The sequence below is a fragment of the Homo sapiens genome, chromosome 14 (genome assembly GCF_000001405.40).
Source record: "Homo sapiens chromosome 14, GRCh38.p14 Primary Assembly".
Taxonomy (NCBI): Eukaryota; Metazoa; Chordata; class Mammalia; order Primates; family Hominidae; genus Homo; species Homo sapiens.
The window spans coordinates 59,017,789-59,594,504 of NC_000014.9; the positions used below are offsets into that span (position 1 = coordinate 59,017,789).

General features: G+C 39.6%; 5 protein-coding genes, 3 long non-coding RNA genes and 2 pseudogenes across 51 annotated transcripts, besides 19 other annotated features; 5 read left to right on the forward strand and 5 right to left on the reverse strand.

The window, feature by feature from the left end:
* Positions 10,944–10,993: a silencer, noted in NCBI's record as "silent region_5802". NCBI's record gives its function as "represses an Ori minimal core promoter by ATAC-STARR-seq in GM12878 lymphoblastoid cells {active_cell/tissue: GM12878}" and the evidence as "EXISTENCE:reporter gene assay evidence [ECO:0000049][PMID:35858748]".
* On the reverse strand, positions 46,885–53,787 carry LOC107984692 (uncharacterized). Of its 2 annotated transcripts, none has more exons than XR_001750786.2 (3): positions 53,220–53,787; positions 47,402–47,518; positions 46,885–46,985 (listed from the first exon to the last, which is right to left on the reverse strand). It is a non-coding gene; the product is annotated as an uncharacterized LOC107984692 (long non-coding RNA). The 2 variants fall into 2 exon arrangements; XR_001750785.2 differs by lacking the exon at positions 53,220–53,787 and adding an exon at positions 50,538–50,624.
* Positions 117,335–118,663, reverse strand: AKR1B1P5 (aldo-keto reductase family 1 member B1 pseudogene 5; annotated as a pseudogene).
* LOC107984642 (uncharacterized) lies at positions 140,356–166,459 on the forward strand. Its single transcript, XR_001750928.1, has 2 exons — positions 140,356–140,396; positions 165,875–166,459. It is a non-coding gene; the product is annotated as an uncharacterized LOC107984642 (long non-coding RNA).
* Positions 152,912–153,081: an enhancer, noted in NCBI's record as "experimental_34575 CRE fragment used in MPRA reporter constructs". NCBI's record gives its function as "activates a minimal promoter by MPRAs in K562 erythroleukemia cells, with activity observed for the non-introgressed 14:59637503 variant allele {active_cell/tissue: K562}" and the evidence as "EXISTENCE:reporter gene assay evidence [ECO:0000049][PMID:34662402]".
* Positions 163,783–164,356, forward strand: PPIAP5 (peptidylprolyl isomerase A pseudogene 5; annotated as a pseudogene).
* Positions 170,382–170,621: an enhancer, noted in NCBI's record as "active region_8456". NCBI's record gives its function as "activates an Ori minimal core promoter by ATAC-STARR-seq in GM12878 lymphoblastoid cells {active_cell/tissue: GM12878}" and the evidence as "EXISTENCE:reporter gene assay evidence [ECO:0000049][PMID:35858748]".
* Positions 170,879–353,617, forward strand: DAAM1 (dishevelled associated activator of morphogenesis 1). Of its 5 annotated transcripts, none has more exons than XM_005267431.2 (26): positions 170,879–171,126; positions 245,653–245,872; positions 273,429–273,518; positions 297,492–297,563; positions 302,702–302,796; positions 305,104–305,437; positions 306,340–306,450; positions 306,563–306,666; positions 307,876–307,942; positions 308,172–308,289; positions 308,722–308,860; positions 309,145–309,203; positions 312,713–312,900; positions 313,421–313,720; positions 314,025–314,132; positions 320,597–320,626; positions 322,286–322,392; positions 329,751–329,835; positions 334,738–334,844; positions 336,088–336,176; positions 337,377–337,545; positions 341,609–341,716; positions 343,014–343,074; positions 345,863–345,994; positions 349,641–349,811; positions 350,862–353,617. In XM_005267431.2, exons 2-26 carry the CDS (start codon positions 245,690–245,692, stop codon positions 351,069–351,071), a joined length of 3,237 nt encoding a protein of 1,078 aa, XP_005267488.1. In that variant the 5' UTR covers positions 170,879–171,126; positions 245,653–245,689; the 3' UTR covers positions 351,072–353,617. The 5 variants fall into 5 exon arrangements, with proteins under 5 accessions (XP_005267488.1, XP_005267487.1, XP_047287091.1 ...); XM_005267430.3 differs by having other exon boundaries at positions 170,879–170,980; XM_047431135.1 differs by lacking the exon at positions 320,597–320,626.
* Positions 171,092–171,231: a silencer, noted in NCBI's record as "silent region_5803". NCBI's record gives its function as "represses an Ori minimal core promoter by ATAC-STARR-seq in GM12878 lymphoblastoid cells {active_cell/tissue: GM12878}" and the evidence as "EXISTENCE:reporter gene assay evidence [ECO:0000049][PMID:35858748]".
* Positions 171,292–171,511: a silencer, noted in NCBI's record as "silent region_5804". NCBI's record gives its function as "represses an Ori minimal core promoter by ATAC-STARR-seq in GM12878 lymphoblastoid cells {active_cell/tissue: GM12878}" and the evidence as "EXISTENCE:reporter gene assay evidence [ECO:0000049][PMID:35858748]".
* Positions 171,292–172,161: a biological region, named in NCBI's record as "NANOG-H3K4me1 hESC enhancer GRCh37_chr14:59655908-59656667".
* Positions 171,402–172,161: an enhancer, noted in NCBI's record as "NANOG-H3K4me1 hESC enhancer chr14:59655908-59656667 (GRCh37/hg19 assembly coordinates)". NCBI's record gives its function as "activates a minimal SCP1, AML or CMV promoter by ChIP-STARR-seq in naive H9 embryonic stem cells {active_cell/tissue: H9 hESC(naive)}" and the evidence as "EXISTENCE:reporter gene assay evidence [ECO:0000049][PMID:30033119]".
* Positions 171,872–172,031: an enhancer, noted in NCBI's record as "active region_8457". NCBI's record gives its function as "activates an Ori minimal core promoter by ATAC-STARR-seq in GM12878 lymphoblastoid cells {active_cell/tissue: GM12878}" and the evidence as "EXISTENCE:reporter gene assay evidence [ECO:0000049][PMID:35858748]".
* Positions 172,462–172,511: an enhancer, noted in NCBI's record as "active region_8458". NCBI's record gives its function as "activates an Ori minimal core promoter by ATAC-STARR-seq in GM12878 lymphoblastoid cells {active_cell/tissue: GM12878}" and the evidence as "EXISTENCE:reporter gene assay evidence [ECO:0000049][PMID:35858748]".
* Positions 184,803–184,972: an enhancer, noted in NCBI's record as "experimental_34577 CRE fragment used in MPRA reporter constructs". NCBI's record gives its function as "activates a minimal promoter by MPRAs in K562 erythroleukemia cells, with activity observed for both the introgressed and non-introgressed 14:59669394 variant alleles {active_cell/tissue: K562}" and the evidence as "EXISTENCE:reporter gene assay evidence [ECO:0000049][PMID:34662402]".
* Positions 202,603–202,897: a silencer, noted in NCBI's record as "tiled region #14842; HepG2 Repressive non-DNase unmatched - State 7:EnhWF". NCBI's record gives its function as "represses a minimal TATA promoter and a strong SV40 promoter by Sharpr-MPRA in HepG2 cells {active_cell/tissue: HepG2}" and the evidence as "EXISTENCE:reporter gene assay evidence [ECO:0000049][PMID:27701403]".
* Positions 222,683–222,762: a silencer, noted in NCBI's record as "silent region_5805". NCBI's record gives its function as "represses an Ori minimal core promoter by ATAC-STARR-seq in GM12878 lymphoblastoid cells {active_cell/tissue: GM12878}" and the evidence as "EXISTENCE:reporter gene assay evidence [ECO:0000049][PMID:35858748]".
* Positions 312,778–312,827: an enhancer, noted in NCBI's record as "active region_8459". NCBI's record gives its function as "activates an Ori minimal core promoter by ATAC-STARR-seq in GM12878 lymphoblastoid cells {active_cell/tissue: GM12878}" and the evidence as "EXISTENCE:reporter gene assay evidence [ECO:0000049][PMID:35858748]".
* Positions 313,230–314,038: an enhancer, noted in NCBI's record as "NANOG-H3K4me1 hESC enhancer chr14:59797736-59798544 (GRCh37/hg19 assembly coordinates)". NCBI's record gives its function as "activates a minimal SCP1, AML or CMV promoter by ChIP-STARR-seq in naive H9 embryonic stem cells {active_cell/tissue: H9 hESC(naive)}" and the evidence as "EXISTENCE:reporter gene assay evidence [ECO:0000049][PMID:30033119]".
* Positions 377,824–378,333: an enhancer, noted in NCBI's record as "NANOG hESC enhancer chr14:59862330-59862839 (GRCh37/hg19 assembly coordinates)". NCBI's record gives its function as "activates a minimal SCP1, AML or CMV promoter by ChIP-STARR-seq in primed H9 embryonic stem cells {active_cell/tissue: H9 hESC(primed)}" and the evidence as "EXISTENCE:reporter gene assay evidence [ECO:0000049][PMID:30033119]".
* Positions 421,224–421,393: an enhancer, noted in NCBI's record as "experimental_34615 CRE fragment used in MPRA reporter constructs". NCBI's record gives its function as "activates a minimal promoter by MPRAs in K562 erythroleukemia cells, with activity observed for the introgressed 14:59905815 variant allele {active_cell/tissue: K562}" and the evidence as "EXISTENCE:reporter gene assay evidence [ECO:0000049][PMID:34662402]".
* Positions 434,995–447,592, reverse strand: GPR135 (G protein-coupled receptor 135). Of its 8 annotated transcripts, none has more exons than XM_017021598.3 (5): positions 445,022–447,592; positions 443,478–443,577; positions 443,184–443,385; positions 441,069–441,216; positions 434,995–438,757 (listed from the first exon to the last, which is right to left on the reverse strand). In XM_017021598.3, exon 1 carries the CDS (start codon positions 447,436–447,438, stop codon positions 445,954–445,956), a length of 1,485 nt encoding a protein of 494 aa, XP_016877087.1. In that variant the 5' UTR covers positions 447,439–447,592; the 3' UTR covers positions 434,995–438,757; positions 441,069–441,216; positions 443,184–443,385; positions 443,478–443,577; positions 445,022–445,953. The 8 variants fall into 8 exon arrangements, with proteins under 8 accessions (XP_016877087.1, XP_024305463.1, XP_024305462.1 ...); XM_024449695.2 differs by having other exon boundaries at positions 434,995–437,968; positions 438,650–438,757; positions 443,478–447,592; XM_024449694.2 differs by having other exon boundaries at positions 434,995–437,972; positions 438,650–438,757; positions 443,478–447,592.
* Positions 447,123–447,662: a silencer, noted in NCBI's record as "silent region_5806". NCBI's record gives its function as "represses an Ori minimal core promoter by ATAC-STARR-seq in GM12878 lymphoblastoid cells {active_cell/tissue: GM12878}" and the evidence as "EXISTENCE:reporter gene assay evidence [ECO:0000049][PMID:35858748]".
* L3HYPDH (trans-L-3-hydroxyproline dehydratase) lies at positions 447,690–487,485 on the reverse strand. 14 transcript variants are annotated; one of them, XR_007063979.1, is made up of 6 exons: positions 466,021–466,620; positions 461,394–461,563; positions 458,304–458,426; positions 458,081–458,218; positions 456,651–456,738; positions 454,818–455,302 (listed from the first exon to the last, which is right to left on the reverse strand). XR_007063979.1 is itself a non-coding variant. In XM_047430900.1 (5 exons), the coding sequence occupies exons 1-5, from the start codon at positions 466,526–466,528 to the stop codon at positions 447,856–447,858; spliced, it is 1,023 nt and encodes a 340-aa protein (XP_047286856.1). In that variant the 5' UTR covers positions 466,529–466,620; the 3' UTR covers positions 447,690–447,855. The 14 variants fall into 14 exon arrangements, 8 of the variants coding, with proteins under 8 accessions (XP_047286856.1, XP_024305230.1, NP_653182.1 ...); XM_047430900.1 differs by lacking the exons at positions 454,818–455,302; positions 456,651–456,738 and adding an exon at positions 447,690–447,939; NR_138572.2 differs by lacking the exon at positions 456,651–456,738 and having other exon boundaries at positions 456,940–458,218.
* Positions 463,080–463,179: an enhancer, noted in NCBI's record as "active region_8460". NCBI's record gives its function as "activates an Ori minimal core promoter by ATAC-STARR-seq in GM12878 lymphoblastoid cells {active_cell/tissue: GM12878}" and the evidence as "EXISTENCE:reporter gene assay evidence [ECO:0000049][PMID:35858748]".
* Positions 466,695–466,974: an enhancer, noted in NCBI's record as "active region_8461". NCBI's record gives its function as "activates an Ori minimal core promoter by ATAC-STARR-seq in GM12878 lymphoblastoid cells {active_cell/tissue: GM12878}" and the evidence as "EXISTENCE:reporter gene assay evidence [ECO:0000049][PMID:35858748]".
* Positions 466,729–487,622, forward strand: JKAMP (JNK1/MAPK8 associated membrane protein). 8 transcript variants are annotated; one of them, XM_024449627.2, is made up of 8 exons: positions 466,729–466,805; positions 467,202–467,328; positions 468,925–469,016; positions 469,886–470,040; positions 477,230–477,436; positions 480,939–481,120; positions 483,403–483,479; positions 486,066–487,622. In XM_024449627.2, the coding sequence occupies exons 2-8, from the start codon at positions 467,283–467,285 to the stop codon at positions 486,282–486,284; spliced, it is 978 nt and encodes a 325-aa protein (XP_024305395.1). In that variant the 5' UTR covers positions 466,729–466,805; positions 467,202–467,282; the 3' UTR covers positions 486,285–487,622. The 8 variants fall into 8 exon arrangements, with proteins under 8 accessions (XP_024305395.1, NP_001271131.1, NP_001271130.1 ...); NM_001284202.2 differs by having other exon boundaries at positions 468,943–469,016; NM_001284201.2 differs by having other exon boundaries at positions 466,729–467,328.
* On the forward strand, positions 470,047–474,263 carry LOC124903326 (uncharacterized). Its single transcript, XR_007064196.1, has 2 exons — positions 470,047–473,078; positions 473,773–474,263. It is a non-coding gene; the product is annotated as an uncharacterized LOC124903326 (long non-coding RNA).
* CCDC175 (coiled-coil domain containing 175) lies at positions 487,279–559,024 on the reverse strand. 12 transcript variants are annotated; one of them, NM_001164399.2, is made up of 20 exons: positions 558,831–559,024; positions 557,155–557,240; positions 554,914–555,025; positions 550,457–550,592; positions 547,259–547,487; positions 545,949–546,071; positions 543,331–543,440; positions 533,567–533,648; positions 527,375–527,511; positions 525,556–525,666; positions 522,887–522,958; positions 520,917–521,052; positions 520,235–520,366; positions 513,984–514,122; positions 509,307–509,386; positions 507,494–507,646; positions 503,786–503,888; positions 493,972–494,015; positions 492,858–493,020; positions 487,279–487,527 (listed from the first exon to the last, which is right to left on the reverse strand). In NM_001164399.2, the coding sequence occupies exons 1-20, from the start codon at positions 558,985–558,987 to the stop codon at positions 487,451–487,453; spliced, it is 2,382 nt and encodes a 793-aa protein (NP_001157871.1). In that variant the 5' UTR covers positions 558,988–559,024; the 3' UTR covers positions 487,279–487,450. The 12 variants fall into 12 exon arrangements, with proteins under 12 accessions (NP_001157871.1, XP_011535422.1, XP_011535424.1 ...); XM_011537120.4 differs by having other exon boundaries at positions 507,494–507,649; XM_011537122.4 differs by lacking the exons at positions 509,307–509,386; positions 513,984–514,122.

Here is a 576,716-nt window from a genome sequence, read left to right on the forward strand (position 1 = left end):
AATAATGAAACCCAGATTGCCACAATCATCTAAAACCAAGATTCAGAAGTTGCCATTTGAGATCGTGTGATGTTGTTAACGGGAGAAGTATAACTTCCATTGCCTAGACCTCAGAGTCACAGCGAATATGTTAATGACCCTTGATACCTGAGATAATCATAAATACATTGGAAAATATGTGAGCCAAAAACTTGAAGAGTTCTAAAACATTAAAGATAAACTATAGTTAGTTGAATGATCTTACCTTCTAAAGTGAAAGAATATAAAAAATACTTGCAGAGAGTTCTTGCTAGATTCATCATGCTTTTCAAAACTAGGTTGATGTTACTCATGTTGATTTTAAGCATCCACCATTTCATTTCCAGTAAATGATGTTGAAATGCAAGAAATTATAAAAGTTTAGTCCAAAAAACTGGAAAAAAAAGAAAAACTGGAAAAAAAAAGTTTAGTCCAGTGTGCCCTCAGCAATATTCTGCAGTTGATTAATACATGTTATTTTACTTTGTCCCTTTCCTTAGAGTTCAGAGTTCGTTGAATAAGTTTGACATCTCCGTTGTCTCTGCAGGGTGGGAATGTGTCAAGTAGGAGCAATATCTGGATGAAACGGGTCTTAGAATCAGGTCAACTGTGCATTGCAAGAATAGAGGCAGTAGGTAGGAGCCAAGACCATAACTAGACAGAAGATATACATTAAACTTGAGTGGTGAGATGGAGAAATCAACAGCATGATTATCCAAAATTACCCATGCCACCTCCGCCGCAGAAGAGGACAGGATGCAGGATGTTAGTTGATTTAGCTGGTTTGGGAGCTAATGTGTTAATCAGGTATGCAATGGGACTTGCTTTGATGTGAAGCCCAGCATGCTGTGAGTGTGACTACTTAAAGAAAGCACACTGGAATGGAAACAATGCAGTCACCTACATTTAGGGGTAGGGCAGCAGGAGTGGAAAAAATGTTTGATAGGTTTGTGGGGCAGGTTTCAGGTGGTCACTTATAAGTCTTAAGTTTGCTTCTCTGGGCCTTGACTCTCACTGAGAGTCATAGAGTTTGAAACTTATAGAGTTTGTCTATGTTCTCTGTCCCCAGTTACACTATTAATTCAGGTGATGGTAGAACAGCCTTTTGGGCTTTCCTGGCTTAATTTTGATTATAGGAAAACTTCTGATTTGGCTCTCTTTACTAACAAACCAAAAACTCCAAGACACAGGGCACTGCAAATCCAGACCTGCTAGTTTGAATGTCTTGGAGAGGGCTTGGTGGCCTCCGAGGACAGGATCATCCATTCTCAGAAAATTTGTGGGAGCTTTGGGATACAGATAAGGGGTTGTAAAACCCCAGTGGAGTCCAGGACTGAGGAGGACCACTTTGAGGATGCAGACCTGCACCCTGGTGGCCGGGTGCAGCTATGCTTTTTCTTGCCCCTGGTAAAAGGACCACTGAACTCAACCAGACTGCAAACCCTAAAACAGCCCTGTGATCTGGCTTCCGCTCCCTCTGCTGCCATCCAGGGCAGTCCTGCCTGCCCAGGACCCAAACCCCTTTATTTTCCTAGTGACAGGCCCATCAACCTTGGACCACATTGTAGACTTAATGAAAGATCTTGAAACAGCTAACATGCATATGAAAAGGTATTCAACATCACTAATCATCAGGGAAATGCAAATCAAAACCACAGTGACATACCACCTCACACCTGTTAGAAGAGTTATTAGGAAGGTGAAAGATAACAAGTGTTGGTGAGGATGTGAAGAAAAGGGAAACTTGTACACTGTTGGTAGGAATGTAAATTGGTACAGCCGTATAGAAAACAGTATGGAAGTTCCTCAAAGAATTAAAAATAGAACTACCATATAATCCAGGAACCCCACTTCCAGGTATATATATATATCCAAAGGAAATCAGTATCTTGAAGAGATATCTGCACTTCCATGTTCACTGGGGGCATTATTCACAATAGCCAATATATGGAAACAACCTACATGTCCATCGGTGGATAGACGAATAAAGAAAATGTGGTATATACATACAATGGAATACTATTCAGCCTTAAAAAGGAAGAAAATATGCCATTTGTGACAACACGGATAAACCTGGGGGACATTGTGCTAAATGTAATAAGCCAGACACACAAATACAAATCCTGCATAATCTCACTTCTATGTGAAATCTAAAATATTCAAACTCATAGAAGCTGAGAGTAGAATGGTAGTTGACAGAGGTTAGAGGATGGTAGAAATGGGGAGATGTTGGTCAAAGGGTACAAAGTTTAAATTAGGAGGAATAAGTTCTGGAGATCTAATGTACAGACTATCATGACTATAGAAATCATGGCTATAGAAAACAATACTGTATTGTATATATGAAATTTGCTACAGGGCTAGATCTTAAGTGTTTTCACCACACATGAAAAAGTAACTATATAAGGTGATGGATATGTTAACTAGCTTGATAGTTGTTTATATATATATATGTGTGTGTGTGTGTGTGTGTATGTATGTATGTTTATATATATAAACATTAACTTTTGCAACTTAGATATATACAATTTCTATTTGTCAATTACATCCCATTAAACCTGAAACAAAAACAAACCTTAGAAAAACTTGACTCAGTCTGTGAAATTCTAATGCAAGAATATGACCAATTGTCACAGACGGATACACACTACATTTGAAGCTAAGAGAAACACATGATTTGATTTTTTTCTGATGGAGAATGTTAAGATTAAGACATGCCTAGAGAAAAGCATGATCCTCTGTCCTTCTATGTGTAGTGAGGCTCAGCAGTGCCCCTGCTGGCTTATAGTTAATGGTTATAAAGAAATGAACACAGCCAGTCTGCCACATAAGCTTGATAAAGTCAGGAACTATGTCTGCCATGTTCACTAATGCATTTCCATGTCTTAGCACAGTGCCTGCTTATACACTGGCAATATGAAATTATTAATACTAACCTCTCACTTATATGTGGAATCTAAAATATTCAGTGATTATGAGGATTGAGTGAGAGCACCTCATTTGATTATTTCAGTTTTCTATTGTTGCATAATAAATAGCCAAACCTAGTGGCCTAAAGCAACTGCAATATTTATTTTGCTCACAAAGCTTCAGTTTAGGCAGGACATGGTGGGAATCGTTCATTTCTGCTCCACCCCACTTCCAGTGGGGGTGGCTTGAAGACCAGGGGCTGGAGTCACCTGAATGCTCATATGTCTGGTAGTAATGCTGTCAGTTGAGACTTCTGAAGGCCCAGTCTGCAGAACACCCACACATGGCCTCTCCATGTGATCTGGGTTTCCTCACCACATCATCCCTGAATTTCAAGGGTGAACATCCCAGGAGAGAGAACCAGGTAAAAGAAACTCTCATGACCTTACCTTGGAAGAAGGCAGTGTTGCTTTCACCAGATCCTATTCATTTAGGCAGACAGTCAAAACATCAACCCAATTTCAAGGGGAGGAGAAACAGACTCCCTGCTTGTTGAGTGGTGCCATGTGGGACCAGGAATATTTCTGTAGCCTTCTTTGAAAATATAATCTCATATTGGCACATAATGAGATACAAAAAATTGACATAAGTTTGATTTTAAGATGAGATATTGGCTAGGTATTATTAATCATTCTATTTATAGCTTGGCCACCTAGCTTCAAATATGTCATAGTTTAATGATAACATGGCTTTGTGGTCATAAGTCAGCTTTTTCTGGTGTGAGAAGGTTCTGGGTTCCTGGAGTATAATCTGAATTTATAGTAGAAATTTGAGAGTTAGGTCATAATCACAGCCTTTTATTTTGGAAAATTTATTTGAAATAGCATTAAAATGAGAAATATTACAGATATATTCTTAAGCAAAGGTAAAAATAGGATTACCTGAATAGATGGATACATTTTGCTCAGGTGTTGCCCAGGGGTCTTTCTGTTGAAGCAAAGTGAAGCAAGCAGTGTGGTTACTGTAACCACAAACATCTTCCTAGAAACCAATTGTTTTATCCTATTTTGTTTCTCCATTGGACTTCTAGACTTCTGAAAGAATAAAGAAAAATTTCCTCCAGTTCTTGAGGTAAAGGAGAAGTCTCTGCCTCTACTATCTGGACAACTGGAACTCTCTCTCTTTAATCTCTTGAATGAGAAGGGGTGCCGTCTTCCAGGCTCTGGGGTTATGCCCATCCTTCCACTGCATGATTGAGAAAGGTGCAAGGAGAGCCTTTTGTTTGAGTCCTTTAAAAGCTAGAATGTCCACAAGGAAAGAGCTACTGGACCTGGAGACCACACAAATGAAGTAACCTGAGATTTAAAAAAAATATATTTATGTTCTGAAGCCAGAGATATATGCTTCAAGTACTTGTTTAATTGGTAGGTTAGGGGATGTTCTAAGGCTTTCATTCATTCATTGAATGAGCATTTACTGAAAACCTACTAAATGTTGCATACCATGCTAAATATTCAAAATAGGAACGAGAACAAAAGAAACAAGTTTCCCCCTCTCACAGACCTTACAGACATTAGAGATAATTTGTATGAAGATTCTGTTAGTTGTAGGGTTTAGAGCAGCCACAGGGTGGCACAAGTTGGCATTGGAGCTGGGCAGAATTAGGATCAGCAGGTCGGTTAGAATACGCAGCCATCAGTGACTGCTTAGATGGGGATGTGCCCCCTCAAATGACACCAGAAAACAAATGAGATTTTGTGTGGTCAGCATCTAGAGACTGGCAGGAATTGGACTTTGGACCTGGAATAGAAGCCGTGTCTCAGGACTTGGAATGGTCCTTTCCAGAATGAAGAAGGACACTGTGATTACTTGCAGTTGGTCATTGAGATGCAGGCAGATCTTGAGCTACAGAAGAGATGACACCACTCCATGTACAAAAGAGTGGGAGACAGAGGGAGATGGAAACTGTAGCCCAGTGTTGAGACCTTCTATGTCCCCTATGTCACTTTCTTGTCCAAAGTGAAGTGAAGGACCCCCATAGTCCCAAAGCTTGCCATAGGATACCAAAGCTTCTTAAGTCTCACTTTGAAGTCCATCTCCTCTATAGTGATGAATGTGTTTCAGAGTGGATCAGATGAAACACATGTGGCTTTCATTGAGTCTCCAGATAAATGAAGTGACCCACTAAATCCATTCGAAAGTTTATTATCTTTTATAGCATCACTAAATGAAATATCATAGGCACCAAAAGTATTGATTTCATTAAGATAATTGACAAAATTTGTCATGATCTCCTTGTGGATAAGCTTGAGAAACTGGATAATTACGTGGCAAAATCTTGAGATACAAAAAAATGTATCTCAAGAATACTGATAAATTAATCAACGCTAATCTGGACCAAGGTTTCTCAAACTTGAGTAATCTGTGGGTCCCTTTCAAAGGAAAAATATTCTCATGAATTTCACCAATATTGATTTGTTTTTATTGTAATAGTATTGAAATATTTAGACCCAACCCTAGAAATAAGTTCTTTATACTTGCAAGTTTTTTTAAATCAAAACAAATACATGAATCAAATAAAAACATAGTTTAAGTGAATAGTATTAATTTAACATGGCAGATAATATTGTTTGCTGACAGTAAATCAACTGGTGCTGAATTTAACATTAAAATGATGAGGGTTTATGTCAGATTCTACGCCCTGCAGCATTTTGGCTTCTCTTTCTAATACAGAAAAGACTTGCTCACATAGATATGCTACACAAAATGAAACTTCAAACTTCAAAAATTTGTTTGATAGTTTAGGTTAGTTAGTTGGACCTTATAGTTTATCAAAATCCTATAAACAAGAAATTTTTACATAAAAATTTTAGTTAATTAGTGAAGATTAATGTTAAGGCTAGTATTTTTAGAAAAGTGAAATCTGCATCAAGTGAGAATTTACTCCATTTATTTCTCGATATGGAAGCAGAATTTCTTTATATTTATTATAATATTTCCTGCCAAATTGATACTATAGAAGAAAGATATTTTTGGAACTAAGTGTTCAATCAACATCAGCATTCATTGAGCGTCTTTCTCAAACTACTATGTGCTCTGTGAATATAGATCTCATTACATTTCCCTATTTCAGCTTCTGGAAACCTTTCTTTTTTGTGGGCTGCCATGAAATTATTTGGCTTTCACACAGTACAAACACAGTGGCAGGCACAAATATAAACTTGGACAATGAGAAGGAAGTAGCAATCTCAGTTTAAGACAATTGCCAGATGATAAAGAATATGCTCATATTATCTTTAAAGATTATCATTTAGTGTAAACCCATATTTAAAATCCTGGCTCCAAATTCTCAGTCCAGAGTGAATAACTATCATTATTGTTTTGTTGCTATTTACTTATTTAAAACATTTGGTTGGCAACATAGCCAAAAGAAAGGGGCTGTTGCTGGAACAAGGATTCAGTCTTTTTAGTCTGATGCTGACTAGCCAGCTCATATTGGGTACTCTGTACTTGAGTTTTCCTATCCACAAATGAAGTTGAAACCTTCTAGAATTGCTGGGTGAGACACAGGACTTTAAATTTTAATTCAGTGGATGTCTATTATATAAAATTCCTGAAGTAAGTCTTATGGCATTATATGCCAGTGCTCTGAAAACCAAACAATGCTGCACATATCTTAGATATTATTTTAATGTGAGCCAATTTGAAGAAAACTAATTTCTCAACAATAAAAAAACCCAACTACCTCAGAAATACAACATTAACTCATGGCCCCTGCGAAATTTTCTTTATTATTCTACCACACTATAGTGATTAGTCTCAAATGAGATTTTCTGCAGCTGAGAAAAGATTTTGAGTGCAGATTCTTTACCTGGAATCCATGGATAGGCTTCGGGCAGTATTAGCCTCTGAATATGCCTGCAATATTTGCAGTGTGTGCATGTGTATTTGTGTATGCATGCACACACATCTAAAGGGAAAATCTTTAGATTTGATCAAAATCATGATGGTGTGTAAAGAATCAAAAACTATATGAGCCACTGTTTGGGGATGAAATTCTTAACTCTTAGTTCCAGTTGAGAATTAACACTTTACTTTGACCTGAAACTCAGCTGTTTTACGGAGTCATTTTTCTGGGAATGGTGTCCATGGTATTATGGTACTTAGTCTCCTGATCATGGTACGAAGTATTGATTGATTTAATATGGGCAGTTTGTTCTTTCTGCATCGCTATCAAAGATAAATTGGGACTATAAGTTGAACAATGATATACCTTGCAACCATTGAGCTAATGTTGTTGAATTGTGTTACTTAATTTGGAATTATAGCCGAAAATAGGTGATGCTCCATAAACATGTGCTTGATCTTTATAGATGAAACAAACTCAAGCCACAGGGCATCTTTTTAGTTAAGTGAATATGAGTCAGTATTTATCTGGAGACCAACAGGATTTCAGCTGGATCTGGCCTTCAGTTATTTTATTTTATGTTATGTATGGTGAGATCATAGATCCTAACTGTACACTTTAGTTTTGACAACAGCTTACACCTGTATGACCCATACGCCTGTCAAGATACAGAACATGACCGTGATTCCAGACAGTTCCTTTGCTTCTTTTCTCAGGAATCTTCTCTCTCAAGACTGATCTGGTTTCTTTCATTGCTAGCTAATCCTTTAATTATTGTAGAATTTTGTTCTAGTTTCTTATTTAGAAAATCAATTGTTATATTGGCATAGATTACTTTTTTTCAGTTTGTGCTGCCTAGAGTCTTAAAGATCTTTGGAGGTGGCTGGGGAGCCACTACCAGAGGATTGGAAGAAGGGGTGAAAGAGGATCTCAGATATTTTAGACACTTTCCCAACCCCTCCTTCAAGTGGAGTAGTTCCCTCTCTGAACTCTTTTATAAACTGGAATTCCATGTGGGGTTTGGTTTTAAAAGGGGGCTCTACCAGGTGCCTATGAATAGTGGATTGGATAAAGAAAATGTGGCACATATACACCATGGAATACAACTCAGCCATAACAAAGAATGATATCATATCCTTTGCAGCAACATAAATGCAGCTGGAGGCCATTATTCTAAGTGAATTAACACAGAAACAGAAAACCAAATACCACACGTTCCCACTTCTAAGAGAGAGCTAAACATTGGGTAGACATAGACACAAAGATGCGAACAATAAACACTGAGGATTCCAAAAAGCAGGGAGGGAGGAAGGGGAACACGTGTTGAAAACCTGCCCATTGGGTACTATGTTCACTACTTGTGTGTCAAGAACATTAGAAGCCCAAACCTCAGCATCATTCAGTAGACCCATGTAACGAACCTATACAAATACTTCCTAAATCAACAAATTTTAAATAAAAAGGTGTTCTACTTATTTTAAAAATTTATCTGACATAGGTCATTGTGCCAAAAACAACTACAATGTTTCAGTTAAACTATTATATAATCTGACTCTTGAAATGACAGTTAAGACTTCCTAAGATCCAAGGGAGGAAGTAATGGTTGGCAGCTGTGCAGAATGAAGGCTAATGAAATGAGGTGGCCCCACATTGAAGCCAGCAGCAACAGGACTTGGGAAAGCAATTCCTCAGTGGGGGTAGCCTTCCCTGAATGTGTCTTTGAAGTCACGTAGAGGAATTTGTTAATGATGCTCGTGCATTTTCTGCTATGTTTTCTCTATTTCTCTTGTAAGGTGACCATTTTGACTGTTTCAGGTCAATCTTGTGCCTTAAAATCAACTGGACTCAGGAACTGGCCAGAATCACTTACGAAAATATCTAAGTTTGGAATTGTCCTATTTTCTCCCCCAAATGCAAGTTCATTGTTTTGTGAATTACAACCTAAGGTCTATCTGTGCTAGGAGGTTTTGCTTTAATAGTAGAAACTGTAAATTATATACACTACAAATGTTCTCATATTTTCTGTCTTCTCATTATGGAAGACATTATGCCAATTACTCAAGGATCTAGAACCAGAAATACCATTTGATCCAGCAATCTCATTACTGGGCATATACCCAAAGGAGTATGAATCATTCTACTATAAAGACATATGTTTATTGCAGCATTATTTACAATAGCAAACACATGGAACCAACCCAAATGCCCATTAATGATAGACTGGATAAAGGAAGTGTGGTACATATACATCATGGAATACTATGCAGCCATAAAAAGGAATGAGATCATGTTCTTTGCAGGGACATGGATGAAGCTGGAAGCCATCATCTTCAGCAAACTAACACAGGAACAGAAAGCCAAACACCGCATGTTCTCACCATAAGTGGGAGCTGAACATTGAGAACACATGGACAGAGTGGGAAACAACACACACCAGGGCCTTTTGAGGAGTAGGGGGTGAGGGGAGGGAACGTAGAGGACAGGTCAATAGGTGCAGCAAACCACCGTGGCACACGTATACCTATGTAACAAACCTGCACGTTCTGCACATGTATCATGGTTTTTTTGTTTTAGAAGAAATAAAGAAAAAAAAGTTCTCATATTTAAGATAGGTCAATAGAAGAAACTATCTTTAGAATACAATTTATTTTTCTGAATTATCTGCTACTAGCTAAGTTTTATAAAGGGCCCATTAGAGAAGCATCTTTGTTGGTTGGTTGTTTTGATGCTGTATTCCTTTATTTCCCCCCAAAAAAGGGCATACATAATAATATTTTATATTTATATCTTGATTTACAGTGTGTAAAATGTCACATCGGTTTGTCATAACAACCCTGCAAAATATGTATTATAATGTCTATTTTAAAGATGAATAAAGTGAGATGCTGTGAGGTTGAGTGACCTGGTCACAAAGGTAGAGAGCACTAGAGGTCATACTCGTCCTAATATCTAAATCATTAGTATAGGCCGGGGGCGGTGGCTCATGCCTGTAATCCCAGCACTTTGGGAAGCTGAGACAGGCAGATCACCTGAGGTCAGGAGTTCAAGACCAGCCTGGCCAACATGGCAAAAACCCATCTCTACCAAAAAATACAAAAATTAGCCAGACGTGGTGGCGGGCACCCATAATCACAGTCACTCGGGAAGCTGAAGCATGAGAGCCACTTGAAGCAGGGAGGCAGAGGCTACAGAGAGCCGAAATCGCGCCACTGCATTATAGCCTGGGTGACAGAGTGAACTCTGTCTCAAAATAATAATAATAAATTAATTAATTAAAATAAATAAATCACTAGTATATGTCATATATCCAGGACCTAGTATCATTTACCTGCATTCTTTAAAAAGTACTGATGTGTTAAAAGACAATGAGTAGATAACTGTTCTTAATGCTAGACCTCAGTCTTACCCCACTTACTATTGTCTTGCAATGAAATTAAAATATTTAAAAATTTTAAAAGAATGTTTCCATGCAGAAAGGAGACAAAATCATTCCTCAAAACTTGAGAAAGTTCCAGGCAAAGGGAAATGATTAATTTCTCTTAAAGCAGATCAGGTCTTTCATCTTGGCAAATTACTCTGAATTAGAAGTCTTCCCTAGATTGTAGATCAAACTTAACAAGGCTCGCTGAACTAAGAAAAGGCATATTTGACTGCATGGTGAGAAAAGTAAAAAATAAAAGACAAAGGCTCCTGCGAAAAATCTCCCTGCAAATGCCTGTAATACACACAGTGAACAAGCCAAGCTTTGCTAACACATGTGCCCAGCCTGATCATTGGCGCCTGATGAAGTGGCATATTATAAGCGAGGATTGAGAATATAATTTTTAAACAAATAATCACTTAACTGAATGCACCATTACTTAGAATATACACTTCCTATCAAAGAAGAAAGAGCATTTAGTCACACATGAGGAGCACCAATGCTGGAAGGGAATAGAGTCTAGCAGAGCATAACATTGCAATCCTGGGGGCAAATTGGAGCCATAAATCTGGATGAGTCACTGAGGGCCTGAATTCCTACAGCTATCACAGATGAGGGTAAAGAGGAGAATAAACAGCAGAGAAAACAGATGACAAAGGGTGAGACTGGGCAGCTGGACAAAAGGCTGCACACGTTGTTAGGACCCCGGGAAGCCACAGGAGGGCAGCAGAAGCAAGTGGCACAGACGTAAGTTACAGAGCGTCCTTTCAGGAAGGGTGCATTTTAAAACATATCAATCTGTCACAGAATCTAGACTTCAAACCGCTGGAAGTTAGTGGAGTATTTCTTAATGGCTCTTATGCCATTAAACTGAACCCAAAACAATGTTTATATGCAATCTAAAGATTCAAAGGATTAGGTAGGAGAAGTGAGTCTGGTGAAGGGATTTTCTGAGCAGGGAAGACAGAAGGTGCATTCTTCCTTTCATTATTTTCTCATTGTCTGCCATCATGGGTAGAGTATTCATGGACCAGTAACTAAGAATTCAGGACAGAGGCTGTGGCCTTTCTTAGAAGTAGTGGCAAGCAGGCAGCTAAAGATATGCTAACAACCTCAATCAGAATGTAGAATGAATGAAAAGTGTATCTGAGGAAATTGACAATTGATTGACGAGACTCCTTAATTGCTCATTAAAATTATACCTGGGGAGCTACAATGAGGGTCCCTCCAGAAAGGACCCTCTTAGCCACTTCTTGTGCTCCCATGAGTTTTTAATAATTGTATGAATAAAAGAGCATAGATTTTTGCTTAATCACATTTCTTTTCAAAAAGGAAAGTGAGAATCTATTACTGAAAAAGAAAATACCATTCCAGCATGCCATCTAAGTAGTGCCCAAAACAGACCTGTCATTATGTTAAGAGCTAATTTTGACCTATGGATGAACTTCTTTACTTCAATTTAAGGATAGAAAGCTCAACTTTTAAGGATATGGGTGAATCTGCCCTATAATGTTGGGACAGTGAGTAGGAAAATACTTATTTTGTTCAGGGAATGTATTCTTTTCACCCTTTCCCCTTGAGGCTTGAATTTGCTTTTTCATCTTTATAAAAATCTGATAAATTATCAAAATAAAATAGGCATTAACCAAGAATTCCCTTTCTAGGAAATGATTCCAAAAATTAATCAGATGCAAAAAGTGATGTATGTTCAAGGATGTTTTGAGGAATGGATGTCCTATTTACGTTTGAGAAAATGGAAAATAACCTCACATTTTTATAATAATAATAACAATAACAAATCTTTATTGAATATTAACTTTGTACCAGATCCTACTAAGCCCTCTTACTTGTTTCTCACAACAAGCCTAGCAGGTAGGTGTTATTACTATACCCATTTTGGAGATGAGAAAGCCATGCCTCCAAAAGGTTAAGCAACTTGCTGAAGGTCACACATCTAATACAAATTGGAGTGGGGATTTTGGTTCCAGAACCCATAGATTTAACATCTATATTATATATCTTCTTTTTATATAACAGAATGATTAAATATATTTGGGTACATCCTCATAATAGGATATTTTCCAAAATTAAACATCGTGATTTTTGAAAAATAGTAATGCAAAATGAAAAACAATATAATGTTAAGTGAATAAATCAGGATACAAAATAGTAGGTGCAGTATGATTTCAATTGCGTAAGATTCAAAAGAAAAATACATGTGAACATGTTCAAAGTGAACATGTTTCTGGATGGTATATTGAAATTCTTGTCTTTTCATCTTTTCGTATTTTCTAGTTCTTTATATGAGCATACTTTGCTTCTATAATTATGAAGTTATTGTGTAGCAGATGCACAGTGAAGAGAACTTTTGCATTTTTATTCTGTAAGAAAATTTGACATAATGAATGCTGTAGTTTGGATATGGTTTGTTTGTCCCCACCAAATCTCTTGTTTGAATTTGATCCTCAATGTTGGAGGTGGGGCACAATGGAAGGTGTTTGGGTCAGGGGGTGAATCCCTCATGAACAGATTAATGCCCTCCCTCTGGGGCGAGTGAGTTCTCACTCTATTAGTTTCCATGACAGCTGGTTGTTGAAAAGAGCCTGGCACCTCACCTCTCTCTCTCTTGCTTCCTTTCTCTGCAAACCTGTGATCTCTGCACAAGTCAGTTTCCCTTCACCTTCCACCATGAGTAGAAACAGCCTGAGGCCTTCACCAGATGCAGATGCCCAATCTCAAACTTTTTCAGCCATCAGGACTGTGAGCCAAATAGTCCCTTTTTATTTACAAATTACCCATCCTCGGATATTCCTGCACAGCAATACAAAATGGACCAAGACAATGAACTTGACAGTTGCTTAGGAATTTGTAGGCAAATTTGCATGAGTCCAAACATTTGGTGGGAGGTGAGGAACAAGAATCTGACTCCTATCAGTAATTCATAGCTACTGAAACTTGTTGGGGAGAATTATGGTGGCTTAACTAAGTAGCAGTAAAATGTGATTGAGGCCCGTAAATAAAATCACCATGAGGGTGGAAAAGAGCTGGGGTTAGCGGTTGACCCCTGCAATTGTGAACCTTCCCATAGAGACAGTATGTCCCAGTTAGGATGCCTTTGCCTATGAATGACACAATACCCAGCTAAAATTGGCATAGGTAATAAGTATATTACTTTCCATGAGAAGCTCAGAGGCACAGTGGTTCCAGATTTGGTTCAGCAAACTAATATGCGCAATGAAGCCAGATCCTTCCAGTCTTTTCTCTCACCATTCTCAGCATGTTGACAACCTCTCCCCTCATTGTCTCATAATGGTGGCAGTAGTTCCAGGCATCACTTGGAGATTTGACCACATTCAATGTGTATGGAAAGTTGTTTTTCCTCCCATGCATTTCTTCTTACTAAGAAAAACCTTTTCCTGAAGCCCCTGATATATTTCCCATTGTTCTCTATCAGGTAGGATTATATACTAGCAAGAGAGTAGGAAAGGGGAATGGCTTTTGGGTAGGCAACATCCATTATCTGCACAAGTTGTTCTGGGTGATGCAGGGAATAGTAGAACTTCACCTGGTCCTTCAGGTGAAGGAGCTGTGTATTCAAGCATTGTAAATTGGGAGCCCCAGACAGATTTGACATGGAGCACCTTGGATGCATGTAGCAATGACTGGGAATGGGAATCAGGGACCAACCTCCTGAATGAGATAAAGGTCAATCATCCTGAGACTTCCGGGTATTACAGGAGAGAAGGCGCTGGTGGGATTCAAGTGATTTAATGGGCACATTTAAAGGAAATGTGGGATGGGCGTGGTGGCTCATGCCTGTAATCCCAGCACTTTGAGAGGCCAAGGTGGGTGGATTGCTTGAGCTCAGGAGTTCGAGACCAGCCTGGACAATATGGTGAAACCCCATCTCTAGAAAAAATACAAAAATTAGCCAGGTGGAGTGGTGCATAACTGTTGTCTCAGCTACTCGAGAGGCAGAGGTGGGAGGATCGCTTGAACCTGGGAGGCAGAGGTTGCAGTGAGCCAAGATCACTCCACTGCACTCCAGCGGGCAATAGAAGGAAACCTTGAAAAGAAAAAAGAAAAGAAAAGAAAAGAAAAAAAGAAAAGAGAAAAGAAAAGAAAAAGAAAAGGAAAAGAAAAATGTGACCATACATCATGCTGGTAAATGGGATGTTGAGATTACATTTTGATAGAAGAATGAAATTATCTAAGAGGACATGTTAGCAAGATAATATGGTAAGATAAACATTTTATATGAAATAAAAAAATAATAATTTGATTGGTAAATAAGGCAAAGAAAGCTAAAAGATTTTTTAAAAAACAAGCTGAAACAATACCAGCAAATGCATACATGAAGAATAAAAAATAATTTGGCTAAAAGAAAATGTTAGAAGAATAAAAAGGATCAAATATAGTGATACACAAAGTCAATTAAATGTATACATTTGACACATTAAAAAAAAAAAAAAAATAGAAGAAACATTCCCCAAAATCTTGGGACTCATATAACTTTAGTTCATTACCCTTCGTGTTGTGGTAATTAGAGAAGGCCAGCAAACATTTTTTTAAAAAATTTCTTACATAAGTCTGAAACCTAAGAAAGGATGTCCCCATAGCCTCTTGCTGAAGTTGGTTGTCTCTGGGCTTTTATATTTTTACCGTTCTGGAAAAAACTGCCAACTTTGGCCCAGCTCCAACTGTTCTTCCTTGCTGGCCCCAGTGGAAATGTGGTCACTGCCTTATTCCTGCTCAGGCAGACCAACCAGTCCACATTCAGTTCTTGCTATTTTAATAAAGCCATCATTTTTCAACAGAAAATTCATAATTGAGCAAATCATATGCAAATCACATCCACACCTGGGGAATTCTGTTTAGTCCACAAAGGACAGCTACCCAATTTGCAAGCACAGCATCTAAATAAGGCTAAATCAAGAGTAATGGCACATGTCAAATTCCCAAATGATATGGTCATCTTCTCCCTGTGTTTCTTCTAGGACAACAGCACTCTGTAAATTTTTGAGGCTTAGCAACTCTGCTTTATTTTTAACTTTTCTTTGTTCAGTCTCCCCATATTAACCCCTTGCAAAAGCTTCTGTGGCCACACAATAATAGCAGATGCTGCTGTTGAGTGCAGGTTCAATCCTCTGTTTGAGTCCTAGATAGGTAATGAGTTATAGTTATTCCTGATAATGGATATTTTCTAAACTCTTAGCCTTGAAACTTATAACCTTTAAATAAATATTAAGTGAAAGTAATACTTCTGTTACATAATATGTTAATTTTAAAAATTAGGAAATACAGATAATTATGAAGAAAAAATCAAAACCATTTTGTTAACATATTGAGATAGGACTTTTTTGGCTTTGTAATGTTGTGTGTGGAGGCACACTTTCATTTACTGTTTCAACATTCAACAGATATTCATTTTGTGTGTTCCAAGCACTAGAAACTAGGTGTAAGGAATATAGCGCTGAAAAAAAGCCTCTTTTCGCAGGGAGCTTACTTTCTAGATTCTCTTCACAAAAATGGAATCATTCCATACCTACAATTCTAAAGCCTGCTTTTATTCCATTTAAAGTATATTGCATGCATTATTATGCTAAGTATAGATCTATGCAGTATTTTCAAATGACTGCTTAATAGTTCAGCATTTGCTCCATTATGAATCTAATTCCTTAATAATAAAGTTTCCAATGTGTTCTGTTATTATATTTATATTTTATGTTTATATTTTATGTTTATTTACTTATATAAACTTCACACTCCAGTGTTCTGTTTTGTTTTGTTTTTGAGACAGGGTCCTGCTCTGTCACCCAGGCTGGAGTGCAGTGGCAATATCGCAGCTTACTGCAGCCTCGAACTCCAGGGCTCAAATGATCCTCCCACCTCAGCCTCCTGAGTAATTGGAACCACAGGCGCATGCCACCATGCCTGGCTAATTTTGTTTATTTTTTGTAGAGACAAGGTCTCACTGTGTTCCCCAGGTTGGTCTGTAACTCCTGGAATCAAGTGGTCCTCCCACCTCAGCCTCCCAAAGTGCTCGGATTACAAGCATGAGCCACCGCGCCTGGCCCGTACTCCAGTGTTTTGAGTCCTAGCTCATATACTCCTTTCCAAGTGAATATGTAGATCTACTTTACCATTATCTTTGTATTTCCTTGCATGGATAGTCCATTTTTAAAAAGCAGCTCCCAATTAATTGTTATCATAAACAGCAACAAATATCCTTGTGCATGTACTTACACACATTTATGTGAATGTTCATTCCTTTATTTAAACACTTTAAAATTGAAATACATGCTTGGTATAAAAATTGTAAGTACAGAAGTGTATTAAATGAAAAGTATAAGCTACATCCTATCCTTTCTTCCTACTCCCAGTTCAACTCCTTGGAAGTAAACCACAGATATTCTCTGTACATTTATTTTTCATATGAATTTCTTCCACAGATCCCATATGTGCTACCTAGTGTGTTTGATCATATAGCATCCATGCCTTCTCTCCTTCGAAACTGCACCCTGATTTTCAAGAATACCTATTCTTCCTGCACTAAATCTGCTCCAACTACTCCAGCTCCCTTATTCTTCGCACAGGTTAAAACAAATTAAAACTATTCCAGCTTGTGGGCCTGTTCACTTGCTGCTTCCATGGCCTTGAAAGCTTATCCTCAGATCCCCTTAGCTCCCTCTCTGAACATTTTAGGTTTTTGCTCAGTTTTTATCTTGTCAGTGCAGTATTCCATTACAACCCCATTTACCCCATTTAAAATGGCAGCCCCAGCCCCACGCCTCCCATCTCCCTTCTTGGTTCCACTTTTCTCTAGAGCATTATTCGTCATCTGACATTCTGTTTTCCTTATCTGCACATTTGTTTATTATTTGAATTCACCCATTAGAATGTAAGCTTCATGAGGGTAGGAATTTTTGTCTCTTTTGTCCACTGTTATATTGTTCATGCTAGAACAGTTATTACAATATAATAAATAGGTGCTTAATGAATATTTAATAGATGAATAAATAGCAGTGAAGGGCACACATAAGTTGAGGGCTATTTAGACATTAGTTTGAGTCTCAGCTTCACTAAGGCTATAATGATAGCTCTGTGATCTTGGACACATTTCTTAATTTATCTAAGCTTCCATTTCTTCATCTGTAACAGAGGGTATTCAATTTAATTGTTTCATAGGGTGTTATGATTATCAACAGAGGTTCCATCAAGAAAAATGTTTAGGGCAGTACCTGGCACATAGCAAGCACTCAACAAAGCATTTCTTCCCCTTCCCCTCCTCCTCCTCCTCCTCCTTCTTCATCTCCTCCTGCTCCTCCTCCTCCTGCTCCTCCTCTTCTTCTTCCTCTTCTCCTCCTCCCTCCTCCCCCCTCCTCCCCCTCCTCCCCCTCTTCTCCTCCTCCTTCTTCTTCCTCCTCTTTCTCCATTTTGTTATTATTATTACAAGATAAATAGCATAATCATGTTATTTTTTTTCCTTAGAGTTCCAAATTTTTGCATAGCACACAAAGCATGTGGAACCTTTCATGTGCAACAAGCTTGACTCATGTCACCCTCCAGTGTATCCTAGCATTGCAATGCAGGTAACACTGCCAAATCAAAAGTGTCCTTCTGCTTTGCTCCACCAGAGTAATTTGCTACTAGGGCAGTCATTTGAATATGGGGACACTGTAGCCTCCTTCTACATGGTAGGGAATAGCCATAAAGATTGGTCCAAGTTTAGAGTTGCTCATGTTAATGAAAACCTGGAACCTGGGACAGCGCCAGCATTTCTATACTAGTATGTAAAGACATACCTGAGACTGGGAAAAAAGAGGTTTAATGGAATTACAGTTACACATGGCTGGGGAGGCCTCACAATCATGGCAGAAGGCAAGGAAGAGCAAGTCATGTCTTACATGGATGGCAGCAGGCAAAGAGAGAGAGCCTGTGCAGGAAAACTACCATTTTTAAAACGATCAGATCTCATGAGACTTATTCACCACCAATAGAACAGTATGGGAGAATAATTTAATTATCTCCCACTGGGTCCCTCCCACAACACGTGGTAATTATGGTAGTACAATTCAAGATGAGATTTGGGTAGAGACACAGAGCCAAACCATATCAGTTTCCTCGACTGTTTAGTGATACACTCTTTTAGTTATATATACTCAAAATATATAACTATCCCATTCCTAGTTCACAGCAGCAAAGGACAAATTAGCAAAAGAAGAAACTCACTTAGTTTCTTGAAATTCAAGAAAAGAGGAAATGACCCATTCGTGTTTCTCACAGACTAATTCCCAGAAACTACTAGCCAAGACTCAGGCTCCAAGTTTAGGCATTACCATATTTTTCATTCACTCAACAAAGTTTTTTAAATAAACTCTATGGGGAAGTTACCATAAAATATGCCATGAAGACTCTTTCTGCCTAAAGATAATTGTTACTAGTTATAAAAGTCATAAAAGCTGTTTATTGAGAAATTATTGTTTCAGGCATTCTAAGCAGGAATTTAAAATGATTGGGGTGTAGCAGATATGATGAAATCTACATTACAGATAAGAAAACTGAGGTTCAAAGAAGTTACCTATGCAAGGTCACAAGATAGATTGTGACTGAGCCAAGAGTCAAACCCAATGCTGAAAAACTCGAAAGCCCGCAATTTTTGCAACATTTTATATTGCTTCTGAATATTTTAATCTAGAGGGGAAAAATATAAAAGCTTATCAATAATATAAATTATATGTAAGTTATTCAATTGCATCCAAGAAGCATTTATTGAGGATATAAAGCACTATTATGCATTTGAAGGAGGTATAAAGTCTTGAATAAGATAGTCTACCCAGATCTTCTTTAGGGGATTGTACTCTAATATAGTACAAATAAGTGCTATAACTGAGTTAGCAGAGAACCTTATTTCTCATTAAAGAAGATCAGAGAATGTATCACAGATAATGTAAGTTAGCCACTTCTGGAAGGTTATAAGAGTATTTCAGCAAGTGGAGAAGGGTGGAAAGAACACAGCTAAGCACAGATACTTGGTGTGATATTGAGCATGAGTGAGTAGTCTGAAGGGGCAATTACTTTTGCGCCAACCTAAAAGAGCTATAAAGAGATTCACTGGCTATAGGAGGCAAGCCACATCTTTGCCAGGAAAAGGGTCATGGGACACTGTAGACCAGGAAGGTTGAGCTGGATGATATCACAGCAAAAATGCAGCAATTCAGGAAAATCTGGATGCAGAAGGATTGTGAATCACAGGCTTGGAGTTGCTGGGCCACACGAACTGGAGAGATGTGGTAATAATGGGGAGACGACTGTGTGTAGAAGTAGCCATTCTCAAGGTTCCAGATGGAACTGTGGAATGGTGATAGGATCATTTCAACAGGCTCAAAATGTCCATTTCTGACCAGCTGTACCATGGGTTTGAATCATCAAAACCTTCAGTCTTGCAGTAGGATTACTTTGAAATGGCTTCACTAGAGTGGGGGCCTGGTCTTTGTTGACAGGAATGGTGTGGAGCAGCCTTAGGTTAATGGTATGACTACTGAAAAGTAAACCCTCAAATGCTGGTGTTTTCCCAGTGTAGTGTCTTAGCCCCAACAGATCAACAAAGACCTTCTTGTAGAATATTGCCAAAAAAGATGCTTTTGTTTTGAATGCTCTTCTAATGGTTCCTGAAAGTATTAGGTTCGTGCAAAAGTAACTGCGGGTTGTGAGGTTTTTTATTGTTGTTTTTTGTGTTTTTTTGGCCATTAAAAGTAATGGCAAAAACCGCAATTACTTTTGCACCAACCTAGTATTTGATTGTTCCCTAATTCAAAGTGTTTTATTGATGCCAGAGGAACCTAAGAAATACTCTGTGGGGGTTTAACGCAGGTATCTATTGTTTTTTCAGTTACAAGACTTACTGTTAGTTTAAACCTTGACATAGAAGATAATAGATAAAAGCATACTATTATTCTGGTAGAAACTAAAATGGCTGCTCAGGTGAGGCTGTACTGTTTTTCTGTTATTCTGAATTGACTGGTAGTTTGATTAAATGTATTATTTTACACTGAAAATGTACACCAATAACTATGGCTATAACGTGTTTAATTGTATAATTTACTATGGGTGGATTTTAGTTATTGAAAGGATATTGCTTTTAAAATGTGCTTTTTTTTTTTTTTGAAACAAAGTCTCGCTCTATTGCTCAGGCTGGAGTGCAGTGAGTGGCACAGTCTTGGCTCACTGTAACCTCTGCCTCCTGGGTTTAAGTAATTTTCCTGCCTCTGCAACCCAAGTAGCTGGATTACAGGCATGGGCCACAATGCCTGGCTAATTTTTGTATTTTTAGTAGAGATGGGGTTTCACCATGTTGGCCAGCCTGGTCTCAAGTGATCGCCCGCCTCAGCCTCTTAAAGTGTTGGGATTGGGATCACAGGTGTTAAAATGTGCGGTGTGATCTCGGCTCACTGCAACCTCCACCTCCTGGGTTCAAGAGAGTCTTTCGCCTCAGCCTCCCAAGTAGCTGGGATTACAGGTGCCTGCCACCATGCCCAGCTAATTTTTGTATTTTTAGTAGAGACAGAGTTTCACCATATTGGCCAGGCTGGTCTTGAACTCCTGACCTCAAGTGATCCACCGGCCTCGGCCTCCCAAAGTGCTGGGATTACAGGCATAAGCCACTGCGCCCAGCAAAATGTGCTTGTTCTTGTAATGATGTCTTAAGGTTCTGAATATCACATACAACATAAAACCATGTGTTTTCACTCTTAAAATCCCCACTGGGAAAGAAAGTTCACCTGAGTGCTACTGAGATTTGCTCCATTCTCTAAAGTGGAAGAGGCTGTGAGGAGGCAGAGTCGAGTTGAGAGCACTACTACTTTCAAGTCGGGAATCCCTGCCTCAAAGCGTTGCCCCAGAGCCATATGACACACACAAGCTGTTCACCTTTCTTAATGTTAGAACCTGGCCTCCTCAAGAGAAGAATCTTGTTAATCATACCAACAACTATTTTGTTCTTTCTGCCTCACGCTTTGCAAGGCAAAGGGGTGCAGGAATTGGAAGGCAGAGTGGATACTCCTCTTCCTTCTCCTGCTACTACTACTATTGCTACTGCTGCAAACACTACCAGTTCTTTGGCTGCTAGCTAAGATTTATTGGGCATTTTCTATTTGCTATACCTTACTCTAAGCATTCAAATATATCAATTCAATCTTTATAGTAACTCTTCCAAGTAGCTATTTTTAATCTCCATTTTACAGGTGATGATCTGAAACACAGTGATATGGGTAGGCTTTGTTTTCTCACCCAAATCTCATCTTCAATTGTAATCCCCAGGTGTTGTGGGAGGGACCAGGTGGGAGATGATTGGATCATGGGGGCAGTTTTCCCCATACTGTTCTCGTGATAGTGAGGGAGTTCTCATGAGATCTGATAGTTTTATACATGGCAGTTTCCCCTGGGCCTTTTTCTCTCTCCCGCCACCTTGTGAAGAAGATGCCTTCCTTTCTGGCATGATTGGAAGTTTCCTGAGACCTCCCCAGCCATGCAGAACTGTGAGTCTATTAAACCTCCTTTCTTTATAAATTACCCAGTCTCGGATAGTGTCTTTATAGCAGTGTGAAAACAGACTAATCCACGCAGCAAGGATACATAACTGGCCTGAGTTTACACCACTAGTAACTGGTAGAGTTTGGTCTAACTTAATCTACTTTATCAGAAAATGAAAGCATTAACATGTACTCTTTTAAAAATATTTGTTGACATACTCCAACATGTAACTCCGTGATAAAATTTCTTCCACGGAGGCTGAATAAACAACTGAGCCACTTGGCCAGCTTTGACCCTCCAATATATTTCTATCTACAAAAATAGCACAGTTTATCATCTTTTTAAGAATAGGAGGTTTATAGTTAGAGGGAAAGTGGAGTCATTTTTCTGCTTCCATGACTAGGAATTGATCTCTTTTGTATAGTTGTCTAAAGGTATGTTAATAAATATGAGGGAATTCACATTGCCTATCTGAAAATTTTGTTTTGCTTTGTCGTATTGGGTTTCTTTTGGGAGGACATAAAGTGATGCGAATTCTTCTGACCCTCATTCCAGGGTATAAGAAAGAGATAAATCCACAAAGGCATACTAATAATTGCCTACATAGTATATCTGCTTGGGGCAATGATATTTTGAGCCTTGGAGAAAGACTCTGAGGTACAGCAGTGACAGTTGGCCATTAATACAAAAATTGATTTTCTGAAAAAACTTTCTAATATGATCTGAGAAGATGTCAGACTTTTTCTGCAAGTAAGAGATTAAGATATGGTTATTGTCAGAGTCATAAGACTGCTATCCATGTAGAAAAGTTGTTTGGTGTAAAAATTCCATGAAATAAATTCCTTCATTGAGGTTCAATACAGTTTATCAAAACAGGACATTTTGTTTCAGCTGTGAACCAGATAGGAAAGACTAGAGTAAGAGCAAGGAAATCATGCAGACTGGGAAGAAAGATGAAGGTAGCATGTGAGAAGAAAGTAGAAGGAGGCAAAAATCAGAGAAGGAACAAATTGCAATCCAATCACTAGATGAGTATAAAAACTAAAAATATTCTGATTGATGTGATCCTGAGAAGTTTCTTTTACCATTGTTCCTTACAAAATTCAAAAAGGTGTTCTGAAAAGAAGATAATTTGGCAGAAAATATGGCTTATTTTTCTTCCTCTTTTTTCAAAGATTGTGATGTTCTGAATTGTGGACACATTGCCTTAAGCCTTTTCTTATGGTATTTTTTGTGATACAGCGAATGTAATTCTAATGAAATTATTGTTATTACTCTTTTCCTTTAGGGTTTATACAACTTATGCCATCCATTCGCCAACTTTGATGTCATGAGACATTTCCTTAAATGTTCTTATAAAAGTTTTACAATTTTGCGTTTTTTACATTTAAATCATTTTAATCCATCTAAATTGTGCGTGTGTGCATGCATGTGTGCATGCATGTAAAGCAGGATCTAATTTTACATATTGTTCCATATGGAGAGCCAATTGTTCCAGAACAATTTATTGAATAATTATTTCCTTATTCATTTTTAATGTTATCTTTGTCATATTTCAGGTTCTTATATGTACATAAATCTGTTTTTGGACTTTTGATTCTGTTCTGTTTGAATTACAATAGCCTTGGAATAAGTCGTGAAATAAATGTTTTTACGCTTTTGTATGAATTTCATGATCAAATTCATACAAATGAATCAAATTCCATGATATACTCTGCTGAAGTTTTAATAGAAATGTCTTTGAATTTGAAGATAATTATTATATGATGATATTGTATTTTTAAACACAAATGAGGTACTTCCCTATTTAGGGCCTCATCTATGTTTTTCTAAGTTTTTCAATAAGGATTTATAATTTTTTCCGTTAACATGTTTGTACATATTTTGTCATCTTTGTTTGTAGGTGACATATAGTTTTGTTGCTATTATGGATGACATCACCACCATCATTATAATAATTACTAGCGTAATATTATTACATATTCTGATTGATTTACTAATTGTCACATTACCACCAATTTGAAGTTTGTGTAGTCTCGCATATTTTCTAAGTAACAATTATGTTTTCTGTGAATAATTGTTTTTCTTTTCTAATTTTATTGGAGGTTTGATGGGGGTAATGATATTTATTATTTTACTCTTTATTCTATCTCTAATTTTTGAATTTTTAAAAATCAACCTTGAGGTATAATTTTTATAAAATGAAATCCACTCACATAAAGTATACAGTTTAATGAGTTTTCCAAATGTATACACCAATGTAAAAACCATCAAAATCAAGCTATAGAACATACACATTATCTCAAAAATCTTTCTTAGGTTTTTCTTTTTTTTTTTTTTTTTTGAGACAGAGTCTCGCTCTGTCACCCAGGCTGGAGTGCAGGGGTGCAATCTTGGCTCACTGCAAGCTCTGCCTCCCGGGTTCATGCCGTTCTTCTGCCTCAGCCTCCCGAGTAGCTGGGACTACAGGTGCCCGCCACCACGCCCGGCTGTTTTTTGTTTTTTTTTTTTTTTAGTAGAGACGGGGTTTCACCGTGTTAGCGAGGATGGTCTCGGTCTCCTGACCTCGTTCTCCGCCCGCCCCGGCCTCCCAAAGTGCTGGGGGATTACAGGCGCGAGCCACTGCGCCCGGCCCTTAGGTTTTTCTAAATTCGCCCGCCCCCAGTCTCAGGCAACCACTGATCGATCCATTTTTACTTGCTATAATTTTGTGTTTCCTAGAATTTCTTATACATGGAGTCATCTATTATGCAGGAATCATATATTTATAGTCTTTTACAGCTCACGTCTTTCCTTTAGCATGATATTTTTTATATTTACCTATATTATTTCACTTACCAATATGTCATATTTTATTGCTGAGTAGTATTCTATTGTATATCTATACCAAAATTCCATTTATACAAATTGATGAACTTTGAGTTGCTTCCAGATTCGGGCTATCAGAAATATTTTTAATGTCTTTTGGTGAGGAAACACACTTTCGTTTTTATTTTGAGACGGAGCCTCGTTCTGTCGCCCAGGCTGGAGTGCAGTGATGCGATCTCGGCTCACTGCAACCTCCGCCTCCCGGGTTCAAGCGATTCCCCTGCCTCAGCCTATGGAGTAGCTGGGACTACAGGCGTGCACCACCATACCCGGCTAATTTTTTGTGTTTTTAGTAGAGACGGGGTTTCACCATGTTGGCCAGGATGGTCTCGCTCTCCTGACCTGGTGATCCGCCCGCCTCTGTCTCCCAAAGTGCTGGGATTACAGGCTGAGCCACCGTGCCCGGCCAGGAAACACACTGTTTTTGGTAATGCCTAGGAGTGAAATTGATATGTGAAATACTAAGTGTGTGTATAACTCTATAAGAAACAGCCAGAATGGTTTTTCAGAGTGGTTGTATAATTTCACACTCCCATCAACAATATGTCAGAGTTCCAGTTGCTCTGCATCTCCACTGAAATTTTATGTTGTTAGGTGTTGCATTTTAACTGATCTAATGATGTTATCTCATTGTGATTTTAATTTGCATTTCTTAGATGACTAATTATGTTAAGCATTTTTATGAGTTTATTGGCCATCTTATATCATCTCTTGTGAATTGTTTGTTCAAATATCTCCCGTTTTTTTATTTGACTTCTTAATGCTGTTACATGTCCTTTTTATATAGTTTATTATTTATGTTTATTTATATATTTCAAGTTAGTTTTGGTGAATTGTATGAGTAATCAAAATTTATTGTTCTTGTTGTTTTTAATATGAATATCCTGTGGTTTGTTGTTTCAGAATCATGTTTTTAAAAGACTATATCTTTTTATGGTTGCGTAGTGTTCAAAATGTACAGGATATAATCCCAAACTATTCAGCATATGAAGGACCACAAACATCTCAACTGATGATGAGTTCTCCCAGGTTTTGTGTGTCTGAAAAAGCTTTTGTTTTGCCTTTTTTTAAAATGATATTTTCATTGCATATTTAATTCCGGTCTGGCACCTTAAAGATGTTGTTCCATTGTCTTCTGGTTTGCATTACTTATGACAGGAAGCCTGTTTTTATATATATATATATTTCTTGCCCTTTACATACTGTGTCTTTTTTTCCTCTGGCTACATTTTAGACAGCTGGTTTTTAGCAATCTGATTATGCTGTGTACGTGTTTTTTGTGTAGAAGGATGTTGGTGTATGTGTGTGTGCATATGTGTGTGTGTGTCTGTTCATCCTGCTTGTGGTTCATTGAGTTTCTTGAAACTAGGTTTATAGTTTATATAAAATTGGAAAAATTTCAGTCATTACTCTGCCCTTATTTCATCAAATCTAAAATTTTTCAGTCATTATTCTATACCCTACTTTTTCCCAATACACATACTTAATACGTTCTGTATTTGACTGCGACTCTGATTTTGAGGGGTGTTTTGTTTCTCTGTATGCATACATTTGGCTAAAATATGCTATGTGTTTATATTTATGAATTTTTTCTTCTGCTTCCAATCCCATCTAGAGAAATATTCTTTTCTATTGTATTTTTCATCTTTGAATTTCCATTTGGTTATACTTTTTAAGTATTCTATTTCCCCCCTTGTTATGTTAATGCTTCTTATATCATTTAGGTAGTTATAACAGCTCTTTTACAATTCTTGTCTGCTAGTTCCATTACTTTGTTATTTATGGGTCTGTTTCTATTGAATGATTTTTCTCCTGATCATTGGTTATATTTTCCTGCTTCTTTGTATATCTCATATTTTTTAATTGGATAATGAGTATTGTAAATTTTATATTTTAGAGTGCTTGGGTTTATGATGTTTCTTTAGATTCCTTGGACTTTCTCTGGCAGGCAATTTGTTACTTAAATATTACTTTCATTTTTTTCAAGATTTGTCTTTAAGCTCATTTCAGGCTTAAAGTAGCCAATATTTTTCTGGGGCTAATTTTGCTGTGCTTCTCAGTCATGGCCTTTCTTGATTCTCTACTGAATTTCCTCAGCATAGAATATAGTCTCTTTAGCTGAAAAAGCTCAATTTCCAACCCTGTGTGAGCTTTAGGAACAGTTCAGTATATAGGCCCCAGTTATTATTCTTTCCCAATATATTCGTTGTCTGTTACAGCATAACCATATTTCCACAAATTTAGTAGCTCAAAACACATTTATTATCTCGGTTTCTGTGGGTCAGAAGTTTGAGTACAACTTAGCGAGGTCCTCTGCAAGACAGCAATCAAGGTGTCAGACAGGAGCGTGGTTTCATCTGAGGAAAAATCTCCTTGCCAACTCACATGGCCTTGAGCAGCATTCAGTTTCCTTGCAAGTGGCCAGACCAGTGACAATAGTTGCTCACTGGCTGTCAGCCAGAGGTTATCTCCCGGTCCCTGTTGCATCACCAGTAGGCAGTTCACAATATGGCAGCTTACTTCTTCAAAGCCAGCAAGGTAGAGACTGCGTGATCTCTACCATGGTTTCTCATGGTGTTTTTGATTTGCATGTCTCTAATGATTAGTGATGTTGAGCATCGTTTTATGGGCTTATTGGCCATTTATATTTATTTGTTTCCTCACCAACCTTTGTTTTTCTGCTTTGTTTTCTTTTATAGAGCCATCCTAATAAGTGTGAGATGGTTCCTCATGATGTTTTTGATTTGCATATCTCTAATGATTAGTAATCGTCATGTACATGATTCAACGTATATGATTAGATTACATAAGACTGTAGTGCCCAATCTCATTCTTTTGCATGTGGATATCCAGTTTCCCAACACTGATTGCTGAAAAGACTATTCTTTCCCCATTAAATAGTCTTAGCACTTTTGTCAAAAATTATTTGAACATATATGCAAGGGTTTATTTCTGGGCTGCTTATTCTGTTCCATTGGTTTACATGTCTGTCATTATACCAATACCGCATTGTTTCGACTCCTATAGCTTTGCAACTTTGAAATTAAAAAAATGTGAGACCTCCAGCTTTGTTTTTCAAGATTGTTTTGGCTATTTGGCATCTCTTGATATCCCATACCAAATTGGAAAGAATTTTTCTATTTCTTACAAATAACTATTGGGATTTTTGATTAGAATTTAAAAAATCTAGATCACTTAGGGTAGTACTGATCTCATAAAAATATTACGCCCTCCAATTCATGAGCAAAGGCTATCTTCCCACTTGTATTTTCTTTAGTTTCTTTCAGCTACATTTTGTAGATTTCCTAGGTTAAGTTTATTCTAAGTATTCTTTTTGATGGTATTACAAATGGAATTGTTTTCTTAATTGCCTTTTTGGATTGTTTGTGTATAGAAATCAACTGAATTTTGTGTGTTGATACTCTATCCTGCAACTTTGCTGAATTCATTTATTAGTTCTGATAGGGTTTTTAATGGAATCTTTTGGGTTTTCTACATACATGATCATGTCATCTATAAATGGAGATAATTTTACTTCAACCTTTCCAATTTGGGTGCCACTTATTTATTTATGCCTATTTGCTCTATCTAGGATTTTCACACTGTGTGAAAAGCAGACATCCTTGTCTTGTTAATCTTAAGGAAAATGTTTTCAGTATTTTACCATTGAGCATGATATTAGCTGTTTTTTAATATATGGCCTTCTTATGTTTAGCTGGTTTCTTTCTATTCATTAGTTTCCTTTGTATATGATAGTTTCCTTCTTTTTCTAAATGTTTAGTTTTTTTTTTTTTATCATGAAAGAGTGTTGAATTTTGTGAAATGCTTTTTCTGCATCAATAAAGATGATCATATGGGTTTTTCTTCATTTTGCTAATGTGGTATATTGTAGTGATTGATTTTCAGATATTTGATTATCCTTGCATTTCAGGAATAACCTCAATTGGTCAAGTCATACAATTCTTTTGGTATGCTGTTGAATTCTCTTTGCTAGTATTTTATTGAGGTCTTTTGCACCAGTATTGTGAAGCAAGTAACATCTGTTGCCTATCACCCTAAGTAGCAGTTCTAGGACATCAAACTCCTGGATGGTTTGCATTTGTCTTCCAACTTGCAAGAAAGTTGCCAAGAAAGGCGCAACTTACACAGGCATTGGATGGAACAATGCTTTACTTACATAAAGAAGGGGCAGAAAAACATCAGCTTAAATTGTGAGCAAGGGTCCTTCATGGCCAACAGATTTTGCCTCACAGCTGATGCAAGGAAACTGTCTACTGCAAGTGTAGAACCTTGACCCCCTTCCCCATGGGGTCTGAAATATAAAAAAAGAGGGGTGAGGCTGAGCTCCACTGACACACACGTTTAAGCAGAACAAAGGAGTATACACCAATCCTGCAACAGGGAAAGATATTCCCAAACACCCAAACAGATACGCCCAGCACAAGCTGTGAGGGCTCCTTATTTCCCTGTAAGGAAATGTTCCAGGCTCACAGCCAGTCTTATGTGGCTATGCAGAGGGCAATAATCTGTGCATGACTGCCTTTCCCCACAAGTATCCACCAGGGATACTGGTCTGTAGTTTCCTTTTCTTGTAATGTCTTTATATCAGGGTAATGCTGGCCTCACAGAATACATTTGCAAGTGTTCTGTCCTCTTCAATTTTTTGGAAGAATTTGAGGATCATTGGTGTTAAGTCTTCTTTACACTGTGTTTGATAGATTAACCAGTGAAGCCACCTGGGTTTAGGGTTTTCTTTGTTGAGAGGTGTTTGATTACTGATTTAATCTCCATACTAGTTATAGGTCTGTTCATATTTTCTTTAATGATTCAGTCTTGGTAGGTAGTGTTTTTCTCAGAATTTATCCATTTTATCTAAGTTATCAAGTTTGTTGGCATACCATGTTCTTAGTACTTTCTTATAATCTATTTTATTTCTGTTAAGTTGGTTGTGGTGTCCCCTTGTTCTTTTCTAATTTCGTTATTTGACTCTTTCTTTTTTTGTTAGTCAATGTAGCTAAAGACTTGTCAATTTTGTCAGTCTTTTGAAGAACCAGCTTTTAGTTTTGTCGATTTACCTATCTTTCTGTTATCTGTTTTGTTTCTCTGCCTTAAACTTTATCGTTTTTTTCCTTTTGCCAGTTTTGAGTTTAGTTTGTTCTTTCTCTAGCTGCTTAAGGTATACATTTAGGTTGTCAATCTGAGATATTTTTAATGCAAGCATTTATAGCTATAAATTTCCCTCTTAGCACTACTTTCGCTGCATCTCATAAGTTTTAGTATGTTATGTTTTCATTTTTGTCTCAATATATTTTCTAATTTCTGTTGTGATTTCTTGACATGTTGGTGGCTTAAGAGTGTGTTAATTAATTTCCACATATTTTTAGGTTTTCCATTTTTCCTTCTTGCTATAATTTTTAGTTTTATCCCATTGTGATTGGAAAATATATTTTGTATTATTTCAATATTTTAAAATTCATTAAGACTTGACTTGTGACCCAAAATATAGTCAGTCCTGGAGAATGTTAGATGTGTATTTGAGAAAAAATGTGTATTTGGCTGTTAGGTGGAGTGTTCTGTATATATTTCTTAGGCCCAATTAGTCTAGTGTTTTTCAATTCCTCAATTTCCTTTATTGATTTTCTCTCTGGTTCTTCTATTCATTATTGAAAATTGGTCATTGACATCTCCTACTATAATTATAGGAACACTTGTTTCTTTAATTCTGTCAGTGTTTGCTTCATGCAGTTAGGAGCTCTTATGTTTGGTGCATATATGTTCATAACCATTAAATCTTCTAGTAAACTGACCCTTTTATTATTATATACTGTCCTTTCTTGTCCCTCTTCGCAGTTTTTATTCTATTTTGTCTGATAGTAGTATAGCCACTTCTATGTTAGTTACTATTTACATGAAATATCTTGTTATCCTTTCACTTTCAATCTATGCATGTCCTCAAATCTAAAGTGAGTCTCTTTTAGAAAACAAATAATTGGACTGTTTTTTCAATCCATTCTGCCAATCTAATATCTTTGAGAAGTTAATCCATTTACATTTAAAATACTGATAGGAGAGAGCTTTCTGTTGTCATTTTGTTGTTTTCTGTATATTTTACATTTTTACACCTTATTTCCATCCTTATTGATTTCCTTTGTGTTTAGTTGATTTTTTGTAGTGACCAGAGACAAATTATACCATAAACACATTATGCTTTATTGAGAAATCTCTGCCTGTAGTCTCTTGCCCCAAGTGAGTCTATAGATAATATTAAATAATCTAATGTATAATTTAAAATATTTCCTTTATTTTATGGTCTAATTAGCAGAAAATTTAAGACATTTTGACTCCCTTCTCATTTTCTTTTGAGTACTCATTTCCTTTTGAGAATATTCTATAGATATTTTCTTTGATGTTTAATCATGGATTATTATATACAATATCCTGATGTCATAACAATCTATTTTAAACTGATACCAACTTAATGGTTGTAAACAAAAGCTGTACTCTTTTACAGCTCTACTCCACTTTTGTTATTGATGTTACAAATTACAATTTTATATATCGTATACCTATTAACAGATATTTATAATTATTTTTTATTCTCTTGTCTTCTCTGGTCTTTTCTGGGCATGTATCTTCCCTGAGCCTGTGCATGTGCTTTTTTCTTAATCCCTTCCTATATACACAGCTGTTTTTAAATGTCTTAATTTCCCTATGAGTTTCACCCCTGCATTTTCTCAAGGACTTATATTTCCTACTGTATTTCTCTGCCTATAGTCTTTTGTTCCAGGTAAATTTACAGATAATATTGAAAACTTTAATGTCTGATAATTTAAATTTTTTATTTTATGCCATAATTAGCACAGCACAGTCAAATCGCATTATATGATAAATTGCCATTTATTTATTATATAATTTGTTTCTTGTCACTTCTCTTTGACTTCAAAGTCCATGTTGTTTCCGTTACATGGAAGATTGAGGGAAACATTTTAGGAAGTGTCAGAGCAACAAGCTAGAAGCCTGGGAGCTGTGTCATGTCATCCTGGTCTGTACAGTTGATGCTATCATGTAGGACAGATAATCTTTTGTATTATTGTGTGTTAGGCCATTCTTGCATTGCTATAAGGAAATACCTGAGACTGGGTAATTTATAAGAAAAGAGGTTTAATTGGCTCACAGTTCTGCAGGCTGTACAGGAAGTATGGCAGCATCCGCTTCTGAGGAGGCTTCAGGGAGCTTTAATTCATGGCAGAAGGCAAAGCGGGAGCAGGATGTCACATGTCAAAAGCAGGAGCAAGAGGTGTGGGGAGGGACTATATGCTTTTAAATGACCAGATCTCACAAGAACTCACTCACTACTATGAGGACAGTACCAAGGGGATGGTACTAAATTATTCATGAGAAACCACCTCCATGGTCCAATCACCTCCCACCAGGAGACTTGGATGGGGACACAGATCCACAGGACCATATCATATCACAAAGTTAATTTCTTAACTGGCTTGCACAGGTAAAGTTTCTTCTTACACTTTGCAAATATTTATTTATATAAGTTGTTCCCTTTGCTTATTAAAATTTCCAGCTCTTGTAAATCTTACCAGCTCTGTGACATTTTTGTTAGAAGGATATGCCATCCCATAATCGATCACCATGAATAAATTCAGTAATAGTTTAAAAACCAAGAATGAATGTCATCAAAAATTTCCAATTTTAGTGAATTCTTAAATGATAGAAAGTATTTTTAAAGCCCAGAATCAACAGACACATCAGGCAAGAAGATGCTCTGGGGCAAGCTTCAAAGGGACAATTGTTAATCTACAGTCTCATCATGTAGGTCAGAAGTTCCTCCCTCCCTACATCCCTTCTTCCCCTCTCCCTTATCCTTTTTTCCGTCCTTGCCTTCACTTAGATGAGTAGCAGTTCTTAGTGGTTCTTGTCCACAGACTCTGATAGTAACTGTGAGCACTAGAGACAGAAAATTAGAAAGATTCCAAGAGAGCCAAGGACTCCAGATCAGCAGAATAGACAGCACTGCAGAGAGGACCAAAGAGCTAGAATGAAGTATATCAAGTGTGATCTACAGAGCACCTGCACCAAATTTACCTGGAGTGCTTCTTAAAAATGCAGATTTCTGGAGCCTATAGTAGATACACTGTATCAAAATCTGTAGCAGTCTCATTTCCAGGAATCTGGATGTTTAACAAACTTCACAGGTGAATGTTGTGACTCAAGTGTGGTCTTCACATTAGCAGCATTGACATCACCTGGGGCTTGTGAGAAATGCATAATCTCAGGCAGACCCCAAACTTACTCAATCTTAGGATTCCCAGGTGACTTGTATACACATTAACAGTTGAGGATCACTGATTTTCCAATCCATTGCGGCAGCAGAAGTCTTCAGATTGTGAATTTCAACAGTATTAATGGAGCAATTGAAATAGCAGCCACCCAAAAAGTGGCTTGCTGTTGTACTGATCAGATCTTCCAGTGACTTCTCTCCTTGAAAGGTATTTGAAAGCAGAACTAGTTCCTTTGGATTGAGCAAATCCTAGGATTCGATGGAATAATTTGGGGGCAGAAAAGGGGAAAACCCCAAGGACTTCTTAGTAATCATAAATTCTTTTACAGGCTAGGACTAGTGTCTTACTCATCATGAGCACAAAATTTAGGGGGGACATCAAAAGCCTCAGTAATCAAGATACATCATGTTTTAGTGAAATGTTTTTAAAATTTAAAAACCTATGCAAAAATATCCAGGATGAACAAAATATCAAAATTTTATATAAAAACTGGATCAGCATGACAGATTTTTCCTATTGTTTCAGACTTCAGTATGGCTTGGAATAGCACTGTTACTAATCCTGTATTTAAAATTTGGATACTTTATTCATAATAAATTTGTTTGTATTAATTTATTAGATATTGCATTGAAATAGTATGTATCTTAATTACTGAGCTATTTGGTACATGCCTCCTTAAATTTTACGCCCAAGGTGAGTGCCTCATCCTCTCATCCTAGTCCTGGATCTCCTCTCTCACCAGTGTGTACAAGACACTAATGCACACAATCATGTGCTGTACTTTAACTTGACCCAGATTTATAGACAGATAAGATTCTCCCAGGCATTTCCAGCTCACTTAACTAAGTTCACTTTTCTTTGACTTTGGATTGAGACAAAGCACAGTATAGTAGCTAATTCAGGCTCTGGAAGCTGATTGTCTTGATTCCAGGTATGGCTCTACTACTTAGAGAGGGTGACCTTGGGCAAGGTATTTAACCTCTCCAGGTCACTGTTTGCTCACCTATAAAATAAGTAAAATAACAATACCTCAGAGAATTGGTGTGAAGTAACATACAAAGTGTTTATTACAGTTCCTGACATATATTAATCATAAAGTATTATCTCTATTATAATTACTGTTTAATATGGTTTGGCTCTGTGTCCCCACCCAAATCTCATGTCGAATTATAATCCCCAGTGTTGGAGGAGGGGCCTGGTTGGAGGTGATTGGATCAGGGGAATGGCTTATAATGGTTTAGCATAATCTTCCTAGTGCTGTCTTATGATAGAGTTCTCCTGAGATCTGCTTGTTTAAAAGTGTGTAGCATCTCCTTCCTCTTTCTCTTTCTCTCCTGCTGGCCATGTGAAGATATACCTGTTTCCCTTCACCTGCCACCATGATTGTAAGTTTTCTGAAGCCTCCCCGGAAGCAGAAGCCTGTACAACCTGCAGAAACATGAGCTGATTACACTTTTTTTTAATGAATTACTCAGTCTCAGGCATGTCTTTGCAGCAGTGTGAGAATGGACTAATATACTGTTTTTGTTATTATCCTGGATCCTGATGAGATTTTGCCTTGCAACTCTTTCAGTCACTGACAAAGTTAACTACTGTGTGTTTGATCTCAGTTTCCTCTTTAGTTTCCACCCAGGGTAGAGTGCAGTGGCAAAATCTCAGCTCACTGCAACCTCTGCCTCCTGAGTTCAAGCGATTCTCCTGCCTCAGCCTCCCGAGTAGCTGGGATTACAGTTGTGTGCCACCACGCCAGCTAATTTTTGTGTTTTTAGTAGAGACAGGGTTTCACCATGTTGGCCAGGCTGGTCTTGAACTCCTGACTCCAGGTGATCTGCCCACTTTGGCCTCCCAAAGTGCTGGGATTACAGATGTGAGCCACTGCACCCAGCCTAGTTTCCATCTTGAAACTATGATTAAAATAACGTATGCCTTAACTTTCTTAGATGCTTCCCAATGGCACATCTTTCTTGGCAAAAAAAGTGAAGAAAGTTTTGCATACTAACAACAATTAACTATTAATACTCTGGAAGCTTCTGCTAGTTTTTTTCAGAGTCTGTCTTTTTTAAATTAAAAAACTTTTTAGTATTGAAATATTCAAAATACACATAAAAGTAAGGAGAATAATGTAATGAATCCCCCTTGGACCTATCACCCAGCTTCCAGATTAAGATTATCAATACCTTAATCTTGGTTCATCTCTCTTTCCCTCCACTCACACATAGTTATTTTCTAGAGTAGTGAAAAAATTCCAGACATCATCTCATTTCACCCATAAATACTTCAATATCTGAAAGCTTTTTGAACCTAAATTCCTCCAAAAAAAAAAAGTTTAGATGAAAACTATTACATAATCCTAGTGATACACAATGTAACTGATTTTACTATTCTAATGTGGTATCTGTGCACTTTCTTTGACACACAGTGGAGGTGGGGTAGAAAGAAAAACTGGATTCTTTTTCCCGTAGTACAGCAAATAGGAAATGTCAAGAGTGGGTCATAAAACGGGACCCAAGTCAGAGATGACTTGGATCAGGTGCCAGTGACAATGGGTCTTTACATGATATTTTGTAGTCTCCTTATTGGAACACCTTACCAGAACAAATGGATCTCATTTTAATGAATATATCATTTGTCACCATAATCAACAATGCCTGCTGGCATGTGGGAAGGGTACGTAATGAAATTTAGAGTTCTGCGTACAAAGATGGTAATACAGGATAGATGAAATATTTCTTTATACAAGTACAAAGGGAGGGACACACAGACGCTTCCAACCAAAACAATCAATTAAAAAAATAAGCCATCAAGCCACAAAAAGAGAAGAGCCTTAAATGTACACTGCTAAATAAAAGAAGCCAATTTAAAAAGGCTACATACTATATGATTCCAACTATATGACATTCTGGAAAAGGCAAAACTATAGAGATAGAAAAAAATCAGTGGTTGCCAGAGGTTCTGGACAAGGAAGAAGATGACTGGGTGGAGCACAGGAGAATTTTAGAGCAGTGAAACTATTCTGTATGATATTGCAGTGTTAGATACATAATGTTAGGCCCTTGTCAAAACCCATAGAGATGTACAACATGAAGAGTGAGCCTTCATGTAAACTATGGAATCTAATTGATCATAATGTATCAATTAGTTATTAAAATCTTGCATTAGCGTGGGTGAGGGCTGCATTAGTTGAGGGTGGGGCAGGGGGAGGAGGAGTATATGGGAATGCTGTCTTTTAAACTCCTTTTTCTGTAAACCTAAAACTGCTCTAAAACAGAGTCTATTGACTTTTTAAAAACTGAATTGGTATTTCTAAGTTTGGTCTAAGAAAAAAATGATTAGGATTCCAGAGAAAATGGAATTTTCTTTAAGATAGAAATTTTCTTTATTTTAAGATAGAAATCTGGTTTCATTATTTTTGCCAAGATCAGAAGAAACTTTGCTTCTTGTCTCCCATAAATATTAGTTTTATGTATTTGTCATGTACTCTATATATTTGAGTTTTATGTATTTGTCATGCTGACTTTTTTCTGACTCTTCTTTTTGCACTATTATAAACTAAGACTTTTCTTTTAACTTCCATAATATGTTTCAAGATGTAATTCATTAGTATAAAAGGATTATGGGTGGAATTTTTTGTTTGTTTTAGAATGGACTTTAAAACAGCTTCATCCTTAAACTAATAGACCTTTCCAGGCTGCAGAGGCATCCAGATGTCTTCACTTGAACAACCATCTTTAGATGCTCCACCTGAATTCTTATTCCAAACCACTAGTCTTTATCTTAGAGTATTGCAGTTGCCTCCTGACTGGTTTTCCTGTTTGGCCCTGCTCCACACTTGCCACCTATTCTTACCAGAACAACCAGATGGGTTTCAGTAAAGTCAAATCATGCCATGACTCTACCAGAAATCCTGGAAGGAGTCCCATCTAGTCTGCCTCAGCCACACTAGCATTTTTGCTGTCCCTTGACTTTGACTTTGCTGGTTCCTCTACCTGGAGTGCTCTTCTCCCAAATATACCTCTGGTGTGCTCCCTCACTTGCTTCAAGTGTTTCCTTAAATGTCACTTGTTCATTTTGTCCTAGATTAACTACTGTATTTCAAATGTTTGCCTTCTTTTCCACTTTTGATCTGTCGCACTTATCTTCTATACAATTTTGTTTATTCATTTATCTATTGTGTTTATTCTCTGTCTCTTTTCCCTAAACCATAAACCATGTGGGCAGGGATTTTGTCTGCTTTGTTTACTGCTGTATTCTCAACACTTAAAATCGACCTGGAATGTAGTAGATGCTCAATAAATGTTTATTGAACAAATAGAATAAAAAAGGATGCCCTCTAAGAGCAAACTTCTTCTTGAGGTTTCTATAGCAACACCCATAATAAATCTGGGACACTTTCTGGAGCAATTTACTTTCACATGGTCTTCATAGACATGGACCTATTTTTAATCCCACTTTCTAATGGAAATGGCTCTAAATATGTACTGCACAGCTGTAGAATGTAAGGAATGTCAGATATGGCCTCTGATTCTCTTGAATAATTTTTGAGGACTCATAGGATAGATGTCATAATTATGTAAATAATAATTTTACTCCAAGAGCAATTGTTAAATTTAACACTCTTTCCACATTTTTATTTGTGGTAATGGTGTCCAACTTTCTTGAAGTGGTATTTCCAGATTCATATACTTGTTGCATGTTTTCCATACCAGCTTTATGGTTCAGTGTCTCCCAAAGTAATAGATTAAAAGGTATCTATTTATTACATTTTTAAAATCAAAGAATGATTGTGCATCTGCAATGTTATTTAATAGACAAGTAGAGAAGAGCTTTAACCATCCAACTGGTTCACATAGTAACTACCTCCATCAATTGAGTTCATACTGACATCTGGAGGCCAAGCCTTGGCACTACATAAAGGCTATTACCCATTTCAGAGCCCATCAGAGTAATTAGTGCCTCTAAACTTCTTTAAATAAAAATCTGAAACATCTAAAAATATCAAAAAGTAGTTAAAAAAAGAGGTTTGAACTTTCTATCTTCTACATATAGCTCTGTTTCTGAAAATTTGAGTATGAATTTGGGATAAGAATAACAGTGATGATGAGGAACATCTGAGTGCCCAGTAGATGCCAGGCAGCACAGGAGTGCTCTCATTGTGGCAACCCATTCAATCTTCAGACCACCCTATGAGATAAGAACTATTGTTATCTCCATTTTACAGTTGAAATCAAGGCTCAGAGGGATTAGTAATTTCTTAGTGTCACTTAACTAGTCTTGGTGCTGCAGAACTTGAACCCAAATTCATGTGACCAAATCCCCAGGTCCAGCACTCTTGGAGATGGACCAGTTTACACTGTTACAAAGATTCTTCAACAAGGATTGTGTTAAAAAGCATAGTTATCTTTAAAGTTGCAGTTATTGGCCAGGCACGGTGGCTCATGTCTGTAATCGCAGCACTTTGGGAGGCCAAGGTGGGCAAATTGCTTGAGCCCAGGAGATCGAGACCAGCCTAGGCAACATGGTGAAACCCTATCTCTACCAAAAAACACAAAAATTAGCCAGGCATGGTGGTGCGTGCCTGTGGTCCCAGTTACTTGGGAGGCTGAGGTAGGGGGATCACTTGAGTCCAGGAGGCGGAGGTTGCAGTGAGCCAAGATCCACCAGGCACTCCAACCTGGATGACAGAGTGAGGCCCTGTCTCAAAATAAATAAAATGAAAATAAAATAGCAATTATGTTGCACTATATTTTTGTCAAAGGACATTCCTATGAAGAATAAGCATTCTGGGTCATTCCTACAAGGAGCCAAGGTATATAACTTCCTAAGTCATAAACACTCAAAATAGACCATCAAAAATGTTACCTAGAAAGGAGGCTTAGTGGAAAGGGGCAGGAGTGTCTCAGAAACCATCATTTCCCAAAACGAAGTCTAAGGTCTACTTTTTTGATACCTAATATTTGTACATATTAATGGGGTATGTGTGAAATTTTGTTACACTTCTAGAACATGTAAGACGGATATTTAGGATATCCACTGCCTCCAACATCTATTTTTGAAGTGCTTTCTTGGGCTAAAGGAGTTGGGACTACCTCTATACTAGTAGAGACCTGAAGGGCTATTTATCCAAGGCCCATATTCGTGAAGGGGCTCAAGTAGATCTTCAAATGGGGTATACTGATGACATTGAAAGATGTCGTATAGTTTTAAGCTTATGTTCCATTAACTGTCTACCTCCATTATGTGGAGCAATGACTTTTATGAATGTTATTATCTTTTAAATAGCATAGTTATATTGCACTATATTTTTTCTAAGTATTAATTTGTTAAGTGTATTCATGCTATATTTCAACTGTTATACGTCTATTTTGGCATTCAAAAAATTTTTAGTAAACTAATAGCCTCCAAAGATGGAAGGGGCCTAGGTTTCTGTAGCCCTTTTAAATGCCCAAGTGGACAGCTCTGTACCTTCCACAAATGCGCTTGGAACATTTAGCCAAGAAAGTGTTAATCTGTGCTTTAAGGACTCTCTTCTCAAACTCAGCCTTCTCTTCTAGGAAGTAGTTTCACTAAAGTATCGTCAGGCCTTTGTTAAGTCCAACCACTCAAAAGCTACATGTTACAGATAATATGTAAGAAACTAGAAAAAGATACTTTGCTTTTGGAAGGTGGATGATTAAGTAATGAACTTCACCCAGAGCATTTTGGCTAGTGTAGTTCCTATACTTGGCTAAAGGGACTTAGCTGACTTCAGTGTTTCTCGATGATTTAATACTCCTAATAATGAGGGCATGCTTATTGTAGAAAGGGAAAAATAATTTTTTATATTAGGGTGGTGACAATAGACATCTCAAAAAAGGGAACGTTAATGTATTTTTCAATCAAAATTCATTGTAAGACTGGCAAATGTCAGTAGGCACAATGTTTTCTCTCCTCCTGTTCCTAGCCATATGCCCAGAGATCATAAATGATGAGGGTACTTCTTACACTTCGTCCCTCCAAGTTTTCCTTCATTACAAACTTGTCAACTCAATCTGTTGATGATAGCAGTCTGGCAAGAGCCAGTATCTGTCTACCAGCTTGGGAGAGAAAGAAAGATCTGTTAGGACTAAGATTGCCTGCTTCCATTATTGTACTACAGGCAGTTCTGTAAACCAATTAAAGGTGTTCACTCTGAAGCACTTTTTGTCTCCTTTTTGGGGACAATATCATCAGCCGTTGTTATTATTACTATTTACATGAGAACCAAGTGTAATAAGGTGGTAGTAAGCTGACAACCTTATGTCACCCTTGACTTCTTGCATTCCTTCGCAAAAGCCACCCAACCTCTCCAAGTTTTTTACATATATATATTTAATATATATTATATATACATATAAAATTATTTGAGTGTACTATTTACATGAGAACCAAGTGTAATAAGGTGGTAGTAAGCTGACAACCTTATGTCACCCTTGACTTCTTGCATTCCTTCGCAAAAGCCACCCAACCTCTCCCACCAAGTTTTTTACATATATATATTTAATATATATTATATATACATATAAAATTATTTGAGTGCTTTTTTTTTTTTATTGATCATTCTTGGGTGTTTCTCGCAGAGGGGGATTTGGCAGGGTCATAGGACAATAGTGGAGGGAAGGTCAGCAGATAAGCAAGTGAACAAAGGTCTCTGGTTTTCCTAGGCAGAGGACCCTGCGGCCTTCCGCAGTGTTTGTGTCCCTGGGTACTTGAGATTAGGGAGTGGTGATGACTCTTAACGAGCATGCTGCCTTCAAGCATCTGTTTAGCAAAGCACCTCTTGCACCGCCCTTAATCCATTTAACCCTGAGTGGACACAGCACATGTTTCAGAGAGCACAGGGTTGGGGGTAAGGTCATAGATCAACAGGATCCCAAGGCAGAAGAATTTTTCTTAGTACAGAACAAAATGAAAAGTCTCCCATGTCTACTTCTTTCTACACAGACACGGCAACCATCCGATTTCTCAATCTTTTCCCCACCTTTCCCCCGTTTCTATTCCACAAAATCGCCATTGTCATCATGGCCCGTTCTCAGTGAGCTGTTGGGTACACCTCCCAGACGGGGTGGTGGCCGGGCAGAGGCACCCCTCACCTCCCGGACGGGGCGGCTGGCCGGGCGGGGGGCTGACCCCCCCGCCTCCCTCCCAGACGGGGTGGCTGCCGGGCGGAGACGCTCCTCACTTCCCAGACGGGGTGGCTGCCGGGCAGAGGGGCTCCTCACTTCTCAGACGGGGCGGTTGCCGGGCAGAGGCACTCCTCACATCCCAGACGGGGCGGCGGGGCAGAGGTGCTCCCCACATCTCAGACGATGGGCGGCCGGTCAGAGATGCTCCTCACTTCCTAGATGGGATGGCGGCCGGGAAGAGGCGCTCCTCACTTCCTAGATGGGATGGCGGCCGGGCAGAGACGCTCCTCACTTTCCAGACTGGGCAGCCAGGCAGAGGGGCTCCTCACATCCCAGATGATGGGCGGCCAGGCAGAGACGCTCCTCACTTCCCAGACGGGGTGGCGGCCGGGCAGAGGCTGCAATCTCGGCACTTTGGGAGGCCAAGGCAGGCGGCTGGGAGGTGGAGGTTGTAGCGAGCCGAGATCACGCCACTGCACTCCAGCCTGGGCACCATTGAGCACTGAGTGAACGAGACTCTGTCTGCAATCCCGGCACCTCGGGAGGCCAAGGCTGGCGGATCACTCGCGGTTAGGAGCTGGAGACCAGCCCGGCCAACACAGCGAAACCCCGTCTCCACCAAAAAAATACAAAAACCAGTCAGGCGTGGTGGAGCGTGCCTGCAATCGCAGACACTCGGCAGGCTGAGGCAGGAGAATCAGGCAGAGAGGTTGCAGTGAGCCGAGATGGCAGCAGTACAGTCCAGCTTCGGCTCGGCATCAGAGGAAGACCGTGGAAAGAGAGGGAGACCGTGGGGAGAGGCAGAGGCAGAGGCAGAGGCAGGGGCAGGGGCAGGGGCAGGGGGCAGGGGCAGGGGCAGGGGGCAGGGGCAGGGGCAGAGGCAGAGCTTGAGTGCTTTTATGAAGAATAAAAATGAATGACTGGGCGGCCAACTTAGGTAGATACATAAAAGTTGGCCACTTTATTCTTCATAAAAGCACTCGAATCATTATAAGATCTCCATTCACACTGTCACTGGCATATCAAGGTGCTTATTTTTCACCTAGATAATTGTAATTGTCTTCCTGTCTCCAAAACACAACCCTCAAATGTTCCTTGCACACTACAGTTAGAGTGAACTGGCTAAAGGTGACCTCTCTTATGTTAAATAGACCTAAGCTTGAACTATAGTCCTGTTACTAACTGGGCAACCTTGGACAACTTACTAACCCTCAATTTCCACATCAGTAAAATGAGGACGATAATCATACTTAGCACATGAAGTATGATTGCAATGAATGAAAATATATCAGAATCACAATAGGAAATCACACATTCAAATGGGTAATTGAGGGTCATTTAATAAAGGGACTATTTACAAACTGGAAAGAGAGTAGTCATAAGAGATGGTGAAGTACCCCAATGTTGGAAAAATAAAAGTCATTACCACCTTAGGCCTAAAAAGGCAAAGAAGAGAATAGATAACTGAACCCAGAGAAAGTTTAAGTTGTAGTTGTAGGAGAGGACACTGACAAATGCTTCAACAGAAGAAAGCAACTGTCCTTTGATGACCCAGTAGAGGTCAGCTTTGATGACCTCAGCTTTAGCTGAGGGATTAAATGCTCTAAAATCCCTCTCTCCTCTTCATCTAATCTACTGCCAGTAATTCCCATTCATCAAATTAAAACAGAAGCAAAGGGCAAGGCTGCCTGTTGATGCAGCCACTAAGTTCGGTGTATGGGGCTCAGAGCAGAGTGCAGAATGGTGGAGAGTGGAACTGGAAGGCCGACAGCCACTCCCTAGAACACAGTGCATGTAAGGCACTTAATACTACTTCTTCAGGATGCAAAAATTCTTGGCTCTTGCACCAATAACACAGATAAAGGGGATAAAATAAAAACCCTAGTTGTCTGTAGAGCTATTGAGCAGTGGACACAAGGAAGCCATGATGGATGAATTCACAAGAAGAATGAGCCCTTCATAGGTCAGCAGAGCTCTGTGGCAACTCATTCCTGGGACAAACGCAGATGTGTCTGGCAGAGGACAGGGCCTGCCAGAGATGAAGAGGCTACAGGGATGAAGAGAAAACAACTGAGCCCTTAACTTCAGCTGAGCTGGTGGGACTAATCTTAGGAGTCTAGCTCCAGGCCAAAGTTCTGTGTGTGGTCATTCAAGCCTGACCACAGGCAATTACAAGGCTTTGCCTGGCAGGCCTCATAAGGGGAAGCTGGCCTTCCACACCAGTCTTGGTGCACAGCCAGTGCATTGCAGTCTCTGGAGGGGGTTGCAGGAAAGGACTCAGGCGCCCCTGGGCCAACCATGCTCATTGACCTCTCTGCATGTCTAGCCTAGGCGCCTCCATTTGAAGACATCTTTATGGGGGTCCTCAGCTGAGGCACATTTTGAGCAACTCTGCCAAGACCGCCTCACTGGGAGGCCTTGACTAAGACATGTTTCTCCACTCTGACTTAATACTTTTCCAGTCCTAGCCCTTACCCACTCTGTCTCCCCACAGCCTCCTGGATCCATAAAATGACAGGAACCTTTTGTTCACAGCTCCTTGGCAGTGAGACAATCCCCTTGCCTACACTGCTTTACCTCACCCAGTGCTGTTCTATGGGGGGAAATGAAACACTGAGGAGCCAGCACCTATACTGTCTCTTGCTTACTCTATCACAGAAAGTGAATAAAAAGTTTATCATTACTTTCAGTTTGTCTTTTTGTCCTGAGTAAACACCTCAACACATGGGAGCTCAACAAAATGAGAATTTGGAAGAGGTACGAACGCGAAAATGAAAGTGAGAAAATTACAACAGGTGCCTCAGAAATACAAAAGATTATAAGAAACCCTCATGAAAAATTTTATGCCAACAAACAAGATAACCTAAAGGAAACAGATAAATTCCTGGAAAAATACAAACCACCAAGATTGTAAATTTGGTAGATTGTAAATAATGACCACGATTCTGCCAGGAAGAAATAGAAATCCTGAACAGACATATAACAAGCAAAAGATTGAAGAGGTATTCAAAAACCTTTCAAGAAATAAAAGCCCAGGACCAGATAGCTTCACGGCTAAATTCTACCAAACATCCAAATAATTAATACCGGTACTCCTAAAACTCTTCCAAAAAATAGAACTAGAGATAATACTTCCAAACACATCTTATAAGACCAGTATCACCTTGATACAAAAACCAAAGACATTTCAAGAAAAGAAAACAGGCTAATTTCTGTAATGAATATTGATGCAAAAGTGCTCAATAAAATATTAGCAAACCTAATCCAGCAATACATCAAAAAGATTGTACATCATCATGAGCAAGTGGGATTTATCCCTGGCATGCAATCCTATTTTAACACATGCATATCAATCAGTGTAATACATCATTTTATCAGAATGTGAGATAAAAACCACGGGATCATCTTAATTGATGCAGAAAAAGCATTTGACAGAGTCCAACATCTTTTCTTGATAAAAACTCTCAACAGTTTAGGTATAGAAGGAAAGCTTCTCAACATAATAAAGGTCATCTATGAAAAACACACAGCTAACATTATAATCAATGGGGGAAAACTGAAAGCATTTCCAATAAGATCCAGTACAAAGCAAGGATGCTCACTCTTGCCACTTCTATTCAACATAGTTCTGGAAGTACTAGCAAGGGCAATCAGAAAAGAAAAAGAAATAAAGTGTATCTAAACGGAAAGAGAAGAAGTCAAATTATCTCTATTTGCAGATGAAGTATTTCTATATGTAAACAACCTTAATGATTCTTAAACAATCTTAAAGATTCCATAAAATACTGTTTAAACTAATAATTGAATTCAGTAAAGTTGCAGGATACAAAATCAATATAGAAAAATCAGTAGCATTTTAAAATATAATTACCTAACTGAAAAATAAATTTAAAAAAACAAATGCCATTTGCAACTGCATCAAGAAATACTTTAGGAGATGAAAAATCTGAAAACTATAAAACATTGATGAAAGAAATTGAAGATACAAATAAATGGAAAGATATCCTGCGTTCATAGAATAGAAAAATTAATACTGGGCCAGGCACTGTGGCTCATGCCTGTAATCCCAGCACTTTGGGAGGCCAAGGTGGGTGGATCACCAGGTCAGGATTTCAAGACCAGCCTGGCCAAGATGGTAAAAACCCGTCTCTACTAAAAATACAAAAGTCTAACATCTTTTCTGGGTGTGGCAGCAGGTGCCTGTAATCCCAGCTACTCGGGAGGCTGAGGCAGGAGAATCACTTGAACCTGGGTGCCAGAGGTTGCAGTGTGCTGAGATCACAGCCTGGGCAACAGAGTGAGACTCTTTCTCAAAAGAAAAAGAAAAATTAATACTGTTAAAATTTCCATACTATTCCAAGCAATATACAGATTAAACACAATTCCTATTAAAATCCTGATCACATTCTTCACAGGAATAGAAAAAACTAATCCTAAAATTAACGTGGAAACATAAAAGACTCCAAATAGCTAAAATAATTCTGAAAAGAAAAAATAAATTTCGAGGCATCACATTTCCTGATTTAAAACTATAGTACAAAGCTATAGTAGTCAGAACAGTATGGTACTGAGCTAAAAGCCATCACATAGACCAGTAGAACAGAATAGAGATCTCAGAAATAAATCCAACCATATATGGTAAACTAATTTTTGAAAAGGGCATCAAGAGGACACAACTGGGAAAGGATAGTCTCTTCAATAAATGGTACTGAGAAAATGGGATTTCCACATGCAGAAAAACAAAGAAACACTTCACCCACAAAAATCAACTTATAATGGATAAAAGACTTAACTGTAAGACCAGAAACTACAAAGCCTCCAGAATAAAACATAGGGGAAAATCTCCTGGATATTGGCAATTCAAGACCAGATATAAGACCAGAAACTATAAAACCTCCAGAATAAAACATAGGGGAAAATCTCCTGGACACTGGCAATTCAAGGAAGACCAAAGGTACACCAAAGTATTCGTATTATTGGGTAAATTCGTGAGTAATTCTTAGAAGGATTTATACCTAAAGGCAAAAATCCAATCACATTTAAGTCACCGAAAGTTGAATTTTGCCTCTCATCCCCTTTTCCCCTTTATAAGCTATAACACATTAGTATAAACCCACAAAAAGCCTACATGTGGAGTCTAATCACTGACTATTATAGATTATTTTACACTAACTGGAAATTAAGAAGTAGCACTTATAAAATGAATATTATATTCAATAAGAATACATAATTATAGTTCTAAATTTATAGTTATAATTCTCATTTTGAATTTTTTTAGTATCACATGATTGGAGTTTTAAAAATAGTTTTTGGCCTCCATCCTACTCTAATAGATAACTTCTAAATTTCTAGTTATACTTCTATCTAAAATTCTGTTGATTCTGGCTGGGCATGGTGGCTCACACCTGTAATCCCAGCACTTTGGGAGGTGGAGGTGGGTGGATTACTCGAGATCAGGAGTTTGAGACCAGGCTGGCCAAGATGGTGAAATCTGGTCTCTACTAAAAATGCAAAAATTAGCTGGGTGTGTTGGTGGACACCTGTAATTCTAGCTACTCGGGAGGCTGAGGCAGGAGAATCGCTTGAACCTGAGAGGCAGAGGTTGCGGTGGGTCGAGATGGCACCACTACACTCCAGTCTGGGCGACAGAGCAAGACTCCCTCTCAAAAAAAAAATCTGTTGATTCTGTAGCTAGTAATAATAAAATTCTATGATTAATATCAGTTGACCTACCTAATACATAGTCACCAAACCCAATGATGCTTAAGGTCAATGCAAAATATAATCCTTTCTTATAAGTCCAGCCCACTGTATGCACGAAAGTTAATAGTGGTAGCAGGATGAAAATGAGAAGTCCAGAAGAAGAAGAGTCTGTAAATTTTTACTTGTTTCTAGAAAAAAGGAAGGGAAGGGAAGGGGGAAAGGAAGGAAGAAGGGAAGGAGGAAAGCAAGGAGGAGGGGAAAGGAAGAAGGAAGGGAGGGGGAGGGAGGGAGGGAAGGAGGGAAGATAGATGTTAATATTAATCTAACTAAACCAACATTTCCCCTTTACAAATCTGTTTAAGAGCTTACTGGGTGTCTCCTACCACACTCTGACAGGCAGACTTCCCTTGAATGTGGGAGTATTTCCTTGCTCCACCTGCTGAATTAACTTCTTCCTTGTGAATATCTATTGCTGACCCTTTATTTCATTTCTCCCTCTTCATGCGTTTTGTTGCACTTTACATTTAAAACCTGCCCTTCCTTCCCATCCTCTGTGTGTCTCAGACTATAGTATTCTTTTGTTTTGTGACCTGCTCACTCTCACCTCAAGCTCTGGGTCCCACTGGCTGAGTCCAAAAAGGTAGGAGGAACAATCGTCATCTGGAAGTTCTGGACATCAATTTATAAACTAATTGTGTTTTGTTCAGAGACATTTCAAAATCTGAAATTTTGAGAGAAAATAAATGTATTTTCCAATCTAAAAATTGAATATTTCATTTACAATTCTATATCCTATTAACTGATTAAATGCTTTTCATGATGAAATTCAAATTCTTAACAATGCAATATACTACCTCTTCATTCATTCATTCATTTACTCAAAAAGCATTTATTGAGCTTTTCCTATTAGTTCCATGAGAGATACTCAAGATACAAAGAAAAAAACTAGTTTGTCTACAGAGAGATTACAGTTTTATTGGAGGAAAGGAGGAGAGACAGAGAGGGAAACCAATATTACAAATAACATGTCTTTTAAGCTTTTGTTTGTAGAATATCTCATATGGGACAGACACTATGCTAAGAGCATTATATAATTCTAAAATGTATTATGATAAAGGGACATCATGTAAATAGTTCCTTGAATTTTAGCGCTTATTGTAATTATTATATTGGATTGTGGAATTTGAACTACTTTCTAAATTTGGTAGGATATGGAGCTGATATTATGAAATTCTATGTGCTCTGTTGTTGGTCTAGAAGTTTGAAAATGGATACTCATGATCAACTTTAGAGACATTCCAATCAAGTACTGCTTGATGTACCTGTAGCAGAAGACAGCAGAATTAGAAGAAGGTGAAAGAAATAGAAAGCTGATTATTAGCATGTATTATGGACCTTTTAAGAAGCTTGGAAATAAGGGACAATTGATATTGATACTTTCATTTTCTGTGGGAGGGTCAGAAAACGTAGGATTTTCAGAATGGCAAATAAACATTGGCTTCAACTTAAAGTCACCAGCTTCATTAGCCTCTAATAAGAGAGTTAGTCTGTCTTTTGAAGCTTTGAAGCCAGGCATTGACTTCTCCTCTCTTGCTATGAAAGTCCTAGATAACATCTTTCAATGTAAGATTGTTTCACCTGCAATTAAAATCTATTGTGTCACCACCTTCATCAATGATCTTAGCTTGATCTTCTGGATAACTTGCTATGGCTTCTTGATCAGCACTTACTGCTTCACCATGCACTCACGTTATAGAGACAGCTTCTTTCCTTAAACCTCATGAAGCATCCTCTGCTAGCATCAAACTTTCTCTTGCAGCTTCCTTACCTTTCTCAGCCTTCACAGAATTGAAAAGAGTTAGAGCCTTGCTCAGGCTTAAGGGAATGATGTGGCTGGTTGGATCTTCTATCCAGACCACTAAAATTTTCTCCATATCAGCAATAAGTCTGTTTCATTTTCTCATCATTTGTGGATTCAGTGGAGTAGCACTTTTCATTTCCTTTAAGAACTTTTCCTTTGCATTCATGACTTGGCTGTTTGATGCAAGAGGTCTAGATTTCAGCCTATCTCAGCTTTCAACATGCCGTCCTCACTAAAATCCTTTCTAGCTTTTGACTTAAAGTGAGAGACGTGAAACTCTTCTTTCACTTGGATGCTTAGGGGTCTTTGTGAGGTTATTAATTGGCCTAATTTCAATACTGTTGTGTTTCAAGGAATAGAGAGGCCCGAGGAGAGGGTGAGAGATGGGAAAATGGGTGGTCAGTAGAACAGTTAGAACGCATACAACATTATCAATTAAGGTCATTGTCTTATTTGGTCATGGTTGGTGGCACCTCAAAACCATTACAACAGTAACATCAAAGATCACTGATCACACATCACCATAATAGATATAATGATAATGAAAAAGCTTGAAATATTGTGAGAATTAAAATATAACACAGAAACAGTAAGTGAGCACATGCTGTTGGAAAAATGAGGCCAACAGACTTGCTCCACGGGTTGCCACAAACCTTCAATGTGTAAAAAACACAATTATCTGTGAAGTGCAGCAACATGCAGTAAAGTGAGGTATGCCTGTACTCTCCCAAGAGTTTCTTTTTCTGGACTTTACTTCCTTAGATTGAGGAAGTAACACCAGCCAGAGTCTGCTTCGACTCAGCAATGCTCTTTCCTGAGAAGGCCTGGGGCAGCTTGCTTAGACCAGGCCTGTCTAGACATCAAGCTGGTCTTTTAATATCACTCTTAAGCCAGCGAGTATGAGCTCAGAGGGGAAGGGAAAGGAGTGTCCTGCCTCGGTTGGCCACTCACACTGGATTAATGTAAGCACAAGGGATTGTTGCCAAAGTGCAGCCTGGTTCACAGGAATACACAGACACAAAGCCTCATGGTAACAAGCACAAACATTTTGCCTGGCCTTGTCTCCTCTGTGTATCTCCTTGTGGGATACCTGGAATATCAGGAGTGGACTATCTGTCCAAGTCATTTCTCTTTATTTCACTTTGCCCCAAATAAACACGTATTTTCCTGTAAGACTTCCAAACAGCCTCTACTAATCATATACTACAGTATAAGAAATCATATGTTAAGAAAGTGAAACAGCCTACAATCTATCACCTTAAATAATTGCTTGCCCTTAGCAGTGTTGACAGAGCATTGTGAGATAACAGAGCTCAGAGCCTAGGAACAGAAGAAATGAATTCAAGTTGATAACTTTCTCCTAGAAGATCTAGATGTTAGATTTGCCCATACCTCATAGAATTGTTCAAATAATCAATAAAATGGTTTTGAAACTGCATTTATGCTATAATACTCTATAAGTATTCTTTGAAATAATATTCTTATTGTCTGAAGAAGAAAAATCACTACATATAATATTTTGGTCTGAATACCCTTTTGAGCTAGGAGTTCCAAAAATATAGGGCAAGCATTTTAACATAGTATTTTAACACATACCATTTTAATATAGAATTTCTATTTGTGTAATGAAGTTCCAATAAATCAGTTGTTATATATGTTTTACATATAGGCCCGTGTCCTGGATACCAGAGAGGTACACATATAGTGGAGTAACAAACAGCACATCAAATATATATTGAGGGGACCACATATATACCTACACATATATGTACATATATATATGTATTTAGCAAGAATTTATTAGGTGTTGTATGTATATTTTAAGTAAGGTTGTGAACTCAAGTATATATAAGAAAACAAAATTATTAGTAAACATTACCTCTTCCATTCCCATATTCTGAAGGTATTTCCAAAGTCCTGAAAATGGTGGTGACACTGCCTTGCTCACAAAATTCAGGAATATGATAATTTGAGGGATCCTCAACAAGGCACAGAAAATACAGAGTATCTGACCAGTAGGAATTCTGGGAGCAATTGACTTGTAACCTGATGGATGCTAGGAGACAAATGCTCAATATGACTACTCCTTGGAACATGTGCTTTTGGTGCATTGTTTTATTTGGTGCATAATATTTTGTTATGACAGCCCCGGCAGCACACACAGCATTTAAGATCTTATGATCTTAAATGTATGATCCAGCCACTTTACACCCAGGAATTTCTCCTAAGGAAATGACCAGAAAAGTGAGAAAGATGGAAGTATATCACTGAAGCATTATTTGTGAGTGAAAAATTGGAACTAACATAAGTGTCTAACATTACAAGGAATTTACTGAGTAAAATGAAATGATAAAATACTTTTCAATCTTTAAGAACTGCAGTGTGAAAGTATATTCAATGATATGGAAAATTAATAATCATACATTGCTGAATTTTAAAAAGGCTTATGTTGTGTGTTCAGCTATAACCATTCATAACACCTATTTATGGGAAAAAGAAAAATGAAAAAAATGCTATTTAGCACATAGTCAAGCTTGAATAATCCTTTCTGTTACTGTTGGATGAGCCAATCCCTATTACTGCATCTAATTTTAATTTACACATATTGGTATTTGCTGCCTTAGGCACAGCACAAAATTTAACAAAGTCTTGTTTCTCTAAATTGTGAATTTGGGGTTGCTTTTGTCTAAACATATTACACACACACATAATGATGACGTAAAGAAATCTGTCCCTTCGTGCTTATGGCCCTTAAGTTCAATTTTTATTTTCAATGATATAAAAAGGAAAAAAGAATGCAACATCACAAAACAGAAAAAGAAAAAAGAACGCTATGCCAGAGTCTCACAGTTGTTCATGAGATTTGCACAAAAGTTCCCTTGGCTGCCTGTGGTCATATTTTAGACAGCCTGGCAATGTCAAAGCCATTTCAACAAATGAGAAGCTCATGGCCATTTGAAGTCATTTCTAAACTCATCATATAAATTCACAGTTTGCCTTAACTCCCATTTGGTTAAGAGAAAACAATTTGTTTTAAGAATAAAAGAAAAATAGGCTTATTGACTGTTTTCGGGACTGCAAAATAAGGGCTATCTCCATTCCTCAGGATAGTTGGTATTTTAATTCTATTAGGAGATAAAAATCGCAGAACATCAAAGAGAGTGGTCAAACGGTTTCACCTCCCTTAATTCTCTATTAAACAAGACCTTTGACCGCTGCGTAACTGCCTAAAGCTAGGATCCTTCAACTGCCCTGGCTCACAGCTGGAGTGGCTCACTGGGACAGGGGAGGAGATGACAAAATGCAGGCCCACCATTCAGCCAGGCCTCTGTGAGCACCACCAGGCTCTGCACCGAGGGAGATAGGAGTCAGATCTCCATGTTCCTTTCTTCAAGGCAGAAACCACAGGTCATGGAGATATCCAGTCCCAAAACTCTTACCTTATGTGGGCCCCTGGATTCCAAGATTCTCCCGATTCTTTAACCAAAATATTACAAGCAAATGAGAATGATTTCTAAACAAATAGGATCATTTTGTTGGGAAGTTTGTAGGCATCACATTCACCTCCATAAGCGAGAACATGCAGGCTATTTTTAATAAGGGAAAATAGATCTGAGCATGCCATACTCAGAAACAGCAGTTATTACTTATTAAACTCCTATGTTGCCAGGAGAAGGAAAATTCCGTGGCAGTGCCGGAGGTCTCTGACAGTCTAAACTGGTGTTTTCCAGGAACCTCCTGAGTGTCTTCCACAGCCACTACCTTAAACTATGCTGACTGTTTTTGTAAACCCTAATGGTTCTCAGTTGATAACAAAATATGCTAGAATTGTCTGAAGTTTAGTAGAAACCTATAGTAACTTTTTGTTTTTGAATCACAAAATTCTCTAGGTAAGCTCTAGCTAAATTCCAGAGAAACTTGTGGACATTACAGTTCTATCAGGAGTCCTGGGGAGTCTGGCTAGTCTGGCTTTGCCACTTATCCCAGTACGTTGGGAAACTAGGTAGAAATACCACTGCTGAGTCTACCTACTAAAGGGAAAAGGTGCACAGAATTTGTTATGGAAGAGACAAATGATCAAAAATTCAAAATAAGAGAGAAGCTGCATATACTATTGAGATGCCATCTTAAAAATACAAGCAGGGTCTGGATTTCCAGGATGAAGGAGTTATGGCTCATGTAGATAAAGTTTCATGTTACTTTAAAAAATTTAAATGATTGGCATCATTTAAAACATTTTTTTAAAAAAGTAAACTAAAAATAAGACTTCTCTTTTGGCCCTCAAAAAATTAATTAGAGATATGCCCTGCTCTGTAATTTTCCCCTCACCTATAACTATCTTACTCCTTTGCATTCTCTTGCTGTTGTCTTTCTGTCTTCTGCCAGTATCGGGACTTATCTTTTATTTATTCTCATCAAATGAAGGAAAAACTGGTGCTATTATTTATATACATTTAGGAAAATACATAGGACACCAATCTATACAATCTTTTATCTACAGCACTCTTTCAACACAGACAGCAAATTTAAAACTCCAAAACAAAGCCCCTTCATCTCTTACCTGTAAAGATTTCAACTTCTGTAGTTGTGTCAGCATAAGCTGCTTTGGCCTCTCAAATGGAATTGTTCAGCACTTCATGAATGTCTGTCTCCAAAATTTGAAATATTTTTGCCCCCATCAAGTAATAGCTCACAAAAGCCATCATCAGTATGCATTTAGAGGTTTAAGAAACAAACAATTCTATTAGAAAATCAAATAGCAGTGGAATGAGAGGCATAGGAAGCTAAATTGCTTTAATTTAAAATGTCTCCACCCCTAAAACCAAACAGTAAACAACAAAAATAGTCTTCTGCCCATCAATAAAACAACAGTCTTGTGATTTACCAAATATATACAATATATCCCAAAATATTCATGACAAAATAAAATTTGAACTTCAATTGTGTTCTGACATGAAATAGCCTGGAATGTAAAAATGCAGGGGGGAAAATCTGTTTCTGGGGAATGTTATTAACAGTTAACTTATAAGTAAGAGGAGGAATGTGGTCAAGTACCACTGTTTATACTGGCCTTTTAGAAGCAGGTGAGTCCAAGACAGCTTATTCCTGGGGAAATGTTTACTGCAGATTTAAAATGTATATTATTAATTAGTTTGCCCAATCAAATGAATTTGGATGGATTATCTATCCTGAAGTCTCTTTTTCCAATCCTCACTTCCCATTACTCTCTGTGCTGCTCAGCATGAGCAAATAAAAACTTTTTACTTGTCAAAAGGTAACCATTATCTTGATGAGACCTGGCTGTAATATTAAGACAAAGAAGCCAAATAATTGTCTTGATTTTCAAGGCTACAGTAGCCAAAACAACATGGTACTGGTACAAAAACAGACACATAGACCAATGTAACAGAATAGAGAACTCAGAAATAAAACTGCACATCTCCAACCCTGTGATCTTTGACAAACCTGACAAAAACACGGGAAAGGATACCCTATAATAAATGGGTATCCATTTATTAAATAATGATAAACTGGCTAGCCATATGTGGAAAATTGAAACTGAGGGCTGGGAGAACTGGCTAGCCATATGTAGAAAATTGAAACTGAACCCCTTCCTTACACCTTATACAAAAATTTGCTTAAGATAGATTAAAGACTTAAATATAAAACCCAAAAATATAAAAACCCTAGAAGAAAATCTAGGTAATACCATTCAGGACATAGTCATGGGCAATGATTTTATTATGAAATCACCAAAAGCAATTGCAACAAAAGCAAAAATTGACAAATGGGATCTAATTAAACTAAAGAGCTTCTGCACAGCAAAAGAAACTATCCTCAGAGTGAACAATCTACGGGATGGAAAAAAATTTTTGCAATCTATCCATCTGACAATGGTCTAGTATCCAGAATCTGCAAGGAACTTAAGCAAATTTACAAGAAGTAACCCCATTAAAAAGTGGGCAAAGGACATGAACAGACACTTCTCAAAAAAAGACATTTATGTGGCCAAAAACATAAAAAAGTTCAACATCACTAATCTCCTGCCAGTCAGAATGGCAGATACCATCTCCTGCCAGTCAGAATGGTAATTATTAAAAAGTAAAGAAACAACAGATTTTGGTGAGGTGGTGGAGAAATAGGAACACTTTCACACTGTTGGTGTAGATGTAAATTAGTTCAACCACTGTAGAAGACACTGTGGAAATTCCTCAAAGATTTAGAACTGGGAATACCATTTGACCCAGCAATCCCATTACTGGGTATATACCCAAAGGAATAGAAATAATTCTATTATAAAGATACATGCACGCGTATGTTCATTGCAGCTCTATTCACAATAGCAAAGACATGGAATCAACTCAAATGCCCACCAATGATAGACTGGATAAAGAAAATGTGGTATATATACACCATGGAATACTATGCAGCCATAAAAAGGAATGAGAGCATGTCCTTTGCAAAGACATGGATGAAGCTGGAAGCCATTATTCTCAAACTAACGCAGGAACAGAAAACCAAACACCAAATGTTCTCACTTGTAAGTGGGAGCTGAACAATGAGAACACATGGACACAGGAGGGGAACAACACACACTGGGGCCTGTCAGGGGAGGGTGGGGTCAGGAGAGAGCATCAGGAAAAATAGCTAATGCATGCTGGGCTTACTTACCAAGGTGATGGGTTGATAGGTGCAGCAAACCACCATGGCACACATTTACCTATGTAACAAACCTGTACATCCTGCACCTATACCCTGGACCTTAAAATAAAATAAAATAAAAATTGTCTTTTTTTCCAAACAAATTCTTTGGAGATATCCTTGATTTTTATATAGCTGTCCCGTCAGATCAAATCTACCTGCCTACCAACCTCTTCCATCAGAAACTGAATTAGCTCTCAAGAGTACAAGCTGTCGGCACTATGGGAAAATTTTGTTATTGTGTGACTTATAACTAAAAATAATTCTTATACTTTGGAAATGCCAAAATAATCACAATTCAGAACTCTTCCTCAAATAGGTATATATATATAGGTCAATATTTGAATTAAAGCAAATACTTTAAAATACACCAATATATAGATGGATTACCTACATAAATTTCTATGTGTGTTTTCTTCAAAGAAAAAATTAATTTCCCTATGCATAGATAGTTCAACTTGTTAAAACAATAAAAGTGAGCATTTTAATTTCCTTCCAGATTTGTAGAACAATTATATTATTTACTAGCCTATGCTTAAAGAATAATATTAGTTTCCAAAAGCAAAGGGACCTAAGTTAAGTATTAATAGAACATATGAGATTCATTTTCATTTTTATTGTACTCTATGGCTAAGGAAAGTAATAAAAAAATTCTAAGATTCACCAAAAGCATATGAAAACATAAAATGTATTCAGTGATTTGTCAAGAAGCATTTCTTTATATTATTAGGAGTGAAAACAGCCCCAGAAAAGTCCTCACCCAAGAATAGACCAGAGCTTATTGAGGTAGGCTTTCACCCAGATAGAAGGACATCTTAAAGCAGTCCTACCTCTAACGAAATGTTCCTGTATCTTCCTTCCCCTCCATGGTACATTTAGGCAGTAGCCCATCAGCATCTGAGCGGTGTTGTAGAACCCTTTTAAATGATCTCATGTCAACCTCACTGTTCTTTCTGGAACCTTGAGAGCGGCTAATTCTACAGACAGACCTCTTTTAATAGTTTCAATATATTAGTTTCTTATTAGTGCTATAATAAATTCTCACAACCTTAGTGTCTTGAAACAACACAAATTTATAATTACATTTCTGGAAGTCATAAATTCAAAATGCTCTCAGTGATCCAAAGTCAAGGTGTCGGAAAGTATGTTCTTTCAGGAGCCTCTGGGGAAAAATGTTTCCTTGCCTTTTGTAGTTTATAGAAGCCATCTGTATTCCTTGGCCCATGCCTCTTCCTCTATCTACTGAGTTGGCAAAGTTGGTAGGGTATCATCTTCAAATCTTCAAAAAAGCTGACTCCTCTGCCTCTCCCTTTCACTTATAAGGAGCTTTGTGCATACACTGCATCCACCCTGCTAATACAGAGTAACCTCCCCATCTCAAGTCAGCTGATCTTACTTTGTCCCTTCCCAAGTGACACGACAAATCCACAGGTTCCTGGGATTAGACATAAACATATTTGGCGGGGCATGGTGGCTCACCCCTGTAATCCCAGCACTTTGGGAGGCCAAGGCAGGCAGATCACCTGAGGTCAGGAGTTCAAGACCAGCCTGGCCAAGATGGCAAATACTGTCTCTACTAAAAATAAAAAAATTAGCTGGGCATGGTGGCGCACACCTGTAATCCCAGCTACTCAGGAGGCTGAGGCAGGAGAATCGCTTGAACCCAGGAGGCGGAGGTTGCAGTGGGCCGAGATCACGCCATTGCACTCCAGCCTGGGTGCTAGAGCAAGACTCCATCTCAAAAAAGGAAAAAAAGAAAAGAAAAGGAAGGGAAGGGGAGAGGAGGGGTAAAGGGAGGGGAGGGAAGGGGTGAAGGGAGGGTTGTGTGATCTTAAGCAAACCACTTAATTTTTCCCTGCTTCAGTTGTCATCTGTAGTGGTGATGGTTTGAATCACAGCCCTGCCACTTGTGATCTTGCAAGTTTTTAACCTCTATAAGCTTTGGTTTCCTTTGCAGAGAGAACAAAAAGGATAATAATAACTAACTCATAGGTTGTGAAGATTAAACAAAACAATACAGTTAGAAATCTTGGCTCAAATTAGGGACTTAATAAATGTAACTGGTTTTTGGGACCATGTAAATTATTAGTATAGGGTCTGTTATATAGTAGGTGGCCACTAAATTCAAACAAGAACTATTAATAAGTAGTAACCAGTATTAATCATATTAATCATTATTTTTAACATAGGTCTTGCATCTTATTTATCTTGTTATTTCCCACAATAATTTTATAGTGATATATAGTGATCATATATCACTATTTATATTATATATAGGTAGGTAATATATGTCTGCTATATATGTTAGTCAGAATTTATTTGGTTAAAAGTGATATAAACCCATCTTAAATTTTCTTAAAAACAGACAATTTACCAGCCAACACATTTTTAAACTCTAGGCATGGATGACCATTGAAGCAGATGCTGTTGGTACTTGCCCAAAAAACTACCTCTCTGTCTGAGAGCTTTTATCTGGCTTTGGGGACAGGCCCAGGCACAAAGAAGGGCAGGGCAGAAGTGTCAGAGAGTTAATGCCCCTGAAAGCAGCCATAAATCGATACGGGGAGTTGATGAATAACTTCTCTAGGCTCCTCACCTCTCAGAGGGAATGACTCTGAAACCTGTCCTACACTGTCCCACCAAGTTTCTTCTGTGGGATTGAGCCCCAGTTGCCCACCATATCAACATGCTTGAAATTACATTTTTATTGTCTTCCTTTACTTCTCAGTCTCCTTTCCCCACTCTCTTACCAGTATTTCCTGGGTTCACCTCCAAAATACATTGCTGGCACTCAAATTTATAACACTGCCCCAATACTTAGGCAGCACCCACCTCCCAGATACTGCTCTTAAATGATGTCAAAACCAGGTCTTAATAAGGCATTCTACCTTAGTCTTAGGGGAGGCAAATAATCGATTTAATTGTGGTGTCCTTCTTGGACATTAGGAATCTATTAGGAATCTTGAAAGAGTCAAGTGAAGAATGCTGGAGAGGTGGGAGTGGAGATTTTTCCCTGGAGCTGGGGCAGGGGTAATCTTCCAAGGAACATGTGGAATTCTGCAGCAAGAGCCATCACATACAGCCTGGGGAGGTTGTCCATAACCTAACTCCAGAGCCTACCATTTACAGAGACCCTGGGATGAAGGGTAACCCCTGGAGTTGTGCTGTGCCCCATCTGCATCTATATATGGAGGCCCTCTCTGTAGCTAGCCCTCAGATCCTGATATAAAAATGAGCATTTGAGAAGGGAGCTCACCAGGAGCATTGTTAATAATAACAAGAAATTAGAACGACTTACATGTTCATCAATAAGGTGTTGGTTAGTAAATGGAATCTCTAGCAAACTTTTTTAAAAATTTATTTTTTACTTTTGTGGGTACATAGTAGGTATATATATTTATGGGGTACATGAAATGTTTTGATACAAGCATGCAATGAGAAATAATCACATCACAGAGAATGGGGTATCCATCACCTCAAGCATTTATCTTTTGTGTTACAAATAATCCAATTACACTCTTTGTTATTTTAAAATGTATAATTAATTTATTGTTGACTATAGTCACTGTGTTGTGCTATCAAATAGTAGATCTTATTCATTCTATTTTATTTTTGTACCCATTAGTCATCTCCAGCCTCCCACTACCCTTCCCAGCCTCTGGAAACCATCCTTCTACTCTCTGTGTCAATGAGTTCAATTGTTTTGATTTTTAGATCTCACAAATATCTAGCTAACTTTGTAAAAGGTGATAAATCTATATATGACTTAGAAAGAGATATGGCTATGTAAAACAGAAAAGGAAGGGTATAAAAATGTGCTGATTTTATGTTTACATTTGTGTTTAAATGGATCAGCAAGTATGTTTTCTTATTGACTCAAAGTGATTGCATCTAAAATATGATAACAAGACAGGATTCTCACTGCCGTATCTCCCGATGCCAATCTCCAAGGTAAGAGGCCCTTTAAAACCTTAATGTAGGCTTCCAGTAGGCTACCTGTCATTTGTCTAACTCAGGTCTGGAATCATGCCACCCTGTTTTTGCAACCAGATATGATAGACACAGTTTTTGATAAGCAAAGATCAATATGCTAGCTAAGATTAAATATAAATGCAAAATGTTGAGTGTATCTTACCATATGAAATGAGATATAGCTTCTTCTGTTTTGTGAAGTTGGCTAGGAATTAGGATCACATTTGCAGAATAACTGATGCAAAATTTCCAAATTCTCCAGAACCGTGTATCTGTCTGCCAGCTCTGATTTACCATCTTTAGTGGACTTAGAGGCTAGATATGATTACTCAGTTAGGGGCTTGTTCTATACACAGTGGAATCCTTGACACAGGACTCATTTTGATTATCTTCTTTCTATGTTTGAATTGGTGACCCCCTCCCCAGTTGTACTCCATCTGTGGCCAAGCAAGTCTCAAGTCTAGTTTGAATCATCTGTCAGACTGTGTCTTTTCATTCCTTTGTGAATGGAGAGGTCAAGGATTCAAGAAAGTACCTATCCATACTTCAGCATATTTGCTGTGCCTGTAAAGATTATGGATCCTCCAAAATAAAATTTGGTGAACCAATCATGATTTTGGTTGGTCATTTTTAGGAGTGAACTTGACATACAAGGGAGAAGGTTAATCAAAATTCAATAGATTTCTTATTTTAACTGTATGATAAAACAACAAAGCCCTCAAGAAAAAAATCTAGCTGAGAAGTTGTAAGGGCTGTCACCTGAATCTAAAAGATTTGCCGAAGTTCTTAAGCAAAAATGTGAAGCTGATCCAGCCAAATGCCAAACAGCTGCTTTATACATACAATTGGAACAATGTCGGTTTGTTCAAGATGCAACAGAAAAGGTTGATATTTAGATTTCAAAATTAAAAAGTGAAAATGTGAATTTCAAAATTGAAAAGTGAAAAATGATATAGGATACATATAACTAATGAAGACATGAAAAATTCCATGTTCATTAGTTATATGTATCCTATATCATTTTTAACAGTTCGTACTTAACATGTATGTTAATGCTGTTTGAAAAAAATAAGGTTTTGAGTTTTCTAAAAGAACTCTAAACTTAGAACTCTAAATTTGTAGATTTAATATAAACCATTTGGGCTTTTAAATGGCATTTGAAGGCCTCCATGCTTTAAAAACTGTTTGGAAAAGATACCTTCCAAGCAATCAATTAAAATACTTGAGAATATAAAGCTTCCATTTATAAAAGGAGTGAAAACAAATATTTTTTCCAAACTTCTGTTTGAGAGAATACGTATAAATGTTTTTTATGAAAAACTTTTTAAAATGTAACATTTTTCAGTTTAAAAATAAGTTCCTAATTGATTCATCTAAGACATTATTATAAATTAAACTCTTAAATTTAAAAAAAAAATTTTATACCAACAAATCAAAGGCAAATATAAATTAAACTTTTTAAATAATACTTTTAGGGCCGGGCGCGGTGGCTCACGCCTGTAATCCCAGCACTTTGGGAGGCTGAGGCGGGCGGATCACGAGGTCAGGAGATCGAGACCATCCCGGCTAAAACGGTGAAACCCCGTCTCTACTAAAAAATACAAAAAATTAGCCGGGCGTAGTGGCGGGCGCCTGTAGTCCCAGCTACTTGGGAGGCTGAGGCAGGAGAATGGCGTGAACCCGGGAGGCGGAGCTTGCAGTGAGCCGAGATCCCACCACTGCACTCCAGCCTGGGCGACAGAGCGAGACTCCGTCTCAAAAAAAAAAAAATAATACTTTTAGTTTTAGATACTTTTGTTTCTCAGTGTAAATTTATACCAAAAAAATTTAATTCCCATGTATTTGGGAATGATAGCATGCCAAAGTGCATTAAGATATCTTACCTATCTTACTTATCTAATTTGGAATATAGGTCAAGGTGCATGTAACAGGGCTCCAAAATAACAGTGTTTTGAATTCGCCAGAAATTATTTCTCTCTTCTCCACCAGTCTGGGAGTAAATAGTGTGATACTAGCTTAGGACATCTACCCCATGAGGTCATTCAGGGACCCAGGCTCCTTCTCTTATTGTTGCACCATCTCTAGTATGCTCCACTGATTCTCATGGTCCATAGTAGCTCACCACCTCATCCACATCATCCACAGTTAAAACAAGGTCGAAAAAATGGGCAGTGTAGGGCACACCTGTTTCACTTTAAGGTCACAAGCCTAAAGTTGTGTACAACAATATCATTTATACCCCTTTGGCCAAAACTTAGTCTCATGGCCACATCTAGATGCAAGGGAGACTGGGATTTGTCAAAAATTCAAAATATCTCTCATAATAGGAGAAGAAAGGAATGGATGTTGGGAAGAAATAACAAGAAGTCTCTTCCACAGACTGCCCCTTTAGCCACCCATAAATATCCAACTACACTTGACCTGCCAAACGAAATTCTTTCCTTTTTCCCACAGGAGATACTCCCAAAGTCCCATCCAGTTATATCATCAGGTTGAAATTCCAGGATCTCTTGGTGATGGGTAGTTATCTCCAAGTGTGGCTCCTGGGGTCAGATCACCTACAGTCTAAGAGAAGGTTCTTTTTCTCCGCCAATGGTGATAGATTTGGCACCAAAAAAAGAAGAGAAGAAACATGACAGTCATTGTTTCCACAGTGGTAAGCAAATCCTTCTGGTCAGAGATTGTGAAGATCCCTGTCCTGGTTATGGAGCAAGTCTCTGGTTCAGCTTTCTATGGAAAACTCCCTGGTATCCATTGCTCCTAGCTCTAGGGGGTAATTCTTTGTCCATCAGCCCCTATGGCCACATCTGAAGGTCATGGGAGAGTTAATGCTCCTTGTGATCTACAAAGCTTGTGCAGCCTGCTTCTTGTTGGAGCGTGTTTACAAATCCAGACGTTGCTAAGAGAAACAAATCCAATATATATAAAATTATAAGTTCATACTTTCCAGTGCCAATCAAACACCAAAGGGTTCTTCCTTTCCTTGTGCCATTTCATGTTTGTACCACCTTTATGCCTCAGTAAGAGTCTTTTTCCCAGCAATATCAATCAACCTATCTATCTATCTCAATTCTAACATTCTAAAATTGAGCAAATAACTTCAAAATTACTCTATCAATACTTCAATACTTCTACTAACAAGAAACCTACTAAGTAATGTTTAGTATTTCTTCATAGTACTTCTTGTCCTTGGAATGTATCTCCCTGAGAGTGTACATCAAAGTAATATATTCAAAAGTCTCTTGTATTAATTTTTTTTATTCTGTGTGGTTATGTTAACATTTTTATACACATTGAGGTTCATTTGTTTTTATTTGTGTTCAATTTTAGGACTTTCTCCATACTTTCTGAGTTATCAGTTACTTTTGATCAACAGAAGTACCGCTAAAGACACATCCCAAAAAAAGATTATCAGGAGAAACTTGATTTCCTTAATCTTTAAGGAGCACTTCTACACTAAAAAAAAAAAAATACTAATAGAGTCCGGGCGCGGTGGCTGACGCCTGTAATCCCAGCACTTTGGGAGGCCAAGGCAGGCGGATCACGAGTTCAGGAGATCGAGACCATCCTGGCTAACACCGTGAAACCCCGTCTCTACTAAAAATACAAAAAATTAGCCAGGCGTGGTGGTGGGCACCTGTAGTCCCAGCTACTCAGGAGGCTGAGGCAGGAGAATGGTGTGAACCCGGGAGGCGGAGCTTGCAGTGAGCCGAGATCGCGCCACTGCACTCCAGCCTGAGCGACAGAGCGAGACTCCGTCTCAAAAAAAAATAAAAATAAAAATAAAAATAAAAAAACAAAAATCCTAATAGAAAAACACACAAAAGACATACACACAAATTAATTTTTAGAAGGCAGAAATAGCCAATGAATATATGAATTAATAGGACCTACTCATTGAACTATTTTGAGAGGAAAGTAAGATACTCCCGCAAAAAATGATAATGATTATGATCATTGTTCTCACAAGTAATCTTAAAACAATGTACCATTTTTCACATTTCAGATTAGACAAGTTTTAAAAAATATTTTTAATAAATGGTAATACATAATATTGGTGACAGTATTAAGAAAACAACTATTCTCATATACTTTTAGTGGAAATGGCAACTTTTATTATATTTTTAGAGGGCAACTTAACAATATGTATCAAAAGTTTGGAAGTTTTACAAACTCTTAGTAACTATATTTTAAGGCAATGATCATAAGAGTATAATCAAATAAATGTGATGAGATACATGTACAATGATGCTTGCATGCCAAAAAATAGAAAAGAGCTAGAAATAAACTAAATGTCTATCTATAAAGAACTGGCTAACTAAATTATGATGCACCCAGCCTGTTTTAATTTACTTTAGACACCCCGAATACTTCAACTGTTTTAAGTTCTTTTCACCACCAGACATTTTTTAAAAATTCTACTTATTCAGTGTAAGAACAAAAAGCCATAAATATTTGACAGTTCCCCCCAAACCATCTTACCCTGGTCCTAGTGAAAGACTCTTATGGTTCCGGGTATGTTTCCCTTCAGAATGGTTGTGTTTTACTCCTCGCAGATCATATAGGTCATTTAGTAAGTCCACAGGCTTCCTCACTTAGAATTATCTAGCAAAAAAGGGCAGGCAGTGTTTTGTCTGCCAGGTAGGATAGAGGTAATGCTTCCTGCAAAAGTCTCAGTAGGTCTGGGGCTCAGAACATTTGTGATATTTCTCCAGATTTCTATCCACTAGAATAGATAGCTTTTTCTTTACCAGTATTTTGTTTCAAGCCTATTGCATCAGAAGGGAAAGGGTCAATATCTCTCTCTGGTGTATATTTCACTGTAAGACCTAGGAAGAGAGGAGCAGGCCAAACTAACATTGGCTCAACTGTTTTATCTAGCATAGGAAGACAAGTCTAATAAATCAGAATATTCCTCAGCCTGCATCCTGCTGACCCTCACAAAGTTATCTTTTAATTCATGAGAATTCTCTTTTTTTTTATTATACTTTAAGTTTTAGGGTACGTGTGCACAACATGCAGGTTAGTTGCATATGTATACATAGTCTTAACACTGAATATAACTACAGCCCATGTTGTTGTATTTTTACGAGAAGAGAAAAAAACATCTGTGGAGGAAAGTTTCCACTTAAAGACAGAATCTTGTTCACCATCATAATCCCAACTCCCACGTTAGAGTGGCACCAACAAAATATTAAAAATTGTCACTACACTATAAAATGGAAACCTACAGAGCTATTGAAAGCCATGATGTAGATATTTTTTGGCATACAAATATACATCTGGTAAATTTTAAAGGTAAACAAGTTACAAACAACTCTTTATAGTATTATTCCATTTATGGAGGATCTCAAGATACACCAACATAATAGCAACATTTATCTGGGATTTTCTTTAAGCTAATAATTTTATTGTTATTTACGTAATCTCAATATTTTTAACCTGGTGGTTTTATTTTTATAATTACTGAGTTTTTTTCTAATTTTAATCATTCTTGACCTATACACCATTTCATCTCATTTTATAGCACTTTACCTCAATGTTTCATCTTATTTGTGTGTTCTTAGCTTATTTTATCCCCATATGGGTAAAGAACGACCAACAACTGTTAGGTTCCGTTCTACCAGCTTGGGAGTACAAAGTAAGTCAGCATCTCTGTTTAGGGCTTCAATTAAATGGTTCGAGTGTACATCTTTCTGACATAAAAACTGTCTCTCTTTCTCAGAGAGACTGCTTCAGTGATACCTCCATATGTCCCTGAGATGCTTTTTATGGTCTAAAGCATCAGATCGGAGCTGGAAACTCAGTGGGGCAGGAACAATTCCTGCCTTAATCCCACCAAGACTCAACACATCAATCCTCCTTGACAAACATTTTCTCCTGCCACTTTCTTTCTTTGGATGATTTTGCATTAATGGTTTATTGCTCTCTCCTGTCATTGGGTCCTGGTGACAGCTACGTGGACCACTCATCCCATTCAATTACTTTGAATATCTGGAAGAAGGGACTAGGATCTGGGCTTCTTCCTCCTCCAGATGCTCTGGGAATTCTCAGGCAAATTATCCCCTCTCCCCCTGAGTGACTCCAAGTCCCTTTCATCTGTATATTTTCTCACAGAAAAAACCATGTCAACTGCCTGGACAAGTCCTTTGTTACATATTTAGCTTTTTTTCTGATTCTAAAAATAATACATTCTCTTAATTAAAAATGTATGCAATAAAGGAATGTCCAGAGGGGAAACAACATTTAAATTATTATTAATTTCAATACACAGAGATAAATGCTACTAATATTTAGATGAATTTCCTTTTATTGTCTTTTATGCATATATCTACACATTTTAAACATATGGAGATTAAATCCAATGTGCATTTACTTAACATTTGCAAGAAATTAACTTTATATGAATATTCAATATATATTCATTAGCATTTATGTTAGAATTTTCTCACATTGTCTTCAAAAATATTTTTAATGCCTGCATAACTTTCCAGTAAATGAAACTACCATAATTTATTTAACTGAATTCTTTTTGCTGGATATTAAGTAGTTTTCTAGTTTTCTATATTATAAATAAAGTTAAAACATTATTGGACATAAATCTTTCTTTTTTCATCTCCAAATATATCCTAGGATGTGTTCACATAATGAAATTTACTGGTCAAGTCTATCTGTAAAACATTCTCCTTTGTGGGAACAGATCATAGAGGAGTTTACCTTTTTATCATCCAATGAACAAAGATGTTGCTTTAGTGTTGACTTTTAAAAAATGTATGGCCTAGCAGTTTGCTCTGGGATACTCTATTAATAGATAGTAATCTATTTTTTTAGCTTTACAGAGTTATAATTGATATACAAAATTCACACACATCTAATGTATATATCCTGATGAGTTTGGACATATGCCATATACCTATGATATCATCACCACTATAAAAGTACTAACCAGAGCTACCACCCCCCAAAATTTCCTGTATCCTTTCATGGGTTTTCTTTTGTTTGTTTTGGTAAGAACATTTAACATGAGATGTATCTTTTAGTTGTTGTTGTGGTTGAACTTTTTTAGATACATAGTCTCACTCTGTTACCCAGGCTGGAGTGCAGTGGCATGATCACAGCTCACTGCAGCCTCAAACTCCTGGACCCAAATGATCCTCCCACCTCAGCCTCCCAAGTAGCTAGGACTACAGATGTGCACTACCATGCCTAACTTCTTAACATATTTTAAGGTGCACAATATCCTATTGTTAAATAGTTACTATGTTGTACAGCAGATCTCTAGAATGTATTCATCTTGCATAACAAACTTTATACCCATTGAAAAACAATTCCTTGTAGAAATCCATTTTTAAAGTGTCTTTTTCAATCCTAAACTTGCTCCTTTTAATGTGAGAACAAAGCATTCAGATTGATATTTTCTTTCATTAAGACCAAACTCTCCCCAAAAGCTTAATCCTTGAATTGTAATCTAAAGGTCAAATAAATTAGTTTCTGGTATAAACCTACATCTGGTTCCACGTCGTGCTTTAGATGATTTCAAGTGAAACACCATCCAGAAGCAGTGACCTCTTTAAAGAAGACATTAAAGCAAGATCTTCATTGCCAGTTCTCAGGATAGATGTGATCTGGGATTTAACAAAGACTTCCATGGAGACTTCCAATGCCTGATGGGCAAAGGTTTCTCCTTGCATAATATGGAAAACCAAACTGTTTTCCCTTCTACACTCATGTCACTCTCAATGCTTCGCTTCTGACACCAGCTGTGTGGGTTTTTTCCTACACCAACCAATTCTCACACTCTAGGTGGGTGTCCTATAATTCAATTTAATTATGACACTAACTATGTGGAGTTCGTGCAGATCCCACAGGTTAAGGGCTTAGTCTCACAAGACTGCCTCTCACTTTAGACACCAATCACAAGAGGTGGGTCCTTGGGTTACCCACGACTTCTGTCTGACTTGACTGCAAATCAGTGCTTCCCACTACTCCATCGTCGTGTTCAATCACTTACTAGAGTGGCTCACAGAACTCAGGAAAACACTTACATTTACTGGTTTATTATAAAGGATATTACAAATAATGCAGACACACAGCCAGATGAAAAGGTACATAAGGTAAGGTATGTGGAAGGGGTGCAGAGGTTGTAAGCCATTTTCCCCATGTTCAGTAAGCCAGAAGCTCTCTGAACCCCATGACTCAGAGATTTTTATGGAGGCTTCATCACATAGGCATGATCTGTTATTAACTCAATATCCAACCCCTCTCTCCTTCCCAGAGGTTAGGGGGTGGGGCTGAAAGTTTCAAGCTTCTAATCATGGACTGGCCTTTCTGATGACCAGCCCCCATCCAGGAGCCCACCAAGAGTTGCTTCATTAGAACAAAAGATGCTCTCATCACCCAGGAAATTCCAAGGGATTAGGAGTTCTGTGTGAGGAACTGAGCTCAGAGACCAAATACAGAACAAAAGATGCACCTAGAGCCCTTATTGCTCAGCAAATTGCAAGAGATTTACAAGTTCTGTGGACCCAGCGTAATGGCTCATGCCCATAATTCCAGCATTTTGGGAAGCCAAGGCAGAAGGCTCGCTTTAGTCCAGGAGTTCAAGACTATCCTGAGCAACATGGCGAGACCTCATTGCTACAAAAAAAAAAAAAAAAAAAACCACGTAAATAGTGGGGCATGGTGGCACACCTGTAGTCCCAGCTACTGGGAGGGCTAAGGAGGGAGGCTCACTTGAACCCAGGAATTTGAGCTTGCAGTGAACTATGATTGCACCACTGTACTCCAGCCTAGGCAACAGAGTGAGACCCTGTCTCAAAATAAATAAATTAATTAAAAGAGTTCTGTGTGCAGAACCAGGGGCAGGGACCAGATATATATTTTGATTATGTCACACTCACCTGTGAACTACTTTGCCAAATATTACTGCTGCCTTCCTCACTCAGGTCTACCCAGCTTTGTTCCCCTGAGTTTTATACATGACAACTTTGGCTCATGTTTGGGAGTCTTAAGAAGTATTAACTCTCATTTTGGAAAACAAAATATTTGCAAACTATGCATCCAACAAAGAACTAATATCCAGGATGTATAAGTGACTTAAACAAAAAAACAACAAGAAAAAAACAAAACCCCATTTAAAAGTGGGCAAAGGTCATAAGGAAACACTTCTCAAAAGACATACAAGCAGCCAACAAACATTTTAAAAATGCTGAACATCACCACTATCAGAGAGATGCAAATCAAAACCACAATAAGATACTCTCTCATACCAGTCCAAATGGCTATGATTAAAAAGCCAAAAAACAACAGACGCTGGCAAGGCTGCAGAGAAGAGGGAAAGCTTATACACTGCTGGTGGGAATGTAAATAAGTTCAGCCAGTGTGGAAAGCAGTTTGGAGATTTCTCAAAGAACTAAAAATAGAACTACCAATCGACCCAGAAATCTCATTACTGGGTGTATACCCAAAGGAAGAGAAATCATTCTACCAAAGGGGCGCATGCACTCACACGTTTATCACAGCACTATCCACAATAGCAAAGATATGGAATCAGTGCTGGATTGGTGGATCAGATAAAGACAATGTGCTACATATACAGCATGGAATATGGAATACTGTGCAGCCATTTAAAAAATGAATGTCCTCTGCAGCAATGTAGATGCAGCTGCAGGCCATTATACTAAGTTAATTAACACAGAAACAGAAAAACAAATACCATATGTTCTCACTTATGAGTGGGCGCTAAACATTGGGACAAATGGACATAAAGATGGCAACAATAGACACTGGGGACTACTGGGGGAGGAGGGAAGTAAGGGGGAAATAGTTGATGAATAGAAGCCCAAACCACAACCTCATACAATATGTCCATGTTACAAACCTGCACATCTACCCCCAAATCTAAAATAAAATAGTTTCCACAAAGAAGTGTAACTCCCATTTTGAGAATTCATTTTGTGATGACTTACTTTAACCAAATAGGTTTTTTTGTTGTTGTTAGCACTCTACAAGCTGTTTTTGAGTACACGTTTAAGCAGCAAACTGCCCCTTGCCCCCAGGAAAAACCTTACATGGAATTTCAATATATGATAAAGATCAAAGCCCCCTACCCCCAGGAAGAACCTTATGTGGAATTCCAATATGTGAAAAAGATCAAAGCTACTCTGGTTGAAACCAGGCAGGGATTTTTTTCCCCTAAAACTTTACTCATCCCTATTCCCAAGCCAAGTGACCCTCAAGTCTTTTCAGAGAACCCCTAAGCTTAAAAGTCATAGGCCTATACCAAACCAAAATCCAGTTTGCTGAAAAGGGAACTGAGAGCAACCATCAAAGTATCCAAGTGTGTAGTGAAGCACTCCCAGGCAACTTAACTTTAAAAAAATAAAAGTCTTAAAAGTTCAATTTGACCAGGCACAGTGGCTCACGCCTTTAATCCCAGCACTTCGGGAGGCCAAGGCAGACAGATCACTTGAGCTCAGGCCTGGCCAATATGGTGCGACCCCATTTCTACTAAAAATACAAAAATTAGCCAGCTGTGGTGACGCATGCCTGTGGTCCCAGCTACTCAGGAGGCTTAGGTGGGAGGATGGCTTGAGCCCAGGAGGCACAGGCTGCAGCGAACCGAGATTGCACCACTGCACTCCAGCTTGGGTGACAGAGTGAGACCCCATCTCAAAAAAAAAAAAAAGTTCAATTTGTTCCATTTTTATAGCTGAAGCTCATGATGAAGCCAACAGCATGGTTATGTTGCAACAGACTTGTTTCATCAAGCACTTTCTTTGTGCCAATTAGCAGAGCTTACCTTGTTCTGGGTGTCTGATAATAATTCTGCTCCTGTTCCATTGGCATGAGTCAGTCAGTGTACCATACTTTACTTGGAATACACAGGAATGGTGAAATAAACATATTTATTTTAAATAAATATTTAAGTTGTGGTGGGCTGGAATTCAGACAGACATAGATTATACTGAAAGATAACACATTATTTACCAAGTGCTCGATGGCTTATGGGGTCACCTACCTTGTTCTATACTTCTAGAAAAAAATGCAGCAAGTTCTCCCAGGCCTGGAATCATTCATTCCTGTTCATTAATATTGTCCTAACCATGCAGTGACTTTCAGTCATCATACTGTGATACATTATGTTCTTTTGTTTGTCAAGTTATTTGTATAGTTTGTATAGTTATTAACATAGAATATACATTATAAGTCAATTCAATTATACTTTAGAACTTAGAGCCAAACCACAAAATATGGAAGCACAGTCTAATATACAAACTAAGATTAGACTATAATGCTCTGGGATTTTTCCTTGGGTTAGTTAGGATAGAAAGTCTCTCTTTAATTTGCATGGTCTTTCTGATTATGCCAGAGAATTCTGAAGCCATCATCTCCTAATTCTTACACATCCTGAATGTGTGTATGAGAAATGAAGACTATAGAGGCCCTCGAGTCTATGCGATTCAAACCTATGCTGTCTTAGACAGCAGACATATAGTTGTCACAACAGGATGAAAGATTGATTAACAGAGTAATTTCAACAGATCCAGTGAGCATGTAAAGTATTTTTTTTTAACTTTTAAGTTCAGGGGTACATGTGTAGGTTTGTTACATAGGTAAATGTGTGTCATGGGGGTTTGTCGTACAGATTATTTCATCACCCAGGTACTAAACCTAGCACTCAGTAGTTATTTTTCCTGATCCTCTCCCTCTTCTTCCCACCCTCCATCCTCCAAAATGCCCCAGTGTGTGTTGCTCCCCTCTATGTGTCCATGTGTTCTCATCATTTAGCTCCCATTTATAAGTGAGAGCATGTGGTATTTGGTTTTGTTTCTGCATTAGTTTGCTAAAGATGATGGCCTCCAGCTCCATCCATGTCCCCGCAAAGGACATAATCCTGTAAAGTATTTCTAATGGCAAAATATACAAAAATGTGTCATTACACATTGCAGGAGACAAGGTAGCCTGCTCCCAAACAAGGGCACAGATTCCCAGATTCCCACAGGGTAATCACCAGCACCGAGTGAGGATTCTACCAGACATGAGAGGTTTCCCTTGCCTTTCTTATAGAAGGTTCTGCAAGACCCTGCTGACCCCCAACTCCTAACACACTTTTCGACCTACTTCCAGCTGGTCTGAACACTACCTGCTCACCAGGTGCAAGGAACTGATAAAAAAACAACCCTAGCACATTGCTGAATGTTTACTGTGAAACAATGGAAATGGGAGGCCAGTTTGCCAGGCACAACATCCCCTGGCAGGCCCACTTGCAGTCCAGTCTGGCAACATGGTCATGCAGACAGAGTGAAAGGGCTTTTAAGATTTAAAGTCAAGAAATGGTACCAGGCAGTGCAGAAGACAGGAGATGTCACCTAATCGTTTTAAGGATAGTAAAACTTCTTGTCCTGTAGTTTCTGTAAGTCAAGGCCTAGCCAACTGGCTTAGGCGTGGTTCATCATTCATTCATTCACTTATGAATGACATGCTTTTTAGCCCTTTCTGCAGTATATAATGAATAGTAGAACCAAGTTCACATAGCCTGCCCTGTGCTTGTTTTGGGATATCTATATAAAAGCAAGACTTCATTAAAAAGGACTGCATAAATGGGAGAAGAATCGTTTGGAGTTTTAAATAAATGTACATAATTTACCTTTAACCACATACTTAAAGGCAAGATTGGAAACTAAGAAAAAAAATCACATTATTTCTTAGATTTAAAGGACAAATTTAAAAAAATTTTTTTTTCTTAATTTAGTGTGGACTATGGTGAGACTTAGTGTTAATTAGCAGATAGAAATTGAACATGGCACACAAAAGCACAATACAGGGAGACTTGTTAGAAGTCAGTGTCAGGAAAAGCAAACCTCAAATAAACAAGTCCCTAGAACACTCTGTAGCACATAAGTATTTGATTCTTTGCCCGGCTGGTTCTTGTATTAGCGAAATCCTGTGCTGCTCTGAACATGCACCGGGCAGCATATAGAGATAAATGGTTTCTAACGTGTTTTGGAGACAGCAAAGTCTGCACCTAACCAGATTTTCCTGGAATCCACCTCATTTGTAGGATGTTGACAACCTCAAGATGATTGAAATAAAAAGTTTCATAGTAACAAATAATTATAGCAATGTAACATTTTCACTCCTTACTCTTCTTTTTCCCTGAGCAAACGAAGTGTGTTTTGTATCTCAGGTCTCCAAATACTATTCACAAAATTTAATTTATTTCTGTACTCTGCCACTCACATTGTTTTTAGTTAATGTTATCTGTTCTTCTGTTTTATTTTTATTATTATCTAGTTCAATTTTTTTCTTTTTTTGAGACAGGGGTCTCATTCTGTCATCCAAGCTGGAGTGCAGTGGCATAATCATAGCTCACTGCAGCCTTGACCTATTGGGCTCAAGGGATCCTTACGCCACCATGCCTGGCTATTTTTAAAATTTTTTGTAAAGATGGGTGTGGAGGGTGGGAGTCTCGCCATGTTGCCCAGGCTGGTCACAAACTCCTGGCCTCAAGCAATCCTCTTGCCTCAGCCTCCCAAAGTACTGGGATTACAGGTATGAGTCACCATGCCTAGCCTAATTCAATTTTCAAAAATTAGTTCTCAGTTATTAGCATAGTAAATGTCAATGATTGCTTTTGGCTGAAGTAAGAGCAGCATCTGTGGGAAATCTACAAAGATGATGAAATTATCCTGCCACCGGGCGCAGACAGAAGAGCAATAAGATCTCCAGAGAAAATCTAGCATTATTTTATGACAGAAAAAAAAAACGGCACATTCCAGGATGTCTGGCATTTCTACTGCATTTATCTACTGCTTCAGTCCTATCATAAGGGCCACCCAGAACACTGTAATTCCATTTTTGTCCCCCCAAAATCTCAAGTGTATAGGTAACTTGAGAAAACAAAACTCTGGAAAGTGAACCCCTTCCGAGCAAAGATCACTTCATAGAGGAAAATTTAAAACACCTGATGGGATCACACTCTAGAAAAATGGGGAGTCTGTGAATTCTCTAATGTGGCATACTCTACATATAACCAAAGGAAGCTCACAGACCCCAAATGTGGCCAGAAAATATCACTTATTTTAAAAAGACAGAATGAAATTGACATAGAATAATTATCCTTTTCATTCTTCCAGCATAGCAGAGTCCTTTCATCTACTGTGTAACTGACTGGAGGGTGCAGTTTATCCCGGGTGAGCTTTCCAGGAGGAGGCAAAAAAACCTCATTTTTGTGCACGTAGCCTCAGACAATTGATTCTTTTTGGATGGAAAATTAATGCTAGCTTTATATCACTAGTAGGAAGCTTTCTGTAACATAAAATGCAGGCACAAAGAAAAAGAGTATTTTTATTCTATAGTTCCTGTCCTCCCTTTTTCTAAACAAAATACTGCATGCCAACTTGCAAGTGAAGCTGCGCAAGCCCTAATTCTCCTCTTTAAAGCCTCGTTTGCCACGGGTGGCATTGGCAAGGATAAATTCTATTTTGCATACATGCCCAGTCAGGCTTTCTCTCAATCTTAGTAACATCTGGTGTTCCTCTAGAGTCTATCTGAGATCCATAATTACTTCTTTATTACGTTAATGACTGTAAATATCTCTTCCCCACTACCCTGCTTCTTTCAGACTTTTCTCTTTACTGTTGACACATCATTGTAAGAAAAATAAATAAGACAATTTCTAATTCCGTGGTTGAGATCTTTGCCTCACAAAATGATGACCATCAGGAAGAATCATTCATAAGTAATGGTCTGAACCAAGTGATTCTAATACCAAATGTAAGATCATAGCTCTCCTCAGAAACCATCAATCCATTGTTCTAGCTTTACTAGTCCATGTAGACCCAAGACTCCTCTCTCCAGGGACATATTTGGCTTTCGAGACTGTGAGGAAAATTTTTTGAAAATGCCAATAATTTGGAAAAAGACCACCCACTCTTTCGTTGCCTTACTTCCATGTTATCCTTTTGTTGGCAAGGAAGACAGATGTTCAAAGCAACATCTCATTTAAGCCTGGGAATATATTTAGCCATAATGGACCTGCCAACTCCCGACTCCTGGGTATGTTTATTTCTCTAACCAGCTGGGAACTCTCAAGCTGTAGCAGGGAAGACACTCCTTATGTATGGAGAGTCAGCTGCTACGTGAGCACCTCAGAAGTCACCAACAGCCTTTGTACAAAGTCATACAGGGATTTGAACTTCAACTCTTCTAAGGTCAAAGGAAATACACCAAAAGTCAATATTTGCATTCATGTATCTTTAGCCATGATAATAATAAAATATAAATTTTAAGATGGAAAAATCTGAGATCTCACTGGGCCTGCGACTGGGGCTTTATATAGGATCCTGCCTGACATCTGTGGACCATCTTTTACTTACTGTGCCCAGATATTCTGGTATATTATGGGGAGTTGTGAAGTAGCATTTCTCCTTGAGGGGTGTTTTGAGAGCTGCGTCGGCCTAAGTATTCTGTGACTCTTCCCCTCCTGTGATCTATGGTTAGATTGGGGACAAGAGCCTGGCACACACTATAAAACAGGAACTATAATTCCATGCCCCTCCACACCCAAGAATATGAGCACTGTGAGAACAAGGTCCTTGTCTGTGTGTGGACTGTATTCTCCCCAGTGCCTAGAATGGAGCCTGGCATTTACAGCAGGAGTTCAATAAGAATTTGTTGAGTGAACAAATGAGAGAAGACTTTAGGACAATCCATCACAAAATGCTTCTCTATAGGGGCGATATATAAATGTGGGAGGACTTCTAAGAATGAGCAGAATGCATTGCTTAGACTGGAGTGCATGGAACAGACATTTAGCAGAGATAGCCAGGGAAGGGAGAGTAACATTTCAATGAGTGGGGGGCTCTCCACTGAATGGGAGTGGGCTTGGGAATAGGAGCCAAGGCCCCCCACTGGGCCAGGGCCAGGTGACCTGCACAGAGATTCCTCTTTTTACCCTCTCCACAACCTGCGCTCACCCCTACTTATAGCCACTACCCCGAATCACTTCTTGGAAAGCCAGATATCAGTTCCTTTGCAACTCTGTCCCGAAGATAGGGCAGAGAGGAATGTGCAGCACCCCCCACCCTCCATCCCTTTGCACTTCCCAAGAATCTCTCCTGTTTGTCTCCTCTCTTACTCTCGAGAACTTTTTCTTTACTATCTCTCTGGAAGCACAGCATCATCTTATTAATGGGCTTGAACTTTTGTGGAAGAAGAGAAAAAGCTACTGGTGGTTGTTATTTCCCCACAACACAGATTCTTGGGCTGGGTGCTGTGGCTCACGCCTGTAATTCCAGCACTTTGGTAGGCTGATATGGGCAGATCACGTGAGGCCAGGAGTTCGAGACCAGCCTAGGCAACATGGCAAAACCCCGTATCTACCAAGAAATACAAAAAATTAGCTGGGCGTGGTGGCGTGTACCTGTAGTCCCAGCTACTCAGGAGGCTGAGGTGGGAGGATCACTTGAACCTGAGAGGCAGAAGTTGCAGTGAGCCAAGATTAAAAAAAAAAAAAAAAAAGGATTCTTGCAGTAGGCTTCCAATAGGGCCAGCAAATCTTAGCAAATCAGGGAGAAAATATCAGGAAAAATATAGGGAGAAAGTATAGGGGAAAATATAGGGAGAAAACAAAAACCTGAATAAATATTTCAAAAAACTAAGCTTCTAAAATTTCTATCAGTGGCTACAGGACCTCTTTCTGCTTTCTTAGAGCACAGTAGGTAAAACTAATAATGTGGAATTTGTGAAAATAAAAAGAGTTAGAAAGCAACCCCAAACCCTGAGATCAAGCCTGATGTGTGTCCTCTGGGGAACTTACAATCTAACAAAAATGCTGCCACACAACCAGGACCTTTCTCATCAATTGCCTTGTTAATTAAATATTACCGCAGGGGCCGGTCTGGAAGTAGGGCTGCATGTGTCTGAGATAATTAAATTGAGGAAAATACAAACTGAACTGAAGCAAAAAGATTTGATTTCATGCATGAGTCATCTCAAGAACGTGACGATTTGCCGATTTGAGAGATGAAATTAAATAACTCATAAAATTGTGACAAATCGAACTTCAACACCACCGATTTTCTCTCTGCATCCTGCTGTTTAGTCTCTTGGGAGTTTCCATGTCCTAGAAATGAAGAAAGTGTGCATGTGCTGCAACCTGCTTAATTTTGGTTTTTGGGTGTAAAATAAAACCACAGATAGCTGAAGCTCTCAGAGAATAGTCTTTGGGTTGCCTGAGGTTTAGCTACAGGATGCTTTATAACATGGTTTAGACTCAGTGAGCCCACTTTTCTGCCTCAGTAAGCTGAGAATGATGAATAGAATTAAATTCCTTTTAAAAATAACAAAATTATAAAACTTTCCCTGTCTCTGGGTTGTGTTTAAGAGCACAGATAAGTAATCTGGTCCTCCTGCTTCCATTCTTCACCAGCAAAGCCCAGAGTCTTCCCTGGAGAAGAGTGCTGATGACGAGGATTCATGTCTCACAACCCAGCACACAGGAATGATGTCACACAGGTAACTTCTAATCATACCAGCCAGTTTTTTACTTACCTTGGAAATGTTTATTTAATGCCCAAATCCATATATCAGTGGTTCTTTTCTCGTTGTTTTGTTTTGCTTTTTTTTTTGAGGGAGGTGGTTGGGAGGAACCTACAGAAAATATTATCTATTTTAGTGAGAGCTCTAATTACTTGAGCTCCAGTTAATTGGGGTTTTTCCAGGCTTTTCTGTTCTCTCCATATGGCAGCACTTTGTAGAAGAAGATAAAAGGGGAAGATTTTCCAAATTATAGCCAGAAGGAAGTACCAAGAGGGGCGTATGCATACATTTTAGTAAAGAAGAATTATTAATACTTTGATTCTGAAATCAATCAATCACCACCTGTTACCATATTTGCCACTTGGTATTCTAGGGAGCTTCTACTCTATGTTAAGATATAAATGGGAATCATTTTTATTTCTATGTTATGTTCTCATAGTTATTGGGGTGTGGGTGTGTGGGTGTGTGTGCCTAATCTGAGCATCTTGAACAGTCCTGAGGTCAGCAGTAGAGTAGGGGGTAGGAGGCTGCTGCTGGAAGACAGAACAGAGTGGCCAACCGTCTGCCTCTGGAGTGAGCGGGCATGAACGCATGGTGTTCTTCTGGGTGTTTTGAAGCTGCAAAGCCAACCTTACATAGAGGTGGAGATAAAGTGGAGGTGATGAATGATGGCTTCCCGTCTTCTCAGGAAGCAACACTTCCTCCATCTGGAGGGGCCTCATCTCTTGGTTTCTTTAGGATGGTTCCTCCCTTGGGGCAGTCATTCCTAAACCCTGCCTCCCAATCCCCTCAGCCATTCCCATGCCCCCACCATTCAAAATGCACCTGGTTCTACCCCTTTCTCTTAAAAGCCTGCTCTCAACTAGTTATCTATGAGATGTGATTTGCTAAAGCAAATTTGTGCTAGGGTTTTAGAGATTTTTAACAACTTACATATAACTTCTCCCAAATAACAAATTCAAATATAAACCCAAACTGTATTTTAACCTTCCTTCAACTTCTTCCATCTAAGCATCTGATGGTGAACTTTTAGAAATCTCAAAAGAAATAGGAAGTTTATTTTTTTACTTTGTTATTTATTTATTTATTTATTTTTGAGACGGAGTCTCCCCGTTTCCCAGGCTACAGTGCAGCGGCACGATCTTGGCTCATTGCAACCTCTGCCTCCAAGGTTCAAGCCATTCTCCTGCCTCAGCTTCCCATGTAGCCGGAACTACAGGTGGGCACCACCACACCTGGCTAATTTTTGTATTTTTAGTAGAAATGGGGTTTCACCATGTTGGCCAGGCTGGTCTGCAACTCCTGACCTCAGGTGATCTGCCTGCCTCGGCCTCCCAAACTGCTGGAATTACAGGCATGAGCCACCGTGCCTCAATAAGAACGAAGCTTAAAGAGAAATGAGAACTTTCCTGACCTCTCTGTTGTCACCATGAAAGTGCTAGCCTATTTCTATGAGCAAAACAGGGCCTGTGCAGCCTTCCCCAGTATTCAGGGGTAACTGTTGTTGTTCTAGGATTTATCATCCATTTAGCTGTTGCTTTAATCCTCCTATTAAAGTCTCAGAGGAGCAAAGATGTCAGCTTAACAGAGTACCATTAAGAGAGGAGGTGGCCAGAAAGCTACAACCAAACACTCACCTTCCATTTGTTTCTCACTTACTTGCAGCCTGTTTTTCATTGTGATTGCTGTAGTTGTTAGGAGCACCAAAGTGGGTCACCAGAAATGCAATCCACGCCTCAGCTGATCTGGGCAGAGTTAGAGTAACATGGAATCTGTTTATTTTAATTTATTTTAAAATGAATAAAGCCTTGTTTACTTTCTCTAGTTATGTTGCTTAGAAACCTCATAATTCTGACTTGAATCCAAATTACAAATGGAACATTTGGAAAACTATGGAAAAGTGTTCTTGGAACCCTGTCATCGTTTAAGGAACTTTTTCACCATGTTAATTCTGCATACTCTCACACATATGTACAACTGCATAAATCTAATTTAAAACTATTTATTTTGAGTTGCCAGCCTGTGTATCATAAAGGAGGAAGTATTTTTCTCTTTTCTCTAAGTTCTTGTCTCAGAAGATAAAAGAGACACTTCTATTAAGTTGGTGTTGATGGAAAGAAACTTTTTTTTTTTTTTTTTTTTTTTTTTGAGACAGAGTCTCGCTCTGTCACCCAGGCTGGAGTGCAGTGGCGCGATCTCGGCTCACTACAAGCTCCGCCTCCCGGGTTCACGCCATTCTCCTGCCTCAGCCTCCAGAGTAGCTGGGACTACAGGCACCTGCCACCAGGCCCGGCTAATTTTTTCTATTTTTAGTAGAAATGGGATTTCATCGTGTTAACCAGGATGGTCTCGATCTCCTGACCTCGTGATCCGCCCACCTCAGCCTCCCAAAGTGCTGGGATTACAGGGGTAAGCCACCGCGTCCAGCCCCGATAGAAAGAAACTTTTTATCCTTCTTTCCTCCTTTCATTCATTCTTCCTAAGGAAGAAAAGCAATTAAATCTATGAGCAGACCCTTCCTCTATCAAGCAGGGGACAATGTGTCAGCAACCAATACCCATGTATGGTCTCTTTTATTATTTTTGGCCTCCTCTCTCTAAAGAGATGGTCCTCCTGCAGCTACCCATGCCCACCTCTCCTCCCCACTGTAAGCCTGTTGGGGAAGGGCCTGCCCCTGCAGGGTTAAAACCAATGCTTGTCCAGCTGCTTTGCCAAGACTAGATTTGTAAATGCAATTCAGGGCACAAGGACTAAGAATTATATTTTGAACCCTGGGCCAAGCTGCATTCTGCATTCCAGCTTTACCAGTAATGAAGCTATTATTTTGGTTTCATATTCTTATGTTTATTTGCCAATCAGCCAAAAACTTCAGAGAAGGAGTGTATGTTTCACTCAAACCCCAACCAGTGGATGTAATAAAATCATGGAATAGTAGCATCTCTCTACTGAGAAGCAGGCTTAGCTGAGCAGTTCCCTCATATTCTATGAGCAAACTAAGAGCTGGGGGCATTTAGCAACTTGCCCAAAGTCATGCTGATAGTTAGTGACAAAAATGGGACAAAAACTCGGCTCTCTGGACCTTGGATTCAGTGATCTTTGCATTATTGTTATGTTACTCAGGGCCAGCCTTGGTCACATGCTCTTGAAATCTTTGTATCTGTCTCCTGTCATCACCTTTGGGAACTTCAACATCCAAAGCTGCCCCTTTAGCAACCAGATTACCTCAGTCTGACTTTCCTCATCTCCCACGCACTTTGCCACTACCTCACTCAAGCCAGTCTCTGAGAGTCACGCATAGAATACTGTCAATAATCGAAACTTCTCTACAGCCAAAATCACTAATTTAGATCCCTTTTGTTTTCTGATCCTTCTGCCCATCCTTCCTGCTTGCTAACTAAATCACCACCACTGCAACTGTTTTCCAGCCATGTTGAGACCTCCACCAATTGACTCCCTATTTTCTCCAAATCTTTTACCCTATCCTACTTACCCTTTCTCAATATCAAGCTTAGATTGGAGGGCCTTTCGCTTAAGACATTCTTCTTAGTTATTCTTCAAATCCTATTAACCTTCTCTCCTTTCATTAGATCCTAACAAATCTGACTATTCAACTTCCTCATTCCTTAAAATGGGCAGCTAAATATGCCTGAAGAAAATCGCACAGCCAGGAAAATCAATACCTCTATAATTCAAGGTCTTCAACTTCTTCTGTGATGGCAGCACTGCCTAACAATCCTATTGTATTTCTCTTGCCATCTTATTCCCATATCCTCTGCCATGATAATTGCAAAACTGCTCCATGTTCGTCAAACCTCTGAATTCCTTTCTCTCTCTTCACTCAGCAGCAGACACCTCCTTGTTTAGATAAAATATGAATCACCGGTGAGAGTTCCTCAACTGTGCATGGTCAAACTCATTCTCTTCTTATCTCATCACAATGGAGGAGGCAGGCCTGCTACGCAAAGGCAATCCCTCCCTCCACGTCCAGGAGCCCATCCCTCTCACAGCATACATCAGATTCTTGAACTCTTCACACATCTCTCAAATATCTTTGCTATGATGGAAGACACTGATATAATGGAATTGGTCAGACAGAATGTCAAGACAATTTGTCTCTTCCCTCTACCTCAGAATCTTTAGACTTCCTCTAGGGTCAGTCCTGGTTATTTTTCTCTTCCTAATTTTTATCCATCCCCATGTCTCCAGTGTTGACCCTTTATGTGTTGACCATCAAAATTATGTTTTTAGACCAGATCTTGTCTCTAAAGTCTAGACATATATATGCAACTGCTAACTAAGCATTTCCCCCTAGATGGCTGACAGGTAACTCAAACTTACCATGTTCAAAAGTAAAAACTTACTGTCATGATGGAATCTGTCAGACAGAATGTCAAGGGATACTGATCCAGCAATGTGGTACATTGTAATATTCAAAAGCATGTTGCCCCAGTCATATAAAGCCTCTCCCCCATAATAGATTATTTCAATATGATTTTGAGTATGCTAAAGTTTCTACCATCTTCAAAACAAGCATATAAACAAGCAAACAAAAGGCTCCCTCCACCACACATTATTCCTTATTACCGTAGCTTCTCAAAAAGTTGTTACACTCTCTGACTCCATTATGCTACCTCGCTTTGCTCCCTACGAGGCTTTTCACCCTACTAAGCTCACCAGCTGATGTTCCCTTTCTCTTTTCATCTTGCTTGGTCTCTCAGTAGTGTGTGTCCCAGCAGACCACTCCTTCCACCCTGAAACACAAAGCATTGAGCTCTCCTCATTTTCTTCTTGAGTCACAAGCCATCTCCCAGTCTGCTCTACTGCTTGATTCTAGTGGGCATTGTGATTACCTCTTCAGAAGCCAAGCAGGCTTAGATTGCAGGGCCTTTCATGTAAGTCATTCTTCTTAATTATTCCTCACATCCTATTGACCTTCTCTCCTTTCATTAGATCCTAACAAATCTGACTATTCAACTTCCTCATTCCTTAACATGGGCAGCTAAAGATGCCTGAAGAAAATCACACACCAGTATTGTCCAGGTATTGGGGTCTTGGGCTTCACTGTCATGGTCAACGAACAGTGGGGAACTGGACTCCATTCTTGATATTTGTGAAAGTTGTATGTGCTTCACATTCGTCAGCATAATCCCATTCTGAGGCTTAGCAAATTTTGTTTCAGGGTGGAGCATGTGACCCAATTCTGGTCAACAAAAACAAAGGCGTTACTAGGGGCTTCCCAAGAGAAAAACCTTCTCCTTCCTCTGAGACATCAACAATCAGACTCTCCTTTCTCAGGGTGGAAAAGAGAATATTAGCCTTGGAAATTGTAGACAGCCGCCATCTCGCAACTAGGTAAAAGAATCAGCCTTAGGAGGAAGCTAATACCACATAAGGCAGAGCCCAGAAATGGGAAGAAATTGGAAAATTTATGGCATCATTAAACTGCTGAATCGAATCAACCCTGAAGCCCATGTTGCCACTGGGCTTCTTCATTACATAACCTTTTACTCTTCAAGCCAGTCTGAATTAGTCTGATTATCTGCATCCAAATTCACTGTTTCTGATTCACTGACTGGCCTTTAATCTTTATACTTCCTCTAGGGTCAGTCCTGGCCATTTTTCTCCTCCCATTTTTTATCCACTCCCCCGTCTCCAGTGTTGATCATTTATGTATTGACAGCCAAAATTATATCTCTAAACCAGACCTCGCCTCTAAAGTCTAGACATATATATGTGACTGCTGACTCAGCATTTCCCCTAGATCAGCAGTCCCCACCTTTTTGGCACCAGGGACTGGTTTTGTGGAAGACAATTTTTCCACAGACTGGGTCGGGGGGGATGGTTTGGGGATGATTCAAGCACATTTATTGTGCACTTTATTGCTATTATTATTACATTGTAATATATAATGAAATAATTATACAACTCGCCATGAGGTAGAATCCGCAGGAGCCCTGAGCTTGTTTTCCTGCAACTAGGAAGGTCCATCTGGAGGTGATGGGACACAGTGACAGATCATCAGGCATGAGATTCTCATAAGGAGCATGCAACCTAGATCCCTGGCATACACAGTTCACAACAGGGTTCGCGCTCCTATGAGAATCTAATGCTGCCACTGAGCTGACAGGAGGTGGAGCTCAGGTGATAATGCAAGTGATGGGGAGCAGCTTAAATACAGATAAAGCCTCACTTGCTCACCTGCTGCTCACCTCCTGCTGTGAAGCCTCGTTCCTAACAGTCCACAATCCGGTACTGGTCCATGGCCCAGGGATTGTGGACCCCTGCCCTAGATGGCTCACAGGTAACTCAAAATTATCATGTTTAAAATGAAAGTTATCTACTCCACCCACCAGTCTCCCCAGGTACTCACACACAGCCTGTTTCTCCTACCAGGTTCCCTGGCTTAATAAATGCACCAAGACTGAAATTTAAGAGTCATCTTTGTCTCTTCCCTCTATCTCACCCCTCCAACCCATATTCAATTACCAAATTCTGTCAATTCTACCTCCTAAGTAACTCTAATCCATCTATTTCCCTGCATCTTTATCATCTCTACCTTAGTCGAAACCTCCAACATCTTTGCCTGAAATATTCAATAGCTCCTTCTATCCAATCTCCCTGCCTCTTTCATTGCCCCCTCTAATGCATTATTCACTTTGCAGCCTGAAGGAACTTTGTAAAATGGAAATCTGATCATGATGCCTCTCTGTTTAACCTTTCAGAACGTCCAGAATCATTATAGTTAATATCATCATCTCACATGAATTCTGCTCCAAAATAGTAATGACGGTAGCAACTGTAATAGTCATAGCTTTTTGTTTCATTTATTTGGTTCATTTGTTGAGCTCCTGTAGTGCTAAGTTACAAAACTTCATTTAATCTTCCCAACAATACCATGAAAAAGATACTACATAGCATCCTCTTACATGAGAGGAAACTGAGCTGTAGACAGAAGATTAAGTAGCATTCCAGAGTCACCCAGCTGGAAATAGTAGAGCTGGGACTTGAGCCCAGGTTTGCTTGATTCCAGAAATTGAGCTCATAATTGATACTCAATATGACCTGCAAGCCCCTGTATGATGTGGTTTCTCCTCACCTCTTCATCTTTATCTCAGGAAACTCTTCCCCAAGTTAATAATCCAGACACACCAGTCTCATGTTACTCAAACATGTGGCCCTTCCTCACTAGTTCTCTCTGTCTGGAACATTCTTCCTCTCCCTGCTTCTCTGAGACAGGTCAGGCATCAGAACTTGCAGATGCAATGCCTCATAAACATCATCCAAGACCCGGCTCTTTACGTTCTCTGTTGTGCCGTCCACAGCCTCTGTTTCATCCTAAACTAGGTTCTTCTCACAGGCATGAGATGGCTGCTGGCAGGATGTGGCAACATGCTTCCTTGTTCATGTCTGGTTGAAGAGAGAGTTGGTGTCTTTTCCCCAACCATGAAACAACATTTCTTCCCCTCAATTTGGGCCAATTTAAGTCATGGGGTCTCTGTTGCTGAACAAATAACTGTCACCAGAAGTATGCCATATGTGACAAGAGGCATGGAATTACTAATGTAACTTAGACCAATATTCATGTATCCCAAAAGCAGAGGCCAACTCCCCAAACTGTATTGCTGTGACATAATGGCTAAGGGGGTGTAATAAATGTTGAAAATATTATGCTCCCAGCATAATATTCTCAACATCAACCCTCTGCCAAGTTAGGTCCCATTAATTCTTCATATCACACTTTAAAATTACTAATTGATTCAATACATGTTTCTTAGATGCCAGACACTAAGTGAAGCAATAGGTTTGCAATGGTGAACCAAAGAGACAGGATCCCTGCTCTTCTGGAGTTTACAGTTTAGTGGAAGGGACAAAGATAACACAGGCAGACATGTAATTGCAATGTGTGATAGATGCTCTATGGGAAAGGAGGTTACTAGGAGAGACAATAACAGGGATTGAAATTAAGATTTGGTGTTTGAAATGGCCATACTGAAGAAATACATTCCGCTCAGATGTGAAAGGTGGATAGAAAGAACCAGCAAGTAACAGCAAGTAGAAGAAACAGCAAGTGACACAGCCCAAGGCCACTGACAATCTAATCCCTTTTCACCTTTACAAGTCATTTGCCTCTTTATTTTTTTCCCTTCCAAATGATATAAACATCTGTGGAAAATTAGAATGTAAATTTGTAAGACCTACATATCAGGGGTCCCCAACCATCTGACCACAGGCCAGTACCAGTCGGTGACCTGTTAGAAACCAGGGCACACAGCAGGAGGTAAATGGCCAGTGAGCAAGCTTTACCACCTGAGATCTGCCTCCCGTCAGATCAGTGCGTCATTAGATTCTCATAGGAGCACAAGCCCCATTATGAACTGTGTATGTGAGTGACCTAGGCTGCATACTCCTTATGAGAATCTAACTAATGCCTGATGCTCTGAGGTGGTACAGTTGCATCCTGAACCACACTCCCACTGTCATCTGTGGAAAAATTGTCTTTCACAAAACCAGTCCCTGGTGCCAAAATGGTTGGGGACCACTGCTATATGTTATAAACATAAAGGTATTACTAATAGAAGGTAAGAGTGGAAACTAAGGGGGAATGGTTGAGAGAGGGTCAGGTAGCTGATGTTCCATCTTACTTAGAGAAGAAATGAAATACTGACTAAACTAATGGGACTAAAAATAAAGGCATAAATACATTATTTAAGACAAAAAAAGATAAACTTCTGGTTTAAGATGGCAAATTAGACACAAGCTTGCTTTCGCCTTCTGTCCCTTCCAAATCTCAGCGAAGTAAAAATATAAAAGTACTAAGATGAAGAAAATTATAACAAAATAGCAGAGAACAGAAGAGGGAGGGAAAGACTCTGTCCCAGGACTTCAAGACCATTTGATGTTGTGGTTAACATGTTTTAGTTATTACTAATAGAACATTTTATATGCACTAGTAATAGAAGTTTCTCTGCTTTCTGTCAAGTAAAAGTAACTAAGTGAACAGTGTTCTTCTTAATTATTCCTCTTTTTTTCCAAAGTAACAAATGCCTAGACCCAAATCCAGATGAGAAAAACCTAGCCACATGCTCCTTCTAATACTTCTTGTGTCACATTCTCACAATAGACTATTGCTTATCTCTAAAGTAGAAGAAACCAGAAGTACTCCCTATAAAGATTTAAGAAATGCTTGACTATTTTGCTAGCTTCATTTGAAATCAGATGCTGTGATCTACAGTATTTATCAAAGAAAAATGTTTTTTAAATGATACCTTTTGGCTAGGCACGGTGGCTCACACCTGTAATCCTCAGCACTTTGGGAGACTGAGGCGGGTGGATCACCTGAGGTCAGGAGTTTGAGACCAGCCTGACTAACATGGTGAAACCCCGTCTCTACTAAAAATACAAAAATTAGCCAGGTGTGGTGGCGGACACCTGTAATCCCAGCTACTTGGGAGGCTGAGGTAAGAGAATCACTTGGACCCAGGAGGCGGAGGTTGCAGTGAGCAGAGATTGTGCCATTGCACTCCAGCCTGGGTGACACATTGAAAACCATAAAATGTTGCTGAAATAAAGATGCAAATAAAGGGAAATACATGCTGTGTTCATGGATTGGAAGGTTTAATATTGTTAAGATGTCACTATGACCCAAAGTGATCAACAGATTTAATGCAATCTCTGTCAAAATCCCAAAGGCATTTTTTTGTGAAAGAAAAATCCATCTTAAAATTCATACGATATCTCAAGGAATGCTGAATAGCCAAAACAATCTTGAAAAAGGACATAGTTGGACGTCTTACACTTCGTGATTTCAAGATACATTGCAAAGTGACAATAATGAAAACAGATTGGAACTGGCATAAAGACAGACATATAGACTAATGGAACAGATTAGAGAGCATAGAATAAACTCAGGAATATACAGCCAACTGATCTTTGACAAGAATGCACAATGGGAAAAAAAGATGATCTCTTCCACAAATGGTATTAAGAAAACTGGATATCTACATACAAAAAACAAAAACAAAAACAGGAATTGGACCCCTTCCCTAAACCATATGTAAGAATCAACTCAAAATGGATTAAAGACTTAAATATAAGACTGAAACTGTAAAATTTGTAGAAGAAAACATAGGGAGAAATTTCTTGACGTTAATCTTAGCAATGATTTTTGGATATGATATCAAAAGCATAAGCAACAAAAGTAAAAAGAGGTAAATGGAATGGCATCAAACTAAAAAGATTTTACATAGCAAAGGAAATAACAGAATGAAAAGGAAACTTACATAATGGGAGAAAATATTTGCAAACCATCGTCTGATAAAGGAGTTAGTTTCCCAAATACATAAGGAACTTCTACAACTCAATAGCAAAAAATAAAATAAGTAACCTGATTTTTAAATGTGTGAAAGATTTGAACCAACATTTCTCCAGAGAAGACATACAAATGGCCAACAAGTATATGAAATGATAATCAACATCATTATCAAAGAAATGCAAAATCAAAACTACAATGAAATATCACCTCACATCTGTTAGGATGGCTACTGTAACAAAAAAGATAACAAATGTTGGCAAAGATGTAGAAAAATAGAAAACTTTGTACATCACTGGTGGGAATGGTGTAACAGCTATGAAAAACAGTACAGAGGTTTCACAAAAGATTACAAACAAAATTACCATATGATCCAGGAATATACTTCTGGGTATATATCCAAAATAATTGAAATCAGAATTTCAAACATATCTGTACTCTCATGTTCATTGTGGCATTATGCACAATAGGCAAGATATGGAAACAAGTGTCCATTGACAAAGGAATGGATTAAGAATATATGGTACATATATAATAGAATATTAGCCTTTAAAAAAAAAGAAGGAAATCCTGTCATGTGGGACAATATGGATGAACCTTGAAGACATTAAATAAGACAGTCACAGAAGGACAAATACTGCATGATTCCACTTGTATGATGGACTATTTGATAGTTTTACTATTTGATAATAGTCAAACTCATAGAAGCAAAGAATACAATAGCGGTTGCCAGAAGTTGAGGGGAGGAGAAAACAGGGACTTGTTTAATGGGTATAAAGTTTCCGTTATGCTGTATTAATAAGTATTAATTAATATAGTATTGTACACTTCAAAATTTGTTAAGAGGGTGATTTTGTGTTAAGTGTTCTAACCACAAAAAATAATAAAAAACAGAAGGACACAAGGAAATTTTGGGAGGTGTTATATCTTGATCGTGATGTTGCCATGGGTGTTCACATATGTCCAAACCAATCAAATTACACACATTAAATATGTGCAGTTATTTGTATGTCAATTATACCTCAATAAGCTGGATTTTTAAAAATGGAGATGGAGAACAGATTAGTGATTACCAATGATTAGAGAAGAGGAAGGGAAGGAGAGAGATGACTATGGCTATGAAAGGCCAGCATGGGGAATCCTTATGATGGAACTGTGTATCGTGACTGTGGCAACGGTCACACCAATCTATATATATGGTAAATTTTCATAGAACTACAACACACAAACACACACAAGAATAAGCACATGAAAAATTAGTGACAATGTGAATAAAACTGATAGATCATATTCATGTTAAAATTAATAATAAATTCCTTTTTTCTCCTGTAACTTCAGACTCACCATTCATTCACTGATTCATTTGTCCACTTAACAAATATTTGCTGAGTATATTGTATACCAGCCACTATGCCATGGGCTAAGTATGCAACAGTGAACAAGTTCCACTTGTTGAGAGTATGGTTCCAGCCCTTGTGGAGCTTACAGTGTAGCATGGATGGGACAGGACAAAATTAGGTAATTTTATAAGTAATTCATCAAAGTTGTGAGATGAATGTCCATTGTTTTGATAACATAAAACAGGGAGACCTCACCTGGTCATTTGAGTCAGTGAAGGCTTTCCTAAGAGAGCACTGCTTAAGCTCAAACTTAATGAGTAAGCAGAAGCTGGATAAATAGCTGGAATATTGGTGTTGGGAGGAGGAATTGTTTGAAGCAAAGATAACATATGCGTTCCCTCAAATCTTGCCTTGAGCTGGGGAATAACATGGCTTATAGGAAGTGAAAAGTGTTCAATAAGACTGGAGCAAAGACAATGAAGGGGAGAGAGCTGCCGTATACAGACAAAGAGGTAGTCAAAAACTAATTCATCCAAGCAGACTCTTGTAAGCAAGTGCATGACCTTAGGAGAGGGTGGCTGAGGAGCAGTGAATAAGGTCATTGGAGATGATAGTGTCAGGGAACTAAGACATCATGAAGTTGTATTGGATTGGAGGGATCATGGCAGATGGGAGGCAGAACTAGTTGGCAGCTCTGACTCAGATGGACAGAGCAGCGTGTGGAGGCTCGCATCATGAATTTTTGCTCCAGAACAACGGCAGGAATAAATCAAGAAACCTGACAGGACCCACGGACCCCATGAAGGAAGCAGTTTGCTCCTACAGGGCCCAGGAGACACCCCAAATACTGTGAGTGCCCAAACTGTGGAAGTAGGAAAGGGAGATCATCCACCCTCAAAAACACACTCCCACTGGGGAAACTGAGGGCATAGATTATGGGAGAAGAGTTTAACCTTACCTGGAGCTGGGTCAATTTAGAGAGCTGAGCAAAATACAGGAGTAGAGGAAGCAGCGGGAAAACCTTGGGAGCTCGCTGGGTCCCCTAGCAACCCATTTCTGCCTGGCCTCACAGGGGTCCTCCAGGAGAGCAGCCAGACGTTCTGGGCAAAAGGCCACAGGGAGAAGGAAATCTCCAGCTGAACTTTGTAAGAATTTAAACTGATTGGGAAGCCTCCTGGCCAGAACTCCATGGAGGCTGTGAATCCAGTGTGCAGACTCCACAAGCTGGGGAAGTAGGAAAGCCATATTTGCTTTTGCAGCTGTGAGATGGGTGGCCTGGGGCAAGTTCTCAGCCCTTCTCACCCACTGCCTGGAAACAGACTTGGTGCTGTTGGGTTGGTGGGGGCACAGTGGGAGTGAGACCAGCGCTTCAGATTGTGTGAGAGCTGGGTGAGGCCTTGACTGCTGACTTTCCCCAACTTCCCTGATAACCTGCACGACACAGCAGAGGCAACCATAATCCTCCTAGGAACATAACTCCATTGACCTCGGAACCTCACTCCCATCCCCCACAGCAGCCACAGCAAGACCCACCCAAGGACCAGAGTCTGAGCTCAGACATGCCTAACCCTGCCCCCACACAATGGTCGTTTTCTACTCATCCTGGTAACTGAAGACAAAGGGCATATACTCTTGGGAGTTCTTGGGCCCCCCCCAACACCTGTTCCTCTCCATACCACAGCTGATGTTCTCTGGAAAGCACCACCTCCTGGCAGGAGGCCAACCAGCACAAAAATAGTACATTAAACCACCAAAGCTAAGAACCCTTACAGTGTCCATTTCACTCCCCTGCCATCTCCACCGGAGCAGGTGCTGGCATCCATGGCTGAGAGACCCAAAGACAGTTCACATCACAAGACTCTGTGCAGACAACCCCCAATACTGGCCTGGAGCCTGGTAGACTTGCTGGGTGGCTAGATCCAAAAGAGAGATAACAATCACTACAGCTTGGCTCCCAGGAAGCCACATCCATAGGAAAAAAGAGGAGAGTACTACATCAGGGGAACAGCCCATGGGACAAAAGAATCTAAACAACAACCTTCAGCCCTAGACCTTCCCTCAGACAGAGCCTACCCAAATGAGAAGGAACCAGAAAACCAACTCTGGTAATATGATGAAACAAGGTTCTTTAACACCCCCCAAAAAACTCACACTAGCTAACCAGCAATGGACCCAAACCAAGAAGAAATTCCAGGTTTACCTGAAAAGGAATTCAGGAGGTTAGTTATTAAGCTAATCAGGGAGACACCAGAGAAAGGTGAAGCCCAATTTAAGAAAATCCAAAAAATGATACAAGAAATGAAGAGAGAAATATTCAAGGGAATACACAGCATAAATAAAAAACAAGAAAATCTGCAGGAAACAGGCCAGGCGCAGTGGCTCATGCCTGTAATCCCAGCACTTTGGGAGGCCAAATTGGGTGGATCACGAGGTCAGGAGATCGAGACCAGCTTGGCTAACACAGTGAAACCCCCATCCTACTAAAAATACAAAAAATTAGCCAGGTGTGGTGGCATGCAGTTGTAGTCCCAACTACTCAGGAGGCTGAGGCAGGAGATCACTTGAACCCGGGAGGCAGAGGTTGCAGTGAGCTGAAATCGCACCATTGCACTCTAGCCTGGGCAACAGAGTGAGACTCCGTCTCGAACAAACAAACAAAACAAAACAAAAAAACTTCAGGAAACAAAGGACACACTTATAGAAATGCAAAATGCTCTGGCAAATCTCAGCAATAGAATTGAACAAGTAGAAGAAAGAAATTCAAAGCTCAAAGAAGGTCTTCGAATTAACGCAATCCAACAAAAACAAAGAAAAAAGAATAAGAAAATATGAACAAAGCCTCCAACATGTCTGGGATTATGTTAAATGACTAAACCTAAGAATAATCAGTGTTCTGAGGAAGAAGAGAAATCTAAAAGTTTGGAAAACATATTTAGGGGAATAATCTAGGAAAATGTCCCCGGCCTTGCTAGAGACCTAGCCATCCAAATACAAGAAGCACAAAGAACACCTGGGAAATTCATCGCAAAAAGATCATTGCCTAGGCACATTGTCACCAGGTTATCTAAAGTTAAGACCAAAGAATCTTAAAAGCTGTGAGATAAAAGGACCAGGTAACCTATAAAGGAAACCTGTCAGATTAACAGCAGATTTCTCAGTAGAAATCCTACAAGCTAGAAGGAATTGGGGCCCTATCTTCAGCCTCCTCAGACAAAACAATTATCAGCCAAGAATTTTGTATCCAGTGAAACTAAGCTTCATATATAAAGGAAAGATACAGTCTTTCAGACAAGCAAGTGCTGAGAGAATTCACCACTACCAAGTCACCACTACAAGAAATGCTAAAAGGAGCTCTAAATCTTGAAACAAGTCCTGGAAACACATCAAAACAGAACCTCTTAAAAGCATAAATCTCACAGGACCTATAGAACAAAAATACAATTTAAGAAACAAAAACAAAAAACCAAGGTATATGGGCAACAAGTAGCACAATGAATGGAATGATACCTTACATCTCAATACTAACATTGAATGTAAATGGCCTAAATGCTCCAGTTAAAAGATAGAGGATTGCAGAATGGATAATAATTCACCAACCAACTATCAGCTGCCTTCAAGCGACTCACCTAACACATAAGGACTTGCAAAAACTTAAGGTGAAGGGGTGAAAAAAGACATTTCATGCAAATGGACACCAAAAGTGAGCAGAAGTAGCTATTCTTATATCAGACAAAACAAACTTTAAAGCAACAACAGTTAAAAAAGACAAAGAGGGATCAAAGAGGGATATTATATAATGATAAAGGTCCTTGTCTAACAGGAAAATATCACAATCCTAAACATATATGCACCTAACACTGGAGCACCCAAATTTATAAAACAATTACTACTAGACCTAAGAAATGAGATAGACAGCAACACAATAATAGTGGGGGACTTCAATACTCCACTGGCAGCAATAGAGAGATCATCAAGAAAGAAAGGCAACAAAGAAGCAATGGATTTCAACTATACCCTGGAACAAATGGACTTAACACATATATACAAAACATTTCATTCAACAACCGCAGAATACACATTCTATTCAACAGCACATGGAACTTTCTCCAAGATAGACTATATGATAGGCCACAAAACAAGCCTCAATAAATTTAAGAAAATTGAAATTATATCAAGCATTCTCTAAGACCACAGTGGAATAAAACTGGAAATCCACTCCAAAAGGAACCTCTAAAACCATGCAAATACATGGAAATCAAATAACCTACTCCTGAAGGATCACTGGGTCAAAAATGAAATCAAGATGGAAATTTAAAAATTCTTTGAACTGAACGACAATAGTGACACAACCTATCAAAACCTCTGGGACACAGCAAAGACAGTGCTAAGAGGAAAGTTCATAGCCTCAAATGCTTACATCAAAAAGTCTGAAAGAGCTCAAACAGACAATCTAAGATCATACCTCAAGGAACTAGAGAAACAAGAACAAACCAAACCCAAACCCAGCAGAAGAAAGGAAATAACCAAGATCAGAGCAGAACTAAATGAAATTGAAACAAACAAACAAAAAAGTACGAAAGATAAAACAAAAAGCTGGTTCTTTGAAAAGATAAATAAAATTGATAGACCATTAGCAAGATTAACCAAGAAAAGAAGAGAGAATATCCAAATAAGCTCAGTAAGCAATGAAATGGGAGATATTGCAACTGACATCACAGAAATACAAAAGATCATTCAAGGCTACTATGAACACTGTTTTGTATGTAAACTAGAAAACATAGAGGAGAGAGATAAATTCTTGGAAAGATACAACCCTCCTAGCTTAAATCAGGAGGAATTAGATACCCTGAACAGATCAATAACAAGCGCAAGATTGAAATGGTAATTTAAAAATTACCAACAAAAAAAGTCCAGGACCAGAAGGATTCAGAGTAGAACTCTACAAGACGTTCAAAGAAGAATTGGTACCAATGCTATTGACACTATTCTCAAGATAGAGAAAGAGAGAACCCTCCCTAAACTATTCTATGAAGCCAGTATCACCCTAATACCAAAACCAGGAAAGGACATAACCAAAAAAGAAAACTACAAACCAATATCCCTGATGAACATAGATGTTCCTTAACAAATACTAGCTAATGGAATCCAACAACATATCAAAAAGATAATTCACCATGATGAAGTGGGTTTCATACCAGGGATGCAGGGATGATTTAACATATGCAAGCCAATAAATGTGATACACCACATAAACAGAATTCAAAACAAAAATCACATGGTCCTCTCAATAGATGCAGAAAAAGCATTAGAAAAAATCCAGCATCCCTTTATGATTAAAACTCTCAGCAAAATTGGCATACAAGGGACCTACCTCAATATAATAAAAGCCATCTATGACAAACCCGCTGCCAACATAATACTCATGGGGAAAAGATGAAAGCATTCCCTCTGAGAACTGGAACAAAACAAGGAGGCCCACTCTCACCATTCCTCTTCAACATGGTATTGGAAGTCCTAGCCAGAACAGTCAGACAAGTGAAAGAAATAAAGGGCATCCAAATCAGTAAAGAGGAAGTCAAACTGTCACTGTTTGCTGATGGTATGATTGTTTACCTAGAAAACCCTAAACACTCCAGTTTCCAGATACAAAATTAATATACACAAATCAGTGGCTCTTCTATACATCAACAGCGACCACACTGAGAATCAAGTCAAGAACTCAACCCCTTGTAAAATAGCTGCAAAAATAAATAAATAAATAAATGAAAACCAAAAAAAAAAAAAAAAAAAAACACCTTAGGAATACACTTAACCAAGGAGGTGAAAGACCTCTACAAAGAAAACTACAAAACACTGCTGAAAGAAATCATAGACAACACAAACAAATGGAAACACATCCCATGCTCATGGATGGATAGAATCAATATTGTAAAAATGACCATACTGCCAAAAGCCATCTACAAATTCAATGCAATTCTCATCAAAATATCACCATCATTCTTCACGGAATTAGAAAAAAACTATTCTAAAATTAATATGGAACTGAAAAAGAGCCTGCACAGCCAAAGCAAGACACGTAAAAAGAACACATCTGGAGGCATCATATTACCTAATTTCAAACTATAGTATAAGGCCATAGTCACCAAAACAACATGGTACTGGTATAAAAACAGGTACATAGACCAATGGAACAGAACAGAGCACCCAGAAATAAACCCAAATACTTACAGCCAACTGATCTTTGGCAAAGCAATCAAAAACATAAAGTGGGGAAAGGACACCGTTTTCAACAAATGGTGCTGGGATAATTGGCTAGCCACGTAGGAGAATGAAACTGGATCCTTATCTCTCACCTTACACAAAAATCTACTCAAGATGGATTAAGAACTTAAATCTAAGACTTGAAACTATGAAAATTCTAGAAGATAACATTGGAAAAACCCTTCTAGACATTGGCTTAGGCAAGGATTTCATGACCAAGAACCCAAAAGCAAATGCAATAAATACAAAGATAAATTGCTGGGACTTAATTGAACTAAAGAGCTTTTTCACAGCAAAAAAGAACAGTCAGCAGAGTAAACAGACAACGCACATCATCAAAATCTTTAGCACTCATCCCGTAATCTTCATTAACTCCCCAAAGCCACCCAACTAATAGTAGTAGTGATAAAATTATTGATATGGGCAAGAGATCAGTTGCTGTGTGAAGGCATCTTTTTTTTTTTTTTTTTTTTTTTTTTTTTTTTTTTTTTTTTGAGACGGAGTCTCGCTCTGTCGCCCAGGCCGGACTGCGGACTGCAGTGGCGCAATCTCGGCTCACTGCAAGCTCCGCTTCCCGGGTTCACGGCATTCTCCTGCCTCAGCCTCCCGAGTAGCTGGGACTACAGGCGCCCGGCTAATTTTTTGTATTTTTAGTAGAGACGGGGCTTCACCTTCTTAGCCAGGATGGTCTCGATCTCCTGACCTCATGATCCACCCGCCTCGGCCTCCCAAAGTGCTGGGATTACAGGCGTGAGCCACCGCGCCCGGCCGTGAAGGCATCTTAATTACTAGCTCAGGTTGATTCCTGGGCTAGGCACTCAACCCTTTTGATAGGACTCTTCTCCATCTCAGGTTCTCCCTCTCTATTGGATTCTTCCAGATTCCAGCTAAGTTCAAGTATTCCTCATTGTAATATTCTCCCTTAACCTTGTATCCACTCTGGCAACTGCTGACTCTTCACAGCTAAAGTTAGTGAAAAGCTGATGGCAGTGGAAGAATGGTTCAGAGTTGTCTCTGGGGTCAAGAGAAGGACTTTCGCTACAGAGTCCTGTTGAAGATCCCTGTGAACCACCTACCTGAGGTCATCCCTAACACCCTGTCAACTCCCACTCCCACAGCAGGTTTTGGGAGTCTACTGAAATTATACATTTTTTCTCTTTAAGTCTGGCTTATAAAGAGAGACAAAAAGCTGGGAAAAACAAAGAGAAACTTCTATTCATTAAAAAGGTCGAGGAGAAACTTCCTGAAGGCATGAAGTTGGTCAGCTTTATCTGTCTAGTTACAAAGAGGTAGCCACAGAAGACTGCCATTTATCCAAGTGAGATGAAATAGAAAAATATAGCAAAAAAAAAAAAAAAAACAAACCCAAGCAGAACATAAATAAGGCTAGAGCCACCTGATAGCAGATTTGAACCTTCTGCAAATGACATTAATGGCTGAGGGCTGTTTCACTCACAGCACAACCTTGAATGGAGAAAATCACCTGCCAGAAATTCAGGTGCCATTGAAAGAAACCCAAGTGCATGAATATTTTTATATTAGAAAAAGACAAATTCAGGAGAGCCATGTGTTGGATGCAGAGCCCCAGAAGATTGCAAAGCAATAAAATAGAAAAACAGGCAACCAAAATTGCAGGTCTAAAAGGATGTAGCATTCCTTGTCATAGTGAAGGAGGAAAGAAAGCAAGCAAACAACTAAAAGCTAAAAAGTTCAAAGTCAAATAATATCTGAAAGAAAAGAGGCTGATTATAGATGGTGACTCTATAGCAAGACCAGAGTCATAGGACCCCTCCTGCATTCAGACACAGGCACAACCTCCTTCATTAGATGTAAGTCTGCAGGAAAAACACAAAAAACAAAGACTGTCAAAGGTTAATCTTCCTACCACATATATTCAATTTCCAGAACTTTATCTCCCAGAACTTTCTGATAACATTCAGCAGAAAATTATAAAAATTTTAAAAGAGGCCAGGTGCAGTGGCTCACACCTGTAATCCCAGCACTTTGGGAGGTCGAGGTGGGAAGATCACTTGAGGTCAGGAGTTCGAGACCAGCCTGGCCAACATGGCGAAACCCCATCTCTACCAAAAATACAAAAATTAGTTGGATGTGGTGGCACAAGCCTGTGATCCCAGCTACTCGGGAGGCTGAGGCATGAGAATTGCTTGAACTGCGGAAACAAAGTTTGCAGTAAGCCGAGATCACACCACTGCACTTCAGCTTGGGTGACAGAGTAAGACTCTGTCTCAAAAACAAACAAATTTAAAAAGAGAGCCAAAGGAGGAGTGAGGATTCAGATAGCACAGCAAAAAATGAAGAGAAGTTGGAGGACTAACACTACCCAACTTCAAGTATTTCTCTAAAGCTATGGTAATCAAGAAAGTGTGGTATTGGTGAATTAATAGACAAATAGATTAATGGAACAGAATAAAGAGCCCAGAAATAGACCAACATAAACATTGTCCACTGATCCTTGACAAAGAAGCAAAAGCAATACAATGAAGCAAAGAGTATTCTCAACAAATGGTGCTGGAACAACTGGACATCGATATGCAAAAAAGAATCTAGACACAAACCTTACATCCTTCACAAAAATTAACTCAAAATAGATTATAGACCTAAATGTAAAATGCAAAACTATAAAACTACTAGAAGATAACGTAGGAGAAAACCTAGACAACTTTGGGAATGGCAATGACTTTGAGTATGGCAGTGACATTTTAGATACAACACAAATGGCATGATCTGTGAAAGAAATTATTGATAGGCTGGACTTCATTAAAATAAATTTTTGCTCTGCAAAAGCAATGTTAAGAGAATGCGAAGAAGAGCCACAGACTGGGAGAAAATGTGTGCAAAAGACGCATCTGACAAAGAACTGTTATCAAAAATATGCAAAGAACTCTTCAATTAAAAATGAGTCAGTGACTTCAACAGATAGATACCTTACCAAAGAAGATATACAGATGGCAAATAATCACATGAAAAGCTGTTCCACATCATGTGTCATCAGGAAAATGCAAATTAAAACAATGAGATACCACTGCATACCTAGTGGAATGATCAAGTCCAGAACACTGAAAGCATCAAATGATTAGGGGGATGAGGATCAATAGGAGCTCTCACTAATACGCAAAATGGCACAGCCTCTTTAGAAGACAATTTTGAGGTATCTCACAAAACTAAACATACTCTAACCATATGATCCTGCCATCGTGCTCCTTGGTATTTACTCAAAGGAATTGAAAATGTCCACACAAAAACCTGCACATATATGTTTATAGTAACTTTATTCATAATTGCCAAAACTTGGAAGCAACCAAGATGTTCTTCTGTAAGTGAATGGATAAATATGCTGTGGAACATTAGACAATGGAATATTATTCAACACTAAAAATAAATGAGCTATCAAGCCTTGAAAAGACATAGAGGAAACATAAATGCATGTTACTAAGCGAAAGAAGCCAATCTGAAAGGCTGCATACTGTATGATTTCAACTATATGATATCCTGTAAAAGATAAAACTATGGAGGCAGTAAAAAGACCAATGGTTGCCAGAGGCTAGTGGGGAGGGACAGATGAATAGGAGAAGCACACAGAGTATGTTTAGGGCAGTTAATCTACACCATGATAGTGTAACAGTGGATACATGTCATTACTTAACTGTCCAAACCTGTATATACAACACCAAAATTGAGCCCTAATATAAACTGTGGACTTTGAGTGACTATGACATGTCAGTATAGGTTCATCAATTGTAATAAATGTACCACTCTGGAAGGGGATGTTGATAGTGAGGAAAGTTATGCATGTGTGAGGCAGGGGGTATTAGGAAATCTCTCTACCTTCCTCTTCATTTTGCTTTGAATGTTAAACTGTTCTAAAAAATAAAACCTAAAAAATTGATGAGCGTGTATATTAACCTAAGCATATTGAATCTTTAATGTTTATTTCATTTGTTTATTTATAGAAAATATTATGCATCTCCTTTCAATGACCAAAGCTTTATCCTTTGTTTTGCAGTTATATATAAATGGAAGTCTGTAATTCGATTTTGGGGAAATCAATAAGATCAGCATATGCTGTGATAAATTATTAAATATCATCCACCCCTGCTGACTATACTTTTTCAGTAGATGGCAATATGACCTTTCCTTCTATCTCTGTGATAAAACCATTGGTAAATCCAATAGGCATTTTTAGTCCTTGCTATTTTAAGTTCTCTACAGCATTTGGTCCTTTTGACCACTCCTTCTTATGATATTCTCTCACATCCTTGTCTTTCCAGATGCCACTCCATTTTGGTTCCCCGTGTACCGCTACTGTAATTCCTTCTTCTAAAACTGCTCTTTGTACTTATTTTCCCTCCTTAGTTCAACCTTCAAAATATTTTAGGGTTCCATGCTTAATTCAACTCAATAAGCATTTTTGAGTGTCAAATAATGTGCAAGGCATGAAGGTCAGTACTGTAGATACCAAAATGAATAAGTCATGCAAATCATGGGAGAAGCATACAAAGAAACAAGTATAATCTAACCTCTAAGTGCTACAATAAAAATATGACTCATCCACGGGGTCACAGAGGGTAAAGCAGTAAATTCTGTCCCCTTCTCTCTTTACCCACTCTTCCTAGGTGTTTTAATTGAGTCTTTTCAGTTATAAGAGAGGTTCACAGAGATGATTCAAATAAGGAAGAGTTTGTTTTAATGACACACATGGGCAATAAAGAACAAAGGTGTCTCATAGGAATGAAAGAACAGGGGCGTGCTCTGTCTTCCTGTGCCACATCACTTGTGCTGCATGATGCTTTCTGCTTTCTCACAACTTTAGTTTGCACACAGTCCATAATGGTTCTTTCTCTATCTTGCAGCATCTTGTCAGTTTCAGCAACCTCTACTAATTGCCACATTTACTCAATGTTTATCAGTGTAAACTCCTGATGGGAAAAAAAAAGTCTTGATTGGTCCAGATAATCTTTTTGCACTAGGCTTTGTCAGAAATCACCAGCTAGCCTAAGGATTGAGAACTAAAAATAAAATCCTAAGCCCCCCAACCCACTGAATGGACCCCCTGTTGTCCAAGGGAACCCCAGAGAAACCTTAAAAACTGAGTTCCTGGCCATGATGGGTCAGGAGGTCAGATAAGCCTCATCATACCCTCTCCCTTTTGCAGTTTAGACCCAACAACTTGCCAGCATTAATGTTAAAATAAGGCTGACAGAATGGACTCTTTATGGCAATAAGATACCAAATTCTAAATAGGACCTAAGGCCACACCAGGCAAGGGTTAAGTCATGCACTCCTACACTTAAAGAGTAAACTAGGTTCTAACTGCCACAAGGTTTTTCCTTACTCTGAAGCTAAACAAGCACTGACCTCAAGATAAGCAATATTGAAATAACTGCAGCTCACCCACCATCAGATGCTGACTGACTCCCTGTTTCACAAGCCACAACTACAGCTTCGATTGAACAAGAGACTGATTTCTGTAACTTTCTCCTGATTAGAGACCACCAGCCATGGACTGGCTCTGGCAGGTTTTACAGGCTGTGTACTTGAGTGCCTCCCTGTCTCTGCTTCACATTTGGACATATCTGGCCTAATTGTAATGCATTTAAATGTTAAGTCTCCACCTCAGGGTGAACATGGGTTGTATGTAAAATACATGTTTACTCAACCTGAATATGTATGATGACCCTCATCATGAATATTCATAGCTCCTCTATAACCCATTGAATATGTATACTTGGCCAACCTGTTCGGTATAAATTCCTGTCTCATCTTTCCCTCCCTTGAAGTGCCTGTTTCTGGCCTTTGGCCAGAGGCTATGCTTCCCAGCCTTTCAGAATGGCCACCTTGCAGGCTGTAGCCCTTTATAAGATAGCCTCCTTTCTAAATTTGTAAATTCAGTAATTGCTTTTCTGTTAACAGAATGGAATCCACTTCCAATCCAACCCTCTGTGGTTAGAAGTGGAGATGAACATGTGATAAAGCCCATTTCAATACTGTCCTGCTTGCAAATCCTCAGAGACTTAGAAAAACTCTATTCTCATTAGCATGACCTACAAGGCCCCAAATGATCTGGCCCTGGCCCACCTCTCAAGCTTCATTTCATGATGAAGCTCCTAGACCATGTCAGGTTCTTTCTGCTTAAGGCCCACTGCATATGTTGTTCCTGCCACCTGTATCATGAACTAGAATGTGAGCTCCAGGAGGCAGGGACCTTGTCCATCTTGGTCACCATATAATCACTTATGCCTGGCACAATAAGGACTCAAAAAGTACTTGTCAAGTGAATGTTGAAATAATGGTAGAACAACATTGTCTAAGGCTCACCTCTACAGCGGAGGCTGTGGTTAGGAAGACATAATTCCTGAAGCCTAGGTCATTGGCTGAGCAGACGTCCTCCTGTTTTCCACTGCTAATGTTTTCCACACCTATATATTGTCAGCCGAAGTTCTAGTCTCAATTTCAGACCTGCATTTCCATCTTCCTCTGATCTTCAACTAGACACTCCATGGTGATGTCAGGCCTATTTGTCCCTCAAGCCTGTACCTCTTTCCATATTTCTTCTTTTTTATGGTTTCCCCATTTGGCCACTCACCAAAATCAGAAACCTCATGATCTTTCCTACCTGACCTCACTCACCACTTAAACCAATTCTCTTATAAAACTCTTCTTATTTTCCCTCCTGAAGTAGCTTTCAAACCTGTCCTTCCCTCCCTGATCTCATTTCCATTGCCCTAGTTAAGGCTTCACTGTCTCTCAACTAAAGGACTGGAAGTCTCTTCCTGCTGTTTCCCAGACAATTCCCCCTTTTTGCCTAATCTTAGTCACAACATTGCCATCACAGCAATCTTTTAAAAACATAAATCTGATCCTGATTCTCCCCACCTTAGAAACCTATGTTGATGTCATGGTCAAAATAGTTTACACGGTTTTTCATAACTGGTCCCTGCCTCCCTTTCTGGCCCTATTTCCCCCCTTTTGCTCAGCCCCTTGCATACTGTTCCCCAGTATTATTGAATGCCTTGCTTTTTAAAAAATTCCTTATGTGTATGTGCATCCTGTTTCTTCTACTTGGAATGCCTTTCCCACCCATCTCCCCTTAACCTAAACTCCCAGGAGAGCAAGTCAATCTTCAAACACTTACATGGACAAACTGTGGAAAAAAATGATGAAGGAAGTTGAAGAGAAATAACAAATAAATAAGGTTGTTGCTATGCTTAAAGTCCCTAGGAAAAAGTAAAAGAATTTTGAAGAAGTGAATTCCAAGTGTCTGGGCATTTCACCCAGAGCATGCTCCCAAAAGCAAAGGGGAAGATTATCTATGAAAATACTAAGCACTATCACAAATAATTGAAATCAGCACAAATTCCTGTCTCCTCTTTCCCTCCCTTGCAGTACCTGTGTCTGGGCTTTGGCCAGAGGCTATGCTTCCCAGCCTTTCAGAATGGCCACCTTGCAGACTGTAACCCTTTATAAGAAATAAGGTCTTCTTTCTAAATTTATAAGTTAAGTAATTGCTTTTCTGTTAACAGAATGGAATCCACTTCCAATTCGACCCTCTGTGGTTAGAAGTGGAGAGTGTACATGAGATTACACTGACTAAAATGGGAAAAAAAAAAAGAGCTAGCAACTTCTGTGTTTCTGTGGAACCCAAATGAACATTCATCATCAAGATCAGAGGTACCCGTGGTGTGAGACTTTAGTTCCAAAAGATATTGTAGGATCTCCACAGTCCCTAAGTTTCAGTGGCTCACCTGTTAAGCTCAATTCGAACCTGCACTCAGTAAATAAATTGGTCTGCAGCATAGTTATGCCAAAGAAGCAAATTGTCTTGATAAATAACTCATATTGTACAATCATTCAGAAATTGTGTAATCATATGCACAAAGTATCAATTTATTAAATCTGTACAGTTGAAAAACATTTCAAATAGGCAAAAAAACTTACTGTACACTTTAAATTATTTCCTCCATGAAGCGAAACGAAGAAAGAGACCATGCACTTTTTTAAGAGGGTTATGCTATTAACAGGGAAGACTAGATCATTTTAGGTCATATTAAAAGAAGGAAACAAAGGGTCTACTAGTGGCTCATATTAAATAGGGAAAGCAAGAAAACCAACATAGATGTCCCCTGTTTTGTGAAGCTTTTCTTTACTCTTTACTACAAGGTAGAATTAATGCTCCTTATTATCTACTTCTGCATCTTATAAATATATTTATTATTGCACATATCTCACTCTACTGTGATTATGTACTTACATATCTGTTCCCTTTACTGAACTGTAAGCTATTCAAGGACAGAGACACTTTGCACCGTTTGTACTCTCCATGTCTGTTCAGTCTGGAGCCTCTAGCTGCCTGATGAACTAACTATACTAAACTAAAGAAGGACTCTTCTTGTCCTTCCAGAGAATGTTACTGGCACAGGAATATTCTCAGCTTAAGTAAAGCATATGCATTTATTTTATTGACTGGAACTCTAAGACCTATGTAGAGGCAATGTCCAAAACACAGCCAAGTTCCCTGACAGTCTTTAAATCAAGAGTTCTCTGTTTTCAAAAATCTGTCCCAAACTCTTGCTGCCGTGCTCTGCAAACTCTTGGTGATTGCTTGATGATCTCCAGCTGTTTTCACTTCCAAGATTTTAACTTTTTCTTTTGTGGACCAAAATGCACTGAACAGCTTATAAGGAAATGGTATTTTGAGTGAAATTATTTCTTGTATTTACCTCCTAATTTTAGGTGGCCTTCAGCACCATCCACCCCAAACATAACCTGTCCTCTCTCCCACCATCCATGCACTAAGTACCTGTGAATTCCATCACTGCTGATTCCAATGGGACCCAGAATTCCTTCCTTATGTACTAGCTCAGCACATCCATTCATCGCAAGGCTTGTTGGCAATGTTGGTAACTCTGCTTTTCATCATATAACTTTGGTGCTGTATATCATTGGGCAGTTCATGAACTTGAATTTTCTATGAAAATACCACCGAAGAAGCACAGTCCATCAATTGTTTCATGGAAAAGCTAGCAAAAGAATTAGCCAAGGATGGCTTTGCCCAAGTCCCAATAACTCAATAGAAAACATTCTTTTTCCATGATAGAATGTCTACCTATCTTGATAAACTCATATTCTCTCTGCATATTCTTTGCCTTGGATGTTTAACAAAGTATCAACGCCTGGAGAAAAGAGCAGAAAGCTGGAAGCATGAGTCCAGGAGTTAGACTCAGCTTGGAACTTGCTCTGTAATCCGAGTCAAGTCACCTCCTTCTTCAGGTGTCATTGTGGATTTCACCACACAAGTACTGAGGCTAGGAAAACAAAAAGTATTAAACCTGTGCTAAAGGTACTTTTACATAGTGTCAAGGACGATGAATGGGTCTGAGAATTTTCCCAACTTGAAATCTAATAAGCTGGTCAGCCACAATGTCATGGATGCTGACAAAAAACATGAGATTCCTGGGTCAGAGGCAAACAGAGCAAGCAGCATGAGAGTCAGCATATTTGAATCAGCACCTCTTGCTCCTGAGCTGTACAGGAGTGACACACATGTACCCAGAAGGAAGCCTGAACACGGTTGCATTTTAGGATAGGAATTCTTGAGTTTAGGGAATCTGAATCTTTTCCAATGGGCAATAAGCATGCCTGCTCTAGGGGAAGACATTCTATGTGCCAAGGCTGTTTGCTATACAAACATCCTTGAAGAGACAGTCCAGAACAAATGGCAACCAATACTTTGCTCACAAAACATGCCGCAATGTGAGAGATCCTTTAAGAATTATCTCCCAAAATCTGGCAACCTGTATATATACAAAAGAGGCAAATTATACTTATATATCACTTTACTGGGAAAACTGTTTCCAGAAGATATACTTAATTATGGTCTTTCTTTAGAATTTAAATTTAATGCAAATAATAACAAGCTTTCCCAGTAAACATCTCACTTTATAAATGGAGGCTTATTCTCTCAAATGCCAAGCAATAATATTGTATTTAATTAATGGGGTATCATGCTTATTAGAACCTATCATTATTTGAGACTCCAATATGGACCAGATACTGTGCTAGTTTTGTGATTGATCTGTATTATTACATTTTATGTTAAAAAATTACTGCAAATTAGACATTATTTTACAAGTGTTGGAAACTGAAGCTAAATGATCAACATCTAGGTACATTTGCTTCCTAAAGCCATGCTTTTTCTACTAACCTGTGTGGTTGGCATGGTAGCCAACAAATAACACATGGAAATTGAAGTGGCCTGAAACCTAAGTCGTAGTCATTGACAACTAAGGTTTACTGAGTGCTGCCTGAACTCAGTCATTCTCATTTTCTAAGCCAGCGCATCAATCTCATGTGTATGGGAGATACCTGAGGAGTAGGTGAAGACGCAGATTCTTAAGCTTCAGCCCAGAAGATTCTAGTTCAAATGATCTTTGTTGAGGCCCAATAATTTCTATTTTAAACAAACTCTTGAAAATATTTTAAATGCTGGTGGTCCTTAAAACTCATCTGAAGAACACTAGGAAAGAATAAAATCTATAAAAAGAACGATATAAGAGCAGTGACAAGGTGGCCACTCTAGAGCAGATTTATAGTTTTACAAAATGTAGGGGTGCCAGTTAATTTGAAGAGCTACTATAGAAGCTAATCAGAAAGAGAAATTTAAACAACAACAAAAATAGAAACACACATTATTATCAACCAAATGTGGGACTGGATTATGAAAAATACAGGGGAAGATAATATCCAAAATATATAGATATAGAAGTGACCTGGTTTGTTATTTTATTATTTAAATTAAGAATTCTAGATCCCAATCTTTTCATAAAGATTTATTTCTTACTTCCCAAAGATTTTATGAGAAATAGAGCAGACCAGCATGCAGGGAAATGCCATGAAATTTGCAACCTCTGTGAGCCTCAGAAAAATGGGAATAATAAATTTGGCTTTGTAGGGGTCTTATAAAGATTAAAATTATTTTTCAAGTATCTAATATAGTATCTAGCACACTGTAGGCACTCATTAAATGTAGTGGAGGTATGCGCTTTTCTTCTGTTTTTCCACCAAAGTCACAAATGAGTGAGAAAGCAACAATTGCTAAGTCAATCCTGAGTCAAGCTTGGCACCAAGGCTGATTGTGAAAGGTTCTTGTCCTGCTTCCAGCGCCTGATTTGAGATCTGAAGCAGGAAGGGGATGCTGAGAGCAGTCTTGCATTCTAAAGGTGAAGGGTTTCCGCCAGAGGGTAGAACTTTGCTTTTCATGGATACTATGTCATCATGTACTAAAGTTTGGTATATTCTTCAGGTTTGTCTCTAATAGATGTGAATACAAATCAGTGATATTTAATGATTTCATATGTATTTTGTTCAATAGCTAAATCTAATTCTCAAGGATTAAGTAATTTTAAATGAAGGATATAAGATACGATATAAGAAAAAAGAAAGGTTGCAGTATATATTGGGTTGATATCTAAAGCTTGTCATTCCCTGTCTGAAAGCTGCAATATATAATCCATTTGCTTTTTCATTTCCAGTGTTCAAATTCTATCTTCAGCATAGTGAGCCCAAACAAAACCAATTCCTTTCATGCCCTCTACTGGATATTTGAAGTTAAACGTCAATAACACTGCAAAGTAACCAAAATAATGATACACATAATATCCAGAATGTTCTTTTATAGCCTCTTTAAATAAAAATTCGTTTACATTGGTTCACTGGTATCAGATTTCCTTTTTCTGCCTAAAATGCAAATTTCAGAGTCACTTCTTCGTATTATATGGAAATTATTTGTTGAGGGAAAAGGAGTGAATAAACGTAGTTTGTATAACTGACACCTTTGAGGTGTCTCAAAGGAACAGCGGTGTCATTGGCTGCTGTGATATTTAAGCTTCCTTTTTGTTTCTGTCCTGGTTCAATAGTAAAATCTACCAGCAGTTGAAATCTGTATTAGAAGGGTGGGATGGTAGAGCCCACAACTGAAAAAATTCTCCATATTAGCTGTTTCCATCAGACAAAACCCATCAGAAGGAGGGCAAAGAAGTTCTTTGCTTGGTGACCTGGCTGTCTATAGCCATCTTTGCATCCACTTTAAGGGTGTCTGGAAAGATGTCCCCTTGCTCCCAATTCAGCTCACCTACCCTCTCCCAGGGCTTTGTTTTACTCAGCAGTGCCATACCAATTATTAAATTTGTAAAATTTCCATAGCAGTTGTTACGTGGCCACTGCCCTTAGCTACCGTCTGCCACTCACCATGCCTTGACTTTCCCACAATCAAGAAATTGAAAGGTCAAATCCGGGTCTACTCACTCCAGGAAATTTCCTGATCCAATCCACCCAGACACCTAGATCCTTCAGGCCCTACACAGGCCTAAATGGGTGTAGTCCTGTCTATGTCAATCTGGCCTGAAACATCAGCACCAGAGATGTTACTGCAGAGCTACACGTCAGCAGGACCAAGGAAGAAAGGAGGTCCCATGTTTTTCTCTCTACGTAGCAATAATAGGTAAGATTTATGGAGAACATATTACATGCCAGCTATAATACGCATTGTTTCATTCACTCTATAACGGCTCTATTTTACAGATGAGTAAACAGAAACATCTGATAACTTCCACCTAGTGCATGGAGAGCTAGAATTTGAAGTAGGGCTGACCAATACCAAAGCCTGATGTCTAGTGAAATTCACACAATGCTGCAAATCTGAAGACTCTGCAGCAGATTTTGTAGGTACTTTCAGCAGAGGAGTTTCAGAAATGCTTTGCACAAACACAGGTTCACCAAGTGAGTGATCACACGGGAAGACCACGTGGGAAGGTGGGTAGTCTCAGTCACTCTCAGTTGCACCCTTTACTTCAGGGAGGGCAAGGGAACAAAACTTCGGATTACCAATGATGTAACTCCCATAAAAACCAAGTAAGAAAAGTCCCCCAGACTTCTCCTTCAGCTTGTTACTTAATATTGGGTGTTGAAGGATCTTTGGGGATGGGAGGAGGAACAATCATGATTCTCATGCAAATATAAAACATGCTTATGTCAAACTTTCATTTAACTCATTAATTAAATGAGGTAACAGGTAAAATAATAGTAGAAGCTAATAACTCAACATGAAATCCCATAGCTCAATTGCATGGTGATTGAGAGAATAAGACTTCATTAACAACAGGTTCAGAGAAAGCCAAAAAGCAGAGACATTTATAGATCAGGAAGAGTGAAATGGATTTGCAAATGGAAACAAAATTGGTGCTTTTGTGTGTGTGGACAGGGAGGAGTCAATTAACTTTCCACTGGACAGAATTTATTTATATGCCTATGGGCATATTTGCATTGCTATCAGTTTTGTACAAGTTAACTTTGATCCCTACAAAATTATAAAATAGCCTAGTCAAAGACAAAGGTGCATATTTGGATAGGAACATAATCCCCAGTGGTTATAGCATTACCTGGAACATTACCTTGAAAAAACATTAATCCTGATCAATCTTGTTTTGTTTATTCCAATGTCTTTTTTTTTTTTTTTTTTTTTTTTTTTTTGGAGACGGAGTCTCCCTTTGTCACCCAAGCAATTGTTCGTGCAGTGGCAAGATCTCAGCTCACTGCAACCTCCATCTCCCGAGTTCTAAATGATTCTCCTGTCTCAGCCTCCAAGTAGCTGGGATTACAAGCGTGTGCCACCACACCCAGCTAATTTTGTTTCCTAACATGGATCAAGTGGTGAAAAAAATCAATAGAACTAATTCTTTAGCACTGACCTACGTTTATGAGCAGTTGCCGTAGGGTTTGGATTGGGGAATGAGCAAGAAAGATTAGGAAAATTAAAATTTACTCTCTCCAGCCTCATTCTCAGGAGAGTATTTCAGAGATGAAATATAAAAGCAAAGATCTGTAATCCCAGCACTTTGGGAGGCTGAGGTGGGCAGATCACCTGAGGTCAGGAGTTGACCAGCCTGGCCAACATGGTGAGACCCTGTCTCTACTAAAAATACAAAAAATTAGCCAGGCGTGGTGGCATGGACCTGTAATCCCAGCTACTCTGGAGGCTGAGGCAGGCAAATTGCTTGATCCCAGTAGGTGGTTACAGTGAGCCGAGATTGCGCCACTGCACTCCAGCCTGGGTGACACAGTGAGACTACGTCCCAAAAAAAAAAAAAGCAAAGATATGTTCTCATTTATTAATTAATGTAACTAGTTCTTATTGACACCTACTATATGCCCCACTCTAGAAAACTGTGGGTCTACATGGGTTTCCAGTGAACTAGTCACGTAACCATGACTACAAACATTTAACACCAAACAAGATAAACTACCAATCCAAAAATGCAGGGTGGAAAATTCTGTTCACCTGTTCATCACTTAGGCAGTTTACTCACCCATTTGTTTTTTCATGGCTGACACAACATGTCTGTGAATTTTTCCCCACACTCTTGCTCCAACTACTCCCATCATCCCCAGCTCTAAGGCTGGAGCATTCCTGGTCATTTGAAGGTCTATTAGAATAACCCAGTAAAGTAGTTAAGTCTTAAAGATAATATCACATCACAGTAGGCCTGGGATAAGATTTTCTCTGATAGCAAAATCATAACCCTTTCCAAAAAAAAGTACAAGCTGGAGGCCTTCTTTCCAGACCTTTGATCTTCAGCCTTATTATCGAAGATTTTATTTAGACTTGGTTTTATTAATGTAAACGTGGGTGAGCCAGGGTGCCAATGGTGGGCAGAGAGAAAGATGACATGTATCTACCAGAAGGTGGCAGTGTTGTTTCTCCAAACATCTCACAGGTCAGACAGGCTCTAGAATGTCAGGATTAAAAACTAGGTGAGGTTATTTCTTGACCCATTCTATAATTAATTCACACATACCATTTACAATTAACAATATGGTCTCAATCTACTGCAAGATTCATATCAAATAATTCCCAAAATATACACAGAGGTAAAACGTCATCAAAATAATTTTCTTTTAAAGTATAATATGAGTTGACAGAAATGTATTGATCATCACTTTGTGCAAGTTTTCCTGCTGAAGTTCTATGTAGAAGACAAATGGAAATAAAGGACCTAAGCCTTTAAGGAATTTGGGATATACCTGGGAAGAAAAACTATATTCATAAAATCATCAGAATGTCTCTCATTTGAAATTCCTGGCCCCAATCTAATTAGGTGCTTCTAGATCTTTCCTCCTCTTAGACACTAAACTAGTCAATTCCCATCTAACCCTTAGGTCTCTATTCATCCTTAGCCTATCATGGACATGCTTTATTTACCCCTTTCACTTCTTTGACTTGAAGTATCTCAGCACTTTACATTTCTGGCGCTGGAAGGCAAAGAAAACAAGTCTTGAGGTAGCCCTTTCCCAGCGGAAACCAGGGGGACATTTCTCAACCCTTCTTCCCTGAGAGCCAAATAGTTCTGAACTCTGAGATCTTGGTAGGATGCCTGACTTGAGCCTTGCAATTCTCCCAAGGCTTACTAGACAATGTGACATTTCCCACAGAAACCCCAGCAGCCTATCTACATTGAACAAAATTTTGTAGCCAACCTTTTTTTTTTTTTTTTTTTTTTTTGGGATGGAGTCTTGCTCTGTCGCCCAGGCTGGAGTGCAGTGGCGCGATCTTGGCTCACTGCAAGCTCTGCCTTCGGGGTTCAAGCCATTCTCCTGCCTCAGCCTCCCTAGTAGCTGGGACTACAGGTGTCCGCCACCACGCCTGGCTAATTTTTTTGTATTTTTAGTAGAGACGGGGTTTCACTGTGTTAGCCAGGATAGTCTCGATCTCCTGACCTCATGATCCGCCTGCTTCGGCCTCCCAAAGTGCTGGGATTACAGGCGTGAGCCACCGTGCCCGGCCAGTAGCCAATATTAAAAAAAAAAAAAAAAAAAGAATAAAAAGGCTTATATTGCTTATATTCCCCACAACTTTAACCATTTCACAACTACATTTTAGTATGTTTACTAATATGTTATAAAAAAGAAGGGTTAGTATTCTTTATATTCTCCTCAGCTTGCCTAAACAACAACAACAACAATAATAATAGTAATCAGTAGTCTATTGTAGGGTCTTTTTCTCTATCATGCAAGGGTTCTTGTTTGGTTGTGATTAAATGAAAGTCACTGTATGAACACCACGTCTATATTACTACCATGACTCAGAAAGCTCATTAACTGAATATCTCTGACACAATTTTACATATCTCTGGAAATGACATAGTGGGGATAGGAGGAGTGGTTAGTTGTGCATTAGTCTATTTTACCACATTTACAGACAAAACAAATACTAGAGTCAGCTTACATCTACTGCTTTCTCTTCTCTCCACCATCTCTCAGATTTTAGGTTGTTTTATTAAAGTTCATTGCTGAGAACACAAAGGCTGATGCCACAGAGGGGAAAACGCCAGATCCACCACCGAACAGCTAAAGCCATATGCGCCTGCTCCATGAATGCCCATTTTTCATCTTTAGTGGGCTTCAAAGTTAAATAGCACAGACAACACAAAGGAAAATATGACCGCAGCAAAAGACAGAAACTACACTGTGGCTACAATTAAATCTTCATACCAATCATGCATTTTTAATGTGAACGTTTATGGAAATTGTCTCTTGATGTTTAGGTGGTGTTTTTCATCATTGGTTATTTATGATGCTTTGATCCTGGAAACATGAGCTAAATGAGAAAGCCAGAGAAAGGGATTCACTTAACAACGGATAACCTTGTTGTATCATAAATTACAAGAAGAAAGCCAATCATCTTTCAAGCTGCATCATCATAAACAAACTTAAAAGAAGAAGCTACCAGGATTCATGGCAACTTTTTTGCTTCCCAACCTGGAATTCCCCAGTATGTGCTGTCTGACTGGTTTCTGTTCTCTAGTAGGGATAGATCCTTTGCCATGTTGATTAGCTTAATTGTGCCATTTTATTATTTGGGATGTGAACATAGAAAAAAATTTTTCAATAAAATCGAAGAATTAATAGTTAAATGCCTTCAGCCAAGTAGAAATAGTTTAAGGGAGAGGGAGGTGATGGATATTAACATAAAATTAGGTCTGAGAGTAGAAAAAAAGAAAGGGCCTGAGAACCCCAGGAGCGAAGCTGGCTCTGAGCCTGTTCAGTTCTTCAGTGTTGATTCAGGTCTCTCAAAGTTAGACCTACAGAGGGGTCTTTATTCTGAAATATGAATGTGATATTCCTAGGAGAATATTATAAATCTGCAGTGGACGTTGTCCTGGGATTAAGCTTCTTCAAACAAATTCACCCATGTGAAAGTAACTGAACCCACATGCTGAGCCTCAAGGCGAGACCACCATTTATTTGATTGTACCTCTCCCAAATTATGTGTCTGGCCAGGCACGGTGGCTCACGCCTGTAATCCCAGCACTTTGGGAGGCCGAGGCGGGTGGATCATGAGGTCAGGAGATTGAGACCATCCTGGCTAACACGGTGAAACCCCGTCTCTATTAAAAATACAAAAAAATTAGCCGGGCGTGGTGGTGGACACCTGTAGTCCCAGCTACTCAGGAGGCTGAGGCAGGAGAATGGCGTGAACCCGGGAGGCGGAGCTTGCAGTGAGCCGAGATCGCGCCACTGCACTCCAGCCTGGGTGACAGAGCAAGATTCCGTCTCAAAAAAAAAAAAAAAAAATTATGTGCCCTTGGATGATTGCTTAGGACACATATTGATATCAATATGCTTAGGACACATATCATCCAAGAAATTCTGCCATTTTCAGAAAAGCTAATTGATGTTTGGCTCTGTGTCCTGGAAAAAAATGGATTAATCCCCACTTCACACTAGGGATAATCTCTAAAAATATTATAAACATATTGAAGATGCCTGGAGTAAATAGAAAAGCTAGGAACTTGTGAGGCAGCTTATTTCCGTATCAGGAGGAGATCCCGTGACCATTCACATGTCTAAAGGAAACTTTCCAAGTTTTGCTTTTACAAAGCCAAGAAATTTTGCACCCCATGGTAAATAAAGTGCAACAAACAAGGTAAAAGAACTGTCTTAAGTGGTCTCATCAACTAGTTACCCACCAGGGATGACGGCTCCTGGCTTCCCTCCAGCCTGTGAACAAAGCCAGACCTCCCAGATCCCGGGCCCTGCTGACGTCTACCTTTTCTTAAGTCCATTCTTTAAGCAGCATCTTCCTGCCTATCAGGCCTGGGCACCCTCCGAGGTAATGCGGAGAGCCGGAAGAGAGCTCTACAGAAAGGGGTGAAATCATTCATGGAATCTGCAGGAATTGGCATATTTTCTGAAATGGTTCCATGCATGACTTTATCACACATATTAGCTGCCCTGGCCCAAAAGGCAGGATCGTTGTCAAGACGAGATATTCAGTTCACTGCAGAGGATGAGGACTCTAATAATAACAGTTAAAACCATTTCTGGAAGGATTCTATAATAACACACTTAGCTAACCACCTTTGAATCCACATACATAACATAAATAAGTGGAACTTTTTAAAAATGAAATAAAGTCACAGTTATTTCTTATTCTGAGTTGTGTTACATGATCCTGTTCACCTTGTGAAAAATCGTCAAGCTCTCCACTTAAAAGTGTGTGCATTTCCATATACTTCAGTAAAATGTTTCCTTTTAAAAAAAAAAGGCAGAGGATTGCTTTAGATATGTTATCATCAAATTATGATCTGTAGGGCAAATCCTGCCACCTACTGCTTTTGATGACCTGTGATCTACAAATGGTTTGTATATTTTTTAATGGCTGGAAAAAATTAGAAACATATTTCATGGCACTTGAAAATTATATGAATTTATTGAAACACACTTACATTCGTTCCTTTACATATTGTCTAGGGCTGTTTTTGTGCTACAACACCACAGTTAAGCAGCTGCAACAGAGACGGTATGGGCTGCAAAGCTTAAAATATTTATATTATTATATGTTATTTATAAATATAAATATTTGTATTCATATCTGTCCCTTTACAGAAAATGTTTGCTCACCCTTGTTCTAAATTAAAGGGCAAAAGTTATAGGACAACCATATGCAGTGCATGATTCTTGATGGTCCTAGATCAGAAAAAAAAAAAATCTATAAAGAACATTTTTGGAAACAATTTGGGAAATGCAAATATGTTTTGTATAAAAGACAGTACATTTATAACAATGTTAAATTTCCTGGTGTGATAACAGTATTGTGGCTATGTGAGAGGATGTCCTTGCTCTTAGGAGATACATACTCAAGTATGTAGAACAGGAAGAGTCTAATATTTGCAACTTACTTACAAATGATTGGGGGAATATATACAAAGAGTGCACAAATGTATCACAAATGTGATAAAATGTCAACAGTCAATAAATGTAGGTAAAGGATATAAGGGTTTTTATCCTCCTATTCTTTCAGCATTTCTGGAGGTTTGCAAGTTTCCAAAATAAAAATAAATACAACCATAAAAACGATCATTTAAAAAGAACTCACCAGTCAGGATGTAAATGATTGATCAGTGGCACATGCTGAGGGTCAATTAGTTAATACAAGTGGTTTGAGGTTTGCATCTAAACCTCTTCAGCAGTTGTATTTTGGGGGTTGTCATCTATCAGCCCACAGTTCTCATCCTTGTGGCTTTTCTGAATTCTCCTTTCTGTTTTTTCTGAGCTGATTCCAGACGGCGAGGGGCTTACCAAAGATTTACTTGTTATTTGATCTCCACATTTGTAGCAAATATGATAGTCAGTGTTTATCCTGTCTTTCAAGAAACTTTTTTTTTAATTACCCACATACAATGTGTTTTTTTTGTTTTTCCTAGTGGGTCATAGAAATCCATCATTAAGTGTCATTTTGCCTTTTAAGAATTATTTAATTCCTTGAAGATTTATTATCTCTTTAATCAGAGCAGATTCTTAACACACCAGTAATGACCAGTAATGTACCAGTAATTACACACCATTTTCAACCTATATTTCATCTGTGTATTTTTATGGGAGTTTCTTTTCTAAATTATGCTTTTGTCTGTGGGCAGTAGTTTTGCGGTTTAGGAACCAGCTGATATACAGTTTATCTTGAAAGGCTACATATGGATCTGCAAGGGCTTTGAAATTCCATTCAGAAGCACTTGCAGGCAGGGACCATAATGTATTGCTGATTCTGGAATGCAGTAAATGTAATTGTCACTCTTCGGGACCAGTCCCTTGACTTCCATGTCAGGTTGGCTCATTGTAATATAAAATCCATTTTATCACATTTATTTTGTCTCAGATTGTCAAGCAGAGGCTGTGCAGGTTGTGGATTCTCAAGGAAAAGAAAACAGCATTTGTTTTATTAATAGAGTTGATGGTTTCTTCAAAGCAAAAATGTAGATCAGAAACAAATTATGCTTTGCCCACTGGCTGAGATTTAAAATATCTCTCCAACTGTCACAGAAAAGAACTAGACTTAATTCAATGTAAAATGCATGAACCAGTTTCTAAAAATAAAATTGGAAGCACTTTAGTTGCTATAAACTTCATTCCAGGAAAGTGAGTTATATGAGTATTTTATATTGTTTTATGGGACTTGGAGATTAAAATGATTTTTGGTTGACATCGTGTCGGCTTCCTATTTGAATCAGTCCAGAATGAAGCTGAATAGAATTATAGGGGAAAAAATGAATGACCATTACTGGCAGTAAAACAACCAGGCTTTGCCAATAACATTTTAAACACATATACATACACTTTACACCCCCTCCAAATTTTTTATTGGTTATGTCCACATAGACTGAAAGTTCTACACCAGTGGTTCCTCTCAAAGCTCATTCCTGATGACTGAAACTGTTTTATGGCGTGGTCAGCTCCACAGTTTGGAGGAAGGGGGCAGTAATCATCTCTCTGTGACCCTCATATCCCCAAACTCCCATTCAAAGTCAGCAATAGGTAGTATTAACTTCTTCCTCTGCAAAGATTAAGCTCTGATGGAAATGAAATATTTGGTGAGCCCTGAACAGGGCTTTCGCAAAAGGAAGTGCAAAAGTTAAACAATCAGTCATAGGTAGTGGAATAATAGTTTATATATTTTTTCTTCTTGGCAAGTTCTTTTTATTGTCCAGTACTTCTGTCGTTTCTACCGAACCTTAACGCTAGGGCTTATTATCCCAATGAAGAAGGAACACCAAAAATCCCAGCATGAACGAAAGAATCGAATAATGGGCTCGAAAGCCTATGTTGAGTTCCAAAATAGGTTTTAGGCCTATGGCAGAGACAGATTTGAAGGAGGTTGGGGGAAGGTTTCTTAAGCTCCAGAAGGAAAAATACATGAAGCACTCAGAACATAGTGTTTTACAACAAAGTCTAATCTCTGATTGCAAAAGAACTCGTCCCAAAATATAGAGAGATGATAAGAAGACTTGAGGGAGGGAGCTGGAGAGAACATGGGGAGTCAACCAGCTAAAGGGAGTTAGTGATGTGGTCTCTGTAAGAGGGTTCCACATGCTGCTCCCTCTGGGTCCAAAACCCTAGAAAAGAAGGGATGATGGAAACCTTCAGGAAGATGCAGGAAGACAAGACAGCAGAGGACTTTGTGTCTGAATTGCTGGGAGGAAGCTGCCTTCCAGGGCACCCCATGCCAACATGGAGTAGCTGCACTAAAATGGAAAGGATGAGTCAGGTTCAAGGAGAAAGGAGATGAGACCCCACCTCATACACAGATGCCACCTTGAAGGAGCCCCTGCAAGTGATCAGGGACTTGAGTGAGCACAGAGCGAACTAAAATATCAACTTGCAGAAGAGAAAGGGAGATTCTCACAGTAGAGGCTGTGGGATGGGCAGCCACAGTCAGAGTTGAGACGGAAAAATTTTGCTGAGTTTCAGAAGCTAGACAGCCACCGGCCAATGTTGAGGCAGGAACTATGGGAAAGCAACAGGGGAGACGCCAAAACCCAGCAGAGCAATGGTCCTGCAGTGAGCCTGTTGTGAGAACAGGCTTTGAGTGACAGCAACAGTGAATGCCAGTGGAGAAGTAATTGCAGATCAAAGGTTTCTCTGAGAATGTCAAGGTTATGCATAAGTCCTCCAGAGCCTCTGACCACTCCCAGGGAGATGGGAAGGAAAAGGAAGATGAGGTGAAACAAAATGACTAGGTACCCCCAAAGAGACTGAGTTTAAGGTAAATGCAGTGGTTCTCAACCAAGGACAATTTTACACCTCCAGGGACATTTGATATGATCTGGAGACATTTTGTCGTTGGCACAACTAGGAAGGGCAGGAGGCTGCTGGCATCTTATGAGTGGAGGCCAGGGATGCCGCTAAACATCCCAAAACATGTGGGACAACCTTCACAACAAAGAATTATCCTGTCCAAAATGTGAAGAGTGTTGAGGTTGAGAAACCCTGAGCCAAAGTAACTGAGTTACTACTGTCGGCAGAAATGAGACTATGAGAAATGTTTTAAAAAGAAATTTACACTTTTGCACACCCAAATTCCTATAACTGAACACACACACACACACACAATAATACAAAGATGGAGGTTTGAAGAAAATGGGGGAGTGGAAGTTAAAATGGTAGTACACAGCCTAAGAAATGTCAAATTTTTTTTTAAGCTCACAACAGCACTTTTTTTTTTAGGCAAGGAGAAGTCTTGCTGAAAAGTTACAAGCAGTCAAAACGTGACTGTTAGTGGCACTATTTTGACCTTGTAGATTTTGCTTCTCCTTGGTCAAAAAAAGGGTATGCACACTACACTTTCCCCAGCTGGGCAAAAAAGAGGGCAGAGGAAACTGGAATAGACTTCTACTCTACTGACACTGCTCCTCAGACCCAACATCAAGCTAGAAAAGCCCTGGCTGCTCAGTCTAGTGGTTGTTGTTCCACCACTGAGTGACACAGGCCATGCTATATTTGCAAGAAAAAAATGAGCAGGAAAAACAAGTGTAGGTCACTGGGGATGAGCAGGCATCCACCCCTTCAAAACTCTGCATGGAAGAGGTAATCCTTATAAGAGGCACAGCTTACCAAGGCACAGACCCTCCAGTTCTTGTTGTAGCTGAATAAGATGGTAATATCCTGGCTGCTTGGTTCAAAGTCTGTGACTCAGCAGTGCATTCTGGTATCACAGACCTGGGGATCACCATCAAGTTCCTCTGCCTGGGGAACCGGATCCAAACCTGGATCGCCTGGCTATGATCACCTGGCTATGATTGCCTTGATCTTGGGATCCTCCAGGAGGGAAGGGTCCTCAGCCTTGGCCCAGAGGCTGTCAGGAGAGCCAAGGGGACTACAGGCAGTCACCATAATGCCTTTAGAGTGGCAGTACTGGATTAACTTCTGTGTGAGGCACAGGTGGCACTCCATTTGGTTAACTGCTGGCTTATACTTTAACCCAGGTTTGTTTAAGATCCTCTCAACCTGGAGATGGTTGAAGGTGGAGATGCCAGTAGCTTTCACCAGCCCTTCATCCACCAGCTCTTCATGGCCACCCGTGTGTCCACAATGTCAGTGTCACTGGGAACCATGTTGCCTGACTCATCCAATGGGAAGGATTCCTTCCCACGCTTAAAGCTGGCTGGCCAGTGAACAAGGTAGTAGTCCAGGTAGCCCTGCTTAAGGTCACTGAGCATCTTCTGACAGGCTCCTTTCACCAGGCCCTTCCCATGGTATGTGCACCAGAGTTTGCTGATGATGAAGAGCTCCTCACGCTTCACCATCTGCCCCCTGAGCTTCTCCTGAATGGCCACCCCTATCTCATTCTCATTCTCGTACCTGGGCTCAGTGGATGTGGCGGTACCTGATATCAATCGCCACCTTCACAGCCTTGGTCACCTGGCCTGGAGGGGACATTCAGATGCCCAGTCCCAGGATGGCCATCTTGGTGCCATTGTTGAGCATGAGGTGGCTGGCCATGGATGCAGTGCTTCCCAGACCCCTTCCCAGAAACATGCACAGAAACTTCAATATTTAAATATTAGGTAGGAAAAACCAGTAAAGAAAGACTTGGAAGAGGCCAGGTGTGGTGGCTCATGCCAGTAATCCCAGCACTTTGGGAGGATGAGGCGGACGGATCACAAGGTCAGGAGATCGAGACCATCCTGGCTAACACAGTGAAACCCCATTTTTACTAAAAATACAAAAAATTAGCTGGGCGTGGTGGTGGGTGCCTGTAGTCCCAGCTACTTGAGAGGCTGAGGCAGGAGAATGGCATGAACCCAGGAGGCGGAGCTTGCAGTGAGCTGAGATTGCACCACTGCACTCCAGCCTGAGCGACAGAGCGATACTCTATCTCAAAAAAAAAAAAAAAAAAAGAAAAAGAAAAAGACTTGGAGGAGGGACAGCAAGGTACAAAAGACACCAAGAGAGTGTATATTATCACAACAGCTAAGGAAAAAGGACAGACGAGCTCAAGAAGGACAGAGTAAACTGTGTAAAATGCCCTAAGAAGTCAAGATGATAAGCTAAATGTATAGATTAGTTGAATTCTGCTTCTTGTCTATTAGGGGAGGTGGGGAGGAATGGGATCCAGAGAACACATGAAAGGATTCACTTTAGATGGAAGAGATTCCTCCTCCACTGGAACAGGAGAGAAGAGAATAGGTGCTAATACAAGTAGGTTTATAAATTGTATTGCAATAAATTGTGAATTTCCCACTTAGGAAGCAAAAAATCATCTGCTGAAATTGAGAGGAAGAGAAGAGAAGCCAAAGAGTGTGGAAGGTTTGAAATGGCAATTATAGAGAGTGGTGGGCCAGTCAATTAAAGAAACTTGGTAGGATGCACGGGCAGCACGGAGTGCCCAGTTGAGGCTGGTGACTATGAAACTGTAGTGACAATGGGCACCTGTGTGTGATAGCGCCCCAGCACTTCTCAGCTGCTTGATGCAATCACAGAGATGACAAAATAGCTAGATTAGCCAACAGAGGGTTTGGTTAGGATCAGTGGTTATTTAACTGGGATTTGTGTCAGAATCACACTGGGAATTTTTTGGGAACACTCACACACATGCATGGACTATGTCCCTAAGATTCCAGGCTCCATAAACCTGATGGTTGGCCAGGACATTTGTGTTCTGAGGAAGTTTCCCAGTAATGTGCAGCAGCAGTTAGGAACCACTCATCAGTTCAGGTGCAACTAAAGAAGACTGACAAGGGAGTGAGCAAGAGTGATATTGGAACAATGGGCAGTAAAATCTAAGCCAAATTCAAGAGAAAGGTAAAGACACAGCGTCTCACAGGTAGGGTTAATGCAGAGATCAATAGGTAGGAGATCCCATAAAGTCAAATAACAGGACCTATATAGAAAGAGTGCTTATAGCAAGTCTTAGAAAGGGCAAATTTAGGCTGGGCACGGTGGCTTATGCCTGTAATCCCTGCGCTTTGGGAGGCCGAGGTGGGCAGATCACCTGAGGTCAGGAGTTCGAGACCAGCTTGGCCAACATGGTGAAACCCCGTCTCTACTAAAACTACAAAAATTAGCTCAGCATGGTGGCGGGTGTCTGTAATCCCAGCTACATGGGAGGCTGAGACAGGGGAATCCCTTGGACCCGGGAGGCGGAGGTTGCAATGAGCTGAAATTGTGCCACTACACTCCAGCCTGGGCAACAAGAACAAAACTCCATCTCAAGAAAAAAAAAAAGGCAAATTTAGAAGACATTTTTATTCTCATCATAACTTTTTATGGAGAAGAAAAAAATAACCTATAATCTCCCATAAAGCAGTGTTTTTGGGCCAAGCGTGGTGGCTCACACCTGTAATCCCAGCACTTTGGGAGGCCAAGGCGGGCAGATCACGAGGTCAGGAGATTGAGACCATCCTGGCTAACATGGTGAAACCCCGTCTTTACTAAAAACACAAAAAAATTTAGCCCGGGCGTGCTGGTGGGCGCCCGTAGTCCCAGCTACTAGGGAGGCCGAGGCAGGAGAATGGTGTGAATCCGGGAAGCGGAGCTTGCAGTGAGCAGAGATCATGCCCCTGCACTCCAGCCTGGGCAACAGAGCAGGACTCTGTCTCAAAAAAAAAAAAAAATACAAAAAATACAAAAACATTAGCCAGGCGTGGTGGCATGTGCCTGTAATCCCAGCTACTCGGGAGGCCAAGGCAGGAGAATTGCTTGAACCTGGGAAGCAGAGGTTGCAGTGAGCCGAGATCGTGTCACTGCACTCCAGCCTGGGCGACAGAGCAACACTCTCTCAAACAAACAAAAAAAAAAGGCAGTGTTTTCTTGTAAATGATGGCCCAGATATGCTTGCTATTTCTTTGGTACTAATTAACCACTGAAATTTCCGCAAATTGATTAGGTCATAGAATGCTGCCCATGGTGGTTATAAGCATTTCCCCCATTATTCACAGATGTCTGCCCACAGTGGACAAAGAATAAAAAGAGGAACACATTTTAAGTATGGAAAGAGAAAATCCATGATGAGAAAGGCTGTCCCTACACTGACAGCTGGAGCTCCTGGGGAACCTTTAATCACTTTACCTTAAGCCATGGTTTCTTGTCATCCAAACTGCAAGAGAGTAACACTAAATAAGAGACAGAGGTTGTGACATTCTTATACAATTCATACTTTGCCATTTTCCTGTAAATTTACTTTTATAATTCTCCTTATAGTAAATAAAGTTATCCCTAAAAAAGAACATTATTTTAGGATGGAGGCAATAAGAACACTTTGAATAATGAGATCCTTAGAAAATGAATTCGGAGAATTTTCACCTCTGGATAATAAATTATTTAGATAGATCATCTCTTTAAGACCAATGAATCTTTAAAGTTGTCTGCTTCTAATTTCAAGAATATTAGCTATGATCTGTGATATTCTCATCCCCCAGCAGCCCTTCTGCCCAACACTACCAGCAAGGAAGATTGCTTGCGCATTGGGTTCAGTGTCTAACTCCGCTGGCATAGTGGAGACTGAGCCTGTGCACTGGCCTGAGGGGCTGAACAAAGTCTGTGAAGAGAAGAGAACACCCTCTGAAAATTGGCCTCCTAGCCTGGCCTAAGGGTGACTTCGCCTGTCACACTCTATGGGGTTGGCCAATGGTGAAGTAGTCCCTCCTTGTAGCATTCCCTCAGGGACAAGTTTCTATATTAAAATCTAGTGGCTTCCCGAGCTTTGTTTTGTTTTGGTTTTTTTCCCAGGATTGGGTCCAAACTCAATGGCAGAGAAGACTCTTCAGGGTCCAGCCGCTGGCTCCATCTCTAGCCCCTCTCCTATCACTTTTCTCTCTCTCTCTGAAGCCTGCACACCAGCCACACCAAGTGACAGTATTTTGGGGTGATAACATGCTCTCATGACTGTGTTTTGTACATACGTCTTATACACAATCCCCTAAACCTCCCGGTTGGGAGACAGAGATTCTATTCCCAGCTTTGCCATCAACCATACAGGTGACCTCAGTTTCTCTGTCTATAAAATAAGGGGATTAGAGGCTTAATCATTGCTAAGTTGTGGCCTATGGTTCAAATCTGGCTCCATACAAGCTTAGACATGCATTGTGTGTGTGTGTGTGTGGGTGTATCACCCTCCAGTCCAGCCTAGTCCCCCACTTTCTCTCTTCTATACCTAGCAGTGTTACACATTTACATCAGTTTCTGGCCCTTAAAGGTACATTAATAGGCCAACAAGAGGCCAGATGCTCTCTAAGGTTTCTTCCATGTGAAATAAATTAACTCCAAAAACACAGGCTGAAGCAGATGGTAAATGTGCAAGAAATGCATAAAAGACCTCAGCGTCAGGTACTAGAGACCCTATCAAATAGTCCTGGACTGACACCAAGACCTTTATAAACAATCAGATTCCCTTGACTGATCCCATATGGCTAACGAATTTGCTTTCTTTTACCACGTGGCTTAGCAGGTATTAGCACCATCGCTCCCGGGATGGTCTGCTTTTCCACACAAAATCAAACTGATTTCTCCACAGAACACCTGTTCCTTTTGAAGCTGTAACCCAATGATCAATAATCTTTATTTTCCTTCCTGAATAATAATTTACAAAAGAGAAAACCGAGGTCCTACTATTTCTCATTTTAACACGGACTAGTATCTGCAAGTTTCTGTTGTAACAGAGGAAATCTGGAGCCCATTTCTCTCAACCACTTGAGTTTGACAGGATCATGAACCACTGGAATTCCAGTCCACCCTGGGGAAACATGTTGTTCAGACCTGTGATATATGCTCATCTACTCCCAACATCCATTTCCTTTGACATAAAGTATATGGCCTTTCCTCTGACCAAAGCCCACTTCTTCTTAAACTAGTTTGAACTTTTTTTGCACTAAACTGCATGCTGATCAGGTGTGGCAGAAACAAATAAATCATCCAATTTTCCCAAAGAGAAAAGGCTATGACGAATGCTAAAAGGCAGAGGGCTGGATCAGAGGGTCTCTTAAGACCCCTTCTAGCTCATCTGTTTTATAACTCTAAGTTCATTAAAAGATTGTGCCAAAACAGTGGATGCCTCATAGTAATTCATGAATAGAAATTATTACTGAAAAAGAAATGTAGGCCGAGCGCGGTGGCTTGTGCCTGTAATCCCAGCACTTTGGGAGGCCAAGGCAGGCAGATCATGAGGTCAAGAGATCGATACCATCCTGGCCAACATGGTGAAACCCCATGTCTACTAAAAATACAAAAATTAGCTGGGCATGATGGCACATGCCTGTAGTCCCAGCTACTCGGGAGGCTGAGGCAGGAGAGTCAATTGAACCCGGGAGGCGGAGCTTGCAGTGAGCCGAGATTGCACCACTGCACTCCAGCCTGGTGACAGAGCTCCATCTCAAAAAAAAAAAAAAAAAAAAAGAAAAGAAAAGAAAAAGAGGGCCAAGGGCGGTCATACCTGTAATCCCAGCACTTTGGGAGGCCAAGGTCAGGAGTTCAGGACCTGTCTGACCAACATGGAGAAACCCCATCTCTACTAAAAATACAAAAATTAGCCGGGTGTGGTGGCGTGTGCCTATAATCCCAGCTACTCAGGAGGCTGAGGCAGGAGAATCGCTTGAACCCAGGAGGTGAAGGTTGCAGTGAGCCAAGATCGCACCACTGTACCCCAGCCTGGGTGACAGAGACTGTCTCAGAAAAAAAAAAAAAAAAAAACGGAAGGAAAGAGAAAGAAGGAAAGAGAAAGGTAATTGTCTGTGAATACATTAATACACCTTCCTCTCCAAAAATGAAAACAGAAAATCACTGAGCATGTTCACGTGGAGACAACAAATTCTGGACATCAAAGGAAAGGTCAAAGTAACATGGGGCTAGAATATGCAGAGTGGTGCCCAGAGATTTGAGAATTATGTTCAGGTGATGATCTACAGCTCTGAAGACTCCAGACCTGAGATCTTCGGGATGATTTATGACTGCAGAGCTGTGTGCAAGAAATTTATTTGGAAGTGGAGCAAAGAAAGATGAGCTAGTGTCTCAATAAGTGCTTGTAATCCTGTGAGAAATAGCTAAGTCCTTTTAAAATTTATAACAAATATATGAACATTTCGGATCTTGATTACCTTTTGGAAATGAGTACATACTGTGACTGAAAAGATAGGGTGGGAATACATGCAACCAGAATCATGGTGGTTTTCAATTAATCTCATTCCTTTGACAATTTATCTTTTATTTCTGAAACTTATTTGGCTAGGCATTATATCAACTAAGAACTCTACAAGTTGACTATATGGTATAATCACAGAACTACATTCTAATAACTGTTCATCTGCACAGCAGTCAAAAGGGCTGCTTTGCATGCACGTGGCAAAAGAGATCAATATGAGAAAGAAGAAAAAACAACAAAAGGGAAAGAAGAGTGAATGGGAGGAAGGGAGGGAGGAAGGAAGGGAGGGAGGAAGCCAGGAAGAAAAAAAAGTTTTTTAAGTTAAGCAAATTATTAACTTATTCCATCTCCAAAGTTGAAAAAGATCAGACAGTTACTAAAATAAACAATTTCCCCCCCAAATCTATTTTGGTTCTTATTTTTTGAACTTTTTTCCTCTATTACTTCAGTAAGTTGTACCTTTTGTTTCTATAATTTAGTGGTTACCCGAGAAATATAATACCATACCCAGGCTTATGAAAGACTAAAGTGAATGAAAATCTTTACCATGTTCTCAAATGATACAAAGCTTAAATTGTGCTAAATTAATAAAACCTATGGAAAGAAAAGAGAGAAGGGAAGAAAATAAAGAAGGAAGAAAGGAAAGTGGGGGGAGGAGGATACAAGAATCGAGAGAGAAATTTTCTGAAAAGATGTTTTAAAGAATGGCCTTAAGAAGGCAGACATCAAAGTCCTACAGATAGGGTAGAATAAAATGTGAGCTCAAAAAGAGAAAGTGCTTTGCCCAACATCACACAGATAGGAACAGAGCCAGGACTTGAACAAAATCTAGTACCCTTTCCCATAATCTCATGCTGCTTCACTAGAGACTGCTACTCAGTGCATGTGGCTTCCAAAGAAGTCCCAAAGGCAGGCTGGGCACGGTGGCTCACACCTATAATCCCAGCACTTTGGGAGGCCGAGGCAGACAGATCACCTGAGATCGGGAGTTCGAGACCAGCCTGACCAACATGGAAAAACCCTGTCTCTACTAAAAATACAAAATTAGCTGGTCATGGTGGCACATGCCTGTAATCGCAGCTACTTGGGAGCCTGAGGCGGGAGAATAGCTTGAACCCAGGAGGTGGAGGTTGCAGTGAGCTGAGATCTCGCCATTGCACTCCAGCCTGGGCAACAAGAGCGAAACTCTATCTCAAAAACAAAACAAAAAAGAAGTCCCAAAGGCTACTGCTAAAACACCTTTGCAGGGTTTGCAATGTTTCCCGCCACCCTCACCTCCTCCCCACCCCCAAAAGAATGACAGCATTGGCAAATTGATCAAATAGATGTATTTGCAACCAAACAGAACTAAAACAGACTTTCATTCCTAAATAATAACCCTGGGGGAAAAGAGTCTACATGACTGATGGCCATTTGGAAAACTTAGTTTTTCTTTTCTGTATAAATAAACATCATTAAGTATTTGCATGGTACATCCAGCGCAAATCAAACATAGGTGATGCCAATGAGCCCTCTTAAAAATGCCTTTTTCTGCTTTACCCATCCTTCTCTATATAATCAGCTCTTTGGGAAATCCAAGTATACACTGGTATGGCATAACAAGCCACACCTTGGCCTTCCACTTCATTTCTTTTTCCCTAACATGAAATGGCTGCTATCAATTTTAACAGCTCTAAAATTTTTCTACCTGTGTTATTGCATTATGGTTGTACATTACAGTGAAATGTACATTACAGTGAAATGAAAAGGAGCTTTTGAAAAACGTCTGGATGAGTTTATGGATGTTGCTTCACGAGGATTTGAACTAATTTGGTCACGGGAGAAACTGTTTTAAGGTAATATGCAAAATATGTCTGTATTTTAACTATTAAATTTAAAAAATATTTGCAGCACATTTGTCTTGTAGTTTGGGTATATTTTTCCATTAAATGTACACAAGGAAATAGAGTAAATTAATCTTTTGAATTAAAAAAAAATTCATTTTGTTTCAAAATTGAGCCCCAAAAAAGATTCCAGAATCTGATTTATTAAAGTTTTAAGGGATTAGATACAGTTCTACTCAAAAATCAGGGGAAAAGTACCACAGTAATGAAATCACCTTGCATGAAATAAACTATATTACATAAAATTCTACCAATGAATAAGCATCAGGAAAAATATTACACAGTCAGTAGGGTCACAAGGCTGAGGGAAATAATGGTAAATTCAAATGTTTTATAGTTTGAGCTTAGTCACACTGGGATTCATGAAAAGTGCTAAGTAAAACAACTGAGCCCCCATGTCTGAGAGTCTAATAATAACTATTATAGTTGCCATTTACAAAGCACTTACTATGCTAAGTACCTTACACACATTATCCCATTTAATCTTCACAATAACTTATGAAGTGGGTAATATTTTTATTTCATTTTCATAGATGTCTAACTAAAGCTTAGAGAGATGGTCCACAGTTACTCAGATGATAAACAAAAAAACTCCTGCGTCAAACCATGTCTGACTCCAGAATATGAATTCTTCATTATTATACAATGTGAACTTTCTACTAAAGAAATCCATTGTTCATTCATTCAAACACTTCTGTTGATCAAACAGCCAGCAGAAGTTTTAACAAGTAATCAGATTTGTTTTTTATAAAGCTTTGCAGTGGAGTGAGGAATGGACGATGTAGAGGAAGAGATTGGTATCAGGGACACTGCTTAGGATGCTGCTGTAGCAGTCTGGGCAAAACGTGAGGAAAACCCCTACTTAGGCAGGGGCAGTGGAGATGCAGAAAAGGAACCAACCTTAAATATATTTTTATAATAATGTTAGTAAGTGTAGATGAGAAACTGCATAGTAAGAGGTGAGGGAAAAGGAGTTATTAAGGATGACCCTGTGTCTTCTAGCTTGGAGCCTGAGTGGTATCATTGACAGAAGGGAGAGTACAGGAAGACAAAAAGGCTGAGAACAAGCTCTGGAGGCCAGTGGAGACAATGAATTCAGTTTTGGTGCCTGGGGTCATTCAGTTATGTGTGCAGAGCTAATGATAGTCATAAGAGTCATTACCATGTGGATAGAGGTTAAAATCAAGGGAACAGGTGAAATCGCTCAGGGAGGGTTTATAGTGTTAGAAGAGAAAAAAAAAAAAAAAAAGTAGTAGCTGGAACCCTGTGGAACACCAGCATTTAAGGCCCGGGTGGAGAAAGAGGAGTAGGCAGGAGATTCACAGAGGCAGAGGACTGAGTGGTAGGAGAACTGGAGAGTGCTGTACTCAGGAAGCAAAGGGAGGCAGTTCAAGAAGGAAATGTACAGGGAAGCCAAGCAAAAGAGGATCCAATATAGCTCTTTGGATTTAGGCATTAAAAAGCCATTAGCACAGTAGAAATGGAACATTGGAAGTCAATGTCATCTCAGAGTCATCAGAGCCTGTTTGGGATTAGAAATAAACTACTTTTGTGCTGGAAGAAGGGTGTCAGAGTCTTACTATGGTTCTTAAAAAGTATAGGCCAGACAATTGGTGTTCCTACAAATTCAGAACTATGTGGTTAGCTGATTGCAGACACTGGCATTGCCTGATCTGCTTCCTTTTTAAATTTTAATTCAAAGTCTTAAAGTGAGACATCTTAGATAATAAATGCTTGATATCCCATAGTTGTTTTTATATAAGCCATAGGAGCATGTTATATACAAAGAATATATGTCCAGACACCTTGATTAATTTAGTACTCATATTATCTCAAGAGCTGCATCATTCAGAACTAGTCCTGACGGGACAGAAAACGTATTTTTGTTTATCAGCTAAAATGAAGCCATCACATGCCATGAAAGAGTATCAATGACCCACTGGGCCTGCCAGTTTTTAAATTATGTGATTTGTGATTAATGTTTAATTTGGGGATTCTCATGATCTAAAATTTTGTGCATTAAAGAAAAGTTTATTGTATACTGTACAATTTTAAATTGAAATAATTCAAATTCACATAAAACGCACCCATAGTGTTTAAATTCATGTTACTTTATTTGTTAAATGCCTAGAAAGGCTTTTTAAAAGTTAGTATTTTACAAATTTGACAGAGAACACATTTTTACTTTACTATATTACTTTAAAAACAAGGTTTTTTTGTTTTGGTTTGGTTTGTTTGTTTGTTTGTTTGTTTGTTTGATTTTTAGACAGAGTCTCACTGTTGTCAGCCGGGGCTGGAGTGCAATGGCGCAATCTCGGCTCACTGCAACCTCCGCCTCCCAGGTTCCAGCAATTCTCCTGCCTCAGCCTCCTAAGTAGCTGAGATTACAGGCACCCGCCACCATGCCTGGCTAACTTTTGTATTTTTTAGTAGAGACAGGGTTTTACCATGTTGGCCAGGCTGGTCTCCAACTCCTGACCTCAGATGATCCACCCGCCTAGACCTCCCAAAGTGCCGGGATTACAGGAGTGAGCCACTGAGCCTTGCCAAAAGCAAGTTTTATGCAAATGTAAGATGTATTAGTATTATCTTTAATCAAAATGTTGAAGTCACTTAATAACACCTTACTATTTGATATACTCTTCTAAGCTGATAGAGCTTGCAAGGCGTTTGTGTTAACTTTGAGCTAATCTTCACTTTGACAAAGCTGCCTAGCCCAATCCTGTGTTTTATGTGAAGGACATAAATTATGCTGTTTTACAGTTGAGACACTCGGTCTCTGAGAAAACTGAAAAGAACAACTTGAGTTATGGGCAAGTTAGAGATTAAATCAGACAAAGAATGGACAGATTTTTGTGCTTCCAGCTCTATTATTTCCTTCTTTGTTACACCACAAATAGGCTGCCTCTCTACCCATAACCAGCTCTACCAATTTGATGGAATTGAGTTGTTTATATATAAAAAGAAGTCCTCATTTTGTCATTTTCACTTGCAGCAACTAGTAAGATAACTATCTTACAAAATCTAGATCTAGAAGTATCTGTTACCTCAAAATTACATACGCCAATGATGTGTAATAGGTCAATATTAACATGTTAACAAAGTTAACATTGATGTTGACTGGAAATAAAATGGCCACATGAAGCAAGTCCAGATGCAAGCAATCTGTAGTCACACATAATAGGAGGGCTCTTTAAAGTTGGAAAGCCATTTAGTTTGAAGGCCTCAGAGGAGATGACTTCAACAACAGCAGTTGAAACAGAAGGAAAAAAAAACCTTTTCATTCACGTTCCAATTCTGCAAAGACTGAATTCTAACTGATTAGAGGGCATGTGACAGCCAAATGAGTTTGAACAATAGAACAGAGTGTGGTGGAGGGATTCAAGTTTGGGGCTAGAAAGCTGGAGTGTTGAATTTTCTTTAAGGCTTTGCCAATGACTTGCAGCCTGGCTTTACCCTAATTATTTATGCCCCCTCTTTCCCTCCAATGTTACAATCCCTTTGTCTATAGAAATCACAGGGAAAATTATTTGTAGCATGCTTTGTACAATGTATGCTGAGATAGCAAACTATGATAAAGAATTCTGTTCGTCCTAGCTGGAGATAAATGGACAGGCTAGACCACCCAAAGGTAACTTGGAACATTGGTAAATTTTTAACAAGTAATTATCTTCTTTCCCTTTTTTACATTTTATTGTGAAAAAATCGGAAAGTACAAAAAATAAAAATAGATAAAAATTCACCCATCATCCCTGTTGATATTTGGGATATGTCCCTTCAGTCTGTGGTGTGTGTGTGTGTGTGCGTGTGTGTGTGTCTGCATGTGCTTGTGACACTATTAATACATACACTCTTAAAGAGAAAAAGATGTGTTTAGTAAATTACAATCATACTCTACATTGTACTTTCTAGCTTGTATTTTTCACTTAATAGATAATATCAACTTTTTTAAAAAATAATCTTTGAGGACTTTTTGGTGGCTGCCATATTAATATGCTAATTGTACATAATATTATTTAATCAATCCCATCTTGTTAGATATTTAGGTTATTCTCAACTATTTGTTATTAAAAAAACAACGTGTATTAAATATCTTTAAATATGAATCTGTGTTTCTAATTGATTACATGATTAAGATAAGTTTTGGTTACTGAAATCACTGAATGAAAGGATATGAATATTCTAGGCTCTTAATATATATTACCTGATGGCTTTCCAGAAAGGTTATACCAAATTACACTTTAGTCAGTATTGTATGAGATTATACAATTCCCTAAACTTTCTCAAATAATGCTGCTTTCCCTTTTTTCATCTTTAATATTTGATAGGTGTTTTAAAGCATTTTTAAAAATTTATTTTATTATTAATGAGCAATCTTATTGAATTGGGAATTAGGATAAGTATATGTGAATTTTTCATTGAATCTCGTATTTTTCAAACTTGAAGACAAGATCTTTTATCTCATCAAAAGAGTGTCTTAGAAGAGCAAACTTCTGGCTTATACTTAAAGAAGAAAATAGAAACTGAAAGCCCCTGAGGATACTCAGATTTCTGCCAATGGTCTAGAACAGGGATGGCAAGTTTATGCAAATATATAATGCCTTTGTTCTCCCTCCTTTCCCTCCGTTAACTGGCAGACATCACTAATTTATCATGACACTTTTTTCGCAGTGAGCCTAGATGTACTCTCAGAATTCTTCCCCACACCACTACTGCTGATATGAGCTATTATCTCTCTTAGATGGCATTTAAGATGAAACCAATTTGCCTTCCTGGCCCAGAGAGCAACCTACATTTCCACAGGAAAAGATAAATGCAGGGAACAGTACAATGTTACGTGGCTGCTAGTCTCTTCCTCTGATCTATTTCTCTCCCAAATATACATCATAGAAATGCAGTATTAGCTACACATAAATTTTTCCCATTGTATATATTCCATTAATGTATACAATGTGCTTAGGAAAGTTCTCACTCCTTTTCCATGTCCTCCTTAATTTCTGAGATACTACTCCTTGAAGATACTCAATAAATTCCTGTGGCTATCTAACAATGTAATTGTCAGGATTCTATGCTCTTAGTAAGTCTAGTTCTCTTCAAAATCCATATAAATCCTTCCTCCAAAGTTTGCCCTCACTAGCCATCATTCAGTTATGTTTATTCTCCCTTCCAATCCCTTTCTATTTTAATGTCCCCTTTTAATGCTGTTGTTACCATTCCCTAAAAAGATACCATTTCATGGGATTTGGAATGGCCATGCCTGAGGCAAGTCCATTAAATAAGCATGCAAGAGTGTGAGTGCTGTGCAAAGCATCTTTAGAGAGAGATAAAATCATTCTTACATAGACTATCTATCTTAGAGAAATGGTGCTCTTTCATTTCGCTACAAAAGAAGTGAGCAGCTGGTAAATAGTAGGTAATAAAAGCTGCACTTTCAATGAACAATAGAAAAGACCAAGGTCAGAGGAACTGATGAGGAACAGCTAGTCAGCCTTTCTTATGACGGAGCTTAGCCTGGCTCCTAGTCTTTGCCTCTCTCTTCTTCCAGTAGCCTACCTTACCTACGACCAATCCTGAGCTTAGGCAAGAAGAATTTTAAGATGTTTCTGTTCCATTTGAAATTAGTTCATCTGGCTCTGACCTTGGGCATAACTGGTCATGAAACTTCCCATGTATTCAATGTCATTGGTGTACTTAACATTTTTGAGCATCCATTATGTGCCAGACACAGCAGTAAACAAGATAGATATAATGCCTGCTAGAGGCAATACAAGGGATAGTTTCGGGAGGCCTTAGATATACCATCATCTCCATTAGCCCCTTCCTCAACACAAATAAACTCCTAGTCCTTCTTTGTTTCTGTTTTTGTTTTCTGAGACAGCGTCTCACTTTGTCACCCAGGCTGGAGTGCAGTGGCACAAACACAGCTCACTGCAGCCTTGACCTCCCCTGCCCAAGCGATCCTCCTGCCTCAAACCCCCAAGTAGCCAGGACTACAGATGTGAGCCACCATGCCTGGCTAATTTTTGTCTTTTTTGTAGAGATGAGGTTTCACCATGTTGCCCAGTCTGGTTTTGAACTCCTGAGCTCAAGCAATCCACCTGCCTTGGGCTCCCAAAGTGCTGGAATTACAGGTGTGAGCTACCGTGCCTGGCCACTCCTAGCCCTTCTTTTCACTAGATTGTTACTCAAATTCTCTCCTGTAGAGGTATCGGAACTACCACTGGTCTGATTTTTGTACTCATGGAACTTAGATTTAGTGGGTCAAGCACCAACAAGTAAGCAGTCAGTGACAACCCAGTACTGCACAAGCTCTGACTATGGCATTACATGGTGCTGTGAATACTCAAGAAGGACATCAAATCCAAGTGTCACAGAAATGACATCCAAAATGAGGCCCATGGTGGTTAATTTTGTGCAACTCGATTAGGTTAAGCAATGCCCAGATAGCTGAAAACATTATTTCTAGGTGCACCTGTCAGGGTGTTTCTGGAAGAGATTAGAATTTGAATCAGTAGAGTGAGTAGAGAAGATCTGCCCTCATCCATGTGGGTGGATATCATCTAATCCACTGAAGGCCTGAAGAGAACAAGAAGGAAGTGGAAGAGTGAATTCTCTCTCTCTTTCTTGAGCTGAGGAATCCATCTTCTCCTGCCCTTGGACATTAGTTCTCCTGGTTCTCAGGCCTTTGGATTCCAGAACTTGCAGCAGCAGCCCCCTCAGTTCTCAAGCCTTTGGCCTTGGATTTGGACTTATACCATCAGCTTCTGTGTTTCTCAGGCCTTTGAACTTGGGCCAAATTACTCCATCAGCTTTCGTGGTTCTCCAGCTTGGAGATGGAAGATGGTGGCACGTCTCAGCCTCCATAATCGCATGAACCAATTCCCATAATAAATCTCCTCTTACCGATCTATGTAATCTCTCCATCTCTCCATCCATCTAACCTATTGTTTATCTGGAGAGCACTGATAGATACAAGACCTAAAGCGCGGTATGACTTAGGTAGCAAAAGAGGCAGAGGAGAAGACTCCTAAGCAGAGGATTCAGTATCTACCAAGGTCAGAAGGAAAGAAAATATGACATATTCTAAAAACTGTTAGTTTTGGAGGGTAAATATGAGGAGTGAAGGGTAAGAGAAACAGAGTAAATCTCAAAAGACAAGGATGGGGAAGTGGGCAGGGCCAGTCCAAAGAGGGCCATAAGCCATGCTATGCAGTTTGGACTCTATCCTTAACTAGACAAATGGGAAGTGAAACCAAGTTTGAAGCAAGCAAATAAACTGATCAGTTTGTGTTTAAAAAGACCACTCCGGCCACAGAAGTGAGAATGGAGAGGAGGTAGGCAAAGCTTTTGAGGAGGAATTCATCAGGAAGCTGCCACAGAGAGTAATGTGGCTGGAGCCAGGGTAGTGGCGATGGGGAAGGGAAGAAGTACAGGGGTTGTATTAGTTTGCAAGGGCTGCAGTAACAAAGTGCCATAAATTGGGTGGCTTAAAACAACAGAAATGTACAATCTCACAGTTCTGGAAGCTGGGAGCTTGAAACTAAGATGTCGGCAGGGCTATGCTTCCTCTGACAACTCTGGGGTGAAACTTTCCTTGCCTCTTCTAGCTTCCAGTGTTTGCCAGCCATCCTTGTTTCTCCTGGGTTTGCAGGCGCACCATTCCACTCACATGGCTGTCTCCTCCCTATGTGTCTTCACATCCACATTCCCTCCAGGTGTCTGTCTCTATATCCAAATTTCTCCTTTTTATAAGGACACCAGTTATATTGAATTTGGGCTCACCCCAATGACCTCAGTTTAGCTTGATTACCCCTGTAATCTTATGCTTGACTTCTGAGGTCCTGGGGATTAGGACTCCAACATATCTTTTGGGGGGACAAAATTCAACCCATAACAGGAGTTCTTTTTTAGTCCAAGCCCCATCTTTCCCCTGATGCTCTGGGTCAGATGGATGCCTTGTCCCCTGGGCCTGAGCCCTTGTCCTCCGTGATATGGCACTGGCTGGTTCTTCACAGCCCTTCTTCCAAAGGCTAGAGATGGGATCCTTGGGACTTTCCTACTGCCACTGCTTGCCAGTTCAGCTCTCAAAATATTGTTTGTATCTGAATTCCTCAGCCAAGGCTCTGTCCAGCCCCCACAATGCCCCATTCCCAGGATGTGACATTCCTGTTGCCAATTGACTTTCCTATCAGCTGTCATCTATTTTGTAACCCACTAGATCAGTATTTCTCAAAGTGTAATCCAGAGACCACCTGCAGCAGAATCACCCTGGAGTATTGTTTAAAATGTGGTTTATTTTGATCCACATAACCCCACTGAATCAGAATCTCTCTCTAGCTGTGGGGTCTGGGAATTCATGTTTGTAACATGCTGTGCTAGTGGTTTTTGTGAACACTCCAGGTTATTCATTCTGCTTACCTGGCTTCCTCCCAGCATTGCTGCAGGGTCTGCCTCCCAGGGTTGGCACTGTGTCTGTAAGTAGGGCTCATCCCAGGCCCATCTCCCTTTCTAGTCTTTCCCATGCTGTCCTGGTTAAGTTTAACCATTCCAAATCACCAACGTGGATCTCACAACCAGAGGAGGAAGAATAGTCTTGAAATAAATTATTCTTATGAAGAAAAGACTCAAGTATTGGAATTTCACTTGACCTGATGAGGGCAGGTAATTACACACAACTGATGAAAATTCAGTGAGAATAAAGTTATTTATTGATGGGCTCTAAGAATGCCCAGAAATGAGGTGGCTCACGCCTGTAATCCCAGGAGTTTGGGAGGCCGAAGCGGGCGGATCATGAGGTCAGGAGATCGAGACTATCCTTGCTAACACAGTGAAACCCCGTCTCTACTAAAAATACAAAAAAATTAGCCAGGCGTGGTGGCAGGTGCTTCTAGTCCCAGCTACTCGGGAGGCTGAGGCAGGAGAATCGTGTGAACCTGGGAGGCAGAGCTTGCAGTGAGCCGAGATCGTGCCACTGCACTCCAGCCTGGGCGACAGAGTGAGCCTCCATCTCAAAAAAAAAAAAAAAAAAAAAAGAATGCCCAGAAAAATTTAAAACTGGATAAGGTATCAACAGGAGAATCATATAATGATTAAGTATATATATATAAAATATTATGATATATAACATTATATATATTATACATGTATAAAAACATAAAATTGATAGCAGTGATAGACTATCCAGAGCCCTGACTGCTTCCCTCAACCCTGAACATTCATCATCACTCTAATTCAAAAGAATCATAGTCTGAAAGTTCTCAATCATCTGATATTTAAACAAGGAAATATACCTTCTGATGGTTTTAAGGATTTGGAGTTTTGAGTTTGACTCCAGTATAAGTGTGTATATGATAGATAGAAGTATGCAAAAATGTTCATTTTTAAAGCTCAGTTCACACATAAATTTTTAGTTTTTCTTTGAGGGGTTGAAGTTTCAACTCTATTTAACCCCCAGAAGAGAGCAGGCGGCAATCCCAGTGCAGAAGCAGCACTCCTACGGGTGCCAATAAATATTTGATGATGTTGATCATTTTCTTGCCCAAGGCTGAGAGAGTATCATCAACGGAGGTATAGATGATCATCTCCCCAGTGGTTTGCTTTTATTTATGCATAAAACTCATCTCAGACTTTTACTTGTTAATAATGTTATATGTTGTAATGGTAGAGGGTTTTCTAAGTGCTGATGCCTACCAGTTGTAGGTAAGTAAATCCTTCAGTATGGAGAATAGAGTTGGGAAACTCCAGAACAATGCATGGGTTGACAGAATGATTGATTTCACATTTAAATCGATGGAAGAACTAACGTAATTATTCAAATGGTTTAAGCCAAAATAAACCAATTTGGTCTACAATTATATGTCCTGAATATTTTAGTTAAATTGGGCTGTTATTCATTTCATTTGCCCATTTTATAAAGATGAACCCACCATAATTACACTGTTTAAAGAAAAAGATGCTTCCATGCAATTTTAATTCACCAAACTTGCATTTCTAATAGCAACAACAAGCAGCCTATATGCAACCAACATTTGCTATGCGTTGTTAATCTGTTTTTAAGCCTACCTTCATAATTAAAAAAAAAAACCTTTCTTGATGTTTATTCTGCCTTCTTTAAACAGTTGATGCTAAGGTGAGGGTGTTTTATAGTAATAGGCAAAGCCAGAGGTTGTTGAACCTCTGATACCATCAGAGACTTGACAAAATTTACTTGAATAAGAGGAGGCTTATCTTTCCTGCCTTCTCACCTCTTTTTTTGACCCTGAGCCTACCATCTACACAACACTTTCTATACTGAGCTTCAACTTATCATCCATTGTGCAAAACCTCTTATTGAAACCCCATTCAGGTTTCACACCCTCTCCAAGTATCCTATAAAATAATATATATAAATACTGCCATTCTCATTTTCCCTACTCCACTTCAAAAACATTTTCCTTAGCCAGAAATGAATAAAATCTAGCTGATGAAAGTAGTTCACATTAATGCTATATTGTAAAAGAGTATTAGATTAAATATGGAAGAAAAAGAATAAAATAGGCTTCTCAGTGGCCCTCTCCATGGTTATCTGCTTTCCCATGACAGATAAACAGGAAGAACAACTGGGCACCCCACCTTTGAAAGAATGCCTCCCCGCCTTCCTGTTTACTGCATACTTTGCAATACGCTTTCTGACTGGTTAATCTTAGCCTTTCTAATATGAATGTGACTGTACTTTGAAGATCTTATATGTAGACCTCAGAAAGAGTTACTCTTTCATCTACTCCCATGAAATGGTCCCTCTGAAACCCAAACAGAATGTAAAAAACTTTGATTTTTACTTCATTTTGTCTACTCTTATACATATAATAATCTTTCTGGTTTTAGATACTGTAGGTAATTTGGGAATCCCAAACTATGTAAATAACCACACCTTCTCTAAGTTTCAAATATCCACAAACTAAACTACTTCCATAAAAGACCTTTCGGAAAGAAAAGGCTAGCACTGAAAATGTGTGCTGTTTTTTCATTGAACTCAATTTAAAAATAGCCCCATACCATGTTGTTAATATTTGTTTTTAATGTGCAGCTATAAAAGAATTCACTGGGGCAAACAAAAGTTGACTTTTAAAAGGCCAAGGCAAGGCTAGGCCTGGTGGCTCATATCTATAATACCAGCCCTTTGGGAGGCTGAGGCAGGAAGATCCCTCAGGCCCAGGAGTTCGAGGCTGCAGCGAGCTTTGATGGTGCCACTGGACTTCAGCCTAGGTGCAGAGTGAGACCCTGTCTCAAAAAAAAAAAAAAAAAAGGCTGGGGGACAAGGTAATCCTTGTGTGTGTGTGTGTGTGTGTGTGTGTGTGTGTGTGTGTGTGTGTGTGTTGCAAACTTTATATATTTAAAAATTGTGCCAGCCGGGCACGGTGGCTCACGCCTATAATCCCAGCACTTTGGGAGGCCAACACATGTGGATCACCTGAGGTCAGGAGTTCAAGGCCAGCCTGACCAACATGGCGAAACGCCGTCTCTACTAAAAATACAAAAAATTAGCTGGGTGTGGTGACATGCGTCTGTAATCCCAGCTACTCAGGAGGCTGAGGCAGGAGAATCACTTGAAGCCAGGAGGCGGAGGTTGCAGTGAGCCGAGATTGCGCCACTGCACTCCAGCCTGGGTGACAGAGTGAGACTTCATCTCAAAAAAAAAAATTGTGATCTAGTGTCCTTTAGATTTCTTCTTTCTTTTTCAATGAGATACATTGGGATAGGTTCTATTTTAAAGTGTGTCTGAGCCTATAGAAAAGAAATAAAAACAAAGGGCAAGGATACTGGTTCCAGGCAAACTTTAAACTCTAAGAGCAAAAGTTACCAAACTGGCTTAACTTAGTGTCAGGCCAAACTCAGTTTAGGGACAGGGCCATGATACAAAACAATAACTGCACAAATAATATTTAACAAAGTAGCATTTTGAGTGTAAGTCTGAATTACTGTGGGAAGAAAAGTTTATAGCCTTTTTTTTTCTCCATGTCGAGGTTTATCAGCAGAGTTTCACAATGGGAAAAAGAATGTAACTGTCATATGATAAACTACATTTATACAGAAGAAATAACGAGCTTCATCCTGAAGATAAACAATTCAATACATAAGCATTTCAAGCTGATAAAACAAGGATAGATCAAGAGCAATCCACAGCTAAGCACTCGAGAGACCACAGGTAGGAATGCAGCCTGACCCCAATGCTGAATAAGAGGAACATTTGAAGTATTCCCACTACTATGCAATGCTAGAAGCCTGTAGGAAGCCTTTATCTTAGTAGTTGTGGTGGTTAGAATAGAGCCCAAAATACTGTAACAAAGAGACCCCCAAATCCAGTGCCTTCAGTAAGATGGGAGTTTGCTTTTTTCACACATTACTGCCCAGAGGTATAATAGTTGAGCATTCTGGGGCAAGTAGGTGGCTCTGTTTCAAGGACAGACAGGGAGGCAGGTTTGCTTTTATTTTGTTGATCCACCTTCTGTTAAGGTGTTGCCCTCAGCCTCATGACTGATGGTGGTTCGTTAGCAGCACCAGACTCAGAAGCAGGGAATGAAAAAGGAGAGGGCAACCAACCTCTTTTTCAAGGACATGCTCTGGAAACTGCATACATCACATATGCTCACAGCTAGACACAAAGGAGCTGGGAAATGTCATTCTGACACTGAACAGTCAGGTGTCCATCTAAAACACAAGGGTTTCCCTGCTCAAAGGAGAATGGATTTGGGGATTTAGTTAGCATTCTCTCCCATATTAGTTAAGGATGACAAGCTTCAGAATGTGTGTGTGTGTGTGTGTGTGTGTGTGTGTACATAGTCATACACAAGCATTCTTAAGATATATTAGGGGCTTATATGTAAGGCAATATTCCTTAATGGCTAAGATGGATCGAAGGTAGACTTTGAGGCTGGGAAGACTTGAGTTTGATTACATCCTGCATCTCTAACTGACTAAGTCTATACATCTTGGAAGCATTCATTTTCTTACCTATAAAATGAAGATAATTCTTACCTCATAAACTGGTGTGAGGGGAAAATTAAATAATGTGTATTGTTGTATAATAAATAATTTGTCCTGGATTCCTGGCAGGAAGCTCCTAAAATTCTTGGAATTTCCCCGGTGGTCAGTGTCTTTATTATTTTCATGAGCCCCTCGGGTCACACCTGAGTTTATGCTAATGAGACAGAGAAGGTCCAAGATGGGGACTAGATATCAGAAAGACCAACCATGTGATTAGATGGTTGAGGCTTTAAGCCCTGTGATATCAGCCAATCTCCTGATCTCTGGGGATGGGAGAGGGCTGGATATTGAGTTCAGCTGTGTGTCCAATGATTCAATATGTAATGAAGCCTCAGTAAAAACTCTAGACACTGAAGTTCAGTGGATCTTCCTGGTTGATCAACACATCGATGTGCCAGGAGGGTGACACATCCTGATCCCAGAAGGAGAACACATGGAAGCTCTGCATTCGAGACCCTCCCAGACCTTGCCCTGTGTGTCTTCATTGAGAGAGTCTTGATTTCCATTCTTTATAATGAAACTCTAATCCTAAGTGTAGTGCTTTTCTGAGTTGTGTGAGTTGTTCTCATGAATTATCACACCTGAAGTGGTTATGAGAATCTCTGAATTTGTAGCCAGTCAGTCAGAAGTGTGGGTATCCCAGGGACGCTTGAAGTGTGGCTGGCATCTGCAGTGAGGGTAGTCTTGTGAAGGGCTGAGCCCTCAACTTGTGGGGTCTGCATCAACTTTAGGAGGTTAATGCCAGAACTGAATCTTGTTAATTCCTCTTTGACATAAAGCACATGCCTTGGCTAGCCAGGTAAAGGCAACTTTGTGAGTCCAGAGCCTACTCTTCCTCATGGTGGCAGCCCTCAGAATATAGGCACAAGGTCACCTTTGGCTTGAATAGAACTCCTCCTTCTCCAGTCACTTCAGATTCAGAGGGGGTCATAAGCCTGTGTATTTTGTAAGGGCACTTGTGTAGGAGCCTTTAAATTGGAGGCAATAGACCAGATGATTTTGGAATATGTATACGATGCTTAAAGAGTACCTGATATGGGGTAAGAGTTCAATAAAAGCTATGGGCTATTATTGCTTTAAATTTTTGTTTTTATTTTTGTTTAGAGACAGGGTCTTGTTCTGCCCAGGCTGAAGTGCAGTGGCACAATCATAGCTGACTGCAGCCTCCAACTCCTGGCCTCAAGCAATCCTCCCACCTCTGCCTCCCAAGTAGCTGGGACAACAGGTACATGCTATTGCACATGGCTATTTTTTTTTCTTTTAAGAAATGTGTTCTTGCTGTGTTGCCCAGGCTGGTCTCGAACTCCTGTCTTTAAGCAATCCTCGTACCTCAGCCTTCCAAAGTACTAGGATTACAGGCATGAGCCACCCTGCCCAGCCTATTGCTGTTAATTACTATTATTATTAGGGTTATCATTACTTGATTGAATTAGTGAAATAAACCACTGAAATAATATTTATTTTTCTGTAATCCTTTCATCAGAGTTTTGTAAGGGTCTTCCTCAACATGTGGCTATCTCTAGGCTTCTTTCTAGAAACAGAAAGTAGCCCTCCACAAGACTACTCTCACTGCAGATGCCAGCCACACTTCAAGGGTCCCTGGGATACCCACGCTTCTGAGTGACTGGCTACAAATTCAGAGATTCTCATAACCCCTTCAGGTTTGATAATTCATGAGGGCCTTGTGTCCCTACCAAGTTAGCAAAGAAAACCCAGTACAGCAGCAGGCCTTGCCTCAGATGAGCAACAACCATCAACAGCCTCCAATTGAAAGGCTCCTACACAAGTGCCCTTACAAAATACACAGGCTTATGACCCCCTCTGAATCTGGAGAAGGAGGAGTTCTATTCAAGCCAAAGGTGCCCTTGCGCCTGTATTCTGAGGGCTGCTACCATGAAAAACAGTAGGGTCTAGACTCACAAAGTTGCCTTTACCTGGCTAGCCAAGGCATGTGCTTTATGTCAAAGAGGAATTAACAAGATCTAGGCAAGAAAGTTATAGGGAAGATATTTAAAACACGTATATATGGTAGGAAAAACAAAACATTTGATTTACAGTTTGGCAGGACTATGTTCAAATCTAGTCTTTGCCACCAACCAGCTTTATAACTTGAGGCACATTTTTTATCCCTCTGAATGTGTTTCCCTCTTACATAAAACTGGATAATAATGAGGCACTCATGAGGTTGTTGGAGGGAAGCAATGAAATGATGCATGTAGAGTGTTTACCATAGTGCCTGGCCCAGAGTGAGTGACTGAATGCATGTTACTTACCATCTCTTTCCCTTTATGGGGGCACAGTGAGAAAAATCTTCTACTCGCTTACTATTTAAAAAGCCCAGTGCAGAAAGCTTTCTAGGATCAGATTACCAGTTACTCTTTTCCTGAAAGGCAAGTCTTAGGTTACAGTTTTACTGTAAACATCTTCAAAACACTGCAGGCAGAAAAATCAAGGAGATTTGCAGTTCCTAGAAGGATTCATGATATCCCATGAAAGTTCATATTTCAAGGCTGATCTACTACTGGTTGATGGGATTCTCTCATCAGGGGTTTTCTTTCTCCATGTGGCTTCTTAGAAGATAATCTGACCTTCACAGTTTATTCCCCACAATTTGTCCCTTTACACAGATAGTGTTTTCTATCGCATGAACATTTAGAGACTATTCCTGTTCAGTATTTGCTGCAGGGAATGGAATTGAACTCTTCCATTAATGAAAAATCTTTTTATTTAGTCAGAACTTTTAACTCTTCTTTCCGCCTCTCCCCAGTGCTAAAATCCTGCCTGCCAATATTACCAAGGTAGGAATGACTGCAAAGTTCAAAACTGCTTTCAACAGATACCTATTGGTATGGTGTCACGGGTAGGTAGGATATGGATCCTTCAGAGGCATGTACTTTGTGTCATGTGCAGTCTATAAGTTGCTGGCCGAGGAAACATCATTAGACTAATACTAATCAACCAATAATTATGTATTTGTAATTAAGCATGGTTGCAAACATTAACTATAAAAATGTTCACTCTAGTATTTTTTAGTGTTCCTACTTCATAAAAAAGGTAGAAACAAACTAAATGCACAGCCCCTAAAGAATTGGTTAACTCAGTTACTGAATTTATGTGTAATAATAGGTCGCTATTTAGCTATTAAAAATGAAGTTGTAGAAATACATTTATTAACATATTTACATATTAGCAGTCTAAATGTGCCAAAAAGAAAAGAATAAAATTATGTTGTACAGTCTCATTCTTGCAAAAGAAAAGTTTATATATTATATATACATATAGACAATGAATATGCCAAGGAAAATAGCTAAAAGGATATGCACTAAAATGCAAGTGATTGAATTACAGTTGAGTTTTATTTTCTTTTTTCTACAATATAATTTCAGTTTTTTCTATCATGAATATGTATTATTTGCATACATTTTAAAAGCTATTATGAGAATAATTATTTCCTGATCACCTCACTAGGTTCAGTGAGATGTAAGAAAAGCATAATAAGGCTTCACAGTAAAAAGAGTTTACGTGCTAGAACAGGCAATATATTAGAAGCCTCAGCCAAACACTAGGGTGCTTACCTCCGTAATAAACTCTCCTGTGTGCGAGATAACCATGGACAAGCCGTATCCCTTTTCTGTACCTCACTTTTTCCATATGGAAAAGCACAGTGACATTCCACACCTCGATATGATATCACTGAGATTGAGTGTATACCTCTTACATGCTCTGGGTCACAGGAAAAACCCACATACTGTCAGCACTCTGGATTTCCATTAGTGATATCAGCCATGGGTTTGTCGGCATATTTATTTAGTATTTCTATTTATTTTGCTATTATTAGATTATGTTCTGGAAATTTTTCCATGCATCATGGAGAGAGGCTTCTCTGTGGGAAATCTTAAATTGGTAATCATTTCCATCAGGAGCAAAGAAGATGTTTTGCTTTTTGCTTCTCTGTTAAGGTTGAGGAGATCTTTTATACATCTCTGTACTGTTTGGTTTTGCAGTGCAGGCTTTTCTGAAGCAAAATTTCACAGATAGTATGGCCTCTGATCAGAGAGCAGGGTAATTCAGCAAAAGGGAAATTAAGAGTTTGCAATGGCTATTTAGTCAGTGTGCAGGCCACTAAAGAGAAAGTAGATTATAAAGTAGAGAAATATCGAAAGTTGCAGGTTGATCTTCAGCTTTTATAAAGAGTCGTTATAACTTCTACATAAGATTCCACGGTTCAAGAACTCTTAAACCTTTGCAATGTCTAATGATATGGAAAAAATACTTATCTAATCATTTAAGAAGAGCAAAGGGTGATTCCTACCAATTGTTTCTTGAAATTAACAGAATAAATCCGACACTGGGTATTTAAAACTGAATAAATATCAATGTTAATAAGCTTTAAATGGGTTTCCGAGACTCTTCCTGATTAACTGTATCATGCACACTTCTACATCTGGCAGAAAACTGAAGTACTGAAAATCTTACTCTGAGGTTGTAGATGATCAGTGTCAGGTACTTAATTACGATTCATCTTCAACTCCAATTTAACCATTAATTAAAGTAGGTATCCTTGACTTGACATTCAGTGCAAGAAAAGCTCAAAAAGAAAATGTATTACACAATTCTGAAAAGCCACTGCCTGGCTCCTTTATGTGTGTTGCTCACGGTAGCTATAGCAACCAGTGTTTAAGACAAAAACACACAAAATCAAAGTCCTAGGCTGATGTGACAGCTCTCAAATGGCTTTGTTCTGTGTCTAAGATTTCCCTTCCTCCTCTTGCATCATATTTCACCCCAAAGCCTTGAATGACTAACGCACCACTTGGGGATGGGCAGACCAATGTTCACAGGAACAAAAGGGAAAAGGGTGGGCTGGAGACAGGCTGTATTAGGACCACCTGTCCTTTCGGAGAAACTAAAATGTAGATGTCCAGTGCAGCTAGTGAGACTCAGTTCCCTCCGTGTTCTGCTGGGAAAGAGACTGTTCTGCAACAGCTGTTGCGTTGTGTCGGCAGTGCCTGTCCATCCCCCTCCAGGAGCATAGATGGGGTCAGCCCCTGCATTGCTCAGCCACAAACTCACCGTAACCTTCCCTGGGCTGAGCATGGGGTGGGAGGGTGGTTTCTATTTCTAGACTAAAAAAGAACAGATGACTTTTCATGTTTAGTTCTAAGTAAAGAAAGAGGAAGGGAACAGGGTGGGAGAGGGAGCTAGAATTAATACTCTGAGCATTTACAGAAAACAAATTGGGGTAGTGATTTTTATTTGGGCTTAAACATTTTAGTTAGTATTTCATTTATTATTCTAGCAGATGTGGGCCACACGTTCAAACAGAAAAGTGGTAAATAGAAACTATTCAATTTGGGCATTCATGTTTTCAACATAAAGGGACATGGACTATTGTATCCAATACTGGCCTAAAATGCTAAAAGCACACTTTTCTAGTATTCTATTAATTGAGAAAAATTAGGCCACCTCCAAAATATGGGAAATTATAGACCCCTGAATATCCCTTTTGGAAAACTACATCTGACATTACATTGCAGGGCATATTATCATGGCTGGAATATTTTTACACATGTAAACCCTTAATTGAATGACAAACTAATAATTCTCAAGAATTTCTTTAAAGGAAGTTTAATATTTTGGTTGGCAAATGTGCCCAGAGGAAGTATCACATTAATAATACTTGCTTTTAACACGGTTCATTTCTTTATATAGTCGGAATGCTTTATGGTGGATTAAATCCACAAATTGAAAAGAGAATGAATGCACTTGAGCTTTTATGACTTATTCTGTCTAAAGAATACTCTTAAGAAGCACAAAAATAAAACCCTGTCTCATGCCTGAGGGTAAGGTTAAATGATTAATGGCTTGAAAAAAAAAGAGAAAGTTACAATATATGTAAGGAAACAATCCATTAATCAGCGATGAGGAGAATATACAATATTGCTTTGCTAATGAAGATCGTAACTGTAGTCTAGCCTTGGACCTACTCAAATTAAGTTGGACCTACATCCAATGATGTGGGGATAAAAAATATAAAAAATTATTATCCATAACACAAATGCTCAATTTCCTCGGGCTCCTGGGTTCAATCACATATTTGGATGAGTTCTTTGACAGTGCTAAGTAGAGAAATGGCTTGTAGAAAAGAGTTCTAGAACTTTCCTAGATGTCTGAAGTGCTGCACATGACATTTATGCCAGAAAAGCTTATTTATTAGTTTCGACCCATGGTCAGTGCCAATGTAAGTAGCGGGTGAGGTGAGCGAACTAGGAGTCTCATTCTGTTGATCTTACCTGCATTTTTAGTATCAAATCCAAAGGAAAAGCAGCAGCATTTTAAGAGATACAGCTACTGGAAATACTTTATTTCGGTCAATTGGCAGACAAGTATAACGTGATTCCTTAATGCAAAGGGACAGATGCCTCTTAATGTAGCCATTAGCAAAAGAAGGGTATGTCTTATTGATTGCTATAGCTAAGAAGCATGCTGATAAATACAAAGTTGGCATTTATAAGGCATTATGCCTTGAGCAGTTCAGATATTCACCAGGGTGGAAACAGAGAACCAAATCAGGGGTTTCCACTACAAGTGACTTAGGCTGCTTGTCTGGCTCTTCTGACAGCCTTGGTCCAGAAGCAGAGCAACATTATAAATAAAAAGTACATAAGGGCACTAAGTGCAGGCACAAGGGACTTGGGTGAGCTGGAGAGGGGTTCCTCCTGTTAGGGTACCAAAATTCCCACCAAAGTGAACACCCTCCCTGTCTTGATCCACCGACAAGCATAGGCTTGGGGTCCAAAGAGATCTGATGTTAAAACATAATTGTTTGAACTGCACAAAGTACTCAATCTCTCTGAACCTTAACTTCTCATCTATAAATTAATGGATTTTTTGAGAAATAACAGGTAAAGTATACAAATTGCTTACTTAGCACAGTGCCAGGTACATATTAAGCCTTTTCTCTATCTCATCAATTTCATTCCCTTATTTATATCTCTGTTTTTTGTTTTGTTTTGTTTTGTTTTTTGTTTTTGAGATGGAGTCTCACTCCGTCACCCAGGCTGGAGTGCAGTGGAACGATCTTGGCTCACTGCAAGCTCCACCTCCCAGGTTCAAGCTATTCTCCTGCCTCAGCCTCCTGAGTAGCTGGGACTACAGTCACCCACAACCATGCCCGACTAATTTTTGTATTTTTAGTAGAGACGGGGTTTCACTGAGTTAGCCAGGATAGTCTCGATCTCCTGACCTTGTGATCTGCCCACCTCGGCCTCCCAAAGTCCTGGGATTACAGGCATGATCCACCGCGCCCAGCCTACATCTCTGTTTTAAACCTACATGGCAATATAAAGGCTGTTCGTTTGCATATCAATACATTCACTTAACTCAACATTTTATCAGTTGTTTGTCTTTTCTTCCCATATTTCCGCATTTGAAGACAAACCATGAAAAAAGCAGAATGGCATGGAGTTATTGTGAGGATAAAAATAGGTAATGCACATAAAGTGCATGGTGGAGGTGAGCATTCATACATCCATTCTCTCCACAAACAATTACTGAGCACTGGCAATATGTATGTGACTATGCCATACATAGTGGGGCACAAAGGAGAGCTAGAATTGGGTCCCTACATTCAAGCAGTTCACAATCTATGTGGAGTGGTAACAGGGGTATATTAAAGTATTACAGCAGAGTGGGACACCAAAAATGCTTTCCAAAAAGAGTCAATGCTCGAGTTGAATCTTGAGAGAAAGACAAATCAACCAGATTAGGAGTAGGGGAGAGTGGAAAGTGTGTTAAGGGGTTGGATAGGGGTGGGAAGGGAAGAAGTGCCAGGTAAATACAACATACCTAGAGCTTCTAAAGCACCTTTCAGTTCCCTGCTCTCAAACGTAAGCACCCAGTGATTGCCGCCCTCTGAGGAAAGCTCCCAACATGAAAGACTGAGCCCCAAACATAAAAACATACCAAAAAAAAAAAAAAAAACAACTTTAAGGAGATACAAATAGGGCAAAGAGAACTCTTTAAAAATCATGATTAATATTATAACTGAGATTACGGAAGATACCATACCCATGAAACAAGAACAGAATGCTATAAAAATTTTAGAGAACGGCCAGGCGCGGTGGCTCATGCCTGTAATCCCAGCGCTTTGGGAGGCTGAGGCGGGCGGATCACGAAGTCAGGAAGATTGAGATCATCCTGGCTAACACGGTGAAACACTGTCTCTACTAAAAATACAAAAAATTAGCCGGGCATGGTGGCAGGCACCTGTAATCCCAGCTATTCAGGAGGCTGAGGCAGGAGAATGGCGTGAACCCCGGAGGCGGAGCTTGCAGTGAGCCGAGATGGCGCCACTGCACTCCAGCCTGGGCGACAGAGCGAGACTCCGTCTCAAAAAAAAAAAAAAAAAAAAAAAAAAAAAAAATTTAGAGAACAACAACAACAACAAAAGAGCCTTTGGAAATTAAAATCTTAAGAGCAAAGCCAAGAGAGTTGAGACATGAAGAGAAAAAAACTAAGGGATAAAATAATCTTACTTTTAAGATGGACAAAACTGAAATCTGTTACTATGTTAAAAATTTTAATTTCCCTTTTGAAGGTTTACAGACAGGAATTATTTCCAGTACCTAAAGCAGGTGACTGTGAGATAATTAATGATACCCTTCGGAAGAGGAGGTGCTGAAAAGAGTGAAAAGATAAAAATGAATTTTTATTCGGCAGTTTAGAAAAATTATTGTTTCCCATCCTGTGAGTGCTGTCAGTGCACAAAAATCATATGACATAAAGTAGGGAGACTCTATTCCTAGTGTTGCATGTGTTAAAGAATGTATATATATTGGAGACAGGGTCTTGCCCTCTCACTCAGGCTGGAGTACGGTGGTGCAATCATGGCTCACTCACCTCCCAGGCTCAAGCAATCCTCCTACCTCAGCCTCCCAAGTAGCTAGGATTATAGGCACACATCATGACACCTGGCTAATTTTTATTTTTTATAGAGATGGGATCTTACTATGTTGCCTAGGCTGGTGTCAAACAATCCACCCATCTCAGTCTTCCAGAGTGATGAGATTATAGGCATGAGCCACGACACCTGGCCAAGAATAATTTTTGAAAGAAAATAAAATCGTCTGGGTGCAGTGGCTTATGCCTGTAATCCCAGCACTTTGGGAGGCTGAGGCAGGCGGATCACCTGAGGTCAGGAGTTCGAGAACAGCCTGACCAACATGGAGAAACCCCGTCTCTACTAAAAAATATAAAATTAGCCAGGCGTGGTGGTGCATGCCTGTAATCCCAGCTACTTGGGAGGCTGAGGCAGGAGAATCACTTGAACCTGGAAGGCAGAAGTTGCTGCAAGCCAAGATCATGCCATTGCACTCCAGCCTGGGCAACAAGAGCGAAACTCCATCAAAAAGAAAAAAAGAAAGAAAGAGAGAGAAAGAAGGAAAGAAAGAAAGAAAAAGAAAGAAAGAAAGAGAAAGAAAGAAAGATGGAAGGAAGGAAGGAAGGAAAAGGAAAGGAAAAAAGAAAGAGAGAAAGAAGGAAAGAAAGAAAAGAAGATAAAATCATGACTTTCAAAGAAATATAAAATTAACACAAAAATTTTTTGGTTTGTTTGTTTGAGACATAGTCTCGCTCTGTTGTCCAGGCTGGAATGCAGTGGCACCATCTCGGTTCACTGCAAGCTCTGTCTCATGGGTTCACGCCATTCTCCTGCCTCAGCCTGCCGAGTAGCTGGGACTACAGGCACCTGCCACCACGCCCGGCTAATTTTTTTTTTTTTTTTGTATTTTTAGCAGAGATGGGGTTTCACCGTGTTAGCCAGGATTGTCTTGATCTCCTGACCTCGTAATCTGCCCGCCTTAGCCTCCCAAGGTGCTGGGATTACAGGCATAAGCCACCAAGCCCAGACTAAAAAATTTTATTCAACTCATTAAGAGTCAACCAATAAGAGATTACAACTGATTCTGAAGACAATTTAAAGTACCACACATTAACAGTGAGGTAAGAAATGCTGAAATGATTTTGAAAAACAGAACTTGGCAAGTGGATTTTGTTTCCCTTGATTTATAATACCTGAATCTTAAATGAAGCTATAAAGTATGTTAAAATTGTATTAGTGTTTGCACTTACAATAGAGCTGTGATTCTTAATTGTATTACCTCTATGTTTATTTTTAAACTTGTTATTGTCTATATTAGTCAGGGCTCACCAGAGAAACAGAACCAATAGGCTATATACACACATACACATATGTATAGAAAGAGATTTATTATAAGGAATTTGCTCACACAATTACAGAGGTGAGAAGTCCCACAGCCTGTGGTCTGCAAGCTAGAGACACAGGAGAGCTGCTGGTATAGTTCAAGTCTGAATCCAAAGGTCTAAGAACTAGGAGAATCCATGGTGTATATTCCAGTCTGAGTGTAGGAGAAGATTAATGTCCTAGCTCAAAAACAGTCAGGCTAAGAGAATGAATTTGCCTTTACCCCCCTTTTATTCTATTCAGGGCTCCAATAAATTGAATGAGGCCCATCCACATTTGGGAGGGTAATTTGTTTTATTCAATCTATCAATTCAATTGTTAATCTCATCCAAACATATCTTCACAGACACACAAAATAATGTTTAACCAAGTACTTGGCCCGGTCCATTTGACACATACAATTAACCATCATATTCACTTCAATTAAGTAAATACTCAAGGGTTGTTTCTCAAGTATTCATGATCCCATCTTAATTGAAAAGCCAAGGCCAGGCACAGTGGCTCATACCTGTAATCCTAGCACTCTGGGAGGTTGAGGTGGCAGATTGCTTGAGCCCAGAAGTTCAAGACCAGCCTGGGCAACATAACTCTACTAAAAATACAAAAATTAGTTGGATGTGGTGGTGCATGCCTATAGTTCCAGCTATTCGGGAGGCTGATATGGCAGGATCACCTGAACCTGGGTAGGTCAAGGCTGCAGTGAGCCATGATTGCACCACTGCACTTCAGCTGGGTGACAGAGTAAGACAGACAGACACTCAGAAAGAAAAAGAAAGAAAGAAAGAGAAAGAAAGAAAGAAAGAAAGAAAGAAAGAAAGAAAGAAAGAAAGAGAAAGAAAGAAAGAAAGAAAGAAAGAAAGAAAGAAAGAAAGAAAGAAAGAAAGAAAGAAAGAAAGAAAGAAAAGGGCAAATCTCCTTTGACAACTTTCCGATTTTTGCCTTCCCCCAAAATGGATGATCCCTTGATAAGGCTGTCAATTAGGTAAATTATTCTTCAGCTCCTTCCTGTCATATCCTAATTTGTATTTTTTCTAGTGTCACAGCCCCTCTCAAAGACCCAACACCAGAACGTGCATGGCTAATTGGCCAAGGTATTCCTTTAGCCAAGCAAAATCAAATGCTAAAGATATTTTCTTCTCATCCATCAAACCCATCTATCCTGTGTCTCCTTTCCTAGAATTTGTTATCTTTTAATCTGAAACTTATTTCATGTTACAGAATTATGTCCTTTCCCAGGTATCATTTGCATTTTAACAGTGAAAACATAATATATATTTAAATATTGAGCACATATTGAGTACAATTTTATGTTGGGCATTATGCTCTACCTCCATCATCATACATGGTCAATTTCTGGATTCAGGAAGCTTACATTCTATTACATTAAGTAAACACAATAATTGCTATAGTAACATTATAAAGTCTCCTCAGGGTACAGTGGCTCATGCCTATAATTCCAGCACTTTGGGAGGCCAAGGCAGAAGGATTGCTTGAGGCCAGTAGTTCAAGACCAGCCCAGGCAGCATAGTGTGGCCCCTTCTGTACAAACAAAACAAAAAATGAAAATTAGCTGAGCATAGTGGTATGCACCTGTAGTCCTAGCTACTCAGGAGACTGAGGTGGGAAGATCACTGAGCCCAGGAGTTACAGGCTGCAGTGAGCCAAAATCATGCCACAGCACTCCAGCCTGGGCAACAGAGCAAGATCCTGTCTCTACAAAAAAAAAAAAAAAATTAAAGTCCCAGAACTCCTTAACTTGATATTCAATTGATTTCAACAATGGTGTCAAGACAATTCAATGGGGGAAATAATAGTGTTATCAAGAAATGGTACTAGGACAACTGAATATTCACATTCAGAAGAATGAAGGAGAAGAATGAAGTTGGACCCCTACCTCACACCACACTCAAAAATTAACTAAAAATTAATCAAAGACCTAAATGTAAGAGCTAACACTATAAAACTCTTAGAAGAAACCATGAAGTAAATCTTCATTACCTTGTGTTATAGACTTAATTGTGTTCCCCTCCAACTTTGTATGTTGAAGCCTTGATTCCCAATATGACTACATTTGGAGATACGGTCTTGAAGGAGGTGATTAAAGTTAAATGAAGTCATGAAGGTAGTGCCCTTATCTAATAGGACTGACATCTTTATAAGAAGAAGAAAGGGCATGAGAGCTATCTCTCTCATCACACACACAGAGGAAAGGTCATGTGAGAAGGTAGCCATCTAGAAGTCCAAAAGAGAGGCCTTACCAGAAACCAATTCTGCTGGCACTTTAGTTCTTGGACTTTTAGCCTCCAGAACTGTGAAAAAATAAATTTCTGTTGTTTAAGCCACACAGTATTTAGTATTTTGTTGTGGCAGCCAGAGCAGACTAATATACCTTGGGTTAAGCAATGATTTAGATATACAACACCAAAAGCATATGCAACCAAAGAAAAATAGGTAAATTGGACTTCACTAAAATTAAATATTTTTGTGCTTCAAAAGATGCCATCAAGAAAGTGAAAGATAACCCAAGCAATGGGAGAAGATATTTGAAAATCATATATCTGAGAAGGGACTTGTATCCAGAATATATAAAGAACTTTTGAATAGACATTTCTCCAAAGACATACAAATGGCCACTAAATATAAGAAAAGATGCTTAACCTTCTTAAATCATTAGGGAAATGCAAATCAAAACCCTAATGAGATACCTTATCACACAATCTAAGATAGCTACAATTTTAAAAATACAATTTAAAAAATTGTTATTTAAAAATAATATAAACAACTGTTGGGGAGGATATGGAAAAATTTGAACCCTCATACACTGCTGATAGGAGTGTAAAATGGTACAGCCACTTTGGAAAACAGTTTGGCACTTAAGCATAGAGTGACTATATGACCCAGAAATTCCATCTCCAAAAGAATTGAAAACATATGTCTACACACAAACTTGTACATAAGTGTTTATACCAGCATTGTTTTTTGTTTGTTTGTTTGTTTTGTTTTGTTTTGTTTTGTTTGAGACAGGTCTTGCTCTGCTGCCCAAGCTGGAGTGCAGTGGTGCAATTTCAGGTCATTGCAGCCTCTGCCTCCCCGATTCAAGTGATTCTCCTGCCTTAGCCTCCCGAGTAGCTGGGATTACAGGTGCACACCACCATGCCTCGCTAATTTTTGTATTTTTAGTAGAGATGGGGTTTCCCTATGTTGTCTAGGCTGGTCTCGAACTCCTGACCTCAGGTGATCTGCCTGTCTCGGCCTCCCAAAGTGCTGGGATTATAAGTGTGAGCCACCGCACCTGGCTCCAGCATTGTTCATAACAGTTAAAAAGTAGAAACCTCCCCAATGTCCATCAACTGATGAGTGGATAAAAGTAATGTAGTATATCCATACAGCAGAATATTATTCAGCCATAAAAAGGGATAAAGTATTGATACATGCTAAAATATGGATGAAACTTGAAAACATTATGCTAAATGAAAGAAGCCAGTCACAAAGACCACATATTGTATGTTTCCATTTATGTGAAATGTCCAGAATAGCCAAAACTGTAGACAAAAAAAGTAAATTAGTAGTTGCCAGGGGTTAAGGGGAATGGACAATGAGGACTGACTGCTAAAGGGGTATAGGGTATTTTTTAGGAGTGATGAAATGTTCTAAAATTAGCTTGTGGTGAGAGTTGCATAACTAGGAATATACTAAAAGTCACTGAATGATACACTTTAAGTGGATGAATTTTAAGGTATGCAAAATATATCTCAATAAAGCTAAATATATGTACATACAATATGTATCATGATAATATGTAATAATAAACACACGCCTTTCTTTCTTTCTTTCTTTTTTTTGAGACAGAGTCTTGCTCTGTCACCAGGCAGGAGTGTAGTGGCGCAATCTCGGCTCACTGCAACCTCCACCTCCCGGGTTCAAGCGATTCTCCTTCCTCAGCCTCCTGAGTTGCTGGGACTACAGGTGTGCGCCACCATGCCCAGCTAATTTTTGTATTTTTAGTAGAGATGGGGTTTCACCATATTGGCCAGGCTGGTCTCAATCTCCTGACCTCATGATCTGCCCGTCTTGGCCTCCTAAAGTACTGGGATTAGAGGCCTTTAACATTTTTTTTACAATAAAAATGCATTTTGAGATTAGAAATAAAAGTTCTTTAAAATAAAAGAGAAAGAAAATATTATGGAACTATATTAATATTTAAATACCTAAAAATTTAAAAATATATAGATATAATAAAACTTCCAAAAACAAAGTTAAAAGAGGAGTCAAACTGGAAAGATATTCATAAATTATATGACAGTGGGTAAATAAGAAAAAGAATACCCCAATATAAAAGTTGGCTAAAGTAATGAACTGTGATATATATAAAAGAAGAAATGTGAAGGTATTTTTTAATAGAAAAACTACTTAACCTTGCCAGTACTCAAAGACATGAAAAAATTAAAGTAATTTACACTTTGTACTTGTTGGATGAGCAAAGATTAAAGTGAATAATCCAGAGTTGTGTGAGAGTCTGGAAAATGGATTATTTATCATGGTTTTGACAAGATAAATACAGTATAAACGGTTACAAAATTTTGGGATGGAAATTTCCAACTATATTCTGAAAGCCTTAAAATATAGCCTTTGACCAGTTGAGAATTTTTTTCTAAGAATACAATCAGATAATTGTACATAGTGTATGTTTAGCTAACAAAGATTGAAAAGATGCTTCCCTACACTACTAATCTGAGAAACTCCAATCAAAACAATATGCTATCTTTCATCCATAAGACTGTCAAAAATTATAAGTTTTTCCAATGTCAAGCACTGGCAAGATTCTGAAAATACAGATATATTTTGGTGTTTGAAAGCTAAATTGGTATACAGTAGTCCCCCTTTATCTGTGAGGGATACGTTCCAAGACCCTCAGTGGATGCCTGAAACCTTTGATCATACCAAATCCTATATATACTGTTTTTTCCTCTATGTACATACTATACAGCATGGATACACTGGACAAAGAGACAATTCATGTCTCAGGTGGGAAGGAGTGGGACAGTGCAAGATTTTATCATGCTACTCAGAACGATGCACAATTTAAAACTTAAGAATTATTTCTGGAATTTTCCATTTAATATTTTCAGACTGAGGTTGACTGTGGGTAACTGAAACCACAGAAAATGAAACCACAGATAAAGGGGAATGACTTTACTCCCTTTGGAAGACAAATTTGACACTGCCTATTAAAAAAATACTAAATATACTCTGTAACTCAATAATTCTACTTTTGGGTGTCTAACCTAGAAAAAAATATACACACTCACAAAGAAAAGCATATAAACACATGCATGTTCATGTATTATTTGTAATGGAAAAAAACAGGGGGCAGCCTAAATTTCCACATGTAAGAGACAAATAAGAGATATGAAGTCATACAATAAAGGAATGAATTACATATATGTCTAACTACATGGGAATGGATCTCAAAAAAATTTCTGAATGGGAAAAGCAAACTGCAGGATCATATTTGCAGAACAACATCACTTATGTAAAAAACACAAGGCATTAGTAAATGTTTTTGATACATATATAATATAAATGTATAAAAGTGGGTTGCACTATGTACCAACTCAGTTATTTCCTCTGAAGAGAGAAGGGAGGGGACCAGAATAGTAAGTGGTGGCCAAAGGGAATTTTCATTTTACCTGGAACAGTCTCACCTTTTTTTTAAAAAAAAGAAAAAAGAAAAAATATTTGTATATTTTTATATGTTTTAAAAGAAGAATATTTGTATATTTTTATGTATGAAAAGACTGGGAAATGATGTGTTGAAACATTGGCAGTCATTAATTCTGGGCAGTGGAAAATGAGTGTTGTTAGTTTCTGCTTCTACATTTTTGTTTATTAAAAATCCAAGCTCATCACCCAGAGATGCATATGAAGAATCTTTACCACAGCCTTGTTAATAAAAAGAAAAGGAGGCCAGATGCAGTGGCTCATGCCTATAATCCCAGCACTTTTGCTTGAGCCCAGGGGTTCGAGACCAGTCTGGGCAACACAGTGAGACCCTGTCTCTATAAAAAAAAGAAAACAAAAGAAAATTTAAAACAACTTAAAAGTTCCAAAATAGAATGTTAATTAAATTATTTTATACCATAGAAGAAACTATTATTAAAAATAATGGGCCAGGCGCGGTAGCTTACGCCTGTAATCCCAGCACTTTGGGAGGCTGAGGCGGCAGATCGTGAGGTCAGGAGATGGAGACCAGCCTGGCCAACATGGTGAAACCCTGTCTCTACTAAAATACAAAAAATTAGCCTGGCATGATGGTGCGCGCCTGTAGACCCAGCTACTTGGGAGGCTGAGGCAGGGGAATTGCTTGAACCCGGGAGGCGGAAGTTGCAGTGAGCCGAGATTTCACCTCTGCACTCCAGCCTGGTGACAGAGCAAGACTCCGTCTCAAAAATAAATAAATAAATAAATAAATAATATAGACGCAGACATTTAAAAACTAAAGCAAAGTTTAACGTAATTATTAAAGTTTAAAAAAGCAAATGCAAACAGAATTTATGTTAGGAATCCATTTTTGTGAAAAGCAAACATTTCCAAGTGATGTGCCCGTGGGTAACTTCCTTTATGCATATACTTGCAGCACATAGTTCAGACTAGCCACATTTCAAGGGCTTCTCTGAAGAGAGCCTCACTAATTAAGTAATAAAGTTAATCAAAGAAATAAACAGTCTATCGAGAATAGGGAAACAAGAGAAGTCGATATTAAACCTAGTATCACCCTAGGTGATATTCAGTGTTTTAATTTAGCTTCTGTAAATTCCTTTCATTATCATTTTAAAAACCTGTCTAGCAACGGCTTTTCCCATGGAGACACAGAATTTCATGTTGCCAAATGGAACTTTCTGATGAGCAAAAATAATCTGAGACAAAATTTCCTACTAAAATGCAAGTGATTTGTTGTGCTACCTCCTCATATGAGACAGCTGACAACACAGAGCAACAAGTTCCAGGTATAGGAACCTGAGTTCTAGTCCTCACCAGTTATTTCTAAATGACAGAGAGCCAGACCTCCTTCCCCAGAATGACCTAGAGTGCTTGTTAAAAATAAAGCTTCACATGGGGCCTGACTCTCAGGATGTGCTAGGTCCTGGCACACACAGATTCCTATGCACACTAAAATTTGAAATGCTGTGTGAAACGCCAGGCCTAGGCCCATCAAATGGGTGATGAGCATGCTAGGACATGGATCAAACTCCCTAGAATGCAGAGAATGCCTCTGATCCATCATAAAGAAAGTCTGCTTCTGACAAAGGACCCTCTTCAGTCTTAATGCACCTTAAGATGATAACAAGCATGGCTAAACGGCCTCTATGAAGACGTTTTAAATGGTTTTCCCGGCTGGGCATGGTGGCTCACACCTGTAACCCCAGAACTTTGGGAGGCCGAGGCAGGTGGATCACCTGAGGTCAGGAGTTCGAGACCAGCCTGATTAATATGATGAAACCCCGTCTCTACTAAAAATACAAAAATTAGCCAGTCATGGTAGTATGCGCCTGTAATCCCAGCTACTAGGGAGGCTGAGACAGGAGAATCGCTTGAACCTGGGAGGCCGAGGTTGTAGTGAGCCAAGATCGCGCCATTACACTCCAGCCTGGGCAACGAGAGTGAAACTCCATCTCAAAAAACAAACAAACAAAAAAAGGTTTTCACTATCCCTTTCCTGCCTGCGGCCAATTTCTGGCTATAGGAGGTGGTGATAGAACAAGAAAGTGAAGTGCTCCATCCTCAGTAAATGTGAGCAGAGGTACACACGGAGCACCCTCTGGGGTGGAATGTTCTAGACTTGCATTGCTCCCTCTGGTACCCACTGGCCACATAAAGTTATTGGGCACTTGAAATGTGGCTAGTCTGAACTGATACGTGCTACAAGTATAAAAAACAAACTGATGTTGAAGACTTAGTAAAAAAAAAAAGTGTAAATGATTTCATTATTTTAAAATTGATTGTGTGTTGAAGTAATATTGTTATGTATCTGTTTAAATATATTATTAAAATAGATTTCTTCTGTTTCTTTGTACTTTTTAAACATGACTACTAGAGAATCTTGAAGTACACATGTGGCGGCTTGTATTATATTTCTGACAGCAATCCTCTCGATTGAAAAGTAAGCAGGTGCTGCCTAGCAAAAAATATAATAGACAGTGGCCACTCCATTGCCATTTAACCTAGCCCAAACAGAAACATGGTTTGCTTTTGAAAAAGTCTCTGTCTGACTTGCACTGAAGTTGCTAAAAGATTCCCCTCCTTTTCTCTGCTGAAGTTTTCTGTGGTGAAATGAGAGATGCACTCTTATTTTTAGTTTTCAGTCTCTCAGTTCCTCAAGATTGGGGAACATGTTGCACTCTATGCACTCGTTGCATGGCTGCTCACCCACTATGCCTGTAAAATAAAGATCTGCCATACAGCAGAGACGAACCACAATGATCACCATCAGTGCACACTCTCTTCTATTGGTCCCACCAGATGGTTGCTCATCAGTATTTGTGGTTTTTCATTAGTGTTCACATTTGTAGACGAAGAATTATTGCTTGTTGATGAGAATTTATTACTAATGAGTAAATGCTGATCTACAGATGGTACTAGAATTCTGGTTAACACCGAACAATAGCGCTCAAGGCAGCTCAAGCACCAAAAGACACCTGTTTTGTAGAAAACTTGGGGAATAAGAATATATGTGTATATATATATGAATATGTATATATAACATTATTATATATAATATGTATTATATATATCTTATATATATCTTATATATATAATAATATATATGATATATCTATACATATATATACATATATGTACATATATATACATATATGTACATATATATATGTATATCTATTTGAGACAAGAGTTTCACTCTTGTTGCCCAAGCTGGAGTGCAATGGTGCAATCTTGGCTCACTGCAACCTCTGCCTCCCGGGTTCAAGCGATTCTCCTGCCTCAGCCTCCCAAGTAGCTGGGATTACAGGCAGGCACCACTGCACCCGGCTAATTTTTTGTATTTTTAATAGAAACGGGGTTTCACCATGTTAGCCAGGCTGGTCTCGAACTCCTGACCTCAGGTAATCCACGTGCCTCAGCCTTTTAAAATGCTGGGATTACAGGCATGAGCCACCACGCCAGCCAGAATATATTTAACTAGAAAAAAAGAAGCAATGAGATTAGAATTATAAATAGAATACACATTCAGTAATCATAGAGGGAAGAACTTGATCTAGGAAGGTAATAGCTGGACAGAAGGAATTTCAGATGTGAGTATGGATTTTAGAGCTAAGACGTATCTTCCAGACTGGGGAAAGCTAGAACCCACTGTGACTCTATGTGTTTAATTACATATTGAGCGCTTCTTATAAAATGATAAATAGCTTGCGCATGTACCCATACATCTGCAACATACCCCAGCACATATATGTGCACATGTGCAGTCACACACACACACAGAGGCAGAGTTCACCTGACACCACCCTCCGTTTATAGCTGGAGGCGTCACCATTCCCATAAGAACCCCTTATGGGAAATGTGAAGGTTTTCAAGTATGAATCTGAAAAAGTTTAGAGGATTGTAATGTTTAATCTTGAGACATTTGTTTTTCTGGGGCTGCTTGTACCAGTGAGCAATTATCAAAACAAGGATTAGCTAAAATCCAGCTTTTGCCAGTTCAGGAAAATCTGTGGGTCAAAGGGAGGAGTTTTTGAAAATCATAAACACATTTTGAGGGATTAAGCAATTCATTAACAATGTGCCTCTCTGTGGGACCTGCCCTGTTCCTCCCTATTCCAATATTCTTTGCTCCCAAACTCTTACTCTGTCTTGTGTGTGTGTTTTTTAAATTTCATAATATACTGCCAATTGGAGATAATCTGAATTATAAGATTCCTAAAAATAAAAATAATTCTGTGAATGTAGGGGCCATCAGTCCTTCACGTAATTGTGTACATCTGTTCAATAACACCTGAGATACTGTGCTGGAAAAATAAATGGATGGGCTGACTGCGAGGAGAAGGGAGCAAGTAATTTTTGGAATTTGTAGCACTTTAGGAATTCAGACAGACCTGCAAGGTGCCATGGTGGAGAATGCAGAGTGCCAGGAGGGAATGAGGGCCTTGTGAGAAGGCATACCAGCTACTGAGAGCAAGCCATAAAGGGAGGTGAGAGGAATGTTGAGGACAAACTCCAACTGGTTCCAGTTTTCCTAGGGCACCATCCATTGGCTTAGAAGAAGGATAATATATGCTGTTTCCTCCCTCACGCCTCTCATTCCTGCAAGGACTTCTCCCTTCCCCAACCATTCAGACCTCAGGCAAACAAGATCAATGCTATGACTCAACTCTTTTCTAGGATGCATTTGCTTTTGTTGTCTAGCCTGGAAACTTGATCACTGATCTTTTTTTTTTTTTTTTAAGAAAAAAGAGATATTCCCTAATGCAAGTGGGGGAAATGGGGACAAAACAGACTTTTAGGACAAAATAATTCTTAAGATGTAAACAACCCATCTATAGTCATGTATCGTTTAACGACAAGATATGTCCTGAGAAATACATCATTAGGCGATTTCATTGTGTGAACATCATGGAGTGTACTTATAAAAACCTAGATGATTTCGCCCACTACACACCTAGGCTATATGGTATAGCCTGTTGCTTCTAGGCATTGGGAGCACGTGACTCTGCTGTGCAGCATGTTATGGTACTGAATACCACAGGCAATTGTAATACAACAGTATGTGTGTATCTAAACACATCTAAACAGAGAAGGTACAGTATTATAATCTTATGGGATGGTATTATAATCTTATGTGATCACCATATATGGACCGTCATATAAAGTATGGTATTTGAATCTTATGGGACCATCATATAGGTGGTCTATCATTATGTGGCACATGGCTGTATATAATTTGCATCCTCTTAATTGCCTCAGACTTCTAATACAGTAGTGTTTATAACTCTTGACATAATTAACCTATGATCCCAGCATAAAGATAGTCCTTTATATAAAAACATTTCATTTCATAAAAAATTCTCTACATTGTCTTTTTAAGATTATTTTCATCATTATTTTGCAGATTCATGAAAATGTTTTTATGGATAGTATGTGGGGTCCTGTGTGGTCAGGCAGCCTCAGTGCTAGTGCAGCCATCTGGGAATTTTCTCTGTGTTCCATCTGATACCTACAGCAGTCCCAGGCTGACTTCCTTTTCTTCCTCGTTCAAAACCACTACCCACTGTGAAACCTATCACCAAATGCCTCTTTCCTGTTTGAGGGAAAATGCTCAGCTCTTGAACCCACTAAGGAACTGGGCTCTTCTCAGCTCATGATACAATATCACCCTTACTTCTGCCCAAGTTGAGTACAGTGACACATGCTTAGCATCTCCATTTCTAGAACCCAACAGCAAAATGAAATCACAAGGGAAAAATGCAGAGCATTGCATAGCAGTTATTCTCTTCTATTACAAATGTAACAAGCCTGCACCTGTACCCCCTGCATCCAAAATAAAAGTTGAAATTATTTAAATAACAACAAAAAAACAAATACAAGGAGATGGGGATGCCAGTAAGCATTTAACAACTGGATCTGTGAGGGAAGCCCTAATTTGTAGCATCTGCAGATTTCTTTGTTGGAAATACTCCCATTACGACTGATGTCTTGCTACCAGTGTGACATCACTGAATGTGAGGTTGGGGAGAGATGTACAGTAACACATCATGACAGTACTTCCAGCACTCAGATTCAGAGGGACCACAAGAGCACAAATAATAGTAAAATGAGTAACAATTAACAAGTGATGACCTTAGAGTATTTATTACCTTTGTTTTCAATATAATATAATTATGTTTATACAATTTAATTTTTAATATCAGCTGTGTTTAACAATTGGCTCACAAAATTTCCCAAATTTGACAATGGGTTTTGTGAGGCAGGGCTGTGGGTTCCCAGCATACCACCGATGTGCATCTACCTTGAGCAGGGAACTCTTCACCTGAACGTTAAGTAGGGATGTGCCTTGTGACAAGGCTTTCTGAAATGATGGCTGTAAGGATCTGCCACAAGTGAATTGGGACACAATCAAACACTTAAAATCCTATGTTCATCTCTGATACGTCTGGGTTTTTGTTAGAGATTCCCATCCTAGCATTGACCTTACTCAAAGCTGCTCAACTTGCAAATTCTAGCGTGCTTGTAGCCAGAGGTAGTGTAGCTTCAAGCATAGTTAACTTACATGCCTAAGTCAAGAGGGAGTTGACCCTGTTATTCAGAATCACTGTTACACGTGTGTGAAAAGTAATGGGGTTATATTTTGCTTGCGTTAACTATGTTTAGATTTAAATGAGTATAATTTTCTAAAACAATAACATAAATCCCAGAGAAGAAAACCTGTCACTCGCAAGAAAGCAAAGCCAGAAAGAAGCATTCCAATATCTCCCTTTCCCCTTTAACTGGGTGGTTAGTCTTCTGACAACCCAAAATATTATTTTAGGAGCTTGAGACACAGGGAGAGGGCACAGACAACCCGAGAGAAAAGGTTACAATCACAGTTTGGTGAAGAGAAAATACTCTCAAAGATAATATGCCATGACATATTGTACTGAAGTGTGGCTTTCCATGAGAAATTCCACATCACAAGGTTCTCATGTAATACAGGACTAAAGTCATCCCTAATCTTAAAATCCAATGTCTAAGTGCTAGCACAACCTGCTGTGAAAGAAGCCTCTTAAATAAATCCTACACGCTGTAATATTTCTGCCACGAAACAGAACACGTGTGCCAGGATAACTCCCGGCAAAGAAAGTTACAGAAACCAAAAGAGTAAACAGAATTCTTTCTGTCCACTCAGCCCATCTTTTACTTGTAGACAAGGTTTTGCCACACATGGACTGCCCATTTTAGGGTTAAAGAGCCCATGCAGAGATTTGACCTTTAAAGAGAAAAAGAAAATGAAAATTGTATGACACCCTCAATAGGGGATATTTTGAAAGCTAACTTGGGATGGTTTGTCTAAAATGTATGACCAGGGAATTTTTACCAATGGAAGGTCGGCAGAGTCTTCATCTGAGAATTCCTGATCAAGAGTGACAGGGCTGGATACCTAGAGGCAAGACCTCAGCCTTCACACCCCAAAACAGCACCATGGCTTCCACATAACTCAGGAAACACCCTCTGTTTTTTATTTCCATTATTTTTGAAAAGTTTCAGGTTGCTATATTCAGTTTTTTGATCCTATCTATATTTCCTAATCAGATGTTCAACAGCTTTAACATCTATGTGACTATGACATGCAAAACACTGGTGCTGAGACCTAGAAAGTCAGTTTTCCCTTATTTGTGTTTACTGAGTATTATGGGTTGAATTGTATTCCCCCACACTCAATTCATATGTTGACTCATATGCTGAAGTCTTAATCCCCAGGATCTTAGAGTGTGACTTTATTTGGAAAAAGGGTCTTTGCAGAGGCAGTCAAATTAAAGTGAGGTCATTAGGGTGGGTCTTTTGCTGTTTTTTTGATTTGGTTTGGTTTGGTTTGGTTTTTTCTTGAGACGGGGTTTACTGCATCACCCAGGCTGGAGTGCAGTGGCATGATCTCAGCTCCCTGCAGCCTCAACCTCCCAGGCTCAAGTGATCCTCCCACCTCCGTCTCCCAAATAGCTGGGACCACAAGCATGACCACCAAACGTGACTAATTTTTGTATTTTTTGTAGAGACGGGGTCTTGCTATGTTGCCCAGGCTAGTCTTGAACTTCTGAACTCAAGCAATTCTCCCGCCTCGGCCTCCCAAAGCACTGGGACTACAGGCATGGACCACTGCCCCTGGCCAGGGTGGGTCTTAATCCAATATGACTGGTATCTTTATAAAAAGGGTAAATTTGGTCACAGAGATAGACATGCATAGAAGGAGGATAATAGAAAGTAGATGGCCATCTACAAGCCAAGGAGAGAGGCCTGGAACACATCCTTCCCCTACAGCCCTCAGAAGGAACCAACCCTACAGACAGGGCTTGATTTTGGACTTGTAGCCCCCAGAACTGTGAGACAATACATTTCTGTGGTACTTTGTTACAGCAGCCCTAGCAAACCAATACACCTAACATATGCTATAGAGCCACATTGTTCTTCCACGTCACAGTGGATGGCGAGCCCTGGGGCCACATCTCCTTCCTTGAGCTGTTTGCAGACGGTTCCAGAGATAGCAGACAACTTTTGTATTCTGACTATTATGGGTTGAACTGTATTCCCCCACACCCAATTCATATGTTGATTCATATGCTGGAGTCCTAACCCCCTAGATCTTTGACCACTGGAGAGAAAAGAAGTATTCCTGCTTTCACAGAATTATTCCAGGGGTTTTATGCCAGGGTGGTGACTTCATATGCCATAGTGGTACTGACACAAGTCCATCTACGGGGAGAAATTTGAGGATGAGAACTTCATCCTGACACATACAGGTCCTGGCATCTTGTCCATGGCAAATTCTGAACCCAACATCAACAGTTCCAGTCTATCATCTGCACAGCTGGGCCTGAGTGGTTGGATGGCAAGCATGTGGTTTTTTGGCAAGGTAAAGACAGAAGGAATATCTTGGAAGGCACAGAGTGCTTTGGGTCCAGAAATGGCAAGACCAACAAGAAGATCGCCATTGCTAACTGTGGACAACTCTAATAAATTTGGCTTGTGTTTTATCTTAGCCACCACACTGTTCTTTCTGTAGCTCAAGAGAGTATCCCTCCATCCCATCTGTTTGCAATGTCCATTATCTTTGTGCTCTTGTTGCAATTCTTTGGGTTCCATATTTTCCTTATTCTCTAAGTCTAGCTGGATTACAGAGTTAAGTTTATAATTATGAAATAAAAAATAAATAACAAGAACAAATGGTTATCTTCCCAAAATAAAATATCACATAGCACTCAAAATGCTAATGATGTAAAAAAATCCAATGAGAGGGAAGATGGTGGGGAGTGGAGGGAGAAATGTTAATATTTCTCCCTCGTTTGTTGGCTCATGGGTGATTTTTATGGCCTTAAGTAGCAATATTTTCTAAATTCTTTACAAAAGACATGAATAACCATTATAATTAGAAAAATATATTAAAAAACTTGGGTACCAGAATACATAAAACAATTTCTTATGGGAATGATCTTGAGATAATTTGGCCTAGTATTTAATTCATATAAATATTTTATTTTAATATGTATATACATAAGTGGACACAAATCTTAAGTGTACAGCATGATAAATTTTCACAAAATAAAGTAGCCACATAAACAGCACCCAGATAAAAAATACCAGCATCCCAGAGACCTCTCATGTTCTCTTCTATTACTATCCCCTAAAGGTAACTGTTACTCTGTCTTCTAACACTATCAATGGCTTTACCTCTTTAAAAAAATGTTACATAAGTGGAATCATACAGTATATACTCTTTTTACTCAGTGTTTTTTGGTGCGGTTCCTCCTATTTTCACACGTAGACATAGCTTGTTAATTCTCATAGCCAGATAGCACGGGTTGGCAAACTATGGCTTACAGGCTTACAGGCCAGCTGACTGTTTTGTAAATAAAGCTTTATTGGAACACAGCCATACTCATTCCTTTATGTCTACGACTGCTTTCATGCTACAATGGCAGCACTGAGTAACTGTAACAGAGATCATATGGCCCTCAAAGCCTAAAATATTTACTATCTGGCCCCTTACAGAAAAAAGTTTGCCAACCCCTGCGATATAGTATTATGTGCCTATGCCACAATCTATTTATCCACTGTACCGTTGATGAGCAACTGTGTTGATTTTAGTTTGGGGCTATCATGGAGTTGCCAGATTTAGCAAATAAAAATACCTAATGTCTCCTTAAATTTGAATTTCAGACAAACAATAAATATTTTTAGTGTAAGTATATCCCAAATATTGTATGGCAACCCTAGGCTATATGAATACATGTATGAATATATGAATAGCATAACTATGAACATTTGAATAGGTAACTTTTGGTGAACACATATACACAACTCTGTTAGGTATATTGCTAGCAGTGAAATTGCTCAGCCATAAAGGATGTGTATGCTCATGCTTAGCAAATACTAATAAAGATTTTTCCAAAGCAGTTTTACCAGTTTACAGTTTCACTAGCAGTGTAAGATTTGTTTCTTATCTTTGGCAATGCTTAGTATAGTTGGTCCTTTTAATTTTAACCAATGTGATGGGTATGTAGTGGTATCCCATTATAGTCTTAATTTATATTTTCCTGCTGACAAATGAATTTAAGCATTAGTTGGGCTGTCTTTTTCGTGATGGCCAGTGATTTATTATATGTTCTAGCTTCAGTTGGTGAACTAGAACAATTATATATCCTTTCTCTTTGTCTCTTCATTTTCTCTCTCTTCAGAATTTGACTTGGGGAAGAAGAAGAAAAGAAGGTGGATTTCAGCATGAAAGAATCTAAACAGTCATTAGTGAACAAATGTGTAGCAGTGCTGTCCAACAGAACTTTCTGAAGAAGTAATGGGAATACTCTGTATCTGTGATGTCCTGTATGGTAGCCACTGGCCTCACACAGCTCTTGAGCACTTGAAATGTGGCTACTGTGACTGAGTAATTGAGTTTTAAAATTTCATCAATTTTAATTAATTGAAATTTAAATAGCCACATGAGGCCAGTGACTACAGAATTGAACAGCACAGGTCTCACAGATGGACTAAGAGTAAGCCAGTTACGAAGAAGCTTATACAGGAAGACCGGCTAAAATATGTCAAAGGAGAGTTTCTCTTTCTGAACTCCGAGGAGCTGTTCAAATAAGACTGGTCTGGAGAGAGTTTTGGGTGGCTGGAGGTATTTTCACCCCTCCACTTACTGTGCCTAACCTTAGTATTGTTGCCATTCTCACGTTTCTGTATGACTCCATCTCCCTTGTTCTGTTCCGATGCCGCTTTTTCAGTTTTTCTGAGCTCTCAATTAAACACAGTGAAATGAATCTCCTCCAAGTGCCTTTTTAGTGACTAAACTGAATAGTTGGCTCAGAATGCTACAAAGTCCTCTCCCTCAGGAAGAACCAAGTTTTACCATTAAGATCCTGATAGATTTACCAGCTTTAACTGACACCTCTTGGGGTGGCTTCCAGATTCACACTTTCTCCTTTTTGAGAAGACTCCCAGACACACGGGGATAGGTCCTGAGTGATCATATTTGAGCCACACAATCTTGTTACGCTTGCTGTAGATCCATGGTTCAAAAACATTCAAGTGTGTCTGACTCAGCTGGAGGACTTGTGAAGACACATGTGGTGGGACCCATCCCTAAAGCTTCTTTTCCAGTAGGTGTGTAGGTGTGGCCCAAGTATCTGCATATCTAACAAGTTCTCAGGTGATACTGATGTTGCTGGTCTGGGGATTGTACTTTAAGATAATTAAGTCAGGGACTGTTGCCTGACATAGGACAATAAGCTTCTCTCAGGAATTTGAAATTTGGAACAAAGAGCTCGGAGTCTTAGTGCTAGTAGACCAGTGCTCTGGAGAGGTCTGAAAACTACCACTGCTTAGGTTCCTAGTTTGTCCAGTTCCTGTTTGTCTTGAGCCTTGGTTGTCTAATCCTTTGAATAAATCCCATTACATTCTTTGTTTTGCATAAACTGGCCATAGAAAGTTCTTGTTGTCTGCCCCTAAAAGAACTTTAACTAAAGTGTGAGTATGTCAGTTAAAGTGTTCCACCAAAAAAACAGAAACGATTCTAAGTAGTATTTAAAACAGAGATAATGTGGTCCAGAGAATTGGCCATACTGTGATAGAAGATCTGTGAAGCCAAACACCCAACGCAGAGATTAGCAACAGCAGGAAGCTATCTCTACCGCTAGGCAAGAGGGACAAAGGGAGAAGGTGGTGTTACAAGGCCAGGGTGACCTGGAAGAAGCTGGAACCATGACAGACCAGTCCAACAAGGAAAATGCTGCTGCCACTGCCAGAAACATCACCCAATGCACCTCTGAGGAAGTGAAGAAATTCCCTAGCTTCTCTCTTCCTCCTGCCTACAATCCCCCAGCAGTGCCTCTCCATGCTGGGAAGCTTGGGAAAAGCTCCCTATGTTACTGAGGACAGCAGGGGATCCTGAGGAAGAACATATAGATCTGAGAACAAGTCAAGGACTGGCACTGTTCAACCCTGAATTTCTCATTTTAGTCTTCAAAGTACATTTTGCCTACTTACCAATTAGAGTGAGATAATATGTGCATGCTATATTCTTTCTAATAGTCTCTGTTAAGAATAAGAATTTTTAATTTAAATGGGTTTTTATTACCTTGTTCCATAATTAGGCCTGACATTTCTGAGATAATCTTTTGGGAAAAATTGCAAATGATATCAAGAACTAACATTTGTATAGTGCTTTTCAGTTTGAAAAATATTTTTACATGCTTCATTTAATTTAATCCTCAAAAACCTCATGAAATATATATTATTATTAACCCTATTTTATAAATAAGGAAACTGAGGCTCAGAGAGAATAAATAACACAAATATGCAAAGTAACATGGATCACAAATAATGGAATGGCACAATCCCAAACCTGGGCTTAGCATACAACCTTGATTGTTGCAAAACACCAAGCTATTGCATGAAAGTACACGCAAGGCTACACACTTTCATTTCTTTCTCTCTGTTGATAACTCATTTCCTCCTTTATCTAAAATCCAGTATCTAGAGTAAAACCTTATAACCAGCACTGAGAGAGGTGATTTTAAAAGATCATCAAAATGCTTCGTGGTGCCTTCTCCTCATCCCCTACCTGTATAGACTGTCAAATCTGTTCTTAGTGGTCTCACAGGTTCCTAATTAATAGGCCACGATTATGGGATGAGGCAGGGCTTTTCATAAGGTCTTCAGAACAGCAGCAGTTATGTAAAATGAAAAGATAGAAAGTAAAGAAACCCATTTTGACTGAGAATATCAATTAGCTAGACAGAGTGGGTGTTTTTGATGATTTATGAGACTACTTGGCCACCTAGAAAAAATTAAATGCAAACATACACAATGATTGTGTATGAAAGTGAGTGAGAGAGAGTGTGTGTGTGAGTTTCCTTCTGTCTCCAAAGAAGTGGTTAAGCCTCCTCTGCTGCTAGTTCTACAGACTGTATTTCTCATGTTAAAGAGCCATCTTTGTTTCCCTTGGTTACCAATGAAACTGTGCAGGGATCAGTTCAAATCCATCACCACTTGCAGATAATTTTTCCAAACACAATGCCCTCTTTCTACATCTATTATCTATATTTATAGCTATTAGATAGGAAGAGCAGTTCACATGTGCATTTCTCCACATTTATGTGCTTACAGTCTATTGTGTATGCTGTCCTTTATATGGAGATGACTATGTCACATGGCACATCCCTATAATATTGTTAAAGAGAATGGAATTTTTGTTTTCAGACAGACTGCATCTTCTCCTTCATTACTGAAGAGCCAAGAGAACTTGTTGTAAGGTGATTTCTCCATTAAAATTACTCCTCAGAGTGTGCCTCAGTAACATACTTTTATCTACAAGGATAAGCCCTGTCTTAACAGAAAGGCTCCACATTCAATTTATTGACTCAATAAATTTCAGGCTCACTGATTATGTTTCAGTCTAAAAGCTTTACACAGTTATAAAATTAGAAGAGCCTTTAGAATCATCCCAGGTCAAGTTTCTCTCTGAATATTTTTCCACCATGAACTGCGTTACATTAAGTCTACCCATTAGTTAGAATATCAGTGATTATATCCTTGATCTGATGGCCAGGGGAAAATTTATATTGTCAGAGTTCATTTTAGATAATATTTGAAATGGAAGAAGTAGCTGAGGACAGAAGAGCAACATTCAAAGCTATCTTCTTTCGGGGGAGAAAAGTGGGTCTTGTCTATAAAGAACAGGCTTGTTAAAAGAACATCAGAATTCATCGCTAAACATCTCTCTGAGCAAAACAAAGCATTTCCTCTCCCCTGAGATCCTCAACTAATTTCATAAATATTTTTTCACTTGAACCCAACTTAGTGTTGCAGAATGAAAGGAGAAAATAAATGATAAGAGTTCCACCAACACTTCAGTAGGGAGTTGTCTGAAATCTTAATTGTGAACCTTTTTTTCACAAGATGCACAGTCTTCTAGAGATTTTGCTAGTGGAACGGGTGTGTGAGCTGATCATTATATGGAATTGAGACACATCAAATGCCATTAAAATTTACATTTACAACTCGAGTAACTAAATGCATTGATTCTTTTCATATTAAAAGACACTTGGTATTCACTGAATAATGAAAAATGCCACGGAAAAAATTATGTATTAACAATACAACCTGCCTAAAGGGTCAGAATTCTGCTACACACCTTTTGCTTACCTTTAAATAAATATTTAGGTGTGTTAAGAGCAGGGCAATTCTTGAACGGCACGATGTTGTTTGGTTTAATGTCTTTATAAAAATATTTGAAAAGGTATGGAAAATGAGGTGAGAGTGTTGTGGATTTAAAAACATGTGTATACATAGATACACAATTATTAAAACTTTAGACAAGGACGTTTTCTTCCTGGGAGTGGAGAGCCACCAGCGCGGGAAGTCTGCTGCAGGGATGAACAAAAGCATGGCTGCACGATAGTATTATCTTTGCAGCAGCAGCAGGCGCCCTGACGGAGGGTTGCGGCGACTGTCTAGTCTATCACACCGCACTTCTGGTAGTGACAACCTCCGTTATTCTGTCAGCTCAGCCGACTAAGTGGTTCCCCGCGTTCTGCCTGGTCACCTTGTCTCCGTTAAACGGGAAGCAGAAAAGAGAAAGGTGAATTGAGGGGGTACAAGGAGATTCCTCCGCCTTGGGACCGGCGTCGCCCCATCCTCTGGAAGTGTTGAGCGGGGAGAATTCGAGGACCGTATTTAACCCAGAAAACAGTAAGCCCTCTGAATTAGCTGCTACGCCTGGGGAAGGCAGAAAAGTCTTAATCGTCCCTTCCCAGCAGGGACCAAGAAAGACCAGTTAGAGCGAGCCTGGCCGGACCACGCGAGCCCCGGACCTCTCCGATCCTTCAGAGCCCGCGCCGGGCAAAGTAGAGGTCAAGTCAACACACACGACCGCAGGGCAGCCCTCCCACTCTCCCGTGCGGTCCGCAGCTCGGCTTCGGAACGACCACCGCTAACACTGCAAGGCTGTAAGGCTGGGAGGGGGCGGGTCCTGAAGGGGGCGGGAATAAGAGGCGGGGCAGAAGGGCGGAGGAGTGTGTCGGGAGATGTAGTTCCGCGAGTCCCGACAGCAAAGCTGTCCCGGCTCCGCTAATAGATTGGGACCACTACTCCCAGGAGTCTGCGCGCCCGACCGGAGCGTCCATGCGCAGTGGGAGCCACTTTGTATCCTATCAGGCGAGGAGAGGGTGATGTCACCTGCGAGTTAGTAACCTACGAGCGGCTGTGAAGGAAACTGTTTAACCGGATCCCATTGTACCCAGAGTGCAGAGCCGCCTTTCCAGCATGCAGGGGCTGCTCAGGTAAGGGGGACGCTCCTCCTTGCCCGCCGCACTCATTCATTAAGTGGCACTGCTCAGTGGTGCGGGGGTGGGCGTGCTTCCGTGGGCTGGGCGCTGGGTTCGCGGCGCGCCCTCCTGCTGCCTCCCCGGAGCTCCCGGGCCAGTAGGTAAATATTAAACCCGTCCTTCAGGTTGGGTCTGGGTGGGAACGGGACCGAGACAGCTCTCGGCTGCCTAGCTGGGGGTGGGAAAATGGCTGCAGCGCAACGCAAACCGAGGCAGCAGGGAGGAAGACGCCCCCAAGGACTGGGGTCCCTCCCTTTCTTTCTAAGGCGCCCGGCTGGCCGAGGAGCTGGCGGGGTAACACTCGCCGCCTTGCTGAAGGCTCCCCGGGGCTGGGGCCGCGGGTACTGCAGCGGCGTCCGCGAGCTCCCGGCCCGGCGGCTCCGAGAGGGAGAACCCCGAGGCAGGCTTGGTGGACACGGCGGTGGCGACAGGGAAGGAGGGACTCGTGTACCCGTTCGCGTCCGAGCAGAGCCCCCAGTGCCCCTGGCACCCTCACTTCCAGCCCCATTCGAAAGGGACGGAGCGCCTGTAATTCAGACTAAGTTGGACCTAAATGTTTCAAAACAGAGAGAAGGGAAATCGGGCGTTGCGGAGGGAGAGCAGGGTGTTGGCGGCCGGGGAGGCTGCGCCGCCTGCGGACCCGGTTGTGAGGCACCGCAGAGGGCTTTTGCCGCCCGTCCCTCTCGGGAGGGCGCATCTCAGTCTCCACGGTCCCTTGGTGTAGAGCACCTGGGCTGGGGCGAAGCGCCTGCCCTGAAGCCCTGGGCCAGGAGGTGGTAGCGCGGGGGTGGAGGTGTCGGATAATCTAATGATTAGGCTCGCTGTGGGGCAGGAGGGCTGGATAATCGGGTTTACCCAGCTGGTTCTGAAAGCCAACTGCTTGTGATCGGCTTGCCCTCTGAGTGGAGACGTGCAGGAGGCCCAGAGCTCTCAGTCCTCTGGATGTTCTTTGCCTTTCCTAGTACCTTCATTTGTTCGTTTACTCATTCATCAAACCCTGCTAAGGTCTCAAGTTGTTCACGGCCTGGCTTTGCGGAGCTACCTCTCGCCCCATAACATATTTAGTGATGCCTGAACTCCATTCCCCTCTCCTTCATCTCCACTTTCTGGAGAGCATCAAGAGCAAATGCCACCGTGACCGTTTTGCTGGTAGTTTCTTGAGATTCGAGCAGGACCCAGTGAATCGAAGCGGAGTTGCCTGCAAGATGAATCCCGTTGCCATGGCGACTCCTGCCTTCGGAATCTTAGCCGCTGCCACTGCTGTTTCGATTCGATGTGGCTCTGCGGGCAGCTGGGAGGGAGTGGCTAGTGGGTGTGGTCAAACGCTCGCCCTGGCCCAGCTGCTCTCTCCTCCTCGCCCCTTTCACAGCCCCGGGACTCTCCCCTTTCTCTCCTAAATAGCTTGGACACAGTTCTAAACCCCTTTCCCTTCCCCGTGCCACACCTCATCACGCCACCTCTCTCCCTGAAACTAATTGTTTGGCGCCTTTTTCCTGAGGCAAACTCTGAAAATTATAATTTGAAAAATCTCTTCCCCCTTTCGGGCTAGCCGCATCATTTCCCCAATAAGGTAGTTTATGGTGTTGGAGGCAGCTTTGTCATGAAAGGCGCCCTCCCCTGTTGTGCATAAAGAGAGCTCTCTGGTCACCAGCAAAGGCCCTCAATTTGCTCTAGGTGCAGCTGATTGGAAGTGATTAGGGACAATTAATAACGGCTGGAAGACACTGCAGTCCCTTGTGGTTCTCATAAAATCTAAAGCCAGGCTAGAGGGCGCAGGTCCTTGAGGGTGAAGCATGCAGGGCCATAACCAGGAGCCTTGGGTCCTACTCTGGCTCTGTCAGTCACTGGCTACTCCACGTTGGGATTAACCCTTTACCTCTGGGAACCTCAGTCTTCTCTTTGGTAATGTGAGGAAAGGGTAGAGAGGGTTTCCTAACGTTAATTCTAGGCGCAATGGCCTATGATTCCAAGATAGACTTGGTCATTGTCCTTTTTCGTCCCCGACCCCAAAGTAATCTGAAGTTAAGGGTTTAAACTTGGCTTCTGATACTGTGCCGTCAGGTTATATGGACAAGGCAGCTATGTGACTATTTATAATACTGTTTATACTACCACTACTATTATTCCAGTATCTGGACCCTTCTAATTATACTTTAGTATTATAACTAATTGTTTAGGTTTTGCCTTTTTATAGATTCCTAATGAATGCAGTTATTTGTAATTGCATTAAGTGTAATTGACATATAAATATTTTGTTTCCCCTCTGCTTGCATTTTATACCAATGTGCATTATCACAGATGTTGCAATTATGGGGGAAAGTGTGTATATGAGAGTGTCTGTGCATGTGTATCCATAGTCAGGTAAATGCTTGGGATTGCTGTGTGCTTGGTGGTTGACACTTACGATCTTATTTTAAGTAGGTAGCTACATCCCCATGAGGAAACAGGATCAGAAGTTGTCACTTTTTTCCTGGAACTTACCATTAAATGAAAATTTCCTTCATTCTTCTGCTTGTCTACCCTACTAGATTATAAGCTCCTTGAGGGCAGTGTCTTTGTTTTGTCCTTTTCTGTCCCCCCAGCATTTAGAGCAGTTTGTTCATTTGTAGGTCTTTAATAAATATATGTTAAACGAATATTAAGTAGCAGAACTATGATTGGAGATCCAAGGTCTATTATTTCCACTGATAGTTCTGTCATCCGTGGTAATATTCCCCTTAGCTTTTCTATCAAGCAGTTTCATTTCATCATAAACCAAAACTTGTCTGGCATAAAAGGCCTTCTATGTATTTGAAATAGACATATTTCCTAATTATTTGCTTTTAGAATACATTCACTCACATCGACTGTTTCTTTGTAGTTACAATTTCTTATTACCCCTGAACCAGGCATTTCTAGATTTCTCTCAGTTGCACTATCCTTGGCCCAGATAATCTTCCCAGGAGGTGTGTGACACGTGAATAGGGAGAGACACCAAGAGAAAGATACCCAGAAGCCTTTGCCAGGCCACCAGTGTCTCCCAGAAGAGCTGGGAGACAATAGTCCTCTCACCTGAGGCAGAGCCGTTCCGTAAACAGGATCAGTTGTTTCAGGCTGGTTGATGTGAAAGAAATGTGAAAGAACATTTGCCCAATATTTGTAACATGTTACCATCCAGTAGTCTGATTCTGTGGGTTTTCAGGAGCATAAATTAGTAAATTAGTGAGGAGGTGTGATAATGAAGAGGGTGTGGTGGGTCACATCCTTGGGTGGTGCTTACAGGAGCTCCATGAATAGGTGCTAAGGAATTTGAATCCTGGCTTTCTTGTTTTGTGGACATGTTCTGCTTGTTAAGGGGTGTGTGTGTGTGTGTGTGTGTGTGTGTGTGTGTGTGTGTGTGTGGTTTTGAGCTACTTTGTTTAAAAGGCTGCTTTTAGTGTTGGCACTATGGTCCTTAAAACAAATAAGGTGTTTACAAGCAAAAGTTCTGATTGAAAGTGTTTCATTTTGTAAATATTTGGGAGATGGCATAAAGAGAAACTTGAGGTCTTGTGTGAAAACACTTTAAAGTTGCAGCTGTTGGACCAGAGGAAACATGCTTTTCCAACAAAGCTTGGTATCCTTGAGTGCCCTAGGTGTTTGGTTCAGGAAATAATCACAGAGCTTGTAACTGCTGTGGGGCCCTCCCTGGCTTCAAGCCGTGCTCTGGTATTTCCAGTGTTAAGTCTATCCTTATATTGCCGGAAACAAAGCAAGGTGTCCAACTTGGGTTAGCAAACTTGTTTTCTCTCTAGAGGGGACACCAGTCAAAATAGAAGTTCTATATTCTGTTGTGATTTTTTCCTCTTTGGATGAGGAATATGGTGACTTATTTTGGTATTACAATTTCTAACTTGGTAATAGAGGTAATATTCTAAGTGAATACCAATCTTAAGTACGCACAGCATCTGTTGTAGTGGTTTCAAGACCTCAAAGTTTAGGCCGGGCGCGGTGGCTCAAGCCTGTAATCCCAGCACTTTGGGAGGCCAAGTCGGGAGGATCATGAGGTCAGGACATCGAGACCATCCTGGCTAACACGGGGAAACCCCGTCTCTACTAAAAATACAAAAAATTAGCCGGGTGTGGTGGCGGGTGCCTGTAGTCCCAGTTACTCAGGAGGCTGAGGCAGGAGAATGTCCTGAACCAGGGAGGCGGAGCTTGCAGTGAACGGAGATTGCGCCACTGAACTCCAGCCTGGACTACAGAGCGAGACTCCGTCTCAAAACAACAACAACAACAACAACAACAAAACCCTCAAAGTTTAGAGGAAATTGATTGCACAGGTACTATTTAAGAAACTGGTACTGAGAGCATTTTCTCTATTTCTGTATGTGGCTTGGAGGTAATGTCTGGTTGACAGATCAGGCTAGGGTGGATGATACCCCTCTTGAAGATGCATTCACTTAGCAAGTGTACTGTCTTTTATGTAGATTATATTATTTAGAGTGGCTGAGGCTGCTGATAGAGACCAGCGTTGAAGTGTGGATCTGAAGTTCACCCCCTTTCTCTGAGCTGTCACCTTGTTTGTAGCCCCACTGAAACAGGGACAGACGAACATGAGATTCAAGTTGATTTTAGTGACCTATATTTCATCCAGCAGATTTTTTTTTTCAGAAATAAAAGGTTACCTTTTAATTTTTTAGTATCCTTTCCACTGTTCTAGGAGCAGGGGGAGAACAGAGCATTTCAGGGAGAGTTTGCATTCATAGTCCACAAGTTTGCATACATAGAACATGTGTCTAAAAATGAACTGAATGTTAAGTCCTAGAAGCACAGCAACAAGTGTGCAGAGCCTTCCCCATCACTCCCAATTAATCTGGGGTTACCAAATACACCCTCAGCTTTGGTGAGCTTGTTTTCCTCATTGATGTTTAAGCGTTCCTGGTTTTTACTCTGTCTGTGACTTTCTGCAGTAATGGCTGTCCACGTCTGGAATGTGCTTCCCTCTGAGTGTCTGGATTATCTTGTGCTTTCATATCTAGCTCAGGTGCCACAGCTTCCACGAAGCCTTCCCTGCCCTTCCTCCTTAAAGCACTTAGCTTGACCACACAACACTTACAGCTAATTTGATACCGATATTGTATGTGAGGTGCCTACCTCATGCCAAGCCCTTTCTAATACTTTCCATGGGCTACGTCATTGACTGCACATAATTATACAAGATAGATACTTTTATTGCCATGTTCTAGATGAGGAAACTGAGGCACAGAGAAGTTAAAGAACTTGCCTAGCTTAGGCCACACAGCCTGTAAGTGGCAGACCAGGTTAGGGACTCAAGCAGTCTAGTTCTTTATACATCCTGATGTTGCCTGGTTTCTGACTTTCCGGCACGTTATTCTTTTCTCTGCAACTCGAGTTGGGGTAATCACAGCTTCCTTTGAGTCTCTTAATTCTCAGACAGTGCTGGGTCAGTAAGTCCTGGATTAATTGAGAGTAAAATGACTTCTTCATGTCACAGGTTCTTACAGCCTGATTTTCTGGAACAGAAAATGTTGTGTGAGATTAAAAATGTTGTTTTTGAGTATTTAAATGATAAAACTTTGGAGCTCTCCTTTGCTGTATGAACGATAGACAAATTATTTGAAAAAGGAAATGCTCTTATATTACAACTCTAAATCTGTTTGGAGCCTGTCCAGCATTAGACCTTATTTGTTAAGTGAGGTAACTTTTCACTGGGTTGAATCCCTCATCTGATAAAAGATCTTCTCACCCTGAACAGGGCCACAGAAGCCTGTGTTGAGAGTTAAGAGGGCCCATAATTTCTCAGCCTCCCTCTTCCCTGTAGTCTTTTAACATACATTGTGAAAGCTCTTTTGAAAAGAAAATAATGAACACTTGAGCAGTAGTCAAACATGTAATCTAATATTGGATAGCCTTAGATATTAAAATAAACTTTTTCCCCCCACCTCAGAAGAGATACTTTTATTTATTTTTACAGTGGAGCAAATTTGGTGCCAAATAAACAATTTCTATTCTTTTAAACCATAGCCACAGTTGTGAATTAAATGGGGAAAACCAGGGAAGCAAGTTCAATTTCCAATGCAGTTGGTGCGATTTCGTGACTTACAATAGATCTTTTCCTTTTGGCTTAAAACTAGATATTGTGCCACTTAGACAATATTTAATGAAGACAATTGACTAAAACACAAGGAAATAATAGGAAAGCTATGCCTTAACGGCATATTGCCAGGAAGGGAAACATGAAAACAAAAGGCTTGTTAGCCATTAGGCTACACAATCATAAAATTTTTTGAACAGACATTGATTTCAGAAGGTTTTTCTTTTTTCTTAATCATTCATCTTGTTATACTTTTTTTTTTTTTTTTTTTTTTGAGACAATCTTGCTCTGTCGCCCAGGCTGGAGTGCAGTGGTGCGATCTCAGCTCACTGCAAGCTCCGCCTCCCAGGTTCACGCCATTCTCCTGCCTCAGCCTCCTGAGTAGCTGGGACTACAGGTGTCCACCACCACGCCCAGCTAATTTTTTGTATTTTTAGTAGAGATGGGGTTTCACCGTGTTAGCCAGGATGGTCTCAATCTCCTGATCTCGTGATCCGCCTGCCTCGGCCTCCCAAAGAGCTGGGATTACAGGCGTGAGCCACCGCGCCTGGCCTCATCTTGTTATACTTTTTAAGTATGTCATTCACCTTTAGTAATAACCTGGGTTTATTCTGTTCTATAAATTACACCAGGATTGGGGTTTTAAGGCTACCTGTATTTCTGCTGGCACACAATTAAGGTCACCTATTAAACTGGTCTTTGTCATTTTTATGTCTAAAAAAAATACCTGCAGTGTGATTGGAAAATGTTGCCTATCTGATAGACTTCCTGAATTTAGGCTTACAAGAGTAGATAGCCCAGATCCTAGCTTTGGGCATTGTTGGGGTAATACAGATGCCCATCTTTTATTTTCTGAGATAGGTTCTTATATTCTGGCTTGTTGGCTAGCTCAGTTTGTTAGTGACATACAAACCAGGTCAAGGGCATGGGTTAGCTTTGCCTTGTTTTGGAGCCACAAACTGTACCTGTAATTCTAGTCAGATTTTTTCTGTATCTTTTTTTTTTTTAAATTAATCATGCTTTTGGGGACTAGACTGTACATTGTGGACATATCAGTGCACAGCTATCACTACTAAGGGCAAAAAAAGGTGCCATATTTTAAAGCGAACTGGTAGGAAAACCCTGTAAGTGAGAGGCAAGACTGCCAGCAGCTTGCTAAGGAACCGTATGCTTCTGACAGTTGTCCTCCTGTGAAGATTAGGTCAGGACTAGGGGCAGCTTCTTGAAAGTTTGCCAAAGCCAATAGCCTTGATCTTTTTCCTTTCTTGGCAGAATGACAGATGCCATCAATGTGTGTTTGGGTGCTACTTCTGGACTTACTCTTAGATAAAGTTCTGGATATTTGTGCCCAAGAAGAAGAGTAAAGGATGGTGGTCAACATTATTCACCAGATGAGATAGATTGTTCATATGTGCCTAAGCTTAAATTTGTATTAGTTTCATAGAGATTTGGTAAAACCAAGCAGGGAAATGTTTAGACACAAGTTAGAACCCGCAGTTCTGTAACAAGAGGTTTAGACCAGGGACCCTTCTAAATCCCCAGAATGTACTACAAAATTAATTGTAAGAAATGGGCCGGGTGCGGTGGCTCACGCCTGTAATCCCAGCACTTTGGGAGGACGAGGCGGGCATATCACAAGGTCAGGAAGTCGAGACCATTCTGGCTAACACGGTGAAACCCCATCTCTACTAAAATTACAAAAAATTAGCCGGGCGTGGTGGCGGGCGCCTGTAGTCCCAGCTACTCCGGAGGCTGAGGCAGGAGAATGGCGTGAACCCGGGAGGCGGAGCTTGCAGTGAGCTGAGATCCTGCCACTGCACTCCAGCCTGGGTGACAGAGCGAGATTCTGTCTCAAAAAACAAAACAAAACAAAACAAAAAAACAAAACCCACAAAAAAACTAATTGTAAGAAATTAAAGGAAATGAAACAGCTTAAACTGAAGAAACTTGCTGCATTCTCTATTCTTGAAAGTTGGTGAAATTGTGAATATGGAAAATGTCATACATTTCTGTTCAAGGCAACCCATTTGGAATTCTTTTTTCTTTTTTGAGACGGAGTCTCGCTCTGTCGCCCAGGCTGGAGTGCAGTGGCGCGATCTCGGCTCACTGCAAGCTCCGCCTTCCAGGTTCCCGCCATTCTCCTGCCTCGGCCTCCCGGGTAGCTGGGACTACAGGCGCCTGCCACCACGCCTGGCTAGTTTTTTGTATTTTTAGTAGAGACGGGGTTTCACCGTGTTAGCCTGGATGGTCTCGATCTCCTGACCTCGTGATCCGCCCGACTCAGCCTCCCAAAGTGCTGGGATTACAGGCGTGAGCCACCGCGGGAATTATTTTTTCAAATGCAACTACAGTTAACTCATTATTAGTGGCTGCTATTTGATTTAGGCTGATGGTGGAAAAGAAACAACAATACCATTTCTGTTTGGTTTCCCCATCCTGTTTGTGTGGCAGTCATTTCTGCGTTAGAGGTACTTTGTTCAGCACTGTTGGTAATGTGAACTAAAAGTTGGAGGACATGCAATAAATAAATGCTGGAATTGAAGCCAATGGCTGAGACTGACCGCACCATGTTCTCAGAAGGTTAAATGAACAGGCCTGCTATTATATTTTCGTCTTTTAAAAATCAAGAATAGAGATTAAACTGGAAATACTCTGACCCATTTAGGGCTTGAGATTCTGTGAGTAGGTAACACTTCCAACTATGGAAGTTCTAGGAACTGTGGCAGGAAACTGCCTTGCCTATGATATTTTCTGCTAAGGGCTGGTTAAAATGTTTTTAAAAATGTATATAGTTTTATATTTAACCCAATTTCTTTTCAGGCTGTGTCTGAAGTTACGTTTCTTCCATACCTTACCTTTTCTTTCTATACTCCCTGCATTGCAGTTTGACAGTTCTGCTCCTTTGGCTTCTCTGTGGGCAGGGTGAGATGGCTGTCTCCAGTCTGCCAAGTTCCATATCTTGGGAGCCCCATCACTGACCTTACAGAAAAGCATGTCTTCCCCCCTTAACCCTCTAGCTTAGAATGAGAGCTGTGAGGCAGCTGGGAGAGGAAGGCTTACATTGTAATTCTGTCAAGCTCAGATTGTTTTTCTGACGAACAAGTTGAGGGAAGTAGGTAGAGGGGAGGACAGAGAGAGTTGCTGGGTTTCACTTATCTTATCATTTGTTTCCCTCTGGATGGCCTTTGTTTATGCTGTCTCTTCAGGCCAGGAATTCCTCCAACAGAAATCATGCGTACACTCGGGGACATTCACATTGGGGCTTCCTTCTTGTGTTTCCATTTGCTGATTTGCCTTTCTTTTCTTTTCTTTTCTTTCTTTTTTTTTTTTTTTTGAGACGTAGTCTTGCACTGTTGCCCAGGCTGGAGTACAGTGGTGCAATCTTGGCTCACTGCAACCTCCGCCTCCTGTGTTCAAACAATTCTCCTGCCTCAGCCTCCCAAGTAGCTGGGATTACAGGTACCCGCCACCATGCCCAGCTAATTTTTCTATTTTTAGTAGAGACAGGGTTTCAACATATTGGTCAGGCTGGTCTCAAACTCCTGACCTTGTGATCCGCCTGAACTCCTGACCTCATGATCCGCCTGCCTCGGCTTCCCAAAGTGCTAGGATTACAGGCATGAGCCACCGTGCCTGGCCCCATTTGCTGATTTGCCTTTCTTCTCTACAGCCTGATCCGGAAGGAGGGGTGGAAATACTTAACCTGCTTTTAATGCTTCTGTTAGGGGATAAAGAGATTTTACAACAGTGATGTGGGGCAAACATGTGGGTGACTTTTCTAATGAGGAAGGAGGATAATGCTGAGTAAATGTAGATTCAATTTACATGTAACTTCTGTTTGGTAGAGTGTTTAATCACACATGTTTGACACCTTGAATGAAATCTCTTCACCTGTCTTTTGGTGCTTTGCAATTGCACAGAGAAAAAGACACACTCTTTGATTTTAGGTTCAGTTTGGGTAATCGTGGCAATTCCTTTAAACTTTCCGGACCTCTCTTTCCTCATTCACAGTGTATTCACATAGAATAAGCTATCTTCTGGATAAAAATTCTAAATTTTTGGGAAGACAGTATCCTCTTAAAATAATGACCTCACTTATGTGGCACTGTGTACTCATCAAAGTAATATCCATTGAGTTTCCCTAAAATGGAGATCGGTGAGGGAGAACTCCGATTTTTCGCCCCCAGTTTTCAGCCTTGGCTGCCCCTGCCTTGGCATGGTGTCCTGAGATCCTGTTCTTGGCTGGAGCTAAGCCCCATGATCTGATCCCCAGTCTCTTCTCAACTGCACAACTCAGGAGTTTTGTAGGATATAAGGGATGAAACTCGACAGAGTCTTTTGGTGATCATACAGTTCTGTTTAAATTGATCATCACTTTTTAGTTTCTACTTAATTGTTTTTCTTTTTTTAAATTTGACATGAGGTCTTGAACTCCTGGCCTCAAGCAATCCTCCCGCCTCAGCCTCCGGAGTTGCTGGGATTACAGGCGCATGCAACCGTGCAGGGCTGATCACCACTTTAAACTGGAGTCTGACCACCAGGGGGTCCACAGAGTGAATGTAGCCAGCTGTCCATGTTTTGCTTGGCCAGCACAGTATTATTTTTAAAAAGGAGTGATATTTTAGTGAGCATTTATGTTCTGATTTGTCACAGACCTTACCACACTCTAGTGCCTAATGCACAGCCACTTAGTTTATGTGATATTTATCTCCTTGGCCCTTGAAGACATTGAGTTTGTGATTCCTATTTTCAACTAAATTAAATTGGGATGAATGTCTCTTCAAAGGTTTATCTAGCAGTGGGCTGGCAGATGACCCATTTTTGTATTCTAACCCAGGGTTTCCCAACATCAGCACTCTTGAAATTTGAAACTGGATAATTATTTGTTGTGAGGCAGATTGTGCTGTGCACTGTAGGATGTTTAACAGCATCCCTGGCCTCTACCCACTAGATGCCAGTAACATCCCCTCCTCCAGTTGAGACAGCCCAAAATGTCTCCAGACATTGCCAAATGTCCCCTGGGGGCAAAATCACCCCGGGTTGAGAGCCATTTGACAGAGTTTTGGATGGTCTGAAGACTTTAATCATTGAACCAAGCCTGGATATTTAGGGATAAATTGGAATTCATCTGGGAAACTGCGCCACCCTGCTGTTTTTATTTATTTGGGCAGTTGGTTAGAGCAAAGTAAAGGTCAGTGGATTAGACCCTTTAGGGTCACTTCTCCATTCTTCCATGACCACAGCCTGGGAGGCCAGCCACATTTTAAGGACATGTCTTTGGTCACAACAGGAGACTTTGTGAGACACTGATGCTGGGTCAGGGTAAGCCCAGCAGATCTAGTAGGTAAACAGCTTTGAAGCCCATGGCCTGTGTTGGTAGCTCAGTAATGCTATCTGTGGGTAAGGAGGATGGGGCTTTGGGGAAAGGGAAGGCCAACTCTGTCATTATTGTCAAATGCCAAAATGCTTTAGAAAAAAAACCTTAAGCTTTAAACATGACAGCTTATCTCAAATCAGCAGTGTGGGAAGGGCTCTGAAGAGGATTAGCACAGTGATGTTCCATTTTTTTTTTCCTCCCCCAAACAAGAATGTTTTTTAAACTTGACTCTAAAACTTGGGCTTTGGCAACACTGAAACTTGCCTTGCCTTTTAGAAAAAACATTGATAAGATTTTCAGGGTACAAAATGAAAATGTTATAAGGTTTTAAAAACCAACCCAAGTTCCTTTCTTGAGCAACTAATGCAAAGATAATGCTTAAGGAAGCATATATTTTCATATAAAATGTAAAACAACGTTCCTTCGCAGTTGGATAGGTGGGACTTCTGAGGATATCCAAGCCTCTTCTGTTCTGTCTGGTCTGGTAGTTCTCCACCTTGGATATGCATCAGAATGTTCGCAGTGGATTTTTAAAAAGAGATATTTAGGGATGCTGACTCAGTAGATGTGGAGTTGGGGCCCATTCTACAGGATTCTTAAAGATCCCCAGGTAGGCGGGGTGCGGTGGCTCGCTCCTGTAGTCCCAGCACTTTGGGAGGCCAAGGCGGGCGGATCACGAGGTCAGGAGATCGAGACCATCCTGGCTAACATGATGAAATCCTGTCTCCACTAAAAATACAAAAAATCAGCCAGGCGTGGTGGTGGGTGCCTGTAGTCCCAGCTACTCGGGAGTCTGAGGCAGGAGAATGGTATGAACCTGGGAGGCAGAGCTTGCAGTGAGCGGAGGTTGTGACACTGCACTCCAGCCTGGGCGACAGAGTGAGACTCCGTCTCAAAAAAAAAAAAAAAAAAAAAAAATCCTCAGGTGATTCTGACATTCAACAAAAGGGGAAAATAGGTGAGAAGAGTGAAAGATCTTGGGTTCGGGAAATGTAGTTATAGTTGCAGATGTGGGCTGGGTCTGGCTGCCTAGCTGGTTAAGTGCACAGCTTTGTTTTTAAAAATTCCATGTCTGGCTGGGCATGGTGGCTCATGCCTGTAATCCCATTAACTTGGGAGGCTGAGGTGGGTGGACCACCTGAGGTCAGGAGCTCGAGACCAGCCTGGCCAACATGGCAAAACCCTGTCTCTACTAAAAATTAGCTGGGTGTGGTGGCTGTTGCCTGTAATCCCAGCTACTCGGGAGGCTGAGGCAGGAGAATTCGCTTGAACCTGGGAGGTGGAGGTTGCAGTGAACCAAGATTGTGTTCCTGCACTCCAGCCTGGGCGACAGAATGAGACTCCATCTCCACGCCCTGCCTCACCCCCCTTCTAAAAAAAAGTAGCTGAGCATAGTGGTACACATCTGTAGTCTCAGCTACTCTGAAGGCTGAGGCGAAATCACTTGAACCCAGGAGGCAGAGGTTGCAGTGAGCCAAGATGGTGTCACTCTACTCCAGCTTGGGCAACAGTGCGAGATACTGTCTCAAAAAAAAAAAAAAAAAATTCATGTCCATTTTGGTGTGACTGTTTAAAAAGATTTGTTTTAGAATTTTGAATTTGTGAAAAGGAAGGGTCTTTTACCTGTCATATAGTGTGCACTACCTAATACACTGAACCTAATGCTTCTAATAATATTGAAGCTCTATTATATTTTGGCAGGTTTTACTGAAAAACCTCTAAATCTGTAGATGAATCAATTTACATTTTAATCCACTGTGTAAAAGAAGGAAACAAACTACCCATTCACAAATAATCAGTACCATGAGCATCCTTGAGATAAAAATTCAGCGGGAGAGTAGTAGTAAATGCTTTTCTTAGCCTTCCTTCTAGAGAAGGATCTAAAATAATCTAGAAAGGATCTAGGTTCTTTCACAGCTACCTCTGTGAGCTTCCTGTGAGACCCTCCTCTGGCGTCATAGACGTGGGCAGGTCCGTTTCAAGTTTCCCTCAGTCTGTTTCATGTTGCCAGCACTACATCTCATGGAGGACCTTGTCTTTGGCCCAGAGTTACAGTGACCCAAGGGGGTGGGAGATCAAATAAAATGGCTTTAAAAAACATTTAGACAGAATTTCAGATCCAGGCTTCTAGCAAGCATAGCAGAAGCAAGGAAAATAGCTGATTTTTAGGGGAAAATATACTTGGCATTTTATGGACTATCCCATAAACCATAAAAGCAACACCTTAAAACATCATTCATTTGTTCATTTGCCATTTAAAAAATGTTTTTAGTGTTGAGCGTATACATTTCAGAATGCTGTATGTTCTTAGAGAAACCCCCGGTTTTTTCCTTTGTAGTACAGAAGTCTTGTTTTACTTAAGTAAAGCTCAGATTATCCTCTGTCTTCAGCTTCTGAAATAAACATTACCTGTGCAATAGGTGAAGAGTTTCCCCAATGAAATGCTCTTTGCGTTCCCTGGCAGGTGCTTTCATGTTTTGCTTATTTGGAGCATTTTCATTTCTTTCAAAGGAATGTTTACAACATGAGTTATGGAAGTTCTACAATCCCAAATGAGTTTTTAAGATATTTGTTATGTCTATGGTCAAATCTTCTACCTCCTGTTCTTTTCTTTCCTAAATGTTGATTTTGAGTCTTGAATGCCCAAGCCTTTCTACTACTAGGGAAATGTATTAGCATAGCGTAGTATTGAAGAAAGAAGGACAGTTAAAGACAGAACATGAGCTTTCTTTTTTTTTTTTTTGAGATGGAACCTCGCTCTGTCACCCAGGCTGGAGTGCAGTGATTCGATCTCCACTCACTGCAAGCTCTGCCTCCTGGGTTCATGCCATTCTCCTGCCTCAGCCTCCCGAGTAGTTAGGACTACAGGCACCCGCCACCACTTCTGGCTAATTTTTTTTTTTTTTTTTTTTTTTGTATTTTTAGTAGAGATGGGGTTTCACCATATTAGCCAGCATGGTCTCGATCTCCTGACCTCATGATCTGCCCGCCTTGGCCTCCCAAAGTGCTGGGATTACAGGCGTGAATAGCTTTCTTTTGGAGATGATGAAGATGTTCTAAAAGTAGTGGTAATAGTGACATATTTGTGAATCTCCTAAAACCCACCAAATTGTACAGTGCATATGGATGAATTTTATGGTACACAAACTGTATCTCAAAATAAAGCTATTATTAAAAAACATTTAAAAGAATCAGACTAAGTAGAATCTTAGATTTTTAGGCCTTAGGGATAATACTACTTTCCCATTTGTTATCTTCATGTACATCTCATTTTTTCCTCTAAATAAACAGAGTATGACATGCACAAAGGATAGATGTGGTAATTCCTTAATATTTATGGACCACTTGAGATATGAGAATCTTTGTTATAAAGAAATTTTTGTTGTAGTAGAATCTGATCCATGTTTTTCTCATACATCCTAATCATGAGCTAGGGTATTAGAGGATAAAAAGCTTTCTTATACTTTATACCTGCTGTGATGACAAGCTAAGGTTTTGGTGATGCCTTTGGCTTGGTCACAACGTGCTTTCAGTGTGTTCATTTGATTATTTTGCAGCATGTTTCTGCTGTAGAAGTCTTCATATTGTAAAAAGCATTCAAGTATGAACTCTTGCCTATAAAACTAACTGTGTTGGATAAGAAATGTTTTATTTAACAGGGATTATGTAGCTCAAGGTTTCTCAAATTTGGATTCATGATCGTCTGTGAAACACTGTATTAAAAGTTAAATTGCCAAATGTTTAGGTACTCACTTGGTGTTGATGGGATCATAAACCCATGTGCAAAGGTAGGCCTTGAGATACTGTGGTGTTATTTGGTTATAAAATGCTTATGAAGGTGTATTAGTTTTATTACTGCATAATACATTACCACAAACTTAGTGGCTTAGTAGTCTGCACATGCTGTGGCTAGATTCTCTGCCCAGGGTCTTAGCAGGCAAAAATCCAGGTGTCAGCCAAAATGCTGTAGTCTTCAGCTGGGGCTCAGGGGCTTCTTCCAAGCTCATGAAGTGTTGGCAGAATTTATTTCCTGTGACCATGGGACTGAGGACCACTAGCTGTGGGCCAGGGACTGCTTTTAGCTTCTAGAGGCCACCCACATTCTGTTCCACATGGCCCACATTGGCAGTTCACAGTGTGGATGTTTGCTTTCTTCCATGCCACGTGGAGAACATCTCTCTGATTTTTTTCCCTGCAATCAGCTGGAGAAGAGGCTGATATTAAAGGGCTCCCCTGATTAGGCCAAGCCCACCCAGGGTAATCTTCTTTTGACCATATAATGAAACATAATCATGAGAGTGGTATCTCATCATAGTGACTGGTTCCATCCACATTTAAAGTGGGGAAGGGAATTATATGAGGGCAAGGGTAATGGGGTATCATTTAAAGTTCTGCCTGTCATATCAGGTAACGTACATTTATGCCATTATACTCTTGATGATTATTAAAATGAAAACACAACATCCAAAAAATCATCAGAATGGGGCTGGTGCAATGGCTCATGCCTGTAATTCCAGCACTTTGGGAGGCCGAGGCAGGTGGGTCACTTGAGGTCAGGAGTTCGAGACCAGCCTGGCCAACATGGCAAAAACCTCTCTCTTAAAAAAATAAATAAATAAGTAAATAAAAATCATCAGAATGAATGGCAACTCACAAATATGCTTCACGACTTCCTCTGTCTTCCTAAAATGATCCCCCCATCAGATTTATTGCTTCCTGTTGCTACTTTTTTTGTTTTATGTGGAGTGAAAATGAAGATTTTAAAAACATTTTATTATTGAACATTTCCTACTCATATACATAGAGAAACTAATACAACTAGTATGAGAATCCTCCATGTTATTTTGTCCTGTAGAATTTTCCACAGTCTGGAACTCTTGTTACAGCATGATTTTCTGTTTACTCTAGTTCCTGTAAATTTGTTAAAGTGAAAATAATTGATGTCTTATACTATCTGGTCACTAGAGGTAGAAAAACTATGTGATAAACAGTGTGTATTGGCAAAATTTATTAGGTCCATGTATATAGAGATATTTCAAGAAGCATATACATTTAGCAGTGAAGCAAATGTCAGGTTTTCCAGATTCCTATTATTGAGAACAGTTTAAGTTTAGTTCAGTTAAAGTTCTTACAGAAAATAGATAACATTTAAAAATATTAAGTGATGTTTGGATTTGCTGAGATCTTTGACCTGAGTGTGTTTGTTGAATCAGGTTTTAGCTTCTTTAAAAGGAAAAAAAATTCTTAAAGGAGAAAGACATTTGAGTTTTGAGTTTTGGAAAATGACCAGATTTAAAAATTGAGGTCATGAAATAATTGCTTTTTTACAGTGAGCCTTTGCTAGTTATTTCATATCTGTATGTTCTCCAAAGACAGGTCTTTTGTCCTTAAAGACATGATGTACTATATTTAAAATCTTTACCTTGGAATATTCTGTTTTTAAAAACGCAACACTTTATATTGTGTTAAGAGAATAATTTTATATGGTTGTCACTGAAAGAAAATAGAAGCAGTTATCTAACTTAAACTTCATTTTGTAGGAAAAGATACCCTTGGGATGAGATAAATAAGAATACAGTAGGTTAGAAGAGAGGATGGCCAACTTTTTCTGTAAAGGTTCGGGTGGTAAGTTTTTTTGTTTTTGTTTTTGTTTCTGTTTTTTTGAGACAGGGTCCAGGGTAGACCTCCCCGAGCTCAGGTGATCCTCCCACCTCAGCCTCCTGAGTAGCTGGGACTACTATGCCTGTCTAAATTTTGAAAAATTTTCATAAAGACAGGGGTCTCACTATGTTGCCCAGGCTGGTCTCGAACTCCTGGGCTCAAGCAATTCTCCCACCGTGGCCTCCCAAAGTTGCTGGGATTACCAGCATGAGCTACTGCACCTGGCCCTCAAAGTGTTCTAAACTATGTGCAAATGGAGAACCTGAAGAGATTTTTCCTTAACCTCTCTTGATACATGTAAGATTGTGTAATTCACTTGATCATTCTGGGGCTCAGGTATTTATTTTATTTTATTTTATTTTTTTTGAGACGGAGTCTTGCTCTGTCGCCCAGTCTGGAGTACAGTGGTGCGATCTCGGCTCACTGCAAGCTCCGCCTCCCAGGTTCACGCCATTCTCCTGCCTCAGCCTCCTGTATAGCTGGGACTACAGGTGCCTGCCACCATGCCCGGCTAATTTTTTGTATTTTTAATAGAGACAGGGTTTTACCGTGTTAGCCAGGATGGTCTTGATCTCCTAACCTCGTAATCTGCCTGCTGCGGCCTCCCAAAGTGCTGGGATTACTGGCGTAAGCCACTGAGCCCGGCCAGATATTTCATCTATAAAATAAGATATACTTATCCCACTCTTATTCCAGTGTTTAAAATTAATTGGAAAAAAGATTAGAGTTTCTAGAATGCCGGGTGTAAACAGTAGATACTCTTTAGGATCAAACTATTTTGAGGAGGAAAGTAGTAAGAAATATTGGAAATCAAGTCTACTTTTCTGAAGTTTTGACAAATCAGTTTGTATTATCTTCAGCTACATTTAGCAAAAAATACTCTAGTAGATTTAGGAACTAAAGTAGGGTCTTGACTGGGTTTGTTTTGTTGAATTAGTAAAACTTATTTATCATAGCTTGCATTTGTTTTAAAACATATTTTGATTAATTATTAATTTATTTTTAATCAGTGTTGTGGCCTGTATGCAGGAACTGATCTATTGGTAGATAGTTGGTGCTAAAGAATAATTCTCAAAGAGTTTAAAAATAAGATTCTCAAAATTATAAACACATGCCAACAATTTTAATTCATTAATTAATGAGGGAACCAGTAAGATGTTAAGGGTCGTTCACAGGAGAATTTGAAGAACAGGTATCTATATGTCTGCCTGTGTATCTGTCATCTATCCACAATCAGAAATGCTGAAATAAATTTGCTAGTGTATACAGCACTTGTTAATATTTTCAAGGGCCGTAAAATGCAATGTTTGCTTATCTTTTCTATAGGCATGTAAGGCAATTATATCACTACCAGACAAAATTCATTTGTTTTGCTATGGACAAGAGGCATTACATTACTGTGTGTTTTTGGCAAGTGAGTTTCTGCCTCTACAGAGCTGTGAGATAGTCTAGTCCAACAGGTTCTCAAACTTTTCGATTTCAGGACCCTTTGACTCTATTAAAAATTGAAGATCCCAAAGAGATTTTACTGTGTAATATATTTATCATGTTAGAAATTAGAATTAAGAAGCTTTAAAACTATTAATTTCATTTAAAACATATCAATAATGAAACCTATTTCATGTTATGTGAATGATGACTTCATCGTGGGTATTAAAGCGCCTCAAAAATTCTACTCTATGCTTGTTGAGAGAGTAAGAGTGAAAATGACAACATCCTCGTGTTACAATGAAATTAGTTTTGAACTCACGAACACACTGAAAAGTCCTCTGGCTCTCCAGGACTCCTCAGATCATATTTTGAGAACCACTGGCCTAATTACAAACAAAAAAGTCAAAGATCATCCCTGGAGGGCCTCTTAGACCACAAATCACACTCCATTGAGAGGATACCCAGTAATCTCTTTTGCCCACTTCTAAATCTTGGGTTTTTTCCTGACAGCAGTCCCTTCTCTGAGAAATTTTGCCGTGCCTAGCATGGGGAATTTTCAAGGCCATTCTGAAACTATTAAGTCAGAAACTTATTTTTTGGTTATAATATTAATTTAGGTTCACTGTGGGGAAAAAAACACAGAAAAGTACATAGAAATAGATAAAAATCTTAATGAAGTTTTAAAAATGCTTTTGATTATACATTACCTGCGCTCTTTTGCATTCTGCCCCCAATTAAATGTTGTCATAAGCATTTTTCATGTAATTAAAACTCTTAATAAAACTCTTAGATGACTGCATTTATTTTCATTTTATACATGGTACTGAGAAATAAAAATAAAATCCTAAGCCTCCCAGTTGACCGAATAGACACCCTGTTGTCCAAGGGGACTCCCAGAGAAACCTTAAAAATTGAATTCCTGGCCATGATGGAATGGGAGATTTGACACATCTTAGTATGCCCCTTCCTTATGAGCCTTTAACCAGCATTCCTTCCTAAGGAGTAAGCAGAAGCCAACTCCAGAAAACAAGAAACGAATGAGTCATAACTTCATCGCTTTCAGCCAATCATCTGAGGCCATGGCCGGACTCCCCATCTTTGCAGTTTCGATGTGGCAGCTCACCAGTTTCACATGCATCCCTTCCTAAAAACTGACCACCATCTCTAGGCAGGTTTTGTCCAACTCTCTCAGGAGGTCCAGTGAGGGTTTTCATGTCCTCTGCTTTGCCTTTTGACATCAGAGGGCTGAAAACTCAACCCTCAGATCATGCTAATGCCACTGTTTTTTGAACATATGACCCATGAATAGGCATCAATATCATTTGGATGTTTGTCCCCTCCAAATCTCATGTCGAAATGTAATCCCCAATGTTAGATGTGGGGTCTGGTGGGAGGTGTTTGGGTCATGAGGGTAGATCCCTCATGAATGGCTCAGCACCATCCCCTTGGTGACGAGTGGGTTCTCGCTCAGTTCAGGCAGGATATGGTTGTTTAAAAGAGTTTAGGACCTTCCCCTATCTTTCTCTTGCTCCTTCTCTGGCCATGTGATGTACTGGCTTCCCTCTTCACCTTCTGCTGTGATTGTAAGCTTCCTGGGCCTCACCAGAAGTCCAGCCCTGTTGCTGCCATCCATGTACAGCCTGCAGAACCATGAGCAAATTAAACCTCTCTTCTTTATAAATTATCCAGCCTCAGATATTTCTTTATAACACAAAAAGTCCCAATACAGGCATGAAGCTTAGTTGCGCATGTGCATGTTTCTCCTTTCATAAATATTCAGGACTCCTCCTATAATCTGTTAAATACTTATATTTGACCATCCCTCTTGGCATACATTTCTGTTCTCTTTACTCCTCCCTCCAAGTGCTTGCTGGATGGCACCTTTTATGAGAAATAAAGCTCTCCTTTCCAAATTTATGAACCTTATGATTCTTCAGTTCACAGTACAAGATAACCATTTTTGTTTTTCCATTAAAATTATGAACATCTTTTCCATGTTTTAGATTATTTTCTTAGGATAAATTCATAGAAATAAATGAAACAAAAGGTGCGTAATTTTCGTTTTTCTAAAAGGAAAGATGGTCCCCGACTTACGATGGTTCCACTTGCAGTTTTTTGATATTACCACTGTGGGAAACCAATATGCATTCAGTAGAAATTGTACTTTGAATACCCATACAACCATTCTATTTTTCATTTTCAATATAGTATCTAATAAATTCCATGAGATATTCCACACTTTATTATACAATAGGCTTTGTGTTAGGTAATTTTGCCCAATTGTAGGGTAATGTAAGTGTTTTTGAGCATGTTTAAGGTAGGCTAGGCTAAGCTATAGTGTTCAGCAGGTTGGTGTATTAAATGTATTTTCAACTTACAGTGTTATCAACATACAATGGCTTTATCAAGATGTAACCCTGTTGTAAGTCAAGGAACATCTATATGACCAAATCATCCTCAAGGAAGATTTTGCAGGGGCCAGGCACAGTGACTCATGCCTGTAATTACAACACTTTGGGAGGCCAAGGCAGGAGGATCACTTGAGCCCAGGAGTTTGAGAGTAGCCTGGGCAACATAGGGAGACCCCCATCTCTACAAAAATTAAAGAAAAAAAAAATAGGAAAAAAAGTAGATGGGCATGGTGGTACACACCTGTAGTCCCAGCTACTTGGGGTGTGTGGGCTGAGGTGGGAGGATTGCTTGCGCCCAGGAATTTGAGGCTGCAGTGAGCTATGATACAGCCAGTGCACCCCAGCCCGAGGGTCTGAATGAGACCCTGTCTCTAAAACAAACAAACAAAAAAACCAACCAAAACCAAAACAACAACAAAGTTTTGCAAATTGACGCTCTTGACAGTGAAAGAGCATTAAAGCATTTTTCACTTCACCATTGCCTACAATGAGTATTATTATATTACAATTATCTGTGATTGGACAACTAGCAAAAGCTATCACATGGTATTTTTGCATTTTAAAAATTTATTAAATATAACTTTCCTCCCTAGGTCATTTATATTTTTCCTTTCTTAAATGGCCTGTTTGCGAATTTATCTGTTTAAATCTCAATGTTTTTGAAATGACCAGAAATGGGAGTAATTAGCAATGCAAATAAGCCAGCACTTTTCATAAATATAATAAGCAGTCATTAAACCCTTTGGAAGGAAACTTACGATATCTCCAGGTACATTTTAAATGATCTAAAATATTTCTCTGTGATTAAGGGTCTCTTGCTTCAGTTTCGCATAATTAATTATCTTAACATACCCTCTCCTCATTATCTGGAGGGAAACCTCAGGCTAGCTTCTGTCATTTTCTTGCCAGTTTGCATTTCCTGGAGTTTGCCTTAGTGTTTTCTTAATCTTAGTAGTTTTCTGCTGATGGTGTGACTGCTACAAAGAAGGCTTTTCTGAAGGCATAAAAACCAGGGAAATGATACATAGTTTTTCCACTGGACTAAACTTGTTTGGAAAATAAGGAGGTAGAACAATGAAATAATCCAAATATTATGAGGAGAGAGGGAGAAGTTTATATTATAATGATTTATGTGATAAAAGAAATGTTATGCCCAGTATATTTTGTTTATACATGGTGTTGTAAAACAGATCCAAATGCTTGTCTAAAATATTTGCAGCATTGCCTGTACAGCACCTAAATTTTACAAAATGCTGTACTTACGGTCCAATTGCCTTTTTGTCAATATATCATAAACCAATATTGTAGGAGAAATGGTTTTTCTTTTAAATGCTTTAGGTTTGGTAAAGCACTTTAGGTTTGCTTTAGGTAATTTAAACAGAGAAATAAATCTTCTTCCAAGCACAGAGAGCTTCATGTTTAAAATTTTAGATGATTGTAATAATCCCAGTAACAGAATATAATGAAGTGTTTCCCAGCACACTTTAGAGAAGACATACTGAGTATTATGGTTCTGTTCAGATTTTATTTTCTGGGACTCTATTTTAAAGTGCTCCATCTGTATTTAAGAAAACACATGCATGCACATACATCCTGTGGCACTCTCTTCTAGGGCAGGTGTTGGTGGGTAGGTCCCTGTGCATTTGTTTGGGGGACACGTTTGACCCAGTGGTGTAATAGTTGTTACAAGAGGATTCTCTGGAGGAAGGCTGCTGCTGCAGAGGAGGAAGTCACATTTGTCTTCTCCCAAAACATCAACTCATTGTCTTCCTAGCTTGCAAAAATGAATATTTCTCCCCAGTTGATTTGTTAATTTCTTGCATCATTCAAATGCCAGATGATTGGACTCTACACAATTGACCGAAGGAACAGAATTTCCAAGAGTGTCAGTTGCCTTTCTGAGTAAAATAATCAGACACTTCACTCACATTCTATGAATAAATAACACCTCCAGTGTAAAATGGATTATGAGATGTTTTATCTTAATTTTCTATATTTCTTGAATTTGCACTGAAAAAAATCTTGTGAACAATCTTTAATATAACACAGAATAATGATTTTAAACAGCCTCTCCCCTGCTATGACTAGTAAAGTTGTGGACTAAAAATATTCAAACATATTTTTCTCATTAATGATGAGTTCCATATTATTTTATGAACTTCTGAAAGATAAATTTTAAGAAATATAAAACACTCCTTTTATTTTCTGATTTAGCCATTCCTCCTTAATTCTTATTTTAAGTGAAATATGTGATTGCTAGATTCACATTTTGTAACTTTCTTTATGTAGGTTTCATTTTTTAATGGGGCTGATTCTAAATGGATAAAACTTTGATACATAGTTTCTAAGATAAAACATCATTAATTTTTACCATGACTGGTAGCTGCTATTGGCTTGCATTTACTGAGGTTCTCATGTTTCTACTATTTAGGCTTAAAAATATATGACAAAGTATGTGATCATAATAATGCCATAATTCATTTAGTATAGTCATCTGGTCGGGAGTTATAAACTTTTTTGAAGTCAGACTTGTTTGTTTGTTTTTTTAAATAGTATTAAATGAGAATTTCTTATACTATCAGTTGTCACAAGGTGAACAAATATAAGTAATTAAGTCAAAGTTTTGAAGCACATATTATGGCTTATGCTGTTGAAAACTCTCCAGTGTTTTAGCATAATGTCCGAGTCAAGTTAGAACACAGGTCTCTGCTAATTGTCATATCTTAGATGATTGCCTGATAAAGATGATTGTCTGGCGTAGCTTGGAGTACCAATACAGGAGACATGTTCTTCCCCCACTTCCTATTCCTTCCACTGCCATGCTAGACAATGCTTATCAAAGGTGACATTCTTTCCTACCCAGCTTGGACATGCCTCATAATCCTGCCCAAGCAGCATTCTAATAGCCACAGCTAGTAAACAAGGGATCTAACTAGTTTGTCAGTGTAGGTAGTAGAATCTTTAAATTTTTTTTTAAAGGCCATTGTTAGTATTTTTAAGAGATCAATTTACATCATTTATTTCAGATGGAATATTGTTTATTTCTCTGTCGCAGTGGCTCCCAATCTTTTAGAATGTTCCTTTTTAATAAAAAAGAATCAGATTCTCACATGACCTTGAATTTCTTTAACACTTTAAATGAATTTTACTTTTATCAATCGCAGCATATAAATTCATTGGAAAAATAGGCATGTGTATATGTATCAGACATTCACATGCTTATGAATGAAGGACCCCTTGTAATACTTCTGCCCCTGCCCCCCATTCCACACACCACCCCCTCCCCAGGAGTAGGGATTAGAAATCGTTAGTCTTTCCATTTTGTCTTCTGTGGTTTCAGTTAAAGTTCTAAAGACGTATTTTACTAAAAGTGGAATTGACTTTTTGTATTCAGGGGAACTTGTCAGTGGTTTTCATATTATGTGCCGTGGAGTCCCAGGATTCCAGAAGATGCCTCAAGGGAGACCCCTCCCTTCCCCCGTATCCCTTCCAGCTTTAAGCAGCCTGTCTGCTTTAAGCTCTTATATATATTGAGATTCTCCATGAGATTTCATTTGTATAAATGATTTCACAGCTTACCAAAAAAAAAAAAAAAAAAAAAAGGAAAGAGAAAACCACTGATAATCCCACCTTGTTTCACACATGATTAAATGCAATGCCCAGAGTATTTTGGGGTTATCCTGTTAGTTAATGTTGAAGCCAGGTTGAGGACTCTGATTGTCTGACTTGCAGGCCACTATCCCTCTACCCACTGCTATTCCTAAAACTAAAGGAGGATGTAAACTGACACCACCACCAGCTGTGAGTGCAGCACATACTTATATGGAAAGAAAAATTGTTTACATTGTAATACCAGGGGACTCAAATCTGTTTCAGCCCTTAAATAAAGGGTTGCAGGGTATACGTATATGTAAATGCTTGTCTTGCCTATGTGTGGCCTTCTCTCACTATTTACGGTGGGTGGAGGGAAGGTGAAGCTTACTTTTATAAATTTTATTTTAAAACACAGAAGAGCTGATGCTGCAGTCGGAAGACAGTTTATTTTTCTCCCAGAGCTGGACCCCTTCCCTGTTGTGTTTGTGACATACTTTGCCTTGTCCTGATTTTAAGCATTGGGCAAGCAGAATCTGCCATCTTTCCTGGATTTCACCATCTATCAAAGGGCAACCTCAGAGCTTGTTTCTCAGCAGTGGTCACCTATTTCCATTATTAAATCAACTTGCTACCAAGATATCAGGCAGATATCACACTTAACGTACCTGGTTTGATTTGGCCTGCCTTTTTTCATCTGAGGCGTTAGCACAAAGCTAAATTTCCCTTTGAAGTTCACTGTGATTCCGAGGATCTTTGCTTCAGTTTACTTTGGAAGATTGGGGCTGTAGCTGATTCAAGATAACTGGAGCAGGTGTCTGGTGACAGTTTGCAAAGGGTGCTGTGTAGACCTAAGTTCTGTGCCTGGCATGAGAAACCTCTTTGTCTTTCTTGTATACGTTGGTTTAAGTTCATGTGGATCACTATGAGGGATGTTAAATGTTTTGCATTTAGATTCTTCCAAGTTGGCAGGTGCAAGGCAGGCCTGGCTGCTACCACAGACCCCTGACGTGCTTCTTTCTTCCTTGCTCTCCTCAGGAAGGTCATCCTATTTGAAGAGATACTTTTCTGTTAACTGTGGAAAAGCCAGATGTCTCACTTTAGGCAATAGTTTCAACTTCGTTTCTTCCCATGTAGTTTGACAGATCGACCTCAACCCTGACCCAGACAACTACTAATCTGCTTTCTGTCTGTATGGATCAACCAGTTCTGGACATTTAATATAAATGAAGTCATGTAATATGTGGTCTTTTTTGATTGACGTCTCTCATCTAGTTTAATGTTTTCCAAAGGTTCATCCATGTCATGGCATGTATTGGTACTTCATTCTTTTTTATTGCAAAATAATATTCTGTTTTATAGATATACCACATTTTTTTTTATTCATGGACATTTGGGTTGTTTCTACTCTTCAGCTATCATGAATAATGCTGCCGTCAACATTTGTGTTTAAGTATTTGTGCGAACATGCGTTTTCACTTCTCTTGAGTAAATACCTAAGTATGGAGTTGCTGGGTCATATAGAGACTTGGTGTTTAACAATTTGAGGAAATGCCAAATGGTTTTCTAAAGTGACTGCACTATTTTATATTTCCACCAGCAATGAGTGAAAGTTCAGGTTTCTCCATATCTCATGTGTTTTTTAAACACTGTATTCTGTTGTGTTTATAAAATGTTTCCTCTTGTCTTCATAGATGAGGGAGTCAGGGACCTGAATGATAATTTTGGAGGAAATGAAACAGATGAAAGTGAAATAAATTATTTTCATATTGGCTCAGTGTAGCTGTGGAAACCTTTCAGCCCTGAGCCTACAAACCTTCCTGTTTGACTGGATATGACATTACCAGGAGTTTTACTTTCCTGCCTTTATTGTCCCTGGAGAGAAAAAAGAAATATGTCTTTTCCACAGCTAGACATGGAAGGTTCAAACAAATATAAAGGACCCCTGAGTTATTAACAATTCCATGGGAACATGTGCTTGGTGTATGCCCAGAATAGTTCCTTTCAAATGATTCTCTTGGTGCTTCTGCACTGTTCTTCACCAGAGTGTAACATAAGAGCTGAATCAAGGCTTGTTCAGTCAGTGTTTGGAAAAGAAGTGGTGGCTGGATGCTGGTCAGCTGGCTTGGGCTGTTGGCAAGCTTGCCACCGACCATGCTTTCTGCAGGCGGCAGCCGCTGCAGGCTTGTTAAAGGCCTGCACCAGGCCGAAGTGTTTGCATTTGCCCTGTCGGAGCTCAGGATAACAAGGCCTTTCATAATCCACCACAGTAGTAAGCAGGCAAGTCCGGTGGCTCTGGAAATGTCCCAGTACACCAGCCAAAGGCAAAATCCCAGCTCCTTTGCCCTGTGTGACAGCCGCGGGGAGTAGGCTAGGGTGGGGGTTGAGGTAGATAAGGAAGGAAACACCAAGGAATGTCATTTTTGTTACATAAATTGATAACTCCAAGTGCCTTCTCGCTACAATTGATTGCTTTGGGTCATATATTGACAGTAAGCAATTTGATTATTTGCCTGCTGAAATGACACTATAGCATGAGAGGTCAGCCTCTTAGGACAGCCTTTCTCACGTTCCTCTCATTTTTATTCTTGCTGAGCGGGACCATATGAATGACAGGCTTGTTTGCGAGGGTAGATTTCCATTCCATTCATGCACCTTGCAGACCCAGTCACTCTTCTTGTGGGTGGAGTTTGCTACACACAGGTGGAGTCTAGAAGGTGAGGTCCCCAGGGCCTCCCAGCCCTGTTTGAGCTGATTTTCTCTTCCTTGAGTCTTGTCCAGCCATACCTCCTCTGACTTCCCAGGGTCCCTCCCTAAAATGCCTTACTCACATGAGGAGAGGACCCTGCATTCTGACCTCCTCTCCATTAATGCTGCCTGTCTCAGGCACAGTTTTTCAATGTACTGTGTTATTTCTGTATTTCTGTCAAGTCAATATCATGCTTTTATTAAAATGACTTTGAGTGTGTGTGTGTGATATTTTTGGACAGCTGCCTGTTTATTATACTCATGCACATTGTCTGTATTTCATAGAGTAGGCAAAAAAAGGATTTTAATCAATTGCAAGAGTCAATTTCAGGCAGGACGCAGTGGCTCATGCCTGTAATACCAGCACTTTGGGAGGCCGAGGCAGGTGAATCACTGGAAGTCAGGAGTTCGAGACCAGCCTGGCCAACATGGTGAAAGCTCTTCTCTACTAAAAGTACAAAAACTAGTTGCTCGTGGTGGCATGTGCCTGTAATCCCAGGTATTTGGGAGGCTGAGGCCGGAGAATAGCTTGAACTGGGAGGCAGAGGTTGCAGTGAGCTGATATTGCACCACTACACTCCAGCCTGAGGGAGAGAGCGAGACTCTGTCTCAAAAGAAAAAAAAAAAAGTCAATTTCATATCACCATGAAGTATTGGAATTCTTTAAGATTAGAGTAACACTTGATGTGTTTCCTGTTGACTAACCGTTTGTGTGATTTCTGTAGTAATTAAGGTGTTTGGCTTAGTTACCTCAATTGGAACTATAAAGAATTGAATTTTAAGTATATACTATGTGTATGTCTATATAGTTTTTTTTTTTTTACTTGTTTGTAGCCCAGCGATGCTTGAAAGTTGAGAGACAATACCTCCCCAAACACCCCAATATAGGAGTTTCCAGCAGTTTTTAGTTTTTTAAAACAGATATTTGATCCACGTTTGTTTGTCTTGCATTGTGTTTGACCTGGTCTTGGGAGAAAAAGAAACTGTCTGAAATGGGCTGGTTTTCATGGAGGCAGGGGTGAGGTAGGGTAACCTGGCTCTTCCTAGTCTGAATCTGGGCCTTTTTTGTTGCTGACCACAGTGGGCTTGGAGAGGCAGCCTGCTTGTCCTGCCAAACCTCAGGACTGCTCCCTGTGTGTGTGTCTGTGACTGATTTCTTAAGGGCAGTAAGGATTTAGAATTTATCAAGCACCATCACCATAACACTTCATGTACCCACCTTCAACTTGAGTACTGTGTCTGCATTACAATTTTACTACTGAAAATCTTCCTTTTGTGTCTTTTGAGATTTTCACTGTAGATGGGCTTCTGATTATATCAGTGTGGTGTAACCAGAGTTGGTAAAAGTTTGACATTTGATTTTTTAAGATATAACATGTCTATGCTGCTGTTATGGTATTGATTAGCAATATGTAGCTATTTAAATTATAATTAATTAAAGTTAAGGGCTAGGCATGGTGGCTCATGCCTGTAATCTCAGCACTTTGGGAGGCCGAGGAAGGAGGATTGCTTGAGGCCAGAAGTTCGAGGCCAACCTGGGCAAAATAGTGAGACCCTGTCGCTACAAAAAAGTACAAAAATGAGCCAGGCACAGTGGCTCATGCCTGTAATCCCAGCACTTTGAGAGGCCAAGGCGGGCGGATCACAAGGTCAGGAGTTTGAGACCAGCCTGGCCAATATGGTGAAACTCTGTCTGTACTAAAAAAAACCCAAAAAACAAAAACAAAAATTAGCCGGGCGTGGTGGTGGGCACCTGTAGTCCCAGCTACTTGGGAGACTGAGGCAGGAAAATCACTTGAACCCAGGAGGCGGAGGTTGCACGCCACTGCACTCCAGCCTGGGCGACAGAGCGACTCTGTCTCAAAAAAAAAAAAAAGGATCAGGTATACTGGCATGTGCATGTAGTCCCAGCTATTTGGGAGGCTGAGGAAGGAGCATCACTTGGGCCCAGGAGTTGGAGGCTGCAGTGAACTATGATTGGGCCACTGTACTTCAGCCTGGGTGACAGAGGAAGATCTCATCTCCAAAAAAAGAAAAAAATTCAAGATTAATTTCCTCCGTCAAACTAGCCATCTCATATGTGCTCACTAGCCACGTGCAGGCTAGTGGCTACTGTAGTAGATGGTGCAGGGATAAAACATTGCCATCATCACAGAAACTTTTACTGGACAATGCTGACTGTAAACTTTTTTCTGCCCCAGAGGGTCCAAGCAAGACATTAATCACAGCAAAACAGAAGCTTTGCTTAGATGAGTTCAGGTACTGGAAAATTGCTGTTGCCTGTTCCTAGCCTAGAGAGAGATAAATAGATGTGCCATTTTGCTCCAATTTTCTCTGAGTAGTGTTTCCTTGCTGTGATTTCATTTGTTTCTAAAGGGGTGTGAATATTCAGTAATAAGACTTGCTCATATTCAAATGCAAGTTAAATAATCTGAAACAATATGTAAATAGTTATTATCTACCATTCCTTGACATTAGAACTGATACTTCCATGTCCAAGAGTGAAATCAAGATAAATTAAAATTACACTAAGATTAGATTATCACTATTATTTTCTGATGGCACACACATGTATGAGTTTCATCTTATGTAGGCTTTGTCCTTTGGGGGAGCTAGAGTTTATTTTGGCTTTAATGTCTGTCTGTTGGTTTCTGATTCTTTGGAGATATTTTTAAGTCTCGGCATTTGTTAGCTATCTTTACCCTGAAATTTGAATTCACAAGTTATAAATTTATAAATACAAGAATGGAGCACAAATATTCCCTTCCCCCGGCCCTCCACACATGACTGCCAAGCTATTAATGTTTTTATATGACTGATATGCAAGGGCTGGGACTGTATTACAAGCCATATGACGGACACATAACCTGTTAGTGCTCTAGGAAGTTTCAGGTAAAAGGACAGAGGAGTGGCAGTTATTGGAAAGACCCTTTCTAGTTTATGTGAGCATTGTTTCTTTCATTTCCATTAACTTGAATAATTCTCAATGCCTTGGGAATGTATACCTGTGTTCTTTCTAATGTTGGCATTTGGTGGTGATGGTGTCTACACTGAAATTTTATCTAAAGTCTTCCCCAAACTTAAGCCTGTTCTACAGCCAGTGTGTAATACTGAAGAGGAACTTACTACCTTCCACCACCACCCCATCACCAGCCTATCCTCAGAAACTTTGTAGGTAAAATTGTGTGGGGTTTTTTCTTTTTTTTAAATAGTCTTTTCTCGAGGGCTAGGAAAACTTACTCTATGATGATTAGCCAGGACTTGTGCATAAACCTCTGGGGGGACATCGGCATGCTGTAGTCAGTATCCTGATTCTTGTTCCCTGGTTTCTTCTGGGTATAGCAAGAACACTTTTTATTCTTGGCATAGCACTTCAAGAGATGGCTTATACATTCTTTCCTTTATATTATTTATTCTGTTTCATATCTGCTTATAATTGGTGGTGCTTTTTTCTTAGTCCATGGTAAATTTGTATGTAGACTATTATACGGTACTCTTTCCTCCAAGAGTAAAGTCTAGAAAACTGGAATTTCTGCTTTCTAGAATTGGATCTTAGGTATAGTCAAGACTTAGTGCCAGTGTCTTTCATATGTTCATAAACATCATATAAACATGCAATACTTGATTTGAACATGAGCTTGGCCAACCTGTGTTTTGAGTCCTTCAGCCTTTCCTTATTTCTTGTCTTCTTACTGTAGGATCCTGCTTGTCTAATATCCCTTTGGTGTCTGCTCCTTTGCCTTGAGGACTTTGGTGCCACTTCTGGACATGCCTTTATTCATTCTTAGCTGTGGTCCAACATCTTGCTCCAAAGGCTCACATTTACCTTGTCTGGGTGCCAGCTATAGATTATGTTTGAATTCAAGAGTGGTTCCTGCTATGGATGTAGCTATTGGTTTCGAAAAATACAGATTTTTTTTTTCCAGGATGGCATCCATTGCCTGTCACTGAACTACAGTGAAAAGTGTTGTTTTGGTTTCAGTTCTTGATTTTAAGCATTTGACCAAATTTCAAGGTCTCTCATCCCAAGATTTTGTTTTGCCAGAAGCTTCTGGCAGGAAATAGAATGATAAAGGAAGAGATACACAGAAGTCAGAGAATTGGCGGCTCTATTCTCAGGTGTAATGGAACTTAATTAAACTTTAAGCTCCTAAAAGGCAAGGGTGATATGTTTTACTTTGTTACCTATACTTAACCTATAAGTGGCACATGGATTAACTCTAGAGCAAACATGCTCTATGTTTGCTGAGTGGATTGTTGTTTGGTCTTATTTTTGCCAACATTTAAGGGAGGTAGAAGTTAAATATTCTGTATTAGAAATAAGTTTTGCCTAGTTTTGAAGAATGAACTGGCTTATGACATGGTTTCCTCAATAGCCACAATTATTGCCCCAACAATACTTACTTTATTAGTCTTTGTTTTCTCAAGGAAACAGGACCAATAGGAAATCTGTCAAGGGGATTTATTGTAGGAAGGCCAAGGAGTCCCGCCATCTGCCATCTGCAAGCTGGAGAACTAGGGAAGGTGATGGTGTAATTTAGCTGGGTCTAAAGGCCTGAGGACCAGGAGAGCCAATAGCCAATGGTGGTGCTGGCAGAGGGGGATGGGGATGACTTACTGCTGGTGTGAGTACCAGAGCCAAAGACCTAAGAACTAGGGGATCTCCAGTGTGCAATGGAAGGAGAGGATAGATGTTTCAGCTCTAGGAGAGTGAATTCACCCTTCCTCTGCCTTTTTGTTCTACCTGGGCCCTAAACCGATTGGATGATGCCCACGCACATTGGTGAGAGAGGATCTTTCCTGAATCTACAGATTAAATGCTAATCTCTTCTAGAAACACTCTCACAGACACACCCACAAATAATGTTCTACCAGCTATCTGGGTACCCTTTAACCCAGTCAAATTACACAAGTCTACCTTGTCAACTTAACATCCATACACATCCCCTTAAACCATACCTAACCTCCAAATAAAGACAATGACAAGGTCATAATTCCACCTATCAAGGTACAATGATCCTGTGTACAACTGAAAGTGCACTTATCCCTTCTCTGGAAGTGGAGGTGAAGTCCTTGAGTGATGTTTACTCCTCTCCTGAGACTCTGTAACTTAAATAGTATAGAAAATTATCATTACTGAAATACTGACATAAAGTCATTAACATCTTGTGTGATAAGGGAATAAGAGAGGAAGGAAAACAAGGATATTTACTTAATATATGTTTATATACACACAAACGTATTCATAACAAAATAGGGAGGAAATACTCATGGTAATTACAATCTTCCTTTCTGTAACTGGTCACATGGTCACAGATGGTATCATAACTAGCTTTCCTACTACTCATTCTGTATTCCCTTTGCCTTCAGCTGGTTATGATTCTTTATCTGGTCGGGTGGCTTAAACCTTCATTTCTGAAGGGTCTGGATCATTGGCAGTTCTGCCTGGATTGGGTTGTTGTCATTTTTCATTGGCCTTAGTTGCTGGGCATGGTAATACTAAGAGAAGCTCTAAACGATCTCTTGTATTCCAGACATACTTTTCCTTACCTCCACTGTGGAATAGTAGTCCAGTTTCTTCTTGGTAATCTGGATGGGTCACTCCAGCCAACACTGTAACTCCTTTCTTGTCCTGCTGACTCAGAGGCATGAGGAGCCCAAAGTGGCCTGATGTCCTTAACTTGCATTTCAATGGAATTATTGTTGTGTCTCCTGCTGGAAGCATTCTTCCCTCTGGAACTAAGGCCAGCAGAGCATAAAGTTGTGGGAATAGGAAGCAAACATTTTGCCAGTGACCCACTAGGCGTAATGGTGAGTGGTGCCACCCACTCCCATTTCCACTCCTGATTCCTATACCTGTGAATCTTGGCTGTCAGAGAAGCACTACCATATAGCAGATGCTGATTCAGAGCATATACAGTCTTCTGGCTAACCTTGCTCCAAGCCCTGCAAGGTGTTGTCAGCTACGTAGCATGTAACTGAGTCTTCAGAAGGTTGTTCCATTGTACAATCAAATCAGCTACTTCAGGATGGTGCTTTATGATGGTAGGGAACATGGTAAGACTATTGAATTCCGTGAGTTCGGGCCCCTTTCCTCATTTTGTGGTCTGTGAAGTGAGTTGCTTGGTCAGAAGCAATGCTTCTTATTCACTATGATGGTGAATAGGGCATTCTGGAAGTCCATGGTTGGTGATTTTGGCAGAGGCATTGCATGCAGGAAAGGCGAATTCATCTCCAGAGTCAATGTCCATTCCAGTAAGGATAAAACACTGTGCCTTCCTTGATGGAAGAGGTCCAGTGTAATCAACCTGCCACCAGTTAGCTGGCTGATGACCCTGGGGAATGGTGCCATAAAGGGGGCTCAGTGTTGGTCTTTGCTGCTGGCAGATTGGGCACTCAGCAGTGGCTGTAGCCAGGTCAGCCTTGGCGAGTTGAAGTCTGTGTTGCTGAGCCCATGCCTAACCTCCATCCCTGCCACCATAGCCACTTTGTTCATGAGCCACTGGGCGATGACAAGTGGCTGGGAAAAGAGGCTGACTGGCATCCATAGAATAGGTCATTCTATCCACTTGAAATCCTCCTCTGCTGAAGGTTACTCTTTGGTAAGCATTCACATAGGAAACTAATATCTTCATGTTTTTAGCCCATTCAGAATGGTCTGTCAACATACTTCTCCCCCAGATTTCTTTGTGACCGATTTTCCAATCATGTCTGTGGACATCCAGCCATGCCATTGGCTACAGCCCATGAATTGGGTATATAATTGCATGTCTGGCCATTTCTTCTTTCAAGCAAAGTGCACAACCAGGTGGACTGCTGAAGTTCTGCCCACTGGGAGGATTTCCCTTCACCACTGTCCTTTGAGGATGTCACAGGGAACGGCTATAATACTGCAACTGTCCACTTTCAGGTGGTGCCTGCATGTAGTGCAGAATCATCTGCAAACTAGGCCCAAGTCTTCTCTTCCTGTGTCAGCTGATTGTAGGGAATTGCCCATGAGGCCATAGGTGCAGGCTGGGACTAGAGAAGACAGTGTAGCAGGAGTGGGGACTGTGGGCATTTGAGCCATGATGACATTTAACTTACTTGTGCCTTCAGGATCTGCTTTCGCCTGATCGTGTATATACCACTTCCATTTGATGATGGAGTGCTGCTGTGCATGCCCAGCTTTGTGGCTTGGTTGATCATATAATACCCAATTCATGATGGGCAGTTTGGGTCATATGGTAACTTGGTAGCCCATGATTAAGTGCTCATTTTCTACCAAGGCCCAGCCCAAGAGCTGTCTCTCAGAAGGAGGGTAGCCATCTGTAGGTGATGGCAACACCTTATTGTAAAATCCTAAAAGCCGGTGCTGCAATTCATTTGTAGGATCCTGCTGAAGAGTCTAAATGGCATCTATGTCTGCCACTGATAGACACTTCAGGCAATGTTGGAATCTGCTGGATCATATGGCCCCAGTGGAAGAGCAACTTGCACGGAAGCCTGGATCTATTGCAGAGCTTTATCCCATTCTGGGCCTCATTCAAAACTAGCAGCTCTTTGGGTCACTCAGTAAGTGGGCTAGAGTAACACGCCCAAATGCAGAATATGTTGCCTCCAAAATCCAGATGGGTCCACTAGTCATTGCACTTTTTGATGGTAGGAGGGGCCAAATATAACAACTTGTACTTCATCTTGGAAGGGATGTCTTAACATGCCCCACACCTCTGGACCCATAGGCATTTCACTGAGATGGAAGACCTGCATTTTATCAGATTTGTTTCCTGCACTCTTAACACACAAATGTCTTACCAGTAAGTCTGGAGTAGTTGCTGCTTCTCACTCACTAGATTCAGTCAGCATAATGTCATCAGTGTAATGGTCCAGTGTGATGTCTTGTGGAAGGGAAAGGTGATCAAGATCCCTTCACACTAAATTATGATGTGGGGCTGGAAAGTTGATGTACCTCTGAGGCAGCATGGTAAAAGTTATATTGTTGGCCTTGTCAGGTGACAGCAAACTGATTTTGGCTGGCCTTGTGGACAGGTATGGAGAAAAGGGCATTTGCTAGATCAACAGCAGCATACCAGGTACCAGGTGATATGCTGATTTGCTTAAGCAATGAGACCCCATCTGGTACAGCAGCTGCAATTGGAATCACTGGTTTGTTAAGCTTATGATAGTCCACTGTCCTTTTCCAAGATCCATTTGTCTTCTGCACAGGTCAAATGGGAGAGCTGAATTGGAAGATATGGTGGGAATCATCACCCCTGCAACTTTCAAATCCTTGATGGTGGCACATCTCTGTAAACCCTCTAGGAATGCAGTATTGCTTTGGATTTACTGTTTTCCTAGGTAGAGGCAGTTCTAATGTCCATTTGGCCTTTCCCACTGTAATACTTTGGAAGCACGTAACTTGTTTGATTTCACAGGCTTACAGCTGGAAGGGAATTTGCCTCAGATGAATCATACATTTGAGTCTTCCCTATATCTGATTTAGATGGCATTTAGATGAGACTATGGACTTTAAACGTTTGAGTTGGTACTGGATTGAGTTAAGACTTTTGGGGCTATTGAGGTGGAATTAATGTATTTTGCACGTGAGAAAAACATGAATTTTGGAGGGGCAGGGGCAGAATGCCATGGTCTGAATTTGTTTTCCCAAATCTGTATGTTAAATCTTAATCACCAAGGTGGTGCTATTAGAAGGTGGTGTCTTTAGGAGGTCATTGGGTCATGATGGCTCTGCCCTCATGAATGGGATTAGTGTACTTCCTTGCTCCTTCCACTGTGTGAGGGAACGGTGCGAAGGCACCATTCCATGAACCAGAAAGCAGCCCCATACCAGACATCGAGTATGCTGGCACCTTCACCTCACACTTCCCAACCTCTACAACCTCTAGGACTGTAAGAAATAAATCTGTGTGGGTTTTTTTTTTTTTTTTTTTTTTTTTTTGAGACGGAGTCTCCTTCTGTTACCAGGCTGGAGTGCAGTGGCATAATCTCGGCCCACTGCAACCTCTGCCTCCTGGGTTCAAGTGATTCTTCTGCCTCAGCCTCCCGAGTAGCTGGGACTACAGGCATGCGCCACCAGGCCCAGCTAATTTTTGTATTTTTAGTGGAGACGGGGTTTCACCATGTTGGACAGAATGGTCTCAATCTCTTGACCTTGTGATCTGCCCACCTCTGCCTCCCAAAGTGCTGGGATTACAGGCATAAGCCACCGTGCCCAACCATAAATTTGTGTTTTTAAAAAGTTACCCAGTCTAAGGTAATTTGTTGTAGCAGCCTTAATTGCCTAAGACTATGAATCTGTTGTTGATAGTTAATAGCTCTCACAATGAAGCCAAAAATAAATGTGATTAGTGAGGCAACACTGAAGCAAGTGTTTCCCTGTCTAAAGCAAGTTGGGACTTGAGCCTCCTCTTTCTGTGCCTTTGATTTGCCTCTCCTCCATCCTACTCCATGAATTTGTTTAGTACCACTTCTTCCATTAGCTGGTGAGGACACCTGAGGCTAGGTACAATGTGGGCTCTGGGATTCTGGATTTGTCAGGGTGGTGCAGTAGAGTGCTCACAGAGATCTGGCGGACAGAGATCTTGATTTGAGGCTGTCCTTGGGCCAGCTTTAGCCCTGCTGGTACAGATTCTGGGCAAGGTTTGATCTAGTTTCCTTTTTTGTAAAGTATTAAGATGCCTGTTGTCCCTGACTACTGAGAGGGTGCTTGCGAAGATCGAAGGAGAAATAGTACATGGAATCACTTTGCATAGCACTATAAAATGTAAGATCATGCTATTAAAAATAATATGTTGCCCATGTATATCTATGAATTGATATATATATTAATTGAACCCTCTTACTAATGTGGCAAGAAACTCAAGCCCTACGACATTGGGGCAACTAAGAACAACTCTAAGGAGTCTAATGCAACATATACTCGAAATGTGTTTCAGTTGCCTGATGATAATTTTTTTTTTTATATTTGAGTAGTCAACCTGAGACCTCTTATTATTTTCAAGTAGTTTCAGACTGGAACTTAGGATACTTTTCACTGGAATGCATTTGGTAGAATATCCCCTGGGACTTTCAGCTTGATGGAGGGATATTGAACAGATACCTACTTCCTTAGTATATTGCTCTGTTTACTGACTTGGTTTGTACCTCTGTAAGAGCATAGAGAAGGCACCAAGTAGCACCAAAGGGGATATTTCTTTGTTCTTTTCCTTTTAGTTGATATATCAGAATTATTTTGGTTGCAAGCAAGAGAAACTAAATTTAAGACAAACACACACACACACACGTACATAGCAGAAGAATATGGGGCAGTCTTTGTATCTGTAAGGAAGACTGGAAAGCATAGGAGACTTTGGGCATTTAGGGTTCCAGGAAGAAAGTCAATTTCTCACATCTTAGGTCTGCTCAGCATCACATTTCTAGCAGGATTGGGGGTGGGATGGGCCTGACATGATACCAAGAGTGCAGGGAATGGAGGTGGGTCATTCCTTGTAAAGTCAATCTCTGTATGCTAGGCAGGCAAAAACAACAACAGATTTCAGTAGGATTCTCAGTTGTCTGAAACTAGAAGCAATTTAACGTGCTTATTCACTAGCATGGGTTAAGCTGCCTTTTCATTTTTGCTGAAGTAGAAGTTTAGAAAGATGGAAAAGGGAAGGATCATCACTAGATTGGGAAACATTTACCCTGCAAATGCAATAGGAGGGCCCTTTCATTAGAACCTGGGAATGGACTGGGACACTAAGTAGCATCCCTGTACTATTTTAAAGTCCTGTGGATGGCTACATAGGTTGGCATTGCCCAACTCCAGTCACATGAAGTGCAGCATGAATAGTGCCTCTGGAGTTGTACAAGTTATAGTTCCACCTTTCCATGTCTCTGTTTGTCAGATTTTTCCCCCACCTTGTTTTCTACTTTAATTAAAATGCCTAGCATACATCTGTAGAATTTCCAGTAAAACTGACTGTTTTGAATTAAAATATTGAGTTGCCCAGAATAAAATGATTATATGGTATACCTTTAAAGTGCGTCTTTTACATTCCAGTTTAAGCTTCTGGTTCTTTACAGACTCCCTTACAAATACTGTTGGTGCTTTCATAAAGTGACTTGTGTACAGAAATAGGCTTACATGTGAACAAGGATGGTGTGAACAAGGATGGTGTGGTGTACCTTTTCATTTCCTTTTCTTTGCCCCTTACTCCTGAAAGTATGCTTTCAGGGAATAGGAGGGGAAAAGTCTCTGGTTCCCCATTACAGACTGACTATGTAGGTCACCTTCTTGTTATCTTACGTAGTTTCACTGAGACGGCCATGAGATTGTGAGACCTGTGTTTGTGTGAAGGTCCTGAAGGACTTGTTTGGGATGGCCAGGTACTAGAAGTATGATTTGCAAGTTTAATTTGTTCCAACACCTAATATTCCTATAGTATTTATCTTGTGCTGCATAAAATATGCAGAAAAATGGGAGGATTCACATATAGGCTTGGATTCTCCCCATGTCTCATTATCTCGATTATGTGTCACCTCGTGCTTGTTCCACTTTTTCCAGTTTTCCAGACCAGATCTGGTGCTCCAGAACATGATTAGGAGAAGCTGTTCACATTGTAAGCCCTTTCACTAAACTTGATTCTTTTGAGGGTAGGGATAGGTTGTGTTTCCATCAGTGCTGGGCACACAGAGGACACGTAGTCCAAATGTGTTTGAGTTCATAGAGCACCCATAGGGGCACCCAGGACTAATGAATGAATGGTACTCCTTGTTCCACAGGCAGGCTATCCCAGTGAGACGCGGGGATTTCTTACCCCTAGTCATTGCTACCAGTTTGTATCTCTGCCACACACCGAAACAGTTGAGGCAGGAGTCTTCTAGAAAAGGTTTACCTGCAAGTAAAGACAACTTAGAGCATAGAACTTGGTTACTAGTAGAAACCCTTTGAACTTTTTTGAAGAAGTCCTGGAATTACATGTTTCAACCCACAAGTTGTTTTTTCTTACCACTTTTTTTTTCTTCTAAATCTTAAGGGAAGAAAAAAAATCATAGGCTGTAATAATGAAATCTTTTAAATTTGTGGCATGATGGGAAAATGTAATCACAGTGTCAACATTCTGTCATTCTCTATTCATCTTTCTTTATGGAAAAAAATAATTACGGTGGTTTTCACTGACAAAGTTCCAAGGATCTAATGGTTTCCCATGACATAAGTTAGATGTTAAAGATGTGTAACCTATAGGTAATATCAGCTTCTCAGAAAATTTAGAAATGATACTCTTGCCCAGTATTGTGTCTCCCTCCTCCGCTCCCCAACTTCCAAGAAAAAAAACTAAAGGAAGGGGAAATTGTATTTTTACTATTGGTTGAAAATGGTTCGGAGTATCACTTGACTTTTAATGAAATCTGGAAATTCACTTAACTCCAACTGCTTTGTCTTCCCACACATTTCGAATGAATGTTAAAAGGAAAATACCTCTGTAGAAACAGGGCTATTTTTAGATTTCACTCATATATTTGGGTTTCATCACTCAGATTCTTTTCCCTCAGGGCCAGAGAGTCGTATTTGTGTGTTCTGTGCTTGATGGCTTTTTCTTATTCTCCACTCAGAACCACCTGGAGGCCAGCACACTCAGTCCACATGTCCACTTATAATCTGAATAAATCATGTATTTTCCTTGCCTACCTTTTCCCTCTGCCTTTCCCCCAAGTGTTGTAGATCAAAAGGTTACTTTGTTTTGGACTTAGCTATGGTTTTAAATAATTTATTTCACCTGGATTCTAGTGGCAGTCCATTGGTAGAATGGATACTCTGTTTCCGTCTTTTCCCTGAGTTCTAAAACACTTCAATTTTTGATTGACTTTTAAAAGTTACATTGTATTTAGAAAATGTTAGAGAAATAGTCTAACAAATTCCTTTTAATGAGGATTTGGTTATGAATATTGTAGTTCTGATTAGCAAGCAAGTATTAAAACTAAAAAGCATTTAATGGGCTGATTTTGAAGACTCCTCGCAGGGTGTTTCTTCCATGTGTGCCATTTTGCCCAGCCCTACATGTCAGCAGTGGAAGATATTTTGATTTAGTATGTTTTTACCAAAGACACTCCCACTTTTCATTGAGCGAATGATGCATTTTGTAGTGTGTTTTTCATTATGGTTAGAGGAGATCTTCCTTGAGACCAGTGTGTCATTTGGCTTTTGATTTTTGTGAGTTGTTACCTCTTTAGTCCTAAACTGTAACTTCATCGTGCAAGGATTTAACCCTAAGCATCACCCTAAATGATGTAGCATTGCATGTCAGGTATTTACTAATTCGTCTTTATGACATACTGATATGTTTTAAAAGCCTATATAATACCCTTGATTTATAAATTCACTTCACATTGCTCTTCAGAGAAGGTGTAGGTAAAACCAAGAATAAACATACAAACAAGATTAAAATGAAGACCCACACTGACTTACTATCTGTCCTGGCCCTTTGTGTATTTATTCTACTCTCATTTTTGAAGTAAATCCAGTAGGAAGATTTCTTCTTTCTTTACTTCCTAAGAGATGGCCAACAGTGGAGTTCTAAGTTCCAAAAACATGGTAACAGTAAATAAAGTAGTGTAAAACCTGGTTGATTAAACTTCTTGGTTGAAATTAAGTAGAAGGAGGCTTAATCCCACCTTGTGGGTTAGTTTCTGCTTTTAGCAAGCCCTCAGAGGCACTTCAGTGAAGGCATGGCTCTGGCTGGTGGTTTCCATCCTGATAGGTGGCCATGGCTATTTTCCTGTCTATAAATAACTGTTCACCAGGTTGAAGTGAATGCCAAATAAGCTTCTCCCACCACCACCCATCTTAATAGTAGAATGTTTGAGATAATGGAACAGTGATAAGGGTAAATAAATTTAGCACTGTCAACCTACCAGCATAAACCTTAGCTGATTTTAAATTTAAGGCCCACTATTAACTCTCTTACCCTTGCAAATTGAATTTCAGCTGTGATGTAGTTGAGACAAACCACACAACAGATCCGTCATTTCTCTTTGTGAAACAGCAGGTACCTGGGTGTGCCTCTTACCACTTCCTTACAAATGGGTCCCCTCAGGTGGCTGCAATGGAACTAGACTCCCAGTAGCCTTTGTTACTTGGAAGTCTGATTGGGGCAGCACAGAGACTCCTGTAACTGGAAGCAAACACTGCAGCCGAGGGGGGTGATGCTTAGAGGCTTTTTTTTTTTTTTCCCCCCACAAGCTAGGATTCCCTTACCCAGGAGGCATTGGTGTGCCACGGGGTTAACATGGAGCCTCTTCCTGGGCTGGGTTTCTTTCTATCCAAACAAATTAAATACTTAAAAAATATAACAGATACTAATTAAATTCACCAGAGACTACTAAGTTATGTAAATATAAAAAGCATTATTCATTGCAAGTTCTCTCTTATTTGTGGGATCTAAAAATCAAAACAGTTGAACTCATGGACTTAGAAAGTAGTAGAAGGATGATTACCAGAGGCTGGGAAGGGTAGTGGGGGGCTTGGAGGGAGTGGGGAAAGTTAATGGGTACAAAAAAACTCAGAATGAATGAGACCTACTATTTGACAGCATAACAGGGTGACTGTAGTCAATAATAACTTAATTGTGCATTTTAAAATAACTGAAAGAATGTAACAAAGGATAAATGCTTGAGGGGAGGGGTGGGAGGGGTACTCCATTCTTCATGATGTGATTATTTCACAGTGCATGCCTGTATCAAAACATCTAATGCACCTCACAGATATGTACACCTATATACCCATAAAAATTAAAAATAAAAAGTTTGTAAGCATTATTATATGGCATGTGGGATTCGTTCCACTATCTTTGTTGCCAGAATTAAAAATGTTCTCTGTTGAACAACTGTGCACTTGCTGTCAATGTCTTATGCTGCTTAAAATTATGTAGACACTAAGACAGATCAAATTCAGATATTTCAAGCAGGCAGGTGATGTACTGAACATGGGAAGGAAAGTACATATTACTTTGTTTATTAAACACACAAGAATATATTCATTTCCACTTCCTTTTTCTTCAAACATATGGCACAGCATATTATTTTCCCACTTAATATTTTTAATTGACAAATCATAATTGCATATATTTATGGGGTTCAATGTGATGTTTTGATTTATGTATACAATGTAGAACGATTAAATCAAACTAACATCTTATATTTCCCCACCTTTGATACAGATGTAAGCACAAGAAATATTTTACTTCAAATTTTTCTAAGTAGGAAAAGTGCAAGCAATAATGATGAAAAATGGTGAATGAGCCCTACCCTTGAAGTTAAGAAAGGGTAGGGAGTAGTGGGGACCATGGCAAACTCAGCATCAGATTTGTTGATGCTTGCGAATGAAAGTCGAGCTATTTGGCAATTAATAAAACCACATTTAAAAACACGTTATTATTTTTTAAGGGAAGTATTTTGTTTAGTGATTAAGACGTTGGCTCTAGAGTCAGACAGCCAGGGTTCAGATCTCAGTTGTACCATTCATTATCTGTGCAACCTTGGCAGTATACTTAATCTTTGGGCCTCAGATCCTCACTGTATAACATGCCAGTAATAAAACTCACATCACCGGCTTGTAGTTAGAACTTGATGAGGAATCCATTGGAAGAACTCAGTGCCTGGCATACAGTATGTGCTTAACAAACTTTAGCTACTATATTGTTGGTCAACACCGAGGAGGTCTACCAAAGCATATAAGTGGACCTCTGCAGTGGACTAAATATGTCCTTTCAAAATGCCTATGTCAAAATCCTAATCCCAGTGTGATGGTATTTGGAGGTGGAGTCTTTGGGAGGTAATTTTATGAGGACTCAGCATGTGAAGTGGTGGGCACATTTGAGAAATATACTATTTGTTGAGAACTTAGTAAAGTATGCTCCAGCCTGAGAGCTAGTACTATTTTATCCCCACTTTACAGAGAGGAAACAGATAGCAAGTTAATTCTCTTGGGAAGTTGTGCCCTGGATTTCTCCAGCAGTGCTGCTGCTTAAAGGTTGGCACTTCAGCATATTTCTCACCTTGTTTTTCTATAGCCTATTCAAGTCTGGTTATAAACACCCATACCTGTCACCACACAGCATTTACCATGAGGAGAGCTTGTTCTGCAGATCCAAGCATTGTCAAGGCCAGTTGGATGTCACACCTCCAGAGAATATCGAAACTACTGGTTCTTCCTAAATGTATACTGGTCACTGAGAGTCATAGTTTTATCAGAGAACCTCTCTGTCTTAGCCTTCCTGCAGAAGACCTTTGACTTCCTTTATTCTTGAATCTAAAAATGCAAAGTTGTCTTTTCAGATTCATAAATCCCCTAAAAAATCAGAGGGGCAAGGACATTAACAAAGGAGATGGATATGGTGGCTGTTCACCAACATGTTGAAATTCTGTACCCTGAAACAGTCTTCTGTTTAGTTTGGAATGATAAAATAAGCCATGTAGTATGTCTCTACAGGTTTCAGAGGAATATATTGCATTTCTTTTTTTTTCTTTCTTTTTTTAAAATTTTCTCTTTTTTTTTTTCTTTTAAGTTCTGGGATACATGTGCAGAATGTGCAGGTTTGTTACATAGGTATACATGTGCCATGGTGGTTTGCTGCACCTATCAACCTGTCATCGAGGTTTTGAGTCCTGCATGCACTAGTGTTTGTCCAAATGCTCTCCCTCCCCTTGCCCCTCACCCCACAACAGCCCCTGGTGTATGTTGTTCCCCTCCCTGTGTCACGTATTCTCATTGCTCAGCTCCCACTTATGAGTGAGAACATGTGGTGTTTGGTTTTCTGTTCCTGTGTTAGTTTGTTGAGGATGATGGCTTCTGGCTTCATCCATGTCCCTGCAAAGGACATGAGCTCATTCTTACGGCTGCATAGTATTCCATGGTGTGTATGTACCACATTTTCTTTATCTAGTCTATTATTGATGGGCATTAGGGTTGGTTCCATGTCTTTGGTATTGTAAATGGTGCTGCAATAAACATACATGTGCATGTGTCTTTATAGTAGAATGATTTATATTCCTTTGGGTATATACCCATTAACGGGATTGCTGGGTCAAATGGTATTTCTGGTTCTAGATCCTTGAGGAATCACCATGCTTTATTCCACAATGGTTGAACTAATTTATATTCCCACTAACAGTGTAAAAGCGTTCCTATTTCTCCTCAGCCTTGCCAGCATCTATTGTTTCCTGATTTTTTAATAATCGCCATTCTAACTGGCAAGAGATGGTATCTCATTGTGGGTTTGATTTGCATTTCTCTAATGATCAGTGATGATGAGATTTTTTTCCTATATTTGTTGGCTGCATAAATGTCTTCTTTTGAGAAGTGTCTGTTCATATCCTTTGCCCACTTTTTGATGGGGTCGTTTGTGTTTTTCTTGTAAATTTAAGTTCCTTGTATTTTCTGGATATTAGACCTTTGTCAAATGGGTAGATTGCAAACATTTTCTCTCATTCTGTAGGTTGCGTGTTCATTCTGAGGCTAGTTTCTTTTGCTATGCAGAAGCTCTTTCGTTTAATTAGATCCCATTTATCAATTTTGGCTTTTGTTGCAATTGCTTTTGGTGTTTTAATCATGAAGTCTTTGCTCATGTCCATGTCCTAAATGGCATTGCCTAGGTATTCTTCTAGGGTTTTTATGGTTTTGAGTTTTACATTTAAGTCTTTACTCCATCTTAATTTTTGTATAAGATGTAAGAAGGGGGTCCAGTTTCAGTTTTCTGCATATGGCTAGCCAGTTTTCCCAGCACAATTTATCAGATAGAGAATGCTTTTCCCATTGCTTGTTTTTGTCCAGTTTGTCGAAGATCAGATGGTTGTAGATGTGTGGCATTATTTCTGAGGTCTCTGTTCTGTTCCATTGGTCTATATGTCTGTTTTGGTACCAGTACTGTGCTGTTTTGGTTACTGTAGCCTTGAAATATAGTTTGAGGTCAGGTAGCATGATGCCTCCAGCTTTGTTCTTCTTGCTTAGGATTGTCTTGGCTGTGTGGGCCCTTTTTTGGTTCCATATGAAATTTAAAGTAGTTTTTTTCTAATTCTGTGAAGAATGTCAATGGTAGTTTGATGGGAATAGCATTGAATCTATAAATTACTTTGGACAGTGTGGCCATTTTCATGTTGATTATTCCTATCCATGAGCATGGAATGTTTTCCCTTTTGTTTGTGTCCTCTCATTTCCTTGAGCAGAGTGGTTTGTAGTTCTCCTTGAAGAAGTCCTTCACGTCCTTTGTCAGCTGTATTCCTAGGTATTTTATTCTCTTTGTAGCAATTGTGAATGGCAGTTTATTCAAGATTTGGCTCTCTGCTTGTCTATTGGTGTATAGGAATGCTTGTGATTTTTGCACATTGATTTTGTATCCTGAGACTTTGCTGAAGTTGCTTATCAGCTTAAGGAGTTTTTGGGCTGAGATGGTGGGGTTTTCTAAATATACAATCATGTCATCTGCAAACAGAGACAATTTGACTTCCTCTCTTCCTATTTGAATACCCTTTATTTCTTTCTCTTGCCTGATTGCCATGGCCAGAACTCCCGATACTGTGTTAAACGGGAGTGGTGAGAGAGGGCATCCTTGTCTTGTGCTGGTTTTCAAAGGGAAGCTTCTAGCTTTTGCCCATTCAGTATGATATTGGTATGGGTTTGTCATAAATAGCTGTTGTTATTTTGAGATGTCTTCCATCAATACCTAGTTTATGAGAGTTTTTAGCTTTATTGAGAGTTTTTAGCATGAATGGATGTTGAATTTTATCAGAGGCCTTTTCTGCATCTATTGAGATAATCATGTGGTTTTTTTCCTTGGTTCTGTTTATGTGATGGGTTGCATTTATTGATTTGTGTATGTTGAACCAACCTTGCATCCCAGGGATGAAGTCGACTTGATCACGGTGGATAAGCTTTTTGATGTGCTGCTGGATTTGGTTTGCCAGTATTTTATTGAGGATTTTTGTCTCGATGTTCATCAGGGATATTGGCCTGAAGTTTTCTTTTTTTGTTGTGTCTTTGCCAGGTTTTGGTATCAGGATGATGTGGGCCTCATAGGATGAGTTAGGGAGGAGTCTCTCCTTTTGAGTTGTTTGGAATAGTTTCAGAAGGAATGGCACCACCTCATCTTTGTACCTCTGGTAGAATTCAGCTGTGAATCCATCTGGTCCTGAGCTTTTTTTGGTTGGTAGGCTATTAATTACTACCTCAATTTCAGAACTTGTTATTGGTCTATTCAGGGATTCGACTTCTTCCTAGTTTAGTCTTGGGAGGGTGTATGTGTCCAGGAATTTATCCATTTCTTCTAGGTTTTCTTGTTTATTTGCATAGAGGTGTTTATAGTATTCTCTAATGGTAGTTTGTATTTCTGTGGGATCAGTGGTGATATCCCCTTTATCATTTTTTATTGTGTGTATTTGATTTTTCTCTCTTCTTTATTAGTCTAGCTAGTGGTCTATCTATTTTTTAAATTTTTTCAAAAAACCAGCTCCTGGATTCATTGATTTTTTTGAAGGGTTTTTCATGTCTCTGTCTCCTTCAGTTTTGCTCTGATCTTAGTTATTTCTTGTTTTCTGCTAGTTTTTGAATTTCTTTGCTCTTGCTTCTCTAGTTCTTTTAATTGTGATGTTAGGGTGTTGATTTGAGATCTTTCTAGCTTTCTGATGTGGGCATTTAGTTACATAAATTTCCCTTTTAACACTGCTTTAGCTGTGTCCCAAAGATTCTGGTATGTGAATATATTGCATTTCATCCAAACCAGCCAATTGCTTTGAAAGAGTTATGGTGGAACACGCATGCAGCTGGTGCACAGAGGTGGAGCGGAGACAGACCTCACTTCGTCAAATGAATAGCTTGATATACTTAGGAAAATAGACTTGATATGCTTAATAATGGGAAATTCCCTTTCTTAAAAAAAATCCCATATTAAATGGTTACTCCATGGCTTTATAATGAGAAGAGCCCTAAATTTTGTTCCCCCCAACCCACTTTATTTACTTATTTATTCATTCATTTATTTATTTTTGGAGAATTGCCTCTTTAGTATGAAGTGTCATTAATAGTGTTCTTTCCTGAGCTGCTAGGCATTTGAATCTTCAGGTAATTTTTAGCAGATCAAAGGGAAGAAGTTGTAGTAGAATGACTAGTTTTCTATCTAGTAGGTGTTGTTTTGTTTTGTTTAATAACTAAGGACCTGAAGATGGGAAATCATTAGAATTATAATGCTCTCTGTTACTCATCACACATGGTCTGGCTCTTGCTAAGCCCTGTGACCTGGCTTCTTGCCTCTTCCTCTTGTCCACTGTGCTTCAAGTACATTCGCCGCCTTTTTGTTTTTGAGCATGCCTCACCTTTTCTCCCTTCAAGCATTTGCTCTCTGGCTGGAACACTCTTTTCTTAGATTTTTGCATGGCTGTCTTCTTGTCGTCGTTTAAATATTATTTTCAGTGCCATCTTCCCAGATGTTATCTTCATGACTTTGCATTTTCTAAAGAATCACTCTTCCTTTAGCATCTCTGGCCAAGCTCTCTAAATATCCTGTTTTATCCATCTGAAATTAGAGTGATTATCTTTGTCTGTCTCCTCTCACTAAACTGTGACCTCTGTGATGACTCAGGGTGGGTAACGCTCATCTGTCTGGTTCATTGCTGGGCCTCCAACACCTAGAACAGTGCCCAAAGGTGTTCAGTGTATGTTTGTAGAATAAATTAATTAATTTATTTGTAATATAAGTGGTTTTGAAAACTTTCCCAAACTTCTCTTGTTTCATGTACTTAATGGAGAGCAGGGATCAGCAATTTTTTTCTGTAAGGGGCTATGTAGTACACTTATTAGGCTTTGGGGGCTAAAAGATCTCTGAGACAACTACTCGGAAAGCAGCCACAGACAATATGTAAACAGGAGCCTAGCTGTTATCCAATAAAACTGTATTTACCAAAACTGTTGGTGAGGGGGCACTTAGCATTTAGCCCTTGGGCCGCAATTTGCACACCCCTAGCATAGAGTCAGTTTTAACCTACACGTGCTGGAATATATGTGGAAAGGGTGGATTGGAAGAGTGGTTGTCTTGATTACAAGCTCAGTTCATTTAGTTTTCAGCCAGGGAAATGTGAACATCTATTCTTGTTCTGTCAGAATAGAATGTATAGTGAAAACTATTTGTAGCATGATGGAGATAGAAACATTCCAAAAGAGAGACATCCCGCCAGGTGGTGGAATACATATTAGAGGCTGTTGAAAAATTAAATACTGATCAAGCACTTAAGTACTGCAGGATTGTGGAAATACCAAGAGAAATAGTTCTAAGAACTGAAAGTTGAAAAAGTGTATTTTGACCACCCCTGAGCAAGCTAAACAATATAGGATTGCATTTAGGCTAATGTGGAATAATTTACATAAGAAGTGAATTTAGAAAATGAAGTGATCTGACCTCATAGAGCATTTTGTCATATACTTTTTCTAATGAAGGAAGAATAAACTCAAGGATATTTACGCTATTGGGCCTACATTTGAAAACTTGAATTTATAAAATATTTTGTGCCAGGATTGATATAGGCCTTATTGCATCTAATAAGACACTACCACATGTCTGAGCTTTCCTGTTAGCCGAAAAAACTGCTAGTCCCTGGATCTTCTCCCTACTTTCCACAGCACTCACCAAAGCAGGAGCCAGTAGGTCAGTGGGAACAGTCTCTGGACTCACTTTTCCAGTGAGTCCCATATATTCCTTTGAAGCTCTTGGCATATTTTTAGATGATATATTCATAACTTGCTTCTCCTTCAAAATTAAATGTTCTATTTAGAATGGCTCTTGGGGATATAAATGATAATTTTGAAGAGCAGGATATTTGCTCCCTCAGATCTTTCCATCATTGAAGCCATTTAGAGAGCAATAGTAGAGGCACAAATGATTCAGGTTACTGTAATGGCTCAGGTCATGGTAAAATGAGTGTCTTGGATGCCTTTCCTCTGTGTTTTATGTTTTTTTAAAATGAGATGTCTTCATGACCTTGTAAATGAGAGAAAGTTCAAGGGGATCCGAGGTAAATGTCTGTCCCAGATCCACAGACAACTCAAGAATTTCTCAGGATGTTTCTCAGTAGAGATAGGGAGTGGCTGGTTGGCTTTGTGGCTTTTCAAATCCCTTGCCTTCCGCTCCACTAAGACCTAGCAGTCCTCTAAAGCCTCATTCATATTTCCCTCTTTTCAAAAAAAACGTCTGAGATCATCCTAATTGGAAGTGCCCTTATGTCCTCTGAACCCTTACGGTACTGAACACTCTTTTGTGGCATTTGTAGTTACTGCTCTGTACGGTGGCCTTGTTCATGAGTCTCTCCTCAGCTAGGTCGTCAGCTCCACAGTAACTGAAACTAAGTGTGATTTCTTTTGTTTCCCACCCTCTGGAGACAGTCCTGGATAGCATCAGTTCCTCCTTCTGTGTGTTCCCATAGCACTTGTACTTACTGTGATCAGGGGCAGTTCAGCCTCTTCTTATGTTCTTGATTTTTGAAAGGAACAGAGTATAGCTTATTCAATTTTGTATTCCTAACCCTTCACGTATAACCCCTGACATGTAGCGGCTTACTGACTGTTCAGATGAACAGAGTGAGTAAAGCTGTAACTGACCTAATGAAACACTATAATATTACTTCTGAATATTTTTTTTTGCGTCTCTAGACACCTCCTGGAAGTATAACATATTGTTCTTAAAACCATTAAATGTATCGCTGACACATGGTAATCATTTATTTCAAAGATAATTTGAATGGTATTCTTGCATCAGAGACTTTCAGAGAAGGAGCCTAAGGCTACCCTTTATTAGATAATTCTAAGATGGGCTGGCTGACAGGCAATGCAGAATATCGAAAAAAGGACAGCATGAATTTGTCCCTGCTCTGCTGCTTAGGAGTGGGTGACCCTATGCAGGTCACATAAGTGCTCAGATAGTTACTCAGCTGTAAAGTAGAAATAAAAGCAATATCTGATTGCCTGTGCCTCTCTCTTTTTCTCTCAGGGTTGTTGGGAAAATAAAATGATACTGTGCACACAAAAGTACTTAGAAACCCATAAATTACTTTATGAAGGTAATATACTATTATGCTGTTGTGAAACAGGGTAATGCCCTATGGTGCTAACACTTACTTTTTTTGTGGTTATATAAAATAAGTAATCCAACCTATAATTAGGACAATTGGCTGCTACCCAAATAGGGCCTCAAGTTCCACCTGTCACACCCAAATCTTGCAAAAAATGATTATAATGCTTAAACACAGTCTCCTTATTGTCACTCTAGTTTTTTTCTAGATGGAAAAAGAGAGAGGTGTAGCTAGTGAATTTTAAGTCAAGAGCAGAACACTCAGTTTTATTCACCACGCTCTTACCTAGTCCAGGTTCTCCATCGGTTTCTTCCTCCCCTGCCCCAACTAGCTTGATTCTTTTACCTGTGCCCTTTTTCTTTGACAAATTCAATGGTAGAATTTTTAGATTCTTGACATTTTCTTACGTTGTGTTTTGTCGTATGCTTCCCCACCGCGCCCCCACCCCGATCCTTGTTATATTCCTTCCCTACCACACAGTCTGTCTCTCTCAAATTCTGCTGTGGATGGAGTTGGACGTGAATGGCTAAAGTTTCAGATTGTGGCCATCTTTGAGAAAATGACAGGGCGGGGGCCAGGACGAGGAGTAATGTTATTTCTAAAAGCTCCCTGCTCAGCAACAATAATGACTTTTACATTCTAGCGACTTTTCTTTATCTTTTTAGCACCATACATACCGAAACTTGAATTACTTCCAAGCTCCAAGGAATGATTCCCTGATAGGCTTATTTAAGACTCCTGGAAAGTCAATCTGGCAAAATTTGTTTCCAAAATGGGAACCCTTTGAGAAAGGAGGTGTTACATTACTCATGTCAATTTGTGAACAGTAAAACCAATACAGTCTTCTGTAAAACAAGACATTTGTGTTTGGATTTATGGCTCGATTTTTCAGTTCACTGTTAATTTGATTCTTGGAAAATAATAATGCTGTAGCTTGAAAGATGTGAGATTGTGGCTAGAGGGGGGTATGGCTTGAGATGAGACAGGTAGGGTTTATGTCCTTGCTGACCGCCCCCAGTTCTATGGATTTTTATTATTACTTCATCTCTCGAGATCTTTCTTTATTGTAAAACTATGATATCTTCCTATCACGCATATACAAATTAGCTGAAATGATGCTTGCTGAAGGTCCCACATAGTCTCTGACCTTGGAGAGGTGCTCAGTAAATGTTAGTTCCCATCTCATTTAGTCAAGTGGACCATGAATCAGGGTTCTTCAAATCTTTATGGGACAGAAATCCCATTGGAATTGGCTTAAAGGGGAAAAAAGTTCATTGAATCACTCAATGGAAAGTTCAAGGGGTATTTGACTGAGGCCCAGTATATCTAGTAGTTAAATGATGTCATCAAAACCTCCTCACTCCCCATCTCCCTTGTCCCATCTCTCAGTTCTGCTTTTATCTATGCTGGCTTCATTTTGGGGTAGCTTCTGACACATGGTGGAAAAAGCAACTATTGTAAATTTCTGGTATTATATGGTGCTTATATGTCATGATTCCAGGCAAAAAAGAGGCACCCTCTCATCTGCGGCATCCAGCCACATAAAGATCTCTGGTCGTCTTTGTGTTGTGTGCCATCCCTAGATCAGTCACTGTCCAGGGGATGGAGTGACTTGATTGGCGAAGCCAATGCCATGTGTCCATCTCTGGATGGAGAGGCAGAACCATTTGGTTAACCACTTTACTGAATCACATGGTGAAGGAGATGGACTAGTTCCCATAGGTATGCGAAGTAGGCAAATAGGTAAGAGACATGTCCATTAGAGCTAGTGATCAGAGTTCCCAAAGACAGATACAGCTGGCTGTAATATTTTACTGTGTGTGTGTATATGTGTGTACATGCATATGTGCTTCAAAGATGTCTTCAGTATGTTATGGTTGTGTATTACTTTAATCTCAGTGTGCTTCTGCTGAGGCCTGTGGTGTACTGCAGGCGGAATGAGAACTTCCTGAAATCATATACTGCATTTTGTATGTATGTAGAGGAAAAACATTTTTTTGAGTTATTGTTATACAATATGTTCTCTCCAATAAAATTACTAGGGGATTTTTACTTTATAAAATTCTGCAAGGTCTGGCTTGTCTTCTGCAAAGTGTTGGGAAAACTTTAGAAAAGGTCCTTTCACAACTATTTTTGGAACATCAGCCATATGGTTCAGATACTTCCTATTTCTTCCAGTGGGACCTCTTTCCGAATTAAGTAGAGTGAAAAGGAAAACATTGGTTTTTGAGACTTGGCTAAAATTATCTGTGTTTTTTAAAGTTTGAACTAATTACTTTGTGGGAGCTTTTGTGTTTGTAGTTGATAGCTTACCAGTTGTGGTGCATGCTAGTATAAACAAAGGGTAGAAGAAACTAGCTGTTTACATATTTCTTGTTATTTCTTCTGCATGAGGAACTTCTATTGTGTACTGCCATTTTGCTCCTTAATTCTGCTCTACTGCACCCAATTCAAACATCGGAAGCAGAAGGAAGAGCTTCCCTGTGTCTTCTAATTATATTATTTAACTTATCAAAGATCAAATTGGTTTACTCAGCACTGGATAGAAACAATTGGGCTATGACACTCTTTTTAAGAGGGATAAATCATGTGACCTTCGTTCTAGACTTGGGAGTTACGTGTAGACTTTTATACTAATCCTAGATCCGGGGCTTATTTCTTCTGGCTTTCTTAAATCACAAACTGTCTCTCTCTCTCTCTCTTTTTTTTCCCCCTCTTCCTCAAAATTTGTTGTTACCTATACAAGGATATGATGCTGTAAGGATTAAATTGCTCAAATCAAGGCAGGAACAATGTGCTTCTAAAATGGATTATCTTTTATTTCATTAGGTGTTAAAACTGGAAGAGACCTTGAAGATTCTCATCCTGCCTCTTTAAGGATAAACAGGTTCAAACAGGCTATGTATCTTAACTAAAGTCACAGAGCTACTAAGAGGAACAGAGTTGGGACTAGAGCCTAGGTTTTCCTTTAGACTAGTAATATTTTTTTCCAGCTATCCCACATTTTCTCAGGAAAAAATTTAACAAATTATCCCAAAAGCTTTATTTTCTTTATGATAGATCTCAAATATAATCTCTCTAAAGGCAAGAACCAAATTGGTCTTTTCCATTATTATATGCCTAGTAGCAGTGTTAGAAGCAGCAGCAGGGGTAGAATAATAATAATAGTAACAACAACAACAACAGACATGGGCACATGTCACAACCAGAGATGGGCACATAGCATTGGCTTTGCCAATCAAGTCACTCCATCCCCTGGACAGTGACTGATCTCTTATAGAAGAGCTTACTATGGCCAGACATTATTATTTGTACTTTACAGATATTTATTTAATCTGAACAAAAACGCTGTGTGCTGGGTACTATTATTATTATTCTTTGAGACAGAGTCTCGCTCTATCCCCCAGGCTGGAGTGCAGTGGCGTGATCTCGGCTCACTGCAAGCTCTGCCTCCCGGGTTCACGCCATTCTCCTGCCTAAGCCTCCTGAGTAGCTGGGACTACAGGCACCCGCCACCACGCCTGGCTAATTTTTTGTATTTTTAGTAGAAACAGGGTTTCACCGTGTTAGCCAGGATGGTCTCGATCTCTTGACCTCGTGATCTGCCTCGGCCTCCCAAAGTGCTGGGATTACAGGTGTGAGCCACCGTGCCCAGCCGCTGGGTACTATTATTATTTTCATTTTACAGATGAGAAAATTGGGCTGCCAGAATATAGAGCCTAGAAATATATGTAGAAGGTACTCAGTAAATATTTGATGAAAGAACGAATCCTTGAAGTTCAAAGCACTTTCATATTCATTATATAATGTGATGACAATAAGGGATGGTATTTTTCTGAGGACACCGCAGCTCAGAGATTTTAAGGAGACTCACCAAAGTTAGGGGGATAGTTAGTGGTAGGGCTGGGAACTACTTTGATCCTGGGCTGTGACCTTGTTAGTGTCATCGGTGGATTCCTATAAAAGCACATCCAAAAGGTAAGTGGCTAGGGAAATTCAGAGTCCAGGCAGTATCTGGTTTTGTATTTACCGACAGATCAGCCATTCCAGCTTTCTTCACTGCTTTGTGTAGGTCCAGATTTCTGTTTGGTCTCAATTTCTTTCTGCCTGAAGAACTTTCTTTAAAGAGTGTTGGACTTTGTTCTGGTGCACAGATCCTTTTTAGACTGCCTTTAAGCTTTTTCTAGAGCAGCCTGAGTCTAGGACCCTTTTGAATACTCTTCCTGATGTTTATGTATTACAAGGTTCTTCTACTCAGGCTGGTGGAAATGCCAGTCATTTCCAGCCCTGAGTGAGCCCCACATCCATGTGCAGATCAGTACTCAGCCTATAATTTGAGGTGACTCCTTTACAGATATCAAGAGCTATGGCTGCCTCTGATTCTCTGAACTTTTATCTCTGATCCCTCAATTCAACAAGACCCTTGAACTTGGTTTGGATTTCCTCTTTCTGCACAACAGCCTGGAGTAAGGGCAATCCTAGGGTTTGCCTTACTGGATGTTTCCTTTCTCTCAGCAATCACTGGTCTGTAGTACCTTTGTCCAGTGACTGAATACAGCTGTTTCATATATTTTGCCTGTTTATTAATTATTTGTAGTGGGAGAACAATTCCTATAGTAGTTAGTCCTTCATGGAATGGAAGTGGAAATCTGGCATCTTGTTTGAAGTTCCAAACATTAGCATCCCAGGGATACCTGTATGTCCCTGTTTCTCAAGAGCACAGATATCACCCTCTGCTTCCTTTTACTTCTTTCTATTTGATGCTCCCTATTTAAGGGAACATGGAAGTTACTGGTAGACTAAATTGCTATTTGATATGGTTTGGCTGTGTCCCCACTCAAATGTCATCTTGAATTGTAGCTCCCATAGTTCCCATGTGTTGGGGGAGGGTCCCAGTGGGAGATAATTGAATCATGGGGGTGATTTCCGCTTTCACTTGGCTCTCTAATTCTCTCTTGCCCGCCACCATGTAAGACATGCCTTTCATCTTCTGCCATGATTGTGAGGCCTCCCCAGCTATGTGGCACTGTGAGTCCACTAAACCTATTTTTTTTTTTTTAATAAATTGCCCAGTCTTGGTTATGTCTTTATCAGCAGCCAGAAAACAGACTAGTACACTATTTGAAGCAAGCAGAATATTCACTCTTGCTTGTTGAAGATGAGATGGAAAAACAGACCACCCCCTCTACAACATACACTCACTCCCATGCTGTTTCTTTTCTCACATAGCTCCTGGAATGCTGAGATGGCTTGAGAAGCCGGGGGTGTATGTGGATGTGAACTGATTATAAGCTCTGTGAGGGCAAAGCACACATCTCTTTTGTTCATCCTTATATACCAAGAATGAACAGGGGAGTGGACACCACTGCCTTCTTGAATGAATGAATGGAAATATACAAATTAGTACACACATGCAGAATTGTGAATCTGGGAGTGTGTGTTGGGGGCAGGGAGAGATTCTTAACTGCCTGTCAATTGTACCTTTTTGAGGAAAAACCAGTTTGACAGCTGTGTGAATGTGTACGTGTGGTGTGTGTGTGTATTTAGGTTGGTGAAGTATCTGGCATCACTGTCCTGGTTGCTTTTCCAGTATGAGCAAGTGCAGTTGTTAACAGCATGTTTTTCCACAAAGGGACTGGCTTTTACGTGACACTACCCAGTGAGGTGGGGCAGTGTTTTTAAGAGGAGTATCCATAAAGGCTAGTAGCCAGGTTAGCAAGAACATTTGTCACAGCTCTGCTTGCTGGTGATGAGTAGGAGGAGAACCAGTGAAGACTGGCTGTCCTGGTTGATAATTTTTGTGGAATGGAAAGTGGCACCTGTAAGATAACTGATGATCTCAGGGAAGGGAAAAGGACGGGGGGGCCAGGGGAAAGGTGATGTATGTAGAAATCATGAAATGAATGTATAGGAGTTAAGCATTTTTTCTACTGTGTCTTCACGTGGATCAAATGCATCCTTCAAATGCAAAGACTAATTTTCCTCCCTTTGTTATTTTGGGGTCTCTTTTGATGTCATACCACCTCTTATTTTGGCATTAACTTTCATGTCCTTTGCCTTTATCATTTGTGATCAGCTGCTGTGTTTCCATTTGGTGCCCTTTTGTAATTTATACTTTCAATACTGTATTGCTTGCTTGTTTAAGTTTGGGTCAGAAGCCATGAATGTGACAGGATACAATGTATTGCTATTTCAGTAGCTTTAGAATCTTCCTTTAAGTAGCAGGACCTTGAGATTACCAAGTGAATTTATTCCTGTGGAGTCAAACTTTCTAATAAATATCCAACAAAATATTACCTAATTAGACACTTTTAGTCTTTTATATAATATTCCTAGGGCCACCACCCAGCAAGTAGATGTTCTAAAGATAAGGATAGTAATATCTACTTCTGTAGCAAAAAAAATACAATGGATTTAAGAAAATTCTAAATTATACCATTTAGGTGAAAGTGAGCACCTGGCATTCTGTCACTAAGCAATGAATTGGGGTGACATTAATGTACAGAATTGTCTCTAGTGAATGGTTTGGTAGCTTTTCCCCCATCGCCCCATTGTAAATTGATGACAAATTTAAAAGAAGAAAGTCATTGCTCATATTAGTGTTGTACAGTTGAACAGATTGTTTTCATTTTGAGGACTAACAATTGTAGAGTTGAGTGTAGTAAAGTGGAAAATTGCAGAAATGAAAGCATTCTATAAACCATTCTTTAATTACTTTCAGAGCATAGCTATTCATTGACAGTGGCCTGTGTTTCTAGAAAGACAAAATGAGACGCTGAAGAACTCATTGCTTATCTCTGATTAATTGAGATAATTAATGGACTTAAAGTGCATTGAAAGTGCCTAGCATGTTGAAGAGGGTTGATAAATTAAAGTTATTTAAATTATTTTTCAAATTTACCATTTAGCCATTTTTCTGTGTACAGTTCAAAGCATATTCACATTGTTGTGAAACATACCTTGAGAATTTTTCATCTTGCAAAACTGAAACTCCATACCCACTAAACAAAAATTCCCCATTTCCTGCTCCCCTGTCCCCTGGTAACCACCACTCTACTTTGTTTCTGTGTATTTGAGTACTTTAGATACCTCATATAAATGGAATCATACGGTATTTGTCTTTTTGTGTCTGGCTTATTTCACTCAGCATAATGTCTTCAACATTTACCCATGTAGCATGTGACAAGTTTTCCTTCCTTTTTAAGGCTGAATAATATCCCATTGTATGTATATACCACATTTTATTTATTTATCTATTGATGACATTTGGGTTCCTTCCACCTCTCTGCTATTGTGAATAATGCTGTGATAAACATGGGCATGCAAATATCTGTTCAAAACCCTGCTTTTAATTCTTTTGGATATATTCCCAGAAGTATGGTTGCTGGAGCATGCAGAATTATATTATTAATTTTTTGAGAAACCACCATACTGTTTTCCATAATGGTTGTTCCACTTCATAATCCCAGCAACTGTACAGGGTTCCAGTTTCTCCACATCCTTGCCAACGCTTGTTATTTTCTGGTTTTTTGTTTTGATAGTAGTCATCTTAATGGATGTGAGAAGATATATTATTGTGGTTTTGACTTGCGTTGCTCTAATGATTAGTAATGCTGAGTGTCTTTTTATACGCATGTTGGTCATTTGTATGTCATCTTTGGAGAAATGTCTAGTCAAGTCCTTTGCTCATTTTTTAATGGAGTTATTTGGTTTTTTGTTGTTGGATTGTAGGGGTTCTGGATATTAATTCCTTAGCAGAAATAATTTTCAAATCCAATGTCATAAAATTTTTATGTATATTTTCTTTCATAAGTTTTATAGTTTGGGGTCTTATGTTTAAGTCTTTAATCCATTTTAAGTTAATTTTTATGTATGATGTAAGATAAGGGTCCAGCCTCATTCTTTTGCATGCAGATATTCAGGTTTCCCAGCACCATTTGTCGAAGAGACCCCTTTCGCCATTAAATGGTCTAGTCTCCCTTGTCAAAGATCATTTAATCATATATTTGAGAGTTTGTTTCTGGGCTCTCTGTTCTATTCCATTGGTCTCTATGTCTGTCTTTATGCTAGTACCATGCTGTTTTGATTACTGTACTTTTGTACTGTTTTGAAATCAGAAAGTACAAGACCTCCAGCTTTGTTCTTCTTTTTCAAGATTGTTTTGGCTATTCAAAATCCTTGAGATTCCATATGCCTTCCTGGATGGATTTTTCTGTTTCTGCCAAAGATGCCGTTGGGATTTTGATAGGGATTGCTTTCAATCTGTAGATTGCTTTAGATAGTGTTGTCATCGTAACAATATTGTCTTCCAGTCTATGAATATGGGATGTTATTTGTATCTTCTTTAATTACTTTCAGAAATGTTTTTTAGTTTTCAGTGTACAAGCTTTTCACCTTCTTGGTTGAAAGTTAATTTAATTTTTAAAAAGACTAGTTTTACAAACAAATAATAGCTAAACCACTCTAAACTTTCAGCGACAGGTTGATAATTAAGGAGAAAAAATGTAATCCAAGCTCATGTTAAAAAAAAAAAACAAGGAATTACAATGAAAGCAATTTCCATTTCCTTCTCTAGAAGGAGCCACTCTTAATGGGTTTTGGTATCTTATTTTATCACATGCTCAATAATTTCTTTGCATGTTTAAACAAGTATATCCATTTTACATTTATCATATACCATGTTGTGCAACTTGGATGGTTATTTAATATTGTTACTCCTTTAACATACCAGAAAAGATTTTTTAATTGAGTGTACCCTAAATCATTTAAGCAGTACTGTATTGAAAGCTTCCCGTATTTAGCCACTGATGACTTTTGCCTGTTTAACAATATTCCTCAGAATCTGAAGTCTAAATATTAACTTCTGTCCAAATACTCTGGCTTGGTAAGTGAGTAGGAGTAATAATTTAAAATAGAACTTTCCATGTTATTTCACTTAGAAAAAATTTTGCAAGAGAGGCAGTCTCTTTAGTGTTTAGTTGTCTTGAATTATCCAATAAAGCAATTAGTGTTCACACCTAATTATTTAGAAAATTACAGAGTTGGGTGGAGAGGACATGTTGGGTAGTATCAGCTTCCTTCACATTTCCCTCTTGATGACTGTGGAATGATGTTTTGTTTTGTTTTGTTTTGTTTTGTTTTGTTTTGTTTTGTTTTGTTTGACTCAGGCTTAAGTAAAGAGTGTAGTAATCCACTTACAGTAATTAAAATTCAGTAAAGATCTTTCTTTGCTTATTGTTTGTCTCCTGCAGCTTCAGAAGTGTTTGTTTAGCTATGTGAATAACTTCCCAAGGATATTTAGCACATGGAGAGGAATCCCCAGTGAGAAAACACACTCTTTCTTGCCGCCGCTGGTAATTTCTGTTTTGGTTGATGATTAGCTTTGTTTAATGAAAAGAGATTATATATGTGACCAGTTTACACACTCAACACATGTGCTTTTGTGTTCTTGGCTGCTAGTCTTATAATTTCCTCTACCCCTTCTCCATCCTCAAGGTCTGTGCATTATTTTTATTTTGTATAGGGCAAGCAGGTTTAAAGTGCAGATTAAAAGGAAACTCCTTTGTTTTCCTGAGAGTCCATCCCTCATTTTTTTGTTTTGTTTTGAGATGGAGTCTCGCTCTGTCGCCCAGGCTGGAGTGCAGTGGTGCGATCTCGGCTCACTGCAACTTCCGCCTGCCTCCCGGGTTCACGCCATTCTCCTGCCTCAGCCTCCCAAGTAGCTGGGACTACAGGCGCCCACCACCACGCCCGGCTAATTTTTTGTATTTTTGGTAGAGACGGGGTTTCACCGTGTTAGCCAGGATGGTCTCGATCTCCTGACCTCGTGATCCGTCTGCCTCGGCCTCCGAAAGTGCTGGGATTACAGGCGTGAGCCACCGCGCCTGGCCCATCCCTCAGTTTTGTACTTCTTCAAGGCTCTACTTTTGTGTGGCTTCCTCTTACCTGGAAATGACATCATTACCCAGTTCTTCCTAGGTCATTCTGGAAGTCACTTGTAATTCAATTGCCAAAGGAGCCTATTAACACAGCAGAACAAATTCCTGGCATCTTAGGTATTTTCCCAAAGCTTCATAGGCATGTTCCATTGGCATCCTTGTCCTGGGAGCCCTGTGTACTTATGTTCTAGAAGTCTGTAACAATTTCAGAAAAATCCATTGTTCTTTTCCAGTGGATATTTGCTTCCAAAATAATGGCAATTTTATTTCACTGGGACAGATACCACGAAACTGCTAATCATTTTGCTGTTCTCAAAATCATTGACTTCCTTTTCAGCTGTCTGTAATGAATATTAAGTGGCCATATTTGAGGGAATTAGGTTGCAACTAAGTAAACTTGGGAAGTGTATTCAGGAAGTAATTAGAGTTCTTATAGGACTATTGTTAGCATTCAGACCTCAATTTCATAATATTTCTTGATAAAAATCATAACTTCATTCTCATTCTCAAGACCATCTCTTTCCCCTTGTAAATTCAGTCACCATTTTTCATTTTATTCCATAAACAGTGTGATGACTTTTTTATTCACTGATAAGGAGGACCCCAAACATTTTACCCTTTAAAGATAGAACTTCAGGAGCATGTACTTGAGAAAATTACTGGAAACCAGCTTTAAAATTGCTGCAGCCACACATTCAGTGTCTTAAGTAGGATAAAATGTGGCTTATATGCACTTTTTTTTACAGTACCTGGAAGTAGAGGAGAGTTTTGGAAATTATATTGAATTCAGTCTTACAAAAATATAAACTTTAAATATATTTGATTGCATCTTTAAAATGTACCAAGTAGTAAGTTTCATTCATTTATGAACATACTAAAATCTCTTGTTCTTGGGTATATTTGTGATACCCCTATGATTTCTGATCCACAATAGAACTATAATTGAAACAAAGTCCAATAAAAGAAAAAATTAGTAGAACTCCCCATGTTCTCTTCTAACTGGCCCTGAGACCGTTTGAAGAACTTCTGACATAACGGCTTTAGTGAACTACAGAGTCTCTTAAAATTACATCTGGGAACATACAGAATTTAAAACAAAACAAATCATTGTTTAAAAGTTTGTCCCATTGTTATCCCTGTAGCTGGTCCCTGCAACCTTGGGAACATTCTTCCTCTCTGTATTTCATGAAGTTTGCATCTAACATTACATTGAAGTTTTTAAATTTGTTGGCTAACATAGAAAAACTTTTAAATGGACTATTTTTGTGGATGTACAAATGAGTAAAATACTGACAGTGAAACCGTCTGCATTTATGGGCATGGGTTTCAAGTATGCACAAAAAGCAAGCTGTAATTTTAAATGAAAGAGGCAATATAACAACTAAGGAGTTATTGAGGTGTATACTTAGAGTTTTAATGGGGTTATTGAGAAGGCTTGCAAACATCCTTTTTTCAGTAGGATACTGTCACCTGCATCATGCACTCAGGAGAGTTCATTAGCCACTTGAAAATCCATATAGATTCCACAGAGACAAACTTAGGTACATATGGAAATAATAGTTAACATTTATTGAGCATCTTGTGCGTGCTAAGCACTTGGTTAAATACCTCAGCTGTCTTTCAGTTAATACTTGAAACAATTCTGGAAGTATATGCATCCCGTATATAGGTAGGTACATACATATTGCTACAAATACAGTTTTTAAACATAATGGTGCTACATGTATATTGTTATAAACCTTTCTTTCTTCTCTGTCTTTTATTCTGAATATGTTCATTTTTTTCATGTCAGTCCCATGGACCTAGTACTTTCTTTGTAACCCTGGGCATAGGGTTCTTTAGCACTATTTCTCAAACTTTGCTGCACATTGGAATCACCTATGGGGCTTGGAAAAATACCCATGCCTGGGCCCCAACACCAGAGATTCCGATTTTATTGGTGTGTGGTACAGCATTGTTACTGAAGTATGAGACAACATTTATTAAAACATTCCCCTACTAAAAGACACATGATTCTCTATTACAAGTTAGGAAACCTGTTTTCTATTTCACAGTCATAATGAACACCTTTGTTGATACATCTTGGTGCCTGTGTATGAATGTATCTGCAGGTCAAATTCTTAGATATGCAATCTAGAAAGTGTAAGATGTGGATCAAAGGGCCCGTGCATTAAAATAATAACAGACACTGTCAGATTGCCTTCCACTGAGGTGGTGCAATTGACTTTCCCATCCACAGGTTAGGAGATTGCCCATTGTGGGGCTGAGGTTCTTCCCTCAGTCATCTTTCACTCCGCCGTGTTTTTTTTTTTTTTTCCTTTAAGTTTGTTGTATTTTTAGAGGATCGTATATCTAAATGCTTATGAAAGTTCTCAACATGAAGGGAGGTCGGGCAAGTTCTGAGTCAAGGCGTTATTTCTCTAAGTCTTTTTAATGTCATGTCTTTGGAAGTTTTATAGCTGACATACCAACTTAATGCCTTTAATCATCAGAGAAGATGTGTAGCAATACCTCCTAGAGCCACACAGCACCTGAAACAGGACAGTGTTAGAGGCGACTGTCCTCTCTACTGCCTTATTTCTATACTTCATCTTGCATACAGTTGAAGCGTTCATCATCTTTCCATATGCCTCTTTTGAACATCCATTATGTAAAATTTGTAAGTAGAATCTTTACAAAGGGCAGGGTGCTGCTTTTGAAGGGAGTTCCAGTTTTTATAATGTGATTCTGTCATTGTTTCTGGGTGGCTTCTCCTTGCTGCATCATCAGCAGGACGCATTAAGAAAAGCTGGAGCCGAGGTGTGGTGTAGTGCTGGCCATGATGCAAAGCTCAGCGTGCTGCCCCAAATGAGTCCCTCTGAGCAGCAGGCATTGTGGAGAGACTCAAGCTCTAATTAACAGCTTGCCACACTGTAATTTTCAACTCAGGACTCACCATATACTTAGCTCTCTCTAAACATTTTTTTACATTTGTAATGGCAAACTGTGGCAGTGTCCACATGTGTTCAGAATGATCTTTCTGAGGAAAAAGTGTGAAAGCCAGCGGCCCTGGGTGCTTATATCTTGAGGGTTTGCAGTAGATTTTCCATCTTGGTAATCAGTTCACAACCACTTCTTGGCCAGAGAAGATAACCTTCAGACTTAGAAAGCAAAAGGATAAGTAGATGTGATCAGTGACTGAGGATATCAAGGGGAATCATATCAGTATTACAAATGTCAGTGTCCTTGCAGTAACTAAATTTGGTATGCAAATATCAGAGTTTTTGTACAGTTGTTTGGATTGGAATATTAAACCTGCTGAATTCTTCAAAATATACAGGAAAGCTTTTTTAAAAAAATGCCTTTTCCCGTCCTGCTCCAGAAACCCTCAGAGAATTTCCCACAATTTGCAGATAAGCTGACCAACCTGCAGAGCCCTTGATTTAGTGATGACAACTGCCCTATAGAGATTAAACCAGTCTCATGCCAGGAATTTACTCTGCTGATACACACAGGAATGTCAGAGAAAGGAATCTGGTTAACATATTTCCACCAAACAGTGGTTAACATATTTCCACCAAACAGTAGTTAACAAATAAATCCTCACCCCCAACTTTTTAATGTAGTTCCCACTTCCCTTTATAGTGTCCACTCAAAAGCCATCAAACATTTCTTGAGTACTTCAGGGTGCTAGATGGTATGAGGAGACAGAGCATCTCATTTAACCTTTAGACTATGCCTGTGAACAGTTTCTCCCTGGGCTAAGAAGCAATCTTCCCCTTGGTGTGAAACATGAATTGGCATGTTTCTTTTAATTAGTACAGCTACATGATCCATCCATTTTCTTTTTTTGCATGGGCTGCTTGGAAGCTCACACCAAAGTGTTGTGCTCTAGCTTTCCTAATCTTAGATTTTTTCGTGTACAGCCCCCTGGGTTTCTCCCACCTTGACTTTCTGTGTTTCATTCTGTGTTGAAATTTTCGTCTCATTGTGTTTTCATTGTAAACCATCTTAATTCACTTTCTTACAACAGAGGGGAGGCAAAAATATGTACAACTTTATTTTTACAGATGATAAAACTGAGTTTCAGAGGATGTAAGTGTCTTTCCTAAAGTCATTCCAAGAAAGAAGTGGTGGAGCTGTTATTTGAACTTGTGTTGCAATTCTGCGGCTGCCTATGTGATATTGTGTCTATCAGTTTTTCCCTAACTGGAAAGCACAGGCATCTTCGTGAGAAAGTTGGAGGTTTCTTAATTGTTACCAGAGAGTGAGGCTAATTTTAACCAAGAATCTTTGTTCTTTGTGATGTTTCATTTTCTCCTGTTGAAATTGTATTAAAGTAATCTTCGCATAAAAGTAGGAGAACATAAAAAGAGGAAGGTAATTAGTGAGTTTTAAAATTTGCTTTCAGTGTAAACATGAACATATAAAGACCTCTGGGCAAAATTTTGTTTCTTTATTTTCAGTTCAGCAAACTGTCATTTACCAAGTATGCCAAGAGCCATTTTTCTCCACAGAAGCCTGTGTAGAAATAAAAATTATACCTCTTTGGCAATAAAATGCCTCCATGATAAAATACAGTTATAATATTTGAGAAGGAACAAGATTGAACAACATCTGGTTTGGGGCTGTGAGGGCTGGGAGCAGTACTCACTTCCCCAGGGGACCCTGTCTAGGCCTCACCAGGGAGAGGGACTTAGTGTGACCATGAGCCCTCAGCCCAGAGTACCTCCAGTATCTTCTTTAATCCATAGTAAACTTTGCTTCAAGATATGGTAAACATAATTGTTGAAATTAAGTATATATCTATTCAACTTCGCATCTCTCAAAATTTGCCTGCATTATTTCAATTGTGAGGAAGTTAAAAAATGCCTAATAATATATTTCTTTTTTAAACAATGTCTTTTAATATTATTTGCATTTTCTATGTGGATGGCACCAAAGGGTGGACTGCTTGTTTGGGAAGATCTGAAGCCTTAAATACCAAAAGTGTGCTCCTTGTGGTAGGGGGACATTTTCAGAGGCAGCCACATTTACCTGTATTTGTGAAGACTGACTTTAGGGGTCATTACACCTGGATCATAGAGGACCAGAGTGTGTAGAGTACAGGTGATTGCCGGTATCTTGTAACATACAAGTATTCTTTTCCATGACTGCTGGCCTTAGTCTCAGATTTTTGAAAGAACTGCTGGTGATTCAGGAAAGTTGCATTCTTTTGTATATTTGTAAAGAACAAAACTTGGCCTCTTAGATGAGGGAGAGCTTTGATGTGACAAAGCTGGCTGTGGAGTTGTAATATTTTATGTTTTTGTAGCCTCCACAATTTAAATTTGTCTTTGTACGGTATCTGAGTGGATCCCTTAGAGACAGATTGGAACCCAGAGGGAGAAAATTATTTGCATTTCTTTTGACTTCAGCTTACATTTGTTTATTGACTTAACTCACAGACTAGCAACAGGTCAGCAGGGGGAGGGCACAGCTCTCTGTGAGCTGTGATGTCTTCGGGTGCTCCAAGGACACTTTGGGTTTGGCTCCTCTCCCAGATGATCTAGACGAGATGTCTTGGCTTCCAGACTCTGGTTTCTGTCACGTGAACAGCACAAACTTCCTAACTCGAGAACCTTGTTATATTGGCTTTAGGGATTTATACCCTAAACCCATGGTTATGGTATTACGTGACACAGAACAGTTGTTGCCAGCTTTTTAGGATCAAAACTTGGAGGTCCTCTTCTTTGCTGCTTACATGCAGAGTTGGGCATAGTGTTTCTGGCAGGGCTTGGAGAAAGCCTGTTAATTACATGCTGGTTGAGGCCTGGTTTGGCCTGAGGGTATGCATGGACTTCACCTGGGTGCCCTCCTCCCTTATCTAGGGAGAAAGTGGGCAGTTCTGGCTTCCACTCTGTGTCCCCTGCCTATGCTGAGGCAGAGAGAGCAGACAGAAGTAGAAAGTGTTTTCAGGATGCTAATGGCTTTTTTGAACATTTGCATATTGGTTTCCCTGTGCATAGATGCTCTCATTATTTTCCTCTTGCCTCAGAAAAGTTACTGGGTCTAGAGGACCACCTGCTGGGTGAAGTTCCAGGAGCCACTCCAAGAAGTGCCCTATTAGAACATCCTTTTGTGATCAAGTGTATGGGCAGGGCTGTCCCTCCACTGAACACACTGACTGAGAAACGCCCTTTCCGTTTCCTGATGGAGAGGATGTTGAAACCTGCGGGGAACACACAATTCCCTTTCAGACGTTTCTCCTATAAGCTTTAGACTATATCCCGTGATTTTTTTTTTAAGCTCCAAATAGTATTTGGCATCTGGTGTATTTGGGAAATGAAACCAGACATGAGGAATGTGAGAGAGGAGAGGGATGGCCAAGGAGAGAAGCAAAGTAGTTTTTTTCCTTTCACATTTTTCTTGATAAGACAATTTGGGTTAACATTATTGTGTTGTTGCAATGCAAATTACACATCAGAGCCCTCTGGAAAATTGCAAAATGTGAGGTAAACTGCAGTTCTGAAAACATGGGTGTGGCAACTAAAGTGGAGGGTCCCCCAACCTTTCTCTTTAAAGATGCTCTTATTGCATAACTCTGTTTTCTTGTCCTTCTTTTTATGGTTGTGACATGAATTCTATTGTTTCAGAAATTCCAGAGACCATTTATAGTACCAGAACAATGACTATATTTTAGTGTTGAGATTATAATTCTTAGGAAAATTCAATGTCAAATGCTGTCTATCTTGATTCATATAATAGAAGTGGGGAAGAACAATTATGGTCCCCACTGCACTTTGCAAGTGGATGTAAAAACTCTCACAACTTCTAACCAAGTTGGTGGCTCTCAGGAACTAATTGTCCCTCCCTCCCTCCCTCCAGCATATCTTGACTGCCATTTCCACTAAACCCCTCTAGCTAGAGGAAAACCTTGGCAATTGGATTCCTCAGTCTGGACAGTCATCTTATAAATGTGTGGCAGAAGTCCTGATGGATCAATTAAAATAGTCTGCATATCAGCAAAAATCTGTTTTGTTTATGCCAACCTTAACATTTCACTCATGTATTAAATACTGATTGTGTCTTGGTTTGTGGAAAACAAACTTTACTTATCACATATATTGTGACTTGACATTATCAAAGGGAAAGTATTAGGGAGGGTTTTCTTGTGGACTGTAGGTTGTTCTCCAATGTTTTATCATCATAATTATCATCATCCACATTCCCTAAAATTTGGCCTCAGTTTTTGACTGTTGCTACATTGAGAGTCTTGCCTGTTTTGTTGAAGAGCAGTACAAATGACTCTGACTTCTAGCTAGGCCACAGATGGATTGGATTTCTTACTCTTTGCTAAGGAAAATGCACCTGCTCCAGAATCTTAAGAAGCTTTTTAAATTGTTTCCTTGTGTATAGCATAGCACTAGTCATCTGTAATGTTATAGATGGATTGCAGTTTGGATGTCCCAGAAGTGACTTCTTCCTCTGCAACAATGCCAGAAGCTGAGATTAGAAGATGTGCTCTGGTTCAGGGCCCAGCTGTCATGGTGGAATTAGTCCTCTTCCTCAGGCTGATCTGATTAAAAAGAGACCGATATGGAAACCTAGGTCCCTAGTTTCAGAAGCTATGCATTCCTTCTTCATCGGACAGGAAAAGGACCAACTCCCCTCCCTGCTGTATGTCTGCACTAGACTATGATCTCCCAAAATGGCATTTTGAGTTTTCTTCGTCTGTGTCTCCAGTACCTAACACTCTGTGGGTGTATTGAGGAGGTTCAGATCATGATGGCTGAGTCAGTGAATATTTTCTTGGGCAAAATGTTGACTGAATATAAGATATTGGGGAAATGTCTAAAAGATTTTATCAGCGAGTCTCTTTTCAATGGCACTTACTTGGGAATGAGTTGAAAAACTATGCACCAGCTAGTTTGGCCAGAAACTCCTCGCTCTTGGGAAGCTGGAAAGCTGCAAATATCCCAAGGATGGAATTCATTTATGAGGCTTCTGTCAGCATCAGAAAGCTTGACAAGTGCCTAAGGAGAACTTGATGATCTGATTGGCTTCAAATGTCTTGGTGGGTTTGAAAACGGATCTGCAGACAACTATGGGAAGAACACCCAGTCACGTATCTCTGACATTCAGAGGTGAGACCATCTGTTCACTTAGGAATTTATACTTTTGCATTCAACAAACATTTGTTGAGAATATACTACGTGCCAGGGATTGACTAAAACTTAATCCCTGCCATCAGGATCTCACAGTCTAGTGGGGGAAATGGACATTAAAAAAAAAAAGGCACTCAAATATGTATATCATGCTAGAGGTGTAGAAAGAAATGTGTAACTGTCCTGGGAAACTGAAGGCCTACAAAGCAGCAGTATTTGAGCAGAATCTTGAATGGTGAGTGGAAGAGAGCCAGATAAGGAAGACACCGCAGGCTGAGGACACTGTAGACGTGTGGGCTGAAAAGTGCAACCATTGCCGAGGACTGATGAGTGCACGCACGTGCCTGCGTATGAGGCATGTTTAGGGTATTGGGAGATGTGGGCCGGAAAATAAAGTTGGCAAGGGTCAGGGCAGAGACCTCCTTCCAGCACGTAACTCCTCTGGTCTGGACCCTGCCATCTTCAGCCTCTTCCTTCCTAGCACCCCCACGACTCAGCATCCACCATGGCCCATTAGGCTTCAGCCACATTGGTCTTCCCTAGTGACTCAAACATGCCGGCTCCCCACCTGCCCTGGTCTTCACACACACCTCCTTTAACCCAGAATCCTCTTCCCCAACACTTTGCAGGGCTGGTCCCATTTTATCCATCAGGTCTCAGCTTAAATGCATGTGGTCAGGAGAGGCCATCCCTGATCATACTATCTGAAGGACCTGCCCTCCCACCACTACCACCATTGCTCTTCACGTTCTTCCTTCCATCCCCTATAACATGAGCCAACTTCAGGAATAATGTTTTAGTTTTCTTGATTTTTTTCCTGCCTTCCCCAAAGCACACAGGCATCTTTTCTCATTTTCATCCCTCTTCCCTTAGTGCCCAGCACAGTGTTTGGAATATTTGGCTCATAATTTTTACTTGATAAACATTTGACTTAATGATGAAATGGATGGATATGATGGGCTGGGGCAGCTGTTGTTACTTTTATGATGTATGGGCTTCTCCGCATAAACATCTCTACCTTTACCAGCAAATCAAGTGTGTTTGGGCATGGGCAGCATTCAGGGTATTGGGAGATGGGGGCTGGAAAATCAAGTTGTTAAGGGCCAGTGCAGAGACCTCTTCAGTGTGTGGCCCCTCAAACTTCTGTCTTCCTGATGGCCCACCTCCTTCCATCTTAAGTCTCACCTATGAAATGGGGGTGATGAAATGAAGTGATAGTCTCCTCTTAAGTCTTACCTGTGAAATGAGAATGATGAAATGAAGTGATGGGTGCGAATATGCATATTAAATCATATATACTGGGCAGTTGTTGGGATCACTAGTCAGTGAAGTGCTAGGGAAGTTAAGGTGGGCAGGTTCTTCTGAGGGGTCCAGCGGAATGATTCCTTTTGTTTCCTGTTTTGGTCTGTATCTGAAAGACTAGGCTCTGAATAGTGGAGCTCCATATATGGGGAAAAAATGGATGCCTGTTGGAAATCTCCAACACATGCCATCATCTAGAGTTTAGGGATGGGTTTAATAAAGGACCTTGTATTTGGGGATCCATGGAGGAGCCAGCATAAAATCTTGGCCTTTGGGTTTCACTGAGGCTTCCACATACAAATTACCTGTCAAAGGCAATATTTTGGTACTTATTGAAAGGATTTCAATTAGGTTCTTAAGTATAGTAGACTCTGTGTCTTATTACCCATCTCCGAAACTAGCCAAGAACTTCATATTCTTTTGTTTACAGAACTGTTGGGATTTTCTTTTTAAGACTTGAAAAATGCTCTGGACTGATTTTTAGATCTTAACGTTACCCCCGACTTCTCGCCCCTCCTCAGTGCAGCCAGAATGTAATATAACTTGGGTTTAAGTGAAACTTGTAGCATGCAAAAGGAAAACTATTGCTGTTTATTTATTCTGTAAATACTTTGATTGTACCTCTGTGTGCAAAACACTAAGTGACATGTGCCATGTCACTTTTCCTCCCGATTCTTCAATGAGGGAATAAAGACCCAGACCTCGATTTACAGTTAACTGTTGGCTGTACATGATGGAGGTCACAAAATGCTAAGAGAGCCCAGACCATATCTAGTTAGGCAGATTAACAAGACTGCCTGAAAGAGATAGCTGGAAATGAGCTTTGAAGGCTGAATGTGGGCCGTAGGACCCTGCATGAGCTGGTCCTTGCCTATTTTAGCTTACTTAATTTTCTTGCCCTCATTTCCTGGTAGCCTGAACACTGCCTTCCTGCCCTGTCTTCCTGGGGAACACTTCCCCATCCCCCACAGTCATACAGACCTTGTCAGTAGTCCCAGAATGATCTCTCTTCAGTTTACCAAGGATAAGATATGGGACACTGGCCTGGCTTCTGAGTGGGATGTGGTCCCTGCCCTGAGGACACATACCAGAGACAAATATTAACAGTTATATTTTAATGAGATAAGTAATGACTCCCATGTCCTAATGTACATCAGCGCTGCTGCTGCCTACCTGTGTTGGGTACAAGAATTGAGATTAGGCCGGGCGTGGTGGCTCACGCCTGTAATCCCAGCACTTTGGGAGGCCGAGGCAGGCAGATCACGAGGTCAGGAGATCGAGACCATCTTGGCTAACATGGTGAAACCCCATCTCTACTAAAAATACAAAAAATTAGCTGGATGTGGTGGCGGGCGTCTATAGTCCCAGCTACTGGGGAGGCTGAGGCAGGAGAATGGCGTGAACCCGGGAGGCGGAGCTTGCAGTGAGCTGAGATCGCGCCACTGCACTCTAGCCTGGGCAACAGAGCAAGACTCCGTCTCAAAAAAAAAAATTGAGATTAAGCATTTAAACTTTTATAGCAATTTGACATTGCTGAGATCTTTCAGTTTATAACAGATTGGATGAAAACAACTAGTCCTTTACCACAGATAGTTTGAAAAGCTGGTATGTAGATTAACCTAACTTGGATATTTTTGATAGGAACATTTTTGCATACTCATGCTCATTTCCCCCTCTAATATAAGCAGATAATCATATCAATGGGTTTTTTAAATCTCACTTTATTAATTGTGAAAATAGTATGTCTTCAATATGCCAACTTAGGAAGTGCAGAAGAGTCTTTTTGTTTGTTAAAACAAACAAGGTAATCTCTACATTTGTCACAGAACTAACTGCTGCCTGTATTTTGTTATATTTATTTTGTCCTTTTATCCTGCTCATATATGTAAATTTTTTCTCACAAAAATGGGACACTGTATTGTTTATTCTTTATGTGTTTGCATGTCATTAAATATTATTTTACAAAGGGCTGCTTGGTAGTCTGTTATCTAGTTGTACCATAATTTATTTACCTTTTCTGTATAGTCCTTCATTACAAGCACTTATTCTATGCCCTTATTTGCTCTTGCAGATAATGCTTTGGAAATTTCTGTGAAAACATTTTTGATAATATCTCTGAATATTTCCTAAGCATACATTTTCAGAAGTAGAAATACTAGGTCAAAATGTGTGACCATTTTAAGACTTTGATAAATTGCCCTTCAGAAATGTAGAACTGAATTTCAGCTATCAGTAGCAGTGGGTGTACTCTCAGGATTGGTACTTTCAGGGTGGGAGGATGTTGCTAGACAAAGGCAAGAGCGAGAAGGAATGAGTAGTCTACTTGGGTGGAAGGTGAGAGGAGCGCAAGATGTTTATGGGGCATGGAAAATGGCCTGTTGAGTAAAGTGTAGGATATTTTTGAGGAAGTAGGAAAGACAGAAAAGTTGAGCTGAAATCCACTGAAAGCCAATTTAGAATGGTATTGGGGAGCCATTGGCAGATTTTTCAGCAGGGATATGAGAGCCAGGGCTCTGCTCTGAGAAGATGGTGGCATATACAGCACAGTCTATACTATACCACTCATTCCCTGTACCCTTCATGCCCCTTCCTACCTCATGCCTTTGCTTGTACTGTTCCCTCTGCCTAAAGACCCTGTTTTCCATATTCTGTCAAAACTCCACTCATCCATCAGGGACCACCCCCAGATCCTGCTCAGTTTACATGGCACTTACTGGCATATTACCTTTATTATAACTATCTGGTGAACTACTGTCTCTCACTAGATTATGAGCTTCTAGTGAGTGACCTGTTCATTTCCATATGCTTAGGTGACTACTGTCATTCCTGGTACATAGTGGGTATTAATGCACATATGCCAAAGGAATCCCAATTATGACATATGTCTCAGTATGACCTTGCACAAGTACACCCTAGGCCAGGAGACATATGCTTCAACAGAACAGGATGTTGGATGTTTGGCTTAGTCTTTATTTAAGAGCCAGTTACAGCATCATTGTGGACTCTGTGATAGACACCCTGCTTTTAACCTTTCCCTCTCTTCCCGTCACAGAACCTCCCAGTTCCTGACTGTAGAGACCACTTTGCCTTCAAGTCAGCGGAGGACTAGACTGTGGAAGTCTCTGGAAATTATAGTTGTTTATGAGTGCTTTTACTTATTTACGTAGTAGTGTTAATTACAAAATCAAGAAATTGGCTACAGATTTTGGAGTTGGATTATCTGATTTGGAAGATGCCATAAGTCGATGGGTTGGAGTTTACTTTTAAAACTTAAGAACAAAAAAAAGTTCAAGGAAGGCATCTGTTTTCTCACTGTCCACATTTGTTAAATGTTGACAAACTTGACCCTAGTCTTTCTTCTATGTGTATACTTTTATATTTAAGTATATAAATAATGCATTCACAGCCTTGTTCTACCACCTTCCCTGACCAAGATATGTTTCTCCTCCCCTGCCCTTCCATCTCTTGAAGGACCAATTCTCATCCCACCTTTTTTTTTTTCTTTTAACCTCATCTCTTTTTTAACCTCATTGAAGACTTATAACAGTTACACATCTAAATGTATCCACTATTCTTAAAAAAGCATGAAAAGAACATTTTTTTTCTTGCCTTTTTCTAATCTTATTCCACTCTCAGAAGAGAGGAATTAGGGATTTGCTGTCTATCCTTCTGGACCATTTGGTGGAAATTAATTTACATGTATGGCTTTTTGTATGACGTTTTTAAAAAGACGCAATGGCATCATGCTATGCCTATTGTTCTTCTTTGACTTGGTTTTTTCAATAGACAGTATCAACTGGAAATCTTTCCAAGGCAATATATACAGTTGTAACTTAAAACATACCCTCTATCATCATTAAAAACATGTTTTTGTGGTGAAAATTTGGATTCAAAAGGGTAAAAATGAAAATGAATAGTTCTCCAACCCTCTGTTTTTATTTTGAGGATTACTGCTATTAGTAATTTCTTTCATATATTTATAAATACATACATTCTTTAAATCATGTACTCCTATAGCATTTTCAACATTTTCCCATATCTACATATACAAATGCCTTGGTTCTTTTAAATGAGTGTATAATATTCTATTAGTGTGTGTGTGTGTGTGTGTGTGTGTGTGTGTGTGTGTGTGTGTGTAATTTAACCATTTCCTTTCCTTGCTGGTGAATTCATTTTCTCTTTTCAGTTTGAAAATTTCTGGCCCATCTAGCTCAAGTCCTGGCTTTGTTGTAAATTTGAATTAGTTAATACAGTGAACATTTATGGAGTGCCTTCTCTCTTCCTGGGATTGTGCAGGGCACTAGGCCCACAAAATACTTGATGCACAGCCGCTTCCCCTCACTTCAGTTACCACAGCCTAACAGGAAGACACACTCATAAAGAGCTTAGAATGTGATCATGCTAAAGTGGATATATATGTCATAGCATATATGTTATTCTATTTAGGGAAGAGAACTTTTAAATCAGTCTGGAATCAGACTTTAAAAGATAAGGAAGAGATCTCCTAGGGGGCAAGGAAGAGAAGGTCAGTCTTCCAAGAAGAGTAACAAGAACAAACTAGGTCGGCAGGAAAGGGAATGTGATGTACAAAGAACAGACAGTAGCTCAGTGTGATTAGAGTGTATGTTGTCAGGAGAGTGGCTGGAGTTGTCCTGTTTGCTCAGCAGTTATTGCAGGAAACAGTCAACAAATGAATAGAAGGGTGTGTGTTCTCTGTCCAAGTGGACTCCAAACCCACTCGGTGTTGTTCTCTCTGTGCCCTGCAGGGCGCACACAGTGTCGTCAGCACACGGAGCTCTTTCTTGAGTTGGTCTGGCCTTTTAAAAATCATTTTATCTGTTCCTGTACTCTTAACCATGTCATATCCTCTTTTTGCAGCGTTTAGTCACATCAAGAAATAGAACAGAATTCAGCCATGGCCCCAAGAAAGAGAGGTGGACGAGGTATTTCATTCATCTTTTGCTGTTTCCGAAATAATGATCACCCAGAAATCACGTATCGGCTGCGAAATGATAGCAACTTTGCGCTTCAGACCATGGAACCAGCATTGCCCATGCCCCCTGTGGAGGAGCTGGATGTCATGTTCAGTGAACTGGTGGTGAGTCCCAGTTTTCTATCCTGGCATTGGTGGGGAGCCAGAGAAGGAGAAGAGGAGAGGATGTGAATGAGTTGGTTTGGTTTGACATGGACTTTTCCTTTTCAGTGAAATGGCCCCCATTCACCTTTATGTCTGCACCCTCACTGTCAGCACTAAACCTGTGGAGAAGGAAGAGTTAGAAGAGGGTAGTATTACTACATCCAAGTGCTTTGCTTGTGCTTTAAGTGGGTGGAGGGATTTAGACCTTCAGTTCTTCAAATATGTGGCAGTACTGCATCTTAAGTTGCCCTTCCTAATTTGTCTCCATCCCAGTCCTTAGTCTATACATTATGCTAAATAATTCCTTCATTTACTTCACACCTATTGGGATTCCCTAATGCTCCCCTACCCCCACACCGAATGTACAGTATTAACGTATTTTTAAAAAATTAGTCATACTTTCCATCCTGTCATTGATCCTTTGGTGAAAGACATTATTACTTCAGTACAGCATCATTATTTAGCCTAATGATAGGATTAGAATAATAACTGCTGTGGGAATCTTTTTATAGGTACTATCATATTTTAGAATCAAATATACTGAAATGAAGGATGCATCTAGTGCAGGACCCATTCATCAAGAGATGTAAGTACATTCTTCAGCTTAGCTTTTCAAGCATCAAGTAGTGTTTCTATTCTGTATTTCAGAAGATATTATGGCATAGTTTAAAGGGGTGCTAGCATAGGACTTAGGAAGACTTTTTTTCAAATCACTGCTTTGATTTTATCTTCATAATTGTAAAAAATCATGTTATTTTTCTGTTCCTGTTTTCTGAAGGAAAAAAACATCTTCTTCTAGGTTTGATATAATGTTTCAGTGAGAACAGCACACAGTGGGAGTGGCCCAGTGCCTGGCCTTTAAACATGCTTAATAAATGTTACATGAATACTGTATCCTGCTTTGATCACCACTGGCATTTTGTAATGGAATTAGTTCTTCTTTTTTTTTTTTCTTCAACTTTTATTTTAAGTTCTGGGGTACATATGCAGGATGTGCAGGTTTGTTACATAAGTGAACATGTGCCATGGTGGTTTGCTGCACAGGTCATCCATCCCATCACCTAGGTATTAAGCCCAGCATCCATTCGCTGTTCTTCCTGATACTCTCCCCAATCCACCATCCCCCTGCCTCCTGCCACATGCCCCAGTGTGTGTTGTTTCCCCCCATGTGTCCATGTGTTCTCATCATTCAGCTCCCACTTATTAGTGAGAACACCTGGTGTTTGGTTTTCTGTTCATGCATTAGTTTGCTGAGGATAACGGCTTCCAGCTCCATCCATGTTCCTGTAAAGGACATGATCTCATTTGTAATGGAGTTAGTTCTAAATGGACCATTTATATTGTTCAACAGACACTAGAGAATACTATTCATTTTGCATGATTCTTTGGTCAAGGACATACTGTAAGCTGCGTTAGTGTTCTCCTTGGTTAATATCTGAACTGACCATGTCACTCCAACTCTTATAGACCAGAATTCATTTATAAAGCAGAAAGATAAGCCAATATGAGAGAGGTTATGAAGCTGATGTTTGATTTCTGGTCTCCTGCGTGGAGCGATGGGCCTATTGCCAACCAGAGTTGGTCGGGAAAAAGGAAAGATGACTCCTACCAGTGTACTTACGCTTTATGATCTTGAATATTTTCAGTGTTTAAGGAATCTCTTCCTTCTTTGATCTCCACTGCATGAAGAACTCTGTTGCAGGTGTTAACAAGGAAGTTTGAAATAGAAAGCCAGAACCTGCCCCCCAAAGATCTGACAGTAGTAGAAGGAGATCCATTATGAAGAAGGTATAATGGCAACAAAAGAATAATCACAAATTACCTGTGTGTGTAATATGTGTTGTGTGGTGTGGGTCAAGGAGATGAGGAAGGTGGTTAGGGAAGACTTTATGGAGGAAGTGAGCTGTCAACAGGAATTGAAGGTGAGAAGAAAAGTTGGGGGGAATCCATGTTAATGACTGTCTCAGTCATCTTAAACTAGGTTATGCTGTGATAGCAAAACCCCAGTGGTTGCAACAGCAGAGGCTTATTGCTTGCTGTGCTGTGTGTCTACTGTGGGTCTGCTATAGTTCTGCTCCTTCCTGTCTTCTGTCCTATACCCAGGAAGGGTGGAGGAGGAAAGGCAAACCTGGCAAACCATTCATAGGCTCTAAGCTTATGCTTGGAAATAACAGGTGTCACTTGTGCCCACATTTCATTGGCCAGTGCAGATCACATGGCCACACCTGAGTTTGCATATAAGGAGGCATCCTTCTTCTGTAGAGACTGGTACCACAAGTCATGTGGCCAAGGCTGAGGTCATGGGGCAGGCAGATGACACATAGTCCTCTTCTAGGGAGGGGCAGTGAATCATCTACCAAGACAGCAATCAAGAAGGGCAATAATGATGCATTGACAGGCAGGGTTTCCCACTTAAAATGTTTTAAAACTGAAAGTCTCTTGTTCAAGTTGGTGTTTGGATTAAAAAAAAGAAAAAAAAAAGTCAACCAAAGGACATAGGTGTTGCTGATAGCTAATGACTGCCCTCAAGTTGGTGTTTGGATTAAAAAAAGGAAAAAAAAAAAGTCAACCAAAGGACATAGGTGTTGCTGATAGCTAATGACTGCCCTCAGTGGTAGTAGAGCTGGTAGGCAGAGCTGGCACCCTCAAAGCATTCCACATCTACAGTTATATTCTGTCAGTCTCCCAAAATGAGAGCGAGGAGCCCGTGTGGTGGTAGCTTCATGTACGTCTTGAAGACAGCTCATTGTTCTGTATTCATAAGGGAGAAAATTCCACTCTCTCTGCCTTATTGATGTCTCCATTCTGTGTGAAAATTGCCTACAGCTGCTAGTTGTGAGAAAGCCAATGCCAAACCAGAACTTTAAGCTGAAACCATTGGAGAACAAATTATCTTGAGGTTTGTATCTGTCCTGGTAAGTGAAGGATGAATTTTTGTCTACTCTTGACTTCAGGGACTAAGACCACAAATCTATCCAATTGTAAGGGGTGGCCTGGCCAAGAGAGGTAGGCTCAAAGCTGCTGCAAACCTCTGCCCCAGGTTCTCTTGAGTAATAGCTGAAGCAATTCTGCCTCTGGCCTGGTACAGCGGAGGGAGGCCACATGTGGTGGTGGACAGTGCCTGGTCTCTGGAGTCAAACACTTTTCCCAAATGCCAGCTCTGTAGCCTAGGAAATCTCCCTTTAAGATTATTTCTGTTTGAATTTTAGTTGTTTCCTTACCTATAAAATGGAGATAATACCATCTTGCTGATAGGGTTGGTGTAGAGGTGAAAGAAGATAACCTTTAAAAAGTCTGGCACCTAATAGATGATTTACACCCCACAGACAAATACTGCAAGAGGGATGAGAGATAATTCTAGTGTCTTCTAGACACAACACTCTAAGCAAATATTTCAGTTGTTCCTTTTCTTGAAAGCAAATCTGCCCTGGTGTGAGCGGGCCAATGTGGGTCCTAACTTGCAGACCATCTTACCTCTGTATCTGTTAGAAAGCATCTCATCAGAGCTGGTTGTTGTAAGCTAGTTTCCTTTGCCTCATCTCATGAGTCACTCATTTGATGTTTTTAAAAGTGATACCAAGTAGATTTCTTTCAGAATTGGTTACTGCAACCGTATCACCTCATTAGTAAAGCAAGCCTCAATAGGAGGTCAGCCATGTGAATCTTTAAAGAAGGTGGGCAGCATGGAGCACCTTGTTCTCTAGTAGGCTCCCTGCTGTAGGCAGGGGAACCAGAATTAGTCCTACCTCAGGATTTAGCATTGTCTTTCTAGTCTCATCCTGCTTAACTTAAAAAAAAAAACAAAAAACAAAAACAGCTTTATTGAGAAATAATTCATATATAATTCACCTATGTAAAGTGTGCAATTCAGTGGCTTTTAGTATATTAATAGAATTGTGCAACCATTACCAAAATCACTTTTAGCAATCACCCTAGCATGTGACCTCTAAATCCATAAACCATCACTCCTCATTCATGCCTAACCCCAACATCCCCTAACAAACAATAATCTTCTTTGTGTCTCTGAGAATTTGGCTACTCTGGATAGCTCACATAAATGGAATTATACAATATGTGGTCCTCTGTGACTGGCTTCTTTGACTTCACAGAGTGTTTTCAAGGTTCACCCTTAGAGCATGTACCAGTACTTCATTCCTTTTTCTTGCCTAATAATATTCCATTATGTGGATATACGCCCCCCCCTTTTTTTTTTTTTTTTTTGAGACAGAGTCTCATTCTGTTACCCAGGCTGGAGTGCAGTGGTGCGATCTCGGCTCACTGCAACCTCCGCTTCCCGGGTTCAAGCGATTATTTTGCTTCAGCCTCCTGAGTAGCTGGGACCACAAGCACGCACCACTGCGCCCAGCTATTTTTGTATTTTTTTTTAGAGACGGGGTTTTGCCATGTTGGTCAGGCTGGTCTCGAACTCCTGACCTTGTGATCCGCCCACCTCAGCCTCCCAAAGTGCTGGGATGACAGGCATGAGTCACCGCGCCCGGCGCCTGCCACATTTTTTATCCATTCATCATTTTATCCATTCATCATTGATGGACATTTGGGCTGTTGCCAGTTTTTGGCTCCTGTGAATAAAGCTGCTATAAATATCCATATGTAAGTTTTTGCATAGATATATGTTTTAATTCTTGCAAGTATATATGTAGGAGCGGAATTAACTGGGTCATATGGTAACACTGTGTTGAACTTTTGAGAAACTTTCAGACTGTTTCAAAATGACTGCACCATTTTACATCTCCACCAGCAATGTATGAGGGTTCCAGTTTCTCCACGTCTTTGCCAACACTTGTTCTTATTCACCCCCTACCAACTGATAAGACAACTGCTTTTAAAGCTGTTCTATATCTCCTGAAGAACTGAGGACAAAATAACTCGGGAATTGTGTGTGCGTGAGTTGTCAAATAGAAATAAAGTCTCCCTGCTAACAATTTTTAAGTTATTTGGGATATTTACAAATAAAACCTAAGTTAAGAGTCTGTTTAATCTCTGCTAACCATATATTTTATACCTTTCGAGAATCAATTCTTTTTTACTTTTTCCTCTCCCTCTCACCTCTACCTCCTCCCCTCTCCCAGTCTTCCTCTGTGCTCTCTGCCTCAGTCAAAATAAAGAAATATAACCAATATGAATAACACTCACCTATTGAAATAAGATTCAGTAATATTCTTTTCTACAGGTTTTTAAAAGTCTTAAATTATCTCAGCCAACCTATCCGAAGAGTCCTAAGCGTGACAACTCTATAAATCGTCCTTATTCAAGTAACTTTTTTATGTTAGCAATAGACGATTTCCCTTGGAATGAACAGAAGAATGAGTCATTAATCGACTGATGGTTTATTTTGATGTGTGCATGTTAAGAGCCTGTCTCTGCTAATCCTGAGGTAACTGGTGAGCAAAAGACACATGGTCCTGTCCTTGATGATGTTGTGGAGCTGAAGGTCTAGCAGAAAAGACAGGCAACTAAATGTGCAATCTTATCAAAGTGATCAAGTGCTATGGGAGTGCTGCTCAAGCAGTACATTTTGTCTGGGAGGAAGCTTTATTCCCTTTTTCGTGAGGAGGGAGTTTCACTGGAATCACATTCCCGGCCTCTCTTCCAGCTCCTTACTCCTCTTGGGAACATGCACAGCTCAGTACCTCTCTGTAAACAGTCAACGTGCTTTGAGAAAACACATTGTGTTTCTTGGTGCCATACATTACACAGGAGTGAGCCCCTTTGGGGAGCTCTACAGTTGTCCAGCTGCCCCTGTGGGACAGTGGATAAACATCTACATAACTCAGCATTAAATTTCTGCAGGCCCCACTTATCTGCCGATGAAAGTTGGGTTCTCCAGTGCAGCTTACGTGAGTAAAATGAAGGGCATTTTGATTTCTATTGGCTTGATTCCTTAGCTTAGGTCTCAGTGAATTCTAATCTTGCTGGGGAAGGAGGGTGCTGTTCACTAACACCTACCCCCATGATTGCCTAACCTAGTGTGAAGGGTCTTGGAAGCCTTCCTCGGGGAAGTGACATTTAATGTGAGGCATGAAAAACAAGAAGGAATCATCCAGGCACAAAGGAAAGAAAAGAGTGTTACAGACAGTGAGAAGAGCATGTATAAGTGCTAGAGAGTGAGAGAAGGCATGGAAGGCTCAGGTAACTGAAAGAAGTTCAGTTTAGATGACGCATAAAAAAACAGGAAGCTAGAGGGATTGGAGATTCTGAGAGACGAGCCTGGGAAAGGTATGTTTGGGATGGTTATATTGTTGACTTAAACATATATATCAAATTCTTCCTAGAACCAGAGAAAAGTGCCTCTGTTTGCTTACAGATTTTTTCAGTGAACCAAATATAATGAAGTACATCAAAATATTTTGCTATCTGGTTAAATTTACAGAAATAACCATGGTTCTGTTCAGTATTTGTGAGGTGTTGGTAAGTTTTGTGATAGATGTCATGTATCCCTGAGTAGATTCTTATCTTAATCCATTTTATGTTGCTATAAAGGGAATACCTGAGGCTGGGTAATTTATAGAGAAAAAAATTATAGCTCATTGTTCTCATGGTTGGAAGGCTCAAGATTGAGCATCTGCATCTGGTGAGGGCCTCAGCCTGCTTCCACTCATGGTGGAGGCAAAGAAAAGTCTGCATGTGCAGAGATCACGTGGCCAGAGAAGCAATGGTGGTGGGGTGGCAGGTGCTAGGCTCTTTTTAACAACCAGCTCTCCAGGGAACTAATGGAGCTAGAACTCAGTAACCCGGAGGGAGGAAATTAATCTATTCATGAGGGATCCTCCCCCATGACCCAAACACTTCCCATTAGGCCCCACCTCCAATATTGGGGATCAGATTTCAACATGAGATTTGGAGGGGAACACACATCCAAACCATAGCAATTCTGAATATGTTTTCCTTTGAGCTCAGTAGTTGAGGTGAGGTGCCTCTTTGTTACAACATGCACCTCCTCTGGCTACTTTAATTTTGAAATAGAAAAGGACAAAGAGAATTACCAGGAGCCCCCCTGCAATAGACTTCTGCATACCCCAAGAATAAGGGTTTCCTACAGAATATTTCACAGCAACAGTGGTATTGGAACTGGGGTGTCTTTCTCACAGTTTCTGTTTCTGTGACCCTCAGCTTTTTTAATGGGTGAAACATGCAAAATGTGCAACTGCTTTTCCTGTGTGAGATTTTACGTAAAAAATCCAGGTTTAAAACAAGTCTGGTTATTATTTTTGAAGTGTATTATAGTCAGTCTCACCTCTTACAGCACACATATTTGGAATCCATTTCATAGTTTTAGAGGAGAGCTTTCATTTCTAATACACTACATCACTGAATTTATGGCTAGTTGGAAATAATATGCAGTTTGAACCCAAGTTTTTCTAAGCCTGAAATGTTTCCAATTCCATTTTATACTATTTTCTGGTTAATCTGCCTTCTTTCAGATCCAGTTCTTAGACTTCCATTTATTAGGCCAGTGGGTCTAATGTTTGAGGATAATAGAGTGCTGTGCCTTCCAGGAAATGTAAAATATTTTAAAGAAACTTGTTGTGAAATTCATCACTGGTCACAAAACCACTATTTATACTACCGAGAAAATATAAAAGGAAAACTAAAATCCCAATGAGAAGGTAGTGATGGTGGATACTGTAGGATGATAAGATTTATACCATCAAAATATAATCATAAATATAATTACTATAGGCCTATATCATTAAATACTGAGGACATTCGCAGGATTAGTCATCAGCATAGAATTTGAGAAATGAAGGTAGGAGAAATGAAGATAGTAGAAATGAAAGAATTTAGATGATATATCAGATTTAGATAAATTCACAGTCAAGGTAAGTTGTGCCAAATGAATTCACTTGGGAACCTACATCAATAATCTCTTCATTTTTCATATATTCTGAAGTCATTTTGATATGAAAGGAGCTACAGGAACCCAAATGAGTCCTAAGGATATACCAGGGTACACATTTTGTTCTTCTACCAGCCTTGTGAATTGTTACTCCTTTTCTCAGGCTGTCAGCATAATTTCTCTTATGACCGAGGCTTATTTTAAGCTGCCTTTAATAATAAAGTACTTCTGTTGTTACAAAAATCAATGAAAAGTTTCAACATTTTTTATCTCTTCATTTTTAAAACTTGCCTTATAAGTGAAGACCGTGACTAACAATAGAAAGTAACCTACAGGAGCTATTCAGTTGCCTGTCCCCAAGAAAGATGAAAAAATTGCGTAATAGGAACATTCCATTTTAAACTGATAGAAGGAAAAAAAAACTGGTTGTAAAGAGTCATAGTTTTAATCTATTGTTTATTAGAGTATAAAGGATTGCTCTGTAGTTACACAGAGAAAATCGGACTGTATAAGACTTCAAAGATACATGTCTACAATAGTGTCAAAGTATTCAGTTATCTGGAAGCCAAAATTCAGAATCTAATGAGGGAATTGATACTAAAATTGTTCTGTTTCCATGAGATTAAAAGTTGGTTTTATTTGACAAACCTGTAAAGCTTAAAAAGAGAAAAGTTTTGTTTAGCTAAAGGAAACAATCAGTTGACAGAGAATTAAAATATATTGGCTGGGTGCAGTGGCTGGCCAGGCACAGTGGCTCACACCTGTAATCCCAGCACTTTGGGAGACTAAGGCGGGCAGATCACTTGAGGCCAGGAGTTCGAGACCAGCCTGGCCAACATGGTGAAACCCCATCTTTACTATTAATAAAATTAGCCAGATGTGGTGGCACATGCCTGTAACCCCAGCTACTTAGGAGGCTGAGGCACGAGAGTCACTTGAACCTTGGGAGATGGAGGTTGCAGTGAGCCGAGGTCGGGCCACTGCACTCCAGCCTGGGCAGCAGAGCAAGACTGTCTCAAAAAACAAACAAACAAACAAAATATATATATATACACACACACACACACACACACATACACACATATATATGTATGTATGTATGTATGTATGTAGGAGAGAGGGAGGGAGGGGGAGAGATCTTCCTTTGACAGTGTAGCATTTTTTGATAACTTGATGCTGTAGGAAAATGCTCAGAACAGTGTGAAGATATGCAATATATCACAAAGAATAGTTGGAATGTAGATATGGGCTTAAATGTGTGCAGTGCTAAAATTCCTATGGAGTAAATGTGAACTGCTGCCAAGATACAGTCAATTTAAAGGTGACAGAAGATGATCTCACATCCAGGACTTGATCAGTTATTTTGGCCCTGAGAACAACTGATGGTTTATGATATAGGCTGATATTGACATAAGTGGTTTTGCTTGCTGATATCTGCTGTACTTCTGAATAGAACATTGCTTTGTTCCTAAAACAGTAGGGTTGGCAGTAGACTCTCATTTCAGTGGCATTATACATTTCTTTGTACTGGTTGAAGTCCTGTCTGCTTAGAGACAGTAAGATGGTCAAAATGATTTCTTAAGTTTCCTTCTAATCCTCTGATTCATTAAACACATCCAATAAAGCTTAAGATACGACCATAAAACCATTTTGTTCCTTCTAATTCTGAATGTATATTGTATCTTACCAAGATCATTCCAAATGTCCTTTCCTACAGGCTGTTAAATTTGGACTTCAACTTCATATTAAATATTTTGTTACCATTTCAATTATCATTTATTTCTGGATGCTTCTTATATCTTAATATTAGATCAAGGAGACTGAAATGAGGGAGCATGAAGAGGTGGAGGAAAGAAACATGAAAATGTTGTTTTTAAATAGAAATACTATACTATAAAACTATCTCTGAATTAATAATGCTGTTGACAAAATGGCTATGGATCCTCTTGGTCCTGATGATTTTTATTAAAATGAATCCCAAAGAGACCCTGGATAGTATGGACCTACTTAGCTTTTGGCTACAATTTAAAATCTGACTATTTAACTTAGTCCTTATACTACCATATACAAATTATACAAAGTCGTTATAGTATACTGACATTCCCATTCTCTATGTGTCCTCATATAAGCCAATACAGGTGTCAAAAGGCTGGAGGAATAATTTGATCTTTATAAGTAGTGTGGTTTAGGTAAGCTTTTAAGCGTAATTTTAAAAATGTGTTTCAGTAATGGCTAGAAGGATCTGGTAGTTTGTGCAATTAACTGTACATAAGAATATATCTTGATGCTCTGGGAATTATCTAGTCACCATGGTTTGCTCTCAGAAAACACATGTGACATGGCCTTTGGGAGGTAATTGCTCAATACCATGGATGGTGTTTTTCAGGTCTGAACAGTCCTTGAATATTTTTACTCGCTGTGTCTGGAATCTTCCCCACTCCAACCTTCAATTCCCAGAATTCCTCTGGAATTTCAAGCTGTTCTTGGTGCGTGTTACAAGAGCTCAGTGACCAGCTATATCTTTTAGTTATGATTTTCGGGCTTATGGGTGAAGAGCTAGAATTTTTGTTCCTTGGCAAACCAGATTCCTGAAAAAGTTGCAGTATTTTTTCTTGTGTTCAGTTTTAAATGAATTTGTTGGCAAGATCCAAAAGCAGCTAGCTGTTTATTTCATTACTCAGTGCAATATTTAAGAACTAAATTAAACCAAATAATTAAAAACTCAGAATATATATATGACATGTATATATATTTATGTTATGTATATATAACATAAATATGAATTGTTTTCAGGAAAAATAGGCTTTTCTTCGATGTAGAAGGAAAAGTCAGAATCTTTTGCCATCTTTTCAACAGTCAGATAGTTTGAGTTTTTTCTCATATGAATAACTCATTGTGTTAATCCACTATATATATGCACCTTTGCACCTTCAGAGAGCAGAATGGCTCAGGTGTTATATCTGACTTTCTCACACTTAGGATCCTGGGGGCCTAGGGCAGTGCTTGGTCCAGAGTAGGTGCTCAATGAATGTTTGTGGCTTGAGTGAATGGATGTATAACTAATTACTGAAGCATTACACATGAGATGCACAATAAGTATTTGAGTGAATGTATGCATGCATGCATGAATTAATAACTGTGGAATCCTGCAGCAGTTGGGTTTGTATTTTAATATTCTCATAGTGGTGATAAGTTTGGGCTGATTCTTATACTCTGCCTGCACCCTATCCACCTGCTGTCATCCTGTTTTACTCTTTCTTCTCATTAAAATGTTAGTTACAATGGGGACACCAAAGTGGTTGGCATGAAAGTTAGCAGATTAAAAGGATAAGGGTGACAATGTTTAAGAAATATTCTTTCTCTTTAAAAGTCTCTGTACTGTATATTACGTGGTGAAATAAATAGCTCCAATGTGGGAAGACTTATTCTGCTAGATTGTCTTTTGACCCAATTAAAGCTTTAAAGTGTCAGACAAGCAGCCAAACAATCCTCTTGAGGGTGTGGGAGGGGCCTGGGCTGGCAAGAGCAGTGCTGGTGCTATCGAAGGAGGTGGCCATGTGTGGAACTTGGCTTCATGGTTGGTTGCCCACAGGGACTTAGGGTACCTTTCTTGTCTGTCACTTTACAGCTGGTGCTGTATCCCCGGAGATGAAGTACTTCCATTCAATTAGGAAAACATGCTTAGAAATTCTCTCTTTCAAGAACAACAGGCAATGGGGCCTGTCAGAGGGTGAAGGGTGGGAGGAGGGAGAGGATCAGAAAAAATAACTGTGGGTACTAGGTTTAATAGCTGGGTGATGAAATCATCTGTACAACAAACCGTGTAATACAAGTTTACCTATACAACAAACCTGCACGTGTACCCCGAACTTAAAAGTTAAAAAAAAAATTTATCTAGTAAGACTTGTCAACTGAAGTTGTACTAGATTATAGGTGTAAATACTGGAAATTTGGGTGGATATTTGGAGATGATTCTAACATGTTTAGAAAAAAGCTTATTTTAGATTACCGGAAAACTGTTGGTGATGCAGACTATTAAAACTTGAAGTCACTCTAATGAGTTTCTAGTTTAACGGTAAAAAAGCTGAATAAAAAGCCTATGTGTTTAGCTGCAGACTTTGTCTAGCCAACTGAATATAGTCTGCATTGCTTGCTATTAAGAGAAAAAAGGAAATAGTGTAAAAAACACTTAACCATTGGTAGTAAGAAACTAGAAATTATTTCTATTAGTCAGCCTTTGCTTGTGGTGTTTCTCACTTCTTATTTTTATGTATCAAATGAAAACATGTCTATCAGACACAGAGAATATTACTGTGTAGGTGGTGGTGAGTCATATTGTGGTATTTCATGTAATGACTAAGAATATTGGCAGAAATTTTACAGGCTGAAAACCTCCAAGGTTTGTTCTCTGTGTTTACCAATCCCTTTTAGGGCTTAAAGCTCTCTCTTGTTTTCCATTTATGTTTTTCCTGACTGGTTGGGAGCAGGTAATAATTCACTGAATGCACCTCTATGGAAACTGACAAAAATCTTACCTAGCTTTCAGATTTCTAACCACCATCATACTAAAATATTATTCTCAGAGTCATTGCAGTTAAATTTTAAGTGCTTCTTTGGCAATTCATGATTCCCAGATGAGATGGTCATTTGCTGTAATGGGGCTGGATGTTTATATATTTAATGAATTATCATAGCTTAATAGTACATTTTCTCCATGCATTTTATAAAAATGTTTTCTGTTTATTTGCTGCCAAAGCATCACCCTTCAATCTGCCATTAGCTTCTTCCTCTTGATGTTGTACTTATTATCACCATGTCATGTGTCTTTAGGTCACAGCTTCTTCCCCTTGATGTTGTACTATCACCATGTCATGTGACTTGAGGTCTGCTTAGGTGCCTCTCCAGGGGCTTAACTTATTTCTGGTAGTGTTGAGTTGTGGGGTGGGAGGAGAGGGTTAAACTCAGAAAAGGCACTGCTAATGTTGAGTGTATCCTTGAGATGAACTGAAGGCTTGCAGCCTGCTGGGCTTGTGGGAAACCCTTTCTGGGTGGAGTTAGGATAGGTGAATTGGGGCTGTTTATTCTGGACAAATATCTGAGGTATCTAATTTGAAAAATAAAAGTTAGACTTGTCTGAGTAAGAAAATGGTTGGTAATTCTGTGAACTCTGTACATTGAGTCAGATGGACAGGTACCTTATCAAGGACCATTAAAAAGCAAAACAAAAGAAAACAAAAAACAAAACCCCCAAACACAATCACATACAAATAGCGAGTTGATTGGCAGGCTAACCTCAAGGGCCTGTCTTAGCTTCTTTCTCTCGTTTTTCTTAGTCCTCCTGCCCATTCCCCCACCTCAATCATTATTTGAATGTCCTCAGACCTTATCTAAATATATATTTGTATGTATGTAAAGAGTTAGTTAACTCATTAGAAATAGATATCCTGAATTTCTTAGTGACTTCTCTTATTAGCCAAAAACTTGTATTTTATCTCATTGAAATCTATTGATTAGGTAGATTTTCAAATAATAAATGCTTTAGATATTGCTTTAGAGGTTTTATAAATGATCCCATATTTCAGTTTAGCTAAAATCTCTGAAAAGAGCTTTTTCTTCCAAAGTGTTAGTCTTTCAACTCATTCAAGACCCTTATTGTATATTATTTCAAAATTCCTTCCCTTGCTTTATCTAGCAAATGAATCCATTTCCTTCGATTGATTTGTAGCATGCCAATTGTTTTCTGATTTATGTAGGTTTCTCTACAGAACTGCCTGCTTATTCTACAGTGTGGAATTGGTAAGGTTTCTTTGTACAGAATCTCTTAGAAGTGGGGCTTAATAATGCACTTTGTTACGGATGAAGCCTAGAACTTTAGTTCCCACAGCTGGGCTTCCCTCAGAGGTCCTTTCTTCTTAATAATAAAAAAAAATCTTTTCTCCAAAATATTATAAATATGTAAAATATATAAATATATAAAAGTATAATTAATATCATCTCCAAGAAGAAGAGCCTTTTAATCTGTTGGTTTTAGTTTTTGAGAAACTAAAACTTTCTCTGGAGAGGCATGATGCTTGATGCAAAGGTTTCTCCTTTTATCTCTTGCTTAATCATTTTCCTTTGACTTTTAAAACTCTATCCATAGAGAATAACATGAAAAAAAAATTCTCTGACCAATGAAAGGAGCTCGGCCACCCAAGTCTAAGATGTAGTAAGATTTAGATTCTATACTCAACTAGGGTGCTTCCTGGGGTTTGAGTAATTACATCTGTTTGTAATCATAGTGAAAAACCTGGCTGTTAACTCACAGATGATCTGGTACAGTAGTCCTCCCTTACCAGCAGGGGATATGGCCCATCTAAAACCCTCCCCTCCCCTGTGGATGCCTGAAACCACAGATAGTACTGAACGCTATATATACTATGTTTTTTTCCTATACATATATATCTATGTTAAACTTTATAAATTAGGCATAGTAAGGGATTCACAACAATAACTAATAATAAAATAGAACAGTTATAACAATAGGTTGTAATAAATGTTAATGTGAATGTGGTCTCCTCCTCTCTTAAAATATCTTACTGTACTCACCCTTCTTTTGGTGATGATGTGAAATGATAAAATGCCTGTGTGATCAGATGAAGTGAGGTGAATGACATAGGCATCACGAGGTAGTGTTAGCCTACTATTGACCTTGAGATGAAATGTCAGGAGGAAGATCATCTGCTGCGGGTGAACCTGGCTCATGGAACCATGAGGATGCTGATGGTTAGATATTCATGACTAATGAGCAAGGAATGTATACAGCCTGAATATGCTGGACAAAGGGTGATTCATGGCCTGCACAGGACTAAGTGAGATTTCATTGCAATACCCAGAATGACACACAATTTTAAACTTAGGAATTTTTTATTTCTGGAATTTATTCTTTTAGAATTCTTAATTTATACTTTTGGACCACAGTTGGCTAGAGGTAACTGAAATGGCAGAAAGTGAATTCAGAATTCAGAGAATAAGAGGACACTACTATACTTTTCTGTAGAGTCAGTATTAGGGGGAAAAACAAACTGAAAAGGTTCTTAAGGACTTCTTGTTAATATTAACATATCACTTAATTACAAAGGGACCTTGGGGAAAACATTGCCTGTTGCTTGGCCTAAATGGAATACACACTAATATAATTTATGTAACTTTCAAAGAAAGGATAAGAATATTTTAAGGAAGTGATCTTTGATTTCAAAGGAATGCTGTGTCTGAAACTGTAACATTTCCCAGATTGAGCTACTTACTTTAAAGGAGTACACAGTTTTCTTTCCTCCTTCTTCATACACTTCTTTCCAATCAGTTTCTCTTTTAAGCCAACTCCTTGGTTTATCTAATGTTCAAACAGAATTTTCTTTTCTTACTATGTATATACAAAGCTGTATTTTTTCTACTTTGTCTATATAGAATTTTTTGTTTGTTTTCCTGGGGCTCCAACAAGCAGGCTTGATTTTTTTTGACAGCTTTATTGAGGGATAATTTATATGTCATAGAATTCACCTCTTGTAATTGTACAGTTTGAGTTTTAATAAATGTTTATAGTTGTTAACCATCACCGCCATAGTTTATAACACTTCCAGCATCCCATCTCCCCTTGTGCCCATTTGCAGTCATCCCTGCCCTTGCCTCTAGGCCCCAGACAATCATCCGCTTTCTGGCTCTGTAGATCTACTTTTTCTAAGAAATTCATGTTAAGAGATACTATTGAGATACAGTGATACTAATTGCTTTATTTTTCATGAATGCTTCCTTTAGAATTTAATTACCAAAATGAAAAATCTCCTGAAATGTTACCTTGAAGTAATTTGAAGAATGATTTTCAAATTGTTTTGTATCCATTATTTTTTCCTTCTCCCATCAACTTTGCTTTCATTGCCCTTCTTGCCCAGCAGCCTATCTAAATGAATATGCATAGTTAGAAGAGACAATGCAAAAACAATCCAGCTGTTTTGTAACTAAAGAAATACTGTGTGTTATCCAGAAGTAGGGTCTGTGAGAGGGACTGGAGATTCAAACATAGAAGCTAAAACTAAAACCGTACAGCTTCCAGAAGAAACCATACAATTTTTTTTTACCTGTAAGTTGTAGAATTTCTTAGAGAAGATTTACAATCATTAACTATATTTTAAAAATTGATAAATTAGACTTCATTAAAATTTTAAAAAACACGTGGTGATCAAAATATTAACAAAATGAGAAGGCAAGCCACAGGCTAGGAGAAATATTCTTAATATATACCTCTGGCAAAGGACATGTTTCCAGGATATATAAAGAATTACTTTAAATCAGTAAAAATAAGACAGGTAACTCAATAAAAATGGGCAAAAGATTTGAACAAACATTTCACAAAAGAACATGTATGAATGGCCAGTAAACATGTGAAAAGTTATATTTAGCACCAGTTGTCATTAGGAAAACGTAAACTAAAACTGCATTGAGATCGTACTTAACAGAAACTAGAAGAGCTAAAATTTAAAAAAACAGCACCAAGTGTTGATGAGAATGTGGAGTAACTGGAACTGCCGTGTATTGCTGACATGAGTATAAGATGGTACCACTAGATTCTAAGGTGTTAAGTGTTACTTCAATGTATACCTTTGCCAAACTCAAAAACTGTATACTTAACATGTGTACATTTCACTGTATGTGCATTTCACCTCAAATAATAGGCTTTAATCTTTAAAATGCATTGGGCATGTGCCATGGCCCATGCCTGTAATCTCAGCACTTTGGGAGGCTGAGGCTGGAGGATGACTTGAGCACAGGAGGTCAAGGTTACAGTGAGCTATGATCACACCACTGCACTCCAGCCTGGATGACAGAGAGAGACCCTATCTCTAAACAATAAAATAATCAAATAATCCTCACTATATCTTGAAATATCCCTTCCCTTCCTCCCTCCCAGCTTCCCCATCTTCTCTACTTTCTGCACACCTTCCTTTTTTTTTTTTTTTTTTTTTTTCATTTCTGCTATGTCAGACTGCTTTTAAGTACTGATGCAAAGATGAATAGAACAAATTGAGTTCGCGTCTTTTGGGAACGAGTTCACAATGAGAGTCAGACGTACCAATAACATATAGCAATGTGATAAATTCCACAAAGTACAGAGGAGCTACTCATCCCCAGAAAGGCAGGATAGGCTACCTGGAGGGAATAGCTGATGCCTTGTAAAAGCTTATATGAATAGGATTGCCTCTTAGACATGGTGGGCCCTTGGAAAAGGGGAACAGCATGTGCAAACTTTCAGAAGTTGGCAACTTGTGATCAGAGGTAATAGTTTTAAGTGCTATCATTTTTTCTAAGAAAAAGGGCATGAGTTACTGTTATTGTTTTTATTTTCTCTCCTCCTCTCCCCTTTCCCTCTGTTCCCTGTTTCCTATTAGCCCTTCAGAATGCAAATATAACCTGTCACCTTCCCCTCACCAGACATTTCCTGCAGGATGAGTTCTTCTTACTGTCTGTCCCAAGACAGATTTCTCTGCAAGAGTTGACAGTCGACTTGCAAACCAAAACATACCTGCTATGGAACGTTCACCTCTAGGGAATAACGTTAGATCTTCCACCCTCGGGGGGTTGCCTCAGGACTTTCATCTACCAGGAGGACATATCAAAAGTATGCCGGCTTGGCCACTTTTACAACTTATTTCTGCTCAGAAAGGCACCAACTCAACTGTTCAGTAGATAAGACACCAGGCTAGCAGGGGGACCCCTTGCCCTTGCTCACTACCCCCTTACCTTATAAAGATGTCTGTTTTCTGCTCCAAAGGTGAAGTGGCGTATTTAAAGGCAGGACGCTTTGTGCCCCTTCCCCAAGCTAGCTTTGGAGTAAATTCACTTGCCTTGTATCAGACCTTACTCTTGTTAATTGGACTTCGCATGCAGTGAGCAATTAACCTGCTTTTTGGATACACTAGAAGGTGCTGCTGTTGGAGGAGGAGGAGGAGGAGGAGGAGGAGGGGAGGTGGGAAGGTCAGCAAAAGCCATGTCATGAAGGGACCTTTACCTGCTAAGGAATTTGGACTTTATCTTGGAAAGAATGGGAACCTGTAAAGCTTTCTATCACCTTGTCTTCCTAACTAGATTATAAATTCCTTGAAATCAGGATCTGTTATTCATCTTTGTATTCTTTATAACGTCTGGCCCTGGTCCTGGAATGGGTAGGACAGTGAGTAAGTGTTGATTGATCTTGTAAGGCTGTGATAGTTTCTTAGAGTCCTGCCTGCTTGATTCAGCCATATTATGAAATCAAAATGAGTCAGAGCAGAGATACTTTTGGAATGGAGGGGTAGGGATCTTATTATTATTATACCCTGGTCATTGTGCCTAGGCTCTCCCAGTTATTATCGAATTTAATCTGTGTAACTCTCCTCACTCAGAATCCACTAATCCAGATTGCTCATAGGATAAAGAATTAAGTTCACAGTGGCTTTCAAGGCTGCTGTTCATTGTCTGCAGTGCTTTCTACCTCTTTACTTCTTATGTACCTCTAAGCTCTGTATATTTCCTGGGGAAAGCCTTCACTGTCCCACCTTTCCCCATAACAAGTGGGCTCTCAGAACTCAACTTAGTGTGTAACATGTTCCCTCATAATGGAATTTTCCGTAAAAAACCCTCATTGCTTCCCTGATTGTTCATTGTGTTGATCATTCTTGAGTTAGTGTGACTATTTGATTTCCCCTCCATCTGCATGAGGATTGAGCTCCATGATAGCTTTTTGAACCCTGTGCCTATCACAATGCCTGGAATTTAATAGATAGATATTCAACAACATTTTTTTGATAGATGACTATCAGGAATATATGACTATTCTGTCTTCAGATGAAGAAATTGAAGTTCAGAGGCTGAGTCACTTGTGCAAGGTTACGTAAGCCATAAAGCCAGATGTGGAACTCAGGGATATCTGATAACAAATCCCACTCTTTTTGCTAAGAGACACTCAGTAGATGGATGCATTTTGATGTTTGTATCAGTGTCGTGATTTTGCCTACCTGTGTTGACAGAATGAACAGTGTGGTGGTGAAGAACATGGGCTGTGTAACCAGACAGTCTAGACTCGAGTTCTTCCTCCACTGTTTACCAGCTTTGTTGCCTTGAGCAAGCTACTTAATCCTCTCTGACTCAGTTTTCTGGAAAACAGTATAATAATATGACCTACTTTATAGGATTGTTGTAAGGATACACTATATTCATCAATATAAAACACTACTATTAAGAACATAGAAAGTGCTCAATAATTGTTAGCTATTACTATTAGCAGTACCCATTTATTCCTTTCCATTTTCTTACTGTAATCCAAAATCATATGCAGAGACCCTACAGTAATTTTTTTTTGCTCAGTGAAAATTATCTTCCTGCATGAAATACCTGCCCCTAATTCCTAGTTCATATGTGTTCTTTCAATTCAGAATTGGTCATTTCTGCATCTCAGCAGAAGCAGAAGTTATCTACCTGTGACAGCAAAACATATTAAAACCCTTTGCTTTGAATTTCTAGGTTTTAGGAATCACATGTTTCTTCACACCTCTGCTCAGTTAACAAAAACTGTGCTGTAGTGAAGTAAAGGATGCACTCTTAATAGTACAGTTCTCTCTCACACAAACCAAATGTTACCCCCAAAACTAAGCAAGTTACTATTGAACTGTTTGAATAATTGACCTGATTGTTGAGAAGTGATTTATGTCACCATTATTTTCCCATTCATCAATAGTTAAGTGCAGGTATGAATAACAGGAAATTAAAAAGGAAGAAAAATAATTACTTCACATATATAATAGCTGTATGCCAAAATTCTAACATTTTAAACATGTTCCCTCATAATGGAATTTTCTGTAAAAAATCCCTCATTGCTTCTCTGGTTGTTCATTGTGTTGAAATTCTTAATAGCTAGTTTTTGTGGTTAGGGAGTAATACTGTATGTGTGTGTTTTTGTGATGTAACTGTTTACCTTGCCCTTGAAAGTAGCAATTGATTTGTGTTTAAATGATGAAATAACAACAGTACAGTTGCCACCTCTGTGTCAGGCATTACTGCATGCTTAGTTGATTTGCCAATCCTCACAACAGCCTTGCAAGAGAAATGATGTACCTCTCCTGGAGATGAGGATATAGAGGCTTAAAAAGATCATGAACTTCCCAAAGGAACTAGCATATTTTAGGCCATGACTAGGCACTGGAGGTGTGGGTGTTAACAAGATACTGTGTAAGGTGATAACTAGAAGCAAGCCTGGCAAACTCAGTTGGGATTATAAATGGAAGACATCAAAGACAGGCCGATGAGTGGAGAATTAATTTTGCAGGCAATGTGGAACTAATAAAGTTTTTTGAACTGGGAGCTCAAAACAGCACAGGTGCTCCATTTTTAAGGCAGTGGTTCTAAAATGTGGTCTTAGGACCAGCAGCAACACCTGGGAACTTACTGAAAATGCAGTGTCGTGTACCTTTTCCTCCCTGTTCAATCCTAAATGCTGGATGATAAGTGATTTAAGGAACCTTCCTGGTGATTCTGATGCTTGCTCATGTTTGAGAACCACTTCTTTAGGAGAAATCTGGCCATGTTCAGCAGAATTGGAAAGACAAAGAGGAACACTGGGAGGCTATAGCCAGAAGCCAAGGAGAGGTTATTAGGACATAAGTGTTCGTGGTTTCAGTGAGAATGAAAGGGAAAATCAAAGGGGAAAAAAATGAGGTTTTTCAGGGAAGAAATAACAGGACTTGATGACTAAATAGAGGTGGGAATATAAGATGTGAAGTCAGTATCCTAAGCCTACATGTCCATGAGTATTATAGAACTGCAGATATATGCAAGAGCCATTCAGAGGGGGACTTTTAAAATATTCCTTGGAGATCTAAATCTTACTGTGTTTAATTTACATATTTTATTGAAATGGCTAAAATGTCAGATGTAGAATTTCAGAATCTGATGGCAAGGAAGCTCATTTAGATACAAGAGAAGGTTGAAACCCAATCCAAGGAAAACAGTAAAATGATCCTGGAGTTGAAAGATGAAATAACCATTTTTAAGAAAGAACCAAACTGAACTTCTGGAAATAAAAAAATCACTACAGGAATTTCAAAATACAATTGGAAGCATTAACAACAGAATAGACCAAACTGAGGAAGGAATCTCAGAGCTTGAATACCATTCCTTTGAAGTAACACAGGCAGACAAAAATAAAGAATGAAAGAATGTAAAAAAAGAATGAAACTTCAAAAATATGGGATTATGTGAATGCCTGTATTTATTGGCATTTCAGAAAGAAAAGAGAGATCAAGCAACTTGGAAAATATATTTGAGGATGTAGTCAACGAAAATTTCCCCAGTCTCACTAGAGGGGTTGACGTGCAAATTCAAGAAATTCAGAGAACTCCTATGAGAAACTATGCAGGGTAACCATCCCTAAGACACATAGTCATCAGATTCTCCAAGGTCAATGAAAAAGAAAAATCTTAAAGGCAGCTAGAGAGAAGGGGAAGGTCACTTACAAAGGAAACCCCATCAAGCTAACAGTGGACCTTTCGGCAGAAACCTTATAAGCCAGAAGAGATTCAGGGACTATTTTCAATATCCTTAAAGAAAAGAAATTCCAACCAAGAATTTCATATCCTGCGAAACTAAGCTTCATAAAGTGAAGGAGAAACAAAATCGTTTTCAGACAAGCAAATGCTAAGGGAACTTGTTGCAATTAGACCTGCGTTACAAGATCTACTAAAGGGAGTGCTAAATATGGAAATGAAAGAACAATACCTGCCATGATAATGAAGTCTACATATGCACATACAATCAAGTCTACATAACAACCAGCTAACGGCACAATGAAAGGATCAAATCCTCACATATTAATATGGATTCTGAATGTAAACAGGCTAAATGTCCCGCTCAAAAGGCATGGAGTAGCAATTTGGATAAAGAAGCAAGACCCACTGTCTGCTGCCTTCAAGAGACCCATCTCACAAGTAATGGTGCTGATAGGCTCAAAGTAAAAGAAGTGTCAGGAAAGTGGAAAACAAAAAAGAACATGGGTTGCTATTCTTGTATCTGATAAAACAGATTTTAAACCAACAATGATCAAAAAGGACAAAGAAAGGCATTGCATAATGATAAAGGGCCCAAGCCAACAAGAAGACTTAACTATCCTAAATATATACATACCCAATATTGGAGCACCCAGATTCATAAAACAGGATTTTAGAGACCTACAAGAGATTTAGAGAACCAAACAGTGATACTGGGGGACTTCAACACCCTACCAACAGTGTTAAACAGATCATTGAGGCAGAAAACTAACAGAGATATTCTAGACTTAAACTCAGTGCTTGGCCAATTGGACCTAATAGACATCTACAGAACACTCCATCCAACAACAATAGAATATATATTTTGCTCATCTCACATGGCACATACTCTAAGATCAACCACATATTCAGCCATAAAACAAATCTCAGCAAATTCAGAAAAATCAAAATCATACCAATCACACTCTTTGACCACAGTGGAATAAAAATGGAAATCAATACCAAGAAGATCTATCAAAACCATAAAAATCACATGGAAGTTAAACAACCTGCTCCTGAAAGACTTTTGGGTAAAGAATGAAATTAAGGCAAAAGTATAAAAATTTTTTTTTAAATCCTTGAAATTAATGACGACAAAGACAAAATATACCAGAATTTTTGGGACATAGCTAAAGCAGGGTTAAGAAGAAAGTCTGTTGTGCTAAACACCTACATCAAAAAGTTAGATCTCAAATTAACCTAATGATGCACCTACAGGAACTAGAAAAACAAGAGCAAGTCAACTCCAAAGCTAGCAGGAGAAAAGAAATAACCAAAATCAGAGCTAAACTGAATGAAATTGAGATGTGAAAATTCATACAAAAAGTCAGCAAACCAAAAATTTAATCTTTCTTGGAAAGATTAAACAAGATTTATAGACTGCTAGCTAGATTAATAAGGGAAAAAGCAGAGAAAATCTAAATAAACACAGTCAGAAATGACAAAGGTAACATTACAACTGACCCCACGGAAACAAACAAAAAAATCCTTAGAGACTGTTACGAACACCTCTGTGCACACAAACAAGGTGTTTAAGAAATGGATACATTCCCAGAAACACACAGCCTCCCAAGTTTGAACCAGGAAGAAATTTAAGTCATGAACAGACCAATAATGAGTTCTGAAATTAAATCAGTAATACAAAAAAATACCTACCAACCAGAAAAAAGCCCTGGACTAGATAGATTCACAGCTGAATTCTACCAGATATATGAAGAAGAGCTAGTACCAATCCTACTGAAATTATTCCAAAAATTCAAAGAGAAGGGACTCCTCCCTAACTCTCTAAAACCAGCATCACCCTGATACCAAAGACTGGCAGAGACACAAGAAAAAAAGAGAAAAATTCAGGCTAATATCTCTGATGAAGGTAGATGCAAGAATCCTCAGCAAAGTACTAGCTAACCAAATCCAGCAGCACATCAAAAAGTTAATTCACCACAATCAAGTAGGCTTTATTCCTGATATGCAAAGTTGGTTTAACATATGCCAATCAATAAACGTGATTCACCACATAAACAGAATAATAAAAACCTTTGATCATCTCTATAGATGCAGAAGAGGCCTTTGATAAAATTCAGCATCCCTTCATGTTAAAAAAAATCTTCAACAAATTAGGCATCAAAGGAACATACCTCAAAATAGCAAGAGCCATCTATGACAAACCCACAGCCAGCATCATACTGAATGGACAAAAGCTGGAAGCCTTCCCTTTGAGAACTAGAATAAGACAAGTATGCCCATTCTCACCACTTCTATGCAACGTGGTATTGGAATTGCTAGCCAGAGCAAATAAGCAAGAGAAAGAAATAAAAGGCTTCAAAATAAGAGAGGAAGTCAAACTGTGTCTCTTTATGATGTGTTTCTATACCTAGAAAACCCCATAGACTCTGCCAGAAGGTTTCTAGAACTGATAAACAACTTTAGTACAGTTACAGGATGCAAAACCAATGTGGAAAAATCAGTAGCATTTTTATACACCAATAACATTCAAGTTCAGACCTACATAAAGAACAAAATTCCACTTACAATAGCTTCAAAAAGAATAAAATACCTAGGAATATGCTTATCAAAGAAGTGAAAGATCTCTACAATGAGAATTACACTGCAGAAAGAAATCAGAGGCAACATAAACAAATGGAAAAACATTCCCTGCTCATGGATAGGAAGAATCAATATTGTTAAAATGACCATACTGCCCAAAGCAATTTACAGAGTCAATGCTATTCCTGTCAAACTGCCAATGTCATTTTTCACAGAATTAGAAAAAAGTAACCTAAAATTCATATAGAACCAAAGAGGAGCACGGACCATCAAAGCAATCCTAAGCAAAAAGAACAAAGCCGGGGGCATCACACCAACCAACTTCAAACTATACAGCAAGGCTACAAAAACCAAAACATCATGGTACTGGTATAAAAACAGACACATAAACCAATGGAACAGCATGGAGAACCCAGAAATGAAGCCACACACCTACAACCACCTGATCTCTAACAAAGTTGACAATAACAAACAGTAAAGAAAGGACATCCTATTCAATAAATGGTGGTAGGATAACTGTCTAGCCATAGGCAGAAGATTGAAATTGGACCCCTTTCTTTCACATAAGCAAAAATTAACTCAAGATAGATTGAAGACTTAACTGTAAGACCTAAAACAATGAAAACCCTAGAGGAAAACCTAGGAAATACCATTCTGCACATCAGCTTTGGCAAAGAATTTCTGACTAAGTCTCTAAAAGAAATGGGAACAAAAACAAAAATTGACAAGTGGGACCTGATTAAACAGTTTCTCCACAGCAAAAGACTGTCAAGAGAGTAAATAGACACCCTGCAGAATCAGAGACAATATTTGCAAAGTGTGCATCTGACAAAGGTCTAATATCCAGAATCTACAAGAAATCAGCAAGCAAAAAACAACCCAATGAAAAAATGGGCAAAAGACATTAAGAGACACTTCTGAAAAGAAGGCATGCATGCAACCAATATGAAAAAATGCTAATCACTGTACTACTCTGTTTTCATACTACTGCAAAGAACTACCTGAGACTGGGCAATTTACTAAGAAAAGAGGTTTAATTGACTCACAATTCTGCAGGCTTAACAGGAAGCATGACTGGGGGGCCTCAGGAAACTTACAATCATGGCAGAAGGGGAAGCAAGCACATTTTCCTGTGATAGCAGGAGAGAGAGAGAGAGAGAGAGAGAGAGAGCGCGCGAAGGGGGCAGTACCACACACTGTTGTTGTTTTTGTTTGTTTGTTTTTTTGTTGTTGTTTTTGTTTTTGAGATGAAGCCTTGGTCTGTCACCCAGGCTGGAGTGCAGTGGCACAATCTCCGCTCACTGCAACCTCCACCTCCAGGTTCAAGCGATTCTCCTTCCTCAGCCTCCTGAGTAGCTGGGACTACAGGCGTGTGCCACCACACCCAGCTAATCTTTTGTATTTTTAGTAGAGACAGGGTTTCACCATGTTGTCCAGGCTGGTCTTGATCTCCTGACCTCGTGATCTGCCCGCCTCGGCCTCCTAAAGTGCTGGGATTACAGGCATGAGCCACCACACCCGGCCCAACCACACACTTTTAAACCATCAGATCTAATAGGAACTCACTCGCTCATCACAAAAACAGTGAGGGGGAATCCACCCCCATAATCCAATAACCTCCCACCAGGCCCCTCCCCTGACACATGGGGATTACAGTTTGACATGAGATTTGGGTGGGGTTGCAGAGCCCAATCACATCAATTACTAATTATTAGAGAAATGCATATCAAAACCACAATGAGATATCATACCATCAGAATGGCTATTATTTAAAAGTCAAAGAACAACAGATGCTAGTGAGGTTACAGAGAAGAGGGAACAGTTATACACTGTTGGTAAGAATGCAAATTAGTTCAGCTACTGTGGAAAGCAGTGTGAAGATTTCTTAAAGAATTTAAAATAGAACTAGCATTTGACCCAACAAAATCCCACTATTGGGTATATATACAAAGCAAAATAAATTGTTCTCCCAAAAAGACATATGCACTTGTATGTTCATTGCAGCACTATTCACAATAGCAAAGACATGGAATCAACCAAGATGTTCATCAACAGTGGACTGGATCAACAAAATGTGATATATATATATATATAATGGAATGCTATGCAATCATAAAAGGAACAAGATCATGTCCCTTGCAGCAACACATATGCCGCTGGAGGCCAGCATCCTTAGTGAACCAGCCCAGAACAGAAAACGAAATATCGCATGTTCTCACTTATAAGTAAGAGCTAAACTTTGAAGACACGTGGACACAAAGATGGGGAAAATAGAACCTGGGGACTTGAACAGGGAAGGTGGTGGGGGTGTTGGCAGGAATGCTACCTTTCAGGTACTGTGCTCAGTACCTTAGTGATGGGATCATTTGTACACAAAGCCTCAGTGACATGCGAGTTACCTATGTAACAAACCTGCACATGTACCCCTGAACATAAAGTAAAAGTAGAAAAAAAATAAAAGACTGTGAATTAAGTTCTTGTTAAACACCAATAACTTTTTTCTAAGCTCTTTATATTCATGATTCCATTATGGTTATCCATTAGTTATTAACATTTATAAATTACCTTCCTTTAGGGTTCAGTCTAAGCAGTACACCACTATAAAGTTAACATTTCCAAACACTGATCTGAAAGGCTAAACATCTGGACTCTGGAGTTCAACAGTTCTAAGCTTAAAACACGACTCCACTATTTGCTAGGTGTGCAGTCTTGAATAACTGATGTGGCCAATCTTCAGCCTAAATTTTTGCAAGCTATATCAGTGTGGATGTAGTAATGAGTAGACCACTTGGGGTTGTTGTGAGAGGTACAGTAAATGAGAACATGCCTGCACATAATGTACTGAGTAAATATCAGTTAGTGTTTATGCAATGAGGGAGTCACTGCCTTGCCCAAAACTTCATTGCCTCAATTCATTCAAGAAAATAACCTCCTTACTCTGGCATTTAAAGCTTTCCGCTATTCACTCCCTACCTCTCCAGCCTTTAAACTGATGATCCTTTGCAGAAACCCAGTGCTTCCTGTAAGCTGACCATTGTCCCACATACACACTGTCTGTCACCACACTCGGCCTTTGTCTGTTTCTCCCCTCCTCATATCCAGGTTCTTCAGGGCCCAGCCTGTTAGTGTTTGTGAAGCCATCCCCAGCAAATCCTCATCTTTAACATGACCAATATTTCTAAACTCCTGAAGTTTGACAGCTTTTGCTGCTCAATGGACCATACTCAGCAGTAGACAGTAGCTCAGGATGGATAATTCTGTCTGTGCTTGGTCCACTCTCCCCTGACCTTTGTGACTGTAGGGCTGTGCCTCATCCCTCTTGCTGTGCCCCATGCCTAGCCCCCTGCCAGGGACATGCTTTCTTCTTGATGGAAAAACATACCTAACTTAGCTTCTTGATCTTTTTCAAGTTCATTTAAATATGTGTTTGTGTTTTTGTTTTTTTTCTTCCTTGATGATACTGATAACGTTCTCTACAGGAATAATGTTTATCCTATGAAACACTAATTATTTTCTTTCTTCTCAGGATGAACTGGACCTCACAGACAAACACAGAGAAGCCATGTTTGCACTTCCAGCTGAGAAAAAATGGCAAATATACTGTAGCAAGAAAAAGGTAAGATTTTCATTGTGATTATGGTTAACTGGAAAATAATCATTGATTCCATTTGCTCTTCCATTTCACCACTAGAATTGGACAGCTCTTTGTAATATGAAAACCAGATTGAATGTGTTATGTTGTGGCTGTGGTGCTACATGTAGCCAGTGTCAATTCCCTGGATGTTGTTTTTGTCAGTACTTCATTGGGCTCTTTTCCACCTGTAACCATCATTCATAATCATGTGTAACTGAAACCCAAAATAACGTTTGCTTACACAAGACAAATTCCCCCCAACCCTGCGCTTTACATACCAGTCTGTATACAGGTGGTCTAGAACCAGGTTTGGGGTCACAGCCCTCTAAAACCACCTTCTGACAACTTTCCATTTCATCATCTCTCTGGTGTAGCCCCATCCCATGCACCAAGGTGACTCTCCAGCCCCTTCATGTTCCAAACCAGCGATGGAAGAAAGGAAAGGAAGCACAGGCTCCTCCACTCCCACTTTGAGGGACACATTCCTGGAGTTACATGGCTGACTCTCTCTCGTATCCCACTGCTGGTTGCATGGCCACATCCACTGAAAGGACTAAAGTCTTTATTCTGGGCAGTCACTTCCCATTTAAGATCTAGGGGTTCTATTACCTCAAGAGATGGGGAGAATGGATATAGGGGACAGTGAAACACCAAAGCTCTTCTTATTCCCTAGTATCTGTGGCACCAGGCATCACTCCATGGTGACTGTATCTCCTGAAACAGAGTGCACTCTGCCAACTTTTAAACCCTGTAGCAGATTCTGAGGATATCCCTACACCCATTTTGGGGACTCCTTCTGTTCATGGCCACCTTTTGCCACTTTCTCTTCTGTTCCAACAGAGATTTAAACCAGAATGGGGTAGTGGGAAGGTCAAGGCTAGCACCTAGCTCTCCATCAGGCAGTGGACACTTTGATGACTCACTCTCGACCCAGGGAAACAGGAACAAACTATACAATAATCCAATATTTTTTCAAGACACCACTGTCAGGGAAGCCTTTTACTAGGTGAAACCAATATGCAGCTTGGGACCTCCATTGGCCCATGTGGCATCTCTCAGCACATCTGCCCCCCTTTGCTATCTTGTGTAATTGCCCTGTGCCACTCTCCTGGGAGCATCTTACATTACTCAATAAAGGGACTCTCTCTAGCAGTGAGCCTATGTGAGTGGCTCTCCACCTGACTTTATGCCTCTGATGAAGAGGCACCATGTCTTATCCATCTTTGTAACGCCAGCATCTGATACTTTGAAATGAATGCATGATGACTGAATCACTGCATTGTCATTAGTGTTACACTGAATACTGTCAAAAAATTTAAAGCACATTAATTTTCCAGCTGGGCAATTTTAATTGGTAGAACTATGTGTCAGATTCAGTTCTGGTGGCCTTTTCTGAGAAATGTGGTCAGCCTTAACCCCTCAGTATGATCTCTGAGCCTCTATCAGATTATTTCCAAACTAAAGCCTTAAGAGTTCTTAATCCAGTAGTAACCAGTAAAATGTCATTGTGAAATAAATGTCTTCCTCTCCTCTTCTGCCATTTCTCTTTGTATACATTGAACCAACTAGAAAACCTCTTTTTTATTGAACTGATTGTCATGGCTCAAGAAACAAATATAATACACTGAGAAGGAATTTTAAAATGGAATAAAATGTGCTCAGTTCTGAAACTGGTATTATATAGCCTTTGGAAACAAGGAAACTTTTCACACTGCCATCTTAAAAATCTGCTGCTAGAACCGAGAAAGAGAAATCCTCAAGTTGCGGGTATACACAGAGGACTTTGTCTATTTTGGCTCATCCTAGTGTAGATTCTTTCTGAAAATAAGGAAACAATACAAAGGAGGGATTGAGAATGTTCACTAGAGGAAAGAAAAGGGCAGGAAAATAGGAGCAGCTTACTGAAGGGAAAGTTTTCTTCTTTCCCAGATTTTATTACACCCTTGACAGCAATAGAAAGTTAATCATGGAAACTACTGCCCCTTAGATTAGAAAAGGCAAACCCTGGAGAATAGTAATGACCTCGGGCTTGCAGCTGCTGCTCATTTTTCAATTTCCACACCTATCGAATCCCCTTGAAAACCTCATCTCAAGTGTGCATGATGGGGGGTTTGCTTCTTGTAGGAGGATGGATATGGATGTGGTCACTGGCCTCAGAATCCCACTTTTTGACAGCTAGGCCTTTCTTATTAGTACCTGGCTGGATTGCACAGACCTTTGAGAATGCACTTCTCCTACTAGCTTCATTCCAACAGCTTGGCTTCCTTATATGACTTAGCAATCAGTGGGAAAGCCATTTTGACTCTTTAGGGAATCCCATGGGTTCTAGATTTGCCTCACTTTAAAATGGATGGTAGCATTGTTTCACCAAAGATTTTAATTTGAGCTTCTAACACTGTTAAAACTCTACTGTGCCTTTGGTCTGAAACTGAATTTTTGGTCACTGCAATAAATTGGGAAATACACAATGAATATGAGAACATGAAAACTGAACCAGGAGGAGGATATTATGTTTACCTCTCTTCAGAGAATGTAATTTCTTGAAGGACAGGTTGCCCATTCTCAGAATAGAGCCCCATAGTGGCCATCGTTAATATTAAGAACAGATTATTTTCCTTGGAACATCTCTCGCCTAGCCTTTTCAAATCAGGCTTATCACCAGCAAGCCAAGCCACATCCATTTCTCAGGCTGGAGGAAAGCTACACTCCCAGGGCTCTGTCACATTTCCCGTCTTTCAAGATTAGAATACAGGGCATTACAGACATTCTCACACATAGTAAAGTCATAGAGTAAGGGGCCACTGAAGCCAACCGAAACAGATGGCGTGAGTTGGTGAAAAGCAAACTTTCCATGTAAAAATGAACAGAAGTTGTGAAGGCCAATGAGCCTGGGACCTACAGACAGGGCCAAGCTTGGCTCAGCCCAGTGTCTGTTTCCCTGTCCAACAGCGACTTGAGTCCCGGCAGCAGCTATCTGCTTATCAAGCTCAGTGTTCATTTATGAAACTTCTCTATCTATATCTCTGGTTGAAAACCTATTTCCAGAGCCAAAATCAAAGCAGAAAATATTTCTCAGACTAAAACGATTCAAAAGAAGTTAATTGGAATTTTGTCTAATTGAGTAATCTTGGGGGAGCATAAGAGATGGATGTTGAGGCCTTGTTGAAAGTCCAAACAAATCTAAAACTTACCGGACTGGTTGGTCATCCTTGCTTTGTCATAGACAGCAATCCACTGTCATTTTTTTTTTTTTTACTTTCATGAAAGGTCCAAAAAGGGTTCTGTTAGTTGTGATGGGGTATTTTCAAATAGGAAATGTTTGTGGTTCTTATCTTTAAAGGTAATTCCCTTTTTTAGTTCCAATCACAACATACTCTTTTGTTTAAATGAGGTTTTTCCCAGTCTCTAGCCAGAAACTGCATCTGTTAACAATCTCTTGGATTTTAAACTGAAGCTTTTTAAACAATGAACCATCTGACCACAAAAAGGCGTCTGGCCATGCTGTATTTGCTTATTGTTAACATGATTTTTAAATCCTGGGAACAGTAAGGAGTAAGTCTTCAGAGAGGAGAAAATAAAGTGGGTGTATACATGTATTATGCTGACAGCAATCTTATCAGCACAGGAAGAAATCATCTTTAATTGCTGTTCTGCTCAGAAGCAAATGTACAAGTTGTGTCACTTAACCAGTCCTTATTAGTATCCAGAAAAATACTTGTACCCCTTCTTGGGCTTCAGAGTTTGCCAAGTAAGTAAATGGGAATATAGACACTGCTAGCTGTGATGACAGCAGATATTTGAGGCAAAGATCAGGATTTGATGATTGTGCCTAATTTTTCCTGCTTAGTTTCTGATCTCTAAAGCCAAGGCTTAAGTAAATGGTATTAGATTGTTCATATTACATTTCTGTATGTGTTGAGGTCTACTTTGGGGAAGGTGAATTTTTACTCTGCTGCTGAGTGTGTTTGATTCTAACTTAATTAAATCATTCAGTAATCTTGCCTGTCATGGCTGCAGCTCAGCTATCATGATTTCTGCAAACTGCTGATCTGGTGCTAGGTACATACTGAAGACATCTAAGGAAAGTGGCTGGAAGTTCAGCTAGTACTTTTCATTTATTCCTTAATTTGGTTTGTATACCCTGATTGGATCAATTCCTGACTCTTCCCCACAAAAAGAAATTCGTCCACCACACGTACAAAAAGATTAAAGTTGTATTGTGTGTGGCCATTGGGATGCAGTTCTTTCAGTTCCTGGAGAGCTGAAGCCCTCCTGTGTTTCCAGTGCTGGAGAGGCAGTAGCTTGATCAAAACACAGATTTACACAGATTTAAAGAAACACGTGTTAAAGTAGTGGAATTAAAGTCAAAAGAAACCATCCATTTTCTACACAAAGTAGCTGGAAAAGGAGGAGACGAGATGAGACATCGGTCTTCTAGTTCTTCCCAATATCTTTGTGAGAAAAGGGGTAAACTGGGAAGGGAAGCAGTGGCTGGGCACTGGGCCTGAAGATGTGAGAGGGAAGAGAAGTTAGATGTCTTCTTTCTTTTACTGTGGTTGATTAAATATACAGTAAAGTGAGCATTGGATTTCCAGGGACCCACTTTGCTAGGTGTTAAGATTTGGGAGAGGGAACCAGTAAAAGTAAAAAAACTAGACTTCAGTGACAGTATTACTAGACTTCTTCAGAAGTACCTGGTTTAGTCTTCTGCAATTGAGTTTTCAACTCCAGTGATGGGTTCAAACTGGCATTTCTGCTCTTATGTGATAAGAGCTTACAGAAAGTGGCAGAAGTAGCAATGATTAGAAAGAAATTTGTCTGCCTTTCCTCCCTACCTCTCTAAAGGCTATATAAGGGAAGCACAGTAGCTGCAGGACAACCAGCTTTCTAGACTCTGCAGGCTCTGAAATTATCTGTCTTATCTACATAGTCCCTGGCATTGAGAGATGAGGATTTGTGTATAAGCCCAGATTGAAACAGTAAGAAATAACAAGCTTGGAGTATCTGGTGTTTCACTCACCAAAGCAATGCAGTTGGTGAAGGGCAAGGCAAGTTAGTGTGTGATTTGTTTGATGTGTATTGAGTATCTTCTCTGGGGCAGAGAAAACTAGACAGAGAATCTAGACTCTTGGTTAGATTCTGAGGATTAAAAAAATAAGCCAAATTTCTTGGAGTGGATGGTCCTGGTAGGAGAAGCAGATAGAATCAAATAGTAATCAAATGTTGTCATAAGCTCCATAAAAGGGTAAGCAGACAGGCTCTGGGGCACAGAGGAAGGAGAAACCAACCTCTAGGAGTGTGTGTGTTTGACTGAGACAACCATTCTTTTACCACTTTGACCCACCATTGGTTACAGCAGTGAGAGTTGATGTTGTGCTTTGATCCCGTGATCTAGAAACTGGCTCCTTTTTCAACATTTGAGCTGTGTTCACATGCACTGTACACTTTCCTCTTTGATTTCTATTTTGTTTCTGTCCCTTTTGCCATTGCTTAAAAGGTCAAGTTTGGACGATTGACCAAATCTAATCTTTACTAAACACAATTTGTAGAGCCTGTTAGGAAATCTGTAAAAGGCTTGAACTTTTGAACAATGAAGTCAGTGCAGGGGAAGACTAAAATAATTGAGGCTTGTTTAGTCTGAGAAAGAGAGAGTAAGATGGAAACTCCAACACTGGCTGATGTTCAGTGGATATGCTCCAGTGAAACTGTATTACTGGTCAAAATATTACCAAATGCCAGTTGGTCAACAGGAGCTGCCCCAAGCCCTCCCAGTAAAAACCACCCTGCCAATCTGGCCCTTCTCCCAAGGGCCCACCATTCTTCCCCCATGATTCTAGGACTGAAGGGCTAACTCCTGGCATGGCACAGCCAGGAACTTTGCTGCCCTGTTCCCACATTGCATCACTGGTTCTTATTCATGGATGCCCTTGTTATACTGGTTGACCAACATTTTGAACATTGACCTGCAGATGTTTACCAAAGCCATTTGGTAACGTGTGTCCAGAGCTTGGAACATTCCTATTCCAGAAAGTGATAAGAGATGCAGAAGAGGAATTATGTGCGAGAATGTTTTTGGCAATGTTGTCTCTAAAAGCCAATGACTGTAAACAACTTAGAGGAGGATAGCTACACTATAGCCATAGTCATACTATGTATGCAGACAGCAGAGCATTTTGCAGCCAGTGAAAAGTCATGTTTCTAAAGAAATTTTAATGACATGGGAATCTGCTCAGTATGTAATGGCAAGATTTTTAAAAAGATACAGTAGTCTCCTCCCCTCCCTCCGTGGTTTTGCTTTCCGTGGTTTCACTTATCTGCAGTCAACTGAGATCCAAAAATAAGTGACTACAGGACAATAAGATATTTTGACAAAGAGAGAGACCGCACTCACATAACTTATATTACAGTCTATTGTCATTATTGTTCTCTTTTATTATTACTGTTGATAATCTCTTACTGTGCCTAATTTATAAATTAAATTTTATCATAGGTATGTATGTATGGAAAAACAGCGTATATAGGGTTCAGTACTATCCAATCTGAAGTTTCAGGCATCTACTGGGGGTCTTAGAATGTATCCCCCATAGATAAGGGGGGACTACTGTGTAAAACTTTGTAATTAGTATAATCAAATATCTGCCAAAGTGTATATAAAGAGGTAGGTGGACAGAAAAATAATTGTGAGCTTGGATTGTGGGTGATTCCAAATTTTATGAAGCATGTTATTCTCCCTCTTACCTTAAAATAGTTTTTTCTGGTTGCAAAAAATAAAATTGTTCTGTTTAAAAATTCATGCAATGTATTTTATATTAGGTTTTAGCCAGAGAAGCGGGACCACTGGGACATGGTCTGTTTCTCTGTCTCAATGGTTGTGGTTCAGCTTAGCCAACTTGAACCTTACAAAGCCACCACATATTTCCATTAAAATTAGGAGGAAAAAATAAATATTTAAAATGCAGCCAGTGCTTGTGTTGTCAAGACAATGTTGGCATATTTTTTCTTTGTCCAGCTCAATCTCTCTCTCTCATTGTCTCTCACTTTTTACTCTTCCCCAGAGGGAGTAAAATAAAGATTAATCCATAAACCACCCAGTTTTTTTAAGCACCGTTTACCTGTTTAGGCAATGACTCTGAAAACATAGTGGCCCTGATGAGATGCCCTCGGTTTTCTGCCCAGAAACCCACTGAGGGCATGTTTCTCATTGTCCTTGCATTCCTAAATGCTATAATCTCAAAGCTAGTGATCCATTTCCTTTCTTTATTTCCTTTTTATTGCAAAAAAGTCAGCACTATTAAAATGAACACCAAATTTTAGATTTGAAGTGTGAAATACTGTTCATTCAAAGATTCTCTGCCTCTGACAGTCAAATCAATGTTAGGTTATAGTCTAACAAAAGGCAATTGGTTTTTGAATATTTATTTGCCTCCTCTTCCTCTAATTCCTTTGTTTAATGATACCAGTGTTGGGTATTATTTTTGTTTTCCTGTCAGCTTTACCACTTGGGTCATTCCAGCTGTGTCCCTACAACCACCCCTGCCTTGTGTATCCAGAATGGTCTTGTGCTCACAGTGTGCATTTTCATAAATGTTGCTTCTCGTAGATGCCCATTCTCCTTAACGAGGCAGCAGTAAGTAAATGTACTCATAGGTTGAACCAAAACATTAGCTGTCTTTTCTCTTTGGTGCTTGGAGAATTGAATAAATCTGCAATATTGTGGACAAACTTTTGGAGCCATCTGTTGGGGTATAACATTCTGGTTCTGTAGAGTCCTCCTTAGGGATGGATCTTCTCCAAAAGCCTTTCAATCTAGGTATCTGCATGTAGCTTTCCTGAATTACGTTTGTTCCTCATAATTGTTCCAAACTATAGTATGATGTATGTGTAATACAATTTTTTCTAAGATAAATAGAAGCCAAATAAATACTTTGCATAGTTAAAAGCCATCTAAAAGGTAATCTTAGAAGGGAGGATACCATTTACTAGTTGTATGACCTGGGGCATGTTAACCTTTCTAATTTCTCGCTCCTCTGTAAAATGAGATTAACTTTATGGGGTTTTAGTGAAAATTAAATGTAATAATATGGTTTAGTACTTATCAGAGAGCTTGGAGGCATGGTAACATTAGCTGTTGTCATAGTCAATGGTAACAATGGTGACTATGCTTGTAATAGTATGAACTGAGTTTCTGCTTGTTCACCCATATGCTGACCTGGGATTAATCTCCATTTTCTTGAGTGATGTTGATGTCTGGTTTTCTCAGAACAATAGTGATAATTTCAAAAGTGTTGAACGGCAGGATATTTCAGAGGCAGAAATACTAAGTTAGGAGGTTCTATTATAGATAAGGGAAGAGACTGAGAAAGTCACTATGCTCAGCACCAGAAGCTGGTAAAAGGAGGACTTATTTGGCAAAAGTTCTAGGGCAGTGGTGAACAAAATGCAGTCTGTTGGCTTCTGGGTGGGACCCTGGACCTGATTTCCAGAATTAAGGAACACCCTTAATTTATATTTGGGAAGTCTCTGGTCCAGAGAAAGTCAGCCTGCACTGCACTTTTTTTCCTCTTAGCCACGTGCCCTCCACAGTGCTTCAGCATGCTACTGACCAGGTGTAGCCCATGGAGGAGCTCACACAAGTGGGTTTGCTTGGCAAGCAGTTGTCAACACCAACTGAAGTCAAGTCTGGAAAAGTGGGTATGTGTGAGTTTAGCCACTTTTTAAATAAAAATTAAATTCCTACTCTGCTGCCTAGAAAAGGTAGGTGGTTGATGAATATCTTAAGTTTTGAAATAAGAGTATTTTTTGATGAAAACATTGCTGCTGCTGTTGTTTGCAATGGGGGAAAATCCCTTTATAGGACCCAACACAAAGAGAATTCATTAAGTAAGCTAATTTTTACAAATAAGTAAGTTATTAGGTTGGAGTGAGCCAGATTTACAAATGCCCTGTTAAGCCACAAAATTTGCTCAAAGTTGCAGCATTGTAATTCAATAGAGCATTCTAGCTGTGTTATTTCTGAAGTGAACAAAACTTCAGTGATGGAAAGATAATAAAATAACGTTTCAGCACATTTGCAGATAATGTTATTATTAGAAGTCTTAAACCTAATTACCAGAGCAATCATTCTAGGTTCCAATAAGTTGACACTCTCAAAATTTCTAAAAGAAAAAACTAACCTCTGATAACTTTCCTCTCAAGTCATGAGGTAAACTGTTGCTTTCTGTTTGATTAATTTTTATTGTGAAAACGTTAAATATACAAAAAAGTACAGAATATAATAAATACCCATATTTAACAAATGCTAATAACATTTTACCATATTCACCTCAGATTTTTTTTAAAAAAGAAATAAAACATAAATATAGTTGAAGCCCAAAGGTGACTGCTCTTCTGAAAGTGGTTTGTGTTTCTGTCTTTTACTTACCCATATATTTATAGCCTAACTCCATGCGCATTTATTCCTAAACAATATATACTGTTTCTCCATTTTAACTGGTTTATAGTATTGCATTTTATGAACATGCCACAGTTTATTTTTATCCCCATTAGACCATGCTTATTTTCAGTTTTTCTTACTATTTAAAAAATATTGTGATGAACATGTTTGTGCATATGTTCAAGAGTTTATCTAGAATAGACACCTAGACATGTAGTTATTGAGTTGTTTGATATGAACATTTTCACCTTTAATTGCTCTTCAAAGTGGTTATAATAACTTATACCTGCAGTGAATTAGTTGTCAACCATGTGAAGATACTGTCTGAGGGAAGGAAACTAATATCTCATTGCTCGATCAATCATTTTATGAACGTTTAAATGTTTCCAGCATAAGAAACTGTCATTAAAGTTTTTCAGTTTTTTCCCATCTGTCTCACAAATCAAATTGATGTAAAAATTACTGTAATATAAAGTGCTCATTAAAAACAAAAACTCAAGGTTTAGAAAATGAAAAGTATTCTATTCAAATACATACAAAGCCATACAAAAGTACAAAATATTAGAAGTATATTGAGGTCTAGATGAGTGAACCCTACACAGAGCAAACCAAATAAATATTGAACGAATTGTTCATATCGTTCAAATGAACAATTTGCTTAATATTTATTTGGTTTGCTCTGTGTACAGTTCACTCTTCCTTTCATCTAGACCTGTTTGCACCCTGATTTCCAGACCAGGCAAATTGTGTTTCCATCTTTAGCAAGCTCTTGACTGATATTTGCCATCACTGAACACAGGAAGTTCCTCTGAGGCATTTGCCACTTCCCTGGTTGGTGACTAAAGTGCAGGTGCAGAATCAGCACATCTGCACAAGCGAGCAGATGGACTGTTGCTGGGGCTCACGCAATCAGCCCCTTCTTCCTCTAGCCAAAGCAACTTTATCTCGAGCATTTCTTTATAAAGATTTTGAGACTCTCTCCTCTTCCTCGATTCCTTTGGATATTCAGAAGTTGAGAGGTCTAACTTGCTGTCTATCCCCCATTCCTAAATTTTGAGCTCGTTTCTACAGACAAGTCAATTTATGGATTTGGGGTTTGTTGATTCCTTAGCCTGAAAATACTTTGTTCTTCACAGAATTGTAAAAGCAGTGAAAAATGTGTGTGCTTTGTGGATACCATCTCTCCTTGTGCTTTCTAATACATGTTGAGTATCCCATATCTGAAACTTTAAAATCTAAAACTTTTAAAGAGAGTGCCAACATGACTCTCAAAAGAAATGCTCATTGGAGCATTTTGGATTTTAGATTTTCAGATTTTTGGATTAGGAAAGATGAACAGGTAGATATACTGCAAATATTCCAAAATCTGAAAGAAGAAAATCCAAAATTTGAAACAATTCCGGAATATCCAAGCACTTTAGTTAACCCAAACTTGCATTTCTTTAGTGAGTAACACCCTTTTACTGAAGGTCTTGCACTCCCTGTAACTGGGGAACACCGGGCTGGAAGAGAGTAGAAGAGAATGTCCTTGTGTTTGTGTTCACTTGTAATCCAACAATAACAAAAATAAGTTAGCAATATACAGCTGAGAAAAAGTAAGACAGATTGGTTGGACAACCCAATTAATGGGGAGTCATGGGGAGCATGAAGGTAGTGTGTCCTATGGAGCTCTCTTTTTCCCTCTCAAGTAGGGGTTAGAGAAGCAACTCCCTCAGCATTCACTCAGGGCTTGTCACTCACGCCTGCATTGGTGCTGCACCATGGGAAGAATGCTCCTGTCTTGGCTCCAATCCCTGGAGGAGACTTGGAACATAAGCTCTGAATGGCAGTCCTGGAGGACAGTGGTTCTCGACTCCCACAGAACAGCAATCTTTGGCCCCCAAGTTATTCTTTATTTTTTATTTTTTTATTTTTGAGATGGAGTCTCACTCTGTCACCCACACTGGAGTGCAGTGGCGCAATTTCAGCTCACTGGAAACTCCACCTTCCAGGTTCATGTAATTCTCCTGCCTCAGCCTCCCGAGTAGGTGGGATTACAGGTGTCCATCACCACGCCTGGCTGATTTTTGTATTTTTAGTAGAGATGGGGTTTCACCATGTTGGTCAGGCTGGTCTCGAAGTCCTGACCTCAGGTGATCTACCCGCCTTGGCCTCCCAAAGTGCTAGGATTACAGGCATGAGCCACCGTGCCCAGCCAGCCTCTAAGTTATTCTTAAGCAGGTTCCTTTTAACAGCTCTGGTGCAAGTCAAATTTGGCTGTGTGTCAGTTGCCAAGGTAGGAGTCCGTGACTATCTTTGAGCCCTCCGTGGTTGTCACAGAATGTTTATCAACAGTGCTATGGTGGAACCAAGATTCTAAATGTGACTGTGCGAGGCCCTTTGAACCCCTTGCCTGTGTGTGTTAAGGAACAAGGGCATAGCTCCATTTCATTTCCAAAATCTGCAAATGCAGAATTTCACTAGGCATGAAAATGGACTCCTATAGTGTCCTGTGAAACTCAGAGTGAGTTTCTTTGCAGAGTCTGAGCAGATAGTTTCAGTAATCTGAGTAAATAGTCTCTGATGTGTATCTCACGTCTGAGAATTCATAAGTAGCTATTCATTCTGGTTACCACCACCCCAGTGGTCCCCTGAGGGACATACAACACAGTAGTTGTGCTAGAGTGATGCATACCTTTTGTTACAGCATTCCTTAGAACTGTGGCTTCCTGCCCTGGTTAGCGATGGAGTACTAATAACCTCAAGCAAAACTGGCATAAAGGTTTATTTTGATTGCTAGCTCTGAACAATTGGGGGTGGATGCCTGGAGCACTTTGGGAAGCATTCAGAGGTTATGAATGATCTCAATAAGAAATAGGGCCAGGTGCGATGGCTAACGCCTGTAATCCCCGCACTTTGGGGGGCCAAGGTGGGTGGATCATTTGAGGTCAGGAGTTCGAAACCAGCCTGGGACCCAACGTGGCGAAACCCCATCTCTACTAAAAATACAAAAATTAGCTGGGCATGGTGGCGTGTGCCTGTAATCCCAGCTACTCGAGAGGTTGAGGCACGAGAATTGCTTGAACCCAGGAGGCGGAGGTTGCAGTGAGCCAAAATTGCACGACTGTACTTCAGCCTAAGTGACAGAGTGAAACTATGTCTCAAAAATAAAATAAATAAAATAAAATAAAATAAATAACAGCATCTGCCGTGACACATGATGGAGAATGTGGCTTATGTGGGAAATATTTGTTATCCCTGTCCTTGAAAGCTCCTCTTACCACTGGATTATAGTCAGATTCAAGTACCATATTCCATGCTGTCTTTCCTTTGAGCTTCTCTCTGGTTCTTGGCTGACTCTCCAAATGGTATGGCCCATACTTTCACAGAAAGACTGCCCCAAGGCTGCCTGACTTCACCAACTCCAACTCCAGAAGATAGGATTATGAAAGACATCAATATGGAAAGAAATGGCCCCTTTAGAAGCTATATCAAAGAGGAACAAAAAACACGTTTCCTGTGTCTTTCCTATATATATTTTTTCACTAATAGCTCCAGCACACCTAGTACTATTGAATCATTCCATTCTTTGCGCATTTCAGAATTTCTCCTCTTTGTAGAGTAGAGAGAAGCTTTGAGCTTCTAGTATGTTAGAATGTGCCACTAATAATTTGGGATTCTCAAAATTCCTTACACTTTAGGAACCTGGTAACTTGTGGCACTAGAAATGGGTTACAGTAGAGTCTACCAAAGAATACCACCCTTAAGTTACAGTGTCTTAAATTCTGTTATTCTTCAGCGTGGTACAGAGCAACATTGACTTGTGTAGTATCCTTTTATCTGTCCCCATACATAAGGAAAAGCATTTTGTTTTTTCAGTTTCTGAGAGGTACTTCCCTATGTCCCATATTGAGATGTTTCTGATACAGTGGTATCTTCTAACTAGTGCTTTTGTTTCTTTCTTTTGCCAAAAATGCTGTCATTAATTCATGAGTACATTGTAGAGTTTATGGTGGTCTAAAATTAGGAATACAGTTCCTAACTGTCCTCAGGGACAGTTAACCTTGCATTAGCACTTTTTTCTCATTCTGAGGATGCATCCCTGAATGGCATATGCCTTTATGTGCTTACTGTTACCCCTGATTCTCCTTTTAGCTTAATTACTCTTTTCCAAAGGGTCCTCTCTTGTTATAGCCTTGTGTTAAACATTATATTGCAAATCATAAACACACTTTGATTGTTTTCCCAAGGGCTGGTTACAGAACATCAAAACCTACTTTATGACATTCTGAAAGGTGGGTCTGGTAGCTACAAATGTGGTAGCAAGATGTGAGGCAGCAAAGGCCATTGACACCACTGATTGAATTTGCACGATACATAAGGGTTTAGCGTTGTGTGTCCAAATATGTTAATTTACAAACCAACTGGACCACATTGTACCTGGGTCTTTAGCACTCCATGGTGACATGTGGATCAAAGATTTGGCTCTTAACAAGCTATGTAGGAATAATTTGTTTTATGTCATTGCACACTGTTGTGTCATAGGCACAGTGCCTGCCTGCAGGGGAATGTGGGGTTGTATCATTTCTGAAACTAATAATTGGAGAATATTTCTTTTTCTTTGCCATGAAACTGAGGGGGAGTTGTCATATAAATTGGTTTCAGATGTTGGAGTTGTACTGCTTGAGAATTTTAGGCTTCAGTCATATGCCATGCTGTGAAGTGCTTTGCCAAAATAATGACTTGTTAAAATAAATAAAGTAAGTGTCTCATAGTTTGGGAAGTGGACTGTAAAATCTCAGTTCTTAGTTCTAGCTAAGTGTTGTGGCTGCTTTCTCAGATATACCAGGTGCACATAAAATGTATTCCCCCACATCCCCTCTAACCACCCCCCAACTCCTTGTAAAGTCAGCTGAGGCTTGTTCAGGAAAGAAGAGGGTGTTGGAGCAGAGGGCTCCTGAACCCTTACAGAAATGCGGTGATATTGTTGCTCTTCTCTTTGCTGCTCTTCCCCACAGGGTGACTAGGTCTCTGTAAAGTGGCACTCTTTTCTTGCTTTTCTTGCTTTTCTGGGTGTGTGATTTTGGGGAGGACATAAATAATAGCTATGTGCTATTTCATTCAGGCCATTCAGAAACTCTGATTTTTACCAGTGTAAATAAAGTTTGTGATATATGGAAAATATTAATGTGACATTTTGTGCTCTCAAGGAAATGTCTCAAAGGATTTTTTCCCAGGGGAGTTCAGGAATGCTTGCACTGTATCTTTACTTTGAAGTTAGAGATCCATTGATAAAAACCAGGGCTTAGTTAAAAGGCAGGAGAGTTAATGAACACTTGACTGTTGTTTTTTTTTTAACATGATGACCAGAGAGAGTGAAGTATTTAAATAGGCATACTTTTTTGTAGCTATACTTGCAAAGACTTAGAACCTATTGTTGGAGTAAACTTGGAATCTTCTCAGAACCTCTCAACTCTAAAGTTCAGAAATGTGTAAGTCTAGGAACTGCTAAGTCTGTCTCAGGGATCACTCACAAGGAGAGCAGGGAACTTTGTTCTTTTATTCATGTATTCCAACACCCAGAATAGTGCTTAGCTCATTATATAATAGAATTCAATAAATATTTGTTAGATGAGTAAAGGAATGAGAAGGAAAGCAAATGCCTTTTTAGATTCCATTCAGCATTGTAGATATGAGCTTAGTGAAAACAATTCTGCTCCTATCCTGCCCTTGAGAAGCCTTATGTTTAGCAGCATAGTATTAATGCTATCACAGAGTTTGGCTGTCTACACAAGTATTTAGATTTTAAAATGCTGCCGTGTCTTTGGGAGATTTAGTAGACTGTGTGTTACTCTAACATGGCATCCAGCTCTAAACCAAACTGTTAGGGAGCAGCAGTTGAGTATAGCCTCTTTTCTGGCTGGAGGGTCTAACCTCACTGAGTTCACAGCTTTTTTTTTTTTAATCAATAATGCAGGAAGACTTAGTAATACCCCAAATACTTAACCAACAAATTCCTGAGGGGGATAGAGGACCAAGTGCTCCCTTCCAAGGGAGGTGGAATGGAATGGTCAGGAGCTTAGTGGTCTGAAGTTTGAGACTCAGTGATGCACAGATAGAAACCATACCATGCAGCCTAGGCAAGGCAACAGAAATACACAGAATTGTGGTGTAATGGTCAGAATGGGGTAGGTGTTCTTGAGCAAGAGCTTTGGGCCAGCCTGGGCATTTAGGTAATTTAGATGCGAGGAGTCTGGAGCAGAGTATTAGTCATGCAGTGTGGCCTCTGCATTATACCTTTATAGATTGTGTTTTCTTCAACCAGGAAGTACTAGTCATGCATCTTTTGTTTTGCTAAGCTGCAGTTATAGTGAAATGGAGTAAATATCAGATAGACTAAATATCCTGTCTATAGCACTCTTAAGAGTCATCTCTACTTTTGTCTCAAGCTTATTTCACAAATCTGTAAATTATTTTTTTAAAAACCTGATAGCACTTCCAATGGTTCTTATCCATGAAATGCAAATTGAGTCTGATACAATTGACTGTTGCCCTCTTGGCCAGTTTTGCATCTGTTTGTAAACTCTTTCAAACATCATGATGCTAATCATAAGTCTACTCCTTGGGTTCTCCTTTGAACCAGTTGTAACATCTTCCTAGTTCTCTCATTTATTAGCAAGTTTAGTAAAAAATATTTGACATGGATTCATGCCATGCTTTTAAAAAATTATTCTTTACCAATACAGAATTTTAAACTTAGAGAATTGATAAAGAGGGAGCTAACTGATTCTACGTGATCTGAAATCTTCAAGTATATTTTATTTTTGAATACGTGATATGGTAGCAAGAGGCTTTCTCTGGGCAAACGTGGCATTTTGTATTGGCTCAACTAGTCTTTCTACCTGCATAAACCAAAGAAAAGGAAGGAGCAGAGCCCTGGGGGGTCAGAGGAGGTATCAGGCTTCATATGCATACATGGAAAAAATTCCTATGATATGTGAACGGATGGTTATACAGGAGAATAGTGGAGATAGCAAAAGTCATCTGGAGGTGTAAAAAACAATGCTCTAAAGGGACTTAAATGTCCCCCCAAATTTCTTGACAGCTGGCGAGTCGAGGTCCTATTCATGTAGTTTCAATTTTGTTAACCTAGATTTATGTTTTAGATGTGAAGCATCCTCAGTCTTATAATGAGAAAACCCATTTTGCTATTTAGTTTACGGCCAACTTTGTTAAAATATGTATACTTAATAAAGCAAGGACTAAACAAGTTTCCCTCCACTTAATATGACGTGTCTTTTATTCTAAGTCATAAATGTTATCTGTGAGGACTATCAGGAGAGTGAGAGCTTGTTCTTTTTCTTCTTGGAGAGACATTTTGGATAGAAATCTTCCCTCTCAGTAGAGTTTGTATAGAACTGTGAATGACTAATACAAATATGTGAAAATAGTCCTTTTATAGGAGCTTAGTTATGTTTGTTAAAGTTATCCCTGCAATTAATGGACATGAGGGTATGATGAACTTATAGAAAATTTGAGATTTGTTTATGAATTGAGGAAGATAAACTTGTGTTATATGGCCAGTAGAGAATTTCTGGCTTGTAAAAGGGAAGATTTGGGGAGGATATAATCACTTTATTCAAATTGTTTAAATATTTGCTGGGTCATTGTTCATAGGAGAGATTAAACTTATTCCATGCAGTTCCCAGGGACCAAACAAAAGCCAACAAGTGCTTGAAGTTACAAGGAGACATCTGTCAATTCAGTGTCCGGTGAATTTTTTAACAGTTCATGAGAGTGCTAGTTCCAGAAGATTGTGGACCTCTGGAAGCCTTCTCAAGAGCAGATGATGGATCACCTGCTGGTAACCTTATAAGGGACCCCTGTGAGAGGAAACTCAGCCCAGGTTGTCTCTAGGGTCAAAGACCAGTTATATAATCCTGTGATGGCTTTGGTTAAAAACATGCACATGTTTTATTAAAACATTAGGAAAAATGGAGAAGGTTTACTCTTTCTTCCATAATTTCTCCTGCTGCATGTGAGAGCCACTGTTATTGCAAGTCATCATTCAGTCTTTCCAGAAAAATGACTGACATTCTGAGGCTTAGGAGGAGGTGGTGGATTTCCTGGCAGATGAAGAAGCCACTGTTCTGTAATCATTCTTTGTGTGGGCCCAACCGGATTTTGGTAACAGATGTACTTGATATATAATTGTGGCAGTGGCCAAAAAATGTAACCAGGATTGGCAGTCCCAGGGACCACATGGCTATCTTGGAATGTGACAACACAGGAATTATTTTCTGAAACCAATTGCCCTTCTTTTGGCAAGCTTCAGATATAGAATATAGTTTTGCTCACCACCAGGGGTTAAAGTTAGGTATTGGAGGGAATGAGGAAAGCAACAATCTCCAAACTCCAAGTTTTAAATCTCCTACTACTTTTTTGCCCCCAAAAAGGAAGAGCCAGATGGAAAGAGTTGGGGGCAAATATCAGGATTTAAAGGACCTAATGATGCTTTGCTATTTTCAAAAAGTAGGATTAAATATAGATTCAGGGAGCAGTGAGCTTGGCAAGAAGGTACACTTCACAGGCATGGTAGGTCACTGCTTCTCTAGAAAAAGTTCAGGTTACTGGGCAAATTCCAAACACTTTATGAGCTTATCTTAATTTATAGCGGCAGCTTGATACATGAAAAATAGTTGGTGACCAAGTTAGGATTTTGATGTAATCCAGCCCTCTTGAGAGCCAAGCTTAATCTAGCACACAGGGGTTGACAAACTATGGCCCGTGGGCTAATTTGGCCAGTCACTTGTTTTAGTAAATAAAGTGTTGCTGAAATGTGGCATTGCCTATTCATTCAAGTGTTCTCTGTGGCTGATTTCTTACTACACAACAGCAGAGTTGAATAGCTACAACAGACTGTGTGGTCTACAAAGCCTAAAATATTTCCTGTCTGGCTCCTTACAGGAAAAGTTTGCGACCCTTGGTTGTTCCAGATTGTTCCACACTTTATCGTAGCCATCTTCGAGAAGATGCTGTTTACACCGTTATGAGCCAGAGGGGGAAGTTAGCAGAAATTACTAGCAAGGCCGCCCACAAATATTTTTACATCTTCCATCTTCTGTGCTTCTCTTTCTCTGTTGCTTGGACCTGGTCTTATGTTGGCACCTATTCTCTAACATAAGAGTTCTTTTGGATGCCACACATCATGGAGTTATAACCTAACACAATAAACTATTTTGGCCTATCTGCCCTTTTCTGCCTAGGTTTCTGTATAAATTTTAGGTGTAGAGTGAATTTATTTAATGTTTGTTGTATTCATTAGTGTATGGGATTGGACTGGTGTTACCTAGAATAGTAGTGACAAATTTTTTCCTTTTTTTTTTTTTTTTGAGACAGGGTCTTGCTCTGTGGCCCAGGCTGGAGTGCAGTGGTGCGATCTCGGCTTACTGCAACCTCCGCCTCCCGGTTCAAGCGATTCTCACGCCTTAGCCTCCTGAGTAGCTAGGATTACAGGCATGCGCCGCCATGCCCAGCTAACTTTTTTAAAATTATTATTATTTTATTTTTATTTTTAGTAGAGATGGGGTTTCACCATATTGGCCAGGCTGGTATCGAACTCCCAGCCTCAAGTGATCCACCCACCTCAGTCTCCCAAAGTGCTGGGATTACAGGTGTGAGCCACCGTGCCTGGCCAGTAGTGACAAATTAATGAACAAGGTGACTATTTTGCTTATTAACAATGGATAGAATTTTTTCATTCTATATATGATTACGGTTCACTTGAAATTTCTAAAAGCAGGTTCTTTGCAAAGAGAGCAGGTTTTTATTAGCAATTATTTGCCTTTCCCCTGTAATGAAAATGATCACAATAAAATTCACTTTGTGTCATACTGAAACAGTATTCTTCTGCTGTTGACATTTGTTTGGTTAAGCCTTACTGTATCTCCACTATATTTGAGATGATGGTATTAGTATACATTGCTAGAAGAGTTTCAGCCAGTCTAGACAGTTAAAGAGTGTGTCTTTCTTCCTTGACAGATATTATCTAAGAACCTCCTCAATTCGTAACAGCACACATAGAGATTTATGGCTTTAGCTGACTAAATGAATGTTGCTTCAGCCTGTGATTTGTGGTCTAGCGAACAACCGCAGAGCATGTCCTTTACAATTGATTGACCTTTGCATAGCTTATTTTGGGCCTTACTAAGAACATCTTAAACTGAAAAAAAACAAAAAAAACAAACAAAAAAACTCTGACATACTTATGTATTATTATTTGGGAAATGATCCTATTAAGAAAGTGTCCTGTGCTAACTTCAGAAGAAGTTATTCTTCCTTAAAGACTTAATTTTCTAACTGCATTTTGAGTCTCACCTATATCAACAGAAGACTTCAGCTGCTACGAAGAAATTTTTGTCACACAAATTTCTAAATATATGAGTATAGAAATTTTGAAAATTTTAGCATGCTTTGGGTATACAAATCTTGTCCCAAATCAGAGATTCTCTCTCTGCATAAACAGCTGATATTGACATTATGGTGAGTTTTAAAAATAGAAATCCAGTAAGAGAAGACAATTAGTAGAGAAATGGTTTAAATTATTTGCTGTGGGAGGTGGAGGGGTGCCCCAGGAGTGGAGGACAGAGACATTCCAGATGCTGAAGGGTCTTGATGCATTCCATGTCACCCCAAACGTCAAACAAAGCAAAGCTCTTGTCCTGACAATGCATAATGCTTTAGAACTTACTTCTAATTGTAAAAATAGTGTATGTTCTTGGTAAAATAAAAATTTGCATGGTATAGAAGTTTATAAGTTAAAAAAAAAAAAAAAGAAAACCTTCCCTTCTGTTATCCAGAGGTAGCCATTGTTAAGTTTTATTTATATTTCTGGAAATGTTTGTGTGTAGTGTATACATATTTTTCCCTACAGATGGGAAAGATGATATTCTGAAGCATTCTCTCCCCGACAGTATATTTGCTTGTCTTTTCTTTATTGTTTGTGAGATAGGATCTTGCTATGTCACCCTGGCTGGTGAACTCCTAGGCTCAAGTGATCCTCCCACCTCAGCCTCCTGAGTAGCTAGGGCTACAGGCATGTGTCAACAAGCCTGGCTAATTGTTTTATTTATTTATTTATTTTGGAGAGATGGGGTCTTGCTATGTTGCCCAGGCTCATCTTGAACTCCGGGCCTCAAGTGATCCTCCCACCTTGGCCTCCCAAAGTGCCGGGATTACAGGTGTGAGCCACTGCACCTAGCCCCTCTCTATATATTTATTCCCCTTTGTATTGTTTGTTAATTCAAACAGTGCTATAGTGAAAAATTTTCGTGATTATATATCTGTACAAGTGTGAACATGTAATTATAGGCTAAATTCCTGAAAGTAAACTTACAGGGTCAAAGGCTATCTGGATTTTAAATGTGAACAATTACTACCAAAATTTACTTCCAAACTGGTTGCTGTAATTTTTACAGTCCCAGTTACTGTAAGGACACTGAATGGACATAACTGGAGACTCTGGAACAGTATCATTATTGTCAGAGCTAGCATTTATTGAGCGTGTTTTGTGTATACTCTTCCCAGTGCTTGCTTTATTTGTATCAACTTTTTAAGTTCTCACAAAGATGCTATGAGGAGGCAGGCACCTATTTCACAGGTAAGGAAATGAAAACTGAGTCACAAAGAGGTTACTTAAGAGTCACATAGCTAGTGAGAGACTAAGGATTCAAATGCTGTTGGTGGTGAGAGAAGTGTATCACAGTCATCTTCGAGGTGAGTAGAGATGATAGTGAAGTCCCAGATATAGCTGTGAATGTCTACCTCAGTAAGAAGAAGAATGAAGAAACAATGTAAAATGTATTCTCAACAAAGTGATGTTGAGAAAAATAAATGCATCCTTGTACATTTAAAGAGGATGGGAGAGGATCTCTTAGAATTTTTTACTAGCCACTGACCAGAAATTTGGAATGAAAAATGTGCTATTTGGAAATAAGGTGAAACTAGAAAGATTGTATATTTCTTTATCTTTTAAAAGAGTTGGATGTTTAAAAAAACAAAAGTCAGTGTTCTTGAAGGCACTTTGTACTGTACAAGTTCTCTTTCCTAGTGAAGGGCTCCCCCATCCACAGAATTTGGGATAATGGGAGCAAAGTATATACAATCTAGAACAGAAGTTAAAACAGTAGTCAGTGCAGGCTGAGAGCAAGAAGTGTCAAGGTGAATTGCATCCAGCAGGAAATCTTGTCCATGAATATTCTCTTATAGATGTCTATTAACCTCCTAAGAAAAAGGGAAGAGTTGGATTAGAGAAATAATAAAATTAATGTTCAGATCCCCTGTCTCCTCCTGCCAGAGAACAATTGCATTCATCTCCTTCTGGCCTATGTTTCTACAGAGCAACAAACTCTTAATGCCTCACAAAGGAGGAGGAGAGAGAGTTTTGGTTCAGAGATGGGAGTTTCACATGGCTCCTGCAGCACACATCTGCATGCAGGGACCAGTATTGCACAGGGGAAACTGGAGATACATTGCCCAAATTAAGAACTCTGAGGATCACGTTAGTACATTTACAAGAAACTTTCACATACTCTAGCTTGTTTGGTTTTCTCAGCACTGAGGCATGTGAAATGAAAATGAAGCCTTCTTCCCCTTATTGTGATGACAATATCTACGTGTGCTGTTAATCTATTCGCATTATTAAAACATTTCCAAACTGTAAAGACTTCTCTCTGTGTACCAATCTTCAGTTTCAAGAATGGTCTCTCTTCTGTAACTGTTAAATATTAAGCTTACAACAGACAGGCTCTTGTGGGACCTCAGTCATGGGACTTGATTTTGTTTTAGTTTTGGAAATTTGCCCTACTTTGGGGGAATGGAGAGATCTGGCACCTTCTGCTTCATTTTATAGGTTCAAATACCATTGAATATCACTGTGAGTTTTGGCTTGTTAAATACATTGGTAAGAGTGGGGTTTTGCTAATACTCCCTTTTAAGAGGAAAGAAGGGTTTAGCATTTATACTACCACTATAGCTATTTTATTAACATGTTAAAGTATAACCAAGGCCTGTTTTTAAAAACTCATCAGATTTCCTAAACGTTGTGAAACTATGGGAGTGTAATCCAGTCTAACTTCAAAGCCTCTGCTGTAGCCTTAGTCCCCATCATCTGGCTTCTTCAATCTCCAGATGAAATTCACACAACTGCCTGAGTTGAGATATCAGTTACTGCCAGCTTTTAAGGCACTGTAAGCAATAGTTACTTTGCCCCCTTGTTGTGACTACTTAAAAAATAGTTTTGAAATTGCATTTCTTTTATTCCACCTGTGTAGACCTGTCTGGAAAGATTTGCTTACAGAAAGTGTTTTTTCGAGGCACAGTATAGGACTGAAATTAAATGCCCCACCTTGAAACCACTCTCCTGAGGGTTGGGATTCTGACATCAGGATATAGAGCTCTACTAAAAGAGATGTTAAAACCTAGTAGGTAGTCACTGCTTCATTATGAGACAGTAGCTGTGTGTACATGGCATAACATCTTCTCCACTAGGGTGGGATATCCATTGTCCTCAGGTGGTCTTTGAATGTGAAGCTAAAGAACCAAAATTTTCCTTTTCAGGTCTGTTTGATCACACAAGTGACTCACATAGATGTGCAAATACGCATAGAAATCCCTGACCACAGTGCCATCTTCTGCTGGGCTCAGTGTTCAGGTGGAGCCAGAGGCCACAGCCACTGATAACTGATTTTTTTTTTTTTTTTGAGATTTGGCTTCAGGTTGGCACAGATCTCCCATCCACAGAAGCCCTGGGGGGCTTAGGGGCTGGCTCCAGGTCACCCTGCTCTGTAAGAGGCAAGGCTGGCTGGGACAGTTTAGGAATCGGTGCCTGAATTCTTTGGGTTTCAGTTCTTTTCCACTCAGAGGCACTACCTTTTCTATCAAAACTCCTGAGCTGTCACAGCATGAGGGCTGCGCCTGGAACTAATGTGAGTTCATTTTACTACCTTCCATTCAATGTCAGGCTTTATTCTTCTACCTCTTCATCTGAAGCAGTACTTAATTTTTGCCACATCAAATGAAACCCTTCTTCAAGTTTTTACTGTCTGATGGAGTCTGAATACACTAACTGAAAAAGTTTGGTTAATAACTGGCTGAATCCTATGGTCACCTAAGGCAAGTTTCCTTCTCTCATGGATTCCATCCAGGTGTATAGTCTAACAGTACTGTCCAGTGTGACATAGCCCCTGAAGGAAAACAACTTTACACCACTTAAATTCTTCTTGATCCACGCTTCAGAAAATGTCCCCTTGTTATACCTAACTCACACTTCAGCATTCTCTGTGGAAATTGAGCTGGGAAGACCACCCTAGTCAAGTAGGCAGTCTGATCATTTATAGCCAACATTTAAAAATAAATACGTCATACCTTCGTGTCTTCTAAAGGCTTGAGTGGGTCATTGTCTGGGTGCTCTGGAAGTCGGATGTGTTTCTAGGTGCTGTGTGTATATGTTGGGTGGTATGTCACTTTTTTTCCCCCCTTTTTAGGACCAGGAAGAAAACAAGGGAGCTACAAGTTGGCCTGAATTCTACATTGATCAGCTCAATTCCATGGCTGCTGTAAGTAGACTTTTATGTTCTTTGACACACTGTTTAAAATGCAAGTGTAGTACAAAGTACACAGTTGCACAATAAATTCGATTGAGTATGACCTACCAAATGTCAGTACCTTTCCAAACTCCATCCTAAACATTCAATGCTGGGGAAAGGAAAGAGGGTAGGAGGGATACTTGGCAAAGTGATTTTTCCAGTATGTTTTAAATAAAATCAGCACACACTGCAATATAATTGAGTTTAATGTTGTAAGTGAAAATGTAGTTTGAAATCTGGCTTGTGTTCAACTTTAACTTGCAATTGCTCTTACCAGTCACTCGGAGCTTGGTTATGGCAGCACTATTTTAAAAGTTAATACCATTTTAAAATAATATGATTAAGCGATTTCTTTACTATATCCCTCCCATTCTCTTTCTTACTGAGAACTTGGTTATTTCCTGGCATCATGATTTTGCAGGGGACCAAGTACTCTTTACTCATATAATAGATCAGGAATTCATAAAGCAAGTGGTTTAATGAAAAGGCGTCATAATAATAGTGCTGAGATGTCCTCGGAAAATCTTTAGTACATGGATTGTTGGTTCAGTAATTGCTTAATATGTATTCTCAATGCCTAAAATATGAATTCTAATCACATGGATGTCTGTGATGTCAGCATTGCCAGCAGCTTGAGGGACACCTATTCATCACAGCTAAAATTCACAGCAGAAAATAAGTCATCAACCTTTGAGCCTTAGTAGCTTAAATCCCATCCCTGTTGATAAGAATTAGAGGTTGCCCATAGTAGAATGCAGTCTTTGTCTCAGTGGGCACACTCATGGTTTTAAGAGTCAATCTGTTATATTCATGTTTATAACATGCAAGTAGATGATAGCTTCTAGAATACTTTCTTCTACCTCCTTCCTGCCTTCTCTCTTTATGGAGAATAAATTTCTTATCACTCAAAACAAGCATTTTAAATGGTCTCATAACATTTTCCTGCTGCTGGAATAGTTAAAAACTGATTAGAATATGTGAGTCGTTCACATGTTTCCTAAACTTTTAGAGGTCTTGACTTTTAGTAACTTCCTCTTTTTTAGCTTTTTTCTTACAAGATGCTTCTTCTGTTGTCATACAATGAATAATAAACAGCCTATATATATAAATTATAGAAGAAACTACATAAGTTTTTCCCCAAGGGTTTCTAGTCTAAAAGCATAGCAGAAATGGACAGAAAATAACCACCAAATCCTTCTTATTCAAGGCATCTCACACAATGCCAAAGATGAGAAAAGGGTGATCTCAGCATTTGTATGAATATGCTAACAGAATGTGAGATTTGTGATGACCACCAGGGATTTTCTGTGCATCTGCCTAAGCAATAATAATTTGGAGCCATTTATATTTCCTGCATATAAAGGCTATTTTCTGAATTCTTGTTCCTGGCTGTTAGGAAAAAAAGAATTGTTTCTCTTTCTAATTAAATTTGCATGTTTGTTATCTAATGAGAAGTTGCTTATTTGTTAATGAATTCCCTTCTATAAATGGGGAACTACTAAGTACTGTATGGATTTTTCCTTTCTTCAAGTATAGGACAGTTAGATTAATTTGTCCTTTAGTGACTTAATCCCTGCCTTGTCTGAAGTAGACCTGGTTCATTTGTGTGCTACAGGGTCTGTGATGTGCCAACATGTGGCCCTTCTTTAAGGGCCTCCTCTCTCCTCCATCCAGCTCCTTGGACAATTCTTTGCCACATTCTTGAGTGATCTACATTTTAACTGCTGTGTGTTTGGTTCCCAATCCAAAATCCTTCCCAAGAGCACCACAAGTCTATTAAATTGTCAGTGACTTTGCTATACTTTTTGTGTCAAACACCTAAGAAAGCTTTCTAATGTTCCTTTTAGGACTGAGCCAACATCTTTCCAGGGTCAAAGGTAAAAGGCATTAATAGTCCATGAATTAGTGAGGCCTCAAAATTCCTGCATACTTCAGGGAATAAGGAGATCTGATGAGACCAGAAACCCTATGCTGAGTTTTCTGTTTTTCTCAACATTCTGATTGCCACCACCGCCTTGCATAGTTCTGGCTAATCACTATGATGTCTGTACTGGAGAATTCTTGATAACACACAGCAGAAATCCTGAGATATTGTACCTGGAGCAGTGGAAAGGCACACAAGTTCTCCAAATCCTTTCATGGCCCAGCAGCTAGACTCTTTGGTTGTCTGCTTAGGGCATTCTTGAAGGAGTGTTTGTCCACATTGTCATCACCCATTGTCTGCAGAATCAGCAGCAACTACTACATGACAAGCAGGGTAACAGGCACTTCATATGTTGTTTGCGGTCCCACCAGCATCCTATGCTGTAAGTGCTATTTATAGATAAGGAGTCTGAGACTCCAGAAAGGTTACCTTGCCCAAGGTTATCTAATTAGGAGGTGGTCATCTAATTGGGAATTTAAATGTATCCGTCTAAGCCCAAAGACTCCTTTCCAATTTGCCTCTCACTAATTCAGTTTTTGAAACCCTGTGGCATGTGAAAGAGCCCTGGTTATCCCACCTTCTCCCCACCCCCAGGCCTAGCAAGCCTGACTTTTCTGAGATGGGATAGGCTTCTGTTTTCTTTAATGTCTTAAGAGTCTGATAAACAGTCCAGGTGGAGAACTGCAGCACTTACTAGTCTGTGAAGCCAGCCTTTTTGGAACAAGTTCAATTACTTTATGTAAGCCTCATTACAAGAATGCTTTGTTCTTTAAAGGACCCCTGAGTGATCTGTTGGCTTTTAAAGAGTGAAAAATAGTATAATAAAGAGTGTGGCCTAACATCTAGAAGGACCTGGGCTTTCTTTATATGTGGTTTCTCCATGCTTTCTCAAGGAGGAAGACTGTGAGGTGAAGTTCAGTATGCTTAGTGGACTGGCTTATTGATTTCCCACCAAAGAAACGATTCAAACGGGAGCTAAGTTCCAGACTCCCAGCAGGAATGACCTCTGGGCCACATTTGTGCCTCTCTGTCAGACCCGCGTGTTCCAATGTACACCTTAGCAGCTTTGACAGAAAGACCCTCTGCAAGGATGCGCTTTGTCCTTTGCCTGCTTCTCATGTGAGCAGGTATTTAGTAAGTGCATAGAGCATTCAAAGAAGCCTCCACAAGGCCTGTGCATACTAGATATTTGGCATAGTAATCATCTTCAGAAATCTAGGCATCTCCCTTATCTACTAAAAGTTGCAAATTAAACCTTCTTCCTAAATGTGAGGCTTGAAAGCTTTAAACTTTGTAGAAATTATTTTATTTTGAAAAGTCACATTTAGAACATCAAGTTCAGCTACATATCCTCAGTTATCTCAGCACGATAAATATAATCTCAGAACCAAATCTGAAAAATCACACATAGAAAATGTTGTAGTCTTTTCTGTTTTGAAAGGTTATGTTCCTTACACAGTATTGGGAAAGGAATTTCCAACTTAATTTTCTTTGACATTTCATAAATCTCCCAACTCTAGTATGGAGAAACTTAATATAGACTGCTGCTATTCAAATGTGCCACCCTCTCCAGGATTTTTAAAAGGATAAATACATGCAGTTTTATTTGTACTAGTGACCCGCAGTAAAATGTGTAGTCATTAATTTGGGGATAGTTTTGTGTCATTAAGCTTAGGAACAAGGAATGATCTTCATAAAAGGCTGGATTCTGAGCTACAGATTCAAAGTGATTGCATAAGAGTCCAAACGAGTTCAGCTATGTCATTGGAGATTAAACGTTCTTGGCTGGATTTGTGTGAGTTTTCCAGGGGATGGGTCTCAGGGAGCTTTGGGAGAATTCATTGGCTGTCTCTGCACCCAGCTTCCTTACTCACCATCCCCTGGTGACAGCTGTCTGTGAGCATCACCAGCAAGAGGACAACTTTGCAGAAACAATAACAAGATTTTAAAGACCGAAAAAACTACTGGGTTTTATTTCAGTTGCCATAAATGATACTGATGTATTATATTTATTTTGCTTTGATCTTTACCCTTCTCATTATGAAATCATATTTAGCTTTTAGTTAACATTAGTTACTTAATGCTGATACTATTGATTGTCACTCTTGATGAGTTATGGTCCTGAAAGAAAGGCTGAGACTGGGTCATTGAGACCCATGGATATGAGTCAAGCTTTTCTTTTTCAATACAGTCACCCCAATCTGTTTCTCAGCCAAGCATTTCTATCAGAATTTGTAATAGGTAAAAAGATTAAACTAGACAAGCGTGTGTTCAGAATAGGATGAAGAAAAGGGACCAGGAGCTCCATGGATGGAGGATCCTGGAGTCATAAGACTTGGGGTACTTTAGTGCAACCAGGTGATCACAGAGTGAAAGGGAATGGAAAGGTCTAGACACCTTACTGGCATTCTCAATTTTATAATAACAACTGCAATCTTACATGGAACCTTGCTTCTGCGGCATCAGCATTGCCTAGAAATTTGTCAGGAATGCAACATCTCAGACCTCACCCCAGACATACCAAACCAGGCTCCATAGTTTAACACTATCCTCAGGTGATTTTCATATCCATATTAAAGTTTGAGAAGCACTGCTCTAGCAGATCCCTGGGTAGAAACACACACACACACACACACACACTCACTCCATATCCTGATTTCTAAATGATGTTGAATAATTTCTAGAAGTTACGCATTTACTCTGAAGGAATTGTCTATCCTAGTAATAGCTCCAAATTAATTTTTCCTCTTAAAAAATAATTAGATGTAACAAAATCCCTTTGGTCTTGATTACACTTTTTGGCTGAGGAATAGGAATGGTAGCATAGGAGGACTGCTGCCCACCTCCTGTTTTTGATAATGTGATGGTATTATTATCTTTAATTGCCAGAATGTTGTATTCAACTACAGGTTCAGTCTTATTTCTATCAAATACAAGTAGTAGTATCTACATCAAAGTGTAATTATAGAATAGTTATACAAGCATTTGGGCAACGTCATCTCTACGAAGATTTCTAAACTTTTCCCTAAGGCTTTATTTAAAATTTGAAAGACTTAACTTACTTAATCATAGATTTGTTGTTTATATTTAAAGTGATAGTGACAAATAATCTGTAGGTTTGTCTTGTTTGTACTGTAATTAAAAAATAGAATTTGAAGAAGTAACTTCTGTTTTCTTTGCATAGAGAAAATCTCTGCTGGCTTTAGAGAAGGAAGAAGAAGAAGAAAGAAGTAAAACTATAGAGAGTTTAAAGACAGCACTGAGGACAAAACCAATGAGGTAATTTTCCCCTGGATGGCATGTTTTTTTTTTTTCTCTCCTTCCTTCCTTTTTTTGCAATAGTCAAACCTTCTAGGAAGTCTTAAGTTAAAACCATAAAATTAAACCATAACATACTTTAATCATTAACATTTAATAAAGTTATTTTCTTCTGTGAAAAGGTATGTAGGCAGCCACTAGGATGGCTAAAAAAAAACAAAACAGAGAGAGACTTTAACAATGGTAAGTTAGTAGACAAGAATGTAGAAAAATTGGGACCCTCATTCATTGCTGCTAGGAATGTAAAATTGTGAAGCCACTTTGGAAAAGGGTTTTAACAGTTTCTCAGAATGTTAAATATAGTGTTGCCATATGACTCAATAATTCTGCTCCTCGGAATGTAGCCAAGGGAAATGAAGACATGTCTCCCAAAAACATGTATGCAGATGTTCATATCGGCATTATTCATGATAGCCAAGAAGTGAAAATAACCCGTATATTGATCAGCTGATGAATGGATAAATGAAATGTTATATATCCACATAATGGAATATAATTTGGCTACAAAAAAAAGGAATGAAGTACTGATACATGCTACAACATGAAATGACCTTGAAATATGCTAAGTGGGAGAAGCCAGTAACAAAGGAGACCACACACTGTATGATTCTATTTATAAGAAATTCCCAGAATAGGCCAATCCATAGAAACAGAAAGTAGATTAGTGGTTGCCAGGAGCTGAGGAAGTGGGGAAAATGTTCTCTTTGGGTGATTAAACTGTTCTAAAATTAGCTAGTGTTGTTGGTCACACAGCTCTGTGAATATACTAAAAGCTACTGAATTGTACACTTTAAAAGGGTGAATTTTATGGCATGTGAATTATTTCTCAATACAAGTATTACTTTTCTTTAAAGATGGGTACACTTTCTGGCAACAGTGATTCATTTCCTCTCTGATAATCAGCTTCTATGTTGTGCCTCCTGCACTTTCATTCCTTTAATGCCTCTAGGATTTGCTGAGATGCTGAGGTTCTTATAAGTACATTACATGAGCACAGGTGCTATGAATGAAGCCAACTGGTTTAACGAGCTTGGCTACATCTGGGTCATGTGGTTGGGTGAAAAGCCTAGAAAATAAAGATTCCCTTTCTTTATTTGACTATAAAATGCAAACTAAGAAAAGTCTGACTCATGAAAAATACTGTGTAGTTATATGACAGAGATCTAGACTATCCTAACTGTATCAGCATTTCTCTCAATATGTTCTGCACTCTCAGATGTTAATCGATATCCAAGCCTAAATAAGTTTGGAAAATTTATCACATAAACAGGTTATGTTACTTCTGAACTTTTCGGTGGCTTTAATATGTACATGTGCATTGTGAGTTAGTCTCATTGATTAACTTAAGTGTAAGAAATATTAATAACGTTAGTATGCAACAATAAAGTATTGCTTTATTATTGTATTCAGTGTACATGGAATATTGAGATTCCATGTAGCATGTCATATAAGAGAAGAATTTTGTCACAAAACCTTAGGGATGTAGATTATCATTTGTTCAACAAGCAAATATCCTGGAATTTAAGGAAGCTTTTGACTTTCATTGATAGGGTGTTTGGGTCAGTGATCAGCACTTAAAAGTGCGTCAGCAATCAACATATAAAAGCGCATGGGCCAGACATGGTCACTCACTATCCCAGCTACTTGGGAGGCTGAGACAGGAGGTTTGCTTGAGGCCACAAGTTCAAGACCAGTCTGGGCAACATAGCAAGTCTCCACCTCTTAAAAAAAAAAGTTAAAAAGAAAAAATTGACTGGGAATGGTGGCACGCACCTGTAGTCCCGGCTACTTGGGAGGCTGGGGTGGAAGGATCACTTGAGCCCAAGAGTTCAAGGCTGCAGTGAGCTATGACAGAGCAAGACCCTGTCTCTCTTAAAGAAAAAAAAAAAAAGGATTGGGGTGGGGGCATGGGAACTGTATGCTAAATAACACAGGAACAGCAGATGGTTTTAATCTAAGACAAGATATGTATTCCGAGTATTCTCTTGCTTCTAATTTTTTATGAATATATGATCTGTTGTTTGGTTCTTTGTACCCATTGAGATATGTTTATCACAAATGGAGGGGTTTTTTTTCACACTTTTGGTTAGAACTGACTATTGGGTCTGTGCCAAGGAAGAGGCAAAGAATTAAAAAGACTTCATCAATGTAAGCCTTTTGGCACTTTAGGAACTAAATCTTTCTTTCCCCTGCCCTCTAGACTTTTCTGTTAGGGGCTATTATAAAACCCAAAGGCACTTAAGCATGGTGCATTTCTCTTCATGACAGGTTTGTAACCAGATTCATCGACTTGGATGGCCTATCATGTATCCTCAACTTTCTAAAGACCATGGACTACGAGACCTCAGAGTCTCGAATACATACTTCTCTCATTGGCTGTATAAAGGCGTTAATGAACAACTCTCAAGGCCGGGCTCACGTCCTGGCTCATTCTGAGAGTATTAATGTAATTGCTCAGAGTCTGAGCACAGAGAACATTAAAACGAAGGTGGCCGTGCTGGAAATCTTGGGCGCCGTGTGCCTGGTTCCCGGGGGCCACAAGAAGGTTCTGCAGGCCATGCTGCACTACCAGAAGTATGCCAGCGAAAGGACCCGCTTTCAGGTGGGTGTTCGCTCAGCCTTCTTCACTCACCCCTTCTTTAAAGTCTGCTCAAACACGTGCTTTTCCTGTCCCTGAAAGGGGAATGTTACTTGAGATGTCCTCTTGTGGTGATTACTCACAGTGTGACTTTAAACATTCCCTTCTTCTTAGGTTTAAGAACCAGAGAATAGAGTATACTTTCAATAGTTGATGAATCTGGGCCTTTAGATTTGCAGAACTTGAAAATGTGGTCTTGCATCCTATATGTCATATAGCACACATCTTTTGAACCCACCAAACTGGGTGTTCCCTGAAAATTTTACAGCTTGCCATTCTTGAATTAGGATCAATATTAATAATTTTTCATATTTCACTATATTACTTGGATGTAAAAAGCAAGCAGAGATAATGAAGCAAAGGCTTTTGTATACATGTATGTATGATGTAAGAATTTTGAAATTAGAGTTTTTAGGACTGTTCTTAAGGAGAAAAAGGGTGGCTTTCTATGGGTCAGTGTAATCCTGTCTAAACGTAAGATTTTAAAAGTTAACTTTTTGGTGGCTCACACCTCTAATCCCAGCACTTTGGGAGGCTGAGGCAGGCGGATCGCAAGGTCAGGAGATCGAGACTGTCCTGGCTAACACAGTGAAACCCCGTCTCTACTAAAAATACAAAAAATTAGCTGGGTGTGATGGTGGGCGCCTGTAGTCCCAGCTACTCGGGAGGCTGAGGCAAGAGAATGGCGTGAACCCGGGAGGTGGAGGTTGCCGTGAGCTGAGATCATGCCACCGCACTCCAGCCTGGGCAACAGAGCAAGACTCCGTCTGAAAAAAAAAAAAAGTTAACTTTTGAGTATAAAAAAATTCATAAAATGAGCATAAGGTTAGTAACGTTTCAGTCCTTTGTTTTTCTATTTTTGATAGACATTAATTAACGACTTGGATAAAAGCACTGGGCGGTATCGAGATGAAGTGAGTCTCAAGACTGCCATCATGTCCTTCATTAATGCAGTGCTCAGCCAAGGTGCAGGAGTGGTAAGAACCTTCTACAAATTAAAAATATATTAGTAAATAATAATTTATAAAAAGTGATTATTATGTAGTCTAAAAACCACAAATATGTATTTTATTGCCATTTTACTTTCAGGAGAGTTTGGACTTTAGACTTCATCTTCGCTATGAATTTCTGATGTTAGGAATTCAACCTGTAATAGATAAATTAAGGGAACACGAAAATTCAACATTAGATAGGTAAGTCAGACTATTATGATGTGAGAAAGTTTCTGTGTTTCCCATCTGTGTAATGCAATACCTCATCAAGTGCTGGCCTGTGGTTACTTGTGCCCTGTCTGTAACATAAAGAGCTTGTATCAGAATGTTAGTTCAGCTAATGATGTTTTCATAGTAAGACTTTGTTGATGAGGGAAGCAGCACATTATGTAGAGAACTTAATGTGGGTTTTAGCATTAGACCTGAATTCATATCCTATCCTAGTCCTGCCTCTTATTCCTGTGTATCCTGGTGAAGTTACTCAATTTTTCTGAATTTTGCTGTTTTTATAACTGCAAAAGATAGTGCTGGTGGTGATGATGATAATGACAGTGATTTTCCAGGAATGATGTAAAAATTGACTATAAAACCTATGGAATTACTTAGCCCCTTTGATAGGCATTCTGTGAATGTTAATTTCCACTACCTGTTCATTTCATCGTTTGCTATCATTTCACTGAGTCTAAGCTATCCCAACTTGCTTTCAGAGCTTTTCTCTACCACGGCTCTCCTCTCCTGTATATTCATATACTCCAACATGCTCTTCTTCTTGATATTCTGTGAACACTCTTGCATCAGTGCCTTTGCGCTTGCTGTTTCCTCAGCTTCAAAAGATCTTTCACAGATGTCCAAATTGTTGGTTCCCTAGTTCCCTGGAGAGAGACCTGTTCTAACCACTGTGTGTACATTATTCACCTCATCTGCCATCATTTTCTATTTCCTTTACCCTGATGTGTTTGTCTTCATAAAATGTATCCTGGGTGTGTAGAATACATAGTAGGAGCTCAATACATATGTGACTGAATAAATGAATGGCATGATCATTTCTTTTGTGATCTTTAATTCAGCTGGAAGTTAAGTGTAGGTATATGGGCATGTTTTTCCATAAAGGGAATCCATAGTGGAATCTGAACTTGATTGTTTTTAGATTTAGTTTTAATTTAATAATTGCCTACTGTATGCTAGGCATCGTAGACTTTTAAATTTTTCTCATATTGTGATCTGTTTCGCTCAGGTGATGTCTTTTTTTCTTAGAAAGAACAAAGTTGAAGCTTTCAAATTTTGTTACATTGTTCCTTTTTGAGATATCTCTGAAAAGTCAGGAAAAACCATGATATTAATGTCCTCAGTCTTATGCACCTGTGTTTATAGGATGTTCTACTTAATAACTTTTCTTTCATTATTTTTCAGGCATTTAGACTTTTTTGAAATGCTCCGAAATGAAGATGAACTAGAATTTGCCAAAAGATTTGAACTGGTACGTATGCTTACAATTATTCTGGTTTGATTCATCAGTTCACATTATTTCTGTCTGTAATGTGTGTTGTAGAGTCCACATGGACTTTAGGGCAACCTAAAAGCAAACTCAAAGCTCTATTTTGTTTCCTAAGTGGCAGGATTAGCTTCTGTTTGCTTTGAGTTTACTTTACACTGGGGAAACTGAGGAACTTAGATGTTTGATTTGATTTCTTTTTCCTGTGAAATAGGTTCACATAGACACAAAAAGTGCAACTCAGATGTTTGAGCTGACCAGGAAGAGGCTGACACATAGTGAAGCTTACCCGCATTTCATGTCCATCCTGCACCACTGCCTCCAAATGCCTTGTAAGTGTGTTCGTGACTCACATGTGTGCTTCTGAATGTTTGGACATTGTCCTAATGGGTTCTGGCTCCTGCACAGTGCTGATTACATTGGGTGCACACCAGGGATTCCAAGCCTTGGTTTTATGACAGCCAAGTATGTGTGTCTACATGGCTTAAAGGGTGTTACAAAATTTTTTAAATGAAACAAATTAAAATTTTGATTTTAAAAATAAAAAATATGCCTTACAACCTGTTCAGAAAGGGGTAGAGGGTACCTCTCAATCAAATAAATGATCATTGCATGTCAAAATTCCATAACTTTGGGAAGCATTGGTGCAGATGTTATAAACATCTCTGGTTTGGTGGCTTTAAAGGGTGACCACCATTGACAAATATTCATCCTAGCTTAGAAACAACTTGAAGATTTTTTTTCACTATTCTTTTCTTTTTTAGACAAGAGGAGTGGCAACACTGTTCAGTACTGGCTACTACTAGATAGAATTATACAGCAGATAGTTATCCAGAATGACAAAGGACAGGACCCTGACTCCACACCTTTGGAAAACTTTAATATTAAGAATGTCGTACGAATGTAAGTCTCTTCTTATTCTGCTGCTGTGAGATAATGGTGACAATGTAAGATATTTATTTTATCCTACTTCAGAGTAACAGCTGGGAGAGCTGAAATGTTCTAGGGGTCAAATATGAGTTACTGTACACATGCACTATAGCTAAGTAACATCTGGTCTTAAATGGGTTTCAAGCATGCACTGAGGATTTTCTCTGCAGTAGACTATTTTTGTACCTGGGGAGAATGCAGTTAGCAGTGGACCTTTTATATTTTTTGTAATAAATGCTCCTTGAACTCTTACACAGGTTGGTTAATGAAAATGAAGTTAAGCAGTGGAAAGAACAAGCGGAAAAAATGAGAAAAGGTAAATAATGAGGCCCTGATAAGAGGCTGTGTTATTGGTTATTGGGTGACCTTGATTTCCATATATTTTGGAAATTTACATTGATGTTTCTTGTTAGCTTGGTGCAGGCAGCCTTTCTTTTTCCATCTTTTAAGGGCATTTTGCACTGAGTTTCTTAAATTGAGCTATTTTAGTTGTCATACTGATTCTCAAATATTTTATCCTTTTATTATAATCATGTAAATGTTTTGAAAAGCTTATAGCATTTGCTGTTCAGTATTCCTTAAATCAAATTTTCTTAACTACTAATAATTCAAACCCTTCCCCTACTCCGTCATGGCTCTTTAAATCATACTGGGTTTTAAGAAATGTAATAAGGGACTTGAGGAATTATCCAAAATTTTAAAAGAGAAGAACAGGTCACTTGGTTTCTTTTTTTTTTTTTTTTTTTTTTTTGAGATGGAGTCTTGCTCTGTCACCCAGGCTGGAATCAGTGGCGCCATCTCGGCTCACTGCAAGTTCCACCTCCTAAGTTCACGTCATTCTCCTGCCTCAGCCTCCCGAGTAGCTGGGACTACCGGCGCCCGCCATCACATCCGGCTAATTTTTTGTATTTTTATTAGAGATGGGGTTTCACTATGTTAGTCAGGATGGTCTCAATCTCCTGACCTCGTGATCCACCCGCCTTGGCTGCCCAAAGTGCTGGGATTGCAGGCGTGAGCCACCGCGCCCGGCCTACTTGGTTTCAATAACCCAATTCTGTCCATGACCTTGATTTGGTACCAGTTATAAAAAGAGAAGTCATTCAGAAAATCAGTGACCATTGCTGAGATATGTGTTACGAAACATTAGCTGGCCAGCTATTAGTGTGTATTTGAATATGTCTTTGATATTATCTCTTAGTATCAAATGATAGGAGAGACATTTATGTCCATCAGTGTACCAGCCATACAGAGAAATGTATGTAATTTTCCTTCCTGTTTTAAAATATTAACAAATTGAAGTTGGCCTCTTTGTGGAAATAATCATACTGCCAGCTACCATGCTCTCACCATACTGGTTAACTGACTTCCTTTTCCTTGTCCAAGTTATTCACTCACAGCCAATGAAATACAATAGCATTCACCCCAATATTTAATGTGCTGAAAAGCAGGTCCCAGAGATGCCTAAGCATTTCCTTTTCTCTCATCACATTTCCACTGAGCAGAAAAGCAGGGCCATAACTGATATCAGAAAATACCAATTGTGAACTAACTACTGTTATGTTACGAGTTCCTCATATGTATTCAGATTGCTCCCAAATAAGTGACATTGCACATGCATTTTAAAAAATAAATTTCAGAAACTGCTACAAAAATGATAGAAACATTGACTAAAAATCAGGGTAAAGAGATTAAACCAAAGAGAAAATAGTCAATGAGTGGATATTTTAGGAATACACTCTAGAGCATGGAGACTCAAGTGTGCAGGTTGAGGAGAGCACTTAGGATGTAAGCTTTCGAGTCATTCATTCATTCGTTCATTCAGTGAATACCTGTTGAATGCCTGTATGTGTCAGGCACTGTGCTGAGCTCTGGGTCTGAGTCTCAGCTCTCCCCCTTTCTCACTGTGTGGATGGGCTAAGTGATTTCCTCTCTTCTCCCCCAGTCTCGACCTTTGCAACCTGAGGATTAATCCTGACTCACAGCGTGGTTGTGAAGATTAAATGACAAAACAAATATAAGATCATTAGCATAGTGTCTGGCACATACTAGTTGCACAATAAATGATAGCCACTGTTGCAGGATTTAGGTGGCTGAGATGGTACAAAAGAAAATCACCAATGTCAGTGGGAGGAACAGGTTGTTTTAGTGTTTTAAAGTGAAATGATGGGTAGAGTCTAAAAGAGGAAAGATTATAGTTAAATGTTAGTTTTTTTCTAGAAGCTTCAGGTGGCAAAATTGTATTCAAGAGGGCATATTTTGTTAAAATAGTCCAAGGGTAGAAGTGATAAGGAGACAGAAGTTCTGTGGACCTAAAATGTAGAGAATATTTGGGGAGAATTCTCTTTAGGGCAGCACACCCAGGAAGTGCTCAATAAAAGCTTAGTGACTGAATGGTAAATAGATACCATTTGTGGAGAGAGTCATTTAGGCTGGAGCTTCCCAAACCTGGCATACATCAGGATCATCTAAGCCCTGTAGTCGACCTACAAAATAGACTTCTTGGAATAGTGTCTGGGGAGTCTTGAAATGCTGAAAGTTCTCAGGTAATTCTGAGACACAGCCAGCTTCATCAAAAGCTAATGACCAGTGAGAGGAAGGCAAGTTTCTAGTCCTGAAATTGTGAAAGAAGAATGAAATGGAGATAAAAGAAGGAAAATGGGATATAGAGAGGTCATTTTTGGATGTATTTCTGGAGAAGTTAGGGAGGCAACAACAGAGTGGTAGAAGTGGATTGCTGACAAAATCCAGGGATTTTAGTGGCTTGAACTCCTCTCTGTAAACTCTAATTTGGGGGAACTCAGGAGAGAGAAGGTCAGAGACAGAGAAAACAAGAATTTAAATGTGTTAGCAAATTCAGAAATAGAGACCAGCTCTATTAGTATAGCTCGGCCCCAGTGGGTTATACCTCTAGTGGATTTATTGATATAAAAAGAATAGGAATTGGGGACATGTATTTGAAATAAAAATCCGCAGCCTAAACTTTGTTAGTTCTCTTTTCCAAAACTCATCACTCCTTTCAGCAAGCTTGTATTCATTGGCAATGTGAATATGCATTATGCTGAATTGGATGCCCTGTTTTATTATAGCAGGATTGAGGAAGTCAGTAAAACTACAGCTAAGAGTCAATATTTTTCTCCCCTGTGTTACCATGATTTTCGCGTTCTACTGACCCCACTCCCCTTAAGATATTTAATACTGAGATGATAACATTTGCTTTCATATGCCTTAATAATTGTTTACTGAAAGCATAAAATACTTCAAGTAGCCTTCTGAGGGGAGATGGGAGAAGTGATTCCATCTGGGGACAAACCCTGGGTCTGACAGCAGCTCTTCCTCACAGGTGAGACCCTCCCTTCCAGCCCTTCGGCTGGTTGGATGTGAGCTGGCAAACCTAATTCATAAAAGCTGAACTACTCTTTGTCTCACTTCTAATTTGTGAAAAGAGGCCATTTGAATATTTATTTTTTTCCTTGTATTGCTAAAGGACCATTTTAATGACAAGATTCTGAATCAACTACCAAACAGTTACCATTCTCCTCCACAAGAAGTCACTCAAACTTTTGTTCTGTGTTTAGAACTGTGAGTGTAGGCTCTCTTCTTCAGTCTCTTACGTAGTTAATAATAACATTGTTCATCCGAAGCCCACTCCAAGCACAAACATCATTTAGCCTTTGAGTTGCTCCCTTTGATGGAGAAGAGGAATAATATTTACCTAATAAAGATCCTCATAATCTCTGCCATCATCCTCAGTCAATTTTCTTTTAGAGAAAATGCTTCAGCTTTGAAGACTCTCCTGTTTTCATGTCCAATTGTTTTCTCGTGTAGAGCACAATGAGCTACAACAGAAACTGGAAAAGAAAGAACGAGAATGTGATGCTAAGACTCAAGAGAAGGAAGAGATGATGCAGACCTTAAATAAAATGAAAGAGAAACTTGAAAAGGAGACTACTGAGCATAAGCAAGTCAAGCAGCAGGTGGCGGACCTCACAGCACAGCTCCATGAGCTCAGCAGGGTGAGGTCTTCCGCTCAGCTCACGGGCAGCTGCCAAGGCCTCACTGACCCTAGAGCCCCTCACCCTTAAGTAGAGAACTTCATACTGGGGGAATAAAATCTGAAATGGCTCATGATTCATCACAATTAGGAGACTCACTCCCTCTGCTATCATGTAGGCAGCAGAGGCTGTTTGGGGGTGCATTTTTAAATACTGTACAAATCTAAGAGCAAAGGAAATTGCATTAGCTTCTTAAAGTGAAAACTGACTTCATGAAAACCAGACTGTCTGTGATGGTGCAAGAAGTGAGAGAGATATGAATGCATCCCAGACAAGTACTTGAGTGTCAGGTACAAAAGGTTGATGCACTGGAGTCCATAAAGGCCCAAAAGAGTCCATTCGACTTTACCGATCCTTTAAACATTCTCAGAAGGGTGAATTTCTCTATAATAAACATTTTAGGCCAAGTTACAGACTCTTAAATCATTCAATGAATTTACTTCTTCCATTGATCTTTCTTTTCCTATTTTTATCTTTTCAGAGGGCCGTCTGTGCTTCAATCCCAGGTGGACCCTCGCCTGGAGCACCAGGAGGGCCCTTTCCTTCCTCTGTGCCTGGATCTCTCCTTCCTCCCCCACCACCCCCACCTCTACCAGGTGGGATGCTTCCCCCTCCACCGCCTCCCCTCCCTCCAGGTGGCCCTCCTCCTCCCCCAGGGCCTCCTCCCTTAGGGGCAATCATGCCACCTCCTGGTGCTCCAATGGGCCTAGCACTGAAGAAGAAAAGCATTCCTCAGCCCACAAATGCCCTGAAATCCTTCAACTGGTCTAAACTGCCCGAGGTGAGCCATTTGTTCCAGTTTTCCCTTTAATGGATAGCATTAGCAGCTCATTGTGTTATCACTGAAAGGGAAAACAGCCCTGGCTGTTAAATGATTTCATTTTCTAATGTGGACCAAGAGTTCTCACTAGCTCAGATATTTAAGTGATAAAGCTTCTGAAATAAATGACACATTGTTTGAAACCCGTCACTTTGAGTGTCTGGTAGACTGAAAAATTTGGGATAGAAGCACTTTTTAAATAACCATCCCTGTTCTTTTTATGTATAACTGTAAACTATAGCACTTATTACATTGATGTTTCTAGAACAAACTGGAAGGAACAGTATGGACCGAAATTGATGATACAAAAGTCTTCAAAATTCTAGATCTTGAAGACCTGGAAAGAACCTTCTCTGCCTATCAAAGACAGCAGGTAACAGCATATGCCCTCCAGACACCAAAAAGGTAGAAAAATCATGTCTTATGCATGATCTCTGGCCCATCAGCCATGGCCGTGATGTGACCGGCATATGAATTCTAGGCTGTTGGATCTACCCTGTGCATGTCCGTGTCTCCGTCCAAGTGCCTGTTAGTTGTATGTGAACAGTCGAAGATATATAAGCTCCTTGTTAGGGAGTTTCATATCTGGTATATGTCTAAGACCTTGTCTCTATTGGTGTAAAGAGTTTTGTATGCTGTCACTTGTATTTAGTCAAAATGGTTCACCAGGAGAAAGTAGAAGAGTTAAGTAACTTAAATTGTCACCCCACAATGTTTGTATCTAAAGCTATTTTGGTTCATCTGAATTTTTTAAAAATACATATCAAATGGTTACCATTTGAAGCAGAATTCTTTGTGAAATGGATGGAATTTTTAGAAGTATGGAGGTTTTTAAATGACTATAATTTGGCCAGTAGATGGAACTTAGGAGTTTTTACTATATGTCATGAACAGAAGTGGGGTTGTAAAGACCGAGCAAGTGGGGAGATGGTAATGGTGCAAATAGGACCAGAGACGCTACTGAAAAGTGAGCAAAGCTTTTGTAATAGTAGCAAAAACATGTGATTTGGTGCCTGCTGGCACTCCACATTGACAAGGCATCACTATGTGAGCCCCAGTCACATCTGTGTGGTACCTCTTGTTCTTCAAGAGGGCATCGTGATACAGCCTCTTAAAGTTAGACCAGAAGAGAACACAGCAAGGTGGCCAGGTCTGGAGAGTTTCAGAAGAAAAAAGAAAAGGTGGAGTAGGATCCCAAATAATCAAAGCCTTGAGAAGAGAAAACTTGAGTCCAGTAGTGTGAGAAGAAAGATTCTTAAGTATGACTGAAGAGGTGGAATGATGGAGAGAGCAGAGTTCATCCTAAACAGGAACACACGAATGCTGGGCCTCTTACGGGGCTTTCCTTGGGCTTTACTGAGAGGCCCTTAACTCCCAGATGAATCATGGGTGGAGCATCCTTAAACAAGCAGCAGACTTCCTAGTTGGTTTCCTTGGCTTAGTCCCCAAGAAAGAGTGTATCAGAAAAGAAATACTGAGCACCAAAAGAGTAGATGGACTCAGGCTAGGGGGAGAAACAAAAACTAAGGGTTTCTTGTTTCATTTTGTTTTGTTTTTCAAAATGGCCTTTGATACATCTGAAATGGGGGGGAAAAGCCAATATTTAAATGAATATTTTTCCTTAAGAAAGGGAAAGCTTTTCTGCAATGCCTTTTATGCTACTTTAATAAAATACAAAAATAGAGGCGGTTGCCTGCCATAGTGACATGAACCCTTAAAACAGGAGCCCTCAGCTGCCCACCCCTACTGTAAGTAGAAAGGCAAACTTGGGCAATGCTATACACACCAAATAAGGGAAGATGAAAAAAACACAATGAAGATAAGGCATTGGCCAATAGAAAGCAAAACAATTTATCCTTCAAAGGACAAAAGTTGTCTTTAGAGTCCTCACGTGGCAGGGACTGTGACCAGACTCATTCCTGATTGGCTGCAACATGCTGCCTCTTTCTCTGTCTGCTGTCCTGAGAAGGTGTCTCCTTGGCCTTGACATGGAATCTTGATCCATTTTAGCAAATTTCCTGATAATTCAAATAATCTTCTAACCTGGCTACATGTCCCATTGCTTTCCCACTTCAGTTTTGATCGCTGATACTGTTCCATGCTGGTTGCCTAATATGAAGATTTGAGAACGTAGAGAAGTAAATTAAAGGAAGGAAAAGCAGCAGTTGTTCCAAATGATGCTATTCAAGTCTGAGCATGTGGGTTGCATTTATTATAAAGGCAGGTGGTTGAAAGACCTAAGTTTACAAGACTCATAATTAACTGGCTTTCAGCAGAAGGTGCAGAAGGATACTGCCAAAATGCTCTGGGACAAATATGTGGACAGTTCTCAAGAGCTCTGGGAGACAAGATTGCAGAAAGCCTAGCAATTGGGTAATTGTCTCCTAGCAACCAACACTGTTTAAGTAATCAGTATGCATTCCAGTCAGGAGAGTCCAGAACATTTCAGTTATACTTAACACTAAGTAGACCAGTAAGTAGAATCAGTTGTGACCATATTTTCAATAGCACTTCCTGGAGAAACATTTCAGCATACCTGATCAGCTTGAGTAATTCAAGTAGGTTTTCTCTTTTGGTGCAAGAATTTGAAATGAGAATTTTTTAACTGTAAATATATTTTCTAAATAAGGATAATTTGAGCCATTTTATTGAAATTACTGAATTCTGATAGAAAATCCAAAGATGTGGACACTTTAGTTGGAATATATAGGACACAGTAAAGAAAATGGGTTGCCTGTCATTAAATGTCCCCTTATCTCATGACCAATGGAAATACTCAAGACCTATGCATTTTCATTTCAGTCTTGGCAGTGCATTATATAATTCACTTGAACTGCTCTCTTTTCTACTCGCAAATGAATACTCGGGATCTATTTTTTTCCATGATGTCTCCTTTTTCCTCCCTCCAGAGTCATGACACCCTGTTCAAACTCTCTGGACTTCAGCCAGTTGTTTGGCTAGATACAATTCTCAGAGAGGCAAAGGAACATTACAAAGGTAATGGCATGAATACCATTACCTGTATGCATGCAACAGGAACCCTGCACAGAGTAAGATTTTGGAAAAATCTCAGTAGTGTCGGATTAGTATAATTTAGATGAATACTGAGAAATGACACTTAGGGGATATATACAAACATAAGTGTATATGCACACACATATATGCTTACACATATCTGCATAAAATATATCCAGTTGATGTGAGGAATCATTAAAATGAGAACTTATATTGTCTGCTTTGTATACAAAGTACTTCAAAGGATGAAAATGTGTTAAATTTTTGCACAGGCCCACAGTGTAACTTACAGTATAAAAGCAGAGATGAGAAAAAGCTGTAAATAACTATAATATGGACTACAAGATGATAATATTAAGCATCCATTACATTCCTGATGCCAAGTATGATATGCACAGTTCCCAATCTCATCAACCTTAAGATTTAGTTCTCAATGGAGCTCTTATACTTATTTTCTTCCTTAATGCTCACCCCCAACTCTATGAGTAGATATTCATATTTTATAGATAATAAAAACATGGCTTGGTGTGTATTTAGTAACTCCAAAGGGACATAATTCCCAATTTCACTTTGCTCTTCCCCATGGTTTTTACTCATTATAAATGTCAGACTTTGTATAGGATTTTCTTTCACTCCAGCTTTAAGAACAAGACTACTCCTATTCAGAATTTTTTTTCAGTGTAAATATCAAAGGTGTGCAGAGCTGATTATGTAAGCTTATGTGCCACATGAAATGGGATCTAATAGCAGGCAGTTATTTCTCCACTCACATTCCAAAAGTTCATTTGAAAGTCAATGTCTTGAATCTCAGGTCCTCTTTTTCTCATTGAAACTACATTATACATGATTTCCAGGTCAGCCACAAAAGACTGATTTAAATGGTAGCACATTGCATAGCAGTACTTTTCAGATACAATTAAACAATATTCATCTCCGTTTTATGGGAAATTTTCATCCCTAGATGCTATAAATTCATTTCTCTCTATCCATACAATTGAATAGAGGGGAAATGAGCTAAAGGCACTACATTTACCTAAAGGGAGTCATATCTCTGTAGCAACAAATTCACAGTTCACTATCTCTTCCTTCCCCCTGATCTTTGCTTGAGGACAGCCCTTCCTTAAGGATCCTATTGTCATCACATTGTAAAACTTCTCAAAGCCTCTACTCTGGGTTAGGAACAAAGAATAACGGTGGTCTCAGGCTCCAGAATCCAACCTCTCCTGCTTATATGTAATACACAAGACATTTTGGGGGCTCCATTTAGAGCATTCAATGATACCTTCTGATTTTTTATAAATTATCAAAGAATTTTCCTTTTTTATTCTCTTTACAATTTTTATTCTATAGGTATAATTTTCACATTGAAAAATGTTATGATTTAAGATATTTATTTCAGTAGGCTTGATCCTTAGCCATGGCACATGAAAACAGAAGAGAGAAATATAAATAGTGGTGTTGTTTTTTTTTTTTCTTAAGACCAAATGTAAGTTCTGTAACTGAGCTTCATGATAAGAGTTAATCAGATGTGGGGTTTTATATAAATATAGTGTTTGAATTTTCCTGGATAGAGATTCATAATTTTTACCAGATTTACAAAAGTCTCAAAAAGATTAAAAACCATTCATGTAAAAGTTATGATTATCTGTGAAGTGTTGAGTCATTATCCCATTGTGGAATTCAATCTATAGCACTATCAGCACTGCTTCCTGAAAATGCAAGTCCCAACTTCCTATTTATACTCCAAGCCCTAAGCTTTATGCCAGAAATTGCCTGGAAAAACCAGACATCCTGTTAGGTGAAGCCAAATATAAGTGATTCTACCACATTTGACCCAAGCCAATTAGAAGTATCTTTTGTTACTTCTCTCTGATTTTTCAGTGAATAAGCTTTCAAAAAGAATGTTAACCTACTTGAAATAGGCCTGGAAGCATCATTATTTCTAACATGCCCCTTTGAATGAAACTCATAAGCTTTATGATTTTATTTCTAATGTGCCAAGTAAAGGACTTTTAAAAGAAGTGGAATCTTTAGGGTAATAATTGAAGAAACTCTTGCTTGGCATTCTTCATCCTCACCTCTAGAAAGAAAATGTATTACATAGTTATTAACTATTACACTTATTGCTGATGGTGGTCACAAATTGGAGATCTTGACCAGCTGTTTTTTCAGCTCAACTGAAAGCAGAGCCAAAGGGGAATAAGTGGACTTGATCATCAGGTTGAAAGATGAAATAATTGTATTACTGTAGCTTCCAAGTACTGAGCTCATACATATGTGTCAGATACCTATGTGTCAGGTACTATACACAACGCATTACGTGATTGTCATGTTTAATCTTCACACCAATCAGTTGTTAATTAACCACATTTTACAGACAGATAGACTGAGCCCCAAGCCACACACCCGGTAAATAACAGTTGCCTGATTCCACAGGCCTCTACACTAGAGGTCAGAAGTCTTAATTTCCTGCCACTGGGAACTCATAAAATAGGATGAGTTGCCAGTGAACTTCAAAAAAGTTTCTTCTTTGAGGGTCAGACAGTAAGAGCAGAATCTCTAAGTTCAACTAGCAACTCTCTCTTTAAGAGAAAAAAAATAGGTTAAGATGACTTCATGGAGTTCACTTCGCCATAGTCTTTTTTGCCCTTGAAAGGAAACTGCTTTTACAGGAAGAGTCCTAAGGAGCTTCAGAGTAGACAACTTGGCAGTTATAACAGAGACAAAAGAAAACTGGGATATCAGAGGAGTATCCATTGTTTTTTAAATGCCATTCTAGAAAAGCAGTCCCCCCTTGTATGGCTAGAGCAAGGGGAGGACACATTCTGTTTCTCACTAGAGGAATTGTGTGAAACAGCTCATCTGTGTAAAATTGGCCTTGGCAGTGCTGCTGAGACCAGTGAGACCTTAAGGAATCTGCTGAGCAAATGCTGGTTGTGCAAGCTGTTGGCCCGAAAACTGGGGCGTGTTTTGCACACCAAAGCCTTATTCATTTCAGCATTGCAAAAATATGCAACGTATGCTGTAACTTTCTCACAGCATGTCAGTTACCTCTTCCTCGTTCCCTTTTTCATTCCAAGTCTTTTCTAAAAACTATTTCCAGAAGAGACTGTTGACCTTGTATGCTTGAACAGTCCTGGGGCAGTTAGGACAGGGCCACGAATGGCTGCACAACACACGTATCACTGATTTTCTCTTAATTGCATGTTCTTTTTCCTCATACCTACCTGTAGCACCTACAGGCATTATTTGCACTTTATAGGGGTGCTGAGGGTTAATATTACTGACTTGAGTTGTTCAACCTGTCTTTTCTCAATCCTTCCTTATAACACAAGATGACAGGAGATTATTTTCATCAAAAAAAGTTTATTTATTTATGTATTTTTGGTTTTCCTATTAACAGTAGGAATAGTTTCCTCAAGTTGATGGGATTGATTTTCTCCTGCTTCAAGTAAAATCATCATGTTGAATAAATGGAGCCAGTGGTCATTTCAAAGAGGATTTATTCCTTTCCCAGCTTGGGTCTTTCTCAGGTGTTTTAAGCCCTGTCTTTTCTGAATTTGATTTTCCACCATTGAAAATTGGGTACAGCAAATGTCATCGTCTTTCTCTACCCTGAATGCTTAGTATTGTGCTCTTCATGGTATTCAGCCAAATTTTCTCATCTTCATCAACTCTCATTGATGATCCCAGGGGCATAAATCATCTCTTACCCTACATCACTTGTTTCCTTGACTGCTTTGACTTTCCCCCATTTGTTGCTGTGACTTCTGAACTGCATATATCTGATTTGCCTTTTCCATGCCTCTGCCATGGCTGTAGGATTTCTTTGTGAACAGTAACTCCAAGCAGGTAAGTGAGCTACTACCTAAAGCTTGCTTAATATAACTCCTTGGCTCACTGTAAGCTTGAAATCTCTTCGTTATCCAGGGTTTTGTTTTTGTTTTTGTTTTTTTACATAGTGTAATCTAATGCCTAGGTAACTCCACTTTGGATTTCAACTCTTAAATGAGTATCTAGAGGTTCGCCTGAAATTTTAGCATGAGACAGTTGACATTTGATCACCTAGTGCCTCACAGTATAAATTCCATATTGCCTTTGTTTTCTAAACTGTTACACAGTTCTAGAGTTCTTTGGTTTCTTTACTTTTTTTTTAATGCTACCGTTATTGGTACAATAATTTATATAATTGTTTTTTTCCTCCTAATTCCTGAGTGGGAAATATATGAAAAAGGCTTGATGGTGTATATAAGACTTGGACTATTGTCTTCTGATAGTTATCAAGTACTTTTTATAGATTGCATAGGCTGCAGTTGAATTTAGATGCTTGATATGCTTAGTGTCTGAGCAAGCCAGATTGCAGTCACGTCACTACAAATTCATTTTCTTTTTAAGCTGCAAAAATTTAAACAGTAGTACAGACTCATGTTAAAAACAGCAGTCTGATCCAAGATTTTGTAGTTTGTAGAACTGATAATGTTAGATGTTCTCCATAAATTCACGAGGCTTAGTAGGAAAGTACGTAGAATTTTTAGAACTTAAACAGACTTTAGAGGTACTACTTTAATTCAGCCCCCTCATCAAATGAGGAAACTCTGTAGGTAAGTTGAATGAATAATTCAGCTAAGATTCTTTATCTTTGTGTAAAATGTAGATACAACTTTGCAAAAGAAAGAGCTACTTAATCAGTTTTCTTACATTTTTAAAACACTGTAACGTTTTTAATTGATTCTCACTGCTAATGAAATCAAACTTGCTATTTATCAAGTTAGCCTTGAACTTTTTATTATTACCAATACTCCTGATGCTCAGTTCACTCTAACAGTATATTATACATATTTTTGGTCTGTTCCACCTGAAATTATAACTGGCCATCATAGCTTACAGATTTCTATACAGCAACAGAATATGCAAGTAGCCTTTTATTGTTAGTTCAGGTAACTGAACTCATGCCTCAAACTGCCCCTTCCCATTGTCCATCAGGCTCTGGAGTAATGAAAGTTACCATCTGGCTTTGGGAGCTTCCTGTTGTACATGAAGATGTTTGGGAGGTTTTATCGTTTAGCTTTTTTGAGTGCTCACAATGCAGATGGTTCTGGGGTGAATGGGCCTTGCAAGTGGCTGGACCGGCAATGGCAAGCCTCAGCTGAGCCTGATTCATAGTGACAGTTCTTCTGTCTGCAATCCATAGGAATTTGGGGGACAAAAGGAGGGCACCACTCACTGATAATTTATGCACACTTAGCATCTTCAACTTAGAAGCACTTTGTTCTTCCAAATAATGCTTTTTCAAATGTGGGTGGTCAGCTTTTCTTATTATTTCCCTTTACCAACTAGACTGTAGCCTTTGTTTCAATTCCATCATTCTCCACACTTCCCACCATTTCAGCCTTGCCCATGTGTATACGAGTGTGTGTATGTGTATATGAACAACAATGTAAAGGAAAGTGTGTATCTGAAGTCTGAATGTCCCTGTTGGACTTTGATGGATTTCTTTCATGCTCTTTACAGAAAGAAGCAGATGCCATTGATGACACTCTGAGTTCCAAACTTAAAGTTAAAGAGCTTTCGGTGATTGATGGTCGGAGAGCTCAGAATTGCAACATCCTTCTATCGAGGTATTGTTGATGTTGAATAAACATTTCTAGTAGGACCAACATTTCCATTCTGTGGCTCAAAACCACATGTTAGTGATTTTGTTTTAATTGTACTCTGCTGAGGTACAGTTCTTTGGATCCCCTTCTGTTAAAATGAGAACAGCTCTTGGTGCTTACTTTCCCTAGTGGAACATATCAGAGCTGGATGCCTTCTTTCTCAAAGTTTAATTTCCACAGACCTCTAAATGTAAAGGCAGAACACCCTGAGTCAATCTTTTCTTCCCAGAAAGCCTGTAACATCGACTTGACTTTTATTTACACTTCTTGGCCTTAGAGATATTTTGGTCATTTAGTAGCATTGTCACAGAATCAGGACCAACAGATGAAGGCTCTTTGTTTTATTTTGCTTTCTAATGTCACCTTTTTTCATTTCAAGGTTATATGATTTCATGTTCTTTTTGAGCATTTTTATAGCTAAAAGGATATGTAAATCTCAAACCTCCGTGAAAAGCTAATTTATCCAGTTCAGCCCTGTTCAGAAATCTTTCTCATAATTAGTGAACCATCACAGCCTTGGAACTTGAAAAGAAGAAAGGAAATTTGGGAGCCTGGAATCTGATTGCAACTTCGGGCAATGTTGTCAGGTTTTTCTGGGCATTTCAAATAGCTTTTCTGTATCTAGTTTCTTCTTTTCTGTAAAAGGAACTTTCACATTAGGCAAAGATACCTAATGCTTATGGAGTGAGTGAAGATGTAAAGAATCCCGAGTTTGGGGCTTTAAAGATAAGTTACATTCTGGAAGGAATGTTGTATATGCATTGAGGCTGGTATAAGGTGACTTCTTTTTCAGGGACTATGAAGAGAGGGAAAGTAGTAGTCCTTATTATTTAGATGTTCTTAGAATGAATTTCTTTTAACACAAAGAGCTAGTGCTTGGTTTTCATGGAAGTTGATTCTTAGCCAGATATGTATTACTTCAGGGAGCAAATGTTTCTTTTAATGAAGAGAAATTTAACCTTAGTGAGATCTTTGAATTGTAATGCAACTAGTAAGGTAACCTGAACCATCCTGTTAACATTTTACTTCTGCCTCTGGCTGAAAGCTGTGTAAATGGCCGTACCCTGTGTTTATTCTGACTTTTGTTCCATGAACTATGCTCAGGTTAAATAAAATATCTATCTGCCTCAGGAAGCCACCACTTAAAATAACTTGAAGGTCTACTTATTTTTCTTCTACAGTAGTCCCCCCCTTATCCACAGTTTCACTTTCTGCGTTTTCAGTTACTCACGGTCCAGTACAACAAGATATTTGGAGGTAAACTGCATTCACATAACTTTTATTACAATATATTGTTTTAATTGTTCTATTTTATTTTTAGTTATTGTTGATCTCTCACTGTGCCTGATTTATAAATTAAACTTTACCCTAGGTATGTATGTATAGACAAAAAAAACATAGTCTATGTAAGGATCAATACTATCCACAGTTTCAGGCATCCACTGGGGGTCATGGAACATATTCCCCTCCAATAAGGGAAGACTGCTGTACAGTGTAAACAATTTGTTTTGTTACCTTTTTATAAGTAGTATTCCTAGTAGCAAAATTAAATTAACTTGGGGAAAGTTGTGGAGTTTTTTTTACATCCTAGAATTTCTCTCTATATTTTATGCTTGTGCCATCCAGATGAATGCTTTAAAACACTTGGTGAAGGGAGCTGTCACAGAATTTCTATAGTGTTGAAATGCCTTTAGAGTAAAAACTGTGACCTCGTTCCTTATTGACAGATTATTCAGTAGTACTAAGTACCAACCAGGGTAATTACACTAGATATAGATAAGGTTACATCTCTTTCTGGCAAATTTCCCATTCTGTTATTGAGGGAATTAGTTCATATTTGTGGTATGTAAATTCCCTTGTTGCCCTAGGCCCTGACACTTTTGAGGTGACTTAGAACTTGAATGTATCTAAACTCTCTTAAGACAGTTTTAAGAACTGGCCTCGTATCTGTCAGATTATCAATTAAAATCCAGTTTAGTGTATAAGTATTATTACAGTGAGCACAATTTAAAAGTGTGTGTGACAAAGTAATTTTGAGTCCCGTTTGACCTGCTGGCCATTGGGCTGCATTGATAAGGATCTGAAGCCCTCTCTCCCATGGATGATTCAGTGCCCCGTCCTTTTGTGCTCACTGGTCAGTTGTTTTACTCTCTCATCAGGAAAGCACAGAATGACATGTTAAATGTGGTACAAGTGAAAAAATTAGGCAGATTTAATTATAATTTGTATTTTATTTAGTTTTTTAACCAATCAGCAGTTTACTTTTCATTCTTCCTTTTTTGTTGGCAATTTATTACTATGCACAAAAGGAGCTGGGGACATAAAAGGAGAAAGAAGTAGGAAAACGTGTTCAATACTTTTTCTCTTAGTCACCACTTTGGAGCATTTTTTTGCCCAGCACCGTGCTGAGTGCCATAGGACATACCAAAAGTTAAGATAACGTTGCTGCCTTTGAAAGCACATGGCTAATTGGAGAAGAAAAATGACACCTGTGAGAAGATTTGTGCGCAGTTCAGGGCTTACACTGGTCTGACTGAAGGACATGGAGCCCGGCCATGTAGGAGGGGCACCAGCAGGGCTTATTGTAGAAAGTAGGCCTCAAAGGCAAAGACTGTTATATGACAAGAGGAGGGGCCGGGAAGGTGGTGTCAAGGAGGCGTGCAGCAGCAAAGATGTGGGAGGGACATAAGCACAGTTAGTAGAGAGCCCTGCAATCCCGGCAGAAAATTATCAATTGGATTGAATGAAACCAGGCAGGAGAGCCCGAAATTCAGGCATTGTGCATTTATAAGGGCATGAGTCAGCCCAGAATCACATCATAACCTCCTCATCTATAAAATGAAGATCATGAGGGTAGCAGCCCTGCAGCGGCTTGTGAGAATTCCTCCTAGGATGTGTGCAGCCCTGGGAAGGGTGCCTGCATGGGAGCTGCCCAGTCAGTGTCCTATTTATGTATCCATGGGATCAGAACTGGTGCCTTTTGTTCAGTAGGAGGACACTGTGTGTTTGTTTAATAAGGTTTTTTAGTTTGGTCTTTTGGTTTCGCAGGACAGGTTAGAAGGGGTTAACAGCTGGACCAGGGCAGCCATCAGATAAGGGCCTCTGTTGTCCAGGTGAGACCTGATGACTAAGGACAGCCTGGAGAGAGATGAAGAAGCCCTTGAAGGCTGATTTTATGCTTGGGGACAATGAATAGGAATGTTTCTATGTCAGCATTTCCTACCTTCTCACACTTACTATCTTTCTTTCCTGATTATTTCATTCCCAGAGACTGGTGAACTTCTCTATTTCTTATCTTGCTGTCTAGGATTTATCTCCTGGCAATGCCATCATTACACCAAAGTTCACCACAGTGAAAGCCTGTGGCGTATTCCATGGGCTGTATTTTAATGAACACTTGTGTTCACAGTATTTAAGATTATACCTTAAAGGTCTTCTTCATATTTTACAAATGTCAGTGGACCTTTTGGTCAGGGGCACCTGCCACAGCTTTCTCTGGAGCCAAGCAGGCAGTTGGAAAGAGGCCAAGGCAGGGAGGAGGTGCCAGCACTCCCCATGCCTGAGTGAGTAGGATATTTGCAGCATGAGTGACCAAATCATTCGAAGCTCTCAGAAAGAGATGGCCTAAAAGGTGTGCATTTGAATGGGGAGCTCCAGGGCACCAGGGACCATACCTTTCATGGGAAGAGAGTAGAATGGGCACGTCTTAGAGACGTTCCTCAGGTCCTCAGGGAATAAGCAACTTTTCTACTGGTATGTGTGCATGGGTGACATGTAGCAATTTAAAATTTACTCTGTTTTATTCCCCAAAACAGACCTCGCTGCCAAAGGCCTGGGGGTGGCAGCGGGGGAGACAGAAACTTGGAAGCAGGTTTATATTGCAAAATGAACCCACCTGAAACACAGTTTTATGAAGTGTTCTGCCGTTCTTTTTTTCCAGATGCTCACTTAGCACAGCAGCCTGGGTGTAGTAAACCACAAAAAGCTACTCTAAAGTAGGGGGATTTGGCCTAAATCCACTGAAGCAGAGCTAAGGCTGATCTAGCCATCCATCCTTAACTTATTTTAATTACGCCTGGATGTTCCAATTCTCTTGGCAAATTTTTGAAATACTTGAGTAGAGCAACCTGGAGTTTTGAATACTGTTTTAAGATGGCTGGTTTGTTTCCTGCCTTGTAAAGAAAGTTGGAGTAGATATCTCAAAAGTTGCCACCCTCTGGCACTTCAGAACACTGCCAAGCTTTAAAAGCAATTAATTACAGAGATTAGAGACTGATTCTGTGGATGACAGATGATACTAAGAACTCTGCAACCTATAGAACCATCCCTGAGGGCGGGGTACCTTTCTCCCCTTTCCCTTAAGGTAGGGTTTCTTTGATCCAACAGGACGCGTGCATAGCATTATGTTGACAGGTAGATTTTCTTAAGTGCTAGCCATTAAAGTCTCCAGTCTCTTTGTGGGCCACATTAAGAGAAACCAAAATTGTTTTGAATTAGAGCTAGTGTTTAGTCCAGACAGCCTCTGGGGGTTGAGGAGCATAAATATATACAATTTCAAAAGCAAGAAGTTCTGTGCTCCATATGGGGAGCTAATGAAATGCAAATCTGATACTTCAAGTATTGTTCTCGCTCTGATTTTCAACTCCTTTTCTTTTAAATGCAAAACAGAAGGACTCAGCAGAACTACACCATAAAATGGTTTCTTCAACTCGGTGTGAAAAGGACACAGAACTAATTTTTTTTTTTTCTTACAAGCAGAGCTCTCCTCATGATTATAGATGTTTTCACAGCCAGTTGGTTTTCATTAGTGGCAGTTTCAGCCCTCCCTATTGTTACTGTTCCTTGGCCTTGCATGGCCACACAATGGTGTTTGGACTTAAATTGACTCAAGGGCCTCTAGTGTCCTGGAGTCTAAGGCTACCCAGTTGAGGCCCTGATGCTGCGAGTCGGTTTTTCCCTGTTGTATACTTTACCCATGCCAACTTAGCTAAATTGTTCCATTTAAGTAGGGGGAATTTTCTAACGCGATATTCTGGGAACATGTTCATGAGGCAATGATTGTCCCAAGAATGACGAAAACCATCTGAAGAAGTCTGCCAGGACAAGGGCTGCTGTAACGGCGTAGGGGTTATAATGGCAACACAGCTCACATAAGGTGATAGAACGGGCCTTATTTGTCAGCTTAAACAATTTTGCATTTTGTCTAGATGCTTTATTTGGGTTTGAGAACATGAAATAGAAGAGAATGGTATGAGTACAGTAGGATTCCCAAATTTTTTCCTTCTCTTCCCTACTTAATGGCACATGAAATAACATTCAGTTTAAATAGCAAGGTGGATGGTTTTAACATAATCGGGTCCCAAATCTAGAGAAAAAGACAAGCCAGAGGCATCCTTGGTGGGGTGCCTCATCCAGCTTCACCTGGGGCTTCTCTTCTTTGCTGCCTTTGAGTGCGCGCTTTCAGTTGTTCAGCCCTCACCTTCATCTGCAAGCCCATGGGTGAGTGTGTGCTTTACACACCTTTGTGTCTTGAGGATTTCAGCATATCATCTGGTTCTCCCAATGACTGTAATCACTGTTAAAATAAGGACCTCATCTTCTATTTCCTTCTTAGTACTCCCAGGCCTCATGGGTGTCATACACAGAGAGGAAACACTGGTGAAATAGTGGGTATGACAGTGCTTTGGAAAGTGATCATAATTACCATACTAAGCACTGTTTAATGGGTTCTTAGCTGCATATGACCATTAAGGATACAAAGGTACTGCTACTTTGTTTTTCTAGTATAAAAAAGTCTGCCTTGCAGAACGTACATATAGTTTACTGTGTTCTTTCTATGGCCAGGAACTTTGCTAAGCACTTTACGTGCATTCATTTGCTTAATCCTCATGTGCACACATACAAACACAATCCCTTTTTTTTGGGGGGGGGGGGGTGCCTGGAGGGATGCAGTTATGTAGTTATTACTATCCTTGTTTTACAGATGAGGAAAGTGAGGCTTTATAAAAAATTTTTTGCTCTAGTCACACTGACCAGGAAGTATCGGAGACAGGACTGGGGCCCAGCCTGTCTTACACCAAAGCCCCTACTTCAAAAGTTGCATGTGACATGTGTACAGCTTGCTCTATATTTGTGTGTTTACATCTTTATCTCCAGTCCTAAATATGATGCTTTTTCAAGAGCATAGACTAAAAGAACAAATCAAGTCATGTTAATACGCCACATTAGTTATAGGTTGTAAGGAAGTAAGATTTTTAAAATAAGTCTAGACCAGGCATGGTGACTCATGCCTGTAATCCCAGCACTTTGGGAGGGTAAGGTGGGAGGATTACTTGAGGCCAGGAATTCAAGACCAACCTGGGCAGCATAGTGAGACCCCATTTCCATCAAAGAAAAGGAAAAGTCTGGGTCTAATGCTTACAAATTAAACAAAGGAGTGAGTCTCTTGTTGCAGCTAATAATGTGATCAAGATTTTTTTCCCCTGGGTAAGACTATTGTTATATCTAATAAAAATACATTTTAACATTATATTTTATATTTTACAGTCAATACTTTGTTGTTCTGACAATCAAGACACATATTCCTGATTAAATTAGTAAATCATTTATGTTGATGGTAGACAGAAAAAGAGAAAACAGATTTGTATTTTTGCTTAAATCCTTCCCTATGAGACATTAACTAGATAAGGAATATTTGTATAAAGAGTTTGAGATTAGCAATCAAGAGTCGTGGGTTTGTGGTTACTGTCGTTTTTTATGTCTGACCTCGGACAAATCACTTGGCCATTCTGGGCCCCAGTTTCTCCATCTATTAAAAAAAAGCCTTAACTATGAAGTACTTGCAGATTTTACTTTGCATATTATCTGTTGCTCAACTTTTTAACAATAACATGTAGTTTCTAAACTTCTCAAAATCCATTCTTTACTTGATAGCAAACTTTAAACACTCCTGACGTATAAACAGGTCAGAAACTTAATTCTGTCCTCCCGCCTGCAGTTCATGGATCCTAAATGTGAAAGAAAACAATTGTGTATGGGTATTTTCCCTAATTCTAATCTTCCAATCCCTTGCTTAAGGAAACTAAATCATAGAACATAGCAGCTTTGTCCTCTGTGTCAGCAGAGCATTACAAAGCCCTGAAAGAATGTTAAAGCAGTTTTAAAGTCCTATTTTTAGGTGCAATATTGTCAGGAAATAAGCTTTCACTGAGAGATTTTGAGAAAAAAGTACTTGAAAATCAGCAGCTGGGGTAGCAAAGTGAATTATGTTAAATTTTAATACTCAAACCAATATGGTTAATAACAAAATATTCTTTCTCCAGGTTGAAATTATCCAATGACGAAATCAAACGGGCAATTCTAACAATGGACGAACAGGAAGATCTGCCCAAGGACATGTTGGAACAGGTGAGCTACCAGATGTATCTGAGAGCAGAAGTGAAAAGCGACCATCAACAGGGAGAGGGATGTTGAGAACATCCGGTTGTTGCTAGTGGATCATTTCCTCATCTATGAATTGAGGAGGCTGAACCAAGTTCCCATGTGACTCTGTTAGGAAACTTAATGACCTTATTCTCTCATTGCCTCCCAAACTGATGGGTGAGAAAGAAGATCAAGTTTGTCAAATGCCTGGGACCCACAGCATCCCTCAAGCTGCAATTAAGTCATTATACCTCAGTAAATCATATAAATCTAGCTCTAGAAGAAAATCTGTGTTTCACAGGAATATCGAGAATCTCACTAGCACTGTGAGATTGCAAACCATACTACAAAAACTGATTCATTACTAAACTCTAAATGTAATTTGTGTCTTGGTCACCAGACCCACAACCATGAAAATGACCTTTAAACCCCTAACACTGTCATCTGTATCTAAATACACATACGTGTCACAAGACAGGTTGTAAATGTCTTGGGGCTAAGTCTTAACCTCCGTACATTGTACAGCCCCCTCTTGTGTCATAAATAGCAGTAAATTTAAATGCCAGGGGTAGCAAGAATGGGATTTACACCCAGTCAGATTACATCTTTGCCCATGGTATCTTGTTATAATTTTTATTATCCATGACCAAGCAGCCAGTATTTCTATAGCATTTCTTTGTAGCCTCTCCAACGGGATCATGGGCTGTTTGGCATCTTTGTCTGGTTGTCCCCAAATAACAATGTTGTTGATCTCGCACATATTCTAGGGATTTTCACCTGTCTCTGCCCCCTGCCCCTTGGTCTGGGCCTTAACTTTTCTGTGCTCTGTGGTGATAGTCTCTGAATGCTATAAGATCGTTCCATCCTTCTGTCTCATTGTTTTGGGGATGGGCTCACATTTTGAGTGGTTTTGGTCAATAAGTCCACGTTTGTTAGAGCCAGGTCTACCTAAGGTCAGCTGTGGGCACAAGCAACTATGATTCTAGACTGAACTCCAGGTTGCATCTGTAGGTGTGCCCTGTTCCAAGAGCAGAGAATAAGGGTATTTTGTGTTGTTAACAGTAATCCTGAGTGGTGAAGTTGCTCTGGGTAGAGTGCCTGTCTGTTTGCACGTGTGTTTTCCATGGTTCTCACTGATGTCCTCGAAGGTCTCAGACACCATGCAGGGAGGAATGATGTTTGCAGAGTCACTCCCTAATGGACCAGCCCCGCCCCTGCAACCTCTGCGGCTGGAATAGTCCTGGGGGAAATCCCTCACATTTGCCATGGAGAAACTCTTCATGCTGTCCTTTAAAGGTTTTATTTAATTATCAAAATAGTTAATGATTATGTTCTCAAGTCTCTTGGGGTTCTCTGTGTATGAACGGTTTAAAAGTATCTCCTGAACCCAAAATTTATTTTGAGAGCATTTTCTAGCTCCTTCACGTACCCTTCCCTCCCTTGCTGTAGACCAGTCACACAGAGTCTTTGCTCTGGGACAGTGGAGGTCTAGGCAGTGCTCTGCCCCTCCCAGGTGACCCTGCCTTCGAGTTGCTGCACCCAATGTGGTAACCCAAAGTGAAGGACTATGTGTAAAGCCACTTTAGTCCTCCTGCCTTCAGCTCCTATTGACAAGGTTGTATGTTTTAAAATTCCACAAGATCTGTTTACTGTGGAATTGCATCCAGCAAAATTCCTCCTTGAGGGAAAGGATTTCAAAATCTTGCCAAAAGGGCCTGCAGTGCAAATAGAGTGTGCTTCAAATAAATGCAAGAAATAAAACCAGTCTACTGAAGCAGAATCTGGACAAGTAGGATATTTTTTGACCTGGCCTGTCCTGATAATTCTGTGTGTGTCTTGCTCTCTGGTCATCTCCCACGCTCTTTCTTTTCCTCCCCATTTTACTATTTGTTCTTTACTTCCGTTTCCTCTATACAACACTCTTCCCAGACAAGTGTTGATGCCAGCATTTCCTTACTCCGATTTAGGATGTGCCTGGTGGCTGCTTTCATCCCCTCCTCTCTTGCTGCTTGCAGCTGCTGAGCTCTGATCTCAGATGAGAGAGAGAGCTATACGCTCTTCTTCCTCGGAACACATATCTTTATCCTTATTCCCAGATATTTGCTTGACTCCTGATCCTCTCTTAAAACTACCCACGCACAGTCCTTTACACAACTCTCCTTTGAGAGGGGACTGAGTTTTTAGTGTGGCTCCTACTGTGCACTTTTAGGTAACAAAAGAGATGTAGTGACTGTGTTATTCTGAACAGGGGACAAGTGGGCTCAGCACAAGTTTGCAGGGAGAGAGGGGACTGAGCAAATTAGTGAAAGGATCCTTGAGGCTAGAACTCAGTTTCCTTGCCCAATGGGTAAAAATCCAAGCTGAGGGAGGCTGGGGTGATGCTTTCCTCTCTCTTTTTCTTCCCTTCTTCTTGCCTTCCTCCCTTACTTCCCTGCACTGAGAAAGAACAAGATACATCCTGAACAGTGTCACCGTTTGAACTCAGGAACAGAAATGCCTAGAAGCTATCAGGCCCCCAGACCTATGAACTCCCTGGCATCTACTTCTGTCTTCCCCCACTTCCGTCCCATTAGGATGGAGGGGATGTCTCTTCCCTTCGCTCTGGCCCCATTCCTTTCTTCTAGTCAGGACCCCAGCTGGATTGACTGCCCCCTTCTCTATATCTGCAACCTCGCCCTCTCTACTCTTAGCTCATTCAAGTGTCAGCCTTTAGCACATAAACACACCCCTACATACAGCATCTGCACACATATACCACACATACACACCTACACACAGTGTGCATACACCCCTGCATGCACACCCTCATGCACACGCCCCTTACACACACACACACACACACGTCTTATGCACATGCCCCTCTCAAGACTCCACATCCCCATCTAGCTACTGTCTTCTCTCTGATGCAGCCAGAGTCTTGAAAGCCATCCACGCTCACTTTCTACCCACTCTGCTGCACTGTCCTCCTCCCCTCCCTAGAGCTCTTCTCAGGGGCACTTGCAACTTCCCTGTTGCCGGAGCCAGGGGACACTGCGGGGCCCTCATTTTTCTTAGTTTCTTGGGGGTGTTGGCACCCATGGCTGCATGCTGAAATGCTGTCTTCCCATGGCCCTGTGAGCCACGCAGGCCTCTCTGGCTGCATCTCCTTGGCCTCCTTTTGAAGGTTTTTCCTTTTCTTGTCCTGGCGCCTTGAATGCTGGTTCTCTTCAGCCCTGCTTTTTTTCTCTTGATGGCACCTCTTCTAATCTCACTGACACCTGTGCCTTCAGTAACCTACCTGTTAAAACCAATGCCATGCTTCAGCTTCCAAACACATCTTCCTAGGGCTTCAGACCCATTTGTCCAGCTGCCTACTAGAAATCATTACTTGCTTCCATGCAAACATTTTGAACATTAAACTCACCTTCTCCTCCCCATCCCGGCCCACCCTACCTCCAGCCTTCTCTTCCTTCAATTCATGTTCCCTGTTATGTTGTTGCCTAAGCCAGAAGCCCAGGCGTCATCTTTGACTCTTCCTCTCTCATATACCACAATCCATCAAGTCAAGCCAGTTCCATTTTAGTCTCATAAATAGCTCTAGAATCTGTCCACTAGCTCCACCCTATCCAGGCCACCATCATCTCTCACCTAGATTACTTACTATACCACTATCTAATCATTTTTAATCTCTTCTAATTCTTTTTCCATCCTGCAAGCACGGCAATTTTTTAAAAAAACGTAAACTCACTCTCCTACGTGAGATTTTTAAGGTATGTCCCAGTGCCCTCAAAGTAAAGACAGAACTTCTTATAAGGCCTTGCTACTCCCTGCCTTTGCCTACCCTGCCCTGCCCTCTCCCACTGATGTTACCACTGCCCTTCCACCTGCATAAGTGCTGTGCTGCCCGTTCCAGACCCCGGCACATAGTATACACTCTGCCTGGAATGTATTCCAGCCTCACACAACACCTGCCTGTAATTCCAATTCCCTCTCTCTGCTGATGACACCCAGACTAACTGCCTTTTCTGAGGTCCCTCAGTTAAATCCAACAAACATTTGAAAACCTACTAAATGGATCGTCTAATTCCAGCATCAAATTCTGGGGAGAGCCTCAAAGTCAAGAAGGTCAATGTTTTAAAAAAAAAAAAAAGTTAAGGGCATTTGATCTAGAAAACAGCATGAGTCCACAGGTCTTGCATACACATCCAAAACGTGTGTACCTTGAAAGGAAATCAGACACGTACAGAAGCACTGTTTCAGTTTTAAATATTTTACTATTTCTTCCACATCCCATGCTCATTTCTTCCTTCAAAATAAAATACGAAATTAAAAACATCAAATCCCACTGTGTTCCTCTCACCCAGCTCTGCATGGAAGGGGAAAAAAAAAGATTGAATTAGATAAACCAGAAAAATAAGAAAATGGAATGGAAACTACAAATGGAATTATTCATTCCAGCATGATGTAACAGAAAAAGGCACAGAGCTGGGAGTCAAGAGACCTAGGTTCTATTTCTAATCACTACCCACACTTGCTTTGTAATCCTGGGTGAGTGGCTTACTCTCCCTGGACCTCAGTTGTATCATATTCTGATGAGAGCATTGACTCCCTAAGGTCCTTCTAGTGGTCTGTGAAAAAGAGGTTCCAGTAGAGAACTCCCACAATTCTGATTTGAGAGGCAGTAGAGAACAGAAAGGTGCCAGGAATGAATCTTATACCCATTTAACTACTTCCAAGTAAAAATGAAAAGATTTAATCATTTCTATTGTATCTTAACCTGTGAGCAGAGCTTATACACTCAACAAGAGTTAACATTTTATCTTGGGACAGATTAACTGAAAGGGTGAAAAATTACTACATGGATTTAAGTGATAAACCTCAGTTTTAATATTCGTGTGTACTTTTCAGCTCTTGAAATTTGTTCCTGAAAAAAGTGACATTGACCTATTGGAGGAACATAAACACGAACTGGATCGGATGGCCAAGGCTGATAGGTTCCTTTTTGAGATGAGCCGGTGAGTTTGAAAATGCTGGGAATGTGAAGATGTCACTTCCCTTTCTAAGCTTCATGAATTTTCAATTCATGTTGAATTGTTTGGGCCAATTAACCTGGCTTAACTTGAAAGCTTTTTCATTCTAAAAATCTTCTCAAGTCTGAGTGATGTGGAATTTGTTCTGTTTATGTCACTTCTTGTCTATGGATGAGCCACGGTGAGGGTTTTTTCACAATTATCTCTATTTCTGGGCCCCTTTGGCCTTATCAAGTAATAACTTTTCTTGATTCCAGTCAGTATCATTCTCCTCACCAGTCTGATTTCTTGGGATAGTGTCTCATACTTCCAAGTAGCTTAGCATGGCAAGGTGGTTGTAAAACAAAAAAAAAAAAAAGAAAAAAAAATATATGGACAGACTCTGACAATGTCAGCCTCAAGCCCCCATAACTGAACAACCAGGGTCTAGATGTCAGATCATGACACATGCAGACATCACTAATCAATCATGGCACTCTTCCCACGGAGCCTTGGCAAGCTCTCTGAACCCTTCTCCAGAAAGCCCTGAGGCAGCCACAGCTTCGTAATTGGGTTTGGCATATGAGCTAAGTCGATCTGCTATCTCAGGCCTAGAAAATTGATTCCTCATTAGAGAAGGACCAGTGGTCCTGAAACTTTCAGTGAACCTCAGGGCACAGTTTTCTCCTTTAGGGGTGTAGAGAGGGTGCTCACTATGAAGACAGAGGGAGGTTTGCAGATGGGAGTGAGGAGAGGACAATGTGGGAAGCGGATGTTGGAGACCAGTTTTTACTTTGGAAAGTAAAATGGAAAGTTAAGAAATTTGGAATTTGGGAGAAGTGTACGGAACTGTCCTTTATTTGCAGTAGGGTATTCTTTACATTTTCATTCCCTTTTATCTCTTCTATGCTCAAAAGAGTTCCTGGGACTCTGAGGGAGGAGAGATGCGCTTCAGTCAACAGCAGCAGCAGCAGGCTCCCACTTTCTTTTAGCAGTTGCCTTGATGGGCGCTAAGGACTCTGCTGCAGTTGGCCAAGTAGCCCCTGTAGGTCAGACCAAAATGGGCTCTCCAGGCAAAGCTGGCTTAATGTCCTGTGTTCCTGTCCATGAGAACAACTAATGTATGTGTGTCGGGGGAGTGGGTGGGTATTGGGGGAGGTGCTTCTAGGTACCTCCACCTCCATATCTGTTATTAAGTGAACCTAGATATATTAAATGAATATCAATTAGTACATGTTTGCTCTTACAGAATTAATCACTATCAGCAAAGGTTGCAATCGCTGTACTTCAAAAAGAAGTTTGCAGAGCGTGTGGCAGAAGTGAAACCTAAAGTGGAAGGTAAAGTCAAGCTGTCTAGATTGGAAATGATGTTCATCATTACAACCCATTTAAAAGTGCAATCCAAGTGCATATAGTAAACAAGATCCCCTTGGTGATTTTTTTTTTTTTTTTGAGACGGAGTCTTGCACAGTTGCCCAGGCTGGAGTGCAGTAGCGCGATCTTGGCTCAGTGCAAGCTCCGCCTCCCAGGTTCATGCCATTCTCCTGCCTCAGCTTCCTGAGTAGCTGGGACTACAGGTGCCTGCCACCACGCCTGGCTAATTTTTTGTACTTTTAGTAGAGACGGGGTTTCACCACGTTAGCCAGGATGGTCTCAATCTCCTGACCTCGTGATCTGCCCACCTTGGCCTCCCAAAGTGCTGGGATTACAGGCGTGAGCCACTGCGCCTGGCCTGGTGATTTTTTATTTTATTTTTTGGCTCAAGGTCTTTCTTTTAAAATTCTGAGGGGTGATTACTTAAGGTCAGTGCTTGATGCACTGCCCTAGTCTCGGAGCTCACAGCACGCCTCCTGGGCTCCTCTACAGGGTTGGGCTTTTGACTACGAGGGTGTTGGTGAGGAGTTAATCTCACTGCTACTAGCATTAAACCTGTAATTAGCTTCCTCACAACAGAGCCTTAGTAGCTTTTTTAAAGGGAAGATTTGAGGCTGTTGTATGGTTTGATTTTTAAAATTTGTAAATGTTTGAAATGTGGGCAAGGCAACTGAAGAGCACAGCCACGGAACGCAGGCTGGAATCAGGCATCTGCCTAAGCTCTGATCCCTGTTATGACACCTGCAAGCTATGACATGTAACACATTTAACTAGTTTTCTGTCAGTGGAATTGATCAATACTCCTGTTAACCTGACTCACACCAGACAAGTAAGTGTTTGTAAAGAAATCTTGGAGATGGGATTGCTATTCTAGATATTCCTCAGTGCTTATGACTGATGAGTCAGCCAAGAAAGGCCTGAGAAAGGATAGGATTTTGCAGCTGTCTATGGGTGTTGGTAACAACTTGAGTTGGCTCTCCCTGTCCTTGTTCTTTGCTTCTGGTGTAAGCGTTTTGAAAGTGCTCTTGGTAACCCAATAACTCAGTCTTACATCTTCAATATCTGTTATTAAGTGTGTGAATTTAGAATGGGTATCACTGAAACATCTTGATTTCAAACAACGAAACACTTGGTAATCATGTTTTTATGTGTTTTGTTTTGAAGCAATTCGTTCTGGCTCAGAAGAGGTGTTTAGGAGTGGTGCCCTCAAGCAGTTGCTGGAGGTGGTTTTGGCATTTGGAAATTATATGAATAAAGGTCAAAGAGGGAATGCATATGGATTCAAGATATCTAGCCTAAACAAAATTGCTGACACAAAATCCAGCATCGACAAGTAAGTATGAGATCTTCCAACACTTGGGGGAGCCAGGTGTGTAGGTCCAGGCTCAGATTTATGCCTCTCTGGTCCTCCTCAGCCTTCATGACACTGCATTCTTCAGTTGGAACTTCTCTTTCTCACTACTTTCTTCCCTTCTCTGACATTGACTCTTCTCTAAACCTCTCTCATGACCGCAGGCATCTCCCACATTCCTGTTGGACCAATTATCCTTCATCCATTTTTGGTCCACTGGGACATCATCTGTTCTAAGTTTTGCTGTTGTTTTTGTTTTGTCCTGCCTTTTTAAAAAATTATTTTTTGTAAACTTTTTATTATAATATACTAAGAAGAGGTCAGTCATCACAAATGCTGGGCTTGATAATTTTTCACAAATTAAACACACCTGCATAACCAGCGCCCAGATCAAGGACAGAATGTTACCAGCACTCGACATCTCCCCATGACCCCTCTACAGAAAACTGTGTTCCACAGAAAAGAAAAAAACCGATAGTTGGTGTTAGAATATGAAGCTTTTGGGGTTTTTAGGTTGTGTTTTTATTTATACAGTGGAGGTAGCAACTATATTAAAAACTTATGTATAAATGCATTTTGGCTATTGATACTTAGTTGCTCATTGCAGGTCTCATTAAAATGCTTCCTAGAAAGTGTTCAATGCTGCATTTTAGGTGAACAGATTCTCATTAAAGACACCAAGATGTGAAAACGTTCTTGTGTCATTAACAGGGTAGGGTCATTAGGCATATTAACTTGAGTTTCCTTGAGAGCTCTGTTTCTCTGAGGTTCACACTGACTTCAAAGGAACTTGCACAATTGTTTCTAAGGTAAGCTTCTTCATACCCAAATTCTTTTTAGAAATATGGGCTGTTCACCCTAATTATTTCTAACTAATAGGGGCTTTTACCCTATATTTTCTATAGGGTTCGTGAAGCATAGTATTCTGGCAACCTTAAATCCATCCAAGAAGAAATAAGCAATGTGTTAATTTGTTGTTTTTGCATCGTGTAGAGATAGATTAATGAAGAGCAGCTGTTGTTATAGCCCTGCCACCTTATTTTTAATGTAAACACTTGATCCTTTTCAGAGCACTTTCACATTTGATTGTCCCACTAGCCTGTGAAGTACACAAGCCAAATACTGTTGTCACCTGTTGTCAGGTAAGAAACTGACTCAGGGTCAGGTGGCTCATTCAGCTTGCCTATGGTTACAACAAGCAAGGTATTCGGCCTTACAGGTATTTGACACCTGTGTTGTTGGTCCATCCACAGCTCTATTAGCAGCAGAAGGATCTTATTTGGAGGTTGAAGTAGGGAATGGAAGATCTTATTTGTGTCTAAAGAGCCTTTTTAAGGAAGGGCATTCTCTTCAACTGTACACACACAAAAGCAATCACCCATCCCCAATACTTACCAATAACCTGGCACTTACGTGATTATCTGCTTATTTACTGAGGTTACTACAGAATTTACATAAAGTACAAGCCTTTTCAAAAGAACAATCTGCAACTATTTCTGATCTTTCTGTTTCCTCTTTTTTTTCTGCCTTTAATATTTGGTCCCCAAATGCAGCGCCCACACCTTATACACCTGCATGCCTAGCAAAGTGCTTTGCCTGTAAGCAGTCACCCATGAACGTTGTTCAGTTGAATCTAATCAGATAGTGTAGGTGGTGGGACAGTCAGCAGGAAGGGTGCATTCACTCAGCATTGAAGGCTCAGTTACTGGTAATGAGCAGGGAAGAATCAAATGTGTGGCTGTTGCTGTTCCTTCTTTTAAGAATTTGCATTTAGTCAAATGAGGTATTATTTGGATCGCAAACAAATGAAGCTCAGGCATGGTTTTAAACCTTTCTATAGCAAGAAAGATGTGTATGGTTAATGCAATTAATTGAAATGTCTGTCAATAGCAAAGCATTTCTTTTAAAAAGTGAAAAAAATAGGCTCACTCTTCCTTGTGATGGCGGCTGGCATTTTGCTCACTCCTTGTACCCCTTAGGTAAGAAGTCTCTCAATAGCAAAGCATTTCTTTTAAAAAATGAAAAAAATAGCCTCACTCTTTCTTGTGATGGTGGCTGGCATTTTGCTCACTCCTTGTACCCCTTAGGTAAGAATCACATGGGCAGATGACAGGTAGGTTCTGTGAAGAGCAAAATTGAAATGGAGGCTGGGTGCAGTGGCTCACACCTGTAATCCCAGCACTTTGGGAGGCCGAGGCCGGAAGATCATGAGGTCAGGAGATGGAGACCATCCTGGCTAACGTGGTGAAACCTCGTCTCTACTACAAATAGAAAAAGTTATCCAGGCGTGGTGTCATGCGCTTGTAGTCCCAGCTACTCAGGAGGCTGGAGCAGGAGAATCGCTTGAACCCAGAAGGCAGAGGTTGCAGTGAGCCCAGATCGCACCACTGTACTCCAGCCTGGGTGACAGAGCGAGACTCCATCTCAAAAGAGAAAAAAAAAAATGAAATGGAAGGATGCAGCTGAACATATGAAAAATAAGTGGCCAAAATTGTTGGCCACTGTTTTGCTTTGGTGGGCAATTGTTTTCTAACTATTGAGAGACTGTGAGAAAAATAAGGATTTAAGGATTGCATTGTTTCTATGAAATGCAAGGGTAAAGAAAATTGTTTGAAAACTCTGATTCATTTTGGTTAGAGGTGAGTTGGAATACTGGGGTTTAGCATTGTGAATTAGCAAACTGCCTAAATTATGGAAATGTTTTTTAAAGGAATGTATTTTTACCCTCCTAATTCTAACTTCAACAGATAAGTAGTTCTTGATCCTGGTTGCTTGATAAAATCAACAGGGAGTTTTAAAGAATGCCCATGCCTGACTCCACCTCATTCCAATTAAATGAATCTCTGGGGTTAGCCCAGGCATCTGGAGTCCAGGTGATTGTAATGCGTAGCAGTCAGTGACAATGGGATCAGACCAACACAGTGTTGCCTAATAGATACTGTTATCCTACTTGCTGGCCTTTTCCATCCAGGTCAGTCAGAGTTCAGCCCTGTCACCACCAGAGAGGGAGCTGGCACAACCAACTGTTTTAACTACTAAGAGTTATGCAGTTAGGAGCTGAAGTGTTGCTAAATTAGGAAGTGGATTCAGGGCTGCTAGGATATCACATGGTGGCAGTTATGGCCCACTTCCAGGTTCAGCCCAGAGAAAGGGGGCTTTCTAACTTTCTGACCACCCTTTGGGTGAAACCTTATTAAAAACTATCAGTAGGCCAGACACGGTGGCTCACACCTATAATCCCAGCACTTTGGGAGGCCGAGGCGGGTGGATCACCTGAGGTCAGGAGTTGGGGACCATCCTGACCAACATGGTGAAACCCTGTCTCTACTGAAAACATGAAAATTAGCCGGGCATGGTGGCTGGCGCCTGTAATCCCAGCTACTCGGGAGGCTGAGGCAGGATAATCACTTGAACCCAGGAGGCGGAGGTTGCAGTGAGCTGAGATTGCACCACTGCACTCCAGCCTGGGCAACAGACCCCATCTCAAAAAAAAAAAAAAAAGTATCAATAATTGTCATCAGTGAGTTGCTGCTCTGTACTTTAGACTTAAGAATAGCTGCCCTTTTCGGTGGAATAAACATCCCTCACTCTCCACCCCACCCCACTCCACTCCACCCAAGCCTACTAGTTATAAACCTGCAGGGCACACCCCATTTTAGGGTGGATCCACTGGGAAGGTAAACTTGAGCTTGTCTCCACTGGCAGTGGTTCAGATTCACTTAGATCACCCATCACATTACCCAGATTTTGAAAGATGCTCATTATGGGCCACAAATGTAATTCTTATCCTCTTTTTAGAAATTGTGTGCTTTTTGACATATATCTATGCAATCCCCATGGAGGCTCTCCCATTATTCCTGTCTCTTGAGAATCCCTGCCTTACATGATCCTCCAAATTTTGAAGTTAATGCAGGTAATATAGCATTATTGTGGGTTCTACCATTTGAGCATATAAATCATATGCAGATATTAACTATTCATATATTTATGTAGTTTAAATGAAAATAATTTGAATGTTTAATACTCTTCCCTTCTTCAATTGTAGAAACATTACCCTTTTGCACTATCTCATCACTATTGTGGAAAATAAGTACCCCAGTGTTCTCAATCTAAATGAAGAATTGCGAGATATTCCTCAAGCTGCGAAAGTAAAGTAAGTACTTACAGTGAGTGTTAGTTTCTTAAATCACTTGGATTGTGTGTTAGCCATTGAGGTAGTTTGCACTGCATGAAGTCAGTCCTTCTATTTGTTTTCCCCTGATCATTGTATGAAATAAAGTTTGAATCTCATCCAAGTCACTCAAATGTATTACAAGGTTTTGAATATATGTTTGTTCTAGCTTCTTTGGAATACTGCATGCAATTTTTAACTTTCATACTTTTAAAGGGCAGGTGTTTTAAATACAGGTAGGAGCACCTTAGTTAAATAAAGATGCATGGCTAAGCAAATAGAAGACCTAAGTGTCAGAACATTGCAATAATTTTCACATATGCACACATACTCCCAGAAACCAAGGCGGCTCTTTAATGGGAAGCATTCTTTATGCAAATGAAGAAACTAAAAATAAAATGGAAAGTTGCCAAACTTTTACCACAAACTTCACACCACGTTTCAGAGACTGAGAAGCAGGCAATTTTCCTTGCTGTTTTTCCCTCCCTCTTTTGGCTCTTTTTTTAAAACATAAACTGCATCTTTTTGCAGTGAATTTGAAAAGTATAATGAGCAGGCTCATTTTTTCCCTCTGTTCATGGAATCTGGTGGAAATATACTAAATAAGGCATGAAATTAAATGAAGTATTGGTGAGTTTCTTTATATGTTGTAAATTATCTGGGAGAATTAAGTTTCAATCTCTAATGTTTAAAAGCCATGAAATAGAAAGTGTTGTGTATGGGAGAAGCCCAAGAACCTTTCTCTATTAAAAAAAAGATGAAAATAAAAACTAGTTAATACAACTTTAAGAAAAATCATTTTTGATTGCAACTTAAGCCATTACCTTGTAATAGTCATATTATTGGGGCCTTAGTGAAAAGCAGAACACTGATTATACAGAGTACAATGTGAACATGATTGCAGATGAACTTGTTTTCTTTCTGTTTTCAAAGGGAGCCAAGTATGGCAAGAGATTTATTTCTACATGAAGTAATTTGCTGAAGTGAGATTTTTTTGAGTTTGAAACATAAAATATTTTTGTACAGATGGAAGATATTTCTATTCTATTTTTAACCTGTAAAATATACCTGCTGGCTACAGAAAACAAACATAATTTTATACCTACATTTCATGAGTTTAAAATACTGTTGTCTTTCTTTGAGATCTGAGCATGGAAGGGAATTTTAAACATTTAAATTAAAATAGGATGGACTTCCAAGCGTGAAATATTTAAACCCATCTTATATTTAATATGTGTAAGTCACATGTTGATTGCTAAAACATTGCTATTTACAACAGCATGACTGAGCTGGACAAAGAAATAAGTACCTTGAGAAGTGGCTTGAAAGCAGTAGAGACAGTGAGTATTTTTTTGTTGTTGTTCTAATTCCTGGTCTCTTCACTATCTCTAGTGCTGGTGGTTTTCAGCAGATGGGTTGTGTTGGCATGTGGTATGCCCGGGATAAACATTTATTGATTAAAAAATAAGAACCACCACCACAAGAAGCAAAGGCAGGTTATGTTCAGCCTGGCAACTTGATTGCAGGCAGCAGGGGTCGTGGATAAGTCACTGCAGCAGGAACTGGAAACTGGACCTAGTGTGCCACCAATTTATCTGTAAGGCAGGATTCATCAGGATGAGTGGGCTGGGCTAGATGATCTTCAGGGACGCTCTCAGTTTCCAAGTGCTGCTAATATATGGTGTTCACTTTCGGTAGAGCAGTAGAACTTCTCTGTAGAACTTCTCAGTTGTTTTTGACTTGGTCCTTTGGGGAGTATTTACTAAGCAGACAGTGTAGTACATGCTCTAGCTGAGGGTCACGATGACTCAGAATCCTTGTCCTCCAGGTGTTGCAATAATCGGAGCAGCCACTTCCCTCAGCCTGGCCGCATCCAGATAAGCAGAGTGATTACGGAGGTGCCTTAAGGAAGCAGCGGGTTGAGGGTGCTTTGGAGGCATGAGGAACAATTGGCCCCTATTGGAGGAAGCTTCTCTTTTGGAAAAGAAGTTGTTTGAGCTATGGCTTAAGAGGGTAGGGTAAACTTAGGTGCATAGAGGGAGGTTATCCCAGGCATACAAGACAACCTGGGCCCAGGCCTCTGAGGAAGGAAAACCAGTCAGGCTGGCAGACTGGACCTGGTAGGATGAAACGTGCCTGTTGGCACAGTGCCCTGCGGGTACTCTGCAGATGCAGCTGCCAGCGAGAGAGGGGGCAGGGATGAGAACAGGCTGGCAGAGTAGCGTCCCTGGTGTCTGTGCTCAAAGCAGCCATAGCTTGGGCCTGCTCTGGGTGAAGGAGACGGATTTGCAGGCAGCTTGGAAAGGTGCCTCTCATAAGTATCCTTCAGATCATTTATCAGTAATGCTGTGAGGACTCTCCCTTCTTTTCGTTTTTGAATCACAAAACTGCCATAGAAAGTAGTTGAATTAATTAAAGACATACCTCTAATAAAAATTAAAGTCACAATGTCTAATTTTTTTTTCAATAAATTAAGGAGCATGTGAGGTTTTTTTCCTTTTTTTTTTTTTTTAATGTAGGGAGTAGGGGGCAGTATTAAAAAAAAAATTCTACTGATTGAACTTTTTCTCCCAGCCCCAGAGGGTCCATGGTCATTATGATGGCCCTAAAGCCTGGCTCTGACCCCTGCTTCTGAGCCAGGTCAGAGCAAGGCCTGGGGTGGAGGCTTCTGGGGAAATTTTGTGTTGTTGCTTTATTAAAGGATAGTTTTGCTGAAATCACTCTATCCCTTGGGTCATATACACTGCATCACACTTTTTATAGGAGAGGGGCTATAGAAGCCTCCCCTACCCTTGGAGGTGACGTAGTATTGTAAGAAAATAGTGGGGGCAGAGCTTCGCCTGGCCAAATATATATGTGTTCTAATTGTGCTTTACACAAATTAATTATATTGTTTGAAGGTATCAAAGATGAATATTTATGAAATTATACATTAATGAAACACTTTCAAATGCCTTTCCCGTCCCCACACTGAACACAGATACACTCACTTTCCAAGCTAAAGTACTGGAATCATGGCAATTTCTTCCAATCAGTGCCAGCTCCATAATTGATGAGTTTTCACTTCCGTTATTTCATTTGAGTGTAGTGATGATGTGGATGTTGCCCTCTTACAAAAAAAAAAAAAAAAATCAATAAACTGAGGCCCAGAGCAACATGCCATGGTTAAGAACCAAATCAGTGGTAGAGCTGAGTCAGAACTGATAAACTGTGATGACTACGCTCCTGCTTGTGAAGATCTCTGCCAATGCAAGAAAATAAGGGAGAATCCAGTTTAAGTCAATTGGTATACAACATAGTTATTACCAAGACTCTGGAGTCAGGCAGGCCTGAGTTCAAATTCTGGCTCTGTCACTGGTCAGCACTACTTCAGGGCAAGTAATATAGCCCTCCAAACCTTAATTTATATGTTTGTATAATGGGAATAGTGATCCCTCACTCATAGGGATGTTGTGAACTTTAAATAAGAATGTGCATCTGGCAATGATTAAATTAACCATTAACATTAGATTTGAATCATCTGCGTTCATTGCTGTGATAATGGAAATATGGATAATTAACAAGAGACTAATTCCCCTACAGGCCTGTTCACAAAAACCAATATGGTATGGACAAGAGAAAAATGGTACATTATGGTGCCAAATGCTACAGCCAAAATTCTACTACCCATATCCCACAGTTTAAGAAGTAAATAGACTTGGCTGAGAGGGAAAGAAAAAAATCAAGGCACCACAATTCTAAGCATGGAATATTGACAAGCAGAGTCTCTTGTTTTCACTCACAAACCCTTAAAATTCAGTTTGCCCCCATTATTTGTTTAACTTCTATTAATTTTATCCAAATGCAAATCTGCTTGCTTTCTAAAGCCTGAAAGAGAAATCACATAGATCAAGTACTTAGATTGTTGGTAAATTGCTATTTGCAAATATGCGTGTGCACATGGGCATGGCTTTGGCATGGTGGGAGGAAGGGCAGGGGCACTAGAGTATAACAAAATGTTTTAGAACAAGTTTTGATGTGTTTGCCATTCTGATTTATTAAATTTAAGGCATGTGAAATATGAGACGAGGTGTGTCTCATGTCTGTATTTGAAGCCTGCATTGACATTATTCATTTCCTGTGTTTAAGGAGCTGGAATATCAGAAGTCTCAGCCCCCACAGCCCGGAGATAAGTTTGTGTCTGTTGTCAGCCAGTTCATCACAGTAGCCAGCTTCAGCTTCTCTGATGTTGAAGACCTTCTAGCAGAAGCTAAAGACCTGGTAAGTTTCCCCCTTGTGCACTGAGTGTTGTTTGACCGGGCTGGGCTTCAGTGTGATACTTTCAGTTATTATTCTGTACGGGAAATAGCAGGAGTGAGATCCAAACTTCGTGGTGCAGGAAATAAAGTAGTAGATAATTACTTTCCAGATTCCATTGTTTTGCATGACATAGGTGTATTTTCATTTCCAAGACTGTGATTAATCTGAACACACCCTTTTTGTCTGACTGGCCTATGTTGCCTTTAGGTTAGCAAGACCTTGAAGGCTCTGAATGGTATAAGACCAGCAAATACTTTGACAGTTTTCTCTTGGTTGAAACTGGCTTGAAGTACTTATCTCTGGGAACCAGAAAAGAGTAGATGATGAAAACCAGGGGCAGCATCAAATGTGCAATCAGGTGTTACTAAAGCCATGTGCCTAAATTACCTCTATGTTGTAATATGCTCATCTGAGATACAGCCTTGGAGGACAGGATACTACCTGTATAAATCTCCAGCAGAACTCGCTAAAAGAGATGCATTTTAATTCACAGTCTCATTACAAGAGGTTTTTTTTTTTTTCAGTAAGACATTTATTTTTATGATTTCTGCTATTTCACATTTTGTGTTCCCTTGGAAGAGAAATTTTTGTTGGTTAATAACCACCACCTCTTAGCTCCCTCAGCTTCACCTCACTCCTCTCTATCTCAGGTTGTTTCCTCTTCCAAAATGCATTCACATTCATATACAAGACAGGTACACAGTCTCTCATTTTCTATCCTCTTCTCATTCTTTATAAATGATATTAACACTCTTCCCCACCCCATTGGTTCTTTTACTCTACCCATCTCTCAGTTGCCACAACACTCTGAGTCTTTTGTTTCGAAACTTCTGTAAATGGATGTTATTTTTCTCTGGTCACCTGTTTGGTTGTAGATATGGATGATTGTTTATGTAAATGTACACACATACCAGTTAAAGTTCAAAAGTAGGCTGTTCACATGCATTAGCTAATCTCAGCATTAAACCTTCTTTCTAACCTTATAAAATAAATGGCAATATATGTTCAAATGGCTGCTGTCAGAGGTCCAACCTCTGATATCCCACAGTGGAAATCAGTCAACTCATGTCAGCAACCACCATTCAGACCTCCACTGTGAAAGCCCCCATCCATGTTTTATGTATGCCTCACCACTTTAGAGTTTGTGCTTCATAAAGGAAGAGACTCCCCCTGTTCTGATATCCCACCTGAGCAATATAGCACCTACTTCATCAAGGGGCTCAAACATTTTTGTGTGTGAACTGGCTGTTGTCAGCTTGTTCATCACAGTAGCCAGCATCGCGCTTCTCTGATGTTGAAGATCTTCTAGCAGAACATAAAGACCTGGTAAATTTTCCCCTTGCACACTGACTGGGGTGTGTGTGTGTAGGGGGTGGAACTTTAATCTGGGCCTGGTTTTCTTTAGATTTCTAAGATTTTGATATACATGACGTCATGATCACTAGAATTCCTTGATAAAAAGATCACTCAGGATGGCTTGAAGTATGTGAACTTGAATGTTTTAGAAATCCAGTTGTAGACTGGCTATTGCTATTTTGTTCATACCAGAACTTTTATAAGTTAGCATATAAAACCATGGAGCAAGCTAGAACACTATATATGGCGTCTGAAGAATGTTATGTTTTTGCCCAAAGAACTCTTTTCTAATAGAATATTTCCAAATAAGTAAACATTGAAAACAACTCCTCAGTGAAGACAGAAATGGTAAAAAGGACACTTTTGTTACAAGTTTAAAGATATGAAATAGTAACTGTAAAATATATATAAATATAAGCCAATACTTGTTTTATTTAAAAATAAATGTTGAAAATATTTAAGGTAGATGGTATTACTGAGATATCAGAAGAATCTAACAATATAACAAAGGCAAGTAAAGCAATAAAAAAACCAATTATAAGCTGTTTGGGGGCACTGCATAAACACAGCATGGTCTAAATATGAAGAAAACTTAAAATCTGGAAAATGTTAAGTAGTTGATTGGGCGTAGGGAAAAATGTATTTGACTTTGAAGCTAGGAACACTATCCTTAGTAGCTTAGGAGTAATAACATTAGATCCTTACAGAAGGAAGTATAATTTTAACAAACAATTTGACATTGAATATTATTTGGGTAGTTATAATAATGCTAAGACTATTGAAAACATACTATCTTGAGTTATGGAGATAACCCCTGGAAGAACTAAAAAGAGACTGGATATACTATTGTTACTGTATACATATATTTTTATTTAACTTTAAAAATTTCTTGGTATTTTGCATTTTGGCCATTTAAAAAGATTGACACTGGGGCATGGTGGCATGTACCTATAGTCCCAGCTACTCAGGAGGCTGTGGCAGGATCACTTGTGCCTAGGTGTTTGAGTCCAGCCTGGGCAATGTAACATTGCAATACCCCATATCTTTTTAAAAAAAAATTTTTTTTAAAGATTGGCATTGAAAGGGGTTCTAAAGCAAAGAATTTGGAATAAAATTGTATTCTCAGTCATACACTTTGGGTTGCATTAAAGATTCCATACTCAGTTGCTGTTTTCTCACTGAGACCCTGAAAATATCTTAACAATAGCAGCATTATTTGTGATTGGGAAAAGCAGCTAAGAGGCACTGGCTCCCATTTGCTTTCTATATTGACCATATGGCACCAGTAAATGATATTAAACTACTTCAAAGACAAGTTAAAAGTACAAGTTTCCCTCCCCCTGCTGAGTTTGCTATTAGTTTTATGTCTAGGGTGCTATACCCTACAATATTTTGTTTTTACTACTGTTTAGTTAATAAAAAGTCATAGGAGGTCATCATACATGTTAAGCTCAAATGAGGTAGACAGGAATAAATGGTTTCAAAAGCTGAGGAGTATTACAATTTTTACTTTAGAAATGATTAATAGACATGTTCAGCAGCTGAAGATAAATATAGGCTCACTAAAATCCATCAGTTATATTTGACTCAGCCGGGTGCAGCGGCACATGCCTATAGTCCCAGCTACTCGTGAGGCTTAAGAGGAAGGATTGCCCAGGAGTTTTTGGCTGTATTTTGCTGTGATCATACCTCTGAATAGCCACTAAACTCCAACCTGGGTAACATGTAAGACCCCATCTATTAAAAAAAAAAAAAACTAATAACATATGCATTCCAGCCTGGGCAACATGTAAGACCCCATCTCTTAAAACAAAACAACAAAAAAAAACTGCCGGGTGTGGTGGCTGAAACCTGTAATCCCAGCACTTTGGGAGGCCAAGGTGGGCAGATCACCTGAGGTCAGAAGTTGAGACCAGCCCGGCCAACATGGCAAAATCCTGACTCTACTAAAAATACAAAAATTAGCCAGGCATGGTGGTTTGTGCCTGTAATCCCAGCTACTTGGGAGGTTGAGGCTGGAGAATCGCTTGAACCCGAGAGACAGAGGTTGCAGTGAGCTGGGATCATGCCACTGCACTCCAGCCTGGGTGATGGCGAAACTCCATCTCCAAAAGAAAGAAAGAAATAAAAATAAATGAGCAAACAAAACTTACGTTTGACTCAATCTGGGCTTTGGTCTTTCTCAAGTTATTTATATTTGATTGTGGAATTCTCATGAAACATTGACTTCTTAAAACCATCTTTTTCCTAGTTTACTAAAGCAGTGAAGCACTTTGGGGAAGAGGCTGGCAAAATACAACCAGATGAGTTCTTTGGCATTTTTGATCAATTTCTTCAAGCTGTGTCAGAAGCCAAACAAGAAAACGAAAATATGAGAAAGAAAAAGGAGGAAGAAGAACGTCGAGCTCGCATGGAAGCTCAGGTGAGAGGATGATTAATTGACCAATTCCACCTCCTAGAAGTTCTATGACTGCAGCCCAGTCAAAGGTATTTAGAGAGCACTCTGACCTGGCAGGAAGGAAGGCTTCAATGTACTCTCTAGAATGCTGTGGGACTTTACATTGGTGTTGTTTCTCTTGGGCTATTTAACAGTGTATATTCAAAGCCTTAAAAAAAAAATCTATCCACATCCTTTGCTCTGGAATTCCATTTCTTAGCAATTATTTTAAAGAAATAATCATAAATTTACACAAAAAAGGGCAGCATTCTTTATAATAGCACCAAGCTAAAGACAACCTAAATGTTTACCAAAAGGGGATGAGTTCTAAATGATATAACAGCCATATAATGGAATATTTATGCAGTCCTTGAAAGACATGTATTCAAAGAATAATGATACAGAAAAAGATTTCTACATGAAATCTTTTTCTGTTTTGTTTTTTAAGGTGTGTTAATACATATAGAAAATAATAGTGGTGTGATAAACCTTTAAAAAGTTCACAGTAGTAGAATTAAAGATGTTTCCCCCACCTTCCTTTTATCTGAATTATCCAAATTGTCTACAATGTGTATGTATTAGTTGGCTTTTAATAACAGTAACTATTGTGTATCAGGTTTCAGGCTTCCACAGTAGACACAAGCTAAGCCTTTGATATAAGGAAAATGGCCTGATGACCATTTGCTTTAGTTATTTGGGGTCTATGTAATAGTGATACCTTTTTTTTAATTTTCATTAGCAGAAACACAAATTGCCTCAATTGCTCTTATTTTAACTAGAATATCATGCAGTTTACCTAGAATCTAGGTGGTGAGGGTCTAACCACAAGGGAGTGGTTGTTTTTTGTTGTCCATTGCTCCTGCAATGGAGACCCCATGTTCCAATTCCCCCTTTCTTGTGATATCCAAAGGGGGTTATAGGATGAGCATAGCTTGGTGTCTGGAGCATTACCATATTTCAAGGAATTGACCTCTACTGCAAACAAAATGCAACATTTTGACATGTCTCAAAGAGGTTATTTCTTTCTATTTGCAGCTCAAAGAACAACGTGAAAGGGAACGTAAAATGAGAAAAGCTAAAGAGAATAGTGAAGAAAGCGGAGAGTTTGATGACCTTGTTTCAGCTTTACGCTCAGGAGAAGTGTTTGACAAAGACCTTTCTAAATTGAAACGGAATCGCAAACGTATTACCAACCAGATGACTGACAGCAGCAGAGAGAGACCAATCACAAAACTTAATTTCTAATTTTCCATGAATACTTTTTTTTAGAAAGCTCATTAGCAGCCCTCTAAAGTGACTAGAACGTTTCATTACACTGCCTTGCAATCCAAACAGTGGCAATTTTTTCCTTCATCTGTGAGTGAATGTGTGAACGTGTGTATGTAAATGTATGTGTGTATATATTAAAAAATGTATATAGATGTCTGAGTGTTGTCTGGAGACCTATACGTATGGTTAAAAAGATTTATGTTAATGTATGTGCTCCAAAACCTTTCGTGTATGCATTCACATTGAGTGTGGCTCATTTTCTTTCCCCGAACGCCATGACTGTTCAGAAGCACAATACTATCTCCTGAAAGAGATAAGAGACATTCCCTAGATTCAAAGGCAAAACAGAAGAAACAAACAAACAAACAAAAAAAGCTTGCAAAATATTTTATGGTTTCCAAGCTTGATATCCTTTAAAATTATTTTCATTGATGGAACTGGAGTTGTTGGAAAAACATAGATTTAAAATGATTTTTGATAGCTGACATTGTGATGTTGATGTATCACATCAGTAATAGGACCAGCTTTGAATTTCTGACATTGGTGTGGGGATACAGTCTGTAAATGTTTATTGAGAACATCTTGCACACAATTTGAATTATGTAGAATGTCAATCAAGTTTTTGTATATTTAAAAGTTGGACATCAATTTTTTCCCCTGATTTCATCAAGTTATCTCTGCCAAGTGCTCTTGATAATTTCTTCAGATTTTTGGAAAAAAACACTATATAAATGCAATCCATGCTTTTTTTAAAGAACAACATTGCCAGAGTATGCTTGTTCTAACAATATAGATATATAAACCTTAAAAATAATAAAATATCTCACCCAAGACTTAAAGGAAGAATTCTCTGAAGGGATAAAGATTACTAAAAAAAAAAAAAAAAAAAAAAAATTAATGGGGTGCCTTTTTGTTATAGTTTCTATTTTCTGTTTTGTAGGACAAGCTGCATTTTCTGTAAATATAGGTCTGGACTAAAGGATACATAAAGAATGCACAAAATGTCAACATCAGCAGAGATGCCCAGATCTATTTATCTCTAAGTATATTTGAAGTGATTGCTGTTTATATGTTGTCATTTTAAAATTGTGTGTCAGTAAAGCTACCTGTAAAATTTCAGTCCAAAAAAATAAAGCTCTCAGGGAGACATGAATAAAATCAATGAACATTAGAAAATAAAATATAGATGCTTACCATTAACCTACCAACTCTTAATATCCTTAAATTATGTGATATATAAAGAGGACTGTTACTTTTTTACTTTTTTTTTTTTTTTTTTTTTTTTTTGGCTTTGCTTTATTTATTTGTAGTTGGGGGCTAACGTTTTCTCTTTTCTTTCTATTGATCCTGTTGTGGTTGGGTTTCCTGTGGAGAGAGTAGTTTGTCCTGTTGCACTAGAACATTATTTACTCACTAAATTGAGTTTTTCAGTCAATTAACAAATATTTATTAAGTTCCTACTATGTACCAGGCATAGTAGGGCTACAATGGTAAGCAAGACAGAGTCCCTGCCCCCAAAGAGCTTATATTCTAATGGGGATATTAAGGGATGAATAGAATACCAATGTGTGCACTGTACAGGAATCATACTATTTAAAAATAATTTGTATAAACTATAATGCTTAGCACAGATGGCGAGTTATCTGTGCTATGTGAAAGCTGTGAAATAGTGCTCTAAGAGTTGTCAAGAGCTGTGGTTTTACATCTTTTCCTCATTGCAAATTTAGTGACTTTCTACACACTATATGGAAATAAATGACTAGCAAATAAAACAGTCATAAATACAAAGCAGAGGTTGCACTCCCCCAATCCCGAGTTAACCCAGGTCTGCAATAACACCATGTTAAAGGTGCAGATAGAGACTTGGCTCAAAAAGGCTTGGAGATGAGGAAGATTGGAATATAATGATGGTTTTGTCTGTTCCTTAACTAAAGTGCCTCTATGTATATTCTTTTCTATTTGTAGCAGGATAAATTTGGTCTGGCTCAGTTTTGGAACTGTATTTTGAAAATGGCTTTGTCTTACAGTTTAAGGAATAGACAGGTGGAGGGAAAGTCACATAAAGGAGCAAGTTTGTGTAGCTGTCCCTCTTGCCCCTTTTAATCATCCTCCTTTGATATGGCCATCCTGGTGGGCCTCCTTTGCCATTTCCATTTTTGGTTTCTTTCCCTGAAAACTGTGTGCAGGTAATTCCATGTGCCATTGTTGAAAAGAAAAAAAAAAAACAAAAAAAAAACCTACTTTTTAGATTGGTGCTGGTGTAAGTAGCCACTTTTCTCTCTTGGGTGTGTATTTTAAACTTTTTTTGTTTTTTTAAATTAATGCCAAAAAGAAAATGCATAATTTGTAAACTTAATTATATGTCTTATATCTTATTAGCTTAGTAGTTGGAACCACTTAGTCTTTAGGTGCAAGACTGTTGTTAGATAGTACTGAGAAAAAAAAAGTATGTGTTATGAGACTGTACATGTTTTTTTAAAAATAGCAATATGCAATAAAGAGATGAATTCATTGGGTGTACATATATGCTTTCTATGAATTATTAAAACAGTGTCATCAAACTGCTTTGCAGTTTCCACCATTGAATTTCAATTTTGCAAATTGTTCACTGAATCGGAAATATATACCTGTTTTTAAACTTGTACTTACTGGACCTAGAAGAATATAGTTTTCTATTATGGCAGCATTCAGTATGTTCAGGTTATCATATGCCACCTCTTTCTATACTTGGTTTATGTATGAGTTATACAATTTCTTGTTATAACTCATGTATGGTAGGGCTACTGGTGAAATTATTCAACTAGAGTAGAGAAAATAATCTCTAGTCTCTAGAATCAAAGCCTTTTTGTTTTGAGGCATGTTTTTCTTATTAAAAATTAACTTGATATGGGTCAGTATGGGAAATGGCACCCATACAGATCAAGAAATTTGTTTATCAGTATCCTCTGAAAGTTGAAGCTTTCCCTTTGTCCTACATCACATTTGCTGCCTAGCCACCCTTAGCTCAATTTAAGTTCACGTTGGAAACAAACTGCCCCAGTGACTGATAAAATACCCAAGCAGTCCAAACACTAATTCTTATCATCTTTGGAATGAACTCATGATGTTCTTGTAATAGCTGACCATCTTGTTTTTTATCACCTCACTGCATGGCTTCATAGTAACAACGTTCTGTGGAGCTGACACTCAGATAGGAGAGACCCTTCTGCATGTTAGACAAATGTTATATTCCCACCCACAAACTCAGCCACTGCCTATTTGTATATTTGGGTATGGAATTATGTACAGAACCACCTAGATCCTCAGTTGACCTTGGTGTATTAATAGAAAGGGGGGAGAATGTGAAATTTTCAGATCATATGCTTCATTGTCTTCAGTTTCCCCAAAACAATGATCACTGAAGGAAATGTGCTTCTGACAGAGGGGTGAAGTTATGTGATCCATCCAGAACTTTGCCCCTTTTCTATAACCTAATGTGCATTTTTTTTGTTAGTCAAGGGATAACCTTTATTAAAATACTGTGCTTTCGACACAATTACAGTCATGTGTCATTTAACAAGGACACATTCTGAGAAATTGTGCCAAAAGCTGATTTCATTGTTGTGCATACATCATAGAGTATACTTACACAAATGTAGATAGCATAGCCTACTACACACCTAGGCTATATGGTATACAAAGCCTATTGCTCCTAGGCTACAAACTGCACAGCATGTTACTGCACTGAATAGTGTAGGCAATTTTAACAATGATATTTGTGTATCTAAACATATCTATAGAAAAGATACAGTAAAAATACCATATAAAACATTGAAGATGGTGCATCTATATGGGGCACTTACCATGAATGGAGCTTGCAGAACTGGAAGTTGCTCCAGGTTAGTCAGTGAGTGGTGAGTGAATGTGAAGGCCTAGGACATACACTACTGTGGGCTTTATCAACATTGTACATCTATGCTAGACTAAATTTATTTTTTAAATTATGTAATAAAACTTAGCTTACTATAACTTTTACTTTATTAACATTTAGTGTTTTGATTTATAATAACTGTTTAAAACACAGCTGTACAAAGGTATTTTCTTCACATCCTTACTCTATTAGCTTTTTTTGGTTTTTAACTTTAACTTTTTAAACTTTTTTTGTTAAAAACTAAGACATATTAGCCTATGCCTACATGGGGTCAGGATCATCAATGAGACTGTCTTCACTACGCATCTTGTCCCACTGGAAGGCTTCAGGAGCAATAACCCGCATGGAGCTGTCATCTGTGATAACAATGCCTTCTGGAGTACCTCCTGAAGGACCTGCCTGAGGTTGTTTTACAGTTAACTTTAAAAAAAAAATGAGTATACTTCAAAATAACACATTTGTAGTAAATAAACTAGTAACACATATCATTGTCAAGTATTAACGTACTGTTCATGTGGATGTGCTATAGTTTTATAAAACGGGCAGCTCAATAGCTTGTTTTATGCCAGCATCACCTCAAACACATGAGTAATGCAATGCACTACAGTGTCACTAGGTGATGGGGAATTTTTCAGCTCCATTGTAATTTTATGAGACCACCACCATATATGCAGTTCATGGTTGATTAAAACGTCGTTATGTGATGCATTACTGTGTTCAAAAGGCTGAGTTCTGGAAGGTAAAACTTTCTGTGACTGTTTTTGTTTTTTAATAACATCAGCTGTTTCCTATAAAGTGGAAAACCTAAATTTAGCAACTTCCAAGGCTTAACAGCTACTTGATACCATTTAGTTCCATAAACAATATCTTTGAGAACCACTAGACTATATAGAGAGAATTAAATTCAGGGGTCTAGGGCTTCTCACATGGGGTGTTTATAAACCATCACTGTGTTGAGTTATGTGCTTATTTTCTGTGTGGTCTATATACTGTTTTAAGTATCTATATCCCTGTTGCCTCTATTGATAATAACTGAAGTCTAAAAACCTGTTGAGCCTATAATTAAGAGATGACTTAAAATCTGAATTCTTTTTTCTTATTATTTTTATTTTTAAAATGTTTTCAGAGACAGTGCCTCACTATATTATTGCCCAGGCTGTTCTCAGACTCCTGGCTTCAAGCAATCCTCCAACCTTGGCCTCCCAAAGTGCTGGAATTACAAGCATGGGCCAGCGTGTCCTGCCTATGAATTATTTATGTTTGAGAAAATTTGGGGCCCATGGAGGAACAAGTTTCTTGTTTATAAGGATTTTGTGTTTTCCATAGCAAATACCAATCAGAATTATTTTTTATCTGAATCCTGTGGAAAATGTCAGACCTGCCCTTTGGTCTCTTCCCTAACATGCTTTTATCTACTGCAATCAACTGCATGTTTCCATGGTATCAAACAAACAAATGAGCACAGGACTGCACCCCAGGGTTTTCAGACAAAGGAGATCCTTATTTGTATCAAACCTTAATATGTTTTCGTTTTTCGTGGGAAAAAGTTTCCTACGTATGATTTTTTTCTATTTTGTTTGAATAAAGCATTTGTTTTTTATGATTCTCTTGCTCTTTTGCTGGGAGAAGGAAGAAAGGAAATGGTTTAATGGTACTGATTTCAGTATCATTATCCCATCTCATTCGCACCCATTATGGTCATGTGAGGACGTTTCTGGGCAAAGGAATCTGCAATCCCTCATGTAATCATGAGCATTTCTTGTTAATATCCTCACCATCACTTCCAGCGTAGAAAACCTTTCCTAAGTTAAATTAAGTTGAGAGCTACCCTGACTCTTCCAGGATGGGAGGAGGTGTCTGAAGAGATGACTGTGATGCTGAGCAAGGACACGGGAAGACAAAAACAGGGGAGGAGCCTGTAATCCTAGCACTTTGGGAGGCCAAGACAGGCGGATCACGAGGTCAGGAGATTGAGACCATCCTGGCTAACACGGTAAAACCCCGTCTCTACTAAAAATACAAAAAAATTAGCCGGGTGTGGTGGCGGGAGCCTGTAGTCCCAGCTACTGGGGAGGCTGAGGCAGGAGAATGGCGTGAACCTGGGAGGCGGAGCGTGCAGTGAGCCGAGATCGTGCCACTGCACTCCAGCCTGGGCGACAGAGCGAGACTCTGTCCCAAAAAAAAAAAACAAAAACAAAAAAAACGGGGGAGGAAAGGAGTGACTACCAGCAGCTTAGGAAAATCAGTTTGCCGGATACAAAGTTAATACATAAAAGTCTATTGTTTTCCTATTTACCAGCAAAGAAAAAGTAGAATTGAAAATTAAACATACAATACCATTCATATGAGCACACCACCAAAATGAAATACTTAGGTATAAATCTAACAAAATACGTACAAGATCTATATGAGGAAAACAACAAACCTCTAATGGGAGAAATCAAGGAAGAGCCAAGTAAATGGTGAGATAGTTCATATTCATGGATAGGAAGATATGATATTGTCAAGATCTTTTCAACTTAATCTATAGATTCAATGCAATTCCAATAAAATCCCAGCAAGTTACTTTGTTTTTATTGACAAACTGATTCTAAAGTTTATATAAATAGGCAAAAGATACAGAAAAGCCAACACAATATCGAAGGAAAAGAACAAAGTTGGGAAACTGATTCTACCCTACTTCAAGACATAGTATAAAACTACAGTGATCAAGACAGTGTGGTAGTGGTGAAAAAACAGACTAATAATATAACCCACAAATAGAACCACATAAATATAATTAATTGATTTTTTTAAAAAGGAGCAAAGGTAAGACTGGAGCAAATATAGTCTTTTCAAAAAATAATACTGGACCAACTGAACATCCATATGCAAACACAATAAAGCTAGACAAAGACCTCACATTCTTTACAAAAAATTAACTCAAAATGGATCACAGACTTAAACAAAATGACAAAACTCCTGGAGATAAGAGAAAATTGAAAATTTAGATGACATTGGCAGTGTCATCTGTGTTTGACAGTGACTTTTTAGATGCAACGCCAAATGCACAATCCATGAAAGAATTGATAAGCTGGACTTCATTAAACTTTTATGGCCTGCAAAAGACACAGTCAAGAAAATGATAAAACAAGCCACAGACTGTTAAAAAAATATTTGCTAAAGACATACCAGGTAAAGGACTGTCGTCCAAAATATACAAAAGACTCTTGAAACCCAATGAGAACACAACTCAATTTTTTAAAATGGGCCAAAGATCTGAACAGCCTCCTCACCAAAGAAGATATACAGATGGCAAATAAGCATATGAAAAAATGCTCCACATTATGTGTCATCAAGGAAAGGCAAATTAAAACAACAACAAGATATCACTACACACTCATTAGAGGGGCCAAAACCCACTACACTGACAACACCAAATGCCAGAGAGGATATGCAGCCACAAGAACTCTCATTCATTACTAGTAAGAATGCATAATGGTACAGCTACTTTAAAAGACAGTTTGGAAGTTTCTTATCAAACTAAACATACTCTTACTATACAATCCAGCAATTTATTCAAATGGGTTGAAAATTCATGTCAACACAAACATGTGCACATAGATGTTTATAGCAGCTTTATTAATAATTGCCAAAACTTGGAAGCAACCAAAATGTCTTTCAGTAGGTGAACTGATAAATTGTGGTACATCTAGACAATGGAATATTATTGAGTGCTAAAAAGAAATGACCTATCAAGCCGTGAAAAGACATGGGAGTCTTAAATGCATCTTACCAAGTGAAAGAAGCCAATATGGAAAGGCTGCATAGTGTATGATTCCACTCTGGAAAAGGTAAAACTAGGGAGGCAGGGAAAATATTAGTGGTTACCAGGGGACAGGAGGAGGAAGAGATAAGTATGAAGAGCACAGAGGACTTTCAGGGCAGTGAAAATACTCTCTACATGTCATCTTACATTTGTCCAAACCCATAAAATATATAACACCAAGAGTGAACCCTGATGTAAACTATGAACTCTGGGTGATAATGAGGTGTTGGTGTCGGTCCATCAATTGTAACAAATAGACAGCTGTGGTTGGGGATGTTGATAATAGGGGAGGCTGCACATGTATGGGGGCGGGAGGTATGTGGGAAATCTCTGTACCATCTGTTCAGTTTTGCTATGACCCTGAAACTGCTCTAAAATATAAAGTCTACTTAAGAAAGAAAAGTCCCAATATACATAGCCAAGAAACCTTCCCACCCAATCAGGCCAAGTCATCCTACTCCTTTGCACATACCGGCTGCCTCAGGTAAACTCCCTCTGGTAACTTTCCATGCTTTCTGCTTTTCCAGTTTATTCACATCTGGATATATCTCGATAAAACAGCTCTATGGGATGGCTTTTCACAATACTTCCTTGGACTTCCATGCAGACTGCCACCATTCAAGACATCAGCCCCATCCCTAAAACACTCTGATTAACTCTTAGACTAATAGGACCTTAATATTCATATCTTAACTTTTGAGGATCCAGAGGGAAGAAATAATAAGGAGGGCTTGTCACTAGTGAGCTAGTCACTCTCAAGCAGTTCAGATTATAAGCCTTTTGGATTTCAAGTTTAAGATAATTTTTGCAAGCTGACTGTCATTACAAGGCTCACAGGAAAAGACTTTGCTCCCTCCTTCTCAACTTCCTTCCTTCCCAACCTCCCTTTCTTCCTTCCCTCAAACCACCTTCATTAGTTACTCTCCCATCAGAAGACCTCATTATTAGGAATTCTCTTAAAATGCCTTTTACAGAAAACAGTCCTCTCTTTCTGCCTTGAATGTGAGCTATTTGACCCTGAAGAGCCGCAGCTGTTCAGTGGCCTGACATTTTTATGGCTGGTGAGTTCACACTAAAAGCTGGCTTCCAATGTCTGCTAGAGGCACTGCTAGGAGGGGGTCTTGCGGGCCCTACTATCTTTCCGGGCTCACTGCTAAAGAATTAATGCAATAGGGAGAGAATCCTCTGTCATGTAATGCTTGTAGGACAATTGGCATTGACTTCTCCCCCACTGGACTGTGTAAAGGAGACCTTGACCAATCCAGAAACTATCTACAGCCATTAAAGTACACACCACAAAAGGTGGCTCCCAAATTCCCATCTGCCTATTCTGTTGTCTTGCACCAACAGCTAAGCAACACACTAGGACCCAAGTTCCAGAGTTGTCTGTATTGCTATCAGACATGAGCTGTGACCCTCGGTCAGTCTCCCACACATCTTGGCTTCACACTTTAGAAGCTGGACAGAGCAGCCCTAAAACTTCCCATTGAAGGATGCTGTAGCCCTGCCTCTGAGGTTCTCAGTCCTTAGTTGCTGGGAATTTACTGCAGCCAACTCATTAACGAGAATTAAACAAACTGTTCTCATCACACTGTTTATCAGTTACAGCCAAGAACTCGGGCTTCTTGCCCTGGCTGTTTGGGAAGGGGAAAGGTGGAAGGGCAATTGCTTAGAGCACATTATATTACAGCAGTAATGAGGCTCATTCCAGGGTTTCCTTTTACCAGGTAGCTGTGGTAACGCTGATCCTCGGGGACTCATCTGGGCTGCACTAAAACCACAATGCCTTGATTTTGTCATAAAATCAATGTATAACATTAACATGGCTTTACCCTGTAGAGGCCGTTGTGGTGACCTAGGAAGAGTGTGGTTGGAAGAGGAGGAAGGAACAAATCAAACTAAATGGATGGGCCCACTGCTGTCCTCACTGGCGTGAGCACAGCTGGAGTGTTGTGTTCTCATGGATACCGTGTTCTAAGAGCAGCGCTGACAAATGAAACTGCATCCTGGTGAGCAGGTTTATAGACAGACTCAGAAGCATCTACTGACAAGAAACTTTTAGCCTGCAAAATAAATTATTACAAAAATATAGCAGCTGTTCTCAAATATTTAAAAAGAAAGAAAACGTATTCTGTATTTCACCAGAAGCCAGGGTGACAATCAATGGGTAAAAGTCACCAACCAATTGATTTCATTTTTTTAAGCCATAGAGAAATTTCAAACTCCTAAAATTAGCGATTGAACAGGCTGCCTAATAAGATACTGAGTACCCTTTCCTTAGAGACGTCCACATCTCTAGACTGAATGCCCAAGATGGGGTGACCATCTATCACATCAGGGATGTTGTACAAAGTTCAGGGGTATGTAGAAGTTTGAATACACAATTTAAAAAAAAAAACCTTTTTATTTATAATTTCAAACTCACAAAACATTTCAAAAATAAAAATAGCACAACGAACACCTTTTACTTTTCCAGATACACTTTTTTGTTCTATAGATAAAACTGATTTTTAAACTTGTATTCATTTACTTCATCGTTTGTTCTCTTGCTCTTCCTTTGTGTGTACGTGTACACATAATTTTTTTCTGAACCATCTGAGAGTAAGTTACATACATCACGGCTCTCAATTCCTAAATACTCCAGTGTACATTTCCTAAGAATAAAGATATGCTCTTATACAACTTCAGTACATGTATCAACTTCATAAATTTATATTGATACATTTATCTAATCATACCATCCATGTTCCAATTATGTCAGTTGATATACTAACGTATATTCTTTATAGCGTTTCCCCTGCTCCAGAAAAAGATCTAATCAAAATCAGGTATTGCATTTAGTTGTCATATTTCTGTAACCTCTCATGCTCTCTAGGCTTTCTTTGTCTTTCATGATATTGACATTTTTTAATTATAGTCGAATGTAAGCAGAATAATGGCCCCCCAAAAATGTTCATGTCCTAATCCCCAGAACCTGTGAATATATTACCTTATATGGCAAAGAGGACTTTGCAGATGTGACAAGGTTAAGGATTTTGAGAAAGGAAGATTAATTCTCCTGGATTATCCAGGTGGGCCCGGTGTAATCACAAGGAGCCTTATGAGAAAGAGACAGGAGAGTCAGAGGGAGAGAGGGAGAGAAGGAGAGAAGGAGAGAAGGAGAGAAGGAGAGAAGGAGAGAAGGAGAGAAGGAGACGTGAGGATGGAAACAGAGGTGAGAGTAATGTGAGTGCTGTCTTTGAAGATGCGAAGGGACCATGAGCCAAGGAATACAAGTCCTCCCTCCCATCTTTTTTTAAACTCTAATTTTCCTTGTTTAGTGTTTGTCTGATGTTTCTTTTCATTAGTTTGAAGTTACACATTCTCCGCTGGAATATAGCATAGGTGGTATCAGGGTGTCCTATCTTGGGACACACAATTTTCATCTGTCTCCCATAGGTGATATAAATTTTGATCACTCCGTCAAGGTGTTGCCCAATTTCTTTTGTGTAGATTTACATGATTTTTTTTTCGTTCTTACAATTAACACGTGGTCTGCTCCTCACCTAAAATTTATCCTAGATTTAGCATCCACCGATGATTCTTGTCTAAACCAATCTTTACTATGATGGCTGCAAATCATGATTGTTTAGCTCCAACACTCTCTCCACAATTACCAGTTGGTCCTCAGCATTCTACAGTAAGCAAGTTCCCGCTCACCTCCTTCATTAATTAATTTACCTATTATGAGTACGGGCTCATGAATTCCTCAGCTTGTGAATTTCTCCCCCAGGAGTTTATAATTCATTCATGTTCTTAATTATTTTATGCTCAAATGCTTCCAGATTTGACCAGGCAGAGCCCTTTCAAGCTTTCTCCTGTGTCCTCATATGCCCCCATCTTTAGAAAAGCATTTTCTCACTGTCTGGCATAACAAAAGGTTCCAGGTTTATCTTATAACTACCCTGCCACAGGGTAGTGGAGTCAGCCACTTCTCCAAGGAACTCTGATGCCTTTTAGTGGAAAATGGTATTAAAGATCAAGATTAACTTTGCTTCTAACATTTTCCACAGAGGGAGAAAATGTATATATGTAGATATACACATAATGTACACACAAATATAAACACACACATATATACATGCACATACGCATACACGTTTTAGGAATGATGAGTTCACATTGATACCTCAAATTCTACCCCATCCCTACAGCATTCTTCCTTGCCTTACCCCATTCTATATTTGTATGTTCCTTCTTTCACAGTGAGAATCCTAACTCCCAACACATCGACACATGTAGTCATTTGCTCAGTTCTATATTAATCTAAAAGAGTTTCAAAATTGTTTCTTGTGTAACACTACTAAAAACTAACCTACTAAAAAAAGTTCAGAATTTGTTCATACTTCTTCCCCTTTCTGCATCCCCTCCCCACATTCCACTCTGGTCCAGAACAAGGATTATATAATTAAAAACTCTTCATAAGTTACTTGGATTTGTTCTTTCTTCTTTGTCCTCCCTCTTCAGTATGGTTATAGTAACCATAAAAAAATGCACTTAGATTAATTTGCTTCCATTTGCTTTCAGATTTAGTCAGGTTTTCCCTTCTAACTCTTACTGATTTTTTAATTTTTAATTTTTGCAGGCACATGGTAGGTGTATGTACTTATGGGGTATTTGAGATATTCTGATACAGGCATACAATACATAATAAACACATCAGGGTAAATGAGGTATCCATCACCTGAAGCATGTATCCTTCCTTTGTGTTACAATCCAATTATACTTTTAGTTATTTTTAAATGTACAATTATTGTGTGCTATCAAATACTAGATCTTGTTCATTCTATCTAATTATATTTTTGTATCCATTAGCCATCCCCACTCCCCTCCCCTCAGACTACCCTCCCCAACCTCTGGTGACCAGCATACTACTCTCTATCTCCAAAATGTGGCTGCTTTATTTTACTTAACATAATGATCTCCACTTCAACCATGTTGTTGCAAATGACATGGCCATTTCATGGCTGAATAGTACTCCAATGTGTATATGTACCACATTTTCTTTTTGAGACAGAATCTTGCTCTGTCGCCCAGACTAGAGTGCAGTGGCATGATGTCAGCTCACTGCAACCTCCACCTCCCATGTTCAAGTCATTCTCCTGCCTTAGCCTCCCAGGTAGCTGGGATTACAGGCACCCGCCACTGCGTATGGCTTATTTTGGTATTTTTAGTAGAGACAGAGTTTCCCCATCTTCGCCAGGCTGGTCTTGAACTCCTGACCTCGTGATCCACCAGCCTCAGCCTCCCAAAGTGCTGGGATTACAGGCGTGAGCCACTGCTACTGGCCACCATATTTTCTTTATCCATTCATCTATTGATGGATACTTAGGTTGATTCCATGTCTTGGCTATTGTGAATAGTGCTGCTATAAACATGGAAGTGCAGATATCTCTTTGATATACTGATTTCCCTTCTGTTGGGTATATACCTTGCAGTGGGATTGCTGGATCATATAGTGGTTCAATTTTTGTTTTTTTGAGGAACCTCTATACTGTTTACCATAGTGAGTGTGCTAATTTTCATTCCCACCAACAGTATACGAGGGTTCCCTTTTCTCCAAATTCTCACCAGCATTCATTACTGCATGTATTTTGGATGTAAGCCATTTTAACTAGGGCGAGATATCTCATCGCAGTTTTGATTTGCATTTTTCTTATGATCAAAGAGTTCAGCACTTTTCCATATACCTGTTTGCCATTTGTATGCCTTCTTTTGAGAAATGTCTATTCAGATCTCTTGCCCATGTTCTAATCAGATTATTAGATTTTTTCCTATGGAGTTATTTGAGCTTCTTATATATTTTGCTTATTAACCCATTGTCAGATGGATATTTTGCAAATATTTTCTCCCATTCTGCAGGTTGTTACTTCATTTTGTTGATTATTTCCTTTGCTGTGCAGAAGCTTTTTAATTTGATGTGATTGATCCTATTTGTCCATTTTTGCTTTGGTTGCCTGTGCTTGTGGGGTATTACTCAAGAAATCTTTGCTCAGACCAATGTCTTGGAAAGTTTCCCCAATGTTTTATTTTAGTGGTTTCATAGTTTGAGGTCTTAGATTTAAGTCTTTAATCAATTTTGATTTGATTTGTGTATATGGCAAGAGACAAGAGTCTATAGTTTTACTCTTCTGCATATGAATATCCAGTTTTCCCAGCACCACTGATTGACGAGATGGTCCTTTCCCTAATATATGTTCTTGGCATCTTTGTCGAAAATGAGTTCAATGTAGATGTATGTATTTGTTTCTGGGTTCTCTATTCTGTTCCCTCTGTTTTTATGTGTCTGTTTTTATGTCAGTACCATGCTGTTTTGGTTACCTGAGCTCTGTAGTATAATTTGAAGTCAGGGAAAGTGATTCCTCCAGTTTTGTTCTTTTTATTCAGGATAGCTTTGGCCATTCTGGGTCTTTTGCGGTTCCATATAAATTTTAGGATTATTTTTTCCATTTCTGTGAGGAACGCCATTGGTATTTTGAAAGGGATTGCATTGAGTCTGTAGATTACTTAGGGTAGTTTGGACATTTTAACAATATTGATTCTTCCAATCCATGAACATGGAATCTTTCCTTTTGTGTGTGTGTGCACTCTTCAATTTCTTTATCAATGTTTTACAGTTTTCACTGTAGAGATCTTTAATTTCTTTGGTTAATTTCTAGGCATTTAATTGTATTTGTAGCTACTGTAAATGGGATTATTTTCTTGATATCTTTTCAGATTGTTTGCTGTTAGCATATGTAAGCACCACTGATTTTGTATGTCGATTTTATATCCTGCAACTTTACTGTATCTATCAGTTCTAATAGTCTTTTCATTGTATCTTTAGGTTTTTCCAAATATAAGATCATATTATCTGCAAAAAGAATGATTTGACTTCTTCCTTTCCAATTTGAATGCCCTTTATTTCTTTTTTGTTGTTTTTGGATTGCTCTAGCTAGAACTTCCAGTACTATGCTGAATAACAATGGTTAAAGTGGACTTTCTTGTCATGTTCCAGATCTTAGAGAAAAGGCTTTCAATGTTTCCCTGTTCTATATGATACTATCTGTTGGTCTGTCATATATGGCTTTGATTATGTTGAGGTATATTCTTTCTATGCCCACTTTTCTGAGAGCTTTCCCCATGAAGGGATGTTGAATTTTATAAAATTCTTTTTCGGCATCAGTTGAAATGATCATATGGTTTTTGTTGTTGTTGTTGTTGTTTTGAGATGGAATCTCACTCTGTCACCCAGGCTAGAGTGCAGTGGCACGACCACCTTCCAATTTTAAGTGATTCTCCCGAATAACTAGCATTATAGGTGTGTGCCACCAAGCCCAGCTAATTTTTGTATTTTTAGTAGAGACAGGGTTTCGCCATGTTAGCCAGGCTAGTCTCAAACTCCTGACCTCAGGTGATCCACCTGCCTTGGCCTCCCAAAGTGCTGGGATTACAGACGTGAGCCACCACACCTGACCCTTTTTCCTTCCTGTCTTCCTGTCTTCCTGTCTCCCTTCCCTCCCCTCGCCTTTTTTCTTTTTCTTTCTTTCTTTCTCTCTCTCTTTCTTTCTTTCTTTCTTTCCTCTCTCTCTCTTTCTTCTTTCTTTCTTTCTTTCTTTCATGCGTCTTTGTTTGATTTTGGTGTCAGGGTAATACTAAATTTGAAAATATCTCACCTCCTGTATTTTTCAGAATAGTTTGACTAGAATTGGTATTAATTATTCTTTAAATGTTTGGTTAAATTCAGCAGTGAAGCCATCAGGTCCTGGACTTTGCCTTTCTGGGAGACTTTTTATTATGACTTCAATCTCCTTACTTGTTATTGGTCTGTTTATGTTTTGTATTTCTTCATCTTGGTAGGTTGCATGTGTCTAGAAACTTATCCATTTATTCTATGTTTTCCAATTTATTGGCATATAGTTGCTCATAATAGCCTCTAAACTCAGTGATTCTTTGAATTTCTGCAGCATCAGTTTTAATGTCTCCTTTGACATCTCTGATTTTACTTATTTGGGTCTTCTCTCTTTTTTCTTTGTCTCACAAAAGATTTGTGAATTTTATCTTTTCAGAACACCATTTCTTTTGTCTCATTGACCTTTCATATTCTTTTCTTCACTTCAATTTTTTTATTTCTGTTCTAGACTTTATTACGCCTTTTCTTCTACTAAGATTGAGTTTGGTTTCCTCTTGATTTTCTAATTCTTTAAGATGCATTGTTAGGTTGTTTATTTGAAGTTTTTCTACTTTTTGGATATAGGTGCTTATTGCTAAAAACTTTCCTCTTAGTACTGCTTTCATTGCATCCCATTGGTTTTGGTATGTTGTGTTTCTATTATCATTTGTTTCAAGAAATTTTTAATTTCCTTCTTAATTTCTTCATTAACCCACTGGTCATTTGGGAACATATTGTTTAATTTCCATGTGTTTGCATAGTTTCCAAAGTTCCTGCTGTTACTGATTTCTAGTTTTATTCCATTGTGGTCAGATGAGACATTTGATATAATTTAAATTAAAAAAATGTAAGATGTGTTTTGTGGCCTAACATATCGTCTTGTCTTTCAGAATGATCCATGCGTTGAGGAGAGGAATGTGTATTCTAGAGTCATTGAATGAAATGTTCTGTAAATATCTGTTAGGTTCATTTGATCTACAGTGCAGATTAAATTCAACGATTCTTTGCTGATTTTCTATATGGATGATCTCTCCAATGATGAAAGTGAGGGGTTGAAGTCTCCAGCTATTATTATTATTATTATTATTATTATTATTATTATTATTATTATTTTGAGATGAAGTCTTGTTCTGTTGCCCAGGCTGGAGTGCAGTAGTGTGATCTCAACTCACTTCAACTTCTGCCTCCCGGTTTCAAGCAATTCTGATACCTCAGCCTCCTCAGTAGCTGGGACTACAGGTGCACACCACCACGCTTGGCTAATTTTTGTATTTTTAGTAGACCCAGGGTTTTGCCATGTTGGCCAAGCTGGTCTCAAACTTCTGGCCTCAAGTGATCCACCTGCCTTGGCTTCCCAAAATGCTGGGATTACAGGCTTGAGCCACCATACCTGGCCTCCAGCTATTATTGTATTGGGGTCTCCCTCCCCTTAATTCTAGTAATATTTGCTTTATATATCTGGGTGCTTCAGTGTTGGGTGCATATATATATATTTACAATTGCTATATCCTCTTGCTGAATTGACCTTGTTGTGATTATGTAATAACTTTCTTTGTCTCTTTTTATAGTTTTTGTTGTAAAATCTATTTTGTCTGATGTAAGTATAGCAACTACTGCTGGGTTTTCGGTTTCTATTTGCATGGAATATCTTTTTCCATTCCTTCATTTTCAATCTATGTATGTCTTTATAGGTAAAGTGTGTTTCTTGTAGGCAACAAATTGTTGGGTCTTGTTTTTTTTTTTTTCTTTTCATTCAGTCACTCTGTCTTTCTATTGGAGAATTTAGTCTATTTACATTCAATGTTATTATTGATAAGTAACAACTTGCTCCTTCCTTTTTGTTATTTGTTTTCTGGTTGTTTTGTGGTCTTCTCTTTCTTCCTTCCTCTCTTCTTATCGTCCTTTTAGTGAAGGTGATTATCTCTGATGGTATGTTTTAATTTCTTGCTTTTTATTTTTTGTGTATCTATTGTATGTTTTTTTAATTTGAGGTTACCATGAGGCTTGCAAATAATATCACCTATTATTTTAAACTGATGACAACATAATACTGATTGCATAAAGAAATAAACAAGCAAAGAGAAAACTAATAAAAACTCTACACTTTAACTTTGTACCCCTGCTTTTTAACTTTTTGTTGTTTCTATTTACATGCCGACGTCTTGAAAAGTTGTCATAATTATTATTTTTTATTGGTTCATGTTTTAGTCTTTCTACTCAAGATAAGGGTAATTTACCCACCACAATTACAGTGTTATAATATTCTGTATACTGGCATATACTAACACCAGTGAGTTTTGTACCTTCAGATGATTTCTTATTGCCCATCTATGTCTTTTTCTTTCAGATTGCAGAACTCCATTTAGCATTTTTTGTAGGACAAGTCTTTTGTATGTCTGAGAAAGTCATTCTCCTTTATGTTTGAAGGATATTTTTGCTGGATATACTATTCTAGGATTAAAGGTTTTTTCCCCAGCACTTTAAATAGGTCATGCTACTATCCTGTCTTGGCCTATAAGGTCTCTACTGAACAGTCTGCTGCCAAATGTATTGGAGCTCCATTATAGGTTATGTGTTTCTTTTATCTTTCTGCTTATATGATTCTTTATTGTTGGTTTTTTGGGAGTTTGATTATTAAATGTCTTGAGGTAGTCTTATTTGGGTTAAGTCTGCTTGGTGTTCTATAACCTTCTTAAACTTGAATATTGATATTTGTCTCTAGGTTTGAGAAGTTATCTGTTATTATCCCTTTGAATAAACTTTCCACCCCTATTTATCTCTCTACCTCCTCTTTAAGGCCAATAATTCTTAGGTTTGCCCATTTGAGGCTATGTTTTAGACCTTGCAGGATTGCTTCATTCTTTTTTAGTTTTTATTTTGTCTCATCTGACTGCATATTTTCAAATAGCCTATCTTCAAGCTCAGTAATTCTTTCTTCTATTTGATCAATTCTGCTGTTAAGATACTTATACATTCTTCAGGATGTCAATTGCATTTTTCAATTTTAGAATTTCTGCCTTATTCTTTTAAATTATTTTCAATGTTAAACTTTTCTGATAGGATTCTGAACTCCTTCCCTGTGTTATCATAAATTTCATTGAGCTTCCTTAAAACAGTCATTTTGAATTCTCTGTCAGAAAGATTACACTTCTTGGTCTCTTCAGGATTGGTCACTGGTGCCTTATTTAGTTTGTTAAATGAGGTCATATTTTCCTGGATGGTCTTCATGGTTGTGCATGTTCATCAGTTTCTGGACATTGGAGAGTTAGGCATTTTTTGTACTCTTTACAGTCTGGCCTTTTTTGTTCCTGTCCTTCTTGGGAAGGCTTTCCAATTATTCAAAGGGAAGTGAGTGTTGTGATCTAAGTCTAAGTGAGATATAAGTGCCCCTCAGGGGGTACTGTATCCATATATGCCTCAGGGGGCACCCCAAGCCCAATAATGCTGTGGCTCTTATAGATTTGTAGAGGCACCACCTTGGTGGTCTTGGATAAAGTCTGGAAGAATTCTCTGGATTACCAGGCAGAGACTCTTGTTCTCTTTCCTTGCTTTCTCCCAAACAACAAATGGAGTGTCTCTCTCTCTCTCTCTCTCTCTCTCTGTGTGTGTGTGTGTGTGTGTGTGTGTGTGTGTGTGTGTGTGTGTGTGTGTGTGTGTGCTGAGCTGCCTGGAACTGGGGGAGGAATGACACAAGCACCCCTGTGGTCTACCACCACTGGGACTGTGCTGGGTCAGAACTGCAGCCAGCATATATCACCCAAGGCTTATAGTAACCACTACCTGGTCATCACCTATGTTCATTCAAGGCCTTAAGGCTCTACAATCAGCAGGTGATGAAGCCAGCCAGGCTTGTGTCCTTCCTTTTTGTGCAGTCAGTTTCCCCTGCTCCCAGGTGGATCCAGAGATGCCATCCCAGAGCCAGGGCCTGAAGTTGGGAACCTTAGGAATCTACCTGGTGCTCTATTCTACTACTGCTGAGTTGGCACCCAAGCCACAAGAGAAAGCCCTTCCTCTTCTTTCACAAGCAGAGGAGTCTCTCCCTGTGGCCAGTACTATTCCAGGCCCATGGCAAGTACTGCCTAGCTACCACCAATGTTCATTCAAGGTCCAAGAGCTCTTTAGCCAGCTTATGATAAATGCTGCAAGGCCAAGGACTCTCCCTTCAGGGCAGTGAGCTTCCCTTTGGCCCAGGGCAGGTCTAGAAATGCTGTCCAAGAGCTAAGGGCTAGAATTGGGTACCCCAAGAGCCCACTTGGTGCTCTATCCAACTGTGGCCCAGCTGGTACCTATGCTGCAAGACAAATTTTCCTTTACTCTTACCTCTCCTTTTCTCCACAGAAAGGGTCCCTCCTCAGAGCCACCATAGCTAGGAATGTACAGTTTCACACCTGAAGCCAGTACCTCTCTGAATCTTGTCCAAGGTCCACAGCAAGTACTGCCTGGGTTCCACTGCTGAATATTCAGAGCCCAAGGGCTCCTCAGTAAGCAGATAATCCTGCCAGGCCTGGGTCCTTCCCTTCAAGGTAGCAGGTTCCCTTTCAGCCCAAGTATGTCTAGAAATGTCATCTGGCAGCTAGGGCCTGGAATGGGGGCCTCAGGACTCTACCTAGTGCTCTATCCTACTGTGGCTGAGGTGATATCCAAGTTGCAAGACAAACTCCTTTTTACTCTTCCCTCTCTTCTCCTCAAGCAGAGGGAAGGAGTCTCCCCTGGAGCTGTGAACTGCATTGCCTGCAGTTAGGGAAGGGGTGGAGCAAGCACCCTCTTGGCTGCCCCCACTGTTGTCTTACTAATTCATGTGCCCTCCAAGCCCACAGGCTTCAGATCCAGCACAGCACCAACACTTAACCAGGAATTGCAGTCCTTGTGGCCTACATTGCCTTTCAAGTTTATTTAGGACCCCAGAGCACTTTAGCCCACAGTGGTGAGGCTTGCTGGAACTCAGGTTCTGACCATTGGGATGGGAGATTCCCCTCTGGCTAGCGGTGGTCTAAATGCTTCCTCCATGGGTGCCAGCTGAGTTCTGCCTTGTGTTGCTTTCTGCTGAGACAGGGCAGCACTAAGTTGAAATACAATGCCCCACAACCACTGCACTCTTTCTCCTCAGTGCACAGATTCTCTCTCTGCACCGTGCAAATGCTGCCAAGGGATGGGAGAGAGATGGCATTAGCAATTCATGGCTGTCTTTTCTACCCTTTTCAGTGCCTCCTTCAGTGATATGAAATTAGAATCGGGTACTATGACTGCTCACCTGGGTTTTGGTTCTTGTTGTTGTTGTTGTTGTTGTTGTTGTTGATTTTGGTTCTTATGAAGACACTTTTCTGTGTGGATAGTCATTCAATTTGGTGTCCCTGTGGGGAGAACAATTGGTGGAGGCTTCTATTTGGCCATATTGTTCCACCTCTTCCCATTCTTATTGATTGATTTGATTTTTTAAAATATGTAGGCTAGTAACATACAGTCATGCATCCCTTAATGACAGAGATACATTCTGAGAAATGGGTCTTTAAGTGATTTCATCATTGTGCAAACATCATAGCATATACTTACACACACCTAGGTGGTGTAATCTACTATACACCTAGGTTATATGGTATAATCTATTGTTCCTAGGCTACAAACCTGTACAGCATGTTACCATATTGAGTATTGGAAGCAACTGTAACACAATGGTAAGTATCTGTGTATCTAAACATAGAAAAGGCATAGTAAAAAATATGATATACAAGATAACTGGGGCCAGGCACAGTGGCTCATATCTATAATCCCAGTGCTTTGTTGGGCTGATTCAGGAAAATTGCTTGAGGCCAAGTGTTCTAGATCAGCCTGGGAAACATAGTAAGACCATGAATTGAGCTTGCAGGACAGGAAATTGCTCTGGGCAAGTCAGTGAATAAGTGGTGAGTGAATGTGAAGGCCTCAGACACTACTGTACACTACTGTAGAGTTTATAAACACTGTATATCTAGGCTACATTACATTTATAAAAAATAAAGTAACTGCACTACTATGTTACAACAGCTATAATATCACTACGTAATAGCAGTTTTTCAGCTTCATTATAAACTTATGAGACCACCATTGTATATGCATTGATTGAAATGTCATTATGCGGCACATGATTGTACTTTCAAAGTCAAAACTGCATGAAAAGGTATACTCAGAGAACTTTCATTCTTTCTTGTCTTTCTTCCTCTCCATTACCCTCATCCCCACTCTACCATCCTGCCTTGTAAGTATCCAACCTCAGTATTTTCTTTTTTTTCTTCCTGTTTCTTGTGTAATGATGAATGCATGTATGTATGTATATATGTATATGTTTATATTAATATAAATGAATATATATGTTTTCTTAGCTTTCCTATGCTTTTGTACAAAAGGTAGCATATTACATATATTCTTTTGCAGTGAGTTTTTATATTTTATAATATCTGCTGGAAATCAGCCCACATTCAATCATAAAGATCTTCATCCTCATTCCTCTTTAAGGTTGCATAGTACTTCATAGTATTTTCATAGTCTATTCAATCATTCTTCAATATTTTCCAATTACATACAACTTTGCAATGAGCAACTTTGTGCATATCTATTTATTATAGGTGGAAGTATATTTCCAGTATAAATTTCTAGAGGTGAGATCACTAGGTCAAAGAGTAGATGGGTACACATGTCCTCTTTTTAAATATTGCTACATTCTCCTCATAGGTACCATTGTACAATTTTGCATTCCCACTATCAATGTATAAGTGTACCTTTCCTCATAGCCTTGCTAAGCTTGTGAATTTTTGTCAATTTGATGGATAAGACATATCTCAATGAAGTTTTAATTTGCAATTCTTTTTTATAAGTGAATTAAGTATATTTTTATGTTTAAGGACCATTTTTAACATCTCTTAATTTAAAAAGTGTCTCTTTGTACCTGTTTCCTACTTTTCTATGGGATTTTTGGTATTTTTTTTCAATTTTTAAGAGTTCTTTATAAATAATATATTAGATCTTTTTACTTTAATATATATAGTGAAGACTTTCTTCCCAGTTTGTCATTTGCCTTTGACTTTGTTTAGGTTGTTTTTTCCCATATAAAAGTTTGGTGGTTTTGTGTAGTCAGGTTTATCAATCTTTTTTTTTTTGTCACCTCAAAAAGGGTTTACCAATCTCTTTTGCTGTACTTGGAAAGCTAATTCTTATACTGAGGTTAAAGAGGAATTCACCCAGGTTCTCTTCTAGTTATTATATGGTTATATTTTTCAAATTTATATATATAATTCATTTGGAGTTTATTTATTTATTTATTTATTTATTTATTTATTTATTTATTTTTTGAGATGAAGTCTTGCTTTGTCATCCAGGCTGGAGTGCAGTGGCACTATCTCTGCTTACTGCAACCTCTGCCTCCTGGATTCAAGCGATTTTCTTGCCTTAGCCTCCCTAGTAGCTGGGATTACAGACGCCTGCCACCATGCCCAGCTAGTTTTTTTTTTGTTGTTGTTGTTTTTTAAGTAGAAACAGGGTTTCACCTTGTTGGCCAAGCTGGTCTTGAACTCCTGACTTCAAGTGATCCACCCGCCTCGGCCTCCCAAAATGTTGGGATTACAGGCATGAGCCACCGTGCCCAGGCTGGAGTTTATTCTTGAATAAGGTCTGTGGGATGTGCCTAATTTTATATTTTTCAGAAAAATATACAACAAACTAGTAGTCCCAACACTGTTTACTAAAAATACAATTTTTGTTCCAGTGATTTGAGAGACCACTTTTATCATATATTAGATTTTTATATGTAGTTGGATCTATTTCTGGATTTTCTGTTCTATTCCATTAATCTATTTATGCTCCAGTATCATACTGTTGTACTTAAAGATGTTTTGTAATATGTTGTAATATCTGGTGACCACCTCTCTTAAGTGCATTCCTAGTTATTCTTATGTGTTTACTTTTCCATATAGAACTTAGAATCAACTTGTCTAGCTACATTAAAAAGCTTACTAGCATTTGTATTGAGATCTCATTAGATTTATAAGTTAACTTATGACTAAATAATGTTGAGACATCCTAACCAAGAATAAGAGACATCTTTTCAATTGTTCAGTTCTTCTGTTCTGTCTTTCACAAGTCTTAAATAGTTTTCTTCATATAGGTTTTGAAAATTCTTTGTTAAGTTTATTCCTATATGTGTTATCATTTTTGTTGCTATTATAAAAGTTGTCTCTTTCATTATATCTCCTACCTTGTCATTATTTGAATATATGAGAGCTTGATTTTTGCACGTTAATTTTATATCTTGATACCTTGCTGGATTTTGTTATTATTTGAATTATTTTTATCATTTCTCTTCTAGGTTGGAGTTGACAAACTTTTTATATAATAGGCTAGATAGAACATATTTTCAGCTTTGAGTGCTAAGGAGTCTCTGTCACAATTATTCACTCTTTCATTTATGCACAAAAGCAGTCATAGTCAATATGTAAGTGATTGGGTATGACTGTGTTCCAATATAACTTTACTTATAAAAGCAAGCAGTGGGCCAGATTTGGGCTGCAGGTCATAGCCTGCTGACCCCAGTTCTAGAGTTTTCCAGGTATATGATCGTATCATCTGCAAATATAATTTTTTTAATCCAGCTACTCAACATGGTACAAATCATTTTATTATTTTTTTCCTATTCTTTTGCCTCTAAGTTTTCCTAGTCTAATTGCTATTTAACAATGTTAAATAGTAGTGGAGACGGTTGGGATCCTTGCCTTGTTTTTGGCCTTAGTGAATGCTTTCAGTGTTACCCCATCATATAAGATTTTGGATTGAAATATGCATATTGTTATATTAAAGAAATAACCATTCATTCCTATTTTCCAAGAGTTCTTGTTCAGGATAGGTATCAATTTTTTGTCAAAGTCTTTTTTACTATATATGAAAATAGGCATGTGGTTGTTCTCCATAACCTATTAATGCAGTGAATTATGTTAATACATTTCCTAACAACATTGAATCATCTTTGTATTCCTGTTATAAACTTCCCTTGATTGTGGTATACTATTCTCATAATGTAGTATTGGGACCTAGAAAAATATTCTGTGTACCATAAACTATTGGGAGTATTAAAACTGAGATGCAAAGGGAAAGCCCATCTCTTGAAGAGGGTCTGCCATAGGAAATAGACATAAATTTTAAGAGGCTTCTATGTTGCATTCTTTCTGAAATGCAAGTAAACATTATCTCTATAAAATCAGATGAAATATAAACTAATCAGATGAATAAAAATGGATCTGGATGAAAGATAACTAAAAATAAAAGCTGCTGGTAAAAAGAAGAAAAATTGTGAAGAGTTTAGGAATCCAAATAATGGAATTAAATTCTGCTTTGGAAGTGGTAAAGAGTATAACTAAGCAGCTTAAAAGAAGTATAAATCACAACGTGAGCCATGAGCCCTTCTCACAGTGCATCTCTCTGACCCTTCTTCTATGGTCATCTCTCTCTCTGACTACATGTAAAAAAAGTTCTCTACTTTTAAGGACTCATCTCATTAGAGCAAATCCATTAAAAAAATCTCCCCATCTCAAGGTCATAACCTTAACCACATCTGCAAAGCCCCTTTTGCCATATAAAATAACATATTCACAGGTCCCAGGGATTAGGGCATGGTTATCTTTAGAAGGCCATTATTCCTCCTATTAGTGAGTCAAAGATCTAAGTTTGTAAATAAAATGAAATATCTCTGTTACAGGTAAAATTAGTAAAAAGAAACCAAGACCTAGATATTTTGAGGAAACTTTTTAGTATCAAATGTAAACTTTAAAACAAATTTAGTAACCAGATTGGATTATGTTTATTATACCAAAAACTCCCAGCATACATGGTTATGACCATTCTAGCATCTCATGGACTCTGACTCAAACCCAAGCAGAGATGGCTTAATCACATCTATTTAATAAGGCTTAGAGGTGGCAATCAGGTTGCAAGAAGGAAAGGGGTGGGGGGAGAGAGAGAGAGAGAGAGAGAAAGAGAGAGAGAGAAAGTTACTGGGCTTAGAGGATTTATCTTTATGATGTGTTGATATAGCAATCAAAGGTTCCCATTTCATCAATCAATAGTCCCCATTTACTTTAGAGTAAAAGCCAAAGGCTTTGCAATGAACAAGACCCTACGTGAGCTAGCCGCCTGCTCCATGCCTCTCTCAAGTCATCCCTGAGTCATTTCTGCTCATTGATGCCAGCCACGTGGGCTTCTTGCTTGCTTTTTCTTTTTTTTTTTTTTTTTTTTTTTTTTTTGAGACTGAATAGCTGGGATTACTGGTGCCTCCCAACACGCCCAGCTAAATTTTGTAATTTTAGTAGAGACAGGGTTTCACCATGTTGGCCAGGCTGGTCTTAAACTCCTGACCTCAAGTGATCCGCCCACCTTGGCCTCCCAAAGTGCTGGAATTACAGGTGTGAGACACTGAGCCCAGCCTTCCTTGCTTTCTTTTGTAGGTGTGTACCTCAGAGCCTTTGCACTGCATCTCCCTCGGACTAGAATGCTTTTCCCCTCATTTTCCGTGGGACTCTCTTTCTTGCTTCCATCAGGTCTTCATTCAAAAGACTCCTCAGTAAGGCCTACCCTGCTCTGTCCACCCTACTTAAAATTCCCCTGTCCCTACAATCCCAATCTCACGTATGCAGCTCTATTTTGCCATAGGACTTGCTTTCTAACACACACATCTAATTTGTATACTTTGTGTATTATCTGTCCCCTCATCCCATACTAGAGTATAAGATTCACAAAGGCAGTTTTTTTAACCTATTTTGTTTATTGGAATATTCAGTATTTGGAAAAAGTACCCAGTACATGTGGGCCCTCAGCCCATGTGTGTGGAATGAATGGATGGATACCTGAATAAACGAAGAGCAAGCATACTAATTGTACTTAAATCGTGTAATACTTGGGGTGGCTTATAGGAATTGAGAAGATTTGGGGGTGGCAAAGTAAGGTCCCCAAAATACCTCTTGATTTTTTTTTATTACAACAAGACATTTATAGGAGATTGACTCCAAAGGATAAGGATGGGGAGTGGGAGAGAGAGAGAGAGGGACCGAGGGAAAGAATGAGTGATGTGAGGAGGGGAGAGAAGAGAAGGGGAAGAAGGATGAGACTTAACTGACAACAGAAATATGAATGATGACTGATGGAAACAAGTGTACTCTAAGGGGCCCTTATGGCTTAGTATTTATGCCCTAATAAACAACCATTTGAACGAGTATTATACTCCTCAGTACCTAACCCTTTATAAAAAAGTTCTCTAAATTGTTATGCCCTAAAGGGATTTTAAACACCCTGCCAGCCCTCCCCGCAGTGTCCTTCCCCTTGGAAGAAGAAAAGAAGTTGGAGCCCACCAGGAAGTGCCAAACCCTTTTGACTTTGTCCTCTGTTACACAAACACACAAGAGCTCAGAAAGCACACACGTTTTTAGAGGGAGAATTCTTTCCCTTCTCCCAGTTCCCATGAGGACTGAGTTTTCTTCTGGCCTCTCCCTACCCATTTACTCAGTCTACCCTAGGGATTGGTAAATTTCAGAATAACAACAGGTTACGCTAATCTCATTCTGACCTTTTTCTCTTGAGAACAAGATGCTCAGAAGGGCTCTGCCGCATGGAGAGGCCTGCTGTGAGCCCATGACCCCTTGCAGTGGGGGGGCTGCTTTTTTCTAGGGCACAGTTAGCAGGCTTAGTTGTTCTCATTTTAAGCTACATCCTCCAACCAGGCTTCTATCAAATAAAAGTACAATTTTAAAAAAATCTTCTGTGTTAGCGTGCTGTCTGCCATAACAAAATACCACACACGAGAGCTAATATCCAGAATCTACAATGAATTCAAACAAATTTACAAGAAAAAAACAAACAACCCCATCAAAAAGTGGGCAAAGGATATGAACAGACACTTCTCAAAAGAAGACATTTATGTAGCCAACAGACACATGAAAAACGCTCACCATCACTGGCCATCAGAGAAATGCAAATCAAATGCATCTCACACTAGTTAGAATGGTGATCATTAAAAAGTCAGGAAACAACAGGTGCTGGAGAGGATGTGGAGAAATAGGAACACTTTTACACTGTTGGTGGAACTGTAAACTAGTTCAACCATTGTGGAAGTCAGTGTGGCGATTCCTCAGGGATCTAGAACTAGAAATACCATTTGACCCAGCCATCCCATTACTGGGTATATACCCAAAGGATTATAAATCATGCTGCTATAAAGACACATGCACACGTATGTTTATTGTGGCACTATTCACAATAGCAAAGTCTTGGAACCAACCCAAATGTCCAACAATGATAGACTGGATTAAGAAAATGTGGCACATATACAGCACGGAATACTACGCAGCCATAAAAAATGATGAGTTCATGTCCTTTGTAGGGACATGGATGAAACTGGAAACCATCATTCTCAGCAAACTATCACAAGGACAAAAAAACCAAACACCGCATGTTCTCACTCATAGGTAGGAATTGAACAATGAGAACACTTGGACACAGGAAGGGGAACATCACACACTGGGGACTGTTGTGGGGTGGGGGGAGGGGGGAGGGATAGCATTAGGAGATATATCTAATGCTAAATGATGAGTTAATGGGTGCAGCACACCAACATGGCACATGTATACATATGTAACAAACCTGCACGTTATGCACATGTACCCTAAAACTTAAAGTATAATAATATTTAAAAAAAAAATACCACACACTAGGCAGCTTAAACAACAGAAATTTACTTCCTCACAGTTCTGGAGGTTAGCAGTTTAAGGTCAAGGTATCAGGGTGGTTTCTAGTGAGGACTGTCTTCCTCACTTGCAGGCTGCCACCTTCTTGCTGCCTTCACCTGGCCTTTTCTCTTTGCGTGCAGAGAGACAGAGAGTGCACTCCAGTGTCTCTTCCTCTTCTTATTAGGACGCCCATCCTGTTGGATTAGGCTCCACCCTTTTGACTTCATTTAACCTTAATTATCTCCCAAAAGACCCTCCCTTCAAATATAGTCATATTGGGTCTTAGGGCTTCAATACATGAATTTTGGGAGGAAAAAATTAGGTCCATAACATCTCCCATCTGTCTTTCTTCAATTTGTTCAAAACCCAGAAGAGAAAGAGAGAAAAAGAGGTGTTACTTATTGGGGATCCCCTTAGAGATCCTAGAATCCTGCATATGCCCTTTCCTCCTAAGTTTCTTTTTCTTTTTTTTTTTTTTTTTTTCTCTTTGAGACTGAGTCTAACTCTGTTGCCCAGGCTGAAGTTCAGTGGCACAATCTCAGCTCACTGCAACCTCCGCCTCCCAGGTTCAAGTGATTCTCCTGCCTCAGCCTCCTGAGTAGCTGGGATTACAGGCGCATACCACCACGCCCGGCTAATTTTTGTATTTTTAGTAGAGACAGGGTTTCACCATGTTGGCCAGGCTGGTCTTGAACTCCTGACCTCAGGTGATCCACCCACCTCAGCCTCCCAAAGTACTGGGATTACAGGCGTGAGCCACCATGCCTGGCCCCTTTCCTCCTAAGTTTCTTAAACATATACTCTGTATATTCTGGACAACCAAAACATTAATAAAATTTAAGAATTCTGAAATGGATAAATATAGGTACTTTCACAGAATAAAAAACTCTCAAGGAATAAATCTTGAAGTAAATGCAAGACAATTTCCCAATTTTTTATAGGGCATAGTTGGGAGATATGTTATCATTTTTTTAATTTTTTTTTTTTTTTTTTCGACAGGGTGTTGCTCTGTCATCAAGGCTGGAGTGCAGTGGCAGGATCATGGTTCACTGCAGCCTCAACCGTTTAGGCTTAAGCCGTCTTCCTGCCTCAGCATCCTTTGTAGCTGGGACCACAGGTGTATGTCACCATGACCAGCTACTTTTTGCATTTTTTGTAGAGATAGAGTTTTGCCATGTTACCCTGGCTGATCTTGAACTCCCGAGCTCAAGCGATCCACCTGCCTCAGCCTCCCAAAGTTCTGGGATTACAGGCATGAGCCACCACACCTGGCTTCATTTTCATTTTGAAATCAGAAAAATTGAGTTTCAAATATTTTTATTTGAAGTTTTTATATTATAGAGTAAAAAATTATACATAGGAGGTTTTAAATCTCATATGTATACTCACAACTCAGATATTTACGTATCCAGTCCAGACCTCTGGATTTATATGTCCAACTTCCTACTCAATTTCTGAAGTAGAAAGTCTAGTGGATATCTCAAACCCAACACATTCAAAATCGAACTGATCTGTCTTAAACTTGCTCCTACTCTAGTCTGCTAGATTTTAAATGATAGCAACTCCATCTTTCTACTTCCTTTGGTCTAAAACCTTGAGGTCATCACTAACTCCGTCTGTCTTCACACAGCCCAGACACATTCCCATAGCAAATTCTTGTGGCTCTACCTACAATCCAGAATTTGATCTGTCCTCACAATCTCCACTGTTACTTCCCTCATTAAAGTATCATCATCTCTTTTTTGGGTTATTGCAGTGGCCTCCTTACCGGCCTCTCTGCTTCAGCCTTGCCCTCCCGTCTCCTGTCAATGGTCTATTCTCAACACAACAGCCAAAGTGAGGCTTTCAAAATGTATACAAAACCACATTACTCTGAACTCTCCAGTGGCTCCTTATCTCACACAGAAGCAAATGCCACAGTTCTCACAATGGCCTCCTCCACCCTAAATGATCTGAACACCAGTGCAGCACCATCAGCCCTCTGACCTTGTCCCCACCACTTCCCCTCTTCCTCCCTTTTCTTCAGCCGCACTGGCTTCCTCTTCTTCCTAGAACATACCAAGCACCAACCCACATCAGAGGCTTGGCATTTCTGTTTCCTTTGCCTGAAACATACTTCTCTTAAATATCACATCACTTTCTCTGTCATCTCCTCCAGGTCTTTGCTCTACTGTGACCTCAGTAATAACTTCCCCATGACCCAATTTATAATTACAATTCATGTCCCCATCCCAGAACCCATCCCTATTTTCTGCTCTGTTTTGCTGTGTAACACTTATCATCATATATTTTGCATAAAATTTGTTTATTACATCTCCTGATCCTATCCCACACACTAGAATATAAGCTCCATGAATTCAGAAATGTTTGTCTGTTTCATTTACTGAGTATTCCCAGTTAGAATAAGGTCTGACATACTGGGGTATCTCAATATATGTTTATTAAATTGAATGAATGACTTCAGTATGTCATTCTCTTTCTTTGATAGGCCAAAGATGAAAAAAATAGAGAAGATATGAATAAAACAATTGATGAGATGGATTTAATAGATCTAATTTAAACAAAGATATATTTGAAAAGATAAACCCCTATTTTCAAATGTTTATGGCAGGGTTTCTCAACAACAGCTATTATATTTTATGTCAAATAGTTCTTTGTTGTGGGGGTTTCATATTACAGTGTACATTGTAAGATGTTTAGCAGCATCACTGGCCTCTACCAATTAGATGCTAGTGCAATCAATACTCTCCCACTCTCAAGTCATGACAACCAAAAATGTCTCCAGACATTGCCTAGTGGAGAGTAGCCACCTATGGTAATACCTAAAGTTGAGCCACATATACACACCAAAAATATATAATTTAATAAGAAAAGTTTAAACAAAAAATATCACAATCAATTGGAAAAAAATTCTCCAAAAATATTGAGTCAAAAATTAACCAAAACAACATCGAAGATCTGTTTTTTATAAGGCTGCCAGATAAAATATAGGAACCCAGTTAAATTCAAATTTCAGACAAATATTGAGTAATTTTTTAGTCTAAGTATGTCTCATGCAACTTTTGGGACATACTTACACCAGACATTTATCTGTTGTTTTTCTGAAATTCTAATTTAACTGGAGAACTGCCAGAATTGCTAAATCTGGCAATTCCGGTTTATAAAATAATAAGTATAAGATTGCTACATATAAAATTATAGCCACTACCTATAGAACACAGCCAAAACCGTACTAAGACAAAGGTATGTTTGTCAATGCCTTCATTTCTTAAAAAGAGAAATGACTAAAAATGAACTAAAGTTTAACTGAAAAATTTAGAAAATGATAAAATAAAATGAAAGAAAACAAATATAAATAATCTAAAGGACTCTCCCACAGTTAAATTAATTTGCAGAAGAAACCCTTGCCGACTCTACTAATAGCCTTGCTGATGGGACTGTAATATTTCAAGTTCTTTGATCCTTGGACAGTGATGGATACATTCTAATAAAGCTTAGCATTTACTCACCACTCTAGATGCTCCATCAATGTCTTCTGTTGATGTCTTTTTCCTTTAGATATATAACTGCACATGATCATCATGCTGTGTTACGTCAGTAAGATTTTTTTTTTTTTTTTTTTTGAGACAGAGTCTCGCTCTGTCACCCAGGCTGGAGTGCAGTGGCACAATCTCGGCTCACCGCAACCTGCGCCTCCTGGGTTCACGCCATTCTCCTGCCTCAGCCTCCCGAGTAGCTGGGACTACAGGCGCCTGCCACCACGCCAAGCTAATTTTTGTATTTTTAGTAGAGACCAGTGATGATGGTTACTTCTAGAGTTTTTATGGTTTTAGGTTTTACGTTTAAGTCTTTAATCCATCTTGAGTTAATTTTTGTATAAGGTGTAAGGAAGGGCTCCAGTTTCAGTTTTCTGCATATGGCTAGCCAGTTTTCCCAACACCATTTATTAAATAGGGAGTCCTTTCCCCATTGTTTGTTTTTGTAAGGTTTGTCAAAGATCAGATGGTTGTAGTTGTGTGGTGTTATTTCTGACGCCTCTGTTCTGTTCCATTGGTCTATATCTCTGTTTTGGTACCAGTACCACGCTATTTTGGTTACTACAGCCTTGTAGTATAGTTTGAAGTCAGGTAGCGTGATGCCTCCAGCTTTGTTCTTTTGGCTTAGGATTGACTTGGCAATGCGGGATTTTTTTTTGGTTCCATATGAACTTTAAACTAGTTTTTTCCAATTCCGTGAAGAAAGTCATTGGTAGCTTGATGGGATGGCATTGAATCTATAAATTACCTTGGGCAGTATGGCCATTTTCACAATATTGATTCTTTCTATCCATGAGCATGGAATGTTCTTCCATTTGTTTGTATCCTCTTTTATTTCATTGAGCAGTGGTTTGTAGTTCTCCTTGAAGAGGTCCTTCACATCCCTTGTAAGTTGGATTCCTAAGTAGTTTATTCTCTTTGAAGCAATTGTGAATGGGAGTTCACTCATGATTTGGCTCTCTGTCTGTTATTGGTGTAGAGGAATGCTTGTGATTTTTGCACATTGATTTTGTATCCTGAGACTTTGCTGAAGTTGCTTATCACCTTAAGGAGATTTTGGGCTGAGATGATGGGGTTTTCTAGATATACAATCATGTCATCTGCAAACAGGGACAATTTGACTTCCTCTTTTCCTAACTGAATACTCTTTATTTCTTTCTCCTGCCTGATTGCCCTGGCCAGAACTTCCAACACTATGTTGAATAGGAGTGGTGAGAGAGGGCATCCCTGTCTTGTGCCAGTTTTCAAAGGGAATGCTTCCAGATTTTGCCCATTCAGTATGATATTGGCTGTGGATTTGTCATAAATAGCTCTTATTATTTTGAGATACGTCCCATCAATACCTAGTTTATTGAGAGTTTTTAGCATGAAGCGCTGTTGAATTTTGTCAAAGGCCTTTTCTGCATCTATTGAAATAATCATGTGGTTTTTATTGTTGGTTCTGTTTATGTGATGGATTACGTTTACTGATTTGCATATGTTGAACCAGCCTTGCATCCCAGTGATGAAGCCAATTTGATCGTGGTGGATAAGCTTTTTGATATGCTGCTGGATTCGGTTTGCCAGTATTTTATTGAGGATTTTCACATTGATGTCCATCAGGGATATTGGTCTAAAATTATCTTTTCTTGTTGTGTCTCTGCCAGCCTTTCATAGCAGGATGATGCTGGCCTCATAAAATGAGTTAGGGAAGATTCCCTCTTTTTCTGTTGATTGGAATAGTTTCAGAAGGAATGGTACCAGCTCCTCTTTGAACCTCTGGTAGAATTCGGCTGGGAATCCATCTGGTCCTGGACTTTTTTTGGTTGGTAGGCTATTAATTATTGCCTCAATTTCAGAGCCTGTTATTGGTCTATTCAGAGATTCAACTTCTTCCTGGTTTAGTCTTGGGAGAGTGTATGTGTCAAGGAATTTATCCTTTTCTTCTAGATTTTCTAGTTTATTTGTGTAGAGGTGTTTATAGTATTCTCTGATGGTAGTTTGTATTTCTGTGGGATTGGTGGTGATATCCCCTTTATCATTTTTTATTGCATCTGTGTGATTCTTCTCTCTTTTCTTCTTTATTAGTCTTGCTACCAGTCTATCAATTTTTACAAAAAACCAGCTCCTGGATTCATTGATTTTTTGAAGGGTTTTTTGTGTCTCTCTCTCTCCTTCAGTTCTGCTCTGATCTTAGTTATTTCTTGCCTTCTGCTAGCTTTTGAATTTGTTTGCTCTTGCTTCTCTAGTTCTTTTAATTGTGATGTTAGGGTGTCAATTTTGCATCTTTCCTGCTTTCTCTTGTGGGCATTTAGTGCTATAAATTTCTCGCTACACACTGCTTTAAATGTTTCCCAGAGTTTCTGGTACGTTGTCTTTGTTCTCATTGGTTTCAAAGAACATCTTTATTTCTGCCTTCATTTTGTTATTTACCCAGTAGTCATTCAGGAGCAGGTTGTTCAGTTTCCATGTAGTTGTGCAGTTCTGAGTGAGTTTCTTAATCCTGAGTTCTAATTTGATTGCACTGTGATCTGAGAGACAGTGTGTTGTAATTTCTGTTCTTTTACATTTGCTGAGGAGTGCTTTACTTCCAACTATGTGATGTGGTCAATTTTGGAATAAGTGCAATGTGGTGCTGAGGAGAATGTATATTTTGTTGATTTGGCTGTAGATGTCTATTAGGTCCGCTTGATGCAGAGCTGAGTTCAAGTCCTGGATATCCTTGTAAACCTTCTGTCTTGTTCATTTGTCTAATATTGACAGTGGGGTGTTAAAGCCTCCCATTATTGTGTGGGAGTCTAAGCTCTTTGTGGGTCTCTAAGGACTTGCTTTATGAATCTGGATGTTCCTGTATTGGGTGCATATATATTTAGGATAGTTAGCTCTTCTTGTTGAGTTGATCCCTTTACCATTATGTAATGGCCTTCTTTGTCTCTTTTGATCTTTGTTGGTTTAAAGTCTGTTTTATCAGAGACTAGGATTGCAACCCCTGCTTTTTTTTTGCTTTTATTTGCTTGGTAGATCTTCCTCCATCCCTTTATTTTGAGCCTATGTGTGTCTCTGCATATGAGATGGGTCTCCTGAATACAGCACACTGATGGGTCTTGACTCTTTATCCAATTTGCCAGTCTGTGTCTTTTAATCAGGGCATTTATCCCATTCACATTTAAGATTAATATTGTTATGTGTGAATTTGATCCTATCATTATGATGCTAGCTGGTTATTTTGCTCGTTAGTTAATGCAGTTTCTTTCTAGCATTGATGGTCTTTACAATTTGGCATGTTTTTGCAGTGGCTGGTACTGGTTGTTCCTTTCCATATTTAGTGCTTCCTTCAGGAGCTCTTGTAAGGCAGGCCTGGTGGTGACAAAAATCTCTCAGCATTTGCTTGTCTGTAAAGGATTTTATTTCTCCTTCACTTATGAAACTTAGTTTGGCTGGATATGAAATTCTGGGTTGAAAATTATTTTCTTTAACAATGTTGAATATTGGCCCCCACTCTTTTCTGGCTTATAGAGTTTCTGCTGAGAGATCCGCTGTTAGTCTGATGGGCTTCCCTTTGTGGGTAACCCGACCTTTCTCTCTGGCTGCCCTTAACATTTTTTCCTTCATTTCAACCTTGGCAAATCTGACAATTATGTGTCTTGGGGTTGCTCTTCTCGAAGAGTATCTTTGTGGTGTTCGCTGTATTTCCTGAATTTGAATGTTGGCCTGCCTTGCTAGGTTGGGGAGGTTCTCCTGGATAATATCCTGCAGAGTGTTTTCCAACTTGGTTCCATTCTCCCCGTCACTTTCAGGTACACCAATTAAGCGTAGATTTGGTCTTTTCACATAGTCCCATATTCCCTGGAGGCTTTGTTCATTTCCTTTTACTCTTTTTTTTTTTCTAAACTTCTCTTCTCACTTTATTTCATTAATTTGATCTTCCATCACTGATACCCTTTCTTCCACTTCATTGAATCGGCTACTGAAGCTTGTGCATGCATCATGTAGTTCTCATGCCATGGTTTTCAGCTCCATCAGGTCATTTAAGGTCTTCTCTACACTGTTTATTCTAGTTAGCCATTCATCTAATCTTTTTTTCAAGGTTTTTAGCTTCCTTGCAATGGGTTCAAACATCCTCCTTTAGCTCAGAGAAGTTTGTTATTACTGACCTTCTGAAGCCTACTTCTGTCAACTCATCAAATCATTCTCCATCCAGCTTTATTCCATTGCTGGCGAGGAGTTGTGATCCTTTGGAGGAGAAGAGGCACTCTGGTTTTTAGAATTTTCAGCTTTTCTGCTCTGGTTTCTCCCCATCTTTGTGGTTTTATCTACCTTTGGTCGTTAATGTTGGTGACCTACAGATGGGGTTTTGGTGTGGATTTCCTTCTTGTTGATGTTGATGCTATTCCTTTCTGCTTTTTAGTTTTCCTTCTAACAGTCAGGTCCCTCAGCTGCAGGTCTGTTGGAGTTTGCTGGAGGTCCACTCCAGACGCTGTTTGCCTGGGTATCACCAGCAGAGGCTGCAGAACAACAAAGATTGCAAAACAGCAAATATTGCTGCCTGATCCTTCCTCTGGAAGCTTCGTCCCAGAGAAGCACCCACCTGTATGAGGTGTCAGTTGGCCCCTATTGGAAGGTGTCTCTCAGTCAGGCTACACGGGGATCAGGGACCCACTTGAGGAGGCAGTCTGTCCGTTCTCAGAGCTCAAACACTGTGCTGGGAGAACCACTGCTCTCTTCAGAGCTGACAGACAGGGACATTTAAGTCTGCAGAAGTTTCTGCCACCTTTTGTTCAGCTATGCCCTGCCTCCAGAGGTGGAGTCTACAGAGGTAGCCAGCCTTGGTGAGCTGCAGTGGGCTCCACTCAGTTCGAACTTTCCCAGCTGCTTTGTTTACCTACTCAAGCCTCAGCAATGGTGGACGCCCCTCCCCCTGCCAGGCTGCTGCCTTGCAGGTTGATCTCAGTCTGCTGCACTAGCAGTGAGTAAGGCTCCATGGGCATGGGACCCACTGAGCCAGGCACGGGATATAATCTCCTGGTGTGCCATTTGCTAAGACCATCAGAAAAGCACAGTATTCAGGCGGGAGTGTCCCATTTTTCCAGGTACAGACAGTCACAGCTTCCCTTGGCTAAGAAAGGGAAATCCCCTGACCCCCTGTGCTTCCCGGGTGAGGCAATGCCCCACACTGCTTCAACTTGGGTGAAGCATCCCAGATCGACTTCAGACTGCTGTGCTGACAATGAGAATTTTTTTTATTATTTTTTATTTTTATTATACTTTAAGTTCTACAGTATTTCAAGCCAAAGGATCTTAGCTTGCTGGGCTCCATGAGGGTGGGATCTGCTGAGCTAGACCACTTGGCTCCTTGGCTTCAGCCCCCTTTCCCAGGGAGTGAACAGTTCTGTCTCACTGGCATTCCAGGCACCACTGGCGAATGAAAAAAAAAAACTCCTGCAACTAGCTCGGTGTCTGCCTAAACGGCAGCCCAGTTTTGTGCTTGAAACCCGGGGCCCTGGTGGTGTAGGCACCTGAGGGAATCTCCTGGTCTGCAGGTTGTGAAGACCGTGGGAAAAATGTAGTATCTAGGCCAGAATGCACCATTCTTCACAGCACAATCCTTCACGGCTTCCCCTGGCTAGGGGAGGGAGTTCCCTGACCCCTTGCACTTCCTGGGTGAGGCTACCTCCCCACCTTGCTTTGGGTCACCTTCCATAGGCTGCACCCACTGTCTAACCAGTCCCAATGAGATGAGGCAGGTACCTCAGTTGGAAATGCAGAAATCACCCACCTTCTGCATTGATCTTGCTGGGAGCTGCAGACTGGAGCTGTTCCTATTCAGCCATCATACCAGCAACTCCTAGACATTTCTTTATGTCCTTGAAACATTTTCAGGGAGATGGCAATGCCTGTCTGAAGCATTAGTGCTACAGATGTGGGCTTGGAATGAACCTGGGAGTGTCTGGACTCCCGGAAGGATTGAAGTCTATCAACTATCTTTGAGAACCAGAGTGAAAACAAAGAAGCAAGGTCTATTGTGTATAATCTGCTATCACTGTGTTGTCATTTCCTGAGCCACGTTCTTATCAGCAGTGGCTCTGTTGCCAAATTTCAATTCAAAAGAGCGTTACAAGGTGAAAAAAAAATCCAAATTTTTAGTAGTATTTCCTAGGTAGTAAACACAGGATTTCCTGCATCCGAAATGACTTCAACAAATTGCCTGTTCCTTCAAACGTGATCTGTTGACAAATTTGGACTCTGTTCCTTTAGGTACAGATAAGCTTACTGATGGAAAACTCCTCCAGCTGAGCAAGGGATTTTTGCCAGCTATCCTGCTCTAACAGGCCTGGGAGCCACAGGAATGAGTTTTCATTTCAAATGGATTTCTATTTGGCGTTAATATTTTGTGTGTTTACATCTTGTCTCCCCATGTAGAATATACAATCCATAAGTGTTGGAATCACTCTTCTCTTCTGAGAGCTCAGGCAGGCAGCATGGTGATGAATAAAAAGGAAGGTAGGTGGTAAATAAATGCTTTTGGTTCATTGGTTTAAGAAATAATAAGATGGAAGACTTCTGAAGGATTGACTCAATTTCTGAATACTGGCATTTGTTTCTGGTAGGGAAAGACAGACTTTCCAACTCACAATCTCCACAGGAAGGATGCTCTGTTGACAAAGGGGCAGGAATCTCCCCCTCTCAGATATAATTCTGGTAACACCAGGATAATTTGTAAATCTGCATTAGAAACAGCTCTTTTCCCTATTTCCCATTCTTAATAAAGTGCTTGTGATGAACTGAGTGAAATTCTCTCCCCAGACTTCAGTCACTCTTTGTTTTAAAATCCTCCGTTAGTGCGTTGCTTGCGGAAGCATGTGGTTTCACAATTCCCAGTACACATTTTTGCCCTGAAACTCATTTTTACTTTAGTCATCACAATGATGTACCAGGGAGTCATAGCAACCACTCCAGTTTGCCAAAGGACAGAGAATAGACAGGATATAATCAAAATTCTACAGAAATATACTATTCATGCCATTATATGGAAGTCACCAAGGAGGAAACCTTTCCAGAAAAAGCTAGGGTAAATCTTCAGAGTGAGCCTTGTAATGCATCTTCTATAATGGTTCTCCAGTTGCTGTCGAATACAGCAATGTCCAGGTATGTAATGTGTCCAGTTACATACCTGGACACATCCATGTGAGACACTTTTGGGCTCACAGAGCACAAATCTGTAGCTTCATTGAATTTTCACTGTTCATTTTGTTAGTCTCCTGGGCTTGGTTGTTGAGAACCCAAGAATATATATCTGTTCCCATGCCTCCAAGCTTCAGTGAATTAATGAAAATGAGCTCATTAAAATATGACCATATAAATTTCCATGATTAACATTTGAGAGGGAATTCCTTTACAGAAAAATAGTACTAACTGCCACTTATTAAGGCCAGGCACTGAAACAAGCATTTCCCACAGAACAACCCAATAAAACCCCCAACGAAGTATTTTTGGTCATATTTTACAGATGAGGAAACAGAAGCTCAGGAAAATTAAGATATTTAATCGAGGTCATACATAATTTAATTGTGATCTAACTGGAACTCTGGGCTCTTAACAAATACTGAATAAAAAAGAACCACAAAAGAAACTGCCATTATCTCCTTAATTTTTTTTGTCTTCTATGTTAATGCTGCTATTTTACAAGTTTAAATCTTGAAATGAGAACAGAGCCTGCAGCTAGTTCTCTGGAGCCAAGGCATCACTTTGGTTCTCAAATGGGAATTCTTTAATGATTGAACAGTAGAAGTATGGAACAGCCATAGAATCCTGGGCTTGGAGGGGACCTCAAAGGCACTATACTGGACACTTGATTTTTTATTCTCCTAACATCCCTCTTTTCTGCTAACCATCCCCTGCCTGATCAGATGAGCAATCAAAATGTCCCACACCCCCAGACCAAGGGATAGACATGTGACCCAAGCAAGGCAATCAGCACTGAGGAACACCAAGTCTGGTCCTGATGACAACTCCTGAAGAGACTGCCCTTTTAGTTCCTGTGTCTCCAAACCCAGGAGCTTCCCTGATTCTGGTTTCCTTTCTGAAGCTTAATTCTTCAGCTTTCCTAGCAATTTTGAAAACTGGCCAAAGTCAGATTCTGTTGTTTGCAAGTGAAGGTCCTAACTGATGCAAATGACTAATCTGGGGTCTTCATAGGGCTGATGAGCCAGATAAGCAAGACACTGGGTCCCCATTTCTGCTTAAGCAAAAGCGATCTGTGTGAACCAAGGGTTTTGTTATTAAAGAAAAACTTGAAATGTCACTAATCTAGTCCAAGCACCCTCAGTCTCCGGTAGCTCAATTATGATCATCCAGCCCAGCCCTTAGATCCTTTAATTTTGTTTTTTATACTAATTTATTTTGAAAATTAACTAAAATGCCAAGAATGAGAAAATGACACCTAAGGAATCCCTTTAATTGTCCAAAAATTTGTACCCAGTCAAGAGACAGACTGGGAAATAATTGCCATCTGAACTCACCTATTGACAACTTTTTCAAACCTACTTCCAAATCACATCTGAACTTTCCTTTAAATAACTTATTTATTTATTTTTGAGATGTAGTCTTGCTCTTGTAACCCAGGCTGGGGTGCAATGGCATGATCTCAGCTCACTGCAAACTTCACCTCCCAGGTTCAAGTGATTCTCCTGCCTCAGCCTCCCAAGTAGCTGGGATTACAGGCACCCACCACCATGCCTGGCTGATTTTTGTATTTTTATTAGAGACAGGGTTTCGCCATGTTGGCCAGGCTGGCCTCGAACTCCTGACCTCGTGATCCACCCACCTCAGCCTCCCAAAGTGCTGGGATTACAGACGTGAGCCACTGCGCCTAGCCTAGATAACTTATTATTGTCAATATGGCCGGAAGGGAGGTTCCAAGATGGCCGAATAGGAACAGCTCCAGTCTACAGCTCCCAGTGTGAGCAACGCAGAAGACAGGTGATTTCTGCATTTCCAACTGAGGTACTGGGTTCACCTCACTGGGGGCATGTCGGACAGTGGGTGCAGGACAGTGGGTGCAACGCACCAAACGTGAGCCGAAGCAGGGCAAGGCATCGCCTCACCCGGAAAGCGCAAGGGGTCAGGGAATTCCCTTTCCTAGCCAAGGGAAGGGGGGACAAATGGCAGCTGGAAAATTGGGTCACTCCCACCCTAATACTGCACTTTTCCGACGGTCTTAGCAAACGGCACATCAGGAGATTATATCCCGCGCATGGCTCAGAGGGTCCTACGCCCACGGAGCCTCGCTCATGGCTAGCACAGCAGTCTGAGATCGAACTGCAAGGTGGCAGCAAGGCTGGGGGAGGGGCACCCACAATTGCTGAGGCTTGACTACGTAAACAAAGCAGCACAGAAGCTCAAACTGGGTGGAGCCCACCGCAGCTCAAGGAGGCCTGCCTGCCTCTGTAGACTCCACCTCTGGGGGTAGGGCATAGCCGAACAAAAGGCAGCAGAAACCTCAGCAGATTTAAATGTCCCTGTCTGACAGCTTGGAAGAGAGTAATGGTTCTCCCAGCATGGAGTTTGAGATCTGAGAACAGACAGACTGCCTCCTCAAGTGGGTCCTGGACCCCACGAGTAGCCTAACTGGGAGGCACCTCCCAGTAGGGGCAGACTGACACCTCACATGGCCGGGTACTCCTCTGAGATGAAACTTCCAGAGGAACAATCAGGCAGCAACATTTGCTGTTCAACAATATTCACTGTTCTGCAGCCTCTGCTGCTGATACCTAGGCAAACAGGGTCTGGAGTGGACCTCCAGCAAACTCCAACAGACCTGCAGCTGAGGGTCCTGACTGTTAGAAGGAAAACTAAAAAACAGAAAGGACATCCACACCAAAACCCCATCTGTACCTCACCATCATCAAAGACCAAAGGTAGATAAGACCACAAAGATGGGGAAAAAACAGAGCAGAAAAACTGAAAATTCTAAAAATCAGAGCACCTCTCCTCCTCCAAAGGAACACAGCTCCTCACCAGCAATGGAACAAAGCTGGATGGAGAATGACTTTGACAAGCTGAGAGAAGAAGGCTTCAGATGGTCAAACTTGTCTGAGCTAAAGGAGGAAGTTTGAACCCAACGCAAAGAAGTTAAAAACCTTGAAAAAAGATTAGATGAACGGCTAACTAGAATAACCAATGCAGATAAGTCCTTAAAGGACCTGATGGAGCTGAAAACCATGGCAGGAGAACTACATGATGAATGAACAAGCTTCAGTAGACAATTCAATCAAATGAAAGAAAGGGTATCAGTGATGGAAGATGAAATGAATGAAATGAAGCAAGAAGAGAAGTTTAGAGAAAAAAGAACAAAAAGAAACGAACAAAGCCTCCAAGAAATATGGGACTATGTGAAAAGACCAAATCTACGCTTAATTGGTGTACCTGAAAGTGACGGGGAGAATGGAACCAAGTTGGAAAACACTCTGAAGGATATTATCCAGGAGAACTTCCCCAACCTAGCAAGGCAGGCCAACATTCAAATTCAGGAAATACAGAGAACACCACAAAGATACTCCTCAAGAAGAGTAACTCCAAGACACATAATTGTCAGATTCGCCAAGGTTGAAATGAAGGAAAAAATGTTAAGGGCAGCCAGAGAGAAAGGTCGGGTTACCCACAAAGGGAAGCCCATCAGACCAACAGCTGATCTCTCGGCAGAAACTCTACAAGCCAGAAGAGAGTGGGGGCCAAAATTCAACATTCTTAAAGGAAAGAATTTTCAACCCAGAATTTCATATCCAGCCAAACTAAGTTTCATAAGTGAAGAAGAAATAAAATCCTTTACAGACAAGCAAAGGATGAGAGATTTTGTCACCACCAGGCCTGCCCTACAAGAGCTCCTGAAGGAAGCACTAAACATGGAAAGGAACAACTGGTACCAGCCAATGCAAAAACATACCAAATTGTAAAGACCATCGATGCTACGAAGAAACTGCATCAACTAACGAGCAAAATAACCAGCTAACATCATAATGACAGGATCAAATTCACACATAACAATATTAGCCTTAAATGTAAATGGACTAAAGGCTCCAATTAAAAGACACAGACTGGCAAATTGGATAAAGAGTCAAGACCCATCAGTGTGCTGTATTCAGGAAACCTATCTCACGTGCAGAGACACACATAGGCTCAAAATAAAGGGATGGAGGAAGATCTACCAAGGAAATGGAAAACAAAAAAAAGGAAGGGGTTGCAATCCTAGTCTCTGATAAAACAGACTTTAAACCAACAAAGATCAAAAGAGACAAAGAAGGCCATTACATAATGGTAAAGGGATCAATTCAACAAGAAGAGCTAACTATCCTAAATATATATGCACCCAATACAGGAGCACCCAGATTCATAAAGCAAGTCCTTAGAGACCTACAAAGAGACTTAGACTCCCACACAATAATAATGGGAGACTTTACACCCCACTGTCAACATTAGACAGATCAATGAGACAGAAAGTTAGCAAGAATATCCAGGAATTGAACTCAGCTCTGCACCAAGCAGACCTAATAGACATCTACAGAATTCTCCACGCCAAATCAACAGAATATACATTCTTCTCAGCACCATACCGCACTTATTCCAAAATTGACCACATAGTTGGAACTAAAGCACTCCTCAGCAAATGTAAAAGAACAGAAATTATAACAAACTGTCTCTCAGACCACAGTGCAATCAAAGTGGAACTCAGGATTGAGAAACTCACTCAAAACTGCTCAACTACATGGAAACTGAACAACCTGCTCCTGAATGACTACTGGGTACATAATGAAATGAAGGCAGAAATAAGGATGTTCTTTGAAACCAACAAGAACTAAGACACAACATGCCAGAATCTCTGGGACACAATTAAAGCAGTGTGTAGAGGGAAATTTATAGCACTAAATGCCCACAAGAGAAAGCAGGAAAGATCCAAAATTGACACCCTAACACCACAATTAAAAGAACTAGAGAAGCAAGAGCAAACACATTCAAAAGCTAGCAGAAGGCAAGAAATAACTAAGATCAGAGCAGAACTGAAGGAGAGAGAGACACAAAAAATCCTTCAAAAAAATCAATGAATCCAGGAGCTGGTTTTTTTGAAAAGATCAACAAATTTGATAGACTGGTAGCAAGACTAATAAAGAAGAAAAGAGAGAAGAATCAAATAGACTCAATAAAAAATGATAAAGGGGATATCACCGCCAATCCCACAGAAATACAAACTACCATCAGAGAATACTATAAACACCTCTACACAAATAAACTAGAGAATCTAGAAGAAATGGATAAATTCCTCGACACATACACCCTCCAAAGACTAAACCAGGAAAAAGTTGAATCTCTGAATAGACCAATAACAGGCTCTGAAATTGAGGCAATAATTAATAGCTTACCAACCGAAAAAAGTCCAGGACCAGATGGATTCCCAGCCGAATTCTACCAGAGGTACAAGGAGGAGCTGGTACCATTCCTTCTGAAACTATTCCAATCAATAGAAAAAGAGGGAATCCTCCCTAACTCATTTTATGAGGCCAGCATCATCCTGATACCAAAGCTTGGCAGGGACACAACAAAAAAAGAGAATTTTAGACCAATATCCCTGATGAACATCCATGCCAAAATCCTCAATAAAATACTGGCAAACCAGCACATCAAATCAAACAGCACATCAAAAAGCTCATCCACCATGATCAAGTGGGCCTCATTCCTGGGATGCAAGGTTGGTTCAACATACACAAATCAATAAATGTAATCCAGCATATAAAGAGAACCAACGACAAAAACAACATGATTATCTCAATAGATGCAGAAAAGGCCTTTGACAAAATTCAACAGCGCTTCATGCTAAAAGCTCAATAAACTAGGTATTGATGGGACGTATCTCAAAATAATAAGAGCTGTCTATGACAAACCCACAGCCAATGTCATACTGAATGGGCAAAAACTGGAAGCATTCCCTTTGAAAACTGGCACAAGACAGGGATGCCCTCTCTCACCACTCCTATTCAACATAGTGTTGGAAGTTCTGGCCAGGGCAATCAGGCAGGAGAAGGAAATAAAGGGTATTCAATTAGCAAAAGAGGAAGTCAAATTGTCCCTGTTTGCAGATGACATGATTGTATATCTAGAAAACCCCATCATCTCAGCCCAAAATCTCCTTAAGCTGATAGGCATCTTTAGCAAAGTCTCAGGATACAAAATCAATGTGCAAAAATCACAAGCATTCCTCTACACCAATAACAGACAAACAGAGAGCCAAATCATGAGTGAACTCCCATTCACAACTGCTTCAAAGAGAATAAAATACCTAGGAATCCAACTTACAAGGGATGTGAAGGACCTCTTCAAGGAGAACTACAAACCACTGCTCAATGAAATAAAAGAGGATACAAAAAAATGAAGAACATTCCACGCTCATGGATAGGAAGAATCAATATCGTGAAAATGGCCATACTGCCCAAGGTAATTTATAGATTCAATGCCATCCCCATTAAGCTACCAATGACTTTCTTCACAGAATTGGAAAAAACTACTTTAAAGTTCGTATGGAACCAAAAAAGAGCCCACATTGCCAAGTCAATCCTAAGCCAAAAGAACAAAGCTGGAGGCATCATGCTACCTGACTTCAAACTATACTACAAGGCTACAGTAAACAAAATAGCGTGGTACTGGTACCAAAACAGAGATATAGACCAATGGAACAGAACAGAGCCCTCAGAAATAATACCACACATCTACAACCATCTAATCTTTGACAAACCTGACAAAAACAAGAAATGGGGAAAGGATTCCCTATTTAACGAATGGTGCTGGGAAAACTGGTTAGCCATATGTAGAAAGCTGAAACTGGATCCCTTCTTTACACCTTATACAAAAATTAATTCAAGATGGATTAAAGACTTAAATGTTAGACTTAAAACCATGAAAACCCTAGAAGAAAACCTAGGCAATACCATTCAGGACATAGGCATGGGCAAGGACTTCATGTCTAAAACACCAAAAGCAATGGCAACAAAAGACAAAATTGACAAATGGGATCTAATGAAACTAAAGAGCTTCTGCACAGAAAAAGAAACTACCATCAGAGTGAATAGGCAACCTACAGAATGGGAGAAAATTTTTGCAATCTACTCATCTGACAAAGGGCTAACATCCAGAATCTACAAAGAACTCAAACAAATTTACAAGAAAAAAACAAGCAAGCCCATCAACAAGTGGGTGAAGGATATGAACAGACACTTCTCAAAAGAAGACATTTATGCAGCCAAAAGACACATGAAAAAATGCTCATCATCACTGGCCATCAGAGAAATGCAAATCAAAACCACAATGAGATACCATCTCACACCAGTTAGAATGGTGATCATTAAAAAGTCAGGAAACAACAGGTGCTGGAGAGGATGTGGAGAAATAGGAACACTTTTACACTGTTGGTGGGAGTGTAAACTGGTTCAACCATTGTGGAAGACAGTATGGCGATTCCTCAGGGATCCAGAATTAGAAATACCATTTGACCCAGCCATCCCATTACTGGGTATATACCCAAAGGATTATAAATCATGCTGCTATAAAGACACATGCATACATTTGTTTACTGCAGCACTATTCACAATAGCAAAGACCTGAAACCAACCCAAATGTCCAACAATGATAGACTGGATTAAGAAAATGTGGCACATACACAGCATGGAATACTATGCAGCCATAAAAATGATGAGTTCATGTCCTGTGTAAGGACATGGATGAAGCTGGAAACCATCATTCTCAGCAAACTATCACAAGGACAAAAAACCAAACATCGCATGTTCTCACTCATAGGTGGGAATTGAACAATGAGAACACTTGGACACAGGAAGGGGGACATCACACACCGGGGACTGTTGTGGGGTGGGCGGAGGGGGGAGGGATAGCATTAGGAGATATACCTAATGTAAATGACGAGTTAATGGGTGCAGCACGCCAACATGGCACATGTATACATATGCAACAAACCTGCATGTTGTGCACATGTACCCTAGAACTTAAAGTATAATAATAAAACAAAAAAAACTTATTGTCACCAAGTTGTAAATGTACAATGGCACATTTGCTTGTGTACATATTTAATGTTAGCAAATTTTATTATTGTCTATTCCATGCCTGTCAAAAGAGGTTTGTTCAATAATTTATTCTTTAGGTTTTTTGAATTTGAAGTTTATAAAATTTAAAGAGACCATTCCAAATTCAAAACTAAATCTAAAGAAGCTCACCAAAACAGATAAATCCCCTATTTCTCATACCATCCCTCTTTCGAAAGGCAAGAATCCAAATGTCTTTATGAAAAGAAGTAGAGGCTCAAATCTGATATGTGAACTTTTGGGCTTGAGATGCAATGTAATCCACTATTTAACAGCAGACACCTGTCCTCTCTTCTCAAAACCAGGTTTCTCTTTCTACTTTATTTTAATACATGAGCTAATGTCATCTGAAAATTGAAGGATTTCCAAATAGAGTCAGTTACATTAGGGATGGAGTGGTTGCCCATGTTCCAGCTGGGAGTCTTACAGCTCGGTGGCCATAGCAGATTGGAATACACATGTGACAACCTAGATGACTTCCTAATATCTTAATTTTTTGAATTTGACCAGTTACGTGTCTGTTGAACATGTATCACTATTATAAATGAGGCTCTGATGAATATTCTGAATGTAAATCTTCAATAGAATCTTTCCTTTAATAGAGTTTTTCCCTTGTGGCTCATTTCTAGAAATAGAATTCATAGTTTCTCACCATAGATTACCAAAATGCCTTCTGGAAAGGATCCTCCCAGTTTACACTCCCAGCAGTTGGGTGTGAGAGTTCCCTTCTACTAACCACGCCATCATCAATGTTGAGTAATATCAGGATTAAACAACTTTTAGGCACTTCTTTTTTTAAATGAGGGATCATCCAAGGTGTGACTTCGAAGAACCAAGGGAGGAGAGAGAAGATGGAGCTGTGGGCAGATCTCTGGAGTGCATCAGGAGCTGAGTTGGTGGCACCCTTCTACCAGGCACTGGCCTCCTGGCTGTCTGAGTCTCTCAGAGTCTTAGCAAGCCACATCCATGGCAAATCTGGTGGATCAGGCAAAACTACTCACCTGGTGGTGCCCCTCCTACACTTCCAGGCAGTTACTAAATCAGTGGCTCACACATGTTAGTATGCCTAAGAATGACCTGAGACAAGAATAGAAATTAAGATTCCTAGGTCCACCTAGAGATTCTGACTCAGTCAGCACAAGGTAGGGCAGCACAGAAATTTGCATTTTGATTAATAACCGCATATGAGTCCAACATAGGTGGCCTAGTACCTCACTTAGAGAAATAGTAAACTAAGGGAGGGGAAGAACACCTCCGGAGTGTCAACCTTATAAACCTAAACTTATTTTATTTCAGGAAATGACTCCAGTTGCTCTTTCCATGAGGAATCTACTCTGAATAGTTTCAGAATAGTATGACGATTCTTTTTTTCCATTTGGAAATGAACATCTGCACTTGGAGGCAGAACTCCTTGAATGATGTGCTGCTGCCATCAGCCTAGCTTTCAGTCTAGTGCTCGGGATGGATTCCTTTAGCTGAGCGTGACTCTAGTTTGTAAGGATGGTGCAGAGACAATAGCGCATTCTCTCTCTCTTCTCTCTCTCTCTTCTCTCTCTCTCTTCTCTCTCTCTTCTCTCTCTCTCTCTCTCTCTCTCTCTCTCTCCTCTCTCTCTCTCTCTCTCTCTCTCTCTCTCTCTCTCTCTCTCTAGGCTTATGGTTTGGTACTGTGTGCTGCTGAACATGCTGGCACAGAATGTTCCAACGCATATTCATTTGTCGTACAAAAGCAGCCCACACAGACTGCAGCTTGTCAAGTCAGAGACCATGTACCTACCTTTTGACATCCTGGCAAAGGTCCCCCAGGCTAGGTCTCTCCATCAAATGCAGCACTGAGAAGAGCTGGAGTCTGCATTAACATCAGCCTCCGCATTTGCCAGTTCCAATTACATCGAATCGTGTGCTTACAGGGGCCCTGTCAACATTGCTTAGATTTGAAGATCAAGTCCAAGGAAGGTACGAGTATGCAGTTGATCCACAAGGCAGGCCTTAACTTCAGGCAAAGTAGTTACCCAGTGTTACTGGCTGAATTGAAGCTCCCCTCCAAAATTTGTGTTAAAGTCCTCACCTTCAGTACCCCAGAATGTGACTGTGTTTTTGTGGAAACCGGTCCTTTAAAGAGATACTTAAGATTAAATGAGATGACTGGGGTGAGTCCTAATCCAGTATGATTGGCATCCTAATAAGGAGAGGAGATTAGGACACAGACACACACAGACCAAGGTATGACCATGTGAATACAGGAACAGAGAGAAGACATCCATGTACAAACCTAGGAGAGTGGCCTCAGAATGAAACCAGCCCTGCCAGCAGACAGGTCTTGAATTTGTATGCAGCCTCCAGAATTGTGAGAAAATGAATTTCTGCTGTTTAAGCCACCCAGTCTAAGGTACTTAGTTATTACAATCCTAGCAAACTAATATATCCACTATAGTATGATTTGAACCAATCTCTCTTCTCTGGGTGCCTAGAATTACTCCCATTAAAGAGAGTCGGTCTTTTGTCTCTGGCTATTCAATTTAATAGTATTTTACTTACTCTCTCTCTCTCTCTCTCTCTCACACACACACACACACACACACACACACACACACACCCCACACACACAAACACACTCTCTTACTCTCCTCCTGCTAGGCCAGGCAGCTGGTTTACTCACCTTTGTATTCTTAGGCTGCTTATCAAGATCTCAATCTAATAGAATTCACAAATATTTATTAACTTATTATTTGTCAGACATGCTAAGCAATAGAGATTTTAACAAATAAGATGTAATCCTTGTGTCTGAGGCATTCATCATCGTCTGGGGAGGAAGAATCATGCATAATTTCTGGGCTATGATGGAGATTGCTTTAGGAATATAGAGGTAGAGATGGCTAATTTTGCCTAAGGGAACTGAGAGGCTTCACAGAAAAGCAAGTTTAAAAGGATGAGTTGGAGGTTACCAGATGAAGAAGAGGGAAATTCCAACTAAAAGGAATAATATGTGCCAAAAGACAGAAGTATCAAACAAAGTATGTTTGGAAATGACGAGAACTTCAGTGGGGGAGAAACTCAAGCCGCCTTGTGCACCACCCTAAGAAGCAGATGGTAGGGCAGGATGAAACTTCCCTGCTGGGAGAACATTGGCCAGGAGGGCTCTCCAGGTTCCCCAGACTTTTTCAGCATCTCTGAAGCAAGTGGATGGTCCCGCAAACCAGATCCGCGCCAACCCCATTCCTATGTGTTGGCCTTTTTTATCTTTTCTTTCTTTTTTTTTTTTTTTTTTGAGACGGAGTTTCGCTCTTGTTGCCCAGGCTGGAGTGCAATGGCGCAATCTCGGCTCACCACAACCTCCGCCTACCAGGTTCAAGCGATTCTTCTGCCTCAGCCGCCCGAGGAGCTGGGATTATTGGCATGCACCACCACGCCCGGCTAATTTTTGTATTTTTAGTAGAGATGGGGTTTCTCCATGCTGGTCAGTCTGGTCTTGAACTCCCGACCTCAGGTGATCCACCCGCCTCAGCCTCCCAAAGTGTTGGGTTTTAAGAGAACCCAGGAAGCCCAGCTCAAGAGTCAAAGTCCCCCTCACCCACTCATGAGCAGCCAGGATTTCCAGGCCCTGCTTTCCCCTCTCGAGAGCTGGAAAGTAATCAAATGAAGGGATGAGGTTTAAGCTAGTCCCTAACATCTACTCAGGAGAACATAATATCTCGACTGCTGTCTTTGTGCCCAAGTTTCATTCAGCTTGTCAGAAATCTTGATAGTGTTCCTACTCCTGTGTGGTCACACCAGAATCTGTGTGTTTTGGCGAATAACTGATAGTCTTCCTATTTATAGACTGTTTCCTATATTATTCACTTATAGGGTTTCTGTGCTCCAATGTTCTGTCAAGTCCCAGCTGGCCAGGGTGTGTAATAGTCATTAACACCACAGCTGCTTGTTTTATAGTCTCCCTGTACAGCCCAGTTGTTAAGTGCTCTTAGATAAGTTTTAAACTGTTTGTGTTTAAAAAAAAAAAAAAAAAAAAAGTCTCTAGCTGAAAAAAGTGCTCATTTGGGCTAAGCGCCTTTCCAATTTAACACCAAAGCTAAAAATAAAAGTTCCCCTTTGTCCAAACAATAACATAGTCATTTTTGCCTTTTTAAGATACAGGAGAGTAAAAAAGATGTTGGAAAAAGTATTTCCTGACTGATCTAAACCAAAGTATAATCTTTGGTAAAAGTAAAATGTCCCAGGGAACTGAGCAAAAAACAAAATACCTTTTTCTTCCCACTTCTTCTGCTTCCTTAGCATCTGTTTTGAGGAGACAGTTTGATGGGTGCCTGCTCAAATGCTGACTTTCCTCTTTCAAGCAAAATTGTTAGCATCTTAGGTCACTGCTAACTAGCATAGCTCCTCATCTCATGGTAATCCTGGATATCATTTTGAATTGCTTTTGAAAAATAGCAACTTTATTAAGATATAGTTCCCATCCCATCTAATTTACTCATTTAAAATGTACAATTCGATGGCTTTTAGTACATTCACAAAACTGTGCCACCATCACCACAATCAATTTTAGAGCATTTGCATCAACTCCAAAAAGAATACCCATTAGCAGTCACTCCTCAATTTCCCCATTCCCCTTCCCTCCAGCCCTAGACAACCACCAATCTACTTCTGTGTCTATGGATTTGTCTATTCTGGACACTTCATGTAAATGAAATAATATGTCATTTTTTTGTGACTAGCTTCTTTCCCTTAGCATGTTTTCACAGTGTACCGACGTTGCAGTATGTATTAACATTTCATTCCTTTTTATTGCTGAATAATACCCCACTTTTGTTTATCCATTGTCAGTTAGTTGACATTTAGGTTGTTTCCACTTTTTGACTGTTATGAGTAATGCTGCACAAATTTTTGTGTGGACACGTGTTCTCATATGTTTCATATGGGGTAGACTTGCTGGGTCATATCATTTCGACTGTTTTTCAATGTTGAACAAGGATACCCCCAGATTTTACAACTGACGAACACAGGAAAATGTGTGGACTTAGAGAAGAGTCCATTTTGTGGACAACATTACTACCTAATTCTTTTGCTCAAAACAAAAACTGGGTAACAACCTATCACTTATAGAAGAAAAATCAATCAGTCAGCAATTGTGTCCATTGATTATCTAAGGAAGTCTCTATGTTATTCAGATGTACAAACCACAAAAACGAAGTATTTAATGTCAAAAGTCAATCTTTAGCAAGACACTCTCACCTCTTTTGTGTTATATTAATTGTTTAATTGCTAGATAGAATGCCATGGTTTTCAGGGAATACACAGACTGCAATACAGAGAGTGTTTGCCATTATTTTGACATTAATGCTGCACCTCATCTGTTTAAGAGACAATTTATTTCAACTCTGAGCATCTATTATTTGATTAGTGCAGGGGGTAAAAATATCACGCAAACATGGTTACTTTCCTTACAAAGACCACGATCCAGTGATGAGGATGAGACTAGACTAACTCACCAATCACTAATGCCAGGCACGCATTAGCGCGTGGCTACTCAGATGAAGGACAAAGCACCATCAGTTGGAGACATGAAGAGAGACCTCAAGGAAAAAGTGGCATTTGACATGAGTGTTGGCAGATAAGTAAGATTTTGATATATAAATGTATGTGGAGAGAACACTGGAAACTGAAAGAAAATAACATGAATAAAGGCAGATAAGCAAAGCAAAGTGTCTATATGGGTAGTTCAGATTTCACTTCCCTCAATACTGCTTACTAGCCATAATACTTATCTGAATTCTTACCTGTAATTTACCTGAATTCACCAAGTAGCTGTTTCCTCATTTTTAAATGGGTAAAATAATGCCATCATATGCTGTGAGGATTAAACAATAATATATTTTAAATGTTCATTACAGTGTTTAAGACATAGTAAATGCTCAATAAAAGTTAGTTTCAAGATAATTGGTTGGAATTCTAGGTAGATGTAAGAGAGTAGAAAGTAGGTTGGACCCATATTGCAGAGAACCTTGTGTGGGATGAGAAGTTGGAAATTCCACCGTAAGCAGTAAGGAATTACAGAGATTTTAGAGTAAGAAAGCGACCTCATTAGAGTTCCGCTGGACAGGAGCATATAGAATGGGATAAAATTGGATGAGTCTTCAGAAGGCCATGTAATTAGTCCTAGGGAAAGGTAATGAGGACCTGAGATAAGACAGGAAGTATAGAAATTAAAATGAGGAGTCACTTCAAAAGGCTTTATAAAGGTGGGTGATGCGGATATAGTGACTGCTTACATTTTGGAGGCAAAAGAGAAGGCAAACTTTTGAGCCTGCATAGCTGGGAGAGTAATAATGTCATTAGCCAGGAAGAATGAGCTAAGAGGAAAGATAATGAGATAATACTTTGGCTCTGAAGAATTTGGGGTACCTGTGAGGCATGTGTGTGAAGATGTCTGGTGGACAGAAAGGACAATAGAGCACGGAAGAAGGGTCCTGGCTAGAAACTCTGGAGTCACCCGCCAAGAACTATTGGTGGAAGCGAGGGGTGGGTGACACAGATCCTTACAGGAGCATTGAGACTGCTGTAAAGAGGAAGAGAACCAGGAACTGAGATGTGCATGAGACCAGTCCTGCGTGTCTGAAGAGGTTACCAAGAGGAAAGCCCTTCATAAACTGTCAAGTACTGCAGAGATTCAAGCTGATGAGAAGCAGAGGAATGAACAGCTGCTTTGGAGAAGGCCACAGGGAGCCCTTTCCTGAACCAACAGTACCACTGTGATTTTTGGATGGTTCTCATAACCAGTCAAATGGATTAATCACACTGCTAGTCCCTTGGGTAGGATGTGATGGCAAAGGAGTCATGAAGCCAAGCTTTTTTGACAAGAACATTTGCTCTTGAATGCTTCAAGTAACTTGCTGGTCATTCCAATGTTCTTGATTATGTCAACTGCTTTTTGAGTCTGTACGTTCAGCCATTTATCCAAATTAAGTAATGATCCCTGGGGGCTTCGATGGCAAGGCATTGGCATGGGAATCAATGGTGCCATCTACTGTCCTTTTCTTTGATAGAAACAACTTCGGGAATAAACTCCTTTTCTCCCATCACACATTTAGCATCTGGTCTTTTAAAGTATAAATAGTTCCACATTTTAAAGTTTTTAACCAGTCAAAGGATGGTTAGTAGCACTGGCCCCTAAGTGCTAGCAAGATTTTTCTGATATCTCCCCAGATGGTTATTTGGGAGGTCAGAACCTGAGGCCCAGAAGTCAGGGACCATAAGGGAAGGAGGTCACCATAAGGGAAGGAGGTTACAAGTGTCAGGCGCTGGCACCAGGCTTTCCAGGTGCCAGTACCTGACACTTGTAATCCCAGCGATTTCCCACAAGGGCTGTAAGACTTTGTTACTTTATCTCCAATTTTCAGACAAGGACTAAGAAAAGTTAACTAAGGTCAAATGCGAGCAAGTGGCTGAGCTAGAAGCTGAATCTTGATTTGCCTGACTCCTGTGTTTTTTCTACTAAGTAACTTCTGCCGGATTTGTGACAATTCTTGCAGACATTTACCCCGTAGTTCGCGAGCATCAATCCTCAGACTACAGCTAGTGGGGAAGCTGCACTTCATGGCATTGGATCTTTTATTTTTTTCTTAAACCATTTAGCACTTCAGCATTTATGCTAAATTCATCATGCCATGTGTTTTTCTGGATACATTTTATTTTCAAATGCTTCTATGATTGAATTAAAGAAATCAATTCCTATTTCAGTGTGACTATTTTTCCTATACTCTTCTTAGATGAATCTGTGACAAGAGAAGGGTTAAAAATCAATTTCATGTCAGTGAGCGGGTCATTGTTATTAGTACTTTTTAAGTACTTTGATATAACTTTGTTTTTTTGGAAGTGGGGTCTTGCTGTGTTTCCCAGACTGGAATGCAGTGTCATGATCATGACTCACTGCATCCTCGAACTCCTGGACTCAAGAGATCCTCCTGCCTCAGCCTCCTGAGTTGTTAGAATTACAGTCACCAGGCACTGTGCCCAGCTCTCTATATATTATTACAGAATATTATTTCATAAGCAAAATTGCAAACATAAAAAATTGAAAGTGCTTAGCAATAATAAAGCTCCATTCTAGAAATGTAGAAATTATTAAAAATTGTATATTTTAGTTATTCATGGATAATGCAAATATAACAGCCATTTTGTGCAAAATATATGATAAATCAGAGTAAACTTAAGAATGTCCATGTAAATTAATTTAATAGTTTTCATGCTTTCCCCAAATATGCTGAAAAGGTCTCACTTGCCCTAGGGAAGTACATACACATAAAGCATGCCTTAGTGAGGTCTGCAGTTTTGCTAAAATAAATCACTACTTTCCAACATTAAGGGGAAACAGTAATTTATAGGACTGCAGTGAATACAAGTTTTTTAAATTATGGTCTGTCCTAGGGGAAAACTACCCCTGTACAAATGTATTTACAAGAAAATAGTTGGAAAAGTTTGGAAGCCTGCGCACTGTGGCATAATCTTTTATTACCATAATTATTTGCCTAAGTTAAGGTGCTTATCAGACTTGATCTCAGCCCTAACAAAATTTGAAGTAGTAAAATAGCATTCAAGTAAGACCTACATCATTACAGCAATATCCCTGATTCTTCAGATTTGAGGAGCGCTAAAGTTTTCTGAGCTCTTTTATCATACTGCCTCTCCAATGAGGTTCCTTACCTAGAATAAATAAGAAATTAAAATATACTGATTTATAAGCCATTTGACAAGAGTAATTTGTAAATTAGGTTGGACCTAAGGATGAACTATGATGGTTTTATTGAGAAGATTACAACTAGTGTCCAGTCTCTGTAGGGAATTTTCTTCCCTCTAGCCAGAGCACATTTGAAAACTTTTCCTTTTATGGCTTTAGTTAAAGAAGAGAGTTGACCTCTACACAAACTCTCATGAGCACACATAGAGTTGTGTGGGGTTTTTCTTTTCTGTCACCCCCCATCACTTCATATTTTAGACAACCTAGGCCGAGGGTCCCCCATGTTCATCCCTTTCCTGCTGAGACCTAGGTCTCTTTGGAGCAGACTCCTTCCCTAGATTAATCCCATTGTCTGACTTTTCAACATCCCACAAAGGGCTGCTATGTCCTAATCAAACAAACAAACAAACAAAGAAAAAACACACATGGTTACATGGATTGGAGCCACTTAAAGTTCACGTTCTCGGACTTCTCCCCTCCCCTTGCCCTAGAGCTGTCCCATGGGATGCCCTTGGCAGCCTTCTCTTCCATCCTCTTCAAAGGCTCCACCTCCCTCAGACCCAACCACCTCCCTTCATCCCTATTCTCAACTGACAACTTCCCCGCTCACAAGCTAATCTACTCCTCACCCACCTTCATTCCTTTTTTTCCTTTCCTTTCATTCCAGGGGACAAGGCTACTCCTACCACTTCCCTCAGGAATCTTGTTCCATTAACTATTATCTCTCTGGTATTAATGTTCTATCTCTCCTTGATTGATTCTTTCCCTTAGCAGACACAGACCCTCTTGGATTTCCTGCCACCTCCCTGGTCCACATCTTGGGCTGACGGTCCTTAAATGTAGGTGGTCCCAGGCTGTTTTTGAAGCTCTCTTCTTTTATTACTCTCTATACTTTTCTTTGATATCCCCATATTTACCCTGTAACAGTCAGGATTCAGTCAGGAGATGGAACCACACCAGTTATGTTAACTGAGATAAATTAACATGAAGAATTGTTAACTATGTATAAAGTTGTTAACTAAGTAACCCAAAGAGTGAAAAGAAAACTCTAAGACATGGCAAAAGTAGCACCTGCAGGAAGCAACTCCACCTCTAGGGCTGAAAGGACAAAGGAAGAAGCTGGAATTACTAAAACCAGAATGTAGAAAAGAGACTGCCTAGTGAGGGACCCAGACCTTGGAAGAGGGGACATAGTTGGTCACTGCTAGTGTCTCTAAGCGGGGGTAAGAGGAAGCCGGTTTTGCAAGTGTTAAAAAAAAAACTACACACTGGCCCCAACAGCTGTTACTGGAATGATCTGCAACTGCTGGAGGGAAGCAGTGAGGTTGCAGGGAGACTCACATCCTGTCCTCCCTCCAGCCCTGCAGCTTCCCTCTATTAGCAGAGCCTAAGAAAAAGCCAAACGGTCAAGCAGAAATGAGGTTTGCAGAGTCCTAGCTCCAGCATCAGAAAGCATGTATGGAGAGCACATTTGGAAGAAAATATAAAAATGGGCACAACTCCACAGCCTCAAATATCACTGGAAGGGGCCGGGCACGGTGGCTCATGCCTGTAATCCCAGCACTTTGGGAGGCCGAGGCGGGTGGATCATTTGATGTCAGGAGTTCGAGACTAGCCTGGCCAACATGGTGAAACCCTGTCTCTACTAAAAATACAAATATTAGCCGGGTGTGTAATCCCAGCTACTCAAGAGGCTAAGGCAGGAGAATCACTTGAACCTGGGAGGTGGATGTTGCAGTGAGCCGAGATTGTGCCATTTCACTCCAGCCTGGGCAACAGAGCGAGACTCCGTCTCAAAGATAAATAAAAATAAATAAATAAATAAATAAATAAATAAAACCACTGGAGGATTCAACAATCTGTTTCCCTAGCCCAAGTTTCTCTCTTGAACTCCAGGCTTTTTTAACCAGCCTCCTGTTGGAATATTTCTTTGCATGCCCTATGGTTACTTCAGACTCATTATGTTCTAAATTGCTCTCATTACCTTTCTCTTTCCCAGCCTGTCCTCTTCTTCCACCCTGCTCTCTCCATGTGAATGAGTACCACCGTTATGTCTTTATGAAATGCATAAATGTTATTTCATCAGTACACCTCTGGCCTTTTGCGCTCAAATTGAATCAATCATTAGAGCCCTTTCACTTCCCTTAATATCTCTCAAATCAGTTCCCTCCTCTTCAGTCCCATTTCTACTCTCTTAGTCTCTACCCCCTGTCATTTCCTACCAGATTAAAACATCGTCTACTAACTGGTCTTGCTGTCTCACATTTTACTCTGCTGCCATACTCTGGGCTCTAATTTCCTGACAGTGATCCCCTATACAAGCAGAATGATCTTCCTTAAATGCAAATCTTGTCACCCTGCTCCCTGCCTAAAATCCTTTACGGGCTTCTCCCAATCTTCAAAATTCCTTTCTCTTTGGTATGACTTAGAAAGTTGTCCAGCTTTAATTCTAGCCTCTACTTCTGTCCCCACCCTCTTTCCTCATTTCAATCCAAATTCAATCATCTGAGCATACCGCACTACCTAGCTTTCTTCAGCCTTGCCATGTTCTTCATGGCCTCTGCATGTTTGTACATCCCCTTGCCTTTTCTGGGTTGATCTTCCTATTTCTCACTTCTGACCCTTCTTCCCCTTTCTAACTTTTTTCCACCCTTCAAGATTGAACACAAGTTTTAACTCCTAGGGGTATTTTCTCTGTCTCAGCCCTCATGCCCGCCCCTGGTCTGTCAGGGTCTCTCCCTTGAGCCCCCACACCCCTTCATGTTGGGCTTCTTGGGGCTATTCCTGAGTGGTTAGGAGTGAGAGTTCTGAAGCCAGACACTGTGTTCAATTTCCAGCACTTCATATTGCTGTACGTGTGACCTCGGGAAAGTTATTTAGCCATGCCACCCTCAATCCCTGCATATGTAAACCAGGGCTTATAATAATACCTTCTGATAGGTGGTTATGAAGATTAAATGAGAGATATGCAAAAGCCCAATTCCAGTTTTTGATCATTCTTTTCAAAGTGTCTCACATAATTCTCTGGCTACTGGTACATGTAGATTATTAAAACCAGGGCACAAATTGATAGTGCACTGCTTTATCACAACACTGCTGTTCTGCTAAAACCCTCAGCCACATTTATCTCAGAAGGGCCAGGACCAGATGGACACTATCATTGACTTGAGTCTATAATTATTTGGGGATGGGCTCAAGTCTTGCATTTTTGTTTTTTAAGATACTAGGGTCTTCCACTCTCTTTAGGAAAAAGAGCGAATGCTTTGCCAGCCCTATTATCCTCTGACTGGTGTTAAAGCGCATTTAGTGGGAATGTCATTAACTTTTTCATGGGAAAGATGAAATTGGCCAGCACCCTGTTTCTCCCTTCCAGTTTTGCTGTGCTCCTGGCTGTGCCTAGAGAGGGAAATCCAATGAAGCGTGAGGTCAGGCAGCCCAAGCTCTTCCCCAGGGTGCACTCAGCCAGCAGGCCTCGGTCCTACCTTGAGGCAAACACTCCTTCTAAATGTTTATTTATGCTTTTGAACCCAAGGTCCAATGGGAACATGAAACATATGATTCCAAAAGAGATTACCCCCCACGGATTTCTTCTACCACACACAGAGAAAAGGAAAACCATGTATAAGCCAATAGTTGGGAACTTCTCCAGAGAGCTTCTGACCGCCATGTATGAAGCCCTTAAATATAGCTGTGGGGAGAGCAATGCCCAGGGAAGGCACGTGGACAGAATGAAGGCGCAGGCGTGTATTTTGTTTTAATTTTCTTTTCACCAGACCTATCCTTGACTTTTCACAGATTTCCCCAGCCGAAGAATCAGGATGGATGATAACATGGGAGAAAAATGTTCCACTGTGGCCAATCTGTGTTCCTCCGGAGAGTCACTTATATGCACGTGGATGGGCAGCCGGGAGCCCTGGTTGGACCATGAAGCAGCTGGGGAGGTCAGGCTGCTCCCTGGGAGCTGGGATGGAGTGACCTCTGTCTTTTGGTTCTCTGGCTTTGGTCCCACAGCAGACTGTCACCTCAGATGGCCTCACTGAGTCAGAATGAGTTACTGGCAAGTTAGCAACAGTCAAGCTATATGATGTCCTCCTGTGTCCCCCTCTGAGAACACTGAGAGTCTGACACTCCTACTGCTAGGCTGTGAAAATGACTAAGAAAAATGTAGTAGGGATGGCTTTTTAAAAAGCATGACAAGTTTTTTAGCCTTGCTCAAAAAATACCTCTCCTTAAGGAAAAAAAGCAAGAGGACCTGAGCATAGGCGTGGGGGTGGGAGGGAGCTAAAATACTAATGTCTCTAGGGGAAGTTGCCTTCAAAGGAATATAGGACTGCAGGGTGACTCATGTTCCCTGGAAATGGTTTATGTTCTAATACTGAATCTGTAGAATCACAAAACCAGATTGTATGCAAGCATTTTGCACATGTTCATCATCATTGTTACATGTCACAAGTATATTACTTTTATAACAAAAGTCTTATAACCAAGTTGTGTCTTTACTTTTTATTCTTCCACACTGCAGCTCCCCCTGCCTGGCATGTAGAAGGATAATCAGAGTGCTGGTCCTGCATGAAAGGAAGCTATCACAAACTATTAATGAGAGATGTTTGAGCCATTTTAAAATTGGTGAGAGATAAAATTTTTATTTTTTAAAATTAGAGTCAGCTTGTAGTTATTCACTGTAAAGAAATAAAGAAAAACATATAAGCTTAAATAGTTGGCTTTCGAATATATTTTATATAAATATATTTGAGTGTATTTATTTCTACTTCTGAATATAGTTTTCATCTAGGATTTTGGGAAGCCAAGTAATTTCCTACAAACTAAATGAAGTACATTGACTTCATACCTTTAAAAAAAACCCAAAAAAGGGCCGAGCGCAGTGGCTCACACCTGTAATCCCAGCACTTTGGGAGGCCGAGGCGGGCGAATCACGAGGTCAGGAAATCGAGACCATCCTGGCTAACATGGTGAAACCCCGTCTCTACTAAAAATACAAAAAAATTAGCCGGGCATGGTGGCAGGCGCCTGTAGTCCCAGCTACTCGGGAGGCTGAGGCAGGAGAATGGCGTGAACCTGGGAGGCGGAGCTTGCAGTGAGCCGAGATCGTGCCACTGCACTCCAGCCTGGGCGACAGAGCGAGACTCCGTCTCAAAAAAAAAAAAAAAAAAAAAACCCAAAAACAAAACAAAGAACACTCTGTTTAAACGAAATTGCTCAGAAGCCCTATATGTAAAATAGGTATAAATGGAGCAGCTTTGGTTGAAGCAGAAATTACAGGCCTTAAGCCGAGCCCTCTTGGCTGTCATGTGCACCTCATAGCAACACAAAAGGTGCTCTGGAGACAGCAGTTTACATAAGAAAATGAACACACACAAAGATGTTCACCATCATTAGCCACTAGGGAAATTCAGATGAAAACCGCAATGAGATATCACTGCACACCTATCAGAATAGCTAAAATAAAAAAGGGTGATGATACAAATACTGGCAAAGATAGGGAGAAACTATGTCACTCGTGCACTACTGGTGGGAATGTAAAATGGTATAGCCACTCTGGAAAGCAGTTTGGCAGTTGCTTAAAAAGCTAAACACGTAACTATGCAACCAAACAATTGCACTCCTGGGCATTAATCCCAGAGAAGTGACAACTTATGTTCACACAAAAACCTGTACGCTAGAGTTCATATGAGCTCTATTTGTAATAACCCCCAAATGGAAATAACCTAGATGTCTTTCAACAGATGAATAGGTTAAACTGCAATACATCTATATGATAGAATACCACTCAGCTATACAAAGAAGCCAATTATTAACACATCAAACCTGGGTGAATCTCCAGAGGATTATACCATGTGAATAAAGCTGATACCAAAATGTTGCATACTGTATGATTCCATTTATATAACATTCTTAAAATGTCAAAATTATAGAAATGGACAAAAGATTCATGTTTTCTAAGGGTTAAGAATGTGGGAGGGAAGTGGAAATGGCTTTAAAGGGCATGAAGGATTGTGTTGGTGATGAAACGACCTGTATTTTGTCTGTATCTACATCAATATTCTGGATGTAATAGTGTACCATAGTTTTGCAAGACGTTGCTATTGGTAAAACTGGGTTAAAAGTACATGAGATTGGCCGGGCGCGGTGGCTCACGCCTGTAATCCCAGCACTTTGGGAGGCCGAGGCGGGCAGATTACGAGGTCAGGAGATCGAGACCATCCTGGCTAACATGGTGAAACCCCATCTCTACTAAAAATACAAAAAATTAGCCGGGCATGGTGGTGGGCGCCTGTAGTCCCAGCTACTCAGGGGGCTGAGGCAGGAGAATGGCCTGAACCCAGGAGGCGGGCTTGCAGTGAGCCAAGATTGTGCCACTGCACTCCAGCCTGGGCGGCAGAGTGAGACTCCATCTCAAAAAAAATAAATAAATAAAATAAAATAAAAGTACATGGCGTCTCTGTATTATTTCTTACAACTGCATGGGAATCAAAAACTTTTTCAGAATAAAAAATCTATAATAATATTTTAATCCTAAAAAGATGATCTCTCGAAATCCTGTGTTCAACTGTAACTTGGATGTCACTTGTTTCACCCTGTTCAGACTGATTCATGCATCACTCTAGTGATGGCAGTGTGCCCTTCAGACAAATGTCAGGTTACAGGTGAAGTTCAACTTCCCTCCTTCTAATCCAGTAAAAAGCACTTACTTGAGTTAATATCATGAATCAATGAAGTATTCAGTGCTGGAAATGAACCTACTGTTTTGTTTTGTTTTTTTTTAAGTTCATACCTCCTCTGAACTAGATAGGCATTTAAGTGATAAAGCAGAGGAAGCAAGAAGGAGATATCAATGAGAAATGATTGGTTGGTTGGATCATGGCATGTACCTACCTCACTTCAAAAAGTGATTTAGGATATGTTATTTTAAAAATACGTGTTCTATATTGTGGTAGGCCGAGTGGTAGTCCTCCAAAGAGGTCCATGTCTTAATCCTCAGAACATGTGAATATGTCACCTTGCATGGTAAAAGGAACTTTGCAGATGTGACTAAGTTAAGGATCTTGAGATGAGAGATTAGCCTGTATTATGCAGGTGGGCCTGATGTAATTGTAAGGTTCCTTACAAAAAGGAGGGAGGAGTTCAGAGAGAGGAGAAGAGAATTTGTTAAGGAAAGCAGATATTGGAATGATATGGCCATAGCCAAGGAAACTGGCAGCCACTGGAAGCTGGGTGAGGCAAGGAATATTCCCTCTGAAGCCATCAGAAGGAATCAGCCCTGCTGACACCTTGATTTTAGCCCTATAAGATTCATTTCTGATTTCTGACTTCCAAAGTTTAAGAGAAGAATAAATATGTGTTGTCTTAAATCACTGCATTTGTGGTAATTTGTTACAATAGCAACAAGAAATTAATTGAAGGAGAAGAAAATAAAGAGGGGAAAATATGATGAAGCAATAGCTTACTCTTTCTTGTGTCTAATTTTATTGAAATACTAATTTGAAAGCAAGATTTACTTCTTATAAACTCTATGTAGACTGTGCACTTGAAAGCTTACCAAACAAAACAAAAACAAAAAAATCAGTCAACTCGCGTAGCGAGACATTGTATAATCTCTAATAATTAACTTTTTTGTACTCTGCCAGTAAAAAAGCTCATATTAGAAATTATTTTTAGGTCAGGTGCAGTGACTCACATCTGCAATCCCAGCACTTTGGGAGGCCAAGATGGGCAGATCACTTGAAGCCAGGAGTTCAAGACCAGCCTGGCCAACATGGTGAAACCCCATCACTAATAAAAATATGAAAATTAGCCAGGCACGGTGGCCTGTAGCTACTCAAGAGGCTGAGGCAGGAGGATCCTTTCAACATGGGAGGCAGAGGCTGCAGTGAGCTGAGATCACGCTACTGCACTCCAGGCTAGGTGACAGTCTTGACTCTGTCCCCCCCCGCCCCCCAAAAAAAGAAAATGTATTAAGCACGTCTATCGTTTGTCATAGTCTCAGTAAGAGTTAAGCTCAATATTATCTCTTTATTTCCATTTTAGAAAACCAAGAACCAAGTAAATTACAATAAATTATTTAGAGCTTGGCATGCATTTCTCTATTCTTTCTCTATTTCATATTTTGAAGGCAGCTTTTTTTCATAACCTCTGGCATCATTCCCTTTACATTTAAATCATCACCATTCATTCATTAAACAGGTAATTACTGCTATACATAAATATATATACCTATAGATACATATACACACATATAAAAATACACATATATGTACATATACATACACATACATATAATAGGAATTAAATTACTCCCCTTATTTATAGTAGACGTGTGAGAACAGTGAAGACACTGATTTTCAAAAAGGCGAATTCCAGAACATGATACCTCTCATGGCCTAGAAAGTCTTTAGGATGTTGTTAAACAGTGGTTTGGGAGCATTTAGAAAAGACGTATGGCCCGGAGTGGAGTGGCTCACGCCTATAATCCCAGCAGTTTGGGAGGCCGAGGCGGGCGGATCACGAGGTCAGGAGATCGAGACCATCCCGGCTAACACAGTGAAACCTGTCTCTTCTAAAAATACAAAAAATTAGCCGGGCGTGGTGGCGGGCGCCTATAGTCCCAGCTACTCGGAAGGCTGAGGCAGGAGAATGGCGTGAACCCGGGAGGCGGAGCTTGCAGTGAGCCGAGATCGCGCCACTGCACTCCAGCCTGGGCGAAAGAGCAAGACTCCGTCTCAAAAAAAGAAAAGAAAAGAAAAGACGTATAATCCTTAGGAGTCAGCAACATGGTTTCCTGATGGCTTTTAGAATGACAAATCCAGATAGAGTTGGTATTCACCTAATATAAGAGCTTTGGAACCTTCTCTTGTCCCAGTATATGCCACATCCCACAGGCTCCAACTGGCATAGGACTGTGTTTCAGAGAGTGCCTATTAGCATGTGAATGACTCGAGAAGAAACAATGTTCTTGCCAAGATTACATACGTATGGCTTAAAATATAATTACAATATGCTTTTAAAATATGCCACACATGTTTACAAACCACAGCACATCAGAGTATCTCTCTGAGGTCATCTAACTCAGCCCTACAGAATCCTTCTACAGCATCTACTTGAATATCCCTAGAGAATGGGAATCTATACCCTCCCTGTTCAACCTATTCATTAGACAGTTAATTTATATAGAATAAAACTCTGACCTTAATCTGACATCAACTCATCGTTCATCTGTAAATTAAAAAAAAAAAAAAATCCTGGGTTTTTTTTTTTTTTTTTTTTAAGATGGAGTTTCGCTCTTGTTGCCCCAGCCTGGAGTGAGTGCAATGGTGCCATCTTGGCTCACTGCAACCTCTGCCTCCCAGGTTCAAGCGATTCTTCTGCCTCAGCCATCCGAGTAGCTGGGATTACAGGCATGCACCACCATGTCCGGCTAATTTTGTATTTTTTAGTAGAGACGGGGTTTCACCATGTTGGTCAGGCTGGTTGTGAACTCCCAACCTCAGGTGATCTGCCCACCTTGGCCTCCCAAACTGTTGGGATTAAGAGTGTGAGCCACCACGCCCGGCCCAATCCCGTCCTCTTTTAACACGTGAAGATAGTATAAGGCTATGTCAGACCGTTCTTGCATTGCTGTAAAGAAATACCCGAGACTGGGTAATTTATAAGAAATGAGATTTATTGGCTCACGGCTTTGCAAGCTGTCAACTGGAAGCATAGTGGCATCTGCTTCTGGGGAAACCTCAGGAAGTTTCCAATCATGATGAAAGGCAAAGGGGGAGCAGTCACATCACATGGCAAGAATAGGAGCAAGGGCCGGGGGAGGTGCCACACACTTTTAAATCATCAGATCTCACTCACGATGGTGAAGACAGCACCAAACCATAAGGAATCTGCCCCCATGATCCAAACATCTCCCACCAGGCCCGCTTCCAGCATTGGGGATTACAATTCAACATGAGATTTGGGCAGGGACAAATATCCAAACTGTATCACAGGCCCTGCTTCCAAAATTTTTTTTTTCCCAAGTTAAACATACATTTTTTTCTTAACTTTCCTTCACAGGTCATTTTCCAGGCAGATCTAGCCATACTAATCTCTGCTGCAAATTTTTCTAAACCAATTTTATAATGTATTGCTCAGACCAGGACAAATACTCCAGATGTCATCTGCCACAACAGGTTATAACAGTTATGAAGGTAATGCTCTGTATTCATCTGTGTGGCAGGAAATCTCATTAGCTTCATTGAAATAATTACACCAAATTATGTTCTTTTGTATCTTTTTCCAAGTAATCATAAAAAATGTTTTATAGAAAAAAATGTAAGGATTAAACGCTGTGATACTCTAAAAGAGATATCCTGCCACATAGATACTTAGGTTATTGTGTTGGTTCAGCCAGCTGTGACTCCACCTCACAGTTCAATAAAGAGCCAGCATCTCTCCAGCCTCTTCAGAAGGCTGCGCTGGAGGACTTCCAACCATGCTAGTCATGGTACATTATAGGTATGGCATTCCCCAGATGCAACAAATCAATAATGAGGATAATTTGGCCTGTCTTACAATTACTGAACTACTTTTTTGACTCCTAGCGATAACTTCTTTTCTAATGTTCTTCCACCATCTGTTTAAAATGAGCTCTTGAATTTTTCTAGGACATGATATCATCTTATAGGATTTGACCTTTTGAAAATCTGGATGAGGAGGTGTCTCCATTTTCCTAACATCAACTACCCCCCAACAGTTTTGAAGATTATATATAGCAGTTCTGAAAGCATCTCCATATTTGTTCATCACCCTGGGATAAAATTCATCTGGACTTACGAATTTGCACTAAACTAAAAACAACCAGAATTCAAAAGAACTCCCCTGCCTGCCAATGACTTAGTGTCACATGATAACTGTGGCAGAAGGGGATCTGCAGTCACTAGGCTCTTTAAAGATACAACAGAGCAGCGTTGGTGGTACAAAGGGCTTCACAGCAAATGGCAGTAGATAAATCTGCTATTGTATCTTCTGATTATTAAGATAATTAAGATAATTAACTTTATTTGGGTTACTACGCTAGGAATTATCCTATTTCTTCATAACATGAGTTGTTAACTTTCTTGTTACCATTGAAATAGAATGCCACTAAGGCAGCTACCAGCATTTGTCACAAACATGAAACTAGCTCCTAAAATTTTAGGCCTTAAATATGGAGATAAATTTAGAAGACATTGTAGTATCTCCCCAACATCAATTTCAATCTCTCCTTTTGTATAGGTTGCATTGGGTGGGGTTGACTTCACTCCCAACTCCAGGGGTGCCCCCAGGTTGCTTTGAACTCAATATGCCACAAAGATTGATTAGGGATGGACATATGACTTAATGCTGACCATCAAAGCAGGATTCAGGACATTTTTTCCATGGCTTTGAGGGGAAAAGCTACCTCCTTCCCCTGGCTGCTATCTCACCCACCTATTAATCCAGAGGAAAACCAGTTTGAAGATAAACTCTACACATGAGAGAGACCAGAATTTACACAAAACATAAGTAAACAAAAACACCACACTCACATTGAAACAGGGTCCTTGATCAAAATAAATCTGAAGCTTACACTACTATGGGACCAGTCTTTCTCAAAGTTCAATAGAAGAAATAAGCCCTAAGATATACATTGCATGCAATAATGTAGCTTCTGTCCTATGCAACTGGAATGGTACTAAGTATGTCCTATCCTTGGGTGAACTGAGAAAAGTTACTCAAATTACTTTTATGTTCTGTGGTTCAAATGAGGAACTCTGGTTGCAAAAGCAATTTGACTCTGCAGTTGGGTGTACTGATAAGTCAGCTTTATTGTTTAGGCTAGTTAGAGTTGGGGTTTCCATTTCTTACAGCTGAAAGCTTCCTAACTAGTATAACGATCAATCTTTCTTGCACTCCCATCTGTTGCTCTGAATGCAATTTCAACAAAATTACTGGGAAATTTTCAAAAAAATTACCAGAAAATCTGGCTCAGCAGATGCAGAATTCTGTAGGTTATCTGCTGTATCCTCACTTGATTCATTTCTCAGACATTCAAAAATGCTGAACAATGATAAAAGGGTCAATCCATAAGGAAGATATAACAATTATAAACAAATATGCAAGTAACAGGAACTGAAAATGCATGAAGGAGAAACAGACAGAATGGAAGGGAGAAATAGACAATTCAACTATAATGGATTATATACCATTATCACCATTATATACCAGTTATCCTAGGAATGCAAGGTTGGATTAACATCCAAAAATCAATCAACCACATGACCACCTCAGCAGATGCATTAAAAAGCATTTGACAACATCCAAAGCCTTTTCATGACAAAAAATCATTCAGCAAACTATTAACAGGAATAGAAGAGAACTTCCACAACCTGATGATGAAAGGCATGTACTAAAAGCCCAGAGCTAATATTTACCTGGGAAAGACAATACTTTCCCCCTAAGATCAGGAAAAAGACAAGATGTCTGCTCTCACCACTTGTATTCAACCTGAAGGTTATAGCCAGGGAAGTTAGGTAAGAAAAATGAAATATTAGGTTGGTGCAAAAGTAATTGTGGTTTTTGCCATTACTTTTTATTGGCAAAAACCGCAATTATAGCCAAATAAAAGGCATCTAGTTCAGAAAGAAGAAAAGTAAAACTATTTTTATTTGCAGATGACATATTGTATTTGAATAAGAAATCTGCTTAAAAAGAACTAATTAACAAGTTCAGTAAGTTTGCAGGCTAAAAAATAATATTAAAAACAGTTGTATTTCTATACACTAACAATGAAGAATCCAAAATGAAATTAAGAAAAGAATTCCATTTATGATAGCAGCACAATGAATAAAACACTTAGGAACAAATTTCACAAAAAAAAGTATAAAACTTGTACTCTGAAAACTACAAAAAAATGTTGAATGCAATGAATGAACGCCTAAACAAATGGAAAGACAGCTTGTGTTCACTGACTGGAAGATTTAATATCATTAAGATGGCAATATTCTATAAATTGAACTACAGATTTAATGAAATCCCTATCAAATTCCCAGCTGGCTTTCTTGCAAAAGTTGACAAGCTGATTCTAAAATCCACATGGAAATGTAAGAGGCCCAGAAACAATCTTGAAAAAGAATAACAAAACTGGAAGGCTCACACTTCACAATTTCAAGGCTTACTATTACAATGCTATTGTAAACAAGACAGTGTGAAACTGACAGAAGGATAAACCCATATCCTGGAATGGAATTGAGAATCCAGAAATAAACCCTCATATTTATAATCAATTGATTTTCAGTGAGTGTCCCGAGATAATTCAATGGGGGAAAGAATAATCTTTTCAACAAATGGTACGGTGACGATTAGATATCTACGTGCAAAAGAATAAAATTAGACTCCTACCGCACACTGTCTATAAAAATCAACTCAAAATAGACCTAAATAAAAGAGCCAAAAGAAACAAACTCTTACAAGAAAACACACATGTGAATCTTTGAGAACTTAGGATAAGCCTGTTTAGGTAGGCCAATAAAAGCACAAGCAATAAAACAAACAAAAAAGATAAATTGGACTTCATAGAAATAAAAAACTTGGGGACATCAAAGATTTTATCAAGAAAGTGAGAAGGCAACCTACAATATGACAGAAAATATTTGCAATCTTGATATATGACAGGAACTTGTATCCAGAGTATATAAAGAACTCCTACAAGTCAACAATAAAATGACAAATAACCCAATTTAGAAATAGGGAAAATACTTATATAGACATTTCTCCAAAGGAGACATATTAAATAGAAATGGCCAACAAGCACATAAAAGACATTCAACATCATTATTATTAGGGAAATGCAAGTCAAAACCACAATAAGATACCACTTCATGCCTGTCAGGGTGACTAATACTAAAAACAAAACAAAGCAATAGCCATAAGAGGTATTGGCGAGGGTGTGAAGAAACTGGAATCCTTATACATTGCTAGTGGAAATGTAAAATGGTGCAGCTGCCTTGGAAAATGATTTGGCAGTTCCTCAAAATGGTCAACCAAGTGATACCATATGACCCAGCAATTTCACTCCTAGGTATATACTCAAAAGAAATGAAAACAAATGTCCTCACAAAACTCATACACAATGTTCATAGCAGCATTGTTCACAATACCTAAAAAGTGGAAATGACTCAAATGTCCATCACCTAATGAATGAGTAAACAAAATGTGTTTTTATCTGAAAAACAGAATATTATTCAGGAATAAAAAGAAAGAAGTACTGATATGAGCTACAGCATGAATGGACCTCAAAAACATCATGCTGAGAGAAAGAAGTCAGATGCTAAAGACCACATATTGTATGCTTAATTTATATCAAATATCCAGAATATACCAATCCATAGAGATAGAGAGTAGTGTTTTCCAGAGACCGGGAGGAGAGGGAAATGCAGAGGAACAGCTAGTGGGTATGGGGTTTCTTTTTAGGTTAGGAAGTTAGATCGTGGTGAGAGTTGCACAAGTCTGTGAATAGACTAAAAACCACTGAATTGTACACTTTAAAGGATAAATAGTATGGTTTGTGAATAGTATCTCTGAGTTGTCATAAAAAAACACATTTGAACAGCTTCTACAATGTTGCTTTATCACTTGCTATCTCTCAGGCCTCATTAGCATCAATATAGTTGTGAAACGAATTTTTAAAGACATTTAATATAGAACCTCCCATTTAGAGAAATAAAATTTCAACAAAATAATGTTTAATGAATTCTGAACTTGTCATATTAGACAAAGTAAGTCAAACTATTGAAAGCATGAGGTAGAAAATCAATAAACCTTAGGCATAAAAACATGTTTCATGACGACAAAGCTTAGTTTAAAAATGTTTCATAAATTAAAAACATGGAAAACTGAAAGCTTATCAACCCTTTTACTTATTTTATTAACCTCAGATGTTATGAAAAGAACTAAAGCAGTTTATTTGATTTGGCTGAACACATATGAATTACTTAAAAATGAAGCATAGCCATCCAAATAGCATGCTTTAAATGCCTGTCCAGTGATTTACAGCTAATTGCCAAATATTATTCCGTTGCTAAATCTTTACATTTGCTTTACTAAGGTTTGCTAAATTAGTTAAAATAAACTCAAGCATAGCATATTTCCAGAATATTTTTGATAAAAGATGTCACAAACATACATTTCCTACATATTTTAAAAATATTTAATAGGAAACTATCTTATGTCATATTTCCCAGGAAAAAGATAGAGAAACAGATTTGTGTATGGGAAGTTTATTGTGCAATGGTCTCAAGATAAAAACTGTGAGACGTTAAGGAACCAGGGTTGAGCAAAAAGAGTCGAATTGTGATGTAATTGCAAAAAAACATCTCAGCTAATCCCACTGGAGCTTGGAAGCTACGCTGGCCTTTCTGAGTTGTTCCAAATTAAGGCAAGGGGGCCTGATTTGTATATCACCACACTGACCAGTCATTGGATGTGGGCTGCACCTGGGGAGTGGTCATAATGCTGGGTGAAGAAATTCCTTTCACCTGAGGGCAATTCTTGGTGAGGGATTTGCTCTGAGCCATCAACAGGTAATAATTCTGACAGCTGGGGAAATGAATGCCTTGGTCCTGAAGCAGGTATCTGAGCAAGACACCACATTATCCATTCAGTGCACCCTTTGAACTGCTCAGATCCATTTGCTTTGTATAAAACAGTCACACCACCTGCTTCCTTTTGGTTGGTCTCTTTTCCAGTGAAATTTACAAAAGGAAAGTTGGTGGAATGAAGTATAATCCCCACTGCTGCACCTGATTGCAGAGTTGCAACTAATATTCAATTTTTGAATTCTCATTACTTTTGGCTGGTACCTCCACTAGACCGGGTGGCTTGCCCATAGGGGTGACCCAGGCCCTCATTACTGTGCCATCGAAGCCCTGCTCACTATGCCCTCCTTAGGGCCAATGATCTGCACTGTTCCTTCACTGTCAACTTTAGACAGGCGAACACTAAGAGATGCCCCAGTATATCACATGGAGCAAACCTATTCTCTCCTTCCCCATTGTGGAACAGCAGTCCTGCCTCCCACAGAACCTGGGGTTGTTTGAAATGCAGTCCCAAAGCATAGCTAGGTTCTCACATCTGTGGAAGCCAGCACTTAACAGTCCACACTTCAACCTCTTGCTCTGTGTCTCACAGCACGACTATTGATGTTTCAATGTGCACTAAATAAACTGACATTTCTTTCCAACTGTATCCTCTACATCTTTTCCACATCATGTCAACAACCAGAATACCAATACAATATTTTAGAAAGGTTGAGAAGTTCTCCAAAAGCAGAGAATATGTTCAGGAGGAATGTCCTCTCCCCTTTTTGCATGTGAGCTATACTATTTGAGGACAAAATTAGTGAAAGGAGTAGCTTAACTTTTAATGGATCAGGAGGGGAACTTCATTCCATGCTAATGACATACCACTTTCCCCATAATTAGGGAGGATGTTTATTCAGCCAGGATGCTGAAAAATACATTTTAAGATATAGAAGCAGCATCTGTGTTCATACCATATTGGTTGTTGAATATTTTGACTATTATACCTGCAGTTTGATAAATTGAAGGTAAGTTGTAAGTACATAAAGTTGATTAGCCTTTTCGGCACCAAAGGCAAAAAAAAAAAGAAAAAAATCTGGAAACTACTTAGAAATTATTTGACAGCATTGACCTCAAGTTCACCTCTGTTATGGACTTAAGCGCTTTGATACACAAGAGTATTTTATTTGTTTTAGAAGAGGCTGTCAGGTTATCCATTTCATGTTAAATCCAATATTCTTTGTTTAATTTCTGATTATTTTTGTTTGCATTTATCCCAAATATTGATTTAGAATAAAATCCACTCTTGACCCTGACTTTTCTCCACTACCTATTTTTCAGGAAAATTTTTGCAAATAGGCTGATTGAGTAGACTATATAGAAATGAACAAACATCTTTTTATCAGCTCTTTAAAAAATGTGTAGACACGCAGTAATACAAAAACATTGCTCCAATTAAGAAAGCAAAAGTACAAATATGCTTACATTGAAAAACATTTTTTGAGACAATGGTATATTTTAATAGTCTAGAGTGGCTCATTTATATTACTTGGGTTTATGAGTAGAATGAGAGGCATTGTTATGGAGGATGAGAGGAATAATGTAAAAATAAAGTGAACTAAGAGTGTATTTGCAACCTAATTTACTTTATTTAAAAAATTTTGTGACTCGCCCAATCTATGTGCTTCATAAGACAACTATCTGTTTCACTGCTTTCAACCGGGGTCTAAGAGCCTGGCACATAATAGATGCTCGATAACTGTGTGTCAAACGAATAAATGCACAAAGTGTTCATTGCTCACCTAATATGCCACAATAGCAAACAACTTCTCTCTCTCCTTCTTCCTTTCTTTTGTAAATTTTCTTTATCTTCTTCTCTCCCTCCTTAGCCCCCTCTTCTTCCTTCCCTCTCCTTATCTCTCTTTAGTCTCCTCTCTGTTCTTCCCTCCCTTCTGTTCTCCTTTCAAAGTAGATCACAGAAAGATGTTTAGGAGACATTCATTAGAGAATGTTCAGTAGCACAAAGACAGCAGAAAATGTATACAGTATCACATTTTCCATCCTTTCTTTTCTTTTTTAACTAAATCTTGAAATTCTGAAGTTATGTGACTTTGTATGTTTTAAAGGGGTGTTGTCGTGTTGCATGGGTGTCTTGTGTAACTAAAACAAACTCTCCACCCTGCCCTTGTCTTATTGTGCAGTTTCTTTCTTTTCATTTTTATTTTATTTACTTATTTTTTTGAGGCAGGGTCTCATCTCACTCTATTGCCCAGGCTGGAGTACAGTGGCATGATCTCGGCTCACTGCAGTCTCACCCTCCCTGGGCTCAAGCAATCCTCCCATCTCAGCCTCCTGAGTAGCTGGGACTACAGGCACACAACACCACACCCAACTTTTTTTTTTTTTTTTTCCATAGAGATGGGGTTTCACCATGTTGCCCAGGCTGGTCTTGAACTCCTGGACTCAAGCCATCTACTCACCTTGGCCTCCCGAAGTGCTGGGATTATGAGCATGTACCACCACACCCATCCCACAGTTTCTAAGAGAATCTGACCTTTTTCAGTTTCCAGAGACAGTCTTTGTGATTAATGATCTATCTGTGTTAGTCTAAGACTCCAAGACCAATCTCCCATTTCCAAAGACAGAACTGGGAGAAACTTCCCTTTCCTCTAAAGAGGTGATTCTGTATGTAAGCTAAGAGTAATCAAAGCAAGTTAGAATGCAATCTCCTTATATCCTTGTGAGAAGGATGGGAGAGGCTCCCCACACATGAAGGTAAACAAGAGGTTGCAGATTTTCACCATCGTTGACAGGGTGGGTGGTGTGCTGGCAGAGGGGAAGCAGTAGAGTTATTCAGGCTGAATGGACATCACTAAGGGAACCAGGTTCTTTCAGGTGCACAGGGGAAATCAGCAAGTTTCAGTGAATTCATGACAACTTGCCTCAGGCTGCTATGAAAGATGGCCACAAGGTCTCCTCTATTAGTGAGGCTAGCTAGGTGCAATCCTGACCTTTATTAAGAGTAACCAGACATTCGGGAGCTGGTTGCCTAAGTGCCCAGTAATCAGTTAAAAAGATGTCACAGAAAGGCAATTTCACTCTTACATTTCAAATATAATATTGATGCTAAGATTCAAACTGACTGGAAAAACAGAGATTCATCCAGCCGCAGAGGGCCTGATAGGGATAAAGGAGGCATGCTAAGGGATATAAATTACTACTTCTGTGAACTCCCAGAAAAGATTCTACCCTTGTTAATTTCATCCTGCCTCCTCCTCACTCTCAGATCCCCAAACCTCCACCCTTGTCTGCCTCTCTTCCCATCCATCCCTGCTGTGGGTTCTAATCCCAATCCTGCTGTTGTTTAGCTGGCTATATTATCTTGAACAAGTTATTTTTCTTTGAGTCTCAGCTTCTTCATCTATGCAATGGGGAATAGTAATATCCGGCCCATTGATATGAAATAATATGAGCAAAGGACTTCATGGAGGCAATCAATAAATGCTAGATACATCCCAAATCCCACTCTCTAAAGAATAGTCTTAGAAAACTAAAACTTTCAAATCACAAGCCTAACTCTATTTTCCAAATGTAAGAAATTTGCCTTATTTCTCAGTTGCCCTGATGCATTCCATCCATCATATAAAATAAATAATTTAAATGAAAAGTTAATTGAACGCTTAGAGCACTAAAAGTCATTCTAAGTTCTTCTTTCAGAGAATTAAAGATGCAAAAGGAAAAACTAATTTCAACATTATGCATTCAAAGAAATCTAAATTGTAACAAATTATTTATGTATATATTTAGTCTCTATTTCCTGTTCAAATACTTCAAATACATTTATAACCATTTGGAACTGTTATTACCAATATTTTAAGATGTTACACGATCCAATAGGAAATATTAACTGTTTTATTGTTAAAGAGTCATATTAAAATAATGCCATGACATATGTGTTATCAATTAGGCAATGAGCTACCAGTCAATATGTTTTGCCTTATAAAGAATTTTAGCCAAGATAAAGCTTGTTTGTTTGACTTAGAAAGCCAAAGTTGAACCTGTGTGATAACTCTTTGATCACATGTAATAACTGAAGCATAAGAAAATTGGTTTTTAGTATAATCACCAATCGTCCTCCCTTCCTCCCACTGAGAAAAAAATTCGGCCTTGTTTAAATACTCAGCTTAATTAAATTATGTATTTAATATATGATACATTTGTCTTGGCTTTGCATAGCACAAAAATGATAGATTAAATTTTTATGTGATAATTAAAGCCAAACTGTTATCAATAAGAATGTTAAAGCATTTAAAGATTATGAAAGTTTAATGTGTTCTGATGTGTTGCTTTTCAAAATCGTTGGGGCATTCCCGCTTTGAAAATTGTTGTACTTGATAATGGAGCCTCCTTGTGGGGAATCAGCAGTATTTCAGGCTTTCAAATTGCAGGTGAACTGCTGTTTGAATTTTCCCCCTTCACAACGGGAATAGATGTACTGTAGTAGTGCTATCAAGAAAATATGTACTTGTCGCCGGGTGCCGTGGCTCACGCCTGTAATCCCAGAACTTTGGGAGGCCGAGGCGGGTGGATCACGAGGTCAGAAGATCGGGACCATCCTGGCTAACACAATGAAACCCCATCTCTACTAAAAATACAAAAAATTAGCCGGGCGTGGTGGCGGGCGCCTGTAGTCCCAGCTACTGGGGGGGCTGAGGCAGGAGAATGGCGTGAACCCGGGAGATGGAGCTTGCAGTGAGCTGAGATTGTGCCACTGCACTCCAGCCTGGGCGACAGAGTGAGACTCCGTCTCTAAATAAATAAATAAATACTAAAAAAAAAAAAAAAAAAGAAAAGAAAATATGTACTTGTCTCTGGACCCCTGACATCCAGAAACCAGCAGGAACTTAATGACTGCCAGAAAGTAAGGAAATATGTGCTGCCTTTCCTTTGGTTTGTCTGTAGTCCTGGTAGCTAAAGATAAACCAGTATTAATTTTTTTCAGTCAAATCGATTATGTTCTCTGGAGAGTAAACAAGTAGATTGACAAATTTTTTTACTTTTAAACTGCCCAATGTAGCTGGGCATGATGGTGCATGTCTGTAGTCCTAGCTACTTGGGAGGCCGAGGTGGGAAGATTGCTTGAGCCTAGGAGTTGGAGGTTACAGTGACCTATGATCCTGCACCTCACTCCAGTTTGGGTGAGAGCAAGACCCTGTCTCAAAAAACAAACCAACAATTAAACTGCCCCATGTAGTGGGGCCCTTGAACATATTGAATCAGGTAGATGCATGTTTTGCTTTAATCTCATGGAGTTATTCTCTACTTTTGACCAGAGAGCACATTCCTCTAAGAAAGATGTCAGGCCTCTGCTACGACCTCAGGTCCTCAGACCGACCAGCCCAAAAAACATCTCACCAATTTCAAATCCAGTAAGCGGCCTCTTTTTACTGTCTTCTCCAACCTCCCTCGCTATCCCTCAACCTCTTTCTTTCAATCTTGGCGCCACACTTCAATTTCTCCCTTCTCTTAATTTCAATTCCTTTCATTTTCTGGTAGAGACAAAGGAGACACGTTTTATCCGTGGACCCAAAACTCTGGCGCCAGTCACGGACTAAGGAAGGCAGCCTTCCCTTCGTGTTTAATCATTGCAGGGACACACCTCTCTGATTATTCACCCAGGTTTCAGAGGTGTCAGACCACGCAGGGACGACACCTCCCCTCCTTGCCAGGCCAAGCTAGATCCCAATTCTTCCTCAGCCTCTGCTCCTCCACCCTATAATCCTTTTATCATCTCCCCTCCTCACACCCGGTCCGGCTTACAGTTTCGTTCCGTAACTAGCCCTCCCCCTCCTGACCAGCAATTTACTCTTAAAAAGTCAGCTGGAGCCAAAGGCATAGTCAAGGTTAATGCTCCTTTTTCTTTATCCCAAATCAGATAGCGTTTAGGCTCTTTTTCATCAAATATAAAAATCCAGCCCAGTTCATGGCTCGTTTGGCATCAACCCTAAGACACTTTACAGCCCTAGACTCTAAAAGGTCAAAAGGCCGTCTTATTCTCAGTATACATTTTATTACCCAAATCTGCTCCCGACATTAAATAAAACTCCAAAAATTAAATTCTGGCCCTCAAACCCCACAACAGGACTTAATTAACCTTGCCTTCAAGGTGTACAATAATAGAGGCGGCTAAGTAGCAACATATTTCGGAGTTGCAATTCCTTGCCTCCACTGTGAGACAAACCCCAGCCACATCTCCAGCTCACAAGAACTTCCAAACGCCTAAACCACAGTGGCCAGGTGTTCCTCCAGAACCACCTCCCCCAGGAGCTTGCTACAAGTGCCAGAAATCTGGCCACCAGGCCAAGGAATGCCTGCAGTCCAGGATTCCTCCTAAGCCACGTCCCATCTGTGCAGGACCCCAATGGAAATCAGACTGTTCAACTCACCTGGCAGCCACTCCCAGAGCCCCTGGAACTCTGGCCCAAGGCTCTCTGACTCCTTCCCAGATCTTCTTGGCTTCTCTGACTCCTTCCCAGATCTTCTCGGCTTAGCGGCTGAAGACTGATGCCGCCCGATCGCCTTGGAAGCCCCGTAGACCATCACAGATGCTAGCTTTAAGTAACTCTCACAGTGGAGGGTAAGTCCGTCCCCTTCTTAATCAATATGGAGGCTACCCACTCCACATTACCTTCTTCTCAAGGGCCTGTTTCCCTTGCCTCCGTAACTGTTGTAGGTATTGACGGCCAGGCTTCTAAACCTTTAAAACTCCCCAACTCTGGTACAATTTAGACAATACTCTTTTAAGCACTCCTTTTAGTTTTCCCCACCTGCCCAGTTCCCTTATTAGGCTGAGACACTTTAACTAAATTATCTGCTTCCCTGACTATTCCTGGACTACAGCCGCATCTCATTGACGCCCTTCTTCCCAATCCAAAGCCTCCTTTGCATCCTCCTCTTGTATCCCCCACCTTAACCCCCAAGTATAGGATACCTCTACTCCCTCCTTGGTGACCGATCATTCCCCTTACCATCTCATTAAAACCTAATCACCCTTACCCTGCTCAACGCCAATATCCCAACCTGCAGCGTGCTTTAAAAAGATTAAAGCCTGTTATCACTTGCCTGCTACAGCATGGCCTTTTAAAGCCTATAAACTCTCCTTACAAATCCCCCATTTTACCTGTCCTAGAACCAGACAAGCCTTACAGGTTAGTTCAGGATCTTCGCCTTATCAACCAAATTGTTTTGCCTATCCACCCTGTGGTGCCAAACCCATATACTCTCCTATCCTCAATACCTCCCTCCACAACCCATTATTCTGTTCTGGATCTCAAACATGCTTTCTTTACTATTCCTTTGCGCGCTTAATCCCAGCCTCTCTTCGCTTTCACTTAGACTAACCCTGACACCCATCAAGCTCAGCAAATTACCTGGGCTGTACTGCCGCAAAGCTTCATAGACAACCCCCCTTACTTCAGTCAAGCTCAAATTTCTTCCTCATCTGTTACCTATCTCAGCATAATTCTCATAAAAACACACGTGCTCTCCCTGCTGATCATGTCCGACCAATCTCTCAACCCCCAGCACCTTCTACAAAACAACAACTCCTTTCCTTCCTAGGCATGGTTACTGCGGTCAGAATTCTTACACAAGAGCCAGGACCACAGCCTGTAGCCTTTCTGTCCAAACAACTTGACCTTACCGTTTTAGCCTACCCCTCATGTCTGCGTGCAGCAGCTGCCACTGCTTTAATACTTTTAGAGGCCCTAAAAATCACAAACTATGCTCAACTCACTCTCTACAGTTCTCATAACTTCCAAAATCTATTTTCTTCCTCATACCTGACGCATATACTTTCTGCTTCCCAGCTCCTTCAGCTGTACTCACTCTTTGTTAAGTCCCACAATTACCATTGTTCCTGGCACAGACTTCAATCCAGCCTCCCACATTATTCCAGATACCACACCTGACCCTCATGACTGCATCTCTCTGATCCACCTGACGTTCACCCCATTTCCCCATATTTCCTTCTTTCCTGTTCCTCACCCTGATCACACTTAGTTTATTGATGGCAGTTCCACCAGGTCTAATCGCCACACACCAGCAAAGGCAGGCTATGCTATAGTACAAGCCACTAGCTTGCCTCTTAAAACCTCTCATTTCCTTTCCATCGTGGAAATCTATCCTCAAAGAAATAACTTCTCAGTGTTCCATCTGCTATTCTACTACTTCTCAAGGATTATTCAGGCCCCCTCCCTTCCCTACACATCAAGCTCGAGGATTTGCCCCCACCCAGGACTGGCAAATTAGCTTTATTCAACATGCCCTGAGTCAGATAACTAAAATACCTCTTAGTCTAAGTAGACACTTTCACTGGATAGGTAGAGGCCTTTCCTACAGGGTCTGAGAAGGCCACCGCAGTCATTTCTTCCCTTCTGTCAGACATAATTCCTCAGTTTAGCCTTCCCACCTCTATACAGTCTGATAACAGACCAGCCTTTACTAGTCAAATCACCCAAGCAGTTTTTCAGGCACTCAGTATTCAGTGAAACCTTTATATCCCTTACAGTCCTCAGTCTTCAAGAAAAGTAGAACGGACTAATAGTCTTTTAAAAACACACCTCACCAAGCTCAGCCACCAACTTAAAAAAGACTGGACAATACTTTTACCTCTTTCTCTTCTCAGAATTCAGGCCTGTCCTCAGAATGCTACAAGGTACAGCCCACTTGAGCTCCTGTATGGACGCTCCTTTTTATTAGGCCCCAGTCTCATTCCAGACACCAGACCAACTTGGACTGTGCCCCAAAAAAACTTGTCATCCCTACTATCTTCTGTCTAGTCATACTCCTATTCACTGTTCTCAACTACTCATACATGCCCTGCTCTTGTTTACACTGCCGGTTTACAGTGTTTCTCCAAGTCATCACAGCTGATATCTCCTGGTGCTATCCCCAAACTGCCACTCTTAACTCTTAAAGTAAATAAATAATCTTTGCTGGCAAGGCTATGCTGAACCTCCTTAGGCACTCTCTAATTAGATGTCCTAGGTCCTCCCAATTCTTAGACCTTTAATACTTGTTTTTCTCCTTCTCTTATTCCGTTTAGTTTTTCAATTCATACAAAACCATATCCAGGCCATCACCAATAATTCTAAATGACAAATGTTTCTTCTAACAACCCCACAATATCACCCTTTACCACAAAATCTTCCTTCAGCTTAATCTCTCCCACTCTACGTTCCCCCGCCGCCCCTAATCCCGCTTGAAGCAGCCCTGAGAAACATCGCCCATTATCTCTCCATACCATCCCCCAAAATTTTCACCGTCCCAACACTTTACCACTATTTCGTTTTATTTTTCTTATTAATATAAGAAGACAGGAATGTCAGGCCTCTGAGCCCAAGCTAAGCCATCATATACCATGTGACCTGCACGTACACATCCAGATGGCTGGTTCCTGCCTTAACTGATGACATTCCACCACAAAAGAAGTGAAAACGGCCTGTTCCTGCCTTAACTGATGACATTGTCTTGTGAAATTCCTTCTCCTGGCTCATCCTGGCCCAAAAGCTCCCCTACTAAGCACCTTGTGACCCCCACTCCTGCCCACCAGAGAACCCCCCTTTGACTGTAATTTTCCTTTACCTACTCAAATCTTATAAAACGGCCCCAACCCTATCTCCCTTTGCTGACTCTCTTTTTGGACTCAGCCCGCCTGCACCCAGGTGATTAAAAGCTTTATTGCTCACACAAAGCCTGTTTGGTGGTCTCTTCACACGGACACTCATGAAAGTAGACTTACTCAAGAAAGTCCCGAGGTTAGGGAGAGAGATGGCAGCCATCCAGCTGAGCCACCTCAACTTTTATGTTTGAATCTGATGGCTTGTGCTTTCTTAGCCAATGATACAGGGAGATCCAGGTGTCTGGACCACCTGGAGTAGTGATGGTGAGGCTATCTTCTACTCCTTCTCTCATATGTGGAGAGGAAAGAACTAAGTGTTAAATGTAAAAATGATCTCAATCCAAGAGAGTGGGATAATATAACAGCATGATTAAAAATAAAAAGATAAGACTGGTTTATAACTTAACTGAATTTTCTCCAGGATTTTTTTAACTACTTAAATACACAACTCAGAAGGGTTCCTACAGTCTGGTATATTGTCAGGGAACCAAGCCAGTAACTCAGGCCTCCCTCAGAGGCTACAAAGGCAGAAATGGCAGTACCTCCAGCCAACAGGCCCGAAAATGCTGAGGTCCCAGTGTGTATAATAGATAGGTAAATTATTTTACTCCCTGCAAGGCTAAGTAGAGAGCTTACCCCTTTCTTCCCTTTCAACACAGACCCCTCAAAATGCTCTTTAGTAGTTTATTTTTATTCAAAAATAAATTCTTTCATTTTAAAAAGTAATGCTTATTATACAAAATATAATGGAGTAAATTATTAACAATTGAAGAGCATCTATAATTATATTGTTTGGTAAAGATATTCTTACTTGATAGTAATATTATTTGGTAGATATCCTTCCTAATTTCAATATGTTTGTTTCCAAAAATGAGATTACTCTCTACCATTTTATAAGACTTTTTTCTTTAATAAAATATTATAGATAAAATTTGTATCAAATACAGATTTCATAATAAAAATCAACATTTATTGGCCATTTACTCTGTGCAGACATCATGCTAAGTGCTTCACAGGCACATGCATTATGTAAATTATTTCATCCTTCTACCTAGGACTATTTTTCAGACTTTGACCCTGGGAGGTAGAGCTCCAGTAGAAAATGGTGGTCTTCCCAAGCTAGAAGACAGAGCAGAGTTCAACACAGTTGAAGTGACTGGAATTTGTGGGCAAGAGAGAAAGGAGTGATGTGATGGAGGGAGACAGCTGTCTGCATGGAGGCTCTCCATAAATCTTTGGTATAGAGCTGGGTTGCACATGTGTAGAACAAATCGCCACGAGAACTAGGAGAAAGTGGCTACTGTAGGAGTGAGTGGTGAACAAAGATACCTAAAATTACACTGGATTAGATGATGTTGTACATGTTATAGTCTAGCCAGAGTGCAGAGAGTTCATTGAGCGCCTCAGGCATTTGTTTAAGACAACAAATACCTTGAAAATAAAAGTCAAGCTTTAAAATAAGAGCCACATGCTAGGACAAGAGACAAAACCGAAAGAGACTGACTCCAACATGGAATGACACCAAGCCTGAAAGGATCTGGAGGACCTTCTAGCAATTTAAATAAATGCCCTTTAAAACAAGACATAAAATCCAGCTTCCTTGCAATATGTCATCAATATTATGCATATAATCAAAGATAACTAGACATGGGAAAAAAAAGAGAAGAAAAGAAAATATGACTCATAAACAAACAGAGGGAAGCAGTAAATAAAGGCCCAACTTTATATAACCAAGATGTTTGCAATAGAAGACAAAGACTCTAAAAGTACCTGTTACAGATATATTTAGGGCTTAAAGGAAAACACGGATATAGTGGATGACATAGGGGAACTACCAGCAAAGAGCTAGAAATTGTATTTGTTTTCACCATATACTTATTTTATCTGTTCTGGAACTTCATATAAATTGAATTATATAGTATATACTCTTTTGTATCCAGATTTTTCTCTTTGCAAAATGCCTGTAGCATTCATTTATGTTGCTGTATGATCAGTAGGCTCTTTTTATTGCAGAATAAACAAAATGAAGTAGTTAGGTGCTTACATTTAAATGTAGACTCACAGCGATTATAATAGCTACAAATGTAGACTGATACAAAAGTGTTTTTTCACAGTCCATTAGCTCAAGCGGTGTAGTAAATTATAACAGTGCTTTCCAAATGGGTGAATATTGTTTAATAAAAATCTAAACAAAATAGATGTAATAAAAATTTCAATTTATAGAGTTGCATCTCTAGAAACTTTCTGTGTATATTAAAACCATGTTTAAAACACATTTTTCTATGCAGAATGAACTAAAGTTATGGAAGTACATAATGATTCATAAATTTGTCAGCTATTTCAGTGTCTGGTGGGACATTTGAAAGCTGTACAGGATGTGAGACAATCTGCATTGGTCAGTATTCTCTCATGCTTTATAGGACATCCAGAATTTTTGGACACCATTTGCTAAATGCTAGTGATATTGTGAGACAAAAAATCCTTCCCCAAATTTCTGAAATGCTCTTTAGGGAGGAGTAATATTCCTACTGATAAGAGCTACTCTATGCCTTCTCATCGCAATCTTACCAACTGTCATATTTATGTATTTTCTTTTTGAAAATGTTGAAAAGAGATGAGAAAACCAGCCCCAGACTGGGAAAAAAAATTTTGCAAAAGACATATCTGATAAAGAACTGTTATCTAAAATACAAAATAACTGAAAACCCAACAAGAAAATGAACAACCTGATTTTAAAATGGACAAACGATCTGAATAGACACCTCATCAAAGAATATATGCAAATAGAAAATAAGCATATGAAAAGATGCTCAACATTACATGTCATTAGGAAATTTCAAATTAAAACAACATTGAGATATAACTGCACACCTATTAGAATGGCCAAAATCTAAAACACTAATAACACCAAATGCTGGCAAAGATATGGAGCAACAGAAACTCTCATTCATTGCTGGTGGGAATGCAACATGGTACCTCCATGTTGGAAGATCATTTGGCAGTTTCTTACAAAACTAAACATATTTTTAATGTACAATTCAAGACTCATGTTCCTTGATATTTACCCAAATGAGTTGAAAACTTGTTCACATAAATGTGCACACAGATGTTTATAGCAGCTTTATTAATAACTGCAAAATATTGGAAGCAACCAAGATGCCATCAGTAAATAAGCAGATAAATAAGCTATGGTACATCCAGACAATGGAATATTAGCACTAAAAGGAAATGAGCTATTTAGCCATGAAAAGCTATGGAGAAACCTAAAATGCATATTACTAAGCGAAAAAAGCCAATCTGAAAAGGCTTCCTACGGTATGATTCCAACTATATGACATTCTGGAAAAGGCAAAACCATGGAGACCGTAACAGTAGCAGTGGTTTCAAGAGACTGGGAGAAGAAAGGGATGAATGGATGGAGCACAGAGGAATTTTAGAGCAATAAAACTCTTCTACATATTTCTATAATTATAAATACATGTTATGACATTTGTCAAAACCCATAGAATGTACAACACGAAGAGTGAATGAACCCTAATGTAAACTATGGACTTTGGGTGATAGCAATGTGTCATTGTAGGTTTATTGATTATAACAAATGTACCTCTCTGGTGGGGGATATTGGTAACAGGTGAGGTTTTGCTTGTGTTGGGGCAAAGAATAAATGGGAAATCTCTGTACTTTCACTCAATTTTGCTGTGAACCTAAAGATGCTCTGAAAAATAAAGCCTACTAAAAAAAAGTTGAAAAGATGCCATGTTTGAAGAATGCTGTCCACTAAGCACAATCTCTTCTTCCTTATAGCTACTGTTCTTGGCAGAGCTACTTGGATTAACAATGGTGCCTGGCAGAGTAACACAGAGACCATAGGAATAGACATTTTCTTGAGTACATGTGGAAGACCAACTGGGAACTCCAAAATATTTTGTGATGGATGTTAAGGTGGGTTTCTCAGGGAGAACCCAGAACTACGTCATCAAGTCCATTGAAATTAGTGATAAGAGGCTGGCCTAGATAATGACTTTGGGGTTGAAAAGGAACAGATTGGGGAAAAGGGACTTGATGATTGGCAGGTTTTAGTTGTCAAGGGCAGGAAGGAAAAGGAAAACATTTATTTTTCACTCTGTACCCTTTTGTACCTTTTCAAATTCATATCGTGTACATATTATCTATTTTTAAAGTAATTTTTAAAATGTAAGATGGGGAAGCAGAGAAAGTAGTCAAAGAGGTTAGGAAGGAATGATCAGAGTGGTTAGCGGAAAACCAAGAAAGAGTAAAAACATGAACACCAGGACAAGAACATTTCCAAAAGGGAAGTGGGGCCAACTATGATGTGATAATTAATATTGAGTTTCAACTTGATTGGATTGAAGGATACAAAGTATTGATCTTGGGTGTGTCTTGAGGGTGTTGCCACAGGAGATTAACATTTGAGTCAGTGGGCTAGGAAAGGCAGACACACCCCTAATCTGGGTGGGCACAATCGAATCAGCTGCCAGCACTGCTAGAATCTAAGCAGGCAGAAACATGTGAAAACAGAGACTGGCTTAGCCTGCCAGCCTACATCTTTCTCCTGTGCTGGATGCTTCCTGCCCTTGAACACTGGAGTCCAAGTTCTTCAATTTTGGAACTTGGACTGGCTCTCCTTGCTCCTCAGCCTGCAGACAGCCTATTGTGGGAACCCTGACTAATACACGTGGTTTATGTTTGGCAAGGTCAAGTAAGATGGCTGAGAAGTATTCACTGGATTTAGGTCATTTGTGACCTATTCTGTGACTAATTCTGTGAAGCAATGAGTGTAGGAGCCAGATAAAAATGGAATGAGAAAGGAATCTGAGTTGAAATAAAGACAATATGTGAATAACATTTTCAAATATTATTTGAGGGCTTTTTCCACTGTATTTCCTTGTACGCACAGGACTTCCTTTACCTTTAGGATTTTCTGTACTAAAGGAGGCTGTGCCAAAAACAGAGAGGTCTTTGGTTTGTTAAAATTTTGGCCCTGCTTTAAATAGGAAGGTTTTAAATCAAGATAATAAGTCCAAGAGAACACACAAAGCTGTAAAAGCCAGAATGACTATCCTAAAGACTAGATAAATATGTTTTCAGGTTGGATGAGAGGAGCTTAGAAAATCAAGGAGAGGCCGGGTGCGGTGGCTCACACCTGTAATCCCAGCACTTAGGGAGGCCGAGGCAGGCAGATCACGTGGTCAGGAGATTGACACCATCCTGGCCAACATGGTGAAACCCCATCTCTACTAAAATACAAAAAATTAGCCGGGCCTGGTGGTGCATGCCTGTAGTCCCAGCTACTTGGGAGGCTGAGGCAGGAGAATCACTTGAACCCTGGAGGCGGAGATTGCGGTGAGCCAAGATCGCACCACTGCACTCCGGCCTGGTGACAGAGTGAGACTCCATCTCAAAAAAAAAAAAAATCAAGGAGAATTTAGATGTAAATAGAGCTCTGAGAAGTGTCCTTGTATCCTGTGTATCCCTGCCCACCCTTGGTGACTGGCCTAGCTATAGAATGATGGGGCAATAAAGGCTGCATGAGCCACTAATAAGTTTGGGGCACCTGAAAGCAAAGAGGACCTGCGTCTTGATTCCCATGTAGACCTCAGGAAGGCAGCAGCAAGACCTCAGAGTAGAAAACTGTTGCTTGGTTTGTTTTGTGCACAATTTTCCATTTTGTTTTTTACTGCAACCTATAAGAAGGGGTTCATTTTACACTGAGACCTAGCACACACTCATATACAACTGAAATGTTTCGTGAACCCATTCTTATTTCTACTAAGTGTATTAGTTATTATTGTTGTGTAACAAGCTAGCTCCAAATTTAGCAGCTTAAAACAATTATCCTCTCAAAGCTTCTGTGAGTCAGAAACTTGGAGCAGATTAGCTGGGTAGTTCTGATACAGGTCTCTCAGGGGGTTGTAATTAAGATGTCAGCTGGAGCTGCTTCCAAGATGGCTCACTCATATGGGTGTTGGCAAGAGGCCTCAGTACCTCACCATGTGGGCTCCTCCATAGGGCTGCTTGAGTGTCCTCACAACATGGCAGTTGGGTTTCCCCAGAATAACTGACTTGAGAAAGAGCAATGAGAAAGCCACAGTCAATACCTTTTTTTGTCCTAATATTTAAGACATCTTCACTTCTGCCACATTCTGTTCATCAAAAGTGATCATCATAACACTATTTAGGGGAAGGAAAATGCACTCTGCTAAAAACTTTCAGTTTTTCAATCTCCCTAACACTTGAGGATAGCCATGTGATATAGTTCTGGCAATAAGATGTAATCAGACATCTCTGGGAAGGTCATGTCTTCCTGATTAGAAAGACAAAACTTTTTGGAAAAAGCCCTTATTCTCCCTTTTCTCTTTCTTGGAATGGAGAGTGGAGACCTGGAAGTGCAAGTCATCTTGCAAACATATGTCAATATGAAACCTGCAAGTCCAGGATGGAGGCCTGGAAAGCTGCATCTCTGATGGTATTCTTGGGCTGCTCTTTCCTTGACTTGTTGACACAAATAACCCCTAATGAGTTAAAAAAAAACAACAAACAAAAGTAGTGAGTCACTAAGTACAGCTCACACTTAAGGGGAAAGAAAATTAGTTTATATCATTTGAAGGGAGAAGTATCAAAGAATTTTACAACTATCAAACTATGTGTGGTGAAATCTGATATGTTTTATTCTGTCCTACGCCACTTCAGTTTGTTTTAAATGTTGGTTATAACCCATTACGCTAAATTCATGACTTACCATTGGTTGTAACCCACGATGTAAATAGTCTAAAATCACTCTATTGGCAAAACTGCAGGGAAACAATCACACTCATAACTTGATGGTGGAAGTGAAAAATCGTACAACCTATAGAGAAGGTAATGTGGCAATTTGTATTAAATTATAAATGTACTTAGCCTTTGAACCATCACTCCTACCTATAATATTCTACCATATAGAAATACCTGCACACATACAAAATGTTTTATGTGTAAGTTGCTTCATTGCAGTATTATTTTCCAATAGTATAAAATTAGAGATAACCTGTCAATCAAAAGAAGGTGGCTACATTTTGATATTATCAAATATTTTGATATTTTGATATATCCATACAGTGGAATACCATGAAGCTATTTAGAAAAAGAATAACTTTGAATATATCATAGGGAACAATTTCCAGGATATATTGTTAAATGAAAAAAATCAATGTGTATATAGTATGCTAACTTTTCTGTACAAGAGGGAGAAAATTAAGAAAATATGCCTTTCCTTACTTTTACATAAAGAAACAAAAAATTAATAAACAGTGGTTGCCTGAGAAAGGTGAGGACAAGGTGAATAGGGCAGATGTAGGCAAGAGACTTTTAATGTGTATTTGTTGAAAGATAGTTTGGCTAAATATAGGATTCTTGGTTGACAGTTTTTTCTTTTAGCACTTTGAATATGTTATCCCTCTACCTTCCGGCCTCCATTGTTTCTGATAAGTCAGTTGTTAATCTTACTGGGATTCCCTTGTGTGTGACAGGTTGTTTTTCTCTTGCTGCTTTCAAGGATTTTCCTTTGTCTTTGTCTCTCAGCATTTTTACTATTTTACTATTTACTATCTGTGTGTGTCTCTTTGTGTTTGTCTTACTTAGGAGTTTCTTCAGTTTCTTGGATGTGTGTAGATTAATTTTTTTAAGACTCAAATTTGGGAAGTTTTCAACCATTATTTCTTCAAATACTTTTTCTGCTCTTTTTTCTCTTCTTTTTTTGGTAGTCACATTACACATATATTAATGCACTTAATGGTCTCCCACAGGTCTTTGAGGCTGTATTCATTTTTTCTGCATTATTTTTCTCTGTTGTTCAGCTTACATAATCTCTATTGAACTATATTCAAGTTTGCTAATTCTTTCTTCTGCCAGTTCAAATTTACTGTTGAGCCCCTGTAGTTAAGTTTTAATTTTAGTAATTGTAATTTTCAACTCAAGCATTTCCATGTTTCTTTTTTTATAAATTCTATCTCTTTATTAATCTCTATTGATGAGACATTTTCAACATGCCTTCTTTTACTTAAGCATAGTTTAAAAATTATTTGAACATATTCATAATGTCTACTTTAAAGAGTTTGTTAAATTTGCCATCTGATCCCTCTCATGGAGAGTTTCTTCTGTTGCCTGCTTTTTTTTCCTGGGTACGGTTCATATTTTCCTATTTCTGTGCATGTCTCATATATTTATTGCTCTTGTTGTTGTAAACTGGATGCTTTCAATAGAGAGAACCAGGGAAAAAGACAGCTAAGAAAAACCCTCATGGAACAACTCTGTAGCAGCTCCAGATACACGTTTCTACTACTCCTTCTGTGAGGCTTATTACTATTGTTTGTTTGTTTATTTGTTTAGTTACTGGACTATTTTGGGGTAGTCTTTTTGCTCTGTGGTGTGAAGCTTCTGGTGGTGTTCTTCAGAGGACACAGCCTTGGGTATGCCTACAGTCACCCTTGGAGAACAATAGCTTTAGTAGGGCTCTGTTTGACTGCCTCTTTTCCTGATCACTTCTAGATGTTAGGTGTCACTAATTATTTGCTAATTGCCCTATTGTTTTTGACAATGCTCTTGGGCATAAATTGCTCCACAGTCTGATCCAATTGCAGGGGCAGTTTTTGAGGTTAGTTTAGACCTCAGGAGAGCTCTTTTTAGCTGTCTCTTCTGGGTTCTCTCTGGTAAACTAGCTGCCCTGTGGTTTAGCTTCTATCTCTCATGAAGTTTTTAGCCTCCTCTTAATTGTTTACCACCAAAACTCCATTGTTTTTGAGAATGCCTTAGACTTGAACTTCTCCACACTTTGTTTCAAATAAAATTAGTTCCTTTGGAGAGAGCTTCAGGGCTGTCTAAAGGCCTGTCTCTACTCCTATGCGAACTCTCTGAGACATGGCTCTGAATTGTGGGGGCAGGGATGGTGGCCTGCTTCTTTTGGAATGGTTGCTCCAAAAGTAGGGCATTGGGTGGGGGGGTTCATAACATCTGGTCTTCTCAGCTTGCCCGTTCAAGCATGAAATCTCAGTCCTACAAATGAGCTTGTTTGAGAATAATCATGGCCCCAGTATTCCCAGCATGCCACACCCTAGTAAAGCATTTGCTCTATGAATGGGAGGTAGGTAGAAGAAGACAACCCCCAGCTTCTTGGCTGCACTCACCTGGAATTTAACCTTTGCAACATGTAGCCTGAGAGATGTGAAGTTCTTGTAACCTGCCCCTCTGAGGAAAATAAGATAGTCCTGGGATCTCGGAGAAGAAAGAGCCATGTGCTTTTTCCACCTGGAATGGAGTCTCTGTCATGCTGAGCTGGGAATAGGGAGAGAGTGGGTTATAAATCAAATGCCACAGACTCACTATTCTTACTGAGTTTTAGATTTTCTTAATTAATGTTTCTGCATTTTCTATATGCCATTAGGACAATTTAAAAAGATTTAAAATGGTTGTCTTGAAAATAATGTTCACCAGTTAAACTTGTTTAATTGGGATCCACAGAGCTCCTCATTGCCATTCCAGAAGTGGAACTTCCAAAGTATGTTTTATGTATAATTTTGATTTATTGACCCAACAATATCAAAACATATCAAAAACCAAAAATATTGGAAAAAATTCTTAAAAAGCAGCCTGTGACCTCCTAATAGGTGTGGTCACAGCCCTCTATGGTTCTGAGGTGGAGTAATAATTTTTTTGTGTTTAGAGAGGGGCTCTAAAGTGGTCATTTGAGCTGGGTCCTCTTGGACTGAAGTGGGAGATAATTACTCAGCAAGCCATGGATATAAGGCCAGAGACAGACTGATGGATGCCTTGGCAGATGCCAGGGTGAATGGATGACAACTGAGGACTTATGTTCACCAATGCACTGGCACTAATAAGCCCCTAGAACCTAGATGCTGTCATCTTAAGTTTTACCATCTGGCAGAGTAAGATGTTGAGTTGCAGAAAAATAATTACTTTCTTTCTTACACCACTAAAAGTGTAGACTAGAATTTAGATCAATTGTAAAAGTACAGGCAATTCTTTTGATGAGTTAGCTAAAGGAAAGGAACTGAGGGAGAGAAAAGGAGGGAAGAATGGGCATTTTTCCTCTCAAGTGAGAGATTACGGCATGCTTAAGTGCTCATGGCAGGGATATGGTTCAGTGGGAAGGCTAAGGATACCAGGGAACAGAAGTAATAGATAGCATGAGATTCCCAAGGCTGGAGAAGGGACCAGCTTCATTATAATTGGAAAACATAGCTGAGAACTAGTACAAATCTAGTTGAGTTAGGTTTGGTGGCTAAAATATGAAGAAATGTGTATCTGATGTCTTCTATTTTCTTGGAGAAGCAGCACCAAAAGTCATATTCCAAGAGGTTAGGGTTGGTTAAATGTTTGCATGGATAAAGTTTGAAGGGTCAAAAAAGGGGCAGAAGGAGTGAGTTGACAAGTGAAAATGCTCAGATTGCCAGCAGGGTGGAAGGGCCAGGCAAGGCTATGGAGTCTAAGTGCAGTGGGTACTAATCTGATTCTGTAATTTTTCTCCAATGCTGTTCAGATGCACTGGAGCAGGAATGGGGAAGATGGATGACTGGGGTCATCTTGAGTGGAATTATTCCAGAAAATAACTGCTCAGAAACCCTTATATGCTTTTTAGAAACACATATATATAGTTGTTTTCCAAATTAGAAACAAAAATCTTTTCTTTTAAATGTTATGCTGTTTTCCCATTCCTTTGATAGTTGTCTTTATCTTCCTTGTCACTTTTCCAGGGTTCTCATTGTCTTTTTCAAAAGACAGAGGCAGTACAGAATAGCAGTTAAGAGACGACTTCTGGCACCAATCTGCCAGGTGCAAATCTCATGTTTAGCACTTACTAGCTGTGTGATCACATAACACCTCTGTGCCTTGGTTTTCTCATCTGTAAAATGGGGAGAGTGATAATACAGTATGCCTTAATAAGATTGCTCTGAGGATTAAATGAGCTAATGCACCTACTATACAGAGTATTACTTGTTGCTGTTATTATTTCCACCCAAATGAAATACCCAAACTGGGAGCAGAATAAAACATGAAGGATTACATTCTGGCCTTTACATAGTACTCAATATTTAATCCATTCCAATATTTCATAGCTTTTCTTTCTCGTTTTCCCATGAAGTCACTATAATTGCATACTCATAGTAAGCACAACGAAAGGTCGAAGTCTTAGATTATTTTGAGAATCATTCTTTCTTCACCTTTTGAGGTATTGATTGTCTAAGTATTTACACTGGGTCAAATGGGTGGCTGACTTATACCTGCGTATCTCTTGCTTCCAAGTTCATCTCTTTTCTTTGATAGCCTCTTCTGAAAGTGCTACACCTTTTCTTTTCCACAAGTAAACTTGTTATGGCTGATTGTTGTTACAAAGCCACAAGGTCCTTGCTGAGGCTGTAAGCCCTCTGCAGATGAGTACTGTGGCTTCTACCTTTTAGTAGCCTTAGCTCCCAGGAAGTTGCCCTTATATAAAGTAGGAAACAAAAATGGTAGATGATGATCACGATGATGATAATGATGACAGTACCATAATTGATCATGATTGATTTCCTTACCTGTAGACTTCTGTGGGGATAGAGAGAAACAAACATGGAGTTCTGAGGCCAAACAGACTGCAGTTCAAATCCTAGTTCTACCACTAAATAGTTGGATAGCCTTGGATTAAAAACAAACAATTTAGAGCATTGTAAATTGTTCAGTAATTTATGAACAATTTTCTCTTTTTCCCCTCCAATTCTTGCCTACCATGACTCTCGGAGCCACTAACAGAATGGCCTCTTTCACAAGCCATGCCTTTCCTAAAACTTCCTGCCACCGAAAAGGTAGGGCTGGAATTCCTTTTCTTCCTTAAAGTCCTTCATGCCATCACCTTGTCACTTCCAATCTCTCAGATTTTCCCTTCACTCACCAGGTAGGTTTATTCTATATCACATTTATTTTTCAATGCCTTCCTTCAATTCTTCTTCTCAGGCAACACACTATTTTGCAACACGCTCACCTCCTTACTCTAAGATCTCTAACCCTCTGCCCTTTATTCACAACTGTACTTCTATTCTATGATGTCTTTTATAATTGAAGACTTTATCATTTCTCTCTAAATCCCAAAAGTGACTCGGTGCCAAAAAATACACAATTTTTTGCCTTTAACAGGCAAATACCGCAGACACCTGTTTTTGTTAGTCCAGCTGCATGAAGTCTGTATATGCTTTATAAAATAAGGGCTAGAGGGGAGGGATTATCTCATCTACTTTGTACTACATTGAGTGTAGCAAAATATATACAATTTACAAACTTCTGATTTGTGATGATACCCTGAGAAGCAGAAAAAATTAAAACATCTTTAGCTCTGACATGACTCATATATTTCCACCTTTGATTACAAAATAATGACATGTACCCACCTGTCAAACAAAGAAATACTTAAAAACATATTTAAATACTTTACAGGAAGAAAATGCTGGCTATTTCACATTGAAATCTTCATACGACAGCTAATGTCTTTTCATATCTACTGTAAATAACTTGTTCAATTAAGGCTATGAAATACTGAAGAAAAGGGGCAGGATGGAGGAAAAGAAAGGGAAAAATAATATTTAAAAAAATTCTGAGTAAATGATTCTGTGTATAGTCGTATTTAACATTAGAAAGTTCACATACGCTTTTGAATTATTGTAAAACCATCTTTTCTGCTAAGATAGAAATTTAAAAAGCATCTTTGATTTGCATATTTCTAAAGATATTTTCAGTTTGCTTGAAGTTCTTCTCCAACTTTATGCCTGTGTTTTAATACCGTTACATATAGTCCCACACCTATTCTCCCTTTAATAAATACATTATCTTCGACAAGTCATAGCTATAAAGCAACCATCAGCTATTTTAAAAAATACAAAATATACCAAATTTCTAAATGTAGGAGGGTATGATCTATTTGGAAAAGTCTACGCTAATTCCAAGAGGCTGCTTCTCAAAATAGTTTTAGAATTTCTCTTTGGAATCGTTTTCAGTTAGCTAAAAGCCACGTAGGAAACCCAACCTTGTTGTTTTATAGAGGTCTCATTTTAAAAAATAATAAAAATTTAAATAAAGTGGCATCACTCACCTTATTCAATCAACTTGACTTCAAATTACATTTTTGGCTATATCCAAAAATCAAATTTACCTCAAAAGACAAAAATTTTCTACAATGAAAATATTTTTTTAAATGTGAAAGCATTCTGAGAGCAGCATTCCAAAATTTATCAGAAATAAAAGTAACAGGTTAGAGTAAGGATAAAACTTCAAAGTTTTCCAAGGAAGATCATTTTGGAGGTATGACGCGGGTGGAAGGAATGTTAATTTTTACATATAATCTTGGAAAACATTTAAAAGACACATTTCTTTATGTTCATACTTCTATTTGTCCTTCAGATGGTTGAATTTTATCTAATAATAACCAGCTTTTCAAAATCCTAAAATGATTTTAAATGGGTTATGAATTAAAAATTTTCCACAAAGGTTATTAGGGGGTGGGGTGAGGAGGTGCACCAATGTGTGTAAGGATAAGACTTTTCCACTTGCAATCTAAGCACCCAAAGCATGTCAGAGGTGCAAGCTCTAGAAGCTAAAGTTTTGTTGGATGGTAGCGATTTAGAGGGGCTTTCAAGCAGCTCTGAAGGTCTCCATTCATTCCTGAAATTCTGTGTAGTTGAACAATACTGGTTGCATTCAATGTTTTGTTTGTTTCACAGTGTGGTCCTATAATATGAGCTTTTCAGTTATAGTGAATGTTATTTTTGTCATTTTTGGCACTTACAGTTCACAATGCTTGGTTATGTGGTTTAAGATTGTTTTAATTTTTGCATTTTACATTCCTTTTGGCACTTTTGAAGAAGGGACATTGTCTTTTATGTTGTTTGGGGAAAGTGGTAAGCCTCCCCCGTCTCTAGCTTTAAATGTTTGGCTTTATGAAATCCACAACTCTCCCCCAGAATCTTCCATCATTAAATAATGCGAGTGGAAATTTGCCTTCATAAGCTGGCCATTCCAACCGTCTTAGAGGCTGGTATCCCCAGCTTCGGATTTAGGCTGTTTGGTCACTGCCGTCACCGGCTCTGGTGGTCCCTCTCGGCAGAAAAGTACAACTGGATTTTTGCGGGCCCACATGGCCACGTCCCCTGCCACTCCGCTGGCCGGGTTGGAAGAGGACATCCTGTTGCAGGCCCCCAGCCGGTTGGCATAGCGGTTTCGAAGGCGACTGCGGCTTCTGGCTTGCAGACCCGGGCCCTGGCTGGGCAGGAAAGCGTCCACATTCCTAGTCCGGTAGCCCTCCTCGCGGTTGCGCCCTAGGAGCATCGAAATGTTGGGATTGCGGATGGCGTAGATGACAGGGTTGATGGCCCCATTGGCCCAGGTCAGCCAGACGGCCACCACGCTGAGGAGCGAGGGGGCCTGCATGGTCTGGGCCTGCCGGGCGGCGGCCAGCAGCACCAGGAAGCAGTAGGGCCCCCAGCAGCAGATGACGAAGACGATCATGATGAGGACGGTGGTGGCCGTGCGCACCTCGCTGAAGAAGCGCAGCACGCGCGCGTAGGTGTTCACCGGCCGCACGCGCACGTCCGACAGGCGCACCGTCTTGCAGATGTGGTAGTGGCAGAAGCACATGAGCAGGAAGGGCAGCAGGTAGCAGGCCACCACCAGCCCCACGCTGAAGGCCGCGCCCAGCTGCGCGGGGTCCGGGGAGGTCCGGTAGAGGCAGCCGTGGAAGCTCTGCGCCGCCGCGAGTTCCCGGGGCGCCCCGAGCAGCTCCCAGGGCAAGGAGAAGCCCAGGGCCGTCAGCCAGGCGCCCGCCAGCAGCTGCAGCGCGCGGCGGCGGCCGATCTTCTCCCGCGGCGGCCGCACGATAGCGCAGTAACGGTCCAACGAGATGAGCGCCACGCTGAGCGTGGACACGATGCCGAAGCACGAGCTGAAGAAGCGGCTGGCGGCGCAGAAGCCGCGCCAGGGCCCCGCGGCGGCGGCAGGCGCCGAACCCCCGGGCGGAGTGAAGAGGTCCAGGAAGGCGGCGGGCAGGCAGAGCAGCGCCGTGAGCAGATCCGATAGGGACAGCGACAGGATGAAGGCGTTGGTGACGGTGCGGAGCTGCCGGTGCTTCACAATCACCCCCATCACCGCGCAGTTGCCAAGGCTAGACAGCAGGAAGATGAGCAGGAGGACGAGCGCCTGGGCCGCCACTGCAGCTCCGTGCGACAGCAGCGGCGCCGCCTCCGGGCCTAGCGGCCGCCTCACCGCCGCCCCCGCCTCCCGCGCTGCCCCGGACCCGCCAAGGCCGCCGCCACCGGGAGCGGCAGCTGTGCCGCCTCCGCTTGCGTCGCTCAGGTTCCCCAGCGCCGCGGTCGCCACGGTGCTGAAGGAGAGCACGGCCGCCGTGGCCGCGGAGGAAGTCCCGCCAGGTGGGCCGGCCGCGGAGGGGGCGCCGGAGTGCTGGCTGCCCAGTAAGGCCATGCTCGCTGGTGGGCGGGGCGGCTGCGGCTCCTCCATGGGGCCCAGTGGCGGCCGCGGATCTCCTCATCCCGCACCGGGGGCGGCGGCCGCTAGGTCGGAGTGGTGGCTCGGGGCCGGGGGCTAGCGGCCGCCGCGGGGAGCTGGGCTCGGCCGGAGGGGTGGCGGTCGCTGGGGACCTGGCGGAGCCTTTGACGTGGGTTCCAGCGTTGCCGAGGGAACCGCGTGTTTACGCAGGAGCGCGGGGCGGGACGGCAGCCCAGTACCCGCTGCAAAGCCGACCCGCGACACCGCCACTCCGGAGGTTACCGGCCCGGGTGTTCGGGTTTCCGAGAGTGCCAGGTCGACCTCCTGAGGGACCAATGTCCGGCCAGATAAAGTGCCGACTGGCATGCAAACAAATGACCAGATTCAACGAAAGTTCACTCTTGCTCTCTTTTGTAGGGTACAAATGTTCTACAGGCAGGCCTTTTGGGGAGTGGTGGGGGGGGCACTCTGCTTCCTGTGGGTGCTTTTGGTATATACAGGTAGGAAAGGAATCTAGAAAGTGAAGTGAAAGAAAAATCCAGAAGTCTACATCCAGACATCTTAAACTTGAGAAGCAGACTAATTTAAACCAGTAATTCTCAAACTTGAGCTAACAGAATTCACATAGAGGGCGTGTTAAAATACAAGTGACGAGGTCTGAACCCCAGCGTTTCGAATATGTCTGGGGAAGTACCCAAGAATTTGTATCTCTAACGGGTTCGCGGGTGGTGATGATGATGCTGGTCCCAGGACCACACTTACAGAAGCACTGATGTCAAGAGTTTCATAAAATGCAGATTCCCAGGCTGACAGAATTACTAAGGATGGGCCCATGACTCTAAACCCCGTAGGTGATTCTGATACAGGTGCTCTGAGGAGCTAGGATAGTTCCTTTAGATGTTACTTCATTTCCAAGGGCCTGGACCTCAGGCCCCTACTGGCTGATAAATGGGGGGAGAGGGATTGGTGCCTTGCCCTGCTAGCAGCCTTCATCTGTTCTCAGGAATGGGGTATGTTTTGAGTCTAAGGTGCTGCCAGCCTGGCAATCACCACAGATGCAGCTCCAGGTACCTGGCTGGGAGATACGGGGAAAAGAAAGGCAGGGCTACCCAGGGAAGTTGCATCTCAAGTTTCTGGGCATGGCCTCTAATGGGGAAAAGTGTGATAAACCCTCAGGTTAACTAACCCTGGGCTCTTCGCTAAAGCAGTGGTTCACAGAGTATGGACATTGGACCAGCAGCATCAACATCCCCTGGAAACCTTGAGAAATACAAATTATCAGGCCTACAGTGCATAGGATACCCCTGATCTACTGAAACTCCTGTGGTGGGGCCCAGGCACCTATGTTTTAACAAGCCCTCCCAGTGATTCTGATGCACAAATTTGAGAAACACTGCTCTAAAGAATGACTAGTATATTTGTAGATCTTAGAATCAATGGTATTAGTATTGGAGTGCTTATTTCATTCAGAAAAAATATCCTACAGGAAATTTACAGTATAAATAGAAGAACGTTTAAGGTGGCAAACCAAAACTGGGTTTGTCAGCCTAAGCGTCATGGACTTTTGGGCCAGATAATTCTTTATTGCAGGGGCCATCTATACATTGTATGATGTTCAGCAGCATCCCTAGTTCCTACCTACGAGATGCCAGTAGCACCTCTCCCAGCTGTGACAACTAAAACTGTCTTCAGATATTGCCAAATATCCTCTTGGGAGCAGTCAATGCCAGCTTAATCTAGACTGATTTTGTCTTAATTTTGTCAATCAAAGCAAAAATATAATTATCATACATTAATTTATTTGGCAAACACAATCTTCTCAGATTGTGCTTAGTTTTAGGAAACAACATATAAGATAGGAAACCCAGCCCAAATAAGCTTAAGCCACCGGCCAACACAGTATATTACAGTGTGCTAAATATTGTCTTAAAAATATGTGAGTGAAATTATTTGTCTTCCTGACAAAGACTTTGTACAAGAGGTGACATTAGACTTTTTAAAAAAAGAAGAAAGGGAAAGAACATTTGATGAATGTGCAAAGTCTGGAGGTTAGTGTTGAAGTGAGCAGTGTCTGAATTCTAGGATATTGGAGATGGGGAGTGAAGAAGGAAATAAATGATCAAAGTTTATTGGGGCTACCTTATGATGGGCCTTGTAGGCCATGCTCTGGAGACTGAACTTCATCAGGGGAGGAGGGGCTAATAGCATAAGGGAGGGCCGTGAGCAAGTGCATGGTTCAGAAGGACCAGAAGGACTGCACTCTTCTGCTTCCTTCCTTCCTCATCTTTCTCAGTGTCCTCTCCTCTGCCAGTTCATCCTCTTCCACCTGCCTTTACATGCTGGAGTTCATCAAAGCCCTGTTCTCAGCTCCTCTGGACTCCCCCCTCGGCCCCATCTCACTCACATCCAGGACTTCAAAGATAATCTATATATTCATTACTCAAATTATGTCTGTGGCCCCAACCTACATGTCCTGCTACTTGGCATCTCTCTCCTTGATGTGCCAGTGGCACATCAAATGGGTGCATGATCTTCTTCCTACTTCCCCGGTAAAACTTGGTCTTCAATACTCTGTATCTCAGAATATGGTAGAACCATCCTTCTAGCTTTTAAGCCAAAAACTTAAGAGTTTTCCTTGATGAATCCCTCCTCCTTACCACCAGTCCACATCCAATTCATCAACCAAGACCTATGGATTTTAGTTGCGGACTATCTTTGCATCCATTCATCTCCTCCATCCTGAATCTTGGCTCTCATCCTCTCTTTGGACTACTGTTGTCACTGTTGTCCTAACCGGTCTTCCCACATCCAGTTCCTACATTGTAGGCAGCTAGGCATAATGCTCTTAAAAAAATTCTTCATGCCACTTACTTATTTAAACTCTTCTAATTAGGCCAGTGTAGTGGCATGTGCCTGTAGTCCCAGGTACTTAGGAAGCTGAGGAGGGAGGATCGTATGAGCCCAGTAGTTACAGGCCAGCCTGGGCAACATAGTGAGACCATGTCTCTTTTAAAAAAAATCCTATTGGCTTTCCCCATTTATTTTAGAATAAGGACCCCAATCCTTAATATTTCCTACAAGGCACTGCATGATTTGACCCTGCTTCCTCTCTAGTCTCATTCGGTACCACTTTCCTTCTTTTTTCTGTGTTCCTGCCACACTTGGCTTTTATGACTTCCTTAAACCTTCCATCTTAGGGTGTTTGCACTTGCTATCCCCTCTGCCTGGAAAGCTCCATCTTCTTCTTCCCTTCCCTAGCATCCCCATCTTCGCGTTAAGGTTAGTCCATGGGGGAAGCCTCCCTTGACTGATACCGTCCTTTCCCCACGTATTGGGCCATGTTCCCCTGTTAGTTTCACAGCACTCTGTATTTTCCATTGTAGCACATAACCATGGTCTATAATTTTTTGCGTGATTATCTAAGCATTACCTGCCTCCCACTCTATACTATATGAGGACCTAAACCTTGCCTGTTTATTTTATGAGATCCCCAGCACTTAGCACTCTAACAAACTGCTATACAAATGCCAACATACAAAAAAATATTTTTTGAGTAACTGTAAGAGGAGAATCTGGAATTTAGGAGACCACTTAAGGAGAGGCATTCTAACAGTCCAGGTGAAAAGTGAGAGTCTGAAGTGGACCTTTGCAGTGAAGAAGGAGAGGTCATGTATAGATTAGGGTAGGTAGTATATGGATTAGGATTCTCTGGGCGTAAGTAACACATGAGGACACTGGTTCACATAAGCAATATAGGAATTTACTGGAAGGACAGGGGAAGTTCCATTTACAAAAGGACAGTCTAACAGCAGCTCCAAGAAGAAGAGAAGTCAGAGCAGTCCTGTGGGTAGGGAGAGCAGAAACTGATGGGAGTGATCTCTTTAGGCCACCATTGGAACAGATCAACTTCAGTTTTCAGACCTTATGTCATTTCTCAAGATCTCAGGTCTGGGGGAAAAAGTCTTGACTGGTGTACCAGTTTCCCAGCAGTCCTAGCAAGACTACATGCAGGTAGTTTCCCAAAGAAAAAGGAGAATGCTGTTGATAAAAGAAGGGGAGGCCAGGCGCGGTGGCTCATGCCTGTAATCCCAGCACTTTGGGAGGCCAAGGTGGGTGAATCACGAGATCAGGAGTTCAAGGCCAGCCTGGCCAACAGGGTGAAATCCCGTCTCTACTAAAAATACAAAAAAATTAGCTGAACGTAGTGGCAGGCACCTGTAATCCCAGCTACTCAGGAGGCTGAGGCAGGAGAATCGCTTGAACCCGGGAAGCAGAGGTTGCAGTGAGCCAAGATCATGCCAACTGCACTCTCGCCCTGGCGACAGAGTGAGACTCCATCTCATTAAAAAAAAAAAAAAAAAAAAAAAAAAAAAGGTTGGGGGGTAAAAGAAGGGGAAAGGCATGATGGCTGGAGAAATCCACAGCTATCCACCTCAGGAGCATCAACAAAGAGGACAAAGATTGTGAATAGGAGCCAAGGGTCAATCCCAAGTCCCTAGCTTGGTGGATGGTGGTGCCATTAATCAAGTTAGGAAATATGGGAAGAGGGCCACAGTCTAGGGGGAAAATGATCTTGGTTGTCCTCTAAGTACTGAATCTACAGTATGGCCTTAGACCTCAGAAATTAGGGATGTGGATGTGGTTAGTCTCTCTACAAGAGGGAAAACCATGGGAATGAATGTGACAATTTAAGGACAGAGTAGTCAGGGAAGAAAGAAAAGGACCATGGATGGAATGCTAGGGAGTAATAAAAGTTAAGAAGCAGATAAAGAAAGCAAAGCTAGGCAGGTGAATGATACAGTTAATGAGGCACAATGGTCTATTGAGAAATCAGCTGTTTTATGTTTTTGGTTTTCAGAAAAGAAGGTAAGGCAATTTTCCCAGCCTTTTATGAGGAACGTACTTGTGAGCGCTATCCTTTACCTCCAGGTGGAGAGCTAACAGGCTTTTCATGTGTTTCAGAGCTTAGAGGAGAAGTTGCCAGCCAGGATTACCCAAACAGGTAATTAAAATAGGCTCATCCAAAAGTTTGCTACTCACAGTACTCCAACCAGCAACATTAGCATCGCCTGAGAGCTTGTTAGAAATGCCCCACCCCGTGTCTGATGAATGAGAATCTAAGATTCCCAGGTGATTCACATGCACATTGAAGTATGAAGAACAGTGTCCTAAAGAGAGGTAGTATGCTATCTGTGTCTTTCAGGATTGAAGAGAAGGGTGACCTAACTCTTACTGAGTCTGGAGGACTTGGAGCAAAGTGCATTGTGAGTTCATGATGAAGAGGAGATGGGCCTGGGCCCATACAATTGCAGCACTTTGGCGGGCACTAATGGGGACTGGGTACTAACCTCATAAGCCTAACTGAGTGGTTCTGTGGGTGAGCTCAGCACCAAGGGACTAGAGTTGCCTGTTCTAAAATGGACCACACCTACCTGCAGGGAGCAAGCAGCGGGGGCCACCATGGATTGCATAAACCATAAGACCTGGCAATTAGGTAAAGTTTCTAATGAGTAATGAGGTAGAAGCCAGATTGCAGTAGTTGAATAGCAAAATGGAAGGTGAGAAAATGTTCCCAATGAGGAGACAGTAAGGAATCTAGAAGCTTAAATACCAAGGGAAGGAGTTAGCAGTGACAGCCATCCACAGAGGGAAGGAGGGACAGGGATGTTTGTTTCATTTTGTTTACAATTAGCACATTTAAATACTTAAGAGAAGGAACCAGTGTGGGGGTGGCTGGGGGCGGGGGGGGGGGGAGGGCAGGAGACTGGAGACACCTGAAAAAGGTTAATTGATGAGGCAAGACCCTCACTGAGATGGGAAGGGATAGATGTGAGCAGTATTGAGAAGGCAGAATCAACAGGGCTTTGTGACTGACTAGACATGTGGAGGTCAGAGGAGGAGGAGTTGATTTCCCTAATGTTTTTTAGTTCAAGGGAACCAGGGTGAAGTACAGCAGGAATGAACACTATTGCAAGAGTTCAGCTCTGGTTTGGATTGAAATTTAGGAAGACTTAGGTAATAGCTATTGTTTAATGTTCAAGAAATATAACATTCTTATTAAAGTACTATATCCTAGACCAAGTTATGGCCATCCTATCTTAGAACTGGAGGAAGTGTTGTAGGAAAATACTAGACTTGGAGTCGGAACTCCTAGATTTGCAGCCTCTAAATGACCTTAGGAGAGTTATTTAACATGTTCGACTTGCATCTCCCTTAAATGTATAAATGGGATAAAAACAGTGGCATACCACGGGTAGGGCAGGAATAGTTTCCCCTGGTGGAGTTGATAAAGGGGTGTGCTGTCTTTAGAGAATTTTAGAACAATAATAAAATCAACTAAAAGTCTTTTTAAAAATTATCACCAAATGCTGACAATTCTAAATGAGGTCAGTGAGTAAAACTACCCCCTACCCTGATGGCCATGGAATCATGCATTTCTGAATGTACTTCAGTATGTACCTGATAGATTATAAAATGCTACAAAATGTAATTTTTAAACAATTTCCTTCAAATTCATGTGACTTGTGAGATTTGGAGGGAAAATACTGGTTCTGTTTTTATTTTTTTTAAAAAGTATAGCAAATCTGATCTGCAAAAATTATTTGGTCATATTGTTAGTGATGTCATTTTTTTTGAGATAAGTGATTTATTTACCACAGAATTCTGTGGAGAATGAGTGAAAAACATCCTGTTTTTGTGTAACAGAGAAATAAACATTAACATGATAGCTTTCCTTTTGTTCAGGTAATTAAATCACAGACCTAATAATAAGGCCTATACAGACTCTCTGGGTGATAAAGCCTGTTAAATGAATTAATTACTTCAGTTTCTGGATGCTCCAAAATAAAATACTATTACCTATCTCACAAAAGACTCTACTGAATTCTCAGGGAGCGTCACATCTTAGAATATTTTAATGCTTCAGCTATTTTTAACAGGCTCATAGGAAGTATTAACTAGAAGGAATGCCAATAGTAAGCATTTATTTCATGTTTTAAATCTACCTAGCATGCAGCTGATAGAGTATGAGACTCATTCCATTGTAAGGATTCACTGCTTAATTTCTACTGTATATCTGTATTTTAATAATGCAATAAGCAACCCCTTTTATAAAAGCCCTGAAGATATAGCAAAAGTCTGATTACTAGTTGGTCTTCTCAGCATCAGTCTCTGATACTTCAGTACCTGTGGATGTAGAAGCTGGGCTTTGTGCCACAGAGAACACCCTGGCAGCAGCTATAACAAAGAAGCTGACTCCAGCCCCATCCTTCCCAGGCTGTTGTGCTAAGTGTTGAGTACTTTATAATAATCCATCTCCTTTACATGCTGCTTATAGAGAGGGCATTATTCTACTCAAAAAAATGGAAGACAAAAATAATGAGCTTGTAAAGTTCAGTTAAATTCCACATATTATTCGAAGAGCCTTTAATACAAAATATGATATTAATAGTAATTACTATAGAGCAATATTTTAAAAGTAACTACTGTTTTAATTTTACCTGATACGTTAATCACTAGAAAAAGACTCTGAATTTCTGGCATTTTGTATGCTAGACATAAGTGATATTTATACAAATACAGTTGCAAATACGAGGTATAATGACTTTATATTTAGCCACAGGGTAGTATTTTACAAAGAATGAGAGTTAGTTTATATGTATAATTTATTTGTTTTCATATAATTTAGAGAAAACAGTCCTTAAGGATAATGATTACTTTAAAAAGAAAGCCCTTAAAATCATGGAAGAAGTCACTTGAGAAGAAATCCATCCCTCAATGGGTCGTCATCTTCTATTATAAAGCTTGCTGTACCCGTGTAATGGGCTTGTCCTGATACTTCCACTATAACAGCTTTAAAATCACCACATTTCGCTTCCTGAAAAAAGATGAAGGGAGTATACTATCAAAATATTGCACTCGTATTATATCTGGCTTGAAAACTGTACTCTTGACTTTTATCATGTGAAGGAAAGGCCAAGGGTTAATCCTATGGGCCAGGGAAGGTTTTTAAGGAGAATGACATGGTCAGACTTGTGTTTTAGATAACTGTAGCTGTAAAGTGGGGATCAAACTGGAGAAGAGAGAGACAAGAGACCCAGAAACATGTTAAGAGATAACCTCAATTCACTGAATGATTGATTCCAGAGTCACTATGGGAGTTTTCAGTGAAGATGGAGAAGGGGAATATATACTAACATAGAGATAGTTTGGAGGTAGAACTGATAGGCCTCTTGATCAATGCATGTGGGAATTGAGGACTAGCAATAAGTTAATTATAACCATAGTTTCTAGCTTGGAAATGATGCTAGTGATGCCATTAAACACAATGGGGAGAGAAAGGAAGAGCACATTTGAGAAAGGAAGAAAGGAAGAACTTTTTAACAAGGTGAGTTTGAGACACCTCTGGGACAGTCATTTAGAGATGAGTATAATAAACAGTTGGGATTAAGAGCGTTATATTCAGAAAGACATACAGGGTAGGTAGTCAGGGCAGGGATAAACATTTGGGAGTCATCATCAGTAGATGGTTGAGAACTGAAGCCTAGGAAGTGGATGAAATTGCCCAGCAGCATCAAACTGTAGAAGAGATGAGAAGGAAGGTGGGGATGAAGTGACGGTAACATCTAAATGGAAGGACAGGGAAAGGAAGCTGCAGCAGGGGAAGAAACTGAGAAGGTACCATCAGGGAGCCTGGACGGGCCCACACAGACAGGGAGAGAGCATGATGCAAGTGAAGACATTCTGGCAAGCATGATCAATAACTATAAAACAAGTAACTGGAAACATTAACTTCAGCATATCTTTTTATGTTCTAATTTTTAAAAGAATAATAACTGAAGCTAAAGGTAAAATGTCAAATATTGTTAGGGTATAATACTTTATCTTTTTATATCTTTTTATAAAGCTGCTGTAGTGTGACAGGTCCTTCACCAGGTTATGTAAGGGTGTATGTCCACTGCTTGAACCCTGAAGGCTGGGGGGTAAGCCAAGGGCATGGTGCCCAGCCAAGAAGCAGGTATCCCTGAGAACCCAAATATCCCAGAGAATATCTGGGAACATACCAAGGAAAACAGTCCTATCACACATACACAGTAGGCAAAGAGCCAGAAAATTAGCTTAAAAGCAGCTTAGAGTCAGGAGGCAGGATGGGTCTCCACAGTTGTTCAGCTGCTTCCCAGGAGTGCCTTATATGGAAGTTCTAATAAATGCATCTACTTGCCAACCTGGACTTGTCTGAGTCATTCTTTGGTCTCTCGGCTCCCTCTCTATTTGGGGGGACATTGCAATCCCAGATTCTTCTCATAACAGCTCCTATAATATAAAGCCTCATTGACCTTTTGCTTTGTCTGACAGCAATATAATATAATGCTTAACAGCATGTGGTCTGTTCAGAGACCCACCTTCATGACCTGGATCTGCTACTCACTAACTAACCTCTGGTAAATTACCTAACTTCTCCAATTCTCCGTTTTATCATCTATTGAAAAACGATAATAACAGCACAGTACTGACCTTGTAGGATTCTTGTGAGGATTAAATGAGATGGCATGTATCAAGTGCTTAGCTTGGAAACTGATGCACAGTGAAGTATCCAATAAATGTATGTTGTTATTTTTATGTTCCATTTCAGATTTTGAAGACAGTATGTTCCAAATTTTTGCATACAACATAAATGGTTTCACATGTTTCAGATCACTATATGATGTAGAGATCCTTAAGGAAACTCTAATATTCAGAAACACCAAATCTTAAAAACAGCTATATTAGGATAGATTGTTTGCTATGTTAAAGGACTCTTTATGAGTAGAATAATTTACTGAATGTAGATCATTCTGTAGTAGATTTCATTTACTACTGAGATAAGATTCATTACTTAGCTGTTAGCACATTTAAAATTTTATTCCATTACAAAAATTTGATGTTCCACAACTTTTCAGGGCTTTCACATCCTATTATATCAAATAAAACACTATTATAAAATAAAACAAAAAAACAAAAAAAAACCCCAAATCCTAATGGTTCTCAAACCTTTTGGTCTTAGGACCCTTTTATACCTTAAGATTTGAGGACCCCAAAGAGTTTTTCTTTATATAAGTTATATCTATCAATATTTACTGTATTAGGAATTGGATATATCTGTTCATTACTTCATTTTAAAAATAACCCATTATACATTAACATATGAATAACACATTTTTGTGAAAATAACTGTTTGCCAAAACAAAAAAAATTATGAGAAAAGTGGCATTGTTTGATATTTTTGCAAACCTGTTTCATGTCTGGCTTAACAGAAGACAACTAGGTTCTCATATCTAGCTTCTGCATTCAATTGGTTGGGTTATCACATATCACATCGTAGCCTCTGAAGAACCCCACTGTACACTCTTGAGAGAATGAGAGTGAAAAGCAAATAATGTCATTATTATGAACACAGTTTTGACCCTCTGAACCCATGGAAAGGACCTTAGGGGCCCGCTGGGGCCCCAAGACCACACTGGATAACCAATGTCCTAGTTGAAAAGAAGTTTTTACAGGCCTGCTTTAAAATTCTCTTCTGAGAGCTGAGTGAAGAAATTTATCAAACACCCAACTCAGGCCTCTCCAGTCTCATGAGTGACACATTTATAAATAAGAAGCTAAGGGTGCCACTTACCCTCACAGCTTTCCCTGTGAATACTGAGCCAGTTGCACTGCTTTTGAAGGCTCTCATCTGGTTCAGTTCCAGAAGCCCTTTGTGATACTGTAAGGCAATTCGGGCTGTCACTCCTGAGCCAGTGGGACTTCTGTCAACCTGTTTCAGAATAAATGAAGACAGAATGTTCATAGTGTGTTCCATATTACCTGGCTTTTGTCCCTAAACATTACAGTTTTAATACCTGTTCATCTGCAAAAACACAAATGTTGGTGGTTGGTTCCTTGGTATAAGCATCTTTTCCATCTGTTAATATAGTTCCATATAAAAAGGCAAGGTCTTCACTATCAGGATGATTAATTTTAAACTGCAAGTAACAAAAAAAGATCACATGCAAAATAAATATTTTGATTCAAATTTATAAATAATGCAGATGGGTCATTCTTAGACATAACTTTTTAATCCTTATCATTTTTAAAATACCTTTTTGGGCAACGTATACTAATTGCTAGAAATTATGTCTTTGTCTAGATGAAGAAACATAGTTTTACTGCAATTTATAATTCTTATCATACTTTGAGTCCCTTCTAAGGAAGCTGTCCTGCATATAGCCTTTGCTAAAAAAGCAGTCCTATTTTATACACCCCTCCCACCCCAAATACACATAGTCTTTGCAGCACTGACCCCAGGATGGTCAATCCACAGGCTGGCGATGGCTGCTCAAACAGGATGAGCTAAGGCAATCATAGTCTTATTCTCAGGAGCTTAAGGAGGATAATGTGGGAAAATCAGGCTCTGAGTATCTAGAGCTGAAGTTAACACCAATGATAGAGACAAAGGCTGTGAGAGGATATAACATTCTGTAAGAATGCAGAAACTATTAGGCAAGAGAAACAATTGGAGGAAAAAAAGATTTATTGTAGACGATGAAGTCAGTTGATTCATCAAAAAGCAGCAGATATGCACACAAAGAAGCAGGCACTGGCAGGGTAGCTAAGTCACTCAATGGTAGATTCAGGCCCAAATATGCAAAGCTACTTGTTCTTGGAAGTCTAGTTCTTTAACTTTTCCTGGATTTCTGCAAACATTTACAGTATGACTGAGATTGCTATAATCTGACTTCCCTTGTATATGCTTACAATTAGTACTTTCTACTTCCAGTTACATGTCATTTAAAGCAATGGAACAGCTTTGGGTTCTTAACATCCAAAGAGTCCATCTGAAACCAAGTTAAAGCGGCCTGCAGATTGAATCTTTGTTCTCCATCCTCTTAAAGTGATACGCCCCACCTCCACTATAGCACATTCCAACATAACACTGTTCACAGGTATGCTCGCTTCCCCAACTGGAGCTAGCTCCTCAAAGGTGGGGTTTGTTCTTTCTTCGAGTCTCCAGGATCTAGCAGAATGTCTAACATATATACAGTATGTTTGTGGTAAATGTTTGTTAAAAGAGTGAATGAATTAAGATGAATTTATATTAACTTTAACTCTCCATCCCCATGGCCTTTTCCTAAATCTGCTTCAGCAGTGTGAATAGTCAACAGTTCACAGAGTAATTAATTGTACTGTCTGATACATCAATAACAGAACTTGTCCTCATTTTTCTCAGAATCCTTCCTCCCTCAAAGTCCACCCCTTGCCATCTTGTTGAGTTCAAACTCAAATGAGAAGTACAAAATTACACCTTTTATTAAGATATCCATGACTTTTTCTCTTGAATTCATGAAAAATTAGGAGAAATTATTTTGTGCCAAATTGTTAACTCAGACTATTAGCTGTCCTGCTTAATGGAACAGAAAACTGATGTAAATTCAGAGCTTCAAAAGTTGCTATCATAATATAATTGCACATATTGGTACTGGCAGTACCAGAAAAATAATTTAGAATACTGATACAGTGTATATTCTCATTTTAAGTTATAAATTATTTTAAAATAAAGCTTCAGAAAATGATAATTATTCGTACATTAGACACTATCTTACACAAGTTACTTTTTACTACTAATAAATTCTCACATACTAAATTCTCACGTACTAAACATTCAAATACTGTACATGTGTTTTATTTATAGGTCCCAATTTCAAGGTAAAATGTGCTTCACTCGTGCTAGAAGTGAAAGAATATCCTAGAATTATTATCTAAACTGATTTTATCAAATTAGCTTTCCCAAGTAAAAACTAGAGTTATTTAAGTAGTTATTTGAGTAACTTCTTAGCAATGTAGGAAAAAAATAATAGGAATTAATGTTCTCTATGAAATAAGAAAAAGGCTTAAATCTATTCTGTACACTATATTTTACATTTATTATTTTCAAGTTTAACAGAATGACCACACACATGCATTTAAAATTTGCAGAATTCTATAAATATATTTCTACACATTTAAGGAACTATAAACTATATTAGTATGTATGTATTATTAAATTTAGTAACTGCTAGGTGTGGTGGCTCACACCTGTAATCCCAACACTTTGGGAGGCCGAGCTGGGAGAATCACTTGAGGCCAGGAGTTTGAGGCCATCCTGGGCAACATAGTGACATCCTGTCTCTATATAAACACACACACACACTCACACAAACACAGATTTAGCTGGGTGTGATGGGGCATGCCTGTGGTCCCAGTTACTCTGGAGGCTGAGGCAGAAGCATCATTTTGAGCCTGGGAATTTGAAGTTACAGTAAGCTATGATCACACCACTGCACTACAGCCTGGGTGACAGAGCAAGACCCTGTCTCAAAAAAAATAATATTATCATTTACTGAACATTTACTATTGGCCAGACACTACTCTAAGTCCTTTACATGTATTGACTTATTTCATTCTCACAACCCTACAAAGCAGGTATTTTTTAATTTCCATTTTGCAGACAGGAAAACTGAGGCATATGGAGGTTACGTAACTTGCCCAAGGTTATATACGTTACCAGTGGTAAAGCTAGAACTCATAGATAGTTTTGCTCTAGAGCAGGAATGTCCAATCTTTTGGCTTCTCTGGGCCACACTGGGAGAAGAATTGTCTTGGGCCACACATAAGATACACTAACACTAACGAGAGCTGATGAGCTAAAAAAAAATTGCAAAAAAACTCATAATGTTTTAAGAAAGTTTACAAAATTTGTGTTGGGCCACATTCAAAGCCATCCTGGGCTGCATGTGGCTCACAGGCCACGGGTGGGACAAGCTTGCTCTAGAGCCTAAGATTTTAATAAGTACCCTATTCTTAGTACTATTAATAATTTAAACATCATTTAATTTTCTTTATAGACATAATAATGTATATTTCCTCCATGCCACAGAGAAGGGAATTGGTTATGAAGGCAGAGTATTACTGACCTGAGCTTTCACTGCCTCTGTCACTGCACTCGCTGCATCCACAAGGTCCCTGGTCTTTGCAGAACAAATGTCTAGTCCTAACTTTTCAGCAGTAACAAATGCATAAAATGCACCGCCATATGCAATGTCCACCATCACCTTTCCATGTCCAGGAACATCCACCATGAGATCTAAAAAAAAGATGTGTTTGGAAAGAAGATGTGTTTGTTAATAAGTATTTTAGCAATAAAATTCAAAGGATTTTTAATATGTTTATTTTTCAAGAGGGATGTTCTTTTCCTATCATAAAAATAATGAAGTAAAAATCCGTTTTTTAAATGAATAAGCATCGAGTGAATAATAGCTAGATGCATCATTCTATTTTTAACTTGATGATTGCAGAAGTTATAAACTAAAGCCATGCTTTCCCTAACTCATACAGACATATTCATTAACTTCCCTGAGGATCTTTTCTAGGAAACACCCCTGAGGCCGAGAGAGGGAAACCCAAGGGCATCCCTGTGAACACTAAGAAGGAAAATGTCTATTCCCCACTTGTACTATGAGAGATGGTTTAAAATAGTGAGGGTCTTGGATCCTATTTACAAATCAATTTTCTTCAGCCGTAATGTCAAAACATAAATTTTAATAAAAGATTTTTCTATATAAATTATATACACTTATCTACATGTTTTCATCTCCTTAAGGTATCCTGCAGGCAAACACAGAAAAATGCCATTGTAGAATCATTGACTGCTACAGCATCATTTTGCACCAGGGTTTTTATTTGAGCATTTTAAGTCTCAACATCCCCAAAGTTTCACCTGAAGGTCAGTAGTTTGAAATCTTGAATCTGTATTTCCAAAGAAAGGGGGCTGGGTGATGTTTATTTCGCCCCTTCTCAAATTTTCCTCTTCCCTAATTTAAGCTAGCTTGGTGATCACTGCCTTTTAGGGAAGCCTATGGCAGGGGAGAAAGCTTGTCTTTCATGTTTTTATTTTAGGGAAGCCTAAGCTCTCAGGGGAAAGACATCTGTTGGCAAAGGAGTGTCCTGAAGGGAGAAATATTTCTCCTAGAGATAAATTTTTTCTCCCTTGAGAAGAGTGGAGGCTGAAGGTCCTTAGTGCAGAGAGGACGTGTGTTAACTTCCCCCAGGGCACCACAGGAGCAGGAGTGAAGAAACAGAGGATGGGGAGGCAGTGCAGAGGGCAAGGACCAGGTAGGGTGGGGCAGCCAATGCTCCTGCTCCACTTTGCTGGTTAACTGTGTAAGCTGAGGACTGAAGTGCCATCCTCTCCAAGGCCACAGCACTTTTAAGAAACCTTTGCTCACACATATCAGGAAAGGGGACAACACATGGAGTGATGAGGCTAAGTGAACCAAAAGGACAGAGTAGAGTTTCAGCTTCAGAAATTAAGTTTTGGGAAAGAAAATATATCTTGTGTTCCTGAGTTTTCATACAAGGTCATACAAAGATATCAGTATGCTATCAGTCCACAGAAGGCTATCAGTATGCTATTAGTCCACACTAGTCCACAGAAGCCCTTTTAACCCATGATGTGTTAAAACAGAGCAAGTTTATAATCAAAAGAGTAAAACATGCTGTGGATTGTAACAACAAAACTGAATAAAAAATGTCTTTATCTTGATGCTGGCGCAACATGAAAAGCAAGTTTAATGAAAAGAGAATGGGCAAGTTGATAGAAATGAGGGACTGCTGGAAGGTGGAAAGCTAAAGTGAGGGTGAAGATCAGCACTTACCAGGAGACACAGGTGACGGTCCCAGGGTTCAGTCGGCCTGCCCTCTTCCCTTGATTGTAACAACTAAATGGGGCATTGGCCACCAATCCCGGGACCAGGATGAAATTGGGAAGCTGGTTCAGGAGAAGTCATCCCTGAGCCTACAATCATTTCCCTGGCCCAACCTTTCTAGAATCTTGGGTCTGGTTTTCTTAGGGTGGGCAGTTGGGTAGGGTGCTACACCTCACTGAGTTTCAGTTTCCTTTTCTTTAAAATGGACCAAATTTCCTTTAAAGTTACTCTTGTCCACCAATTATCTGTGACTATTTCATTTTTTAATCACTAAATTACTAACATTAAAAATTAAGATATTTATTTCACCCATGAGTACTTCCTATGTGGCAGGTCTTTACATACACTAGCCCCTTAATTCATTACATTAGTGCCTTAATTACTACAGCCCTGAGAGGTAGGTACTGTTTTACTTACTATCTTTACATTATTCCCTGGTTTACCCACTAAATAAGTGGCAGAGCTTGGGGTCAAACCCAGGACCAGGTGACTCCAAAGCCCAAACCCTTTCTACTAAAATATACAACCTCTATCCAGAACACAATCCAAAATCTAAGGGTTTTTCTTTTCTTCTATACAAGCATATCACTGAAATTTCAATTTGATTTACTTTGCTCAAGATTTAGTGAGCACCTACTATGTGCCGATTACTGTAGAAGATACGAGAAGTACAAGGAATAAAACATAGGCTTTTCCCCTTCTTGGAGTTTAGTTGGACAAGACAGATTTTAAAATGCTTTAAAATACACTAAGCACTATTCTAGAAAATTGAAACATATCTCCTTAAACTACAAAAAATTTTAAGGATGAGAGGGAAGCAATATGATAGGCCAGGGTTCCAACCCTAGTTCTGCCATTAGTGTGGCTTTGGTGTCTTGTGCAAACTGTAACTGCTATTTCTCCTAAAAGAGTTGTTTTGAAAATTCCACGTATGGGGAGTTCCTGGCACAGATTAGGGACTCGAAAGCCAAAACTTTAATTTCCAGTGGCAATAGGTTTCTCAAGAGGACCAGATGTTTACATTTGTCAATCAGCATATTCTTCTCCAAATTTCATTTATTTAGTTACTCATTCAACAAACATTCATTGACTGACTACTCTTCTAGGCACTTAGAATACTGTGAACAAGAAAGAGTTTGCATTTTAGCCTGGTGGGGTGGAGATGAACTCAGCAACCCTCTGAGGTGGGTACTGTTGTCATCCTCATTTTGCAGACTGTGATACTGAGGCATGGACTCTCTAGCACAAGGTCACTGAGATGGGGAGAGGTGGGGCAGTGACCTTGAACACTATGTCTGCCTTGTATGCATTTTTCAAAGTAGAGAATATAGCATTTCATTTTCTTAACTCAGTGACCATTAATGCCCACTAATCATTGTACTGTCATACAGTGATGCTCTCAGGAACTACTGAGAGGAACTACTGAGGTCAAGTGGTTGACTGACCCTGCCCTAACTGACCCAGAAATGAGATGTAGTTTGTGTTCCTGCTGCCAGCTGCCATTTCCTACAGAAGTCTAGAGTGTTTCTACTCTGCTGCTGGAGTTGCCTAGGGGGAATTCTGGTAGCCACGCTAGTTAAACTGTTGAGGTTTTAAAAATGGAATCGTAAACATAAATTCTGTCTCCCTCAAGTGGCCTCCCAGTCTGGAAGTGACACCATTCTCTGGGAAAATGGCATCAATTTCTCCAGAGGCATTCTTCGTTAACTCGTGGATTTCAGCTGCCTAAGGTTGCTCTAAAAGTGCCTGTTCTATCAGTTATCATTCATAATCAGGCTAATCTGAAACCTAGTTCTTCAGGGGGAATCAAGGTCCAACTTTCTAACAGATGATTTGCATGGCTTGAAGATTTTTAAGAAAAGGATAACTCTATTCCTGGTAAACTGGCTCCTGGCTCACTTCCAGTCACAATGACTAAAGCATTCTTACTGATAGAATTCAGCTCCTGGGAGGTAGTAGTCTGATGAGAAACCAGATGCCAGCTTGCCAGGTCATCCCTCCTGTAAGGGTTATGGTTATAGAGATGCCCTGCTTTACATGATAAGCTGTACAAGGATCTGTACTAGAGAATCCAGCAAAACCTTTTAATGGCTCAATAGGCCTAGGGAACTTTAGCGATCATATAAACCTTGCAATCTATCTCCAGGAATACAGTATCTTGCATACTCTCATTTAATCCTAACAAAAAAACTCTATGAGGGAAAAGAAGAAACACAGGCACAGAGAGATTAAGTAATTTGCCTAAGGTTGCACAGCTTTAGGGGGTTATCAGGATTTGAAACCAGGCAATGTGTGTTCCTGTTCTTAAAGAAAAGCAACATTCGTATCTTAATGATTTATAAACTGCTTTGTTCATTCATTCTCATTTAATTCTTCAAAGAAGTGGGGGAGGTGAGGAAAGGAGACCAGGTTTAGTAACTTATTAAGTGTGATTCTGTGTCTACCAAGCATATTCTCAGCCAGCCTGGAACCCTGGTACATTGGCTGTTCTTCGCTCTTTCCTTGACCCCACCGTACCTTGCTTTATCCACCGGTGAAATCTCTAGGAATGCCTCACCAGTGCAGAGGGAGGCGCTGAGTCAGGGTAACACGCAATTCCTCGCTCCTCAAGGGTCTCCCAAAACCACAGGCGGATGGGAGTCAGGGAAAATCGAAATTACACGCACCAAATACGCAAGGCTGCTGACACACGTTGGCAGTGATTTACCTTTCTATTAATTGCAAGGTTTCGCGGAGTAGGTTAGTTGCCAGAGTTCCAGCCCAGAAAAACCGTTAATGTAGTTAGTCGCGTCCCGGTTGCAGCTCTGCCCTGGGCTGGAAAGGTCCCGCCCATTACCTGTGGCCAGCACGAAGGCCGGGACGCTGTGGAAGCGCACCGGTCCGTGGCTGCGGCCGTCCTCGCATGCCACGAAGGCGGTCACCAGCCCGCAGGGGCAGTGGATATTGACGCGGGCCTCGCGGGTGCCCGCAGGGGGCGCCGGCACAAGCCCGAAGTCCAAAGCGAAGCGGCCCAGCGCCAGCACTGCGTGGCCGCACATGGAGCTGTAGCCCTCGTTGTGCAGGAACAGGACGCCCAGATGCGCGTCCGGCAGCTCGCTCGGGACTAGGACCGCCCCGTACATGTCCCGGTGCCCTCGGGGCTCGAACATGAGCCGTCGCCGCACGTGGTCAAGGTGCTGGCGCATGTAGCGCCGCTTGGCCAGCAGGGTGGGCCCAGACACCTCCGGACACCCCGCCAGCACGATACGCAAGGGCTCGCCGCCCGTGTGCATGTCCACCACCGACAGCACCGGCGTCCCTGGATCATGCGGGGGCAGCCGGGGCACCGCCAGCGCGCTCTCCATGGTCTGCGTCGGGGGAGACGAGTACGGTCCCGCAGCTATGGCTTCAAGCCCGACCCTCACCCACTGACTCCGCGGGAGGAGGGCGGGACGCTAACCAGCCACGTCCGGGGGGCGGGGTCTCGGAGCCTAAACCCGGAAGCGAGGGAGGAACTTCGGAGCTGTCGCCCGGGTTACCGGGAGGCGGAGCCGCCGAGCTCGCTGTGGCCCGGATGTTCGGTGCAGCTGCCAGATCCGCTGATCTAGTGCTTCTCGAAAAAAACCTTCAGGCGGCCCATGGGTGAGTGGTCGCCAAGATCCCGGGAAGCGTTTCTGGTAGTCCCGACTACTTTCCTACACGGCTGGCCTCGGGCTCGGCTCTTTGTAGGCGGCCTTCGGTTGGCGGCGCAGGCTCGCCCCTTGACCCCGCCCGCCCTCGGGCCGGGCTCCGCACTCCTGCGGGGTTGGGGTGGTCTGTCCGCAACGGGCTACTAGGGGAGGCGCGCTGTCTGCGGCGAAATGCCAGGTCTTTGTTGTTTGGTCCGAAATGTCTCTTCAGTCCCTTAGTTTAATGTCGAGGGAACACTTGCTTGAGGGTTGACTTCGGAATTGAAAACGCGGGTGATAGTGCAGAAAAAACAGTAAAGCAGAAGCAAGTTGCTGCATAATTTGTCTACTGCTTCAACCTCAAACGTAGATTTATAGCGCCCGTCACAAAGGGCAGGACCGCTGCAAAAAAATGGAATCTTAAAACTTTAGCCATCGTTCGCTAAAGGAAATGAAAGGAGAAATTCAACAGTCGCTTGGAGCCTGGGTTTTGCTTAGTAAGTGATAGGCTGTTTATTTCAGTTCAGTTTATCATACTGGTTTTCAGGCCTTGGATTTTGAGAAACTTTAGATTATTGATATTCACGTGTATTTATTAAGCATCTACTAGATGTAAAGCCCATACAGAAGTTTCCAATTCCTTACCTTCTGCATTCTTGAAAAACCTGAAATATTCATTTTCATGTATTAATTTAGAACATTGTGATTACAATTGGTTACAAAAAAAATAAGCGCCCATTAAAGAGGCCAGTGGGTTTAAAAAGCTAAGTCCGAAATTTGTTAAAAGCGAAAATATTAAACTGGAGGAATATTATTCAATGCTGTTTCTCTTTTTCTCTCAGCAGCATAAGGAGAAGGAAGTAAAAAGTCTGCTTGAATGTGAAAGGAGAGAAGGCACTGTAGACCAGGCAGTCTAGATTGTGAATTCGTGAATAATTTGGGAAATGATTGTTCAAGAATAGTCAAAAGATGCATAATTTTTCAAATTAATTCACATGTAGACCGCAGTTTGTTTTGAGACGGAGTCTCCTTCTGTAGCCCAGGCTGGAGTGCAGTGGCGCGATCTCGGCTCACTGCAACCTCTGCCTCCTGGGTTCAAGCGATTCTCCTGCCTCAGCCTCCCCAGTAGCTGGGACTACAGGCGCGCGCCACCACGTCAGGCTAATTTTTGTATTTTTAGTAGAGACGGGGTTTCACCATTTTGGCCAGGCTGGTCTGGAACTCCTGACCTCATGATCTGCCCACCTCGACCTCCCAAAGTGCTGGGATTACAGGCGTGAGCCACCTCACCGAGCCTGTTTGTTTGTTTTAATCAATGAATGAATGAAGGGAATCAGATGTCACTGATGAAGAAAACTTCCATAATTTCTTGTGAATAAGGTCAAAGACAACGTATTAGGTTCTTAGTTGTTGGGGTTTTTTTAAGTAAGGAATAGCTGCTTTTCCCCTAAGCCTTTAGATCAGGGGCTTAATTTTAATGCAGTGGTTTCTAAAATATTGGCCCAGTGACAGCCTTGATGAAATTTTCACTTATCCTCCACAAAAATGATAAAAGCTAGGACAATGTAGGAAACTTTTTATAAAGGTAATTTGCATACCTCTGTTATGAAATTATGTTCTCTCTGCTTTTCCCATGTGAAAATGTGTTCTGTTATGAACATAGGTGATAATGATAATTGTGTGTCTACATGTGGGTGCTTAATGTCCTGACTGGGCAAAATACAAGGTGGTGACCCTCTACTGGTGCTCTAATTTAAAAATATATGTATATTTGAACTTTATAATCAGTTAAACTCAGAAGTATCCTCTAATCATACCGGGTTAGGCTTTGAGTCCTGGAGATAGATCCTGCTCTGCTGGTTGAGGACCTTAATCATAAGGCACGGTATTAACAGCAAGGTTCCAGGATAACTGTCTGCAGTGTCACAGTGTAAAAGGAGAAATGTAAATTTAAAAATGCTTCAAGACTTTTGTCTAATACATATTATTCAAAAATTTGAAACTGTTATTTTTGCCAAATGCTTCAGCTATTATTGCAATTATTTTTTATAATCACAAAAGATGTTACTATACTGGCATTTGTTTTTAAAAAGCTGTCGATATTCAACCAGCATGCCTTGGACTTTATTGTGGGAAGACCCTATTATTTAAAAATGGCTCAACTGAAATATATGGAGAATGTGGGGTAAGTCTTATGTTTGTATCTTATTTCATTTTGTAAAATCTATTTGCTTTTGAAATATTTTCACATACAACATTTTTTGTTATTATACTCATTAATTTATAAAAGAATATGGAGGACCAGGCGCAGTGGCTCATGCCTGTAATCCCAGCACTTTGGGAAGCCTAGGTGGGTAGATCACTTGAGGTCAGGAGTTCGAGACCAGCCTGACCAATATGGTGAAACCCCATCTCTGCTAAAAATAGAAAAAAATTAGCTGGGCATAGTTGTGTGCGCCTGTAGTCCCAGCTACTCGGGAGGCTGAGACAGGAGAATTGCTTGAACCTAGGAGGTGGAGGTTGCAGTGAGCCAAGATTGCACCACTGCATTCCAGCGTGGGCAACAGAGGGAGACTCTGTCTCAAAAAAAAAATAAAATAAGGAAATATAAAAGAATATGGAGGCATTAATATAGTCATTGTTCATGTTGGCATTTTGATGTCTATATTATTTTTTAAAACATTTAATAATTTTATAATAATTTCTAATTTATGATTTGGTACCGTGTCTTGTACAGTAAGTTGAACATCATGAATCCAGAACATTTATCTGCAGTTATTCTTATATAATGTTAATAACTAGGTTTTTCATTGAATGTTAGTCAACTATTTTAGTAACTTAGTAAAAGGAATCTTCTAAGAGCATTGTACAAATATAGCACATACAATATAGATTTCTTTTTATTTTACTTATGCCCTCTTTTTTATTTCTAAAAGCTGCACATGTAAACTTAAATATTTAAACTGAAATGGGATGTCTTATAGAATGATTTGGGGGGGTGTTAATGTTGTAAAATAATATCTGTACACAAAATATTGGTTTTATATATTATAGGTATGCCCAAGAGGACAGAGAACGAATGCACAGAAATATTGTCAGCCTTGCACAGAATCTCCTGAACTTTATGATTGGCTCTATCTTGGATTTATGGCAATGCTTCCTCTGGTTTTACATTGGTTCTTCATTGAATGGTACTCGGGGAAAAAGAGGTTAGCACATTTCTATGAACATATCTGGCTGGACTAATGTTGGAATAATTATCACTCAGAAGACCTTATTAAGTAATTATGCTTCTTCTGTTTTAAAAGTGGTAAACATGTTTTTCTTTATCTTCAGATTATTCTTAACTGTGACAAGAAAACTTAACAATAGGGCATGACTTAGTAATTTTTAAGGGAACTGTCCTTAGTCTGTTTTACTCTCAGTGATCTTGAAGGAATACTTTTACTTCTCAACTATAATCCTTATTGGTTTTCTACACAAAATTGGTTATGATTACAAGCTATTTATTGTTATGGAACACATTCTTTGTAATTTAATTTAATACTAATAATCTAGTATGATGTAGTTAAAAATGATATAGCTGTAACCTAATACAAAAACTCATATTAACATATTAAATCAGCACACATTTACTAAGCACTGCATTTTATGTTTGGAAGATCAGGGAAGGAGATATAAAAATAACTGACATGGCTTATAGTCATAATCTTGTGGAGAAAACAAGTGTGTACATAATTATAAATCAGTCTTAGAAATGTAGTGGAAGAGTTATAAACAAAGTACTCTGGAGTTACAAAGAACAGAGAGATAAATTATGCCTCATGGGATCTGAAAGATTTCAAAAAAGGAACATTTTAGGCAGAAGAAACAGCATGAATAATGGCATAGAGGTATGAAATATGTGATCTGTGGTAGGCAGGAATGGAAGTAATCTGGGGTAGTCAAGAGTGGGTTGCAAATGAAGAAAAGTAATATAAAGGGGAGTAGGAAAGATAGGTTGAGGCCAGAATGTGAAGGTTCTTGATAAGCATGTGAACTTTAATCTGCTGGGAATGGGAAGTCAAATTCTGCCTTACTGATTTTCTTTTAGTTCCTCCAACTTCTCAGGATCTTTCCTACTTTAGGTTCTTTCCCTTCCTGCAAACTCTTTCTGCTGTCTGAAATACTCTCTTCATCTGACTGCAACTTGTTACCTAGCTACCTTCTTTTCCTTCTGATTTCAGTTTAAAAGTCACTCAGAAAGTTGAGTACTAAAAACAAAACAACAACAACAAAACAAAGAGTGCCCAATTAAAAGAGAAAAATAAGGAAGACAGCCTACTTTCTATTCTTTCCTTCTAGGCCTCTGGGCCTGTGGTCGGACAGGCAGTCTGAAAGACTTCTGAAATGCCTTCAAGCCTTTTTCTCATTGTGTTGGCTATTAGCACTTGGCTCTCTTTTAGCCATGCTAACCTCTCTAGCAAGTTGCTGTACAGCCTGGTTGAATTCCTCTCCTGAAAATGCTTTTCTTCTCTACCACATGGCCAGGCTGCACATTTTCCAAACTTTTAGACTCCGCTTTCCTTTTTAAGTATAAGTCCCAATTTTTAAGTCATTCCTTTGCTCCCACATCTATCTGATCATAGGCTGTTAGAAGCAGCCACAGCACATCTTGGATGTTTTGTTGCTTAATGATTTCTTCCACTAGATACCCTAAGTCATCACTCTTAAGTTCCAACTTCCACAGATGCCTAGGACATGGACACAATGCAGCAGAGTTCTTTGCTAGGGCATAGTATGGATGACCTTTACTACAGTTCCTGATAACTTCCTTAATTCCATGTGAGACCTCATCAGCCTGGCCTTCACTGTCTACATTTCTGTCAGCATTTTGGTCACAGCCACTTAAGGCTCTAAGATGTTCCACGCTTTCCCTCACCTTCCTGTCTTCTTCTGAGACCTCCAAACACTTTCAGCCTCTGTCTGGTACCCAGCTCCAAAGCTGGGTATCTTTATAGCACTGCCCTACCCTTCAGTTTCAGTTTTCTGTTAGTCCATTTCCATTACTATAAAGGAATACCTGAGACTGGGTAATTTATAAAGAAAAGAGGTTTAATTGGCCCATGGTTTTGCAGGCTGTACATGAAGCATAGTACTGGCATCTGCTTCTGGTGATGGCTTGAGGAAGCTTACAATCATGGCAGAAGGCAAAGGGGAACCAGTGTGAGAGGAGGCAGGAGGCAAAGGGGAACCACATGGTGATAGGGGGAGGAGGTACCTCTTTCTTTCATTTTTTTTAATGTTTTATTTTTTAATTTATCTTTTCGTTTTTATTTTTCGAGACAATGTCCTGGTTTGTCACCTAGGCTGTATTGCAGTGGTGTGATCACTGGTTACTGCAACCTTGACTTCCTAGGCTCAAGTGATCTTCCCATCTCAGCCTTCCAAGTAGCTGGGACTACAGGCGTGTACCACCATACCCTGCTAATTTTTTATATTTTGTAGAGACAGGGTCTCTCTATGTTGCCCAGGCTGGTCTCGATCTCCTGGGCGCAAGCAGTCCTCCTGCCTCAGCCTCCCAAAGTGCTGGGATTATAGATGTGAGCCACCATGCCCAGCCACCAGGATCTTTTAAACAACCAAATCTCACATGAACTCACAGAGTGAGAACTCACTCATTACTGTGAGCACAGCTCCAAGTCATTCATGAGGCTTCCACTCCCATGACCCAAATACTTCCCACTAGGCCCCACCTCACTGAGGATTACATTTCAACATGAGATTTGGAGGGAATGAGCATCCAAAAAAATCACTCCGTATTTGAGTGAATCGTTTATTGGTGAAGGTCTGGTGTATGGAAGTGGCATCATTTGATGTATATTTTAGGAAGAAAATTTCTGTGGAGGGTAGGTAGATTAGAGGTGAGATATTTAATAGAAGACTGTTGTCAAAGAAATAGACTATGGTAGTTGGAATGGAAATGGAAAGGATGGTCAGATAGAAATAGAATCAGCAGTTTTCTGGGGCCTACCTAATAAATCCAGGGTGGTTATTTACATTGGGAAAGCATTTATAATTTTTTAGAATAATTTATAAAAATACTTTAAAAATAGCAGCTTTCATCCAGTTTTTAATTTCTGTTATATTAATAGAATGATGAGAGATGGGGTGAGAAAGGAGATATGACAAAGCTGAAATAGAATAATTGTCCAGTCAATTGGTGGGAAGTTCTCAGCCCACAGTAAAGAAGAGCTAACAGGCATAGGTATGTCTTCACCAAATGCGTTTGAATTCAGACGTCAGCTATGTTTTGAGGGAGAGACTTGAAGCAGAGACTAGAGGGTGGTTTGAGGGAAGGCGAGGAGTGACTAATGCTCAGACAGGAAAGGAGGTGGGTTTAAAAAGAGGGAGTTGTACAACTGTGCTTTGCCTAGGAAATTGGTAACAAGGACCACAAGGGCCATCTCTTACAGTTTCCTGAAATTTTGCACTTACAGTCCAGATAGATGGGGGCTGGAGGTGTCTTAACAAATGTTCATAAAAACTGGGGATAACCCCTGAGCTGATCTGGAAGGATGCATGGTTTGGCAGATAGGTAAAATGTGTTTGAGGTGGAGGGTGATGCATGCCCAGATGTGTGGAGGCACAAGTGAACTTAAAGTCATTTAGCATGGCCAGGAAATAGAGAAGACGATGCTGGTGGGGGTATTTTTCCAGAAAGACAAAAAGACTCAAAATTAGTTTAATGAGAGGAGTTCTAAAATTGTATTTCATTTTGTAAAGATTATGTGTCTGGCTGTAGATAGGTTGAAAGAGAACATGACAAGAAGACCAGTTAAGAAGGTTATCAAAGTAATGGCAAGAAATAATGAAGTTGGGATTTTGCCTCTGAAAATATTAATTCTATAAGGAAGCAAAATGTCAAATTATGTAATGTGAATGTGTGTTTATGTTTTCAGTGTTTTCATCTTTGTAAAATGGCACAGGAGTTCTGTTTCCAACAATGTGAGTTAATTAGGAGCTCCAAGTGACCCACCTGCATGAAATAACTAAAGTCTGGGAAAGATAAACTATGTGAGACATTGCTGGTCCCAGCTGGAGATGGAGAGATCTCCAGGAACTCTTCTCTTTCAAAACACAAACCAGCCCACCCTGAGTTAGGCCAGAGTGACAAGGCAGGCAGTTGGGATGAGAGGGTTGTCTGAGGTCAATTGCTGGTAGCAGCAGTGTTATCTGGATACTGAATCTTGGGTAGCCTCTGCTAAGACTAGACCCTCAAGGGCCTGAAGCCTAAGGTAGTAGTGGCCATGGCTGCTGACAAAAGTAGCAGAGCCTCTTTGCTGGAAAGCTTCCCCATTCTCAATTTAACCCTGTAAGACTCTTGCTCATTAAAATCTAGTAATGGCCTCATAGTCTGTGGTTACTAAATAAAATAGCACTAGGACTTATTGGTACATGCAACAAACAATATATTTATGCTCTGAGAGGACACAGATAATGGACTTTCACCTACAGGATATGTAACTGCTACCTATAAAGAAAGTAAGGATGTAGTCACAAGCTGTCCATAACAATAAGATTATTAGGAATAAATACATGTGATGGGGAAGAAAAGGAAACTTTTAGAAATGAAAGTTTATACTTGCCAAAATAAAAAAAAAGGTAGTCAGCAGATTAAACAGTTGAAGATAGAATTAGTGAACTAGAAAAAAATGCATAGAAATAATGGAATATTGCACTGAGAAAGAAGGAGATGGAAAATCAGGTGCAAGAAGGTGAGATCCATGTTGGGTAGGTGTGGGAGTGGTCCAGGCTTAAAGTCTTACACCTCACAGAAGCCAGTCTCTCTTATAACAATTCCATGAACTTCTGGGGTCCTGCAAGTGACATGCCAATTATAAGAGTCACTGAACTCAAGAAAGCCAAACCATGGTATCCCCATCAGGCATTTATAGTTCATTTATGGTTCTCCCCAGTCGAGATATAATTTACCAGGCAAGGATCATTTGTATCATAAGCAGTGTTGCCTAGCAATATAGTTGACATTCTATCCTTATCAGGCTTCCAGAGGAAAAGAGCTAGAGAGTTACCTGAAGCCCAGATTCTCATGCACAGCATAAATGTTTTGTTAAGTCTTTGCCCAAAGTATCTAATTAGGGTCTCTGGAAAAATAGAGACTATGAAGGAGAGCTGCTATTTTTTTTTTTTTTTTTTTGAGACGAGTCTTGCTCTGTTGCCCAGGCTGGAGTGCGGTGGTGCGACCTCGGCTCACTGCAAGCTTCGCCTCCCAGGTTCACGTCATTCTCCTGCCTCAGCCTCCCGAGTAGCTGGGACTACAGGCGCCTGCCACCACGCCCGGCCAATTTTTTTGTATCTTTAGTAGAGACGGGGTTTCACTGTGTTAGCCAGGATGGTCTTGATTTCCTGACCTCGTGATCCACCCGCCCCGGCCTCCCAAAGTGCTGGGATTACAGGCGTGAGCCACCACGCCCAGCCAAGGAGAGCTGGTATTTTAAGAGATAACTGGCTTCAGGTTTTACAAAAATAATGAGAAACCGATTCACAGATCCCAGAAGGAAAACACATCCCAAGCAGAATAAACAGAAATTCACACCTGCATGCATCATAATTAAACTGCAGAGTACTGAAAACAAAAGAGAAGCCATATGGAAGAGAACCAAGGCACACCTGTTAACAGCCTTGGTTGTGCTTCCAGCTAACAGCCAGCACTTACTGCAGCCATGTGAGTTAGTCCTTTTAAATGCTGCAGCATGGTCAAGCCTCTAGACCAGTGCTTCCCAAATTGACACCATGTGGAGCAGAAAGAACTGCCCAGTTGAGCCCAGTCACATCACAAAATAGTGAGAAATGATCAGTGGTTCTTGTTTCAAGCCACTAAGTATTGAGGTAGTTTGCTATGCAATGATACATAATGGAAACAGTGTTCAAGTAGAAAACTCAAAATCACCTATAGACTAGATATTAGAAATAACAAGACAGTTTAATAAAAAGGTTGACTATAAGATAAATATATGAAACTATTTCCTATATTCCATGTACAGTACAAGTACTGTGACATAGCTCAGACCATTAAGTTACATAGGATTTATCTGAGCACTTGACAAGCCAATTTTAAAATTTATATGGAAGAGCAAAGGGCCAGGAATAGCCAAGACCACCAAAGAAGTAGAAAAAATGTACATGACATCAAGGATTATGATCATATTATTCTTCTGGCTCAGGAATAGATAAATGGACTCAAGAAACAGAATAGAGACCCAAAACACAGACAATTATATATGAAACTTTATATGAAAGAAGTGCCATGGCAAATTAGTTGGGAAGGTAGGGGTGGGAAGGAGTACCTGTTCAGTAAAATGCTGCTGCTGGGACAACTGGCAATTCAAATGGGAAAATGTAAAGTTAGATCCTACCTTACGTTAGGCACAGAAATCTCTTCTAGGTGAATTAAAGATAAATGTGAAAAGCAAAACCTTAAAATTTTTAGAAGAAAATTTGGGTGTGTGTGTGTGTGTGAGATACACACACATCTCAGGGTGTGGAAGGACTTTTTAAAACATTTAAACTGCTAAGTAGAAAAAAAAATAAAAGCCTGGTGTATTAAAATTTAGAACATGTTTATAAAAAGGCTTCACAAAGAAAGTGAAAATTGAGCCCACAAACAGGTACACATTTGCAACACATTTAACTAACCACAGAATGGATAAACAAATCACAGTATTGTCACACAGTGGAATCCTAACACAATAGCGAAAATGACTGAACCTCAGCTATAAGCAATAACATGGATGAAACTTGGAAATGTAATTTTGAGTAGAAAAAAAATCTCAGAAGACTTCCATTAGTGTGATATCATTCAAAAATAAGCAAAACTAACCAGAATAGTTGTGAAGCAGAAATACAGTTGGGATAAAAACTTTCTGGAAAAAAGTGGTAAAAGCAGTTTGGTACATGGTTGCCTCTAAGGGAGAGACAGAGGTATGGATGGGGAGGAACAAAGATGTAGTTACAAATTGTTGACAGTGTTCTAGTTATTGGGTAGGAGATGAGCTTATAATATTATAATTACTATACTTTCTAACAAACACGTTACATACCATCTTTTATGTGCATATTAAGATTAAAATGATACACAGATAACTAAGAAATTTTTAGCAACAATTTGGCAAGATACTAAAGATGCAGGGTAGATATAATTTCTGCTTTTCTGTTACACATTTAGATAATACTGCTACAGTGTTATTTATCCCTTTTGAGAAAAAAAGGTTATACTCGAGTAGTTTTTGACTTTTCTTATAGATTTAGAAATCTGTATCTTGACACATGTACATGTTTTATTAAAGCCATTTAAATATTGCAATTTTTCTAGTAATCATGCCTCTTTTCCTTCTCTAGTTCCAGCGCACTTTTCCAACACATCACTGCATTATTTGAATGCAGCATGGCAGCTATTATCACCTTACTTGTGAGTGATCCAGTTGGTGTTCTTTATATTCGTTCATGTCGAGTATTGATGCTTTCTGACTGGTACACGATGCTTTACAACCCAAGTCCAGATTACGTTACCACAGTACACTGTACTCATGAAGCCGTCTACCCACTGTAAGTGTTTATTTCGACTTAAGATCATTGTTTTTTTTTAAATCTCTGAGGATTATTATAGATTTTATGGCGTTTGGAGACAAAAACAGGTGTGGGTTTGAGTTCTGGGTCTGCCAGCGGCTTTATTACCTTGAACATGTAAACAGCCTCTTGTAACTTCAGTTTTCTCTTTGGTAAAATGGGAATAATGATCCTTATAAGGTGTCGTGAGGATTAAATTAATCCACACATTCTAGATACCATATAACTTACATATAGGAGGCACTTTATAGTAAATGGCATTATTACAGTGTTTGGATTAGTGTTTTTTCTTTTTTTCTCCCCAAATAAGTGTAATTTCTGTTAGAATGTTTTGTTTTCAAAATATTAAATTCATAAAATTCTGTATGCAATTATGCCAGACTATTCCAGTTTCAGAATTTTTATGAATTTTTGTAAATTCTAGAACTAGAAAATGAATCAAATTCATTTTGATATTTTTTGGGGGAAAGGGAAAATAGAAGTCTGGTATTTATATTCTCATAATTGTAGCAGGCTTTCAGTACATAATATGCTCAGGGAAATTAGTCCTTTTTGAGCAAGTTCTTAATAATAAAACATCAAAAACATAGAAATGCAAATAGGTACAAAACAACCAGATATCTTAGAAAAAATGAAAATCTTCTTTTCTACCTGCCAGTTTTTTGTTTGTTTTTGAGACAGAGTCTCGTTCTGTCACCCAGGCTGGAGTGCAGTGGCACGAGATCTCAGCTCACTGCAACCTCTGCCTTCTGGGTTCAAGTGATTCTTGTGCCTCAGCCTCCCAAGTAGCTGGGATTACAGGCATGTGCCACTATGCCTGGCTAATTTTTGTATTTTTAGTAGAGAGACGGGGTTTTGCCATGTTGGCCAGGCTGGTCTTGAACTCCTGGCCTTAAGTGATCTACCCACCTTGGCCTCCCAAAGTGATGGGATTACAGGCGTGAGCCACTGTGCCCGGCCTCTCCCTGCCAGTTCTTAGGTATGGCAAATTATTTTATAGATATATATATATAGCTATAATTTATATATAAAATACTATATAAAACACTGATAATGTCCTTTTTGTTGATTCATTGATTCGTAGAGCTTAACTCTAAGCATTAATTACCCTCTTGTCATATAACTCTCCTAAGGCCTTGCATAACTTAACGTGGTCCTATTTGGAAAACTTAATAAATGAATTGAATATTATATTTAAATAAGATATAATGTAATCTTATTTAAAACAAAATCAGACTTATTTAGCGATAGTCTCATTTATGTTATTTATTGTAATATTTATAAAGCCTATTACAGTAGGAGGGTCAGAAAATATAAGATTAGAAGAGAAATGGCAAACAGGTACTACCAACCCTCATCTGCACCTGTAATAGTCACTTCTAATTTATTGTAGCACTTTTTCTGCTGATTTGAGTGTAGCCTAAGAATCTTGTGGCAGCACTCTCTGTCAATCAGAATCATCACACAGCTTCATTGATTAGGACATTTTTTGTCTATTCACTATCCCTGAATCAAGATTGTTTGTTTTTCTTCCTCAGCACCCTTACCAACAGTCATTGTAGAACAGCTTGCCTGCCTTGTTTTATTATTATACAAAACAGTGATTTTTAAAATTATGAGATATTATATAGTATCTTATAGCATTGGGTTTAGGCATATTATTTATTTACCTAAGCATTCTAAATATAAATGTATGGTCAGACTGGGCTAAGCACTTCCGAAGGTTGTAGGGCTACCACAAGTCATAGTAATTTTTTTTTTTTTTTTTTGCAAGTCAACAAAAAGCAATAGCACACAGTTACCAGAAACCTTTGGAACACTAGTGCATTGACAAATGAAGGCTGTTTTTCCCAATGTATATATAGCCTAGTTTCTTACAAATTGAAAAATACCACAGGACTTTACTGATAATTATAGTTTTAAGGGGAAACAGATGAGGCATGAAAAAACATGTAAGCTTCTATCATTATAACTTACTGCAAAAAAATAACTTTTACATTACTAAAACTTTAAGAATGAGTTATGGAAAATGAGCAGTTATTACTCTTATAGCAGGAATTAGCTTTAGTTTGTCAAATTTAAACTATCCCCACATGTAGGCAGCATGGATTGAAAGAGGGGAAGAGTGGAATGGGATGAGGTCTTCTGGTGGAAGGCAGGAGTGGGAAACGTAATCACTTCCAGAAACTAGTTTCCTAGTTCATTTGGAGAAACACAGGATGGTTTCCTCCTGATTAAAGTGAATCTTTTTGGAGCTCTTAAGGAATTACAAGTTGTGGAAATGGACAGATTTTTTTTCTTTTGCTGTTGATAAGAGGTAGCAAACAAGACTAGGAAACTAATTCATTAGAAGAGGTAACACATAATGGTTTCCTCTTGATTAAAATCATCTTTTTTAGAGCTCTTAAGGAACTACAAGTTGCAGGAATGGATAGATTTTGTTTTCTTTTGATGTTGTTTGGGGGTGGTATAACAAGACAAAAAAATTATCACCCAAGAGATCAAACATGTACTAATGCATTACTGTACAGGACTGAACCTAAAAGCATCATAGGAACACAGGATTATGGTATCATGATGCTGTGTGGGGAGGAAGCATGTGGTCCGTGATCTGAAATGACTGCTGACTTCCTAGGACACTCCCCTGTATAGGGAGAGGGTTTGAGTAGCAAGATAGTAAAAATGATTTGAAAATACTCAGGAAAATTAAGGTAGAACTATGTGGATAAAAGTCCCATTATTCAAAATAAAGTGCTAGAAATCTGGTGACACATAGCTCTTTCTACAGCTTTTTTTTTCTGATTATAAAAATTACATTAAAAATGGGACATTCAAAAACAGAATAAAAGCACACACAGAATAAAATAATCTGTAATTCTGTTCCTTGAGATGATTCTGCTACAAATTTTATCTTTCCAGTTTTATTTCTGCATGTGTATGCATTTTAAGGAATATTAAGGCTATACTATGACATGCTATCTTGTAAGTTGTTGGCACTTAATGTATTAGGCACAGTTAATTTTGTTAACATTTATTTCATAACTAGATTTTTATGTCTGCATAATATTGCAGCATGAATATACTATAAAATATAACCAGTTTCTTACATTTGAATATTTATTTTCTTCTGGGCTTTATTATAAGTGATTCAATAAAAATCCTTGTACAGTAGGTTTTTTTATGTATCCCTGGTTGTTTCCCTTGGATAAATTTCTACAGGTAAAATTGCTGAATCAAAAGGGATAAACAGTTTTAGGATTTTTGGTACATATTTCCAGACTGCCTAAGAAAGCAACCATTGTACCCTTGCTAGCCGTGTATGACAGCCTGTTTGGCCAGCTTTCCACCAATCTGAATATCCAATGGATAGAGTAAATATGCTTTTTAAACCTCTTTTAGGCTCTTTCATTTAAAAATGATCAAGATTAAAAACATTTTTAAAACATTTTTGATGTTACAAATTCTTTATTTTATTTTACAGATATACCATTGTATTTATCTATTACGCATTCTGCTTGGTATTAATGATGCTGCTCCGACCTCTTCTGGTGAAGAAGATTGCATGTGGGTTAGGGAAATCTGATCGATTTAAAAGTATTTATGCTGCACTTTACTTCTTCCCAATTTTAACCGTGCTTCAGGCAGTTGGTGGAGGCCTTTTATGTAAGTTTGATGGGTAAAGTCAATGAAATATATTTATTATTGTATGTAGTAATATTTCCTCTAGATTTAATTTTGGAGATTTTTCCTTAAGATAGTTTGTTTAATCCTTTTTTTTTTTTTTTTTTTTTTTTTTTGTGATGGAATCTCACTCTATCACCAGGCTGGAGTACAGTGGCATGATCTCGGTTCACTGCAACCTCCGCCTCCTGGGTTCAATTGATTCTCCTGCCTCAGCCTCCCAAGTAGCTGGGACTACAGGCATGTGCCACCACACCCAGCTAATTTTTGTATTTTTTTTTAGTAGAGACGGGGTTTCACCATGTTGGCCACATTGATCTCGATCTCCTGACCTCATGATCTGCCCACCTCTCTTTGCATTTGAAGTTCATGACGAAATTAAAATATTTTAAAAATCTAAGTATGTAATAAGAAATAAAAACTGGTTTTTATTTAGGAATTTATGAAAATTAGTCTTGATAATGTATACTGTTTATTATTAAGTAGGGTCTTAGGTTTCTAAGTGTATTTATGAAAACCTTTTATAGTAAAAAGTCCTCAATATATCTTTTATTTTAATGTAACCATTAATTCATTTGTTTAGTAACCATTTAGACCAAACTGTGACTCAAAAGAATAAGACAAATTCACTGTTAAAAACCTCACTTACTACCAGGAGATAAAGTAGGCAAGCCAGTGGCTGAGAAAATGTAGTGTGGTTCTTTTGAATATGTGACATTGAACGTCCCAAGGATGTTGGACACCATCCTTTATATGGAGCTTGGTAATGTAATTTGGTAATATAGTTTGGGAATGTAATTTGGTTCAAGGTGATGGTGGGGCTTGAGGGTAAGACCAAGGGAACCAGAAATTCTGTTATCCGCCATATTCTGGTTTACAGATGAACTGTTTCATTTGGCCTGCACAGGATTTGAAAATCTATAGTTCCCTCTAGCTCCTCTATTTCCCTGTTAGATTTGGCCCATTCCCTTATACCTTCCTGGCTACCCTCTCTGTCTTTTGAGGTTGCCATTCTTGCTCTAGGGAATAGGGACCTGTTCTTAAAAGGATTTAGGCAGAAGAGTGACATGATTACATTTGCACTGATTTGCACTAATTTGGGCTTAGTTAGAAACTTCCTCTTTATTCCTTTTTACTGTATATGGCTTTTTACTACCAGGTCTTAAATTTGTATCATTAGCAACATTGTTTAGCTACTTATAAGTTAAGTAGAGTTTTTGTTTTGTTTTGTTTTGAAAAGTTGATTGAGGACCTAATAACTGTCTATGAAATAAAAAGTTATAAATGTCAAATAAGTCATTCAGTTCTTTAGTAAGTTGGAATCAGGCCTGTATAGATAATTCAGTTTCTAGCTGCTGAATCCTGAGTTAACATTTGAAATTGTTCCAAATGGGTTCTACTGCAATGATAAGTAGTTTCATAAACTGAAGTCATTTACAAATAATGTATGAAAAAAATTCAAAGTTTTTTTCTCAATTTGTCCATTTATTTTAGTGTGTTATAAATTTGAAACATTTTAAGAGAAAAGTGGTGTTTTAGAGGAAAAAATTTGCTTAAAGTATTACTGTACTGTATTTAAAGTAGAGATTGCAGGAATTTTGATATTAAGAATACTGAATGATCTCTTTATCCTTTAAGGTTTATTGCTAAATGACCTTTTCTAAAGATTAATTAAAGCTGAGTTACTCTTATAGATAACCTTTTTCAACTGCGGTTCCCCACCTTGACCACAAAACACAGAAAATTATTTGACCATTTTTTTGAATTCTCCTAAATTTAGTACATAACTGGTACTATTCTAGAATGCAGAGGAGAGAAGTTAATTATTTACATTCACTGGATGCCTTAATAAGGCAAGGTTCTTCAAAGCTGGCCCAAGGATAGTTTTTACAATTTTTTATGGTTAAAAAATCAAAAGACTTATATTTCTAGATGTGAGTATGAAACGTATGTTTTATTGTCCATAAAGTTTTTATTGGAACACAGCCGTGCCCATTCATGTATGTATTCTCTATGGCTGCTTTCCCACTACAACTGCAGAGCTGGGTAATCGAGACAGAGAAATGCAGGGCTGAAACTATTTACTATCTTGCCCTTTCCAGAAAAAGCTTGCTGGCCACTGCCTCAGAACCTTAGGTTGTAAGTCTCACAGAACTGGTTGAGAAAGGATTTGACTCTAAGGAAAATTACTATTTGAATTTATTTGATGGTTTATTGAGAAAATTTGTTTCATTTCCAACATAATACCAATGCTTATCTTTCAGATTACGCCTTCCCATACATTATATTAGTGTTATCTTTGGTTACTCTGGCTGTGTACATGTCTGCTTCTGAAATAGAGGTAGGAAGTCTTTTTTTCCTTTGTTAAAGACTTTTTGATAAATTTGACAATTCAATATCAGAATAGTCCATATGATATGATATAGTACAACTAATTGTTTTAGTAATCTTTGGCTGATTGATGCCACTTGGTAGCTTTTGGCTTGTTAACTTTATGAAAAGTTGTGTACTGGACTATATATTTCCCTGGGAAATTAGCAAAATAGTGAAGTAGTCAGGCCCAACTATCCAGCATGAAGGAGAAATGTCATTTCACATAATTTTCCCATGTAGCAAACATATAATTATTGAAATGTTGAAACTTATTAACAGTATTTTGAGAAAAACCATAAAAATGTTTTATATTTAGAACTAATTTTAAACTTTATTTTACAATGGCAACATTAATAGTCATCAGTAATTGTGCATTCCATATCCTTCTGTGTTTTATCACAAATTTTATTTTCCTGATTATGGATGTTTACTTTTACCCCATAATGTTTGGGGGATTTGGAGCTAACATTAATAGCCACATTATTCTGATACTGTTACTTTTTCACAGTATTCATTTTGTACCTCTAATATTTTAATATTTCAGTGGAAGGCCACTATTATAAAGAACTCCTTTTAAAAAATTGTGTATGTCTTTATTTTCAGAATATTTTTGGCCAAAAAAGTATCTTTTGACACATTTGTAGTCACTGGGTAGAATAGAACATCATATCATAACGTTTATATTTTCAAATATTCTAAAGGAACTAAGCTATTGGTTAAAACCATGAAGAACAAATGAGAAGTAGTAGTGTATTTGACTCTATATCTAGGGAAAAATGTATTCATTAAACTTTGAATCAAAATGGGCATTCTTGTACATTATTTGTTCATATGCAATCTGACATTTTCTTTCTAAAATAATTATATTTATTATTGTTACTAATATATTAGTAACTGTTATACATATTACATTTAAATGATTGCTTTTAAATACGTTAATGGCTCTGATTTAAGAACTCTTTGTTCTAAGGCCAAACTCTAGAGGAAGCAGAAGTATAAAGTGTCTCAGTACTCTTCCATCCTATACTTGCTAATCTAGGGACTATGAACTGTCTCAGACTACCCATGACAGTTGATCTGTGCTTTCTCATAATTCCTAACAGAGAAAACTCAACCAAGAGAAAATAAGTTGTAAACTATTTTGGAGTGGTTACTGCTGATGCCACTTTTTCTATTACCTTAGTGAGAGAGTGAGTGGGGGAAAACATCTAGGAATCATAGTGACTTTTAGGTAAGATAATAGTGGAGGAACTAGACAGAATATTTTTATAGTGATTATTCAGTTGTTTTCATCTGTAGATGATCCTCATTTTTCCTTTGTAATCATCTTTAACCAGCATTGAAATATAATTAAAGAAGATAGGAAAATTAGTTTTGGCGCTTTTATCAACTCTAGGGAAAGATTTGAGGGAGAAAATAGTTGGATATTTGGATATTTGAATAAAATGAGATTTTTTTTTTTTTTTTTTTTTTTCGGAGTCTCACTCTGTCGCTTAGGCATGAGTGCAGTGGTGCAGTCTTGGCTCACTGCAACTTCCACCTCTCGGGTTCAAGTGATTCTCCTGCCTCAGCTTCCTGAGTAGCTGGGATTACAGGTGCATGCCACCACACCTGGCTAATTTTTGTGTTTTTAGTAGACGGGGTTTCACCATGTTGATCAGGCTGGTCTCAAACTCCTGACCTCATAACCCACCCACCTCGGCCTCCCACAGTGCTGAGATTACAGGGGTGAGCCACCACGCCTGACCTTGAATTTTTACAGCTTATCCATAGTTAAGAATTAGCTATACACTGTTAAATTAGCTTGAACTTATTTGTTTCTCTGCCCCTGTGAATCTCCTATATAAAATGTTCACATACTTCAGTTAGCATGAATCAGAAATGGGGACCTAAAACGGAAAAAGACAGCTTAGTACTGGTTGAGTTGATGAGCTGTTTAATAAGAGAAAGTTAGTAACTAACCTGTTGCAAATTACGTTTTAATGTGTTTATTAGCACATTTAGATATTTTGTATTTCATTCTTCTAATTTCTGCATAGCATACAGGTGTATTAAGGATTAAAAGAAAATCAGAGTGTTCATGTGTCATTTCTGCCCCCTTACTATTCATGCAGCAGGCTCCAGGAATGTTAGAGGTTAAGGAGGTTGGGTTTCTGTACCTCCTATTTCCCACCTGTAGATCCATAGCAACAGTGGATCAGGGCAGGAAGCAAGCACATAAAGTGGAGTTTCCCTTCTAGTTCGTATCTTTGAGAAGAAACTATAGTGTTTCCAGGAGTGAATGATGGCATAGACTAGGACTTAAGAGACATGATGACGTAGCTTTCGTCTGGGTGCCTCTACTGAGTGCTTATATGACCTTAGGAGCCTCACTTTCCTCATCTATAAAGTGGAGTGGCTAGACTGAGTGATTTCTTAAGTCTTTTTTAGCTCAAACATTTTATGATTCTGAGATTATAAATAATACATTTTATATTAAGTTATATTAAATTACCCAGCTGACTTAGCCTGATAATCTGTATTTCTCTTTTCTTTCTTTTACAAAATTATATAGAACTGCTATGATCTTCTGGTCAGAAAGAAAAGACTTATTGTTCTCTTCAGCCACTGGTTACTTCATGCCTATGGAATAATCTCCATTTCCAGAGTGGATAAACTTGAGCAAGATTTGCCCCTTTTGGCTTTGGTACCTACACCAGCCCTTTTTTACTTGTTCACTGCAAAATTTACCGAACCTTCAAGGATACTCTCAGAAGGAGCCAATGGACACTGAGTGTAGACATGTGAAATGCCAAAAACCTGAGAAGTGCTCCTAATAAAAAAGTAAATCAATCTTAACAGTGTATGAGAACTATTCTATCATATATGGGAACAAGATTGTCAGTATATCTTAATGTTTGGGTTTGTCTTTGTTTTGTTTATGGTTAGACTTACAGACTTGGAAAATGCAAAACTCTGTAATACTCTGTTACACAGGGTAATATTATCTGCTACACTGGAAGGCCGCTAGGAAGCCCTTGCTTCTCTCAACAGTTCAGCTGTTCTTTAGGGCAAAATCATGTTTCTGTGTACCTAGCAATGTGTTCCCATTTTATTAAGAAAAGCTTTAACACGTGTAATCTGCAGTCCTTAACAGTGGCGTAATTGTACTTACCTGTTGTGTTTCAGTTTGTTTTTCACCTATAATGAATTGTAAAAACAAACATACTTGTGGGGTCTGATAGCAAACATAGAAATGATGTATATTGTTTTTTGTTATCTATTTATTTTCATCAATACAGTATTTTGATGTATTGCAAAAATAGATAATAATTTATATAACAGGTTTTCTGTTTATAGATTGGTTCAAGATTTGTTTGGATTATTGTTCCTGTAAAGAAAACAATAATAAAAAGCTTACCTACATAAAATTTCAATGTTTTGACACTTAATTGTTGTTTGGCACAATAGTATGGAAGTAATTCAAACTGGTAAATAGTTTCCTCTCATATCTCGGGTATATATACATACCATATTTTATTGATCCAGAGATACTTATTTCACTTTGTGACATCTCTGAATTAGGATGCATCTTACAACTGATGGCTTATTAGATTTAATGAAATACAGAAGATACACAGAATAAAAAGGGTTTTCCTGTGGTTGGTTTGTGGTTTGTGATAGGTGTTCTGTGATGTTTATGCTTTGAAGGCCTTAAGACTCATGGTTGCAACCATGGAAGCAAAATGAAATTTTTAGCTCTTAACCTAACAACCTGACCATGTTTATCCATTTTTATTGTTTAGAAGTTTATTTACTGATACTTGGTGGAGGTTGTGTGAATTAGTTAAATTTTAAATGTTTAAGACTTCTATTAACAGCTGCAAAATATGAAAGTAAGTGCACTCACTTTTCCTGTAGTAGTCTGTCTTTTGAATTCACAGCAGTTGTATCCTTGAGTTACTTTGTTAATGTATTTTTCTCAGTACATTTAACCACTGGGAAATGAACCCTTGTACGAATGTGTTTCTTCTTCTCTGTAGGAATAAAAAATAAATATAAAAATTTTATTTGTATTGCACACATTTGGGGGGTTATTAGTGTTCATTAAAATTCTGAGTTGCCCAAAGAATCCTCAATTGAGTAATTGTATAATCGGGGTAGAGTAGGGAGGGGTGTCATGTGTCTGATTACTAGGACTATATCTTCTGGTCCACTTGGGGCCATTTTTACAATCATTTTTTTCATATGTCCTGTTCTAGCAGAAAAGTATATATGCAAAAGAAGAAATTACAATTACAAGGCCTCACGGGCAAATAATTTCCACAATACTTAATATGTATCTGCATTTTTAATTTGCTTTGGTAAAAATAAGACTAGAACAACTTATAGCCACTGTAGTTGCTAATTTTACTAAATAATTTGTTAAAACGTGGTCATAAGAAATTTAAAAATCAACCCTTGTCTTTGTTAAGTTTTGACTTAGGCCCTTGTAGCACATCACAATCCTTATCACTACAGTGTATGGTACTTTTGCTAACCAGTCCTGAAGAGGTAATTTAAAAGTCAAAATACAGGTTGAATATCTCATATTCAAAAATGCTTGAGACCAGAAGTGTTTCGAATTTCGGGTATTTTCAGATTTTGGAATATTTGCATTATACTTACAGTTCAGTATCCGTAATCCTAAAATCTGAAATCTTAAATTCTCAAAGAGGATTTTCTTTGAGCGTCATATTGGTGCTGAAAAAGCTTTGAGTTTTGGAGCACTTTGGATTTTTGGATTTTCAGACCAGGGATACTAAATCTGTGTTTTCTTGATTAATTTGGGTCAGTTAGTTGATAAATTTAATAACTACCTTGTTATATATTTGTCTAAAACTATTAGTTTGCGAGACTATTGCACATTGAAGCCATCTGGAGAGATTTAAAAAAATAATGCCTGGGCCCCACACCCAGAGATTCATGTTGAATTGGTCTGTGTTTGAGCACAGGGATTTTTTTTTTTTTTTCTTTTTTTTTTTTTGAGACAGTGTCTCGCTCTGTCACCCAGGCTGAAAGTGCAGTGATGCGATCTCGGCTCACTGCAACCTCCACCTCCTGGGTTCAAGTGATTCTCATGCCTCAGCCTCCCAAGCAGCTGGGATTATAGGTGCCCGCCATGACACCCAGCTAATTTTTGTATTTGTAGTAGAAATGGGGTTTCACCCTGTTGGTCAGGCTGGTCTTGCACTCCTGACCTCAAGTGATCTGCTCACCTCAGCCTCCCAAAGTACTGGGATTAGAGGCATGGGCCACCACACCCAGCTGAGCACAGGGGTTTTTTAAAATCTCCAGGTGATTCTAATGTTTGAGAACCACTGATCTAAACTCCTCCTATTTCAGATCTTAATTTTTCCAAGAGACAAGTACTAGGCAAATGATTTTCTTTCTTCTCACTGAAATTTTGATTCTGCTTTAATTATAAGGAGGTGTTTTTCTAGACTTAATCAAAATGTAGATGATTGTATCAAGCCCCTCATCACAATAACAGAGATAACTTTGACAGTTATATACATTGATTTTTTTAATGTTTCTTTTAAAGTACCTCATCCTAAAAATGTCTTCCATAGCCCATGTATCAATATATTTGGTTAATACACAAATTATTTATGTAACCTAACATAATATATGATGTAATACTCAAGGACTTTTGTAATTTTAAGACAAAATTCTTTTTACTTTAAAAATAACTGTACTAAGTTACTGTTTAGCTTACATATACACTAAGAATTAACTTATTTACCTTTGATTTACAAGAAATAAAATTAAGGCAAAAAGTAAGTTTTTAGTAATTAGTTTTCAGGAAGAAGTCTGGCCTTTAATGTTCTGACAAGCCTATTCCACACTTGCTGGTTGGTTCCCCCAGCAGATCTCCACTCAGCCTTGCTACTTGGCAGTTCTTGACCAGCTTATGTCTGTGCTTCTCCTTTGGGAAGATATCCCTGTGTACTCCAACATCCAATAAGACACAGCTTTACCCTCTGATAGCCACTTTCTAGAAGGAATCCAATGTATTTTCATCAGCTCTTCAATTGTCTTGTTTCTCACAGGGTATGCACTTTAAGGTTCAGGGCCTGGAGTTTATTCAACTTTGTCACTGTAACATCTGCTCCAGTGTCAGGCTCCAAAGTGCCCAATGTTAATGAAGCTAGTGCAGTGATCCTGGAGAGGGCAGGACCTGCAGGGCTGCAGTGACTATCATGGCCAGAAGAGGACAGTAGAGGGGTGCTGAACTGAGATAAGGGCTTCTCCAGAAGTCCTGTGGCAGAACCCATTCAACAGGGAACATTCAAAAGCTGGGAGGTTACAGGTGGCTCAGAGATGGCCAAGGACTTGAATAGTAAATTCAGATTTTACTATCACCTCTCCAGGAGGGTGGTAGGTTTCAGGGATCTGATGAGTGCCTAATATGGGTCTGGTGTTTTATAACTCCTGTTAGTTTTATCAGTGGTATTTTACAACTGGGGAGACTGAGGAGTGGAGGTTAGATAACATGTAAGAAGCAGAGCTTAGCTGGCATGGTGGCTCACACCTGTAGGGAGCTGAAGGCCTGTGGGATGTGACCAACTCAGCATTCCGCTGGAGGCTATATGACCAAACAGCAAACTGTTTATCATGAACGCAGGATGTGAGCAAACTCACACTGCCTTGCCACCAAAAGGTTTGCTGAGGGCCTCACTCCCTGGCACTGGGTTCCTTGAAGTTACCTATTGAGAAATCTAGTGCCTATTGTTCTAAGAATGCAGTCTTACAAGCCTGCTGTGAATCAAGCTGCTGGCGGACAATCACCCCCGACCCCCCACACACCTCACTATCTCTTTTGCTTAATAAATACAGAGGGCTGTGTAAAGTTCAGGGCACTTGTCCACTAGAGGCAAGGTGCCCCCTGACCCCTTCTTCCAAATATACTCTCTTGTCTTTGTCTTTTATTCCCGCGTTCGCCCCGCTTTGTTTAGTCCAATAGGTCCATGGCACACACATATAATCCCAGCACTTTAGGAGGCTGAGGCAGGAGGATTGCTTGAGCTCAGGAGGTCAAGACCAGCCTGGTCAACATGGCATAACCTCGTCTCCAAAATACACACACACACACACACACACACACACACACACACACTGCAGCCAGGCACAGTGGCACGTGCCTGTAGTCCCTGCTACTTGGGAGACTGAGGTGAGAGGATTGCTTGAGACTGGGAGGCAGAGGTTGCAGTCCAACCTGGGCAACAGGGTGAGAGGCCCTGTCTCAAAAAAAAAAAAAAAAAAAAGAGAGAAAAGCAAGTAATCCTGGCTGCTATGGTCTGAGAGTTTGTGTCTCCTCCAAAATTCCTATGTTGAAACAATCTCCAGTGTGTATTAGGTGTGGCCTTTGGGAGGTGATTAGGTCTTGGGATTCGTGCCCTTATCAAAGAGGCCCCAAAGTGCTGCCTTACCCCTTAAATGATTTGAGGACACAATGAGGAAGCACCATTCTATGAACCAGAAAGTGGGCCCTCAGCAGAAGCCAAACCTGCCAGTGCCTTGATCTTGGACTTCCCAGCCTCCAGAACTGTGATAAATAAATTCGTGTTATTTATAAGCTACCCAGTGTACAGAATGTTATGGTAGCCCGAACGAACTAAGACAGTGCCTGGCTCCATTGCTATAGCAAGTTCTGCATAAACAGCCTCTGCTTATTCTCATTTGGGTGGTCTTTTTATTTACACACTGCCAGTCTCTACTTGTCATAGATTATCCATCAGACCTCAAAATATATGAAAAAGGAAATATGATATTAGTAATTCAGTGAAACTTTCTCTAAGAGTCTATTTAAATTTGTTGCAACACAAAGATTCCATCGGGTTTCAGATAAAAACAGAAGATTAATTCATGTGAAGACAGTGCCCTTGACACTTACAGATGATTTAGCTCTCAAAATTTTGCTTGATCTATAGTTGGAAGGAATGGTCTGGCCTAGCAAAGGAAATACAAATAGAAGCAAGGCCCACAAAGGATCCTTTATGCATTCGTACATCATAAGTATCACCAGGCTCATCATGATCACCAGGCAGGACCATCAAAATGACTTTGCAGCTAAGAGGGTTTACCCACAAAGTTCTTCATTGGCCACTGAAACGTTATTTCTTCTGTCAAGCAATGCCCCAGAACACAGGTTTTCCCAAATACTGGAATGTTTTTAATCTTATCACTATCCCTCTTTTTACATTTATTTTAAGACAGGGTCTCACTCTGTCATCCAGGCTGGAGTGCAGTGGCACAATCATGGCTAACTGCAGGCTCGACCTCCCAGGCTCAAGCAATTCTCCCATCTCAACCTTCCGAGTAGCTGAGGCAGAGGCACTACCATACCCTGCTAACTTTAAAATTATTTTTGTAGAGACAGGGTCTCATTATGTTGCTCAGGCTGGTCTCGAACACTTGGTCTCAAGCAATCCTCCTGCCTCAGCCTCCCAAAGTGCTGGGATTATAACCATGAGTCACTGCATGCAGCTCTTTTTACTTTTATCCCATTTTACTTTCTACATCCTACCTTCAAAATTGCTTATCTAGTGATTATGCTCTTTAAAATTAAGCCTTGATAAGCACAAATAGATTTGTACACTTGCCAGATGACAGTATTCTTGTTTCATCACTCCATCTCTCTTCTAAACTCTGTTCTCTTTCCTTCTCCCAAGCTCCCTCTACCCCCACATCCCATCTTCCCAGATGATTCTGTCACTGGGACCTCTGGGCTGTACCTGTGCAAGGACTCACCTTCAATTCTCACCACTGCCCTAATCTGGAGAGTTCTGTGGCTATGTCTAACATGACATTATTGTGGGGATTGAGGATGAAGCTGATACGCCTCTGGAGAGACTGGACTGCTTGCTCATGAGTCAAGCATGTTAGATATGATGTGTTAACATCTCAGAAGCCCCCGCAGCCATCACTAGATTTTTCTGAGAAGGTAACAGTTGCTATTTTTAATGCTAAACTCAGTTCAGGAAGAAAATGTAAAATTATATTCAACTTCTGTTTAAGAAGACTAAAAAATGTGTAAAAGAGTTTAAAAAGCCTTCTCTGGAAAAATGTTTAAAATAAACTTTTTAAAAAAATTATAAAGAAGATTTAGTTATCTAGAAAATTCTCTTAGGTGAAAGGCAGAATTGGATAACACTACAAGAGTATTCAACCCCAAATAAGTATCAATGTTCAATTGAATGTTTGTGGCATAATTGGGGATAACTAAGTCACTTAGTTGACACGTTTTTTCTTCTTTTGATGTTACCAGCTATATAGTAAAATAGCAGGAAGTCCCATGTTACCAAAGCTCTAAGCTGTTGCTTACTAAGAAGGTCCATTGGTGATTCCTGTTCCACAAGCAAACGCAGCCCTTCAAGACTCCCTCGTAGCCATGTACTGACATGCTGCATTTTTTCATCTCTTTCACGCAGCTTGTCTGTTAGATTGTTTATGTCTTGCAAGGTCTCTTCACCATTGTCCACCAAGATCTAAAGAAATGGCATTTTAGGCTGTGTCAATATAAATTGCTACAACATAAATAAATACACATTCTAAGTGGATCATGTCCAAAAAAAAATATTATATATGCATAATTGGTATCAGTCATAAAAATAAGTGCTTGTGTACACAGCCAATTCACAAAGTTCTGTACATAATCTTGGAAAAATGGATTATGAAGTGAGAAGAATAATGGAATGCTCACTGAACTCAAATTTTTAAGTGGATAATGGTAGCCATGGTGGTGGCAGCATAAAAAGCTAGTTTCACCCTCAGAGAAGCACAGAGCTGAAGAGATTCAGCCTAACAGAAGGAACTTTGGAATCAGGCAGGATCTGGGTTGTAAATTCCCATACGTTCATGAACTGTTTGGTCTTGGACAAGTTACATAAACCCTCTGGGCCTCCGCAGCTCCATGTGAAAAAGACATTTTAACGCTTTCCTAGTCCAGTGTTTTAATACTTAAATGAGGATTATGTGTAAACTTTAAATACTTAGAAAGTGGCAGAGCCAGGATTTTGACCCCAGCCTATCTGACTCTGAAGTGGGGAGGGTGCAGATGTTGCACTGGTAAAACATGAAGAGGTAAGGAGTCCAGAACTGACAACTTTGTCCTGAACCAAAATGTGTTCATTTGGGGCATGCAAAAAACAGTCTTTCCCACCTTATCTGAGTGGTAGAGTGGGAAGACAGTTTCCCAAAGAATTAAGATTTCATAGTGATATTTGGTAAAAAAAAAAAAAAAAAAAGACACATTTTAGGAGGTGGTGGTCACAGTAGCATCTAGGACTGCAGGGGAGTGAGAGAGCTAGTGTGAATTTCCACCCTGATGCGTGCATGCAGGTGCACACAGACACAAAAGCACACACACTTATTAGGTAGGTAAACATTTTTGGAAATATGATATTTATATGGAGGCAACAGACACACGCAAAACTCACCTTAACTGTGGTCTGAAATTCAGCCCACAAATCCTTATATTGTGCTAAAATAAAGATTTAAAAAATACAATGGTTACTGACACAATCTGAACATTTTAATAAAAGTCGTGTTATTCATTTTTGTTTTTTCAAAAATTATTTTTATCTAAAAATGTCTAGTTCCAAAATGACAGAATAACTGAATTGGACCTGCCCTCCCACTGCAAACAAATAGAAGAAAGAAGCAAAACATATGAAAGAAATGTTTTCAGATGTTGAAGAATGGGCAGCCCAGGACTGTGACACCTGGAAGAGAAACAAAGGAGGTGGGTCCTGCAATCACCCAGCTTTCCACTGGGGGGCACTTTCCAGACCACAGCACTGGCACAGCAGGGTGGTCTTAACACAGACACAAAAAGATTAGCAAACTGAATCCAGCAATAGACAAGAACAATAAAAGCTTTTGAACAAGTGGGCTTTATGCTAAGAATGGGAGCTTGGTTTAAAAGTCAGACTCAATCAGTGCAACTTACCACACGAACAGCATAAAGGAGTAATACTAGCTGAGCATCTCAGTGGCTGTCTGAGCAGCTGAGGCCAGTCACAAAGGCACTCTGTGCCCGCATGACTGACCATCTTCCCGCCCCATAAGTACTCTGGACACTCAAGCCTGGGTGAGCCTCCCTGGTTGGCAACACTTTGTATGTGGAGTCACACGTTGTTGGGGAAATTAAGTGCATCCCTGAGAAGGTTGCTCCAGATTTCCTTCATACTTTGCCCTCTGTGCCTTTTCCCTTTGCTGATTTTACTCTATCTTTCACTGGAATAACAATAACCATAACAATTTTTGAGTCCTGTGAATCATTTTAGCTAATCATTAAGCCTAAGGGTAGTCCTGGGATACCTGATACTACACTACAGCTGCACAATTTTTTTGAGATAAAGACCTAAATAAATGGAGATAAATACTATATTCTTGGATTAGAAAATATAATTTCATTAAAAAGTCTATTCTTCCAACATTGACTTATAGATTCAACACAAACCCAATTAAGATCTCAGCAGGGGTGTGTGTGTGTGTGTGTGTGTGTGTGTGTGTGTGTGTGTGTAGATTAGGTGATTCTAAAATGTATATGGAAATCAAAGAATTTAGAATAGTGAAAATAATTTTAAAAGACAAGCATACAGGTGAAGAATTCTATTACCTGATGTTCAGACTGCATGTGAAGCTATAGTAATTAAGACAGTGTGATATTGGTATAAAGTTAGGCATTTAGAATAAAGGAACAACCACATAAAATTGATTTTTGAAAAGTTGCTAGGGTAATACAATGGCAAAAGCATAGTCTTTTCAAAAATAGTACTGGAACAACTGGATGTGTGTAAGAGAAAACAATGAAATTCAAGCATTGCTTCACATCATATAAAAAAGTTCACTTGAGGGGGGTGGAGCCAAGATGGCCGAATAGGAACAGCTCCAGTCTACAGCTCCCAACGTCAGCGACGCAGAAGACGGGTGATTTCTGCATTTCCAACTGAGGTACTGGGTTCATCTCACTGGGGAGTGTCAGAAAGTGGGTGCAGGACAGTGGGTGCAGTGCACCGAGTGTGAGCCAAAGCAGGGGGAGGCACTGCCTCACCTGGGAAGTGGAAGGGGTCAGGGAATTCCCTTTCCTAGTCAAAGAAAGGGGTGATGGATGGCACCTGGAAAATCAAGTCACTCCCACCCCAATATGGTGCTTTTCCAACTGTCTTAGCAAACGGCACAGCAAGAGATTATATCCCGTGCCTGGCTTGGAGGGTCCTATGCCCACGGAGCCTCACTCATTGCTAGCACAGCAGTCTGAGATCAAACTGCAAGGCAGCAGCGAGGCTGGGGGAGGGGTGCCTGCCATTGCTGAGGCTTGACTAGGTAAACAAAGCAGCCTGGAAGCTCAAACTGGGTAGAGCCCACCGCAGCTCAAGGAGGCCTGCCTGCCTCTGTAGACTCCACCTCTGGGGGCAGGGCATTGCCAAACAAAAGGCAGCAGAATCCTCTGCAGATTTAAATGTCCCTGTCTGACAGCTTTGAAGAGAGTAGAGGTTCTCCTAGCACGCAGCTGGAGATCTGAGAATGGACAGACTGCCTCCTCAAGCACGTCCTTGACCCCCGAGTAGCGTAACTGGGAGGCACCTCCTAGTAGGGGCAGACTGACACCTCACATGGCCGGGTACTCCTCTGAGACAAAACTTCCAGAGGCATGATCAGGCAGCAACATTTGATGTTCACCAATATCCGCTGTTCTGCAGCCTCCGCTGCTGATACCCAGGCAAACGGGGTCTGGAGTGGACCTCCAGCAAACTCCAACAGACCTGCAGCTGAAGGTCCTGACTGTTAGAAGGAAAACTAAAAAACAGAAAGGACATCCACACCAAAACCCCATCTGTACGTCACCATCATCAAAGACCAAAGGTAGATAAAACCACAAAGATGGGGAAAAAACAGAGCAGAAAAACTGGAAATTCTAAAAATCAGAGTGCCTCTCTTCCTCCAAAGGAACGCAGCTCCTCACCAGCAATGGAACAAAGTTGGACAGAGAATGACTTTGATGAGTTGAGAGAAGAAGGCTTCAGACGATCAAACTACTCAGAGCTAAAGGTGGAAGTTCAAACCCATGTCAAAGAAGTTAAAAACCTTGAAAAAAAATTAGACGAATGGCTAACTAGAATAACCAATGCGGAGAAGTCCTTAAAGGACCTGATGGAGCTGAAAAACAAGGCACGAGAACTACATGACAAATGCATAAGCCTCAGTAGCCGATTAGATCAACTGGAAGAAAGGCTATCAGTGATGGAAGATCAAATGAATGAAATGAAGCGAGAAGAGAAGTTTAGAGAAAAAAGAATAAAAAGAAATGAACAAAGCCTCCAAGAAATATGGGAGTATGTGAAAAGACCAAATCTACGTCTGATTGGTGTACCTGAAAGTGACAGGGAGAATGGAACCAAGTTGGAAAACACTCTGCAGGATATCATACAGGAGAACTTCCCCAATCTAGCAAGGCAGGCCAACATTCAAATTCAGGAAATACAGAGAATGCCACAAAGATACTCCTCCAGAAGAGCAACTCCAAGACACATAATTGTCAGATTCACCAAAGTTGAAATGAAGGAAAAAATGTTAAGGGCAGCCAGAGAGAAAGGTCGGGTTACCCACAAAGGGAAGCCCAGCAGACTAACAGCTGACCTCTCAGCAGAAACACTACAAGCCAGAAGAGAGTGGGGGCCAATATTCAACATTCTTAAAGAAAAGAATTTTCAACCCAGAATTTAATATCCAGCCAAACTAAGCTTCATAAATGAAGGAGAAATAAAATCCTTTATAGACAAGCAAATGATGAGAGATTTTGTCACCACCAGGCCTGCCCTACAAGAGCTCCTGAAGGAAGCACTAAACATGGAAAGGAACAACTGGTACCAGCCACTGAAAAAGCATGCCAAATTGTAAAGACCATTGAGGCTAGGAAGAAACTGCATCCACTAACAAGCAAAATAACCAGCTAACATCATAATGGCAGGATCAAATTCACACATAACAATATTAGCCTTAAATGTAAATGGGCTAAATGCTCCAATTAAAAGACACAGACTGGCAAATTGGATAAAGAGTTAAGACCCATCAGTGTGCTGTATTCAGGAGACCCATCTCACATGCAGAGACACATATAGGCTCAAAATAAAGGGATGGAGGAAGATCTACCAAACAAATGGAAAACAAAAAAAGGCAGGGGTTGCAATCCTAGTCTCTCATAAAACAGACTTTAAACCAACAAAGATCAAAAGAGACAAAGAAGGCCATTACATAATGGTAAAGGGATCAATTCAACAAGAAGAGCTAACTATCCTAAATATATATGCACCCAATACAGGAGCACCCAGATTCATAAAGCAAGTCCTTAGAGACCTGGAAAGAGACTTAGACTCCCACACAATAATAATGGGATACTTTAACACCCCACTGTCAACATTAGACAGATCAATGAGACAGAAAGTTAGCAAGAATATCCAGGAATTGAACTCAGCTCTGCACCAAGCAGACCTAACAGACATCTACAGAATTCTCCACGCCAAATCAACAGAATATACATTCTTCTCAGCACCACACCGCACTTATTCCAAAATTGACCACATAGTTGGAACTAAAGCACTCCTCAGCAAATGTAAAAGAACAGAAATTATAACAAACTGTCTCTCAGAACACAGTGCAATCAAACTAGAACTCAGGATTAAGAAACTCACTCAAAATCGCTCAACTACTTGGAAACTGAACAACCTGCTCCTGAATGACTACTGGGTACATAACGAAATGAAGGCAGAAATAAAGATGTTCTTTGAAACCAATGAGAACAAAGACACGACATACCAGAATCTCTGGGACACATTCAAAGCAGTATGTAGAGGGAAAATTATAGCACTAAATGCCCACAAGAGAAAGCAGGAAAGATCTAAAATTGACACCCTAACATCACAATTAAAAGAACTAGAGAAGCAAGAGCAAACACATTCAAAAGCTAGCAGAAGGTGAGAAATAACTAAGATCAGAGCAGAACTGAAGGAAATAGAGACTCAAAAAAACCTTCAAAAAAATCAATGAATCCAGGAGCTGGTTTTTTGAAAAGATCAACAAAATCGATAGATTGCTAGCAAGGCTAATAAAGAAGAAAAGAGAGAAGAATCAAATAGACGCAATAAAAAATGATAACTGGGATATCACCACCGATCCCACAGAAATACAAACTACCATCAGAGAATACTATAAACATCTCTATGCAAATAAGCTAGAAAATCTAGAATAAATGGATAAATTCCTCGACACATACACCCTCCGAAGACTAAACCAGGAAGAAGTTGAATCTCTGAATAGACCAATAACAGGCTCTGAAATTGAAGCAATAATTAATAGCTTACCAACCAAAAAAAGTCCAGGACCAGATGGATTCCCAGCCGAATTCTACCAGAGGTACAAGGAGGAGCTGGTACCATTCCTTCTGAAACTATTCCAATCAATAGAAAAAGAGGGAATCCTCCCTAACTCATTTTATGAGGCCAGCATCATCCTGATACCAAAGCCTAGCAGAGACACAACAAAAAAAGAGAATTTTAGACCAATATCCCTGATGAACATTGATGCAAAAATCCTCACTAAAATACTGGCAATCCGAATCCAGCAGCACATCAAAAAGCTTATCCACCATGATCAAGAGGGCTTCATCCCTGGGATGCAAGGCTGGTTCAACAGACACAAATCAATAAATGTAATCCAGCATACAAACAGAACCAAAGACAAAAACCATATGATTATCTCAACAGATGCAGAAAAGGCCTTTGACAAAATTCAACAGCCCTTCATGCTAAAAACTCTCAATAAATTCGGTATTGATGGGATGTATCTCAAAATAATAAGAGCTATCTATGACAAACCCACAGCCAATATCATACTGAATGGGCAAAAACTGGAAGCATTCCCTTGGAAAACTGGTACAAGACAGGGATGCCCTCTCTCACCACTCCTATTCAACATAGTGTTGGAAGTTCTGGCCAGGGCAATCAGGCAGGAGAAGGAAATAAAGGGTATTCAATTAGCAAAAGAGGAAATCCAATTGTCCCTGTTTGCAGATGACATTATTGTATATTTAGAAAACCCCATTGTCTCAGCCCAAAATCTCCTTAAGCTGATAGGCAACTTCAGCAAAGTCTCAGGATACAAAATCAATGTGCAAAAATCACAAGCATTCTTATACACCAATAACAGACAAACAGAGAGCCAAATCGTGAGTGAACTCCCATTCACAATTGCTTCAAAGAGAATAAAATGCCTAGGAATCCAACTTACAAGAGATGTGAAGGACCTCTTCAAGGAGAACTACAAACCACTGCTCAACGAAATAAAAGAGGATACAAACAAATGGAAGAACATTCCATGCTCACGGGTAGGAAGAATCAATATCGTGAAAACAGCCATACTGCCCAAGGTAATTTATAGATTCAATGCCATCCCCATCAAGCTACCAATGACTTTCTTCACAGAATTGGAAAAAACTACTTTAAAGTTCATATGGAACCAAAAAAGAGCCCGCATCGCCAAGTCAATCCTAAGCCAAAAGGACAAAGCTGGAGGCATCACGCTACCTGACTTCAAACTATACTACAAGGCTACAGTAACCAAGACAGCATGGTACTGGTACCAAAACAGAGATATAGAGCAATGGAACCGAACAGAGCCCTCAGAAATAATGCCGCATATCTACAACCATCTGATCTTTGACAAACCTGACAAAAACAAGAAATGGGGAAACGATTCCCTATTTAATAATTAGTGCTGGGAAAACTGGCTAGCCATATGGAGAAAGCTGAAACTGGATCCCTTCCTTACACCTTATACAAAAATTAATTCAAGATGGACTAAAGACTTAAATCTTAGACCTAAAACCATAAAAACCCTAGAAGAAAACCTAGGCAATACCATTCAGGACATAGGCATGGGCAAGGACTTCATGTCTAAAACACCAAAAGCAATGGCAACAAAAGCCAAAATTGACAAATGGGATCTAATGAAACTAAAGAGCTTCTGCACAGCAAAAGAAACTATCATCAGAGTGAACAGGCAACCTACAGAATGGGAGAAAATTTTTGCAATCTACTCATCTGACAAAGGGCTAATATCCAGAATCTACAATGAACTCAGACAAATTTACAAGAAAAAAACAAGCCCATCAACAAGTGGGCGAAGGATATGAACAGACATTTCTCAAAAGAAGACATTTATACAGCCAAAAGACACATGAAAAAATGCTCATCATCACTGGACATCAGAGAAATGCAAATCAAAACCACAATGAGATACCATCTCACACCAGTTAGAATGGCAATCATTAAAAAGTCAGGAAAAAACAGGTGCTGGAGAGGATATGGAGAAACAGGAACACTTTTACACTGTTGGTGGGACTGTAAACTAGTTCAACCATTGTGGAAGTCAGTGTGGTGATTCCTCAGGGATCTAGAACTAGAAATACCATTTGACCCAGCCATCCCATTACTGGGTATATACCCAAAGGATTATAAATCATGCTGCTATAAAGACACATGCACATGTATGTTTATTGTGGCACTATTCACAATAGCAAAGACTTGGAACCAACCCAAATGTCCAACAACAATAGACTGGATTAAGAATATGGGGCACATATACAGCATGGAATACTATGCAGCCATAAAAAATGATGAGTTCATGTCCTTTGTAGGGACATGGATGGAGCTGGAAACCATCATTCTCAGCAAACTATTGCAAGGACAAAAAACCAAACACCACATGTTCTCACTCATAGGTGGGAATTGAACAATGAGAACACTTGGACACAGGAAGGGGAACATCACATACCAGGGCCTGTTGTCGGTGGGTTATGAGGGAGGGATAGCATTTGGAGATATACCTAATGTTAAATGATGAGTTACAGGGTTCAGCACACTAACATGGCACATGTATACATATGTAACTAACCTGCACATTGTGCACATGTACCGTAAAACTTAAAGTATAGTAATAAAAAAAAAGTTCACTTGAAATGAATTAGAAATCTAGACATAAACACTGAAACTAAAAAAATTATACAAGAAAATATTGAAGAGCCTGGGGTAGGCACAAATGTTTTAGGCAGGAAACAAAAAGTACTACCTTAAAAGACAAAATCGATAGATGGGCTTCGTTCAAATGAAAAAATGTTTACTCTTTCTGAGACACCATGAAGAAAATGAAAAGTCAAGCTTCAGACAGAAAAAGGACTCATTTCCAGAAAACGTAAAGATTTTAACTGGATAATAGGAAAACAACACAAAGCAATGAGTAAAAGATTTGGACAGACATGTGACAGATTGTATTTTCCAAAGATATCCCCACAGTATATTCCATTCCACAAGTTTTTTTCCCTGACATGATGCTGACACTTCTTCCATTGAGAGGTGGTGGCTATGACCCCTCCCCTTGCACCTGAGTGACTGCCTCAACCATTAGCGTATTGTGAAAATAACACTGTGACTGAAGCTAGGTCATAAGACGCCATGAACTTCCACTTCGTTCTCTTGGGATGCTTTTGGAACCCAGCAGGCCAAACTGCTACATGGAGAGGCCATGAGGAGGTGTTCTGGCCAATGGCCTCCCTCGAGATCCAGCTGAGGGCCAGCATCAACTTCAGACACAGGAATGAGTGAGTCTTCAGATGATTTCAGTTCCCGGCTGTTGAATTACCCTCAGCCTTCAAGTTGCCCTGGCTGATGCCATGCAGAGCAGACATTTAGTTGTCTTCAACGAGCTCTGATCAAATTGCCATTTTGTGAGCAAAGTAAATAATTTGTCTTCAGCTACCATGTTTGCAATATTTGTCACAAAAGATAATATTCAAATGGCCAAGAAACACATGAAAAAGTATACTCAACAACATTACTCATTAGAGAAGTACAAGTTACAATCACAATGAAATGCCATTACATACCTATTAAAATGACCAAAATATTAACAATTTAAAGCGTTTTCACCATTTTAAGTGTTGATGAGGATGTAGAGCAATGGGAACTCTTCTCCATTGTTAGTGGGATGAGACACTTAACAACCACTCTGGCAAATTTGTCTGGCGGTTTCTTATAAAGTTAATCATACACTAACCATATATATTTCCTATAAAGTTAATCATACACTAATTGCTATATAATTCAGCAATTCCATTATAGGTATTTACCCAAGAGAAATGAAAACATGGCCATAAAAACACTTGTAAACAAATGTTCACAATAGCTTCATTCATAATTATCCCAAACTGGAAATAATCTAAATGTCTTTCGACTGGTGAATGAATAAATAAAATATGGTATATCTATACAATGGGATTCTACTGTACAGCTATAAAAAGGAGCAAACTAGTGAGACATGCAACAACTTAGATGAATCTTAAAACAATTTGCTGAGTGAAAGAAGCCAGGTATAAAAGTGTGCACCCTGTCATTTCATTTATATCTCATTATTAATGACAGAAAGCAGATCAATGGTTTCCAGGAACTAGAGATGGGGTAGGTGATCGACGGCAAAGGGATACAGAGAAAATTTTGTAGTCATGAAAATGCTCTATATCTTGCTTGTGGTGATAGTGGTTACAATAGCATGTACATTTGTCAAATTCACTAACCTGAAAATGGGTGCATTTTTTGTATGCAAATCAATAAACTGGATTTAAATGAAGTAAAAACTTTATATGTAAAGAACACTGTAATGGTTAATATTGTCAACTTGACTGGATTGAAAGATGCAAAGTACTGTTCCTGGGTATGTCTATGAGGGTGTTAACCAAAGGAGATTCACATTTGAGTCTGTGGATTGGGAGAGGCAAACCCACTCTCAATCTGGGTGGGAACCGTCTAATCAGCTGCCAGCGTGGCTAGACTGGCTGAGTCTTCCAAGATTCCTCTTTCTCCTGTGCTAGATGCTTCCTGCCCTCGAACATTGGACTCCAAGTTCTTCAGCTTTTGGACTCTTGGATTTACACCAGTGGTTTGGCAGGGGCTCTTGGGCCTTTGGCCACAGACTGAAGGCTGCACTGTTGGCTTCCCTACTTGTGAGGCTTTGGGACTCTGACGGATCCACCACTGGATTCCTTGCTCCTCAACTTGCAGAAGACCTATCATGGGACTTTACCTTGTGATCATGTGAGTCAGTTCTCCTTAATAAGCTCCCTTTCATATATACATATATCCTATTAGTTCTGTCCCGCTAAAGAACCCTGACTAATACAAGCACCCACACATTACTTACCCTCCTGAGCTATTAGTTGCCGAGACAAGTCGCTTGAGGTGTGCATGAGGGCTTCTTGTCCTTCTCTGTATTTCTCTATGTTATTCTTCAAGTATAAAATATACTGAAAATTAAAAGCATGTGATTGCTTTTAGCAGTTTAGTTACTATAGATAAATTATCATGTAGTCATTCAGCAAACATGTATAAATTCCTCCTCTGCGCCACCCACTATTCTAGGTACAGGGGTAACAGTGGGGAATAAAACATACCTTGGTCAGGATTCCATCCTGGGAAAGGAGATAAAGGATTCTGCTTCCTATGAAGCATTTCACTTCAGCATTTAAATAAACATGGCATTCTGAGTATAATTTTCCACCAAAAGAAATTAGAAGGTGTTCTGTCTGAATGCAATATGTCCACAACAAAAATGTTCCTTATGCAAAATGTGTGTACAGTAGATGTCACAAAGCAGTAATGCTGCCAGACTGGCATTCAGTGTAAGACCTCAGAGAGATGATTAATTGAGTCAGGAGACTGCATGGAATTACTTACTCAAGTCAGATGTTCACTGGGTTGGGTGCCAGTGGTGGCAGTAGTGACAGGTGACTTTGAGTATTACAGTCATGGCTTTCTGTTCTGACCACCCAATGCCCAGAAACTCTAAAGTCCCAGGAACTCTGGAAATATGGGCTTTGGGACATAAAACTGGTCCAGTTTCAAGAAAGAAACAAATACTATAAACTATCCATAAAAATCTTTGAAATTGTGTTCAGTGCTACAGATGAGGTAGACATGGGACTGTTACGTAGACTGTTTCTAAGCGTGTATTATAGGGTCTACTCATGTATCTTTGATGTTGTGTCAGCCTTTTCATAGCTTGTTTTCTGATATTATAGTAAACAAAAGTAAAAGCCACCTTAAGCCAACCGCAAGGCCACATTCTTGCCCCTCTTTGACCATGGGTCTGCAGACTTTCCTAGTTCAGCTGGACTCTTGTGCTTCTCCCAAACTCTCTATTTTCTTTCAGTCTCTCTTTTTATCTCCTCTCCACAGCTCACTCCTTCAAAGTTGTTTTTCTCCAGGATTCTGTTCACAGCCCCTAATCTTCTCACTTAACACACTGTCCCTGAAGAGACTCATCCATCTCCCAGGTGTAAATCCTGCCTCTACATTAATGATACACAGTGAGAGTTCTCCTTTGTGTTCTTCACCTGGTGTGGCAAGGTTCCCTTGCTCTGGGGCACTGTATGTGTCTTGTTCAGATTGTTGCACTTAACATACTGAATTGTAATGATCTGTTTCTATGTGCATCTCTTCAGCTAGACCATGAGCTTCCAAAGGGCTGCGGCAGTATCTTACTTATCTCTGTATTTACTGTGTCTTGCCCAGTGCTTGGGACTCAGTGCATGTTTAGAGTAAAGAGATGCAACCAGCAAAACTGAGTGGTGAGTGAATAAGAAAACAGCACAGAGTCATTCGGTGACTAGCAGATGGACACTGAATTTAAAAAAAACAGGACTTTCATAATCAGTCTTTCATCCACACATCCATCTGCTCACCTACTGCCAAAATAGCAATACATATTCCAATTCTTTTAAGAAATAATCTATATCTTGATAGGAAGACAGTCTAGTGGAACAAATCAGTTTGTCTCAAGGTCTAGAAGAATGAAGGTGCATTGCATGTGTGAGGGTTATCAATGATGGTATGTATCTAGGCTCTTTGGAGCACAATTACCTTTTCAAAGTACATTAGTACCTATTATGCCATTTTAGTTTATAAAAAAACCCATGAGAGTGGTGGGATAACTATTGCCATTTAACAGATGAAAAAAATTACCCAGCGAGGTGAAGGATTTTCTTCATGCCATTGGACTAGTCACTGATTTTTTTCTAGCTATTAAAACTTCTAAAAAAAATACAGCTTCAATTTACACATCTATAAAAGGGACACAATGTATTATCCACTTTTTAAGGTTACAGTCTTAAACGTCAAATGAGACTGAATCCCTCTAACATTACAGGCATTGTGCAAAACACTTGGGGTACATTGATAACAGATCTTGACCATGAGGTCATTATGGATGGCTGGAAAAAAAGGATTTTAGAAATGGTATTTCTTTTGCCTTTTCAGTTTATAAAGAAGTCACATTCAGCCGGGCGCGGTGGCTCAAGCCTGTAATCCTAGCACTATGGGAGGCCGAGGCGGGCGGATCACAAGGTCAGGAGATCGAGACCATCCTGGCTAACACGGTGAAACCCCGTCTCTACTAAAAATACAAAAAATTAGCCGGGCATGGTGGCGGGCACCTGTAGTCCCAGCTACTCGGGAGGCTGAGGCAGGAGAATGGCGTGAACCTGGGAGGCGGAGCTTGCAGTGAGCCGAGATCGTGCCACTGCACTCCAGCCTGGGCGACAGAGCAAGACTCCGTCTCAAAAAAGAAAAAAGAAAAAAAAAAAGTCACATTCAACCTGTGAGTAGCAGTTATTCCCATTTTAAGAGGCCAAAATGAAGCTTACAAGTTCAGTGATCTGCCCAAAGTCACACAGTGTCACTGGTGAATGACAGACTCTAATCCAGGTCTTTCAAACTAAAGAATATTATGTAAATTTTTGTTGTTACTGTTTTGTCACAGTATATAAAATGTTGGACTCTATACACTTTAAAAATATGCTTTGAATGCAACAGTTCTGGGCATTAAAAATCAGTATCTTATAAATATCTAATTATTAAATATAACATTTAAAATGTTAAAACGAATACATTTTAAGTATAAATAGACTTTAATTTTAGGGGTTGGATGAACAAATTCCTCTGCTATAAAAAGAGCTATAATCAGTATGAAATAGACAACCTACTTTTTAAAAAACGGGCAAAAGACTTGAACAGTCACTTCACAAAAAAAGGATATCCAAGAGGCCAGCAACATAGAATAGGTGCTTCAACAGTGATCAGGAAAACACAAATTAGTGGGGCACCACTACACACCCATTAGAATGGTTAAATTGAAAAAGACAGTTTTGTGAGAGTGTGGAGCAACTGGTGCTCTCATGCATTGCTGGTGGGAGTGGCAATTGGTGCAACTCCTTTGGGAGACTGGTAGTATGTACTAAAGTTGGAGATACACATCCCTATGGCTCTGCAATTCCACTTGAGATGTACACTCAACAGAAATATGTATGTATGTTCACCAAAAAAACATGAACTAGAATGTTCACAGCAATACTATTTGTAATAGCCAAAAACTAGAAACTCTCTGAATATCCATCAATAGTCGAGTGTATAAATGCATTGTAGTAGTAGTCATACAGTGCAATACTATACAGAACTAAGAATAACAAACTACACTCAACAATAAGGCTGAACCTCACAAACATAATGTTGAGCAAAAGAACCTACACTGTATTGTTCTATACCTATAATGTTCCAAACCAGGGAAAACTAGCCTATGGTGTTAGCATGGTGGTACCCTTAGTGGGGCTGGTTAGTGACTAGAAGGGGCATAGAGGATATCTGGATACTGATAATGCTTTGTTTCTTGATGTGGGTCCTGGTACACAAGTGTGTTCATGGGGCTGTACACTTGCAATCTGGGCACTTTTCTGTGTGTACTTTATGCTCCATTAAACATTTTTCAAGAGCTATTCTCTTCTTTTCTCTTATAACTATTACAGGTCTAGTCAATTAATCAAAGCCATCATGAAAAGGATGGTGCTCTTAAACTTACTTCTTTTAATTTTTTATTTTCCAGGAGCAGAAGATCTGCTTTTTGGTCATTTATATAGAATCCATTTTCTAAGTTCTTTAGAGTTTCAAAATGATCTTTGTTTTTTTTGCTTTCTTGATCTCGTAATTGTTGTAATTCTTGTTTTACATCTTCCTGCTCAAACAGAAAACCCCAAATTATCTCTGAGTTCAAACAGTAGGGCACGAGGGTATTATACTGCCTAGGTCACATTTGGAGCCAGATTCTAAATTAATTTCTGAAGTATCCAGCAGAGGATAGATATTCTTCCTTAGAAAAACCTATCAACCCCACATTTATTCATGGACTCTAGGAAGGGGGTCTGTGGACTTCAAGATAAGAACCCCAGACCTTGAGACAACTTCACAAAATAAAATATACAGTCAGCCCTCTGTATCCGTGGGTTCCGCATTTGTGGATTTGACTAAACATGAATAGAATACATTCACAAAAATAAAAATAATAACAACAACAAATAATACAAATAATAAACAATACAGTATGACAACTACTAACATAGCATTTACATTATATTAGATATTATCAGTAATCTAGAAATAATTTAAAGTATATTGGAGAATGTGGGTAGGTTATATGCAAATACTACATCATGTCATACAAGGGATTTGAGCATCCGTGGATTTTGATAGTCATGTTGGTCCTGGAACCAATCCCCCATAGATATCAAGGGATGACTGTACTTTGATATATAAACAATTGTCCAGCAAAAATAGAGAAGGGGAAATGTATTGAGGCTTTTAAAGGAGGACTTAATGTTTCTTGAAGAAAGAAGAAGATTATGAATTTTTTCAGAATTCTCTAATGTTTTCTCTATTGAATTCTCTATTCAGTTCTCTATTATTATACTATTATAAGTTGCATGATATTTATTATTACATAATCATCACCAGAAGCATCTTATTAAGAAAATGGAACTGTATATACACTATACTTGTAATTTTCTCCTTCATATTTTCCTATATATTCCTTCATATTTTATAACGTATTAAAAGTTACATTTTGAAGCCTGGTGCAGTAGCTCACACCTATAATCCCGGCACTTTGGGAGGCCGAGGCAGGCGGATCACTTGAGATCAAGAGTTCGAAACCAGCCTGGCCAACATGGTGAAACCTCATCTCTACTAAAAAATACAAAAATTAGCCAGAAATCGCTTGAACCTGGGAGGCTGAGGTTGCAGTAAGCCGAGATTGTGCCACTGCACTCGAGCCTGGGCAACAGAGTGAGACTCCATCTCAAAAAAAAAAAAAAGTTACATTTTGATATCAATGCATCTCAGAGAATGTTTCCATTTTTAATTAACCAATTCCACATGCATATGCTTATCACCAACTGTTGATTGTAAATTTTAAAAAGGCACTAAACATCTCTTTACCTGCTGCTAATTCATCCACTCCCCCACTGCAACCTTTGTTCACTCACCCTTAAAAAGCAGAATCAAGTTTCTAACTTATAAATAAGAAAACCGAGGTCCACTCAATGACTGTTCCACAAGTACATGTTAGTTGGTTCTAGTCTCTCTCCCTCTTTCTCTGTATACATATACACATAAGTATACATATATACACATACATACATAGCATATGTGTACAGGTGTATGTGTATACATGTGCATATATATGTGTTATAACAAAGATTGTTAAACATTGATATTGAATGGGTAAGTTTAACAAATGTGGATTTCATGAAAACTTCAATGCCAGGTAAATACTACCATCTGTATATACCACTATTCTAATAATAATAAAAAAAAGAATTAATGCATTGATCTTTTACCATGTTGCTAATGTATCTTGAAAAGTCCCTTGTAAACAGAAAAATGTGATTGTTCAGTAAATCTTCCTCCTGTCTTTGTGCTATTAAAACAAAGAAAAAAATAACTACCTCAAAAATTTAGTTAAAAAATATTAATCAAAGAAGTACCTAGTTTTAAAAATCAAATTATCTCACAAGGTTTATAACAAAAACCAACTGTCAGGCACTCCACAATGCTATGTTTACTCCTGTCTGACTCCTCAGAATCAAACATTTTTAACTCTTTTTAGTTGTTTCCTCTTCCATTTAGCTCAATTTTCTTTAAAAATATGCATATATGCCTATTTTCTGATTTATCATTTTCAGGCATTTTCCATTTACTTAGTCCCATTCCCACATCCTTCTCCCACACCTACAACCTCTATATTTCATCCCTAACCTTCCTATAAAGTTATAGTTTTTGTTTAAATAAATTGTAACCATTTAGATCATTATGGCAATAAGGATTATCCCCGATGAGCCAAATGGTATAATATGATTAGATTTTCTTTTTAGTATAATTTTTGTTTTTTCTTGGAGTTAAAGATTGCTTTGTTTAAAAAATTGCTCAGTGTTTCATGTACATATAATTAATTCATACCAAATCTACAACAGAACTGTACAACCTTTCAAATTTTATTTCACATATAGTCAAACACATTAACATATCTGTGAGTTTCATTTCTCCCCTCTCCCTCAGAACCTCCCTCTGAGATATGCCTTCTGGAATCTTTTCTTTCTTTGTGCTTGCTTTGCAGCTGACTTCTTTGGACTTCCTTTTGCATTTTTCTTTTTCTTTTTTTAAAGGTTTTATTCAACCAGAACCCTTTGTATTATTCTTATGTCGGACCTCCTGTTTCCTAAATTTCTTATACTCTTTTTCTTGATTCATTTATTCTATTTGTTGAAGCAAATTCTAGACATCTTCAGGAAAAAGAGTAAATGGGATAAATGTTTTGAGATCTTGTATATCTCAATATGTTTCTATTCTATATTCTTGATAGTTTAGCTGGGTATCTAATGTTGGAAATTATTTTCTCTCAAATTTTGAAGGCATTGTCTTATAACTTCTACTATAATATTGCTGTTAAGAAGTTTGAAATGATTCTGATTTCTAATATTTTGTGTGAGATCTGATTTTTCTCTCTAGGAGCTTTTAGGATCCTCTCTTTCCATTTTTCCTTCTGAAATTCCACACTAATATGGCTTAGTCTTTTCTTTTAAATATTGTTTTGGGGATTTGCTTGGACATTTAAAAATGGAAATCTATATTCTCTAGTTATAAGAAATATTTTTGTATTATTTCTTTGATAATTTTATTAGTTCTTTAAAAACATGAATATATGGCTATATCTTGATTTATCATTGTCAGGCAGTTTCTACTTACTTCGTCATATATAGTAGAGGAGATTTTAGCATGCTTACTCCCATTCCCACATCCCCCACCCACACCCACAACCTCTACATTTCATCCCTAACCTTCCTATAAAGTTATAGTTTTCGTTTAAATAAATTTTAACTCTTTAGATCATTATAATAATGTAAGCATTATTCACTGATTTTTTTCTGGTCTTGTTTGGTAGATATTTGGCATCTCAGAATAGTTTTTAAATTTTCTTGCCTTTCTCTCCTTTTCCTCATCTCTTTTTGTTGTTGTTGCTCTATTTTTACAGAGATTTTCTTAACTTTTCTTATAATTTTCCTATTGAATTTTAACATTTGTTATTATACTTTTAATTTCTGAGAGCTCTTTCTGTTCTCTAATCTTTAAGCATCATTTTCTTTTTTCAAAAATGCAATATATTTATTTCTCTAAGAATATACTCTTTAAAAGTATGCTTATGCTCTTTGCATTTTCTCTGTTTCCATCAAGTTCTCTTGTTCTGTCCATTTCAGTTTCTCTTTCACACTGGATGCTTCAGATCTTTGTCTGATCCCATTTAATAGTCCTGGGTGAGCTTCAATATACAGTGATCAGGAAGGAACCAGCCATTTGAGGGGACCATCGAATGTCGGTGCTGTTGTGGGGCTTTTCTCTGAATTGTTCAGTTTCCTTTAAGGAAGAATATGTTAGTCTCCTTCCTCAGGTTGGGGTAAGGGATTATGGAAGAGTTCACAACACCACTGGCTGGCAGCATTCAGCAAACTGAGCTCAGAGGGGATCTCAGTGGGGATCTCAGTACAGTACCTGTCTTCTGCTCTCAGCCATATCTGATGCCTTGCGGTCTGAAGCCATCTGGTCCAGTTTCTTTTGCCAGCATTGAGGAGGAGGAGTCACTCAGCTAACTGCACAAGAAGGGGATTTGACCTGGAGCTCTAATTGCTCTTTATAAAGACTTTCAACCAACCTTTAGCCCTGTGACTCATCTCAGCTGTCATAGTTTCAGGGGATGCCACTGCCTATGACTTTACAGCTTTGGGGGAAAGAACTTTTTGCCTTCATCGTGCCCTTTTTGGCAGGCTTTTGGTGTTTATATTTCTCTTTCTGCCTCTATCCAATTACATCTTCCCAAAATTTGTTGATATTATCAGGTAATAAATAAATAATAAATCAGCAGATAGCAAATGTCTTATCTCTTCCAGTGTCTTGGTACTTATGGATTTGTATCTTTTTCAGAAAAAAAAACCTTTATATACATATTTGGGAGTTTTATGAGGGAACAAAGATATATGTACATGCTTTATCCATCAGATTTAACTAAAAGCTTTCTGTGTATGGAGCCCATGCATGCCATTCTCTGCAAGCGTAACTGCTGGCAGGTCAACTTTCCCACTCTTATGTTCCTTTTACTTCTTTTCTCCTGTCTTCCTCTCTTTTATCTACTTTCTTCAGCATTTTCTCCCCTTTGTTTACATTAAGAGATTTAGTACTTGCAATGTTTTTGCTTACTTTTATACTCCTACTGTTTCTTACATCCTCTACCTAGTAAACAAAGGGATAGGAAGAATGGCTGGGAAAGTAGAAAATTGGGACTAGGCTGGGTGTGGTGGCTCATGCCTATAATCCCAGCACTTTGGGAGGCTGAGGTGGACCTCATGAGGCCAGGAGTTCACGACCACCCTGACCAACATGGTGAAACCCCATCTCTACTAAAAATACAAAAATTGGCCAGGCATGGTGGCGCACACCTGTAATCCCAGCTACTCAGGAGGCTGAGGCAGGAGAATCGCTTGAACCCAGGAGGTGGAGGTTGCAGTGAGCAGAGATTGTACCATTGCACTCCAGCCTGGACAACAGAGTGAGACTCCATCTCAAAAAAAGAAAGAAAGAAAGCAAAAAAGAAAGAGACAGAGAGAGAGAGAAAGAAAGAAAAGGAAAGGAAAGGAAGGGAAGGGGAGGGGAGAGGAGGGGAGGGGAGGGGAGGGAAGGGAAAAGAAAAGAAAATTGGGAATAAGAGACATATGTATTGTAAGTCTGGGTAAAAGTGATAAGAGGCCAAGAAAACCTACTTAAGTTGACTAAATGAAAACCTGACAAGAAAGTGGAAAATCATCTGAGGAGTGGGTACCAGGCCAATTACCCATGTATTATTATTATAACATTCTTACATTTTTAAAAATCCACCCTCCTTGGCAATAATCACTATTCACTTCTGAATATTTTTTTATTCTACATTTGAACATATTGGGGTTCCATATGAATGTCCCATTTTGACACAGGCGATTTTAATTCCTATCCCCATATTTGTCTTTGCTAACCAGTAGACAATTTTTGTTCCCATTGTAGTCCTTTCTGTAACTTTTGGTCCTGGCCTTCTGATTCCCATGTCTCTTCTTTCATCATCTAGAAGATACAAATTCTGGAAGTTGTTCCTGCTTAAAGACCTGGGCGGATTCCTTAGATAATGACCCTCTACTCACCAAATGCAATACAAGACTCAAAACCCAAAAAGATGATTCTGGGCCAGGCACAGCACTTTGGGAGGCCAAGGCAGAAGGATCTCCTAAGCCCAGGAGTTTGAGATTAGCCTGGGCAACATAGTGAGACCCTGTGTGTTTTTGGTTTTGTTTAAAAAAAAAAAAAGATTCTGGATATATAAACTTTGGACCTTGGGCACAGGGTTGAATGATTACATCCAATTTTTTGTGGAGAAAATAATTATTTTTATATTAAACATGCATGATTATACCATGTAATATAATTTAAAATATGCATACTTTCGGACATATTTCACGTCCTCTACTAACTCTCAGATCTGAGACAAGCTCTTACCTATCTGTGCCTCAGGAGGAAGTTAGTGAAAAAAAAAATCTGAGGAGTGCTTACTCAATAAATGGTTAAAATCATAGCAGGAAAAGAGATATAATTTGCAAATTCACGGTAAGAAAATACAAAAAAAATTCCACATGGTAGCAAACAAATGAGTTAGTTCTACCTTTCCCAAGTATGGAGAGAAAGAAAATAATATGGTAAAGGACTAAGTCTTAAATAGTTTTTAAAAGAGAAAAGGAAAATTTTGACAATAGCAATGGTAAGATGGTAGTGTGGAGGAGAAATTAGTAGGTGAAGCAAAAACTAGAGAACAGAGGGCTAAAGGTAATGGGGAAAGTTTGGTGAGTTTCACCATTGGCTTGTAACTGATGACCTCCTTGTGTTAGAAGATGACAGTGAAATCCTTACCTGGGATTGAGTTTAATTACTAAATGCTTCATATGTACCTGTAATAATATTACTGAGCTCTTCTAACTTTCTTCTTTTCTCTTTATACTCTTGTTCTGCCACCTGAAGTTGTGGAAGATACTCAACTAGTTCTTCTTCCTTTTCTTTGTTAATTTGTGTTTCCTTAACAAATATTTCCTTTAAAGAAAATAAAATCAATTGAGAAATATAATTTTGGATAATTCACACAACAATTTAAAGTAGAATATAAGTTTTTTGAGGGAAAGAGTTTCATCTGTCTTGGTCTCCTATCCTGAGGTACATAGAAAGACATATGGCATATACTAATCTTTTAATAAATATTTGTTCCCTGACTCACTGACACTCTGACAATCCACAAAGTAAGGAGATTAGATTCAATTGGTTCTCTAAAGATCCCTTCTGCTTTAAACCTCTTCTGCTATATCTCTATGAACACTACCATGTATACAGCCCAAAAACATATCTGAGAAAATTTCCTTCAGTAATATTTTACCAAAAAGAGGCAGATAAACAGAATACACTTCTAAGAAATGTTGGATGTGAGAAATGGGAAAAAGATAGAAGTAATTGGATATAATGTTAAAATAAATGAGTAAAAAGTGCCCAAAGCAAAACATGAAGATGCCTGCCTACTTATTCAAACTCAAGTTTTGTTTAGTTTCAAATGGAATAATAGTTGGACCTTTCTTAGCAAATCAGGATGGATTTTAAATGGTGACTAAGGCAGAGACCACCAGCTGACATTTAATGTTTGTTCTCTTCTCCTTCAATATTAGGGCTCCTGAGTTTCAGCTGAGCACATGGCTTCTGGCTAGAGTGTGGTTTCTGGCCTTCCCTTGTGGGTGGGTGTGACCAAGGAGTTTGTGCATGGAAGTCATGTGTGCCACTTCTGGGCTCTGCTCCTGCAACAGGAACAGCTGTGTGCTCCCCTGTTCCTTTCCTCCCTCCCCTGGCCAGAGGAGAATGAGAATGGAAGCTACTCCTTGACGCACAGATGTTAGGCTCATGCTGAGGATGGCAGAGCCACCCTGCCAGCCCTGGACCCCTTCCCTATGGCCTGGACTGGGAAAGAGAAACAAACATCTCTCTTGCTGTAATGACCCCTTTGAGCATCTTCCCGACTAGATGTTCAGACTCACAAAATTTGATTAGGCTACACTTGTCCCAGTTTACTCTTAAAAACTTTTAGTTTTGGTTTTCATTTTTATCCAAGTTGTATGCACACATAATTGGAAGGAAATGCTAAGTTTTAGCAGGGCAGTGCCAGGCATGCTTCCTTATTGGGAGGTGTCTGCACAAGACAGCAGACCAGTGGCTGTTTCCTTCAAGCCCACCAAAGTGATACTTCAGATGCAAGAGAGACAGAGAGACTCACACAGGTGGGGTTATAGTCTCCCTGGCTTAGAAACCCCATGTTCATATAGGAACTAATATCTCTTGGACGTATCTTCCAGATTTCAAAGGGCATACCCACTTAAGAGAGCCACCAAACCCAGGGAAGCCCAATGCCACAGTTTCCCATGGGTTATTTTTCCAGTCAAGATGCAGCATACAAATCAGGAGTCATTGTTATACAAGCAATGTTGCTTCATAATATAGCTGATATTCTACCTTCATCAGGCTATTAGGGGAAGGAGCCAGAAAGTGGTTAACCCAGGGCCAGTTTCCCAATGAAAAAGGAAAGAGGGTTGTTAACCCTTTTCACATCTTGCTTATGTTCACTGTGTTTTAGCATATCTTTGATAGAGTAGTTTTCTTGCACCTTAACTAATACACCGATATGCTGGCTGATATGTCTCCTCCCAAATTGCCATTAGCATCCTTATGAATAAATACAAAGAAGCTAAAATGCATAGAAAAATACCATAATTCAAAAATATCATAATGCAGAAGCAGGAGTACATTTCTCCAGACTGCAACATTTAAGCAGGTTGAGTTAAGAAACTCAATCCAGCCAGGCATGGTGGCTCACACCTGGAATCCCAGCACTTTGGGAGGCAGAGGCGGGCAGATCACAAGGTCAGGAGATCGAGACTATCCTGGCTAACATGGTGAAACCCCGTCTCTACTAAAAATACAAAAAAATTAGCCAGGCCTGGTGGCATGCACCTGTAGTCCCAGCTACTTGGGAGGCTGAGGCAGGAGAATCGCTTGAACCCGGGAGGCGGAGGTTGCAGTGAGCCTAGATCGCGCCACTGCACTCCAGCCTGGGCAACAGGGTGAGACCCCTTTTAAAAAAAAAAAAAAAAAAAGAAACGCAATCCTGTATTATCCATACTAGGTTTTTTAAACAAGAATAGCCTGTAAATACAAGTTTGTATGTGCATGCATTAATTCATTCCATTGCCTGTATGCAGCTCAGGTTCCCAGGGCTGCTGTGATAAGAAGCCATTCTCTTGTTCCGTTCTCTGAAAGAGACTGTGGGGTACTAGGTTCAGTGTAGCAAGTTGCTTGCCTGTGGGCTCAGGTTGTTGGAGTGGGGCAGCCAGTCAGGTTCACACGGTCTTCAGATCCTTCTAGATCCTTTCTCATTGTCTCTGATTCCTAAGCCACATGCATATTTATAGATCAGTGATGACAGGCTCCAGTTTCTGATCCAGGTCCCCCATCTCCCTGAAGGTGGAGCGTTGGAAAAGAGAGACCAATGCAGATTCCAGTCCACCCTCGCTCATCCTGTGAGTTCTAGTTTGTTTTTGCTTCCATTCACTTCCTGTTGGTCTTTCCATCCCAAGTACCTGCCCTGCTGACTTCAGGCCCCAGCACCAGATGTAAAGCTGACAGCCTCACCAGACTGTGTAACTAGATATCACAGTTGCAGAAGGTCAAGTCCTATAATAAACCCTTTTCCTGGCAGCTCTGCTTCTCTGATCAAATTCTGCCATATACGGGGCTGTAGGACCCAGAAAAGTGAATGGTCCTTGGCCTGGGCTTGTCCATGCTTTATCAGGATGATGTGAAAAATCTGTGGCAAGCTCTGATAGAAGATTTACAACGGAGGGTCCGGTATCAGAGTCAGGCCTATGGAAAAGTCAGCCACAGCACTGCCCTGTCGACAACACATCCCAACACTGGGATGTTTATATTATGAACCAGTGACTAATCTAATTAATATTCAGGGCTGTTTTCCTTAGAATGTATGGGTCAGAGACCCAAATGGTAGTGGGACTTCTCACTATTAAACCTAATGATTTTGCTTTTCCTCCGTGTGACTTTGGGTTCTGTTGATTTAGAGATACTAGTGGGGAGAAAAATGGTTCCACCAGGGGCACAACAATAGTTTCATAAACCACAATGTGAGGTTGCTTCCTTCTAATTTTGGGCTCCTCATGCCACTGAATCAAAGGCAGAAATGGGATTACAATGTGCCTGAGGTTATTGGTGCTGATTATCGAGGGGAAATTGGGTTATTGCTATATAATAATGGTGCACAGGCTGTCATTGGCCCATCCCTTTGTGTGAATTAGGCATGGGTGGACACAGTCCTGCAGTGGGCACACAGCCTGGCAAGCCGAGTGCAGGCTGGAGGCTTGTGTGTAGTGGTTTTGCAGTTGATTTTCTTGAGTTTTGCGATCTACTGATCATCTCATCTGCCAAGTCTTATGCTTCTATTTTATGTATCTTGCCTAATTGCACTGTATAAACTTGAGTAAAAAGTTAAATAGGATCCTTATTCCTTATCCTGTTCATGACTCAAAGGGGATTGCCCTCATTGTTTTACCAGTAGGCATGATGGTAAAATTATCAAAAATATCTGAGATACTGACCGCTTCTTAACACCTCTTTGGTTACCATTTTTGTTCAAGCTACCTTCATTTCTAACTTGGGTTATTGCTTTAGCTCCCTAATTGTTCTTCCTATGTCCACCCTTTTCTTTCCTAAATTCCACTCAACATAGAAGCTAGAATGATCCTAATTAAAGGAAAAACTCAGATTATTTCAGCTCTCCACTCAGAACCCTCCAATGGCTTTCTAGCCCAGACACAACAAAGGACAAAGTACTTATGATGGCCTATAAGGGTGTGCCTGATGCTCCACTTGGATCTCCCCTTGAAGGCGGACTCGCCACACCATTGTGAGGAATGTGTTTAGCTCACACATCCAATAGTTGGCTCCTTCAGGGTCAGCTCAGCTATCTAGCCAATATCATGCTCCTTTGGGGCAGTCCCAGTCAGTGACTAAGCAAGGAGGTGGTACAAGGATGCAGGAAGCCATTTCTGCCCAAGGCAGTCCTCTTCTAACAGGCAATCCTTGCTCCAGAGCTCCCCAGAGAGAGTTTGTCAGGCTACATAATGGCCTGACAGCTTTCCCTGCCCAATCTTGTCATAGATACTTCTCCCTAATATACCTTATCACTCCTAATTCCATCTCAGCATCTGCTTCATGAACATGACTCCCACCACCCCTGGCACTCCCCAGCTCTTATTCAGCAACCCCACCCCCTTGTGATTCCTTAGATAGGAGGGTCCTGCCTCAGGCCCTTCCTGCCTAGCATGCCCTCTGCCCGGAGCCATCTCCTGCAGACATCTGCAGGGCACCCTGCCTTATATTCAGAGCTGGACCCTTCTCTGACTACCCCTATTTACAACAGCACACAGACCATATCACGTGCACTCTCCCTATCCCACTTCCCTGCTTGATTTTTCTCTATGCCATTTATCACCATCCAATATACTACTTGTTCATCTCATTTATTTTCATTCCCCCGTGCTAGATAGAAAGCTCCATAAAGGCAGAGTTTTTGCCTGTTTTTCAGCATTTAGAAGAATGCCAGGCACCTAGACTAATGCTTTCCACCCCGCCTCCTCTCCCCCCTCACCCCGTTTCTTCTAACATTGTAGTCATTTGTGTCATCTTTCCTTCGTTTGTTCCCCGAGTTGCACCGGTTTCTGTTTCACCTCTTCCTATTTTCTGGCCCTCACCTTCTGACATCTCTTCCCTAAGTGTCTACATTTCCATGCTAATAATTTTCCTTTGTACTGCTATTAAATTATTTTTTTAAATTCATAGAAGAATGTTTGATCATAGTATTTTGTTTGTTTGTTTTTGAGATGGAGTCTCGCTCTGTCGCCCAGGCTGGAGTGCAGTGGTGTGATCTCGGCTCACTGCAACCTCTGCCTGCTGGGTTCAGGTAATTCTCTGCCTCAGCCTCCCGAGTAGCTGGGATTACAGGGGCATGCCACCATGCCTGGCTAATTTTTTTGTATTTTTAGTAGAGACGAGGTTTCACTATCTTGGCCAGGCTGATCTTGAACTCCTGACATCGTGATCCACCTACCTTGGCCTCCCAAAGTGCTGGGATTACTGGCCTGAGCCACTGCACCTGGCCTGATCATAGTTTTTATTTGTTCCATGCCACCATTTTTTCTGAGTGTTCTTCATTTGTAGGAAAGTTTGCTCCTCTTTTCAGTAGTTTTTCTCCTAGTATTTTTGTATGAAAAATGTGACTACTTTCTTTTGGTTATTAATATTATTAATAGAAAGAACTGGCTGTCCTTGGGCCAGTCATCTGCAGAGGGTTTCTGCAGGATGTGGCAGGATGGGATGGGGTGGGGGAAGACAACTTGGATCAGGTAAAGACTCTAAATTAGGAAATTTCCAAGCTCCCTATTTTCATCCTGCAGTATGGGGTTATTTCCTTCAAATAAAGCCCCTCTTTGGTGTGGCCAAGACCTCTTCTTCATTTTCAAACCTGATCAAGTTCAGGAAGGCTTCTACCACCATCCCTGTTCTCAGCTGCTCTGCTAATGGCTGCCTCCAGGGTAATATCATCGCCTTGGGAAGGTGCATTTTTTTATTGTGTTTCTGTGGACCTGGCACTTCTGGGTACTTTCAGTGGCTTTTCTCTCCACCTCCCCCAGCATCCATGCCCTGTTCTATCTCAGGTTGGCTTTTGGCAGTTCTCAAGACAGCATGATACCCTCTTTTTAAAGAGCACATCTGAGACTGACTTTACTAATCTCCCTTGCCCCAGCTATTTTCAAGCCAGCTCCAAATGGCTTCCTACACAACTCCACCTGTCTCTAAGGCCATTGCCAACAGTTCTACATAATTTGAAGTGTGATTATTATTATTATTTTTTCTGAAAAAATATTTCTTATTGCTCTGCTTCCTCTTCAGGAAAAGAAGAAAGATCCAGAATGAAATTGTAGCCTCTTTCATACTAGAATATTTATTTTACATTTAACTGATTAGAATAGCATGAAATATTATTCCCCCTCCCCCTCATGTAGTCATCCAAAAGTATTCTTAGATGCAAAATAAAATTTACCTCATACTTGCTTAACTCTTTCATTAACATTTTTTCTTTGTTAACAAATGCTTTCTCCTCTTCTTTTAATTCTGTTGTAAGTTTTTCAATCTGTGCCACAAATCCACTGATCTCCTGTTGTCTGAAACTGGTCTAATTAGAGAAAAATAAGAATTTGTCATTTCTCTTGTAGTGATCAGCCTTACATTTTCGAATAGCCAGGAAATTAATATCTCTTTGCAGGAGGCCTGCTTCTGATTTCAGTTCATATAATTTCTCAGCAACCACTGAGAGGAATATTTTTTTCCTCCAGAAATTAAGTTCTTCACCAAGTGATATTTTTATAAATATGACATGAGGAGTGGGGAGGGTAGAGGACAGTGAGTGAGCAGAGGGTAACTATAAAAGCTTAAAGAAATGATACATGGGCTCATATTTTTAGAGGTAATTCCCCTAAAGACTAACCTCAAGTAAGTTTCTGGTTACATGCTTCAAAAGCATATTCTACTGTATTTGCTAATTCTCTCTAGTTAATATACAGCAAGTGAATACATTTCCTAAGAAAATCAAATAACTCACTCTAAACATGAAATCAGCAGAAAGGAAAATACTTTTTAATAAGATAGGATTTAATTAAATATTAAAGGAGAATTGCTGATATGCAATGTAGGGGACTAATTCTAAGTTCTTTCAGTTCTCTTACCTCGTTAAGTAATTCAATTCGTCTAACTTCTGCATTCTGAATTTTTTCTGTAATAGCTTGTATTTCAGCTTTTATCTTGGCTGTCCAACGTGCATGCTTTTTTCTCAAGCAAGCCATTTTCCACTGAGTTATAACACTAGAGATTAGAGCAAAAAGAATTGCCATTAAATTGACATAGCAGTTTACTAAAAAGATGAAGAAATTCAAAGCAAAACAAGTCATACTATGACTACACAAAATTGTTTGTGCTATTAGTGTTGCAGACTACACACATTGCATGAAAAAGTAAGACAAAACATTAACTGCCTCAATTCTGTCTCTGCAAGTTGCTTCAGAGTAAGAAGTTACATCTACACTTCCAATAGAACAGCGAACAAAGCACACCTGGCAGCTTGCCTCCTTCAGGTAAAGGATAGAAATGAGGAAGGCTTGGGGCAAGTGGAAAATGAGGCCCAGGCAGAAATAGTAATAGAATTACCTAAATTACCGGATGTGCTACTGATAGATTTCAAACTTCTGCTTTCTCAAATTTTTCTCCACCACAACATTAAAAAGCTACATATTTGAAGAATGGTAAAAATGTGCAATTAGGGCCAGGCGCAGTGGCTCACGCCTATAATCCCAGCACTTTGGGAGGCCGAGGCGGGCAGATCACCTGAGGTCAGGCATTCAAGACCAGCCTGCCCAACATGGAGAAACCCTGTCTCTACTAAAAATACAAACAAATTAGCCAGGTGTGGTGGCACAAGCCTGTAATCCCAGCTACTTGGGAGGCTGAGGCAGGAGAATCACTTGAACCTGGGAGGTGGGGGTTGCGGTGAGCTGAGATTGTGCCATTGCACTCTATCCTGGGCAAAAAGAGTGAAACTCTGTCTCAAAAAAAAAAGTGCAATTAGAGTCTTTAAGTGCACATTCAATAATAACATTGGCCAGGCATGGTGGCTCATGCCTGTAATCCCAGCACTTTGGGAGGCCAAGGTGGGCAGATCACTTGAGGCCAAGAGTTTGAGAGCAGCGTGGCCAACATAGTGAAACCCCATCTCTACTAAAAATACAAAAATTAGCCGGGCATGATAGTGCATGCCTGTAATCCCAGCTATCAGGAGAATTGCTTGAACCTGGGAAGCGGAGGTTGTGGTGAGCCGAGATCACTCCACTGCACTTCAGCCTGGGCAATGGAGTGAGAGTCCGTCTCAAAAACAAACAAACAAACAAAATTAACTGGGAGTGGTAGTGCGTGCCGGTAGTCCTAGCTAATCTGGTGGCTGAGGCATGAGAATCGCTTGAACCTGGGAGGCAGAGGTTGCAGTGTGCCGAGATGGCACCACTGCACTCCATCTTGGGCGACAGAGCAAGACTCTGTCTCAAAATAATAATAATAATACTAACAATAACAACAACGATAATAAAATACAGCTAAGTATAAGCAAGAGCTTTTTAGCTGCACTGATCTAAATACAGTATTTTACATGTATCATCTCATTTACATTCACAGCTACTTTATAAGGTAGATACTGTTATCCTTCCCCACTTTATAGGGATGGGAGCAAAGAGAAGTGATTAAATAACTTAGCCTTGGTCACAGAGCTAATAAGGACAGCAACCAAAGCAGGCCATCTGCAGAGCCAGTAGCCTTCACGCCACCTTCCTCTCTTACCATACCTGTCACCTCCCCTACTGGTTCACAAAGAGGCCTGGATGAGCAAAAGGCATTGCACAAATATTAGCAATTTTACTCTTTGGTGACCGCACTTGATTGAAATGGAAAACTTTGATTCTGTTCAATGCCAAAAAAAAAAAAATCAAATTAACCAATACATCTAGATCCGAGAGAATTTACACATAATTTAGGAAAATCATTCCCTTGGGTTCTAGTAACAACAAGTACTCTGCACTGTTCATTAAGATAACATATACTGCTGATAACACAAAACACAAATAAACTTTTTTTTTTTTTTTTTTTTTTTTACCATCTCTGACTTTCTCTTTCCAGGTTAGCACTCAGGATTTTGATTTGTTGCTGATACACTGTTTTTGTTGCTCTAAAAAGAAAAACATATTGGATTTTGCATTTATGGGAGCTGTTAGAATATACAATAGACTCTATACGCATAATTTGTATGCTCAGTAAGGCTATAGTCTAATTGGGAGACAAAATAAGCCTTGTGAAACAACTAAACATTTCAGTGGCAGACTGATAGACAATTGCAATTCTATGTTAGTGCAAACTGATTCTGCAACGGTTGTGGTGAATAGCCAAGGATAGAGAAGAGATTTCTGGGGAGGCAACTGATGAAGGGTTACTAGAGGTTAATGTTTCTCAGAGGGAGGAATGTGGATTGCCAGAATGGAGGTGCAATCTTACCAAGGAAAGGGTGTCATCATTTGCAAATACAGAGGGAAGGAACAGCAAGTCAGGCCTCTGCTATGACTTAAGTTAGGCTTGCTGTATACAGAGGACATGAAGGAAAGAATAACCCTATGACACAAGAGGAAGTAAGGTCAACACATTGTTGAGGAACTCCAGACCCTAGATTGAGCTCTGATTTGATATAATATACAATTCAGAAAGCCAATATAGTTTCTTGAACTGGGGAAAAGTACTAACTAAGGATAGAAGATTTTCTTGTGGTAGGATGGATGGAAATGTGAAGATTCCAACATAGGTAACAGAAGCCTTTATTTTTATCCCCAGCCCCGCCTTTTCCCTATTAAGTGATTCTTGGACAGAAATGAATTGAAAGCCACATAAGTAAAATGCTGCTTTATATCTTTTGAAAGAAATATTCACAAATGAAACTTAGAATAGGAAACACTCTTAAATAAACTAGAAACATACCTGTTCTCGTGTTTCTTTGTCTGTTTGAAACTGTAGTATGGACTCTCAATTTCCTACCAAAATAAATCTAATATCCTCCTCTGGATCTCTAAGGGTCTTCACAATTCACCCCAACCTTACTGATTTTGTTTATTTACATATTTAATGTAATCCATAAAGAACTTGAACCAGTTTAAAATAAAGCAACAATAATATAAAAAAATCCTAAATGGATAATAACATTGGGCCACAAATTTGGCTTTGAGATTCCTGGTGACCAGAGCAATTATGCACAGTAACTGACTATAAAATTTGCATTATTCATGAGGAACATAAAACCTGATTCAGTCCAAATCGATCTTCCTCCTCTTTTATTAGTAGTTCGTAGTTTTCCTTATGAAGCTGACATAATTGGAAACAGATGTTTGAATATATTATTTAACAATATGGGGACAACCATTCAAGCAAGGAACCTATGCTTCCTGTCACATTCCAGATATCTGTTGGTATGTGCTTGAATTTTCATCACCCCCTACCTTAGTTCTATAAGCTGGCTTCTTGATTGTCCTATATTTAAATCATGTGTCTCCCTTTGTGTGGTGATATCATTCTCCCATACAATGAGCACAGAAAAATCTGACTTGCTTTTAAAGGTCTAGTTCAAATTTTAAATCCTATATAACGAAGGACTCCTTGATTTCACTTTCATGCCCGACTGTTTTATATAATTCACTGTCATACATGGTTTATTTTTCACCATCATATGTGGTTCATTAATTATTTCATATGTGTTAGTCTTGCTTCTCTGCCCAACTGAACTATAAGCTCCTTATGCTCAGTCTTAATGTGTACAATGGTAGAATATTTACATAGGTCATTTTGACAATCATTATAAAAGTGAAAAATATGCATCCTCCTTTGATCCAGCACTTCAACTTTTAGGACTTTATTACAAAAAAAAAGTCATATGGGTAGAGAGAGATATGTTAACTTCAAATATTTGTAATATAGGCAACAGACAAAAGTAAATCTCCATCAATAGAGTGCTGGTTAAATACAGTATAGTATAATGTGTATTATACTATAATCTGCATAGAATACTATGCAGTTAGAGAAAAGATTGAGATATATTGAGAATATATATATATTCTCTTTGTTTTGAAATAGTTTTAAACTCAACAGGTAAGCATAAAAAAATAGTACAAAGAATTCCCATATATCCTTCACCAAATTCTCCAACTGTTAACATTTTACCTTATTTGTTTTATCATCCTCCTAGGTATAATTTTAAGTGGAACAAATTCAGTTATAGTAGAGTATAATCCAATTTTTGGATACATACATATAAATATATATTTGAAAGCATATATTGTAAACTGTTAACAGTGATTATGCCTGTGGAGAGATGGAGATTTTAGGGTAACTTTTATTCTCTAAGTTATGCATTTTATATATGAATTTTAAAATCATGTACAGGTATTATTTTTTAATCAGAAAAAAATTAAAATTAAAATGACTTAGAATGCAGAAATGAACATCAATGGGACTCAGTGTTGTGATAATGTTCAGGCACATTCTTGTCACTGCACCCCAACTGGTCCATTCCTGGGGCCCAGGAGCTCCCATAGAATTCAGAACCTGTTTATCCTTTCAATGAAAAAGTCCATGAGAGTGACTTCCAGACTGTGAAACAGAGAGAGCTAGTTCTAAACTTCCTTTTCTGTAGTATGTTAGAAATCAACATAGATTTACTGCTATCATTTATTAAAAAATAAATGCAGAGAAAGTAAAGATAAAAAATTTCAAAGGCAACAAACATACTGTTGAAGTTCCTGGAGTGTGATGAGTCCTTCTTCCATATTTTTGATGTCTACTCTCTTTTGTGACAGAAAGTATTCTTTCTGAGAAATAAATGTCAGCTGTTTCTGATTTCTATCATGAAAAACAGAGTTATTTGTTGAAGGCTGACATAAATATGCAAACACAAATAAGAATTTCAAAAATAGTTTTGAAAGTTCAGATCATGAGCTATTTGCTACATAAATTATTAAAAAATAGAAAGCAAGTCTTTTTGCTAGTGGTAGCTAGATCTAAATTTATGCAAAGGATTTTCTTTTTTTCAAATTTTTTCCCAGCTGATTTTTGTACTTTTGTAGAGATGGGGTTTCCCTGTGTTGCCCAGGCTGGTATCAAATGCCTGGTCTTATGCGATTGGTCCATGTTGGCCTCCCAAAGTGCTGGATTACAGGCGTGAGCCACTGTGCCCAGCATACACATAGGATTTTCATAAAATTTATGAAAATTCCCAAGCCACTGAAAGAATATTCACCACAATAGTAACCACAAAACAACAAGAACAGTTGTGTAGTGCTCCATGTCTCTGAGTGGGTGTGTCTCTCCTAACGTGCTTATCAATTCTGTCATGTTCTTCCATGGAAGGTGAAGGAGTCAGTCAGATTAATTTTGCATATTGGCTCTACCTTTTAATAAGAGTGTGATCTTAAGCTAACAATTAGCTTCACCTGTGAATAAGCTTCAGTTTCACCAGCTATAAAATGAGAATTACAATGCCTAGCTCAACGGATGAATGAATTTAATAAGATGTAAAGTGCTCCTCTCAGCGTGTGGATTGATAAGGGTTTTTTTTGTTTGTTTTGTTTTGAGACGGAGTCTGGCTCTTGTCGCCCAGGCCAGAGTGCAATGGTATGATCTTAGCTTACTGTAACCTCCGCCTCCTGGGTTGAAGCGATTCTCCTGCCTCAGCTTTCAGAGTAGCTGGGATTACAAGCACCCGCCACCATGCCCAGCTAATTTTTTGTATTTTTAGTAGAGATGGGGTTTCAAGTAGTTATTTTTTTGTCTCAAATTGCAGGAGAAAATAATGAGGCTCAGAGAAGTTTATAGTCTTGTTCAAATGCCCAGCTATTGATAGGAAGCTGCCTGTATCAGAAAGTATTTTATCTAAGTGACTCATCTTCCAAACTGCTGTGGACTGAATTGTGCCTCCCCCATCTCCAGAATTTATCTGTTGAAATGCTAACCCCCAACATGATGAAGAAATAGAGAGATTTGGGTAATTTTTACTCTCTAAGCTATACATTTCTATATTTGAATTTAAAAATCAAGTACAGGCATTGCTTTTTTCATGAGAAAAAATTAAAATTTAAAGTGCTTTAGAATGGCAGAAAGGAACATTGTGGGGCATTAGTGTCGTGATAATGCTCGAGCATATTATAAAGATGGGGCCTTTGGGGAAGTGATTAGGTTTGGATGAGGACATGAGGGTGGGACCTTATAAAAGAAAGACACCAGACAGACAGCATGTTCTCTCTCCACCCTGTGAAGACACAGAGAGAAAGCGGCTGGGTGGCTGTAAGCTAGAAAAGGGCCCTCACTCAGACTTCCAGCCTCCAGAACCGTGAGAAAATCAATTTCTGTTGCTTAAGCAGCCAGTCTATGGTATTTTGTTATGGCAGCCTGAGCTGCTGAGACAGAAACCAGTAATGATAGCAAATGTTTTCATTTTTGTCAATAGATTTTAAAACTAGGATAAGTTTAAGTGGAGAGCCACCACTTTGATAGCAAGAAAAGCACCCCATAATGATGGCATGTTGAATCACACGTGTGGGTAAAGACATACTCATCATGAATCTTTTGTTTTTGCAAAAAAGCTTTTTCTTCCTCACTTAAAACAATCTTATATTGTCTGGCAAGAGTTTTCATTTTCTCTCGTAGGTCTTTGTATTCCATACGAGCAGCATGCAGTGTTTCAACCAGCTAGAGAAAAACAAAGGAGGTGAATGAGAGGACTGGCTTCACTGCTCCTCTGAGGCCATCTGCATCAGGTGGCAACTCGGAGAGCACCTGGGATATTGCTTAGCCCACCGTGAATATGCCATAAATGCCGAGTGATTTAATTCTATAGCAAACATACAACTGTATATTTTGAGACCTCTACTATAAATTTTTTTAAGTATAGAAAAATAGTAAACCCTGCTGCAAAACCATAGAGTAATAATCCATATTGAAATGCAAAATGGGATGAATAAACTGTGACTGCTGAGCAACGTTAGTATGTCCTTTTCCAGAATATAAACTATAGAAAATGTAACATCCTCAGAAGCTCTTCCTCAAAACATTTTTGAGTTGATATTATGCTTGCTTCTTGTGAAATATTTCTATTTGAGGACAAAAAATAGTACCCACCAGTGTTCTACATGAGATCAGAATTTTTTGCTTATTAAATTGCTTCAAACGAGGTAAGAAAGTCAAGTTTAGCGGAAACAATGGGCTGAATAGTTCAAAACAACCTTCTATCTGAGGACAACTAAAATAGCTACATGAAAAAATATTTGTAGAAGTGTTGAAGAACTCACAAGATAACAAAGAATTATTCAAAAAACAAAAATAGAATTACTATTCAACCCAGCAATCCCATTACTGAGTATATACCCAAAGGAAAATAAATTAATCTACCGAAAGGATACCTGTGCTCATGTTTATTGCTGCACTATTCAGAATAGCAAAGACATGGAATCAACCCAGGTGCCCATGAACAGTGGATTGGATAAAGAAAATGTGGTAATAATACACCATGGAACATTATGCAGCCATAAAAAAGAATGAAATCATATCCTTTCTAGCAACATGGGTGCACCTAGAGGCCATTATCCTAAGTGGATTAATGCAGAAGCAGAAAATGAAATACTGCATATTCTCATTTATAAGTAGGAGCTAAATATTAGGTATACATGGACACAAAGATGGGAACAATAGACACTGGGACTCCAAAAAGATGGAGGGAAGAAGTGGGGAAGGGTTGGAAAACTACCTATTGGGTATTATGTTCACTACTTGGGTGACGGGATCATTAGCAGCCCAAATCTCAGCATTATGCAATATACCCTTGTAATAAACCTGCACATGTGCTTGAATCTAAAAAAATAAAAATAAAAAATAAAGGATAATAGGTGATTGCTAGGCCTAATTCTAGGAGAATGAAGAATCCAGAGCGGTAAGGCTAGCACTTAAAATTCCTCTGCCTTGAAAACACTTACTAACATAGAAGAAACCACTTGAAAACCAAGTTTTGGGTTTTTTTGCATGGCAAGTGGAACAAAAGCCAACATGTAATGCTCATCCAGGTGTTGAGCCTACATAAACCTCCCACTATTTTAGTCTGGGATTCCAAAGAGCTTCACCCTTTGGAAGGCTGAGGCAGGAGGATTGCTTGAGACTGGGAGGTCCGAGGCTGCAGTGAGCCATGATCATACCACTGCACTCTAGTCTGGGTGACAGAGTGAGATCCTGTCTCAAAAATAAATAAATAAATAAATAAAAAAGAATGCACAATTAAAAGATGAACAAATATCTAGAGCTTCTCAACATTTGAGTAAAATCAATACTGTAAAACAAAGCAATCAAAATCTACTATAGGCCAGGTGTGGTGGCTCGTGCCTGTAATCCTAGCACTTTGAGAGGCGGAGGTGGGAGGATCACTTGAGCCCAGGAGTTAGAGACCAGCCTGGGCAACACAGGGAGAATAGGACAAAAGAAACAGGTGAGGACATAATGGCTGAAAATTTTGCAGAACTTATGAAATATAGAAATTCTCAGATTTAAGAAGCCAAATAAATCCCAAGGAGGAAAAATGAAAAGAAAATTTGGACACATCATAGTGCAACTGAACAGCTAAGGCAAAGGGAACAAAGAAGATCTAAAACAAAAGACATATGCCATGTTAACGGATTGGAAGCCTCAATACTGTGAAAATGTGAAACCCTCTTCAAACTGATTTACAGATTTAACACAATCCCAATCAAAATCCAAACAGGTTTTTTGGAAGAACGTGACAAAATTGAAAAGGTCAAGAATAGCTGGAACACTTTTGAAGAACAAAGGTGAAGGATTTATACCACTGGCCATAAAAACTCATTTTAAAGGTACTAATTAAGACAATATTGTTTTAGTGTGAGGAGAGATGAATAGTTCAAATGAATAGAGTCAACAATCCACATATACATTTATGATCTATACTTGATTTATGACAATAGTATGACCACAATGTAGTGAAGGAAAGGATTGTATTTTCAGTAAATGGTGCTGGTTAATTGGACAACCTTATGGAAAAATATGAATCTTGACCACTATCTCAAAGCACATACACATAAATTCCAGATGGTTCGTAGTCTTAAATGTGAAAGGTCAAACAACAAAGCTTCTCAATGGTAACAGAAGAGAATAGTCTCATGACATAGGACATAGAGAACATTAACTAAAAAGATTGATAAACTGGACTTCATTAAAATTAATAAATTATATTCATCAAAAATATGTACATAAATATTGTATATTTATGGTTTATGTATTGTTCTGTAATGTGTAATATTTTATAATAACAAAGCTAAATCCAACAATGCCACTGCTGGGTATATATCCCAAGGAAATGAAATCAGTATGGCAAAGAGATATCTGTACTTCTATGTTCATTGCAGCACTATTCAGAGTAGCTAAGATGTAGAATCAACCTAGGTGTTCATCAGCCGATGAATGGATAAAGAAAATGTATACATGCACAATTGAATATATTCAGCCTTAAAAAAGAAGAAATTCTTGTCATTTGTGACAACATGGATGAACCTGGAGGACATCATGTTAAGTGAAATAATTCAGGTACAGAAAAACAAATATTACATGATCCCAATTATACGCAAAATCTAAAAAAAAACTGAACTCAGAAGTAGAGAGTAGAATGGTGGTTGCCAAGGGCTGGTGAGGGAGGGGAGATGCTGGGAAAAAAAGGTAAAGTTTGAGTTGAATGTCAATCTTTGAATGTTCCTCCAATAACTCATGAGAATTATGATTGGATGTCACTAAGAGCCCATAGTTTCTACCCTAGTGAAAATAATAAATAAGCAAGAGCCTTGCATTCTTTGAAGTGATCACTCACTTATAACCATGGAATTTGGCTAAGGGCTATGGATTAAAGGAAAACTCTTTGACCAAGTAAGCCATGCCAGTTTAGGGGTCCTAGACTGTTCAGAAAATCATGTGGGCTAGAAAATGTGGAGTTATTGTCAGAAAGTTGTCTACTAGCTTCTGCAGTAGGAAACAAATGGGAGGAAAAATAATATTTTGCTCACAAAATGAAAGACAAATTCGAAACCAACCAACCAGCCAACAAACCAACCTTGTCTGGTTTCTGTCTGTTGTTAGGTATCCTTGCAAATAAAAGAATCACAGTAGCCCAGAGGGGAAGCCATCTCTCATGCTGATAGCTCACAAAAGCAAAAATGGAAAGCATTTAATTGGTACAAATCATTCTTCTGGGAGGGAGCTGCCTTTGATATCCCTGATGAGCCTCAGGGCATGGGTACAGAGGCAGATATTATGCTTTGTAAAAGAGGGAGAAGAATTTGGATGTGGGGTGGTATCCTACAGCAAGAAGATAGATGAGGAACTGTGAGAGAAAGAAAAGGTGGTGAACAAGATGGCTTTGTGCTCTGCAACAGGATTTCTCCCCATGACCACTAAAATTTCCAACAGAGTTTGCAATAGATCATGAAATGCTTAGTGTAATTAAATTTGTTTTAGAAACTAGTGAAAAATGTGAATTTTATATCCTGGTTGACTTGGGCAAAACAAAGATAGAGGATGTAGACAGAGAGTACCTGACCCAAGTCCTGAACAATTAAAATTAAGTATGTGTGGCTAGGGGTGGTGGCTCACGCCTGTAATCCCCAGCATTCTGGGAGACCAAGGCAGGAGGATTGCTTGAACTGAGGAGTTCACAACCAGCCGAGGCAACATAAAGCGACCTGTCTCTGCAAATAATTTAAAAATTAGCTGGGCATGGTGTTGAGTGCCTGTAGTCTCAGCTATTCAGCAGGCTGCAGCAGGAGGATCACCTAGGCCTGGGAGGTTGAGGCTATAGTGATTTGTGACTATGCCACTGCATTCCAGCCTGGTGGGTGGATCATTTCAGGTCAGGAGTTGGAGACCAGCCTGACCAACATAATGAAACCCTGTCTCTATTAAAAGTACAAAAATTAGCCAGGTGTCATGGCACAAGCCTGTAATCCCAGCCACTTGGGAGGCTGAGGCAGGAGAATCGCTTGAACCCCAGAGGCAGAGGTTGCAGTGAGCTGAGATCATGCCACTGCACTCCAGCCTGGGTGATAGAGTGAGACTATGTCTCAAAAAAAAAAAGAAAAAGAAAAAGAAAAAAAAGAAAGAAAAGAAAGGAAATTAAGTTTGGATATATGAGGTGTTGGGAAGAGATACTAAGGATATTTCTCCTTCAATACAAGGGACAAGAAGAATTTCAGTTATGTCTAGTGTGTATGTATATTTGTGTGTATAAGTAATTAAATGGGATCATATCATACATACTGTTGTTTCTCTTTTTTAGAGGGACTCTTGCTCTGCCCCCAGGCTGGAGTGCAGTGGTGCGATCTCAGCTCACTGCAACCTCTGTCTCCCAGGTTCAAGCAATTCTCCTGTCTCAGCCTCCTGAGCAGCTGGGACTACAGGTGCACACCACCACACCCAGCTAATTTTTTATTTTTGTAGAAATGGGGTTTCACCATATTGGTCAGGCTGATCTCAAACCCCTGACCCCAGGTGATCCACTCACCTAGGCCTCCCAAAGTGCTGGAATTACAGGCGTGAGCCACCATGACTAGCCTACTGTTTTATAATATAGTATTTGTCACTCAATAACGTATTATGAGCAATACTGATACTTATTTAACCAAGGCCTTTTGGTTGAATTTTAATTGTATTACTCACCCTCACCCCCAATTTTTCACTATCCTAATGAAGGCTTCATTGAATATTTTGAGGCTAAATCTTGGTTTACTCACATGATTATCTACTTATGATATGATTTTTTTTTAACCTAAGTTTGAAAAATGTCTAGTGAATTTTCCTGGGGGCTAAATCTGACTCAAATACTTCTAAATAAGTATTTAGAATATTATATTATAATATGTGTATTAGTCAGGGTTCTCTAGAGGGACAGAACTAACAGGATAGATGTATACATAAAGGGGAGTTTATTAAGGAGTATTAACTCACACAATCACAAGGTCCCACAATAGGCCATCTGCAAGCTGAGGAGCCAGGAAGCCAGTCCAAGTACCAAAGCTGAAGAACCTGGAATCTGGTGTTCGAGAGCAGGAAGCATCCAGCATGGGAGAAAGATGTAGTCTGGGAGGCTAAGCTGGTCTAGTCTTTTCACGTTTTTCTGCCTGCTTTATATCCTGGCCGCACTGGCAGCTGATTAGATGCTGCCCACCCAGATTAAGGGTGGGTCTGCTTTTCCCAGCCTACTGACTCAAATGTTAATCTCCTTTGGCAACACCCTCACAGACACACCCAAGATCAATACTTTGCATCCTTTGATCTAGTCAAGTTGACACTCAGTATTAACCATCACAATATGATATATAATATTTAGAATATTCTTAAGTGTAGAGCAGGTTGCTGCACTTCACAGGCGTAGCACACAACAGCAAGAAGATTCTAACTTTCTAAATAATTCACATCAAAAATATCCATTAATCCATTAATCATGGATAGTCCTAAGGTACCCATACTCACATGAAAAGTTACCAAAAAACAGTTCCTCTGTACATGGACAACCTTTGCTCTTTGATATAATTAAAGTACTTTGGGAGGAGATAAAATTTTTTAAATTACTACAAACAACCATATTATTGGTCAATGAAAAACATCCTTTTGAAAAATTCTATATTTCTCACATATTTTAAACATTAACTAAAAATGAAATGTAATTATAATGTAAAAGTCATGACTTCTGCCTTCTTACCTGTTTTATCTTGTTCAGGAATTCATTTTTTTCATCATTAGATATATCATCTAGTTTTTCTTTGTTATCTGTGAAAAAACACCTATGAACAAAGGAAGCCAAACAGATTCATATAAGAACATACTTTTGAATTCTAAGGCAAGGTGGCCAAATAGGAACAGCTGCAGTATACAGCTCCCAGTGTGAGTGACACAGAAGATGGGTGATTTCTGCATTTCCAACCGAAGTACCGGGTTCATCTCACTGGGGCGTGTTGGACAGTGGGTGCAGGACAGTGGGTGCAGCCCACTGAGCGAGAGCTGAAGCAGGGCGAGGCATCACCTCACCTAGGAAGCACAAGGGGTAAGGGAATTCCCTTTCCTAGCCAAGGGAAGCCATGACAGACAGCACCTGGAAAATCCGGTCACTCCCACCCTAATACTGCACTTTTCCAAGGGTCTTAGCAAACGGCACACCAGGAGATTATATCCCGCGCATGGCTCAGAGGATCCCACGCCCATGGAGCCTCGCTCATTGCTAGCACAGCAGGCTGAGATCCAACTGCAAGGCAGCAGCGAGGCTGGGGGAGGGGCGCCCGCCATTGCCAAGGCTTGAATAGGTAAACAAAGCGGCCTGGAAGATGGAACAGGGTGGAGCCCACCACAGCTCAAGGAGGACTGCCTGCCTCTGTAGGCTCCAACTCTGGGGGCAGGACATAGCCGAACAAAAGGCAGCAGAAACCTCTGCAGATTTAAACGTCCATGTCTGACACCTTTGAAGAGAGTAGTGGTTCTCCCGGCACGGAGTTTGAGATCTGAGAACAGACAGACTGCCTCCTCAAGTGGGTCCCTGACCCCCGAGTAGCCTATCCAGGAGGCACCTCCCAGTAGGGGCAGACTGACACGTCAACTGGCCGGGTACACCTCTGAGACGAAGCTTGCAGAGGAATGATCAGGCAGCAACATTTGCTGTTCAGCAATATTCACTGTTCTGCAGCCTCCGCTGCTGACACCCAGGCAAACAGGGTCTGGAGTGGACCTCCAGCAAACTCCAACAGACCTGCAGCTGAGGGTCCTGACTGTTAGAAGGAAAACTAAAAAACAGAAAGGACATCCACACCAAAACCCCATCTGTACATCACCATCATCATAGACCAAAGGTAGATAAAACCACAAAGATGGGGAAAAAACAGAGCAGAAAAGCTGAAAATTCTAAAAATCAGAGCACCTCCCCCCCTCCAAAAGAACACAGCTCCTCACCAGCAATGGAACAAAGCTGGATGGAGAATGACTGACAAGTTGAGAGAAGAAGGCCACAGATGATCAAACTTCTCCAAGCTAAAGGAGGAAATTCGAACTCATCACAAAGAAGCTAAAAACCTCGAAAAAAGATTAGACGAATGGCTAACTAGAATAACCAGTGTAGAAAAGTCCTTAAATGACCTCATGGAGCTGAAAACCATGGTACGTGAACTACGTGACAAATGCACAAGCTTCAGTAGCTGATTTCATCAACTGGAAGAAAGGGTATCAGTGATTGAAATCAAATGAATGAAATGAAGCGAGAAGAGAAGTTTAGAGAAAAAACAGTAAAAAGAAATGAACAAAGCCTCCAAGAAATATGGGACTATGTGAAAAGACCACATCTACGTCTGATTGGTGTACCTGAAAGTGACAGGGAGAATGGAACCAAGTTGGAAAACACTCTGCAGGGAATTATTCAGGAGAACTTCCCAACCTAGCAAGGCAGGCCAACATTCAAATTCAGGAAATACAGAGAACGCCACAAAGATACTCCTCCAGAAGAGCAACTCCAAGACACATAATTGTCAGATTCACCAAAGTTGAAATGAAGGAAAAAATGTTAAGGGCAGCCAGAGAGAAAGGTTGGGTTACCCACAAAGGGAAGCCCAGCAGATTAACAGCTGATCTCTCAGCAGAAACTCTACAAGCCAGAAGAGAGTGGGGACCAATATTCAACATTCTTAAAGGAAAGAATTTTCAACCCAGAATTTCATATCCAGCCAAACTAAGCTTCATAAGTGAAGGAGAAATAAAATCCTTTACAGACAAGCAAATGATGAGAGATTTTGTCACCACCAGGCCTGCCCTACAAGAGCTCTTGAAGGAAGCACTAAACATGGAAAGGAAGAACCGGCACCAGCCACTGCAAAAACATGCCAAATTGTAAAGACCATCGAGGCTAGGAAGAAACTGCATCAACTAACGAGCAAAATAACCAGCTAACATCATAATGACAGGATCAAATTCACACACAACAATATTAACCTTAAATGTAAATGGGCTAAATGCTCCAATTAAAAGACACAGACTGGCAAATTGGATAAAAAGTCAAGACCCATCAGTGTGCTGTATTCAGGAGACCCATCTCATATGCAGAGACACACATAGGCTCAAAATAAAGGATGGAGGAAGATCTACCAAGCAAATGGAAAACAAAAAAAAGGCAGGGGTTGCAATCCTAGTCTCTCATAAAACAGACTTTAAACCAACAAAGATCAAAAGAGACAAAGAAGGCCATTACATAATGGTAAAGGGATCAATTCAACATGAAGAGCTAACTATCCTAAATATATATGCACCCAATACAGGAGCACCCAGATTCATAAAGCAAGTCCTTAGAGACCTGGAAAGAGACTTAGACTCCCACACAATAATAATGGGATACTTTAACACCCCACTGTCAACATTAGACAGATCAATGAGACAGAAACTTAACAAGGATATCCAGGAATTGAACTCAGCTCTGCACCAAGCCAACCTAATAGACATCTACAGAACTCTCCACCCAAAATCAACAGAATATACGTTCTTCTCAGCACCACACAGCACTTATTCCAAAATTGACCACATAGTTAGAACTAAAGCAATCTTCAGCAAATGTAAAAGAACAGAAATTATAACAAACTGTCTCTCAGAACACAGTGCAATCAAACTAGAACTCAGGATTAAGAAACTCACTTAAAACCGCTCAACTACATGGAAACTGAACAACCTGTTCCTGAATGACTACTGGGTACACAATGAAATGAAGGCAGAAATAAAGATGTTCTTTGAAACCAATGAGAACAAAGACACAACATATCAGAATCTCTGGGACACATTTAAAGCAGTATGTAGAGGGAAGTTTACAGCACTAAATGCCCACAAGAGAAAGCAGGAAAGATCTAAAATTGACACCCTAATATCACAATTAAAAGAACTAGAGAAGCAAGAGCAAACACATTCAAAAGCTAGCAGAAGGTGAGAAATAACTAAGATCAGAGCAGAACTGAAGGAAATAGAGACATAAAAAACCCTTCAAAAAATCAATGAATCCAGGAGCTGGTTTTTTGAAAAGATCAACAAAATTGATAGACTGCTAGCAAGACTAATAAAGAAGAAAAGAGAGAAGAATCAAATAGACGCAAGAAAAAATGATAACTGGGATATCACCACCGATCCCACAGAAATGCAAACTACCATCAGAGAATACTATAAACACCTCTACGCAAATAAACTAGAAAATCTAGAATAAATGGATAAATTCCTCGACACATACACCCTCCGAAGACTAAACCAGGAAGAAGTTGAATCCCTGAATAGACCAATAACAGGCTCTGAAAGTGAGGCAATAATTAACAGCTTACCAACCAAAAAAAGTCCAGGATCAGACGGATTCACAGCAGAATTCTACCAGAGGTACAAGGAGGAGCTGGTACCATTACTTCTGAAACTATTCCAATCAATAGAAAGAGGGAATCCTCCCTAACTCATTTTATGAGGCCAGCATCATCCTGATACCAAAGCCTGGCAGAGACACAACAAAAAAAGAGAATTTTAGACCAATATCCCTGATGAACATCGATGAAAAAATCCTCAATAAAATACTGGCAAACCGAATCCAGCAGCACATCAAAAAGCTATTCCACCATGATCAAGTGGGCTTCATCCCTGGGATTCAAGGCTGGTTCAACACATGCAAATCAATAAACGTAATCCAGCATATAAACAGAACCAAAGCAAAAGCCACATGATTATCTCAATAGATGCAGAAAAGGCCTTTGACAAAATTCAACAGCCCTCCAATGCTAAAAACTCTCAATAAATTTGGTATTGATGGGACGTATCTCAAAATAATAAGAGCTATTTATGACAAACCCACAGCCAATATCATACTGAATGGGCAAAAACTGGAAGCATTCCCTTGGAAAACTGGCACATCACAAGGATGACCTCTCTCACCACTCCTATTCAACATAGTGTTGGAAGTTCTAGCCAGGGCAATCAGGCAGGAGAAAGAAATAAAGGGTATTCAATTAGGAAAAGAGGAAGTCAGACTGTCCCTGTTTGCAGATGACATGATTGTATATTTAGAAAACCCCATTGTCTCAGCCCAAAATCTCCTTAAGCTGATAAGCAACTTCAGCAAAGTCTCAGGATACAAAATCAATGTGCAAAAATCACAAGCATTCTTATATACCAATAACAGACAAACAGAGAGCCAAATCATGAGTGAACTCCCATTCACAATTGCTTCAAAGAGAATAAAATACCTAGGAATCCAACTTACAAGGGATGTGAAGGACCTCTTCAAAGAGAACTACAAACCACTGCTCAACGAAATAAAAGAGGACACAAACAAATGGAAGAACATTCCATGCTCATGGATAGGTAGAATCAATATCATGAAAATGGCCATACTGCCCAAGGTAATTTATAGATTCAATGCCATCCCCATTAAGCTACCAGTGACTTTCTTCACAGAATTGGAAAAAACTAAAGTTCATATGGAACCAAAAAAGAGCCCGCATCACCAAGTCAATCCTAAGCCAAAAGAACAAAGCTGGAGGCATCATGCTACCTGACTTCAAACTATACTACAAGGCTACAGTAACCAAAACAGCAAGGTACTGGTACCAAAACAGAGATGTAGACCAATGGAACAGAAGAGAGCCCTCAGAAATAATACTACACATCTACAACCATCTAATCTTTGACAAACCTGACAAAAAGAGGAAATGGGGAAAGGATTCCCTATTTAATAAATGGTGCTGGGAAAACTGGCTAGCCTTATGTAGAAAGCTGAAACTGGATCCCTTCTTTACAACTTATACAAAAATTAATTCAAGATGGATTAAAGACTTAAGTCTTAGACCTAAAACCATAGAAACCCTAGAAGAAAACCTAGGCAATACCATTCAGGACATAGGCATGGGCAAGGACTTCATGTCCAAAACACCAAAAGCAATGGCAACAAAAGTCAAAATTGACAAATGGGATCTAATTAAACTAAAGAGCTTCTGCACAGCAAAAGAAACTACCATCAGAGTGAATAGGCAACCTACAGAATGGGAGAAAATTTTTGCAATCTACTCATCTGACAAAGGGCTATCTAATATCCAGAATCTACAAAGAACTCAAACAAATTTATAAGAAAAAAACAAACAACACCATCAAAAAGTGGGCAAAGTATATGAACAGACACTTCTCAAAAGAAGACATTTATGCAGCCAAAAGATACATGAAAAAATGCTCATCATCACTGGCCATCAGAGAAATGCAAATCAAAACCACAATGAGATACCATCTCACACCAGTTAGAATGGTGATCATTAAAAAGTCAGGAAACAACAGGTGCTGGAGAGGATGTGGAGAAATAGGAACACTTCTACACTGTTGGTGGGACTGTAAACTAGTTCAACGATTGTGGAAGACAGTGTGGCGATTGCTCAGGGATCTAGAACTAGAAATACCTTTTGACCCAGCCATCCCATTACTGGGTATATACCCAAAGGATTATAAATCATACTGCTATAAAGACACACGCACACGTATGTTTATTGCGGCACTATTCACAATAGCAAAGACTTGGAACCAACCCGGATGTCCATCAATGATAGACTGGATTAAGAAAATGTGGCACATATACACCATGGAATACTATGCAGCCATAAAAAAGGATGAGTTCATGTCCTTTGTAGGGACATGGATGAAGCTGGAAACCATCATTCTCAGCAAACTATCGCAAGGACAAAAAACCAAACATCCCATGTTCTCACTCATAGGTGGGAATTGAACAATGAGAACACATGGACACAGGAAGGGGAACCTCACACACCGGGGCCTGTTGTGGGGTGGGGGGAGGGGGGAGGGATAGCATTAGGAGATATACCTAATGTAAATGACGAGTTAATGGGTGCAGCACACCAACATGGCACATGTATACATATGTAACAAACCTGCATGTTGTGCACATGTACTCTAGAACTTAAAGTATAAAAAACAAAAAGAAAAAGAAAAAAAAAAAGAACATGCTTTCCAGAAAAGTCATATTTCCTTATGAAATCAAAAAGTTCCAGTCCCCATCTCCCCATATAACATATTTATGTATATATTTATCAAAATAAACAAAAATGTATACTCCTTTGAACTGATGAATTATTTATTTATTTATTCTTTCACTTAAGAAGCAATTATTGAACACATACGCTGCCAGATATGTTTCAGGTACTAGGGATACAGCATATGCAAGGTCCCTACCCTCATGAAAACTACATTCCATGGAGGGATCAGGAGATAAGCAAGTTATCAAAAAATAAGTAATATATCTCAGATACTATTAAGTGCTCCAAAGAACGCAAAGTAGGATAAACCATAAAAGGATCCTGGGAGCAAGAATGCAGCTCTAGACAGGTGGTCAGGGAAGACCTTTTTGGAATGACCTCTGAAAGACTTGAATGTTAAGACAGAGCCAGCAACATGAAGATCTGAAGGAAGAGCTTTTCAGGTGGAAGAAACGTCAGGCGTCAAGACAGAGGCAGGAAAAAGCTTGGTGTGTTCGAGGAAGAAGGATGGTGAGGCTGGAGACATAGACTGGAACTTGATCATGTAGGGTGTTAAGGTCAGGCTAGAAGTTCAGATTTTATTCTGAAGGGAACAGGGGAAGATTATTTAAGCAGAAGAGCAACATGAACCTATGGACATCTTGTAGGGATGACTCTGGTTACTTTGTGGAGAAAGACAACTGTGGAGGAAGATCATGTAGAAGGCTCTGGTGGTGATCCAGAAAAGATCACGGCTGTTCAGGCTAAAGCTACAGTGGTGGCAGTGGTAAGAAATAGATATATTCAGCATATATTTTGAATATGAAGGCAATAGGACGTGACTTTGGATTTGGCTGGAGTAAGAGTTGAGTCAGGGTTGGGTAGTGAGGAAAGCAGAAATGGTAGATGGCCCCTGGGCTTTTGGCTGGACTAACTAGGTAAATGGCGGTGCCACATTAACTGATAATGGAAGACTGTGGGAAGAGCTGTTTCAGGAAGGTGAGAAATCAAGAGTCTGTTCAGGACATGTTATATCTATATAAGACAGATATATAATAGACATCTTCCAAGTGGAGAGGTCAAGTAAGGTGTACAGTATCTGCATTTAGAGCTCAAGTCATTGAGGTAAAGAAAGTATTTAAAGCCACGAGACTGAATAAAATCACATTGGGAGGGTATGAGCAGAGAATAGTGAAGGACTGAGAACTTGAAATTTAGAGTCGTAAAAAAGAATTGGAACAAGTAAAGGATCCTAAAAAGCAGCAGCCAGTGTGATCAGTGAAATAAGAAAACATGATATTTAGGAAGCTAAGTGAAGGAAGTACAAGAAGGTGGAAGTGATAAACTGTCAAATTCTATTATGAATTTGAGAACTTTCAGGAATTGACTAGACCACTAAACTTTAACAGGATGGAAGCCATTAGTAACCGTGGCAATTCTGAAACCACGTTGGCGCAAAAAAGCAACTATAGTCTCCATAACCTCATACACTTTAATGGCAAGGATATACTCTAGGCCACATATTGGATGTCATTTATATACAACATTTAACTTTCACATTTCTCATGTGCTGAAAACCAGCTGAATGCCAAAGAAACCCCATAGCGAATTAGAAAGGTAGGCATTGGATTCACCTTTATCTGTGTAATCACACTGGATATCAATGATAAGAAAGAACAAGGATCAAACTGCAGTGCCTCCTGTCGATCTATGGAGCATTTGAGTTACTCTTATTTGTCCAAACGCACATGGAATTTAAACTTATGGTTGAGTGATTTTGTTTTCCTCAGTATTTTGAATTCAAAATAGGTAACAAGGCTATTAACCAGCTTGCAATTTAAAGATTTAATGAAGGAAAATGAAGGGTTAAGGATTGATAGGAAAGTGTGTCGTGCAAATTATTTTAGTTTCTTGTATAATTTCTTATAGAAATCTTATAAAACAGCACTGATTCTTCAAATCCACCAAGCGGGAACTAGGTTGCCTCTCCCTATCTTCACAGACAGAGGAAACAGCTAAGGAAGAAAATAGAAAGAATACAAGGAACTTTCTTTTAATTTTCCAGGTAATAAAGAGAAAGAGCAAATTTTTTGAATAAAAAGGAGGATCACTTGTATCCTCAACCACCACATTAATATAAAGCACTTTTCTTTGGTGAGATTCTACATGAATCCAAACTCTTAAAAAGCTGGGATTATAGATAATGATAAATCATTACAAATGGAAGATCAATGAATCCTCACACGTTAGCTAACATGAAGACTGCTTATAAATAAAATTTCATCAACGTAGTGAGGTTTTTATTCATAACAGCTAGAAATAATTTGAGGTAATCCATATCTTTCACTATGACTTTTTTGTCTAGTTTTTCTTCAAAATATATGTAAACTAATACTATTGAATCACAAAATAAAAGAGTTTTTTTGAGTTTTAGTTGTGGTATTAATTGAGCTTTCTTAATTTTTAATCTGATACTGAAGATAAAGATTATTGCCTATTTTATGAACTGATGATGGTAGATCAGCATTGTACTCTACAAATCCTGTTTTGAAAGACCTATTATAATTTTAATTACAATATATTCAAATATATATAGAAATGAGCCATGTTATAACAAGATTCTACATGTGAGGTTACTTGTATTTTGGGAATCTGCTCAGTCCACAATTTGTTTCTTAAACTGTCAGTGAACCACTGCAGTAGTCCCCGGAAGCCATGTTATAAGACTCCATCTTCTTGTGCAGAGCTGATTGGATCAGGAACCAAAGCTGAGCCAAACACATTCTGATATGAAATCTGGGGATTTTCGGGGGAGAGAGTGTGTTGACCAATCTTTAAAGATTGTTGGACCTGTGCCAGGTCAATTCGGAGGATTTGGCATAGCCAGACATTGCCATGTGCTCACCAAGAAGAGAATACTGTGTGCAGATAAAGAGAGGAGTAAAACACTTCCACAAAATGAAGCACAGACTGAGGCTTTGGATGGATGGAAGACCTCCTTCAGTTTCTGGTTCCAGTCCCACGTGTAGCAGTTTTTGCCCTGAGGCTTCCCTGTATTTTCTTAGGAAGTTTGGCAAGTATCCTTTGAGTAAGAACAACTCTAACAGCATGGGTAGATGGGTTGTAGCCTATGATATGTCCCACTAATGCCGTCCCTCATGGGCATTTTTGTTTATAGGGAGTTCGGAACTGAAATGAGAATAATATAGACATTCCAAAGAGTCCTTTCCTTTCCCCAAGCTGACAGCATCTTTAATTTTTTCTCTTGATCATCAGCTAATTTCACAATGAAAAGGTGACTCTATAAAGCTTTCACATATATTTTAGTAAACTAAGAGAATATAATTTTCATGTCAAATTAAAGACATGTTTTTAAAAATGAAAACATAGCATATTAACTATATTATATCATATTAACATATCTCGAAACATTTAAGTAAAAATAAAGCATTACACTTACAGTTTCGCCTCCAGAATTGCAAGGTCTTTCTTTAGCTCACTGACCTCTTGTTCCCAATACCTTATTGATTCGTGTAGTCGTGCTATCTCTAAATTGTGATCACTAAGAACCTATTAAAAATTAAACAAAAATATGGCATCCAATCATCACCAAGTGATTCATAACAGCAGTTCAATTCCACTCAATATTCATGAATTACTCATTCAACTTTTACATTAGGAGTGTACTTCAAGGAAAAAAAGCAATCATTATAATTGTTTCTCTATAAAATAAACTTGGACACAAATAATTCTGAAATCATCAGAAAAAAACAAAATTTAGAGGGGAAGATGGCTAAATACAGCAGTGAGAATGTGAAAACTGTTTTTACAAACTTTTGAGACAAGAATTAACTTTGTCTAACACTTAAAAAAATTAAACAAATCCATAGTGTCACAATCATCTTCCTTTATCATCCCAGGATACCAAAATGAGTATTATTTTAAAAAGTCAAAACAAATTGGGTCTTTTGTCTCCCTTGATATCTATGTTTGTGCTGAAAAGAATTTTTATTTCTTAATATTTAATCAAAATTTAGGAAATGGAATAATTGGATACTGTGAAAAAAAGTTATGATTTACAGGAAGGAAAAATTGATGGAGAAAATTCATAATGAAACCGACATTTTTGCAATGCAATTTTGGGACCAAGAAAAGGAAAGTCTAACTTATTCAGCCTTGGGTTTGCATTTCAGCTTGTGAGGGACAATGAAGCTTAGACAAGGCTGATCAAACAAATTCCTCTTCTCTCCAACAGAGAATTACCATGGACATAATATTTAATGCCATCTAACCCTGGACAGCAATGTGGGATCAGAGATACACCTGTGGGGAGAATAGAGGCACTCTCAGCCACGCCAGGTGAGAGAGGTGGGTAAAAGCTACTCAAAATGGTTTCTTTCTCTAGAGCACCCATAGCTAGTTCCAGAGCTAACTGGAATCGTAGAACTACCATCAGAATGAGCTAAATGTTGAGAGGCCTCTGATCAATCATCAGAATTAGGGATACATGCTGAAGGCCTGATAGGCCTGACATCTGTTATCTTTAGTCCTCAGTCCTCCTTGCCTGGACAGGTAGGCCGCCTTAAGGGTCACATGCTATTATTTTTTCTGCCAACAACATATCAATGTTACCTGGCTGCAGAGACGTCCCATGTGAGTTAATCTGAAATTCCTTGTGGTCTCAGTCTATAGCCAAAATACTGTTTTCAAACCTCAGCCAACAACAACGGCAACAAACTACCAAATATAATGCACTTAATAGGCATGACCTCATTTAATCTTTACAAAAATGCTCTGCAGTAGGCAATATTAATACTTCCATTTTATAGATGAGGAAACTAAAGGTTTGTAGAACTAAGATTTGAACGCAGCTCTGTGTGAGACTCAAGTTTGTGCTTCCAAAACTATTCTCTACTGATGGAGGGGTAGGAAGGTGGGCAGGCTGGATTGTGGGAAGTGGGGAAGGACCCGGAGGCAAATTTACTCCTGCCGCCTTCAAAATAATTTGGGCTTAGAGATCTTCGGAGTACAGGCTAAGGAAGACATATTTCATTTTTCCCAAGCTAGTTGGTGGTGCACTCGATTTATGATTTATGAGGCCACAACTGGAAATATGAGCGTGGGCATGCAGATAGAATACGTTTTATATAGCCTTTCTATTTTCCTATAGGCTTAGTGCTTCCTTACTATGTTGAAATTTAAAAACAGATAATAATTTTTCAAATGCACATATTTGGGAGAAAATTTTCATTTTATTAATGCTTTGTAATTGGATATCATAATAGATATATTGTAATTAAAATGAGCAGAACCACCCCATATAAAATATTCAGTTTTACTGTTGTACCAGTATAGGTTTGCATGTGATTTTTCAAGACACATAGAAAAAATACACTAAAGATTCATTAGTTCAATTAATTGTGATAAGAAGTTAACAGGCATTTTTGTTTTAATTAACATACAAGTAGTATTTACATTAACCACTTCAATTATAGTCACCTCCATAAGCTTATGTTTTCTTATCTTTAAAATAAAGATAATCCTCACAAAATACTTACCACAGTGTTGCCTTTCAGTAAATGTTATCACAATTTTTTTGACAGAAGTACAGAGCTCTGATGTATTTTCTAATTTAAATAGACAAATGGTCTCCTTTACATATTAATGTTGCTGTACTCAATAGAGAGCCTAAACTCTGTTCTATTATTCCACATTCAGAATTAAGGACTCAGCCCATGGTTATTCATTTTGTTATACAAAATGAAGCAATCTCATGGAAATGTTATATGTATCAATACATTTGGTTAGTTCTGTATATTTTTTTAAATCAATATTTTAACAGTATTTTGGCCCATCAAATGCAGTTTGTATCTAAGGCATTCCACATTTCCTTCTTCCCATCATATTCCTGAAGAGGAAACCACAATTGCACCATAACGCTTTAAAGAAAGTGTCAGAAAATGTTAACGTGCAGAAAACATCCTCTCAGCATGACATGAAGATGAATTACAATCAACTCCTTTTTTATTGAGGTGCCTAGATAAGGCTTAAAAATATATATAGTTTATTCTTTCTTACCGCTGCGGAAACAGTAACTGTTTCTTTTATTTTTGACATTTTAGTTTGTAATTTATCCAATTCTTTCTTCTTTTGATAAGTCTCCATTCTCTTTACTTCACGGGTATTTTCAAATTCATTAATCTATAGTGACAAGCATAAGAAACCAATTTAAAAAGCCTATTAGCACAACAAAGTTTAAAAAATCTTTTAAAAACAGTGTCAACCTAATTCATATTTAATCTAAGTATAACATATTCAAGTATAGTAATAAGTAAAAAATAAACCTAAAAACCAGGGTTTCCTTATTTTGCAGTATCACAGGAAAAAGCATGAGCCACAAAGGCCAAACTGTAATTATTGAATATTGAAATAGTAAATTTGTAAGAGCAATACTAACAATGATTGTTAATAACTAATTATAAAAGTAATTGCCACGGTAGTGATTTAATAGTAAATCACCACAGCAGTGGTGACCGGATTTACAACGTACTAAGCAAACAAGAAGAGTCGAAGGAAGGATTGAAGAAATTATCTGGGAATCTAAATTCACATTATTTAATGGGAAATAAAACCAGCTAAACACAGAGTAAACAAAATCATCAAAGACAGAGCAGCTTGTAATCCTGGAAAACTTCTTACCATTTTATCACAGTGCCACTTGTTAGACCCTAATGAACGATGTCACCCTCTTATCAAAACCACCTCTCCCCCAGTCAACCAGAGCAGAACAAGGAAGAAACAATCATAACAGATCTGATGCTGAATTTTAATTAACATGGCACAGCAGGCAGTTCAGCTCCTGCAGTGGCAGAAAAAGATGCAGTAGTTATCCCTCCCCCACCCTCACAAATTTTGCTGCTCTCGAAACATTGTTTTCTCTTTAAAGCCCTCAGTTCTGCCTGGCCCCACTGCATGCTGCTGCTCTCTCTGATTCATTTATCAGGAACAGCAGGGCTGGGCTGGTGCCCTATCTGAATACCCTAGTCCTGTCCATACAGACACAGTCTCAGGGTTATCAAAGGCAACTGGATAAGATGGTAGCCTATTCCTTGTCCCTGTATGGCAGCATATAAGCAAGGGGACACCCCAGTGTTACAAATCCTGTCACTTATATTCTTACCCATGAACTGAGATGCTGCTACCAATCAAATGTCTTCCCCAAGAGCAGAAGTGTCCTTGAGTCTCCCGCTCATCCCGTTTTCCCAGCGCGTTCACAGAAGATACCACAGAGGCTGCTTGCCAGCCTTGAGGACAAATAAATTATTTCCCATTTCCTGCTCCAGATTCTATACATTATTGTATTTTAAAGAATAAATCATGCCACTTACCTGTGCAGTCAACTCTTGTTTTCTTATTAGATATTCTGCCCTTTCTTTTTCCATTAGCTCCTCTGCCTCTTGAATACATTTTTTTTGCAATGCTATGTCTTCTCTCTTCAAGTTTATTTTGGTATAAGTCTCATTTATGTAAACAGTGGTGGTGGCTTTTTTCTCCATAGTTTGGTTGAGTGACAGGACAAACCTTGCATGCTTCCTTGCTAGCTCTTCCTGCTTCTCCCTGGGAGGAAAGAATTGCTCACAGAGTGAGAAGCACAGCTCCTAAGAAAGGAATAGTCTGTGTGGTGAGAAGAGCCCTCAGCAAGAGGAAAAGTGTAAGGAATACTTATTTTATGACTGTGTTTATGATTGTCTAAACTTGGTTGAAGGCCAGGTGCAGTGGCTCATGCCTGTAATCCTAGCACTTTGGGAGGCCGAGGTGGGCAAATCACCTAAGAGGTCAGGAGTTAGATTGCAGCCTGGCCAACATGGTGAAACCCTGTCTCTACTAAAAATACAAAAATTAGCCGGGGATGGTGGCGTGCTCCTGTAATCCCAGCTACTCGGGAGGCTGAGGCAGGATAATTGCTTGAACCTGGGAGGCAGAGGTTGCAGTGAGCCGAGATCATGCCACTGCACTCTAGCCTGAGTGACAGAGTGAGTCTCTGTCTGAAATTAAAAAAAAAAAATTGAGATGAGGACAGAAGGAAACACAAAACAAGCATCAACCTTGCAACTTTTACCACTTTTGAATGTCACGTGGCCTTGCCTCGCCCCACCCGTCCCCAGATGCCAGGTAGTGACCACAGGGTATTTTGGGTTAAAGTATACAATGACTCAAAAGTAATTTTGAACAGGATCTGAATGGGATCTGGCCAGATGAGTGTTTTGATATGTATTGTCATCATGTCTATCTTATCATCCTGAGATAGGCTGTTAAGCTAAAGAAAGAGAAATCTCATCACATCTCCAGCCACCCTGGATGCTATAGCCCTGCAGGCAGGGCCCAACAGAAAGCTCACCTTCCTCTGGATAGAAACTAGGGAAAGAAAAGAGTCTATCTTTACTGTTTGAAGGATGCCTGAAACCTAATTTGAGCCCTCTTACCTTCTCCCAGCTGTAGCCAACTCTGAGCTCAATAGGAGTCATTAACCTCACACATCCATTGCGGGCGGTGTCCATCTAAGGAAGACCTTAAGATTGTCTGAGGAAGACCTTAAGATTTTGTCTACCCAGAGGCTAACAACAAAAGGTTTACAAAAGGGACAATTGGTGCCATTTCTCTATTTTCCTTTTTAAAAGCTCCTGCAATGTAAAGACCCTTTTCCTTTTGCTAGTCCTCAAGGCTAGTGAGTTTCAGAGGAATTGTGTTTGAAGGCTCAGGAAAATAAAAGCAGGCTGCTGGGAAGTTTGCTTTCAGAGGTCAAACTCCACAAAAGAAATGCAATAAAAAGAAGTCTAGGTGAGAGGCTCAGTAGGTGGTCAGATAATGGGTGCTTTGTGGATGCAGCAGAGGAAGCCTTCTAAGAATGAATCAACTTGAGGACTGGAGCCTCGGGGAAACAAAGCAAAATAAGTGAAATCAAAAAACCTCACTAGGTGTGTTGTGATGGGCTGAGAAGAAAAGAACACTCACAAACACAGTGTGGAGCCTCAGGAAAACACATTCAAACAGCTGCTCTGTCTGTATCTAGTTTTTGAAATTTGCCCAGGACAGGAGACATACCCACCACCTGTCAGAGTCTGTGAACACTTTGATATTCATTTCTCTTTGAAAAAATGATGCAACAAATGATTGTAGCTTGATGATGCCAACACACCTGCCACCACCTTCTGTTTGTTATTGCCTTTCCGTAAAGATTTGTCTAGAGCAGTGGTTCTCCCAATGTGGTCAGGACCAGCAGCAGCAGCATCACCTGTCAGGAATGCAAATTCTTATCCCCACCGCACTCCTCCCAGATCTGTTAAATCAGCAATTTTGGAAGCAAGTCCCAGTAATTTGTGTTTTAACAAGCCCTCCAGATGATTCTGATGCAAGCTCAAGTTAGAGAATCACTGGTCTATAGGAATGTGATGTTGCTGACCGGTTGATATAAATATCTAGCCTGGGTATTATTTTTCTTGCTATTAGTTTAGGAATAGTCTAGTTTATGTAGCAGGCTCTGGCCATGGTGGCTAGCACGCACCACACACAAATCTGTATTGTGAATCCCCAACAGGGATTAGAGTATGTGGTATTTCTCAAACTTATGTAATCATGAACTTTCTCTTTTGTGGAGCATCTCCCAGCACAGGTGTTCTGAGAGCCTGGTTTGGGATCAATGTCCCTGGGTCTTGAGGTCTCTAGCTGATTTCTGATGTTTATTATCTGGGACACCAGGCAACCCTCTGATTATTTTGGATTCCCAAGAAGACTTTTTTTCCCCTATGATAAGGGCTCTTTGTGAACATTTCTCACTCTGGAAACTAACATGCTGATATTTATGATATTTATTAAAATTTATCAAATTTTCTCATAGGGGTAATTCTTCAAGGGGGCCTATCTTTCAGAATATATCTCTTCCTTTCATGAGCTAGCAAAGTTAAGAGTTGTGATCCCCATTTCACAGATGGAGAAAATGAGGCTCACTAAGAGGTGTCAGATCTTGAGCTATAGGCAGTTTCATATATTATCTCATTTAATTACAGACACAATCTGGAACCCTGTCCTGGGAACCAGCCTCATCCTCAGTCCTTCAGTGGATTACAAATATGACTAAATATCTTCAATGAACTGAACTAGATACAATAGGTCTGGTTTGACATTAGATTTACAATATAATCCCTGCAAGATTTCTTACTTTGGTGGTGGGGGTTTGTAAACTTAATTCTACAAAAATGGAAACTAAACCCATTGTGTGTCTACCTTTGGATGTAGCATTAGAGGTAGTGTGTGATTTACAAACAGTAGTTGCTGCTAGGAAGCTGGATTGCCTCTGAAATATTACAAGCCTCCTGGCTGCTGTGGTTGAAGATTTTCTGCTCTCCTCCTCAGTCCTCTGTAGCCACCACCTTCCCTACCCCATCAGCCTGGGCCATCTCCTACAAGCCATCTTCACCTCTCAACTCGCCCTGCCACAGTTCAGATCAGAGAGTAAACCCCTCCCGACAATTTTCCCACTCCAGCCTCAGACCCCTGCTCCCTCAAATACTGAATATAAGAATACCTACCCCAGAGCTTCATTATATTTTGTCAGGTCAGTTATTTTCTTCTTCAGAAGCTCTATTTCATTCTCTGTCCTTGTAATTCTCATTTTTATTGTATTTATCTCAAAAAGATTTAATCTGCGAGCGTCTCGGACACATTCTTCAAAGTAAGTGGAAATATTACTACATTATTTGAGGAAAAGCACAACTGTAGATACTGACTTTCACGCAAAAAAGCTTTCTTTGAAATATTCTTTTAATAATGTTTTTTATCAAGCATTTCTTACTCCCTTGGTCCCTCTCAATCTTACCTACTAATTATTTCTCTTATTTCTGCTGCTGCTCTGGTAACCAGCTTTCTGTGGGCTTGGATCAATTTCAGACAGGTGCAGTCTGATAGTGCCTGATTCCCGCCCGTTCCATGCACTTCTCACCTCCTGCCTAGGACTTCTGCAACTTCTACATGGGGCTTCTTTATGCACCCACACCCATGCATGTATAACCCAGAAGTACAAGAGGTAGGGCAAGCATCAGACCAGTGATAGACAGGAGCTGGTGCATAAATATTTCTCCCTCTCTCGCACTGATAGATAGTCCTGAGAAGAAGTAACACTGGGTCTTGGGGGCTTCTTCTCATAATTAATTAGTTTCAGTTAGCAGCAGCCAACATCATAATCCACCCCATATTTGCTCTCCCTTGACCTTGCTTTGGTCTCCTTATCCCATCCTCCTCTTTGGATTATACTCCCTAATAAAATAATAATGCAAAAGCCATTGCCTCAGGCTCTGCTTTTTGGGGGAACCCAATGTATTAAAGAAATAATTATTCATCCATAAATAATAAGTCAGTGTAATCACGTATGACTTCAAAGGATTATCTCAGTGCATGACAGATGGTCAATATGCATGAATTTTTGAACACTGCTGTTTAGGAAGGTGCTGGACTACTCATTTCTACACAGCAAACTCCCTAGAAACTAGCTGGTAGCTCTCCTGAGAGAGCTAGGACATTTTTTTTCTAGGCTACTAGTTAAATTGCTTGTTGCAGCAGGCTTTCTCAAACTTTGTGTCTCAAATATGCACATACATCATCTGGAGATCTTCTTAAAATGCAGCTTCTGATACAGTGGGTCTAGGGTGGGCCCAGAGATTCTGTATTTTCTCACAAGCTCTTACATGTTGCTTATGCTGCTGAACCAAAGACCACACTTTGAGTAGCAAGGACTTACGACATAAGGCCAACTAACTAAATTTGCATGGTTAAGCATTTAGCATGTATCAAGGACCTTATAAGCTATTATGGTATTTTCCCCCTTCTAAAATATGTTTTTCTGATTATAAAAGCAACCCAATCTAGAAACTAAAGAACAGCAAACAAAGAAAAAGAAAAACACTCTTAATTCTACCTTTGGTGTAGATTCTTCTAAATCTGATTTTCTTTCCCTGCATGTATAGTTTGTTGTATTTTCCCTGGCAAACTAGACTAACACCAAGCATATTTTTTTAAACCCACTCTATCAGTCAGGGTCCAATTAGGAGATAGAAATCTCACAGTAAATTGAAAAGGGAAAGTTTAATAGAATAAACAGAGGATTAGAGTAATTAGAGTATTAGGGAATGGGTGGTAAGAAGTGAAGAGAACTTGAAAGCATTCAGAAATAGCAGACCTAAGGAGTAGCCACCATCCCTAGGGCTGAGATACGGTGCTCAAGGAAACAGCACCTGGAGACCTGGGAGCTAGGCCTCATTAGAGAGGCTGCGTCTCATTAGATCGTAAAGAAGTTCATGAAATGCTGGGCTGATGGAACTTGCTGGAAATCTGCTCTCTGGGGGTGTTAGGGGTACCTGCCCACAGAGAGGTGCCATGCTTCAGAACTCACTACAAAACTACCCAAGGGGGTGCCAGAGAAGCTCTTCATGCAGAGGTGCCTCATTGGTGGCTGAAGCTACTCAAGGGGTACTGGTGGAAGCTGCTGGGCACTGTGGACTGCTGGATGCTGCAGGACCATGGCCTGGAGAAGTTGCACACACTGCAAGAGTCAGCCAAGCTGAGCACACTGGAATCAGGAAGAGAACCCCTTCCTCCTCCATATCCCTCCTATGCCCTCTGCTGACAAAGCTGAACATTGTGCCAGCTGGTAAAGGGGAAAATTTACAGGGTCCAGCTTCCTTATCACAAAGTAGAGGCAATAAATGGCTAACTGGAAAATCTACCTTTTTTTTTTTACTTATTAAGACCACTCTTTTTAGGTTGGGCTCTCTGGGAAACAGATTATAAAATGTGTGTGTAGAGCATTTATTGGGTAGTGCTCTGAGGAACATCTCTTTGGAGGAAATAAAAAGCTGGGCAGAGGAGGAGGTTAAACTGTGATGAGCTTTGGAGCTATGATGATGCTCTGGAGTTGTTCTACATTGAGGCAAGGGAGCCAGACCTTTATACCCTCATAGTGACCAATCATGAATGCGGGTGGCAGGCACTGGGGAGAGAACATAACTTGGAATTAAGCCTCTCTCTTTTGTTTTTGTTTGTTTTTGTTTTGAGATGAAGTCTCGCTCTGTCACCCAAGCTGGACTGCAGTGGCGCAATCTTGGCTCACTGCAACCTCTGCCTCCCGGGTTCAAGCAATTCTGCCTCAGCCTCCTGAGTAGCGGGGACTACAGGCATGCGCCACCACGCCTGGCTAATTGTTTTTTGTATTTTTAGTAGAGATGGGGTTTCACTATGTTGGCCAGGCTGGTCTCAAACTCCTGACCTTGTGATCCACCTGCCTCAGCCTCCCAAAGTGCTGGGATTACAGGCGTGAGCCACCTTGCCTGGCCCCTTCTCTCTTTTGTTGAAGGTAATTCCTGGAGAAGAACTCAGCCAACAACATTCCTGGCTTCTGGAGAAATAAAGTTTGACCCTTACCCCAAATATGAAATTTACCTAAAAAAAAAAAAAAAAAAAGAGATCGAAGACCTAAACATAAGAGCTTAAACTGTAACACTCTTAGAAGAAAACATAGGGAAAGCCTTCATGGCATTGAATTTGGGAATGATTTCTTGACTGCATCAAAATTTAAAACTTTTGTGCTTCAAATGTCACTATCAACAGAGTGAAAAGGCAACCCATGGAATGGGAAAAAAATTTGCAAATCATATATCTAATCAGTGGTTAACATTCAGAATACATAAAGAACTCCTACAACTCAACAACAACAAAAAAGAACCTGATTAAAAGATGGATAAAGGACCTGAGTAGACATTTCTCCAAAGAAGATGTACCAAATGGCCAATGAGCAGACAAAAAGAAGCTCAACATCTCTAATCACTGGGGAAATGCAAATCAAATCACAATAAGATACCACTTCACAGCCATTTGGATAACAACCAGATAAAACAAAAACAAAAAAATCTGGAAAATAACAAGTATTGGCAAAGATGTAGAGATACTGGAACCCTTGTGCATTGTTGGTGGAAACACAAAATGGTGCAGCCACTGTTGAAAACAGCAAGGCAGATCTCCAAAATATTGAATATATGACTCTGTAAGATCTGACCCCAGTAAAAAAAAAAATTGAATGTACAATACAATCTAGCAATTCTGCTTATGCATAAATATACAAAAAAAATTGAAAGCAGGCACTTGGATACAGGTGGAGTATCCCTAATCCAAAAATCTGAAAACTGAAATGCTCCAAAGAACATTTCCTTTGAGCATAATTTTGGAAATGCTCCAAAACCCCAAACCTTTTGAGCACCTACATTATGATCAAAGGAAATGCTCAATGAAGCATTTCAGATTTATGGATTAAGGATGTTCAACTGGAAAGTATAATGTAAATATTCCAAATTCAAAAAAAAAATCAGAAATTGGAAACACTTCTAGTCACAACTGTTTTGGATAAGGGATGCTCAACCTGCATTTGGATACCATGTTCATAACAGCATTATTCACAACAGCTAAAAGATGGGAGCAACCCAACTGACAATTTGCAGATGAATGGATAAGGAAATGTGATAGATACCAACAATGGAATATTATTCAGCCTTAAAAAGAAAGGCAGTTCTGACACATACAACAGTATGAATGAACCTTGAGGATATTATGCTAAGTGAAGGAAGCCGGTCATGAGGACAAATACTGTATGATATTACTTATATGAGGTACCCAGAGTAGCCAAAACTCAGAGACAGAAAGTAGAATGATGGTTTAGGCCAGCCAAGTTGCCTAATTTAATTGGATAAATACCAATTTGGAATGGGCTGATCCATTTATCTATAGTCTATTTAGAAACCAAATTATATAAATTCAAGTGTTATATATACTATTTCCACTTAAAATATAAAAGAAAATTATTACGGACCTTACTGTGTTTGTGTCATGTATGCTTTCTAGCTCTATCTTACATGAGCAATAACTATGAAACTTATCTTGTTGAAAGTACTTCATTCTGTTATAAGATCAACTAAATTTCTAGAGTTGATAACCTCAAAAGTACCTTCCAATTCCCTCTTAATGCTATTGGGAAGAGTTTCCAATAGATAGTATAGTTTGTTGAGTTCCATGCTTTCAATCTCCAAAAGATCGATTGTGGCTTTTCTCATTTCTTCCTGAAAATTTAAATTACATTTTTAAAAAGTTAAGACACTAAAATAGTAAGATTGATTTCCTAAACAATGCCCTACAAATGTTTTCAGGGGTCAAAATATAATTTCACTAAATATCTTCTGCCATTATTTTTATTTGGAACAGAAACTGGGAAAAGTATCTACAATCACTATTTAAGGTGTCTGTTAGTTTATCTCTTAATTTCTATTGATTTTATTCTACTGAGAAATTATCTTTTCTTTATGAGTATCTGTTTCTTATATGCAGTTTCAATCCATTTAAAAGGAAAGACTAACAAAAATAGTAATATTGAGAAAGAAAGCTACTTATTAAAATATGGAAATTGCCTATAAAAATATGCTTAGGTATAAAAAAAATGGTTTTCTCATACACACCTACAAACCCAAACAAGTAGGTAAAGCTGTTATTATTACTTTTAGCTGAGGCTACTTTAAGAAAGGAAACACTGCTAAGAAATCAGTTGGTGGGAAAAAATAGATAAATCATCTTTTAAATAAACTGTCATAATAGCTATAGCTATTTTATGACCTGAGAAACTGCCATTATATTTTATGAATTATAAAAAGCAGACTATATAATTACATATATAGCATCATCACTTTTCTGTAAAAAATGAAATTCAATGCAGTTATCACCTATACCCTGAAAATAGAAAGTATATTCATCAGCATTAATAGTGATTATTTTAATGTGGTCCTTTTGCTTATCTATTTTTTCTTAATTTTTCAAAGTCAACATGTATTACTTTTAAAAATAAAAGGATTGATCTGGTTTTTTGTTTTTTTGTTTTTTTTTTTTTTGAGATGGAATCTCACTCTGTTGACCAGTCTGGAGTGCAGTGGGTCAATCTCAGCTCACTGTAACCTCTGCCTCCTGGTTTCAAGCAATTCTCCTACAAGCCTCCCAAGTAGCTAGGATTACAGGCTCCCGCCACCTTGCCAGGCTAATTTTTGTATTTTTAGTAGAGATGGAGTTTCACCATGTCTCGGCCAGGCTAGTCTCAGACTCCTGACCTCAAGTGATCCACCCATCCTGGCCTCCCGGAGTGCTGGGATTACAGGCGTGAGCCACCATACCCAGCCTGATCTCTGTTGTTTAAGAGATTTCACGGCTCAGATATTAAATGAATACAGACTAGATACTTTAACCACAATAAATATTTTGGCCTCTTAAAATCCTAGCGAAAGACATAACTGAAAGAAAGAACCAAGCAGGGAAAAATGTTTTCACAGCACCACAGAGCTGCACAACACACATGATCCCTCAGTGTTTACGTGTACCTACTCAAGTAGGATTGTAAAGTATGATTATGTAGTATAGATATATATATGTGTATAATTATATAAAATATAAAGTAGTAAGAGTTTTATCAGCAGTCTGTGGATTCAAACTCATTTACAGCCATATTTCAACATTTTTAGCAATTTGATATGTAGTAAATTCTTATCCAATATTTTTAAATAAAATGGAGAGCCTTCACTACTCTGACTGTGCCAAGGAAGCATTGTCAATGTGATCCTTGGCCGAACAGAGATGTCTGTGACACCTCAGAAGGAAATTCTTTAAATATTTCTTCAACATGTCTTTGATAGGGGCCAGTTAAGTGTAATTGAAAGAGTTTCTCTTTGTTTTCACTAACAGTACCGTCTACTTCAGTGGAACATATGTCAAATAATCTTTGACCAGTTATGCAAGGAATTGCTTACAGAGAACTGAGTTAATTAGCACCATGCTTGCAATTTATTCCAGAGATTGTGTGTTTGTTTGTTTTAAGCAATGCTTATATATTGGTGTCCCAAGCATTTGCCCATGTGGTCCACCTCTTAACTGAACCGTATTATCACCCACATTGCTTTCTCTAAATGAGCTTGCCCTCATCCACAGCCATAAGCCCATAATTTAGTTTTCTTCATGGAAAATCAAGTAACAATCCACAGTTGATCAATAATTGTGCAAATCCTTACAAAATTGAGAGAAAAATATTTTTAAGTTCAGGGTAACTATATTCCCTAGTCATCTACTTAATACTTTGAACAGAATTGGTGCGAAATGAAAGTTTGAAGAAATATGTGGAAGATTGAAGAAATGGTTCTTATAGATAATACAATACCAATTTCTTAACAGCTACAGCAATGTCCTTAAGAAAGATCTTAGCTTCTTCATTACATTTAAAATAGTCACTTTGCAGTGATTGTTCTGAAAAAAAAATTAGAAAATAAAGATCTCTTATTTATCTATCCAAATCCTACTTAACCTTTTATGATCTAGCTCAAATGCTTACTCGGCTGGAAGTTACATCTTCAGTCTCTGAATTTTTATTGTACATTACACTAATCTCTTTTGTACTTATTTCCTATTCCATAATGTTATAATTTAGGTATATATTTTATGCTCCTTGAGGACAAATGTGCTGGAGATTTACATATTAATATTTTATAACTCAGGGCAAGAGGGTGTAATGATTTTTTTTTCCTATGAAATATGTTCTGAGTGTCTAGACATTAACAGAAAAATGTATTTGTACATAAGTACTAGGGTTGCATTGGCATGCCGATCTAGAGATCAAGTATGAAAAGAGTTCAAGGTTCTAGGTCTGTCATTGACAGTGACCTCAGATACATGTGAATAATTTAGGTCTTAATAACTTTAGGTCTCCTCAGTGGGTAACATTCCTTTTTTTTTTTTTTTTTTTTTTGAGACGGAGTCTCGCTCTGTCGCGCAGGCTGGAGTGCAGTGGCACCATCTCGGCTCACCACAACCTCTGCCTTCTGAGTTCAACGGATTCTCCTGCCTCAGCCTCCCGAGTAGCTGGGATTACAGACGTGCGTCACCACGCCCGGCTAATTTTTGTATTTTTAGTAGAGACGGGGTTTCACCATGTTGGCCAGGCTGGTCTCAAACTCCTGACCTCAGGTATCCACCCGCCTCGGCCTCCCAAAGTGCTGGGATTACAGACATGAGCCACCGCGCCCGGCCAACATTCTTCATGATAACATTTACCCAAGCATATTTGCTAAGAATTGTGAAATTAACCTAGCGCATTTAAGAAGGAAAATAAAAACTATCCCAAATTAATAGTAACATTGTAACATAAATCAATACGATTATCTTGAAGAAATGGGATGATTCTAGTGAAGCACTGAAATGTTTTGTTGTTTGGCCTAAACGGTTTTTGCACCGAACAAGAAACACCCTTTCTTGGATTGTCTTACCTTAAGCTTAAGTGACTTGATTACAGGTTCAGCTTTCTAACTGAAAAATACTTTAACCTGGCCCTATCCAAGGTCATTTTCTATTAGAATCTCCTAAACAACCCTTTACATCTAATTTTTCTTGCTCAACACAACAGAAGCCTCTTAAACACTCCCTTTCCTATTTGCTTGTTAAATTCTCCAGTTTGCCACGGCAAAATGTCGGAGGAAGTTAACTTGTAAAGGAACGGCAAGAAGAGAACTGAAATCGAAGGCATAATCTAAATGCAGGTGTGTAATCAGGTCGCAGGCATAGGGCAGTGGCTTGGGAGTCCCGGATTTGTCACCTCAGTAATTTAACTACTACTGAGGGTTGAGCGAAGTCACCTCAGCTGCGCTAGGGCAGGAGATCTGGGCACTTGGTCCCACCCGCCACCTCTCTCTCCCCAGCCTCCAAGGAGCGGGGAGAAGGCTCTGCCCTGCCCAGTGATGCCCTGGTTCCGGGAGGAGAGTCCCCGCTCAGGGTTCCCGCTGAGTGCCTCCTAAGCGCCACCTCTGAGGAGACGTCCCTTCCAGCGCCCGAGGGGCGTCTTACCCACAACAAACAGCTGCTCCAGCGCCTCGACCGCGACCGAGGAGCCCAGGGTGGAGGGTAAGGTGCATAACTCCAGGGAGGGGCCAGTGGAGACGGCAGCCGCCTGCACCAGCTTCTCGCCAGCGCCCAGCCCTGGGGTCCAGGGGCTCAGGGCCATTTTGCCGCTCTACTTGAGCGCCTCCTAAGCCAGAGCCAAGGATTGCCGGTTGCCACGGGCAACGAGGACACCGAGGTCGTGGGGCGCCCCCTCGTGGCCCGCACCTCTAGTAGGTACCCTCCTGGTTCTCTAATTTTATCCACGATAATTAAGCAGTCTGGGAAGAATGACTCTCTCTTTAGCTAATTTTTCCCCTTTCAATTTCCATTGCGTTAGTTCAGGCCTGTATCTTTTTTGTGGGCCACTGGAATCATAATAATGATCACTTTTGAGCGCATCTTTGTGCCGGATACTGCAGGAGAACCTTTATATACAGTAGCTCACTTAATCTTCACAAGGACTTTGTGAGCAGGCTCTTTTAGTACCTCCACTTTTACAGACACGTAAACTGAGGCGCGGGCGACTAAATGAACGGCTCAAGACCACAAGAGGATAATATTGGATTTAAAGTGACGTCTGGGCCGGGCGAGGTGGCTCACGCCTGTAGTCCCAGCACTTTGGGAGGCCAAGGCGGGAGGATCACCTGTGGTCATGAATTCAAAACCAGCCTAATCAACATGGTGAAACCCCATCTCTACTAAAAATACAAAAATTAGCCGGGCGTGGTGGCGCGTGCCTGTAGTCCCAGCTACTCAGGAGGCTGAGGCAGGACAATCGCTTGAACCCGGGAGGAAAAGGTTATAGTGAACCGAGATCTCGCCATTGCACTCCAGCCTGGGCGACAAGAGCTAAACTCCATCTCAAAATAATAAAATAAAATAATAAAGTGAAGTCTGTATGACTCTTTCTACTATGCTACAAAACCTTCTTTTGTACTAATTTAGAACTTTCCTTGTATCTAGTACATCACTGAGCACATTTTGCCTTGAATCATAGTGATTTTTCTCTGTCTTCCCATCGAACTGTGAGCTCTGTGATGACGGGGACAGGAGGATATTATTCATTTTTCTCTGCATCTCCAAAATTCAGCTTAGCATGAGGCTTAGGTTGAGTCTGTCAGTTCCTTTTCCTCTGGTGGGTTAGAGAGAAGCAAAGGTGATTCAACCCTCCTCTTCTTTTCTCTACAGATGGCAAAATTGAAATTAGAATGATAGTAACAATGACAATAGCTATCAATTGTTAAATGCTTATTTTGTTCCAGGCACTGTTTTAAATACTTTGCAGTACCCCATTTAACCCTCACAAATAATCTTTTGAGCTAGGTATTATTGCCTGCTTTGCAAGTGAGGGCACTGAGCTACATCCTAAACCACTGTGCAACACTGCCTTGGAGGGGACACAGCATACCAGTAGCAGAACTAGTTCTAGAATCCAGGCCTCCTTCATCCAGGGAGTGCCATATTTTGGTGTTGGAAACCATCCTGGACAACATCCTCCTTTTTTGCTGGATTTGGTCTATTGGTATTCAAATCTGTTCCTGCCCTTCTGGGCCCTCCTCTGTGTGGCAGGAGTAAGAAGACTGGATATGAAATTTCCTGGATGTCCTTGCCACCTGTTTTCTTGGTAAGTTCCACTAATGGGAAACACTTGAGGGAGATTAGAAGGCCGAGAAATCATGCATTTCTGCCTCCAGAAGTGGTAGTTTCAGGCTACAGTTGACTGTAGGTCCCAGCAGTTTTGGTGGCTCTAGAAGTGGCAGGAGTAGGAGCCAAGTGACTCCAGCAGTCTCCAGCTGCTCAGCACTATATGTGAGCTTGTGCGTACAGTACAGGTGTTATGGCAGCTCTGATGTCTGGGGTCTTCTTTATCTTCTTACCCTTTGGCTTCTATACCCCTTGTAACAAATTCCTTGTGATATACTTCTCTCTTCTGGAAATATCTAGACTGGACTACTTCAAGGCAACCCTTAAGCTGTCACCAGAAGACTCTTCTTACATATCGCATCATTTGGATCACATTGCTCTCCATTATCTATGAATAAAGGCTAATCTTAAGGGGGCATTTTGTGTCCTCCCCACTTACTGGATTTGTTACAGATTTTCTTACATTTCTCTATTTCCCTTCATGTCTCTAATACTTTCTTTTTCCCTGAACTTTGTGAGAAAGTTACATGTACATACACATACATATGTATAAAGTGGGAAAAGCAAGTTGAAAAAGAAACGTACAGTATTCAATTAATATTTAATTTTTATAAATTAAATATTTTGTGAGAGATGATCAGCTTCTAACTTGTCTCATGGTTCCTTTTATATGGGATGCCCTGTACAAAATTCAACCACAATTTTTCAAAGGAAACTTTATAAATTCTGAAATAGAAATCTAGGCAAACAACATGAATCATCACTTAATAAAAGAAAAAAAATTCCGAGAAACATACGGAAAGAACATTTACCCTCATTAGCATTCAAAGAAAAATAATACTCTCATTTTCTCATAATATTAAGATTAAAAAGAATAATACTTCAAAGTATTGACACTGGGAATATGCATACTATCTGAAGGACAATTTGGAAATTTGTGTAAGGAGCCTTGACATACAGTAATTCTTCTAAGAATTGTTCTTAAAGAAATAATCACAGGTTTGTCCATGGGCATAGGTATGAACTTGTTTATTGCAGTCCTGTTTTAAATACTGAAAAATAGCCCAAATGATCTACAGTAGGACACTGTTGTTAAGTAATTTATGGGACATCCATGCAGTGGAACAATCTAGAAGGCAATCCGCCATGTGGTTAAGAGCTTGGGTTCTGGTGGATTTAAATGCGTTCCACTACTGATTGGATGGAGTATCTCCTGAGACAGCCTCCCAGCTCATGCTGCCAGTGTCTCAGCTCTAAAGGGGTGGTGACGGTGATAGGAGTTCTCAGTTCATAGGATTGTTCAAAGGATTAAATTAAGTGAGCACATGGTAGATACTTAAAAAACACTAATGATAAAGTAATAATAGGGTACCTATTAAGAATAATGGGTAGAAATTTACATGTACATACACATACATATGTATAAAGTGGGAAAAGCAAGTTGAAAAAGAAATGTACAGTATTCAATTAATATTTAATTTTTACAAGTCCATATATCTATAGAGATGTATATAGGTATATCTCTATAAACATATGCATAGAAAATGGTCTGAGAAGAATTGTTCACTAAAATGTTACCTGTAGTTATTCCTGGTTAGTGAAATTATAGATGTAATAGGTAAAATAATGCCTCCTCAAAATGTCCACATCCTAATCCCTGAGACTTGTGAATATATTAGGTTACCTGGTAAGGGGTAATTAAGGTTGTAGAGGAAACTAAGATTGTTAATCAGTAAACTCCGAGATGAGGAAAGTAGCCTAGATTGTCCAGGTGGGCCCAATGTAATCACAAGAGTTGTTTTTTTTGTTGTTGTTTTTTGTTTTTTTTTTGAGACGGAGTCTCACTCTTGTCACCCAGGCTGGAGTGCAGTGGCGCCATCTTGGCTCCCTGCAACCTCCGCCTCCTGGGTTCAAGTGATTCTCCTGCCTCAGCCTCCTGAGTAGCTAGGATTACAGGCACCCGCCACCACGCCCAGCTAATTTTTGTATTTTTAGTAGAGATGGGGTTTCCCTGTGTTTCCCAGGCTGGTCTTGAACTCCTGACCTTAGGTGATCCGTCTGCCTTGGCCTCCCAAAGTGCTGGGATTACAGGCATGAACCACTGCGCCTGGCCACAAGAGTTCTTATAACTGAAAGGTGGAGGCAGGAGAGTCAATATCAAAGTCAGAGAAAGATTTGAAGATGCTAAGCCGCTAGTTTTGAAGATGGAGGAAGGGGACCATGAACCAAGGAATGCAGGTGGTCTCTGGAAACTAGAAAAGGCAAGGAAACAGATTCTCCCTTAGACCCTCCAGAGAGAATTCAGCCTTGCTGACATCTTGATTTTCACTAAGAAAGACTCATTTTGAACTTCTGACCTCCAAAATGGTAAAACAATACATTTAAGTATTGTTTTACTTTTAAATTTGCTTTACTTAAAACAATAAATTTGTATTGTTTTAAGCCACTAAGTTTGTGGTAATTTGTAACAGCAGCCATAGGAAACTTTAGAAATAATGGACACATAAAAAAAGATTTCTCAGCCTTCACTACTTACAGCTGGTGTGCACTTGGCCAAAATGCATGTCCTTTTCTCATGTATTTTTACTTTGGTAACACAAACAGATACATTTATCTTTCAGGCAGTATTTTAAAGAGGACTTTTGCTGAACAGCCAGTATGACATTGAGAATCCTCCAGTCTGGTGCTGACATAGATTTTTAGTTATCATAAAGCAAGTTTGTTTCTGTTTAGCCCTTGCTGCTGTTAGAGCCAGGGAAAGAACCCAACTGATCCTTGGAGTTTGGCCCCTAACTTGCACAGGAATGAATACGATCATATGTTCTGGCAGGTTTGCAGTCTCTGTATGTGAGGTCTATATCGTATTTGATGATAACATTGCTTTTACAGCATCTTTGCATAAATCTAGTATCTCTAGGCAAAGTCTAAACTCCTTGGGCCTAGACCCTGAGTTAGATCAAGGCAAGGTTCCATTCTTGGTAGTTGGGTCAAACATCTCACATATAGAAAGTGGTTGCCTGTTTCACTGCTTTGTGCATGTTATCATTTCATCATCAAGCTTGTTGCCTCATGGTCACAGATGGCTGCTGCAGCCCCAGACATCCCACCCTTGTGCAAAGGCAGGGAGAAGTGGAAAGGAGCCACATGTAGAAGCTCTTCTTCCTTTTCCTCAAGGAAGAAAATCTGCTCAGAGTCCCATACACTTCCTTTTATGTCTCAGCGGCTAGAGCTGGATCCCAAGGCCACCCATGAAAAAGCGGTTAGAGGCAGGGCGCGGTGGCTCACGCCTGTAATCCCGGCACTTTGGGAGGCCGAGGCGGGTGGAGCACGAGGTCAGGAGATCGAGACCATCCTGGCTAACACAGTGAAACCCCGTCTCTACTAAAAGTACAAAAAATTAGCCAGGCGTGGTAACGGGCGCCTGTAGTCCCAGCTACTCGGGAGGCTGAGGCAGGAGAATGGCGTGAACCCGGAAGGCGGAGCTTGCAGTGAGCCGAGATCGCGCCACTGCACTCCAGCCTGGGCGACAGAGCAAGACTCCTTCTCAAAAAAAAAAAAAAAAAAAAAAAAAAAAAAAAAAAAAGAAAAGAAAGAAAGAAAAGAAAGAAAGAAAAAAAGAAAAAGAGGTTAGGACAGTGAGAATCTGAATTTCTAGCCTCCCTGGGGAGGCAGTGGGAGAGAAGAGGGTTCAGAAGAGCTGGAGGTTTTTCCACAGGATGTCAGCCATACATATGTTGTCCAAACTATTATTTATGAACCCTGACATCAGTCCCTTGTGATGCTGGGTGACTTACCTAGCTGGCTGGGTGAATCCTTCTTAGGGGCTGCAAAGGCTTCGTCCTCCCACATTGTGTACTAGTAAGATTTCCCCAGTTTAAGCCTTCAAGTTCGCTTTCCTCCTCGATGGTCTGCAAGAGGTTTATATATTCAACAAAGATTTCCTATCCCTTGGGATTCTCACAGCTTCTAAAGTGTCTGTCTTGTGGTCAGGCTATAATTCTCATCTACAGTGACTCCAGCATATGGGTATTTTTGTGGTAAAATGGCAGGAAGATTATGTTCCCCAGGTAGTGCCAGATTGTTAGAGAAGCAAACAGATGGATTGGTGCCTCTGATGGAGTTATGCCAAACAAGGAAAGCAGGGCATCTCTGAAGAAGAACAGACCATGTCGGTGTTTGTAACAACTGACTAAGAGGATCCCTTTTCCATTTTCTTTCTTTGTTTTTATCTATCTCCAGCAATTTCTTGGGGCTAAACAGGTTTGGGACATATATTGGTTGCGTTATTTGCTAGAGGTTTTAGACTGGCTTAGACTCAAGCCTCCATTCTTCATCTGTACAATGGGATTTTTACATATTGGGATTATGAAGATTAAGCAGAATAAAGATGTGCTTACCGCAGAGCACAGGCTAAGTATTTTTCATCTTTTCCTCCTACCAATGGAAAATAAAAAGCATTTCTTCTGAAATAGAAATGCGACTCTCCTTTCTGCCATCCCTAGGCTTCCTTAAGTCTCTTGGTCGTTCAATCCTTAGTGAAAATTTCTGTAATTAAATCAACCGTCACTGTCACAGAGGTGGGAAATTGGTTTTATTTCCATGCCATTGTCACTGGATGGCGTGTTTGTTGTGTGCCTACTGTGTGCTGTGTCCCGAGCATGTATTATACAAAAGAGACCTATAGGTGGCGCCAGGGGAGGCCCCGCTGAGGAAGAGAGAGGCAAGAGAAAGAGGATGAGGCCTGCCTGGCCAACATGGCGAAACCCCGTCTCTACTAAAAATTCAAAAATTAGCCGGGCGCGGTGGCGTGCGCCTGTAACCCCAGCTACTCGGGAGGCTGAGGCAGGAGAATGGCTTGAACCTGGGAGATCGCGCCATGGCACTCCAACCTAGGCAACAAGAGCGAAACGCTGTCTCAAAAAAAAAAAAAAAAAAAAAAAGGAGGAAGTAGAAATCCGGAGCTGCCAGCTGCTTCCCTTCACATGATCCTCTTTCTAGAGCCCTCCCCATTCCAGGGACTACGAGCTTGGGCAGTGCTGTTTTCCCTAGAGGTTCACTTTCTGTTAATCCGGTCGGCATGTGTGGGGCTTTCTTACATACCAAATAGTCTAATCAGTCATTTGACTAAACACGTGGATGAGATTTGTCCCCTGTTCCTAAGAAGACGGCCTTGAAGGTGGGAAAAGGGAGGATTTTGAAGCACACTTGAGAACCAGGTGCAATTCCCTATGAGAAGTGCGGTACCGTAACTACTGCTCACAACTGCAAGGCATTTTACAGTTTTACAAAATGTACTTGCTTCCATGACTTTATCACAACTCTCTGGGGTGATTATTATCATTATCCTATTTTTTGAAAATTACACTTAGATGAGCGATTCAATAACCTTGAGGTTAACACCCCAATCGTAGAATTGAACAGTGGCATGGAAGGACTTCCGACTCCAGGTTGGAGCACTGCCTGCTCTGCCAGAGCTGTTCTGTGGCCCTACAACCAGGGCAGGGAGTTGGTGCTGGGTTGAGGAGGGCACTCCGCATTCTACAGGATGTTAGCAGAGCCATGGAGGTGTGGCCAGTGAGCGTTAGGTGCTTGGAGAGGAAAAGCAGAAGCCCAGCCAGAAACTTGGGTAGTGACTTCATTGTGAGGAGCCTGAATTCCAAACTGAGGAGTTGGATTTTATGCTGCAGATAATATTGCTGTGAATATGGTGCTGATGAACAGATCAGGCTGCTCCCTGCTGGTAGCTGCTTGGTAATAAATCAGTTTATTTCTGCCTAAGGTAACATTTTATGGTAGGATAGGATATCACTTCACAGGCATTATGATTTTTTTCAAGTGAGAATTTGCAGAGTAATTAGAAACTAAATTAGGCCTGAAACAACCAATGCCATATTTAGCAAAGGTACCTTATTTCATTTTATCATTGTTATCTTAAATTACGTTTCAGGGGCCATCTTTGTAGCAATGATTATTTTTTTAAATGCTCATTTAGCATTTTCACAGACAATTCCAACACTGTGATCTTTAAGTAGCAATATTCTTATTTTCCTTATTTTTGTTCTTATTTTTAAAAAGTGTATTTGATGATTCATCTCAAGATGATTCAGTAAGATTGTTGGAGTAGCTAAACTCTACATATGATTTAAAAATCTGTCTTTTTTCTTTTTTCTTTTTTATTAATTTAAAAATGTCACTGAATGACCTCCATATGTGGATGCAGGTAAGAATTTCCGGAGCTCTTTAGGGAAAGTAAAAATACACATAAATAATTGCAGCTATCACTCCCATTCTCTCCCATCTCCTCAGGGACCTTCCTCAATGAGCTCCTGCTCACCTAGGTCTTCCAAGTGTTCCTCAGACCTCCAGCCCAGTGTTCTCTTACTAAACCTAGGCCTCTCATAAACCCCCCTGCCATGGAATCCCCCTGCTTCCCTTCATTGCCAGACTTCTTAAAAGTGTGGTCTACATCTTGGCTGTAATGCATCCTTTTACTCTGCATTCTAAAATGCCTCCTCCTCATCTTCTAATTGCCTTTGCTCAAGCCTCATTCAACTCCGTCTTCTTTCCTGCAGAATCTGACACCCTCGCCCAGCTCCCTCAACGCTTCTTTAGAAACTCACTCCTAATTGGTTCCCAAGACACTGTGCCATTCTACTTTTCTCATTCTGGTTATTCCTTCTTCACATCCTTCACTGGCTCCCTTGTTTTCTTTCTTCTGTTTGCTAAAAGGGGGCATTCTCCTTGGGCTCCATCCTGGTCTTTTTATACTCTCTAAACTCTCCTCTCGCATAGAGGTAAATCTTCACAAATAACTCTCGAGTTGCATCTCCTGCCCATCTTCTCCCCTAAGTGTTAACCTCGAAGAGTAAATATTCTCACTTGGCTATGCTGCAAGCATGTAAAATTTCAGCCTGTTCAAACTCAAAGTCTGCATTGCAGATGGTTTCTCTACCTCTTATTATCCCAATAATCTCTGAGTTTTCAAAGCACTTTGTTCAAACTTTTCATAGGTGATAGTTATCACAGGCTGAGTGGATTTATGGTTTTCTGTGTAATAGCCTTCTTACTTAATATCTTTATAAACTTTATGCCTCAATTTTCTTGTCTGTAAAACTGGGCCTTCATTGTAGGATAATCATGAGAATTAAATCAATTAACATAGTTAAAATGTTTAAAACAATGCTTGGAGCAAAATAAGCCATACCATAAATCTGCATCTCTTGCAGCACCTAGTACAGTCATTTGCACATAATAGATATTTACAATATTGTTGAAAACATAATAGAAAAGATTCATGTGTTCAGAATTTTAAAAAGTATAGGGCTTAATATCTTCTGCAGTTCAGGCCTAGTATTGGAAAGAAAAAAATACTAGGGAAAAAAGCAACTTCCACAGGGTCTTTCACACCACTCTTGTATCCAGGCCAGTATGGCAAGAACTGACATTCGCAATGGTCTTCCTGATCATTACCATTACAAGATGCTGAAGGACATTTTGAATCATCAGATTACATTGTGCATAAAGGTTGCTTCTAAGTAAATTTTATGGCACCAGAATTATTGCCTAATTACTATTTTTAAAGAGGTAAATCTTAGTTAACTGTGATTTTAGTTAATGAGAACTCCTGATTCTCAGCTCTGCTGGATAAATGAGCTTCCGGAGTTACGGAATGAATTGTCACCATGACTCCAACTGTTACGGCTGCTTTTCCTGTTGCAATGTAGATGTGTATTCTGGCTCAGGATGAATGTGTATATAAAATTAAGTCATTATATAAAGCTGCTTAAGATTTGCGTGCTTTCTTTTCTTCCTCTATTCATGGCAGGATTGTTAGGTAATGCCTGGATTTAAGCACTTCCGTCTTTAACCACAAAGGTCAAAGCAGCAAAATTGTGTGTTGAGAAAAATACTCCATCCCCTGCAGTTAAGCCTTTGGATTTTGTTGTGTTCTTCCAGTAAATGCCCATTTATGGTTAATATACTTTAGTGGGTTTCTATTACTTGCAACCAAATAGTCGCGCTGAGAAAGTGTTGTTCCTGAGCTAGAGACAGTAGGGAGAGGGGCCAGGAAACACTAGAAAGGCAGTATGGCTCAGCGGAAAGAGCCCAGCTTCAAAAACAGACAATCAGGTCTCATTTACTGGCTGTGGAAACTTGCGCCAGTTACGTTGAGATTTTGTTTCCTCACTTGGAAAATAAAAATAAAAGTACCAATCATGTAGAATTTTGAACTTCTGAAGGTTAGAAATAATGTTTGTAAAGAGCCTGGCACAGTCCCTGGCTCAATGATGCTATACAATTCCTAGGAAATTTTATCCTGATAGCCTCAAAATAACCTTATTGACTAATATATCAAGTAGCTGAACTATATAATTAGTTAATTGGCTAGATATATGTAATATAATACCCAAATAAAGAATTAAAGAGCAAAATGAAAATGAAAGTAAAGTTTTGTAAAAAGGGGAAAAAAGTAAGTGCATTTTATCTAGTAAGAAATTCTGTAACAGCCAGAAGAGGATGCCCTTGGCTTAGCGCTATTCTTCCCAATGGAGGTTACAATTCTATCATAAACTGGGGGCACAGAAGGGCTCATACAGATAAACTACCATGATATAAAGGTCCCTAAAGAAAACTCCATTTATTCTATTGGGAATATATTTTGTGGTAGCAAGCATTTGAATGTTCTTTCCTACTTAGGGGAAGAAAAGAAAACAATGAACTATATATTCTATTGAGCAAAAAGGTAGACAGGATCGATTTGCCACTGAGAGATTATGGTGTGGTAAGTTCTCTTTGAGAAAAATTTAAGAGTTTAAAATTTTCAAGTTAGGAGTATTTCAAACATATTTATTGGATGGAATGAGTACTACGGAGTTTCTGGATATTCTTATGAATGCCCCATGAAAAAATAACAATACTGCCTATTTAATAGTTATCTCAGACTAGATGCATCATAGTCATTGCTGAGCAACTTGTCCTTATACGAATTTACATGCTGAGGTGCTATATTTGTACTGAGCCCTCAATATGTGAGTAGTATCAGAAAGAAAATACAGACAACATAGTAGTTTCTGACAAGTGTATGCCCTGATGGAGGAGAGAAAACACCCTACCAAACTGAGTGGTAGTATTTAATTTTTAAATTTTCAAAGTAACTTTTTGAATGGAGAGCCTGTGTCTGAGACGGCTGTAAGAAGAGTGAAAAGGTTGTTTATTGCTTGGGCTTTCTCCCTGTAACCTTCATGGAAGGCTGGCTGCAGCCTTCCTCTGAACCTCAGCTCCTGTCAGGAGGCCCTGGCTACTTTCTCTGGTTTAAGTGTGCATTCCCTCCTTTTGTCCCTTCAGGTGTAAGGGTGGTAGAGGCTCCCACTCTTGCTAGACCACAGGCACCGCATCATCTCTTGTTCGTCTTCCTAAACTCTGCCCTACTTTTTCATTAAACTCCATTCAATTACTCTTTTGAGTGTGCTGTTACCTGCTAGGCTCTGATTGATGGATTGCATTCACAAAAATTAATAGAGAAAAATTCAGTTTTGTTTCTTTTTAAGGACAATATAGACTCCAAACTATATTTTTAAAGGTGTTGCCTAATAGTCCTCATAGATGGCACATTTTAATGAATAAATAGGTCTTGTCATCATTGTTGGCTGTTGTAAGTAAAGTCTATTGGCTTTTGGTATAAAAAGACCTGGATTGAAATCTACTCTGTCTATGGGACACAGGTACTTCCAATCCATTCCCAAGAGGAAAACAAATGGTGGCAAAACTTGTATCTTCCCTCTACCCTTTCTTCATTCTTCTCAAAGGAAGAAGCGTGATATTGGAGAGGGAACTGAGGAAGCCTGGCCTCATCTGCTCTCTCCCTGTCGGCCTGGCCTGCCCCCCAGACTCACTGCTGCTCTGCTTCCTTGTATTGTGAGCTCTGTCCAGTGCAGGGGTAAGGTGCACATCCTCACTTGGTGTTGAGGGAATAGAAATCACAGGAAGCCTCACTCTGGCCATAGTTAAGCAACTTTATCAGTAGCAGAACTGGTCATCTGATCTTCATTCAGCCGGTTCCTTGGCATGGTTCTCAATTGACTTGCAACTTAGAGATAAAATGTGATTGAATAACATTCTCAAATCCAAACCTCTGTCTTTAATACTGATCTTAGGCAAGATTTGAACTAGGAGTTCATTTATATATAAAATGGTATACCTCTTTCTATAGGCCTAATTTGAAGATGAAATGAAATAATAAATGTAAACAGCACAGTGCCTTTTATGGTTATAAGCTGTCATGTTTCATTTGAGAGGAGTTTTGGGCTTTAAAAGTCTTTCAAATACCATACTAAATTAAAATGTAATATTACTAAGTAAAATGAAAGACTTGAGATATATCCATAGCACAAATATTAGTATTTTTATCATTTTCTTAAATTTTGGTTATAAATAAGAGGACTGGTCAAATAGAAACATGAAGGGCAATTAGCAGATCATAATTCAAGAACTGGTAGCAAATTTGATAATATAAGAAAAAAGAGAACTTATTCTTAGAATGTTTCCCCTATATTTAAAAGTTTTGATACCTTAAAAACATCCAGTGTGTTTGAGAAATCTAATACATTATTTTGAGTAAGAAAGATACCATAGAAAAATGTATATGAAATATATTTGTTATTTTAAATTTAAAGGCAGAATTCAAAAATTATATAGATAATAAGAATTCAATTATTTTTAAATGTCTAGGGAAAAAAAGGCTTTATCCCAAAATGCCAATGGTGGTTTTCTTTGAATAGGAGAATCTGCATCATTTAAATATTCTGTAATTAATATATATTACTTCTGTTATTGAAAAAAATAAAAAACTTAATTTAAAAACAACAATGGCAGCTGGGTGCGGTGGCTCACACCTGCCAGCACTTTGGGAGGCCAAGGCGGGTGGATCATGAGGTCAGGAGTTCAAGACCAGCCTGGCCAAGATGGTGAAACCACATCTCTACTAAAAATACAAAAAATTAGCCAGGTGTGGTGGCGGGTGCCTGTAATCCCAGCTACTCAGGAGGCTAAGGCAGACAATTGCTTGAACCTGGGAGGCAGAGGTTACAGTGAGCCACTGTACTCCACAAGTGGCACAAGATTGTGCCACTGTACTCCAGCCTGGGGGACAGAGTGAGACTCTGTCTCAAAATAAATAAATAAATAAATAAATAAATAAATAAGGCAGAAAGAAATTAGAACAATTATTAGTTATATAAAGCAAATCAACAATGTTAAGAGAATAAACTTTGCTTTGAAACATATAAATTCCATTCTCCTTTGACACCCACCAGTTAGTTTACCTATTAGCAGCAAAGAGAAAGGCATGGGTGCAGGTATGAACCAGAGATGCAAGTAAGAAAAATCTAAATTTTGATTTGAACAAAAATGGGCCCAAATGAGAGAATAATATTTACTGGGGGGTGATTTTTCACTCATTTTCATAGCTTTGGTTTTGATAGGTATGGGGTTTGGAACAATATTTCAATTTTTAAAAAATGAGAAAAAGACACCACAGATAAAATGTAAACAATCTAAAACCTTAAAAAGCACACACACAAAGAGAAAGGATGATCTTTCAAAGTCTTCCCTGAGGAAAGATAATTACATTCAATATTTGTTGTATGCCCTCATATTTTCTATGTTGATTTCATTTTACAGATTAATGTTTCCCTGTGCATTTCATATTATTTTTGTAGCTTACCTTCTTCACTCGGTGCTATATTGTGAACAATTTTCCATGCCAGAATATCATTCCCCAAGATGATTTAAGTGGCTATATGGTCTTTCATTAGAAGGTCTATAATTTACTTATTCAATTGCTTGATACTTGGCATGTTAGGATTGTTTTCAATATTTGCTATTGTAAAAAACATTGTCTGTACACCTTTGGGAATATCCCTGATAATGTTATAAAGATTTGATAATAAAATCCTTCGTTTATTGTTGCTAGCTAATTGGAAGTAAGGGCCTCACCTGCCTTTCTGGAGGACAGACACTCACAGAGTTTCTGAGAGGAAGAAAGCCAAGATTGGCTAAGATGCAGCATGGTCTTCCCAAGTCTGCTGTCATGATGCAGCCCCCTTTCAAGGGTCAAAATCTATTTCATCTCCCAGCCAAAACTGCCTTCGTGGCATCTTGAGCACTGAAGACCACGTATCTCAAACTAGGGTTACTTGGTGTAAAAAGAAAAACATGGTATATTCTCCTTGAGTCAACTTAATGCAGAAGTATGGGGAAGAATTTTTAAATTAAGGTAAATGCAAAGGTCTTATGCAATGACAGACAAGTTCACATTAACTTCTAAGATGAAATATGTGATTAAAGAAATTCTTTGCTTGCAAAGCTGGCTTCTGAACCATCTCCACTGAAGGGGTATACATTCACACTCTACTCCCAGTGGGAAGCTTCCCTGATAGGGGAGAAGTGGGAGCTTGAAGCGCAGTGGGCTTCCACGTGGTTGCATGTGCCTCTTGAACCACAGGGATGTAAAAGCATTCCAGGAACATGTCTTAGGGAAGTGTAGAGCTTTGGAGAGGCACTGTGGGTGAGGACTGGCCAGGTATTCCTCCAGAATGTTCTGCTGAAAAGATGAAGCACTGCTCCAGAAAGCTGGAGGCAAATCTGTGTACCCCATTTCGTATGTTCTTCCCTGTTCATTTCTCTCTGTCTCCATGACACACACACCCTTTTTATTGACTGGCCCTGGATTTATAAGTCAAGGGAACAAAGACAAAAAAGAGAATTATCTATTCACTACTTGAATTTTGACAAAGTACATTTTACCTTCACCTTGATTCATAAGCCAAACATAAGCATTTCCTCCATTGAGCTTATTAAGTACTAGAAAAATGGCTGGGAGATGCTAAAACCATATTTTATTAAAAGACAAGTTAAATTTAATTTTAATAATACATTTAAGAAAGCAGTCTTAAATATCTTGATTCTGACATGTCAAATGCATCATGAAAAAATCACTTTGGGGAAGATATAATTCAATGTGATTGTTTTGTTACAAAATGCTAGTTACTTAAAATGTTTGAATATTTTTTTAAAAAAGGTTAATGTCTCGTCCATTATATTTGGCTACCTTATTTCTGTTAGAGATGGCTAGAAATAAAGGTTGAAAAAAAGTTACCCTTCATATGAACTGTTTAATTTTTGAGTATTATTTTGACATAGGCTGCCATTAGTCACTTAAGAATTTGACTCCTGTCATAATTTAGTGATGACTTCTCTTGTTTTATAAAGACATAAACATACAAAGCAAAATCCAGAGCAGTTGTATGTTTAGAGAAAGCAGGCCAAGATGAAGTGTTAATTCTTCAGGACCATTTTATCATTTTAGGGAGAAACTGTTGCAGGCCGAAAGTGTGAGGGTTGTGATCAACTCAGTATACCACTGGAGGCTGTATGAGTAAACAGCAAACTGTTCTCATAAATGCAGAATGTTGGCAAACTCACAAACTGCATCTGCCACCCAGAAGGAATGCTGAGGGCAGACATGACCCAGGCACAAGTGTTTCTTATGATTAGGCAAATCCAAAGCCTGTTAGCAATAATATGCACCTGTCATCAATCAAGCAGCTGACCAATCGTTAGCTCCTCCTCCCTGCTCTTCCTACCCAATAAATACGAAGGGCTGTATAAGCTCAGGGCTGCTGCCCTTGCTCACTAGAAGCAGGGAGCCCTCTTCTTCTTCCCCTGGCACCTTCCTTTAAAACAGTTTCTTTTGTTTTTTTGTTATTATTTCTACGTTCATCCCCCTTCATTCAGTCTCGTAATGATGGTCTCAAGTAGTAACAGTAGTAACTGTCATAGTGATAGTCTCAAGTAGCAATTGTGGCAGTCTGCCACAAGAAACCAGAGACAGCTGATTCTAGCAGAATTGCTTTCAAAGACAATAATGGTCTAGAATGCAAATTAATTCATTTCAATGTACTCATCAAAGAAAATGTGGCCAGCCAGACTGATTTTGTAACATAGAATTTAATATTAAATGTATTGAATTAAGGAAAATTTAAAATCATAAAATAAACCACAAAAATAAAATTATACAATAAAAATCTGATTAAGGAGCTTGAGGAGGGTGCCAACATCAAGCACTAGGGAAGCCGGTCAGCGTCTGAAGGCAGGTGGCCCTTCTGCCTGGATCAGCAGAGGGGACTTAGTCCCCCTCCAACTACGAACGCATTTGGTATGAGCTCCAGTGGTGGCTCCTCTGTCTCCCCTACGTGCTTCTCTGCACACAGAAGAGAGTGCTAACCTTCTGATGCTCAGAGCAGCCCTATTCAAGGACAATGTGGTGATTGCTGGAACCTCACAGCTGTGAAGCAAGGCCCAGCAATCAACCACACCCCACGTGCATTTGGGTGAGGTAGAAAGCTGTGGGACTACTTCTCAGCAGTGATTCCCTAGAGAGAGAAACAAAATGCAGAGATAGGTTTGGGATCTACACCAGGAGGAAGTCTTTATAATAGGGTAAGGGACCATATGAGCCCTGAGGTAGTGTCAGGTGGAACTGTGCACCACCCTTAAACCAGATATGTTGAAGCCCCAAACCCCTGTACCTCAGAAATGTGACCTTACTGGAAACAGGGTCTTTATAGAGATAATCAAGTTAAAATGAGGTCCTTAGGGTGGGCCCTATTCCACTACGACTGGTGTCCTTATTCAAAGGGGAAATTTGGACACAGAGGGAAGACAATATGACACAGGGAAGCGGCACCCAGTGACTGGAGTATCCCATCTGCAAGCCGGGAGCACCAAGGATGGCTGACAAATGCAGACATTAGAAGAGGCAAGGAAGTGTTCTCCCTTAGAGCCGAAAAAGAGAGCAGGGCCCTGCCAACACCTTGATTTTGGACTTCTAACCTCCAGAACAGTGACAGAATAAATTTATGTTGTTTTAGGAAACCCAGATTTTGAGGCTGGGCCTGATGGCTCACACCCGGTAATCCTAGCACTTTGGGAGGAGGCTGAGATGGTGGATCACTTGAGGTCAGGCGTTTGAGACCAGCCTGACCAACATGATGAAACCCTATCTCTACTAAAAATATAAAAATTAGCTGGGTGTGGTGGCACGCGCCTGTAATCCCAGCTGCTTGGGAGGCTGAGGCAGGAGAATCACTTGAATCCAGGAGGTGGAGGTTGCAGTGAACTGAGATTGTGCCACTTCACTCCAGCCTGAGAGTTTAAAAAAAAAAAAAACCCCAGATTTTGATACTTTTGTAGAGTAACCCTAGGAAACTAACATGGGTGGGGAAAGAGCAGAGGACATAGAAACTATCATGCTTTATCCGTTAGAATACTGCAGCTTCTTCATTTGCTCTTACTGCTTTCACTCATCCATATATGGGCTGTAAGAATTTTCTACTGTTCACAGCTTTCAGAATCACCTCACTCACTCTGGATTTTCCAGGGGCTCTGCTCTTGGTCCTCTTCTCATCTGTTCACATTATTTCCATCATCTTGAATATCACCTGGGCTGATGCTCCCTGTAGAAACAGGGTATAATGTGCCCCATGTTCCATTTGTGAAAAATCTACATCCATACCTACTATTTTGGAAGCCTGGAGTTTCCTTAGGAAACTTCTCCACCACTGCCAGCAAAGAGAGTTCCTAATTAGACCTTCCTAATGAGCAGCTGCCTGTGAGAGGAATTCTGGGTCTATAGTATGAGGACAATGTTGCAGATACAGATATTGAAGATTAATTCTATACAATAAAGCCATGTAGAAGAAACTTTGTCTAAAAGGTTGGAGGCTGAAAAACATAAAGAAAAAAGAAAATCCTCTTCTAAATCTAGTAACCATTAAAAAAAAAATCAGGCACCAAACTAAGCTTAGTATCTTCTTTCCCCAAATAATCTCTTCTGGGCTCTCTGTCCTGGAAAATGGCATTGCATCCTGCTGATCAGCGAGTCTTAGTGCTGGGCTAGGGTGAGGCAACCGAGCTTCCTTGGGTGCAAAATTCAAGGAGGCACTCATTCTCAAGGCCAGCTTTCATCTTGAAGCCCCGCAGCTAGTTGGTTACCAGCTCCAGTCCAATCTCCCTCCACATCATCTGTTAGCTGCACCTTATCCATGGTGGGTGCTTGGCATGCTGGGCTATCAAGGATCAGGGACAGGTGAACATCTTTCTATTCTTTCTGTGGCTGTTCTAGTAAAGACCTAGTCATTTGGCACC

Bases quoted from the DNA above. Each gene is read 5' to 3' on its own strand.
- DAAM1 (XM_005267431.2), top strand. From the start codon at position 245,690: ATGGCCCCAAGAAAGAGAGGTGGACGAGGTATTTCATTCATCTTTTGC. The intron at 302,797-305,103 runs GTAATTTTCCCC...TCTTCATGACAG, and splicing joins CTGAGGACAAAACCAATGAG to GTTTGTAACCAGATTCATCG. The intron at 322,393-329,750 runs GTATTGTTGATG...TTCTTTCTCCAG, and splicing joins TGCAACATCCTTCTATCGAG to GTTGAAATTATCCAATGACG.
- GPR135 (XM_017021599.3), bottom strand. From the start codon at position 447,438: ATGGAGGAGCCGCAGCCGCCCCGCCCACCAGCGAGCATGGCCTTACTG.
- L3HYPDH (NM_144581.2), bottom strand. From the start codon at position 466,528: ATGGAGAGCGCGCTGGCGGTGCCCCGGCTGCCCCCGCATGATCCAGGG. The intron at 461,564-466,020 runs GTAATGGGCGGG...TCTTTTTTTTAG, and splicing joins GGCCTTCGTGCTGGCCACAG to ATCTCATGGTGGATGTTCCT. The intron at 455,303-458,080 runs GTAAGTGGCACC...ATCTTTTTTCAG, and splicing joins TCACAGGGAAAGCTGTGAGG to GAAGCGAAATGTGGTGATTT.
- JKAMP (NM_001284201.2), top strand. From the start codon at position 467,283: ATGAAAGGAGAAATTCAACAGTCGCTTGGAGCCTGGGTTTTGCTTA. The intron at 470,041-477,229 runs GTTAGCACATTT...TTCCTTCTCTAG, and splicing joins TGGTACTCGGGGAAAAAGAG to TTCCAGCGCACTTTTCCAAC. The intron at 477,437-480,938 runs GTAAGTGTTTAT...TTTATTTTACAG, and splicing joins CATGAAGCCGTCTACCCACT to ATATACCATTGTATTTATCT.
- CCDC175 (XM_011537120.4), bottom strand. From the start codon at position 558,987: ATGGCCCTGAGCCCCTGGACCCCAGGGCTGGGCGCTGGCGAGAAGCTG. The intron at 557,241-558,830 runs GTAAGACGCCCC...TTTTTTTTTCAG, and splicing joins GGAGCAGCTGTTTGTTGTGG to AACAATCACTGCAAAGTGAC. The intron at 550,593-554,913 runs GTACTTTTGAGG...CTTACTTTGAAG, and splicing joins CATTAAGAGGGAATTGGAAG to AATGTGTCCGAGACGCTCGC.